A 576,716-nucleotide genomic window follows, 5' to 3' on the forward strand; every position below is an offset into this window, starting at 1 on the left:
TTTCCTGTACAGTTTAGGCTGAAACAGTGTTTCAAGTTTTAACATGTCCTATGAAATGTTTCACATAGTATCAATTTACATTTTCAGTACAATCTTGCTCCCTGTCACGCCTGCAAAATCACAATGTAGCGAAACAATCACTTCCACCCTTGTTAACGAGACTTCACTAAAGTGTTTTAAAGAACGAGTGAAAGAAAGTCGTAAAATGCCAGTGAGAATTGTAGTGGAATCTGTTTCAAAATGATGCAGTTCTGTATCATGATATAGCCTACAAAACTATTTGGACTTTGTGCTAAGTTAGGGAAATTGCTTGAAACGTCTCTGAACCTTCGCAAAAATAGTGACTGAGTTGCCAGCGTATGATTATTCCTATAATAAAGTTATTACCTTATTAGGCTTCATTAAAGTCTAAGAAAATGTAGATTTCTGCTCCCATGTCCGAGCCACATCATTTTCAGCTCACAGGAAATTAGCTTGTTTACATTTAGGGTTAAAATGCAAATGCTCTTTAGCTGTATTACAGCCAGTTGGCACACTTACACTCACATGTTTGCCACTAAGTTTGCATGTGCAAATTGGTTGCAAGCAACCACTGAAAATGTTATTGAATGCCCACAGTTATGACTTTGCTAACCACATTCTCGACAGCAACTCGACTAGCCATTTCCTGTCCAGACCAATCTTCATACCTCTGTCTCTAGGATTGTAACTGCGGACCATCCACCCAAGTTGCAAATTGTCTGTGATAATAACCTCCCCCCTGCCAGTGTAAATGTGTGTAGGCCTTGATTCTGTTGATCAGGATCTACCATTTGCAGATTACACTTTCTGGTGAAAACTTCTGTCTGCAGGTTTCTTATCTTCGAATATTCCCCAGGCATTAGACTGTATCTGGAAAATCTTGAGCAGTACCTCTGCACACGGGTAGGTTGCGTCAGCGTTGTCCACACCAGAAATGATATGCGCAGTGCCTATATAACCACCAGTACTTTTCCTTCTCCAGTGCAGATCCAGAGGGCAAACTCAGTTCTTTTTTGGACTAACTTTTTCAACTTTTTTGTCAAAATTCTTTTTGAAATTAGCTTTCACTGTGTGTTAGGGATGTCCTGTAAAAAAACGTATGGGGTGAAAACTTTTTGGTTGCTGTCACAGGGAGATGTCTGTGACAGACCCCCGCCTGGTTTGTTGTCTGGAGCTGCGCCACGACTCCAAGCCCTGCCCCAACTGTTGAGTAATGAATCCCAGGATGGTCCTGAGATTCAAGACAGTCCTGAAGCTCCTGGTCACCCAACACCGAATGACTCCACACCACTCCAGGTCCCAGTCGCAAGAAATGTCCTGAGCCCACTCTTAGAGTCATACCCACCAGTGCTCGAAACCCTGATCTGGCAAATCTCACCAGAAAAAGAAATCTAAGAAGTCGAAGGACACTTGACTTTGCTGTGCCAGTCCAAGTCATCGAACGAGGCGCGGGAACGATGCCACTGATCTAGGCCCTGCTTCCTCACTTCAGCTGCAGAGCCTAGGTCTGCTCTGCCTCCCCCAGAGTTTCCAAGAGCCAAAGCAATCCCCCCGCCCAGCTTAAAGACTTTGAGGCTATGCACCTCATCTTTGGGCAGGCAGACCTCTCTGGAGTGCCTTCAGGCCCCGTGGGTTCGGTAAGTGCTCCAACTTGATTCCTAGCTCGGCGCCACTCAGGCCCTTTGGAGCCTTTCAACTCTGTTCCATTCCAATGTCCGTGAGTCAGTGTGTAGTCCATTCCAGTGGTGTTACTCCTGGTGGCGCCGACCCCATTGTTGTCCTTAACTCCAATACGGCGGTGGATCGGCATCGACTCCGGTGCTGACTGGACCAAGACCATCCAGGTTGGAGAAAGCACCTCCTTTTTTTGACTGGCCCTGAAGGAAATACGATTGAGGTGGATCTGAGGATCCCAATGCCTCTTGGGCTGGTATTGCCATGCAATTTCACACTGTTGCACAAGTTGCCGATGGTCTCAAAGGAGGCCCTTGGCAACCTGTCCCAGGCTATTGCTGATGCCAGGGGTGTGCACTGCAGACTGGACACGTCAAACGTGTTAGTTAAAGCGATTGCTTCATCAGTAGCACTTCCTCGTCACACCTGACTGAAGTCAGCTTGGTTTTCATGAACTGTCCAGCCATCCCTTATGGACCTGCCCTTCAATGTCACTCGCCTGTTTGTAGATAAAGCAAATTCAGCGCTTGAGCACTTAAAGGACAGCAGGACCACTGCCAGTTGTTGGGACACTCCATGGCCCCACACCAGCCCCATTCTGCATTTCACACTTTCCATAGGTACATTAGGGGCTACCAGCTGTGTTCTTTACCTCCCTCTACCATGGCCAGCAGACTCCCCCAGTCCTTTCATGTCCGTAGACGCTGTTCCCATAAGACCCGTGAGACACAAGGCCAGAGATCTGCCCAGCTCACCACCCCACAGCAGCTGCAACCTCAAACCCTATTTTAATATGCCTTCTCACCGTCATGGGCAACCGATCTGTGGCAGATATCAGCACCACCAGCGGGTCATGCATTGTCTCTATCCGGAAGTGGTGCAAGTTCTCTTCAGAGACTGGGGAGAACCTTGGTTAGATCTGTTTCCCACCTCCAAGAAACGCAATGTCCGCACGTCTGAACGTTGGAGATTACGAGGTGGCTCTTGCTTGGAGGTGCATTTCATCCTGAGTGGGACTCAGGTCTTCTGTACACCTTCCCACTGCTACCATTCCTGTCTAGAGTTCTTAGGAGAACAAGCCCAAGTCCTCCTTGTGGCTCTGGATTGGGCTTGGAGAGTATGGTATCCCAAACTCCGGAGCATGACCAGCGGTCCTGAGGTCATTCCCCTTCAGGAGGATCTTCTGTTGCAGCAACAGGGAACGCTTTTGTCCCCAAATCTGAACATTCTCCACCTTCATGCACGGGGACTGAGCAGCAGTAGTTGTGCGTTCTACATCTATCACACCACAGAACACCACGTGGATGATCAGCTTTTCTTTGGGTTCGCCGGGGTGAAGAACGGAAACTTGTTGCAGAAATAGACTATCTCCATATGGATTGTGCTCTGCAGTAAAATCTGCTACGCACTGGCAAAGAAGCAACCCCCTGAGGGCTTGCAAGCTCACTCAAGCTGAGCCAAGGCTGCGACCACAGAATTGGCTCGTGGAGTTCATGTACTGATGCAGTACAAGCTGCTATGTGGGCATCTGCACATGTTTATAAAACACTACTGCCTTGACAGTCAGGTCCGTCTTGAGGGGCACTTCACCCTTTCGGTCCTCCAGGACTTTTTGGTCTGAACCTGTTTGCAGACTTACCTCCAGGGAGATATTGCTTGGGTATCTGTTCTAAGGTAAGGAATCTTCAGCCACAAGTGAGATGAACAAGTTACGTAGTTTTGTTAATGCCTTATCTGTCTAGCCCCAGATTCCTTACTGACCCTCCCTACCTTCCTGCTTCTATGGTTGATAGCTGTGAAGTTCTTACCAAGTACTCAGCAACCACACTGCTGCTTGGTGATACCGCACAGCTGCCCAGACAATGGCAAAGCCAAGAAGTGGTTTTTCAAGCCTCGGAGGTGAAGGCCTCTGTCCGAGAAATGCTGGAACTGTTTCGAGGACAATGCAGAAAACAAAGTAAGTTGGTCATAATGTGGGCAAGGCTGCAACTAAAGTGGTCATGTGGGTTAAACTGATATTGAGAACAGCCACCTTTTTGAATCTTGATAAACAAAAGAAAACTGATCTTGAATCCCAAGTCCAGTATTTGAAAACCAAACATAAGCAAGATTGCTCCTTTACTGTTTTGCTAACGTAAACTTCTCCTAAAAAAGTGAGAGACACACTCAAACAAATTTTACCTACAGGATCGTGTTGTAAGAAGCTGTTTCTCAGGAAAAATATTATTAGCCTGGTAACATAGCAGACTTCTTCTTGCCATATAAAATAGAAGCCATGAAAGATAGCGCATAGTAAGAGATTAAACTGACAAAATATTTCAGGTTTTTCATAACTAATAAACTTCTTTGTATGTGCCCTGGGGGTAGAGGGTTCTAAGTAGAGCTACTTGGCAGTCTAACTTCTCCCTTGAACCAGGAGGAGCTGACACAGCTCGAAGAACCCATTTCCGAGGAAGAGGTGAGTGGCGCCATTTTTACCAGAATTCTGGTGGGTAGGTTGAGCGCCATATGGCCCACCTTATTCTCACAACATCAATTCAGTTTTGTTACGCACAGACAAACCTGGGACAGATTTAGGCTAGCGCTTGGTCTCATCCAGACTTCCCGATGAGTAGCTCTCTCCAGCTACCTGTAAGTAGCTCTCCTGTGTGCATCCCAGCCTACTAATTTGGAACCTTTTGCTTGGTCGAGCTAATAGATGTATGCTAAAATTGTGTATTCAAGACAAAAACGTTTGCATTTTCAGAAGCTGTTAAAGCTGATTTTTTAGTGATAAATCCTGTGGGGATACTTAATACTAATATTCATTTTTTCGTGCCTGGGGCTCTGCAGCTGTCGCTGGCATGTATTAACTACGTACAGGCATTCCAAATTGCCAAAGCCTTTTTACATTACTGCTAGCAACCCAGTCTAATGCAGTGAGGTGACCAGTTCTGGTAATCTTGCATATGGTGGCCACTAATGCAATAATCTCTGCTGTGGTCACTATTACAACATTAATAATAATAGTAGCTTGTGATGCTTTTTGTTGAATATTAGTAGCTGTTATTACACAAAAGGTTGGAGACCCCTGATGTAATCAATATCATCAAAGACAGCATTATGGGGAGTTCAATGGGGCTTTCTTACAAGATGGCTAGAGGAAACATGAAGAAATGTATATGAGCCACTTACCAATGCCAGAGTGCCACGTTAAAGGAACATTGTTGGCTGATATAGCCTTCACCAGGGGAAACGGACGACTGTAAATTATCCCTTTTGTTCATCCAATCAATGGAACTTTTATATGTCACATACATGAATGCCCTAATATCCATGCCTTACAAACTTGTTCTGGACACACAGGTTGCCATTATTGCTGACAATGTACTTTGTCTCATAATGCTGCCAGCGCAGTCACTGGCACATTTTGTGTGTAAAATCAATAAATTCTTAGAGGGATTGGGCTTCGCAATTAATAGCAGACCCTGGCTTCCTCAGCTGGAATCGGGGCATTACTGGGAGATTTGTTTAGTGATGGAGAAGTTGTCAGCAATGAGTCTTCCATCCATGTGTTCAACCTATGATCAGTTGAAACATTTTAGGCTGACTCTTCCACTGGACATCAACGGAGGCTCGCAATGAAAAGTGCAGTAGGGAGCTCAGTCTCAGACTGAGGGCTTGATTTAGACCTCGGCGGATGGGTTACTCTGTCACAACAGTGACAGATATCCCATCCACCGAAATTTAAATTCCATTAAGTCTATGGGATTTAGATCTCGGCGGACGGGATATCTGTCACTGTTGTAACAGAGTAACCCACCCACTGAGTTCACAGGGGGAAAGTCGGATGGTATTTGGGACAGACCACCGAGTTCTACCTGTTTTAAGTTCAAAGAAAATTCTTACAAAGCATAATAAGATAGGTGCATCTTAACTCTATGTGACAAGGGGCTGTAACCTATTGGACAGTATTGTTGGAGTCTCAACTGCCTCATAAAAAGATCATTGCATCTTATATTTTTACAGACATTCTATCTCACGAAGTCAAGTTTTTGTAGATGTTTCTCTGTTTCACACAAATTTTACTTCAGCGTTAATCCACTCGGTCACATCAGCAAGGCAAAAATGTTTTTTCTTTTGACTATTCAATGAGGACACTGATACACTTCCTTGGGAATTAGTGGAGTGTCCAATTTTCATTTGAGATCATGCCCAAATCCATTATCCTGCTGCACAGCTATCTTTAAAGGCAAATGTAACTACTTTTACCTTCCACTTCAGTGGACTCATTTAAGTCCATATGACTTCAACAGAAGTAAGTGAGGTGCAAATGGGAAAGTAATACAACATGTATTGTAACTTTAGTATGGTTGGCTATAGAACCCTTCCTCAAGATTACTGATAGGGATTCACTGCACCATATAAGTGTCAATGATTTATTTTGTTGTTTTACACTCACACTGCAACCAGATGCAAGTAGAGGACTTATGCACTCCTAATAGGTCTCCCTCCTCTCTTCTGTTAAATGTGAGTTGGAAAACATCCAAATAGGCTTCAGTTCCTTGCAAAACCACTTCAGGAACATCAGGTAGTTCTCATAGATTTCCCTTCCTTCGGTACTTGAGTTATGTAAAAGAGTATGCTGTTTTTGCAGAGGTGTGAAGTCCCCTCCTCAAATCGTTATAAACCATGTTTCAACTAATCTTGTCCATTATTTCTTTGGAAGGGTGGTTTTACCTGGGTTGCTGAAGAAAGGGGAAGTTTGTGGCAAGCTTGCTGAAGCCATTGCCAGTAAAATATAAGGTAAAATTAATTTTAACTTTTATTTTTATGGGTGAATGATGGTAAAACCTTGGGGCCAAAAAAACTTCAGTAGATCACCATATATATTTAGGAGTGAAACACAATGTTCTCTTGTTATGTTTAGCATAAGTGATGTTTCTGTGTAAAGTTCTTTGGATGGATGTGGGAATTCTTCAAACTAGATGTAACACTGTGCTCCTATTAGTGTTTGGAAATAGTTTCTATGTGAATGTCAAGAATGGATGTGGGGAGATTTTCCAGATGAACGAATCAGAGAGGCTTGCATCATAATTTCAGGGAGATAACAGTCAGTCAGCAGAGGACAAAATAATGGAGCTACCCCCAGTCCATTTTTGACCAACATTTTCTCAACTTGTTGGAGATCTTTTTTTCCTGCTGAGGCATAGATGTCTACTAAGAAGGCTAGCTTCAAGCCTTGCAGTGACTGTCATCAACAGATGTCAGTGACAGACCCTCATCTTGTTTGCCTCTGGTACCTGGAGCAAAACTATGCTGTGCCATGCACCCCAATGCCTTGAGGCAGTGGTCCCTCAAGCTCCTTGCCACGTGAAACCGCATTTATCCTGATCGAGAGGAAGGTCCCAGGATTGGCCGCGGAGCCCAAGATCTTCATCCACACTGGAAGTTGTCCGTGCGTACGGGTAAGTCCCACAAGTAGAAGAACAAAAAGAAGTCAAAGAGGTCTTTGACTTTACCACATTGGTCATGGTCTTCAGACGAGGGAGTGTCATCATTTGAGGCCTAGCTCTGTGGTTGAGTCTGCATTTGGACCGGCTCCACGCCTCCCTGAGTTTCTAGGAGCTGTAGCGACCCCCCCACTCAACTTTATTATTTGTATGAGGCATGCACCTCATATTTGGGCAGCCTATCTTTGCTGGCACGCCTTCAGGCCTCTCAAGTTTGGGAGGGACCCCTACTGTTTCACCTTCAGCTTTTCTGCCCCCGGTGCCAGTTGGGCCTCTTGGATCCACAAATGGATCTGGATCGATGCCCGTCATACCACCTCTACCTTCCCTGGCGCTAATCCTGATGACGATGCTCCTTGCACCATCCCTATTCTCATCTTTTACATAGAGCCAGAGAGCTGTTGTCTGACTCCATTGCAGCCTCGAGCTGTGCTCTCCAGGTCAGAGCTTGAGCCTAGTCCTATGGGCTAGGACTTGGGGAGGACTGGTAGGAGTTGCAAGATCCTGAATAATATTAGCCCCTAGATAAAAATGTGGACTAGTGTGAGGACTTTGAGGAAGCCAGTGACTGGACACTTGTCCAGATACTGGCATGCTCTCTCCACCTATCGTGGCTACAGAGGAGGGAGCTTCATTTGCTATGGCGGTGAGAAGGGCGGCTGAGGTCCTGGACCTTCAGCTGCCCTTGGTTTCAGTCAGGACAAACGTCTTGATTGAGGTGCTTCAGCTGGGAGTGACCCCTGGGAACCTCTTCTTCTTTTCAATGAAGCCCTTATGGATGTCCTTTTAAGGACCTGGTCCAAGCCCAGCACAGGGACTTCTGTGAACGGGACAACTGCACATTACCATCACTCTGCTTCAGGGTACCCCAAATTCCTCACTCAACTCCCTACCATAGAGAGCTTGTTCGTCCAAGCATCCACCTCTTGTGTAAATCCAATTGCATTCCCTAACTCTCTGCCAGATAGGAAATTCAAGTGCCTGGATTCCTTAGGAAAGAAATGTTTTCTTCCACCAGCCAGGCACTGTGGTCTGTGAACACTGTGTGCCTTCTGGACCATGGGATTGGGTTGCGCAGGTGCTGCCAATGGTCCTGGAGGAGGCCCGGGCCAGCTGTTGCTGACTGGAGAGATATAGTGAAGTTCAGGATCAGATGTGAACTGGATATGACCGACTTGCTGGGCGGAGCAGTTTTAATGTCGGGTGGCCTTACGGTGCCATGCGTGGCTGAGAACGACTGGCTTTTCAAGGGATGTCCAAGCCTTGCTTTTGGCCTGCCCTCTGGAGGCTCGTGTCCCTTCGGAGACAAGGTGGACTCAGTGCTGTAGCGCTTAAAGGACAGAAGAGCTACAACCAGGACCTTTGGCCTTTACCTGGCTCCTCGCCAATTACAGTCCTCCTTTCACTCCTTTTGTGGTCACGTAAGGAGCTTTGACCCACATCTTTACCTGCCCAGCCACCACAGCGTGCAAGCTTCCCAGCCTCTGTATAGCGGAGTATGCAATAACCACAGACCCCGTGGGTTGGGCAGCTAGAGGTCTGACCAGTCTACCACCTGCAGCCTCCAAAGCCCTTTAGTTTGCCCATCTACCATCAGGGGCATTGAGTGGGAGGCAGGATTTGCAATCACATGCACTACTGAAGGTCGAAAACATCAGGCCAATGGGTTTTCCAGATTGTCCAAAGGGGCTACTCCCTCCCCTTCATGACCACTCCGCCACCCATACCGCCCACTTGTGACAGGCTGATGGAGGACCATCTCTCCTTACTCCACCAGGAAGTGGTGGCCAAGGTAAGCCATAGAAAGGGTTCTGACACCAGAAATAGGTTGTGGTTGTTATTCCCCCTATTTTCTGGTGCCCAAAAAGGATGGCAGCCTTCGCCCTATCCTATACTTGCACCGTCCAATTTATTCCTCAAGAAGGAGAAATTCAGAATGCTCACACTCGCTCAAGCCCTGTCTGCCATGGACCAGGGAGACTGGATGGTAGCGTTGGACTTGCATGACACATACTTCTACATCCCCGTCCTGCCTGCTCACAGACATTACCTGCGGTTCACAGTAGGCCATAAGCACTTTGTTTGCCATGCTCCCCTTTGACCTTACCAGTGTCTGGGTGTTTAACAAGGTGATGGCAGTGGTTGCTGCTCATTTGCAGGGATAATGGGTGCCAGTCTTTCCCTATCTTGACAACTGGCTGTTAAATGCGGGCTCGCCCCAGGCAGTCATCTCCCACCTCCAGACTATGGCAGACCTCCTGCACTTGCTAGGGTTCACTATCATCATGCTAAAGTCACACCTGACTGCCTCTCAGACACTTCTTTTGATTGGCGCTGTTCTGAACATAGTGCAGTTTCTGGCTTATCCTCTCAAACTACGAGTGCAGGATATTCAGACTATGATACTGATGTTTCAGGCTATATGCTAAGACTGACTCTGAGGCAGCTGGGCCTTCTGGCCTCCTGCATTCTGCTTGGACACATGCCCGCCGGCATATGCAGGGCCTGCAGGGGGACCTGAAGTTCCAGCGGGCACAGCATCAGGGGAATCTCTCCAACATGGTCCAGCTCTTAGAGCGAACTGTAAAAGATCTGCAGAGGTGGTTAATGAACCGCAATTGGGTCAGCAGCAGACCCCTCTCCCTTCCCCAACCAGATCTAACAGGAGGGGAAGATGCATACCACTCCTGGGATGGGTCAGTTACCTGGGAGAGATGGGGATCAGAGAAATCTGGTTTCTGGTGGAATCTGGGCTCTACATCAACTTGTTTGAGGTCTGGGCAATCCAACAGGCCTGGAATGCCTTTCTACCCTGTCCTTTCTTCTGTGGTTAGGCCATGACTGGAGAAAATGCTTCCTGGTCTTGCAGGAAGAACAAATCCAGGGGTGTCATCCCCTAATGCTGTTGGCAGCTCCTCAGAAAGCCCTTCTCAGGCTCCCCCAACTCATCATTTTCTTGGGTGTGGGACTCTGCCCAGGCACTCAGCGCCTTTTGAAACTCTCCCTTCTTGGGAGCTCCATGGGCAGGTAACACCATATCTTTGCAAAAAGCCCTTCAGCTGTGGGACTTTGTAATCTTCCAGCATAATCCGGTCAAATTCCTCTGCTCTACTTGTGGACCCAGCCAGAGACATGAAGTATAAGATTGTTAAAAATGTAAAGCAGGGAAAGCCTGCAGAAGAAGAAAAAAATCAAAATGACCTTTAACTGTGGGTAGGCAGTGCACACGTAGCTTTGTATGGCACTGCAAAAACACAAGTTCTATCCCACCACTCCCACCAGTTTTAGAAATTGAATCTCTAGTTGGCAGAGGTATACACCCTTGTCCAAATAGGGACCACAATCCTAGTCAGGGTAAGTCACAACACAATCCAAATTACCCTGTGCTGACCCTCTAGTAGCTTGGCACAGAGCAGTCAGGCTTAACTTAGAAGGCAATGTGTAAAGTATTTGTGCAAGAATTCATACAGTAACCCAGTGAAAACACCACCAAAAATACACCACACAGGTTTAGAAAAATATTTATCTGGATAAAATAATTTAAAAACAACATAAATCCAATATGCACAAGTTGAGATACCACTTTTTTAAAGGTTTAAAAGAGTCCAAGGCCCATATTTATACTTTTTTAGCGCCGCATTTGCGATGTTTTTTGACACTTGTATTTTGTAAGTTTGCGCTGTTTTTGCGTCACAAAATTACACAAATGTGTCGCTAAAAAGTATAAATAGGGGCCTCAATCAGTGGTTGTATCTTTGTAACACACAGTACCTGGGAGGGCGTAAAAAATAATGATGCACGGGGGCCGTTGAGGAGATGCGTTGAAAAATAAGGTGCTGGGTCATATTTTCCCACGTGGCACAGACTTTCCACGCTGCAAGGTGATTCGTCGATTTCCAGAAGCCCAGCCTTGGTTCCTCACTGCGATGTGGGGATATTTTGACACCTAGGGACGATGTTTTGAAAATTCTGGATGCGCTGGTAGAAAGGAGCAGGTGCTGTGTCAGTATGGTAGGCGCTGCAGTGATTTTTCCACCGCGAGGCAAGTGCTGCATCAGATTTCCAGTTGCCAGTCTGGCACTGTGTCATTCCATTCAGCGGTGCGGCGATTTTCCAGACGCGATGCAGGTGCTGCGACGATTTCAGCAGGCGTTGCATGGATTTTTCCAATGCACAAGGATTTCCTGAAGGGGTGAGACTTTGTTGGCCGTAAGACTTCAGAAACAGGAGGCAATCTCAATCCAAGCCCTTGAAAAGCACTTTAGGAGGAAGGCAGAGTCCTTCCTGCAGTGTCAGGAGCACCAGGCAGCAGGGCAACAAGCATGAAAGCAGTCCTTCAGCAAAGCAGTCCAGATGAGTCCTTTGGGTAGCCAGGCAGTCTCTCTGACAGAGTCCCGGTGTAGGTCCAGATGTGTCTGATTTAGAGGGGTCAGAGACCCGGTTTATATACCCAAAAGTGCCTTTGAAGTAGAGGAGACTTCAAAGAGTGGTTTTGAAGTGCACAAGTTCCCCTTTCAACCCAGCCCTGCCTGCCAGGACTCCTGTGTGGGGTTATCAGTCCTTTGGGTGAGGGCAGGCCACTGGCCTTCGAAATGTAAGAGAGAGCCCCTCCACCCTTCCTGCTCCGGGAGACCCATTCAGTATGCAGATGAATGCAGATGTGACTCGTGTTCTATGTTTATAGCTGCCTGGGTGGAATGCACAATGGGAGCTGTCAACCAGCACAGACCAGATGTGGATTGGAGACAGGCTGTAAGGCAAAGATGGCAATAAGTGCTGAGAAATGACCACTTTCTAAAAGTGTGTAGGAGGGTGGCCTGGTTTTTAGTGGGTACCAAAGGTACTTACATCTTATACCAGGTCCAGTTATCCCTTATTAGTGAAATGTAGTCAGTGTCTAGAAGCCAGGCTGTCTAGGGGAAAGCTGTAGCTGAGCAGCCAAGGCTTATCTAGGAGACAGGCAAAGCTCATGCAATACTACTGTAGTCACACAGTACTTACACACATGAAAGAAAATACTCAGTGTCACAAAAATAAAGGTACTTTATTTTGGTGACACAAATGCCAAAAATACCTTGGAGACTATACTCCCTTAGGAGGTAAGTAATATACACAGTATATACACTAGAATACAGAAATAGCTGTAAAACAGTTGGAAAACAGTGTAAATAGTGAAAATCACACTAGATTGCAATGGGCCTAGGGGGAACACAAACCATATACTAAAATAGTGGTATGCGAAAGTCGGTTTCCCACAGAGGCAAGTGTAGTGTGTAGAGGGGCCCTGGGAGTGTAAGAATACACCAAAGGTAAGTAATAGAACCCACCTCTGAGCCCAGGAAAGCAGTAATAAATCACAGTAAGTTTCCTAGAACACATAAGAATACATGATAGAAGATAATGCAAGAACCAGAAGAGACTGCAAGACACTAAAGATGGATTCCTGGACCTGAAGACCTGTGGAAGAAGGGGACCAAGTCCAAGAAGCACTGAAGAGTCCAGGGAGAACAGGAGCCTTTGCTAACCCGGATGAAGGTGCAAAAAGAAGAACCACCAGTGAAAAAGAACAGTCAGTACTGCACCCAAGAAGACTAATGCGGGGTCACTTCAGTCCACCACCTATGTTGCTGGATCCATGCTTGTCGTGAGGAGAGGGGACCCACGCCACTGGTCGTTGCTGCAGAGGGGTGCCTGCTGAAGCAGGGAAGTGAATCCTTTACTTCTAGGGAGATTCCTTTGCTTCTTTTGGTGCAGGCTGAAGACAGGCTGCCCTCTGAGGATGCACGACCTGGAAACAGTTGGGGTTGCTGGCAGGAGCTCAAGATACAATGTTGCAGAAGTTGTCTTTGCTTCTTTGTTGCAGTTTGTAAAGTTCCTGGTGGGTCCAGATACAGTTTCGTCTGTAGAAGATGAAGTAAAGGATGCAGAGGATTCCTGCTGGAGTCTTGCAATCTGAATCTGAAGAAACACCCAGAGGAGAGGCCCTAAATAGTCCTGAAAAAGGGATTGGTCAGCTACACAAGTAAGCACCTATCAGGGGAGGGCTCTGATGTCACCTGCTGGCACTGGCCACTCAGATGCTCCCAGAGTGCCCCACCACCTTCGAATCCAAGATGGCAAAACCCAGGGACACTCTGGAGGAGCTCTGGGCACCATCCCTGGGGTGGTGATGGACAGGGGAGTGGTCACTCCCCTTTCCTTTGTCCAGGTTCATACCAGAGCCGGTGTAGACTGGATTATGCAAGGAGGGCACCATCTGTGCCCTTCAAAGCATTTCCAGAGGCTCTGGGAGGCTACCCCTCACATGTCGGCAAAACCTATTTCCAAAGGGAACGTGTTTAACACCCCTCTCCCAAAGGAAATGCTTTGTTCTGCTTTCCAGAGCTCGAGCTGCTTGAGCAACAGGAGGGCAGAAACCTGTCTGAGAGGTGGCAGCTGCTGGGACTGCCTGGAAAACCTCAGAAGGCTGGTATGTCAGTACTGGGGGTCCAATGTGGAGCCCTCAGAGTGCATGGAATTGTAAAACCAATACTAGAATCAGTATTGGGGTATAATTCCCATGTGTTAGACACCTTACACGGCCATATTGGGAGTTATCATGGTGAAGCTGGACATAGGTATTGACTATGTCCTGTGAACGTGTAAAATGGCGTCCCCGCACTGACGAAGTCTGGGAAAATGGTCCTGGACGACGTGGGGGCACCTCTGCACACACAGGTGCTTTGCACCTAGCCTTCAAGGTTGGAAGGCCTGACATATAGGTGATTTATAAGTGACCTGGTGCAGTGCAAATGGCTGTGAAATGGTGCATGCACCATTTCACACAGGCTGCAATGGCAGTCCTGTAGAAGCCTTTGCATGGGTTCCCTGTGGGTGGCAAAAGTAATGCTGCAGCCCATAGGGATCCCCTGGAAACCCAATGCCCTGGGTACCTAAGTACCATATACTAGGGACTTATAAAGGGGCACCAGTATGCCAATTTGGGATGAAATACTGGGTTACCAGTATGTAGTGACAAATTTGGGGGAAAAGAGAGCATAAGCACTGGGGTCCTGGTTAGCAGGATCCCAGTGACACAGTGAAACACACTGAGAAACAGGCCAAAAATGGGGGTAACCATGCTAGAAAGAGGCTACTTTCTCACAAAGTGGCATTTCTAAAATAGTAATCTTAAATCCAACTTCACCAATAATCAGGATTTTCTAATACCATTCTGGCCATACTAAACATGCCAGGAATACTCCTTTCAGATCACTATCTACTGCTTAAAAGTATACAATGGCAGTTCTAATGCTAGTTTATGAGAAGAGCAGGCCTCACAGTAGTGGAAAACAAATTTGTGAGTTTTTCACTACCAGGACTGACAAAACACATAAGTACATGTCCTGCCTTTTACTTACATAGCACCCTGCCCTATGGGGTACCTAGGGTCAACCTTAGGGGTGACTTGTAGGAAGGAAAAAGGGGAGCTTAAGGCTTGGCAAGTAGCTTTAAATGCCAAGTCGAAGTAGCAGTGAAACTACACACAGGCCTTGCAATGGCAGGCCTGAGACAAGGTTAAGGGGCTACTTATGTGTGTTGCACAATCAGTGCTGCAGGCCCACTGGAAGCATTTCATTTATAGGCCCTGGGCACATGTAGTGCACTTTACTAGGGACTTACAAGTAAATGAAATATGCCAGTTGTGTGTGAGCCAATGTTACCATGTTTCTAGGGAGAGAGCACATGTACTTTAGCACTGGTTAGCAGTGGTAAAGTGTCCAGAACCCTAAAGCCAACAGAAATTAGGTCAGAAAAAGAGGAGGAGGAAGGCAAAGAGTTTGGGGTGACCCTTCAGAAAGTGCCATTTTCCAACACATCGAGATTGAGCGGCAACAGTTGACAGCTTTTGACCTTCCACCCCAAGTCTGCAATGTTATCTTGGCACCCAGGTGTCCCTCTACCAACACAATATACACCTGACGTTGGGGCTAGTTGGAAGTATGGTGTGCAGAGAAATAGGTTGTCCCTCTTTCTGCTCCCCTCTCTCAAGTCCTCTTTATTCTTTCTCTTGCCCAGCAGGCCTATGCTTTGGGCACCATAAAGGGATATCTTTCTGCTATCTCAGCCTTTCTGTGGTTGCCAGATCAACCAACCCTCTTCAAATTCCCTGTTGTAAATAGGTTCTTAAAAGGTCTGCAACATACGTATCTGCCTTCTGCCTTCACCCTTCATAATGCCTCTGCGGGACATTAACTTAGTCAGAGGTTTTCTGATATGCGCTCCCTCTCAGCCATTGCACAAATGTCCTTTTGGGCTCTTTAGCATCAAGACGGCGCCCTTTCTTTCGTGTAGGCCAATTCATCTATCTGCCTACTTTCTGTGCTACACCACATCCTCTAAGGAAGAGGAACGACTTCACCGTCTCGACGCAAGAAGAGCATTGTCATTCTACCTAGACTGCACAATAGAGTTTTGTGTGGATGACTGGCTAATCGTGGGGTATGTTGGTGCACAAATGGGAATGGCTGTGCAGAAACAGATCATCTGATGGATCATGCTCTGTATTAAGATTTGCTGCACATTATCCAAGAAGCAACCCTCTGAGGGATTACGTGCTCATTCCACCAGAGCCAAGGCTGTAACCACTGTTAGCATGCAGAGTTCAGGTCCTGGACTTTTGCCAGACAGCAACGTGGGCCTCTCTGCACATGATCGCCAAGCACTACTGCATGGACAGACAGGTCCATTGAGGTGATCATTTTGCCAGTTCGGTCCTGCAATACTTCTGAGTGAGAACTGGTTTTGCAGACCTACCTCCAGAGAGGTATTGCTTGGGTATCTATTCTGAGATAAGGAATCTGCAGTTTGAAATCTATATCAGATGAACAAGTTACTTATCTTCAGTAACGCCTTATTTAGTAGAGGCTCTAGCTGCAGACTCCTCCCCAATCCTCCTCGCTCCGCGAATGGAATTCTAGGGTCAGGGCTGTTCTCCTTTTCAGGGCCGTACTTTTCCACACCAGTGGTCAATGTTCTTCATGGCTCTGCGCTCCTGGCATGGAAAGGTACAAAAATAAATTGACATCAGCATGCTGGAGTGGCACCTATATAGGCACCGTTCACGTTACTTTAGGCCCAAACGACACCATCTACTGGTGTGCAGGGGTACAGCTCGTAAAATTTCCAGATCCAGTCTGATGCCTGGGGATAATTCTAAGGTAAGGAATCTGTGGCTTGATAGAGTCTCTGCCAGCTAAGTCATTACCAAAGATAAGTAACGTGTTCGACAAGACCGCAGCACCAGCCGGGAAGACTGCCACAGTAGCAGCGGGCCAGCACGCTCACTGAAAGCGAACCCCAGAGGACCCACAGCACAGAGAGCAATAGGTGGCAGCGAGAAGTGCGTAAGGGTTTCTTATGATGATTGATTGAAGGTAGCTAATTTACCTCAAAGTGATCGGTCCATTTAGAGGTCAGTAGGCAATGTTGTAACAGTCAATAAAACTATAAGGCCCATATTTATACTTTTTTAGCGCCACATTTGTGCCGTTTTTGACGCAAAAACGGCGCAAACTTACAAAATCCAATTGTATTTTGCAAGTTTGCGCTGAATTTGCGTAAAAAAATTACACAAATGCGTCGCTAAAAAAGTATAAATATGGGCCTAAATTTGTATAAGGCAATTCCAAACGGGTATAGAAAGTTCATGTAGAAAAAAACGCCACTGCTCTTATTTCAGCACTGGTAGAAATCACCACTCTTTATACTTTGTCACTGGATCAGTTTTATGCTGTAATAACGATAGTAACTGCAGTTTAATCTCCGGACGTTTACTCTTACCAGCCTAGTCAAAGACAACGAAGGATGACAGTGAAGCTTGAATGTTCACAACTGTCTCCTGGAACATACCAATGCAAAAGGTAACGTGTAAGGGAGGTGGGAAAAGGGAGCGATACGAAACAATTAGGAAGGTGGGGTATAAAAGAAAACAAACAATAAATATACTTGAAAAACTGACCTGCAAAATACACCATTCAGCAACTATATCATAAAATTATTCCTATGGAGTACCATGCCCAGGGCTGGCTTTAGCACTGATGGTGCCTAGTGTGGCAATCTTTTCTGGTACCCTCCCTCCCTCAACCTCCTCCTCGGATTCCCTCACCACCATCCAGCAGAAGTGCTGCTCATCTCCCCATAGCTCCTCTCTCACATACATTTCATTTTTTTAAAGTGCTGGTAAAGTCTGGCTTTACTAAGCCACTCTGCTATCCACATAAAATACAGATCTGGTCTTTGCAACAGGTATATTAACACTCTGCGCTACTCAATGGCGAGCCAACACTGCCACTAGACAAAACTCAATTTCTGTATCTCTCTAGCAGGAAAATGTATCACAAGAGCTTTCTTGATTTTTTTATTGTTGCCTGAAAAAAGCTGGACACAAGGAACTGCAGCTGGTGCTTTTAAGTCGTAAGTCATTGTTCAACACAGTGCCCTCCCTCACTCCCCTGCAACTGTCGCACCCTCCCTAAAGCTGGCCCTGACCACATTGGTGGTTTCTTCTGGAGTGCACAGGAGCTTCACCCCTTCCCCCCTACCCACTGCAAGCCACGCATGCAAAAATAAAATGACAATGAAAAGATTTAATTGCCATTTTATTTTTACCGGTGTAGTTCACAGCAGGCCAGACATGCTTGGTGTGTCCTCTGCTACTGATTGGCAGTCGAGGACTGGAGCAGTAACTTGACTAGACGCTCCAAAGTGAGCATATCACTTTGGGTGGCTGTTTGCGCCAGCCAAAGTGACATGCGCACTTTGAAGCTCTCCACTCAGCTGTCTTAAGACAGTTGGGTGAAGACCAAGCACAGGCCTCGAGGGCCTGAAGGAACATCCAACCAGTCCGCTTCATCCAATCCAGGCGCTGCTCTCATGCTGGTTAACGGCATGAAAGCAGCATCTGGATTGGTTACGGCAGCTCTTCTGGCATCGGAGAAGAGCACCAAGGAGGATGCATAGCTCGTGGGTAAGTGCCTTTTTTTAAATTTTAAATGTGTAATGCATGTAAGTGTGAAATGCATGCAAGCGTAGTGTTTGTGTTTATTTTGTAGTTTGTATTATGGTTTTATTATGGCTTTACGAGGGAGGGGGCATTTTTTTGTTTGGGGGGGGAGATTTGGGGCACTTCACTTGCCCCAACACTTTCAAAGGGTAAAAGTCGCCCCTGTCTGACCATGTCCCACACACTAAAAAATCCCTTGGAGACAGTAATGATCACTCGCTGGAATGCTGGACTAGATTTTGGCTATTTTGTTCCCAGTCGGGTTTGAGCCACAGTATTCAGGCGTTATACCAAGGAAAAACACTGCTTCACTTGTGTTCCTAGATTTCAGCGGGTGGGGCGTTCACACTGTTGTTGTAAAGTTGACAGCAGATGTGATAACAGAAGGGTGCACCCTCCAATCCTGGACGTCCTTTCACCAAACCATCAGCAGCGGGAGAGGCCTCACAGCCCCTTGGACGTTACAGGAGAGAATTATATTTACAACTTTTATGGCTACAGCACCACCTACTGCTGGTAAGAGAGTACTGAAAGAGCAGGGACCAGAAACTACTAAACCTAAACTGAGATTGTAGGTACTGTTTCTACCAGTTCTTGCCATGGATTTAATGAACCCGGGGACAGGCCAGTGCCCGGGGTAGCAGAGGTAAGCCAGTGGTAGCGTCTGCCACCCCTGGCTGTCACTAATTGATGTTCATGCCCGCCTTATGAAAAGGGATGTATGATGGAACAACACATGCACTTATAATGCATGCCTTTACAACGCGGTAAGTACAATACATGGTCATTACCACGCATGCACTTACCACAAAATGTTTTTACAATGTGTATGCTTTTACCACAAATGTCTTTACCACGAACATTTTGTAGTAAAGGCATAGTTGGTAAAGGCATATGCATGGTAAAAACTAGAGGTAAAGTATAACATACATTTGATATATATATATATATATATATATATATATATATATAAAAAAGTGTGTGTGTATATATATATATATATATATATACATATATATGTAATAATATATATAAATTTCTCTATGTATGTGTGTGTATACATATATATATATACACACACATATATACAAGCACCCCTTTCCACCCAAAAACCCTACCTACCCTACAAATTACCTTACCACCCCAAAACCCATAACCACCCTAAAACCTAAAAATGGCCTTACTACCCCAAAACCAATACCCACCCTAAAACCTATTATTTATGACGCCGAAACTATTTTTTTGCCGTTTATTTCTACGGAAATACATGTCTTGAGATTATCTGTATGTAGCTGAGTCTTTTAACATTATGGAAGGACTTTAGTACCCTCTGCTGGTAGAAGCTGGAACACGGCTTTTCTGTTCTATTCGTCTTCCATTTCAATTTACAATGCCTGAAAACAGAGGCTAATGTAACCCGTTTCTAACTATAAACAGCACTGCCGTGCTGGACAGAGGAAGAGCCCAAAAGTTAATTTATATATTTCTATACATTTATATTTGTGTATGTGTGGTTGCCGAAAGACAACAAATGTTTAAGTGATGTTAGTTATAGTTAGGTAACATGCCAGACAAAACATTACATTTTAAACTAAAAAACACTGACATTAACCAGTTATAGGTAACTGAAGTAACTATAACTCGTGCCCCAGCCATACACAGTGTTGTAATCAATAATGTAATTTCAGATCGTGCACTGTTATCAGTGAGGTGGTAGAACATGTGATGAGTGATGTAGTAAGGGCCATATTTATACTTTTCGACGCACAACTGCGCCAACGCAGTTGTGCGTCAAAAAATCTAACGCCGGCTAACGCCATTCTGAAGCGCCATGCGGGCGCCGTATTTATTCAATGACGTTAGCCGGCGTTAGCCGGCGGAGCTGCCTGGTGTGCGTCAAAAAAAATGACTTACACCAGGCAGCGCCGGCGTAGGGGAATATGGAGCAAGTCAGGCTGAGGCGAAATTTTCGCCTCAACCCGATTTGCGCCATTTTTTTTGACTCCCAACCCCCATTGAAATGACTCCTGTCTTAGCAAAGACAGGAGTCATGCCCCCTTGCCCAATGGGCATGCCCAGGGGACGTATGTCCCCTGGGCATGGTCATTGGGCATAGTGGCATGTAGGGGGGCACAAATCAGGCCCCCCTATGCCACAATTTTTTTTTTTTTTAAATACTTACCTGAACTTACCTTAAGTTCCCTGGGATGGGTCCCTCCATCCTTGGGCGACCTCCTGGGGTGGGCAAGGGTGACAGGGGGTGTCCCTGGGGGCATGGGAGGGCACCTCTGGGCTCCTTCCGAGCCCACAGGTCCCTTAACGCCTGCCCTGACCAGGCGCTAAAAAACGACGCAAAAGCGGCTGGACGTCATTTTTTTTGACCCGCCCACTCCCGGGCGTCATTTTTGCCCGGGAGTGTAAATACGGCGCACATGCCTCGGAGTCATTTTTTAGACGGGAACGCCTTCCTTGCATATCATTAACGCAAGGAAGGTGTCCACGCTAAAAAATGACGCAAACTCCAAGATCTTTGGCGCTAGACGCGTCTAACGCCAAAGTATAAATATGGAGTTAGTTTTGCGTCGAATTTGCGTTAAAAAAAAAACGACGCAAATCCGGCGCAAACGGAGTATAAATATGGCCCTAAGTCAGATAATATTTTATGATCATACCTTAGTAAGCCTACTAGATGCCACGCAGCGGTGTGGGATTGGCGGCAAGGCATGGCTTCTGGGAAAACAATGCTCCCACATCCTGCGGGCAGCCAACCTGCACTGCCAAAATCTGTGCACAGGGTGGAGTTGGCCACAGGCCCTGCACCCGGTCCCGTCGTTGGCAGCCAACCTAGCTTTCTGCCAAATTTTGTTTAATTCTTTGCAGCTGCAATGCTGTTCAATTTTCCCATGAGAAACTACCTGGGGGGAAAACACACACACTTTTTATTAGCCATTGTTTCATGGACCACCCCGAGCCTTTCACAAAGGAACTGGGTTGGCCTTTGTGAGTTAGTAGAGAACCAAAAAATCAATTTGCTATGGAAATCTGGGTCTAACTATAACTATGCTGCGGCGACAGCCACTGTTTAAAATACATGTACATGTTTACAAAGTTAATTTTATTAACGGCAGGTCGGAAATTAGGCATTTTCAAATTATAGCAAAATAAAATTAATATTCATACCTTTGACCATCAGGTGCTTCTAAAAAGAATGGCAGAATCAGCCAGTGTCAGCAGAACTACATTGTATTGAGTCCCATGCTGCCTTTGTTACTCTACCTCCTAACTTAAGCAGAGTCCTTTCACGTTTAGCACTGCTAAGCACGTGTGTGCATTGCCCGAGGGCTCGACCTGATCGCTAACACTTCTCAATAGCGCTTGGCGTAGGGTACCATGGCTTTAAGACTCATATCGAGATTGGACACCACAGGGTTGCAGACGATCCTAGTTCTATCTCAAAGCGGGAAGACAGTTCCGAAAACCTACCCAAGTTGACTCAAGTTATATCCCTGGTACCTCTTAAGATGTAGAAAAGGTTTGCTTGGAACAGAAGTTTTCCTCCTGAACCAAGTTCACTCTACCTAATTCAAATCTACTGTCCATTCAACTGATCCGCTCTAAGATATTTGGTGGAAGATCCCTTCATGTTCATACCTCTTACCTGCAGAACCCTCTCTCAATCCACATAAGATATGAAAACATTTAAAAACGTATTCAAAATAACTTTTTGTTTGGTCACCCCTGCCCCTATGATTACCCATGTATCCTTATACTAAGTTGGTCACATCACCAAACTGTCTAGGTGAAAATACACAAAAGGCGATGGGAGGAATCCTTGCAGTTTGTCTAACAAATGGCAACTACTCGAGGTAGCACTCTAACCCATTGCTCTGTTGCCCATCATCTCACCTCAGTTTGGACACAGCCATATGCAAACCAGTCTTGACCCTGCTGCAATAGGAACAGTCCAGCCTGAACTGCCAGGCCTGAAACACAAACTCTCCAGCACTCCAAAGTTTCCCATCCTTCAACCATTCTCATTCTTATCCCTCAACCTCATGCTTTCAAAGATATCTCTAAATGAGCCACAGCTTTACCAGTGTGCCTCAATATCTTGGAAGAAGGGATCACACAAGCAGAGTTCCCTACGACGCCCGCTGATTCGGTAACCCTGTATCAGTAAAACTTTAACATTATCCTCAACACACTGTTTCCCAACCAAAAACTTTCTGAAGCTATTGCTGGTGGTCTGCAACACTCATTAAAAAGAACCTAAATTAAAAAGTAACACAAAATAGAGTAAGTTCAAATTTGCTTTTCTGGCAGCCAGGGTAAATTGAACATTAGGACAGGCATGTTTGGTTATAACATATTTCTAAGCAAAGTAAGTCAATAGTTCCTCCCTAGGTAACATTCTTCCAGAACTTCAGTCTATCTACTGAGGTTATTCTAGGTTTTGGAGTGCTTTCATGACTTACCTTCGTATGGTTTCCCATTAGAATAGTAGCCTCCATAAAAATAAATGGTGCCACCAAACAGTTTTGCTTGTGCTGTATGAGACTAAGGCCCATATATATACTACTGCAAACAAAACTGCGCTAGCGCAGCTTTGCGAGGCAAAGTTTACCGCCGGATAGCGCCATTCCAAGATGTCGGCCGGGTGTCTTATTTATGGAATGGCGCAAGCTGGCGCAAATGGTGGGCTAACGTCATGGAGAATGACGTTAGCCGGGTGGGGATGGCGGTATGGGAGATGGGGGTTCAGCGTTAAAAAATGACGTTAGGCTGGTTAGAGTAAAAAAAGATGACTCTAACCAGATTAGCATCATTTCTTGACGCTAAACCTACCATAGCACTTGACTCCTGTCTTAGAAAAGACAGGAGTCATGCCCACCACCCCAATGGCCAGCACAGGGGACTAGGGTCCCCTGGGCATGGTCATTGCACCCAGTGCCATGTATGGGGGCCCATTTCAGGGCCCTCAATGGCAATTTAAAAAATAAATGAAAATACCTACCTCTACTTACCTGGGATGGGGTCCCCCATCCTCCGCTGTCCCTCTGGTGTGGGTGGGGGTGTCCTTGGAGCCTAGGGAGAGCACCTGTGGACTTATTCCATGGTGATCCACCATGGAAATAGGCCCACAGATCCCCCAAAGCCTGCCCTGACCTAGGCATTAAATAAAGGCACTAATCAGGCTTAGCGCCATTATTAGGCATGCCTACCTCCCGTGCGCCATTTGTGCATGGGAAGATAATTAAGGCGTCAGGGCCTTTGAGCCATTCTTTGCCCGGAATCGCCTACCTTGCATCTCATTGACGCAAGGTAGTTTTCCACAAGCAAAAAATTACGTTAACTCCAATATTTTAACTGTTCTGCACATGTGGACTTTACATTTGCTAATAGGAACTTTCCCTTACATTCTTCTGACTCATACTTTCCCAACTAAAAGAAGAAACTGTGGAAGTAGAGTAGTATTTTCTTTATGTCAACACAATCCCCAAATCTGGTTGAGGGCATGTTCTTAGAAAATGATGACCCTGATCCGTGGTCTTGTAGCTTTCTGCAGGCGCCTTGGTGGTAGCCAGTGTGGAAAAGAGTTCCATGGCAGGTTCCAAAATTTCAGATACTAGAGGAAGCAAAGGGCTTGCTCTGAATTGGTGACAAAGGGTCTCACAAACTACAGATGCTATTGTTGAGGCTGTGGGTACCGGAATATTCAGCTTTGCTGTCCCTCTGAAGACTTCAGTGAATGTATTACATTCATAGGTCAGATCCGATAACAAGAAACGTTAGTCAAGGTTGGAGAGTATCTTTTGAAAGATTAAGAGAAGGACTTGGTACTGGCCAGACTTTGACACAAAGACTTATGCCTGGCCCGGGGTAACAGGGCAAATTAATGTCCTGACACACAGGGGACCTTTGCCTCTAGACCAAAGTCCTCCAGCAACTCACACTCTCCTTGCAGTGACCAAACCTTTTTTTCTTGTGAGTTTCTACAGTGTGTACTGTTACCTAATGCCCACAAATGTGTAATACATGTATTCCAAATTCAGTAAACATTGTTCATCAGTACTTTTATTTCCACAACCTCAGCTTACACTATAATGTGGGTGCCTATCCCACAGTGCAAGGGAGGCACCAGCTGTAGGTGATCCACTGGCATTGTGCTGAGTAGGCTTCACTGCCCCTCCTTGGCACCGTCCAGTCGACCTCAAGCTTACAGGATGGGCATTTTGCCCTGGATGGTGACAGGCTGAGAGAATGTGCGTCCAATTCAGTTGCCCATTTGGAGCCTGGGTGACTTTAAGTATGGCAATGTGTGTAAATGTGTACTCTCGACAAGGTCATGTTGTGCTAGAGTATTGGCAAATTCTGATGGTGTGTGGTGCATGATGGTGACGAGTGCAATATAGGCTATTGTGCATCCTGCCAGCCTTGGAGCCTGGTTGGTAGTCCTATTTCTTCCCACTGATTCCCCCCAGGAGGGTGTCTGCTAGCCGTGAGGTGTATTGAATTTACAGTTGTTATATATCCTGAAACAACTGATGGCTCCTAAGTTTAAGTGTCCCATAACCTATCATTTTCTTTGGTATATATTCCCCACTTGGGTACCAGTAGTCATGTGCATCATCATAGGGTCTCACCTCTCCCAGGAGGGAGCCTCTTTTTTCTGAGACATTGTGGGATCTGTGCAGTGAGCTCCAGCCTCTCATAATATATTCCTTTATTACAACAACCAGGGCCTGGGGCAAGATTAAAAACAAATGAGATGGACAGGTGATGCCTTAGTTAGCCATTCACACCAGTGCTCCTCTCATAATATATTCATTTATTACAACAACCAGGGCCAAGATTAAAAACAAATGAGATGTACAGGTGATGCCTTAGTTAGCCCTTCACACCACTGCTCATAAAAAAACAAGAAAGGGTCAACATGTTTCAGCCTTCTTGCGCAGTAAGGTCAGTGGCTTTCTTCAGGACCAAGACTATACCAGATTCCCAAATTACCAGAGAATACACTTTCCCCTACAGTTTTTGGTGAATATGCCACCTCACCCCAGATTCCTCACCTTTGAATATCCCCCAGACACCAGAATGAATCCCAAACATTTTGCAGTGCTCCTGTGTGCCGCGAATTGGTGTTGTGTTAATCTGCACTGATTATTTAGTGCCACAGATGTGAGAGAGCGGAGCCACATATAATCACCACCCCTACACCCTGTCAGTTTCTTGTCTTTTCCCTTTCTGAGCCTTCGGAAGTGGCTCATGAACAATTGTTAGTTACAGTGTGCTGATTAGTGACTTGGGAACTTTTTAGATGTTAAGGAGGCCACTCCGCAGAATGGGGAGGTGGAAGGGAGTGAGGAATCTGTGTGTCCACCAGAAAGAGCATTTCAAAGTCAGGTATCTGGATCTTCTGATGGATAAACACAGATGTCTTGCCATAGAATAAATACAAAAGCAGTACATCCCGAAGGTGGTGCCAAAACGTTTTACAGAACTGAACGGGCGAAGTGTCCTTCCCAATGGACTTGGCTCTCAGGGCGGAAGAGCTTTGTGAACGTGAGCAATGCAGGCCTGGCAGACACCAAAGAGTGGCACCCCTTGCACTAGTGCAGTGGTAGTGGCCTTGGCCCTTGTGAAATTGGCTCTTAGACCTTCCAGGGGCAGCTTCTTGGCCAGTGCATAGGAGATCGTAATGCAGGGGACTATCCATTTCAGCAGGGTCCTTTCCTGCACAGCCTTCCCTTTCTTTGCTCTAGAAAACCCCACAAACAGTTGATTGCCCATTTGATGGTCTTTGATATGTTCAATGTAAAAGCGTAAAGCTCTTCTGAGGTCCAATCAGTGGAGCCTCTTCTTTGCATTTGTGGGGTGAGGAGGAGTAAAGAATGCTGGTAGATTGGTTGATTGCACAATGTGGAAAAGAGTCACAACCTTCAGTAAGAAGGCCAGCCACGTTCTCAGCACCAATTTCCTGAAAAGAAAAAAAAAAGTGCAGGACTGTTGCACTGAAAGTGCCTGCAGTTCACTCACATGGCGAGCGGACGTAATCAGAGTCAGGAAGACAGTATTCAAGATCAAGGGACTAGCAGCTATGGCTTGTACTCTTGAGGGAGGTCAAGACTGAGTTAAGGTCCGACTGTGGCACCACAGTTTGGAAAGGAGGGAACATGTGTGTTAAACCTTTAATAAGCCATATCACTACAGGTGATTTAAACAATGGCAGTTGGTCTGGTAATTATAGAATGGCCAAAAGGACTGACAATTAACCCTTTACAGTCCCCACTTGAATACCTTACTGGGTTAAAGACAAAAATAAAAGGTCGCCCAACAACGTTGCCTTTAACAGGTTGATGCGTCCTGGGCAGCACATCCGATTAGAAATATCAGGTTAGAAATATGTGACAGTGCCTACCTTAGATGGATAACTGGCGGAGAGGATGACATTCACCACTTTAGATAGCAAATCCTAAGAAACAAACACATAAAAGGTGATGGGAGCAATTCTAGCAATTTGTCTAACCACTGGCAGTCACTTGGGGTAGCATTCCAACCCATTATTTGTGTGCCCACTACTCAACATCCATCTAGACCCAACCTTATGCAAATCAGCCGTGGTCCTGCTCTAGTAGTAAAAGTCCCATCCAAACTGCAAAACCAGGTCCCCAATGAACCATAACACAAACAACTCAACACAGTTTTTTGCTTAGTTGGGCCTCTTCGGGTTGGTGCATCTTGGATCCAGTGGTACAGTGGGCATGGGAACCATGTCTGAGTACACCGTTGGCAACTTAGGGGGTTACATCAAAAACATAAAAGGCGATGGGAGGAATGCTTGCAATGTGTCAAACCGCTGGCAAATGTTTGGGGTACTATTCCAACCCATCATTTGTTTTGCCCACCATGCTAGTTCAGATTAGATCCATCCACATGCAAACAAGACTTGGTCCTGCTCCAATAGCAAGAGCTGAAAGCAATCAATTCAAGCAGCTCGGTCTCAAACATTAATATATTTGGGTGGAGGGCCCTGATCAGCTGCTAGTCCTCCTGAAATGTTAGCCTGATCGAAGGACAGATGTTCAAGCTGAGGAGTTCCAAGTACCGCATCTTCACAGCCCAATCCAGAGCCACGAAGATTACTTGGGCCCATTTGTTTTTTGATGTTCAGAACTCGAAGTAGGAGAGGTAGTGTGTGGAAGGCATACAGGAGTCCCTTGTTCCATTCGAGACAAAATGCATCTTCTAACTAGTTGTGATGCGGAAACTCCAATGTGCAAAATGTTCAATACTGCATTAGACAGTGGAGAAAATATCTAGGCTAGGCTTTCCCTACTAGTTGAAGACAACTGCACCACCACAGGATCTACGCAAGTGCAGCAGCAGCTCCTCCATGCGGGCACAGGGGCTTTGCCCCCTTTGCTTTCATAGCTTCAGAGAATGAAAGCTTAACTAAACACAAGTAAAACAAGGTTACATTATTAGGCATTTTTGCAAGGCATGCCTCTTCGTGAGAATGTGCCTGATTCAGCACTAGCAGGACTTATCCAAGAACAGCCCTGGTGTTTCCTCACAGCGCTGTGACGTTGCTTTTATTTCTTATCCTTCATCCAGAGCACCCATTAAAAACAGGCTCGGCCATTTAGCTTTCAAGCCCGGGCTCTACGAGTTTGCATGCCACTCAACAGCAGCTACCCCACCCTTTCATAACTCGTCACCCTGTGAGTTGGGCTCAGCAAGCCTCACTGGCAAAACCCCACCATGTGACAACATGTGAAAGGGTAGGTTTAGAAAGTTTCACAGTTTGCGCTTGATTTTGTGTATTTCCGAGCACATTCCTAGTCAGCACAGTATGTATGAGAAGCTGAGATCTGACCCTGAACAACGTAGACAAATAAAGAGGAGAGTTTCACTTGTGAAGCAGGAAAGAGACTGGAACATTTGTCATACTGGATAAATACGACTGAGAAGAACACTATGGGGGTTATTCTAACTTTGGAGGAGTGTTAATCCGTCCCAAAAGTGACGGTAAAGTGACGGATATACCACCCGCCGTATTACGAGTTCCATAGGATATAATGGACTCGTAATACGGCTGGTGGTAAATCCGTCACTTTACCGTCACTTTTGGGACGGATTAACACCTCCAAAGTTAGAATAACCCCCAATATTTGAGGTGAGAGATGTACAAACTTGCATTCTGGAGGTCTTAGTTTAGTGAAGATCAGAAAGGATTGAAACAGGACATACTCATCTCTGTGACATGCCTCATGAAAAGCTGTACATTTTTTAAATATGAACAAAAATGTGGTGTAACATAACCTTTACAAGAAAGAGGAACAGATCAGCAGCTGCACAAGTAAGTTTGGATAAAGAAGAAAAAATCTGTTCCTTCTCTCATTTCTTTTTCTTTTCCTTTATAACTGCTGTCTTCTCTGTAGCACCAATGGGGTCAGTGCAAAACTCTTTACTGCCTGTGAGAGAGGGCCTATTTTTGACATGGCTACCCCCCACGTTTTGCCTGATGTTGATGTGTCCTAGGAATTGTAGTGCCCAGGGCCCCTGCTAACTAGGATCCCTGGTCCAGAGCTGTTTCCCCAAATCTGTTGTGATGCATTTGCACAACTGGATACACCCCTAGGCCCATATTTATACTTTTTTAGCACCGCATTTGAGCCACTTTTTGATGCAAAAGCAGCAAAAACGTACAAAATACAATTGTATTTTGTAAGTTTGCACCCTTTTTGCATCAAAAAGCGGCACAAAAAACGGCGCAAAAAAAGTAAAAATATGGGCCTTAGTTACCACTATAAGTCCCTAGTAAGTGGGCACCTCTGTGCTCAGGCATGGGGAACCATGGCCCTGAGGGCAGCAGCACTAATTGTGCCACCCTCTAAGGCCATGCATCCAGATGCACCCAGCACTGCCATTGCAGGCTGAGTGTTCTGGTGTAAACCTACAGCTCAAAATCGATATGACACATTGTATGAGTGCCTGTCTGCCACACACTGCATTTACTATAGGTAAGACACCCCTCTGGCAGGCTGTATAGTCCTAGGGCAGGGTACTCCATATTATATGCGAGGGCATAGCTGCATGAGCAATACGCCCCCGGACATAGGCCCTCATTCTGACCTTGGCGGGCGGCGGAGGCCGCCCGCCAAAGTCCCGCCGTCAGGTTACCGTTCCGCGGTCGAAAGACCGCGGCGGTAATTCTGACTTTCCCGCTGGGCTGGCGGGCGGTCGCCTTCAGACCGCCAGCCAGCCCAGCGGGAAAGAGGCTTCCACGATGAAGCCGGCTCGGAATCGAGCCGGCGGAGTGGAAGCTGTGCGACGGGTGCAGTTGCACCCGTCGCGTATTTCACTGTCTGCGCAGCAGACAGTGAAATACATGTAGGGGCCCTCTTACGGGGGCCCCTGCAATGCCCATGCCAGTGGCATGGGCACTGCAGGGGCCCCCAGGGGCCCCGCGACCCCCCCTACCGCCATCCGGATCTCGGCGGTCCGACCGCCGGGATCTGGATGGCGGTAGTGGGGGTCGGAATCCCCGCGGCGGTGCAGCAAGCTGCGCCGCCGCGGAGGATTCAATGGGGCCGCGGTACACTGGCGAGACCCCGCCAGTGGTGCCGGTCCGACCGCGGCTTTACCGCCGCGGTCGGAATCCCCATTGGAGCACCGCCGGCCTGTCGGCGGTGCTCCCGCGGTCCTCCGCCCTGGCGGTCAAAGACCGCCAGGGTCAGAATGAGGGCCATAGTGAGTGAACAGAGCAGCCATTTTAATACATGTGCTGGACACCGGTGAACATGAGTTTCCCAGCTACATGATGCCACTCTAAACCCTGGGTTGTTTGGTATCAAACAACTCAGAATGATAAATGCACACTGGTGCCAGTATTGGATGTATCCCTAACAGTACCAAGGGGCCACCTTAGAGGTGCCCCCTGCTAAAGCAAACTATCCTGGCATGGTTGCTGACTGATCTTATCCAGCTGCCACCTCCAGACAGCCAATATACAAACGTTGGAGGAGAGCCCTGCCTCTCCAGTTTGTAAGACAATGCCCTTCCTAGGTGGAGGAGCTAATACACCCTCCCTCAGGAATGTTAATTGTCCTGGTGGTGAGCTTCAAAGGGCTTACCGCCCTTCAAACTTGACCCCCAAGCCTGCTGCTAGCAGCAGCTGGCATTCTCCTTTGCAAACCCCTACCTTTGGAAGGAGCAAAGGCAGGAAAGCTAAAAAGTGTAGGAGGAGTGGCCTCATCTAGCACGTACCACCCCTAAGGTGTTGCCTGCGAGGTGGACCCTCATTTTCAGTTTTCACCATCTTGGAATAGAGGAAAATAGCCAATGAGGTTTAGGGAAGTGACCCTTCCCACAGGAAGGGTCACTATAGTAGGTGTAGCTACCCAAAGGTAAGTGTCCCATTGGACACTACCAGGTTTTCCTTAAAACGCCCACTAAATTCAGTATTTAGTGGGCATCCCTAGACCAAAAAATCAGATTCAAGAGGAAAAAGAAGACCAGCACCAAAGAAGATCCAAAGCAGATCCAAAGCAAGAGAGCTGTGGAGCTGCTGCATCGAGAAAAGGCGCTAAACCCTGCCTGCTGCATCCAGGGCCCGACAATCACCGCTGTGGAGGAGCTGGACACTGAGCTGACCTCAAGAAACCCAGAGGACCCCCAGGCTTCACAAGTCACCCAAGATCTCCCTTCTGAGTGGAGGTACCACTCTACAAGCAAGCAAGAACCAACAAGCCAGTGAGGGTCACTTCACTGACTGGCCGATATCTTCCAAACCGGAAGTCGCAGCCAGACCCAATAACACACCGATGACTGCCCAGACAAACCCCGCAAGTGTGCCAAGTTTGGTGGCACTGAGCCCTCCAGTGAGGGAGTGACCGAGTCGGGCCAATACCCCAGGTACTGGTCAGTGGATGTCAGACACGCAGAAAACCAGCTCCCCTAGAGTTGAAAAAGGACCAGGAGGAAGCCCCAGACGAGGGACTTCTGGAACGCCCTGGATCTCCTGCCAGAGTGCTCCGTTGACCTGCAAGCCGCCCTCCAAGAGACTCACCTCCAGCTCCAAGTGACTCCATTGCGCACACTTCCTGGATCAACAACTTGCCCTGCACTCGGCCGCTCAGCTCCCTGCAATAAGGAACCAGCTGTGCCCACAGGGTCCCACACCCCTTGTGACCTCAACACCCCTAGGGGACCCCAAGGCACCACCTTTAAATCTGCAAGAACCACCCTTTTCCAAGTGGTCCTCCTGAGTGGCCCTGTACCTGCTCCAAGAGATTTTCCAATGTTGCTCCCGCCTGAATCGGGAGCTGCCGAGCATCTCCAGCTGGCACAGTGTGCCCATCAACAGCCTTGCCCAACCTGCCAACGTGGAACCTCGTCACATAACTGTGCGATTTTATATGCATTTTTTAAAGTGACTACCTATTGATCCCTATGGTGTGTAATTATGCACAGAAAGATTGCATTTAATAAAAATTCAAAAAGTACTTAACCAATTTTGATAATCTTGGTTTTTAAACATTATATAAAAATCTGAAGTATCTTTATTTAAATTAGTCTCAAGTTATTTCTTTGAGTGTGTAAGTCATGTGATTGATACTGCACTTCTCCCAGAATTAGCCTAACTGTTTGACCAAGCTACCTCAAAAATTAGAGCATTAGGTGATGTCGTATTTTGCTTCTGGAAACCAACATGTGGTTGCTTGGACCCCCTACACAGTGTGCCTAGTTTGTACACTACATAGAGGGCCAGCCTCCTACACTGCCACAGCTACATGTGGTTGTTTTTATCTCCATTGCAGGTTATATGTGCTTTTTGTTATGGCAGTGGGCATCTTGATGTGATCTGGAGGGAGGATAAAACAAGCACTAACAAGGCACTTAGAGTAACTTTTTATTAATATAATTGCTGGTCACTCAATGAGTGGTTTGGTGTGTTTGTGTAAATGGGTGAGCCACTGAATATGGGGGTTGACTGTGTGGATAGGTAACTGTGATGACTGGTGTTATGAATTAGGTGAACGACAGTGGGAAGCTTGATGCACATGGGTGAATGTGAGTAGGTGGGTGAATGATGAAAGGTGGAAGAAAGTGAACTAATTGTTGTAGGGGAATTGTGATGAGTGAGTAACTGGATGGATGACTGTGGGGATGATTGGTAGAGGAAGGCTTGTTAAAACATGATGAATTGACTTAAATGCAGGTAAGGCAATGTGAATTAGGTGAAGGAGTGGGAAGTTAGCTTGAAGAGAATGTATGATTGAGTGTGTGAATGAGTGTGAGTGGGTGAACGGCAGAATGGGCAAGTATGTGGGTGGGAGTATATGGTTCCGTGGGGAATAAGAGTGTATGGTTGGATGGATAAATGTGAGTTCATGAGAAATTGTGCTGAACATATGCAGGGAATACTTATGAATGTTTGAAGGGAATTCAAAATTTTCTATCTATTGCGTCAAGAATTTTAGATTCTATTAAGGACACGGAGGCGAGGATTATGCTTTCTTTTTCTTTTATTGACAAAATAGCAGCCAATAAAATCACAGTAAAACATTAAACTACATGTCCCATGATAACCCAAGTCATCCAATTATGGCCTTTCCCATATCGATAAATAAGGCCCCAGCAACAAAGTCCGTCCTCTTTCTTTGCCATAACCATAAGAACAGGAAGTCAATTTTAAAAGAACTTGCAGACAACTGATCCGAACCATATGATCCAGGGACAACTTCCAGCTAAAACAAAGCCAGTCTCTTCTGTTTATCTCTGCCGAAGGCCAGAATTCTTGAACTCTTAACAAAACATCACAGCCGGACTGATCTCACAAAGCAGAAGTATTCACCCCTGATGAAGATAACAAACAAAATCTAATATCCACACTTACGTAGAGATGGTCAAATCCACCAACAAACAACAGATATGTAATACATGGCATGCATAGCATTAACACCTAGGGTGGGATAATCCTCGCCTCCGTGTCCTTAATAGAATATAATATTCTTGACGGGATAGCTAGAAAATGTTTAATTCTATGTCAGGACCGGAGGCTTTGGATTATGCTAGTTTAAAGTTTATTCACCACCTCTGACACCACATCCACAATTGGTTTTTGATAAAAAACACTTTAAAAGTAGAGTCACTCGACTAACCAGCTGCAGAAATGATATCCTCCAATCTCACCCCAGCTGAAAAAGCTTTAGAAGCCATAGCTCCTCTGACAGAGTGAGCTCCAAAGATAGAAACAGCTACACCTGCTTCAGCCAGTAACCATCTGCCCCAACAAGCCAAAGTTGCAGCAGTTACTGGTCAAAAAGATTTTTGCAAAAAAAATAAGTAGTTGACCAGAAACATCCTGTCTGAATTCACGTGTACAATCTTCATAAACTTTTATGCATTGCACTACACATAACTTTTTGTCATGGGGAAAAGACGGGTATGCAGTGCAACGTGATGAGGTTTTTTGTACACCTTGCAATGGAAAAAGATACCCCTGAGGGAGTAAATACTCTACCTGCTAAATCCAGGCCCTGACATTGCAGATTCGTCTACAGGAAAGTAAACAAAGCAACGTGAGTTTTGCCGAAATTTGTTTACGGGAAAGATCCTCATTACAAGGCCAACTTTTAATAAAAACGAAGGACAACATTAACGTCCTATAATGAAGAATACCTCGGTTGTTGGGGTATAACCATACGAATACCCCTAAGAAGTTTATAAACTAATGGATGTTCCCTCACTGGTTTACCCTGAATATGAGGATGTTCTGCAGAAATACCCGAATGACAATTAATAATCGTCCTGTAAGCCAAAGCCTGTGAGGGCAGGTCAGATAGAAAATTGACAATGACATGAATTTCTGACCCCACGGGATCCAAACTCCTTTCACCACACCAAAATAGCCACTTCCTCCATCCTTGCTCATATCTCTTATGAGTGGAGGGAGCCCAAGATTGAGAAAAGAAAAACAGTGCTGATTCTGAAACTCCAGGCACTTGCCATCGTCTCCTGAATTCTCTACGCCATTAGGGACAATTGACCCTGCAGAATCAGGGGATGCGGCCTGCCCGACAGATCCTTGGAAAGATTCTTGAAAGATTCCGACAGCATCACCGGGAATTTGCACAAAAGAGCCATCGCTGACGGGAACCAAGGCTGTGCTCTCTAGTATGGAGTCACCAAGATCACCTCCACCGATTGGCAGAATATTTGGGCCAGAACTCGCACAATCATGGCGAATGGGGGAAAAGCATAAAGAAGATCCCCTAACCAAGGTTGAAGAAATGCATCCATCCCTGCTGTTTGAAGGTCTTGCCTCCAACTGAAGTAAGTCAGAATTTGATTGTTCAGCCGGGATGCAAACAAGTCTATGTCACAATGTCCCCACCGCAGTTGAAGAGTTTGGCAAATCTGCGGGTAGAGCTTCCAATCACTAATGTCCCAAAGGAAGTGGGAATTCCAATCACCTGTTATATTGGAATGACCCGGGATATATTTTGCTATCACCGAACTTTGGTGATGCAGACAATAATGCCAAAAATCCTTTGCAATCTCCACCAATAGACAAAATCTTGTTCCCCCTAGGTCATTTATATACCTGACTGCTGACACATTGTCCATCTGGACCCATTGTCCATCCGGAGGAGAATACAACAATGGGATCTGCATGGGGAAAGCGATCTGATCGCAAACGTCCCTACCAAGAGTTCCAGACAATTGATGTGGTAATTCACCTCTCCCGGGGACTAACCACCCCCGTCTCCACCGAGCCACAACGTGATCCCCAGCCCCACCGGCTGGCATCCAACTTTATCTTTACAACCAGGACTGAAGTAAATATTGCCTTGCCATTCCATGTATCCATGTGGGAGTGCCACTAAGAGATCTCGGTTTTGGCTTCTTCTGAAATCAAAATCAACTCCAAGTACTGCTGTCCCTTCTGAAGATGCAAGATATTTAGGCCCGTATTTATACTCCGTTTGCGCCGAATTTGCGTCGTTTTTTTCGACGCAAATTCGGCGCAAAACTAACGCCATATTTATACTTTGGCGTTAGACGCGTCTAGCGCCAAAGTATGGGCAAAGAGCGTCATTTTTTAGCGTGAACGCCTTCCTTGCGTTAATGAGATGCAAGGAAGGCGTTCCCGTCTAAAAACAGACGCACATAGCGGTGCGTGGTATTTATGCTCCAGGGCAAAAATCACTCCCGCGCGGCAGGCGGCGCAAAAAAATGGCGCAAAGCATGAATAGCGTGAAATTTTAACGCCTGGGTCAGGGCAGGCGTTAAAATGGGGCAAACACACCTGTACTTAATCAGAACACACAGAACAAACAACAGAGCAGCAGAGCAGCAACAGGGAGACATGGAGGTGCTTTTTCTTCAACGTGCACGTAGACGCAGAGCCCTGCAGCAACAACAGCAGCCACAACAACAACAGCAGGGACCCCAAAGACAGCGCAGAAGGCAGGAGAGGATATTCCGCCCAAGAACAACCCTGCATGGCCTCAGGGAACGAGACATCATCCAGAGGTACCGGTTGAACTGGCAGGCCATTCAGCAGCTGCTGACAAATATTGAACAGCAATTGGCCCCCACTTTAGTGACTCCACGCACTATCCCAACAGAAACAAAGCTGCTTGCCGTACTTCACCTGCTGGCAAGTGGCTCCTTTCAGACAACTGGTGCCCTGGTTGGTGGAATCTCACAACCATCTTTCTCTGCATTCCTGCCTAAAGTACTGGATGCCATCATTGGACTGACACCCCGCCACATCTGCTTCCCTAACACACTGCAGAAGCAGGAGGAAACAAAACAGGGGTTCTACGCCATCAGTGGCTTTCCGCACGTCCTTGGTGCAATTGACTGCACACACGTACGCCTTGTGCCACCTGCTGCGAGTGAACACCTCTACCGCAACAGGAAGCACACACATTCCATCAACGTGCAGGCCATAGTCGATCACCAAGGACTGATCAGCAACATCGTGGCTAAATATCCTGGGAGTGTACATGATGCATTCATCTTCCGTCACTGCACCATCAACCAACACTTCCAGGATGGACGGTATGGCAATGGACTACTTGTTGGTAAGGACAAAAATCTACTTATATACTCACTGCACAGAAACCCTCTAGGATAAACAACACATACACCACAATAGCAACACCTAGACAGGAACACACTGAGGTACTCACATCACTAGCCATGTGTCACAAGTCACCATTGAACCTCTCACACATTTGAATTTACTCCACAGCTTAGTGTGAAGACATTCATGACTGTGGTTGCCTAAATGTCACCTTGCAAATTGGAAGTCTCACAATAACCTGTACACTAATACAATGCATAACTTTTAAGGGATGGGATGGCCTGGCTATGTTCATATGGACGTTTCTAATACCCTTTCATGTTTCAACTCTGCATGGAACTATCATCACACCCCCAGTGAGGACACACGGACACCTGTGTCACAAGTCACAATGCAAGGGAGGGCACACTGTACTTGAGAAACCAATACATCCTGCTGACAAACAGTTAGACAACAAACACTTGCTCAGCCAAGGAAAAAAAACAATGCCAAAGTTTCCACCAACAACCATAGGTTGTCACATTAGTACACAAAATAGTCACAGACAACACAACACAACTACTGCCATCAAAGATACGTACAACAGTGCCTCCTACATCTAATTGATACCATTCTGTGTTTCTCTTTCAGCTGATCAGGGGTATGGCATCCAGCCTTGGATAATGACACCATATGGGAACCCAAATACTGCTGCTGAGCGGGCATACAATGACGCCCACAAGAGGACACACAGCATTGTGGAGAGGACCTTTGGGATCCTAAAGTCAAGGTTCCGCTGCCTTGACATCACTGGCGGAAGCCTAATATACTCCCCAGAGATGGTATGCAAAATTATACTCACTTGTGCCATATTACACAATATTTGTGTACAAAGGAACATTCCCCTCCTTGAACCGGACCCAGACATGCCTGAGGATGATGATGAGGAGGATGCTGGCCTGCAACAGGAGGGGGAACAACCTAACACCGCAGCAGGAGTGCGTAGGCGCCAACAGCTTGTGAACAATTTTTTTACTTAAGTCATTATAATCACTTGTATTCCACACTTGTAAATAAACACAGATCACAAACACCACATCATGCTTTGGCCTATTCATTTCTGACCACCTTTAGTTTGAAATAGCTGAAGATGAATGTCGTCTCATTGATCAAGAATGCCATTAAAAATCATCACACCAAAAATAAACATCACAACTGTATGCACAGAGGGTAGGATGTGACATGTTACATTACCATACACAGAGCCCAACAAGAGTACAAATGTGACAATTAGACATGCCGGATCCAAACAACTGAAACAGTCTCTCATCCAGCCCAAAATTGGAGATCATTTGAAAGTCACATCACACGGGTTCAGAGACAGGGTGGGACCATCCATGTGTACGTGAACATGTCATCAATGGCTTCTCTCAAGTGTATGATGTAAGCAATACACAATTGCAACAACATCAGCTGCCACTAACTCAGGAGGAGACCTTGAAGTTACAGTGACAACATACACACAGACAGGTCATACTGGATCCACATTCCCACACACATGTACACATATGTCATACAACCAACCTAATATTTGAAAGTAGACCATCACAGTTGTGTCCCAGTTTGAACCTAGCAGGAAGATTGTAACATGACACTAAACCAGTTTATGCAGAAAGGGACACAGACAAGCAAAACAATGTTCGCATTATCACATCGTGAACGCTGAGAGTCTTGCAAACTTAGGGGGTCATTCTGACCCTGGCGGTAATTACCGCCCTGGCGGAGGTCGGCGGTAGCACCGCCAACAGGCTGGCGGTGCACCGATGGGCATTCTGACCGCGGCGGTTCAGCCGCGGCCAGAAACGGACTTCCCGCTGCCCTTGAGAATCCGCCATGGCGGCGGAGCGCGCTCCACCGCCATGGGGATTCTGACACCCCCTACCGCCATCCTGTTCCTGGCGGGTCTTCCGCCAGGAACAGGATGGCGGTAGGGGGTGCCACGGGGCCCCTGGGGGCCCCTGCAGTGCCCATGCCAATGGCATGGGCACTGCAGGGGCCCCCGTAAGAGGGACCCACAAAGAATTTCAGTGTCTGCTTTGCAGACACAGAAATTCGCGACGGGTGCAACTGCACCCGTCGCACCTTCCCACTCCGCCGGCTCCATTCTGAGCCGGCGTCCTCGTGGGAAGGGTGTTTCCCGCTGGGCTGGCGGGCGGACTTTTGGCGGTTGCCCGCCATCCCAGTGGGAAAGCCAGAATGACCGCCGCGGTCTTTCGGCGGGAACCGCTTGGCGGGCGGCGACCGCCGCCCGCCGCGGTCAGAATGACCCCCTTAGTCATATGAAAATGGTATGCAACTTAGCTCCAAATCATCAATACTGCAAACGTCAAATGGGCTAATGAGATGAATGAATGGTCAACAGTCATTCATACCATATGGCCTTACATTCGCCCGCTGCTGCAGGTTTGCCAGGATATGATAAAAATACTCCATGGATACAGTAGCTATTCTGGATGGTCAAATCCTAGGGTGCTGGGGGACTAACTCCACCTCTACCACCCCCAAAACATACAGGAATCATGTACTTGTGAACTAAACACATGCATAAGGCACATATGTGGCCTCCATGTCACAAGTCCTACACAAATATGAAACACAAAATCATAATGGGACATGGTCAGCCCCCTAAAAACTGAAAGTGACTCTCCCACTCCCTGTTAGGACTACAGATAAAAGCATCCCCATCATAAAGGTGGGGACATTTTGGAGACGGAATACATAATGGTATCAAAAACCTCATTTCAAAATAGCCATCAGCAATTACACCAAATATGTTGTCAAATATGGTCAATACATTAGTTAACGTATCCCAAACATCACAGTGTGAAGGTCGTCTATACATAAAAGTACGGACATTTGTCAGATACAAACACAAATGTGTCTCACATCGCACCGTTTTACCATGACAAATCACCTTTCCAAAGCTAAACACATGAAGACATTTGGATCAATTTGCTCCATATTCTACGCATACAGCATGGCGGTCATAATTTGTTCATGTACATGAGTGCACACAATGCAGAGTCAGATACAAATGTATCCAAAAGTGTCTTGATATTTCACCTTCAAATTATTATTTACATCCACAATATTTTTGACTCTGCATCATGTGCACTACTGTACGTGTAATAAAAACCACGCACATGATGTATGCGTGGTCAAAATGACGCTATATGCACAATATATTGCTCATTTTATGTACAGTATTAATTATTAATATTCATACCATTTTTTTTTACTCCGCATCATGTGCACCACTGTACGTGTAATAAAAACCACGCACATGATGTATGCGTGGTCAAAATGACACTATATGCACAATATATTGCTCATTTTATGTACAGTATTAATTATTAATATTCATACCATTTTATTTTACTCTGCATCATGTGCACCACTGTACGTGTAATAAAAACCACGCACATGATGTATGCGTGGTCAAAATGACGCTATATGCACAATATATTGCTCATTTTATGTACAGTATTAATTATTAATATTCATACCATTTTTTTTGACTCCGCATCATGTGCACCACTGTACGTGTAATAAAAACCACGCACATGATGTATGCGTGGTCAAAATGACGCTATATGCACAATAAATTGCTCATTTCATGTACAGTATTAATTATTAATATTCATATCATATTTTTTGACTCCTCATCATGTGCACCACTGTACGTGTAAAAAAAACGACGCCCATGATGTATGCGTGGTGAAATTGACGCTACCTGCACAATATGTTGGTCATCTCATGTACAATTTGAAATATTAATATTCATAGCATATTTTTACACTCCGCATCATGTGCACTGTAATGCGTCAAAAAAATATGACGCACATCTGTGTATGCGTGAAAATATGACGCATTACGCGAAAATAAAAACGGCGGCCATTTTATGCAGGAAGTGATGTAATAGGATATCCTGTTTACCAAATCTGTACTGGGAGTTGACTTTCACTTTCACTTTGCAGTCTCAGAGTTATCTAGACTGTGTGGTTGTGTGAAAGGTGTTGTCCTGTGTTTTACTGCTTTAGTGTCCTGTGTGCCTTGTATTTTGTCTTTGTGTCAATCTTTTATTGTTGTCAAACATTGTCTCAGTCTGTTTAGTGTTGTTTTGTCTATACCTGTGATAGTTTGTATTGTCTGTGGGAGTCTGTTGTGGGGAGCATAGTTTGGGGTGTTAGTTGGGCTATTTTTCTCCTTCTTCTTTTTCTTTCACACCTCTACCTTTCCCCATTTCCCACTTTTTCTTTCATTTTTCTTTGGTACTTTTTTACACCTCGCATAATGTCAGGTAGGCCTCGCCTGTCCAGGATGGGTGAGGACGAATTGGGGGGCTTCATATGGCTCGTAAGCCATTTCCTCCCACTGATGCTGGAGGCTGGGGGCCGTGTGATACAGGGGTATCACACGGAGGCGAGGAAAATCCGTTGGGAGAAGGTGCGCCATCACCTGGTCCGGGTCTACGGGAGTCTGAGGAATGTCCATCAACTCAAGCACCGCTGGGCAGATCTGATCAGCAGGGAACAGGACCTGCTGGACCACCTGGGACTCCGGATTGGTGGCTATGTTGGTGAGTAATAATCAATTACATGGGAATAATAGGAATGTGTGCGTGAACATGTGATGATTGGTAGCCAATCTGCAAAATAAGTAGCTGACTGCGTGTTATACTAGGGAAACCTAGGCCCATGGGCATACACATAAATACCCATTTTTGCTACACATGTACACCCAATAACAGCAGTAAAATGCAACATCTATTTGTATTTTGCTAAGTAGCCCCCTCTCTGCGTCACAAAATGATGCAAATGCTGCGCTACAAAGGTATACATATGTGTCCAAATGTGTATTTGTTGCCGGGTGTGTATGAAGACCTATGCTACCAGGCCGATGCCTTATCTTTGCAACACATACCAGATGGCTGTAGCTGCATGGAATGTAGTGTTGCATTTGTGTCTGAAAAGCAACACGTGAACTGCTCTATTTGTACTCTACTGGTCATAATGGCCAGTGAGTACGTCATGTAGAAACAACATACCTACATATGTAGACGCCATAGCTAGACCGAAAATTGCAAACACATGATGATGCAACACCTGTGTGTTGCCTTCACGTCACATGAAGTTAGTCATGTTGTCCACACATATGTCACATGTGTGTCTGGTTGCTGTGTGTTGAACCTGTCCACATAGCCTGTTTGATTGTGAGTGGTCATGCAGTCCTCATGGAACCAGTTGTGAAATGTTTCTCTCTGGGATGCACATGCTGAGATGTATGGATCACATGATTGTTCGGGCCTACTAATGGAGGAGTAACTTGGACGACACATGACTGTCCTGGCCACTGCATGAGTGTAGTAGGGTGTGTCACTGGAGCAGGAGACTCATCCAATGATAATCTAGAATACAAAGTCAGCCAGGCAGGATGAGCATGTGTGAAAGTGTATCATTACCATGTAATATTCACACACTGTCATTGTAACAGAAATTATTTGTCTGTTCACCCAGTCTGAGTATAATCTTCCTTTCATGCTTTACAGGTGGACCAGCCCCGTACACCGTTGGTGAGGTAGCCCATTTTGACGACCCCGATACCTACAGTGAGTGTTGCCTAAGTGCTATTTACATTGTTTGGAAATGAAGCATGATGGATTACTGTGTGTTCAGGACAATTCATGATATGATGTGCTGGCCGTTCATTGGCTTTGTTGTTTTGGTGTGATATCAAATTGGAATAATGTTTCGGTAAAGCAATCCCTAGTCATCTCTCAGATTGAGGGGCAGTAGGTCATTCAATTAGTGCGACTATTGGGAATAGCATGACTCATTTTGAACACACTGGTCAATGTTAGACTTGGTCAGGAACTTGCCATTAACTGAGTCAGCATATCAGACTGACAGTCTCCCAGATAGCTTAGGCACATGGCTTCGATGACAAGTGCTTCTTCCTAGTTGAGGATGGACTGTGTACACTGTAGGTCGGATCTTCCGGGGGCATGTACTTCCACAAGGTGACCTCGAAGTGTGTGTGACTTGAGTGCAATGGCCTAGGTGTTCTGTTGAATCATGTGAATGGGTGTTCTACCTCCTCTGTGTGTGTTGTAAAACATGCCTCACTAATAGTATGTTATGTTTGGCTAAGTCATATCATTTTGACATGTGTGGACCTGGGATGTGACAAGGTTGGGCTGACTCCAACGTGTTGCTAGCCCTTCATAGGTGTTGTGTGTGAAGGCACATGCTTGTTGAACTTTCTGTACACTCCTGGTTGTGCATTGATCATGGGATTGTTGTTTGTTCTTCCCACCCCACCCACAAAGACTGGGATGTTACTGTGAAACAGGGTACCTAGGACTGTAGCAAACAGTATGTTACACGTACTTAACACCTTTTGTGACTTGAGTTTGTACCTAGGTCCAGATGTAGCAAAATGTCTCCACATTGCAAATAGCATAATTTGATGTTAGTGAGTTGCAAACGTCTGTTTCCTAATCCGAAATGTTTTTGGTGGTCATGTACATATTCGCAAAATGCTTTTCTAAAGTAAAAAAATAAAGGAGTTTACCAGCCCTACTTGCAAATCACAGTATTAGGAAATCCCATTTGCTAACGAGTACGTGGTTGCAAAGTGAGTAGCTGTTATCATCCACTTGAAGTGGCTGCTAACCAACTTGCTGACTGGAAGGGGTCCTCATTGTGAACCTTCACCTTTGTGAGTGGACCAAAATACTCCTGCACAAAACAGCCAGTGGTCTAGGGGAGCAATAATTATTGTGTAAATTACGAACAATCAATTGTTGTGAATTTAAACAAATCGCAGCTCATTTTCCTTTCAGATAAAGGGCCTACACTTGGTGAAAAATAACTTGCTTCATTTAAAAGCAGTCACGTCTATGGAGTTCTCCTGTTCCCAGCAGGCCTCCATCCCGTGAGTGCCCATAGTTGCTAAGGTGGTGCAAGTTGGAACCCACATCATTGATGTTCATGAGGTGGGATTTAGGGACCCCATAGTGACTCGCAGACGGTGTCAGAGACACCGTTCAGCTTTGCAATTTGCTAGTTGATTTCCCATCAATTCCTACATCTGGCCCATAGTGTCGACATATGATTCATGGCCAGGGGTTCAATCTTAGCACACAACTATTTCGAAATGCCATTGAGTGAGGAGTGTGATTCTTATCACATAGAATGACATATGTAGTGAAGTCAGTATGCGGACGAGCTGGTGCCATAATGTATAATGGCTTAGGTATGAATTGTAGGAGTAGTTTAGGGTGATGTCATCCATCATGTAGAGACATGGATATGCTATATGTGATATGCCCTTCAGTATGCATGATTCACATGTACTTCCTCTGAGCCTTCCCGTGAAATATGTTGTAACAATTGCTGCAACCAATACATTGCTAGTAATGGACAAATTACCCATTGTGGTATTCAACCCACTGTAAATTCTATGCTCAATATTTGCCTTTTCCCTTCACAGCTGCAAACCTGAGTGCCGCAGCTCGCAACCAGTTTGAGCGCCGTGCAATGAGGTACAGGCACATCCTGCAGGTGCAGTGTGGGTATCGGAGGATGGCCCGCAGATACAATTCGGAACGGGCCTCCGGGCGTGGTATGCCACACCACAGGCTCCACCAACGGTGCCACCTACAACCACCAGGTCTGCCCAAGGGGACCCAGCGACGGACCAGCCATCTTCCTCAAGACCTGGACCCAGCCGTGTGTTGGGAGCAGGGCTGTCCCGTGGCCACTCCACTCCAGCGACAATCTCCACCTCCACCGGCACGCAGACCAGCAGTCACCCTCCAATTGACCCTGCAGCCTTCCAGGCATTGTCTAGGAAACTGGACAGGTTAATTCAAAAGGTTGACAACCTGACGGAGGACATGGCGGAGGTTAAAAAGAAGGTGCGCTCCATCCGGCGCACACTTCAGAGGGCAAATCTTTAGTTATTTTGCCCTCCTGAACTTTTACCCCTCCCCTCTCCCCTCTTTCCTCTTTTCATACTGTTAGTTGGGTTTGGGGGGTTAGTTGTAGGATAAGAATAGGTAATTAGCTTAGTTAGTGTTAGGTAAGAGGGTGGGGGGTCCTTATACTTTCTATCTAATATTTTTGTGTGGGTGGGTGGGTGGGGGGCAATGTTGGGATTCCTGTTTGATTAAAAAAAAAAAAAAAAAAAAATATATATATGTTTGTTTAGGATAGTATAGTATGTGTGTAGGTTAGTAAGTGTTGTCCTGCATGTGTCTTGTCTCATAATGGTGGGTGGGGGGTTGATGTTTAGATCGTTTCGTTACATGTGTAGAGTAAGTTTAGCTTAGGTTAGTTAGGGACAGTTGTGGGTTAGTAGTAGTCAGGTTAGATTAGTGTAGGTTTATCTTTCCCTTAGTTGCCTCTTTTCTTACTTATTGGAAATAAAAAAATTGTTAACCCTTTACCAGATGCGTTAGGTGCTACCTTTTCATGGCCTTGACATCAGTGTAGCAGAAAGTTTTAGTATGACATTTGTGTCCTATGCTCGCTATCCCCAGGCTATTGAGGTTTAAAATGCCAGCTACCCGTGTGCTAACTTGGTAAGTATCCACCGTGTGGGAGAGCCACCATTGGTAGTGTGCATAGATCATCAAGATTTGGGGTTGGTATGTATCCTACTTCACAAAGAGTGCTTCCAGAGTTGATTTTGTAGGTAAATAGATAGGTCGGACAGCATTGTGAAGTTCAGGGAGAGCTTTGTAGATGAGTATTTGTTCACACTCTTGTCTTGTTGCTGTCATTGCTGACCTACATCATGTGTGTACTGCTTGAGCATGACTTTCCTTCATGGTAGTATACGCTGTAAGGGTGATTGATGCAGTGTAATTTGGTTTTCATTCCTTTCATTTTACAGCATAATGTATTGTGTTAGTATCGCAAGGTGCCTACATTTCTCATCCACCATTAGTTGTCTAGAATAGCTATGGATGGGGCCTCATTCTGTCCAACACAGCATGATTGTGTGTGCTTAGTCCCTACATCAGTTATTTTCCTCAGTCTAGTAAAGCTATGATGCAATCCTGGCCACTGCACAGATGTTTCAGTATACATGAAATCAGGACAGTAGTCTAGAGAATCAACATGGTTGCCACACAGCCACTTTGGAGTTATGTACTGCACAGTTGAAGTGTGAAATGACACAGAGACACAATAGGTGTGCAAGTGATATTTATTTTTAGGTGGAGTAGTGCAAAAAGTCCATTAACAATGTTAGGTGAGTCCGTTCTGGTGCATTCTTAAATGGTGATCCTATTTACAGGGTGTGGATGATGCTCCTGACATGCTGGGGTGATGTCACAGACGGTGCAGAGGAACAGGAATTGCCAAATGGTAGGAGAGAAACATTTACAGCCAATGTGGACAAGTTAAACAGTAGATTGCCGAACAGTCATTGAGGGTAGTTGGAGTGAGGCTGGCATGTGTCAAAACGTAGGACCTTGGTCAGAGTGGGGCATGGTGCAGGGACTAGGGCTTCCGGGTACTCTTGCGTGTGAATGTTATCTGTTCCATGTCTTCTTCTTCTGATGTGTGTGTTGCCTGGTGTGTCCTTGTTGTTGTTGGTTTTGAAGGGGCAACACACACCTCAGTGTCAGAAGACATGGAGGCAGACATCCCGGGGGCTGATCCCTGTCCAGTTATGAAGGGCAGTACTGCAGCAAGGAGAGCGTGCTGGTTTTTCAGAATGGCAGCCACATCCCGATGGTAGGCAGCCAGGTCTGCCCTGAGGGGTTCGATGTTGCATTCGTGCACACGCTGACTGGCTTGCTGTTGGAGTTGTTTGGTCAACTGGATGACAGCTATGCAGATTGCCTTCTGTGTTACTAAAAGTTCCTCCAACAGCGATGTTCTGGCTTGCATTGCAGCTGCCTGATCAGCAGTTGACAGCATGCACGAACGCACCCCCTCAAGGCTGGCTGCCATAGTTTGCATCCCCACCCGCACCTCCTTGGCCAGCTCCCGCTGGACCCCAATGACTGTTCTTTCGAAGCTGGTGCCAGTGTCGTCAGAGTCCTCAGCTGTGTTGGAGCTGGCAGGTCTTACAATTGGGGTGGCGGGTGGTTCTACTGTGGTGGCTGCTTCATCTTGGCTCCTCCTTGTTACTGAAGGTGGGGTTTGGAGGCTTTCGAGGACCATGTCAATGGTCTCTTGTGTGAGGTTGATGTTCTCGTCATCCATGTCATCAGGGAACTCATGGACAGGCATATCGGCAGGAGATCCGTGTTCCTCTGCAAAGAAACAGGGTACAATTAGTGTGTCTGTGTTGAGATCATTTAGCACTAAGATACAAGCCTTTGGATGCCTTTACTTTGTACTCTGATTTTGTCTTGGTATCTGCTGTCTGTCATAGGGCATTGTTGTAGGCCTATGGCCCACCTGTGTGTCACATATATGATATGGAGCTATCAGACATGCCTGCCAGGTCATCTCTAGGTGTTGATTTGTAATTATTTTGGAATATGCATTTTTTTGTCCTACTCCTCCCTCGGTGTTTCACTATTGTTATGGAGGGACATTTGTTTGGGTGGGCTCTCATTATCCTACATGTGATTCTTGGCTTTCTAGGCAGCAGGATAGCTAATGGTGTGGGGGACTAAGTTTGACCCACTTGTAAATAACTCTGTCACCCAGATATTGTATTTAGCTCAGACAGACTAGCAGTGCCTCTGGTCTCCCACAACAGAGGAATGTTTAGAAGTCCAAGCCCATGACATCTTTGGGACTTCTCAGGGAAGTGGTGGTCACTCAGGTCCTACACATTTCTATCTTTTCCTGTATGTTACCATACACAAATGACACAGACAGTATTTGTTTGATATGAAGTTTCATTGTACAACTGACTTGTAGGAATTTAGGTGTGAGCCCCAATAACCAAAACAATACACACAGTTAGAACTGAAATAGTCCGCAGGAGAGTAATACATTGGTACACAGCTATCATGGTGCCTAACAGTTTCTACTCTCCCTCTGCTTGTTCTATATATAGCACTGCATGTTAAGTTTGGAGCTTGGCTGTCTGAATCACAGGGGAGACATCATCCCTTATATCAGAGGAATGGGCTGGGATCTGGTTGTGCATCAGCAGCAAGGCAGGCAGCATCTAGATGTGATTTTCTGTTTGTAAACTCCCCCATGCGTGTCTTGGGACGAGGAAGTGAATTTAAAAGACATATGTCATTGTGATGACAAAGTTTCCCTACGCAGGAATGGCAAACCTTAACCCCTACCACATCTATCATCAACGAACCAGACGGTATCCTTGACTGGGCCACAGAGTGAATATGCTCTGGCAAACTCCAGTGCAGAAGTAGGCAAAACAGGGTGATTTGACTAATTGCCAACACCTTAGGACTGACTATTTGCTACATTAACTGATAGGAAGGGCAATGAGATTCATTTAGTGCAAAGTGCTCTGAGGCACTTAGATGTGAGCAAATGAGTATAAGTACATTCAGGGTAAGATGCACAAAGGCCTCCAGCCTGAGGCTATTGCGCAAAGTATACGTTTCACTTGCCACGCTACACTTTGACTGACTGTGGGTGTTGTGACTGCCCTGCCAGCACACTTGCCTCACAGGCCCTGCACCATACACTTTTTATTCACATTGCATGATCTGTACATGTTAGGTGGCATGACCTATGTATGTCAATGTTAGGAAGTGGTATGGATGTAAACATTGTTGATGTTTGTATCTGATGGAGTCTCATGTGTGTCTTACTGGATTGGCCTGTTTATCGTATGAATGTCCTATTTTTTGGTTAGACTGTGCAGATGTGTTTCATTGACCAGTTGCCTGTGTCCCCTCGTCAATGTTGTTGTCTGAGCAGTATGACATTTGTGATGTAGCATTGTTAGGCAGGCACGTGAGGGACCCTGACGTATGCAGCATGTGTGTGTCGTTAGTGCTGTGTGGCTCCTATTGCTATTTACTTAGGCTTATGTATGTGTCAGTTATGGACATTCGGCATTTAAGTGTACTGGTAGCTTTGTCTTATTTCTAGGAGTAGTTGCAGATGTCATCCTCACCCCCTAATTTAGGAATGTATGTTCCAGGGTGGGGTTCCTGCCATTTGGTACTATAGCTGCCCAGAGATGAGAGGTGTTATTGTCAACTGTGGTGGCAGTTAAGTTGCAGTTGTTGTATTTGCTACTGCATTACAGGTAGGGACCTAGTTGATGGGGAATAGTTTGTGCAAAACAAGTGCCTGGATGTGGATTCAGGGTAGTGTCCTTCCCACCTGTCACTGGTTTCCCTTGGCTCTCTTGTTGTAATTACAGGATGTCCCCATGGGACTGTAGTGGTGGCAGTATTTTGTCGTGCCCCGGCTATGGTCAGTACTGGGCATTCCCCCCTGCCGTGCCCCTTTCCCCATGCCACTTCATATATGTGCTAAGTTACATGCATTGTGTAGTAGGTATCCCCCCCCTGCTTACAGTCCCCATTATTGCATTGTAATTCCCCATGCGACTTACCCTGCATGTGCGTAGTGTCGTGGTAGTCTGCGCTGTCCAGTCCTTGTATCCCTGTGACGATCTCCTCTGGGATGACGGCTGCGACCATCTCCTCCATGTGGTCCAGAGCCTCCTGTTGTGCTGGACTCCCCCCTCCAGTCTGCATTGCTGCCTTCCTGTTCCTGGCCATTTTCTCTTTGGTCCTACGTTTACAGTCATGCCAGCGTTTCTTACACTCGGTGACTGTCCGGCGTTCTTCAGCCACACTGTTTATCTTGTCCACAATTTCTTTCCAGATGGCCTCTCTCCTACTGAGTGGCAATTTTGAGGATATGAAAAGTTGGTGCTGGTGTTCCGTCACCTCTTTCACCAGAATTTCCTGCTCCTCTGCACTGAAGCGACACTTTCTTTTTTTCTTTAACATGTCCTGGTTCCTGTGTGCTTCCTCCTGGCTGGGTCCTGGTCTGCTCTCATCCTCCTGGGGTCTGTTGGGGCATCTGGGATCCATTTTGGGTCTCCTCTCCTGTAAGTGCAGTTTTCGCGCAAAAATGTCACGCAATAGCGTGAAAAAAAACGGCGTATTCACGATTGCGCTGTCGTAAATCGACCCACAGTGATTTGCGACACTTTTACGTGGGTTTGCCTTACGACAGACCGACGCTGTTTGCGTCACGAAATAATGACTCCCACCTGTTGGTTGCGCCGCCGTACGTCAAAGTATAAATTTGACGCCCGAATGGCGCATCCAAATGGCGTTAGACGGCGCAAATTTTTTTGACGCAAAACTGCGATAGCGCAGTTTTGCGTCAAAAAGTATAAATATGGGCCTTAGTGCCTGAAGCGCTCTGTAATGTGGAGGCCCTGGAAAAATGGCTTGAATTTATGATGCAAGTAGACCCACTAGTCGTGCTAACGCCCTCAATGATATAGAGACAAGGACTCTCCTCAACTCTTTTTTGATCTATAATCGTTTGGCTAAAGAAACCAATAACAGGGCTTTGACCGAGTCAATCTGAAAACCTAAGGACTCAATATTTTGTGATGGTACCATGCTGGACTTCTCGGCTTTGATGATAAACCCGAGATCCTATAATAATTGTACCATCCAATTGAGATGACAAAGGACCATGGCCCGTATTTATACTTTTTTTGCGCTGCATTTGCGTCGTTTTTTGACGCAAAAACGGCGCAAACTTGCAAAATGCCATTGTATTTTGTAGGTTTGCGCCGTTTTGTGTCAAAAAGCGGCGCAAATGCGGCGCTAAAAAAAGTATAAATACGGGCCCATGTCTCTCTCTTGAGACATAATTTGGATGTCGTCGAGGTAAACAATGAGCCTTACACCCCGTTCCCTCAGATACTGGACCACCGCACGCAGAAGCTTGGTGAAACACCAGGGAGCCAAGGACAGAACAAAGGACAGTGCGGTGAACTCGATCCAACGGAATTTCCATTGAAATTGAAGGAACCGTCTGTGGAATGCGAAGACCGGCACTGAAAGATAGGCATCTTTGAGGTCCAACTGGACCAACCAATCGCCTTTTCTCAATAAATCTCTGAGAATGTATATGCACTCCATCTTGAAATGATGGTATACGATCCAAGAATTGAGCTGTTTGAGGTTCAACACCAGTCGAGGACCACCTCCTTTCTTTTGCACCAGGAATATTGTGCTCACGAACCCATGAGGAAGAGGTGTAGTCTCAACCACAGCTCCTTTTTGCAGGAGTGCAGAATCTCTTTGTCTATAGATGAACAATCTTTAAGGGAAAAATAAAGAGGGCGGGGAAACCCTCTGAGTTGGTGGAGCATAAAACTCCAACTGAAAACCTTGAACAGTTTGTAACACCCATAGATCTTGTGTGATTTTTTGCCATGCCATAAGGAAATGTTGAATTCTGCCCCCCAAAATTACCTCAGAAAAAGGAATAATCCTACCCAGTGGCAACAACGTCCTGACTCGAACCGCCTTCGCGGGACCCCATTTAGACACAACCACTACCTCTAGCAACTGGGGTAGAAAGTTGAGGAACCATAGGTACCCCCTCTGCTCCTTTGAGTGGCAATTCATGAGGCCTGGAAACCCTGGCCTGGTGCTGGACCCCTGAAGCATCCGGCCTGGGCAAAAGGAGCATTGTTGAACTTTCTTTATGGAGGCTTGAGCCGTGTCTAGTGCGGTGAATGTCGCCATGTATGTGCACAGATCTTTAAAGCATTTGTCGCCAAAAAGCATACCATTATCTAGAGTCCAAGCCTCATTATTTGCCAAATCAGCTAACTTAGGGTCCAGGCGCATGAGAAAAGATTGCAAACGCTCCGTGGACATGGCACAGTTCGGGTTGCTCAAAAGACAGTGCATTGTGCCCATTCTAGTACTATCTCCGAATCCCGGGGCATGTTGGTTTCCTTAGACTGAATTGCCAAGTTGAGAATTTTTGTTAATGGCCCTGATACGTCTAAAAGTTTATTTTGACAGCTGCGCCAAGCGCGGGTCCAGCCCCTTCTTGGGATGTTTGGCAAATTTTTTAAGGAATGTCGCCATGTTCGGATCTAGCTCTGGAGTATCTGCCACTTTTCCAATCAAAGAAGGTCAGGGACATCCGGAGCGAAGGGTGTTGGTCACTTCCTTCTCAAAACTTTTGTGCAATCTGTCCTGCACATAATGAGCCACTTCAGCACTAGGAACGGTAGCGGGGATGGATAGTGTCCTCAGGAGTGAAAAGGAGATTTCAAGCACTTGTAGCCGGTATCTCAGAGGATACATGGTGAGATTTGCGTTTCTTCTTGAGTGGGGAAGATTCCTTTTGCGAGTCCTCTGACTGAATTAGAAGAAGAATGTTCCTGTGATTCTACCTGAGGTTAAGAAGGCAAAGGAAAAGGACTTGTGGGCTCCCGAGGGTTAAACCCTCCGTACTCATGATCATGCAGCACTGAAGCTGCCATTTGCACCAAAATGTTGGCAAAGCATGATCCCTCTGAGCATTACATTGGACGGTTGGAGCCCCCCATGGACTCATATGGTTGAGAGCAAGCCTGCTGACTGCTTTCGCCCAAAACGTTTCTCCTGACAAAGTTGGTTAGGGATTGAGTGAAAGGCTTTAAGTCCTTTATCAAGGCCAAATCCCGGAGACCTGCACATGGTGACCAAGTGCCTCCAGTAGACTCTCCTCCATCTGGTGTTCCAGGGGCACTTCTTGGGAATCTTGAAATTGTTCCTCCTCATCTGCGTAATATGCCATAGTTGCAGCTAGGAGGTATGGAAGAGTTCAAGGGGGTGGGGGTGAGGGAACCAATGAAATATATTGCAGAATAAGGCAGTCATATAACTGCCTGGCCAGTTTAAATACATGAGGAGATCAATAATATCAAAAATCCCCCTGGGTCCCGCCCTACAATGTTTATTGCAGCCCCGTCAAGCGATCAGAGAGGCCAAACCAGTTGTGGAGATTTGCACGCATGCGACAAGCCGATTGGAAACGAGGAGTTTTCTGGATTGATTCGATACGCATGTGCGTCCAACACAAAAGAAAGAGGACTGCATCCTCTGAAGCTGAGTATGCGGAGAAACTCTGCCGGCCTTGCTCCCACGACTCACTGGCACAGCAGCAGGAATCTCATTAGATCCCTATAGAGGGCGCAAAGCACGGCAGCGCAAACCAAAACGCGAAGCTCGCATGTTTAAAAGCACATTAAGTTTGTCAAGAAAGTATAAATATTAAGACATAAAGCACTTCTCTGGCTGCTGCAGCAGCAAAGAAAGAGGACGGACTTTGTTGCTGGGGCCTTATTTATCGATAGGGGAAGGGCCATGATTGGATGACATGGGTTATCATGAAACATGTAGTTTAAAGTTTTACTATGTTTTTATTGGCTGCTGTTTTGTCAGCAAAAGAAAGAGAAAGCATAATCAGAAGCCTCCAGTCCTGACATAGAATGTGGTGATTCTGAGGCCTCTTGCCTCATAGCTGGTTTCCAAGACCCACTGTACTAATGCATCCACTAAGCCTTTCAACAAGTCTGATGATCTGTGTTTGACCCCATGATTTGAACTCCAGCGCTCCACTCAGCCTTTCATCCTCTGAAGGTTGAAAAAAAGAAAACTATTGAGTTATGTAAAAATTACTGTGTTCACCCTCTCTTCCCTGCCAGACGCTCCCTGAGAAAATCAGGCATCAGGTTTGCTTCAATGCAGTGTAATTCTGTGAATGGACTTCCGCCCCACCACTTTTTGCAATCATCAGCCACCACTGCTCAGCTGCCACTTGTGATCTGCTAGATCACAGCTGCTCAGTTCTTCCTCTGTGGCTTCAGGGACCCTTATAGGTGGTTGGTCACCAGAAAGATGCCCTAGTGTTTCAGCACCTCCAGAGACACAAGCCTCTTGGCACAAAACCCAAGACACCTCACTACTTTACTTGTTGTTGTACCACATGGCAGGGGTGTATTCCATGAGAACCTGCACCAGCATCCTCTTGATAGGTAGCAGGTATGACTTCAGATCCAGATGAAGGGCTCGCAGCTCCAATAGGCTACAGGCCTTCCACAAGAGCACATAGGCATTTGCCTCTGCACACTGTCCCCAAGTGACCCCTCCAATACAGTAGCAATGAGTGTGGTGAGGGAGAATGGCCTGCTGCATGACAGCTTGCGACTGATCGGCCACTTCTGCAGATCATTCAGTCTCCTCCGGGATGTGAATAGTGTCGAAAAGGCAGCCTCGATGTTGGGCCCACTGGGCCTTTAAGTTTCAGTGTAGTGTTTGCATGTGCTACTTGGCTTAGTTAACAAGGACAATGCACAAGACTTAGGCCCAGATTTAAGAGGTCCTAGCGCCATTCTAATGACACATTGGCGTCATTTTTTTTACGCCAATGTGGCGTTAGAGGGCCAAAAACACTGCGCCTTATTTACAAAGTGGCACAATCCATGCATTGCGCCAACTTTTTACCATTTGTACTACATTATGCCTGCACCAGGCATATAGTATGCAAAGGGGGCGTTCTCCTGTTAGGGGGGCTGAAAAAATGGTGCAAAGAAATCTAGGAGATTTCTTTGAGTCATTTTTTTTTCACTTTTAATGCCTGCTCTGAGCAGGCGTTAAAAGAAGGCTATTTTGCAGGATTAGCGTCAACATTTTTTATGCTAATCCCGCAAACACCGAACTAGCATCACAAATTCTGGCACCATTTCCCTAACTACCACCATGGAGCACTGTATATTAAATATGGCACAAACATGGTGGCATGGGGGGGGGGGCTTAGAATTCTCAGAGCCACCATCACCTGGATTGAGCCTGAAACATCATGATCATAGCCCAAATGACAAGTTGCGGCAGTGGAATCGTACCAATGAATAGAAGCTCAGGCAATGGGATCAGGTGGAATTTCGCCTTGTTTATGGTAAACCCCAATGATTTTAGGAGTTCCTCAGTTGCCTTAAGGTGGTCTACAACAGACTGCTGTGAGCCATCCTCTAGCAGCCAGTCATCAAGTTCCGGAATACAGCAAATCCCAACCTCCGAAGATGGTCAGCAATCACCAACCTCATTTTCATTAACAATCAAGGGACACTGGCGAGGATGAAGCGGAGCAGGGAAAACTGAAAGTGCTCCTGCTCCACCTTGAATTGCAGGGTATGCTTGTGGGACAGCAGAAGAGGTACATGAAAATACATGCCCTGCAAGTTAAATGGCACCACCCAGTTTCCCCGCTCCAGACAGAGAGGATATGACCAATGTGAACATTTTGGATTTGTCCCTCCACTGGAAGGTGTTTTGGGTTGCAGGTTCAAGACAGGCTTGAGGCACCAGTTCTTTTTTTGGGATTAGAAAGTAAAGGTAATAACAACCGCCACCTTTTTCCAAGGCAGTCTATGGCACACTTAGGCCCATATTTATACTTTTTTAGTATACATATGGGCCTTAGAGAGCATATCTCCTGTAGCAGGATGATCAGATGTTCTTCAAAAATCTGTTCTGCTGTGGGATGGACAATAGGTAAGGAACAGACAAAAGTTAGGATGTAGTTTTTTTAAATAATTTGCAAGACCCATCCGTCAGTCATGATGGCTCGACAACCAGGGAGCATTACTGACTCTTACGCTCCACCGGTTGGTCATGCACCACTGGGGGTGAATTAAAGTGGTTTCTTGGATGTTGTAGCTGAGGAAGAACAGCTGGAGGATTGCTGGCAGGTGCCCCAAAGTACTGGGCTATCTGCTGAATTGCAGACTGGAAAGGCTGCCTCTGCCTTTATGCCAGTCCCCTAGAATAGCACCTGAATTTTCAGGACTGGTGAGGAAACTGCTTTGCAGGTGTCAACAGTTGCTAGGAACATGGTATAGCTCTGCTATCTTTAAAGTGTTTCTAAGCAGAGTCTGCCTTCTCCTCACAGCGGTGAGATCCTTTCAAGCGCATATCCATGAGTGACATCTGGACTCACTGAAAAATCCAGCTGATCTCATGCAGGCAGCCTAGGAAAGAAAAAAGTGGTACCAACTGCCCTGTCAGTGCAGTCCATGGTATCCAAGCATTTGCGGAGGACACTCTTGGCCACATCCTGCCCATCATGGGTTGCTGGGACAAAGAGGCCCTAAAATCCTCTGGGACCACTGGTAAGATCTCATTCACCATTTGTAGAGCAGACTGTTGACAAACATCAATGCCAGGATGGCAGAAGTAAAAGTGTTTGCCAAAGGCAACAATCCTTTTGGATCCTCTATTTGGGGATTTGATAGGAATTTAATTTGAATTCAATTTGAATTCACATTACTAGTTGAGGCCTGTAAAATAAGACTCTCTGGAGTAGGGTGTTTGGTGAGAAAATCTGGGTTACCAGGACCTATGTTGCTTGGTCACCTGCCAGCCAACAGGCAGGCAAGAGCATGGTTTCGACCTGGTAGACAACAGAGTAACTTTAAGTGCACCTTTAAATCGGAGCAAGGTCTAAAATGTCACTGGCTGCAGAATTTCTGTGAAAACATTTGTTTTAGTCTCAATGGAGGGCAGTTGTAATGCTAGCAATAGAGTTGCCCTCTAAACAGCCACAGGGAATGGCACTTACTTTCATTGGTTGCCTATTGGTGGCCCATGTGGGGAGTCGAGCTTAGTCTCAGAGGAAGTATCAAGCACACTGACAGTTTTTAAACCAAGGTATAATGCATCATCAGTCCAAATGAGGGAAGATCAAGCCACCCCCCTCACCAGCATCATCAGTACCCCAGGTTCACCCTGTTCAGGTACGGGCTCAGAGCCAGAACCAAAAAGACAATGGAGCCTTTGCTGATAGGTGCGACATGGCAGAGCCTCTGTGTTAGAGTCACACATATGATAACAGGTTGTGCCTTTGTAATTTCATAACCATCATTGGTCGAGCTCGACCCAATGTTGGACATGGTCCAACATGGATGTCAACACCAGATCATCAATCGGTGCCTATGGAATCGTTACTGACAATGGGACAGTGGGTACTGGCGTGGATCTCTGGTTGGGTGTGGAAGTTTGTAACAGAGTGAGTACGGGCCAGGTAACTTGTCCAAAGGGGATAGACAGTACCAGTGAGGGATATGCCAGCGCTAACCCGAGAGGAGGCCCCTGTGGTTCCACTGGGCCTAAGGGTGTACAAGATTTTCAGCCTGGCTTCTTTGAAGGCCTTGATCTGCAGCGGGGTCAATCACAGCTCGGGATACGATGTTGGGACCAATTGAGGAATCAGTTCTGTGGCTAGAGACCTTCAAAGGAATGTGACAAATTGTAATGTCCGCACAACTTCACTTTGGAGTCAAATGCGGGACAAAGTCCTTTTCTTACACTTGCACTTACCTGAGGATTTTGAGAGAAAAGTGGAGCAGTCGGAGGATGGCCTTGTAACCAGGACTTGGCCAGAGACTTGGAGCAGGCCCTGCGTGAAGACCGAGATTATGTGTTGTGTTCAGGTGACATACAACTTCACCTCCCAGTTTTGAATCACCTTTGGGTACATTAGGGGACATTTATCACACAACTTTGAGGTGTTTCCGGAGTCCAGGCACAAAAGCACCAACTTGAAACCGGTCACTTCTGGTAGGGACATGATTCCCTACCAGAGTGTTCAAGGGTTGTTTTGAAGTCACTGCCAGACTGAGAACGGAACTGGAGCTTTGTTTCTGTGTCAGAGTGCAAAGAAAGAAAGGAACTATGTCAGTGATTTGTTAGGGCCCTGTTAGAAATGGGGTTTTTGGTTGGCAGTTAGGTTGCCCTCTGTCCAAGCAAGAACCCTCACTCTAGTCAGGGTAAGTCACACACAATCCAAAATCAGCCTGTGCTCACCCTCCGGTAGCTTGGCACGAGCAGTCAGGCTTAACTTAGAAGGCAATGTGTAAAGCATTTGTGCAATAAATCATACAACACCATAGCATAACACCACAAAAATACACCACACAGTATTTAGAAAAATATATAATATTTATCTGGGTATCTTCAGGTCAAAACAATCAAAGTTGCAATATGAATTTGTAAAGATATCACTGAAAAGTGATATAAAGTGTCTTAAGTCTTAAGAAAGTAAACAGAGTCTCTTTCAAACACAAAGTACCTGGTTTCTGGTGGAAAATCTCCTCAGAGGGCCACAAAGGAAGAGGTGCGTGGAAAAAGGGTGTGTGCGTCGATTTCTCCCCAGCACACACGGACTTGCGTCATTATTTTCCACGCGGGGAAGTCGGGCGTCGTTTTCCGGCGCGCGGACAGTCTCTTTCTGTGGGTCGCGGGGATTACCAGATGTCCCGGGTCTGTGCGTGGAGTTTCCTGCTTGTTTTCCGGCTGCGCGTCGTTCTGCGGGGCTGCGCGTCGAAGTTTCGATCTCACGGCAGGCATCGCGTCGATTTCTCCTGCAGAGTCGGGCGGCGTTGTCCTTGCGAGGCCGTGCGTCAAAGTTTTGATCTCACGGCAGGCGTCGCGTCGATTTCTCCTGCGGAGTCGGGCGGCGTTGTCCTTGTGTCAAAGTTTGGATCTCACGGTAGGCGTCGCGTCGATTTCTCCTGCAGAGTCGGGCGGCGTTGTCCTTGCGAGGCCGTGCGTCAAAGTTTTGATCTCACGGCAGGCGTCACGTCGATTTCCCCTGCGGAGTCGGGCGGCGTTGTCCTTGCGAGGCCGTGTGTCAAAGTTTCGGTCGTCCCGAAGGCGTCGCGTTGATCAGCGTCGGTGTGTGCAGCGTTTTTCTTGCCGCTGAACAAGCTGTGCGTCGAAAAGTTCGGCGCACGGAGCGTCCAAGAGGAAGAGTGAAGTCTTTTTGGTCCTGAGACTTCAGGGAACAGGAGGCAAGCTCTATCCAAGCCCTTGGAGAGCACTTTTACAGCCAGGCAAGAGTTCAGCAAGGCAGCAGGCCAACAGCAAGGCAGCAGTCCTTTGTAGAAAAGCAGACAGGCGAGTCCTTTGAGCAGCCAGGCAGTTCTTCTTGGCAGGATGTAGTTTCTGGTTCAGGTTTCTTCTCCAGCAAGTGTCTGATGAGGTAGGGCAGAGGCCCTGTTTTATACTAAGTTGTGCCTTTGAAGTGGGGGTGACTTCAAAGAGTCTCTAAGAAATGCACCAAGTTCCCTTTCAGCTCAATCCTGTCTGCCAGAGTCCCAGTAGGGGGTGTGGCAGTCCTTTGTGTGAGGGCAGGCCCTCCACCCTCCCAGCCCAGGAAGACCCATTCAAAATGCAGATGTATGCAAGTGAGGCTGAGTACCCTGTGTTTGGGGTGTGTCTGAGTGAATGCACAAGGAGCTGTCAACTAAACCTAGCCAGACGTGGATTGAAGGGCACAACAAGATTTTAGTGCAAAGAAATGCTCACTTTCTAAAAGTGGCATTTCTAGAATAGTAATATTAAATCCGACTTCACCAGTCAGCAGGATTTTGTATTACCATTCTGGCCATACTAAATATGACCTTCCTGCTCCTTTCAGATCAGCAGCCTCCACTTCAACAGTGTATGAGGGCAGCCCCAATGTTAGCCTATGAAAGGAGCAGGCCTCACAGTAGTGTAAAAACGAATTTAGGAGTTTCACACTACCAGGACATATAACTACACAGGTACATGTCCTGCCTTTCACCTACACAGCACCCTGCTCTAGGGGTTACCTAGGGCACACATTAGGGATGACTTATATGTAGTAAAAGGGGAGTTCTAGGCTTGGCAAGTACTTTTAAATGCCAGCCTAAAGCCAGGGGAGAACAATCACTATCCTGATGTACTTCCCTGTTTGAGGCGACAGAACAAGGACCCAGGCCCACAGCAGCAGGGGCATGCTCCAGTTCTTCGCCTTCCTGACTCCAATTGGATCACTCTGTCCATACTCTCAGGGCCCACTAAGCCAACCCATGGGGAACCTTTCTCCTTACCTGTGGATCCCATCTGTGCAGCACCTAACCTTACTTTGCTCACAGATGTATCCCAGGAGCAGGATAGTACCACCATGACCAACACAGTGGTGTTGCCCACTCTACCCCTGGGGTGTGACACTTGTCCCCTCCCCAGGGATAACTCTGTCCACCCGGACAGCAAGCCACAGTGATTACTGACAGCTGCCAGGGATGAGAGCCAGGCCCCAGGCCTCTCAAAGCTCTCCAACCACAGTGGCTGTGGAGAGTGGGGGGCGGTAGCCCCAGGTGCTGGGCACCCTTTAACCACTCTCCCTTCCACCAGGTCAGGGATGACAGCCTGAACCTGGTCCTCCCCTCTGGGGCTTTGTACCCTCCCTCCTGGAGCGGTACCCCCAGAGTCCAACATGGTCAGGGTGCTTACAGAAGTCACCCTGTACCATTCCTCCACCAGTGCAGGGCTGTTAACCTGCAACTGGCCCTCCAACCTGGGGCCTGTACCTTCAGGTTGGACTAGGGCCCGGGGTGAGGCTTCCCTCCCCCTGCCCTCCCTTCTGGGGTCCAGCACCCTCCAACTAGGAGTGGCCTCCTCAGAAGACAACATGGTAGGGGCACTGTTATCAGTAGCCCCTCCCTCCAGGTCCGGGGGGACACCCTGAACCTGGTCTTCCAGCCCAGGGTCTGTACCCTCAGACTGGATCACTGCCTGGCAAACCAGGACTTCCTGGGAGGCACACCTACCCCCCACCAGGTCAGAGTTTAACCTCTGCACCTGACCATTCAACTCAGAGTCACCACCCTGAAGTTGAACAATTGCCTGGCACGCCAGGACTTCCTGGAGGGCACACTGACCCTCCACCAGGTCAGAGTTTAACCTCTGCACCTGACCATTCAACTCAGAGTCACCACCCTGAAGTTGAACAATTGCCTGGCACGCCAGGACTTCCTGGAGGGCACACTGACCCTCCACCAGGTCAGAGTTTAACCTCTGAACTTGGCCATTCAACTCAGAGTCACCACCCTGAAGTTGAACAATTGGCTGGCACGCCAGGACTTCCTGGAGGGCACACTGACCCTCCACCAGGTCAGAGTTTAACCTCTGAACTGGGCCATTCAACTCAGAGTCACCACCCTGAAGTTGAACAATTGCCTGGCGCACCAGGACTTTCTGGGAGGCACACCTACCTCCCACCAGGTCAGAGTTTAACCTCTGAGCCTGGTTCCCCAACCCAGGGTCACCACCCTGAGGTTGGGCAATTGCCTGGCACGCCAGGACTTTCTGGGGGGCACACCTACCCCCCACCAGGTCAGAGTTTAACCTCTGAACCTGGTCATCCAACCCAGAGTCAACACCCTGAGGTTGGACAATTGCCTGGCACAGCAGGGCTTCTTGGGAGGCACACCTACCTCCCACCAGGTCAGAGTTTAACCTCTGAACCTGGGTATCCAACCCAGAGTCACCACCCTGAGGTTGAACAATTGCCTGGCACGCCAGGACTTTCTGGGGGGCACACCTACCCCCCACCAGGTCAGAGTTTAACCTCTGAACCCGGTTATCCAACCCAGAGTCAGCACTCTGAGGTTGAACAATTGCCTGGCACACCAGGACTTTCTGGGGGGCACACCTACCCCCCACCAGGTCAGAGCTTATTCCCTGAACCTGGTTAGCCAACCCAGAGTCACCACCCTGAGGTTGAACCATTGCCTGGCAGGCCAGGACTTCCAGGGAGGCACACCTACCTCCCACCAGGTCAGAGTTTAACCTCTGAGCCTGGTTCCCCAACCCAGGGTCACCACCCTGAGGTTGGGCAATTGCCTGGCACGCCAGGACTTTCTGGGGGGCACACCTACCCCCCACCAGGTCAGAGTTTAACCTCTGAACCTGGTCATCCAACCCAGAGTCAACACCCTGAGGTTGGACAATTGCCTGGCACAGCAGGACTTCTTGGGAGGCACATCTACCTCCCACCAGGTCAGAGTTTAACCTCTGAACCTGGGTATCCAACCCAGATTCACCACCCTGAGGTTGAATCTTTGCCTGGCATGCCAGGACTTCCTGGGGGGCACTCTCACCCCCCACAAGGGACACACCGTCCCCAAGGGCCACACAAGAGTCTGGTTGGCGCAGGTCTCCCGACCTCTGCCCATCCGGCAGATTCTGGGTTTCCCCCAAACCAGAAACGGTTTCACCTGGGTCATTCCTGGGGGGCTCTGCTCTCAGAGCTGTCCCCTGACTCTCAAGGTCCTCCACTGGGGTCTGCAACCCCCTCTCAACCCTATGTCTGGACTTCTGCACCCCCTCACTATGAGGGGTACTGCCAGACACCAGAACTGTTGGGATGCTGGCTACAGTCACCCCCCCAAGTTCTTCTGACACTGTGGGGCTTCCCTCAAAAGGTGGCCCTACGGTACAGGCTAGGCTTCCCTCCTGGTGTTCCCTCATGGAACCCTCTAGGACCTGGGACCTACCTGGGACACTACAATCCTTTCCCACCACACTCGGTTGGGAACCACCTAGACCACTCCCTTCAGGAGCACCCCCAAATGCCTCTTCAGACTCTCTGGTACTCACCCAGAAGTCTGCCTCCATTGTAAGTTCCCTGGGGTCAGAGAACTCACACTCCACCTGGTGTTGGCGTAGCTCTGGAAAATAAGGACCAGACATATGCTCTCCAGCAATTACATCACTCTGCCCTTCACATGTATTAACCACAGTACCCTTCACCCAACCACCCAGTAACTCAACCTTGGAAAAGCACTCTACTTTACCCTCCTGAGACTGGTGAGACAGTATCTGTCCGTCCCTGACACTCAACCCAAACTCTTCTGGGATGTCTCTACACTCTATATCCAGGACGTCCACCAGGGGGGAACACTTTTCTCTGTCACTCTCTGCTAGAGTCAGTAAAGTGTCCCTCCCCCCAGTAGGAATATGACTCCCTGTGCCAGTTCCCCAATCCTTCTCAGGGACCCTGTGCATAACGGGAACTACCTCATACCCTTGAACCGCCTGGGGTGTGTCAACTCCCTTCTTCAAGTTGGGCACCACATCTCTGGGCTTGTGCCCTTCTTCAGCAGTACTAGATGCAAGATTTTTGCTGCCACCATCTGAACTGGACTCAGCCCTTCCGGCCTCCAGTTTCAGCTCTTTACAGCTCAGCTCTTGAGCTGCAATCTTTTCTTCTTCCAGGGCTAAGAGACTTGCTGCCTCAGCCCTTTCAAGCTGCTCATCTAGCTCTTCTATACACCGCTCTAGAGCTAGGAGCCATTCATCTCCCACTGGTTCTCTTTCCTCATCTGAGTAGTCTTCCTCCTCATGTGAGCAGTCTTCCTCCTCATGTGAGTAGTCCTCCTCCTCATCTGAGGGGTACTTAGTCATTTGGTTTCTTGCTGCCTCTCTCTCTGCCCATCTTTCTTCCCCCCAGACTATGTAGGCATGTAGCATCTCCGCCTTAGTAGATCTCCTTGCTACAGGAAGGCCCCATTTTGTGCAAAGCTTCCTTAGGTCAGCCTTAGTGAGGTGGTCAGTACGAACAAAGAATGAGTAGGTACACAATCCCATTTTGATAAGATCTTATCAGCAAAAAACAAAATCCAAAGTCCAAAATATCAATAGTATATCCAGGAGGACATCAGGGAACCAAGAGCCAAAAAAGATGAAAAATCAAGTTGACCTTCAACTGTGGGTAGGTAGTGAAATACTTAGCTACTGTATGTCACTGCACAAACACAAGTCCTATCCTCACCGCTGATCACCAATGTTAGAAATGGGGTTTTTGGTTGGCAGTTAGGTTGCCCTCTGTCCAAGCAAGAACCCTCACTCTAGTGAGGGTAAGTCACACACAATCCAAAATCAGCCTGTGCTCACCCTCCGGTAGCTTGGCACGAGCAGTCAGGCTTAACTTAGAAGGCAATGTGTAAAGCATTTGTGCAATAAATCATACAACACCATAGCATAAAACCACAAAAATACACCACACAGTATTTAGAAAAATATATAATATTTATCTGGGTATCTTCAGGTCAAAACGATCAAAGTTGCAATATGAATTTGTAAAGATATCACTGAAAAGTGATATAAAGTGTCTTAAGTCTTTAGAAAGTAAACAGAGTCTCTTTCAAACACAAAGTACCTGGTTTCTGGTGGAAAATCTCCTCAGAGGGCCACAAAGGAAGAGGTGCGTGGAAAAAGGGTGTGTGCGTTGATTTCTCCCCAGCACACACGGACTTGCGTCGTTATTTTCCACGCGGGGAAGTCGGGCGTCGTTTTCCGGCGCGCGGACAGTCTCTTTCTGTGGGTCGCGGGGATTACCAGATGTCCCGGGTCTGTGCGTGGAGTTTCCTGCTTGTTTTCCGGCTGTGCGTCGTTCTGCGGGGCTGCGCGTCGAAGTTTCGATCTCACGGCAGACGTCGCGTCGATTTCTCCTGCGGAGTCGGGCGGCGTTGTCCTTGCGAGGCCGTGCGTCAAAGTTTTGATCTCACGGCAGGCGTCGCGTCGATTTCTCCTGCGGAGTCGGGCGGCGTTGTCCTTGCAAGGCCGTGCGTCAAAGTTTTGATCTCACGGTAGGCGTCGCGTCGATTTCTCCTGGAGAGTCGGGCGGCGTTGTCCTTGCGAGGCCGTGCGTCAAAGTTTTGATCTCACGGCAGGCGTCGCGTCGATTTCCCCTGCGGAGTCGGGCGGCGTTGTCCTTGCGAGGCCGTGCGTCAAAGTTTCGGTCGTCCCGAAGGCGTCGCGTTGATCAGCGTCGGTGTGCGGCGTTTTTCTTGCCGCTGAACAAGCTGTGCGTCGAAAAGTTCGGCGCACGGAGCGTCCAAGAGGAAGAGTGAAGTCTTTTTGGTCCTGAGACTTCAGGGAACAGGAGGCAAGCTCTATCCAAGCCCTTGGAGAGCACTTTTACAGCCAGGCAAGAGTTCTGCAAGGCAGCAGGCCAACAGCAAGGCAGCAGTCCTTTGTAGAAAAGCAGACAGGTGAGTCCTTTGAGCAGCCAGGCAGTTCTTCTTGGCAGGATGTAGTTTCTGGTTCAGGTTTCTTCTCCAGCAAGTGTCTGATGAGGTAGGGCAGAGGCCCTGTTTTATACTAAGTTGTGCCTTTGAAGTGGGGGTGACTTCAAAGAGTCTCTAAGAAATGCACCAAGTTCCCTTTCAGCTCAATCCTGTCTGCCAGAGTCCCAGTAGGGGGTGTGGCAGTCCTTTGTGTGAGGGCAGGCCCTCCACCCTCCCAGCCCAGGAAGACCCATTCAAAATGCAGATGTATGCAAGTGAGGCTGAGTACCCTGTGTTTGGGGTGTGTCTGAGTGAATGCACAAGGAGCTGTCAACTAAACCTAGCCAGACGTGGATTGAAGGGCACAACAAGATTTTAGTGCAAAGAAATGCTCACTTTCTAAAAGTGGCATTTCTAGAATAGTAATATTAAATCCGACTTCACCAGTCAGCAGGATTTTGTATTACCATTCTGGCCATACTAAATATGACCTTCCTGCTCCTTTCAGATCAGCAGCTGCCACTTCAACAGTGTATGAGGGCAGCCCCAATGTTAGCCTATGAAAGGAGCAGGCCTCACAGTAGTGTAAAAACGAATTTAGGAGTTTCACACTACCAGGACATATAACTACACAGGTACATGTCCTGCCTTTCACCTACACAGCACCCTGCTCTAGGGGTTACCTAGGGCACACATTGGGGATGACTTATATGTAGTGAAAGGGGAGTTCTAGGCTTGGCAAGTACTTTTAAATGCCAAGTCGAAGTGGCAGTGAAACTGCACACACAGGCCTTGCAATGGCAGGCCTGAGACAGGGTTAAGGGGCTACTGAGGTGGGTGGCACAACCAGTGCTGCAGGCCCACTAGTAGCATTTAATCTACCTGCCCTAGGCACATGTAGTGCACTCTACCAGGGACTTACAAGTAAATTAAATAGTCAATCATGGATAAACCAATCAGTAGTACAATTTACCCAGAGAGCATATGCACTTTAGCACTGGTTAGCAGTGGTAAAGTGCCCAGAGGTCAAAAGCCAACAACAACAGGTCCGAAAAAATAGGAGGAAGGAGGCAAAAAGTTTGGGGATGTCCCTGTCAAAAAGCCAGGCCCAACAGGCCCTTATAAAGACTTAATGCGAAGCCACACAACTGCACTTAGCGGTACAGGAGCACAGCTACAAAATTCCCCAGATCCAGTATTTCACTTGTGGGATGTTCTAACGTGAGGAATCTGCAGTTAGAAGAATCCATAAAAAAATTGATTTGGCAATACCAAGCACTCCCCCAAATCTCCCAGCATGCTCTTCCTTACCCAGGGGGTATTAATAGTCCCCTGGTTTCCTAATGTCTCTTCCATTCTGGCCTCACTGCTGCCTTGGCAGTAGAAGAATACATCGTTTTGAGGCTAGCTATGGGTAATGTAACAAAGGAAGGAGTTTGCGTAACTGACAAGCTTGGTTTTCCCCCTTCTGTTCCATATGGGTAATATATGGAAGTGTTGTGAGTACCTCTTGGACCTGTGTTGGTTCCCCTGTTTTTAGCTTTATTTTATATTTCACATGTTTTTGCTGCATTGCATTTAGCAATGGCATATTTTACGCAGTTTGCTTGCATGATATTATTCTAGCAATATAGTGTACGAGTTGCTTGTATAATCAGCCTTTTCTCGACATGTAATCAGTACATTCTGTTCAAGGCTAGGAACATAGAACACTAAATCCTAGTGCTTGCATTACCTGTTCAGGAGACAGCTTCTAACATCCAGACATAGAATTGCAGCAGGGCTGTGCTTCTTATCCAGTAAGGCTTTTATTATATAAATTGTCCACTACCCAAGAAGGGGGAGAGGGGCATTCCAGCCGCGACCATCCCGGGATGAATGCTGTGGTCACCATGCAGCTCGACATGGGCTATTCTGCCAGCTTCCCGAGAGGATTGGCATCCTTCCCTCAGGCTGACTCCTGACATTACCTCCAGGTATGGAGCTAGGATTAACCCCTTAGATTGGGCCAGGCAGAAGAGTACACTCTTTGCACACGGTATAGTCTTAGGTTTAGGTAGGAACCTCTAGAACTAATTTACCATGGTTGGATTGTTCATTATCTTTACCATGTTCATAATGCTGGTAACTTTGGTTTGTTTCATCTACCTACTTATCGTAGCTCATTCTCTCTATTCAAGATTACAATTGTTTCAATAAATATACTTAAAACTTACCTTGTGTCTCTTGTGTTTCTCCTGGGCACGCTTTAGTAATCCGACAAAAAGATAAGAACTGTTTCTACAACTTCCCTGAGGAGTCAGTGTATTATGTTTAGGTTGCAATAATCACCTTCTACCCAGACACATTTAATGGTTCGGGTGAGGCACTGTAAGCTAGCCAGGAATTGGTCAAGCAACTCTCGATGGTGTGGACTAACTTAGCCCTATATTTATACTTTTTGACGCAAACCAGCGCAGGTTTGCGTCAAAAAGTTTACTGCCGGCTAACGCAATTCCAATTCACCAGCCTGGCGCCTTATTTATGGAATGACGTTAGCCGGCGCTGCGGGCTGGTTAGCCTCAAAACAAATGACTATAACCGGGCAGCGCAGGCGCAGGGAAAAATGGGGGTTGTGCATCAAAGAATGGTGCAAGTCAGGTTAGAGTAAAAAATCTTGGCAGCCAACCCCCTACAACCACCAAATCCCACATACATAAGTCTCTGAGTGGGTCTGTGACTGTGTGCATGAGTACCTCAGGGGGTCTGTCAGTGGGTGCATTGGTCTCCTAGTGGGTGCATGAGTGAGTGGGTGTTAGTGGGTGCATGAGTGTCCAAGAGGATCTGTGAGTGGGTGTGTGAGTGGATCTGTGAGTGTGTGGGAGTGTCTGAGTAGGTCTGTGAGTTTCTTAGTGGGTCTGTGAGTGGGTACATGAGTGTGTGAGTCTATGAGTGGTTCTGTCAGTGTGTGCGTGTCTCTCAGCGGGTCTGTGAGTGGGTGAGTGAGGGCTTGAATGGAACTGTGAGTGGGTGCATGAGTGAGTGTGTCTGTCAGTGGGTGAATGAGACTGAGTGGGCCTGTAAATAAGTGAGTGAGTGGGTCTGTCAGTGGGAGTGTGGAAAAAAGTAGGGTGGCACATAGGAGCAAGTCCTCATGCCAGCTCCCCGTGATGGTCCTCCTCTCCAGCTTGCCTGCAGTCCGCAACCCTCTGCTACCTTTGGTTTTGTGCCTCCTCTGCTCGTTTTCTGCTTGTTTTTCTGCTTCTTCTCTGCTCGCTCTTGCCCTCTGTGTTGCCTCTTTCTGCTCACTCCTGACCTTTATTCTGCATCTTGCTACTTGTTTCTGACCTCTATTTTGCCCCCTGCTTCTTGTTTCTCATCTCTATTTTGCTTCTTTCTGCTCACTCCAGACCTTTTTTTTTGCCTCTTTCTGCTAGTTTCTGACCTTTACTCTACCTATTGCTGCTGGTTTCTGAGCTATATTTCGCCTCTTGCTGCTGGTTTCTGACCTCTATTGTGCCTCTTTCGGCTCCCTACTGACCTTTATTCTACTTCTTTCTGCTCATATCTGACCTTTATTCTGCCTCTTGCTGCTATTTTCTGACCTCTATTTTTCCTCTTTCTGCTTCTTTTTCACCTCTATTTTGCCTCTTTCTACTCATTGCTGAACTTTATTTTGCCTATTTCTGCTCCTTTTTCACCTTTATTTTGCCTCTTTCTTCTCGTTTCTGACCTTCATTCTTCCTTTTTCTGCTCCCTTCTGACCTTTATTCTGCGTATTTCTGCTAATTTCTCACCTTTATTTTGACTCTTTTTGCTCGCTGCTGACCTTTATTTTGCCTCTTTCAGCTTGTTTCTCAACTTTATTTTGCCTTCTGCTGCTGGTTTCTGACCTCTATTTTGCCTGTTTCTGCTCATTTCTCACCTTTATTTTGCATCTTTCTGCTCATTTCTCATCTTTATTGTGCCTCTTCCTGCTCATTTCTGACCTTTATTCTGCCTCTTTCTACTTGTTTCCCACCTTTATTCTGCCTCTTTCTGCTCATTGCTGACCTTTATTCTGCCTCTTTCTGCATGTTTCCCACCTTTATCTTGCCTTTTCTCTGACATTAATTCTGTTTCTATCTGCTCCCTTCGGGACTGCGGGGGGAGCCTCAAGGCCCCTGTGGTCGCAGCCGGCTCCCCGCTTCCTGCGAGAGCTGGCATTACTTTTGCACAGAGGGAGCTGCTAAACATGCAGTTCCCTACATGCAAGAGCAATTTTTTCATCTCTTTCCCTGCCTGCATATTTGCAGGCAGGGAAAGAGATGAAACCTCCACTTCCAGTGGGCGAGAGCACTTTGACAGCTCTCACCCGCTGGAATCGGAGCGTTTGCTCTGACTTGGCGGGAGCCGTAAAGCTCCTGCCAAATCAAAGCAAACAGCTATGTCTTGCGGGTGGCCATCCCAGGACATAGCAGGAGCTGGTTCTGGGGGGGTGGCAATCCCAAAGGGCCATTAATGGCTCCAGGAGAGGGTCCCTGCAGCCCCACTCCTTTTAAAGAAAAAAGAAAAAAAAAAAACTAAAGCCCCTGGGAGGTGGTGGTCCCCGGGGTGAAGTACTGCCCCCGCCTGCATATTAAAATAAGCCCAGGGAAGGTGGGGCCTAAGGGGGTCCGCAGAGCCCCCTCTGCCCATTGTTTTTTAAATGAAAGCCCTAGGGAGGTGGTGGTACCGGGGCACAAAAGAGCCCTAGGAGAGGGGCCCCCTGCGCCCCCTCTTTTAGGTTTTTTACTTTGCTTTAGTATAAACAAGAACGGGAGACTGCACATGTTTTTTTCTTTTATAATGTTTGCAGTAAGTTTGCTGCAAAACATTAAAAAAATAATGCTTGTTTTTGCTCTGGCGTGATCCCGCTGGGACCCCAAAACCAGACCTATGGAGTCAGGGTGTGCCTACCTTGGCCCATTTTCTTTTTTTAAATCTTTTTTTCAGGGACTCGGTGAAGCAGAGTCCCAAGGCAGCTGTAAACACTTCTTGGTTCAAGTGTTGGTAGCCAATCAGATCTCTGCAGGAGATCAGGAGTATTTGCAAATTCTTTGCACCTCCAGATATTTATATTTAGTTTTATTTTAATATCTCAAAAACTACTTGAACTGATTTACACCAAATAACAAAAAGGCTTCTTTCTAGACAAAAAGCTATCTTTCTACCAAATTTGGTGTAGTTCCATCCAGCTGTTCGGACTGTAGTTGTGTTCAAAATACCAATGGGAATTATAATGGGAAAACACTTTTCTTGTGCCCCCTCCCAACTTTCTCAGCAGCCGCTTCACCCTGAAACTTTCAATTTACAAGATTCTTGGGGACAAATTTTTTTTAGGAAAATTTCATGAAGCTTTGTCAAACTGTGCCAAAGATGTAGGCAAGTCAAAAAACACTTATATATATATATATATATATATATATATATCAAAAACGAAGTTGTCCTCATGTGAAAGCGCACTCCCAACAGGTTATATAAACGGGAAGAAAAAGCAAAGCCGGAAACTCACAGTGAATTCTTTAAGCAGTTTCATTATTCCAGGCCTTAGGTGATAAAATCATCTCTGGACACGTGTTTCTAGGTCAATCCTTTCTTCAGCAGAGAAAAATATAGAAGTGTTTCACCCTCGTAGGTGCAGCCAGTGCTGGAAGTGTTCCAGGCATTTCTTTCTTTCTGAAAAGACTGGCATGGCTTCAGCTTGTCTAATTACAGGCACCTGATTAGTCTCTTTAAATACCAGTCCGCCCCAGTGGGCCTCTCAAGTGAGCAGTGCATGCTGGTTGTGGTAGTCCTGCAATTTTTTCATTTTGCCCCAAGTGGGTTGCTGGAGCCAAAACGAAATAATGAACCAAAGTGCAAAACCTTTGTAGGCGAATCCAAAGGAAAATTGTCAGATTTGCTGTGAATATCCCAACCTGATTGCTCTTATGTGACAATCCATTTTTAGTCACACAGACCTGCTTCGATGTGCAGTGGTGCTGCCTTCCCAGCTGGACAGGCCGGTTAATTATCAAAAACGAAGTTGTCCTCATGTGAAAGCGCACTCCCAACAGGTTATATAAACGGGAAGAAAAAGCAAAGCCAGCAACTCACAGTGAATTCTTTAAGCAGTTTCATTATTCCAGGCCTTAGGTGATAAAATCATCTCTGGACACGTGTTTCTAAGTCAATCCTTTCTTCAGCAGAGAAAAATATAAAAGTGTTTCACCCTCGTAGGTGCAGCCAGTGCAGGAAGTGTTCCCGGCATTTCTTTCTTTCTGAAAAGACCGGCATGGCTTCAGCTTGTCTAATTACAGGCACCTGATTAGTCTCTTTAAATACCAGTCCGCCCCAGTGGGCCTCTCAAGTGAGTAACAGTGCATGCTGGTTTTTCTCTGCTGAAGAAAGGATTGACCTTGAAACACGTGTCCAGAGATGATTTTATAACTTAAGGCCTGGAATAATGAAACTGCTTAAAGAATTCACTGTGAGTTGCTGGCTTTGCTTTTTCTTCCCGTTTATATAACCTGTTGGGAGTGCACTTTCACATGAGGACAACTTCGTTTTTGATATATATATATATATATATAATATCTGGATCCTGTAGTCAATACTATCCATTGATGGTAATTTGCATGCATGGTGGACAGACATACAAATATGTAACTCTTGACTTTTCTCTTAGTATTGCCTGAAATGCAGGGGTACATGTAACACCTCACTTCACTCATATGGAGTGCGGGCAAACTGTTATATATGCTAGCTATGTTTAAATCAGAGTACACACATTACTTTGTGTGAGCTATACCAGAGAAGGTAGAACTTATAGGCAGTGTAATTACCTAGCAATTACCTCGTTTACACCTATGATAAAATGAAACATTGTCTCCCATGAGATATTGTATGTCACAACCAGCTCATTTCATTGCATTTGTTGCCCATTATATTTGTGACAAAAGACAAAATCATGTGTCAACTGATTATCATTACCAATGGGAGGCTATTCACTCCAATAGGGGGGCAGAGTGCCCTATTCATTACTGGGATGTGGCTGTGGTAATCACAAATATATCCATGCTAGCTTATACTCTACCTGACTTCTCTACAGCCATTCCTAACTATAGGTCTGGATGAAAAAGAGATTTTGGTGGTCATTTTGACATCAGCGGTAAAAACCGCCTACCACCGCGTTGATGGCCACCAAAATACCACCACCGCGGGAACCACCCGTCGGCCATATTATGAGCACTGCCAGACTTCAGCCACAAGCATGTTCATGATGGCGAACGGTGGTGAGGTGGCGCTGCTACTACCAGCACCGCCACACCAGTAAAACGCCGCCAGCCGAATTATGACAAGTAATACGGCCTGGTGGTGTTCTGCTGGTGGGGCGCTGCTGGCAGTAGCAGCGCCCCTTCCCGTTCCCTGCCGGAAGACCTCCTTGACAAAGATAAGTCTGGCTTCCGACAGGGGAGGGGGGTGTGAAGGTGGGGGGTGTTGTGTGTATGTATGTCTGAGTGTGTGCATGAATGAGTCTGTGTGTGTTGTTTGTGTGGGTGTATGCGTGTGAGTGAATGCATGTAAGAATGGTGAAGTGAGTGTGTGTCTGCATGTCAGTGTGATTGTGTGTAAGAATGTGTGACAGCATGTCTGAAAGTATGTATGTACGAATGTGAGTATGCCAGTGCGAGTGATTGGGTGTATGCGTGGTGCGTGTCTGTGGGTGTGTGCGTGTATGGGGGGAATGTGATGATCAGAGGGAGTAAGGAGTGTGTGTGTGTTTGGATCGGGGGTTGTATTTGAATATCAGGGGTGGGTAGGAGCTTTGGATGGGGGAGGGGTGGGCGGTGTCAGGTGTGTGTTGGTGGGGGTGGGGGAGCCACCTAACGGTGACGGGGAAGGAATCCCCTGTCACCGATAGGGCCTACCGCCATGGTTTCGCCACGAAAAACCATGGTGGTAGGCTGACTTACAATGCTGCCGGTGGTACTGTGCCGGCCGCAGGGCTGGAGTTTGGCATCTCCAGCCCGGCGGTTGATACCACCATGGCGGTATGAGTGGAGAAGTGGCATTCTCATAATGTGGCAGTATGTACCGCCAGCCTGTTGGCTGTACTATCACCACATTAACAGTCACCGCCAGGGTCATGATGACCCCCTATGGCTGCCCTGCTCTATAACACCAATGCTCAGACCATACTGTATAGAAGGCCTCCTGACTCCTACTCAAGAACTCAGACTAGTTGTTCACACATAGCTCCACCTATACTCATACATCCCTTCTTGGTATTACACTTATCCTTAGTAAGAGATATTGGCCCTCATTATGTAATTGGCGGTAAATCCTGCTTACCGCCACGGTGACGGCCAACATACCGCCACAGTGGCAAATATGTGTTTGCCATATTATAACACACACACACACTAAACCGACAGAATACTGCCACAAACACAAATCCGCCAGCCCAAAGGTCAGTGCTAAAGTGACGGTACGAACACCCATACTGTTATGCGAACAAAACAATGCCCACCACATTATGACCCACAAATCATCACGGCGGACATTCAATGGCGGTAAACCATTGGCAGTACATACCGGTGCGCTCAGAATGGCGACCCTAATAAAATAAAATAAAACATTGGCCAAAATTAAACACACACACCTGACACTCATGCACACACCACACCCCCCCACAGCACTACAAAACACACGCCCACATCACACACCGCCCTTTGCGAGTACCAAAAAGCACCATAAGACTAACACGAAGACCACTGAGACAACTACACACACACACACCACAAACACTATACATCCGTCTCGCACCCCACATCCCACACCCCACCACATCATTCAACACCATCTGGACAACACACACCACACAACACCCATGTCCCCACAAAGGCACCCCCGTTTCACAGATGAGGGGTTGCAGGTCGTGGTAGAGGAAATAGTCAGGGTAGAGCCACAGCTGTTTGGAGCACAGGTACAGCAAATATTCATTGCCAGGAAGATGGAGCTATGGCGGAGAATCGGGGACAGGGTGAACGCTATGGGACAGCATCCAAGAACAAGGGACAACATCAGGAAGAGGTGGAACGACCTATGGGGGAAGGTACATTCCGTGGCAGCAAGGCACCAGCTCTCCATCCAGAGGACTGGCGGTGGACCCCCACCTCCTCCCTCACAGCTCACAGCATGGAGGAGCAAGTCTTGGCAATACTGCATCCTGAGGGACTCACTGGAGTAGCCGGAGGACTGGACACTGGTGAGTCAATATTTACTACTTATCTCTCCCTATACCTGCATGCCATCTCACCCCCAGGGACTGTTGTACAAGGAGCCCCCTCCAGAACCAGTGTGCATGTTCCCCAACTCAGAGACTGTGACTTTGCACTCCACAGCATAGGAAAATGGGCATGGAGCCCCCTCCAGAACCAGTGGGCAAGTCCCCCAACTCAGCTCAGGTGCCCCCACCCACCTTCCCCTTGAAGTGCCTGGCCATTCTCACCATGATGACCCTGCACAGTGTAGTGCGGATTATGACAGGGAAAGAGTTGGGGCTTGGACTGTGCCCTGTGGCCATTTGTGCCTTTTGTACTTTGGACTGGCCATTGGCCCTTTCTGCACAGTGACGCATGTATTCTGTCACATGGACAATATGATGGCTGTTTTCATCCAATTACACTTTCTGTTCTGGAATGCTGTAGTCTTTGCATTATTATGACGTGGGTCTGTGACATTGTTTTTCGTCTGCAGCTGGTTGTGTGTATGGTGTGTGTGTGTGTGTGTGTGAATGGTGTGTGTTGTGCATGTGTGTGTCACTCTCCTTTTCCTCCCTCCCTCCCTTGTGTGCTAGGCAGGCAGCTGTCCTCACCGACGTCGGCGGCGTTGGTGTTCCAGAAGAGCATTGGGAAGACTTGAAGTTCCGGTTCCATGGCCGCCTTGTTCTTCTCTGTTTCTCTGAGGGTGAGTCTTTCGTCTTCTGTGTTCTGTGTCTGCCAGACTTTTGATGGCGTTGGTACCACCCCAGAAATCCTGGTGGTGTGCTATTTCATAATATGGTGGACAGTACCTTGTCTTCTGCCTGTCTGTTCAGTGGTAGTCAGTGGTGTTTACACCCTGGCGGTTGGTGTGGCACATTGGCTATCTATGGGAGTTATCAACGCCATGGTCATAATTTGGCAGTAATTAACACCAGCCTGTTGGTGGTATTACCACCACTTTAGCACTCACCGCCAATGTCATAATGACCACCATTGTCTTCTTTGTAGTCAATCAGTATGCAATGTTTTACAAACCACAGGACATTTCTGGGGATCATAGGGCTTTGATTAGTATCTGGACATCATAAATGCACATGTAATTCTTCATCTGGATTCAGCCCATATGGTGTCTTGGTTCATAGTCTAATAATGAACATGCTTTCAAGTTGGTGTAATTTTAACATCCTGTCTCCTTTTCTCTCACTTTTCGGGACCTGAGCTATACCAAAATACCTCATTGTTCTCCAGTCATTCATGTGTGGTTGCATAATGTTTGACTATTGCATACCTCTGATCCTAGTGTTAAATTGCTCTGATGTGTTCTGAAATTCTGTTCTACAGGGGGAAGATCATGCTGCCCGCATACAGTAGTCCACATTCACATTCCAATATAGCAAATTGGCTGGTGCATGTAATTCTTTGTTGGATAAACATTTCCTTGCCATTATGATCAAAAAGGGTTTTAATGTTGTTGTCCACTTTACATGCGTTGCAGGTATTACATTTCACAAAACCTTCCAATTTCGAGGTTGATCCATCTGTAAGACAGCATGCTTTTTTGTATATTACTTGTGATCTGGGACTAACAATGTGTGCTTTGTCCTCATGAGAATGTTCCAATATTTGTTGAAATGTTTTATTATTTGTTTGCTTTCTTTGCTATAGGTAAGGATAAGGCACGCCTTCTTTTCCTCCTGAACATCCACATCCGGTTTCTTCATTGTCAATGTATCTGTACGAGTTATGGACTTCCTTTTCTTAGCTCCTGCCTCAATGTGAGCTTTGGATATGCTCTCTGTACAAATCTCTCCTTGATATCTTTGAACTGGATCCCCATCTTTATTACTTGCGCAGTTCCGTCTAGTTATCAGGGACTTGCCAAATGGAAAACTTTTTATTAGTGGTTTAGGATGAAAGCTAGATCCGTGTAATATACTGTTTGTTAAGGTTGGCTTCTTATACTGTGTGGTTTCTAATCTGTTATTTTCAAGAAATACTTTGACATCTACTTTGAGAACTGAAGCAGTATGTGAATTGCAAACCAGACGGGTTATTGTTGAGGAGATTAAAATAGGTCATGAATTCTTCTCGGACCCCATCCCATATTAGAAACAGATTATCACTGTATTTAAGATATACTACTGTTTTAGCTAAATACTGTTCATAATCATCCTGCCATGCAATCTCCCTCTCCCACCAGTCAAGCTGGTATTGCTGGGAGCTAAGGAAACCCCTACTGTGGTCCTGAATGTCTGTTGGTATAGCTGATGATTAAATAGGAAGATGTTATTTTTAGACAAACTTAAATAATCTCCAGTAGATTGTTTGGTTTCTCTGATATTCCTTTTCTTCAGAAAGCATGCCCCAGCTTGAAAGCCAACCTCATGGTGAATAGAGGTACATAGAGATACCACATCCCTGGCCGCAAGATGATAATTATCTTGCCAGTCAATCCTGGAAAACCAATCTAAAAAAATCTCCAGTGTCCTTGATGTAGGACGTTAAAGTGGTCCCTAGTGGGGCTATGTAATTATCATAATATTGTGAAACATTGTCATAAATTGATCCACAACCTGATACAATAGGTCTTCCTGGTTGATTAATTATGTTTTATGTATTTTGGGCAGTGTAGGAAAGCCCTCCTCTTTGCCCTGGTCACCTCCAAACATTTTGACTGATACTGGTGGTTACTGACTCTGACTGTGCCCTGGGCACTACTAAACAGTCCCAGGGCCATTGCTCTGTGTAAAATGGATTATGCTAATTAGGCTAATTATAATTGGCTGTACCAACCTACCTATAAGTTCCTAGTATATGGTAGGGCATGTAGGTTTAGGGGCGTCAGTATAGATAGCACCCTCATAGATGCACTGCTGTGATGCCCAGTGTTCCTTTAAAAGCAGGCCTGCCTTGCTGGCTGCTTTTAAGTTAAGGTTAACCCCAAAAATGACTTTAGAATTTAAAGTACTTCAAAAGACCTAAGCTACCTTATTTTTACACATGTCACCCTAAAATATGCCCTAAGTGCCCCCAGGGTTGGGAGCCATGTAATTGCAAGCAGGGACTTTATAAAATATGTTTTATAAGCCCTGGTGAGGGAAAAATAGCCAAATTAGTTTTCCCCATGGTAGTGATTTGGCTCCATAGGCTAACATGAAGAGACTTTATTTAAAATTAATAAAGCATTATTTTCCCTAGGAACTAGCTAAATATAGAAAGTTTGGTATCAAATTAAAAGGTATAATAAATCCAACAACTTGTCACTGTTAAATTTAATATAACCTGAACAGGGCAAGATTTCTAAAACTCTTTCCCTGTTTGTTACCCACTTCAGCCCTGGAGTGCCCTTCTCTGATTGGTCAGCCTCTGGCAGCCTGAGCCAATCACCCTTGATGAGGTATGAAGTGGCCTGGCCTGAAACAAAGGAAGCATCTGGTGGGAGGGGAACTGCCTCAGCATATGGTAGAACAGGATGGAGGGAGATCAGCCAAGCTGGACTTCAAAGGAGGGAAGGACATTTAGGACAGCAACTGGACCTCGCCCATTTCCCTCACCGGGTGCCCCCTGATTAGATTAAGAGGGGGCTGAAGATGGGTGCATAGGGGAAAGTTAGCCACATCAGTTAGTAGACTTAGTCAGATCTAAACTCTAAGACTGAATGTTTGCCATCTTGGATTTTGGAGGAATGTTGCTCCCTGAAATTGATCTTTGCTACACTTCCCAGGAAGTGGTCACTCAAGAAGGTGGTGCCCTGCATGTGATTGGACAGAAGCACCCCCCTGCTTTTCACCCCAAGAGCAAGAATAAATATGACAGAGCTGCCCCACACTTCAGATCTCTACTGGAAAAAGACAGGAGAAAGAAGGACTGCAAGGGGTGTGGTCAATGTAGTCGGACTTTAGTCCAGAGCCGCAATGGTTGTTGCCTGAAAAAGGGGGATAAATATCCTGAGATGGGTCCCCCCGAGCCCACAGATGTAATCTCGGTCTCCTGCTGGGTGCCGGCGGAACAAATGGTGGAGCGGGCGACCGAGGGAGGATAGGGGCGGGCACAGGAGCACACATAAGGTCGAACTGAGGCCACCACGTGCAGTGGTGACTGAGCGGCACAGCAGCGGAGAGGCAGTAGGAGGATGTCTCCCCAGCTGAGGCCAGAGGCCAGGGGGACCACCAGAACTGAGGGAATCCGAGGCAGTCTGAGTGATGAGCAGCAGATTAGCCTGGGCGTACAGGAAGCAAAGGCGCTGCTGGGCATTACGAGGCCGCTGTGGCCACCATATTATCAGCATGGCCCGGTGGGTGAAGAGACACCACAACAGTCCGGAGGCTCCAAGGAAGACCGGGAGGTCATGTGCATGCGCCTCTCTCCCCGTGTCAATGGAGGTTACTGACGGATGTCTTCTCTCCTGCTCCCCTTCCTAGGACAGCGAAGGGGTGGAGAGCAACACGGGAGCAATATAAAGCCCATGGGATGATAGTGATGACTACCTCGCAGGCATAACGGGGCTGGATAGGGAAACGGGGGACAATGGTGACATACTGGTGCAGCTGGGACCTTCTTTATTGCCCCCACCCCTTGCTGGGAGTGAGAGCCTGACCCAATGAGGCAGTGGGGGGGGGCACTGGGACCTGGAGGAGACTGGCTGGCAGTGAGGAGGCAAAGGCAATGCTGGTAGACATTGATACAGAAGACATGTGGACAGACAGTACAAAGAATTAACGAGGGGGGGACCTCTAGTCTAGGGACCCCCCTTTGCCTGACTGAATTGATCGAATCGCACTCTGCTGCTGCAGTGCCAGCTGCGGGCCCATTCAGAGGTGAGCAATGGGCCAGAAAGGAAACACCCTGAGAAAATGCCCCCCCCAGGGTGTGTCAGAACTAGGGTACTGCACTGACTAAGGCTTGTTCCAAACAATGCGTTATGAGTTCTTTAACGTACATTTTTGAGACATTGGTGTGGTAAGGCACATCATGCTGCACTCAGAGCACGTTGGTGGTGGCATTGTCATTGCATGTGTTAGAGAGTCTGGAGAATGAGTCGAGTATATCTAGTATTCTGCAAATAATCTGAGCAGTATGCATAATATTACCTTTTGCATGAGTCTATGCTTGTTGATTGTCCTTGACATTATTATTACACAGACTTGTGCTTGTTTTAGCTTTTGCATGAGCCTCTGCTTGTTGTCTGCAAATAATCTGAGCTGTATGCATAGCATTACCTTTTGCATGAGCCTATGCTTGTTGATTGTCCTTGAAATTATTATTACACACATTTGTAATTGTTTTAGCTTTTGAATGAGCCTATGCTTGTAGTCTGCAAATAATCTGAGCTGTATGCATAACATTACCTTTTGCATGAGCCTATGCTTGTTGATTGTCCTTGACATTATTATTACACAGATTTGTGCTTGTTTTTTTATGTACTCTGTAGAGGTTTCCATAGCAACCAGATAGGGTGTATCCAGACTATAAAGCCTGCCACACCCAGTACCCAGCTGCTCACTATTCCTCCAGAGCTTTCCGGTTTGGTCCTTTGTCTGGCTGTGGCAGGCCTTATCTCTCTCAGCTTTGAGAGTGCTTTCTGGGGGTTAACTTGAAGTTTATTGAAGAGCTGGTTGTGCTCTTAGTGGTGAGATTTTATGTTAAGCAGATAAACAAAGGGCATTTTCTGTAGTTTGCTGGCAGTCTGCCAGATGCAATATTTATTGCTCTTTTCCTGTTTCTAAAAAAATGAAGTTACATAACTAAAGGAGCACTGTGAATAGAACAAAGTGTTTGCTTTTATTTGTGTATCTGTATTGCAAGGAAAATTCAGAGGAAATTATTTCTTCCATGTAAAGGATAATTTTGTTTTGGAAAGAGGATAGTCACTTAAGAGTTTTTGGAAGATTACTCTTTATTTAAGTCAGGATATTTTAGAAATGCATATATTGCTGGATTGTCTAATGAATATGAGCTTTAACAATATCTTAAGAACACAGCTTGGTGGGTATTTTTTGTTTCATTTTGAGGTTTTTTTGTCATCATAGTCTTGGTGTGATATTCAGTAAATTTTGGTGAGTTTGTGAGAGAAAACAAACTCATGACTGAGAGATAATAACAGTGTTATAGTTATAAGATTACATTGCTGTGTCTATTGCTTTTTCTTTTTGCAGGTCTCCTTCCAGGTAGTTCCCTTCCTAATTACCTTCCCCTCGTCTGGCCACTCTAATACTCTGTGCTACAAAGGTTTCCAGAGTTGGAGGTGCCTGGAGGTGGGCCTAACTTGTCATCTCATACAGATCCTGAGGAATAGGAGCTTCACTCTGACAGAATAGTGAGCCCACAAATACATTTTCCTCCCTGTCTGTACGATAATCAACCAAGGCCAGCTTGGATGATCTTTTAAAGGTTATCGCACAAATGCAGCATGATTTAGTAGATGCCAAAAATGCAACTGCTGCTCTAGCAGATAAAGTTGAGCAGTTTCAACAGCAACAAGGCTGGATACCTAATCCCACTGGAGTTCAAGCCCTGCCAAGAGGGGCCTAACAACTAACATCTACTCAAATCCCTCTAGCAGCCCCAGAGAAGTTTTCAGGGAACCCTACCAAGGTACAAATCTTTCTTAGATAAGTAGAGATGCATTTTACTTATATACCAAGTGCCTTCTCAGACCCTCAATCAAGAATCGCTTTCTTGATCTCGTACCTTTCTGTAGACGCAGCAGCATGGTCTGTTCCGCTAGTTTGTCAACAGAGCCCCTTGTTATATAACTGGCAGAGATATGTGGAAGAATTTGAAAAGGTGTTTGATAGACGTTCAGTAACTCTCTCTGCTGATCAAGAGCTATTAGAGTTAAAGCAAGGGAATATGGACCTAATCACCTATTTGGCTCACTTTAAGCATTTGATTGCAGAAACATCTTGGCCGGAAGAGAAGAGGTCAGCTTTATTTTATCAGGGGCTAAAGGATGAGCTAAAAGATGTTCTGGCTCAAATTGATCCTCAGCTAACCTCATGTCCAGAACTAATTAAACTGACTTTAGGCCTTGATCATAGCTTAGCTGAACGCAGAAGAGACCATAAAAGACCAAAAAAATCAGGATGGCGAAATGAGAAGCCTATAGTGCAGGCTGTTTCAAAGGAATCCTCTGTTGAACCTATGGAAATAGGCACGATCCATCAACCTTTACAGCTGTATTAGAATCTTGATCGGAAAACTAAAAACCCTAAAAGTGGAGAAGGGGACCTCTTGGGTACTCTTGCCTACCCTTCAGTCAACTCATGTGCCACTACTTTTAAGCCTCATTTTCATTTGCCTGTATCCTTCTCACTGGAAGGTCAGGAAAATGTTGTTCTAGCCCTAGTGGATTCAGGTGCTACAGGGAATTTTGTGGATTATGAAACAGCTCAGCAGTTACATATGCCTTGTGTACAGAAAGGAAAACCAGAGATTGTGCAAACTGTTGATGGAAAAATGCTTTCCGGTGGCCCAGTAACAATGCAAACCATACCTATCTCCATGGTTTGGAAAGATCAGGAGCACAAAATACATACAGAAAGCATTCAATCTGATGTAATTCAAGCCCCTCAATATGGGTTCATTCTTGGAATGCGTGGCTAGTACAAAATAACCCCATCATAGACTGGCAAAAACAGACGGTCATTTTTTCCTCTTCAACCTGTCTTACACATTGTCCAGAGACATCAGACTCTTTTTTGACAAGTCAAATCGCCACAGCGGCAGAAAAGGACATTGAACTACCCATACAGGAGAAACAGTTTGCAGATGTATTTAGTGAAACACAAGCTGCAGTATTACCCCCACACAGGTGTTATGACTCTCAAATTGATTTAGTACCAGGGTCCAACATACCAAACTGTTGCATTTATGAACTGTCGGAGAAAGAAAATAAACACCCACATAAATATCTTGACCAATATTTAGATAATGGAGTCATCCATCCTTCTAATTCACCAGTCGCATCCCCCTCTTTTTTTGTTTCAAAGGCTAATGGAGAATTACAAGTGTGCATTGACTATAGAGCATTGAACACAATTACAATTAAGAATAAATATCCTTTGCCATTAATACCTGTCCCCTTAGATCAAGTAAAATCTGCTGTAATTTATACAAAACTGGACCTGAGAGGGGCATACCATCTAGTTAGAATCAAAGAGGGGGACGAATGGAAGACTGCATTTAAAACATGATATGGCCTCTTTGAATATCTTGAAATACCCTTTGTTCTTTGTAATGCACCTGCCACATTTCAATTTTTTTTAATGATGTCTTACCTGAATATTTAGATTTATTTGTGATAGTTTATATCAATGATATTTTGATATACTCTGAATCTGAGAACCTTCATGAAACTCACATAAAACAAGTATTAAGCAGTTTGCGGGAACACCAACTATACTGTAAACTGAGTAAATGTGAACTCCATGTCACGCAAGTTGAGTTTTTGGGTGTCATTCTAACACCGTCGGGGATGCAAATAGCAGGATGAAAAATTCAAGCAGTATCTGACTGGCCAACACCAACATCAGTTAGGGATGTGCAATGTTTCCTCGGATTTGCGAATTTTTATCAGCAATTCATTGAACAGTTTTCCAAGACACTAGCACCAATTACCAAATTATTACGCCAGAAAGTCAAATTTGAATGGACAGAAGAAGCCAAATATGCATTCTAACAACTCCAAAAGGCTTTCACTTCTGATAGGATTCTATCACATCCAGATACTGAAAAACCTTTCATTGTAGAAGCAAATGGCTCCTATTGCTTCTGACATAGCTATAGGAGCCATATTGTCACAATGACACAGTGAATCTGGACAACTCCAACCTGTAGCGTACATGTCCCGCAAATTAAATACAGCAGAACAAAACTATACAATTGCAGAAAAGGAACTGCTGGCCATCAGAGACGCTTTTCGCGAATGGAGACATTGGCCCTAATTACAACCCTGGAGGTAAATACCGCTTACCGCCGTGCCGACAGCCGCCAAAATACCGTGACCGCAGTGGTAATCTGCCACGGGTATTATGACCCACAAAGAGAATATCGCCAGCACCCAAGAACCAGGGATGACATCAGGAAAAGGTGGAACGACCTACGGGGGAAGGTGCGTTCTGTGGTTTCAAGACACCAGATTGCTGTACAGAGGACTGGCGGTGGACCCCCGCCTCCTCCCCCACAACTAACAACAGGGGAGGAGCAAGTCTTGAAGATCATGCATCCTGAGGGCCTGGCAGGAGTAGCAGGAGGACTGGACTCTGGTAAGTCAAATCTTTACCATTATATCTCCCACCCTACCTGCATGCCATCACATACCCCCACCCATACCCTCACTCCCATGACTCCATCACCTCACATATACCCCACCATCACAACCCACCCATCCCAATACCAAGCCCTGCATGCAACAACAATGCCTGGACACCCATCAGAGACCTGCATTGACAAACATCACCACAGCATGCCCAGTAGAGAGACTCACCCAGCCCACATAATCAGCACTCACACAAGGCCAAGGCGACAGGAAAAGCACAATTATACAGGGAAACACACCGATTGCACAAGATGGCACACACAGATACAATAACAATGCATTTGCATCCCAACAGGACCCCTACCCAACGTCACCGGAGAGGAGGTGCCACCAAAATCCAGCTCCCCCAGAAGAGGCCCACAGTGATGGCATCAGCTCTGCACGCCTGGATCACGATGACCAACCTGGCCCATCAGGGACCTCTGGACAGTCGGTTTCCCTGCCACAGTCCCAAACCACCACAGAGCCTCCCCCCTCAGGAAACACCAGAACAGCACCCACCCAGTGGGATCATGCCATTGTCCCCAGGACACGTCAATCTGAAGTGTGTCCACCACTACAGGGACCCTAGGCAACCCCACAAACACAGGACAATCGGGGACCTGGGGTCAGTGGCAGTGGGCACACAGTTCAGGGGACAGAGGCACAGGACAGCAGGGAAGCTGGCTGCTGTGCGACAGGGGGAGGACAGGCCCAGGGAACCGACCCTCCACAAGGCACTCTCAAACATCATGGGAGCATACCACCATTCCCAGGAGACCATAGGCACGGTACTGGCCAAGTTACAGGAGACCCAGCAGCTGCAGGAGGGACAGTACCTGGGGATCAGGGAGGACCTCACAAAAATCGACACCATCCTGGTCAACATAGCAGGGGTGCTGGCTGATATGGGAAAGTCCATGAGGGAGGCAGTGGCACAACAAAGGGCCCCTGACACTAGCTAAACCGAGGAACAGCCTTCCACCAGAGAGATGCTTGAAGTATGGCATATTGACTGTCTTTTTTTAACAGAAACCTGGGGTAAGGTAGAATCTGATCCAGATTTTATTGAGGGAACTCTGCCCGGGTATACATATTATAGATTGGACAGACCTTTGGGTCGAGGAGGTGTATTGGCCATTATTTGTAGATCTACGTTCTCCTGCACTTGGACGAACTCCTCTTCTAAAACTTGCAAAGCAATGGCGTTCAAGATTTCACAGAATCGCCACGTGTTTCTTGAGGGGTTACTGATCTACAGACCTCCTGGTTCTTTTGGAAATTTTCTTCAATCTTGGGTGTCCCTTTTGGAACCTATGATTATGTCTCCTAAGGCTATTATTTTAGGAGACTTTAATATTCATTTTGATGAATCCTCTAATTCTATGGTCCACGAATTTTTGGAGTTGATGTTAGCTTTAGACTGAACCCTTAAAGTCTCTACTGCCACGCATATAGCCAGTCATATACTGGATGGGGTCTTTGCGCGTACTGATTTGTGTATGGAGCTAATTAATTCTCTGTTAAGCTGGACCGACCATCATCTCCTGCTATTTAAAACGGCATTGAAGTGTACCCGCCACCCCCCCTTGTAATAGGGAGAATCAAGTATTTAGACCATGGAAACAAATTAAACAGGTAGAACTGATACCAGCTCTAGAAAAGACCTTGGTAAACAACAACAAATTATTTCTACCCCCTCTTGATAGCCTTTATCAGGGCCTGGAGACTGTTATGTCTCAATTGGCACCTCTCAAGATTCTTAGGCCCATTAGTAGGAATAAGTTGAACCAACCATGGTTCACTAGTGAATTGAAGGCTCTCCAAAGGAAATGCCGTCAATTGGAGGGACGGTTGAAATGAAATCCTGGCACAGAGGAAAGGGAGCTACTCAAGTCTACCTTTAAAATTTATAGAGCGGCCCGTTTTAAGGCCAAGTCTACCTTTTATACGGTTAAGGTTCAGGAGGCATTGAATGTTCGAGAGAGCTATTTAAGGTGATCAAGGAATTATCCACTCCCTCTAAGCCACCTTATCTAGTAAATACACAAGAGTACTGTGACAAGGTAGCAAAGCATTTTGAGAACAAGATCCTTTGCTCTTATGCTAACTTTGCCCCTCTTGATGACAGTTGGGAGTTAATTCCCTGTACTTCTCCCAATCCGTTAGTTAGTGAATTAACTCTGTCTGATTTTCCTTGTCCGTCTCTTGATGATCTTAACAAACTAATTTTGAATATGAAGTCTGGCTCCCCTTTAGATCCATGTCCTCCGTCAGTGATTCATATGGTCCCTGACTATATAGCTCGGATTCTAATTCCGATTTTTCAGGAAATTCTTAAATCTGGATGTTATCCTTCTAGATGGAAGGAGACCATAGTAGTTCCTGTAAAAAAGAAACCACTTGGAGACGTGCAGGATCTTGAGAATTTACGGCCAATTGCGCTCCTTCCTTTCTTTGCCAAGATCTTGGAGAAAATCATGAATAAGGCACTAGCGGATTTTCTTGGGGAAGTGGAAGCTTTAGATCCCTCACAGCATGGCTTCAGGAAAGCTCATAGTACGGAAACGGCCCTTATCTCCTCCACTGATTCTATTCATAGACTTGTGGATGAGGGACAAGGTGCCATTCTAGTTCTATTAGTATCAAAGGCTGCAGATAAATCTATTTCTTCCCAGATTTTGACATCCCGTCTCTATCAAGTAGGTGTCAGAGATAGGGCCTTGAAATTGTTAGAATCTTTTTTAACTAACAGATGGACTACGGTAAGATGTGGTCACTTCGATTCTTCACCTTACCTCCTTCCTTGTGGGACTCCACAGGGTTCCTCATTGAGCCCTACCTTGTTCAATATCTATGTTGCCCCGCTAGCCAACTTGGTTCGTTCTTTTGGCTTTAGCCCCTCTTCATATGCAGATGACACACAGCTTATTATCCCAGTTAATAAAAACTGGGAGGAGGTGGCGGACCGTTTTAACCTGTGTATGAAGGAGGTTAGCAACTGGATGGTGTCTAACTGGTTGAACTTGAATGCTTCTAAGACTGAAATTCTCTGTTTTGGATCTGGTGTTAAATACTGGAATCCACGCTGGTGGCCATCAGACTGTGGTTCTCTTCCTACCCCGTCTAATGTTAGCAAAAAATCTGGGTGTTATGTTTGACAATCAACTGTCCTTCAAATATCAGGTTAACCACATGGTCAAAATTGGTTTATGGCTGATTAAAATGTTAAGGAAAGTTTTTCCTTTTCTTCAGCAGAAATGGAGAGTTGCCGCTACTCTAGCTTTGGTAATATCTAAAATGGATTACTGCAATGCTTTGTTTCTCAATTTAGATAAAGGCCTTCTTAATAGGCTACAGCTGATTCAGAATTCAGCCGCCAGAGCAGTTCTTAATCTTTCACGTTGGACCTCTCTTAGAAGTAGTCTCAGACAACTGCACTAGCTTCCGGTGGCTCAGCGGATTATTTTGAAATCCCTTTGCTTGTCTTTCAAAGCCGTGCATGGCCAAGGTTCTAAATATCTGTCCGCTAAATTAGGCTGGTATAAACCTAAGAGGCATCTTAGATCATTGTCAGCTTACTACATTCATGTTCCCCGCACTTATAGAGTGAAGTGGGGTGATAAAGCCTTTACTGTGGCTGCAGCCAAGTGCTGGAATTCCCTCCCTCTCAATATCAGGGCTGAAACATGTTAGTTATGGGTTAGGAAGTTGATTAAAACTTGGCTCTTTCCTAACTAATCCTTTCTTTTTGTCCTTCTGTGGGTTGGGTTTTCCTTATGAGTGTAGTGTCGTTTTTAACTATGTTAGCGCTTCGATGCTCTTTGTGAGCCGGAATGCGCTTTATAAATATATTTACATACATACATACATACATACCTCCGTCGGTGCTTGTGGACAGGAGGCCCTGCCACAGGAACAACAGGCCACCAGCACCTCATCCCCTGCAGAAGGAGAACCACCCCACAAATGGTCCCTGCGATCCAGGCAGAAGACAGAGAACATTGCCAAGACCCCCGCCAGGAAATAGGACTCTCCTGATTGTCACCCTTCTGTGCCACTCTGTCACCCTGTCCACCTTGAACTGCCCCTTCCTATGCCCCATTTGACAATGCACCTGTGATACTAAGAGACTGGACTCTACCCTAGACCTTCCTCCACCATCACCCCAGCCCCTTGCACTTACCCCATACTATTTTTCACAAACAATAAACACCATTGAAATATAAACCATAATGGAGTCAGTGTAATGATTTGAAAGATGTATTCTTTCAACATTCTCAAAGTATTGCAACGTCTATGTTCATTGAATTATACCACAGTATGATAGTTGGTGGGCAGCAGTACATATAGCAGGGGCCAGAATGCGGTACACATATCTGAAAAAAGGGAATCCAAAGGGAACAGTCAGTGGCCACAGACAGAGGGTATGAGGCTGCCATGTGCAATGTCCAAAAGTATACTGAAATGTGAAGTTGAGTTACAGTCTCTTACCCGTGTGTCACTGGAAGTACTGCTGTATAATGTTTGTTCTGTTGTCCACATCTTCTTCATCTGCCTCCTCTTCCTCACTGTCCACAGGCTCCACCGCTGCCACAAAACCATCACGAGGCACATCCTCCAGCAGAAAAGGCACCTGGCATCTCAAGGCCAGGTTGTGCAACATACAGCATGCCACAATGATCATGCACACCTTCTTGGGTGAGTAGTACAGGGATCCACCTGTCAGATGGAGGCACCGGAACCTGGCCTTCAGAAGGCCAAAGGTCCTCTAAATAATCCTCCTTGTTTGCCCATGTGCCTCATTGTAACGTTCCTCTGCCCTTGTCCTGGGATTCCTCACTGAGGTCAGTAGCCATAAGCGGTTGGGGTAACCAGAGTCACCTGTAAATATCGAGAGACAACTGTTAGACACACACTTACCCTTAGGGACAACCCCATACTCAGACCCCAACTTATACTGTGTGGGGACCTTGGCCTCACCTAATAGCCACACCCGGTGCCTCTGGAGTTGCCCCATCACATAAAGGATGCTGCTATTCCTCAAGACATAGGCGTCATGCACTGAGCCAGGATATCTGGCATTCACATGGGAGATGTATTGGTCTGCCAAACACACCATCTGCACATTCATTGAATGATACCCTTTTCTATTCCTGTAGACCTGGTTATTTCTGCAGAGGGGGGACAAATGCCACATGTGTACCATCAATGGCACCAATGATGTTGGGGATATGTCCCAGGGCATAGAAGTCAGCTTTCACTGTGGCCAAATCCTCCACCTGGGCGAATACGATGTAGCTGCGCATGTGTTTCAGCAGGGCAGACAACACTCTGGTCAACACGTTGGAGAACATTGGTTGAGACATCCCTGATGCCATGGCCACTGCTGTTTGAAAGGAACAACTTGCCAGGAAATGGAGCACTGACAGGACCTACACTAGAGGGGGGATTCCTGTCGGCTGGCGGATAGCTGACATCAGGTCTGGCTCCAATTGGGCACACAGTTCTTGGATTGTGGCATGATCAAGTCTGTATGTGATGATAATGTGTCTGTCCTCCATTGTCGATAGGTTCACCAGGGGTCTGTACACCGGAGGATGCTGCCATCTCATCATCTGCCTCAGCGGTTGTAGCCTTTGGAGGAGAACGGTGAGCAGAAGGTCATTTTCCACATAGATGGCACAACTGTTTTTGACTTAATGTCACAGAAGCAGTGTGTAAATTTGAGCGTCAGTATATGTGCTGCGGCGCAGTCAGGTGCCATGCCATGTGCGCCCCCCTAAAGTGGTGGCTGTCTGACCTGGGAGGAGGGACAAGGGGACATGAGGTAACTGTGCTGGCGTTGTGCTGCGTCGGGGTAGGTGGTAGATGACTGCCACACAACTCTGCATTGGTTATCATTGGGCCCTATGGGTCCCAGGAGCCAATGGCGATGTACGCCAGCAGTGACAGTACGCACCGCCGTGGACGTCACCGCCATTTTCTAGCTATTCACTCACTTGCTACCTGACCATCAACAGGAGAGGACCTACACTGCAAGTGCTGCTGTGACCTGAGTCTGGAAGCGACAATGGCTAGAGTGTCTGGGGAAAGGGGCCCTGCCTTCACTGTGGAGGAGTTGGAGAAACTGGTGGATGGGGTCCTCCCCCAGTACACGTTACTCTACGGTCCTCCAGACAAACAGGTGAGTACACTGTGAGCATGATGTGTGGGCAATGCCTGTTTGGAGTGGTGTGAATGTAAGCCACATGTTGGTGGGTGCTAAGGCATCCTGGCTGAATGCTGCATAAGAGGTGGTTAGTGTAGGTGCGTCATGGCATGAGTGGGAACTGGTGGGCAATGAGTATGACAGTCCGGACGGGTGAGTAATTACATTTTCCGCTGTCTTTTCCCTCTAGGTCAGTGCCCACCAGAAAAAGGGTATTTAGCATGCCATCGCCAAGGAGGTGCGGACCCTGGGGGTGTATCACAGGCGGAGCACCCACTGCTGCAAGAGTTGGGAGGACCTGCGCCGCTGGACCAAGAAGACGGCGGAGGCCCACCTGGGGCTGGCCTCCCAACATGGAAGGGGTGCCCGTCGCACCATGACCCACCTGATGTTCCGCATCCTGGTGGTGGCTTATCCGGAGTTGGATGGGCACTTGAGGGCATCACAGCAGCCACAAGGCGGTGAGTACAGATTCAGAAAGCTGACTTTGCACGCTTTAGGACCTAGCTGGGTGTGGGATGTGGGCTGTGGGTGCCCCAAGGCCAGGGCGATCATGGCAGGATAGGTCCCTTGTTTGCAGGCTCTGAAGCACTCCTACCCCAATGGTACAAGTGGCCAACTACTACTAGGCAGGGTCCTGTGGGTGTCAGGTGTGCAGATGCTAGCGTTAGGCATTGTACCCCAGGGGCTGGTGACTACCTTAGTGACTGGTTGGGCATGGCCTAGTGCATAGCTCAGTGTGTGTTGTGTATGCCAACGGTAGTGGTGTTGCTGGCATTGACCAAGTGTATCCTCTGTCTCTCCCCCCCCTTCTTGTTTTGTCACCCTGTCCTTGTGTGCATTAGCATCATCTGATGGAGGAGCAGAGGCACCGGCGGCAGAGGGAGCTGCATCCCACATAGTGAATCCACTGAGGGTGAAGGCAACCAGTGGGACGGAGGGCGAGGGGAGCTCCACGATGGGGACAGGAGGGGATACCAGTGACAGCCATTCCTCCTCCAATGGCAGCTCCCTGGCAGTGGCTTACACCTCTGTGCCCACCCCAACAACAGGTACAGCCGCCATCCCCCCACCAGCACCGCCCTCCCAGCAGCCCCACAGCGTGTTCCCCGTGCCCGCTCACCCAGGAGGGTGGGCATCTCCTTCGCCCCAGGCACCTCAGGCCCTGCCCCAGTCAGCCCTGCTGCCCTCAGTGAGGAGGCTATTGACCACCTGAGATCCCTCACTGTTGGGCAGTCAACCATTCTGAATGCCATCCAGGGTGTTGAGAGGCATTTGCAACAAACAAATGCATACCTGGAGGGCATTCATTCTGGCGTGGTGGCCCAACAGAGAGCATTTCAGGCTCTGGCCTCAGCACTGATGGCAGCCATTTTCCCTGTGTCCAGCCTCCCCCCTCCAACTTCCACTACCCTGACCCAATCCCCTCTACCTCACCCTATCCCAAGCACACCTTCAGCCCAGCATGCACACACATCAACACACAAAAGTGGCTCAGGAAAACATAAGCACCACACATCATCACACAGGCACTCACACAAGCACCATACCCATGCACACATACCAACATCCACTTCCTCCACTGTGTCCCCCTCCTCCTCTTCGTCCACCCCCCTCCCCCAGTAGCATCTCCACTCACACCTGCATGCACTACATCATCAGGCACTGCCTTCATCACCAGCATGACCATCACAACACACCCCTCACGAGCAATCACCACCCCCACAACCATGCACACGTCCCCTGTGTCCTCTCCCAGTGTGTCTCTGTGAGCCCTCCTCCCAAAGTACACCCACTCAACAGCCATCCACCTCATAACAGCCTCCAGCCCATGCACCTTCACCCAAACTCAGCAGACATACACTTCCTACAACCACTACCTCTTCCTCCACTCCCACACCCCCTCCATCTTCCCGTCCCAACTTTTCCAGGCTAGCATTGACCTCTTCCCTACGCCTCCCCCTCATCCTTCCCCTAGGGCCAGGATGTCTAGATCCCAGGCCAGCACCTCAGCCACCAAGTCGGCATCCGCTGTGGTTCCTGCAAGTCCGAGAGGATTGAAGGGGGTACCCGTCAGGGCTGGCAGTGTACCACCTACCAATGCAAAAGACCAACCGATTCCACCACCTGCCAAGATTAAGAAGGGGATAGCATGCAGCATGGACAAGACGCACAACCCACCCAGAAAGGCCACATCCAAAAAAAAAAGAGAGACAGTGCCAAGGTCCCAGCAGCGTCTACTAAGGTGGGGAAGGGAAAAAAAGCAAAGGCAAGGTACTTCAGGGCTCGGAGCCTCCAGGTGAGGGACTAGTGACAACCATTTGTCCTGACAGGCCAGCAACCTGTACCACGGTAAGCACCGCCGCAACGACTGCCACCTGCACTGCCACCTGCACCGCCACCTGCACTGCCATCTGCACCACCATCTGCACCGCCCCCTGCACCGCCGCTGCCACAACGATAGTCACCAGCATCATCCCCAGTGGGCAGCTATCCGAGGCTGCTGGAGATGGCCTGGTGTCTCCCTTCACTACTACCAGCACCTGCACCACGGGCAGCACTGGCAGCATCTCCGCCGCAGACAGCGCCGCAGACACCGCCGCAGGCACCACCACCTGCACGCCACATGCCCAGCCGGTGCCACTACATCTACATTTACCAGGAAGACAAGGGTTTTACTTCCCTCTGTAGGACCATTGTTTAATTGCCTATTTATCTACCCAGGTTCTATGGTAACGGGGTAAGCCTCATTTTCTCTAAATAGTTATTAGAGCAGTCGTTGGACTGCGTAAGCCGAAGCTACATAGTTTTTGAAGGTTGAAACTGAATAGTCCAACATAAAATTATGTCAGATAAAGACACTCTGTCCTATACTGAAGATTATATAGACAGGATTCTAAGAGGGCCTGCTTTCATTAATAAACCATCATAAACAGTGGTAGATGCCTTACAAGAGAAAGAGGCGAAACTTGAAAGGATAAAGAAGAAGCTAGTAAGGACACAGTTACACGGACATCTCAGGAAAGAGTATTTACGTTCAAATGTCATAACGATAGGGCCACAAGTAAGGAATGAGCCGGCTATATTTGTTGATGACCCTAAATATAAGAACAATTTTAGCTATGTAGCCAACCAGTGTTCTCGACACTGGATGGTGTTAGGTCTTGACACAGCATTGGAACGCATGAATCGATTGAAGATAAGTGAAGACACCGCACTCACAAATGCTAAAGAAGCTTTAGAAGCTCTTGAAAAAACCACAGCTGAATTCACATATATAACACAGCAGAAGAAGCTGGATAAACTGGCAAAAGATTTGGTTAGGTATGATAAGAACATAACATACCCATACCTACATAAAGACTATTACAAACAGGACGAGACAGGAAAATATGTGAATAGGAGCAGAAGTGGATACCGAAGGTACATGGGCTTCTCTGATACTTCAGCCACAGACAGCTCAGACAGTGAAGCATCTGGCCCTAATACAGATAAGACTCAAGAGGAACGTGGACATACAGACCACCCTGAGCCTTCCTCTTTTTTAGGGAGGGGCCAAAGCCCATTGACGATACAGAGCGGGAGAAGAGGCAGAGGAGGATACAGGGGACGTGTCCGTATTCAGGAAACCCATGTGGAACGTCAGACCAGACGACAACAATACACCTGGTAGCTAATTTAACAGATAGAGCCACTAACCAAAGGATTTCAGGGGTTACCCCCACATCAGAACAAAATCCCACGACTGTTGAAGGGACCACAGAGGCCCTTGCCACTTTTCTCATAATCACCCCCAGTCCGAAAGAAGTAGGCGAGAGTAGTCTGGAATCCCATATGGGAAACCACGCTTTGAGTAATGTGACACCTGTTTTTAATTTGTCTCAGTATTAACTTAAGGCTGATGAAAGGTCAGTTTTAAGTAAGGGTCTCTCCTTTGTACTTACAGTTCGCACAAACTTTTTTGAAATCAAGTTGGAGCTTCAAAGATTCTTTAGAAAAGTCTGACTTAATCATTTCTATGCAGGGTCTTCTAATATGAGACAAGCGGATGTGACAGGTCTGAGACCACCATCCTGTTTCACACCACCAACCCATACTATGCCGAGTGAGATCCTGACCTTCGAAAAGATGGTCTTAAAGGATGTATATATAATCAGTAAAAAGAGAAAATATGTGAAATATAATCTCACTAACGATGAGAAAAAGGCAATAAAAGGACTGAAGGATAATCATGACCTGGTAATAAAAGCCACAGATAAAGGGGGAGGCATAGTTTTACAAGACATTGCCGTTTATCGCCAGGAAATTTTAAACCAACTCAGTGATTTCAATCTATACCAAAAAATAAGGAATGATCCAACAAAGGAACTTAAATCCAAGATTGGCTCATTAACTAAATTGTGCCTGGAGCAGGGTTTCCTGAGCAAGAATGAATACCTTTTCTTAAACAAAGAACACCCGAGAATGCCGGTTATTTATACCCTACCGAAAATACATAAGAGGTTGGAAAATCCTCTGGGCAGACCGATCCTTTCAGGGTGTTGTTCAATTTTGGAACCCACCTGCCAGTATTTCGATTTTTTCCTAAAACCATTTGTACCTCTGACTAGCTCGTATGTGAGAGATAGTACACATCAGATCTCAATATTAGAGGATATGCCTTTTGATAACATCACGGATATTCTAGTCACCATGGATATACAGTCTCTGTATACTAATATCCCCCAGCGAGAAGCTCTCCGTGTTGTGACAATCATTTTGGACTCTCGTTCACAACCAGTCCAAGTACCTACTTGGTTTCTAGCTGCCCTAATGGAAATAGCTATGATGAAAAAAAACAATTCAGTTTGAGAACTGCTTCTATTACCAAGTGAAAGGTGTAGCCATGGGGGCAAGTTTTGCCCCAGATCTAGCGAACCTTTTCATGGCAGACTATGAGACACAGAATATTCATAACCCTGTAAACCCCTTCATGGAGCATATCATAAAATGGTCTATGTACATTGACAATGTTTTTTTCATTTGGAGAGGTTCAATAACAGAGCTACATGCATTTCACACATGGCTTAATACAAGATCAATAGATATACAGTTCACATTGGAATACAGTAAGGACAGTATTCCGTTCTTAGACTTGAGAATAGGAAATGAGGAAGGCGGGTTGTTTATGTCGTTGTACAGGAAACCTACTGAGAGAAACACTTTGCTTCCGTACAATAGCTACCATCCGAGAAGCTTGAGGGATAATCTACCATTCCGGCAGTTCCTACGCATCCGAAGGAATTGCACGAAAAAAGTTGATTATTTTAAAGAATCAGACATATTGATCATTAGTTTAGTTGAGAGAGGTTATCCGAAAAGACTAGTGTAAAGGGCGAGAAAGAGAGCGTGGTTCAACCATAGGGACAGCTTTCTGGAACTCAAAATTGAGACGGTAGGCCTGAATAGACTAACCTGTGTAACCAATTTTTTCCCCGCCAGTGATGACCTTAAAAAAATCATCAGACACCATTAGGACTTGGTTAAGAAATATCTGACTGAAAAAGACTTCCCCCTTTTTTCTTTTAAGAGAGGAAAAACCTTAAGGATGCATTAGTGAGAGCTGCCCTACCGCAAGCCCAAAAATAACCTGTGAACACGTTATGGGGTCTTCCAACTGTGCTAGGACACCACAAATGTGGACAATGTATAGCGTGTAATTTTAGTTTTAAAACAAATGTGTTTTGTCACAATAACAATATGATACATTTGACCACTTTCAGTAATTGTAACACTCAAGATGTTGTCTATGCAATTTGGTGCCCATGTAATTTACTTTATATAGGTAATACCACACAAAAAGTCAAGTGCTGAATTCTGCAACACAGGAGCGGAATCAGATGCAATACAGTGGAAGCTCCTCTGGTGGAACACTACCGAGCTTTGGGTCATAATTGCGAAGAAATAAAATGGCAAGTGATAGAGAAAGTCACACTGGGATCCCGAGTTGCAGACAAGGACAAGTGTCTCTCAAAACGAGAGCTGTACTGGATGGAGAAGTGTGGGACAGTAGCTAATGGCCTTAATACACTGGAGGATTGGAGACAAGCGTCCACCATCTGAAATTGGACATGATGAGTACACAATTATTTTATATTACAATTGTTGAGATACTGTTGTACAAGTCACCATGTATCTCGTTCTATCGTTATAACAAGTGCACAATTGTTGTTTAACATAGCTGTTGAGACATTGTTTTGTATAGGTTCTCCACATATTTTATATTAAATTACAATCTGGAGACTTTAGGATGTATGTCCTCTGGGGCTACAACACGTTTCTGATGGAAGTGTGATAAAAATAAAAATATATATAGGTTTCCGAAAGAACTAGACCTTTAGAAAGTATCAACAATGCAAAGAAAAGAGGACAGATTAATCGTGATACTATGCACTGTTTAAATTTGGCCCAGACGTGTTACACCCTAAGGACACCAGAGGGCGATTTGTGGCCACAATGTGCACGCTTACGCACAGGATAATCTATTTAAGTGAGTAATTTCGGGACGACCGTAGAGATACAAGCAAATTTCCTCCCGGTATGAAAAACCTAATGAAAAAACAAACCATGTGGAGGTATAGAAAGTGGACAGACTACTAGTGTGTAGGATGAGATGATTAAATAATCACCCTAAGACAGAATACGATGACTAACGGGTGTTACCTATAGCAAACTAACAGTCCTGATGATGACCCAGGATTTATTGATCTACATAATTGGGGTCGAAACGTTGACAATTTGATTGTGTGGATTTTTCTTGAGAGACTAAAAAGGGACTGCTGGACCTCTGGAGTGATATGAATCCGGGTATAGAAGATCGCAAAGAAGTTTTGATGTTTTAACCACATTTTGTATATTGTACAGAGCACATTTGCACAAACGACTTTCACTACATTCGCTTTCACTGCGCCATCACTATAGGAGCACCATAAGGAGTGAATTCAAAATCAAGAATGACTGTGTTTTTTAGTAATGATATAATAAAATGTGAATTGTTGATAACATTTGCACATGTTTGAATAGTGTTAAAAATTATTTACCAGGAAGACAAGGGTTTTACTTCCCCCTGTAGGACCATTGTTTAATTGCTTACTACATCGGACATCAGCAGTATCCCCAGAGGGCAGCCATCCGAGGCTGCAGGAGACGCCCTGGACCCTGCACCCACCACTTGAGGCACCACCACCAGCACTGGCACTACCAGCAGTTTGCAGCCTAAGTCGCTGCAAGATGGAGTTTTGCTCTGCCTCCATGGAGTATCATGCTACCTGTTCCCTGCACATCTCGTTCCTCAGACCCAGGTGAGGGAATGTGAACTGCCACACCCCAGGTGCAGCATCACTGGGCACAAGGCCCCCTCCAGAACCAGTGGAGAGATGCATCCACTCCCCCTATCCTTGGCAGGATGAAGCACAATGGGCACAAGGTCCCCTCCAGAACCAGTGGAGAGATGCATTCACTCACCCAATCCTTGGCAGGATGAAGCAGACTGGGCACAAGGCCCCCTCCAGGACCAGTGGAGAGATGCATCCACTCACCCAGTCCTTGGCAGGATGAAGCAGACTGGGCACAAGGCCCCCTCCAGAACCAGTGGAACATGTCACCCACTTGAGAGACTGTGGCTTTGCACTCCCCAGGACCAAGCAGTGGGCAAACCACCCACTTGAGAGACTTGAGAGACTGTGGCTTTGAACTCCCCAGGACCAAGCAGTGGGTAAACCACCCACTTGAGAGACTTGAGAGACTGTGGCTTTGCACTCCTCAGGACCAAGCAGTGGGCAAACCACCCACTTGAGAGACTTGAGAGACTGTGCCTTTGCACTCCCCAGGACCAAGCAGTGGGCAAACCACCCACTTGAGAGACTTGAGAGACTGTGGCTTTGCACTCCTCAGGACATCGCTGTGGGCGTGTTGCCCCCTCAAGGAGCAGTGGCATAGTACCATCTTCTGGCTGAGGTGTCCCCCCTCCCCTTCCCCCTGAGGTGCCTGTGTTTTTTCGACCTGATGCCCCTGCAGTGTTCTCTCCGTTTTGGGGCAGGAGTCAAGTGTTGGTTTCACCCATGATTTTTTGGGCCACTGGTCCACAGACATTTGCAATGGACAGTGTACTGCCCTCTGTACATATTGTAAATATTTGTATTAACTGGTGTTTACAATTGTTAACTTTATATGCAATTTTTAAATATCACAGATTTGACTCAATTCCTTTTGTCCTTGCATTCTTCCAGGGGGTTACAGGATGTATCTGTAATGTTGTTGGATTTGTTAGTGTGTATGGTGTTGTGGGTGAGGGTGGGGGTGTTGCGTGTGTGTGTGTGTCACTCTCTTTTTCCTCCCCCCCTCCCCTGTGTGCTAGGTGCAGTACTTACCGTCGTCGTCGCCACCTTCTTTGAAATTCCTGGTGTATTAGCAGATACACCAGCATGGGGAGGACCTGCAGTTCGGGCTCCATGGCGTCCTGGTTCTTCGTTGAGGTGTCGAAAGGTGAGTAGTTCCCCTTCAGTGTACTGTTTCTGCCGTGCTTTTGATGTCGTTGGTACCGCCCACGGAAAAGCTGGCGGATTGGAGCCTTGTAATACGGTGAGCGGTACATTGTCTTCCGCCTGTCAGTTGGCGGTGACCGCAGCGGTGTTTGTTGCTAACGCCCTGGCAGGTGGAGTGTTAAAGTGTCTGTCTATGTTGGCGGTTTCCGCCGTGGTCCTGATCCCATTTTTTTGTCCGCCAGCCTGTTGGCGGTATTACCGCCGCTTTATCACCGACCGCCAGGGTTGTATTGAGGGCCATTATCTTCTGGGAGCCAAGTATACAATGACTGCATACACAGATCATAGGAACCTGCAATTCATGAGTTCAGCTCGACTATTAACAGCTAGGCAACTCCGGTGGATGTTATTTTTTGCTGAATATGACTTTATTGTAACTTTCAGACCTGGTCAAGAAAATCAAAAAGCTGATGCCTTATCCCGGCAACATTTCATAACAAACCACACCATTGGTGAACCACAACCTATTATCGCTCCTGATAAAGTGATTTGTATATCCAAGGTTGAAGCATTTTTAGAGGATATTCAAAAGTAGTTGCCTATTACTGAGTGGCCTGACTTGATTAAGAATACAAAAAATTCGATTGTTTAAGGATTACCTACTCATGAATCTAAAGTATACTTTCCCACACAAGAACTTAGAAAACTAGCCTTTCAATGGCAACATATACATCCTATGGCAGGACATCCAGGGCCACAAAAGACTGTAGAAATAATGGTCAGGTATTTCTGGTGGCCATCACTGAAAAAAGATGTTACACAAATGGTTTGGGACTGTGAAACTTGTGCCAGAAATAAATCAGATCATATTAAACCTAAAGGACTTTTGCTACAACTTCCAATCCCGTCAACCCCTTGGGAACACATTACCTTCATCGCAGGGTTACCTAAAGTAAAGGGACACACAGTTATATTGGTAATCATAGACAGTCTAACAAAGTATGCCCATTTCATTGCTTGTAAAGATTACATTGCTGTGTGTATTGCTATTTCTTTTTGTAGGTCTCCTTCCTGGCAGTCTCCTTCCAAATCCCCTTCCCCTCGCCTTGCCACTCTAATACTCTGTGCTACAAAGGTTTCCAGAGTTGGAGGTGCCTGGAGGTGGGCCTAACTTGTCATTGCGAACAGATCCTGAGAAATAGGAGCCTCACTCTGACAGGGTGCCTCACAAGACGAAGGAGGGAACGGGTCCCCAGAGCAGCATACCCAGGGATTTTAGTGGCCATACAGGAATCCAATTTGGCCCTAGAGACTCAGATTGCAGGGGGAGGTGGGCCTGCTGCAAGAAGACTATGGCAAATTACAGCATGGATCAAAGAAACAAGACAAGCTGGGGACATCGGTCCCACAGGTGAAGGAGCTCACTCAGAAGATGGCACTCATGAATAAGGAACCGAAGATGATAGCGAATAAGATGGAGGACGCTGAAAGTAGGTCTTGAAGATAGAATAGCTGTCTGGTGGGGGTCCTGAAGAGGGTGGAAGGCCCATCACTGGAATTACATATAGAGACTTGGCTGAGTGATGTTATGCTGGGAGGAACGCCCTCCAAGTTTTTCCTCGGTGGAGCGGGCCCACAGGATCCCGGCAGTCCCTCCGCCACTGGGGGCGTATCCGAAGCCGATGATAGTAAGACTAATGAATTTCAGAGATTGAGACGAGATCTTTCAGGCAGCGAGGAAAATTGAAGGGAATGGAGATAAGTATCTATCCAGACTACATGAACCTGGTCCAGAAGCAAAGGGGAGCCTTTCCCCCAGTTAAGGTCTTGTGACTGCTAAACTTGAAATACGCACTGATGTATCCAGCAAAACGTAGGATTGAACATGGGTGGGAAACACACTTGCTAATGTCACCACAGGAGGCATGGGAATGGCTGGAGATGCACCGACTTCACCACGACAAGAGACTTGGAGAGGATGGCAACACAAGATGGACAAGCGAAAGATTAAACAGAGCGTCAAGAGCCCAAAAGGGGTCTGCTCCTGCCCCGACACAGGAGCAAATCAAGGCTGCACAGAGGTGAAGGCGCTCGAAGACCTCAGGGGGAAAAACGGGACTCAGACAAACAACAAGTGGAGAGGGCTCACCCCAGACATGGGCAGACGTGACACTGAACAGTCGGCATTGGAGGAGAAACAGACAAGTGGAAAGTTTTCCACAGTGATGGCACATGGTCATGGCTCAGAGAAATCAACTACAGGGGAAGAAGTCTTCCCGTTTGGGCTTAGGGTTGATATATGCTGTGAATTGGGGGGGGGGGGGGGGTTTTGTTAAAAAATCACTGCACGGTAAGGTAGGGAGGGAGGTGGTTGAGGCGTATGGTTGATTGTTCGATTAAATCTACTGGTTGAAGGGATAACTTACAGTGGTACAGTGGATAATAGGGGTCTATGGAGAGAGAACTTTGAACATATAGCAAGAATATTGACTTTTGCACCACTATGATGTCTACTGATAAGTTATCTCTCTTGACACGGAATGTGAACGGATTGGGGCACAAACTCAAACGGGTCTAGTATACAAGGCACTCTCTATGTATCAGTCCGAAGTAATTTACTTACAAGAGACTCACCTCATGGATATGCAATATAGGGCCATGGAAAGGGAGAAATATAAGGTGGTGGGACATGCGCAATATACGTCGGGATCTAGGGAGGTCATGGTGTTTATACCGAAATCCCTTCCATTTCACACTACTCGCACATGGGTGGACCCTTATGGCTGTTACGTAGCGATACTGGGGGAATGATAACACCTCTGTATTGCTATTTAATTAATACCTACCCCTGGGGTTACAGGGTAGGTGCTCCAAAAATAGATGCAATATCTATGGCAACCCCACCAGCTCATATACTAATGGGTGGAGATTTTAACCTAGTAATGGATTTGAGGTTGGATAGAACCAGTAGATCATAGAAAGGGAACCCAGCCACTGATAAACTGGAAGGGTTCACCTATGCAATATGCCTAATTGATATAAATTATGCAGCCTGTCATGATGCCCACTCAAGAATAGACCTCTTTTCACCTTTGAGGGGAAGAAGTGACACAGGCAATGGGGGCAATTGCTGATAGGAAAACCCCCCAGGGCCCAATGGATTCCCAATCGAGTTCTTTCAAAAACTTAGTAAGTGGATGATGCCACAACTGTATGCAGCTTTGCTAAAAAGCTTTTCAAATTGGGGAACTCCCCAAAGATTGGAGATCGACAACAATTGTCCTGTTGCCTAAAGCAGGCAAGCCCAGGGATCGGGGCGATTCTTATCATCTGAGCTCACAATTAAATGCTGATGTCAAAATCCTAGCTAAAGCTCTGGCGATCAGACTCAGGAAAGTAATGACGACCCCTGTCCATCTGCATCAAACTAGGTTTATACCTGGCCGCTCCATGGCATTGAATCTTTGGCGGCTTCATAATAATCAGACTTTAATAACAAATTCCACCAAAGGGAGAGCCATACTTTACCTCGATGCTAACAAAGCATTCAACTCCATGGAATGGAGGTACATGTTTGGAATACTGGTAAAAATGGGCTTTGGCCTGAAATTTCGGAGGTGGATTGAGCTATTATACAACAACTCTGTTGCAAAAGTGAGAGCCAATGGCTATCTCTCAAGAATTTAGATTCTGTAGGGGGACAAGACATGTTGCCCTCTGTCGCCAATGCTCTTTGTGTTGGTAATTGAGGGCCTGGCCAACTGGATTAGGATTGATGCATGGATATGGGGATGGCCGACTAACAGTGGCAAAGAGGAATGTATTTCATTGCACGTGGATGATATTCTGCTATATTTAACTCAGGTAGCCTCTTTGCTTGGACAACTGGGAGATATCTTCCAGGCATTTGGTGAAGTCTCTGGGTTTGGAGTTCACTGGGATAAATCATTGCTATTCCTGGAGGACATATGGGAGCCTTGTCAAACCCTGACATTGCCAATAAAGGTGGAACCAGACAGGTTCACGTTCCTAGGTATTTGAGTTACAAGCTGACCCTCCCACTACTATGATGCAAATCCGTTCCCCCTTCTCAAAAGGTTTGAAGCAGAGGTTAAATACTGTCAATCCGTCCCGGTCTCTTTGATGGGAAGGACCACACTATTTAAGATGGTGACTCTTCATCATTTTCTTTACCTTCTGCAGAACTCCCCCTATCCCATTCCAGACTTGTTCTTTATCAGAGTGGACTCCCTGGTCTGCACACTTCTCTGGTCAGACGGGCAGCCCAGAATCGCTCTTCGCACACTGCAAAGGTCAAAATATGAGAAGACACTACGAAGCAGCACAAGTAAGCATAGTTAACTATTGGGCTATTGCTTCATGGGAGGACCCGGCGTTCCAGGTAGGCAGGGGGTCCATGCACAATAATAGCTACTTACACTAGTTATATGGGGGTAAATTGAGAACCGCATTCAGCCCAGCAACAGCGAAGGTCATTCAGATATGGCAGAAACTTACCGAAGAAATGGGATGGGCCAACTGTCTGGCTCTACGGACATCTATGTGGGAGGGTACACGACTGCCTAAGGTGAATGCCCTGAGAGGCTTTAGAGGTTGGGACGCCAGAGGGATATCATACCTGGCCGAAGTATGGGACGCAACTGGGGTGGTACCATTTTCACCTAAAAACGTAATACCAAATGCCCGATACAGAATGGCTACAATATGCCCGGCTGAGGCCACAGTATCCCAGTAGAGATGGAAACAGGAAGATACTCTACTGGAGCTACGACATTTGGAGGGTGAGATAACAAGGAAACTAATTTCATTGACATACAGCACTATAATGAGAAATACGCAACCCTCACTAAACACATTATGGCAGAGGTGCAGAAGGGATTGTGGGGGAGCTGGAGGAGTTTGATTGGGTAGAAGCGCTTATGTTCCCATCCCGGCATCGCTTAAACTATTACAATTTAAAATATTGCACTGGGTGTACTATATGAGATCCTTGTTCTACAAGATAGGGAAGGCAATGAACGGGAATTGTCTGCGGGCTGTGGGGACACTGGCACATTTTATCACACCCTATGGAGCTGCCCTAAGATTGCAAGGTTCTGGTGAGAAGTAGGAAATGCCCTAGAGGATGTCACGGGAAGCTCTTTGGAACTGAAACTGGAAACAGCACTCCTCAGAATATGGGGCCAAACCGATCAAACCAGGTATCAAAAGCTATTGCTCAACCTTGGTTTCATGGTTGCTAAAAGAGACATTGCGATAAAGTGGGGATCAGGGACACCACCAGGATACAAAGAATGGTGGGAGGGTATGGATAGATGTCAAATCATGGAAAAGGAACTATACCGAGACAGAGGTAAAGAAAAGAAATATGAAAAAATATGGGGTGGATGGGAGGTTGGATAGGTACAATATTTGAAACCCAGATGAACTCTAGGATTTTGTGCAAGACCCCGGATATGGAGGGAGAGATGATGGCCAAAGAGACACACAAGAGATACTGAAGGGACTGCGGAAGTAGAAGTGTACAAATGCTGACAAATGGTGATTGTTCACAGACCCCCATAGGAATAAGACAATACTATGACAAGGAAAGGTACCGAAGAGGGGGGTTTCAGTTTTCTTTCATTGTTTTTTACTCATCAGTGCTCTCAGATATGTATGTATGTATGAATGTATCTTTGATTCCTTGATGTACAACCCATAAAATGTAATTAAAAAAAGGACTGCACCAGCTGCACACTTTGGGCTTCATCAAGAAAAAAGTACTTTACCTTACTTCTATAACTTCAAGAAGGGACTCCCTGTAAACTACAGATAGAAAGGAGCTGGCCAGAGACCCCTGCATCAAATCCTGCAAAAATAGTCCAATGACCAGTGTCATTATAGGATTTGGACCAAGTACATTCTGGAAGTTGAAGTCCTAACCCCCAAGGAGCAAATCAGAGCTCTGGAACCTTAGGGTGAGTTGTGGACACATGAAGGACCTTAAAAGTACTTCTGGAAGAAGATCTAGAAGTTTGGAGCGACTTTAAAAAAAAAAAAAGCTCCATGAGTGGACCGACCCAACAGTGAGAGTCACGCTGGCCAACGTCAACCGCAACCCAGCCTCACTTGCAGGTTTGTCCCACTGAAAAGCTCTGGAGCCCCAGACTTCCAGGATTTGACTGGAGGCTTGTGGAAAGGCAATCCAACGATGTTGCATCGAATCAGCTTGCTGAGGAGGGTCGTCCGACGTTGGGGAAGAAAAGCTCAAAACAAGTTTCTAAGTCCAAAGGTAAAAGCTTGACCACGCAGCGTATCTGAAGAGGGCTCCAGTGAGGACAGCTTCAACTTTAGACCTGGTCCAGGATGAAGGTTTCTGTCTGAAAAAATTCTAAGTCTGAACATAGAAAACTTGACCGAAGCCTCCCGCGCAGCATATCCGAAGAGGGCTTCAGCGAGGTCGGCCTTAACTTGTGATCCCTAAGTGTAGGTACCTACCTGCCCTTACCAATAATCCACTTTCCGACATAGGGGGAAATGAGACTTTATTAATTTTAAATAAAGTCTCCCTGTGTTAGTCTATGGGGCAATTCACTACAATGGGGAAAAGGACTTTGGCTGTTTTTCCCTCACCATCTTTTATAAAGTCCCTGCTTATTTTTACACTGCACCCAACCCTTGGGGCACTTAGGGCAGACCTTAGGGGTGACATATGTAAAAATAAGGTAGTTTAGGACTTTGGAAATAATATGAATTCCAAAGTCGAAATTGGGGTTAACTTTAACTTAAAAGCAAGTAGCAATGCAGGCCTGCTTTTAAAATGACCTACATGCCGTACCATATACTAGGGACTTATAGGTAAGTTGTCAGAGCCATTTATAATTAGGCCAAATTTGCGTATACCATTTTAATCAGAGCACAGCCCCGGGGACTGGTTAGCACACCGAGTCAGAAAACACCAGTATTAATGAAAAATGGGGGGAAAGTGAGGAGGCTGCTGCAATCAGCCCATTTTCCTTACACAATTTCCCCCCCTGCCCCTCCACTCCTCCATCCTGCCCTTCTATTCCTCCCATCACACACCCCCGCCCCACCCAAGCCCAACACACCCAGGAGACTCAGCCCACCCCTGGGTGAGTTTCCCTGGCTTGTCAGGCGAGGAAGATAGTGAAGAGAGCTGGCTCTCCTTTTTCAGGGCCTATTTTTGCCTTACATCCTCCTGTCCTTGCCACCTCAACTATAACTGGACCCATTTTAAACTGAAACCTCCCTCTTAGGGGTGTCTTCCTCCTCTCTGTCTGCTAGTTTGGGTAGTGAGGTGCCCATCCCCAACTTTGCTAGGGCAACACCTAGCTTACCCACAGAGGTTAGTCAGCACTTGAGCAACCCTATCATGACCAATAGGGTCAGGGGGACTACTTTGCTTTTGGATAAGGGGTCTGCCTCCCATGCCACGTGCAGTGCTGCCATGAAGGCCAGCACCCAGCAGAGGCTACTGACAGCTGTCAGCACCCAGAACCACACCCTAAGCTCTGCACTGACAGGTGGCTGAGCTGCTTTAGGGGGCAACTGTGGGGTCCTGGCACCCCTCTTGCTGTTCAGAGTGGGAGGCTACCACGGACTGGGGCAGTCTCCTTTCTGTCAGTGCAGGAGCAACACCCTGCAGCTGGAGAGCTGCCTGACTAATCAGGACTTCCCCCCTGGGGTCAGGTAAAGCCTTACCAGTGCCAACCCTGATCTTCCCCCCTACTGGGTCAGAAGGCCCTTGGCTCACTGGACCTCTTTTTAAGAGTGGCCTACCCTTCTCCTCCTTTTTCCCTTTTCTTGGCGATCCCTGTCTCCTAACTATAGGAACTGGCTCCCCAGGATATTGGGTTGGGGGCCACCCTGGGCGACCGACCCATCTGGGACCATACCAACCTCTGGGAGGTCATTGCCCAGCATACAATCTTAGGGTAGGTCAGCACTGACCACCACCTTATACCAGCCAAGGGCACCCTTCCTCTCTAGGGACACTGTGGCTACCAGTTTGGTTGTGACCCCACCTGGGGCTATCGTTACCCTCCTGGTATCTCCCGGCACATATATATCTGGGGACAACAGCCTGTCACTCACTATGGTGTGACTTGCACATGTTTCCATCAGGCCAGTAGCAGGGATAACATTCACCTGAATGGAGTGAAAGCGCCTACTCCCACCCTCAGCGACCACCAGCTTACCATCTGGTTTTGTCTCCCAGCACATTGCTATGAGGACCTCATCATCTGAGGAGTCCTTCACTATGGCTATACTGAACAGCCCAGTGATAACCACTTTCTTGGGATAGGCTACATCACCTCTGAAGTGCCCTGTCTGCTGACAGTCGAAGCAGGCCCTGTTATCCAAGATCTTTATTAACCTGGGGTCACTCTGCCTCTGCTGGTCAGAGTGGGAGTGAGACTTGCTGTGGTGGGCTTACCACCTCCCTCCTTAGGTGTCTGGTGACCTGCCCTCCCCTTCTTAGAGTCACCCCCATGGGACTTGGTAAATACTTTGGTTCGCAGCCACTCATCAGCTGCCTCTCACAGGTCTCAGGGTCTAGACAGCTTAGAGTCCACTAGATACTGGCGTAACTTTTCTGAGATAATATTAGTCAAGATGTGCTCCTTCATGATCAGATTGTATAGCCCCTCATAAGTACTTACTTTGTTACCCTGTTCACAGCCCTTCGGTGCCATAACTGAGGTGTCTACAAAGTCAACCCAAGACTGGGTATTGACCTTCCGGGTGTCCCTAAACTTCATCCTATACTGCTCTGGGGTGAGACCAAACCTCTTGATGAGACATCTCTTCATATTGGGATAGGACTCTGTCTCATCCTCCCCTAGGGTCAGGAGCCTATCCCTCCCAGACAATAGGATCAGTTCCCATGGAAGTGAACCCCAGTGCTGAGGGCTACATCTCTCTGTTCTCCCCTTGCCCACGTCTTCTCCCAGGCCAACTTCTCTGCCTCGTAAGCTATGTGGGCTAACTGGGCCTCAAGTTCCCTCTCCCTGAGGATCAGTTCTGCTTTTTCTTGGGTGGATACTACAAATCCTCCCCTCCCACTAGCTCGGGACTGAGCCCTGATCTCTGAAGTAAGGGACAGGTGATCATCATCCTCTTCCTGGAGTTTGGAGAGGACATCTTCCCTCTCCCCTTCTATTCCTAAGGCTTTCTCTGTTTCCACTGGCACTGCCCAGGCTTCAAGGGACCGATCCATCTCTGCCTTCCTAAGGTTTTAGCAGCAGGTAAACCCCCTCTTTCAGCACAACACCCTAAGGTCAGCTGCAGTGACAGGGGGTAGGCTAGCTAGATCATGCTCCATGGTATCTCTACTTTTGGGTCACAAAACAACTTTGGTACCAAATGATCAGACCAATTTAGAAAAATCAAAAATTAACTATTTAAAAAATAATTAGTCAAAATTCGAAAAATCTAAAACAATTTAGTTCCATGTCAATCTGGAGGATTTTATACTTGCTTCACTTAAATGCTGCATGGTGATATTAAACACAAGTACTGGAACCCACCACTGCGCACCAGAACTGTTGGAAAGTAGGTTATTGGTAAGGGCAGGTAGATACCTACACTTAGCAATAGGCCACAATCCCCCACTAGGTCCAATCAGGACTCAATAAATTAATCCTTGCTCAACCCTTGGTAGCTTGGTCCAGGAGCAGTTAGGCTGTGTAAAGCTTTTAATATCAACAAAGCAGTAAATAAGTAAAACACAACACAGAATAAAAATCCAACACCAATTTATAAAAAATAGGAAATATTTTTATCTTTAAAATGACACCAAAACGACAAAAAATCCAATGTAGGGTCCCAGAGATGTGAATTTTTAAAGATTAAATGTAAGAAAATGCTGTCTAGTGCCTAAAAACCAAAAGTGCCAACCGCAGACATCTGGTCGTGCTTGACAAGGGGAAAGTCAAAAGTTGAGACCGACCACGATGGAGCCCTGCTCTGATACACTGAGTGGGAGGCCTCGGTCCAAATTTTACCTTCGCACTTAGAAACGTTTCTGACGCTTTTCTTCCTCGATGTCGGGCAGTCCTCCTCAGCATGCCGATTTTGATGTGACGTTGTCAGATTGCCTTTCCGTGAGCCTCCTGTCAAATCCTGGAAGTCTGGCGCTCCAGAGCTTTCAGCTAGACTAACCTGAAATTCAGGCTGGGTCGCGGTTGATGGTAGCCGGCTTGCCTCTTGACTTCGAGTCGGCCCACTTATGGAGCTTTTTTCCAAAGTTGCTCCAAACTCCTGACTCTGCTTCCAGAAGTTCCTTTTCAATCCTTGAAGTGTCCACAAACTTGATCCAAGGTTCCAGAAGCTCTGAGTTGCTCCTTGGAAGTTGAGACTACAGTCCCCAGAATGCACAGGGTCAGAATCCTCAAACAGCCTCTGGACGCAGGTCAGCTGAGCTGTTTTGCAGGACTTGATGCAGGGGACTCTGGTTTGCTCCTATGTACCTGTAGCTTACAGGGAGTCCACTCTTGGAGTTGCAGAAACAAGGCAAAGTCCTTTTCTTGGTGAAGCCCAAAGTGTGCAGCTGATGTAGTCCTAGTGAGTGCAATTCTTCAGGGGTTCAGCAGGGCAGTCCTTCTCCAGTATCTTCTTCCAGCAGGGATCTGACTTGTTGGGCAGCTCTGCCATATTTATCCTTGCTCCTGGTTTGGTAAGTAGTGGGGCACCACTGGCCAATAGAGTGCAGGCTGCCACTGTTTGGGGTGACCACTTCCTGAAAAGTGTGGCAAAAATCAATATTAGAAAGCAACATTCTTTAAAAATCCAACATAGAGAAATTCTCTCCTTGGAGGTTACAGCTGGCTCAGCCCACTCACTGGTGTGGTCAAGTTTCCCTAACACACCCCATTCAGCCCCTCTCCTAATCTAATTAGTAGGGCTCCCATCTGGCTGGGGGAACAGGAAATGGGGGAGGTCCAGTTTCTGTCTCTGGTGGCTTTCCCTCCTTTGAAAACCAGTTTGGCCACACTACCACCATCCTGCTCTGCCATCTGCTACAGCATTTCTCCTCCCACCAAATACTTCCTTTGTTTCAGCACAGGTCAGTTCACACCTCATTAAGGTAGCCTGGTTCAGGCTGCCAGAGGCTGACCAATCAGGAAAGGGCACTACAGGGCTGATTTTGGTAACTGTCAGAAAGAGTTCTAAAATGCTTTCTCTGTAGTAGTTATAATAAATATAACCTTGGCAAGGTGTTGGATTTATTATAACTTTGAATTTGATATCACACTTAATAGTTTTAGCTCTTTTCTAGGGGAAATGAGACTATTCATTTTAAATAAAGTTTCCCAATGTTAGCCTATGAAGCAAATGCACTACAATAGGGAAAATTAATTTGGCTGTTTTCCCCACACAAGGGCTTCCAAAACATCGTTTATAAAGTCCCTGCAAAAAGCACTCCTTCCACATGGCCTTTACGCACCCGGACATAAAGCTGCTACCCCATTTGGACACCACCTCCTTGGGGAAACCCATACGGGTGAAGATCCCCATCAATGCCTTGTACCATGTTTGGGGGAAAGAGCACAAGCACTTTATCACTGGTTAGCAGTGGTAAAGTGGTCACAGTACTTAGGCCAGAAAAAAACAAAGTGAGCATAAACAGGAGGTTTGAAGGCAAAACGTTAGGAGAAACCACACCAAGGATGCCAGGTCTAACAGTAAGTAACTCAGATGTGGTACAAGATGACAGGGGCTTGCAAAGGGGTCGAGATGAATGTGGTGGGATTGGTGGCTTCTGTACGTTAGTTTCACATTTTTCTTTCAGTCCTTTTGTCCTGTATTTTGTCCTACGAGTCTTTCGAAACCTTCATCTCATAGACATGAGAATTAGAAGCTTCATTACAGCAATAAAGAAAAACATTCCATTAATCTGAGTTTCTAGGGCTCCCTCTTAAGAGCACTACTGTCCCCAAGACAAAGGTCCTTTCTAAATAAAAACTACTTGCATGAGCCATTAATTAACTTATATACAGGGTCATCTACCACAGAGTGAGTGAGAGAGATTTGTGTGTGTGTGTGTGTGTGGGGGGGGGGGTCTGCTTAGGTAGCATGGGGATGCATTTTGATTCACTGCTCTCTACTTTCCCCAATTAATACTCACTTAACAAATTCACTTGGAGGGTTGGGTGCTATGTAGAGCTTACTTTATTTCTTCCATGCTGTTCACGTGCTAAAGAGCAGTATACTAGGTGTCACTCTGAACTTGAGTCACGGTTGTGTTTCATCCAAGAATCCATGGGGCCCTATTGGCATCAAGGCCAGAGCGTCAGCCGGAAACCAGAAGGGGTCCCTTCCGAAACCTCAGGGCCTGAAAGAACAGCCCGCCAAAATAAGGGGCAAATGTTCTCATAGAACTCCATGAGGTGGGCGGGGGTCAGTCTTGCTCCCAGAAACTCAGGAAAGGCATGGAGACGACCCAGGCACTGGCTCTACCATGGAGCCAAGTCTTGAAGAATGATGCTCCCTCGTCTCATCGGCAGACAGATGAGATGAAGTGGAAGACCTATTTGACTTCTTATTCTTTTTGTTGTGGTTGGACTTACCCGAGTGACCAGACGACTTTGTGTGCGATGAAGATCTAGGGCTCTGCGACTGTTCCCAGGACCTTCCTCTTGACCGGGATCTGGATTGTCACAGCGTTGCACGTCGTGCCACCAGGAGCTTGAGGGATACCTCCCTCAAGGCCTTCAGGTTCATGGTGCGGCAATCAGCACAGGCCTTTGGGTTGTGGTCACGCTTGACGCACCAGAGGCATACAAGGTGGGGATCCATCACTGACATCGATGGGTGAACAGGCGCCACAGGGCTTGAAGCTGGCCTTTCTCAATGACATCCTGCCACACTAGGAGTTAAAACCTCCAAAAGAAGTTAACATAAAGTCTAGAGAAGTTAAGTTAAAAAATTACTAGGGGTAGCTTTTTTCCAGATCTGCACTGACTAGTGTGGAAAGAAGCAAACTGACGTCAGCGCACCTGCGTGGCACCTATATAGGCACCGTGACCGTCACTTCCAGTGAGCCGAATGACCACCTACCCGTGTGCAGGGGTACTGCTCACAAAAACAATTCCGGTTCCAGTCTGACACCTGTGGATAATTTTAAGGTGAGGAATCTGCAGCTAGAAGTTTGTCAGATACATTTAGTAGCCAAAGGAGGTAAGTGACCTTATAGCAACCGAATGAAGCAAGTATGAGCAGGACGTTGTGTACCTTTACATCAGGTCACAGGATTTTGGAGATAATTGCACTTACAGTTCACCACCGGGAATTTCAGTGACAGACAGTTAAAAAAATATGGATGTCATGAGTGTGTTATACCACAATTTGGATACAATGCTTCCTGATTCAACCGGATAGTCAATCATTTTTCTGGAGTCCAATATAAAGCTAACAATAGAATTTGTGTGTGGTCCTTGCTTAAAATCAGCTATCTAACTATCAAGTTGGACATTTTTAAACCTCGAAAACTTGACTCTAATCTCTCGAGAATGAGACAAATGTAATTTACCATCCAAGAGCCAATCACCCCAAGTCTCAATTGTTTCTGTCGGAATTTGGACACTAAGGGAGCATTGCATCATTTAAATACTAATTTCTGTACCTTTAGTTGAGGCCTCCAAGTGGGCAGCCAGGTAAGACCGAACCTCTCAATGCATGGATTATGAAAGGTGTTTTTTTTTTTTTCAGTATCGCCTCAAGTGTATAGTCTTCATGTGTGTGTGTAATGCCCAGAGTGTGTGCTCCAAACCAGTTACAGTAGCATGTAACAGTACTCTATATCTGAAGCAGTAGGCAAGAGAAAATATGAGGGATATTTTTGCAGTCAACATAAACAAACTAGTGTTTTATTAGTTGTTTAGCTGAATATATTTCCCTTTGATAATCATAATGCTTTATATGGGTGAGTTCCAAAAGTCTGTATGAAAGTTGAAGGGAAGGTGCTCCCTCGAGGGGCACTGGTCAAAGTCAAACTATTCTATGATGTTTTTGTATAGCGCGTAGCTACCCAACCAGGCCTCCGAGTGCTGATAGCAACACCACCATCTGGAATACCTACATGAACGTTTGAAGAGTGACGAACTATAGAAGAGATGAGTTTTGAGAAGTTTTCTGAAGCATGTTTCTGACTGTTGGAATTTGAGGGCAGCGGGAAGGTCGTTCCATCGTTTAGAGGCAAGGTACACAACGAATGACTGCAGCTTCTCACTCCGTTGACCTCAGGTACCATTAGGAGCCCTTGGTTACTGGCCCGAAGAGACATATCTGGTACACAGGTGGGGAGTAATTTCTGAATGATGAGTGGGCTTTTCCCATGTATGACCTGATGAGCGATGCAGAGTGCCTTAAAATGAATTATTTCTTGTACCGGCAGCCAGTGCAGAGCTGCTAGGGCTGGACTGGCTGAATGGTGTTTGGGGATTTTATGAAGGAATCTAGCTGCAGCATTCTAGGCCACTTGAAGTCTATTTATCACTTACGTTGGACCCCCTAAATAAAGGACGTTTCCATAATGTGAATGTGAGCAGGTTAATCCCTGTACCACCACCCTCATGGTGGAAAGTGGTAGCATATGTAGGAATTTTCTGAGGGTTCTCAGAATGCCTATACACAATCCAGCCAGTTTTCATGCATGTGTTTCCATGGTTAGTTTGTCATCAGTCCAAAACCCAGACTTTTTACTGTCTGGGCAGGCTTAGGTATCTGTCCTGGATGTTCTGGCCATGACAGTTCCATTCATCTTGGCATGTTGTTACTGACCACAAATACTTCCGTTTTATCACCATTAGGTTTTAGACTACTTGTGGACATCCAGTCTGTGAGCTAAGTCATGTGTTAAGTTAGGTAGATGCTTGAACACATTGTGTGTAAGAGCCATGGTGATCTGCGTATGACACTAAGGCCCTCATTCAATCAATCAATCAATTTGTTGAGCGCGCTACTCACCCAGTAGGGTCTCAAGGTGCTGGAGTGGGGGGGTGCTACTGCTCAAAGAGCCAGGTCTTGAGGCACTTTCTGAACGACAGGAGGTCCTGGGTCTTGCGTAGGTTGGTGGGAAGGGAGTTCCAGGCTTTGGCGGCGAGGTGGGGGAAGGACCTGCTGCTGGATGTGGTGCAGTGAATGCAAGGGACTGTTGCGAGGTCCGCGGTGCGGAACTGGCGTGTCAGGATGTGAAAGTTAAGTCGATCGTTGAGGTAGGTCAGTCTGGTGTCGTGGAGGGCTTTGTGAGCGTGGATTAGGATTTTGAAGATTATCCTTTTGTTGACGGGTAGCCAGTGTAGGGTTCTGAGGTGGGCGGAGATGTGTTCGTGGTGAGGGAGGTTGAGGATGAGACGTGCTGAGGCATTCTGAATGCACTGGAGTTTTCTCTGGAGCTTGGCTGTTGTTCCCGCATAGTTGCCGTAGTCCAGTCTGCTGCTGACGAGGGTGTGGGTGACCATTTTTCTGGTTTCTACGGGAATCCACTTGAAGGTCTTGCGTTGAATATGAAGGGTGTTGAAGCATGAGGGCGAGATGGCGTTGACTTGCTGGGTCATGGAGAGGGTAGAGTCTAGTAAGAAGCCGAGGTTGCGTGCGTGGGTGGTGGGAGTGGGGGGTGGCCCTAGGTTGGGCAGCCACCAGGAGTCGTCCCATGCTGACTTGTTGGGTCCGAAGATGATAATCTCGTTTTTTTCCTGAGTTCAGCTTGAGGTGGCTTGCTGTCATCCATTTAGCGATGGCGAGAAGTCCAGTGTGGAGGTTGCTCTTGGCAGTTGCGGGGTTCCTTGTAAGACAGAGGATGAGCTGGGTGTCGTCAGCGTAGGAAATTATGTTAAGGCTGTGAGGTCGGACGATGTTGGCGAGCGGAGCCATGTAGATGTGGAAGAGGGTGGAGCTGAGTTATGATCCCTGGGGGACTCCGCATATGGTCTTGGTGGCCTTTGACCGGAACGGGGGAGGCGAACTCTGTGTTCTTTCAGAGAGGAAGGAGGTGAGCCAGTCCAAGGTTTTGTGGCAAATTCCGGCGTCGAAGAGGCATGTGCGAAGGGTTTGGTTGCATACGGTGTCAAAGGCTGCGGAAAGGTCGAGAAGGATGAGGGCAACGGTTTCACCTTTGTCAAGCCAGGTCCTGATGTTGTTGGTGCAGGCGATGAGGGCGGTCTTAGTGCTGTGGTTTTTGCAGAATCCAGACTGGGCGACTTCGAGTATGTTGTTGTCCTACAGGAAGCGAGAAAGTTGGTTGTTGACTATCTTCTCTATGAGCTTCGTGGGGAAGGGGAGTAGAGAGATAGGTCGGTAGTTTGTGAGGTCTTTGGGGTTGGCTTTCGGTGTTTTGAGCAAGGCGTTGACTTCGGCGTGTTTCCAACTTTCCGGAAAAGTGGCGGTCTCGAAGGAGCTGTTGATGATGGACCGTAGCTGGGGAGCAATGATTTGGCTGGCCTTGTTGAAGACGTGGTGAGGGCAGGGATCTGTTGGAGAGCCTGAGTGGATGGTGCTCATAGGTTTGGTGGTTTCTTCATCGTTGGTGGGGGTAAAAATAAAAGTATATTAACAATACATTATTATTTAATAGTAGTATGTCTGCGATCTTGCGGTGGAAGTAGATGGAGAAGGAGTTGTAGAGGTCTTGTGAGTGGGGAGGGTCGACAGAGCAGGATTTGGGTTTTGTGAGTTCCTTGATGATGTTGAATAGTTCCTTGTTGTGTGCGTTGCTGTCTATCCGCTCTTAATAGAAGGGTCTTTTGGTGGTCTGGATGAGCTGGTGGTGTTTCCGCATGGCTGATTTAAGGGTGGTGAAGTTGGTCATAGATTGTTCTTGGCGCCAGGTTTTCTCAGATTTCCGGCATTCTCGTTTGGAGGCCTGGAGTTCAGCGGTGAACCAAGGAGCTTTCTTGTTGATGTGGGTGTTGTTGGTTTTATTGAGTGGAGCGAGGGTATTGGCGCAGTCGTCGAACCACCGTTTGAGGTTGAGGGCGGCGGTGTTGGGGTCGTCGGTTTTGGGTGGTGGGGATTGGGCGAGGTTGGAGATCAGCTGTTCCTTTGAGATCTTGTTCCGCTTGCGGTGAGGGATCGGATGTTGGTGGTGGGCTTCAGGAATGAAAAGTGAACACAGCGGTGGTCAGTCCAATGGTGTTCGGCGGTGTGAGTGAAGGTGATGTGGCTGCTGGAGGAGAATATGGCATCAAGCATGTGTTCGGCTGAGTGGGTGGGCAAGGTGACCAATTGCTTGAGGCCGAGGTTTGCAAGGTTGTCCAGCAGGACAGTGGAGTTGCAGTCGTTGGTGCTCTCCAGGTGGAAGTTTAGGTCGCCAAGGAGCAGGTAATCCGGGGAGGCGAGGTCGTGGGAGCTGATGGCGTTGGCGATGGCGTCGCAGAATTGGGGGCGGGCCTGGTGGTCTGTAGACTAGGGTTCCTCTCAAGGTGGTGTTGGCGTTGATGTGTATCTGAAAGTGTAGGTGCTCTGCGGCATCCAGGGTGTTGTTGATGTTGGTGGAGATCTTGATGGAGCTTCTGTGTACTATGGTGATTCCTCCTCCTGGTTTGTTGACACGGTCTCTTCAGGTGATGTCGGGTTCAGATGAGGGGTTCATCCATGTTCCAGTGAGGAAGGTGATGTCAGGTGAGGTTGTCGTGAGTAGGTCCCAGAGCTCGATGGCGTGCTTGTGGATGGAGCGGGTGTTGAGGAGGATGCAGCTGAGATGGTTGGGGTGTCTGGCGTTGTTGTGGTGCTTGTTGGCTTGATTCCAGGAGAAACGGCATGAGCGGCAGGCGAAAGGTCTGTGGGTTTGCCTGGGATCAACCTGGGTGCAGGCGGTGGGCCACCCGGGGTTGAGAGCGTGGAGCTCTGCGGTGGTGTGGGAGGTGCGCGGACCATGGGGACAGGCACTGGGCGCGGTCCAGGCGTGGACGGGCGCAGACGGGCTTGCCTCTCGTGCGCCTCCGGCCATTAAGAAGGGGAGGTGGGAGGGAGGAGCAGCTGGGAGGTGGGAGGGTGTGGCAAACGGATGGTGCGAGGGGGTGGGGCCGCAGAAACACAAAACACAGGAAAACAAGATTAAACAAGATACTATGCCTACCACTAGACACCAGGGATGAGGCGCAGGCCGGTGCCTGCGGGTGGTGGAGGGCCTCGAATTCGCGGCAGCAGCGAGGGCGGGGTCAGCAGCACGAGGGCAGTCCGGTGGAGCTGCTTGTCGTGCAGAGTGGTCCCTGGCCTTAAATCAGGTCAGAGGTCACCTGTAAGTGAGACCGCCAAAGCCACGAGCGACAGAAGACCGCCAGTGCTGGCGGTCTTCCACCAGCCATATAATGGTTACTGTCGGATTTCCGCCACACTTTGGGTGGAAATCCGGCAGTAGCAATGCTGGCGGAGGGCAGGGCACTGGCGTTGCTACCACCTGCACCGCCCCGCCAGAAGGACGCCGCCAGCCGTATTAAGACCATTGATATGGCTTGGTGGTGTCCTGCTGGCTGGGCACTGCCAGCGGTACGAGCGCCCCTTCCCTGCCGGACGACCTCTTCGCCAGACAAGGTAAGTCGAGAGCATGAAAGGGGAGGGGGGAGGAGTGTGTGGGGGTGTTGTGAGTGTGTGGTGTCTGCGTGTGTGTCTGAATCTGTGTGTGTGTGAATGCGATTGAGTGTTGTGGTGTATGTGTGGTCATATGCGTGTGAGTGAATACGTGTATGAATGTTGAAGTGAGTGCATGTCTGCATGTCAGTGTGTATGCGAAGGTGTATGCATGTTTGGATGTTTGTGTGTATGTGTGCCTGAATGCATGGTATGTGTGAGTGAATGTGCGTATGGATGAGTGTGAGTGGATGCGTGTATGGAAGTGTAAGTGAATGGGTGTATGCGTATTGATTGTTGGTGTATGTGTGCATGTATGCCAGGGAGGGGGGCGCTGTGACAGTAGGAGGGGTGGGGTGCTGTGACAGTAGGGGGGGTTCTATATGTGTAGGGGGCAGGGGGTTCTATATGTGTAGGGGGCGGGGGGCACTATTACAGAAGGGGTGGTAGGGGCTACTATGTGTGTAGTGGTGGGGGGTTCAGGTGCTAGCTTGGGGGGGTGGAGCAGTCTACCGGTGACAGGGGAGGTAGCCCTACTGCCATGGTTTTTGTGGCGGTGCTACTGCTGTGAAAACCATGGTGGTTGGCCGGCTCATAATGCCACCGCCGGTCTGTTGTGGACCGCCGGGTCGGAAATGTACATCTCCGGCCTGGCGGTTCATACCTCCATGGCGGTATGAGTGGCAATGTGACGGTATACACCACCAGCCTGTTGGCGGTGATACAGCCACATTAACCCTGGAGGTCAAAAGATTGCCAGGGTCATAATGAGGGCCAAAGTCTAAACCATGTTCACACAGCATCTCAGCCAGGGGGAGCACGTAAAGATAAAAAAGCATGGGGCTCAATAAGGAGCCCTGTGGAACCCCACAATATAGGGTGTGGACGAGTGAAAAAAACACATCTATGCACACCTGGAAGCTCCTTCTTTCGAAAAAGGCTTCCAGCCATTTTACGGTGTCCCCACTGATTCAAACTTCCTTCATCCTCTAGCTGAGAGTAGGATGTGAGACGGCGTTGAAGGATGCGCTTAGATCTAACATTATCATGGCTGCCGATTCACCTTGGTCTAGAATTGAAGTTCCTCAGTGGCTACAAGCAGAGCGGTCTCTTTGATACTGCCTGGTCTGAAGCCTGTCTCGATAGGATGGAGAATATCATGAGTTTCCAGATAGCTGGAAAGATGATTATGAACATGTTTTTCCAATAATTTACTTGCTACCTGTAGTAGGGAGATGGATCTGTAGCTTTCTGTCTGCAGATTGGTTGTGGGTTTCTTTAATAACGGTTTAACTATAGCATGTTTCCATGCTGGAGGAATTTTGCCACTTACCAGGGAGTGGTTAAGGATGTCCATAAGAAAGGATAAGAGGGTGTTGCCCCTCTGACCTAAGATATCGGGAGGAGCTGGATCCAGTGGCGATCCTGATTTGATCGAGTTTAGGATAGGCTCCATAGTTTAATGACTCAGTGAGGGGAACGCAATCAGGGTGGATCCTGTCCATGGCCTTGCCAGGTGTGTTGCTTTAAGAGCAACAGATCTAGGCAGGGAGCTCAAAATATTATTGACTTTATTGAAAAAAAAAGTTGGCAAGCATGTTACAATGTTCCTTTGAAAGTGGTGGACCTTTGGAGCTTGAGGGTGGATTCATAAGACTATTTACCACCTTAAACAGTTCATTGGAGGAGTTAGGGGCATTCTCTATTCTTTCCTTAAAGTGAACACTTGTGGCCTGTCTTATGGCTCATTTATACTTTTTTTAAGGCTGTTCTTTAGTGGTCTTTACTGTTGATGTTGTATGATATTCTCCAGTCTCTTTCTCTTTTTTTGCTTCTCTTTTTAGCCTAATCAGCTCTGGGTTATACCAAGGGACCCTTCCTTTTGTCTGATTGGATTTGGGGAATCTGCAGGATACAGGAGGATTCAATGCCTTGTTGATGTTTTATCCATGTCAAACAACTGATGGGACTGATAAAACGTCAGTGAATCGCTTTATGGAGTCCTCTCAGAAGCGAATGGACCCCAACCTCTGGGTGCACTGCTGTATCACCAGCAAACTTCATATGGAGTCCACAAAGTAGTGACAGAAGAGCCACCTGTGGCATGCACTGGTTAGAAGCAGTAATGATAAATGACAAATACTGTATTTAGGAGCAACACAGGCTGGTTACAGGCAGCCAGATAAATACCCACTGGGTCCACCCAGAACAATAAACAGATGGAGCGCAGATAAATGTATTGTTAGAAAGGTTGCTGTATTTTACCTGACCTGTTCTTGTGTGCAGATGATGATTGTTTCTTTTAAGCCCTGAAGGTGGCGGCTGTTTTTGATTCTTGCTTGAAGTGGTGTGATTTGACACTGCAAGAGGTAATGGTACGCAGTCCTTCAAGGCCTACACAAAAGACTCAATTCAAGGAGCTACCCTTTACCTCTGACACCCTTAGCCACAGGTCACTCAGGCAATAGGATGCCTTGGGTGATATGAAGAAAAAGGCTAAAATATTGTCACAGAACATTCAGATGTGACAGGCTAACCAATCACAATCTGGGGCTATATCCGGAAACTGAATTGCTCAGGCCTGAAACCTTTCTTCTCAAAGACATTTAGTTAACAAAAGTTGCCATGTGTGAAGAAGCAAGTTGAAAACATAGTACAGTTAAGGAAGTGTTTTTGCAGGGGGCAAAAATCGCCTTTCAAAATTCAAGCCAAAGAAGGCACCTTTCAACTTTCACACATCACAATCTGAAAAAAAAACTGCATTCACTGCTCTTTTTGAAATGAAACCAGCAAAAACATGCATGTATACCCTTTGAAATGGGGGGGAAGTGAGGGAAGCAGTGAGATCTCAGCAAACGTTTTAAAGAAAATGAGATCAGTCTTGCAAGAAAATAATAATATAGCATATAAATTATAGAGACACTTTCTGGAGAACATGAGAGCAGCACAATTATATAAGATCCCACATTCACCATACAGTAGGAAAATGGCTGAGCGTTATATGAAATGAATGCCTCTTTTTGCATGATCAACCTCATCACTGATGCTCTCTATGTTTTTTTCTTACTCAAAGTGCACCGGGACCTGCCAGTCAGGCTTCAGTGCCAGTGCTCTGACCCTTAAAAAGTGTTGTTTAAAATTGATTTACACTGAATTAGCATACTTTAACTTACTTGTAAGTCCCTAGTATAGGGTACCAGGGGTACCTATGGCTGGTTAGTGTCTCTTGTGGACTGAAGCACTAACTGTGCCACAATGGGTGTGACAAAGCAAAGCATGACTCCCAGTCTGCCAAAACCTTCCTTTTTAATATTTATAAGTCACCTTTGAGGTAAGCCTACCAAGCCCTGAAGGCAGGGTGCATGATATTAAAAACCAGGACATGTGCTTTAATGACTTTACATGTCCTGACAATAAAAACCCTGCACTGTCATTTTACTGTGGCATGGATAGTAACACCATTTGCAAGTATGGAGTTACATGCTGACAAGTCTGCATTCGTAACTACCAAATGAGACTACTAAATCAAAAGAATCATTGCATTAAGCCTGATTTATTGTCCAAGTCGAATTTAATATAGCTATTTCGCAAATGGCAACTTTACAAAGTTGTCACTTGGTTGCCACAATTTTTCCAGCATCTGGTTTCTGTTGCAAACAGCTGCTGTTCCCAAGACTGCTGCCTCTTGTGGAGAGGTGAGAATGATTATCAGGATGCCAGCTGATAATGCCATAAACTGGTGTCTGTTTATGGTGGTCAGTTGTGAGAAGTCTCCCACCACCAACGCAACATAGAAACCTTCATCTGATTGGTGAAGTAGTTCTTCTATAGCTCCAACAACAACCAACTCTATATTGCCTAAAGGAAACCCTTCTTGCTCAGGTGGAGGATGTTATTTTTCTCTATGTGATCTTGTAATTGATTGTAATCTGATCTCTCTAGTAACTTAGATAAGTCAGCTAGGAGACTGGCTGATACTTAAAGCGATTATCTGGCTGCAGTGTAGGTTTCTTTAATAATGGGAACAGCAATGCTGTTTCTAATTCCGGTGGACAGTGAGGAATTAATCATATTTTCTAACTGGCACCCTCACATTGCAATAGATCTTTGAATTGCCTAGATGACCAGATATCCTCTTGAGAACTTGGGATCCTACAATTGTAAACAATCTTAGCAAAAGTTTGATCATTTAAAGGTGAAAAGTGTGCCAACTGAGAAGACTTAAAACCTAGAGTATGAACTGACGGCGATGTGGCTGGGTAAATGTGTTGCCAACCCAATTATATTGGCTGAAATGTTTTCTTGGGAAACATCTGCAAACTGATTACATTTTTAATTTGAGTCTATAATTCTACTCATTTGTGTGAAGCTCCTATCTATGTTTTAAATGTTGACTGAGCTATCAAATGGTTAGAAGTTGTCAATGTTATGTGAATGTAAGGACGATTTAGGGGACCATGAATTAGTAAACCTTCTAGGGCCCACGGCATTGCTTTATAAGAGGTATTTGACCAAAGCCATCCCTCAGATGATCAGTATATTCCACTAGAAATAGCTGGGGGTCTTTTTGGAATGTTAACATTTCTTGTCTATGTGGAGAGTGTCAGAGTTAGAGAACTGATTTATTTTTTTGAACATCTGATTTGGAATGCTGCACTTAAATGTAATACCATAATGGTTTGTCTACTGAGAGAGTTAAGTGCACTCACTGCGTAGACATGTAGCATCTGGCCTAAATGGCTTTTTGAATGCTAGCACATGACTGAATGAAATGGTAGACTACACCGCATAACTGGCAGTTATTAAAGGCACAATTGGGCAGCACACCCAACATGGCACCCTAACTTAAAAGGATCACAGAAACAATTGAGTGTTTGTTGATGGCAAATGTAGACAAACCTAAGCCTCTTAGCTAATCGCATATTTCATCTGAACATGGACACACATACCATGTAAAATATGAACGAAAAGCAGAAACAGATTAAAAAAATAATCAAGCACAGAAACTGCCACGACGTTGTGTGGGTAGCCGAAATACACTTAGAAGAGTTCATGTAGCAATGCAACACTTACCAAAGTGTAGGGTTCAATTGCAAATAATTCAGTTTGGCCACATAGGGGGTTGTTACAACTTTGGAGGAGGTGTTAATCCGTCCCAAAAGTGACGGTAAAGTGACGGATATACCACCAGCCGTATTACGAGTCCATTATATCCTATGGAACTCGTAATACGGCTGGTGGTATATCCGTCACTTTACCGTCACTTTTGGGACAGATTAACACCTCCTCCAAAGTTGTAATAACCCCCATAGTGTCTGGGAAGAGGTGTATCTAGCACAGTAAAGAAACAAGCATTTACAATGCAATTGGTCTTGCATTTGCCTGAAATAGAGCTATTGGTGTTGTAAATGCATAACTGGACTTTTCTTACCACATAATTCCAGTGGCCCTGCATATAACTAAAAGACTAGCAGGCCTACTGGAATAATATTTCAAACAAGGCCCTTAAACCCAAACTACTCACAGCTGTAAAACAAAAGTTCCAGCCATAAGAGAGCTTTAAAGGACACTGAATGGTGTGAGGGATTATTATTTTGGGCTCCCCACTAACCTAGTGTGGGGACCCAGAGATGATCTAGACAAAAAGAGCACATTGTGGTGAATGTTTTGAAGGTGGTCCCGTTGTCCTAGGACCACCACAGGCTGAGTTATGTAAAAGGAATGCCCTGTAAAGCATTATGGGAGGAGTTTTGGAGTGTGGCGAATATTGTAATATCTTGACTAATGCTACTAAAAGAATAGCATTGGAAAAAACATGGTCATGTAGCCATATAGTTAGCCTGTACAGGGCATAACCACGTGAAAACAGATTAGCAGAAAACAATGCAATGTAACCATATATTTAGCCCTCAGAGGACAACGGGGGTCATTACAACCCTCGCGGACGGTGTTAAAGCGGCGGTAAGACCGCCAATAGGCCGGCGGTAAAAGTTTTGCAATTACGACCGTGGCGGGAACCACCAACAAAGACAGCCACTTTAACACTCAGACCGCCACGGCGGTACAAACAAACAGCGCGGCGGTCACCGCCAACAGACAGGCGGGAGACAATGTACCGCCCACACTATTATGACAGGCCAATCCGCCACCTTTTCCGGGGCGGATTCAACGCGGATAAAAACACGGCGGAAACAGCCATTTCAAAGGGAAAACGCTCACCTCTACACACTCCACGAGGAACGACGACACCATGGAGCCGGAACTCCATATTCTTCCTGTACTAGTCTTCCTGCTCCTGTACCAGGAGCACCAACGCCGGCCGCGAAGACCACGTGAGTACTGCACCTACGACACAGGGGAGGGGGAGGCAAAATACAGGGACCCACACACGCAACACCCCCACCCCCACCCTCACCCACTACAACACACACACCAATGCATATCCAAACATTACAGTAACAACCACCAACCCCACTGGAAGAATGCAAAGACAAAAGGAAATGAGTGGAACCACTGTAATATATCAAAATAGAGTAAGCAAATATATACATATATACACTATTAACAAAATATACACCACGAATAGTAGTCCAGGTATTGCACTATTCATAGTCCGTGGACCACTGGGCCCAAAATGCATGGGCGAGGCCCACACAAGATACCCGAACATGACGGAGAGAACACTGCAGGGGCATCAGATTGAAATACAACAGGCACCTCGGGGAAGGGAAAGGGGGGCACCTCAGCCGGATGAGTGCACAACGCCAGATCCACGAGGGGGCTCCATGCCCATTGATGTATCCTGGGGAGTGCAAAGCCACAGTCTCTCAATTCTCTCCAGTGGGTGGTTTGCCCACTGCACCATCCTGGGGAGTGCAAAGCCACAGTCTCTCAAGTCTCTCCAGTGGGTGGTTTGCCCACTGTACCATCCTGGGGAGTGCAAAGCCACAGTCTCTCAAGTCTCTCCAGTGGGTGGTTTGCCCACTGTACCATCCTGGGGAGTGCAAAGCCACAGTCTCTCAAGTGGATGCATGTCTCCACTGGTTCTGGAGGGGGACTGGTGCCCAGAGTGCTTCATCCTGTGCAGGACAGACGGAGTGGATGCATGTCTCCTCTGGTTCTGGAGGTGGACGGGTGCCCAGAGTGCTTCATCCTGTGCAGGACAGACAGAGTGGATGCATGTCTCCACTGGTTCTGGAGGGGGACTGGTGCCCAGAGTGCTTCATCCTGTGCAGGACAGACGGAGTGGATGCATGTCTCCACTGGTTCTGGAGGGGGACTGGTGCCCAGAGTGCATCACTCACCCCGTGACGGTCCCTGTTGCGTCACTGCCCCTGCCGCTCATGGGCTAGCGGTGCTCGAGTTGGCGGTGCTTGCCCTGTTCAGCGGTGCTTGCCTTGGCGGTCCTTGCCTTGTTCAACGGTGCTTGCCTTGGCGGTCCTTGCCCTGTTCAGCGGTGCTTGCCTTGGCGGTCCTTGCCCTGTTCAGCGGTGCTTGCATTGGCGGTCCTTGCCCTGTTCAGCGGTGATTGCATTGGCGGTCCTTCATTGCCCAGCTGGGCTGGGGCTGGCGGTCCTTCATTGCCCAGCTGGGCTGTGGCTGGCGGGGCCCTCCTGAGCAGCTGGGCTGTGGCTGGTGGGGACCTCCTGGACAGCTGGGCTGTGGCTGGCAGGGCCCTCCTGGGCAGCTGGGCTGTGGCTGGCAGGGCCCTCCTGGGCAGCTGGGCTGTGGCTGGCGGGGCCCTCCTGGGCAGCTGGGCTGTGGCTGGCGGGGCCCTCCTGGGCAGCGACGATGGGGCTGGCAGGGCCCTCCTGCCCAGCGGGGATGATGGCGGTCTTCTCCGCCGTGCTGCTCCTCCCAGACTTTGCTGGTTTCTTCTGCCCCTTCCCCACCTTGGGAGGAGCCACAGCAGAGTCCACACTCCCCCCGGGACCCCTGTGATCGGCTTGAGTGGCTGGAGTCTTCCCCCTCTCCCGCCGGGCACTGGCCAACTTCTGGTGCTTCACAGGGGTGGGGACTGGCTGTGCTCTGGCTCCGTGATACACTGGCTGGCCCGGTGGCCGGTGCACTCCACATACCTGTGACAACAGGCACCACTGGTCTCGGTGATTTTGTGGCTGAGGTGCTAGTACGGGACCTATGAGTTGGACCGGGGGGTGGGAAATAGGTTAAGGGTGGACAGGAAAAGTTGTTTGGAGACACTGGGACAGGTAGCTGGAGGGGGTTTGGGAGTGGAGGAAGAGGAGGTGGTTGTAGGAGGTGTAACTTTTGTGGCTTTGGGTGCAGGTGCATGCGCTGGAGGCTATTGTGAGGTGGGTGTATGTTGGGTGGGTGTGTGCCTGCGTTTGTGTATCTTGGGAGGGGGCATCACAGACACACTGGGAGAGGACACAGGGGACGTGTGTATGGTAGTGGGGGTGGTGACTGCACGTGAGCGGGGTGTGCTGCTGGGTGTGCTGGTGCGGGACGTAGTGGCTGTAGAGGTAGTGCATGCAGGTGTGAGTGTAGACGAGACTGGGAGGGAGGAGGGAGACGACGAGGAGGGGGACACAGTGGGGGCAGTGGATGTTGGTGTGTCTGTATGTGTGTGATGCTTGCGTGAGTGCCTGTGAGATGTGTGTACTTATGTTTGCCTGAGCTTCCCTTGTGTGGTGAGGTGTGTGCAGGCTGGTCTGATGGTGTGCTTGGGATAGGCAGAGGTACAGGGGATTGGGTCTGGGTGGAGGAAGTTGGTGGGGGGAGGCTAGACCCAGGGACAATGGCTGTCATCAGTGCTGAGGCCAGAGTCTGAACGGTTCGATGAAGGGCAGCTTGACCAGAATGAATGCCTTCAAGGAATGCATTTGTGTGTTGCAACTCCCTTTCTACACCCTGGATGGCATTCAAAATGGTACACTGCCCAACAGTGAGTGACCTGAGGAGGTCAATGGCCTCCTCACTGAGGGCAGCAGAGGTGACAGGGGCAGGGGCAGGGGCTGAGGTGCCTGGGGCGAAGGTGATGCCCACCCTCCTGGGTGAGCGGGCACGGGCGAAGGCTGAGGGGCTGCTGGGAGGGCGGTGCTGGTAGGGGGGGTGGCGGCTGTACCTGTTGAAGTGGCGGGAACAGATGTTGCCACCACCACAAGGGAGCTCCCATCGGAGGACGAGTCTGTGTCGCTGGTTGCAGATCCTGTGACCGCCGTGGTGCTCCCCTCACCCTCCGTCCCACTGGTGTATTCTGAGTCCGTAGTGTGGGCCTCCATGCCCATGTGGGATGCAGCTCCCTCGTGCTCCGGTGCCACTACACCTCCGCCTGATGATGCTAATGCACACAAGCACAGGGAGACCACAAAAAGGGGGGGGGGAAACAGAAGAAAGACATGTTGAGTGCATGCATTACTGCTACCGTTGGCGGACAAGACAGACAGAGCAGCCCCCTGCACTACGTTGCGCTGTTGGGCTCTACAGTGCAATTCCTGGGAAATGGCCTAAAAGGCTATGGACGACATCTGCACACATAGATGACACAGGGGCATGAATAGCTGTACTTGGCACTCTGCAGAGGTGGGGTGGGGTGGGGGGCCACAGGGCCATGCTTTACGAAGGGGCCTAGCCTACGGAAGTCGCCCTGGCCTAGGGAAACCCACAGCCCTCCTCCCCCACCCAGACACCTCCACTGCGTGCAAAGTCAGCAGAATGAGAGTGTACTCACCCCCTTGTGTCTGCTGTGATGCCCTCAAGCGCCCATCCAACTCTGGGTGAACCACCGCCAGGATCCTGAACATCAGGGGGGTCATGGTGCGACGGGCACCCCTCCCACGTTGGGAGGCCATCCCCAGCTGAGCCTCCGCCGTCTTCTTGCTCCAGCGGCGAATGTCCTCCCATCTCTTCCGGCAGTGGGTGCTCCGTCTGTGGTGGACCCCCAGGGTCCGGACGTCCTTGGCGATGGCACGCCAAATATCCTTCTTCTGGTGGGCGCTGACCTACATGAAATGTACAGGGGAAGAAGAGAAGTCATAACCAACTGCACCATCAAAGTGAGTGGCCCACATCCCCACCCTTGCCATGTGGCACATGCACACATCGTCTTTCATGCACGCAGAACTCAGCCCCCTTCCTTCTTACAACCAGCCCTCTCCACACATGCATAGCCCATACAGCATGCTCCCTGTGTACTTACCTGTTGGTCTGGAGGACAGTAGAGTAGCGTGTACTGGGGGAGGACCCCGTCGACGAGCTTCTCCAACTCCATCGCAGTGAAGGCAGGGGCCCTTTCCCCAGACACACAAGCCATTGTCTCTTCCAGACCGAGGTCACAGCAGCACTTGCAGTGTAGGTCCTCTCCTGTCGAAGATCAGGTATCGAGTGATTCAACAGCTAGAAAATGGCGGTCACGTCCGCGGCGGTGCGTACCATCACCGCCGGCGTACATCGTCATTGGCTCCTGGGACCCATAGGGTCCAATGTTAACCAATGCAGCATTGCGCCGCGGTCTTCGACCGCCTACCGCGACGGTGTACAATGCCAGCGCTGTTACCTCACATCCCATTGTCCCGCTTTAGAGGTCAGGCAGCCGCCATTTCAGGGGCCCACTTGGCCTAGTTACCAACTGCGTCACACATACCTAGGCCTACTCTCAACACACATACAGGCCAGAATTTGTGTATGAATCGTGTTCTGTCTAGACTGTGGGTACATACCTCTGAGTTGTTTGGCTCTGTGATCGCTGTTGTCCTTCATAGGCACCGTCTGCTGGGACATGTGAGGAGATGGCGGAATCCTCCAGAGTACCGACCGATAGTGGACCTGTCGACAATGGAGGAAAGACATTTGATCATCACCTACAGGTTTGACCGTGCCACAATCCAGGAACCGTGTACCCAGTTGGAACCAGACCTGATATCAGCAATCCGCGCCATCCCACAGGAATCCCCCCTCAAGTGCAGGTGCTATCAGTGCTCCATTTCCTTGCAAGTGGGTCTTTTCAAACAACTGTGGCCATGGCATCAGGAATGTCCCAGCCTATGTTTTCCAACGTGTTGTCCAGAGTGTTGTCTGCCCTGCTGAAACACATGCAGAGCTACATCATTTTCCTCAGGTGGAGGACTTGCCTACAGTGAAAGGTGACTTCTATGCCCTTGGTCATATACCCAACATCATAGGTGCCATTGATGGGACCAATGTGGCATTGGTCCCCCCCCACAGGAGTGAACAGGTGTACAGGAACCGGAAGAGTTATCATTCCATGAATGTACAGATGGTGTGTTTGGCAGATCAGTACATCTCACATGTGAATGCCATGTTCCCTGGCTCAGTGCATGACGCCTACATCATGCGGAATAGCAGCATCCCTTATGTGATGGGTCAACTACAGAGGCACCAGGTGTGGCTATCAGGTGACTCTTGTTACCCCAACCTTTCATGGCTACTGATCCCAGTGAGGAATCCCAGGACCAGGGCAGAGGAACGCTACAATGAGGCACATGGGCGAACTAGGAGGGTGATCGAGCGGACCTTCGGCCTCCTGAAGGCCAGGTTTAGGTGCCTCCATATGACAGGTGGATCCCTATTCTACTCACCAAAGAAGGTGTGCCAGATCATCGTTGCCTGCTGTATGCTTCATAACTTGGCTTTGCGACGACAGGTGCCTTTTCTGCAGGAGGATGGTCCAGATGGCGGTGTTGTGGCAGCTGTGGAGCCTGTGGACAGTGATGAGGAGGAAGCAGAGGAAGAAGACATTGACAACAGGGACTCAGACATCCAGCAATATTTCCAGTGAGACACAGGTGAGAATACATTCCTGCCTACTACAAGTACTTTTACACTTCTACCTCTCTCCTGTCTGTCGATTTCACCCAGTTATGGTCACTGAGTTGTCACTTTCCCTCACGGTTTCACAGGTGTGGGTCCCAACGTGTGTCATCTGCTTAGATTCCTCAGGGACTAGAGCTGTGTGACAACGGTATGTTGACATTACTATTTCCTTGTCACTGTAATTGCAAATACACTATTTCGAAATCACAGACAGACTCCAGATTGTTTTGTGCTTTAAGTGTGTTTATTTAAGTGCTCAATATTGGAGGGGGTAGTAAAATGGTGAGGGGTGATGGTGGAGGAATGTCCATGGCAGAGTCCAGTCTATTTGTCTCATAGGTGCATTGCCCATATGGGCATAGGAAGTGGAGCTGGGGCAGTTCCAATATGGACAGGGTGACAAAGTGGGACAGTGGGTTGACAATCAGTTTGGTCTCATTTCTTGGCGGGGGTCTTGGCATCGTGCTCTGTCTTGTTCCTGGATCTCAGGGACCGCTTGCGGGGTAGTTCTCCATCTGCAGGGGGTGGGGTAGGGTTCTGGTGTGGTGGTCCTGTGGCAGTGCCTCCTGTCCACTAGCACTGGCGGAGGTGGTGGGCAGTTCATGGTCCATGCTAGTGTCAGGGGCCCCTTGGAGTGCCACTGTGTCCCTCCTGGTGTTGAGTATTTCCTTCAGCACCCCTACGATGGTGCCCAGGGCGGAGCTGATGGTTCTGAGTTCCTCCCTGAACCCCAAATACTGTTCCTCCTGCATGCGCTGGGTCTCCTGAAACTTGGCCAGGACCGTTGCCATCGTCTCCTGGGAGTGGTGGTATGCTCCCATGATGGAGGAGAGGGCCTCGTGGAGAGTGGGTTCCCTGGGCCTGTCGGCCCTCTGTCGCACAGCAGCCCTCCCAGTTCCCCTGTGCCTCCGTCCCATGGACCGTGTGCCCACTCCCACTGCCCCCAGGTCCCTGTTGTTGTTGGGGTGGTGGGTTATCCTGGGTTCCCTGTAGTGGTGGACACACAGCTGATTGACGTGTCCTGGGGACGGAGGTATGGGCCCCCTGGGTGGGTGCTGTGCTGGTGTTACCAGAGGGTGGAAGGTCTGTGGTGGCCTGTGCCTGTGTGAGGGGAACTGACTGTCCCGAGGCCCACGATGGTCCGGGCTGGTCATCTAGATCCAGGTGGACAGAGCTGCTGTCATCACTGTGGGCCTCTTCTGTGGGTGGGGTGGAGATGTCTGGACCCTCCTGTCTGGTGACGTTGGGTAGTGGTCCTGCAGGGGTGGAAAAGCATGATAATTGCATCTGTGTGTGTCATGGTGTGCAATGGGTGGGTGACCGTGTACCTCAGTGCTGGCATTCCTGTGTGGGGGCTTGTGTGATGATGGTTTAGGGGGTTGTATGGGTATGTGCAGTGGGCATGCTTTAGTGATGGGTGCCCATGCTTTGGTGTTGCATGCAGGGCTTGGTGTTGGGATGGGTGGTTTGTGATATTGGTACATTTGTGAGGAGTTGGAGTGCTGGGGGTGAGGGTGAGGGTGGGGGTATGTGCTGGCATGCAGGTAGGGTGGGGGATGTAATAGTTAAGATTTGTCTTACCAGAGTCCATTCCTCCACCGACTCCTCGAAGGCCCTCAGGATGCAGAATCTCCAAGACCTGCTCCTCCCATGTTGTTAGTTGTGGGGGAGGAGGTGGGGGTCTGCTGCCAGTCCGCTGAACCGCCTAGTGGTGTCTTGAGACCACGGAACGCACCTTCCCCCGTAGGTCGTTCCACCTCTTCCTCATGTCGTCCCGATTTCTTGGGTGTTGTCCCACTGCATTCACCCTGTCGACTATTCTTCGCCATAGCTCCATCTTCCTTGCAATTGAGGTGTGCTGCACCTGTGATCCAAATAGCTGTGGCTCTACCTGGACGATTTCCTCCACCATGACCCTGAGCTCCTCCTCCGAGAACCTGGGGTGTCTTCGCCGTGCCATGGGGTGGTGTAGGTGATGTGTGGGGTGGAGTGTGTGGTGATAAGTGTGGTGATATGTAGTGGTGTGTGGTGTTTTGTGCGTGGAAGTTGTGTGGGTGATGGTGTTGAGTGCCTGTGGATGCTAGTTTGTGGATGGTGGTGTCTCTCTCTGGCCTTCTCTCTGTAATAGTGGTCGTAGGGGGATGTGGGTGTGTGTTTCATATAGTATTGGGTGTGTGGGAGTGGTGTGTGTATGTGTCTCAGGTGTGTGTATTTTGAATTGTCCAATGTGGCAGTGTTTTGTATGTGTGTGTGTATTTTGAGCGCGGTTGAAAGACCGCCGTGTGGATTCGTGTGTCGTATTTCTGGTGGCGTGACAGTGGAGGTTTTGTCGGATTCCGAGATGTGGGTCATAATAGCTGTGGCGGAATTCCGCAGCGGTGTCTTGGCGGTCTTCTGCACGGCGGTAAGCAGCTTTTACCACCAATTTTGTAATGACCACCAACGTGCCTTACACATTTTCAGGTCTACTGCAACGCTATTACAAACAAGGCCCTAGAAAAAGTTCCAGCCATGAGAGCACTTAAAAAGACACTGAATGGTGGAAGGGGTTATTATTTTGGGGTCTCCTCTAACCTAGTGTGGGGAACCAGAGATGACCTAGACAGAAAGAATGCATTGGCTGAATGGCTTGGTGGTGGTCCCATTCTCGTAGGACTACCACAGGCTGAGTTATTAGCAAACATGTTTTGTAAAAGAAATGCCCTGCAAAGCATTATGGGGCGAGTTTCCAGAGTGCAGTGAATATTGTAGTTGAAGATTTCTGTGTTATTTACTAAAGCATTTACCAATTACAAGGGATTTTTTTAAGCTGTGGAGCGCGAAGGGAAGAGGCAAAAGCAAAATTGAAATGACTCCGATTAGGTAACAGTGTGAACAATGTGACGAGCACTCCAATACCGCTGATCGAGTTCGCACTGTGAGCGCCATGGAGTGCAATGCAAAGGGGAGACACAAAAGAAAAAAAGTAGTTCGCCCACACATAAGTATATCCCAGTCATTCAATAATCCATGAAACAGAGTCAGTCTGCAAGGCGTAACAAAAGAGCCTGAAGGCGGGTGTAGTGCTTTCCTCTTATTTAGTTTCTAAGCACTAACATAACACAACAGAAATGCACTTGTGAGGTCAAAGAAGACTTTTATTGTTATTTTATTCTTCCCCAACCACACTGTTTATGAATGAATGACGAATTAGTAGCTTTCAAGTCCGCGTTAATCAAACAGAATATATCAGTTTGCAATATACACAGCAGGTTATATTTATAAGATATTGAATGCAAAGCAAAACAAATACTTCACCGTGTGGGAACTATTCACAGCTTCATCTTTCTAAGGTCTGCAAGCTGAGGACCCCTGTCAGCCGCGAGAAAGAGAGATTCATCTACCCACACGGGATTGCTGGCAGCCTGCGCCAAGCTCCAGCACGAGGTCCGGCAGATTCGAATCTGACTCTCTGCAGCCTGTTACATTTGTTACAAAGGTGTGCCCCCTCCTCTCAGACCTGGGAAACTGAGCAAGCCTTTTGGAGACTGGCCAGGTCTCCAAGACTACTCCTGTTCCCAAGCTCAAGGGAAGAGAAACAACGCCCATGTACTCTCTCTTATCAGGTCTAGTCTACTGTGAGAGCAAAACATCTTGGTTCTCTGGTGCAAAAACACAGCTTGGAAAAATACAGAACTCCACGTTAAAGGCAATGGGCAGCTAACCTAAATATCAAATGCAATGTCATGTTAAAGGCAATAGGCAGCTAACCTAAATATCAAATGCAATGTCTAGTGTCATGTCAAAGCCCATAGGCATCTAAGCTGAATACAAAATACAATGTCTTATATCATGTCAAAGCCCATAGGCAGCTGAGCTGAATACAAAATGCAATGTATAATATCATGTCAAAGCCAAAAGGCAGCGGAGCTGAATACAAAATGCAATGTCTAATATCATGTCAAAGCCAATAGGCAGTTAAGCTGAATATCATGTCAAAGCCAATAGGCAGTTAAGCTGAATACCAAATGCAATATATAATATCATGTCAAAGCCAATAGGCAGCGGAGCTGAATACAAAATGTAATATATGATATCATGTCAAAGCCAATAGGCAGAATATCTAATAGCATGTCAAAGTCAATAGGCAGCTAAATTGAATACATCATGTCAAAGTCAATAGGCATGCAATGTCAAAGCCAATAGGCGGCTAGACTGGATACAGCATGTCAAAGCCAATAGGCAGAATACAGAATGTAATGGCTAATGCAATGTCAAAGCCCATAGACGGCTAAACTGAATACAGAAAGTAATGGCTAATGCCATGTCAAAGCCAATAGGCGGCTCAACTGAACAAAACATACCATGTGCTACTGGTGAACATTGAGCAACTAATATGCGCAGTGGTGAAACACAAAGTCATTGGTCAAAACAAAACTCCATCAAATAGCAGGACAGCGGGACAAACATAAAGCGTTTACCAATGACATCAAGGGATTTTTGAAAGGCAAGCCCAAGAACGAATGAAAGAGATGGGCGTGAGGTGGGCATGTTTAAAGCCCAAAGATAGATAACAGATTGGAAAAGCAACACTTGCACGCTGGTATGCTCAATTTAACAACTGCAAGCACACTGCAAAGCAAATGTTTAGAACTTAATTATTTTTTTCTCAAATTTTCGTTTTTACAAGCTTGCTAAAAAGAGTTCCTTTGGGAAGTAGTAAATTCTTATTAGTATAGATAATCCCAACAACAGTGTTACAATTTAAATCCTGAGTTTGTGTTACTGCAGCGCAAGCACTCTTGCCAGTGTGAATGACATGTGACTCCTACAGCTTGTAGCTCTCATGACCCACATCTGTTTAGCATCTTGTAGTCTTACATTCCCTATAGATTGATTTACACACTTGTATGACTCATTGTTCCTATACAATATATGTGTGCTTTAAAGCGCTCTGACAAACTTCAATGGGATGAGTAGCGCTACAATAAAAGAAATGAAATGAATGTGATAGAGGGGCTACGGTGAGACAGAGTGCACTATGATGGAATCCGTAGAGAAGACGTTCATGGCGGTGGTGCCAACTGAGAGTGTCGCACCAGGCACCACCAACTATAAACCTGGCCCTGACAGGCATTGACAGAGACAGTAGAAAACAGGCAGGAAAATAGAGACAGTCAATAGAAAAGAGCACAAAGGAGAGGTAGAGGAACAGTTTGACCCGTGCTGATATCCTTGCAAGTGAGGAAGCTGCTTTCAAGAGAGCCATGCATGCCACAGCTAGCTAGCCAGTGCAGCCTCAGGAGAAGGGGAAACATATATACATTCTAGAGCAGTGGTTCCCAACCTGTGGTCTGGGGACCCCTGGGAGTCCCGAAGCCTCCACAGGGGGTCCACGACTGCTTAGACAATTAAGTAACATTACCAGATTAGGTCCCCAGCTTTCAGTAATGACAAAGTGGGGGGGTCCTAGGATTCCAATAATGAGTCAGTGGGGGTCCCTGGGTTCCAGTAATGATAAAGTGGGGGTCCACAGAAGTCAAAAGGTTGGGAACCACTGCTCTAGGGGGTGATTCTCGCCGTACGATCATAGTAGGATGACGACATACTCCTCTCTAATTGGTCTGACCAGGCAGGCCAGCAGAGCCAATTATTTAAAAGCCATTTTCCAAGCGGCATTAATAGTTATTGATTGGCTGTCAGGTTTCTGTTTATGTAGTGCTACAGGATGATCATCTAAATGCCATGGAACATGCGATTCGGAAAACAAAATAGCATTATGTTGCAATGGGATTCATTTACGCTTTGTTGGCTGTACTTGCCAGCGCTGGGTGTGGGGCAGAAAACCCCTCTGCCACACCGGAAGTGGGCGGTCTGCCGCATTGAGGATGTCCTGTCCCAGGGATGAGTCCTTTAACTCCCTGCCTCAACACCACCAGCCACGTCTCCTCCCAGCTCCTGCCCCCAAAGATGGAACCTGCCACATGAGAACCACTCTGTGAGGCTCCGTGAGGCTAATTTACCAAAGTGTGGTGGAAATCGTAAAATATGAATAGTGGAAATATGCAGGACACAAGTCGTAAAAAATGACCGACAATGACCGCTCCTTCATAATAAAACCTAAAGGGAGAGTATCTGTACAAAGTCAAAGAGCACTGCACAAAATAAATCACCATGTGTACCTAAAGAGACAGGAACAGACTCGGATTTCACAAAAAGGGAAATGTGGCTTTCATTCAGAAAGACAGCAAGAGACAAGTAATAACCAACTCCGCAGTTGTTGAAGACTTTCGCAAACACTTTTTAGGATCTCGGTGAGTGTCATTTCAACAAAGAAACGTTCTATTTTCGGTCCCTTAGAGCTGAAAAAGTCTAATTTGATACAAACTTTGGAAGGCTCAAAACTGATCAAGAGAACACATAGGTCCTCATTATGAGCCTGGCGGGCTTGAGACCGCCAGACTCACAGTGGCGGTCGGACCGCACCGGTTGTGGCAGTCTGGCAGTCACATTATGACCGTGGCGGAGCTGCCACGGTCTGACCGCCGACACCATCAGGTTGCCGCCATCTAGCATCCTGGCGGTCCCAGCGGTTTTAATCCGCCAGGGCAGAGCTGCCCTCCGGATTACGAGTTCACATACCGCCAGCCTTTTCATGATGGTTCCACAGCCACGGAAAGGCTGGCGTAATGGGGGTGTCGAGGACCCTGGGGTCCCTGCACTGCCCATGCAGTTGGCATGGGCAGTGCAGGGGCCCCCATGCACAGCCCCGTTGCACATTCCACTTCCCGAATTATGGGCAGTGGAATGTGCAACCGGTGCTGCTGCAAAGCCACATTGCCACCGGCTCGATTACGAGCCAGCTGCAATATTAAGGCCCTGTTCACCACAGGGCCGGCAGGCGGAAATTATTTTTCCGCCCGACGGCCCTGCAGTGAACTCCAAATAGGGCGGGCCGTACTTGGACCGCAATGGTGGTCTCTCGGCGGTTTGAGTTTGGCAGGTGGCCTTCGCCGCCCACCAAACTCATAATGAGGGCCATAGTCTGCTTTCCGGTGGATGCCTACTGAGGGAGAACCAGGAAAGCCAGGTCGGTATTAGACTGAAAGTAAAGTCCCTGAAATTACTTGGGTGAGAAGCAGGCGTGCTGCAGCCCAGAGCCAGCAGAGTACAAGGCGGAAACAGTATGGCCTGTGTGCTCAGGAGTCAGTTTGGGACATTATTCCCTTCCTCCTGAAGATTGGGCTCCCTTTCTAATCAACATGGGGATCAGTGAGCAATAAAGGCCCTGCACACCCCACCTGCAATAGTTTTCCTGTCATCTAACCGTTGCCAAGGAAACCCCTGCCATTAGAATACAAATTACCTTGGCTGTACCATAGCACACTGGCTGCTAACTGACTGCATGCAAACTGGAAATAAAACAAGCATTTGCAATGCAATGGGTCTCGCATTTGCTCGAGTTAGAGCTATTAGCGTTGTAAACTCATAACCGGATTTTTCTTGCCACATAAATTGAAAATGAAAAGTAAAACAGTTTCACATAAAAGCGACTGTGTGGAAGTCATGGGTAGTCCAAAATAAACATTTCTATTTTACATGTACTGTAGGGTGGTTGGGGGAATAACATGCTATTATACTCGCAGGTCTCTAAAACAGTAAACATCGAGGAAACAGAAGTTCGCCCGGGGTCTACTACTTCCTGGTCCAGAAAGGGGTAGGATGTGGTATCGAGCGAGAAGAATGCAAGAACTCTGAAGACATCAGTAAGATGAACCCCCAATCACAAAGGCAAATTCAGAGCCTTGAGTTTTCAGAATTCATTGGAATTAGCACTGATTTGCACATTTAATAAAATTAGAGGAAGTGACATCACTGCAGCATTTCAGGGAGTGACAAAACCGATACCCACAAAGAACACACATTTCATAAAATACATTTCTTCATAAAGCCATTTTGCCTCATTTTCACTGAGTATATGCCTGCACCAGGATTAAATGTGTAAAATACAACATCCCTGCGGTCCCAGACAATGATAGTGTGCAGAATGCACACTATGGCCACAGACTTCAATGATAACATTGGGTCAGGCATTAAAGACCATTAAAGTCCTGGACAACAATGAGCACGATTGATCCCACGCAGCATGTACAGTACCGGTTTTAGGATGCATTGCACAGCTCTAGGATCCAATAGTGATGAACATTATTTACCCCCAATAGTAATACATTGTATTGATCCTAAGCAAGAGGAGCAATATTTGATACGGAACAGTGCTTAATTTGTAAGGAAGGCGTGCTGGTGCAAACACGCGGCCCGTGCAATTAAATGTCCAGCACAGAATACCAAGGCTGCATAATCCTAAATCCAGCTCAAACCTCTTTAATCCACTAGCAGACATTCCTTGCCTCTTTAGCTCACTCTTTCGGTTTCCTGCTTTGTCCCTTTATAACAGTTGTTCTGTCTTTGTCTTTCCCGTTTGTGTGTCTTTCACTCCCTTGCTGCAGATAAATAAGTGCCGGTACTCTCCACCGGCATACACAAGCTCAAATTAAGCACAATCTAGAATATATCGAGGATTCTGATTTAAGGGAGTAAACAACGGAGATAGACGAACAATAATTAGCACTAGTTAGTCCAAGCCGTATGAGCAATACGGGCCATAGAATGTATCGTGCAGCCTTGGCCAAGGTAATAATGAGCATTAATGGCCCCAATATTAATGAACGATATTAATCGGAGGGCAGATGAGCAATACTGGCTCACAATGTATTTAACAGTGTTACTCCCAGGCTGGTGAGCGACCACCACCGCACGGATTCACATCCAGGACACTGACAGGGATACTTCGTGAACAAATTCTACACTCCGGGCCTCAAACCGCCATCTCCTCAATTCTTACTGCGCTTATAAATAATTTGGCAAACTTGAGGCACTAAGAAAGCACGGACAAAGAGTACTTTGATGCTCTACTGGTGCTTTTGGAGTGTTCCCAAAACGCTCTTCCCACCCACCTGCCCCAGACCAAAGACCTCCTTACCTTCAGGAAGTAGCAGCCCCCCCCTCCCCTTAGCGCCTTGGGACCCTCACGGGTGAGTAGTGTCTTTACAAATTCCTGATTGATTGATTGATTGAATGAAAGCTCATCATAGATGGTGCTATTATGAACCAAACAAAGTACAGTAACATTTCTGCTCTGTTCTGCCAAACTCCGAGCTTCTGCGTTTGCTCTTAATCAACATATTTAATCTAGGGAATGATGCAAGCAAGCCCCAGGTGCTCGTATTGTTATTTTATTCATGAATCAGGAGCGAGCTGCAAAGAACAGTTGTTACAACAGACTTATTGCATCTTCCTGCCACTGTTTCTTAATGACTGTTCACTTCGCAGCGTATACTCTTTGAAATCAGCAAAGCACTTGGCAGTAATTACCTTGAACATGTTTCCATTGCTGTAATTTTAGAAAGCACGATATTGTTAAAAACGAAACACTAGAGATTTCATGTAGTAAACGAGTTAGAGCTATTAGTGTTGTAAACTCCTAACCGGACTTTTCTTGCTACATACACTGAAAATGAAAAGTAAAACAGTTTCAAATAAGCGAGGCGACGGTCGCCATGAGTGCAAAGCACACACACACATAAGGAAACAGAAGTTCGCTCGTAGTGAAACATATCGGCAAAAGTGCAATTAGCAATGTAACAGGGGCGATGTCATGCAAAGCGCTCAACTACTTCCCAGCGAGATTGCGCTGCCTACGAACTAAAAAGACAAAGTAGTCCCAGAACCATACGGAAAACATGGAGCCTCGCATGTTTTCAGTACTTTACCGGTGTGCTCGAGGAGGGCTAAACCCCGGAAAAGGCATGACATATGGATGCCTTCCACTAACGAAATCAAGCAAATTTTAAAAGGCAAGCCCACGAACCAACCAAACTCATGGGCGTGACATTGGCGTGGTTAAAAGCCCACAAAGAGATTATACCGGGTACTAGAGCGCTTGTGCGCACTCGACTCCTAAAAATGAAAATGCAGGAGAGGTGCGATGTTTACGACAGTTTCCAGCTCACTGCTCACCATAGTATGTTGTGAAATAAAGCCCCTTCAATGGGATACTTGTGTGTAGTATGGAGACAATGTGTAACACACGGAGGTAGAGTATAAGCTGGCACGTCTAATAAATAGAAAAATAACCTACAACTATAAGGTATGGTAGGGGGCGTGGCGTGGCCCATCAGCAAGATGGCCGTCACTCTGTGTGGCTCTGCTGGGCTGGGGGCCTATTTCTTCCATTTATCCTCGGAGCGGCCCCTTTTATGTGATATTTTTAGCAGGGAGCCCTCCTGTTAATCCCCCTGAGGCAGCGGGCTGTTTTTCTCAGCAGCTGCGGGCTGCGGCTTCCCTGGGCGCTCCTTGATGGGAGAGGGCCCGCCCGAGCATTCCGGCACCTCTCTGGGGCCTTCTGTGGGAGGCGCTTGTAGCCTCGCGGGTCGCGCTGTCCTGGGGCCTTGCTGGTTCCTCCGGCGGGCCGCCGGGGTGGCGACCCTAGCTTGGGAGCGCCTGCTCGCCCCCGAGTCCGGATCAGCAGTCGGGTCGGACCGCGGCCTGGTGCAGAGCGTGGCCTCGATTGGGGCGGGGGCCCGCGCTTCGCTCTGGTGCCTGCTGCCTCCGCCTTTGTGGCTGAATAGGGGCCTGTGTGGGCCGGTTGGCAGCGGCGGTGGTGCCTTGTGGGTACTGTGTGGACCCTAGGTGGCGGGTCTGTTCTTCGGTGGAGGTGGTGCCTGGCGGCGGCGTATGGAAGTGGGTGCCCGATCCCCTGCTGATGGTGATTCTACTGGTCAGAACCTTGCCGCGCGTGGAGGAGGATTGGTGCGGCTGCTGCGGTGGGTGCAGGTGGTGCTCTGACTTCTCTGGCTGAGGGGCCCTTCGGCGGTCGGGTCAGACCACGGGCCATTGGTGGCACTGTGGGAGTTGCTGGACTGAGCTTGGCACTGGAGCTATACCCTGCATGCTGAAACCAGACCTGTGGCGCAAGGTCTGTGTCTGGACGGGGCCCCGGGACGGGGGCTGGTCCCTGGTTTCCTGGGATCGGCTCCGCCAGGCCGGCATACCCGGAGGTATATTCCTAAGGTCTACTGACCTGATCTGGCAGACGGGGACTCCCTGGAGATGGCTGAGATTTGCGGAGTGGCAGTGACTGGGCCCGGTGAGCCTCCCATTTCCTTTGTGGTGCTGATCTGTGCTGCTGCACTGGTGGGAGCTGTTGACATTCCTTGCCTGGTCGCCTTATTTGTCCTTTGCGGCCCCGTTGAGGTCTGCTGTTGGGGCCCCGGACTGCTGGACTGTATTGCGGCAAAGATGGGCAAGGCAGAGCAGAAACAGGCGAAACTCACCTTTGATGGAGGTAGGAAGAAGAGTGAAGGGCCTCGTTCCCATTCGGAAGAGCCGTCGGCGGAGGAGGGGGCTTCGGATGCCTCGGTCAAGGCTATGTTTCTCGACTTAAGGAATAGCCTCGCTGGTATAGATGCCAAGCTTGACCATCTGACAGAACAGCTGGACCGGATCAGGGCTAGGGTGGATGATCATGACTCCCGGTTCGACCAGCTGGAGGCGCGCACATCGGAGATGGAGGATCAGCGACGTGGCGAAGGGGAACATCTGCTGCGTATGGAGCGTGTATTGGAAGTGATTTGCAGCAAGAATGAGGACTTGGAGGTGCGGTCGCGCCGCAATAACATTCGCATAGTCGGTTTTCCGGAGTCCACTGCGATGGGTAGAATGGAAAATTTTGTGGAGTCCATGCTGTCTGACCTTTTCCCTGGTGAACTCTCTCGATTTCTGGTGGTGGAGAGGGCCCACAGGTCGTTGGGTCCTTGACCGCCGCCTGGCACCCCTCCACGGCCTATCATTGTTCGACTGTTAAATTACCGTGACAGAGACACTGTCCTCCGACTGGCGAGGGAGCGGCGACCTATAATATACCAAAACTCTGAATTGAGCATCTTCCCGGGAGTACAGGCTGCGTGTAAGGCCTTCCTTCCAATCAAACGCCCCCTCAGCCAGACAGATGCCAGATATTCTCTTATCTACCCCGCGAAGCTGAGAGTGCAACATGGAGGTAAATTGCATTTCTTCACGGACCCGAAATTGGCGGCCAAGTTTGCCAAAACAGTCCCTAAGAAGGCGGCATCGGGGGAGCCGGCGGCTTCTGGAGTTGAGAGAGGTGCATTAAGTGACAATGACTAGAATGGTGGGTGGTGACGAACTCTGCTCTCTCTCTGGTGGCTATTTGGGGGCTCCCTGTTTCTGTTACCGATACTGGGTTAATTGCTTCCTTTGGCTGCTCTGATGTATGATTTATTGAAGGGATCCTTGCCCCCTTCCCCCCCCTATCTCAAGTGGGCGGTTGGGACGGATGGCCTGGCACGCGCCCCTTGGATGAGTCCTTTTGCCATGTTTGGGATTCTAGTTCTGAAGGGGGGTGGGTTCTCTGCTTTGACCCAATTGGGGGGTCTGCGTGGGAGGGTGGAGTTGGGGGGCTGGTTTCTGTTTACTGTTCTTGTTCTTCTCGATTTCACTCTATACTTCTGCTCATACAAGGTGGGCGATTGTCATGAGGCGATGTGGTGGGGGCGGTATTTTTGATTGGAAGATGTGATGGTGCACGGAGATGTGACACTGGTGCGCTGTCTTCCTTGGAATGTGCACGGCTTGAATGATGAGCGCAAGGTGCGGCTATTGTCTGCTAATGTGAAGCGGCAGGAGATTGACATCTGCATGCTGCAGGAGACCCATTTAGTGGCCGTGACTCAAAACCGGTTGAAAGCGGGCTGGATTGGTGAGTATCACGGAGCGGTGTTCTCGCACTATGCGAGAGGGCTTACTATTCTGCTGCGAAAGGGACTACAGTGGCGCACTCACAGAGTGATTGTGGACTCCAGTGGCTGATATATCATGATGAGTGGAATGCTGTTAGACAGAGCTTGCAGGCTTTTTTCTGTTAATGGTCCTAATACCGACGACCCCAAATTTTTCTGAGAAGTGTGGCGGCTTATTGAGTCACTGGGAAGCGGCACCTTGATTTGGGGAGGGGATTTCATTGTCATTCTGGACCTTGGATTGGACCGCGAGAGCCTGGCTAGAGTACAGCACGTTGCTGCTGCTAAAGCACTGTCGTCTGTTATGACTGAGGGGTCCCTGGTGGATCTATGGCAGGAGAGGCATGGGGATAATATAGAGGGCACCTGCATTAACTATGCCCATAATAGCTGGTCTCGTATCGATCGCTGGTTGGGCATGAGGGATGTGGCGCTTTGGACGCGGTCGGTTGAGCACACGGCGCGAACTTTGTCAGATTGTTCGCCGGTCAAGTTAGTGCTGGCGGTGCCGAGAGGGCCGGGGCGTGCGTATGCGTGGCATCTACCGCATGGAGCACTGCGAGATCAGGTGTTCGGGGAGGAAGTTAGTGAGGCCATTATTCACTATTTCAATAAGAATTGTGGGTCGGGGAGTTCTGCTGGTACCTTGTAGGAGGCATTTAAGGTGGTAATTCGTGGGGTATGCCTCTCTAAACAGCACGGCATGCTGATGTCCCTGCGGCGGGACTTGGCTGACTTGGAGGCGCAGATAGTGGAGCTGGAGGGGCGTCTGGTTGTTGACTGGTCTGGGGATACGCTCTCAGCTTTACGAAGAACTGTCACACAATATGAGGAGGCCTCTTCGCGCGAGATCTGCTTTCTGGTGAAACATTGCAAGGCAAGGAGATATGGGGAAGGTGAGAGGGCACGACGCACCCTTGCGAGTATGCTACGAAGGCCATGGGCTAGCAACTATATTGTCGAGCTGAACAATGCGTCGGGAGGGTGTGTGACGGGGTCGGATGGCATCCTGCGGGTCTTTACTGACTTTTTTGCAGAACTGTATGCAGAGTCTCCTGGTCAGGACTACTTCTCCGAGATCAGCTTGCTGTGGTTTGATGACTCGCATAGGTCCTACCTAGACGTCCCCTTCACTGTGGAAGATGTCAAAACGGTGATTTGTAGCTTACCAGGGGATAGGTCTCCTGGAGTTGACGGTCTCACCTCGTCCTTTCATAAAGAATATGCGAACATTCTAGCACCTCACTTGTTGGAGGTGTATGCGGAATCTATGGAGACTGGGGTTCTCCCCACCTCCTGGCCTGAGGCCCTGATCGTCACAATACTAAAGCCTGGCAAGGATCCGTGCAGCTGTGACTCGTATCAACCACTCTCTATGATTAATATCGATAATAAAATCTTGGCCAAGATGATTGTGGCGAGATTGCAGCTCTTGCTCCCGAAGCTGGTCCTGACCGACCAGTCTGGGTTTGTTCCTGGTCAGTCTACGGCTTATAATCTTCGCACGTTTTTTGCTGTTGCAAGTACAATTGCAGCTGAGGATAATGCAGCAGCGTTTTTTTTTAGATGCCACCAAAGCTTTCGATTCTCTGGCGTGGCAGTATATGTTTGCGCTAATAGCCAGAGTGGGGATGAGCACTAGGTTTGTGCAACTGATCCGCTTGCTGTACTCGGAGCCTACTGCTTGGCTGCAAGTGAATGGGATTGTTTCCGGTCCCTTCCGGGTAGCTCGGGGGACTCGGCAGGGCTGCCTTCTGTCTCCGCTGCTTTTCGCGATTGCCATGGAGCCCCTCGTGGTGAGGCTGAGACAACATCATAACCATCGTGGACTGGCATTTCACCAGCGCTATATTGATATCCACGTACGCTGATGACATTCCATTGTATGTAGGCGAGCCGTGTGATCATCTTGATATCCTGCTTGACGAGATAGTACGGTTTAGTGCATTCTCTGAGATTACGATTAACTGGTCTAAATCTGTGGCGATGCCTCTTTCTGTGGGAATGCTGTGATTTTCTTCCAGATACCCTATTGGGTGGGCTGATGGACCGGTGCGATACCTGGGCATTTGGCTAAGTGGAGAGGTAGAGAAACTATGGTCTGCTAACTATGGAAGAGCAATGACGTGGCTGGAGGACAGGGTGGAGGCCTGGCGTTTGTTGCCGCTCTCACTGACGGGACGTATTGCAGTTGCTAAAATGGTGGAGCTTCCTAAATTTTTATACCTGTTTGTGAATTTACCTCTTATTCTTATGGCTAGTTTCTTGCAAAGACTCCGCTCTGCATTGATAAGGTTGGCCTGGGCGGGCGGACAACCCAGAATCTCTTGGGACAAGTTGACACTCCTGTTTGACTTGGGTGGTCTTGCTGCTCCAGACTTGGAGCTTTACTATCACTGTGCACAGGCTCATTATGCACATTTCTGGATACGCCCTATCTAATATTTACTGTATCTTGCGCCGTATCTTGCGCCTGAGAGTGATGCTGTGTGGCCAGACAGTTTGTCACGGAAGATCGGGAACCTTTCCCGCCCTAGGCCGCGTGGGGTAGATATCCGTGGCCTGTACGACTCGTGCCTGGGCTGCTTTGCTGCGCTGGGCTGGTGTGAGTGAGACGGATGCCCCTATGATGCCGGTACTTGATGTTGCAGACGAGCGGATGCACCGGGACACCCGACTGCGTAAACTCCTCCATGAATCGGCCAACAAAAATGTTCTCTAAGTGAAATCCCCTGGGAGGCAACTTAGCACGCAAAGGCAAAATGCACCAATAAAAGTGAAGCATTTAAGACATGTACAATCACAAGGATAACAAAAGCAAATAGCAATGAGGACAACAACAGCACTTTCTGATATACAGTACATGCATCTGTCCTCTGAACCTACCTTTTCATCAAGCAACTGCTAGCACCAGTTGAGCACACCACTGTCCATAGCACTGTCAGACACACACTATGAAACAACATGGTTTCTCCTGGACCCATCGGCAATCACATGGGTTTTTTTTTGGACACCCCATCAACTGTTAAGGAGAAAACTGTGGTGCGTGTAGGGCATTGTGAGTTGGCAGAAGATCCAGCCTTTGCAAACAGCAAAAGCAGCGTTGTCTGGGCTCTAGGGTGCTCCCTGAACCAGCCAAAAGCTCTTCTGCTTCAAGGATTGTGGAGAAAGCATAACTAGTGCATGAAGACTGGCTGTAGAGTAAGAACAAGCATAACCAGTGCATTAAGACTAGCTGTGGAATATGCACGGATAGGATACCTTACAGTGACAATGGCAGAGAATGCGCACTAAAAGCAACTCGTCCAGCAGGAATAACCAGGGGCATGGCTGTCAATTTACCCAAATCATGAGGCCGGTTTTAAGCTGTCTCTCTTTTTAAACTAATAGCATTTATAAATCATTGGAATGTAAAAAGCACACAAGAACTTAACAGACGGTGTTGATGAGAGAAGTGTTATGCGATAACAGTATCCAAACAACAAGGGCACAAGTCCTAAACAAACCAATTCAAAATGCCATGGCCGCCATAAGCATGAGTGCGAAGGAGAGACACAAAAGGAAAAAGAAGTTTGCTCACAGTCAAACATATCGGCAATCGTGCAATTATCCATGTAACAGGGTCAGTCTGCAAGGTATTAACAAAACCTCCCAAAGGAGGGACAAACATAAAGCATTTACCAATGACAACAAAGGAGTTTTGAAAGGCAAGCCCAAGAACAGGTGAAAGTGATGGGCAACGTTAAAAGCCCACAATACTTACAACAGGTCAAAGCGCTTGCGCGCCCGACCTTAAAACATTGTCAACCCTTCTGCCACATTTTTCTGTTTTGATGAGGATGGCATGAAGCGCAACGGTCGCAGGAGAGACGAAACAAATGCCAACATTTGCGTTACATATTTTTGTTTTTTTTCTATTACGATGAGGATTGTTTTGATGTATTTGAAGCACTTACTCACTGATTGGCTCACCTGTTAATCATACCACTTTATGTAACTCCACGTGAAATGTACAAGCAGCATCTATTCTGTCATATACTTAAACACTGTTGTGACTTTGCTCATGCCATGTCTGGTTAAATCTCAGATATGGGCGGAAGCGAGTTCCAAAGACTGGATGGAGCACCAGTGAAGGTTTGCTTTAGCGTTAAATACGTTTTAAAATTTGGGATTTCTGGATGAAGATTGTTCTTGCTCCTGTTCCTTGAAAATGATCAGGTGTTTTAAAAGTATTAAAAGTGTCCAGTGTGCGAAAAAGAATCTTTTTGACATGGTTAGCCTCCACTTTTTGCCTGGCATGTGCTTTAGCCTAGAAGTCGTTGATGCCCAGTGCCCCTGCTAAACAGGTTCCCTGGGCCAGAGCTCTTTCCCTAAACTGTTGCATTGCATTGGCACAATTGGCAACACCTTTAGCTGCAACTATAAGTCCCTAGTAAATGGTACCTAGGTACCCAGGGCATGAGATACTAAAGGTAGGCCCCTGAGGGCAGCAGCACATATTGTGCCACCCTCTAAGGCCATCCAGATGCACCCAGTCCTACCATTATAGACTGAGTGCTCTGGTGCAAACCAAAAGCACACACTCGACCTGGCACACTGCCTGTGTGCTCTGTCCGCTATACACTGCATGCACTATGGGTAAGACTCCCCTCTGGCAGGCCTTCCAGCCCTAAGGTAGGGCGCACCATACTGAATGTGAGGACATAGCTACATGAGCAATATGCCCCCACTGTATCCTTACCTTACCAAACCTGGGACAGTGAGTGAACAGAGCAGCCATTTGGATATATGTGCTGGACACTGGTGAATACGAGTTTCACAGCTACATGATGGCCACTTTGAACCCTGGCTTGTCTGGTATCAAACAACTCAGAATGACAAATCCAAACTGGTACCAGTGTTGGATTTATTATCAAATGTACCCAGGAGTCACCTTGGAGGTGCCCTCTGCAAAAGCTAACTACCCTGGCATGGTTGCTGACTGGTCCTGTCCAGCCTGCCACTGTCAGACACAAATCTGCACCCCTGGGGTGAGGGTGTTTGCCTTCTGGGATGCAGAACAAAGCCCTTCCAGGATAGAGGTGCTAATACCCCCTCCCTCAGGAATGTGCAGTGCCTTGTTGGTGAGCTTCCAAGTGCATAATGCCTTTGAAATTTGAACTCTAGCGCTGCTTCTAGCAGCAGATGGCTGCCCCATTGCAAACCCCCACTTTTGGTGGGAGCAACGGTAGGAAATTCAAACAAAGGACAGGAGGAGTTGTGTTACCTGGCATGCACCACCCCTAAGGTGTTGCCTGCGAGGTGGACTCCCCATTTCATTTTCCTCTATCTTGGATGGAAGGAAAATAGCCAATCAAGTGTAGGGAAGTGATCTCTGCCCACAGGAAGTAGTCACTTAGTGGTCCCCCCTAAAACACCCACTAAATACAGTGTATTTGGTGGGCATCTCTAGACCAAGAAATCAGATTAGATGGACAGAAGACCACCAGCAACAAGAAGATTCAAAGCCACAAGAGAACTGTGGACCTGCTGCACAAAGAAAAGGTGCCAAAGCCCTGCCTGCTGCATCCAGGACCTGACAATCGTCGCTGGGGAGCTGCTGGACAACTGGAAAAACTCTAAAGAACCCCAGAGGACTTTCAGGCTTCTCAAATTGCCAATGAACTCCCTCTAGAGTACCACTCCAAAGCCACAATGAACCAACAAGCCACTGAGGTCCACTTCACTGACAAGCTGCTAATTCCGAAACTGGACACCGCAGCCGGACCAAACGTCACACTGACGACCAAGAGGACAAATACTGTCAGTGTGCTAAGTTTGGTGGCACTGCGCCCTCTAGCGGCTGAACCACACCAATACCCTGGGTATTTGTCACCTAACTTCAGACACCAAGAAAAACAGCACACCCAGGACTGTAAAAGGAACAGGAGGAAGCCCCAGTCGAGGGACTTCAGAACCATCCTGGACCTCCTGCCAGTGTCCCCGTTGTCCTGCAATCAACCCTTGAACTGGCCTACCTTCTGCTTCTGAGGGCATCCTTGCACACAGCTCCTGGATCAATGATTCGCTCTGCACCTGGCTGCCCTGTACTGAAGAACCAGCTGTGCCCTAGGGATCACACACCCCATGCGACCTCGACACTCCAAGGGGAACACCAGGATTCACCTTTAAACTTACCTGTGCAGTGATTTTCCAAGTGGTCCCCCGCAGTGGCCCTGCATCAGCCTCAGAGACCTTTTCTCGCTGCTCCTGCCGGAAACGGCATCCACCCAAACTTCTCCAGCTGGCAGAGTGTGCCCACCTACTACCTTGACAAGCGTGTAAAAGAAGAACTTGGTAAACCCATTGATTCCTATGGTGTGTAATTACACACAGACTATTTTTATTCAACTTCAAACATTCTTATCACAATAAGTACTTAACCAATATTGATGATCTTGGTCTTCAAATTGATATAAAAATCTGAAGTATTTTTATAAATTGGTCTTGAGTTATTCCTTTGAGAGTGTGAGTTGCAAGATTGATGCTGTGAGTACAACAAATGCTTTGCACTTCTCCAAGATTGGCCTAACTGCTAGACCAACCTACCATAAACATTAGAGTTTTTACCCCTGTAAATCAAAGTGTGGTTGCCTCGACCCCCTGCACAGTTTGCCTAGCTTTGCACACTACAGCCAGCCTCCTACATTTGGTGGCAGCGGTGGGATAAAGACTTTGCATTTGCTGATACCACTTTGTCAATTTTGTGAGCACACGGATAACTCTCCAAATTGCCTTTGGCTTAATTTTTGTTTGATTTTCAATTGGCTAAACATTTTTGCCATTTAAAAAAAATAATTGTTAAGGCCCTAGTTAGGTCCCTACAACTTTAGCAAAAAGTTTTAAAAGTCCTTTCTTTAGTTGGCCTATCCAAAAAAGGGGATTCCAAATTCTTTAAAAAAATGTCCCAACTTCAGCAAAAAAAAAAATGACAGCTGCAGAGACCAAGAACCAGGAGCTTGACCTGGAACATCGAGGCATATAGCAATGACAAAATAAGGAGACTCTGTAGACTGTACCTAATTTGTACTGGAAAAAGCACTAGTGCAGAGAAACCTAGGTTTCTGGTGGCCCAGCACAAAAGACATAGGGCCTTATTACGACCTTGAGAGAGGGGTTTCCCCCATCACAAATATGGTGGATATCCCGTCCGCCATATTATGATGCCATTATATTTAATGAGGATTGTAACACAACGGATGGGATATCCATCACATTTGTGATGGAAGAAACTCCTTCGTCAAGGTCGTAATAATGCCCATAATCCCCCAGATGAAATAGATGATGATGCATCTGTGGTGGATGAAGAAGACCCTGTGGACAATGGGGATGAGGGTGGCTCTTCTACTAGGAGCACTAGTGCACCCACAGAAGCAGACCTGCATGTTGCTGGTCTGGCCAAGAGACTGGCCTTAGAGAGTCAGCTTTTGCGAATAGAGAAACCGAGGAAAGAGTTGGAACTAGGCCCCCCTCTGGTGGCAGTATACATGTATTGAGGGAGAAATCCTTCAACATCAAACTCCCAAAAGGAGTTGTCCCTCCCTTCACTGAAAGGGATGATATAGTCAAATGGCTTTCTGCCTTTTAAAGAGCCTGTATTGGGTGGGAAATTGAGAAAAGGCATTGGGGCACACTGTTGTAGGAGTTAATCTCAGGAAAGTGCAGGGTTAAGGTCCTGACACTGAATGAGACGATTCTAAATCCTATGACCGCATGAAGGGTACCCTGATTAAGGGCTTTGGATTTACAACTGAAGAGTACTGTATAAAGTTATGGAGGCTCGAAAAACCCAGAGCCAAACTTGGGTTAACTGTGAATTATTCAGTAACAATGCTGGGTGGTTGGTTAGTTGGTAACAAGGTATAAGATTATGATGGGCTGTACAACCTATTGATGAAAGAGCATCTGCTAAGTAATTGTTGCTGTGACAGGCTACATCAACATCTGGTAGACCTGGGTCCACTTTCCCCTCAAGAACTGGGGAGGAAGGCAGACCATTGGTTCAAAACAAGGGCAACCAAAACTACCACTAGTGGGGGAGACCAAAAGAAAAAGGCCAAAAAGACCCCCCCCCCCCCCCCCCCGAAAACCCCTCAAGGGAAAGATGGGAGCCAAAACAATAATAACAAAGAGTCTTCTCACAGCCCCCAAAAATCTGCACAGGAGGGTGGGTCCAGAGACTCCTAACAGTCTAGGGGTGGGTACAAAGGTAAGAACTTTGATCACATAAAGGCGGCTTGGTGCCATAACTGCAAAACTAAAGGGCACCAACCTTGAGACTCAAGCTGTAAAAACAAAAAGAATTACTCTAATCTCCAGATGGGGTCAGAGGTGTGGGCAGATCATGTCAGTGATCCCCCAGAGGCAACATCAGTCACTGAGGGTGGGGCAGAATTGTCCTGTGCTGCCTGACCAAGTAATATGGAAAAATACAGGCAGCAACCTTTGATGAATGGGGACTGAGTGGAAGCACTGAGGGACACTGGGGCTAGTGTTACCATGGTAACAACACTTGGTCCACTCAAATCAGTACCTGGTAGGGAAGTCTTATCCTGTCACCAATGATTGGGGGGGAGCAGAGTAGTGGGGCAAAAAGAAGTGGTTGTGTCCTCATCCATCCGAGTGAATTGCCTGCTTGGAAATTACCTGGAGCATTCCCCCTGTGCTGAAGTAGAACTGAAGACCCATGCAGCAATGCTTGGGATCCCAGATTGGGCATGTGCTAAGACTAGGGCACAGACCAAAGTTCAGAAGGAAAAAGGAGAGCTAGATCCTGAAATGGTGGATCAGCCTTCCAAGAGAAAAGGCAAGAAGAACAAGGAACCAGTTTCACAACAGATCCTAGATCAGGACCCTTCTTCTCAGGAAGAGGATGTACCCTTCCTGGAGGGAACTGAACCTGCAGACCTTGCTTACCACCCAGAGCTCTTGCGCCCAGGGAGACCTTCATGGGAAGATCTGTGCCAGGAGGAAAGGACCTGCCCCACTCTTGAAGGTCCGAGACAGCAAGCTGCACAGGAAGAACTAGGATAGGTCAGTGGTACCCACAGGGTTTATTGGGTGGAAGGGCTCTTGTACAGTGAGGCCAGAGATCTCAAGCCTGATGGAACCAGGAGGGTGGTAGTGCCCCAGCAGTTCAGAGAATTTCTCCCCACTCTAGCCCATGACATTCCCCTAGCAGGGCACCAGGGCCAAAATAAAACTTGGAGTAGGTTAGTTAACCACTTTTATTGGCTATGAATGTTGCAAACAGTGAAGGACTTTGGTCAGTCTTGTACTACCAGCCAAGCCAGTGGCAAAGCAGGTGAACACTTAAAGGCTTCCTTAATGCCACTACCTGTGGTTGGGGTACCATTTGAAAGGGTAGGGGTTGCCATTGTTGGCACCCTAACTCAGAAACAGCTTCAGGACAAAGATACATACTAGTGGTAGTGGGTCATGCCATTAGATATCCTGAGGTATACTCCTTAGAACCATTACTGCCCCTGCAGTTGCAAAAGCCCTCCTGGGTATTTTCACCAGGGTAGGGTTTCCTAAAGAGGTAGTATCAGACAGGGGTTCAAACTACATGTGTGCATACTTGAAACACATGTGGAAGGAATGTGGTGTGACCTATAAGTTCACTACCCCATACCATCCTCAAACCAAGGCACTGCACAACATAGGACCGACATACCTCAATCACCTCCTCACCTTCTACGTACCCAAGAGACGTCTTCACTCCTCCCAGCTCGCCTTTGCAGCCGTCCCCAAGATCTGGAAAACTATGGCAGGAGGAAGATCCTTCTCCTACCTAGCAGTCCAGACATGGAATACACATCCCCTCAAGCTCAGGCAGACCGCATCACTGAAGCAGTTCAGGAAGGACCTCAAAACCTGGCACTTCAACTGAGCAGCATGCCTACATTCAGCGTCTTGAGACCCTATAGGTGATTAGCCACTCTTTACAAATCCTTGATTCATTGATTGATTGAAATCAATGGGTTGGTTGAAAAATTTAATCAGGCCCTAAAAGGCATGATTGGAGGACTCCCTGAAAAACTCAGAAGGAGATGGGATGTCCTGTTTCCTTGCCTGTTGTTTGCCTACAGGGAAAAGCCACAAAAGGGAATAGGTTTCTCTCCATTTGAGCTTTTGTTTGGGTACCCTGTCAGGGGACCACTAAATCTTGTTAAGGAATGCTGGGAGAAGGCTCTCAAAGAGCCCAAACAAGATATTGTAGACTATGTGCTTGGCTTATATTCGACAATGCCTGAGTACATGGAGAAAGCCAGCAGACATCTTCAGGCCAGCCAGGACCTTCAACAGCTCTGGTATTACCAGAAAGCTGCTATGGTTGGGTTCCAACCAGGGCAGAAAGTTTGGGTGTTGGAGCCTTTCTTGCCTAAGGGCCCTTCAAGACAAATGGTCTGGGCCCTATCCCATACTTGAAAGAAAAGGGGAGGTCACTTATTTAGTTGACCTAGGCAGTTGCAAAAGTCAACCACCTAAAGCCCTTCTATGAGACAGATGATGTGACCATGCGCATGGTTACAGATGAGGGACAGGAGGATGAAAGTGAGTCTCTCCCTGATCCCCTCTCCAACAACCCATAAGATGGGTCTGTGGATCGTGTGGTCTGTGGATTGTGTGGTCTTATCAGACACCCTCACAGAGCAACAGCAGGCTGATTGCAGACAAGCCCTTAGCCAGTATGCTGAGTTAATATCACTGACCCCTGGAAAGACAAACTGATGTGCCATGATGTGGACACTGGATACAGCTTGCCTGCCAAGAACAAAATTTACAGCCAGACCATGTCAGGGACAGCATCCAGGCAGAGGTTGAAAAGATGCTGGACTTGGCTGTCATTCAACCTTCTGAGTCTCCCCAGGCTAGCCAAACCTCACTTTAATGGAGAGAAAAAGTAAATAAGGTTTTGTGTGGACTACAGGGGCCTCAACTCTAATACAAAAACTGATCCCAAGAGTTGATGAGCTCATGGACAGACTAGGGACATGCAAATATCCGAATACCTTTGATTTGACATCTGGGTCCTGGCAGATTGGTCTGACCCCAGGAGCAAAGGAGTAATCAGCATTTACTACTCCTAGTGGGCATTATCAGTTCACTGTTATGCTCTTTGGACTAAAGAATGCACCTGCCACCTTCTAGAGGTTGGTGAACCAAGTCTTGGTTGGACTGGAATCTTTTAGTGCAGCTTATCTGGATGACACAGCTGTTTATAGTTCCACCTGGCAGGATCATCTGATCCACCTAGGGATGGTTCTTGGGGCTCTGCAGAAAGCAGGCCTCACTATCAAGGCCAGTAAGTGCCAGACAGGGCACGGGAAGGTTGTTTATTTTGGGCCACTTGGTTGGTGGAGGCCAAGTGCAACCCCTCCAGCCCAAGATCCAGACCATTCTAGCTTGGGAAGCTCCCACAACCCAGGCACAAGTCAGGGCATTCTTTGGCTTGACTTGGTACTATAGGAGATTTGTGAAGGGTTATGGTACCATAGTTGGCCCTCTCACAGAATTAACTTCCAAGAAAATGCCCAAAAAGGTTAACTGGAGAGTGAGTTGTCAAAGGGCCTTTGACACGCTGAAGAATGCTATGTGCTCTGCTCCAGTCCTACAAGCAGCAGACTACTCTAGGTAGTTCATAGTCCAAACAGATGCTTCTGAAACAGGGATAGGAGTAGTCCTTTCCCGGAAAAATGATGATGGACATGACCAGCCAGTTGCTTTTATAAGCAAGAAACTACTCCCTAGAATTGGAGTGCCATAGAGAGGAAATGCCTTTTCTGTGGGTTGGGCCCTAAAGAAGCTGAGGCCATACACCTGTTTGGCTCTCACTTCATAGTACAGACTGACCATTGGACTGACCATAGGCCTCTCAGATGGCTACAACAAATGAAGGGTGTAAACCTCAAACTGCTTAGGTGGTTGATTTCTCTACAGGGAATGGACTTTCCAGAGGAACACAGACCTGGGACTCCCCATGCCAATGCAGATGGCCTTTCCAGGTTCTTCCACTTAGATGATGAAGACTCACTAGGGAAAGGGCAGTCTCATCCTCTTTCGTTTTTTTGGGGGGGGCGGGGGGGAGTAGTGTGAGAAAAGGCCTCTTCTTGACATGGTTAGCCCCCACTTTTTGCCTGGCATGTGATTTAGCCTAGAACTTGTTAATGTCAAGGGCCCCTGCTAACTAGGCTCCCTGGGCCAGAGTTCTTTCCCTAAATTGCTGTGATGCATCGGCACAAACATCATTAGCTGCCACTATAAATCCCTGGTAAATGGTACCTAGGTCCTCAGGGCATGGGGCAACAAGAATAGGCTCCTGAAGGCAGCAGTATTAATAGTGCCACCCTCTAGGTCCATGCATCCAGATTGTCAGAACATGGCTGGTGCGCAATCTAGGGCCCGCCCCAGCTAAGATACCTGTGCACTCATTGTTACCATTGTGTGCGAAACCATCTTGTGGGAAAGCTCACGAGGCCACCTGCAAAGTTAACTGGTGGTTTTGTTGTTCGTTTTCTTATTAAACTGTGCTATTACCCTATGAGATATTTAATGGTATTATATGGCATGTCTTGAATGTTAAACAAATGTTTGTTCCTCCATATAGCTGTTTGCTAGCGTTGTGCTGCTTCATTGTAGTAGTCTGAAAGAGACTACAATTCCCAGCAGGCTGTACAGCCACCAACTTGGGCATGGCACCTACTATAAAACTGGCCCCGTCCAGCAAAGGATGCTCACTATTGCTCTAGGGCTCCCTGGTGGCAGTCCAGTTTGCTCTCATTTCAGTAAAGGCATTCCTAAGGGAATTTTCCTCAACCGAGTCAGCCTGCTGTCATCCCAGCTTTCCTGCTGAGTGTCTCCTGTTATCAGCTGCAGTCATCTCGCTCATTAAGCCTCTAGCAGAGTGCATTTCAAGAGCAGGCCCTGCTCTGAAGGTAAGATTATTCTTTCTAAGAAAGTGCATCTGGGTTTTATGTAGCTTTGAGTTACTTGAGTTTTGTGTCCTGAAGTCTGTGTTGATTTATTACAGGGTCACTCTGAGTTCAGCATCTTCCAGGCAGAATGTTTTCATACAATTAAAAGTGCACTGAATTCTTTAGAAAATATTGTTTAGGCTGCAACTAACTCTGAAGTCAAGAGTTTTATAAACATGATAAATAGGATTACAATTTATTGCTGATTTACGATCTTCATGATGCAAGCATAGCGCAAGTGGGTGAATGTTGTGGCATATATATATTACATTAAAGAAGGTATCATTAGACAACCAATTGCATGTTTAGTAGGGAAAGGCTCAACAAAACCCACTGCTGAAAGTCCTGGTGCCTTTTCATTTCCTCAATCATCTTTCCATACTGTAACTCAAAATTCAAAGTAATCTGAAACCCTTAAGCCAGACTGCAGTTCAAGTCTGCAGAATTGTTAACATGCTTTATATTGTTTTCCTGTGACCTTTTTGTTTTCTCAGATCTCCTTCCCTGTTGATCCCATCCCACAACCTTCCCCTCATCAGGTCACTCCAAAAATCTGCGCTATAAGAGCATTCAGATTTGGAGATATCTGGAGATGGGCCCTGTTGAGCTCCATACAGACCCTGTGGAAATGTAGCCCTGACAGAATAGTGAGCCACAAATTAAATTCCACCTGGTCTATATTGAATCTCACCGTGGCTACCTTAGATGATGTAATTAAAGTAATTACACAAATGCAAAAAGATATTCAGGAGTCCAAAACAACTTCAGCATTGCTTGCAGAATAAGTAAATCAGTTACAGCAACAAGTGGGGAGTGGACAGGGGGTACAAGTTCTTCACAAACACAGCATACCCACCGACAAACCCCCACTAATATCGCAGTGAATATGCCAACACAGATCCCTTTAGCCCCTCTTGAAAGATTTTCGGGGGGGCCAGCCAAGGTGCAAATCTTCCTAACCCAAGTGGAACTACATTTTACCTGTAGACCAGTTGCCTTCCCTGATGCTCAGTCGAGAATTGCATTTCTAGTATCGTACCTATCTGGAGATGCGGCCGCCTGGGCAGTTCCATTAGTACGACATGACAGTTCCCTATTATACCACTGGCAACGGTTTGTGGGAGAATTCGAGAAAGTTTTTTGATCGTCGATCTGTAACTCTATCTGCAGACAGAGAATTATTGGAACTAAAGCAGGGGAACAAAGATTTGATAACTTATCTGTCTCAATTTAATTGCCTGATTGCTGAAACCTCTTGGCCTGAGGAAAAGAGATCAGCTTTGTTCTATCAAGGACTGAAAGACGAGTTAAAAGATGTGTTGGCCCAGATAGACCCACAACCTAATACATGCACCGAATTAATCAATCTCACCTTAAGACTCGATCACCGTCTAGCTGAGAGAAAGGGTGACAAAAGAAAAAACTAAACAACAGGATTGTGATCTGAGAGACCAAAGATATAAACTATGCCACTTGAGTCAAGTACAGAACCCATGGAAATTGGTACTCTCAGACAACCACTATCGAAAGAAGAGAAAGACTTGCGTAGACATAATGGACAATGTCTTTATTGTGGTTGCAAAGGCCACTTTGTCAAAGAATGTACAATAAAACCCAAAGGGAAAGGTTTTAGCCCAAGGAAGGTGAGTTCCCGTTCCACTGAGGAAACAACGACGGCAAAACTAAGAAACCCAAGAAGTAAGGAAGGTAACCTCTGGGGGACACTTGCGTTCCCTTCAATTGACTCATGTGCAACAAATCACAAGTCCCATTTTTATCTGTGTCATTTACAATTAAAAAGAACTCGCACACCTTGCAGGTATTGATCGATTCAGGAGCCACTGGTAATTTTGTGGATCTTCAAACAGTTCAAAAGTTAGGAATCCAGTGTACGTGCAAAACAACCCCTGAAATAGTCCAAGCAGTTGATGGTAAAGTGATATATGGGGGACCAGTGACTATGAGAACAGGTCTGATTCAGATTACTTGTCGATCCATAAATGGTCAAGTACACATCGAATGTATCCAATTTGATGTTATCCAAGCCACACAATATGGTTTTATTTTGGGAATGCCATGGTTGGTGTTGCATAACCCTGATGTGAATTGGCAAACAAGAGAAGTACAGTTTTCCTCTTGCTATTGTACCACTCACTGTTTAATCCAACACAATACTGAAAGAACTGCAAATCTCATAGTACAGATTGCAACTGCAACAGAGAAAGAAATGGGGTTACCCTCTCAATACCTACAATTTGAAGATGTATTCAGTAAACAAAAGGCAGCTACTCTCTCACCCCATAGATCATATGATTGTCAAATTGATCTACTTCCAGGATATTTGTACCCAATTGCAGAATATATGCCCTTTCTGAAAACAAAAACAAATATCTACGACAACATCTAGATGAATATCTTGCCAACTGATTTATTCGTCTCTCGCGCTCACCTGCAGCTTCTCCACTCTTCTTTGTACCAAAAGCTAACAAAGAGTTAAGAACATGTATTGACTATAGAACACTGAATAAAATCACAGTGAAAAATAAGTACCCTCTTCCTCTTATTTTGGTGTTATTAGATCAAGTTAAATCAGCAGTCATATACACAAAACTAGATCTGATCGGTGCTTATCATCTAGTTAGCGTTAGAGAAGGCGATGAATGGAAGACCGCCTTTAAAACAAGGTATGGTCTTTTTTAATATTTAGTCATGCCTTTTGGTCTCTTTAATGCCCTGGCGGCACTCCAATTCTTCTTGAATGATGTGTTGCGAGATTTTCTGGACCGCTTTGCCATAGTTTACATAGACGACATACTCATATATTCAGAGTCTGTGGCGGATCATGAAAATCATGTGAAAAAAGTCCTATGGATTCTTAGAAAACACTCCTTGTATTGTAAACTGAGCAAATGCGAATTCCATGTTACCAAGGTAGAATTTCTGGGCATAATTCTCACACCCGCTGGGATGCAAATGACTGAAAAGAAAATACAAGCCATAGCAGAGTGGCCTACACCAAAATCTGTAAGAGACATTCAGTGCTTTTTAGGATTCGCTAACTTTTACCGGCACTGCATTAACCATTTTTCTCAAACAGTGGCCCCTATTACCAGGTTGCTTCGGAAAAAGGTACAATTCATATGGTCAGATGAAGCAGAACAAGCCTTTCAATTATTAAAAGACACCTTTACAACTGCTCCAGTGTTAACTGACCCTGATACCAAAAGGCCCTTTATAATAGAAGCAGATACCTCTGATGTAGCAGTTGGGGCTATCTTGTCACAACGGCATGTAGATACTGGACAACTTCATCCTGTGGCATACATGTCTAGGAAATTGAACAATGCTGAGCAAAACTACAACATTGCAGAAAAATAACTATTGGCTATTTGTGATGCTTTCAAGGAATGGAGGCACTATCTTTTGGGGGCAGATCACACGATCACAGTATATACAGATCATAGAAATCTACAGTTTATGAGTCCAGCCAGAATCTTGACCCTGAGACAACTGAGTTGGATGATGTTCTTTGCTGAATTCAACTTCATTGTCACATTTAGACCAGGGGTCAACAATAGGAAGGCTGATGCTCTGTCTTGACAAACCTCTTCCTTGACTCGAGACAACGGACTTCCACAACCAATTATAGCACCTTCAAAGGTACTGTGTGTTACATCTGCCGAAAACTTCCTCACTAAAATACAACAGGAATTTCCAATAACAAGTTGGTCAGACTGGCACAAGTGGTGTGAGAAAAATTCCATTAAAGAGGGACTACCACTACATGATTCCAAAGTATACCTGCCTACCCAAGAACTGCAACAAACAGCATTTATCTGGTCTCATGTCAATCCTATCGCAGGACACCCAGGTCCAAAAAAGACAGTAGAACTCATGCAACAACATTTTTGGTGGCCAACGCTAAGAAAATACGTCCTACAAAGGATTCAAGAATGTGAAGTCTGCGCGCAATGCAAAACGATCATAGCAAACCAAAAACGATCACAGCAAACCTAAAGGCCCATAGCAATTCCATTTAGGCCTTGGGAACATATATCAATAGACTTTATTGTTGGTCCACCAAAAGTACAACATACTCTAATTCTCGTGATAATCGATAATCTTACAAAATATGCACATTCCATTGCCTGTAAATCTTTACCTACTTCTAGTCAATTGGCCACCTTATTGTTGCAACAAGTTGTTCGCCTACATGGTCTGCCAAAAGTAATTCTCTCAGATCGAGGGTGCCAGTTTTCATCACGTTTCTGGCGGACATGGTGCTCTGCGCTTCATATTTCCGCCAACCTTCCCATGAGTTACCATCCACAAACGGACGGTCAAACAGAGAGACTTAATCAAACATTGAAACAATTTCTGCGATGCTATGCTAATGATGCAGATGTTGCCTGGGTAGACTTACTCTGGTTGGCTGAATTGGCGTACAACTCCTACCACTCTTCTATAGACACCACGCCATTCTCAGGACTTTATGGTTATCATCCCAACTTTTTGCCAGTAGATCTGCCGACCATGCATTACTTACCTGCAGTAAAAGATACTTAGGGCCAGATGAAACCTGCCTACATCTGGCCCTATGACTCATATGCATCAAATGTATGAAAAAATCACAACACAGTTAAACAAGGCCAAAGAACAATATAAATTCCACTATGACAAAAAACATAGGATAGGACCTTCATATCGTCCAAATGATTCTGTGTGGCTTTCAACGAAGCAATTTACATTCAAGAAATCAAGTGCCTTCTATCCGAAGTACATAGGTCCTTATACGGTTCTATGTAAGGTCAACCCAGTAACTTATAAGTTAAAGCTTCCGTCCACCCTTTGTATTCACCCTGTATTTCATACGTCCCTTCTGAAGCCAGCTTCCGCCCATTGCACTACTCGCCCTGCACCGGTGTTGGTTAAAGGAGATTGGGAGTTTGAAGTGCATAACATTTTGGATCCTCTTTTCAGGGGGTCTACCTTATGGTATTTGGTCTCCTGGAAAGGCTATGGCCCGGAGGACAACTCTTGGGAAACTGCACGAAATGTACACGCCCCCATCTAGTGAGGCGTTTTAATCTCTGTCATCCTGATAAGCCGGGCCCTAGACCGCGCATGGGAGGGGGGTGTACTGTCAGAACACAGCTGGTGCGCTATCTAGGGCCCGCCCCAGCTAAGTTACCTGTGCGCTCATTGTTACCATTGCGTGCCACACCATCTTGTGGGAAAGCTCATGAGGCCGCCTGCAACGCTAACTGGTGGTCTCATTGTTCGTTTTCTTATTAAACTGTGCTATTACCCCATGAGATATTGTATGGTATTATATGGCATGTCTTGAATGTTAAACAAATGTTTGCTCCTCCATATAGCTGTTTGCTAGCGTTGTGCTGCATCATTGTAGTAGTCTGAAAGAGACTACAATTCCCAGCAGGCTGTACAGCCACCATCTTAGGCATGGCACCTACTACAAAACTTGCCCCGCCCAGCAAAGGATGCTCACTATTGTTCTGGGGCTCCCTGGTGGCAGTCCGGTTTTCTCACATCTCGGTGAAGTCATTCCTAAGGGTATTTTCCTCAACCCAGTCAGGCAGCTGTCATCGCAGCTTTCCTGTGGAGTCTCTCCTGTTATCAGCTGCAGTCATCTCGCTCATTAATCTTTGTGTAAGCCTCTAGCAGAGGCTATTTCCAGAGCATGCCCTGCTCTGAAGGTAAGAATATTCTTTATAAGAAAGTGGTCTGGGTTGGATGTAGTTTTGAGTTATTTGAGTTTTGTGTACTGAAGTATGTGTTGATTTATTACAGGGTCATTCTGAGTTCAGCATCTTCCAGGCAGAATGTTTTCATACAATTAAAAGTGCACTGAATTCTTTTGAAAAAATATTGTTTAGCCTGCAACTAACTCTGAAGTCAAGAGTTTTATAAACATGATAAATAGGATTACAAGTTGAAGAGTTTTATTGCGGACACGATCTTCATGATGCAAGCATAGCGCAAGTTGATGAATGTTGTGGCAAATACATATCACATTAAAGAAGGTATCATTAGACAACCAATTGCATGTCTATTAGGTAAAGGCCTGACAAAACCCTCTGCTGAAAGTCCTGGTGCCTTTTCATTTCCTCAATCATCTTTCCATACTGTAACTGAAAATTCAAAGTAATCTGAAACCTTTACGCCAGATTGCAGTTCAAGTCTGTGCAGAATTGTTAACGTGCTTTGTATTGTTTTCCTGTGACCTTTTTGTTTTCTCAGATCTCCTTCCCTGCTGATCCCATCCCACAACATTCCCCTCATCAGATCACTCCAAAAATCTGCGCTATAAGAGCACTGAGATTTGGAGAAATCTGGAGGTGGGCCCTGTTGAGCTTCATACAGACCCCGTGGAAATGTAGCCCTGACACAGATACACCCAGTCCTTCCATTGTAGACTGTGTGCTCTGGTGCAAACCAAAGCAACAAACTCGACCTGGCACACTGCCTGTGTGCCCAGTCCACTATACACTGCATTCACAACAGGAAAGACACCCCTCTGGCAGGCTTTCCAGCCCTAAGGCAGGGTGCACCATACTGTATGTGAGAGCATAGCTGCATGAGCAATATGCCCCCATTGTGTCCCTACCAAACCTGAGATATAGAGAGTGAACAGAGCAGCCATTTGGATACATGTGCTGGACACTGGTGAAGATGAGTTTCACAGCTACATGATGGTCACTCTGAACCCTGGATTGTTTCGTATCAAACAACTCAGAATGATAGATCCAAACGGTAACAGTGTTCACTTTATTATCAAATGTACCCAGGGGTCACTTTAGAGGTACCCCCTGCAAAAACCAACTACCTTGGCATGGTTTCTGACTGGTCCTTACCAGCCTGCCACTGCCAGACACAAATCTGCACCCCTGGGGTGAGGGTCTCTGCCCCCTTGGATGCAGAAAAAAGCTCTTCCTGGGTGGAGGTGCTAACACCCCTCCCTCAGGAATGTGCACTGCACTGTTGGTGAGCTTCAAAGGGCTTACCACCTTTGAAACTCGATCTCCAGGCCTGCTGCTAGCAGCAGATGGCCAACCCATTGCAAACCCCCACTTCTGGTGGTAGCAATGGCAGGAAATTCAAATAAAGGATAGGAGGAGTGGCCCTACCTGGCAAGCATGACCCCTAAGGTGTTGCCTGCGAGTTGGACTCCCCATTTCATTTTCCTTCCATCATGGATGGAAGGAACATAGACAATCAGGTGTAGGGAAGTGACTTCTGCCCACAGGAAGATGACCTATTGGTCACTACCAGGCCCCCCCTAAAACCCCAACTAAATCCTGTATTTAGTGGGCATCCCTAGACCAAAAGAATCAGATTTGACGGACAAAAAAAGACCAGCAACAAGGAGATCCAAAGGCACAGAAACTGTGGACCTGCTGCACAAAGAAAAGGCGTCAAAACCCTGCCTGCTGCATCCAGGACCTGACAATCGCCGCTGGGGAGCTGCTGGACAACTGGAAAAACTGTACAGAACCACAGAGGACCTCCAGACTTCGCAAATTGCCAAAGAAGTCCCTCCAGAGTGGAGGTACCACTCTAAAACCACAAGGACCCAACAAGCCAGTCAGGTTCACTTTACTGACCGGACACTAACTCCGGAACCGGACACCACAGCCGGGCCAAACGTCACTGATGACTGCGAGGTCAAATGCTGCCAGTGTCCCAAGTTTGGCGGCACTGCACCCTCTAGCAGCTGAACCTGGGTATTAGTCACCTAACTTTGGGCATCAAGAAAAACATCCCACACACAGGTCTGTAAAAGGACCAGGAGGAAGCCCCAGTCAAGTGACTTCAGAAACACACTGGACCTTCTGCCAGAGTGCCCCTGTTGTCCTGCAATCAACCTTTGGACCGGCCTACCTCCTGCTTCGGAGGGCATCATTGCACACAGCTCCTGGCTCACCAATTCGCTCTGCACCCAGCCGCCCCATGCCCTGCAAGTAGGAACCGCTGTGCCCTAAGGAGCCCCTACCCCTTGCGACCTCCACACCTCAAGGGAACCCCCAGGATTCACCTTTAAACTTACCTGTGCAGCGCTTTTCTTTTGACCTCGTCCCCCGCACTGGCCCTGCATCAGCCCCAGAGAAGTTTTCCCACTGTTCTCGCCGGAACCAGGAGCTGCCTGATCTTCTCCAGCTGGCACAGTGTGCCCACCGACGAGCTCGACCAACCTGCAAAAGAAGAACTTCGTAAACCTACGCTGTAATTTTAAATGTATTTTTAAAGGTATCTTCCATTGATTTCTATGGTGTGTACATACGCACAATTTTATTTTTATTTTTATTAAACTTCAAAAATTCCTATCATGAAAAGTACTTTACTAATATTGATTATCTTGTCCTAAAATGTATATAAAAATCTGAAGTATTTTTATAAATTGGCCTTGAGTTACTCCTTTGAGTGTGTGATTAGCAAGATTGATGCTGGGAGTACAACAAATGCTTTGCACTTCTCCAGGATTGGCCTAACTGCTCCATGCTACCATAAAAATGAGAGCATTAGGTGTTCTAGTTTTTACCCCTGTAAACCAACATGTGGTTGCCTGACCCCCCTGCACAGTGTGCCTAGCTTTGCATTTACATGGAGGGACAGCCTCCTACACCCAAGTGCAATGTGAGAGTGCATTTTTAAATGTTCCCTTGTCTGGATTGGAAGCCAAGCGTGGTTGCCCCAGTACTAGCGCTTTATGACAGACTCTGTAGATAAGAAGTAGGCCGTTGCACAGGAAATTGCCTTGTTTGGGTAAGAAATGACTGGTAAACTTGAGCTAAAGTGGTGTTGACAAAACCTAATTAAGAAATCACTAGAGGGCGAGTGGCAATCTTCAGCTTGCTTTTCACGAAAGGCCCTTCTCCTCTCATTTGGATCCCAGACATGAAAAATTACTTGGATTTCTGCACATCTTTCTCTGATAAAATACTGAAGAATGCGGACAAAGAGCAAATTATATTTTGGGAAAATGTCAATTTTTACTCTACGAAAGATAGCAGGAGAGAGACAGGTCTGCTACTCAGTGGTATTTAAACTTTAGTTGGTAGTTTGGTAATATTAAGTGAGACTAATATTTTAACTCTTTAGAGCTTAGACCTTCAGGTATTTCACTTCACTATCCAGCTGCTGAAAAGTAAGTGAGAAACCAGGCTATGATTAAATATATCGCCACTGCGTTCAGTGTTTCCATTGGAAAATATTTTTTAGTTTTGGTTCTAACTATGGTGCTGTTTGATGAATCCTCATGAAGGTTTCCAAAAAATAGTCAATCACCTTAGCTTCTTACTGGAAAGTTTTGGGGTGATCTGCAGAGTGTGCGCTAAAAAAAACCAGAGGGTGGATACCAAAACACTTATTCTTCCATGCAATTTCATAGAAATTTTTAGAGGATATAGAAAATACAGCTGTGTAGAATTCCACCATATTTGGCAGAAAGCTAGATCTTTATTCAGAAAGTGTGAGATTTGTAATTTGATGTAAATCAGCTCAGTCGTTTTGGTGAAATTAAGGTTTAAAAAAAAGGAATATTTAGTTTTGCAGTACCAGAATCAAAAAGTAAAGTATTCCCATTAGCCATGAGGGTTTTTTCCCTATTGGCCAACTCACTTCAGAGGGGCCAGTGGGACTGAGGCCTCTGACTGGCTGGCCATAACACTAAGAGAAATGTAGCGACTGCCAATAAAGGACTTGAGTCCAGAAAAATACATTAAAAAGTGTATAAGAGGGAAGGGATACCCTAGCCAATAACACTCTTTTTGGGGGAGTGGGAGGGGAAAGAGAGAGAGGGGCAAAATGAAAAAATATGTATTTTTTGGTGTCATCGTGGTCCAGCTGGATACAGTGCAGCCTTCAGGTGGCCCTGCAGGAGTACTGCAGGACGTGTGAAATAAACAAATAAAGATAACGTGAGCAATTTTAGAGTGTCTCGTAATAGAGCTGGTCATAGTAAGAGTCATCATCATCTGAATACTCCTGACACTTGACCTGTAGCTGAGAGGGACTGCTGGCCACCTCATAGAGGCCATCCTCTTCTGAGTCATCTTCATCCAACAGATGCAAAGGTAGTAGGCTCGAGACCTTACTAGGAGATGTAATTGAGGTGGTCAAGTGACTCTTTTTGGCTTTTCTTTGACTAGCCTGCTCTGTCGACGAGAACAGAGCTAAGGTAGATGGTCTCTGTGTCTTTGCTGTTATCTTGATCGTCGACGAGAGGTGAGATGTCGACGGTGTCGACAAAGTGAGAGTACCGACGGAACAAGCGTCATGGATGGTAGGAGCGTCGACGGTTGAAACGTCGTCAACGAGGCCATCGTCGGTTGAAGTGTCATTGATGTCGCCGCCGACAGTGGAAGCGCCGTCAAGTGTTCTGTCGACAGAAGCGTCAACGGTAGGATCATCGATGAGACAAGCCACGTCGACGAAGACTGCTGTGACGGCGAAGAGATGGGGCGCGCCGTCGACAAGGATAACCAGACTGTCGACGAGGATTCAGTAGTTCCCACTGACATAGACATTGTGACGATGGTAGATGCCGTTGTTAAGGCATGGGCCGTCGATGGTGTTACAGTCGATGAAAGTCTCGTAGACGGTGCATAGGCTGGCTTTTTTAAAGTATGTTTTAGCCTGAAAGGTGGCGATGAGGGCTCAGAGACCGCTTTCTTTCCAGATTTCAACTCTGAAGCTTAAGATTTTCCCTTTTTTGATGGGCTACATATTTTTGAGGACGTCTCAGATTACTTATTCAAAGCTTTTTTAGGTGGTTCCTGAGTGCCTGACATTTTCTCAGACTGTCTCTTCACAGGTGTCTTGATGACAGACACAGAAGAGGAGGCACTGTCCTCATCAGAAAGTGGATTGTCTCTGGACTTTAATTTCTGTAGCCAAATGAGAAGACAACCCTCTCTGTCCTTTAGGGTTTCAGTAGAAAATGTCCTACATACCTTGCAGTCTCTAGTTTTATGGTTAGGATAGAGACCATATATGCGGTCCTTATGCTGGTCATCCACAGGTAGCCTCTTCTTCAAGCAGGTAGCACAGGCTCTAAAAAGCCCTTTCTTAGGTGTCTCGGACATGGCTGTCAGGTTGAAGCACCCACTTTTTAAGAACTTTGGAAGAGAAAAATAATCCAAATCTCCTCAGAAAAGAATATCTGAGAGAAAACTGAGCAGAGCTCAGGGGAGACTCTTAAGCATGACGTGCGGTGGAAAATCTAAGGGAAGTCAGTTCTTCACAGGAGGGTTCTAGAGGGTGGTGTGATCTGATTGGTTGACATTGGAGTTGGGTCCTTTTTTACAAAACAACTGTGATATGTTTCTAATTTTAAGGCTTAATGCACTTCATCTGTATATGCCCTTGAGCATAGCTTCTGTTTTACACCGGGGACTCCCATCTCGACGACGGGGAAGGATTCAAGCATGTGAATCTATGGAAGTTCCAATACTGGATTAAGTGAAGTCTCAATGAACAGCTCAGAATGTCGCAAAGCACTACCATAAACATACATCAGCAGGGAACGTGTCAGTGTAGAGGCTAGTTCACTGATAAAAAGTACTGCCATTTTAAAAATGAGATTAGAGATCAGATGACATATGTTAGAAATAGTATCACTCATTAGTAGTTGTTAGAAATGGGGACTGTAGTGGGCAGTGGTTTGCACCCTGTCCAAGTAGGAACCCTCACTCTAGTCTGGGTAGGGGAGTCAAACACCTAAGATAACCCCTGCTCACCCCCTTGGTAGTTTTGCTCAAGCAGTCAGGCTTATCGCAGAGGAAATGTGTAAAGTATTTGTGTACATGCATGCACACACACACACACACCCACACACACACATACCCACTGAAAACACCACAAAAGTACTCCACACCAGTTTAGACATATAGCCAGTATTTATCTGAATAAAACAGGACCGAAACAACAAAAATTCAACATACACAAGCAAAGATACGAATTTTCAAAGATTAAACTTCAACTGGGGCTATCATGACGTTTTGATGGAGTTGTTCTCAACAGTCTGATGCCACTCGCAAGGGAGTACGGGCCGGTCATGGAGTCACACAGACCACAGGTACAGTACCTTTGAAAATGATGAAACAAGGACTTTGCATAGAGTCAGGGAAGTGAGGAGTCGCTGGAGCCGGCTCGGCATCGATTCCTTACTGCTAGGTAGGGGAGGTAATGCGTTGGTTCCTTATGGTTGCAGGGGACGTGAGGTGGAGTCAGTAACAAGGCTTTGGTTTCTTACGATCCGGCAGGGTTGATGAATCCAACAGGTGAAGGAGCTAAGCATCACTTCACAGTGTCACAATCACACCACGGGGCCACAAGTGCTGCAGCAGAGTGGAAGTCGGGTGTCCTGGACATTGGGGACACTGCACTCAGGGCTCACTATGTGGCAGGACTTTGGAGGCGCTGCAGCAGCATCAGGCCTGCAGCATTGGTTGCGGTCGTTGCACTCAGTGGGGAACACGGCTCCAGTGCAGGCAACAGAGCAGAGTTGGACAGTGGTGCCAGTTTTGAATTCGCTCTAGAGCCCCTGTACTTGGTTTCACTGGAATTCGCTTCCAAGGGCACAGGAACTAGAACTGGCAAGAGTTGGCAAGTCAGGACTCTCAGACAGAATGCCCAGGTATTGGCAGATGAAGTCTTTGACGTCCCTGAGACTTCTAACAGGAGGCAAGCTCAGTCCAACCCCTTGAAGAAGCTTTGAAAGCAGGATGTAGAAAGCAAAGTCCAGTCCTTTCACTCCCAGTATAGAGGCAGCAAACTGCAGGCCAGCACAGCAAAGCAAAGCAACAGGCAGAGTGGCAGTTCCTCCTACAGCATCCAGCTCTTCTTCCTGGCAGAATGTCCTCAGTCCAGAAGGATTATAAAGTTATGGTCTCAGAAGTCCAATATTTATACTAATTTCTGCCTTTGAAGTAGGCAAACTTCAAAGGAAAGTCTTTGTAGTGCACACGACTGTGCCTTTCCTGCTCTAGCCCCAGACACACTCAAGGGGGTTGGAGACTGCTTTGTGTGAGGACAGGCATAGCCCTATTCAGGTGTAAGTGTAAGCTTCTCCCACCACTCTAGCCCAGAAACACCCATCAGGATATGCAGGGCACACCTCAGCTCCCTTTGTGACTGTCTAGAGTGAATTCACAAACAGCCCAGCTGTCATCCTGACCCAGACGTGTATTCCAGCAGACAGGCAGAGGCACAAAATGGGTAAGCAGGAAAATGCCCACTTTCTAAAAGTGGCATTTTCAAACTTACAATCTAAAAAACAACTTCACCAAAAGATGAATTTTAAAATTGTGAGTTCAGAGACCCCAAACTCTTTATCTCTATCTGCTCCCCGTGGGAAGTTACACTTAAAAGATATTTCAAGGCAATCCATAGTGAAAAACACATTTAGCAGTATTTCACTATAAGGACATGTAAAACACACCAGTACCTGTCCTACCATTTAAATACACTGCACCCAGCCCATTAGGCTAACTTGGACCTACTTTAGGCGTGACTTACATGTAGTAAAAGGGAAGGTTCCTGGAAAGGTGATCCAACTACCTTGCATCGAAATCGGCTTGCTGTAGAGGGTCGACTCCCTTTGGAAGTTAAAAGCTCCAAAAAATTACAAAGTCCAAACGTAAAAAGTGGACCAGGACTTCCATGCAGCATATTCGAGGAGGGCTCTAGCGACGTTGGATCAAGAATTAGCTTCGGCCTGTATGAAGATTTCCGTCCTGAAAAATCGACTAAGTCCGAAGGTAGAATTATTCACCAAGGTCCCCTGCGATGCGTATCCGAAAAGGGCTCCAGTGAGGTCAGATCGGATTGGTGACTTTGTTCCGCTGAAGAAAATCTTCAAGAAAAAGATTAAGCCCAAAGGTAAACTTTTGACTGAGGCCTCCCGCTTGTTACAGCCAAGCAGGGCTCCATGGCAGTCAGCCTTAAACTTTGACTTTGCCCCGGTTAAGGTGCGACCAGATATCCAGAGTGGCAGACACAATTTAGGTAAAAAAAGGGGGAAGTATATGCCTTGACTTCCACAACAGAAATAAATTATTGAGAAAAGGAACCTTTTCACTCAATATGGTATCCTTGAATTAATTAAGGTGACTTCAAGACTCCTGGATTTAAGGAGTCTTATGGAGGATCACCGTCTGTTTTTAACCACATTTTTTGATTATATAGTATATAATACTGGCCCTTTATGCACCACAATATTCACTTTCACTGCGCCGGTGTTACAGGAGCACGTAGAAACTAAAAACTGTAAAACGTTTTTATAACAACTATATTTGTTCTGAATGAAAAGTACATATCAAATGGTTGGCAAAGAAATAAAATATTAATTAATTCAAGGATACCATGCTGAGTGAAAAGGTTCCTTTTCTCGTTAATTTAGTTGTGCCGTGGAAGTCAAGGCATATACTTCCCCCTTGTTTACATAAATTGTGTCTGCTATTTATCTACCCAGGTCCAAGGGTTATTGGGTTTTGCCTCATTTTAATTGTCAAATTAAAGATAAAAATATTTTTTATTTGTTTTATAAATGATTTTGCATTTTTAAACTGCTTCCTGTGTTTTATTTTATTACTGTTTTGTGATATTTGAATGCTTTACACACTTTGACTCCCAATTAAGTCTTGTTGCTTGTTTCCAAGCTACCAAAGTTTGAGTTAGGGTTAATTTATCGAGACCTAACTGAACCTAGTGGGGGCAGGTGGCCTATTGCTATGTGTAGGTACTTACCTGCCCTTACCAATAATCCGCTTTCCAACAGTGGCACAATAAGTGCTGCAGGTTCAATAGTAGCATTTGATTTACAGGCCCTGAACACACCTGGTGCTCTATATTAGGGACTTACTGGTAAATCAGACATGCCAATCATGGAGAAATCAATCAATACTTGCACTTTAGCACTGGTCAGCAGTGGTAAAGTGCCCAAATTCTTAAAGCCAACAAAAACAGATCAGAAACAAATAGGAGGAAGGAGGTAAAACGTTTGGGGATAACACTGCAAATAGGGCCATTTCCAAGAGTAGTATAGAAAGAATAGTAATTTAACTTATGCAGGAGTTTAATATATGTCCTTAAGTGTCAGAAACATTTACAAACCACTTACACTCCCAGGATGATGACATCAGTGATGTAATTTGATGATGAGGACCCTTTGCATACATTCTCATGACAGAAAATCGTTTTGCCTTCATTATGTAGACTCATGCAAGTAAGCTCCTACAATGCTCTTCTTGGCCTTTTGTCTTACTCATTCTAAATCCTAAGAAAAAGTTCTGAGTTTGGACACCCACATTCTGTTCAAGATTCGATAATCCACCTTCACCTAAACCACCTCTCTTATCAAACTGGGCCTCGGTGTACTGCATGTTTCTAAATAATGGTTCATTCTAGTGTTGTTTAGGTCTGCCTGTAGTCTTGCAACTACTCCCAACCTTCTTTTTGACCTTTACCATGTATACTTGACCAAAGATCTAAAACTGCCTCACCTCGCACAGAACACACATTCACTCCTTAAAGAATGGAGCAACAGTAATACCACCCTCCCCGCTCCCACCCAACTCGCTGCCTCAAAATGGAACCAGACCGCTTTACCTCTTCACTGACCAACTACAAGGTAGTCTTCAATCAGCACTTGAGCATCTTTAGCTCTATCTCCAACACCAGACACCACTAAAGAGCACGCCCTGCATTCTAGCGCAAACCGCTCAGTGTCACAATCTTTACTCAAACATACGGGATTCTGCTACCTCTTTCTTTGTACTGTGTGGTGTAACCTAAGTACAGCATCTCTGTTTGCAGTGTGAAGCAACGGAAATACATGTCAAATTAAGAAACAGTGAAAGACTGACGGCAAACAAACAGGCTGGGACAGCGTGTTTCCAAAAATATCAACAAGCGCTTTATTTCTTTATTTTACTAACAATGTTCATCAAAAATTTCAAAACTAAGCACTCCAATCTGTTCAATAAATTTAGCATGTACAACAAAAAACATAAAACACTGTATTTAGTTCAGATTGAATACACGGAGGCTAAAGGCACCTGTAGGAAGTAAGGCAATAGCAAAAACATTTCTGCAGCGGTGGTCAGGGACTTCATCCCGCACTTTTACAGGTGATTTCTAAGCCCATCTTTTGGCTGTCCTCAAACACATGCTGGTTCGAATCTCAGGCATAAGCGGTCGCATGGGGCAGCCTTTCTTTGCGAGCTTCTGAAATACATCTGGAAACTTGTTCAAATAATTTCTACATGTATGCTTTTTAAAAATGTTGTACAGAGAAACAGCTCCTGCTTCACCCTCTTACATCCAAAAGCACCGGAAGGCTGGAGAGCCTTCACATAAAGGGCCGGGAGAGTGGGGTTGGCAATGGGAGGGTTCAGGCAAGTGTTTGTAGTGAGAGGTGTAAGTAACTCTAATTAAAAAAAATCCCACTGCCAACCATTTCGGTATAATCTGTCGACTTTAAGTAATTGCCACAACAACGGGTCACGCATTGCCAACAAAGCAGAATGCCTTCTGCAACGTCATTATGTTATCAATGGACACTACAATCTTTGAACAAAATCTCAATAGGAATTATCATTAAAAGAACTGGGAGAGAGGATGTGTTTTTAAAAAACAATGTATGTCTAAGTTAGAGAGTCTTCCGCCTTCATGAATGAAGAAACACAGCAGTGAGGTGGTGCTCTCTGGTTTTGGATGCTCCACAAGGAACCATGTCAGCCGCTCTATGTGTAGGCCAAGGCCCTGCGACTATTCACATGTGTTACCCCAGATTCACTTTTTAAACTATTACTGTCGGGCTTGTTTTCAAATAATCAACTAAATAATGCACCAAGCCCGTACAAGTGATAGAATATTCAGCACAAGCGCTATGACATCCAACCTGACGCCTCGGTTTATTGTGACCCGTTTCGGGAGACAGGGAATGAAAGCCTATATAAAAGCCCATAACTCCCCGAGTTCCACTTGACATTTGTACAGAAGAGGAAAACCTTCAAATATCATGCCCAAAAACCTTTTTTCAAACTGGACACATTTTTCCAAATGGAAAAGGAAGCAATGCCATTGCTGATATTATTGGGGATTGCTTAGATGATTAATCAAAGAGACATCTCAAATGAACTGTCATTTTAACCTGTTAAGTGCACATTTACCTGAAGACCTCATTCTGCAATTTTAAACTGAGTTCAAATACTCTAGTTTTGAAAGTTTTGGGAAGGAAAATGCTGGAAGTCAAGGGCCCGTTTTCACATGGAAACAAAATACTATTGTAAGCTTATTACTAGTTCTTTAAGATCCAGCAAATTAAGGGTATAAAGACCTGAAGAGAAGGTGTCGAAGAAAAGCAAAGGGCCATGTGCATAGCACAAATTATTCCCAAAACAACAGGAGACTGATTTTTCTTCACCAGCGACCTCAAACTGAAATGCTGAACTGGTTATAAATGCAACCGCTGACACCACAGATCCAGCACTTCACCTCTTCTATTTGCTGGGTACCGGCCTTTCATCATCACATGCTGCACCCAAATAAGTCAATTCCTGAATCAGGATGGGTTCTAATATTCCTCACCCAGTGACTGAAAAATGGTATGGGCGAGCGGTGGGGTGGGGTTGAAGCAACATGACTGACACGTCCCACCAGCTTCCATCCACTCCTGTTTGTATACACGCGGTGGTTTTGGGATGTGGTTTTACACGTTAATTTCTGGTTGCCTTCATTTCATTAGCTCCACTACCAAAACCGAATGGTAGGATAACTGAGGCAGGACGGACGATTGAGTGTTTTGTTGGGGCACCTTCACAGACTGCTCATGTTTTGACAAAAGAGAGGTCAACTTAGAAGAGAGGCATTTCAGATGATGTAGTGTGGAGCCGGGAGAGAGTGGCCACAAAATTGTGCATTCTGTTGAGACATGTCATATTAGAAAGAGACCACTGGTTTTTAGATTCCAAAAAAAGTGATGTTTGTTCCGCTTATAAGAGCTTTGGCTTAGTTCATTTTAAACTCAAACAGATAAAGACATTTTTTACTGAGAGGCAATAAAATTACAATATAACCAACAACGACACACTACAGTCACAATATGCTACTGATTGCAATACTGTGCTTGTCGTACATTTAGATTAACCATATGTTCAGTACCAAAAAAGGTACCTCACCCAGGTTCATCAATGGCAGGTGACTTCATCAAAAGTGCACGCTAAGAATCAAAGCACCAACTGCAAAAATGGACAGCTGTGTGAAGTGACATGCATATGGTTGAAGTGGTATCGTCACGTTCATGAGGTCAGGCCAACACAGCAGTATGTTGAGCCATCACAAGTAGTAAATAGTGCATCTTAGAAGTCAAAGTGCAGAAACGGAATTTCATGTTTTCTTGTTCTGGTTCCCAAGCTTTGCACCTGACATGCATAAACATCCTTCACAAACACGCCAAACACTGCAGCGGTGACTGCTCACAGGTCACTCTCACATTGATTCCTGTTAGCTGAGTGTTTGAGTGTGAACCCACAGAGGTACCCGATGCTGAAATATTTAGTGCAAGTTACTGTTTTTGTGGCATCCTGGTTGGGCCAAAACCAATATCCACAGTGATGTTGGTAAAGAGCATTGTCTCCTTTTTTGATATCATTTTAAATTCCAGAGAGTTCATCCCTTCTTGTGTCCATGTTTTTCTGGTCAGTCTCAACATGTCATATCTGAAAGAAACATTCCTACAGTTAACTTATTGTAAAACAAGGGTTATATGCAGTAAAACAAGGCAATTTGTGGATTGGCTTGTATTTGGACAGCTCTTTCTTTCCATACACTTCAAATTATTTATGACACACAAACTGGAAAGGTTTCTTTTAAAGCAAAAAAATCAAAATCTCATTGTTAATGTGATAAAAGCACACCACCTCTCACAGTTTTCTTTTAAAGCAATCCTACCTGCTGCCCGTTGCTTTAACGAAGACAGAGATCAACTGACCTGTTGGCATCATCTCACAGTTCTACATAAGTCTGTCCGACTGTCCTGTTGGAATCTGCAAAGGTGACCTTAGCACTGACAAACAAGTTACTTACCTTCAGTAACACTTTTTCTGGTGGGTACAGTATCTAAATGTGGATTCCTCACCTTTTGAATACCCCAATGCCTCAGCATTCGATGGAATTTTTCTCATTAGCTCTCCACGTCAACATGGACGTCACAATTGCATGCGTCCGCACAGAAGTCCGACTGATGTCATCGGGGTCATGACAAGTCCTTGCCGGCATGCTGACGTCAGTTTCACCCACTTTTTTCCTGTGCTTTCAAGGCGAACAAGCGAAACCGACGTCACAAATACAACAACATGTGCATTCTCAAATTAAAAATGTATATATGTACACTTCATGCACATGGCATATCAAATACAAACATTATCTACAAATAGGATTCTTCTTCTTCTTGGTATACTCAGACCAGCAACGCGGAGGCAGGTGAGGAATCCACAAGTAGATACTGCATCCACCGGAAAAAGCGTCACCGAAAGTAACTAACTTGTTCTTCTGATGGATACATTTACCTGTAGATTCCTCACCTTTAAAATGCACTCCCTAAGCAGTTCCACACTCAGAGGTGGGTGCCTGTCTGCCCATACCAAGAAATCCTGCAAAACAGAACAGGCAAAATGACTGTCCCTCCTCACGTCAGAATCCACGCAATAGTGCTTTGCGAAAGTGTGGAGTGAAGCCCAAGTAGCTGCTTTGCATTTGTCAACAACAGGAACACCTCTAGCCAAGACTTGGCTCTAGTGGAATAAGCTCTAATACCTTCAGGTGGCTCTTTCTTCGCCATGGCATAGCAGATCTTTATGCAGAGGATGATTCATCTAGATAATGTCCTCTTGTGGACAGCCTTGCCCTTCATTCTGCCCACATAACCAATAAACAGCTGATTATCGATCCTCAGCTCACGTGTTCTATCAATGTAGAAGCTCAAAGCTCTTTTTGGGTCCAAATGATGCAGCCTTTCTTCCTACTTCGAAGGATGGGGAGAAGGATAAAAAGTAGGAAGGATTATAGATTGACCTAGGTGGAAAGAAGTCACCACCTTCGGCAGGAAAGCAGCTCTGGTTCTCAGAACCACCCTATCCACATAAAAGTAGTAAACGGGGCTTTAACACTTAAAGCCTTTAACTCACTAACATGTCTAGCCAACGTGATGGCTATAAGAAAGACAGTTTTAAAAGTAAGAAGTCTTAATGGACAGCTATGCAATGGCTCAAACGGAGCACCCATAAGAAACGTTAATACTAAATTAAGGTCCCACTGAGGCTTAACAAACAGAGTAAGGGGATACCTATTAGTGAGCCCTTTAATAAACCTCATAACTATAGGAGACTTAAACAGAGCAGGTTGATCAGGTAAGCAAATAAAAGCTGACAGTGCAGACAAATAGCCCTTCACTCTTGCGACTGCACAACCCTGTCAAACTAGGTAAGGTGCAAACTGCAAGACATTCGATGATCAGGCTTTTAAGGGGTCAGCATCCTTTACAGTGCACCATTTTACAAATTTAGCCCATCTACCAGCATATACCGTCTTGGTGGAGTGTCACCTGGCTGATAAAATAACATCCACCACTACAGGGGGGAGAGAAATAGAACTCAGGTTGCCCTGTTCAATCTCCAGGCATGTAGGTGCAAACTTTGGAGGTGGGGGTGTAGGACCTGCCCTTGCAACTGAGAGAGGAGGTCTTCCCCTTGATAGAGACGTAGCGGATGGCACACTGGGAGTTGAAGAAGGTCTGTGTACCACACCCTTCATGGCTAATCCAGGGCTATTAATATGACTTGGCCCCGGTCTTAGCAAATCTTCCTCAGAACTCGAGGAATCAAGGGTATCGGGGGAATTGCGTACATTAGCTGGGTGCTCCAGCTCAATTGAAATGTGTCCCCCAATGCTCCTCGTATTGGATACTGGAGGCTCCTGAATGCCAGGCAGTGCGCATTCTTGTGAGTGGCAAACAGGTCTATTTTAGGTGTCCCCCATAACCTGAAGATGTGAAGTACCACCTCCGGATGGAGACACCACTCGTGGTCGGCTGAGAAGTCCTGGATGAGACTGTCTGCACATACGTGCAAAACTCCAGCCAAGTGATTTGCCACAATTCAAATCCGATGGTCCTGAGCCCAGGACCAGAGTCGCAGATCTTCTTTGCAAAGAAAATACAACCTTACTCCTCCCTGTTTGTTGATGTACTACATTGCGGTAGTGTTGTCTGTCAAGACCTGCACCAACTGACCGCAAAAGGAAGGGAGGAAGGCCTTGAGAGCCAGATGTATCGCCTGCAACTCAACAGAATGATGTGAAACAACTGTTCTTCTGGAGACCAAAGTTCTTTGATCTCCAGACCCTCCAGATGTGCTCCCCCCCCTAGAGTGGAGGCATCTGTGATCACCGTGGCCACCAAAGGTGGAGGACAAAACGGTTTTCCCTGTGATAGATTGCTGTCTACACCCCACAATTTGAGATCCACTGTAGTGTCTCTGGAGATCTTGTCCGAGTCGCTGAGATCCCCACTGTATTAAAACCACTGCCTGCGGAGGCACCACTGTACTGCCCTCATGTGCCAGCATGCATGAGTGACCAACAGAATTCAGGAAGTAAACAGACCGAGCAGGCCTAGGACCTTCAGGACTGGAACGAGCACTCCATACTGAAACATCAAATCATAGCCTGAATGTCTTCAAACCTCTGAGGAGGGTAGGCACAATTCACTGTGGTGTCCAGTACTTCCGCTATGAACAGGGTGTGCTGAGAGGGCTCCAAGTAAAATTCACCACCATCTAATTTGTGTCGCAAGCACTGCGATCACCTTTGTGAAGACTTGAGGTGCGGATGTAAGACCTAACAGAAGGACCGCAAACTGGTAGTGTTGCGACCCTACTGTCAATCGGAGATACTTCCTGTACAACTGCAGAATGGGAATGTGAAAATACACATCCTGTAAGTCTACGGAAACCATCCACTCTTCTTTTTCTAGTGCAAGAAGCACCTGTGCGCCAAGGTCAGCATTTTGAATTTTTCCTGTTTGAGGAACAAATTTAAAATCCTCAGGTCTAGGATCGGCCATAAACGACCGTCCTTGGGGATCAGGAAATACCTACAATAACATCCTTGACCCCTTTCCTGGTCTGAGACCAACTCTACTGCATCCTTTAAAAGCAGAGTTTATACCTCTTGCTGGAGTAGCAGTAGATGTTCTTTCAAATAAAAACTTTGCTGGGGAGGAAAGGGGAGGGGGGCTCTTGGAAGGGAGGGGCATATCCATTTTCCACAATGCTCAACACACAACTGTCCGTTGTTATGGACTTCCATTCTTGTAAAAAATGACTTAACCTCCCTCCCACAGCTAAAGCATGCTCACTTAAGATGATCGAAGTAGAGCTGTTTTCCTGAAAGATTAGCAGAGGAGGTAGAAGAAGATGAAGAGGAAAGCTGATGGGCTGCACTTTATTGTTTAGCTCTGCCACATCCTCTATAGGATCTGTAGAGGGGATTGGCTGACTGCTGCTGCTGTAAATGCTGCCTCCCTCGAAAGGAGCAGCTCCGGCCAAACCCTTTGAACCTAGGCAGGGGTCTGTAGCTCGTGGAGAGGGACTGAATGCCCAACAAATTTTGATGTTGCCTTGCTTTGTTTAAACCTTTTCAAATCTGAATCCGCTTTGGCATCAAACAGTCTGGATCCGTCAAAAGGTAAATTCATGAGGGTGGACTGTTCATCAGGGGAAAACTCCGAACCCCTTAACCAGGCGTGTCGCCTCATGGCAATTGATGTTCCCATGGCCCTTGCCACTGAATCTGCCGTATCAAGGCCTGATTGAATCACCTGCTTTGCTGCAGCTTGACTATCATTTAAAAGTTCAGCAAAATGGCCTTGAACATCCTGCGGTAACTTGGGAATCCTACCCCTGGCTGAATCCATCAAAGTATGCATATATCTGTCTAAAAGACATGTGGCATATACTGATTTCAAGGCCATGCAACCAGAAGGAAAAATCGTCTTCGAAGATTGTTTCATCCTTTTTGATTCCTTATCTGCAGGAGTCCTCGGAAAGGAACCAGGGGCTGATCTAGAAAAACAAGAAGCCTGGACCACCAAGCTCGCTGGTGTCGGATGTTGACTCAAAAAGCCAGGATCTCCTGGTGCTGATTTATATCTCCTGGCAATAGATCTCAACGCCACTGGAGCTGACACAGGCTTCTGCCACACCTCAAACACTGGCTCGGTCAGGGCCTCATTGAATCGCAGTAAAGGATCCGAAGTGGACATCGAAGAATGAAGGACTTCCGTTAGCAAATTGGACTTCAACTCTGTTGTTGGAAGAGGCAACTCCAACATTTCAGCTGCCTTTCTTATGACCCCATGGTAAGATGTCACCTCAGGTAGAAGTATACCCTCTGGAGACAATAACTCCCACTCTGGAGGAGTGTCTAAACCACTTTCCACACACTCTTCCAGTTCAGGGTCCTGATGGGAATCTAAATATTCCTGCTATTTTAGAAGCTTCAAAGCCTCAATACAAGACCTCAACCTCTACTCCAGCAACGGCATCTGAAAAGAATATAGCAGCGTCAGTGATGTCGGTTGTGGCACCGGCAAAGTTGGTGTCAGTAACTTACATGATTCAGCTATAAAATCCCTTCGAGGTGGAGTCGAGTGACGCAATTGGTTGTGACCTCTCTGACGTCAGTAACGGTGCTACTGCTGCAGATGATTCCTGCTGAGTGTCGGTCGGCGAAGGAGTCACCTTCCTCAGCGCCATCAAACACCAGGGATACTGGGGCATTGGCATAAAGGGCAGGAATGTAGCCTGCCAATATGGTGCCGGAAAACCTCCAAAGGAGAAGTACAACGGACCTGTGGGACCAGCCGGCGCACCAGAGGAGTCATTGCCTTGTTGAAAATTCTATACATAGCATTCAAGAAGTTTGCCGGATCTCTCCCAGGAGCTGGGAAAGCAGGATACTCCTGTTCCTATTTAGGAGGCTGAAAGGATCTCAAAGTCGGCATAACCAATTCAGTCTCCTGATCCGGCAGAGTCGTAGGTGACATTGAGATCTCCACTAAAGATGGCGTCGGGGAAACTTCAGGTGACTTTGGAGGAGGAGATAGAGGGCGTGGGTCTACCTCTCGAGAAGACCTAAGCCGAGAACCATGACGCTGTCTCTTCTTATGCGACCTAGAAGACCGATAAGACGGTGACTGCCTGAGGTCGCGACTTGTGAGGGCCTCACTTGTCCTTCATCACCTTGGCTAAGAATAATTATGCTTCTCTTTCCTTCAGAGTCTTCAGATTCATACTCTGACTGGAGGCAGAGCCCCCGAGATCATGATCACAACAAAGGCACCAGAGGCAATCTTCATGCGGATCCATAACTGACATCTGGCCTCTGCATTCCCTCCATGGTTTGAAACCCGACTTCTTAGGTGGAGACATTGTCGCCTATTGAGAGAACAAAGGGCCTCATTATGACCCTGGCGGTAGAGAACCGCCAGGGCCAACGGGGGTGGGAGCACCGCCGACAGGCCGGCGGTGCTCCCTTGGGCATTCTGACCGCGGCGCTTTGGCCGCGGTCAGAAAGGGAAAACCGGCGGTCTCCCGCCGGTTTTCCACTGCCCCTAAGAATCCTCCAAGGCGGCGCAGCTCGCTGCGCCGCCGAGGGGATTCTGACAATCCTTACCGCCATCCTGTTCCTGGCGGCTCGCCCGCCAGGAACAGGATGGCGGTAAGGATTGTCGTGGGGCCCCTGGGGGCCCCTGCAGTGCCCATGCCAATGGCATGGGCACTGCAGGGGCCCCCATAAGAGGGCCCCGCTAGTATTTCACTGTCTGCGTAGCAGACAGTGAAATACGCGACGGGTGCAGTAGCACCCGTCGCACCTTCCCACTCCGCCGGCTCGATTACGAGCCGGCATCCTCGTGGGAAGGGAGTTTTCCCCTGGGCTGGCGGGCAGTCTTTTGGAGACCGCCCGCCAGCCCAGGGAAAAACTCATAATACCCTCCGTGGTCTTTTGACCGCGGAGCGGTATTATGGAGGGCTGAATTCTGGCGGGCGGCCTCCGCCGCCCGCCAGAATCAGAATGAGGGCCAAAGTCTTAATTCCCTCGAAACAGTGTAACCAACACCGAGAGGCAGGAAAAAACATTACCTGTCAAAGGTGCGTAAAAAAGGGAACTGACGTCAGCATGCCGGCAAGGACTTCTTATGGCTCCAATGACGTCAGAGGGATTCGCGTGCGAAGCCGTGCTATTGTGACGTCGACATGGAAAGCTAGGGAGAAAAATTCCGTCAAATCCTGGCACATTAGGTTATTCAAAAGGTGAGGAATCCACAGGTAGATGTATCGATCAGAAATCTGTGTTTAAAGGAAGAAGTAAGAATCTCTTGCATATCTCATTAGGCCTCTTCATATCCCTTACAGCCAGCTAAAACAGCACAGGACAGATTGCAACGCGATAATACACAATATATAAGGTATGGCTAGAATCATAAATACGGTTCTCCTGTTACAAAATGTCTGCCACTGAGATCTTGAAGAAATGTAAAAAAGAAAATACACTACTGTTGGAAATGACTAATGTTTGTGTGGTTTTCTCCCATATTTTTGCCTTCTTTATTTGAAACCGTTCTGTTGGCCATATGACTGCACACTTTACACCTGCTAATCTGTGGTAAAGTGCTTGTACTCCCCCTTTTCCTTTAAAACAATAGGAAGCTGGCATGTACCTAAATGGCACTTTTAACTCACTCATAAGCCACTAGTACTAGATGTACCCAGGGCCGATAAATTAAATCTACCAATGAGCTGCAGCCTTGCCTTTCAATGCAGCCTAGGTGTGCAGCTTTAAACTACCATTTGGCCCTGGAGAGATATATCTCTTGCCAGGGCTAAACTGTCCTTTTTAAAGTGTTTAAGTCACCCCTAAGACAGGCCCTAGCGCAGGGTGTGTGGTATTCAAAACGTAGGGCATGTAAGTCTTTACAGTGAAAAAACTCTGAAGTCTGTTTTCAAGGTGGCAATGCTGGTTTTCGCATACATTAACTTTGGTTTGCGCTATTACATTTAATAAGTGCTAAATTACATTTTGTAGTAACTAGGAAAATTATTCAAGGACTCATTTTAATAGTAATGTAAAACTCAACTTAATGGTCAAGGTAGATGTTATAACACGATTTTGGAAATTACACTTTTAGAAAGTTGTAATTTTCCTACCTAAGCAAAAATAAGCCTTTCTGCCAGTGTCATCTGACTGCTTATAGCTCCCTTGTGGTGAGATATGGATATCTCCCAGACAATGAACAAAGTGCTTGAGTATGGGGGAGGTGTTTTTCTTCCTTGAGCAGGATTGCCTGGGGTGTGCCCAACCCCTTCCTGAGCTACGAGGGAGGTCTACCCTCTCACTGGCAGATCTAGCTCACACCCAGGCCTGCCTTCCTTTTGTCTTGCTAATCAGCTTGGCTCCAAACCCAGTGGGAGGGGGAGCTGCCCGAGCACTGGTTTGGAGTGACCACTAGGGAGGGTTTGCCCATTATCATTGCAACACTTCTGGATGGGCACAGGGAGCTCTGACCAGAAGAAGAAAGGTTCTGACATATTGGCTTCAAGTAGGGAGGACCACTGTGGGATAGTTTACAGTAAAAGACACAGGAAGTGCTGTGGAAGTGGGTAGGGTCGCCCCTGGGAACTTTTACACAGTTGATTAGTGAGTGGTCATGGTTTCAACCCAAAGCCTGACACTGTCATAAATATGGCATCACCAGTACCTCTCTCCGAGCACTCCTAGACCTCTGGAGAATCAAAAGAACTGTCCTGCTGTCTGAAGAACCTGAAGGAAGGCTGGATATACTTGCCTGGAGTCCAGACACAAGACGTGACTCCCAAGGGTCAGATGGCTGTCCTCCTATTTGAGCTACAGGGACACCACAAGCCCCCAGATGCCTCTCTCCTTGCACCTTCCCAGATGACCAGTACTAACTGGACCCGTCGTGGACTCTGCTGCTGGCCTGTATTGGAGTGAGTCCTAACCTCCAAGTGGTGCCCCCCTGGTCCTGCACCCCTGGTTGGTATTCAAGTGCATTCCTCCTGTCCACACTGCAAAATCTAGAACTTCGAAACTTTTTGCCATCTTTTGCTTGGAGAACTCATGGAGACCAGAATCACAGTTGAAGCCGCAGCCATCTTATTGCCGGTCAGCCACAGGTTGCTGGTTTGCCCCACAGAAAGAGATCTGATTTCCAGAAAAAGTTTCTAAGTCTGAATGTAGACAGCTTCATCAGGACCGACGTCAAGGCCCTCTTGGGCACAGACTTTGCCCACTCAAAGCTTTCCCTCCTTCATCAATGACCACACTCTACAGCAACCCGCTGTCACTGAACCCTACTTCAGATCCAGTTTGCCCCACAAATAACTTGTTGATGACTAATTCTTCTCCATAAAAGTACCTAAGTCCGAAAGTAAGCTTTCCCCTAGGATGAATGTGGTTCCTGTATCCAACCTGCAATCCATTGCAGTCGCCTTTAACTTTTGGCTTTGACTTGGTCTAAAGTGAACAGACAACCGCAGTTAGGGCTTTGTGCTTTCAAGCATTATATTTTTTTTAATTTGAACTTTGAAAATTATTATCTCCAGTTCTACTAATTAGTTTTATTTGCCATTCGGCTAAGGGGGCCACCTCTACTATCAACAAAAGATTTAATAAAACATCCCAAAAGGGATATGTTGAAAGAATTTGTAGACCCTGATGTGGAGACATAAAAATACAATAAATAAAATACAGTAGATCTCAGCAATGTCAACCTTAATGCTTGTAAGACAGAAGTACCAGATGGTTAAACATTTAGGCAGCCATTTGCTGCCAGGGCAGTATAGACTGCTTGGCCCTCTTTAGCTCTGCCAGGAACTGAGGCAAGAGCAGGGACAAAGTAAGCTTTATACCCATCCAGGAAAAAATGATTTGAGGCCCCCCAGGTTTCCTGTAAGCAAATAACATGGTTTCATAATGAATAGATGCCAGTTTGGGTCACTAAATGTGGAAGCAAGTATTGAGTAGTATAGTATGGTGACCATGCATGTTGTATAAAGTAATTGTGGAAGCTGAAGATATCTTCAGCAAACACTGGCTTTCAAGGAGGTGGGTGGGTACATGTGAATCTAATCTGCAACATGGAGCAAACAGATGCTTACAGGATAAATAATATAACCCATTCATAGAATTCATAGAGTATGTGGCTATAGATAAACACATCCTATGCATCAATTGCATACTATGCATCCCCTAAAAGGTCGCTATGTGGTAGATTGTGCACAGGCCTGAAACAGAGTTCTTAGGACAGTTTGGTCACTCTAGCCTGTTGCCTTGCAATAATGTCCACACAGTAATGCTTTGTGAAGGTGTGTAGAGTTGACCATGTGGCAGCTTTACAGATGGCAGCTATGGGTATATCCCAAACAAATGGTATATTGGTACGCTGTTTACGGGTGGAGTGAGTTCTAGGGACGGCAGGAGGGGGCCTTTGGCTTTAAGGTAACAGGTTCACCTGGCTATACTTGCCTTAGATATGGGATGACCTTTATGAGGGTGTGTAAAGGCACCAAAACACTAAAGGTGTGGGATCAAGCTGGACAGGACTGGACTACTTTTTAGGTCCAATCAAGGATGCAAATTGAGCGTGTATTGCCCAGAAGAAGAAAGGGTATCCTGGGTGGCTGTGTGTGGGGGAGGGAGTTCCTTTTATGGACTAGGTGGTCTCACACACCTTGTGGTGTCATGCTTCATCATCTGACCATCTAGTCCCACCTAGGTAAGATGATACTACCTGGGCGGACTCGACCTCGTTGTTAAAGGAACAGTTGAGGGAGAGTACTGAAATTAAACCTGGCTGGATATTTTACAGGGATCCAGATAGAAGGGTGATAGATAGATAAAATTATCTCACAAATTACCTGTTTCAATCTGAGATAATTTAATATAGGAGCTTGTGGGTAAGACAAAAAATCTGTTGAGGACTCAGTCGAGAATGATGACTCACAGAGTCTAAAAATACGGGACCAACATGTTTCTGCCCACAATGAAAAGGTGGAAGGTCTGGGGCATTCGTCAGGGTCAAGGATTCCTATATCGAGTTCATGGTATATAAAGCGTGCAGGCCTACCTGAACATTTTGTTCACTATACGTAGGTCCTGCATAACTAAGTTAATAGCCTCTGGTCTGGAAAAAACGGAGGGGGGTTCCCTTGTAGTCACACTCACTCCAAAGGGGTTGCCCGGTTAGAGTACCTACGGTCCGTTTTCCAGCCACTCTGGAGCGGTGCTATGGACATCTCTAGAAAGGCTGAGAACTCATGTGGGATCCATCAGGATGAGGGTGAGGAGTGTTTGCTGCAGTTTCATTATCACCAACAGTAGAAGTAGGAGAGGATGAAAGGCGTGTGCAAAGATCCCTGACATCTACAGAGCACTGTCTATGGACTGGGGATGTGGAAACCTGTAGGCAAAGCTTGGGCATTTTGTATTTTTGCACCTGACTAATAGATCAACGTCTAGGGCCCCTCACTAACAAAAGTAATTGGGGCGTTCTCACTTGTAGACTTGTTGATTCATCCTACTCAGCAGCACTGCAAAATTGTTGTCTACCCCTGGGAGGTACTCCACCAGGAGATGGCCATGGTGGTGGCTCACCCAATGCTAAATTTGCTATGCTAGTGCGGGCAGCTGAGGAGTGTGTGTGCGGCTTGCTGTTGCAGGTAAAACATGGTGGTCTTGTTGTCGGTTTGAAACAAGATCACTGATGTGTTGATCCAGTTGATGAGGAGGCCACACAACCTGGAATGTCATGTTGTTAAGATGTGCAATCCCCGCCCCCGGGCAATTGATGCATCTGTGGCAATGGTCACTTGTGGATCTGTGTGTGTACCAGGCTGCTGAGCAACAGGTTCACACTCTGCAGAGAGCGATGGGTGCTACTCCTTCTCACCACTAGATCTCCACAGTGACCCTCTGCTTGCGATCCCTATGCCGAAAGGCACTCTTGGAGCAGACGTATATGAAGGCTTATGTAAGGCGCTATGTAGGAGGGCATCCCACCTTGTAGCTACGTTACTGTTAACACATTTGGAAGCAAGTTCAGCAATATTTCAGCTTACCAGTGTAGGAAAGTACCCTCTTTTTGGCATGTTACCCCCAATTTCTCCCTGTCAGTGTGTTTGACTGTGTCACAGGGATCCTGCTTATGCTCTCTCTCCTCTCAGTTTTGTCAATGCATACTGGTAACCCAGTATTTCATCCCAAATTGGCATACTGGTCACCTCTTTTAAGTCCCTAGTACATGGTACGTAGGTTCCCAGGGCATTAGGGTTCCAGGGGATCCCTATGGGCTGCAGCATTACTTTTGTCACCCATAGGGAGCCCATGCAAAGGCTTCTACAGGACTGCCATTGTAGCCTGCGTGAAACGGTGCATGCACCCTTTCACTGCCATTTACACCAGGTCACTTATAAGTCGCCTATATGTCAGGCCTTCCAACCTTGAAGGCTGGGTGCATAGTACCTGTATGTGAGGGCACCCCTGCACTAGCAGAGATCCTCCCACGTCGTCCAGGACCATTTCCCCAGGCTTAGTGAGTGCCGGAACACCATTTTACACGTGCACTGGACATAGGTCTATACCTATGTCCAGTTGCACAATGGCAACTCCGAATATGGCATGTGAGGTGTCTAACATCGTGGAATTATACACCAATACTGATTCTAGTATTGGTTGTACATTTACAAGCACTCTGGGCGTTCCACAGTGGACCCCCAGTACTGCCATACCAGTCTTCTGAGGTTTTCCAGGCAGCCCCAGGAGTTTCCACCTTACAGACAGGTTTCTGCCCTCCTGTTGCTCAAGTAGCTCGAACCCAGGAAGGCAGAACAAAGGATTTTCTTTGGGAGAGGAATGTTACACCCTCTCCCTTAGGAAATAGGTGTTACAGGCATGGGAGGGGTAGTCTCCCAGAGCCTCTGGAAATGCTTTGAAGGGCACAGATGGTGCCCTCCTTGCATAATCCAGTCTATACTGGTTCATGGACTTCCAGTCCCTGCTCTGGCATGAAACTGGACAAACGACCACTCCCCTGTCCATCACCACCCCAGTGGTGGTGCCCAGAGCTCCTGCAGTGTGTCTCTGGGTTTTGCCATCTTGGATTCCGAGGTGGTGGGTCATTCTGGTAGCATCTGAGTGGGCAGTGCCAGCAGGTGACGTCAGAGCCCTCCCCTGATAGGTGCTTACCTGTGCAGCTGACAAATCCCCCTTTCAGGGCTATTTAGGGTCTCTCCTCTGGGTGTTTCCTCAGATTCTGATTGCAAGACTCCAGCAGGAATCATCTGCATCCTTTACTTCAACTTATACCAATGAAACTGCATCTGGACCCTCCAGGAACTCTACAAACTGTAACAAAGAAGCAAAGACGACTTCTACAACATTGTATCGTCAGCTCCTGCCAGCAAATGCAACTGTTTCCAGGTTGTGCATCCTCCGAGGACTGCCTGTCTTCAGCCTACACCAGAAGAACGAAGGAATCTCCCTTGAAGTGAAGAAGTCACTTCCCTGCTTCAGCAGGCACTCCTCTGCAGCGATGACTGGTGGTTTGGGTCCCCTCCCCTGAAGAAGTGCATGGATCCAGCAACACGGGTGGTAGACTGAAGTGGTCCCGACGGTCCTAAGGTCCAGCTGTCCAACTTTGGTGGAGGTAAGACCTTGCCTCCCCACGCAAGACAGTACCCCAGTGCACCTCGTGTTTTGCAGTGGCCAAGGCTTGTTGGCATCCTTACATGAAGTTCTTCATGCACCTCCAGCCCCCAGCACTCCATCCTGCGACGCACAGCTTCCTGAGTGGTTCTCCGGCGGCGTGGGATCCCTTTGTGTAGTGCTGCATGGGCCTCCTTTTACACGCTCTTTGTCCCCATGCTGTGGGACTCCTGTGTGCGCTGCCTAGTCTTCTGAGGGCTTTCTGAGTTGCTGAGAGCCCCCTCTGTCTCCCCACCCTGGGTAGAGGCCACCAGGTCCCTCCTGGTCCCGGGCATCGACATTTTCCGATAACCGCATCCTTTGCATGTGCCAAGGCTTGTTGGTGAAATCCAGCGACGCAAACCAGACTACAATCCTCCATCCGGCGTGGGACATCATCTGCACAAACCAGGAACCCGCATCCATCTTTTTGTAAGCAGTACTCACTGTTTTTCTTCACCTGTGGGTCTTTTCCACCTTCATGCGGGTTAGCAGGGGCTCCTGTTCTCCCTGGACTCTTCAGTGCTTCTTTGACTTGGTCCCCTTCTTCCACAGGTCTTCAGGTCCAGGAATCCATCGTTGACGTCTTGCAGTCTCTTCTGGTTCTTGCATAATCTTCTATCACGTGTTCTTGTGTGTTCTAGGATACTTACTGTGATTTACTCCTGCTTTCCTGGGCTCTGGGGTGGGTTCCATTACTTACCTTTGGTGTTTTCTTACACTCACAGCGCCCCTCTACACACTACACTTGCCTAGGTGGGAAACCGACTTTCACATTCCACTATTTTAGTATATGGTTTGTGTTCCCCCTAGGCCCATTTCTACCTATTGTGATTTTCACTAGTTGCACTGTTTTCTAACTGTTTTCACAGCTATTACTGCGTTCTAGTGCATATACTATGTATATTACTTATTGCCTATGAGAGTATAGTCTCTAAGGTATTTTGGGCATTTGTGTCACCAAAATAAAGTACCTTTACTTTTGAAACACTGAATATTTTCTTTAATGTGTGTAAGTGCTGTGTGACTACAGTGGTATTGCATGAGCTTTGCATGTCTCCTAGATAAGTCTTGGTTGCTCAGCTACAGCTACCCCTAGACAGCCTGGCTTCTAGACACCGACCACATTTCACTAATAAGGGATAACTGGACCTGGTATAAGGTGTAAGTACTTTTGGTACCCACTACAAACCAGGCCAGCCTCCTACAACTAGGTTCAGGATGTTGTATTGACACAAGGCAGGACCCGCCACAGAATGGACAGAGGAGCTAATGGCGTGGGGACTGTCGGGAGTCAAAGAAAGGGGTTCAGGAGCCAGTCAAACACAAGAGTCAAAGGAACTCAGGGGGCTCATAGATTAGCAGACACCAGGAGAGAAACTACAGAAGAGTTCAACAGGGGTGTCCTGTATGACACTTACAGCAGTCATAAGGTCTGAATCACCCTCATATGTGAAAGAGTAATCACAGCTACAGTTGCAGTCTTAACTGCATATTTCCCTGCTTCATCAGCCAATTAATTCCCTACAACATGTATTCCGAAATGGTGGTGACTCAGTGTGTATATCACATGTGCCCGTTGCAAATTGTCTTTAAGTTGTGCCACCTTTTCCCAAAGCAGCTTATACTTGGTAGCATTCCCTTTTGAGTCTCTGAATCTATTTAGGTGCCAATAATATAGGTTTTCATTAAAAGACTGGACACAATAGTACAAATCACACGTTATGAGTGTGGTGCATTCTGGATACCTATTTTTTAGTGCCAGAATTAAAGCTTTGAATTAAGGCTTTAGAAACGGTGTGTAGAAGGCTAAGACTGGCCATACTGCTCCATCATTGCTGAGGGGGCATAGTCTAATGTTCTGTAAGACATGTGGAAGGGCACCTTTCTATATCATTATTAACCCTGTATTGGCCTGATATGGCAGCTTCAGTGTGTGTAAAATGTCTCTGCGTTAGCATTGACTGCAGGAAAAGTGACTCATCAGTAAAATACTTCACTTTTTTAAGCTTTGTGTGCCTCAACCATGAAGGCAATGTCTCCGCTCCCAACAGGTAGCCTATGTAATGTTAAAGGTGCCGTAAAAGCATGTTTGTAGTTAGCAGGAATGTTAATGACGTTCGCCATTTTAATGAATGGAATTCAGAGAGGAAAATACTAAAATGCCATATGCTTTCAAAGATTCAAGATTGAACAACCTACAGATACTTCCTATAATGCTGAGGAGGATGAATTCCTAAAACCACAGACATCCCTCTTTTTTTTTTAAAGGTGAATAGGGGACCTTGGGCACACACAAGAACTACTCAGGAGATCTGTTAATCAAGTATGTGACCTAGAACGTTGATGCCGCCATGTTATACCATTGTCACTAAAAGGTAGGACTGATTAGTAGGACAACAGATACTTCAGAATGTAAGGACTGAGTCCGTTTGCACCATCAGGAGATGTCGGCCCATTTCCTAGCTAGCTCACAGTGCCTCACCTGAACCCCTAAACTTTCCAAGGTAACAGATGATTTCGACAATCTCAAATATGACCACTCGGATCCACAAGGAATCATGGAAACAGATCTTACCCATTGCATGCCCAGGGTAAACACAATAAAGATATGAATAAAGGTTTTCAAATATTTATTGAAAGGATGGTATTCTTGCATAGAGAGTATGAGCTGCAATGTTTAGGCAGATGAAAGAAAGCATTGTAACCAGCAGTACTAACATGGTGAGCAGAATAAATAATCCAACCATGACAATCTTATTTCTCTATATTCCTACCTATATCTACCTACACTCAGAGAATAGTGGGTGTACCCTCTGCCAGATCTTGAAAGATAGCCTGAACCCGCCCTTACCTGGATAGTTGGGCCAGGGAACCAGTCTAGAGCAGAGCTGCAGATCCTTCTCTACAAGATGAAAGGTCAGCAGAGCTGCATACCGAACACTGGATTCGTTCCAGGACAATCACAGCACGAGTGCTCCTCTGACCTATGTAGGGCAGGGCACTGATTTATTGCCACACTGTGTTTGAGGTGAAGTTCTGATGCAATGATATATCTAGATTTCAGGAGCTGTCTCCAAATGGACAAGGAGAGCACTAGAATTTCTTGTTCTTTTTTCCAAGCCTTGAACAGAGTGTGCAGATTACATGGCAAGAAAAGGCATACTGAAAGCAAGCAACGTGTACAGCATATTCTCAGAATAATATTGTGCTAGCATAAACGTGTAAAATATAATTGCTAAAAATGATGTCAGAAAACATGTAAAATGTGAAACTAAAATGGAGAATGAGTTTGGGCCCAAGAAGGCCTCTCAACAGGTAAAGAAATGTCTTACAATGTGCATAACGACAACGGGTGCATCAGTCTGCTCATTACTCCACATCACTTAGGACACCCTGCTGTTTGTCAGAACCACCATTTTTGGAAGACGATACCTGAGAGTGCGTCCACCAGCCCCAACTTTTAGTCACATGCAGCTTAATGTTACATTATTTCAATTTGTATGAGCATCTGCTCATCCCATGGTGGGGTATCCTGGCACTGTAAGAGCACTTTATTGAATTAGGGCTGGAACTAGATCCAATGAAGAAACAACAACACAGGAGTAAGTTGGTAAGATTAGAATAGCAGGTTTTCAGCTGTTGCTTAAAGCTGAGGGCATTTTCAGTCAGGAGATGAGAGGGTACTAGGGGTACTCTAATTGAATGCCACCAGGAAAGAAAAGGAGCAAACCCTGGTTCTTGTGAGCCGGGTTCAGGGAACTGAAGCAATCTATAAGAGAAACAAATGAGTAAATAAATTATTCTACTCGGGTAGCAGGTGCCATAACAGAGGCTTGTGCGTGTGGCACAGCAGTTTAAAAATAGTACACTTCCATATTAGAAGCCATCGGACCAGGGATATTCCAACTACCAGGGAATCACTCGTAATGAAAATAAGGTAAATCGAGTGACATTTCTCACGTGTGGGTGAAAGAATTTGTTGTTCAAGATTCAATGCAAAGAAAGTAATTAGTATCACAATTATTAACCATATCCCACCAGATATAGTAAAATCCCCCATCACAGACAAATAAGAAGACTTTAATAGATATGGGATGATAGCGTAAACTAAACTTGCTCCGGAATTGGTGCCACAGGTAAGAAGCAGATACAGTAAAAGACAAGTAGCAGTTCATTTATCTGAGAGTTTAATTGTAATAAGCAGCGTTTCAGCCTGGGCAAAAATGACAATTTCCAATTGAGTAATTTGCAATTGTGATTGAAAAACTACCGCCAAGTCATCCCCGTCCTTTATTTATCTGGCTTTTGATAATCACCTCATACCAGTTGGGGATTGAAGCATGGATATCTAGAGCTAAGCACCAAAGCATTTCTTCATCCAAGTTTCGTTGAGGCATAATAGATCTATTTTCTTTGTCTCTAGCAGAATTGCAATCTCCTCCGCCTGCTTGTTTAGGGAAAGCAAAATGAGTAACAAATGTCGGGTGTACAGTAGCTTTATGGAACGCACAGTCTTGTCCTACTATATCAATATCATCCTTTCAGCTTCTGCTCCCTTTCCCGAGATCAATTTTCAAGCCCCTCCCCCTTCAGCTTAAATAATTCATCTCGAGTATACCTGATATGGGGGCCCAAACAGGCCGCATGTTTGGCCCTTCCGGGACTCTGATGGGCATCGAAGTGCTTGCCTGTGGCACACCCGCTGCAAGCGTTTTCTATGCAGAAGCAAGCTGAAGCCCCTAAATAGTGGAGTGGGTGGGAGCACACAGAACACTAGATCAACAAATGCTTCCTCCAAGATGGTGGGATTCCCAAAAGAACCCAAGACTATAGGTGGAGAGTGGCCGTAAACACCAAGAGTCTGCTAATTACACCCACCTTTAACTCTTCAGATAGAAGCAGAATTAAGTACAAGTGCGATGTTTTGTCAGTAAAGTTCACAAATTGAATAACAGTTTCCCTCAAATTTGTCACTGGCTTGTCATAAGTAAAAAAAAATCCTTCTATCAGTACATCACGAAAGTCCCTTCCCACATTAAAATTCAATAACAGGAAAAATGCACAGACTCAGGTTTTAATAGAGCGTCAGCAAAGGAGACTGCATGCAGTTTAGCATACAAGCAGAGAAACCGACTGAAATTCACTGGTATTTCAAAGATTAACATGATCAGCTGCAAATCACCAGCCTAGGAAACAATGTTAAAACTAAATAATCGAATGTTTTCTGGCAGAAGGGGTCAAAAACATATAGAAGAGAGTCTGGCTCAGGGAAGAGTCCTGAGGAACTGTTTTGAAACATAATGGAAGCCAGACCGTTAGTGATCTGCTGGACAGAAATGATTTAAGCTCATTCAGAGCATTAAGACATATGGAAGAGTTCTGCGTGAACCTGAGAAGCATGGCGTGTGGGACGTTCTGCGTGAACCTGAGAAGCATGGCGCGTGAGACGTTCTGCGTGAACCTGAGAAGCATGGCGCGTGAGACGTTCTGCGTGAACCTGACAAGCATGGCGTGTGGGACGTTCTGCGTGAACCTGAGAAGCATGGCGTGTGGGACGTGTCAAACTCTGCAGAGAGGTCAAATAAGGTGAGGGACGCTGATTTGCCTGGTCAGAATAAATTGAATGTTGTCTACTGTGAAATACACAAGATAATATAATATATTGTGATGTGGTCTATAGTAAATATCTCTCAGTAATGTGGGCTGCTTGAAAGCCGTAGTTAGTTGAGTCAAACAGAAAATTGAACTTTAAGTAACATGTTAGTTGAGAATTGATCCGTTTTTTAAGCACCATGGCAGGGTAGGGTAGAATGGATATGGGCCTCCATGCTTTCCAAAGCGGTCTGCTCCCGTAGCCTGGCAGCAAACTTTCCATCTACTGCCCAGCCCAGAAAAGAACTCAGCTGTCTTCTCCCTGCAGAACTGTGTGGGAGGCTGCCGGGGCCACCAGAGGGGACTAATTGCTGAAACAGAGCAACACGGGTTGCCGCTTCTGTGTCTGCCTGATTCACCCGACTGGTTCCAGGAGCTCCAGGCCACAATACTGCTGACATCTACACAGTCTGTTGGGTGAGATGGGAACTATATTTGATTGAGAGACATTACGAGAGACAATAGGAGCAAGGAGTAAATAAAGAGCAAGGAGTAAGGTGAGCAGTGTGGTGCAGCTCCTGGTGCCATTTTGACTCTGGTAGGGGGTCCATGCTAGAGATTTAACAAGGGTGCAGCGCAAGTAGCCGAGCTAGGCCTTGGTGCAGGCTTCCAGCTCTGTGACTCCTTGGAGCCATTTCCTCTCCCTGGTAAGCCCCGCATCGCTCCGTGTCACACTAGCTTGGAGCAATTCTTTGGATTGGAGAGAGTACACGAGAAGGCAGTCGCAACTCTAGGCCCAACAACTGCAACTCCAAGGCTGCTACATCACAGAACACCACACGGTCTGCCGACTCCGCGCTTGCCCGCCAGGTGCTCGTGGCTCACAGCGTCACATTTGCTTTCTTGAGGCCAAACCCTCAAACTGTGGCAAGACTCAAATTATAAGTGGCATAGCGGCACAGTAGGTACAAAGGACTAGCTTCCTTGGGGGCCTGTCTGCTTTCCCCCATTTGACTAATTGCCTATGTTGGTTTATGCTCTACGATTCAGAGAAAGGAAGCAAATGTGATGTGACACTGTGAGCCACGAGCACCTGGCGGGCAAACCTGGAGTAAACCTGGAGTTGGCAGACTGTGTGGCGTTCTGTGCTCAAGCAGCCTTGGAGTTGCAGTTGTGTTTGTCATTTAGCTAGATTTTTTTTTCACCCACAGTTGATTAGGCATTTTTTCCCATTAGCATGCTTTTTAGACCGTATTGATTTCCTGTGCTCAGAGTTGTCTGCATCAGTGTCTGCACTGCATACTTAACGGATGCAGGGAGTGGCCCTAGTGTCTTCCAGTAGTGATGACACTGAAGAAAGTATGCTCTGGGCATGTCATTTCTTCCAATTTAAACCTAAAAACAAAGAAATCCACCAGTGGTAATAGAGGGACTCAGTACCAATTTTATATATCTCATTCTTCTAGCTCCTTGAAAAAAAAAAATAGAAGAAGTCAAGACTAAAGAAGTGGGAGTTTTCAGTTCCTCTCTTCTGGCAGCTTTATCTTTGGCTGCAGGGGAGTGGCAAATCTGGGAAGAAGTACACGGCTCCTCTTCAACCGTTTTCTGTCATGATCACCCATTTTTAGCGGGTGGGCATTGACATTGTGGGGCCTCTGGATCCCAAGACAGCCCCGGGCAACAGGTTTATCCTGGTCTTGGTGGACCATAACACCTGGTATCCTGTAGCTATCCCTCTGAGGACAGTGACCGCCCCCACCACAGCCAGGGCACTTATGGGGATGTTTACCTGTGTGGGTTTCCCCAAAAAAGTGGTATCTGATCAGGGTACCAATTTCAGGTCGTTGTACATAGAAACCATGAGGAAGGCGTGTGGTGTTATCTACAAGTTCACAACGCCTTAACACCCCCAAAGCAATGGATTGGTGAGAGGTTCAACCGTACCCTGAAGGGCATGATTATGAGTCTCTGAGAACCCATGGAGTGCAAGTGGGCCATCCGGTTACTATGCCTGTTGTTTGCCTACAGGGAGATACCACCAAAGGGTGTTGGCTTTAGCTCTTTTGAGCTTCTGTATGGGCACCCTGTGAGATGGCCTCTCAGTTTGGTGAAGGAGGGCTGGGAGCAAGATCCTAAGAAGCCACCCTAAGATGTATTCAGTTACATGCTGGCCTTTCAAGAACCAGAAAGCCCACTTCCAGAAACTTGCCCAGGAGAATCTGGAAGCTGGCCAGGAGAACATACAACGCTGGTATGACCAGAATACCACTCTGGTTGAGTTTCAGCCTGGCCAGAAAGTGTGGGTGATGACCCCTTTAGAGCCTCATGCTCTACAAGACCGTTGGTCTGGGCCATTTGAGGTGAAAGAGTGCAAGAGTAATGTCACCTATCTGGTGAACAAGCAGACTCCTAGGAACCCTTTGAGGGTCCTGCACGTGAACTGCCTCAAGCCGCACTTTGAGAGGTCTGAGTTGATCATGCTCTTGCTCATGGATGATGGCTTGGAAACTCCTGTCTTCAAAAGAGCAGAATGGGTCAGTGGAGGGTATGAACCTGTCCCCTACTTTGACCTAGAACAGCAGAGGGATTGTCAGCAGTTACTAGGGCAGTTCGCCTCCACGTTCTCATTCACACCTGCAGTTACCCAATGGTGTAGCCGTGACATTGACACTGGGAATAACCTGCCTGTTAAGCACAAGTCTTACAGATTGTCTGACAGAGAGAGGAACAGCATCAAAGAGGAAGTCTCTGAGACGCTAGAGGTAGGGGTGATTGAGCACTCCAACAGCCCTTGGTACAGCACAGTGGTTTTGGTCCCCAAGGCTTCTCCACCCAGTGTCACACCTGAACTGAGGTTCTGTGTTGACTACTTTGGGCTCATTGCCATCACCAAGACTGACACGCACCCCATCCCCTGAGCTGATGAGCTCATTGACAGGTTGGGAGCTGCCAAGTTCCTCAGCAAGTTTGATCTAACGTCTGGGTACTGGCAGATTGCCGTGACCAAGGGGGCAAAAGAGATGTCGGCATTCTCAATGCCAGAGGGGCATTACCAGTTCCGTGTTATGCTCTTTGAGTTGAAGAATGCCCCTGCCACATTCAAGAGGCTGTTCAATCAGGTCCTGGCTGGGTTGGATAACTTCAGTTCCACCTACCTAGATGACACTCCTGTCTTCAGCTCTAGCTGGGAGGACCACTTGCACCACCTCCAGGAAGTGTTAAGGGCCCTGCAGAGTACCGGCATCACTATAAAGGCCCGTAAGTGCCAGATAGGGCAGGGGTCTGTGGTGTACTTGGGAAACCAAGTAGGGAGCGGCCTAACGGCACCTCTTCAAGCCAAGATTGACATCTTTCTGGCTTGGGCACCCCCCAAGACCCAGACAGAGGTGAGAGCCTTTTTAAGTCTCACTGGATACTACAGGAGATTCGTCAAGGGGTATGGCACCATTGTTGCCCCTTTGACAGAGCTGACTTCCAGGAAGCAGTCACATCAGGTGATCTGGACAGAGGCGTGCCAAATGGCTTTTGATGCCCTGAAAGAGGCCAGGTGCACCGTACCAGTGCTCAAGGCTCCTGACTTTTCCAAGAAATTTGTGGTGCAGACAGATGCCTGAGAGAATGGTGTGGGAGCTGTGCTTTCACAGCTAAATGAAGAGGGCCGGGATCAGCCTGCAGCCTTCATCAGTAGGAGGTTATTTCCCAGGGAACTGAGGTTGGCGCAACAGAAAGAGAAGCTTTTGCTGTGGTCTGGGCATTGTAGAAGCTAAGACTCTATTTGTTTGGGACTCACTTCCGAGTTCAGACAGACCACAAGCCCCCTCAGATGGTTAATGCAGATGAGAGGTGAGAATCAAACTGTTGAGGTGGCCCATCTCCCTACAGAACACGCCAGTGCTGATGGTCTTTACAGGTTCTTCCGCCTTAGTGATGAGAAATCCCGAGAGATTGGGTAGTTCTCCCCAGTTTCATCTGGGGCAAGGGGCACGTGTTAGACCTGTCAGCTCTTGGTGTGGTTTCCCCTGTATTTTTGCTTCTGACCTCCTGGTTTTGATCCTGTGCTGAATTTCATTTTTGCTGGCTTTAACCCCTTCGCTGACAGGCCTTTTCCCCCTCCTGTGCCGAGACTTTTTTTGGCTATTTGGGGCAGTTCGCGCTTAGGCCCTCATAACCTTTTGTTCACATAAGCTACCCACGCCAAATTTGCGTCCTTTTTTTCCAACATCCTACGAATTCTAGAGGTACCCAGACTTTGTGGGTTCCCCAGAAGGAGGCCAAGAAATTAGCCAAAATACAGTGAACATTTCATTTTTTTTAAAAAAAAAATGGGAAAAAGGGGCTGCAGAAGAAGGCTTGTGGTTTTTCCCCTGAAAATGGCATCAACAAAGGGTTTGCGGTGCTAAAATCACCAGCTTCCCAGCATTCAGGAACAGACAGACTTGAATCAGAAAACCCAATTTTCAACACAATTTTGGCATTTTATTGGGACATACCCCATTTTTATGATTTTTTGTGCTTTCAGCCTCCTTCCAGTCAGTGACAGAAATGGGCATGAAACCAATGCTGGATCCCAGACACCGAAACATTTCTGAAAAGTAGACAAAATTCTGAATTCAGCAAGGGGTAAATTGTGTAGATCCTACAAGGGTTTCCTACAGAAAATAACAACTGAAAAAAATAAATATTGAAATTGAGGTGAAAAAAACGATACTGTTACGTCTGCTGGACTCTTCTGGTTGCGGGGATATATAGGGCTTGTAGGTTCATCAAGAACTCTAGGTACCCAGAGCCAATAAATGACCTGCACCCTGCAGTGGGTTTTCATTCTATACCGGGTATACAGCAATTCATTTGCTGAAATATAAAGAGTAAAAAATAGCTATCAAGAAAACCTTTGTATTTCCAAAATGGGCACAAGATAAGGTGTTGAGGAGCAGTGGTTATTTGCACATCTCTGAATTCCGGGGTGCCCATACTAGCATGTGAATTACAGGGCATTTCTCAAATAGACGTCTTTTTTACACACTCTCTTATATTTGGAAGGAAAAAATGTAGAGAAAGACAAGGGGCAATAACACTTGTTTTGCTATTCTATGTTCCCCCAAGTCTCCCGATAAAAATGATACCTCACTTGTGTGGGTAGGCCTAGCACCTGCGACAGGAAATGCCCCAAAACACAACGTGGACACATCCCATTTTTTGGGAACACAGAGGTGTTTTTTACAAAGTGCCTACCTGTAGATTTTGGCCTCTAGCTCAGCCGGCACCTAGGGAAACCTACCAAATCTGTGCATTTTTTTAAACTAGACACCTAGGGGAATCCAAGATGGGGTGACTTGTGGGGCTCTGACCAGGTTCTGTTACCCACAATCCTTTGCACACCTCAAAATTTGGCCAAAAAAACACTTTTTCCTCTCATTTCGGTGACAGAAAGTTCTGGAATCTGAGAGGAGCCACAAATGTCCTTCCACCCAGCGTTCCCCCAAGTCTCCCGATAAAAATGGTACCTCACTTGTGTGGGTAGGCCTAGCGCCCACGAAAGGAAATGGCCCAAAACACAACGTGGACACATCACATTTTTTCACAGAAAACAGAGGTGTTTTTTGCAAAGTGCCTACCTGTGGATTTTGGCCTCTAGCTGAGCCGACCCCAGGGGGGGGCAGAAATGGACTAAAATAAATTTGCCCCCACAACCCCCACGGGGAGCGACCCTTGCCTACGGGGTCGCTCCCCTTGCGTGACGGCGCAAAAAAAAAGATCCCTGGTGCCTAGTGGTTTCTGATCACCTAAAATTGGCCGATTTGCCCCCAAGGGGGGCAGAAATGGCCTAAATACAATTTGCCCCCCAGGGGAGCGACCCTTGCCTAATTGGTCGCTCCCCATCTCTAAAAAAAACAAACAAACAAAAAACAAAAACACACAAAAAAAATGTGCCCTGGCACCTAGAGGTTTCTGACCCCCGGGGGCAGATCGGCCTAATAACAATAGGCTGCCCCCAGGGAGGTCAGAAATGGCCTAAAATAAATTTGCCTGGGGGGGGGGGGGGGGGGGGGGTTGGATGGGGGTGACCCTTGCCCACGGGGTCGCTCCCCTTGCGTGACGGCGCAAAAAAAAAAGATCCCTGGTGCCTAGTGGTTTCTGATCACCTAAATTCGGCCGATCTGCCCTCAAAGCGGGCAGAAATGGCCTAAATACAATTTGCCCCTCCAGGGGAGCGACCCTTGCCTAAAGGGTCGCTCCCCATCTGTAAAACAAAACAACAGCAAAAATCCCCGGTGCCTAGGCTGATCTGCCCCCCGGGGGGTAGAAATGGCCTAAAATAAATTTGCCCCCCAGGGGAACGACCCTTGCCTAAGGGGTCGCTCCCCTTACGTGAAATTCACGAACAAAAAAAAACAAACTCTCGGGTGTCTAGTGGTTTCTGTCCCCCTTGGGGGCAGATTGGCCTCATAAAAATAGGCCAATCTGCCCCCATCGGGGGCAGATATGGCTTAAATATAACTTTCCCCCTATGGGAGCGACCCTTGCCTAAGGGGTCGCTCCCCACCTCTAAAAGAAAAAAGAAAACAAAAACAAAACAAAAAAATTATCCCTGGTGCCGAAAAGGCCTTAAAAAAAAAATGCCCCCCCTCGGAGCGACCCTTGCCCAAGGGGTCGCTCCCTCATGCCAGTTTCATTTTTAAAATTAAATCCCTGGTGTCTAGTGGGCGTTTCAAAAGCCGGATTGCTTTGCAATCTGGCTTTTGAAACGCAGAGAGAGAATTCAAAGGGAAGGAAATAGATTTCCTTCCCTTTGAAGCCTCTCTCGGCCTCCCCCATGTGGTCGGAAGAGAAATGCTTTGCATTTAAGCATTTCTCTTCCGATCGCGCTGGTAGCTGAGCTTCCAGCGCGATGGGAGGAGGCCCTGTGATAATAAGAGCGCGATCGCGCGCTGACGTCACAGGGGTGGGGTGGGGTGGGGGTGGAAGGGGAAGGGCTTCCCCTTCCATCCCTGCCTTGGGGGGGTGGGGGGAAACCCCACAGAGGGAGCACTAGCGCTCTCTCTGGGCTCTGTGCCCAGGACGTAATGGTTACGTCCTGGGCAAAGCAGCACTGTGCCTCAGGACGTAACCATTACGTCCTGGGCACAGAAGGGGTTAAGTCTCTAGGCACTTTACAACTGCTGACCAGTGCTAAAGTGCAAGTGCTCGCTCTCTAAATTGTATTGGTAATTGGTTTATCAATGATTAGTATATTTGATTTACTAGTAAGTGCCTAGTAAAGAGCACCATGTGTGCCCAGGCCCTGTAAACCAAATGCTACTAGTGGGCCTGCAGCCCTGATTGTACCACCCACATGACTGACCTGCCACTGAAGTGTCTGTGTAGACAGTTTTAAACTGCAATTTTGACCTGGCGAATGCACCCACTTGCCAGGCCCAAACCTTCTCTTTTACTACATGTAAGTCACCCCTAAAGTAGGCCAAGGCAGCCCCATGGGCAGGGTTCAGTGTATGTAAAACGTAGGACATGTACTGGCGTGTATTACATGTCCTGATAGGGAAATACTGCTAAAGTCGTTTTCACTATTGCAATGCCTATCGCTCCCATAGGCTAACATGAGTATTGCCTTGAAATATCTTTTAAGTATAACTTCCCATTGGAAGCAGACAGAGATATGGGGCTTGGGGTCTGTGAAGTCACAATTTAAAATTAAATTTTTTGGTGAGGTTGTTTTTTGAATTGTAAGTTTGAAAATGCCACTTTTAGAAACTGGGCATTTTCTTGCATAACCATTCTGTGCCTCTGCCCATTTGTGGAGTACATGTTTGGGTCAGGATGACAGTTGAATTGTTTTTTGAATTCACTGTAGACAATCACACAAAGGGAGCTGAGGTGTGCCCTACATTTCCTGATGTGTCTTCCTGAGTTAGAGTGGTGGGAGGAGCTGACAGATGCACCTGAAAAAGGACTGTGTCTGTCCTTACCCAAAGCAGCTTCCAAACCCCTGGATTGTGTCTGGTGACAGGGCAGGAAAAGGCAGGGTCTTGTGCACTACAAAGACTTCTCTTTGAGGTTTGCCTACTTCAAGGACAGAAATGGGTATAAGTACTGGACCTCTGACACCACAAAGTTAGAACACTTCTGGACTGATGACATTCTGCCAGAAAGAAGAGCTGGATGCTGTAGTAGGGACTGCCACTCTATCTGTTGCTTTGCTGGCCTGCTGCTTGCTGATACTGTCCTGGGAGTGAAAGGACTGGAATTTGGTTCCTACAACCTGCTTTCAAAAGTTCACCAAGGGCTTGAAAAGAGCTTGCCCTCTGTTAAGAAGTCTCAGGGACATCAAAGACTTCATCTCTTCATCTGCTAGTGCCCTGACTCTTCTGCTGAGAGTCCTGACCTGCCAACTGGTGTCAACTCCAGTCCTTGGGCCCTTGGAAGTGCAAGCTGGTGATCTGAAGAAAAAAAACGGATGCAATGCCTGCAGAATCAATGCAGCACCTGTCCAGCACCTACATAGTCCCATCATCACAGCGCATCTGGATTTTCCACACATTGTCCCTGGGCATCAATTTGTCATCCACCCCACACCGCAAAAAGGAACTGAGGCTGCATGTCTGGAAATCGATGCATCGCCTTTCCTGTGAGGAAAGAATCAACGCATCACCCCCCCGCCACTAAGGAACTGACGCATCATTTCACCTGCGAGGAAAGAATCGATGCATCACCTCCCCTGCGCAGTAAGGAACCAACGCATCACTGCATTTCCGGCGCCTAACCTCCCCTGCGGCCCGCATCCTCTATCTTTTTGACACATCCCAGGTACATTGGACTAAAAAGAAACAACAATGGATTCCTATGGATTAAGACTCATTTAATCCTTTTAAAAGTGATATCTTTAACTGTATGTTGGATTTTTGTTGTTGTTTTTGTCTTGTTTTACTCAGATAAATATTGACTGTTTTTCTAAACTGGTGTTGAGTACTTCTGTAGTATTTTCACTGTGTTACCACGTGTGTGTGTGTGTGTGTGTACAAATACTTTACACACTTCCTCTGAGATAAGCTTGACTGCTTGAGCCAAGCTACCAAGGGCGTGAGCAGGGGTTAGCTCAGCCGTGTGGCTCCCTTACCCTGACAAGAGTGAGGGTCCCTACTTGGACAGGGTGCAAACCCCTGCCAAATAGAGACCCCATTTCTTACATGCTGTATTGAACATTTATATTTTATTTATATTTTTGAATGATGGTATTACTAATTTGAATGTTTTAATAAATAAAATCAATCAAAAAGACCTGAAGTTCTGTATGAGAGCAATACATGCCTACATCTAAAAGGCCAAATGGACTATGGCACAACCAATACTCAAAGAGTGTAATTGACAACACGGAGTCTGTCACATCACCAATCATGATATAGATTGCCCCAGTGGTCCTTTATGAGAGTGCATGGCATACAACTCAACTGATGTCTTTCTCAATTTTATCCATCACAATTCCACAGAGTGGTGAAAAAATCATAAGTCACAAATTGATACACCAGCACTAGGTCCTAGCGCGCATTCGGCCACCAGCTAGGAATGACAAACTAGCGACTCAGTCCTGAAGAAAGCCATACTGACCCAGTGGGCATTGAAAATAATGGCTGAAACTAACAAGTTACTCACCTTCAGTAACGCATTATCTGGTAGAGACTTTATCTAGCTGTAGACTCCTTACCTTTGATTTTCCCCAGGCATCAGACTGCATCCGGAAACTTTTGCTCGAGCAATACCCCTTCAGGCACCGTCGGGTGGCTCCATATGTGATGTCACGGTCACCTATATAGGCGCCACTCAAGCATGCGGGTGCCAGTTACTTTAATCACAACTTTCCATGACAGAAGTGCAGAGCCATGACAAGAACTGGCCCATGTGTATGTTTAAACTAGAGCCCAGAAAAGGGATCACCCTGACCCTAGCAATTAAGTCGGCAGAGTGGGGAGGCATGGGTGGGTTTAAGGAATCTTCAGCTAAAGTCTCTACCAGATAATGCATTCTTGAAGGTAAGTAACTTGTTTATCTTATAGAGACTTTTAGCTGCAGACCCCTTACCTTTGATTAGATACCGAAGCTATATCCTGTGGCAGTGGGCTGCAGATAAATGCTTTCAGACCAGATAGTCCTGCAGGACCGAAGGGGCAAAATGCCCATCCCTGCGGACCGGACTGTCCAGGCACTAGTGTTTGGCAAACATGTGCATGGACGCCCATGTTGCTGCTTGACAGATGTCCAGGACTGGGACTCTACGAGCTAACGTAGTGGCCACAGCATTTCCCCTGGTGGAACAGGCTCATAGTCCCTCAGGAGGCTGCTTCTTAGCCAGGGCGTAGCATTATCTTAATACAGAGAACGACTTAGTGTGAAACGGTCCATTTCTGTACTGCTAAACCCTTCCCTGCTCCGACATACCCCACAAAGATTTGGTTGTCCACCCGGAACTCTTGTGGTCAAGGTAGAATGACAATGCTCTTTTTGGGTCCAGTCAGTGGAGTCGCTCCTCTTCCTTGGAGGGATGCGGGGAGCAAAGAAGGTAGGCAGAGTGACAGTTTGTCCCAAATGAAATGGAGTCACCACCTTCAGAAGGAAAGAGGCACTGGTGCCAAGCACTACCTTGTCAGGAAATATTGTGAGATATGGAGCTTAGAAGACACGGCCTGTATCTCACTCACCCTCCGGTTAGATGTTATGGCCAGGAGAAAGGCTTGTTTTGATGGTGAGCATTCTGCAGGGACATTTGTGCAGTGGCTCAAAAGAGGCACACATGAGATAAGTGAGAACTAAATTAAGAGTGCCCAGAGCAGAGTCCTCATGGGCAAGAGGAAGAATAAAAAGAATATCAGAGAGAGAGAAGCAGAAAGAGGATTTTAACAACCTCTCTGTACAATATTTTAAACATCTTTTCCAACAGCAGGCGTATATTGTTTTTATGGAGGAATACCGAGCTGCCATGAAAATGTTACAAATTTCAAGAGGAAGGTTGAAAGCTGTTAACTGTCGCCGCTCAATCTACATGCATGAAGGTGCAGAGTTGACAGGTTCGGGTGGAGAACCATCCCCTGATGCTGCGACAGAAGATCCTCCTGAAGGGCCAGCCTGATCGGAGGATCAATGCTCATTTTCAGAAGCTATGGATACCAGACTCTCTGTGCCCAGTCCGGAGCCACAAGGATGACTTGGGCCCAGTCGTTCTTGATCTTCTTGGGAACTCTGGGCAGGAGTGCTATGCGTGGAAAGGCATACAGGAGGCATGAACCCCGCTTTTGACGAAAAGTCCACCGAGCGACTGCTGCCTTGGAAACTCCAATGCGCAATACTGCTCACATTGCGCTTCTCTACGGAGGCAAACAGATCTAACAAAGGCTTTTTCCACTGCAGAAAGAGACGTGGCACCACCTCAAAATGGAGACTCCACTCGTGATCTCCTAGGCATCAACGGCTGAGTTTGACCGCCCTGGCGTTCAGAGAACCTGCCAGGTGTTTAACCACTGTAGGAAGGTAGCCTCTTTCTAGCCTTGTTACCCCCACTTTTGGCCTGTTTGTGAGTATGTCAGGGTGTTTTTACTGTCTCACTGGGATCCTGCTTGCCAGGGCCCAGTGCTCATAGTGAAAACCCTATGTTGTCAGTGTGTTTGATATGTGTCACTGGGATCCTGCTAGCCAGGACCCCAATGCTCATAAGTTTGTGGCCTGTATGTGTTCCCTGTGTGGTGCCTAACTGTTTCACTGAGGGTCTGCTAACCAGAACCTCAGTGTTTATGTTCTCTCTGCTTTCTAAAATTGTCACTGCAGGCTATTGACTAATTTTACCAATTCTCATTAGCACACTGCTACACTCATATAATTCCCTTGTATATGGTACCTAGGTACCCAGGGTATTGGGGTTCCAGGAAATCCCTATGGGCTGCAGCATTTCTTTTGCCACCCATAGGGAGCCCAGACAATTCTTACACAGGCCTGCCACTGCAGCCTGAGTGAAATAACGTCCATGTTATTTCACAGCCATTTTTCACTTCACATAAGTAACTTATAAGTCACCTATATGTCTAACCCTCAATTGGTGAAGGTTGGGTGCCAAGTTACTTAGTGTGTGGGCACCCTGGCACTAGCCAAGGTGCCCCCACATCGTTCAGGGCAAATTCCCCAGACTTTGTGAGTGAGGGGACACCATCACACGTGTGCACTATACATAGGTCACTACCTATGTATAGCGTCACAATGGTAACTCTGAACATGGCCATGTAACATGTCTAAGATCATGGAATTATCACCCCAAAAACCATTCTGGTATTGGGGGGACAATTCCATGACCCCCCCAGGTCTCTAGCACAGAACCCAGGTACTGCCAAACTGCCTTTCCGGGGTTTCCACTGCAGCAGCTGCTGCTGCCAACCCCACAGGCAGGATTCTGCCCTCCTGGGGTCTGGGCAACCCCGGCCCAGGAAGGCAGAACAAAGGATTTCCTCTGAGAGAGGGTGTTACACCCTCTCCCTTTGGAAATAGGTGTGAAGGGCTGGGGAGGAGTAGCCTCCCCCAGCCTCTGGAAATGCTTTGATGGGCACAGATAGTGCCCATCTCTGCATCAGCCAGTCTACACCGGTTCAGGGGGCCAGTGCCAGCAGGTGACATCAGAGACCCCCTCTGATAGGCTCTTACCTTTCTTGGTAGCCAAACCTCCTTTTCTGGCTATTTAGGGTCTCTCCTGTGGGTTTCTCAACAGATAACGAATGCAAGAGCTCACCAGAGTTCCTCTGCACTTCCCTCTTCGACTTCTGCCAAGGATCGACCGCTGACTGCTCCAGGACGCCTGCACAACCGCAAAAAAGTAGCAAGACGACTACAGCAACATTGTAGCGCCTAATCCTGCCGGCTTTTTCGACTGCTTCCTGGTGGTGCATGCTCTGAGGGCTGTCTGCCTTGACCCTGCACTGGAAAGCCCGAAGAAATCTCCTGTGGGTTGACGGAGTCTTCCCCTTGCTAACGCAGGCACCAAACTTTTGCATCACCAGTCCTCTGGGTCCCCTCTCATCTCGACGAGCGTGGTCCCTGGAACACAGGAGCTATATCCAAGCGACTCCCACAGTCCAGTGATCCTTCAGTCCAAGTTTGGTGGAGGTAAGTCCTTGCCTCTCCACACTAGACTGCAAACCTGTGTACTGCGTGATTTGCAGTTGCTCCAGCTTCTGTGCACTTCCTGAAGGATTCCTTTGTGCACAGCCTAGCCTGGGTCCCCAGCACTCCGTCCTGCAGTGCTCAACCCTCTGAGTTGGACTCAGACGTCGTGGGACCCTCCTTTGTGACTCTGAGCCAGCTCCGGTTCTCAAATCTTCTAAGTGCCTGCTCCAGTACTTCTGTGGGTGCTGCCTGCTTCTGCAGGGGCTCTCTGAGTTGCTGAGCGACCCCTCTGTCTCCTCCTCCAAGGGGCTACATCCTGGTCCTTCCTGGTCCCCAGCAGCACCCAAAAACCTCTACTGCAACCCTTGCAGCTAGCAAGGCTTGTTTGCGGTATTTCTACGTGGAAACACTTCTGCAACCTCCAGCACGCCATGGGACATCTTCCATCCAAAGGAGAAGTTCCTAGCCCTTTTCGTTGTTGCAGAATCCTTGGCTTCTTCCACCCAGAGGTAGCCTTCTTGCACCTTCATCCGGGGTTTCCTGGGCTCCTGCCCCCGCTGGACACTATCGCGACTCTTGGACTTGGACCCCTTGCCTTGCAGGTCCTCAGGTCCAGGAATCCGTCTTCAGTGCTTTGCTGGGGTTTGTGGTTCTTGCAGAATCCCCCTATCACGACTATTGTGTTCTATTGGGTTAGTAGGGGTACTTTACTCCTACTTTTCAGGGTCTTGGGGTGGGGTATCTTGGACACCCTCACTGTTTTCTTACAGTCCCAGCGACCCTCTACAAGCTCCCATAGGTCTGGGGTCCATTAGTGATTCAAATTCCACTTTTGGAGTATATGGTTTGTGTTGCCCCTAGACCTATGTTCACCTATTGCATCCTATTGTAATCCTACACTGTTTGCATTACTTTTCTTACTATTACTTACCTGTTTTGGGTTTGTGTACATATGACCTGTGTATATTACTTATCTTTATTTTTTAGTAACTCTGTGTATTGTGTTTTCTTATGATATTGTGCTATATGATATAAGTGGTATAGTAGGAGCTTTGCATGTCTCCTAGTTCAGCCTAAGCTGCTTTGCCATAGCTACCTTTTATCAGCCCAAGCTGCTAGAAACACCTCTATTCTACTAATAAGGGATAACTGGACCTGGCACAGGGTGTAAGTACCACAAGGTACCCACTATAAGCCGGCCAGCCTCCTTCAACCACCGGGGTTATTCCCTGCTGTTCCAGCCATGTCCAGAGACCAAGGGCCTCTTGACAAAGGGTCCATGACTCCAACACGCCCTGCTTGTTGAAGTACCACATGGTGGTGGTGGCGTCCGTGAACACCTGCACCAACTTCCCCTTGACAGAGAGAAGAAATGCCTTCAACGCTAGCCAGATTGTCTGGAGTCTGGATTCTGCCGGAGACCAGAGTTCTCCGATCTCCACCAGATGGCCGCCCCACCCCAGAAGTGATGCATCTGTCACTACTGTAAGGTCTAGCTGCGGAAGGGAGAGAAGTCTGCCTCTGACCCAATTACGGTTCAAAGGGGGCGGAGCTTGCCGAGCCGAAAGATGGCCGCACCTTAGCAGAGCTCCGCCGGCTACCGCACAATCATACATAATCCTGTGGACTACGCCCATGTTTTCGAACCCACTGGGGAAGCAACCGATGCCTGATCACCGGGGGAGATAAGTTGGCCGTGCTGGGACGCCGGTGGGGCTCGGAGAAGAAAGCAAGAGAGGAGGATCGGGCCGAGGCCTAGGAGTGGTGAGGCAGCGCTGGATCCGGCCCGAAGATCTAGGAAAGAAAGCCCTCGTGGCACAGCCGCGCCGGGAACGGTGTTGGAATCACACCGGAGTGTGGCCCCCGGCCGGCTAGTCATCCGCGGAGGTCCCAGGGCTCCTTACAAGCGGTAAATAAATTAAGACTACACGAATTGGAAGGGGCCGCGGTTTGACCGGGAGTGGCTCCTTAAGGTGATGGAGGCGGCCTACAGGGCGAACAAACAACAAACGTAAGACGACTGCTGTGGGCACTGATTGTGGCACGCTGGCCGACACCGGGCTGGGACTGGAACTGGAAGCGCCAGGAGGCCAGCAAGGCGGCGCGGTCAGGGAGAAGACGCGCCCCAGCGGAACGAAATAACAGCCAAACTACAAACGAGCTGCGCTGACTCCTTGTAAGGGCCCCGGGCGAGAAGTTGCAATTACTGGAATCCGCAATACTCACAAGTGCAGTTACGAAGAGCTGACCACGCAGTAAGAATATTTTCTCCAATCAACATGGGAAAACACGACAAAACCCAACCTAAAATACAATTCGAGAGACGTAAAACTATGAGTCAAACTGGGGAGGGCGCGGAAGCAAGAATAGAGGAGCCCCCTGAGATCCCACCCCAAGATGACCCTGAACTACGACATATCCTAGCAGCGATGCAACAAAGCCTAGCCCAAATAGATGGCAAAATAGACTCTATCATATCGTGTGGATAGAATGTCGGAACAACTAGATAAGCAAACAGAACGGGTGGACCAGGTGGAAAGGCGCGTATCGTCGGTGGAGGATGGTCAAACTGCTTTGGCGTCTGGACAACTGAAAGTGAATACGGAACTAGATATCCTCAAACACAAAATGGACGACTTGGAGTTACGTTCACGAAGAAACAATCTTCCCATTGTGGGACATGCAGAGTCTACTTCGATTGTAAATATGGAAAAATTTGTTCAGAGCCTATTGATACAGTTATTGGGACAAGACACCTACTCAACTTTCTTTGTGGTCGAGCAAGCACACAGGTCACTGGCAGCCCGACCACCGCCGGGGGCCCCACCTCGCCCGGTGATAGCGAGACTATTGATCTACAGGGACCGAGATGCTGCTTTGAAGCGGGCACGTGAGTTGAAAACATTGCGGTATGAGGGAATGACGCTCTCGCTGTACCCTGACTTTACACTTCAGGTGCAGGAGGCGAGGAAACAGTTTCTGCCGGGGAAAAAACAATTAAGAGTCCTACAGCTGGACTATAGAATGTTATACCCAGCTAAGCTGAGAGTAGATGTAGAGGGCAACACAATATTCTTCACTGACCATAAAAAATTGTAACAATTTGTGAACCACAAGTTGGCAGATAAAAGAAACGCACCTAGTACTGAACCAACGAATGTCTAGTCAAAGCCCTATTGCCTATTATTACAACCCTTTTTATAGAAATTTGTACAGATTACCAGAATGTAGAAGGTTATTCGAACCACAGTCAGAATCATATGTGAATATCACCCACAGTGGGGAAGTTCGGGTCTTCTAGACCCAGAGGTAAACTATACGAGTAGTACATAACTAGTAGGATTTGCCTAGAGATATAGGGACGGTCCTTTTGAAAAGAAAAAAAAAAAAAGGTACATTGGTAGCCAAGTTAACATACTTATTGTTAAGGCGAAGCAGCATCCGCCATCGTGTGTGTTCCACTTTCGGAAATGTTGGGGTTAGTATTAAGTAGGGTAGACGTGGGAGGATTGCAAAAGTTACTAACAGATGGGCAGGTTGGGGTTTAGCCTATCGTGGGAGGGGGGTTGGAGGGAGGGATGTAGTTGCAGTTACTATGTGTTGGAAAAATTGGATAAAACAGAACAGACAAAGTGCAGACAAGTATTGTATACAAACAATGGTTGGAAACCATCCTAGAAAAATAGTTAGCCCCGGTATGTATGACCACTGACACACAAAGTAAGCACCACAAGCTTAGGTTGGTCACCTGGAATGTGAGAGGTCTCAATGACACACGCAAAACCCGAGGTGTTGTGGCATATTAGCTCAGACATAAAGTTGATATTGCAGTGTTGCAGGAGACGCACCTGGCCCCAAATAGCCCTCGCAGAATGAAAGGCCAGTTTTTGGCGGCTGCTTTTACGTCCCACTCGAGGGGAGTATTATTGTGGGCGTCCAAGGCTTCGGCCATTGAGTTTGAGTGTGTAATAGCTGATCCCAGGGGACAATACGTAATAGCAAAATGTAAGAGCAGGGCCCTCACTTTTATGATAATAGGAATATATGGACCAAACTACGGCGACCCACAGTTTTACAGAGATATAGCAGAGCGAGCAAGGAGGTGGAAGGATGTTCCACAACTCTGGTGTGGAGACTTTAATTGTACATTGTCTCCAGCATTGGATAGATCGAAAGGCAGGGCCAGAGGTCCAGCTGCTGCAGCACGCACGATACTAGACATAATGATATCCTCCGGTTTGGTAGACGTTTGGAGGAACAGGCATCCAGAAAAAGGAGGTTATACCCATTACTCATCAGCACATGACCTGTACGCCCGCATTGATTTTTGGCTAGTTTCTAGTAGCATATCTCATAGGGTGACACCGGAAGCGCCTTGGCCATGTACTTATTCCGATCACTCACCGGTTCCGATATTACTGACCATGGGTCATGTTCCACTTCCACCGTTCACCTGGCGATTCCCACCATATTCACTAACCGACACGGTGTTCAGGGAGGAGCTATCTAATGCAATTAAATAATTCTTCCAACTAAATAAAGGATCAGTAGACAAGGTGGGTACAATCTGGGAGACATTTAAAATATACATAAGAGGAATCACCATGTCCAAACATGCAGAAGTACTCCGATCAATATGCGGGCGACTACCAACACTAGAAGGGGAACTATCCCAGTTGGAGCAGGAACATTGTGTAACTGCAGAAACAAGTACACTGGGTCATATCCGAGTTAAGGTGCAGGAGTTTCAGGAGACAGCATTATCCGAAATCCGCCACATGGGGAAGTATGCCGTAGCCCGGAAATATGGTGAGGGGGATAGACCTGGTAGGGTCCTAGCTAACTTGATCCGCCCCAGTCGCAGCGCCAATTTAATTAATATAGCGACAGCAACAGATGGCAGAATACTAAATAATCCTGAAGATATAGCTGTGAGATTTTGCGAATATTATCATACACTCTACACCGCAAAGGGTGACTCAGAACCTAACTCCATACAAGAATATCTAACCCACATAGTGATGCCGAAGCTCTCTGAGAGTGACAGAGAGGCCCTTGAGGCACCGCTCACTCTGGCTGAGATAGAAAGTGCGTTGGATGGCATGGCTGAGGGTAAAGCCCCGGGACCTGATGGCTTAACTGCATACTTTTACAAAGCATATAAAACACTAATACTTCCACATCTGAAAGAGGTGTTCGAGGAGATGATCGTAGAAGGCTGCATGCCCCCATCAATGAGGGAAGCCATGACAGTTACACTGCTTAAACCGGGGATACCAAAAGAACAATGCTCCTCATATAGACCACTATCGTTACTAAATGGGGATGTAAAAATATACGCCAAAATCTTAGCGAAACGACTGACTAGAGTGCTGCCCCTACTGGTGAAACCTGAACAGGCAGGATTTGTCCCAGGCCGTAATTTAACCACGAACCTACGCACATTATTTGGCACAATACAAACCATAAACCCCGACATACAAGCTGTAGCAGTATTCTTAGACGTGGAAAAAGCATTCGATTCAGTGGAGTGGGATTTTCTCTGGGCAACACTACGACAATTTGGATTCAGGGACACTTTCCTGCGATTGATAGCTATACTATATAGGGACCCCCTGGCCAGAGTACGGATCAACGATACCGTGACAGAGACATTAACCATCACCAGAGGCACTAGACAGGGCTGCCCACTTTCCCCCTTACTGTATGCACTGGTGGCAGAGCCACTAGCATGCGCTCTGAGGGAATATCATGGGCATCGGGGCCTTGAATTCAAGTACTACAAGGTGGTAATCTCAGCATATGCAGACGATACTTTACTATATATCAAAAATCCAAAACATAATGCAGCACCGATGCTACAGGAAATAGTACGATACGGAACCTTCTCCGGCCTTAAAGTTAATTGGGGTAAGTCCTTAATGTTCCCACTAACTCACTCCACAAAACAGACAGAGGTAGGTTTCCCACTTAGATGGGAGACGGGGTCAGTTAGATATCTGGGCATTAAAGTGCATACTGATCCTAACATTATTGTGGTGGATAATTATGACACAGCGATAACTAAATTAGCTACAGATGTTGAGAGATGGATACGTCTCCCACTATCCCTATTGGGTAGAATAGCACTGATGAAGATGGTGGTGCTACCACGCTTCCTTTTCATATTTCAAAATATCCCAATGGTACTACCCAAGAAATATTTTGCCACGTTGAGATCACTCCTCATAAAATTAGCCTGGGCAGGTAAACAGCCCAGAGTGAAGTGGAGTGTGCTGACTTTGCCATATGAACTTGTTGGCCTAGGCGCGCCTGATTTGGAGACCTATAGCATGGTGACTCGGGCTACGGTGGCGCAGACTTGGCTCCATGGCTCGGAAGATACCCCATTCCTTAAGACAGAGAGGGAATTAGCATTGCCTGCTCCGTTGCAGAGTAGACTGCACCAGGCCCCTGGTAGGCAATATAAAAAGCTGGCATCTCTGGACTCGGTGGCGGGGGCATGGCACGAGATCAAGGACAAACTGAAGCTGGCCACGCTATACTCACCACAAATCCCAATACATTGCTGTGCCTGGTTCCCACTGTGGCACGACGGTAGACTGATAAATACCCTACGTGAACTAGGAATCAACACAATAGGAGACCTCTATGAAAACAGCAAATTGAAGGACTGGGACAGAGTAAGGGAAGGAACCAACGTGACTACACCACTACACCAGTTTCAATATCATAGGGTAAAACATGCATTAACACAAATACTGGATAACGATTTGCAAGAACCCCCCGAGATCACATCGCTTACTATGGTCCTACAGGGAGACTGTACGAAACGATTGGTGTCCTGTTTATATGCATCAATTCATGAGGCTAGAGCCCAGGAACTTTCAAGAGCCCGCGTGGAATGGCAAAGAGATTTAGATGTACAGATCACTAACAGACAATGGCATTACTGCTGCGAAAGGACACAATCTATCTCACTAAATGGCAGACATCGTCTCATTCACTTTAAATTCCTTAATAGAATATACTACACCCCAAACCGGCTACACAGATATGGTTTGCTTGAACACTCAGACTGCCCCACTTGTGGGGTAGAACAAGCCGATTTTTTGCATATGGCATGGGAGTGTGGAAGTGTGCAAACTTTCTGGAAAGCAATATTTGACGAGCTGACAGCCATAACTAGTACACAAATAGACGCTGAGCCACTTTTGGCACTCGTGGGCTGGGATGCACATTTGCCAAAAACTATTCGAAAATTGGTGGCAATGGGTCTGCTATTGGCTAAGCGTAGAATTGTAATGAGGTGGGACCGTGGACCGATTTCTAAGATAGAGGAATGGCACAGAGATATGGCTTATTGCACCACACAGACAATTATAACGAATTACTCCCTCCCACAAACAAGCCAGCAAAATTTTGGGAAATATACAAACAGTACCTTATAGGGAAGGAAACGGGGGAGGCGGAGGACGAGACTACTGATGGATAAGCAAAGTGTGATCATAAATGGAGGAGTGGTTCGTGACCACGGGGGACCTGTAACCATAACAACGAAACTCCGTGCTGAAGCACTTCAGAAAGAGAAAAGGTCTACAGACAAAATGTAGTATGATGCTTGAACTGTATTAGTCTGCAAATATATAATCTTACTGTACTGCTTTATTTGTATATGTAAAAGCATAATAAAAAATAAAAAAAATTACGGTTCAAAATCCACCACTGCATGTCTTTCGCTGTTCCCTCTGAGATCTGGACCATGTTGGAGCGATTTCCCTGATGCTGCGCCCAATGGAACTTCAGCAGCCTCAGAGTCAGTCTTACCGAAAACCAGGATGGAGGCCAACACATCAGTATCATAGCCTGAATATCCCAGACCCCTGTTCGGGAGGATAAGCTCGAAACTGCACTGTGTCCAGAACAGCTCCTATAAAAGAGAGCATCCGAGAGGGAGTCAAGTGTGACTTCAGCATGTTTATAGTGACCCCCCAGCGAATGCAGAAGATTCGCGTAGACTGCAAGGGGGCAACAACTGCTTAGGGTGAGCTCGCCTTCAACAGGCAGTCGTTGAGTTAGGGGAAGACTGAAACCACTAACCTGCGCAGATGAAGTGCAACCACCACCATCACCTTGGTGAACACCAGAGGGGCACTGGTAAGGCCGAATGGTAGCACAGTGAACTGAAAGTGCTCGTAGCCTACCTTGAACCCCAGGTAACGCTTGTGGCCTGCAGGATGGTAATATGAAAATATGCATCCAGTAAGTTCAGCGCAGTAAGACCAGTCTTCTAGGTCTAGGGCAGACAAGACCTGAGCCAACGTCAGCATCTTGAACTTCTCCTGTTTGAGGAAGAGATTTACAGTTTGTAGGTCTAGAATAAGGAGAAGACCCTTGTTCTTTTTGGGTATTAGAGAGTAGTGGGAAGAATAAAAACCACTGCCTACTTCTGATATCGGGACTGTTTCTATGGTTTCCTTGGGTAAGAGAGAGCTGTAGCTTCCTCTCGGAGTAGAGACAAATGATCCTCCGCCAGCTATTTGAATATTGGTGGTATTGGGGGAGGAAAGGATAGGAAAGGCAGGGCGTAGCCCTTCCTGGTGATCTGCAGTACCCATGTGTCCAATGCTATGGACTGCCAGTGGTGGAGATGATGGTGTACTCTCCCTCCAACTGGGCAAGCATGGTCCTGCAGAACCAAACTAGGAGGGCTTTGAGGCTGCCGCCCATGTCTGAGATTGTTAAATGGGGTAGCATTTAGTTGTGTAATAGTGACATCTGTAGCATAAGCATGGTGTGAATCACTGTGCAAAACATATAGTAAAGTAAAAACAATGAATTATGTGATTAGCTGTATATTTTGTTTTAGCATTTAAGTTGGTACAAAACATTGTTTTGTAAGAAATATACATAATAACTCTCAAATGAATTACAGGACCTAGTGTTGGATATAGAAAATAGACTAATGAATGAGCAAATTAATAAAAATGCACTTGCCTTTTCTGATTTTCTTCATTTCCGTTATCACGGTCATGGTTTGCCATTTTGTAGCGTCCAAGATCTGAAGGAGTTCTTCTGATTGACATCCCTGCTAATTTAATCCTTGAAAACGATAAAACAGAGATAATTTTTTTTTTAATACTGGCGCAGAGCATAACAGCCATGGTGATTTGTTATGCACGCTTCAAAATACACATATTTATAATGAAAATGTTAAAAGTCAGAATCGACCTACAAAATATCACAAATGGCAAAATCAGTGGTTGGACACCCAGGACATATTATTTGGGCTGAAGCACAACACTTTTTAATAATAATCAATCAATCAAGGGTTTGTAGAGCGCGGCTAATCACCCATAGGGTCTCAAGGCGCTATTTTGTCCAAGGAACATGTAGGTCAAGTACCTTGCAGCACAAACTCTTTGGTTGACAATTTACAGTACAGATTAGTGGAAGAGGACTGATTACTTGGAAGGCAAGATTTATATCCCTAGGTATACATTGTTCACACTTGTATATTAAGTTCTTTAGTGGAAAAGCCTTTCGTATTAGGTAGAGCACTCTAACGAAATGTACAACGCTATAAGCTCAGCCTGCATTACAGACAGTAGTTCTAGTATAAAAACCACAATGTAGCGAATTGATGTTATACGCACTAGAATCCTCGTGGTTTGGGGGGGGACTCTGAACAAGAAGTATGTAATGTGCGGGGGGTGTTAGGGTGTGGTTAACGGAAAGTATGAGGAAATGCACAGCATGTGAGTGTATGCTGAAGAATAAAGTAATGTTTGACCGTAGCTCCAGTTTGGCGCAATTAATCTTCATGCTCCTGGGCTGGGGAAGACGCTACAAATGGCAACGAGTAGGGGGTAAATGCCTGAGAAAACAAGACTGCTCTCCCTAAAAGTTTGCAATGATATGGGAAGCTGCTCATGCATGCCACGTGTGCCCAGAATCCATACAGAGCAGTCTGTGAGTGGCACATGTGAAATCTACGTCCTACTCCAGCCTGTACACAGCTGCAGAAGAGACTGAAGGCCATGCAGAGGAGCACATTCAAAAAGCCCACCATAACCGCCAATGAGGTGGTCAACAGAGACGCTAAGCTGTGCCCCAGTTACAAAGGCATTATTCAGATGAAGCAAAAAATAATAATCATATCAGCAAAGTACAAGAAATAGAGAACTTACTCTCAGTCAAGGGCGATTGAAGCATACAGCGGCGCATACTATGGCAGCAACCATCTGCTTGCAGAATTTGTTGGTGCCACCCTATGCGTCGAAAGCTGTCCAAACAACACATGCTCTCAATGGCAGTAGAAGGGAGCACAAAATACAATGCAGCCATGTTCCTGAAGACACCACCGCCTTTCAACACTTCTAAGAAGCAAAACATTGGTGCCAGGTAGGCTGCGTGGATCGAAACATTCGGTGACTTTATAGATGTACTAGAGGAAGAAAATTACAAGATCATTAAATATTTGAAAAACCTTGCAAGCGATGGAGTGAAAGTGCTAAAGAAAATCTCACAGACTGATGCAAAATTGTACCAAAAGGTGAAAGATGCATTAAAGCCAAGTTCAATCCAAATGTTGACTATGAAAGGTATATCTTCAACCAAGCGCGACAAGAGGTTGGTGAAAAAAGTGATGAGTTTGTTGAAAGGCTTGATACACTCAAACACTGCATGTTCTGTGACTTCACTGACAAAGTCATGCTCTTCAGAATCATGGATAGCTGCCTTTCAGATTTGTTTGGAAGGCACATGGTAAAAGAAACAGTCTAGAGAAAATGTTGATGGCTGCAAGAGCAGAAGAACGAGTAGATCGACAAGCTGCTGACATGGAAGAAGGAACGGCACATCATGAATCAGCATTGACAGTGAAAAGCAAGCACAAGCATAAACAAGATACATGTAGGTCGACGTCGTCAAAGAAAACAAAGCTATACTTTCAATGTGGATTCTAGCCTCCCCATAAAGGTAAATGTCCAGCTGTAGGACAAGTTTGCAAAGGTTGTGGGAAAGAGAACCATTTTATAACTGTGTGCCAAACCAAAGAAAACTCGAGTGAGTCACAACGGCAAGAGAAAATTGCCACAAGAACATTCCAGAAGCATTCATGCCACAACCCTAAAACCAAAAAGCAACATCAGCTCAGACAAGTAGTAACCAGGCAAAATCAATCATTGTCAAGCTCATCATACAAAGGTTTTTCAACATCACTATCAAGTGCCAGCGAAGAAGATGGATGTGCACTGATGATATCTACCAAAAGACAGCATGCACATATGGAGTTGGCTACCTGTAAAGAAGATCACAGTTCAAAGAAGGCTCACCAAACAGAGCGAGAAACATCATTTGGACACTGTCCCAAAATCAAGTTGAAAGTGAACGATCATCCAAAAACTTTCATCACAGACTGTGGTGCATCGATTAACATCATGCCAGTAGAAAAGTTTAAAAGCCTATCTCCTGTGCCTTGCCTCACTCCATCAGGCACAAAGTTGTATACCTGGGCTGCTTCTGAGCCATTGCAAAGCCAAGGGTTGTTCCTAGTGACAATGAGACACAAAAAGATATTGGTGCAAGCCACCATTCACGTTTTATAAGGGACTTTGTTGAGTGCCTATATATTTGGTTTTGCCACTGCTGCTATCATGGGATTGATATCCCTCAACTACAACCTCTGTGCTCACTCTGAGATCACAAGCCGATTCCTGTCATTGTTCCATGACCTGTGAAAACTCAAGAAAATTAAAGTGCAACTTCATATCAATGAAGACATTCACCCTGTTGCTTAGAGACACCACAGAGTTGCATTTCATCTACAAGAAGCTGTAGAGAAAGAGTTGGAAGCCCTCTTAAAACATGACATCCGTGACTGTTCCACAGGGCCCACATCATGTGTTTTGCCCATAGCAGTAGTACCAAAATAGGACAGTAGCAGAGCAGTGCACATTTGTGTTGATATGCACCAGGCAAACAAAGCCATTGAGAAGGAGAGACACCCTGGTCCGCACACAGCAGACATGATCATGCAATTGAACAGAGCCAAAGTGCTTTCCCACCTTGACCTGAATAAATTATACCATCAACTCGAGTTGGAGGAGAAATGCAGGGACATTACTACCTTTTCAACTCATGTTGTTTTGTTCAGATATAAGAACCTGAATTTTGTAGTATCTTCGGCTGCTGAGACACCGCATGAGGTTATTCCCCGAGTGATACAACCTGTTACACATGCTTTCAATTACAGTGATGACATACTGGTTTCTGGGAGAACACCAAAAACACGACAAAGCCCTTACCCAAGTGTACCAGATGCTCGCTGACACAGGACTTACTCTGAATGCCGCAAAGTACACAAAACCAAACAAGGTTTTTGGCATATATTCTCTGATGGGGGAATTACTCCAGTCTTGGGCAAGGTGCAAGCACTGTTCTCCACTTGTACCCCCGCCCGCAAAGATATTACCATTCTGCTGCAATCCTTTATAGGCGTGGCCAGTTATTCCTCAAAATACATTTGCAATTTTGCGACAGTGAGTGCTGCTTTGAGAGACTTGACAACGCTGAATGCAGGTTGTGACCAGAGTTTCAAAGACATTAAACATGCAATTGAGAACGTAACGGTAATGGCCTACTTTGACCCCCAAGTTACATATGGAAATAACGGTTGATGCGAGTCAGGTAGGGCTAGAGGCAATCCTTGCCCAACACAATGGCCATCTGAATGCTCAGAGACACATCGTGGCCTATGCCAGTCGAAGCCCATCTGATACAGAACATGCTTACTCTCAGCCAGAGAAAGAGTCTGGCTGTGCTATGGGCCAGTGAACATTTTCATGTATTCCTCTAGAGAAAACGAATCACCATCTCCACAGATCACCAGGCGTTTCTGGAAACCTGAAAGCTAAGATACCCCCTCACATCGAGAGGTGGGGGTTAAGGCTACAAGATACAGATAATTTTATAAAGCGTGTGAATGCCAAAGGAGTCTTGGTGCTGAAAAAGTACCACTGACTGATCAAACTGCAGCTGACAAGATGCTTAAGCCTGCAGCAAGTGTTTATACTTCTCCCTCTGGATGGGAGAACAGCCAGAATTTGAACTGTTTTCTGGAGCACAAAGCGTTTTTGGTCTCCCAGCTGTTCCATCAGCTTATTCCACAGAAGGTATCTCAAGTGCATAAATCCGCCCCCAACTGGATCTCCTGATTTTGCAAACTTTAATTGTTCTGGAATTGGTAGATCTTAGTGATCTGCTGGGGGGAGTACTAAGTGAAATGTTTCTTTAAGTAGTCAGGAGCAGCTCAATACAGCGATTTATGAGCAAAACAGAGAGCCTTAAATCTCACCCTTGATACTGACTGAAATTTAGGGATTGTCATCAAAAGTGTCACTGCCGCATTCTGGAGGCATTGCAATTTGTTCAAAGAATGCTGGTGGACTCCCAAATACAGGGCATTACAATAATCCAGTCGAGATAAGACCAATGCTGTAACTACAGTTTTTTGCTACTCAAATGGAATATGAACCAAAATCTTCCTAATCCTCCGCAACAGATAAAAACAGGAAGACGTTGGTTTATTTATCTGTGCTCTAAAGAACAAACTAGAGTTAACTATATACCCACATTTTTAGCAGTAGATACTGGTGAAGGGAGAGAGCCCAAGGACTGAGGCCACCAGGAATGATTCCACGAAAGAGAGCTCTTATCAAAGAAATGAACCTCAGTTTTTGTAGAATTAAGCATCAAACTGTTTAGCCTCATCCATTGAACAATTGCTCCCATACATTTGTTAAAACCCAAAGCATTCTCCTCCATATTCTTTGTGATGGAGACAATTAACTGTGTCTCATCAGCATAAGCAATGGGGATGAAGCCAAAAGTTTGAATTGATTTTGTGAATCGCGCCACGTATGTTAACGAGAGTAGGCTCAGTGAGGAGCCCTGTGGAACTCTGCAAGGCAAAGTGAAGGGTTTTGACACCAAATCCCCAACAGCCACAGTGAGTTCTCTCTGTGAAAGTAAACACCAACATGACTTTAGGGCTGAGCCTCCAATTCCAACTTCTGCCAAACGGCCTAACAGAGTCTCATGATTAATGGTGCCAAAAGTTGCCAACAGATCTAATAAGATCATGGCAACCTTCCCCCGCCATCCAGTATATTCCTCACTTGAGCAGTAGCCACCACCAAGGCAGATTCCGTACTATGGTTGGGCCTAAGACAAATTTTGAGTCCAAAAACACGCTCTCCTCCACATATTTGGACAACACAGTATTCATGTGTTTTTCCAAAATCTTTGATGGAAAGGGAAGACATGAAATAGTGTGACAGTTCTTTACTTCTCTGGGATCAAGGTTAGAGTTTTTTAATAAAGGGAGAATGGATGCTCTCTTCCACTCAAGTGGAAAAGATTCAGACTTCAGAATGGAATTAAACAACTGCATGAGGAGGGGGGTACGACTGCTTCCTTAATCTCATGCATTTGTTGTTTTAAAAAGTTCCTTGGTAAAATTACTGGCAGCAAACATTTTTTTCAGAAAATAATGTAGCTTTTTCAGTGACAATCAACTTTTTATAGTCTTGAATCATGCTTTCATATTTCATGTTTTCTTCTTCTTTATAATCCTTCCTCCACACTTTTTTTTGCCTCCTGCATTTATGTTTTAGATCCCTGCGCTCCAAAGAGAACGACAGGGCAGAAGGTCTTTCACTATTTAATCGGGCATGCTTAGTAACCATGGCTGTAAGACATATTCAGCGAAGGACCCAGCCTTAGGTGTAGTATCTTTCATAAAATAGAAATATGGGTGCTTGAGAGTATTAACCAAGTCTGATGTACAAATTTTATTCCAAGCTTGGATTTTTATATTGTAAGGACCTGTTTACCTGATGGTTAGACTGTGATAATTCAGGACTGAAACTAATGATTTTATGATCTGACCATGAGAAAGGGATAATATAATCGACCCTCAAGTCAGATTTATTTGAAAATATGACGTCCAGAACAGGCCCTCCATAATGAGTGGAGGAATTCACCATTTGGGGAAGATTAAAACAATTTAAAATATCCAGAAGTGACTCTGGGTGTCATTCTGACCCCGGCGGTCTAAGACCGCTGGGGCCAGGGTCGGCGGGAGCACCGCCGACAGGCCGGCGGTGCTCCCAAGGGCATTCCGACCGCGGCGGTAAAGCCGCGGTCGGACCGGCAACACTGGCGGTCTCCCGCCAGTGTACCGCCGCCCTTTGGAATCCTCCAAGGCGGCGCATCTAGCTGCGCCGCCGAGGGGATTCCGACCCCCCCTACCGCCATCCAGTTCCCGGTGGTCCGCCCGCCGGGAACCGGATGGCGGTGGGGGGGGGGGTCGCGGGGCCCCTGGGGGCCCCTGCAGTGCCCATGCCACTGGCATGGGCACTGCAGGGGCCCCCGTAAGAGGGCCCCTACAAGTATTTCACTGTCTGCTTGGCAGACAGTGAAATACGCGACGGGTGCAACAGCACCCGTCGCACCTTCCCACTCCGCCGGCTCGATTACGAGCCGGCATCCTCGTGGGAAGGGAGTTTTTCCCTGGGCTGGCGGGCGGTCTTTTGGCGACCGCCCGCCAGCCCAGGGAAAAACTTAGAATACCCTCCGCGGTCTACTGACCGCGGTGCGGTATTTCGGAGGGGGGAACTCTGGCGGGCGGCCTCCGCCGCCCGCCAGAGTTAGAATGACCCCCTCTGTCTCTTTATTGTCAAAATTTTCACAATGAAAGATAAGATCACCTGAAACAGTGAAACTGGCATACTGCATAAAGGATTTGAGTAGGACTGCCAGGTAATCTAAAAAAACTTGTTTTAGGAACAGGTGGTTTATACACCAATAGTCCATTAACAAAAAGACTGATAGGAGAACTTGCACCTAAAGAACGTAGCCTTGTATCCAGTTGCTGTATCAAGATCACAGCATACTTCCATATAACCTCGATAAGGCACAGGAAGCCACTCCCCACATTTGCCAGCTCAATGTAATCTCTTGATCGGATAACCGGCCGGTAGAGCCTCCACCAGATCATGATCTGAGTTGTCATCCACCCACGTTTCCATAAGAAATGCGATATCGGGCGAATGATCTTCCATAAAGTTACAAATTTCCAGCCTGTGTTTAATGAGAGAGCGTGTATTTAATAATATACGATTGAATCTTGTATCCCTCCTTGTCCGGGGTTGAAGTTAATGAGAAACCTCCACTTCACCTTTAGAAAGAGCTGATATCCCCAAACAATGCCAGTTACAGTGAACATAGCAGAGGACTCCGGGTACTGCACAGTGTGGACTTACACTTGTTCAGACACTGCAGCAGGTCACTAGAACAAATATAGTACTCCATTCGTTCAGGGGTCCCGGCCCCTGGACCAGACTTGGCACGGATGGGCGCAGACGGGCTTGCCTTTGGCCCGCCCACTGCGCGCATCGGCTCCCCCAGGCTCCTTAAATGCTGAGCCAGGGGGAAAGACTAGGACGGCAACAAAAATGGCAGTAAGGCTGTGGCGCCGGCACTAAACATGGCTGGAAGTGCAAAAAGGATCGAATGACCCCTGAACTGCTGTGCAAACTATGGGAACAATTGAAAAAGTTAAAAAATCAGAAGCTACTTATGTAGCGAAAAAGAGCTTAAAAATTACCATTAAAATATCAGTAAATAGCAGCAGCATGAAGCATACACAAAAGTTATACACAGTCAGTGCAGAAGAACTCGATTCCGCGTCCTCAAGTTCCATTAATGCTGAGCCAGGGACAAGGACTAGAACGCCAACATAAATGGCTGTTAGACAGTGGCGCCGGCACTAAACACACCTGGAAGTACAAAAAGGATCTAATGACCCCTGAACTGTAGTGCAAATTATTAAAAAAGTTAAAAAGAAAACAGAAGCTATTTATATAGCGATTAAAAGAGCTTAAAAATAAAGAAAATTACTATGAGATTGTGCAGAAACCAGCGAAGGATCAAAACCCAGCAGATTACCTTTCACGAGTGCAGCTGCATCGTCACAGGTCGATTTCCAAGACAGCTGAAGCATCTCTCAATTTTTGTGTGAAATCCAGCACACCAGTGGCTTTGTACGTGGAACATATCGTTGCTGCCACCAATGCAGATAAAGACATGAACATAATAAAACAACTGATTACCAAGCAATCATGGAGGAGTACATGGCTCCTTTGCCAAAGATGTTGAATTCCAAAAGTTAAAAAAAAGTACAGGATGAGTTAGCAGTCACCCAAGAAGGCAGAATACTATGAGGCTTGAGAATTGTCATCCCTGGAAGCCTAAGACAGCGGGTCATCGAGCTGGCCCATGAAGGCCAACAAACAGCATTAAGTGATTCAGTGTGGTTCCCTTGACCAGAAGGAGCTGAAGGCATGCCACATTTGCAAATGTTTATCCCCTAAGGTGACGCAGCACCAGTGACAACGTCTTATGTTCCTGAAACAGTGAAACTGGCATACTGCATAAAGGATTTGAGTATGCCTGCCAGGTTATCTAAAAAATTTGTTTTAGGAACAGGTGGTCTCAAGCAACTGAGCCTATGTCATTGTTGCCTAATCAGGGTGGACCGTGATCATCTCGGATCACCTGAGCCATCAGACAAGTGAAAGCCGACCAATCAAGGAAATGTGATTTTGGTGATGTTTTGCCACCTTTTATTTAACAAAGGGGAGGATGCAGCATATTGACGTTATGCGCACTCGAATCCTGTGGTTCTGGGCTGACTCTGAACAGTAAGCACACAATGTTCAGGGAGGTTTAGGGTGTGGTTAACGGAAAGTTATGAGGTAATGCACAGTGTGATTGTATGCTGAAGAATAAAGTAATGTTTGACCTCAGCTCCCATGTGGCGTAATTCATCTGCAGGTACCTAGGCTGCACGTTTGTAACAAATTTGAAACATTTAACAATTTGAGATCAATTTAATGCTACATGATAATATGCAAATACATGCAAGCACATGAAAGTAAAATTAGGGACTGTTTTCAAAACAAAATGTATATACAAAAAACTTGAAAAAAATGCTAAACTACCATGCACCTATAATGAAAATGTCACTTACCCAGTGTACATCTGTTCGTGGCATCAGTCGCTGTAGATTCGCATGTTTTGCATAGCTCGCCATCTGGTGTTGGGCCGGAGTGTTACAAGTTGTTTTTCTTCTAAGAAGTCTTTCGAGTCACAGGACCGAGTGACTCCTCCTTTTGTCTCCATTGCGCATGGGCGTCGACTCCATCTTCGATTGTTTTTCCCCGCAGAGGGTGAGGTAGGAGTTGAATTGTAGTAATAGTGCCCATGCAATGGAGTGACTAAGTATGTACCTATTTAAGGTTGAGATGATACATATACAAATAGTTGAAGGTAACTTCCAAACTGCTACAGGCTCCCGGGGAGGCGGGTGGGCACATGCGAATCTACAGCGACTGATGCCACGAACAGATGTACACTGGGTAAGTGACATTTTCAGTTCGATGGCATCTGTCGCTGTAGATACGCATGTTTTGCATAGACTAGTAAGCAGTTATCTCCCCAAAAGCGGTGGCTCAGCCTGTAGGAGTGGAAGTAGTTTGAAATAATGTTCTTAATACGGCTTGACCTACTGTGGCTTGTTGTGCGGATAACACATCTACACAGTAGTGCTTGGTGAATGTGTGAGGCGTAGACCATGTGGCTGCCTTACATATTTCTTGCATTGGGATGTTTCCTAGAAAGGCCATGGTAGCACCTTTCTTTCTGGTTGAGTGTGCCCTTGGTGTAATGGGCAGCTGTCGTTTAGCTTTAAGGTAGCAGATTTGGATGCATTTAACTATCCATCTGGCTATACCTTGTTTTGATATTGGGTTTCCTGCATGAGGTTTTTGAAATGCAATAAATAGTTGTTTAGTCTTTCTGATGTTCTTTGTTCTGTCAATGTAATACATTAATGCTCTTTTGACATCTAATGTATGTAGTGCCCTTTCAGCTATGGTATCTGGCTGTGGAAAGAACACTGGAAGTTCCACTGTTTGATTTAGATGGAACGGTGAAATAACCTTTGGCAAAAATTTAGGATTAGTCCTTAGGACGACCTTATTCTTGTGTAGTTGTATAAAAGGTTCTTGTATTGTAAACGCCTGAATCTCGCTTACTCTTCTTAGGGAAGTAATGGCGATGAGAAATGCAACCTTCCAGGTTAGGAACTGTATTTCGCAGGAGTGCATGGGTTCAAAAGGTGGACCCATAAGTCTAGTTAGGACAACATTTAGGTTCCATGAAGGAACAGGTGGTGTCCTTGGTGGTATAATTCTCCTAAGGCCCTCCATGAATGCTTTAATGACTGGTATCTTATATAGGGAAGTTGAATAGGTAGTCTGCAGGTATGCAGATATTGCTGCAAGGTGTATTTTAATGGAAGAGAAAGCCAGGTTAGATTTTTGTAAGTGAAGCAAGTAACCCACTACATGTTCTGGAGTTGTGTGTAATGGTTGTATTTGATTAATATGGCAGTAGCAAACAAACCTCTTCCATTTACTTGCATAGCAGTGCCTGGTGGATGGCCTTCTGGCTTGCTTTATGACTTCCATACATTCTTGAGTAAGTTGTAAGTGCCCGAATTCTAGGACCTCAGGAGCCAGATTGCTAGATTCAGCGATGCCGGATCTGGGTGTCTGATCTTTTGGTTGTCTTGTTTCAACAGATCTGGCCTGTTGGGCAATTTGATGTAGGGTACTACTGATAGGTCTAGCAGCGTTGTGTACCAGGGTTGCCTTGCCCAAGTTGGTGCTATTAGTATGAGTTTGAGTTTGTTTTGACTGAGTTTGTTTACTAGGTAAGGAAGGAGAGGGAGAGGGAGAGGAGGAAAAGCGTAAGCAAATATCCCTGACCAGTTCATCCATAGGGCATTGCCTTGGGACTGTTTGTGTGGGTATCTGGATGCGAAGTTTTGGCATTTTGCGTTCTCCTTCGTCGCAAACAAGTCTATTTGAGGTGTTCCCCAGAGTTTGAAATAGGTGTTCAGAATTTGGGGGTGAATTTCCCATTCGTGGACCTGTTGGTGATCTCGAGAGAGGTTGTCTGCGAGTTGATTTTGGATCCCTGGTATAAATTGTGCTATTAGGCGAATTTGGTTGTGAATTGCCCAACGCCAAATTTTTTGTGCTAGCAGGCTTAACTGCGTGGAGTGTGTCCCCCCTTGCTTGTTTAGATAATACATTGTTGTCATGTTGTCTGTCTTGACGAGAATGTATTTGTGAACTATTATTGGTTGGAAAGCTTTTAGTGCTTGAAAAACTGCTAGAAGTTCTAGGTGATTTATATGCAGTTTTGTTTGATGTACGTTCCATTGTCCTTGTATGCTGTGTTGATCGAGGTGTGCTCCCCACCCTGTCATGGAAGCATCTGTTGTTATTATGTATTGTGGCACTGGGTCTTGGAAAGGCCGCCCTTTGTTTAAATTTATGTTGTTCTACCACAGAAGCGAGAGGTAAGTTTGGCGGTCTATTAACACCAGATCTAGAAGATGACCCTGTGCTTGAGACCACTGTGATGCTAGGCACTGTTGTAAGGGCCTCATGTGCAGTCTTGCGTTTGGGACAATGGCTATGCATGAAGACATCATGCCTAGGAGTTGTAATATCATCTTTGCTTGTATCTTTTGTGTTGGATACATGCGTTGTATGATGGTGTTGAAATTTTGAATTCTTTGGGGACTTGGAGTGGCTACTCCTTTTGTTGTGTCTATTATGGCTCCTAGGTATTGTTGTACCTTGCACGGCAGAATGTTGGATTTTGTGAAGTTGACGGTGAACCCTAGTTTGAAGAGGGTTTGTATGATCTGATTTGTGTGATTTGAGCACTCTATTAACGAATGGGCCTTGATTAGCCAGTCGTCTAGATATGGGAACACATGTATTTGCTGCCTTCTGATGTGTGCAGCGACTACCGCTAGACATTTGGTAAAGACTCTTGGTGCGGTTGTTAATCCGAAAGGCAGTACCTTGAATTGGTAATGTATTCCTTTGAATACAAACCTTAGGTATTTCCTGTGCGATGGGTGTATTGGTATATGGAAATACGCGTCCTTGAGGTCTAAAGCTGACATGTAGTCGTGTAGTTTTAGCAATGGTAATACTTCTTGTAGTGTGACCATGTGAAAGTGGTCTGATTTGATGAATGTGTTCACTATTCTGAGGTCTAGGATTGGTCTCAGCGTTTTGTCCTTCTTTGGTATCAGAAAGTACAGTGAGTAAACTCCTGTGTTTATTTGCGTGTTTGGCACTAATTCGATTGCATTCTTTTGCAATAGTGCCTGCACTTCTATCTCCAGGAGATTGGAATGATGTTTTGTCAAATTTTGTGCTTTTGGTGGTATGTTTGGAGGGAATTGTAGAAATTCTATGCAATAACCATGTTGGATAATTGCTAGAACCCAAGTGTCTGTAGTGATTTCCTCCCATGCTTTGTAATAATGACTTATTCTTCCCCCCACTGGTGTTGTGTGGAGGGGGTGAGTGACATGTGAGTCACTTCTTAGTAGTAGGGGTTTTGGGGCTCTGAAATTTTCCTCTATTCCTAGGGAATTGCCCTCCTCTATATTGTCGCCGAAAACCTCCTCTGTACTGTCCCTGGTAACTGGACGCTGTTGCCTGTGAGGTGCTGGCTTGTGTGCTCTGACCCCGAAACCCCCCTCTAAAGGGTGTTTTACGGAATGTGCTGTAATTCCCTCTGCTCTGCGGGGAGTAGAGTGCGCCCATGGCTTTAGCAGTGTCCGTGTCTTTTTTGAGTTTCTCAATCGCTGTGTCCACTTCTGGACCGAACAGTTCTTTTTCGTTAAAAGGCATATTGAGAACTGCTTGCTGAATCTCTGGTTTAAATCCAGACGTTCGGAGCCATGCATGCCTTCTGATAGTTACAGATGTATTAATTGTCCGTGCAGCTGTATCTGCAGCGTCCATGGAGGAGCGGATTTGGTTGTTGGAAATGGTCTGTCCCTCCTCAACCACTTGTTTTGCCCTATTTTGTAGGTCCTTGGGCAGATGGTCAATGAGATGTTGCATCTCATCCCAATGGGCTCTGTCATAGCGCGCAAGTAGTGCCTGGGAGTTAGCGATGCGCCACTGGTTTGCAGCTTGTGCTGCGACTCTTTTACCAGCTGCATCGAACTTGCGGCTTTCTTTATCTGGGGGTGGTGCATCTCCAGATGTGTGGGAGTTGGCCTTTTTCCTAGCTGCTCCTACAACGACAGAGTCTGGTGGCAGCTGTGTAGTGATGAAAGCCGGGTCTGTAGGAGGCGCCTTATACTTTTTTTCCACTCTTGGTGTGATTGCCCTACTTTTGACCGGCTCCTTAAAGATTTCTTTTGCGTGCCGGAGCATACCAGGGAGCATAGGCAGGCTTTGGTAGGAGCTGTGGGTGGAGGAGAGTGTGTTGAATAAAAAGTCATCCTCGACCTGTTCTGAGTGGAGGCTTACATTGTGAAATTGTGCTGCTCTAGCCACCACTTGAGAATACGCAGTGCTGTCCTCTGGTGGAGATGGCTTCGTAGGGTATGCCTCCGGACTGTTATCTGACACTGGGGCGTCGTATAAGTCCCATGCGTCTTGATCTTTGTCACCCTGGCTCATGGTGGTGTGAGCTGGGGAATGTGATGGAGTTTGTGCTGGTGAGACGTTAATCACAGGTGGAGGAGAGGGTGATGGGGTAACTTTTTTCACCACTTTTGTTTGTGGTGTTTGTTCAGTTTGGAACTCCAATCTTCTCTTTCTTCTAATAGGGGGAAGGGTGCTTATTTTTCCTGTCCCCTGCTGTATGAAAATACGCTTTTGCGTATGGTCTACATCCGTTGAGTGTAGTTCTTCCTCAAACCTATGCTTTTGCATTTGGGAGGTTAGCGAGTGCTCTTCTGTATAAGAGCCTGAAACTGGGTCGGTTGCAGTTTGTTTTGGCACCGAAACCCTGTCTGCATCTTTTTTCGGCTCCGAGGTGACTTTTTTCTTTTTCGGGGCCGAAACCTCTTGGCGTCGATCTTCTTCGGTGCCGCTGTCTCGGCGTCGAGCCGTGTCTACACCGGTATCTCGGTGTCGATGCTTGTCTCCAGCACTTTCTCGGTCCCGAGAAGGCTGCGTGCCGGTGTCTCGACCGGAGTCGGACGATCTCGGCACTGTTTGGGCCTTTTTCGGTGCCGACGGTCGGTCACCGAATTTATGGGTCGAGCCATGGCCTGGTGGCAGTGGCGTCCCCTGGGCCTTGTAAATCTTCTTCTGAGTGGTTTTCAACGTCTTACTCACGGTTTGTGTATCGTCGAATCCTTCGGAGTCCGATTCTTGGATCGAAAAGGTTCCCTCCTCTTCTTGTTCCTCGAACTCCCGGTGGGCTGTCGGTGCGGACGCCATCTGAAGTCTTCTGGCTCGACGGTCTCGGAGAGTTTTTCGGGACCGGAACGCACGACAGGCCTCGCAGGTGTCTTCACTGTGCTCAGGTGACAGGCACAGGTTGCAGACCAAGTGTTGGTCTGTATAGGGGTATTTATTGTGGCATTTGGGACAGAAACGGAACGGGGTCCGTTCCATCGGTGTTCTTCTGCACGCGGTCGGGCCGACCAGGCCCCGACGGGGGATCGAAAAAATTACCCCGAAGGGCACCGGAGCTCTTCGATCTTAGACGCGGTGTTGAATCTAACTACGCCGACCCCGAACGCAACAATACCGACGAAAATCTTCCGAAATTAGCTATCTTTCCGTTCCGAAACTCGGAGCGACAGGAACACGTCCGAACCCGATGGCGGAAAAAAAACAATCGAAGATGGAGTCGACGCCCATGCGCAATGGAGACAAAAGGAGGAGTCACTCGGTCCCGTGACTCGAAAGACTTCTTCGAAGAAAAACAACTTGTAACACTCCGGCCCAACACCAGAGGGCGAGCTATGCAAAACATGCGTATCTACAGCGACAGATGCCATCGAACATATATTTTCTCTGAGGCATAAAACATATTTGAAGCATGCTATTATTAACCCTCTGAGTGCGAAGAATGAGATGTTCACATCCATTGCATTCTCTCTCTAACGGGGAGGACGTGAACTGCTCATCCTCTAGGACCCCTGCAGGGGAACTTCTAGTGCTTGCACTGGAGGCTTCCCCAATTTGCATACTAGTGGGGGATGGCAAAGAATTGCTTTCATGTCAGCTCTACCATCATCCCGCAACACCCAAAATCAATGAAGTCAGTGTACAGTATGATGCACTAACACCATTCAGCCAGGGGAGGCCTGGAAAGGGGAAGTCTTTCCTTACCAATGATGCCACTCTCACAACAATATGACCTTGTGGATGTGCTGCAATTCACGAGCGGGAACCCCCACTAAACCAGGAATGTCTGTTTTAAAAATAATAATAATATAAGCCCCTTTGACATACAGGCCAACTCCAAAAATGGGGGGCGGGGGTAACTTTTTTTAGCCATTTCCCCTTAGTTGAAGGTCGAGGGTGATTAGGTCCCGCAGCAGGGTGTGATTGCCACACCCTTAGGAAATTAAAATGCTTTAGCCTGCTATGATAAACTGTTGTATCATCAACACTGGACCCACGCCCTTGAGTCTGAGTTAGCCCTTGTAGAATATATTACTGCTGTAGAATCACTAGGCTGTACTTCATCTGTCGTGGAAGGGGTTGAAAAGCTGCAAGATCGGCAATTTGCTCACTGCATTTTGCCTCTGAACAATAGCCGCATCAACAATGCAGAGTTTACACTTGGCAAGGAAGGTAGGTCGAGAGTCAGTACTACTATCCCCAGTGCCCATCTCTGCAAGGCTTGTGTTTTCCAACTTGCTTCCCCTTATGCCATACAAAAGTGAAGTTCTGGGAAACTGACAGAAATGTAGCAGTCAGACTATTATTTAGTATACAACTTTATATGGTTGTGCATGGATATATACCTTCCACTGTCTGCAGCCTTTCAAATTCCTCCATCTAATATGGGGACTGTTTCTTTTAGTTCTCAACTAAAGAAGTACCATAATCCAAGACTGATTTACTTCTTCAATTAGATTTTAGCCGCAGTGCTCTTACATAAATAAATATATATTGGTCTTGATTGTGGCCTCCTTGCCACCTTTATCCTCCGTCAAAAAATGGCAGCTGTGCAATCTGCCAAATTACAGTAAATGCACAGCAAATAACAGTGGGTGGAACATCTGCCAACTTTTAATGGAGTAGCCTGTCTGCCAATACCTAATACCCTTAGTCTTCATGGAAATGCTCTATAGGGAACTTAGGAGTGTCTGCCCCAGCATATTTACTAAAGTTTCCAAGTGCAGTTATGCTTACACTGTTGAAGGGATAGAGTTCAAGACATCATCCCACAAAATTGCAAGACGAAGATATGGCAGCCTACAGAACCATAATAGAAGACAACTGCAAGCCAGATCATTCAAGTTTCCTAACAAGTCTGCAATGGGTGGCAGTGAAAATGGAGATTTATAAAACATGTCTGGCTAGGCTATTAAAAATAGGATTCATCTTGGACAGAATTTTAGGATCACGGAGGTGTAATTTCGAGTTTTGCAGTTCCTCTCGTGCAAACAAATCCATTTCTGATAAACCCCGCACTGAAAATGATAGGGAGCACTTCATCATATAATATCCCCTCATGTAGTTCTTCAGGTATCTGCTGAACTCATCCTCTTTAGAACTGTAAGAACTGTAACTGAGAGCTGGACTGTTGCGAATTGACATATTCCCTGCTGGCAGCTAATGACAATGTCTGTTGCTCTTTCAAGAGAGCTCTTGATCTCGTATCTCTCGGTTTGTTTATGCAATACATGGTAGTGGTGTTGTCTGTCTGAATGAATGAGAATGGAGTACGGCAGATAGGAGGTAAGACCAGAATGCCAGATGGACAACTCACAGTTCCAGACATTGTTCTGGTACTGATGTTCCTCGGGAGACCGTTCCCCTTCTGTCATGAGATGCCCCTGGGTACTACCAATCCTCCAGACAGCATTCTGTAATCATGGTCTAACTTGTCGGTGTACAACTTACAATATGTCCCTTTGATAACATCATGAGAAGGAAGGGTAGTGGCAATGTCCAGGTAACTCCTGACCTCTTTATCCCTGGTCTTCTAGTTCCACTGCTCTTCAACATTCCAACGGAGGACCTATAGGCAATCAGCTTATACATAAAGAAAGATACCCAACTTCATGAAATTGAGAAGGATGGCTACCTGTCTAATTGTTGGATGAGACTTTATTGTTAATCAGTGCAATATGTTTTGTACTGTCAATAGAGTAGCCCCCAAAGAAAGTTATCTTGGATTGTCTTGTGTCTAGAACCGTTCTGAATTATTAAATAACTTGTACTGGAGCAACCCGTGTCTCCTGTGGAACATAACCTCTATAATATCTCTGTAACTAGCTGACTTATATCCTTCCACTACTCCCTTTTAGGGAACTACTTTTTCTTTTTGCTTAAAATCTTCACATCAGTGCATGAGTTTTCCAGCTCCTTCCTTCGTGGTCTTCTCTCCAAATGAAATAACTCCCCAGCACTCCCTGTGTTGCTGTCTCCCTCATGCTGCAAGGCCTCTCTTGTGTGCTTCTCCATCTCATGTCAGTTACCAGCCTCTCCCATGCCACAATATGCTTTGTTGCCCATGGTCTTCTGCCCTAGCTCACCGCATGTTGCTCTCCCTTGTGTGTTGTATTTCCCCTTTTCCACGGTCTCTCCTTTGCTACCTATAACTGCTCCTCTGTTGCTTCACATGCCCACCACTTTTTATTTTTTAGGATTGTTGGGAGGACCAGGCAGCAAGTTGCAGCAGGACCCTCTGCCTCAATTTTTTTTTGTTTAAAGTGCTTCTGCAATACTCTTTCAGTCTGTAGGCACCTATGCATAATGACACAGACATCACGCATGTGCGTACTCCACCTACAAAATGACAAGGCTACGTCATTTCAACTTTTTATTTTTTATTTTTTTTACTTATGGCCATGTTGCACATCTTTAAACTGATGCAGAGTATTTTATGTACAAAAGCAATGGCAGAGCCAATAGGTCTCAAAGGTGATACATACTGGCTTTACCAATGTTTGTTTTACACTGCTGCATAGATGAAAATCTTCAAGCAATTCTATAGCTGTGTTATAATCTTGCCAAGACCTATGCTTGCACTCCACTGTAAGGAAGGAGTCACTGAGGTAAGGGCAAATGAAGATCTCTTTGCAATAAAGAAAGGGCACTGTCACAGCTATCTACTTGCGAGGGTGACTTCAAGTCACTTAGGTATGTAGCCCTTTCCACACAGCCTATATCATATGCAGCACATTACCACACAGGTACCACGCAGCCCCTTTTTTTTTTGGTACTTTACCCCATTTACATGTTTGCCTAACTAGAACTTCCTTTTAACCTTTTTTTCAGTGAATTTCTATTTTGTTTAATGTGATGTAAGATGACCAATGCAGTGTGCGCCATTGGTTTGGGCATCCAAACCTGTGACTAGGCCCTGCCCCAACCCTTCGCTGGCAACCAACCTTCCCCTACGCCTTAATCTGTGTGTGACATGGGGTTATGCGTCCAACCCCATGCTGCACCTGTGCATGGTAATTGGTGGGGCACAGTGTGTCAAACCCCCTGTAGTCACCCACTGCTGGCTACGTGATTTTACAACATAAGGGGTGAAATTTTAAGTAACGCAGACCTAATGACTTTGTAAAGGAGTCAAAACAAAGATTTAAAAAGCGGGACTATTGTCTTTATCCGGGGTCAGCAAACAAACATATATAAAGCAGATCTATTGTTTTGGTCAGAAAATCTCCAATAATTGTACTCAAATGTACATTTAAGAAATTCACACATTGAAATGTTAACAGTGATTGTCCTAAAGTTTTTTTTCTTTTTGTAAACTTTTTCAAGATATGACGTCTTACATCTTTCTTTTATCATTTCACAGGTCACAAAATACAGCAATTAAAACAACCAAAAGAGGGACCAACAATTCTACTATAAAGAGTATAAATCTCCGGGTCAGAGTGCTTTAAAAAATATGTTAAGCTGTCCTGAGGTCATGATCGAGGAAGCTTACTGTTTTATAAATGCTGCTGGGGGGGAGGCTGCTGCATTCTCTGCAAACACCACAACATTAATAAAAATCATTGGTTGCCCCTACAAAAAAAGTATAAGTAAAAAGCCCTTGCAGGGCATCGTGGGGAGCTCTTTCTCTAGAGAAGTGAAGAATTAATAGCTCCTACCACTAATTTATTATTCATTTTTTTAAATTATATTTTTGGGTCCCTCCCGGGCCACACATGCCTATTCATTTAAATTTGGGGGCTTTGCAGGTAGCCCCAAAGCCCTCATGACCCCTCAGCCACCTCTGTTTTCTTTTTTTTTAAGTCAAGTGGGTGCCCTGTGTTCAATCACGACACACACAATGCTGCTTTCATCGCAGTTTCAGCCCCAAGGCACCCACAGCCCCAGCTGGCACCCCAGCTAGCACTGTAGAGGGTGCTGGCGGGAGCTGGCTCCAATACATTGGGTGGGAGCAGCTTTGTTTCACAGCTCCCACTTGGGTGACAGCAAAGTTGTGTTGCCTGCCTGGAAGAGTGTGGTCAAGGTGTGCTCACACTCCCCCTGGTGGTAACTGCCCACTTCTGGATCAGGCTTTAGGGGATGGGTCCCTGGAGCCTGACACCATCCATGCCCTAAACAGCCCACAGAGAATGGGGGTGCCCACTAACCAACAGTGCATTTTAGGGGGAGGGGCCTCTTTGCCCTTTATTTTCTGTCCCGGGAAAGAGGGGAGCAGGGTTGTTTAGAGGGCAGAAGTAAAGAAAGGTAGGAAGGTTTTGGGTTTCAGGGCGTGCTAAAGGTTAAGTAATTAAAAAAGTGGGAGTTTGGGAATACCCCATGTAGTAGGTAGTTATAGTTAGGACCTAGTTTTCATAGACAAAGCGTTTTATTTTTTGTTTTGCTAAAAAGTTTGGCACCGTTTGACAAATCTTTACTTAATATTTCAAACTAGCTCGCCACTCACTTCAGCTACTCTCTTGAAAGTTTTGGGGTGATTCATCAAGCGGGAGGTAAAAAAAAAAAAAAGGCTGGTCCCAAAACACATTTTCCCCATGCAATTTCTTATAGGGAATTTAGACCCGATTAGAGCCCAAACCACTGGACAGAATTACACCACACTTGGCAGAAAACTAGATCTTGGTCCAAAAAGAGTGCTTTTTGCAGTTTGGTGCAAATCAGTACAGTAGTTTTTGTGTAAATAAAGGGAAAAAAAAGTATATATCTAGGTATATGGAGTGTCAGTGAATCCGACAGATCTCATGGTGAGATTGGATTGGCTGCCAACACTTCAACCAGGAAGCGTTGTCAGACATCCTGGGACTCTGACTCAGCCGAGTCCCAAGAAAAAAGTAAAAAAATAAAAACAAAAAAACAAAAAATAAAAACTCAGAAGGGAGCATGGTAGTAATACCCTGGCCCATAGGCCTGATGGTGGGGTCGCCTAGGAAAATAAATGTGGCTCAATAAAAAGATTTTGAACAGTCGGGGAAACAATCACTCCTCTTAGCCACTGAGCTTCTTCCCCTTTATCTACTGCTTGATTTGTTCCCTGCTTCCTAGCTGATCCCTAGCCAGTGATTCCTGCTCTGCCAATGATCACTGTCAAGGTTTATACTGTGTTCTTTGCATCTATATGCTGAGTAACCTGCTGTATTTCTCTACTCCTCCTTTTATTATTCATCATTCGCCTTCTAACGCAGTGGTTTCTCTTTCACTCCATTATCTGGGTCCTACCATGCTGCACTATTTCTACTTCTCTGAAGCCTTTCTTTCTTTTTTTTTTCTTCTCTCTCAAGTTTATCTGTCCTACATATGTGTACTGGTGGACTCTACATCTTGCCCGTGGAGCCCTGAATCCTGCATCTCTGCCTTTGTTTCTCAATGTTTCCATCTCTCCTATCTACGATCCGCATATCTCACTTTTTAGCTCATCTGCCTCGGAGGACAACCTCCTTCCTCTTCTCTCGCTCTCATCTGTGTCTCAGAGGTTTCCTCCTCTTAACCCTCACCTTTCCCTCCTCCTAGGCAACTAACTAAGGCTAACTTAGGCAGATGGACAGAGTACCATCTGCAAGGAGAGCAGGAGCATAAAAAAAGTCTTTAGAAGCATTCAATGTACCTTCCCCCCCCCCCCCACTACTGGGAAAGAGGTGGTAAAATGGTGATTTGGCAAGAATGATAAAACAATGTTACATTAGCCAACATCCAATCCTCTGCTTTTTCACTTGACATGGAGAAGAGGTCGGTTGGATTCTTGAAGAGGTAGATACATTTTATTCAGGTTGGCTACAGGTTCTTAAAGGAGAAATATTATTATAGAAAGCCGGTGTGACTCTTGCACTGTATTCAGGAACACTTCTTATTTGTCTTGGGGTGTGTGGCTAAAGTTTAGATCATTTATTTAAAGAAGCTAGGGAGAGCTGTCCTCTTTGTGGTGAATCCTATTGTGTTAGGGCATAAACTGGGCGTAGGATAAGAAACAAAATATTCATACACAGTGAGGGTGCTCAAGCACCTAAGCAGGAGGGTGGGTCAACCCCAACCCAAGATTTTGTGCTTACATTCTGGAGATAATTGTACATAGGCTGTATGTTACACATTCCTTGTACATCCATTGTACAGCTCCTAAATAGCAATCACCGATCCCCACATAAAGATCCTAATTAATGGGGCATAATTGTGTTGGTACCACACTTGGACGCACAGGTAAGTATGGCTGGTGTTCTGATAATTTTAACGTTCAAAGGGAGAGCATTACCAACTAATCTCTTGGTAGCTTCCCCCAAGACAAGGATCATGTTCCTCTGGCTTCAGTATAGTGCTCTCATGTCACTTTATGGAGCAATCTATTGTTAACCTGCTGGAAGGAAACTATTTTTGGTGCACATGTGTACACACACACAAATATATACTGTACCTCGTTGAAATATCATCATCTTCTCCACCCCATCCCCAGTAAGTGTTGGGAAATCCATTGATCTTCATATATTGATCTGGTGTCAATGCGGAAACTCCTCCAAAATAAGACCAATAGGGCAAACTAGAAATGAAAGAAACAACTCCCAATTAAATGTTTACATGACAATAGTTGTGGCAGTTTAAGTTCACTTATACCACCTTCAAAATGTATTATTAATTTTGGTTATTTGAAACTGGCTATGATGGGAATGGTATACAATGAAACATATAATATGTACACACGAAAAAGCATAAAACAGAGCTGTGCAAGGTCAGTCACCAACAGCACAAATGTTAATAATAAGCAAGCACTGGCTAATCCAACAGGTGTTGCTAATGAGACCTATTTATTGGCTTTGGCAAAGATCTTTAGCCATTCTGTACAGCCGTCCCGCTGCTGTGCAAGATGGCTGAAAATAATGTAAAAATAGTACAATGATGCAGCCGCTCATTGTGTAGGCACTCGAAAACACAGATGCTCAAGTTTAGAAAATGAAGCAAGCATTTTTTAAAAATTTGTATTCACAATATGAAATAGATTAGTAAATAAAAAGCTGTGTAAAACACAAATGCACTTTTTTGATAAAACCCTAAAACACTTTAAAAAAAAAAAAAAAAGGGTAGTAGGAGAAGAGGCAACAAGGAGGAAGGGCAAGAGAGAAGAATACGAGCAAGAAGAGAACAGGAGAAGCGAGACAACAATGGGGAAGCAAATGGACAACGAAGGGTGGCGGAGGGTGATAGGGAAGCACACAGGCAATGGAGGGTGGACAAGTGTAGATGCAAGCAAATGGACGGTGGGTGGGCAAGGATGGGTTAACAAAAGGACAACAGAAGGGTTGGGGGAAGCAAGAATTGCAATAGAAGGTGGGTGGGGAGGAAGCAAGAGCGTCAACTGAGGGAAGAGGGAGAGGGGAAAAACACATAGGTAAGAAAGAACAATACAAACACAAGGAAAAACAGATGAACTCTTGAAGAGTGTTTAACCAAAAAGAAAAAAGTAACACATGCAAAGGGAGCAGTGAATGGACACAAGTTATGGGTCCATGATCCAGCAGAGGAAAACCCCTAGAAAAAGGAAAGCGAGGGAAGCTGATAAATAAGAAATAAGCAAATGAGAGGAACAATAAAGCCAACCAATGGCAAGTAATGGACGTGCTCCTACCCCAATGAAAGCTAATAATATATCTTGCACACAGTTTATGCGGTGTTCTCAATGAGATCTTAAAAAGGTGAACATAACTTATTTTTATAAAGAATGGCAGAACCCCTTTCTCTGCAGATTCTTACTCTGTTGAAGTGTAGGGCAGTGGTTCCCAACCTGTGGTCCGGGGACCCCTGGGATTCCGCGCAGCCTCCTCAGGGAGTCCGCAACTGGATAGAAAATTAAATAATATTACCAGATTACGGCTCCAGCTTTCAGTAATTACTCATTGGGGGGTCCCCAGAGTCCAATAATGATTCAGTGGGGATCCCCGGATTCCAGTAATGATGAAGTGAGCTCCACAGAAGTCAAAAGGTTGGGAACCACTGGAGTAGGCGATACAGAAAAGACTGGGTCTTTGTTTCAGATGTTTTATTTGGGAAATTACTACATTGTAGAATATTAAGCACACTAGCTGGTTTCTTGGAAGAACTTGAGATTTGTTGCTGAAATTGCTCATCCCGAGAGATGAACCGGCTGATATACCTGCTCTTTATTACTTAGAGGTTGATAAATCGAGTTACATTAAGTAATCACTACTAAAACTCCCTGGTGTTTTATCAATAGCCTCAAGCCAGTGGTAGAAACCCCCTCACAGTCCAGGAATACGCCTCATCATCTTCTGATGAATCAGTGCTCAAGGGAGCTGACGGAACAACTACAGACGACTTGCTAGAATCAGTACGATTCATCATCAAGGAAATTACATTTTTATTGCCCCCCGCACAGTGCACAACACACAAAATACCTGGGGTTTGTGACAGATTCCATAGACTCAACATTAAGCCTACCAGCCAACAACATGACAAAGATCAGACACAAGATCAAAAAGATGTTGTTTTGCCAAACAATGTTTCTGCATCAATTGGCCAGACAGGTGGGCCTGTTGGCTTCGAACATTCAGGCCATATTTCCAGGACCTCTGCATTACATGGCTCTACAACGGCTTAAAGCAGTTCATGTACGCAAAGGGCTGAAGTACTCGGAGTCAGTTCCGCAGTCAGATAAAGCTCAGGAGGAGATGCAATGGTGGCTCACACACATGGAGGCATGGAACGGGAGAGCTATCTTTGGTTACAGCCCGGACCTTGAGATAGAGTCCAAAGCCTGCACAACAGGTTGGGGGTCAAATGTGCGGCTATTTCCACAGGTGGGAAGTGGTAATCAGAAGAATGACACATGCATATCAATTGTCTAGAACTGTTCCCAGGGTAATTCTCAGTTTGTTGCTGGAAAAAGGAGAAGGCCAGCTGTTGCATGCTCTGAAGATGGGACAACATCTCAGCGGTATGTTACATTAATCATCTGGGGGACACCAAATCCAGGAGGCTCGCTGATTTAGCAAAGGGATTCGGGCAGTATTGCTTGGATCGTCATATCTCGGTGACAGCAGAATATCTCCCGGGGACCTCCAATGAAGTGGCCGAGTGGCATTCACGGCATCTGAGGGATCTCAGTGCATGAAAACTACATCGGGAGACCTTCAGGATGATAGAGGAGCTTTGAGGACCTTCTCGTCTAAACAGTCAAATTAAAAAATTCTTCATTTGGAAGCCAGATCCTCAGGTGGCAGTGACGGAAGCCTTCCTTCAAGATTGGAGCATGGAGTAGGGTATGCCTTCCTTACGTTTCTGAAGCTCAAGAGGCTGGTGGCACAGGTCAGGCGACAGAAAACAGATCTGGTGATCACTTCTTTGTGAATGTTTCAAGTATGGTTCCCAGGAATGATGGAACTTTCCTGGGATTCTCCAATCCTCCTACCCCAGAGACTGGATCTCCTCAAGGACGATCAAGGGAATCCTCACCATATGGTTCTGGATGGCTCGCACTGTCTGGTGGGGTGGAGGATTACAGGACTACATGGGCGATCCACAGACTTTCGCAGGGGCTATAACCCTCTTATCCAAGGCATGGGCGGATGGAACCATCAAGAGATAGTGCTCCGCTTTGGGAAGATGGTTACATTGGTGTGTTCAAAGGGACAAGGATCCTGTGGAATCGGATGTCGTCCATATTCTGAACTTTCTGCCAGCCCTGGTTTCTGAAGGACTAGCCTGTCGCTTGGTAAACACCTTCAGATTAGCCATCTCAACGGGACACGCCCCTGTAAAGTGTTCCCCAGTAGGAGATCATCCATTAGTTCGGAAACTGAACAAGAGAATCAGATTACCGGTTCCTCTGGGCCCCAGGTGCTCTACTCTCTGGGATGTCAACAAAGTGTTGAATCTCTGTCTCTCATGGCCGAGAATAAATATCTATCCAGGAAACATCTTTGAGGTAAGTTGGCCATGCTCTTGTGTTTAATCTCCTGTAATAGGGTGTCAGGTGTGAGGGCCCTGGGTATTACAGTTAGAGTGTTCACTCTGGATGTGATGACCTTTCATATTTCTGGACATAACAAATGTAATGTAAAGTTAGTGTCTTATCCGGCTTTCCATGAAACTCCTAAGATATGTGTGGTTGAATACATCAAGGCTTACAGAGCCATTACTGAAGAGATTTGTCCAGTGGGAGGGAGACAACTCCTCATTTGCCTACGTAAACCTTTCAAAGCAGTCTCTTTCCCTACTATAGCCAGGTGTGTGAGATATGTCATGCAAGAAGCTGGCATTGACACTTCTGTCTTTGAAGCTCATTCTGGGAGAGGTCCTAATGGTTTTTCTTTGGGGGCTAGATTGGAAGACATATTGCAGGCTGCAGACTGGTCTTCAGAATCCACATTTAAAACATTTTACTTCAAGCCTGTTTTTAACATGGCCAACATGATGACTGATAAGCTTTGAGCCAGCATAATCCTCGCCTCTGGTCCCGACAGAATATAAAATTTCCTAGCTTTAGTAACAGAAAGCTTAAATTCTGTTAAGGACATGGAGGTGAGGATTATCCTCACCCATATCAAGGCTGATTGTTCCCTTCTCGGAGTGCTTTACATTGGGATAACATTCTGGATCTCTGCTTGAGGATGAGTTTCTAGTAAAGTAAAAAAGTTCCACATTAATGCTTCCATATTTTGTACGGTTCTCCTAAATGACGTATTTTGATAATGTTTCATGCACATTGAGTTTGTTCTTTGGGATCAGTATGGGAAGGATGTCACAAATTTGGTTCTTCTGTTTTAGGGAGTGATGCGTCCTAACAGGAGTGAGACAATGTTTGAGGGAATCTTAATTGTGCTACTGCAACAGGGGTTTCACTGCACTAATTGTGATTTTGCATCTCAATGTGAATTTGCACCTAAAGGTAATACCAAACAAAATGCTGCCTAATTTGCTCCAAGGGTTATTGTGTACCTAAACGTGATTCTGTACCTAATGTGTTTTGTGCTTCTAAAAGTATTCCACACTCATGTCAGAAAAAGGGAATTTTGCTCAACAAAATGACAACCAAATGTGAAGTTTTACTGATGCACACCTTTTACACCTTGTGTGACAACCTATGTGACAAATTACTACCATACGTTCTCTTTGTACTGAGCGATTCCACACCTCAATGTGATACCAAACTACTGATGATTTTGCATCAAGGGTGATTCTGTACTTAAATGGGTTTGTGCACCTAAATAGGCTTTCACTGAAGCCCTTAGCGTTAACTTGTAACCATTTTATCTAATTTTGTATATATCTTCTTTTTGATGCAGGAACCTTACCCAAACAAGAATATATCCCCTCTCCATTTTCCAGCTAATGTTTCAACTCAATGTGATTTTTGAGCCGAAATAAGTTTTTTTTTAATTCAACAATTATCCACACCACTGGCAATACTGCATCAATTTGTATTTCACAACATTATCTGAGACTCGATTGCAAGCCTTTGCACTCAAATTCATTATTTAACTAAAGACACTTTATTCCTTGCCCACAGATGCTCTCAAAATCATGTTGATATTTCTGATTAATTCCAAATTAAATTATGGTGAGTGTAGGAAGTTGGCTCTTTATATGATATATCAAAACAAGATATATTGTGCAAAGATTCTAGGAGTGCCCCTTACCAGTGGACAGGGGCTTGCTCTAGAAATCTCAAGGTGACCTCTTTGAAAGTAGTGTCGTCAAGCAGCCTTAGGCTTATCAGAGAGGAGTGTGAGACATCTGCAAATACACACACAGTCAATAAATGAGACACATGGCTCAAGAAGGAGATCCACACCAAATTGCAAAAATAACAAGTATCTTTATATATATGTTTTTGCACCAGAATCATTACGATCATTTAGGTATGTTTGTCAAGAAGAATACTTCTAGGTTTGGAAAGGTCAAAGCTTAGGCCCATATTTATATTTTTTGACGCAAATCTGCACTTGCGCAGATTTGCGTTAAAAAGTATAACGCCGGCTACCGCCATTCCAACACACCAGCCGGGCGTCATATTTATGGAATGACGGTAGCCAGCGCTGCAGCCTGGTTAGCGTAAAAATAAATGACTCTAACCGGGCAGCGGAGGCGTAGGGAAGACTGGGGGTTGTGCATCAAAGAATGGTGCAACTCAAGTTAGAGTCCTAAATATTGACTTTAACCTGACTAGTGTAATTTTTTGACGCACAACCCCAAAGGAAATGACTCCTGTCTTATGAAAGACAGGAGTCATACCCCCCTGCCCAATGGCCATGCCCAGGGGAGTTCTGTCCCCTGGGCATGGCCACTGGGCACAGTTGCATGTAGGGGGGCCCAAGTTAGGCCCCCCATGCCACTTCTACGTATAAAAAAAAAAAAAACTTACCTCTACTTACCGTAGATGGGTGCCTCCATCCATGGGTGTCCTCCAGGGGTGGGCGAGGATGGCAGGGGGTGTCCCTGGGGGCAGGGAAGGGCACCTGTGGACTGCTTCCATGGTCAGAGACCATTGAAATGAGCCCACAGGTCCCTTAACACCTGCCCTGACCCAGGGATTAAAAAATTGCGCTAAACCAGTTTATTGTCAGTTTTTAAAGCCCTCCTGCGCGTCATTTTTGCACGGAAGTATAAATAAGGCGCAAATGCCTTTGAGACATTTTTGACCCAGGAACGCCTACCTTGCATGTCATTAACGCAAGGTAGGTTTCCACTGTAAAAAAATGACTCTCACTCTATAAATTTGGCGCTAGACGGGTCTAGCGCCAAAGCATAAATATGGAGTTAAGTTTGCACCGAATTTGCGTAAAAATAATGACGCAAATACGGCACAAACAGAGTATAAATATGCCCCCTAGTGCATTGGTCAGAAGCAGCAATGTTATTGAGAACCACAACAACTACTGCATTCAGGTATAGTACAGCAACTTATGAGGCCAATCTCCTGGACTTTAGATGAGTACTGGGCATGGGTCAGGACCACACTAACAGGACACACTGGACAGCGCTGCGGCAGCCACGTGCAGAGGTGCAGTACAGCGTGGGGTGCCCAATGTTACTTAGTGGGGATCGGTTCAGGCGAGACAATGCTGCAGGTGAGCATTGGAGATCCAGTCAGGAGGAACCAACAAGGGGGTTCCGCTCTTGAGATGTTCAAGGACGTGGGGGCACCTTGGGTCCTCTTCTCCACGTGCCAGTGGTGATGGGTGCAGAAGTGCTTTGAGGCATCGAGTTTTCGCCACTGTAGGACTCATGATTTAGGAAGCCTGTGTGCAGAGGCAGCAGACAATTTCTTTGGAGTCCACAGGGGGGAAGTCCACGGTGGGCTTAGTCTCTGGAGGGCTGGCGGACCACACCGGCACTGTTGGTCCACTTAAACTTGGGCTGTGCAGCACAGGTACAGTGATGTTCCAAGAGTTCTTGGAGTTTCTCTTTGGGTGCTTGAAAAAAATGCAGAGAAGGAGTTCCGCTGCTCCATTGGAGTTCCTGGGTCTTTGAAGTAGGCAGGCAGTCGTCCCAGGCTTTGATGGCCTAACAGCTGCAGGACAAGTAGACTTTGGCACGATTCAGCAGGTGCAGGAGACAGATCGGCAGGGCTGGTTTCAGGTCAGTTAGTTCTTCCTTTGTTTTTGCGGCTTTTCGGTAACCCTGCCCCAGAGTTCCTAAATCTGCTAACACCAGGATGGCAGATTTCTAAAATGTGTGTTCACTTTGGGCAGCTCACCTCAGGGGTGGGACTAACCTGAGGGTGTGGACACACCTCCCTAAATACAGAATGTCCCGCTGGTCTAGGTGCCAAATGGGCCCTGGGGCAGGGGTCGGCATCTCTTCTGTGAGTGAAGCCAGATCTGCATACCAAGAGTGGTAACCCTCTTTGAAGTCCCCTGCTTTGGAATGCAGATTTACAGATTATTCTTTTGGGTGAAGTGCCTAAAACACCTATCCCACACCGGGCTTTGTGACTGACCACCCGAGAGCACAGGCCCTCACCCTAGGAGGTCAGCCTCGTGTCTGGTGGTGGCAGACTGGCTAAAACTGTTCAATCCCCACACCGGTAGTTGGTAGGTTTTCAGGGGGCACCTCTAGGGGGGCATGTATTGATAAATACATCAATGGCATCAGTGAGAGTTTATCAATATGAGATGTTTGATACCAAACATCCCTATTTTTAGTGAAGCTATCATGTAGCTGGGGAACTCGTATTGACCAGTGTCCAACACATGTACTTAAAATGGCTTCCCTGCTCACTCGCCAAATCTAGCAATCAACAGAAACACAGCAGGGGCATATCTGCTCACGTGGATATGTCCTCACATTTAATATAATGCACCTGCGGTAGGGGTGATTTACATATAATGCATGCAGTGTTCAGGGACATGGCACACAGGAGGTGTGCTTTGTTGTGTTTTAATTTTTAGCTGTACCGAGACACGCAGCCTGCAATGGCAGTCTGTGTGTGCTAGGTGAGAGGTCAAACATCATACACGCTGCAGCCCTCAGGGACCCTCCTTGGTACCTATGCCCTAGGTACCAGTTGCACCCTCTACTAGGGACTCACGGGGGCCCAAAGAAATTGCCAATGGGGAACAATTGTACAGTTTTAGGGAAGGGGATTTGGCACTGGGGACCTGGTTAGCAGGAACCCAATGCACTTTTGGTCAAAGTTCCATTGAATACCAGACAAAAAGTGGGGGTGACCATGTCTAAAAGGGGCACTTTCCTACAGTGAGGCCCCGCATGGCTGGCATCTGAATAACCAAATAACTTGAACGTAATGATTACAAAATGCAGCTGTGCACATGTTGTAAAATGGATCATGTTGCGTCTACATAAATGCATCCAAAGGCTTGCTGTAAAACCTAGGGTCAGTTTCAATGTCTTGATCCACCAACATGACAATGCTTCTATGGTAAAGGATTACTAAATATGTGTCCTCTAAATGCTTACAACTGTCCAACTTCATGCATTGACTGCTCTTCATATCCAATACAAATTCTGAGGTGACAGAAGATTTTATTTCATTTCTAAAAAAATATTTCTATTTATCGTATTTCTACTTGTACACATAATACTCATTGTAGTTATATGAGAAACACATTCGTCCGTTGGTGTACAAATGTGTTGACTGGAGTCAGTAGTAGATGCTAAGGATTCAATTAACATGATATATAAACAGAAACAAAATATAAATGGTAGGTGGGACTAATAGAGTTTATTGCATAAGAAGCTAACTTTGGAAAGAACCTCCACTTTAAATCAGCTTTGAATGATCTATTTGAATATCCACAAAGCATTCAAAGCTTGGCTGTTCTGCCAATTTATTCTTCATGATCACGATTGTTCTCCGGGGTTTCATTTTATTGACCTGTGATGCCTACATACGAACATAACAGATGATCAGTCAAAGAGAGCAGTCCCATCAAAAAAGTCATATATAACTTACCTGCTCAAGAACCTTGAAATAAGTTGGGCTAAAAAGAATTCTTCCGGGCAAACAGCCACTACAGGTGTGTTCGAATTCCACTCATGGTTTCAACAGTTTTAGAGTTTATTTCTGTCCACTTTTAGTTCACTCTGTGTAAAAAGACGGATTCTATAGGTTCAAGGCTTAGTTGCGTTTTCACTGCAGTTTTATAGTTCGTGGCTTAGCTGCATTTTCACTGGCAGCCTGAAGATAGGGTAGGCGTGCCATCCTCATTCTTATTTGTTTGGGTATAAGGTCTCACTGAGCTGCCTAAACACCATCATTACTTATCTGCCCAAATACAGCCATACGGTTTTAAGACCACTTTTTCTATCCACAGACATAAGAAAGGCCAAACAAGCTTTTCTAGACTTACTCCTTTTATCCATACCCAAATCTGTTTTAACATTGTGTGGTGTTTGAATGGCATTTTTAGCTCAAGATAGTCTTTGTTAATATTTTTCCCTTTGCTGTAGATAGAAATGTTATACCTTAATGATCTTGGCAAGTGCCCTCTGTAGACAGTTACCTTGGTTCTGTAGTTGATGAAATTTTCTATTTTTAATAGTATTTTTGGGGTTTGTTTTTAATTGAGCTATGGATTTTAGATGTTTATGGTGTTTATACACATTGACTTGCCCTTTTCTGTATACTTGTAGGACTATATATATATATATATATAAATATATATATATATATATATATATACACACACACACATACATACATACATATTATCTAGTGGAGGTCGCCACTAGGTAGTTATAGTTAGGACCATGTTTCCTTGCCTATATCTTGGGCACCGTTTGACGAATCTTCACAAAATTTTCCCAAGAAAGTGTTATAGTAATTCTTGTTGCTCACAGAAAGTTTTGTGGTGATCCGTCAAGCGGGAGCAGAGAAAAAGGGGGCGGTGTTGAAAAAAAATGCGTTTGTGAGGAGGCCCGCACAGCTTGATTGTGCCGATGCGGCCCTGAATTAAGAGGGTCTGGGGTCTGGAAACATTAACTTGAGTCTATTTTGGGGAAAGCGTTTGAGGAAGCAATGGACGGAGTTTTGAATTAAGTGTAAACCATTTGAAAAATCGAACATTTTCCGGCACGTTTTTTTGCAATCCGGTATGTAATGAGAGTGCCTGAAGTTAAAGACTTGGGGAATGTGATCGGAGGAACCAAAAAGTTATGATTCAGCACAGCATATTACTAATATCCGTGAACAAGCATATTATTACAATTTTGGAGGTGAAATAAACATGTTTGAGAGGTGCGATTTGTTGCAATCTAACAATGGACTTCTAAACCCACAATGCAGCACATGGATCATCATGTAAGTTATATGGATCAAACCTCTTTTACGTGTTCCTGGCATACATATGCAGTGACTTTGAGGATATTGATTGGCATTGTTCGTGATTAAGGTGGCAATTAACAGCAGTGGAATATGCTTGTGTTGAAGAATGATTTAACTGAATTACCGCAAGTGCTTTGAAATGCTGATTAAAGGTTTGGCACTAGTGATTGTGAACAGTGATTACGTTTTTATCACGTGCCTGGACAAAGAGAGAAGGTTTTTATCACCAGCTCTTGAGACTTTGCATTGCTTATCTCGAAATGCCATCTATGAATCAGGACGAGAGGAGGAAATCTGTGTCACAGACTATATCACTTTGAAGAAAACGTAATGTTGAAACGCGTTGTGATGTCTGGTGCTTTCTTGAGAAATAAATGAAAATTAATTTGGCAGACTCCAGGAGTGCGACGTCTATTTCTGTGTTGGATATATGAGGGCTGCTGGTCTTTGCCCTAACGTTGCACCAGCAGTAAGGCGCGTTGCTTTAAGACCAGTTGTCGTGGATGGAATGTATAAATATATATATATATATATATATATATATATATATATATATATATATATATACACACACACACACACACATACATATTATCTAGTGGAGGTCGCCACTAGGTAGTTATAGTTAGGACCATGTTTCCTTAGAAAAAGTGTTTTTGACTTGCCTATATCTTGGGCACCGTTTGACGAACCTTCACAAAATTTTCCCAAAAAAGTGTTATAGTAATACTTGTTGCTCACAGAAAGTTTTGTGGTGATCCATCAAACGGGAGAAGAGAAAAAGGGGGCGGTGTTGAAAGCAAATGCGTTTCCCATGTTAATTCCAATAGAACTTTTAGACACGCCTACAGCCTGAACCGCTGGACGGAATTACACCAAATTTGGCAGAAAGCTAGCTTTCAGTACGCAGTCACTCTTCTGCTTATTTGGTGTAAATATGTTCAGTAGTTTTTGAGACATTAAGTGGAAAATAAATTTGTATATCTCTGGCTGCAATGACTGTGAATATTTCACTAATAATTCACAAAATTCAAAAAATGTTGGCAAATATGCATGTGAAAAGAAGTGTTGTAATTGGTTGACCGCAACCTGACTAGAAAGTTGCGGCTGCCATTTTATTTCACAGGACACGTTCCCCAGGGGTGAAAATCCAAATTGAAAGTGGCATGTACCCTGACCCCAGGGGTGTGAAATAGGTGTGTTTTAGGGGCAAGTTATGGGTTTAAAATAATTTTGCGTCACCATGTGTGATTTGTTTTTGCAAATTATTCACAAATATGGAACATTTTGAAAGGAAAAACAGACTAATTCACACACCAATTCATTTACTCATACATGCACTCAAAGACTCATGCTCCCACTGACACACCCACTCAGATTCACACATCCACTTTCACTCCCACTCAAACACCCACTCACAGATCCACCGATAAAGACAGGCCCTGTGGCCAATGTGCGATGCCCATGGCCAAAGAATGGGAGTGGCGCGATGTTGGGTGGATATAAGGGCTTGGCTGGAAGGCCTGGCTACACACCAGACTTTGCGACCAACCCCTACTGGGCTGGAATAATGTGTAGTAATTAAAATTGCTTTATGCTAAAAAAAAAAAAAAACATACACATTCACTGAAAAAAACAAAGGTTACAGGGACATTATAGTTAGGTTCTGAATTTACTCGTACAAAACTACAGAAATTCAGCAGTTATTGTTAAATTTCTTTTAAGTAACTATAACTTGCGCCCTAAGGTAACTATAACTCGCGCCCTCGCCACGCACTGCTAATTACCCCAGATATTACAGCACTCATGACAACTTCTATAACGTTATTAAAAATATAAATGTAACATTAGCAGTCAAATTATTGCAGAAAAAACTGTGCACGGTGGGGGTGCGAGTTATAGCTACTTGATGTTATAATAAAATATCTCATGTTGGGAGGCAATAATGTGGCTCCTCACAAAAAGAAAAATCTACAGTGCTGGGAACATGTATACACGATATCCATCTTTAGCTTAATGTTCCGTGTCAGAAAAACTCTCTTATGTAAGGTGGCGTCAAACACCAAATCACAAATAAAGTTGAGGAGAACCAAGTAAATCGTAAGCCTTGATAAGACGTTGGAATGGAGTAAATGCTCCGTACATGAATTAACTGTGAAGAGACAGTTAACTCGCATATGGAGCATGTTTTCTTATTGTGAGGCATCATATAATTGCCTTCCAACATGAGATATTGCCATTATTGGTAGACATCAGCCTTGAAAAAGTCTAGAAGACGAAAGACATGTTAGCTGCTGGTTTCTAATGGACTCACACAAGAAATGTGAATTACAGTTTAAAGAATAAACTTTGGAACTATGATACTTCTTTCTTGAACACAACAGTGTGCCACTGGACTTCTCCAAGTGCTTCGGTATCATTCTGTTGACAGACTCTCTGAGAGTCTGTCACAGACATTTGTTTGCAACAGTCCCAGCATGGCTTGAACCCTGTAGTTTTAGACGTGTCATTGTCTTTGCACACTAGATGCATACCTCATGAAGAAATTCTGATGAAAAATCTGGTCAAAGATTAGGGAGAAGCTCCAGATCCACTTCTGAGGGCGGAAAAGAAAGGAACTGAGAGGTACAAAGGTGTTGCTTATAGTTTGATCTGCTGGTCACTTCCAGAGCAAAAGAACATTGGTGCAGAGGTGCACAATTCCACCTACTGGCAAACAGGGGAACTGCTCTGAACATTTTCAGATCCAGTTGGACACCTGAGAATTATTCAGTGTCAGAAGTATTCATATAGAGAAACAGGAAATGACAATTCTTCTAGGTCTAGCTTATGAATGAAAAAAGTGTCTTTTGTGCCATTGATGGGCTTAGGCACTCAAGTTATTATACAGGGTTTGTGCCCAAGCCAGTGACCAAGATGGCTGCACTGCATTGAAGCTCCAGGCACCATTGCCTCCATCCTGTCGCCATCTGGCACATTTCATCAGAGGAGTTGACCTGTTCTCCCAATTACATGCACTACCACTGGTGCAGTGCTGTGATTTTGCCATCTCTGAGGGAAGGGGGCTGATGCACTGCCTACCTTTGTCTGCGCCAGCTGCCACAGCCTGACTGTGCTTTCGGAAGCCCAGCCTGAGGGCGGGTCCCCAGTGCGTGTGGCAACATTTGCTGGTCCTGTCACTGTGTGGGCTGATCGGCTTACCCTTCAAGGAGGCTCATGTGACACCGGTAGGGCGTGGCCCTCTAACTGCTCCAAGGAGCTCCCTCTCCTTGAGGCCTGGCACTGAGCTCAGGAAGGCACTGCTGACTGCGACTTCATCATGGGCCATGCTGCAATGTATGAGTGCCCAGTGCTCGCCACTGTACAGAAGCTCAGACTGCTGAGACGGCCCACTTTCAGGATTTACTGTAGATGTGCAGTGAATGACTGATAGTCCCCAAGGCATATGGGACATGGGTACCCGCTCCCTTCATTACAACAGCAAGTTGCACGGCGTGCTCGAGGACTGGACTGGGCTGTTGATCCGCCAGTGCTGCATCCCATGTGGTTCCCTGCTTCATTCCCGCTGCTCCTTTGAGCCTGCTGTTTTCTGCTACTTTGGCTGTACACACAAGTCAAATGGATTTCAGGGAGCAGACCATATTGTCCTCCCATGCCTCTTTTCTGGACCTGCTGAGTATATAGCTGTAGCATACCGCCATGACATACCTGGACCCTGACTTAGTGACGGCGTCTTGGGGCGATGTCGCTCTGGAGGTTAGCACCATGCTTCCTGCCTAGCCCTTCCCCCCATTGTGTCCCTGCCTTGACAACTCACAAGCTGGCACAACAGTGTCTGATCACCTTTGTCCCGTTCTAGCTTGCCTCCCACTGACACCCAAACACATGGTGCCCACGCGGTATACCACTATGGTTGTTTTTCCAGAGTTGCTTGGGATTTTAAGGATTCACCAGCTCTTGTTGTGGCTGATGTTGGTGGTAGAGGAAATGGTATTATGTTTACATGTTTGTTTTATCAAAGCCACACTTGCATTCTCACATTTGACACTCCACGGTTACACTCCTGCTTCTATGCCTCATACTTACTTTGGACTCGATGACGTCACATGCTAATGGGGGACTGACATTTACACTCCCTAGAATAACCGGGGCCTCAATAACCCAAGGAAAGGGATCAAGTACTCATGTACCTCCATAGGCATGGTATTAAGCTGGCTTATCTGCAGGGAAGCCACTTATCACAGTGCTCTGATTGCACCTATGCAACTCAATGGGGAGCTAGTTGCTATTTTTCCCACTACAACTCATATTAGAGTGGAGTCTGTACTTTAATACACAAGTGTGTGTTGTTTGTATTGCAAAGGTGAGTTTCAGACCGCAAAGGGCGTTACTTTTTGGTATTGGTGAAGCTAGCTGGTAAATGTATGTTACTAATAAATGTGTATACACCGAACACCGATACCCTTGAGCATTATTACGAACTCTCTCCGCTCTAATTAACTGCCACCTGGCTGATTATGTACTGATGGGTGAAGGCTTCAATATCACGCTCACTCCCTGCTTAGAGTCCACTGGGTCTACCATGATAACTAAGCTGTGCTCTTTACAGGCCCTCACAGAACTCCTAGATGCCTTCCAACTTACTGACAGGTGAGGCTTTTGACACCCATTGGAGGGGAGACTCTACACACTACTCTGCTCCTCCATGTCTGGACCCGCATTGATTATTGATATGTTTCACACTAAACGCTACTATGGCTAACTGATGTTGCCCCACTTGCCTCGCACTCTCTGATCGTGCCCCCATCACAGCCACACTGCATGTCCCCAGCATCACTCCGTTATTCAGACACTGGTGTTTTCTTGCGAATGACTTCCTTGGTGAGGTTTTCTTCACAGACGAGCTTGGCACTGTAATTGACTATTTTGCTACCAATACGGGGTCTGTGCAGACATTCTCCACTCTTGTGAGGTCTTCAAGGCATATATCAAAGGTATCTGCATTGCAAAACATGCTGGAGTCCTGCGTAGTATTCGGAATGATGACTAAGGTGGAGGGAAAACTGCACAAAACTAACACGCTTGCCTCGTCAGGCCTCGAAAAAAAAACTACTCGCGCACTCACTATAGCGAGCCGTATTTTACCATGTCGAGCTATTGTTTTAGGGCATACTCACCCCTTCTGGCGAGTTGACTAGAAACTGGTGTTCTGTTCATTCAGAAAGTGAAGGAGCAATAAAGATGCCTTTAAATCTTGTTTTTATTTTGTCATATTAGCTCTGTGTTTAGCGACAGAGGTCAAAAGTAGTTTTGTTTTCTTACAATTACATTTCCTTCTGACTACAGAGTTCAAGGATTTTGTAAGGTAAACTGTCTGACCTGCTGTACAAAAATTGTGATCAAATGCTGTAGTGTATCAGGGTTTTCCTAACACACAGCATTAAAATAACTAAGTCAACTGTACAAACATTTCAACCTCTATTTCAGTAGTTCTAAAAGCCCATTTTTTGGACTTCTGTGTGATGAAAAAAATATTTTAATAGGATGAAAACGAATCCAAACACTTTACTTGGTGATGTGCAAATGATCAATATGTTTTCTGAAATCCTTTGTTTCACAGATTATTGTTAATACACTATAAAGTTTTCTAAGTAAATCTGCAAGTTAGAGGGAAGGTTTTTGGACAATTGCTGGAAATTTACTATCAGTGCTGGAAATTTACTATCAGTAAATGACAGTGCACTACCACATCATGCTTTAGTAACATATTTTTTAAAGTAAATGTTTAAATATAAACTGAGATACATTCATGCCCTGGTTGCAATGCTGTTAGTAAACTTAGAGGGATCATGTGCTCCCTATATGTGGGCAAGATTCTCATTATACATGATGCAAACGTTAGTCTATTTAATCAAATAAAAGAAGAAATCCTGAATTCACATATTTGAAAATGCATGCATGTGAGAATGAAAAAAAAGATGACTTTGTAAAATAAAATATTTGCCTAGGATCACACAATTTGAAACCCGTTTACGAGTCATGGACATTACAGTTAGGTAAAGTAGATTATTCAAGAACCTACAGTTCTAGTAACATTTTTTGAGGCCTGCTCAGCCACCACAGATGTCACCTCACTACTCACCAGAACCAAACTTACTGCAGGAGTTTACGTACCTCGCCTCATGTGAGGCTAACTATACGGGCAAATATGATAGGGCACATTGATATGGCAAAGGTGAGAGACAGGGCCACACTTTAGCTAGTCTTCTCAGACCCCCATACCATGCTATGTTTGTGGCCAGTCTCCAGCAGGCCGATGTTATGGCCACTACTGACTGCACAACTATTGTGGATGAATTCCTGGCATACTATAAACAACCTCTGTACATCCCATGTGCGTGACTATGAGGGGGCCTTAGCTGAATATTTGTTGAAATAGCAATGGTCTGGCTTGGCCTGGTCAGCAACAAGTCCATGCGCCTCCTGTTACCTGTGTGGAAATTGCGCAAGCAATTTGTGCCCTGAGCAGTACTGAAGCTCCTGGGCTGGATGGCTTCACAGGCAATTTCTACAAAGCTTTTTGACCCCGCATCTGCCAGAGATTTATGCCAAATCCTTAGAACAAGGCGCTCTCCCCCCATGATGCGTGAAGCCGTCATTACCCCACTACTTAAGTCTAACAAACCCCTTCAACATTACTCTTCGTACAGGCCATTAACGCTATTGACTGATAATAAAATAATGGCCAAGCTGATGGCCACACACCTTTCTATATTAATGGAACAAATAATCTCCCCCATGCAATCTGGGTTTATTCCACATCATTCAACTTCGATTAAGCTCCTTACGCTCTTTGTGGTCCTTAACCAGATTTCCCCCACTATCCCTGCTGGAGCTGTCCTTCAAGATGCTGAAAAAGCGATTGATTCTCTTGAATGACATTTACTCATTGCTACCTTAACCAAATTGAGAATTCCAAATGGCTTCAGACAACTTATTATGTTACTCTATAAGAAACCCCTGGCCCACCTTCAAGTAAACAGCACATTCTATGAACCCTTTCCCTTACAAGAGGCACCTGATAGGGTTGCCCCTCTTCCCTCTTACTATTTACGCTTAACATGGACCATCTGGTCAAAAATTTACATGAACAACACCTGGAGAGGGGCCCTGGCTTCCCCTGTGGTATGTTATTGGCCTCTTTCTACACTGGCTGTATTTGTCCGTGACCCCCACACAAACTTTACCCCCTCTTTTAGGTGAGGTTATGAGTTTCTGAGCCTTTTCTGGACAGTCAAATAACTGGAATAACTCAGAGATATTTCCTCTTACTAATGCTACGATGCCCTGTACCTTATAGTTCCCCCTTCATTAGTTCATGGAATGTACCAAATATCTGGGCTTATACCTTCACTGGGGCAGAATGAAGGTCATACAACGTAACTATGGCCCAGCTATAGACCATCTCACAATCCAAATAGAACGCTGGATTAAACTGCCATTAATGATGGCTGGGCATATATTCATCATTAAAATGGTGGTCCTTTCACAATTTTTTTATCTGATTTTAAATATACCTATTGCCTTGACAAATAGTTGTCTTGACACCTTGAGAGGGTTGCTCATGCGACTGAGCAACCCAGTCGTCGTCCCTGAATTCAATAGGATCTGCCAACACTTCCATATGACAGTGAGGGGTTTGAGGTCTCCAACCTACAGTTCCACTCACATTTTGCACATTACTGGTATCACCTCAACGCTAGACTTCCATACCTCAGACCTGAATGAACTTAGGAGCCAAACTGCCCTCTTTCCTCTCTGCTGCCGTGTGGACTCCCCCTGAACCCCACTGAAGTACAGAACTTATCTACCACCTGCTGGGCCTGTTCCGAACCTTTAGGATCGCTGGGTGGTCAAACCCTATACTCCCCACATATACCCCTTATAAACAACCCTGGGCTTCCTCTTACTCAGGAACGCCTGGTGAAGCGGTCCCTTACTGCACATAACCTATGCTTCATCTGTGACATTTGTCAATGGCACTCCCAAGCCTAGCTCCAAGATGGCGGAAGAGGGTCACTTGATCCCTATAGATGGGTTTATATTCCACTTTTTACATAGCACTCTTCGTGAAACCTTACAGACTTTCCCTGAGGAACCTCCATATTTCCCTCCACTTACATCAGCAATTACTGCCCCAGACAGCTGCCACCCTATATAAGTTCTATCGCATTTTGATACAGATGCAGTCAGTTGGTGAAGAGCTATTGAGAGCAGCCTGGGAATGGGATTTGGGACACCCCATCCCGATAAGACCTGGTATTACTGTTGCACTCAGATCAAACTTGCTTCAAACAATCATCGACACAAGCTTTTGCATTATAAGTTTTTACACAGGGCATACACAACCCCTAAAGCCTTAGCTAAACCTATCCCTGCTAGACCCAATCATTGCCCCAAGTTTAGAGCAGAACATGCAGACTTTGCCCACTTGATATATAATAGCGAGAAAATTAAATCAAACTAGGAGGGGATCTATGCTACATTGTTTCTAATGCTAAAATAATCAATTGATCCAGATCCACTGATGCATTAATGGAGTTTGTCAAGCCGTTATCCCCCAGATAAAGGCTTTATGCTGCCACTGTGCTGCTTTTGGCCAAATGACAAGTGGTATTCTATTGGGGAAGTAGAGTGCTCCCTACTATATCTACTTGGTTACGAGATTTGTCATACAGTGATATGAATTCTGAATTTTATGCTTCCCTGCAGTCGACATCTTCCAGACGCATGGATATTTGGCAGCCGCTAAGAGACTATTTGCTAACAGCACACCAAGCAGCAGCGCATGAGGATACTGAATAATGAGTTTGTGCAAAATAATTTGCCCCTTGGCCAGCTTATTTCAATGTCCAACCTGGTCTGCTTAATCTGAGATGTAAATGCCATTTGCTCTTCTCTGTTTATTATTTTTGGATTGTTACATCCTTGCTGGTTTTAACTTTTTCCCCTTTTGGTTTCTCCACCCCACCCCACTTTTCCCCCATTATCTACCATCCATGTCCTCATAGAGTGTTGAATGTCTCATGTTTGCATTTTGTGGCTTTCTGTTTCTTTATGCAAAAGAAATTGACAACATTTTAAAAAAACAAATTAAAAAAAACCCTCATACATGCACACTGCCACTCACCTTTGCACGCATATGTCCAATCACTGACTCATTCTTGTATTCTCTGACACAACCACAATAAAACATGCACACTCAACCGTATTTGCAAGATAAATTAAAATAATACAAGTAGACAAAATTAAAAGTTGCTACTGACAAAACATGGGGGAATATTCTTGATATAATGAAACTAAGTTTAGCAGTGGTGTCTATTGTGTGCAGGTGTTGTACATAGTTTGTCAATGTTCCAAGTTCGAGCATGGCTACCACATTTAGAACCAATGTGTTGGCAATCACGGAATGGTAAAACATTGATACACTATGGGCAACAGCATTTCATAATGGTTACCTGGTTTAGAGGAAGCGGACACATGGGATGGGGCACATTGCAGCTTAAATGAGACGCAAGTAAGCAAGCCGTTAACAAGAGGAGAAGCAAAGAAATTCAAGATGAACTATAAAAGGAAAAAATTAAACATAAAGGACTGGCTAACCAGCCCTGACACAAAGGTGCATTCATGTTCAAGTAGATGTGCATGTGATCAGAAAGTGCCGTCATTCACAGGGCAAGCCACTCAATGACTGATGTGGACTGAACCATAACTCCAGACTGTACACTGATACGCGGGCAAAACAATGCCAGAAGAAAGCTGACTCAAAAACCCTTTATGCATCAATCTGGAAATAGATTTAGACATATATGCATTTATGTATTATTTAACAATTTTTATCACAAGATTCTGGCAGGCAGCTATGCCTGTCAGGTCTTTCGAAAAGATTATAGCAAGGATAATAGCAGTATAAATCTTTGACCCCTAAGGTTTGCAGAGGGGGTAACCAACACCAAAATCCTTCCCTACAAAGGTAAGTTTTCATGTAACAAAATGCCTATGTGTAGGTTTTCATACACAGTAATAATAATCCACCCTTACACGCCCACTGATTAATTTAAGCTTTTCACAATAAATATGTCAGACTTACTGCATTTATTGTAACTTTTCATTATAAACCTTCAGGCTTATAACCTTTATCATTGGCATGTCAACACAATCATTTCAGACCTACTTATTGATCTTGAGCTTTGCCACAAGGCATCCATCAGATACAGCATAAAAACACAAATATGTACAAATATACAGCTGTAAGAACCTTTTAGATTTCCATAATGCAAATCTTCTATCCCCCAATGTTTGTTCAAGTGGGTCACAGAAACCCTTGTCTACTACGGTAATCTGGGAGATTCAATGTAAGAAAGTACCTCCCTTTAGCAATGTAATAACAATCAAACTGCAAATGCCTATTGCCTTTAACACATGCTTTCCACAATAAGCAGGTTAGATCTACCTGCATTGCCATAACTTTTCATTATAAACAGATCACTCCTAAGGAAACTGACATGCCTTTTCTCAGTGAACGGATAAAGCATATTGCCTTTATCAGGGGCTTGACACTATAACCAACACAAGTTTACTGCAGTGGGCATAACGTGGCAGTCAAAATATAGAATGCCTCTCAAAAGAGCCTTGCAACAATCATCACTGTGAAAATATGTTGCTCTCAGGGTTTGTCAGAGTGGGGGACCAAAACCAAAACACTTGCTTACTATGGTAATCTGTGAGATTGCATGCAACCAAATATCTGTGTGCAGCCTGTAACATGGTGTGATAACAATACTTTTAAAGGCTCACTTTGATAAATGCTGCTCAGAATAAATAAACCACGCCTACTGCCTTTGTCATAACCTTTCATAGACCTATAGCATCTGACACAACTTTTTTTATCAGACCTATATGTGTTATTATTCACTTGTGTGGCACCAGAACCAACTAAGATCTACTGTGCTGAGTGCAAGGTTTCCCACAAGGCAACTATCAAACATACATTAACAAAATTACAAACTATGCAGTATTATAGTTGGTAAAGAAAAATTCTATCACCCGTAAGAAGGCTTTTTAAGGATTCTCAATGTGCAAATCTTCTATACCCATGCTTGGTTAGAAGGGGTAACTAATACCCCCCTTGAATACTACAGTAATCTGTGTGATTCACTGTAAGAAAATACCTATCTGTGGGCTTTAATACAGAGTAATAACAATGCACTCATAAATGTCTATTGACTTTACCATATGCTTTTCACAGTAACTACATCCCGCCTTTTTGTAACATTTCATTATAAACATATCATGCTTATAGCCATTATCACTGACTTGAACCCATAAACAACTCAGCCCTGCTGTATTGGGAATAAGCTTTGCCACAAGACAAAAATGCAATGTAAGTGGTCTTTTTAGGGAAAGCACACAACTTCGGCCCAATTAAATCCTATGCTAAGGGAAACCAACATGAGGGTGGCGCCTAATCCCCTCTCAATAGTGCTCTGAAAGCTCTTTTTTGAGGATCACATAAGGTGGGCAACAGCTGTGCTGTTAAGGCAGATCTAAAAAATGTATGTGGTTTACTGTGGCCCTGGGCATCCTACACTGCTCTTGAATATATAACTTCACTCTGAAGTCTAAAGTTAATGATGTGAAAAAAGGGTATCTGTGCTGCTGCCAGAGAAAAACAAACACTATATTGTTTACTTATTTAAGATTGACATGTGCATGCTCTCGAAAGTTCAAGCTCCCTCCCATTGTAAGCATGATGTTCTGTGCTGTTAGTAAAGCCTTCTTTAGGCAGCAATACTTCAGTTTACTCATGAAACTGGATAAATACAAAAATAATCACAGCTGCATCGAGGGAAAGCATTTATTCTGTGGAAGCACACAACTTCTGCCCAATCAAAATATGTACTCCTGTCCACCACATGTGGACATGGCCAAAGCTCCTCTCTGTGGTACTCCTTAAAGCTCTTTTTTTAGGTTGATCACATAAATAAAGAGTTTGGCGACAGCTATGCTGTCACGTCAGACCTGATATGAGGAAGCACAGGACCCTTGAATGGCCACCTTAATTCAAACCGAGTTTGCATTGTTTGAACTTCTGCAAGACCAGCGGAACACATCAAGTGTTGAGACCATGGAGCAAGTGGTGCAAGGCTAATTTATCATGTGATGACAATAGGCTCTCATATTAAGGAGCACAAAACAGAGATCCAACAACAACCATGATTTAGAGTCCTTGTAAATTGCAGTTTGTTACAAATGGAAACAAAAACAGAACTGGAAAATGCATCAAGTGCGTAGACGTATGCGTCCTATGGATTCTAACAATGCAGAGGGAGTAGATACAGAATTCCTACAGAGCTTTTATACCGTTCTGAAGGCACTGCGATCAGAACCATACTAAAGGTTTGGAAGTCATGCACACTATCTTGCCTCGGTGGAATTCAGCTGTTGAAGACAAAGAGAAGTACTAAAAAGGCTGCAGATAATAATAGGACGGATTTATCTCTAAAAACAAAACACTACATATTTTTCAGTCTTGTGTCAGGGTTTTCAACTGAGGACCAAAAACTCCAGCGCAGAGAAATGCAGATTAAATTACAGGAGAGGTTTGTGTTGAGAGAGAGGGGTGGGTTAATATACTCACCCACCTGGAAGCAGCCTTGAGTTTCTGTAACAATCAGACTTAAACTTTAAAACCGTGATCCCACCTAATAATTCAATCGTTTCCCTGGTTATGCGTGTCAGGCACAGCTGAGGCTTCGTCAGAAGTCCAGTTTAAACCCCAAACCTAGTGGGAGTCTTAACAAGCTTATGTTTTATTGTTATGAACACCATAGCTATCTCTGCAGTGTTTCATTGTTCCCACGTTTCTAGCACTGCCATGGATGGGACCAGGTTTCAAACAATCTACTGATGCTTTTACCTTAAAATCGCATATTTGCAATGATCCCTTCTTGTATACAACACATTTTCTAATCAAGGAAACAGCTTATTATATACCCATTGTATCTGGTCTCTACCTAATAAATGTAGAACTAAAATATGGCAATAACATTCGAAAAATGCAGGAACAACCGCCCCCAAGTAAGACCAAGTCAAAGGTCACTTTTCCGCATAGTTCACTGCGGTACCATTACTTTTTCCTATGCGCCCCTGTATTGATTACTGTGCTGACTGTATGAGGCAATATGTTGAATATATGCCTGAGCTCCCACGTGCTGTGGCAATCAACAACGAGCCCCTGTCTGCTCCAGATTTACTTCATTCTACTGCTACCTGGGTTGTTGTACAAAAGGAGCACAGACCGGTCTTGCTGTGCTGTTTTTCATTGGCTCGCCTGTTCTCTTCAGCTGCCACTCCACTTACCCTCCCATGCATTCATTTTATTTTAGAATAGATTACAAATGATTTATAGGAGATAGAGGCACATAAAAAACAATAAGCACTGTAACAACAAAACAAAGAAAAGAAAAGAAAAAAACAGCGACTTCAAGGTTACCTGTAGTCGAATTTGTCTATAGCACTTGCAATGTGCTTGGGAAAATTGGGGTCACAGACATAGAAGTTGTAATCATTCTCAGGAATGAGGTCCACGTCGTGTACGATAAGGCAGTCCCAATCATCTTCCTTCATAGCTTCCTTTATTCCAATATTAAGAAGCTTTGCTCTGTTGAATGTGCCATTTCCTGCCTAAAACAATGAATTTGCATCTTTATTAACATTATTCCTTTGGTCGATTGTCAACAGTGGAAAGAGATGCAGAAGAGGCATTAGTGAGAGCATCATGTGCTAAAGAAAATAAAAGTTACTTAGAATAGATAATTTCAAAGCAGTACATGAAACAGAAAACGGTCTTTGATGTCTCTGATACAAGTAAGCACTACTCTTGGAACTGTGAAGGAGGTGCTGCTTATATATCCTAGTGGCTGTTTCGGACAGCTGGGGCACCGTTGAGCCCCTTTTACATTGGATTTATCTAATTGGGCACATTGCTGAGCGGATACTAGAGCATTGGCTGAACTGTTAAAAAGTCTTGATACTATGTAGACATACGGCCTGATCACAAAGGGAAACTTACACTTGGGGGTAAGTTTACTACCTTCTTGGAATTCACAAACTATGTGCAGAGTTTGACAACTCTGAACTTCCTATGTGTGGGGAGTTCCTTGCACCTGGACACACTGCAGTCGGGGTGGAAAACTCTGCACACATAAGCATAGGCAGTACGGAGTAGTAAAACTCTACGTGTAGTTGGTGAACTGCGTTTTGTAGTGCTACATAGTACAGTTTGAGAATCGGGCACAGAGTGTTCAGTGTGATATGAAGTTCCACGTATTTGTATGTTGTTAAGCGGACACAAATTTGTATGAAAAAACATGACAGCTCTTGTAGTATGCACAGTTTGCGGTGTGATGCAGCTCTGTGCTAGCGCATTCGTTGATTCTTCCACTTGTTCAGGTATGTGTGCAGCAGAGGACTTCCCCAGACATAGTGGTGTGTGGATCAATATGCACATCTACCCTAAGGATGGTCCATGGAAGTGTTTCAAGCAGACTGATTCCTTGACTGGAAAATTGGTCTTTTCTGTATTGATATCTGAGGCGGATGGCTAATTGGGCCACCATATGAAACAGCAAAGAAAGTATTGCTAATGTCCATGTGTTATGGTTATATCTCTGTTTGGAACTCAACTAGCTATTTTTAGATAAGCAATAATGAATTTGCTATAACCAAGTGTTGGGGGCCTGGTGCTAAGGAGCGCTGGGGCCACGCTCACCGATATACAAGCCCCAATTAACACCTTTTCTCCCTTTATTTAAAGTACACTATTTCTGTGCCACACCCGCCTGGTTTGTGGTCCAAAGGAGGGCCGGGCAGCCAAGCTCGAGCTGGCCAATCCTGTGCATGTGTGCATGCACAAAGCGGTGATACCATTGGCAGGGCTTACCTTTTTTTACAGGCCTTTATTTCTAGGAAAAGAGGTGGAGCATGGTACTGATATAATGAATCTTACCTGGGTGCTTCTGGCTTAAGCCCTGCGTCATGTACGTCATATGATGTGCTCCGCCCTTTTCACATTCAACAGAGTCCCCCATTCTGAAGTCTGCTTTTACTGTTTACTAGAATGCAGACTGTCAGATCATTAGCACATTTGCTATCCTGCAGGTGATTGGGAGTGTTTTTCGTCAAAATCAGCGGCACCACGGTAGGAAATAAATCATCCTCGTACATACAACTTGCTTATAAATTATTTTTCCTGCTGCCCCAGAGATCTATCGATTGCCTGCACGCACACAACAGACATTTACAAGGTACAGCTCTATGAGTTTCGGCAGAGCCCTTGGATCACAAAAGCAGCACAACTTCTTATGCATCCATGAGTTAGCATTACTATAAAACATAATTACTCCTTGTTTTCGACAGATTTTACCATTATGTTAAGAATATTTTGAGGATGTATACAGTGATTTTATTTTATTAAAGTGCACTAGTAGTTAATAAAAACCTTTATGCATAACTAGAAAAAATTCACAATACACATTTCATAAGATATCGTAAAATCACATAATACCTAATTCTAAATGAAATCCTCAAAAACATTTAAGCTTTTTTCAGTGCAAAATCGTTTCAGGATATAAATTTATGTCAGCAAGGCATTACATGTACCCCTGAAACTAACCTTTCATAGTGGTCCATTAGAAATACACTGAACTAATAACTTTATTTTTTGACCAAATACTGTAAGGGGCAGCTGCAAAGCCTCAACCACCTTATTGCCTTTAGTGAGTGTGAATTTGTACACAATCAATTAACATGCTAAAAGACCACAACCTCATACCATACCCTCACTTGAGTTAATCTTATATTGAACATCCATTTTTTTGGAGACCTGGCTTAAAAATGTTGTTAATCTTGCATTTAAGATAATGTCGGATGATTTAAAACTAGCGATTACCGTTTGCCTACACGTACGTATATTCCTCAGGTTAAATGCCTCCTTAAGATATCTTCTATGATCTTGCTTTAAACCTTGACATATGCAAATCCAATGTATAAGGTTCCCAACTCCACACCCGCATAGAACACAGGGGGAATTTGAACCAGAACGTTCCCAGAGGGTAGTAGCAGAACCTCCTGGGATAAGACCAAATCAATATTTAATGAATAGATCTTTTTTCTTTCTTTGACCATCCTGATGCCAGGTACTGCTGATATTTCATAATTTTATACTCATTATAACTCAGGAGTGCGATCTGTCTGCCAGAAGACCCTTGTCCATAACCAAGGACTTTTTCTTCATAATACGATTAATAATTGTTTAAAAGGTATCGAGAGCTAAGTTCTCGTCCCACAGAGAGTTGGCCCCCAGATTGTCCAAGGCCTGGTCTAACTATACCCGGGATGGAGATTTTGAGTTTGATCTCAACTCCTGCTAGAGTGCTTGACTTAGCCCACTTCGCTTTGCTTGTTGAACCTGTTTCCAGACTTTAATATAGGCACCCTGTCTTGCAATTAGTTGGTTCATATACCCAAATTCCAACCTGATTTGGGCTTGAGATGCATTTGCTGGGAGATGAAAAAGAGCTCTAAAAACTATTCCAATTATCCCATTCAAGGTAATTGCATCTCGACTCCTCAAAGCTTCACTACCATAAGTGATACTAGGAACTAGTTTAGCGGGTATCACTTGAAGCAACAGGCGATAGCTAGGACCATCAAGGGATATTTGCAGGGTTCTAAAGGCAAGTAGCAGCACATTTCCTTTCCGCGTTGTTAGTTTTCTGGGGACTGAAAGACTCCTTCTCATCAAATATTACCCCCAGGTATCTATGGTGTTTTACTTGTTCAAGTTCATGGTCTTGAAGATACCACTTATATGTTTTGTGTATTTTTTTACTTATTTCCATAGTTTTTGTTTTCCTCTCGTTTATAACCATTCCACTACGTTTGGCTAATTCTGCTAGTTTCACTATCAATCACTGTAATCCTACTTTGGTGTAACTAAGAAGGATTACATCATCCGCATATAAGGTCTCCAATCTTTGGAGGTTGTGCATTTACCCCATTTAACATAGTGGACAAATCGGATACAAAAAGATTAAAAAGATAGGGCTGCGAGCACACAGCCCTGTTTGAGACAGCGTTCGGTCTATATTTTTCCTGATAGGAACGAGCCATCGCCTACTTTCACCCTGATCCAAGTATCAGTGTATAACATCTGAATACCTCTTAATAACTGAGTGGAATACCCCATTGGGTTAGTTTTGCCCATAACTGGCTATGCTGAACCGAGTCAAAGGCGGACTTAAAGTCCACAAAAAATACGTACAGAGGTCGTTTATTTTCACCACATTTATCTATAAAAAATGGTGGTAAGAGATAAAATATTTACCATAGTTCCTGGACCTTTGATGAAACCTGTCTGATTGCCCGGAATGATGATGTTTTCGTTTGCCCAGCTCTTGAGATCCTCCAAAAGGGAATCGGCGTAGTACTTGCATTCTGAGTCAGTTAGGGTGATTAAGCAATAGTTCTCGGGGTTGGCACAAATTCCACCTTAAAAAATTGTGTGAATGATGGCACCCTTCTAAGAATGTGGAATAACTTCAAGTTCCAGTGCGTTATTAAAGAACGCAACCAACTTCTCTGCCCAAAAACCTGGGTTGGTTTTAAAGGGGGCATTGGGGATCCAGTTTGGTCCTGGAGCTCCAGACTGCCTACTCTTATTAATACGTTTAGTGATCTGGGCAACCGTAAACGTTAATTTGTTTCCATCTTTGAGCCTGGGGCGGGTTAGAGTGTCAGTGGTACCCTGATCGTAAACCCCTATTACCCCCCCTTGGCTGGGCACCACTTCTTTACTATATTTTTCTTGGTTAAAATACGAACCAAGAAGATCTGGAAATATCAGAGCTAGTCATGGTGGTAGGGGGTTTGTTTAAATCATTTACCATTTTCCAGAATGCCTGGGAGTTAGTTTTTTTAAATTAGAAATAAGGCCTTTGCCCAAAAGTCCTGCTTTTTCCTTGCTTTTTCGTCCCACATCTGTTTCCTATATGAGCTATTTAAATCTTTTAAATCTTTTTGGATACAAGGGTTGGTTGAATTCTTCTTTGCAAGTCTTAGTACCCTATTCCTCTTTTACCTCAATAAGGCAATAACAGCTATTTCTTGGGAAAATGTGTTCGCACATACGACCCTAAGTGTTTTCTATTGATGATTTAATGGGAATACCCAGGGAGATTTTTGGTCCCTCCTCCTCAACTTCTAGTCCATTTTGGCTCCCAATATAATAATTCAAGCTGCTCCTACTTGCTTCGCATTTATTTGGGGAAGATTGTATTTGAGGAGCCCCTTGAGCGAATGGAATGGAATGGACAATAAACTCGCCCAGGAAACTTAGTGACTCACATAGCTCCACTGACCTCATTTTCTCCCCTTTCTCAAATGGTAAACTACTTTCACTCTTTATTGGGGAAATGGGCTGGGCAAGAGATGTTTTGGTCGCTGGGGATGGAGAATATCACCTCCACTGGATTCAGCAAGAAGTCAAATTTATAAGGCATCTTTGCTGCCTTATCAAACATACGAGCAATAGCGGAAATCATGGTCTGGTCGTTCTTCCTCCTTATTTTTTGACCGCTTTAACTTCCCTGGTTGCAAACTTGGAGATTTTTGTTTCCTCTTGTTTGTTTTTGGTAATGGATGGGATGACCACTCTTTCCCTGAGCACAGTCTTCCAGATGGGAGAGTTTAATCCTTGGGTACCCTGTTTACTGCCTTAGGTGGTTTACAGGCTTGTTGTTTCTAAGGAAAAAAGCGTCGCCTCACCTCGCTAGAAACAGTCAAGGGGCACGAGCACGCAGAGGCTGTAAGTGGAGTGTGAGCGGGGAGGGTAAGGTGGGGCTAGAATGTCGAAAATACTACTCCCTTTATAACCCCTCTGGTCGCAAGCTCCACCCTTTGGCTAAGAGCCGCTTCTGCAACCACAACCTCAGACACTTAACGGTTGACACCTGGCTCCTCCACACTTCACACACTTTATGCACTTCAGGAGAGCCTTTAGAGCCTGTCAAACCCTCGTCACAGCCTGAAATAAGTTCAACATAGACCATAGTATCTCTACAAGCTCTAAGGGCTCTGAGGCACTGAGGGCTCTGTGACCCCACATGCCGCTGTCTCCTCGGTCAACCTCTGTTACTCCATTGCTCCTGTTGTGCAACGCAGCCCAATGCAGTGATGCAGCGCAATGCAGAGATGCTGTGGAGCAGTGAGTCCGCTATGGCTGCTGTAGTGATGAGGTGATGAGATAACACAATACCACGGTTACTTTAAACCGCTCCAGTGGTTCAAATCATAATCGCATTTGCGTTAGTTTGTTGGTTGGACCTGCATAGTAAGCGGGGTAGAGCAGGGTAGAACAGGTGAGGAGCGGGAGATAGGCAAAAGGGCAAATGGCAAGCTGGCTGGAATCAACGAGAGTGGGGGGCTCAGGTGAATCGGGGGCAGTCCTGGCAGTCCCTGGTTTGAGCCCGCTGAATAAGGTTTTACCCCCTTCACACACACACAGCTGGAGACAAGGCTGACTGCTCGCTGCTGGCTACTTGCAGTTGTAAACGCTCACCTCTACATCTCACCGTCTCCCTACAGTCTCGGATTCAGTCTCTGCCATCTCAGCTGAGTTATCGCAGCTTCTCTCACGGCAGTCGCACACTTGCTGAGCCAGGCTGCTGTCTCTCGCTCCTGACTCCTGGCTCCCCTCTCCTCGTTTGTTTGTTTCCTCAGACCCGCTCGGGTCACGCTGAACCGCATCCGTGCTCTGCTCATCGGGCGGCACTGGACCAGCGTCTGCGCTCCGCTCCTCCTCCAATGCTAAGCTTCTGGTTCCGGGGTTAGAACAGGTTGATGTATACAAAGGCAGCTATTACTGAACGGGATGGCGGGGCAGGAGGCATAAAAAAAAAAAAAAAACTAAAATAAGGAGAAAAAAAACCACTTACCTTTTCCGTCGGGAGACAAAGGGTCCTCTTCTCTTCCCCCACTTCGCACTAGCAAACAGGCTCCCAGACTCCCCTAAGCCAAACACAACGCTGCTGTCAGCAACATGACAGCAGCTCATGATTGGTCTGAGTGGCCTGGTTTGGCGCTTAGATAGTGAGTGGGAGCCTGGGCACTTTCTCCACCCAGCTGTGCAATATAGCTGGGAGGAGAAATGCTAAGTGCGCATATCCGTTTGGCTGGCCCAACATGGCCGGCCAAACGGTCATGCGCACTTGTGGTCCACTCCACTACTCCTCCAGCCCAGCCCTGGGCCACCCTAAACTGGCTCCCAAGGGAAAATAAAATAATAATAACATTGCGTCATTATCATTTTATTTTTCCTTTTTCTTCACTGCAAAAAGCAATGTGGCGATGCTCCTCCACCTTAGCGGAGGAGACACAGCTGGATGTATATGACAGAATGATTCCTATTAGCCACAGGCATGCCAGTGCTTTCCTGGTAATATAAAAAAATAGCTGGATAATTGACAGTGATAGCACAGTTTAAAAAGTCAAGTCCATATTTTATTTAGTTTTGCTGAAAACTTTTTAATAGCTCTGGGAGTTACATATTTACTGATGGCATCTGGTATGATCTTAAGAGCGTAAGTTGGTATAACTCTAAGGACAAATCTACCATTTGTCAAGGTGCAGTTTAATTTGGTATCTGTAACATCTGTGGTTACAGAGCTAAGAAATGGGAAACCTGGTATGAAGGGCTATACAAAAGCATCCCACAAGACTTGTCAGAAGATAGAAAAGACTATTCTTCAATCAATTAAGTTGGATTTATACAGGCACTGGGAGTACTGTTGCAGACTCAGTTGGACAGCCTGGTCCTGAGCCCTTTTATGAATTCCAACAGGGAGGATGAAGTACATAGGTGAAGTGGGAGGTCGTTCCAGGATTTCGCAGCGATGTTGGAGGAGGGTCCACCAATGTTGCTGAGGCAGATGTGGGGGATATGGGTGAGGCAGAGGGAGGCGGAACACAGGTGTCTGGAAGGAAGGTGGGAGTTTAGTCAGTGGTTGATGTTCTATGGTCCCTGATTATGAAGAGCTTTGAAGGTGTGGATCAGCATCTTGAACTAACATCCCTTCTGAATGGGTAACCAGTGGAGCTTCTTGAGGTGGGGAGGTGATGTGGTTAGTTTAGGGAAGTTTAGGATGAGTCTGGCAATGGAGTTCTGTATCATTTGCAGTCTCTGGAGAAGGTGCAAGGTGATTCCAACATAGTGTGTGTTGTCGTAGTCCAGTTTGCTGGTGACCAGGGCTTGTGTGACGGTACCTAAGGTGTTGATGGGGAGCCACTTGAAAAATCTTGCAAAGGGGGAGGTAGCAGGAGGAATAGACTGCATTGATCTGTCTTTTCATGTTGAACTTGCTGTACAAGATGATGCCAAGGTTGCAAGCGGGGTTGGTCGGAGTGGGTGAGGGTCCTAGTTCGAGGAACCACCAAGTGTTGTTTCATGGGGAGGTGCTGTCCCCAAAGATGAGCACTTCTGGCTCATCTATGTTGAGTTGTAGGTAGTTGGCTCTCATCCAGTCTGCAATGTTTGTCATGCATTTACGGATGTTGGTCAGTGTGGCGGAGGGGTCATGTGATAGGGAGAGGATGAGCTTGGTATCGTTGGTGTAAGATATGATGTTGAGTCCCGGGATCTGAGGACGTTGGCCAAAGGAGTCATGTAGGTGTTGAACAAGGTAGGGCTGAGGGACGTGCCTATGGTGTTCTTCAGTTTTGAGGTGAAGGGAGGAAGACTGATTCTCTGGGTTCTTCCGGTGAGGAGGGCGGCAATTCACTCGAAAGTGTCACATTGTACCTATTTTTTAATATATTGCTTCCATGCCCCATTTTGCATCATAATGCATTGCCTTTGGGAGTAGTATCTTCTACTGCAAATACATAATGCTTTAGGTGGCAAACTCAGAAGTATTGGAATACTTAATAGAGTACCCCTTTAGAATTGCCTTTTAAACCTATAGGTTTTTGTGCAATTTCTTTGGGATCTGTATTGTCTATGCACCAAATTGCCTTCTAGTTTAAAAAGTACCAGAGGCAAACTTGCTTGGTGATTCCTCCCAATCCCCTCCAACAGTGCCACACCTGTCAGTTATTACTGCCCCGCAATTTTAAAATGTGACCAGCCGCCAGGCACAAATTATTTTGCTAAACACACCAATGTAAACAAATATAAGGTTTTATATAATAAGAAAACTTTATATGTATGTGAATTTAATGGAGGGTTTACACCCAATTGATATCTTCATTGAATCCAATATTGTTCTGTGAAATGAAGGAAGCCTTATATAAAATAAAACTTCCTCGAGAAGAACTTTCTTGTATGTTTACAGACCCAGCTTTCCACGCGGGTTATAGGGTAGGTCAGTTTAATTAATCACAGTGGATGTTGAGCAAAGATCAAGGGGTATGCTGATCCTAGTAAGGAGAAAGTTGGTATTGAGAAGACAAACTGGGGCAAAATGCTAGTTTATAATGTAAAAACAAATATTACCAAATTAGAAACACCAGTAGTCCCATACTGATTTACATTACCAGGTTTCTGAAAGCAGTAGTCACACTGAGAATAGAGACTGTTAAACTGCTTTAAGGTTTTTTTAAAAAAAGGAATGGACCTATGATTGTGAAGGTACCCTAGCACCTCTTAACCTGAAAACGTATTTGCCTCCTACGCATGTCTGGCTCTCAATTTCAACAATTTAGATCATACGTTGTTTACTATGAACCTGGTGGCGGTTGTTGCAAGATGTTGTTTTCCAGAGGTTGCTTTTTTTATATGACAAAAGTCCCTTTGTGATCTGGCTTTAGGACGAATGGTGTTCAAAGAAACCGGTGCACTAAGACAACCAGTTACTAGATGTGTAACATTTGCATTGCCCTCCACCTGACTTTTAAACCATCCCAAATTGTATTGTAGGAAGAACTATAAACAAAAAGAGGCGTTCAAGAGGTGGCAGAGCAGGCGAATCCTAGGCTTCAAGCAAAGTGATCATGAAGGCAGTCTGTCACCATGCAGGGAGCTGGTGTTTGATGGAGGAAGTAGCGAACAAGGAAGAGAGCAAGAAAAGCATGGAGAGCTGGGAGAAAAAGCAAAAAGTAATTCCACAAATTAGCAGTGGAGGGAAAGATGTCATCTATTTAAAGTGATGGTAAATAAAGTATGATCCAGTACAGGATGAACACAAGAAGAGGAAGTAAAGCCTTTGAATAAGAAGCAAGCAACTAAAATGCGCAAGAAGTCAACCGATATTAAGTAATGGACTGTCCCACAACCCACATTAAGTGTTGATTTGTCCACAATGGGCGTTCTTCAACAGACAACTAAAAAATATCTGTCAAACCCTGTTTGTGCTATGAGGATGGGGGTGCGAGAGGGAAAGGGCACAGGGCAGGCAAGGGCTACTTGGCCCCAGCCATGCTGGTCATTTGCAACTAGAGACCTGGGATTCGTACTACAATGACTCTGCAAACTGGGCCAAGCATATAGTGTGGGGCACGCAAGCTCATAAAACAGGCAACCAACAGACACATTCATATTATTGAACAGCCTGGTTCTCACCTTTTAGGTGAAAGGAATGCTTTAATCTCACAGCACAATCAAACACTACACATGCAATTAGGGTTCTTAATTATAGAGCTATAATTCTCTTTCTGATCTTAAGTGAGGTGCCACAACCGCTTTGTACCCCCTTTGTGCTATCAGAGTGTCCTAATGTCCAGAGCCCTTGGTGCGTTGCAAGAGTATAGGCCTAGATTAGGTGTACATGCACTTCACTCAGATGTACCCCAATGTCGAGATGCCCAAATCAGTTCAATTACCTTTCACTTTTATCCAGTAAAAGTCAGAAGTTTGTGAGGCAGAACTTGTCTGCGCTCTCAGTCTCTCATAAGAGTTAAGACCTATTGTTACCTGCGTCATTGTCGGTGCAGTTCTGGAAGTGCAGGCGGGTGTGATCTGTGTTCCTGCACAGAAACTCCTGTACTATTGGGACTTTGGTGCAGACCTCACTCAGAATTTGACTACTGGACGGTATGAGTACTGCAGCATCACATGGCAGCACCAGTCTTCGGAATTAGAAGTCTCCAAGGCCTGGGGAACAGAGGAAATTACGTGGGGCCGGTGCGGCCTTCAGGCTGGTAGTCTGGGTGTCTTCAGAAGTTGTAGGTTCTGGGCCAATTAGGAGTTTTACAACAAAGAGGAATTCTTAGATATTAACCTCAGCAGCGGCGGCACCAGTCCCTTGGATACACGGCAGTGTCAGGTGACAACTGTGGTTGGCACTTAAAGACTTGGCACAGTTCACAAGAACTGCTCAGGGAGACACCTTAACAAAATAGATCGCTCCTTGCTTTGCTCCCTTTTGGTTGTCCACTTCCTCGTTGTTCTTCATTCAAGGAAAATGCTGCGCTTCTCTTCTTGGACAGTGTCGCCCCCTGCTGGGTCAGTGTAAAAAATTGGACTGGTGGTTGGGGGTGAAATCCTTCAAGCAGCAACCACAGTTCTTCTCAGGATGAAGTCACAAGCAAACCCTAAATGAACATGTGCTCAACCCTTGCATAGCTTGGCACAGAGCAACCAAGCTTAACTCAGAGGCAATGTGTGAATTATTTGCGCAACACTTCAAACAGTAACACAATGGAAACACGCCCCCAAAGGATCCCACACCAGTTTAGAAAAAAAAAGTCATTGTTAATAAATAAAACCAGATCAAAATGAAAAAAATCCAGTGAGTAGAACCGGAGATATGCAGGTTATGCAGGTTTTAAAATTTCAGTACAAATAGTGCCAAAAAGCACAAAGCATTGGTGCTGTGAATATCTGGTCTCGTGAGCGTGATGGAAAGCAGGCCGGCTACAGAGACCCAGTTAGGCCCGCTAATTGAAAGAGTACCTTAAATCCTGGTTTGTGGAGCATTGGGTGGTTCCACACCGAGGATGGGTCTCTTTGCAGAGGAGATGCGGAGTGGGTGTCAGGTCCAGAGTCACTGTCGAGGATCCAGTAGACGAGGGCTTGTGATGTGATGTCCAGGGTTGAAGATACACCACACAGTTGAAGCAATGCACTGGTTTCAAGGACCTGTAAAGCTGCAGCACAAGAACCTGCGTCATCGTCAAGGCTGTCTTTGATGAGATGCAAGGTCCTGCTTCAGGAAAGCTTTGCAAAAAGGCGGCTCTGATTCAGCTGGGAAGGGGAGGAATCAAAGCAGAGTCCTTGGTGTCAGGAGAACCTGTGAGGCAGAGGCAATGGGTCGGTTCTAAAGGCGATGCACTGAACAGCAAAGGCAATGCGCTGGTTTTGCTGGAGATGCACAGTGCCGTGGATCCACAGATGGGCAGAGCACCTTCAGGCCCAGTTCCATTGGCAGGGTAGGACTCACAGGTGGCAGGGTTCAGCTGCTGGGTTCAAGGTTTTTGTCCCTGAGGCTCTGGTCAAGAGGCCAACCAACTAGTCCTTTAGTCACTTTGCACACTTGCAGGAGGACTCACCCACAGGATCCTGGGTTCAACAGATGCAGGCAAGGTGACAGCAGGTCAGCAGAACAGGGCAGTATTTAGATCAAGGCAGCAGTAAAGCAGCGTAACAGTCTTTCTTTCCGGCAGAGCATACACAGGTCCAGAAGTGTACTGAAGAGGTGGTGTCTGAGGTCCAATATTTATACCTGGCACCATTCCTCTGGAAGGTGGAAGAAGCTTCTAGAGGAATCCCTTTGAAGTATCCAGGTTTCCAGAGTTCCCCAGCTCCAGACCAAATAGAGGATGTATCGTGTGGGGGCAGGACACACATTATTTAAGTGTGAGTAGTGCTGTGCCTAGCTCTGCCCTACCATCCTGTCAGTGATGGCCCATCCAGGCACACCTATGCTCTCTATTGTGTGTGACTGTCTAGTAAGACTACACAAAGCCTGTGTGTCAGCTACACCCAGTCAAGTGAACCAGGGGCCGGCTAAAGGCACTAAATGGCTAGGGCAGACAAAACACCAACTTTCGAAAATAGTAATTTTAAATCAGACTTTACCATGAAAGAGGGCTTTTCATTACAATTCCAAAGACACCAAACATGATCTGATTACCTGCTCCCATTTGGAAGTTACAGCTTAATAAATGTAATAAGGTAACAACTATAGTTACACTATGGGAAAGATATGCCTTGCAGTAGTGAAAAACAAGTGTAAGAGTTTTTCAATACCAGGACATGTAAACTTAAAATTACCTGGCTTACTTTTTAAATGCACTGCAACCTGTCCTCTGGGCTGTCCAGGGCCTACCCTAGGGGCGACATATGTATTAATAAGAAAGGTTTGGGCCTGGCAACAGGTTTATTTTGCCAAGTCGAAATGACAGATATGAATTGCACACACAGGCTGCAATGGCAGGCCTGAGACATATTTAAAAGGCTACTTAAGTGGGTGGCACAATCAGTGCTGCAGACCCACTGGTAGCATTTAATTTACAAGCCCTGGGTGCATGTGGTACTATTTTACATGGGACTTATAAGTAACTTAAATAAGCCAATTTGGGATAAGCCAATGTGATTGTGTTTTAAGGTGTAGGCACATACACTTTAGCACTGGTTAGCAGTGGCAAAGTGCAGAGCCCTAGTATAGTTTGTAGCAATATGCACAGAGTCCTAAGGCTAGCAAAAATTAGATCAGCAAAAATGTAGGAGTAAGGCAAAATGCTTGGGGGAAGACCACCAAAAGGCTGACAGGTCTGAAAGCCAGGCACACTCCTACTCTTTCAGCAGGCAGGAAGATTTATAGACTCTGAGAAGACCCTCAGCATGACAAACAGAAATTGTATACTTGAGTTGTTTTCCCTTCGCCTCTTGGACAATGGCTATCACACAAACGCCAGCTCTGTTCACACAAAAAAACTTCAAATACTCTGTGCTCCACTGCATAAGGTGGTAAAAAAAAAAAAATGAAAGAGGGGGTAGTTTCAATCCTACTTTAAGACTCATTTTCCAGAAAGACGATGTGGAGCTACTGTCTAAGGTTTCAGAACTGGTTTGATGCATTCTTTATCAAATGTTATTTTCTGGCTGCCTTTCCGGTACAACATAAATATTTTGTGAGATACGAGACCCCTAAAGCCTATTAGTATACCACTTTTTGGACAAGGGTATTTAGAAGTAGAGTTTAATGGAGCATCCAGAAACATTTAAGGGCTGGGAATGATATGTAATCCTGTATACAACATAATCAGTCAAAAATGATTATGAAGCTCTGTCCCGCAGAGAATGGGCTGAATTAACGGAGATTGAAGACGCCGTGTTAAATTCTTTAACACAATACCTTCAAACTTTCATTTCAATTGACTTTAATACTAGGAGTTCAAGACTGCGGTTTCTAAATAAAAATATTTCAATTATAACACAATCAGGTAGTCCAGACATCAGCATCCATAAAATGCCAGCACAAGTAAGCATTCAACCTTACATTAGTGACTGAAAAGACTGTTTGATGACTGACAGCCCACCATATGGTTCCTAACTTTTTTCAAACACAAAATAGGAAACCTTTTAGCATGTTCCCACATGTTTGACATTAAACGGTTCTGAGCTCCAATTTCCATGAGGCAACATAAGTAAATTTGTCACCATGCAATGATGTCATTGAGGTCGTAACGACATCAAATATTTCATCAGCAACAAAAGTGGATTAAGATTTCCGACTTGAGCAGCAGTCTGACGATTCTCAGGAGACACGTCATAGCCTTGTAACTTCCAGCACACTTGCAGGAGGACTCACCCACAGGATGGAACCCCAAACTATGCTAGTTTTACACGTAGTGGATCAGATGCACAGTTCAGAATTGTTTAGCCAAAGTGAAATCATGAGTAAGTCTCTCAAAATCAGACTGTGATACTTGATACAACATTGATACATACTAAAAATATTTCCCTCCTATTTTAGATGTTTTCTAAAATTAGGACAGAGCAGGTGAGATCACGAAGGTGAGCGGCACACAATGATGGGGTGTGCCATACCGGGCTGATAGAAATCCAATAATATGCCTTTAATTCTTCCGCTTTCTTTCCTGCTTTCTTGTGTCATTAAAGCAGGGCCACAGAGCACAAGAAAAAGCACCCAACTATAGCACATACAGCACATCAGACACAAAGAGTAATAACTCATGGTATGCAACACAAGTACATAGGGAGTGAGTACATGATCGATGTACACAGTGGCTAATGCCATCTGTTCAAATATCTCCCCACTCTCCCATTCAGGGCCTAGAATCATGGCACACTTTAGTGGTGTTCTGTTGTATGGGTAAGGTGGAATAAGTGAACTAGAGGGGCAGTGCTACTCTTGTGGACAGATTGGCTACAATGTCTTTGTGACTAAGGGCCTGATTTAGAGTTTGGCAGATGGGTTACGTCATCACAAGACAGACAGACATCCCGTCCGCCGCATTACGTGCTCCATAGGCTATTATGGGATTGTAATGCAGCGGACGGAATATCCGTTTGTGACAGAGTAACCCCTTCCAGCAAACTCTAAATCATGCCCTAAGGCAGGTACTTGGCTTGGACATGTATACGTGAAGCAGTGTGCCTCTCCTAGGTGCCTGTGGAGAAGTCACAGATGGGAAGAGGGGTTCTGCCAGTACCTTCTAGTGGGATAGGCAGGTGCTATTATGAAATACCCAAGTCATCTTGTAGGGGCTGGGGACAGCTGGTGACAATCTAAGGGAATTGCACAGGCACCATGTTGAAATTAAAATAATGGTATCATTTGTTGGTCATATGTTTTTCTCCAACATGATCAAATGTCACACAAAAAAAAAGTTTACTTTTCATTTTTCGAAGTAACAAAAACACCACATCACTAATCACTGTTTTGTTCATCAGTAGAACATTTACCTCATTGTGAGCACAGACTACTTAGGCAAGTTCATTTCCACAATGGCCATATAGTAATACAGTAGCGCAATACCTTCAATCAATGAACAGTGCATAATCCTCGCTGCACCTGCCAAGTATAGTTGTTCATTTGCACAGTTCAGGTGTGCAAGTAGTGGACCCCAAATGTCACCAGGGCACGAGGTGCTGGGTAGCGGTGTGTCACAGACCTCAAAGCACCCCTGGCATGTTGTCCAGTCTGTAAACCAACTGTATTTACTGGGCAGTTGACCGCGCACCCAGGCTAAGAATGCCCTATGCTTTCCTAACAAGAAGCCCAGTAGGCAGGTTGATAACTGTTGCCAGAAGTGACTCTAGACTGATCCAGGTGGATCAAATTCAGGAGGAGCCGTAGCATTCTATTCACTAGTAGTTTTGCAAAAGATTTAAGTGTCCACGTTTGTTACTGAGAGTGGCCAGTAGGAGTGACACTGATTGGACGGCTTGCTAGGCTGAAGCAGTATGATAATTACTGCCTCCCTAGGAGAAGGGGCAGCTCACCTTCTTGGATGGTTTCACTAAATACCTCGAATAAACAGGGAGCAAACTTGGCAGCATATACCTTCTAAAATTTGGCCAGAAAACCATTGCCACCTGGTGCTGACTCATTTTTCACTGACCATATCAATCCTGTAATTTCTTCTGTGGTGAGTGCGGTTCAAGGCATTGTATGCTGTTCTCTCTACAGCCATTCCAGAGTCGCTTTTGTTAAATTAGCATTAACCTCTTGAACATCTACATTTGCTTTGGCTGTGTACAGGTTCGAGTAGTAATACCTAAATGTGTTCAGTATTTTAGTCTCATATTGAGCAATACCTTCCGTCGAGTCAACTGGGAAAATGTCCTCCACAACCCACGCTGTCATCGCACTCCCTCTAGAGTTTGCCCAGATCCCCCTTATCATACTTCCCAGCTGCTGTAAACTTCTCAAGCATTGTGACCTCTCGATCTACAGCATCACAAAATTTCACCTGTTTGGAGACCAGCTCTGTTAGATTGGATGTAGCAGATGAGCCCATCTGCACTTGCTCCAGTCACTTGATTTCAGTTTCAAGTTTAGCTAAAGTTCCTCACAACGCCCGGAGAATCTCATTCCTTTTCGCCATACATTGTATGGCACTTCCCTTGATTAGAGAAGATAATCAGAAGGCTATACAAGAATATTTCCCGGCTACATACCTGATCAAGAATGGTAGTCAGTTGTAGCCTCCACAGCCTATCCATATCCCACTGGCCCAGAATACCAATAACTAGTTGTTGGAAGGTGGTTGATTAGTCGGGGTTGGTAGGTACCCACCACAGTAATATGGCCACAATCACAATATTAGGTTCAGCAGTCTCAGTAAATCAATCCCCTCTTCACCCCTTAATAGCTGGCTACGAGCAGACAGGCCTAACTTAGGAGACAGGTGTGTGGAGCATTTAAAAACACCAATACATTAAATAAGTAAGACACGACACACAATAAAAATCCAACACCAATTTATAAAAATAGGAAAAAAAATTACAAATAAAGTGACACCTAAATGAATGAAATCCAATGTAGGGAACAGAGATAAGAATTTTTAAACATGGAAATTAGAACTAGCTCTTGGAAGCATATAGTGCTCAAAGGGTTAAAAAAAAAATAGGTCAAGCTGGATCGGGACAACGTCAAGAGTTTCAGCAGCCCTCGATGTAACACTTTTACACTTACTTCCAGTAGTGTTTCTTGATGCAAGAAAGTGGTCCACAACACCAATCGAAGGTTCCAGAAACTCAGTTTGTCCTTGGGACTACAATTCCCACAATGCACCTGGCCAAATCCTTAAATGTCCACTAAACGCGGTCCAGCTGGGCGCTTCTGGCAGTATTTGATGCAGGTGACTCTTGGTAGCTCCTTTATACCTGTCGCTTACAGGGAGTCCACTCCTGAATCCTTTAGAAGCCAGACATAGCCCTCTTTTATGAAGCCCAGAATGTACAGCAGGTGCAGTACTTGCGAGTGCAGTCCTTCTTGGTGAAGGCCAGGGGTTTCCTGGGGCAGTCCTTTGTGTTTCCAGGCAGGGATCTTTTGGGGTCCACAACACCAATCCAAGGGTCTAGAAGCTCAGAGATGGTTCTTGGGATGTTGGGACTACATTTGCCAAAATGCACCTGGCCAATTCCTTCACAGGACAGTGGAGGCTGTACGGTTGGGGTCTTCTTGAAGGAGATTGTGCAGGTAAAGCTCTATTAACTTGCTGCTGTCAGGGAGTCCCCACTCCTTTATTTCTTGAAGCTAGGCAAAGTCCTTAGAGCTGTAGTTCTTCAGTGTGCAGCAAGCACAGTCATGCAGAGTGCAGTCCTTTGGGGTGCAGACAGGATTTTAGCAAGGCAGCCCTTCTTATCCTTGTAGTTGCAGGCAGTGTTCTGAGTTGCTGGGCAACTCTTCCATATTTATCCAGTGTTCGTGAGCTGGCAAGCAGGGGGACACCCCTGACCAATGGGCTCCAGAGTCCTCTAGGGGTACCACTTCCTGCAATGTGTGGCAAAAAACAATACCAGAAAGCACTATTGTTCCACAATTGCAAACTCCAAGATGGAGAAAATCTATCCTTGAGGTCAGGATCTAGATAAGCCATCCCAATGGCGTGGCCTAATCTCCCCGACACTCCCCTCCACCCTCACCCCTCTGCTAATCTAATTACTGCAGCTCCCATCTGGCTGGGGTGGCAGGATGTGGGGTGCGTATCTGGGTCCTGTTCAACTCTCCTGCCCTTTGAAGACTAGTTTGGCTACCCAGTCCCCTTCCTGCCTTTTGCTCTGCAGCTTGCAGATCTCCACCCACCAGATGTCCCATTGTCGCAATGCAGGCCACTTCACACCTTGTTAAGGCAGTTTGGTTCAGCCTGGCAGAGGCTGGCCAATCAGAGAAGGGCTGCTGGAAGGCTGGGTTTTGAGCACAGACAAGAAAGCCCTATAACATACTTTCTGTGTTAGTTATAATAAATCTAATTGTGGCAAGTTGTTGGCTTTATTCTAACTATCATTTTGAGACCAAGAAGGACATTCTTGGCTCTTTTATATCAACAAAGTTTCCCCATGTCAGCCTAAAGAGCTAATGTATGACAAAGGGTAAAACAAAATTGTCAGCTGCTCCGTCACCAGGGCATACAAAACATATTTTAGAATGTCCCTGCTTACAGTTACAAGGCACCCTATCCCTGGGGCACTTAGAGAAGACCTTAAGGGTGACATATGTAAACATAAGGTAGTTTGAGATCTTAGAAGTACCTTTAATTCCAAACTCAAATTTGCATATAAATGTAATTTAAAAGCAGCTTCCAAGGCTGGGTTGGCTTTAAGTTGACAGCAGGCACCACAGCAGTGCACATGTAAGTGCATTAACTCTGCTGGACCTCTAAACCTACATGCCCTACCATATATTAAGGACTTACAGGTAGGTTGTCAGGCCAATTATAATGATGCCTAATTTGCATCTACTTTTAATCAGAACACAGGCCCTGGGTCTGGTTAGCAGAGCCAGAAAACCAGTATCTAGTAGTGACAAATGGGGACCAAAAGTGGATGGACACTGCAAAAAGGTCCTGGTTTTTCACACCAGTAAACTGAGAAGTGGCCTGATACTGTGCAGGCTAAGTGGTCTATATTATGTATCCACCCACTAATGCCCCTCATACCCAACCAAAGACATTTTGAGATGCTGATCTGTGCACTATGGAGAAGTGGGTGTTATATTTGCATTTAGGGTTCTTGTTCGCAATAGGTCTATCAGTCCAAACTGATCCACAATTTCCTTTAATGCTGTTAGCAACTGTTTATATCTAATTTGTCCTGCACTATACTACCCCATGTTGCATTCAGTGTAAGATTACAGCCTCCCACCTCCCAAAGTATTCTACAAGGTGTCCAGGCACTCAATTTTCCCTTAATATACTTAAAGCACTCAGGATCATCCAAATTTGGCCTGTGTTTACAATAGCTATTTCCACTCCCCCAAAACAGCCCAATCTCATATATACAACGGCCCAGGCTGTCTGACTCTATCTAGACTGGTCGAAACTGTGTGCTGTTCTTATCAATATCGATACTCCTATAGAATAGTTGGAATATGCTGAAAAATATCCATATGAAAGGTCAAAGTTCAAAGCCCACAATAGGTCAACAAGCCCTCCAGCCACAAATGGCAGTACATCAAGCTGAATGGTGCTTTCTGGAGGCGAGGACATCGATGGTGACCAAGCAGATGCTATAGTCCACACTGTCCTGGCTGTGGGGCCCTCCTACATCATCCCAAAGCAGCCCTCCGATGTATCCTATTCAGATAGGTGAGGTGGAGTTCCTGGCCATGATATACATGGGGGCCTCAATCAATATCATGGCTAAGGAAATATACTCCACCTTCTCCCACGCCCCACATTAAATCCAGCTAAATTCATTGTTTGCATACGGCCAGTGCCATCCTCTCTCAATGAGGGGGGCAGTCACAAACACTTTGGCCCTCATGACATTGGCGGTAAATCCCGCTTACTGCCGCGCTGACGGCCGTCAACTTACCGCAGCACTGGCCAATATCCCTTCACCATATTATGACACATGCACACCGATCCGACAGAATACAACCACATACACAAACCTGCCAAACCGAAGGTCAGTGATAAAGCGGGGGTCCCAAAACCCGCACCGTTATGCCAACAGAACAACGCTCATCACATTATGACCCACGAATCACTACGCCGGACATTCAACGTCAGTAAACCATTGGCGGTACATACCACCGCGCTCAGAATAGACACCCACATACAAAGCACCACCACATTGGCCTATACCAAAAACACACACCTGACAACCATACACACACCACACCCACACCACTATAAAACACACACCCACATTACCCACAACCCTTTACTAACAACTATTGCCACCAGGAGACTCAGAAGAAAAGCACAGAGACAACTAGACACACACACACCCATACACCCCTCACGCACTCCACATCACACACCCCACCACATTACCCAACACACCCTCACCAACACACATCACACAACAATAATGGCACCACAAAGGCACCCCTGTTTCACAGAGGAGGAGTTAAGGGTCATGGTGGAGGAATTCGTCAAGGTAGAGCCACAGCTCTTTGGAGCACGGGTGCAGCAGATATCAACAGCAAGGAAGATGGAGCTATGGTGGAGAATCGTGGACAGGGTCAACGCTGTGGGACAGCACCCAAGAACAAGGGACGACACCAGGAAGAGGTGGAACGACCTACAGGGGAAGGTACATTCCATTGCAGCAAGACACCAGCTTGCCATACAGAGGATTGGTAGGGGACCCCCACGCCCTCTCCCACAACTCACAGCATAGGAGGAGCAGGTACTGCATCCTGAGGGACTCGCCAGAGTTGGCAGAGGACTGGACACTGATAAGTCAACTTTTAACAATTATCATACCCCATACCTGCATGCCATCACTCACCCTCACTCCCATCACCCCACCACATCCCACACACTCTACCAATACATCTCACTAATCCCAATGCCAGGCCCTGCATGCTGTACCAAAGTCTCTGTGTATCCAGACCCAGTGTATCCTTTGTCTCTCTCCACCCTTTCTTGTTTTGTCATCCTGTCATTACGTGCATTGCATCATCTGGCGGAGGAGCAGAGGCACCAGCGACAGAGGGAGCTGCATCCCACAGGACCCTGGAGGCAGACTCCACCGACACCGAGGGAACCAGTGCGACGGAGGGCGAGGGGAGCACCACGGCGGAGACTGGAGGGAACAACACAGACTCAGATACCTCCTCCAATGGGAGCTCCCAGGTGGTAGCGGACACCTCTGTGACCACCCCAGCTGCAGGTACAGCCGCCACCCCCGTACCAGCACAGCCCTCCCAGTGGCCCCTCAGTGAGTTGCCCGTGCCCGCTCACCCAGGAGGGTGGGCATACCCTTCGCCCCAGGCACCTCAGGCCCTGTCCCAGTGACACCTGCTGCCCTGAGTGAGTAGGCTATTGACCTCCTGAGATTCATCTCTGTAGGACAATTAACCATTGTGAATGCCATCCAGGGGCTGGCATCCCAGATTTAGCAATGCAATGCATTCCTGGAGGGCATTCACAGTGGATTGGCGGCCCAACAGAGATCGATTCAGGCTCTGGCCTCCTCTCTGATGGCAGTCATTGTCCCTGTTCCTACCGTCCCCCTCCAACTTCCACTTCCCAGTCCCATTCTCCCCAAACCCAACCCATCCCAAGCACACTTACAGATGAGCATGCACACAAGACAACACACAATAGTGGCACAGGCAAATAGAAGCACCACACTTCATTCCACAGGCGCACACACACAAACACCATTCAGTTGCAGACATGACAACATCCACTGCCTCCACTGTCTCCCCCCTTCTCCTCCTCCACCACCTCCCACCCAGTTACGTCAATACTCACACCTGCATGCACTACATCAATATCGACTACCAGCATCATCACCACACCAAGCAGAAAACACACCTCACTGGCAGACACCTCTACAACAACCATGCATGCGTCCCCTGTGTTCTCTCCCACCGTGTCTGTCCCCCCAACTCCTAAAGGACACAAACGCAAGCACTCAGACACCCAACAGCCATCCACTTCACAACAGCATACAGTCCATGCACCTGCACCCAAATCCAGCAGACATACACATCCAACAACCACTCCCTCATCCTCTACTCCCACAACTCCTCCCTCCTCCCGCCCCAACGTCCCTAAAAAGCTTATCCTTTCCCAGATTGACCTCTTCCCTACTCCCCTCCCGTCCTGCACATATGGGCCGGGTAGCAAGGACACAGCCCAGCACCTCATCCAAACAGTCCACAGGGACAGTGGTAGCACCACCTACTCGTGGTGGTAGGGATACCAGAACAACAACACTGAAGGGGAAGGAGGCAGCACCACCTGGGATGAAAGAGAAGAGTCCGGCACCAGCTGTTAAGAAGGGGAAGGAGCCTGCACCAGCTGGGAAAAAGGGGAAGGAGCCTGCACCAGCTGGGAAAAAGGGGAAGGAGCCTGCACCAGCTGGGAAAAAGGGGAAGGAGCCTGCACCAGCTGGGAAAAAGGGGAAGGAGCCTGCACCAGCTGGGAAAAAGGGGAAGGAGCCTGCACCAGCTGGGAAAAAGGGGAAGGAGCCTGCACCAGCTGGGAAAAAGGGGAAGGAGCCTGCACCAGCTGGGAAGAAGGGGAAGGAACCTGCACCAGCTGTTAAGAAGGGAAAGGAGCCTGCACCAGCTGGGAAAAAGGGGAAGGAGCCTGCTCCAGCTGGGAAAAAGGGGAAGGAGCCTGCACCAGCTGGGAAAAAGGGGAAGGAGCCTGCACCAGCTGGGAAAAAGGGGAAGGAGCCTGCACCAGCTGGGAAAAAGGGGAAGGAGCCTGCACCAGCTGGGAAGAAGGGGAAGGAACCTGCACCAGCTGTTAAGAAGGGAAAGGAGCCTGCACCAGCTGGGAAGAAGGGGAAGGAGCCTGCACCAGCTCTGAGCACTGAGTGCACTTGGCCACAATGGATGACATCCCCAGCGAGTTTGAGGGATCTTTGACTGGATTGGATGCCTCAAAGACAAGGGAGTCTCTTTACACACTGATAAGACAGTACAACCTGTAACCCTGCAACACAGGCGCATTGTGTTCCACCTTAGACCCAAGGTGGAAGTGGAGCTGATCAAACTGGAACAAGCAGACATAACAGAGTGCAAGGCTGCAAGCCATTGGGTCTCACCTATAGTAGTCACTTGAAAACCAAAACAGCCGGATGAAGCAAGACTGTGATGATATGCGGCTACCCAACAAAGCTTAAGCAATATTCGATGGCAACAGTTGACATTATCGGGGAGCTCAGCGGAGCAGCTGGTTCTCCAAGAAGGACCTTTGGTCTCACTGTCATCATCTCCTGCTACATCCCACATCCAGACAAAACATTCTCCACCCACATGGGCCTTCAACACTACAAGTGGCTCAATTTTGGCATTTTGAGCGCCATAGAGATGTTCCAGCACACAGGATTGGAGGGCGTCGTACACCTGAGTGACAACACCCTAGTGTATGCCAAAACCCTGGAGAACCACCACTTTCGGTTGCTTCAAGTTCGGAGATGCCTTTGGGACAGAGGGCTTATGCTCTACCAGGACAGTTGCATCTTAAGGGAAACCAGGGTCAATTTCACCAGCTATAAGTTTTCAGTTGAAGGGTGAGCCCCATACCTGATGAAGGTCAAACATGTCAAAGAGGCATCAGCCCCCTCCTCTGTCTCAGAAGTGAGAAGCTTTCTAAGAATGGAGAACTATTGTTGGTGGTTTATCCAAAATCTCACCACCCTGACTAAACCCTTGAGAGGCTCATGAAAGCAGGTACCCCTATGGGGATGGGAATCTGCCCAAGAGGAGGCTTACCGAAAGACAAAAGAGGCACTATCAGATGACTCTACACTGAAGTAGTGCACAACACTGCACTCACAGTAGATGCCAGTCTGGTGGGGACATATCACAAAGGCAGCCATGTTGAGAGTGGGCACCAGTCACATATGCCAGTCAGGCTCTCACACGAACAGAAGAGTTACTCACAAATAGAGAAAGAGACTATCACAGTGTACTGGGTGTGTAGGCATTTCCATCTCTACATATACGGCCACCCCTTTGTGATAAACAGCAATCACAAACCATTGGTCCCAGTGTACCAAGGCTCCTCATCACAACCTCTGCCTTGGATTAAGAAACGCATGACCTTCAGCTTGAATACCGCTCAGGTGCATCTATTCCTGCCAATGACCTATTAAGACACCCCAGAGTGGCCACATCCCAGGAGGTGCAGAAGCCTGTAGAAATAGAAGACTCTGACCGAGGTGCAGGAAGCTGTAGAAATGGAAGAGTATGACCGATATGTGATGGAACAGTCATGACCGCTGCAGCTGAAGTTAGATGCCATTTGCGAAGCCACCCACAGAGATGAATGCTTAAACTAGCCTTAAAAGGAGTGGCCACGGGTCAATGGGACCTACTCGAAGAGTGGCGGACACAGACTACTCCAGGAGCCCAGCAAACACTCAAGGCCCTATACAACATCCGTTATGAGTTGTTCGAAGGAGCAGAAGTATGTCTGCTGAGAGAACCGAGATTGGTGATGTCAGAGTGCAAGATAGCCCATGCAGGACACAAAGGGATGGCCAAGATATAGAACCTGATAAGAAGCAAGGTCCGATTCTCAGGACTAAACAAGATTGTAGAAGTGACAGTTCAAGGCGTCTATTATGCCAAGCAGCGGGGTGGTTGGATCCACCAGCTCTCGTCATGTCGTACGAAGATCCTTAACAGCTGTGGCTAAGTGCCAGCATAGATTTCTGCAGTCTGCCGGACAGTCGGCATTTGATGGTGGTGACAGACGGTCATTCAAAGTACACCAAGGTAAAGGTAATTCCCAAACAGTGGGCTGGAGAAGTGCTGCTGAAACTGGAGAAGCTCATGGCACCTCACAGAGTACAATTTATAATGGAGTATACTGTTCCAATGTACACTTCCAGGTGATATATTAAAGACCTGGAATGAGATAGGTCACTGGGAGTGTCTGCTCTTAGAAGTAAGTGCCCTCCTCCACCCGAAGGTGGCATGCTTCATCATCGGGCCTGTCCTTGTTGGGCTGGTGTTGCAATGCCCAACAGGTCCCTCAAGGTGGCACTTTGCCAGAGATCATTTTTAATCTCCTTAGGTTGGCTGAGAAAGATGGTGTGTCCCAGTCTGCGTTTGTGAAGATTGGAAATAAATGGATTAAATCTGACTATAGGTCTTCCGTGGTTTGTTTTATTAAGGGTGAAGATCTATGTCAAATTTAAAAACAATTTGAGACACTAAAGGATATGATGATCTTAGTTTCTCCTTGAATGTGCCAGTTTATGATATCCTGACCAATGTGAGATCAAATGTATTTAATTTGATGCGGGTTCTGGGTCAACCTAAGGCGATTATTCTACGATATAGAATATACTGTTTAATGTACTGCAAATATCTCCTATTCCTCCATCCTACATTAATTGGAACTCACGGAATAATGTAACAGCTGAGAACAGATAATGGTCCCCCATTTGTCAGCCAGGAGATGGCAGACTACCTAAAGTCGTTAAACGTGTGACTCAAGACATGGCCCCAGGCCAATGGTGAGGCTGAAAGTTTCATGAGGACACTGAATAAGGTCATTAGGATTGCCCAAGCAACCAATCCCCTGCTGGAATGATCGGTCTACTCTTTCCTGTGAGAATACTGGCAGGTCCTACATGAGGAGAGTATTGCTGGATGTCATTCCTCATCATCCGGAACTCCTGCCATGAATCAATGACCACCAGGCAGTTCAGGAGAGGAGAGAAAAGCGCACTAAGAAGGCCAGCCGGCAACTCAGGGTGAGAGAGTTCGACACAGGCCCTGAAGATCGGGTACTTGTGAAGGCCCAGCATCTCGGCGGCAAGTTTTGAATGCCATTTGAGTAATGCAAATGGATAATAGTCAAAAGATGTGGAACCATGGTAATGGCTCAGAGAGGCTAGGAGGTGGTGACCCGAAATGTCTCCTCCTTTAAATGGTATCAGCCGTGCAGACAAGGAGCTGGGAGTGAGCAGAATGGCAGAGACTCGCACCTGGAAGTAGACCTGGAGGAGTGGGTGAATCTGAGCGATGACCCCTGGAGCAGTGCGAACAACCTGGGGAGAGATGAGAGCACCCAGGAGTAATATTCAGGTAAAGGTGGTTAAGGTGGATATGACCGGTAACATGATAGAAAAGGAAGAGGCCCAAGGGGAAGTCGGTAACGAGATGAGACAGAAGGTCAGAAGGTACCACCCTTGCAGTAATCCTGCTTCTTCCACCTGGCTGAGGGTATTTGTGATATAAGCCATCCATGTGGAACAGATGGCTGAGTGCAAGCCAGAGCCTGAACTGGTCTGACAGAAAGCCTCTGGAACAATGGCTGAATGTCTGGTTGTTTGTTTTGTTTTGTGTTACTGGTATGAAGGAATATGATGTTTAGATGCGCTCCCGGAGTGAAGGGAGTGCACCACTGTGCAAAGGGGACATCTGGGAGAAAATTGGGCAGAAGCTCCTTTCAGTGAACTGCTATTGGTACCATCTGTGCCGACATTATACCAAGTAATAAAAGGCTGGGTTACATTGGCCCAGGGTTGGTTTTCAATACTCACACAGTGGTCCTGGTATCAATGTGCGATCCTGCTGTGTGGCCCACCACCACAGTCACCAGTGCTTACCCTGCCAGTGTCAATAACAACACATAGGCATGTTTGGCCAGTATTTAATAAAGGATTATCACTCCAGTTCTTGGACCTCCGCTGATCAGCTGCCATCTTGTTTGGCCCCTTATACAGGGACATCTTAAGTATTTTGGGGTCCTTGGTTCAAAACAAAATTTGATGGCCCCTGTTCCGAACAGGTCTGAATTTAATATGCAATTTCAGCTCTTTCATGCCCTCTTTGGCCACGTCACTGACAGTGCAAAGGCACACTGGGTTTACATCCAATACTCAGATGTAGTAATGTGTGTTTTCAACATTGTGACACAGCAGCAGCTCACAAATATTATTGCAAATAATCCCTATGACCCTCTGCAATTTCTCACATGTAGGGTCCTTTTTTTATCTAAAAACATTTTTATGGATGTTGCATGCAAGGTAAACACATTTCTCTGCAAAATGTCTGCAACATACTCCCACACATCACCCACATTAAAAATAAATTAAAGGAAAACAGTATCTAAATCAATATTTGTAAGAATTATTCAAGGTCATCAGGGATAGACTCTGACTAACAGAGCTCGCTCTATCAGGGCCCCCCTCAAAGGCTAGGGACCTGGGACAGTGCCCAATGCCTATGCCTTAAAGCATCTCTGGCCCTATATTGCCTCCCCTCTCCCCAAGTGTCCCTTTTAACACAAGAAGGGGAAGCTGCTATTGATTGGCAACTGTGAGCCAATGGAGGGATCTACTGTCACAGAATCTACTTTTGAGTTTCTACTGACGCGATTAACACCCAACATTGCATCAGTAGAAAGTTTAGGAAATGCGTTCAACACAAATGCAGTCCCTTGGAAATTACCAACATGATTGAAATGGTGCAGTACAGCAGTAAATAACACTTAGAGAAATTAACCCAATGCAGGAAGGTTCTAAACTGCCCTTAGGCATTGGCTTCTATCATCTGAAAGACTAAATAAATTACTTATCTGTATCTACAGCTCTTCAGCAATGCTGTCTTTCACAGATTCACATGCTTGAATCATTCCCTTGTCTCAAGTTGGGAGTCCCATTTGAACATTAAAATAGCAAAACTGAATTTAAATATGCCTGAAAGGTTATAAACAGTGCCACTGTTGTAGCACAATCACCTCATTTGAAATACCCAAACTTTAGCCAACCAGAGGACAATATGTTCAAAACTACTTCACATAGAGGCCACTAGACCCCAGCTTTCATAGAACAAGTGTGAAAGGACATAAAGCTAAAAAATAAAAAAAAAGACTAAGCGTAGAAGAGGTTGGCACCATATCAATCTATGAAAGATGCCAAATCTACAGAAGTCTACTTATAGGTAAGTTACTTACTTCTACTCCAGCACTGAAAGAAGATATGTTCACGTGACCCTATAAGCCAAAGAGTACAAATGGTCCAATTCGGGAGCAAATGTGATTTACATATCTAACCCTTCGGAGAACCTAGTTATAGTGCATTACAATAGCACACCCTTGAGACAACTGGGAAATTATTTGATGACACCCAAGAGTTAAAAGGACACATTCTCATTAACATCTTTCAACAGAAAAGCCAGAAAGACAAACCTGTTAACTTGGAATCCAAACATCAGAGAATTGTCAAGCCAGGATCTTAAGTACACCAGCTGTCAAATCAATCATTATAAGGGCTACCAAGGATGAGAACCTCTTGATTTGCAATAAATATTAATGCATTGTCTTGCATTCATAAGGCTACCGCAAAGAGACAGTTACAAAAGTTATCCTGAACACTGCTTGACTAATCATCTAAACGATTGATCAACTGCGGGTCCCCCCATGAAATAGCTAGAAAAAGCAACAGAGATATTAAGCAGGGTAGGGCTTAGCAAGGAACCGAGAGGTATTCCTTGTTTCACCAGTTTGGGTGCGATTAATAAAATGCACACACCTACAGTATGTGAAGCTCTCATCACTGAGTTGGCAGGATTTTGAAAAAAGGATTTTAGGACTGCTGCTTCATTGATTTGGAAGTCTCTGTACTTCATAGATGATTCGTGGATTGGTCAGTAGGGTCAGCCTGTCCTTATGTAACAAAAGGATGGGCGCCTTAATGGCAAAGGTTTGTACCTCCCTGACTCTACTAGCAGAAGCCACAAGCAACCATCCAGGAGACAAATTTGATGCATGTCTAATGTATAGGCTCAAATTAGATGCTCATCAGATGTTACAGCACAGTGTCAAGTTATCACCTTACAGAGGGGACCATGAACTGGAGGGAATGCCTCAGACAATCCTTTAACATAGTCTTTGATGACTGTTGAACTATAACAATGGCTGGTATGATGGGTGTTGAAATTGAGTTAGCTAAAAGATGCACCCAGACATCCATGAAGGAGAAACAGGCAACAGAGGCATCTGTTGAGGTGGCTGCACCAATGATGAGGTTGGTGTAGCAGTGCAGGCTATGGAGCAGGCAGTATATGTCTGGTGGTGGTAGTGTTAGCTGAAGACTTGGTGGGGCCATGGTTAGAGGTTGTCGGTAAATCTGGAGCAGTAACTCAGTGTTACCTGTTGGAGAGCTTTGCAAAACTGGGTGTCCTCGATAGTCACTGTCCCTGATAGTCACCGTCCCTGATAGTCACCATCATGACAGTACAGCTCATGATGTTGCTAAAGATACCAACATCTGCTTTCCTCCTTGTTTTAATATGGGCACCCAGGATCTGAGAAGTGGAGATTCTCCTTTATTGCACTGGTCCTCATGGTCTGTTAAATTGGTGTCCTTTTAGCAACAATTTTGGGTGGTGGTTAAGGAGACACTGTGACAGGTACGTGAGTACGCAAAATTGGGTTTAAGATTTCACTCTTTGTCTTTTCCAATAAATGTCTTTCTTTGTATTTTTTTTTTTCCTGTTTCTACTTGTTTGTATGTCTTCAGATTGTATTCTTTCTTTTGTTCTTTCCTGTTCCTTATTTCTTTTCTTTCTGGTTGCAGGTTGGTGCTTCAGGGATCCAGAAGATTGTCCACCGGTAGAGGGAGAGAAAAACAAGAAGCCCTTTTTACAAGGTATGTTTGCCTCTATGATAGGTTTTGCTTTTTCCTGTCTGGCTTTTCCTTCCCTCTTTCTTGTTTTTCCTGTGCCCTTTCTTCCGTGATTCGGTTAGTTTTTATATGGCTCTCAACTATTTCCTTTGTCTGACGCCCTCTCTCTCTCTATCTTTTCTGACCTTTAAACTACCTTCTTTTGCTTTATTGTTTTGATTTTGTCTTCCTTGTACATTAGTATTGTGCTTTCCTTTCACCCAGTGCTTTTCTTAGTTTTGTACTTTTGAATTTTCCTTCAGTGCTTTTTCAAGGGTCTTTTAGTAAATACAACGAAGATTAGTGCTCCCCTCTTTTGTGCACCCTTTTTGTCTTTTTTGTCTTTCCCTCCCCTTCCCCAGCTTGTGCCCCGTACCTGGTGAGGCCACGTTCCTCCTGGAACTTGGCCGGCTCCTTCGCGAGGTCTCCCCCTCAGTCTTCTGGACGCGAGTTCCAGTTTGGTGTTCCCTGCCGTCCAATTCCAATTTCCTCAGGTGTCTCCGTCTCTCTTCTGCTGCCTCAGTGTTCCTTCTGTGCGTCTCTGCCATCATCCTCCTCCTCCTCGTCTCCGCCCTTCACCTTTTCCACCTCAGCTAAGTGTTTTCTTGCCGGCAGCTTTTTTCTTCCACCCGGCATTGTCCAGTTTGTTGTGGCCCTGCCCTCTGCCCCGTAGGGCCGGCGTGACGCAAAGGTTTGACCTCTACGCCAGCATGCTGAGAAGTACCCTCAGGGCACTTCCTGTCCGGCCCGGATCCTTGCGGCTCATTACAGACACCTTGTTTGGGAATGTGTTTTCTGGCAACAAGAGTGGTAATGCCCTTGTCCGAGATCCAATATCCTGTTGGTGGAAGTCATCTAAATGTACCAATAACAATGCTATTATTGACAGACCACTTGATGGGGGGGGGGGGTCATGTCATCAAAGGATCTGGCGCCAACAAAGCAACTACTAATGGTATTGCCAATGAGGGTCCAAAGATGGGTAAGTTGGATCATTAACAAAGGTACAGACTAGAAAGTGGCAGCTACTAAAGAAGGCAAAAATTGGCTAAGTTGTCACTGAATCTCAGAAAGTGGAAAAACTTTAAACTCTCTCTTCACAGAAACAGAAAAGGTGCCAAAAACAGCAAAGAAAGCAAAGGAAAATATGCTGCTTTTTTGGTTGGCAGAGACAAAAAATACTGGTGAGGATGTAGGTGGGTATTTTAATAGTTGTTTTTTCGTCACTGAAGCCAGTAAGGTAAAAGCAATGGTCAGTGTTTTGGCTGTAGACATTACCACCAACTATGTTTTGGTGGAAACCACTTGGTCTACTAGATCACTTCAGGACTGTAGTGTTTGAAAGATTTCTTCTCTGCCTTTTTGTGAACCTTAAAAAGAGGTTCTTTTGAAGTAGCCACTATATTGTCAACAGAGGAGGTTCTTTTGGTAGTTTTTTGTGATTTCCCAGGGTGAGCTAGAGGGGCACTCTGCACTCACTCATCCCTGGATGATGGGATGTCCTTGGCTTTGGGTTTTTGCAGAAACAGAAGAGATAGCCCTCACAGTCTTTACGAGTCTTCAATGATAATTTCCTTCATATGCTGGTGTCTTTAGCACCTGCATAATCCAGTGTCTAACTGACATCAGACAGGTTCAATTTCATGTTTCTGTCCTAGTCCACACTGGAGACAAACTACTGTAAACGAGATCACTGAAAATGCAGTACACCCAAATACATGAAGCTATCTGTGAAAAGTGAGCAGAGCTTAGAAGGACTCCCTTATCACAAGACATTTAGGAGAGTTCTGTAGTATGGAGTCCTCTGCAAGGATTCGTGTTCAGTGTACTCTGAACCTCACTGTCTGTAGTTTAGGTCTTTTCTAATAAGGGGTTTATGCTACTAAAGTGGCACGGTTTACAGCTTTCACCCATGGTTAAAGCCTTTACCACTATTTCAGTGTCACTGTGGGACTCCCAATGAATGAATGAATGAGCTCTTCTGTTTAAGTAATGAAAAGAATTTCAATTCCCAAACATATTATGAAAGCGTTATAAATACACGAGACATAATGAACCATTGGTAACACTCTTTCTGGTGGAAATTCTATCTAACTGCAGATTCCTCAGCTTAGAGTACTCCCCAAGTGCCAGACTGATTCCAGGAACTTCTGGGTGGCATTGTGTGGCTCCGCACTGACTCCATACTGCCCTAGAATTGGCAGGGCAGAGCTGTATATATGACAACAGTTTCTTCTCTTAATACTTTCTGCACCCTCAGACATGGAGTGTGAATACTAACTTGGGACCTTTAAAAATGTGAAAAATTGGCCACTACAGAGAACAAGGAGGTGGGAGGGTGGTGGGAGAATCTGTGGTTAGATAGAGTATTGACCAGAACAAGAGCCATTGAAGATAAGTAAATGGATACTTCCAACTGCAGATTCCTCACCTTAGTATAGATACCAAAGCAGGTGGTATCTATTCCCCAGGTGGAGGTTCTCGAGTGGGCTGGGCTCGGGTCAAAATGTCTTGTAGGACTGAATGGCCGAAACGTCCTTCCCGCTGGACATGGGTGTCACTGACTCTCATGTTACAGCCAGGCAGATGTGAAAGACAGGCACTCCTTGTGCCAGTGCAGTGGTAGCAGCCTTATTGCTGTTGGAATGCGCTCAGACCTGGCTTCTTCACCATTATGTAGAAAATCTTGATAGAGGGGACTACTCATATCCATATGGTCGTCTTTGCACCCCCTACCCTTTCTTCATTTCACAGAATCCAACATAAAGCTGATTTTCCATTCGATGGGCCTTTGTGTGATAAAAGTAAAAGCCTAAAGCTCTTCTGCCGTCCAATACAGTGTTCCATTTTCTTTCAATGGGTGAGGAAAAAGCCACTAGAGTTATCTGCCCAATGGGTGGGAAGTCATGCCTTTCAATAAGAAGGCCGCCGAACTCTTCAGCATCGATTCGTCTGGGGAAAAAGGTGGCGTAATGTCTTCAGACACTGAAATTGCCTGAAGTTCATTGGCACGACGAGGTGATGTAATCGCAATGAGGAAAAGGGTCTTTAAGGTTAGGATGCAGCAAGCAGTTATGCAGCGGCTCAAAGGGTGTGCACATGCGAAACACCAAGACCATCTCCCTCTAGGCACATTGGGTCCTTTCATAAAGTCAGTCGGGTTGGGGACCAGGAAGATATTTGGAAGTTGTGTGACAGTCAACACCCAACCATATACAAGCAAAAAATAAGAATTCACTTCATGCTGTTGGCTCCCAAGCTTTACACTCAGTGGCATGTTCTTTTATATTTTAATCATTTGAAAGGAAGCCCACTCTTCCAGTCCCCACATCCAGCTTAGTCAGAAAATAAAATTAGGAGAACGGAAATGTTAGAATTGGAGTGCGTGTTTCCTATTTTGCACTCTTAAAAAACAACTGTTTGTTTGCATGAAAGTGCGATGGGATCACAAGGAGTTCATGTGGGCATGGGGGGGTGCATTTCAGTGCACCATCTGTGTTACCACAAACGCATCCTTTCCAGGCCTGTCGATAATGTTGGCAAAGCGCAGCAGGGAAGTGGATTGGTGATGCTGCCCCCAACACCACCTTCCCCCATAGTAGAGGTGTATTACCTGCATTCCATGGCTTGACGGCGGAGAGCACAGTGAAGTGCAGAACACTGCAGACAGGGCTTCCATTAGTTAGAAATGTAGTGAGGGGCACTTAGGAAGGGGCTGCTGATCACTTGTGTCTCCTGAGCATTACCGTTTTGGTGGATGGAAATGTGAGCGTGAGCCTGCAGTTTATCTTGCTCAGGTGGGGAAGTCTCTGGACAGGGACTTTCCTTTGTATTTTTTATTTGCTGCTACAGGAATGCTAAAAGACTGCCAGATGCAATGTCTTGTGCTTAATTGTGCTTATGTTGTGGGTGCTTCAGGTGGAAGGCAGTCCTGGTTCTACTTGCCCTGAGGGGCATCACGTAAAACCAACCCATTATTACAGACTGCTCTTCTTTACCAGATCCTTATTATCGGAGGAAAAGGGGAGGAGCATCTCTAGCACAGACATTTAAAATACAGCATACCCGTTTTGTTGTGTCCTCCATCAGATTTTATGGGAAAATGAAACCATATTTAAACTGTATTTATCTGTGGGTGGTGATGGTGGGTGTGCACGCATGCTTGGGTTCTCATGGTGAACAGTCGTATTGTAACACATGCAAACGATGGTGTTTCATTCTACATGTTTGCATGCTGTCTCAAAGCCTCCACAATATTCCTATAACCCCTGCATGAAAACTGATCTTGACTTAAAAACGTCCAATTGTTAACTCACCCTTCTTTTGAACAAATCTCTTCTTCCTTTTCATCGTCCCGCACGCCCCCTCTCTGTGCATCTGTGATGATTTCCCCCTTCAAAGGTCACAATCGCTGCTTTATAAGTCATAGTCCTCCATTCTAACAATACTTAATTTTCTGTACCACCTATATTAAAAACGCCAACCAATGCATGCATTCACCCTAATATACCTCACCCGCTCGCTAAAGATCAGTCCTAATACCTTAATCTACCACCCAGAAACTGGATTAAAAGTGCAGCACGCTTCCCTTAAGAGCATCAGCCTCATTCCATTAACCAAAAGTACCCACAAACCTGTGGTCTGGAGCAGCATGCTGCCCGGTCTAAAACGCTACAAAACCTTTTATGGTGTAGTAAGCTTTATATAAATGCATTTACAACACAAATACAATATATCACTCTCACTAACATTAATTGCATTACATTAATTGGTGAGGCAGGTGTTCATACAGGCTGCATAATAATTACTTTCCACTACTTGACACTTAAATTCACTTAGGGCAAACCTCGAAGGGGCATGTTCATCACCCAGTACTGTAACATTCCACTGCAAATAAACCACCCATTAAAACAAATGAATAGGTATGGAATAACTAAAGGTATCTGCCACATGCTGCACAATCAGATATGTGATATTAACTAAGCCCATCTCAGCAGGCGTTCCCACCATTTCTCCCTTTAACCTAGGCCTGCTGAGAACTATTAACTTTAAACAAAATATAAGAATGGACAACCCGGTGCAGTAACAAGTTAAGTGAACTATTAGCATATCAAAGACTTTAAACGGATTTGCAGAGCAGCTGTAAGCTGCCAGCTCACTGAAAACTGTAACCTGCAAACCTACTTCTCACATTTCTTCATTCATCATAATACTAAGCGCTGCTTCACATAACAGGATAACCACACCTAGGTGGTCCTCACACTTCCTACACAGAATTTAAAAAAAATACACCTTTAAAACCACTCACCAGACACTGTGTAGCCTGCTACCATGTCGGTAAGCACTTGTGTGCCCCACGTAGGTGTAAGTGTTATATAAATACTACATGACAATACAAAAAATGGATTTTGTTGACATATGTCTAGGAGCAAGGATGACATTCACCACTTTAGGCAGAAAATCAACAGACATTTTCCGCTGTTCATTTCCACACATGTAGGTGTAGATTCAAGTGAAGTACTCTGCCCTGTGGCTGAGTCAGGAGGTCCTTGTGAAGTAGCAGCCTGATGAGGGCATGCCAGAAGTTCCAGGTACCACACCATACAAACTTAATCCGGAGCCACTAGGATGACTTGGATCTCATCGTTTTTGATCTTTTTCAGAACAAAGTGCAGGAGAGGCAGGGACAGGAAGGTGTACATGAGTCTCTTGCTCCATTCCAGCTGGAGTCAGTCTTCCATTAATGTTTTTGCAGAAACTCAAATCAGAAATTTTTTCTTTTTACACAATGGTGGTGAAAAGATCTAGCCAGCCTATGTTGTTGGAAGGCGCCCTGCACCACTTCTGATCTTCCACTGCCACTTGTGTTCTATAAGGCGCCGCCTGCTAAGTTTGTCTGTTCCGGCATTCAGGTACCCTGCTAGGTGGTTCGGTTCAGGATCAGCAAAGTACTATGGCACTTCAACCTCTGAGGGCACAGAACCCCATGACACCGGGCCCCCACTCCACCCTGCTTGTTGTAGTACCACTTGCACGGAGCAGCGGAGGCTCTGGTAGAACTTTGGAGGGCCCGTGAAGCACGCTGGCCCTGTCTCAGGGCTGTGCTTTTTTTTTTTTCCAAATGAGGCACCGCTGCTGGTACTGTGGTCGGCATTTTTATTAACATATTCTGTTGCTCTAATCAGACAAATCCAGTAAAGAACTGATTTTATAGCTTTATGTGGTTGTTCCTTAAAATGATATAAGCATTGTTGTTTCATGGTGGTAACTGGCAGTTTGAATATTTTAGCTGCTTTCTTCATCAGTATATGGAAACGGGCTATGTCACCCGGAGGAGAATTTGGTTAGATGGGCATCTTGTCACGTTCTTCAGGTGCCACGTAATTATACTATTCATAGGCACTTCATCATGAACTAATTTGCCCTCTTCTTCAATGTCTGAATAGGGTTATTCAGAAGAATTTTTGTCTCCTATATACTTAGGAGTTGGTGGTACCAGATTTTGTGTTACTTTATTTCAAATTAGTCTCTTGGTGGCGTAGGCAGTGGTGTGGAGGACAACCATGGGTTGCCCACGGGCTGCTGAAACAATAGTATCTGAAAGGTTTCCATCATCTGTTGAATTGCTGTTAGATATGCCACGGGCACATGACATTTTAAATTCTGCATATCCAGGAAGACGGCTCTGGGGATGACGAGGATGTGGCACAAAATATTTTGGTTGGTAATCATTCTTCTGGTAAGTGTTGCCCTTATCCGAGTAATCCTTCTCAAATTCTGGCACATCATGGACTTCCAGCTGCGTGGGAAGGTAAGCAGTCTGAGGCATCTTGGTCAGTGGATTCACATTCTAATTTAGAGTCCAGAATTTGCGCAGGAGACTCGTCATCACGTGACAGGGTGAAAAAGTGATTGCAGCTGTAAAAACTATCATCAACAGTGTGGTTGTTGATGGAATCATTGTCAGCTGCAAGAATATTCTTGGCGGTGAAGGAGCTATCGCCCTCGACGATCTCAAAGTTGATGTCGACAACGGTGACAAAGGAAGCATTGTTGATTGTGAATTTTTCAGCGACTATGATGAATTCACCAGCGGAGACTGGAAGTCAGTTAGAGGGTCAGGTGAACTTGTTTTCATCTAATGTTTTCCTAGGCTTATGCTCTTCATGTTTGAAGCATTCCTCTGAAGAAACGCCACTGTTTTTGTGATAAAAGTCCAGCTCAGGAAAGTCCATATTTCCTTTTTTTTACCCCACCTTTGTGGAAGTGCTTGGTGGAGGACTTTTCATTGAATCATCCTTTGAAGAAGGGGCATCACTCTTGGAAGGATGATATTTTTCTGCTCTAGGACGCAAAGACTTATCTCTTCTCTGTTTTTTACGGTCTTTGTTGGAAAGGTTCAAGAACTGTCACAGCGCAAAGGCTTGCGCATAGAGTTAAGGCAAGAAATCTCTAAATATTGAGTACAGTTACTCTGGTAGCCCATCAAGCTGATCTAAACCAGCCCCATGGAAATTACAATGCATTACATGCAGCGGCTGTTCTCCTTTAGGGCAGAGGAGCATCACCCCTCTGCCTAAAATGCACCCCAGGGATGAAAAGTAAAATGGTAATCAAGTTAATTTATTACCATTTTATTTTCTATCCTCCCCTCCTGAACCGAGTTTCAGGACAGGGCAGGGCCACTGCTGCTGAGTGGCAGCAGTGAGCTGTCCAAAGTTTGAAGTGCGCAGTATGTTTGGCTAGCTGTCTTGGGACAGCCAGCCGGACATGCACACTTTAAACTTCTCTCTTAAGACAGATGGGTTAGAGAAAGGACATGCCTCCAGTGCTCGTCAGATGCCTCTCTCAGCGCTTCCGCCAATTCTGCTGCTTCTTTTTACCAGCATGAAAGCCACACCAGGATTGCTTAAGGAAATCTGCTGGAGCTCGAGGAGACTGGAGCAATTAGGATGGACGTTGTGCAGCAAGCAAGGTAAGTGATTTTTTTCTTTTTATTTACACACACCACTCAACTTGCATGCATGGAGGCACGCACCAACACCACATTTGTGTCCCACCCCCTCATACGCTGCCTACATGGTAGCTGCTGCTCATTACATGTCAACGCAACTATGCACCCACTTCTGAAACAAGTTACATGTTGAAACGTGATAAATAGCAAAGTCAATCAAATACATGGTCTCTCTCCAGACTCTAAAGACTAATTCTAGATCCAAAGCATAAAAGGTACACAATCAGAATAATGCACCAATTAATAGGTTATAATATTCGTTTTACTAAACAGTGCATTTCCTCTCTGGATACAGAACCTAAACATTTGTTAGTCAGGTACATACCCGCTAGGACTCAATAAAATCGAAATTAATATGCATTAGCTCTAGGTCTGATGGTCTTATTCTTTACTAGTTTAAAGAATTTTACAAGCCCGTTGGCTAAGTGCATATCCGCACTATTAAAGCAACAGCTCACAGTACTGGCACGTTTTCTAACGAATAAATGATGCTTTTAAACAAAGGGTAAATTCTCCAAGAACGCCTGGACAACAACAGGTCACATACAATAAACTTGCAAAACCTTCTCTACAGAACACAAAGCTCCTGTTTGACCTAGTTTTTTTTTTTTTGCGAAAGTTGTTGGATTTCACCAACAACTGCCTAAATCGTAGCCCGATTTATTCTGTTTTACATTTTAGTTGCATTCCCTCATTAGCCAAATAGGATCGCAAAATACCTAAAATGTGCGCATTTAAGACTAAACCCATAAACAAGCTTTAAAAGTCAGATTGAAAAGAATTTTCATCTAGTCCATTTTTTAAAAACAGTTTTAAACTGAATCAATGACTGAGAATCCTCCCAGGATTCGTGCAGTTCTAATAAATCCAGCAGACTTGAAAAGAGTTATGGCAACTACTGTTTGTATTACTGATCGCATTCTTCATCTCTGCCCACAGTTTAGATGTTAAAGTGTCCGGTTTACCGTTTTTACAATGATATCAAACACTTAGTACACAAGAATCCAGCACCACCATCACTTAATTAAGCAGAATTCCAGGTGAAGCCGAGCCTTTGATGTACAAGAGGGTTGTCTGAACAAAAGCCACTTGCCTATGTTCAACCACTTCATTACATGGGCCTAAAAAAAAGATCTGTGCATTACTGAGAAAATACAGTCTGCTCTGATCACATCCAAAAGCGGCTTTACTGATAACCTCCTTAACTTCTTTATAAGGTGTGTCAGAATGAATACCAAATAATTTGCTTCGGGTTTTAATTAGGCTTAATGTAATACTCTACTTGTTCTTTCCTGAAACCACACCGCCAAATACTTGAAATAGGATGCTTTTGTAATCTCTTCCCCAATCATGTACCATGTTCCTACCTTACTTATTTTCTTACCAAAAACAAATACCAAACACCACTAAATGTCATTTAGCAGTGTTCACTGCAAGGCGATTATCATGCCAATATTTTTTAGGCCATTTGATATATGTTGCATCCCAAACTGTTTAGGTTCAGAATAATTATCTTCTGAGAATTATAGTACAGGTACTGCGATGCTCCATAGTTTTGTTGGGAAAGAACTGCCATAAGCCATAGTAATTTCGGTATCAGAAAAATACAGGGTAAAAAACAGGGAAGTTAGAATGTGCCCCTGTTCTAGACCCCTTTTGGTGTATATTTTCCTACTTAAGGGCGAGTAATCACAAGTTTTACCTGTATCCATGTGTCACAGTTATATTTTTTGACGGCCCTTAACAGTAATGGGTGAATTCCTCAATGAGTCAATTTTCCCCAAATTCTATTTCTATTATTCCGTCAAAAGCCATCCTAAAACAATTCTGGACTGCACATTTGATTATGGCGGGTTGCCAGCAGTAAAAATGCAAATATGTGGTCTATAGTGCCACTGTTTTCTCGGAATCTTGTTTGATACCTCGGTTTGTTAATCATTTGAAAGAATAACGTATAGAACTTGGTATCTCCATCTAGTCGGGCATTCATCAGGCAATTGCAAGGATCATTCGTCAAGCCCTTTATATGGAGCAACGAAGAATACATCCTTTCAAAAGTAATAGGTGCACAGATGGGAGGCAAGAGACATTACACAATGGGTGCAACCAGGTAGTTCAATATTCATAACTGGATTTAAACAAATAAAATAGGTTTAGCATTTAGCCCTTGAACACCATTAGATCTTGCATGCCTTATGTCGGTTATCAGCTTAGGCAAACATCAATTCTAAGCTCCTTTAGCAACCTTCAAATATAATTGCAAGGTAGATGTAAAAGCAGTAGTGCCAGACCAGCCAGCAGTAATTCATCAGGCTTTGCATTAACCCTCTTTACTACATGCAATTCAGCAATACTAAAGTCAGAGACTTCTTGAGTCGCCTTAGAATTGTTTGTGGTACAATATAAAAACGCAAATGTTTTTCCCTAAAGACAGCCTGGGGACGCAGTTGGCCCCCAATTTATTTGCCTTTCCATCTAGGAAGTTTAAACAGGATCAACATTTCCTTATATCTTTACTTTTAATTATACTGTACAGAAACTTCTATCCCATTTATTTTGTGCTTGTATGAGCTCCCAAATTTGTTGTTTGTATCCTTTAAGCATTCTTTGTTAGGGTACATAAAATGAACCTACCAGCACTACATACAATTTATCTGAGAAGTCCTTCTAATTGTAGCTTTTTTTGGTTCTTAAATAGCCATTAAACCTGGTGTTATTCTTACATGTCAAATTAACACTCAAGTTAACCCTAATGTGTGTGCCACGTTTATTACACAAAATGCACAATATTTAATTGACAGCTGCCTCCTACAGGGTCCACAAGAGGTTGTCAACGCCTTTGCAAAATACTGTTGCAAGTATTCAAGCTGCAGAAATTTTCCAGTTGTTTAAATTGCTGGACAATTGTATACTAACCCTTCAACGTTCTGCTACCAGACAGTGCACCTAACTTAAGGCCCAGGTTAACTTGCCCAAAAAAAATCCATGGTTATTTTCTGCACAATATGATCACTTTACATTCTTTTGACAACTTGAAAGCCCCCAATGTATTTAAAGAAGGTAGGATGGCCAATGTATAGTATAAACAGGATCGCTGTAATTTGTGATTCGTGTGAATCTCCCTGGATTATTAGAATTAAAGTGGACATTTAGTGCTCGTGGAAAAAAACTCTGCAAGTTTAATAAAAGCAGATAATCACATCTGTTCATCCAGTGATATTGCAAATTTACTTATAAGATGCCATAGACCGACTGCTGTTCTACATAACAGTCGTCTTGTAAACCATTGCTAAAAAGGTTTCAGTTGAGGTTTCCTGGTAATATTTATTAAGCACTACTGTTGTGTGTTTTAATCTTATCTATTGTTTTTATTAAGGTTTGTAACACTTTCTTGAATGAATTGAAAGAATGCAAGTATTCAATAATACAATGTTGCCCACATCTTTGAGCTATTTCTAGATCTGATCAAAGCTGAATGTACTGAAGGCATAAGTTAGAGGGCTTGGGGGTAGGCGTAGGGCTTCACTGACTTTCTTAAACTCTGTGACAATTTCTCCTTCTCAGGAGCTTTAGTCTAACACCCACCCAATTACTCTTCCAAGTTTGGCGAACTGCTTGGTTAATTACAAGCAGAGAAACGTCCATGTAAACAACTCGAAAGGAAATGAAGGCATCATTTTGCAGGAGGATAAGATGATTTATAAATTAGCACATAAAAACTTTCTCAGAAGGGGAAAGCTGATGCCTTTGCTAAGCAAATTGAAAAAGCAGAGATTTTTTCTAAAACAATTTCCCCAATAGGTGAAACTTTTCTAAATCTAGAAGCTGAAAAACAGACTGTTTTTGCTTTCCAAACATTAAGAGGTAATCAAAATAAAGTCTGATAAGCTCTGATAAATCAGAGATTGTGGTTTTTGCAATCTCATCACCTCTGGATCTAATGAGACTCTTGGCCACTGAGCTTGTTGGAGCCCGATTCTCACATCTGTTGCCAAAAATATAGGGATAACATTTGACAAAGACCCATCATTCAAGTGAGGGCCATTACAGTTACTTGTTTCACGGTCCATAAGTCACTAAAAACACCATCAGATTTCTTCCTGTCCACACATTGAAAGATATGGTACATGTCCTGATAATAGCCAGATTAGATTATATGCTAATGCCCTACACCTGGGGGCTCCCAAAGGACTTTTAAATAGGCTACTGCTAGTGCAGAATGCAGCAGCTCATCTAATTCTGAATTCACCTACAAGACTGTCCATTTGTTGGGCCCTGAAGAAACTGCACTGGCTTACAATCAACCACTGAGTTAAATTTAATGCTTTGACCATCACTTTTAGAGTGCTGCACAAAAAAATGCCCTTTATATATACAGAAAAGGATTTAGAGAGTAGGACGTGTAGGGTATTCCGCTCATCCAATCAGGGCCTTTTATGTGTCCATAGATGCCACAAAGCCAAGTTAGGTGGGAGATCTTTCTCCTTTTGGGCGGCCAAGCTGTAAAATTCACTTCTGAGACAGTTGCGCAACACCAGACGACCTTCCTCTTTAGAGAGGTGTAGTCAAGATCTATTACAAGACTAATCTAGCACCGGGACAGTTCAATTGGAAGCAGCTGTTTGAACCCTCCTGGTTGTTATTCATTCATTCGAAGGTGACTCAATTTCGATGTTTATTGATAGCAAGATTCAAATGAGTTGTTATGCACATGACTAGGTCACCACAGTCTCTGCCTTTTGCCACTGAACTAAGAACTGAGGTGTGAAGCCAGTTATAAGTAATGTGTACTAGCACCAAGTTTCTTGAAAATAAAAGCTGTGACGAGAGTAAATAGTAAAACTTTGAAGTCATCCATAAGCCTAAATAACCCTTCCATGTTCCAGGATCCCAAAACAAACGTATCTCAATTAATCTAGGGTACCTTGTTTAATGCACTTACTATTTATTCTAATAGTAGCTAAGCCCCAATCTGTACTGAGCTGCTGAATTATTACCTGGTCTCAGTGCTTCTTCCCTCCAGCCTCAACTATCACATGGGCAATGTTTCTCTGTGTTAACTAATTAGTAATACCTTTGACCATCCAATCCAAAAGTGACCACAATGTCGCCTTGGCCATTTCCAGCATCACGGAATTCCTTTCCCTGTCAGTACAACGTCAATAACTACTAGTAGGTAATATTATTATTGGATATTGCTGTGTGCACAGGTTGATAATCCATAGCCCCAATTCCTCAAATACACCCTTTTGACCAAACACAAAACTGGCCTCTGTGTGGTTTCAAGGCATTCTCCTGCCAGAAAGGCAATACAAATAATTTCTGTCAATGCTTCTAATTACAGGTATTCCAATTTTGGACAGACTTTAAAAAGATACTAGATTGCCCCTATCAAATGAGCCCTTCTTTAGGTACGGTGAAGTAACGCCCATTTACCTACGGAGTTTTAAGATTGGCCAACTAATTTAATCAACTTTTTCTTTTGAATTTGTTCTACTATTTATAGGCCTTGTCATAGATGATTCAGCACAAAGTCCAGATCATGGAGCATCAATAGGCGACACCTTATGCCTGTAGGAGGCTGGACTGGCTTGTAGTGAGTACCAAGGGGTACTTGCACCTTGCACCAGGCCCAGTTATCCCTTATTAGTGTATAGGGTGTCTAGCAGCTTAGGCTGATAGATAATGGTAGCTTAGCAGAGCAGCTTAGGCTGAACTAGGAGACGTGTGAAGCTACTACAGTACCACTTAGTGTCATATGCACAATATCATAAGAAAACACAATACACAGTTATACTAAAAATAAAGGTACTTTATTTTTATGACAATATGCCAAAGTATCTTAGAGTGTACCCTCAGTGAGAGGATAGGAAATATACACAAGATATATATACACAATAGCAAAAATATGCAGTATAGTCTTAGAAAACAGTGCAAACAATGTATAGTTACAATAGGATGCAATGGGGAAACATAGGGATAGGGGCAACACAAACCATATACTCCAAAAGTGGAATGCGAACCACGAATGGACCCCAAACCTATGTGACCTTGTAGAGGGTCGCCGGGACTATTAGAAAATAGTGAGAGTTAGAAAAATAACCCTCCCCAAGACCCTGAAAAGTGAGTGCAAAGTGCACTAAAGTTCCCCTAAGGACAAAGTAGTCGTGTTAGAGGAATAATGCAGGAAAGACACAAACCAGCAATGCAACAACTGTGGATTTCCAATCTAGGGTACCTGTGGAACAAGGGGACCAAGTCCAAAAGTCACAAGCAAGTCGGAGATGGGCAGATGCCCAGGAAATGCCAGCTGCGGGTGCAAAGAAGCTTCGACTGGGCAGAAGAAGCTGAGGTTTCTGCAGGAACGAAAAGGGCTAGAGACTTCCCCTTTGGTGGACGGATCCCTCTCGCCTTGGAGAGTCGTGCAGAAGTGTTTTCCCGCCGGAAGGACGCCAACAAGCCTTGCTACACGCAAATCGTGCGTTTGGCGTTTTTGGACGCTGCTGGGGCCCAGGAGGGACCAGGAGGTCGCAAATTGGACCTGAAGAGAGAGGGGACGTCGAGCAAGACAAAGAGCCCTCACTGAAGCAGGTAGCACCCGGAGAAGTGAAACCGTGCTCGCCGAAGTTGCACAAAGGAGTCCCACGTCGCCGGAGACCAACTTAGAAAGTCGTGCAATGCAGGTTAGAGTGCCGTGGACCCAGGCTTGGCTGTGCACAAAGGATTTCCGCCGGAAGTGCACAGGGGCCGGAGTAGCTGCAAAGTCGCGGTTCCCAGCAATGCAGCCCAGCGAGGTGAGGCAAGGACTTACCTCCACCAAACTTGGGCTGAAGAGTCACTGGACTGTGGGGGTCACTTGGACAGAGTCGCTGGATTCGAGGGACCTCGCTCGTCGTGCTGAGAGGAGACCCAAGGGACCGGTGATGCAGCTTTTTGATGCCTGCGGTTGCAGGGGGAAGATTCCGTCGACCCACGGGAGATTTCTTCGGAGCTTCTGGTGCAGAGAGGAGGCAGGCTACCCCCACAGCATGCACAAGCAGGAAAACAGTCGAGAAGGCGGCAGGATCAGCGTTACAGAGTTGCAGTAGTCGTCTTTGCTACTATGTTGCAGGTTTGCAGGCTTCCAGCGCGGTCAGCGGTCGTTTCCTTATCAGAAGGTGAAGAGGGAGATGCAGAGGAACTCGGATGAGCTCTTGCATTCGTTATCTAAAGTTTCCCCAGAGACAGAGACCCTAAATAGCCAGAAAAGAGGGTTTGGCTACCTAGGAGAGAGGAAAGGCTACTAACACCTGAAGGAGCCTATCAGCAGGAGTCTCTGACGTCACCTGGTGGCACTGGCCACTCAGAGCAGTCCAGTGTGCCAGCAGCACCTCTGTTTCCAAGATGGCAGAGGTCTGGAGCACACTGGAGGAGCTCTGGACACCTCCCAGGGGAGGTGCAGGTCAGGGGAGTGGTCACTCCCCTTTCCTTTGTCCAGTTTCGCGCCAGAGCAGGGGTTAAGGGGTCCCTGAACCGGTGTAGACTGGCTTATGCAGAATTGGGCACATCTGTGCCCAACAAAGCATTTCCAGAGGCTGGGGGAGGCTATTCCTCCCCTGCCTTCACACCATTTTCCAAAGGGAGAGGGTGTCACACCCTCTCTCCGAGGAAGTTCTTTGTTCTGCCATCCTGGGCCAGGCCTGGCTGGACCCCAGGAGGGCAGCTGCCTGTCTGAGGGGTTGGCAGCAGCAGCAGCTGCAGTGAAACCCCAGGAAGGGCAGTTTGGCAGTACCAGGGTCTGTGCTACAGACCACTGGGATCAAGGGATTGTGCCAACTATGCCAGGATGGCATAGAGGGCGCAATTCCATGATCATAGACATGTTACATGGCCATATTCGGAGTTACCATGGTGAAGCTACATATAGGTAGTGACCTATATGTAGTGCACGCGTGTAATGGTGTCCCCGCACTCACAAAGTTCAGGGAATTGGCTCTGAACAATGTGGGGGCACCTTGGCTAGTGCCAGGGTGCCCTCACACTAAGTAACTTTGCACCCAACCTTTACCAGGTAAAGGTTAGACATATAGGTGACTTATAAGTTACTTAAGTGCAGTGTAAAATGGCTGTGAAATAACGTGGACGTTATTTCACTCAGGCTGCAGTGGCAGGCCTGTGTAAGAATTGTCAGAGCTCCCTATGGGTGGCAAAAGAAATGCTGCAGCCCATAGGGATCTCCTGGAACCCCAATACCCTGGGTACCTCAGTACCATATACTAGGGAATTATAAGGGTGTTCCAGTAAGCCAATGTAAATTGGTAACAATGGTCACTAGCCTGTTAGTGACAATTTGGAAAGAAATGAGAGAGCATAACCACTGAGGTTCTGATTAGCAGAGCCTCAGTGAGACAGTTAGTCACTACACAGGTAACACATTCAGGCACACTTATGAGCACTGGGGCCCTGGGTTACCAGGGTCCCAGTGACACATACAACTAAAACAACATATATACAGTGAAAAATGGGGGTAACATGCCAGGCAAGATGGTACTTTCCTACACAACCCCCCCCCAAACGAAGGACAATAAGACTAGCCATGACCTGATGAGTCTTCATTGTCTAAGTGGAAATATCTGGAGAGTCCATCTGCATTGGAGTGGCTACTCCCAGGTCTATGTTCCACTGTATAGTCCATTCCCTGTAGGGATATGGACCACCTCAACAATTTAGGATTTTCACCTTTCATTTGTTTTAGCCAAAGTAGAGGTTTGTGGTCTGTCTGAACAATGAAGTGAGTGCCAAACAGGTATGGCCTCAACTTCTTCAGAGCCCAGACCACAGCAAAGGCCTCCCTCTCAATGGCAGACCAACGCTTTTCTCTAGGGGTCAACCTTCTACTAATAAAAGCAACAGGTTGATCCTGGCCCTCAGAATTAAGTTGTGATAGGACTGCCCCTACTCCTAATTCAGATGCATCAGTTTGGACATAGAATTTTTTAGAGTAACAAGGGCTTTTCAGGACAGGTGCAGAGCACATGGCCTGCTTCAGCTCCTCAAAAGCTTTCTGACAGCTTGCTGTCCATAATACCTTTTTAGGCATTTTCTTGGATGTGAAGTCATTAAGAGGGGCTGCAATGGAGCCATAGTTCTTAATGAACCTCCTGTAATACCCAGTGAGGCCTAGGAAGGCTCTCACCTGAGTCTGAGTGGTAGGGGGAACCCAATCAATAATAGTTTGGATTTTCCCCTGAAGTGGTGCAATCTGTTCCCCACCAACAAGGTGTCCCAGATAAACCACCTTACCCTGCCCTATCTGGCACTTTGAAGCCTTGATAGTGAGGCCTGCCTTTTGCAGAGCCTCCAAAACTTTCCATAGGTGGACCAGGTGATCATCCCAGCTGGAGCTAAAGACAGCTATATCATCCAAATATGCTGCACTGAAAGCTTCCAGCCCTTGCAGGACTGTGTTCACCAACCTCTGAAAAGTGGCAGGTGCATTTTTCAAACCAAAAGGCATTACAGTAAACTGGTAATGTCCTCCAATGGTAGAAAATGCAATCTTAGGTTTAGCATCTTCTGACAATATGATCTGCCAATACCCTGCAGTCAAATCAAAAGTGCTTAGATACTTGGCAGATGCCAGTGTATCTATAAGCTCATTTGCCCTGGGTATAGGGTGAGCATCAGTTTTGGTTACCAAGTTGAGACCTCTATAGTCTACACAAAACCGCATTTCCTTCTTTCCATCTTTAGAATTGGGTTTTGGTACCAGTACCACAGGAGAAGCCCATGGACTGTCAGAGTGCTCAACCACTCCTAGTTCCAACATTTTCTGAACTTCTTGCTTTATGCAGTCCCTGACATGGTCAGGCTGCCTATAGATCTTACTTTTGACAGGTAAACTGTCTCCAGTATCTATAGTGTGCTCACACCAAGAAGTGGTGCCTGGCACAGTAGAGAAGAGTTCTGAAAATTGTCCTAGGAGATTTATGCAATTGTCTTTCTGCTCAGCAGTAAGACAATCAGCCAAAACTACACCTTCCACAAGAGCATCTTGATCTGTGGAAGAGAAGAGATCAGGTAGAGGATCACTGTCTTCTTCCTGTCCCTCATCTGTTGCCATGAGCAGGGTGAGATCAGCCCTGTCATAGTAGGGTTTCAGGCGGTTGACATGGAGCACCCTAAGGGGACTCCTGGCAGTGCCTAAGTCAACCAAGTAGGTGACTTCACCCTTTTTTTCAACAATTGTGTGGGGACCACTCCATTTATCTTGGAGTGCTCTTGGGGCCACAGGCTCCAAGACCCACACTTTCTGCCCTGGTTGGTACTGAACCAAAACAGCCTTCTGATCATGCCATTGCTTCTGGAGCTCTTGGCTGGCCTGAAGGTTTTTACTGGCCTTTTTCATGTACTCAGCCATCCTTGATCTGAGGCCAAGTACATAATCCACAATATCCTGCTTAGGAGCTTTTAAAGGTTGTTCCCAACCCTCTTTTACAAGTGTGAGTGGACCCCTAACAGGGTGTCCAAAAAGAAGTTCAAAGGGGCTGAAGCCCACTCCTTTCTGGGGTACCTCCCTGTAGGCAAAAAGGAGGCATGGTAGAAGGATATCCCATCTCCTGCGGAGTTTTTCAGGGAGTCCCATAATCATGCCTTAGAGAGATTTAATAAAACTCTCAACCAGTCCATTTGTTTGTGGATGATAGGGTGTTGTGAACTTGTACGTTACACCACACTCCTTCCACATGGCCTTTAAGTATGCAGACATGAAATTGCTTCCTCTGTCTGATACTACTTCCTTTGGGAAGCCCACCCTGGAAAATATTCCCAGGAGGGCCTTTGCCACTGCAGGGGCTGTAGTGGTCCTTAAAGGAATAGCTTCAGGATATCTTGTGGCATGGTCCACTACCACTAAGATAAACCTATTGCCTGAAGCAGTAGGAGGGTCAAGGGGGCCAACTATGTCAACCCCTACCCTTTCAAAGGGAACCCCAACCACAGGCAGTGGGATAAGGGGTGCCTTTGGAGTGCCACCTGTTTTGCCACTGGCTTGACAGGTTTCACAGGACTTACAAAATTCCTTTGTGTCCTCAGACATCCTAGGCCAATGAAACAATGGAACCAATCTGTCCCAAGTTTTCATTTGACCCAGGTGCCCAGCTAGGGGAATGTCATGTGCCAGTGTTAGGAGGAACTTTCTGTACTCCTGAGGAATCACTAATCTCCTGGCAGCTCCAGGTTTAGGATCCCTATGCTCAGTGTACAAGAGGTTGTCCTCCCAGTAAACTCTGTGAGAGTCACTGACATCCCCATTAGCCTGTTTGACAGCTTGCTGTCTGAGACCCTCTAATGTGGGACAGGTTTGCTGTGCCACACTCAGCTCCTCTCTGGCAGGCCCCCCTTCACCCAAAAGCTCAGCAGTGTCTGCTTCCAGCTCCTCTGGTGTAGGTTCTGCACAGGGAGGGAATTCTTCTTCCTCAGAATTAGAATCCACTGTAGAGGGAGGGATAGTAGGAAGTGGTTTGCTTCTACTAGCCCTAGCTTTAGGGAGCACTTGGTCCATTGTTCCAGGATCCAAGCTTCCCTGTCCTTTTTGCTTTTTGGCCTGAGCCCTTGTCAAAGCAAAAATATGCCCTGGGATGCCCAGCATTGCTGCATGGGCCTCCAACTCCACATCTGACCAAGCTGATGTCTCCAAATCATTCCCTAATAGACAGTCTACAGGTAAATCTGAAGCTACCACAACTTTCTTTGGACCAGTTACCCCCCCCCAGTTGAGATTTACAACAGCCATGGGGTGGCTTTGTGTTATGTTGTGAGCATCGGTTACTTGGTACTGGTGTCCAAGTATGTGTTGTTCAGGGTGCACCAGTTTCTCAATCACCATTGTGACACTGGCACCTGTGTCCCTGTAGGCCTTGACCTCAACACCATTTATTAGGGTTAGTTGCTTGTACTTCTCCAAGTTATGGGGGCAAGCAACCAAAGTGGCTAAATCAATAGCCCCTTCAGAGACTAAAGTAGCCTCTGTGGTCTCCCTAATCAGACCAACCCCAACTAAATTACCAAAAGTGAGCCCAGCTACTCCCTTGGATTGGCTATTAGTAGGTTTGCTCCCACCACCACTGCTATTAGTAGGGACACTAGGTGTAGCAGTAGGGGTTGTAGTGGTAGGAGCTGTGGTGCCTTTCTTTGGACAACTGGGATCTGTTGTCCAATGGCCTTTTATTTTACATAAATAGCACCATTGTTTCTTTTCCTTGTTCTGATTAAAGGAGGATTTGGACCCACCACCCCCACCAGAGTGTTTTTGTGGGCCTGATGAAGACTCATTTTTATATTTGTCCCCACCCTTGTCAGAAGACTTACCATCCTTCTTTTTGTTGCCATCTTTGTCACCCCCTGTATGAACTTTTCTGTTCACTCTTGTTCTGACCCATTTGTCTGCCTTCTTTCCCAATTCTTGGGGAGAGGTCAGATCAGAGTCCACCAAGTACTGGTGTAACAAATCAGACACACAATTATTAAGAATATGCTCTCTCAGGATTAAGTTATACAGGCTGTCATAATCAGTAACTTTACTGCCATGTAACCACCCCTCCAAGGCCTTCACTGAATGGTCAATAAAATCAACCCAGTCTTGTGAAGACTCCTTTTTGGTCTCTCTGAACTTTATCCTGTACTGTTCAGTGGTTAAGCCATAACCATCCAGGAGTGCATTCTTAAGAACTTGGAAATTATTAGCATCATTTTCTTTCACAGTAAGGAGCCTATCCCTACCTTTTCCACTAAATGATAGCCATAGGATAGCAGCCCACTGCCTTTGAGGGACATCCTGTACAACACAGGCCCTCTCAAGTGCAGCAAACCACTTGTTAATGTCATCCCCCTCCTTATAAGGGGGAACTATCTTGTGCAGATTCCTGGAATCATGCTCTTTTGCAGGATGACTATGGGGAATACTGCTGCTGCCACCATGGGTATCTAAACCCAACTTCTGTCTTTCCTTCTCTAATTCAAAAGACTGTCTATCCAAATCCAGCTGTTGCTTTTTAAGCTTCAATCTGGTTTGTTCCACCCTCAACTTATTGAGTTCCCTCTAACATTCTGTCATCAGGGTTGGTGGGAGGGACATTTCTAGAAACAGAGCTATGATGGGAATGAACAGAAGGAGACCTGTCCCTTACAGAAGCCAACTTAACAGCTTGGTTTACAGAAACATTACTACCAGTATGGTGAGAATAAATGCTTTTGCTATGATGTGAGACAACACTATTTCTATGGTGTGGCTCATCATCATTACCATCTATGCTAGATTGTCTAGTAATGGGCAGGCTAGGAAGTTTCTTTCCTGAATCTTTTCCTGGGGGAGTCCCTGAATCTGATTGGGAACTATTAGGTACTTTTTCAACAGATGGGGCACCTATGGCCTTATCCTGTTCTCTAAGCATGTTAATTAATAGTTCTAAGGCAGGATTCTTCCCTACACTCAAACCTCTCTCTATACAGAGACTCCTTGCTCTTTTCCAGCTAAGGTTGTCATATGCAAGTTTGGACAGATCAACACTTTGGCCTGTGCCAGACATTTTTTTAGAGAGAGTTAAAGTGATAGAGAAAGAGACAAAAGTTTTCAGAACTTTTTTTGGAAAGACAGAAAAAAAACTTTTTAAACTTTTAAGAACTTTTTGAAAGTTTAGAAATACTTTTCAGCACTTAGAAAAGAGTGAAAAGAGGAAATGCAAAACTTTTTGGCTATGTGTATATACACTGACCTTGTTTTGTATATTTTTCTCTTATGAAAAGTACAATGACAAGAGTGGTAAGTAGTCTCAAGCACTTATCCCACCACTGCACAACCAATGTAGGAGGCTGGACTGGCTTGTAGTGAGTACCAAGGAGTACTTGCACCTTGCACCAGGCCCAGTTATCCTTTATTAGTGTATAGGGTGTCTAGCAGCTTAGGCTGATAGATAATGGTAGCTTAGCAGAGCAGCTTAGGCTGAACTAGGAGACGTGTGCAGCTACTACAGTACCACTTAGTGTCATATGCACAATATCATAAGAAAACACAATACACAGTTATACTAAAAATAAAGGTACTTTATTTTTATGACAATATGCCAAAGTATCTTAGAGTGTACCCTCAGTGAGAGGATAGGAAATATACACAAGATATATATACACAATAGCAAAAATATGCAGTATAGTCTTAGAAAACAGTGCAAACAATGTATAGTTACAATAGGATGCAATGGGGAAACATAGGGATAGGGGCAACACAAACCATATACTCCAAAAGTGGAATGCGAACCACGAATGGACCCCAAACCTATGTGACCTTGTAGAGGGTCGCCGGGACTATTAGAAAATAGTGAGAGTTAGAAAAATAACCCTCCCCAAGACCCTGAAAAGTGAGTGCAAAGTGCACTAAAGTTCCCCTAAGGACAAAGTAGTCGTGTTAGAGGAATAATGCAGGAAAGACACAAACCAGCAATGCAACAACTGTGGATTTCCAATCTAGGGTACCTGTGGAACAAGGGGACCAAGTCCAAAAGTCACAAGCAAGTCGGAGATGGGCAGATGCCCAGGAAATGCCAGCTGCGGGTGCAAAGAAGCTTCGACTGGGCAGAAGAAGCTGAGGTTTCTGCAGGAACGAAAAGGGCTAGAGACTTCCCCTTTGGTGGACGGATCCCTCTCGCCTTGGAGAGTCGTGCAGAAGTGTTTTCCCGCCGGAAGGACGCCAACAAGCCTTGCTACACGCAAATCGTGCGTTTGGCGTTTTTGGACGCTGCTGGGGCCCAGGAGGGACCAGGAGGTCGCAAATTGGACCTGAAGAGAGAGGGGACGTCGAGCAAGACAAAGAGCCCTCACTGAAGCAGGTAGCACCCGGAGAAGTGCCAGAAACAGGCACTACGAGGATGCGTGAAACCGTGCTCGCCGAAGTTGCACAAAGGAGTCCCACGTCGCCGGAGACCAACTTAGAAAGTCGTGCAATGCAGGTTAGAGTGCCGTGGACCCAGGCTTGGCTGTGCACAAAGGATTTCCGCCAGAAGTGCACAGGGGCCGGAGTAGCTGCAAAGTCGCGGTTCCCAGCAATGCAGCCCAGCGAGGTGAGGCAAGGACTTACCTCCACCAAACTTGGGCTGAAGAGTCACTGGACTGTGGGGGTCACTTGGACAGAGTCGCTGGATTCGAGGGACCTCGCTCGTCGTGCTGAGAGGAGACCCAAGGGACCGGTGATGCAGCTTTTTGATGCCTGCGGTTGCAGGGGGAAGATTCCGTCGACCCACGGGAGATTTCTTCGGAGCTTCTGGTGCAGAGAGGAGGCAGGCTACCCCCACAGCATGCACAAGCAGGAAAACAGTCGAGAAGGCGGCAGGATCAGCGTTACAGAGTTGCAGTAGTCGTCTTTGCTACTATGTTGCAGGTTTGCAGGCTTCCAGCGCGGTCAGCGGTCGTTTCCTTATCAGAAGGTGAAGAGGGAGATGCAGAGGAACTCGGATGAGCTCTTGCATTCGTTATCTAAAGTTTCCCCAGAGACAGAGACCCTAAATAGCCAGAAAAGAGGGTTTGGCTACCTAGGAGAGAGGAAAGGCTACTAACACCTGAAGGAGCCTATCAGCAGGAGTCTCTGACGTCACCTGGTGGCACTGGCCACTCAGAGCAGTCCAGTGTGCCAGCAGCACCTCTGTTTCCAAGATGGCAGAGGTCTGGAGCACACTGGAGGAGCTCTGGACACCTCCCAGGGGAGGTGCAGGTCAGGGGAGTGGTCACTCCCCTTTCCTTTGTCCAGTTTCGCGCCAGAGCAGGGGCTAAGGGGTCCCTGAACCGGTGTAGACTGGCTTATGCAGAATTGGGCACATCTGTGCCCAACAAAGCATTTCCAGAGGCTGGGGGAGGCTATTCCTCCCCTGCCTTCACACCATTTTCCAAAGGGAGAGGGTGTCACACCCTCTCTCAGAGGAAGTTCTTTGTTCTGCCATCCTGGGCCAGGCCTGGCTGGACCCCAGGAGGGCAGCTGCCTGTCTGAGGGGTTGGCAGCAGCAGCAGCTGCAGTGAAACCCCAGGAAGGGCAGTTTGGCAGTACCAGGGTCTGTGCTACAGACCACTGGGATCATGGGATTGTGCCAACTATGCCAGGATGGCATAGAGGGGGCAATTCCATGATCATAGACATGTTACATGGCCATATTCGGAGTTACCATGGTGAAGCTACATATAGGTAGTGACCTATATGTAGTGCACGCGTGTAATGGTGTCCCCGCACTCACAAAGTTCAGGGAATTGGCTCTGAACAATGTGGGGGCACCTTGGCTAGTGCCAGGGTGCCCTCACACTAAGTAACTTTGCACCCAACCTTTACCAGGTAAAGGTTAGACATATAGGTGACTTATAAGTTACTTAAGTGCAGTGTAAAATGGCTGTGAAATAACGTGGACGTTATTTCACTCAGGCTGCAGTGGCAGGCCTGTGTAAGAATTGTCAGAGCTCCCTATGGGTGGCAAAATAAATGCTGCAGCCCATAGGGATCTCCTGGAACCCCAATACCCTGGGTACCTCAGTACCATATACTAGGGAATTATAAGGGTGTTCCAGTAAGCCAATGTAAATTGGTAAAAATGGTCACTAGCCTGTTAGTGACAATTTGGAAAGAAATGAGAGAGCATAACCACTGAGGTTCTGATTAGCAGAGCCTCAGTGAGACAGTTAGTCACTACACAGGTAACACATTCAGGCACACTTATGAGCACTGGGGCCCTGGGTTACCAGGGTCCCAGTGACACATACAACTAAAACAACATATATACAGTGAAAAATGGGGGTAACATGCCAGGCAAGATGGTACTTTCCTACAATGCCCACCATTATGAGCATTTTAATTAGTGTAGTCTAGGGACTCCATCTATTTTTGCTCAACCCTTGGACATTTATGAGATGGTTCAGTGCCCACTGTAAAGAACCTAGGCTCACAATCAGTATTATTGTGTATTTTTGTGGAAACGGAGTCACAGAAATTTATAAAAGATGCGTATTGCTGAATTTTCCAGAAAAGTCTTGTGCTTAGGACAAAAGTAGTACTTGCCTGTAACTGAAGTTCTCCAGGGTTGGTATATTTCAGATATCCAAATGCTTGAATCATTCCCCATTGTTAGGCTATATTAAAATAGCAGAAATCAGTGTTAAAATGGTCATACCTCAACATCAGTGATAACTTCGTTGCACATCCACCTCATTTGAAGTAACTCAAACTTCTGTCCATGAGGTTTAAGTGACAAATCTCCTACTCCCCCTAAAAACCATCATAGCATATATATCCTAATACAAACCGTGAGAAGAAATTATAATAAATGAGTGCCCGATAAGAGAGGCGGGAAAGTCGCATGCGAATATAAGAAAGATACCAACACTGGAGAACTAGAGTTACAGGTAAATAACAAATTTCTTCTCCAGCATTGGATCTTTCGTATATTCAGATGCGTGAATCTAAATAGTAAGCAGTGCGTAGCCATCATAATAAATATATGAATGCAAGAATCAGGCTCACCTTTACTGAAACAGGTTACGGAGGACAGCCTGTACCACTGCTGAGTCATCTGTGTTCCTATCAAGACAGTAGTGCTTTGTGACCGTGTGCCTGCTCCTCCACAAAGATGCATGGCAGATGTCTTCGAGAGGCACACCAACGTAGAGTGACGCAGGTGCAGCTATGCTCCTGGTGGAATGCTCTCTCACTGGATTTGATGTATAGCCTTGTGGCAGAAGATGGTGCAGGCTGATAACTAAAATGCTATTCCCTGTTTAGGAGGGGTCAGCCTAGTCTCGGGTGGCCAAAGGAAACAAATAAGTGATCAGCAGAACTAATGTCTTTTGTTTTGTTATGTAAATCTTAATGCATCTGCACACATCAAGTGAGTGCAAGGACGATTCTGCTCATGTTGTGGGACTTGGGAAGAAGGAGCTCAGACTGATGAGTTGACTCATGTGGAAATCAGTGGGGACATCGGGTATACACTTTTGATTAGTCTATAAGATGACTCTGTCCTTCATGAAGCAGAGATAGGGTTATTTTACTGGGAAGGTGGACATTTCCCTTACTTTTCATGCTGATGTAAGGAAAGCTCTGAAAAGTCCCTTCATAAACTGCTGTATGATTCTATGTGAAAAAGCATAGTTGAGTTGCTCTATGGAACCAGAACCATTACATTGCTGCCAGATTTACTCATATTAATGAGTATCTCAGAACATTGCTTGACAGGCTCAGTAATTATGGAAGTTTTTTGAGGTGCTATTGTTACTGGATGGATTTCTCTGGAATTGCACCAAACACAGAAACGCTTACAGTTGGTTTTATAGGTTCTTGTGATAGCTGGTGCTCTAGCTTGTGCCAGAATGTTTCTACATTCTGCTGTGAGATCTATATGTCCATACGCTATTTCGCCAAGTACCATGCTGTCAGGTTTAACGACCGGAGGAAGTGTGCAGAATGTCTGTGTTGTGTCTGTAGAAGAGCATGGATGCTCCGTGAACTAGTACTGGCAAGGACTGGCTGGGGCAATAAGAAACAGGGCACAATGGCCTGCCTTTGCCTTCGTCAGCACTCTGGTAATTAGGGGAAACCCTGGAAAGGCATACACAAAAGGCGCTGGCCTTGGAAGATAGTTGTCAAAACCTGCCAGTAAAAGGCTGGCATTTCTTCTTGTTCCATATGGCAAACAAGACCATTGTATGTTGACTTTTTTGCGGAAGATGTAATTCACTTGGTCTTGGTGGATCTCCCATTTGTGACAGTTTGACAACGTCGACTGAGTGTGCCGCCTGATAGTTTTGCCACCCAGGGGCATGCTCCACAGAAATGTTCACGTGATTGGAGAAAGCCCAGTTATTAACTGTGCCCCTTCCGACAGAGGTCAAGACCTCCTTCCTCCTTGTTTGGCAATGTAAAAAACCAATGTTGTGTTATCTGTTCTTCTGAGGATTACTTGACCTGCCAGTCTTGGGAGGATGCTTGGGGACCCAGTCTTATGGCTCAGAGATCCAGGATGTTGATGTGAAGCTTCTTTTCCAATCCGATCACAGGCCTTTAGTTGTTAGTTCCTGCCTGTGTGCTCCCCAGCCCTCCATGCAGGCATTTGTTTTGAGTACCACTCTGTCAAATGAAGGATAGAATAGGAGCCCTGAGTTTACATTTGTAGGATCAACCACCACAATAGCGCTTGTTTTAAATGTCTTGTAACTTGGCCTGTGTTGTCCCATGTGCAGTGAACTAGTTTCCATTGGCTGTACAATTCGTGCTAGACCAATCACTTTCTGAGCCTGCAGTAGGTTATGAGGAGATCAAGCCCAGCAGGGATCTGAATTGACTGACTGTGGCCACCTACAGAGGTACTTGAGTTCTTTCAAGTACCTATAACTCGCGCCCCAAGGTAACTATAACTCACGCTCTTGCCAAGCACAGTTTTCTTATCAATAATGTTATTGCAAACATTGCAGTGATATCAAAGATGCCATACAAGATCTCATTAATGAAATAATATGTGGATTAATTAGCTGTGCATGGCAAAGGCGCGTGTTATAGTCGCCTTAGGGGGCCAGTTATAGTTATATGAAAGAACTAGCTATAACTGCTGAACTTCTATGGTTTTCTACGAGTAAATCCAGAACCTAACTATAATGTCCCTGTAACCTTTGTTTTATTTTCAGTTAATTCCTATGGGTTTTTTAACGTAAAGTAATTTTAACCCTTTGGACTCACTGAGGCGCCAAGGACTTAACTATTACATCCTTGGACTGGCCCTCGGGGGACGTGCTAGCGCCCCCCCGAGGTCCTCCCACCCCCATTCCCTGGGCAGGGATAGAAGGGGAATCGCTTCCTATTCCACCTCCTCCCCCCGATGATGTCAGGACCTCAGAGGTTGTCCCCATCGCACTGCTTCCGGCACGATCGGAAGAGAAATGCTTCTGATCACGGGGTGGGGGCAGGCAGAGAGACATGAAAGGCCTTTCCTTTCCATTCATGTGTTTTGGAGCATTTCTGCAGCCTGATTGTAAAGACACCTGGGAGTTTGTTTTTTTGTAAATAAACAATGAAGGAGCGCGACCTATTGGACAAGGGTCGCTCCCCTAGGGGGCAATTTTTTTATTATGCCTTTTCTGACCTTCACCTCCCCCCCCCCTCCCCCCCAAAGGGGCAGATCAGCCTATTTTAATTAGTCCCTGTTTTTTACAAGGGGGGGGAAGCAACCCCTTAGGCAAGGGTCACTCCCCAGGGGGGCAAATTGTTTTTAGGCCATTTCTGGTCCCCCCTCCTCCTGGGGCCAGATCGGCCTATTTTTATTAGGCTAGAAAACACTAGACACCAGGTTTTTTTTTTTATCACGACAATTTCACGAAAGGGGAGCAACCCCTTAGGCAGGGGTTGCTCCCCTGGGGGGCAAATTTATTTGAGGTCATATTTTAATTAAGCCGATCTGCCCGAAACCACTAGGCACATGGGATTTTTTTTTTTTTTTTTTTTTTACAGATGGGGAGTGTCCCCTTAGGCAAGGGTCGCTCGCCTGAGGGGCAGTTTTATTTTAGGTCATTTCTGCCCACCTTGGAGGCATATCAGCCTATTTTTCGTAGGACAATCTGCCCCCAAGGGGGCGGAAACCACGAGACACCAGGGATTTTTTTATTGTGCCAATTTGACGCACAGGGAGCGACCCCTAAGGCATGGGTCACTCCCCTGGGGGGCAAATTTATTTTAGACCATTTCCGCCCTTCCTTAGGCGCAGATCGGCCTATTTCTATTAGGCCGATCTGCCCCCGGGGGGCAGATACCACTTAGGCAACAGGGATTGGTGCGTGTGTTTTGTTTGGGGGGACAGCCCCTTGGGCAAGGGTCACTCCCCATGCGGGCACATTACTGTTGGCCAATTCTGCCCCCCTTGGGGGCAGATCGGCCTATTTTTATAAGGCCCACCTGTCCCAAGGGGGGCAGAAAGCCCACCAGACGCCAGGGAAGATTTCTTTAAAAAAAAAAAAAAAGAGGGTGGCCACACCCCCACCGCAAATAAATGGGGACAAAGTTCTTCTGCCCCCTGGTGGGCAGATGGGGCAATTACCCCTGATTCACTTCCAAGGGGGTGGGGGAAAACGGTCAGAAAGCCTACTAGATGCCAAGGAATTAAAAAAACAAAAAATAGTGTGGGTGGGGGGGATGTCTACCAACCAGTATGGTCATGGTTATGCTCCCACCCCAACTGAAGGGGATAACAGTCTTTCAGCTCTCCCATCGCACACTAAAAGAGCTTATCCCAATGGCAAGCAAGAGGACATTTGATTATTTGGGGTTTTGGTTTTACATTTGGGCCATGAGAACTTGTCCAACTCATCCCACTTGGAATGGCGGGGGCTGCACTTTTTGGACTTTGGGACGCTGCCATTTAGAAAAATCTACGAGACCTAGACACATCTGAAAACCAAACATTTGGGTGAGTCCACGGTGGTGTGCTTCACATGCACCATGCACCCCGCACCATTTTCTTACCCACGATGCTCTGCAAACCTCCAACTTTGCTTGAAATCACACATTTTTCCCACATTATTGTGATGGAAACTTCTGGAATATGCAGGAATCCACAAAATTCCTACCACCCAGTATTTTTGCATCTATACCGATTAAAATTCTGCCCCACTTGTAAGCCTAAAAACGCTTTTTTTCAAACAGCTCTTTTGGAACCGCTTTGATTGCGCCCTCAATTTTGACATGTTTTTGGCTCTTCCCTGTCACAGGCACTTGGCCCACCTAACAAGTGGGGTATCATTTTTATCTGGAGCCTGAGGGGAATGTTGGGGGAGTAGGAAATTTGTGCCGGTGCAGTGATCCCACACAGAAATGAGGGGGAAATGTCATTTTATTTTAGCTAAATTTAAGGTTTGCTGAGGATAGTGGGTAAGAAAACACTGGGGGATCCACGCAAGTCCACCTCCTTGGACTCCCTCGGGTGTCTAGTTTTCAGAAATGTCTGGGTTTGGTAGGTTTGCCTAGATGGCTGGACCAAAACCAAAGCCCCCCCGCAAAAACAGGTAGTTCGGTATTGAATAATAACAATGTGTCCACGTAGTGTTTTGGGCCATTTCCTGTTGTGGACACTAGGCCTACCCACACAAGTGAGGTAACATTTTTATTGGGAGAACTGGGGGAATTCTGGGTAGAAGTACGTTTGTGGCTCCCCTCAGATTCCAGAACTTTGCAGCACCGAAATGTGAGGAAAAAGTGTTTTTCTTTTTTGGCCAAATTTTGAAGTTTGCTAAGGATTCTGAGTAACAGAACGTGGTGAAAGCGCCACAAGTTACCCCATCCTGGTTTCCTCTAGAAGTTTAAAAAAATGCACAGGTTTGGTAGGTTTTCCTACGTGCACGTTGACCAAAATCCACAGCTAGGCACTTTCCCAAAAACACGTTAGAGTTCAATGTAAAAATGTGATGTGTTCATGTTGTGTTTCCTGTCGCAGGCATTAGGCCTACCCACAAAAGTGAGGTACCATTTTTATCGGGAGAATTGGGAGAACACAGAATAGGAGAATAGAGGAACATGTGTTATTGCCCCTTGTCTTTCTCTACATTTTTTCCTTCCAAATGTAAGACAGGGTGTAAAAAAAAAATGTCTATTTGAGAAATGCCTTGTATTTCACATGCTGGTATGGGGCCCTGGAATTCAGAGCTGTGCAATAACCACTGCTTCTCAACACCTTATCTTTTGCCCATTTTGGAAATATGAAGGTTTCCTTGATACCTATTTTTCACTCTTTATATTTCACCAAATGAATTGCTGTATACCCGGTATACAATGGAAACCCACTGCAAGGTGAAGCTCCTTTATTGGCTCTGGGTACCTAGGGTTCTTAAGGGTTCTTAATGTATCCCCGCAACCAGAAGAGTCCAGCAGACGTAATGGTATATTGCTTTCAGAAATCCATGCCATAGCTGGAAAAAGTTATAGAAGAAAGCATGGACAGAAATGGCTCTTTTTTTCACCTCAATTTCAATTTTTTTTTATGTTAGCTGTTACTTTCTGTAGGAAAACCTTGAAGGATGTACAAAAATTACCCCTTGCTAAATTCAGAATGTTGTCTACTTTTCAGAAATGTTTAGTTGTCTGCGATCCAGCATTGGTTTCACACCCGTTTCTGTCACTAACTGGAAGGAGGCTGAAAACACGAAAAATTGTAAAAATGTCACAGTAAAATGCCAAAATTGTGTTGAACAATGTGGTTTTCTGATTCAAATCTGCCTGTTCCTGAAAGCTGGGAAGATGGTGATTTTAGCACAGCAAACCCTTTGTTGATGCCATTTTCAGGGGAAAAAAACACATGCTTCTCCAGTGGAACCCAAAAACTCTGGGTACCTCTAGAGTCCCTGGAAAAAAAAGGACACAAATTTGGCATGAGTAGCATATGACAACAAAAAGTGATGCGGGCCTAAGCACGAATGACCCCAAATAGCCAAAAAAAGGCCTGTCACAGGAGGGGAAAAAAGGCCTGGCAGGGAAGGGGTTAATTACTATATGTTATTCCAACCGCCGACGCGCCCTTAAATATGTCCTAAACGACTGAACGGATTTATACCAAATAACAAAAAGCATAATCTGCGTACCAGCAGCTAGCTTTCTGCCAAATCCGGTGTAATTCCGTTCAGTGGTTGGGCTGTAGAAGTGTTGACAGGTCCTACTGGAATTAACAGGGGAAATGCAATGTTTTTTTAGCCCGAATTGTTCTTGGCCCCCGTTTGACGGATCACCCTGAAACTTCCAGTGTGCAACAAGAATCACCGGGTCACTTTTTTGGGAAAATGCTGCAAAGATTTGTTAAACGGAGCCAAAGATATAGGCAAGTCAAAAAACCCATTCTATGGAAACATGATCATAACTATAACTACCTATATATATACAGTATATGTATTTTTTTGTTTATTGTGGGAGCCCCTTTTTGTGCAACCTGGTTGAGGTCCACCATTTCTAGTTTTGCATCATATGGTCCATGGTAATGTGGCAATAGAAAATGTTTGTGGTGCCCCCCTTCTTTTGATGTCCTAAAAGCATGTGCTTATTTTGCTTAATGGTTAATCCGGCCTTATTCCGGAACTACCATCTAGTCTCCAGGGTATATGGTAGCCAATGTGAGCATTCTGAATATCTTCTTTTTCAGTAAGTAGCTGTGAGGGCGTATGTCTAGTGTAGGCTGGAGGCCTCCATCTTTCTTTGGCACCAGAAAGTAGTGGGAAGAGAAACCATAACCTACTTTTGATGTCAGAATCCTATTGATAGATCCTTTGGCCAGAAGTGCCTATACTTCCTGACCAAACAGGAAGAGGTGGTCCTCCATCAGCCAACTGAAAGATGGTGGCATCGGTGGTGGGATTTCTGTGAATGGAAGGGCGTAACCCTGCTGAACTATTTGGAGCACCCAGTTCTCCGAGGTTACCGAGTTGTCCAGTTGCCATCAGGAAGGATGGTGCTGGATCCACCCACCCACAGATTGCCTAGGATGGAGTAAGGGCATTTTAACGGTGTTTGGAGGGTAAGACTGGTGGGTGGACTGGGCAGAACTCTGACCTTATTTCCTATGAGGCTTGTGGGAACCACGTTCTTAGCTAGAAAAGGACTAAAGAGCCTGCTGGCCAAGGTGACTGGGTGGGCTGATAGTCCCTAAGGTAGCAACACAAGGGGTAAAAGGCAGAATGGGGCTGGTGTGGGGCCATGGAGTGTTCCAATGACCGGATGGTGGCCCTGCTGGCCTTCAAGTGCTTGATCGTCAAATCTTCCTCATTGCCAAACAGGTGAGCGTCACCGAAGCACATGTCCATAAGGGATGCCTGGATATCCCCCTAAAAGTCAGTTGACATCACCCAGGCATGGTGATGAAGTGCCATCAACAAAGCAAGTCCTAGCAAGTCGGATCTGTCCAGTTCACAGCATGTAGTGAACGCTGCTGCTTCCCTGCCATTGGCAATAGCCTTGCACAGGGGAGCCCAGGCTTCCTCCGAGACCATGGGCAGCACTTGCACAACCAAGTCCCAAACTCTGTGAGAATACTGGTCCAAGTGGCCAGCAGTGCTCACGGCCCGCAGAGCAAAGTTGGTGACTGAGAAAATTATCTTGCTGAATGTTTTCAGCATCTTGGATTCCCTATCTGGTGGCCTTGCAGGGAACATACCAGGGTTAACCTCAAACATAGAGGTCTGTACAACAAATCTCTCTGGTTTGGGGTGCTGGATGAGGAAAGCTGAATCCCCAGGAGCAGGGTGAAGGCAGTGGGCAATGGTCCTGTGCACAGGAGCACATGTGCCTGGCTTGACCAAGGCCTTGTTGAGGACATCAGTGAAGGCTTCATTAAAGTGGAAAAGAGGTTCTGTGAGGGCTATCTTGGGTTGAAGCACCTCTGAAAGACGGTAGCTGGAGGTTGCTTTGGCAAATTCATGGAGGTGCAGAGCGGGCCCAGAACAATGCACAGTGGGCTGATGTGTGGGAGCAGGGCCCAGATTTGTAGTGCTGTTCCCACGCCTCGGCAGATGACTTGAAGCCAAGTGACGAAGTCGAAGGGAGCTAAAACTTCTTGAATTTCTTTATGTTGTGAGACTTACCCAATGGTGATTTTGAGAGAAATGACTATTGGTGGAAAGACTACAAGAGCAGACCCGGGACCTCCATGCGACTGCCACATGCAGTGGTGCAAATCCTGAAGATCCAGGGACATCAGCCAGAGTTTTGCTGGAGCATCAGGAGGACTTCTTGAAGCATCATAATGAAGAAAGTCTATTTTCTGAAGAACTTGTTAAGTTCCCTGAAGTCCATAGTAGGTTTACATTGACCAGGTTTCTTTTTTATAGAAGGAATCTGGAATAAAATCTTGCCTTCCTTTGGGCCCTCAGGACCAGTCCAATCACTCCCTTGTTGTATAGCTATTTTAGCCATGTTTTAGACACGTTGTTTACACTAAATAGGCCTGCCGCTGTGCACTTTAACCCCGGTACATTTTATTCAGTACTGCTTTATTTTTCTAGCAATAGTCACATTTGTGTTGCTGTTCTATTTTCTTAATCTCTTTGTACTTTTGCCTAGGAAAGCATCACATTCTTAGTAGGACATTTATTTCACTTTGTGCTTTCTCCAAGGCTACAGTTAGATAGGGTTTCCGACAAACGTGGTATGCTGTGTCTCCAACATTCATAGAAAACACACACTCATACGTGGGGACCATTTCTTAGAATGTCAGTTGTTTTATTATAAAACATCCCTTTGTCCTAGACACTTTGGAGGGAGACTCCAGCCAGATGACCACGACTGCATGTTGATTGCTTCGCTGCAGCTACTTGCTTAGATGACTGCACCCCTGATCCATACAGGGACGGTGTCTATCTAGACCACAGGCTTTTCCCTCCAGATATGAGGGATGATGTACCCCAGGGGGGAACCCAAAGGGCAGATTAGGCTTATTATGCTGTGCTCAAACATAATGTAGGTAGGACAAATATATATATCCCTCCTAGTGCCAGTATGGTAGGATTATTCTTATGTTTTACTCTGTTAGTCACCTGCTTGCTTTTATTGTGTTTTATCATCCTAGTTATTGCAATACATGCCTTTTTATTTAAAATGCAGTTACTTCAATAAATCCTTATTGAATTATATTCTGCCTCTGTTGTGTTTGCTTATATGAGACTTTTTGGTAACTGAGAGAAAGGGATGGGATCTGATCGACCATGATTCCCCTGAGGAGTCTTTTTGACATGCGCCCGGTTGCCACAATCATGTCAGCCAGAGATGAGAAGCTGCTAGTTAGCCGGAGAACCCGGATTAGGCCGACAGGCATCATGTGGTGTGGAATCATATTTAGTAGCTACAATCCATGTGATCCTGTCTCCCAAATTCAGTAGCCTCATTAGCATAATGAGAACCTACGTGACACCCTTGACAAGGAGAAGGAGAATTTCCTATTGTAGCTCCCTCAAATGAACAGGATGTTTTTTGGGTGGGGGAGACAAGGGGTTTTTGAATAAACTCCAAGGTATGACCTGATTGAACAGTCTGCCTAAACCATTGGTCTGTTATTGGCACCCATTCAGGTTTAAAAAAAAAAAAGGGACATTCTCTACCTCTTTTCTCTGTCATTAGGGTTTTAGATGGAAAGGTCCTACAAATGTCACAGGGGAAGGCTTGTGTGCTGCATAAAGGCAATAAATACATTGCTCATGTGGGTCAGTAGATTTTTTTTCTGACCACAAGATGGACAGGACATGAAAACAGATGTCAGCCTTGGTGGCAGTTGATAATAGAAGACAGGTCTCCCTGTCCTAGAAATTAAAGGAAGTTGCTTCAAAAACAACTTACAGTAGTCTGAAAGTTGAAGCTAGGGCTGGTGTATTTCCATGGTAGACCTGAAAATGACAGCATAAAGTCACTGAGAGGTTAGTGCAGAGCTCTGCCTATGGGCTCCCTCCCACACAATGTGGGCAGAAATGGTGGCCTCTAGGGGTGTAGAGGAGATACCACTTCCACCACATTGCCTGAAGTTCAGGTTGCTTCAAATGATGTGGATGTGCGCTGCTAAACAAATACTGTGTTGAGGCTTATGGGCATTTTTATACTGTTTACTACTATTTTAATGTTGCAGAGGATTCCCAGTCTAACGGTAGAGAATGATGGGTCCTATTTTTTCATTCAAGCATGTGAATGTATAAAAGCTCCATTGCTGTAAAAAAAGGTTTTTCTTACTTCTTTTAAACTAGATGTGAAAGATATAAACAGTGCTGCTCATCAAACTCAAGAAATGTATTAATACCGTTTGCTACCTCAGTGTAGGTGTGTCCAACTTTGCTGCTTGTGTTGCCTTTATCACCACTAGAGGTGGCAAGCTTTGTTGCATTACAGAATGGTACACAGTGGAGATTAAACTCATGTAGGAATATAGACTTTACCAACCCAAATATGATTTTAAGAGTGTTCATGGGTAGAATTACTTACTGTCTCACTTGGTTTTTGCTCTGGATATTTTATGAGTTTTAGTTTCCTTTCTTTTGCCCACAATCAGAGTGATATGTGATCCTATTTTACTTTTTACGTTTCTTAAGCATTTTGCTGATAAAACCTGTTTAAAAATATTATTGTTTTTAGGAGTTGTACATATGTCATCTTAAAATAAGAAGCGTAGTTGTTAATGTCCATCTGAGGGTAATGAGCAAGAGGACTTTGGGCTGAGCTCAAAGTTTATAAGTGGAAGTTTTGTTCCTCTTTTGCATGCAGTATTGCGGGTACTGTTTGACCCTTTCCCCCGTACTTCAATGTACTTCGGAGATTCATTCCTAAATTACCGTCCAACTTTAGATCCCCTACTGGTGTTTGCATATATAATCGAATGAACGTAACGTTTCCAAAATGAGTGAACATGTGGAATCTAGAGAGCGAGATTGCATATCATCAAGGCGGGTGACGAATCCATGTAAGTTTCCTAATTTGCCATCTATTCCCACTATTGAAGAGGCTGTGGTCCGAAATAAATCAGCCTGCAAATCCACATAATATGACTAGTGCACTATGGTTGAAATAATTAATCATCGGCTAAATGTATCAACAAACCATTTTGTGATTTTTAAGAAATCGCTATTTCTGAATCGCAAAATGGTATGTATCATATTTGCGATTCGGTAATACCGATTTCTTAAAAATCGCAAATGCTATTACCGAATCGCAAATTGCAATACCAGCCCCATTCGCACCTATGGGCCTGTAGGCCCATATTTGCAAATTTTTTGCATTTCCCAAATTGCGAATTCCTAACTGGAATTTGCAAATTTGGGAAATACAAAACCCAGGGTGCTGGGGGCCTAAGGCCCCCTCTGCTGCACCCCAAGAATTGTTTGAAGGACATGTAAGGCACACACATGCCAAAGGGGCATGTGTGCGTTACATGTCAATTTAAAAAATGCATTTTTCATGCTTTTTTAAAATTTGCACATGCTTACCACCAAGTTCAACTTGGTGGTAATAGCAATTCCTTAATGCCCAATTCGCATTAAGGAAAAGCTTGATACATGTGGTTTAGAAATCGCAAATAAGGAATCCTTATTTGCGATTTCTTATTTAGAGAATCGCAATTTGCGATTCTCTAAACCGGCTCGCAATTTTAAGGAATCGCTATCTTAGCGATTCCTTAAAATTGCATAGAGAATACATACTTAAAGGCTTTTTTGCATTCGCAAACGACCATTCGTACCGTTTGCGAATGCAAAAACGCTTGATACATCTAGCCCCATATCTATTAACTCATTCATGGCCTTATTAACAAAGGGTCTTACGTGTATTGATGTTACGAGTGTGGAGTCTCTGCACTAGGGGCAGAATCTCTACAGTGCACTTCTCCGTGCGGTAAATCTGCACTCGCAACTTTACTATATACAAGTCCCTTCGTGAATCAGGCCCGCCGTTCTTGCTGAGATGACTAGAATTTTGACCAGAAAAAGTCTTATGTGATGATCCAAAGCTTCCATTTCTGGGGCCCTGTTTGGATGTAGTTCTAAATATGACCTCATTTAATTATCTCTTGGGTCCACAATTGTCATCTTCAAACAAATTAATGCCAGAGACTGCCACTTGTGATGATCCCACCTGGGACCCCTTCACAATTGCGAATGGGTTCCCACTTCCTTCAAGGAGCTGTTAAAGTATTAATGTTTTGCAACTGGAATTTGGTCGCAAAACATTAATGCATCCCATTCAGACTCTGTATTTGGAAGGGACCCACAAAACATGCTCCTTCCAAATATCAAATCACTATTAGTGCTTTGAACATATGTAAAAGCATTTTTAGGTCAGAAACAGCCCAACTGGGCTGTTTAGGGTAGAACAAATGCTTTGCCCATGTAGCCCTATATCTCTTCTTCCCAACTAACCCTGCAGACGAGGTCGGAAGCTATTACTGATGCTTCTCGTTTGGAAGTATAGGGAGGTTGAGTTTAGCTTTCACTGGCTAAAAGGCATGGCACAATCCAACTTTAGAGGTAAGAAACATACAGATTCAGACAGAAGAACGAGTTACTTACCTTCGGTAACGACTTTTCTGGTGGATACATTAGCTACCTGTGGATTCCTCACCTCATGAATACTCCCATGGCGCCAGCATTCTACGGAAATCTTCTTACTAGTCTCTGCACGTCGACGAGGACGTCACTGTCTCGCACGCGACGCCGTCTGACGTCATACAGGCAATAAGAGGTCCTCGACGACGTGCGGACGTCAGTACCAATCATTTTTTACGTGCATGAGAACAACCAGGCAATGCAATGAAAGAACAAAGCAACATCCATTATATTGTAAAAATACACCACATTGTATGAATAACTGTAAATCTTTTTTATGTACATATATATATATATATATATATATATATATATATAAAACTCTTTCTTTTAAAAATATATACACACACACCAAGTATATACATAAAGATATATACACATATACCCATATATATATATAAATATATTATATATATACATCTATTGCACCCTCAAAGATCAAGAGGAGCGCACTCAAGGATTACTTGGCAAGACCATAAAGGCAACGGGGAGGCGGGTGGGACCGTGAGGAATCCACAGGTAGCTAATGTATCCACCAGAAAAGTCGTTACCGAAGGTAAGTAACTCGTTCTTCTGATGGATACAACTACCTGTGGATTCCTCACCTCATGAATAGAGTCCCAAAGCAGTACCACGCCCGGCGGTGGGTGCCTAAATGGTCAAACCAAGAAATCCTGCAGCACTGACCGTGCAAAATGGCCGTCCCTTCTAACCTCAGAATCTAAACAGTAATGTTTTGCAAAAGTGTGAAGGGACGACCAAGTTGCGGCCTTGCAGATGTCGACCACAGGAACACCTCTGGCTAAGGCCGAAGTGGCCGACTTAGCTCTGGTGGAATGAGCTCTAATGCCCTCAGGAGGATCCTTCTTTGCCAAAGAGTAACATATTTTAATGCAAAGAACAACCCACCTGGATAGTGTTCTCTTGTGGACTGCCTTTCCTCTCCTCTTGCCCACGTATCCAATAAACAGCTGATCCTCCAGCCTGAAATCCTTTGTTCTATTGATAAAGAAGCTCAACGCTCTCTTTGGATCCAGACGGTGCAGTCTTTCTTCCTCTTTGGAAGGATGAGGCGGAGGATAGAACGTGGACAAAGTAATTGCCTGAGCCAAATGGAAGGGTGAAACAACCTTCGGGAGGAAAGCAGCCTTGGTCCTCAACACCACCTTATCCCCATAAAAAGTTGTATAAGGGGGTTTTACTGATAAGGCCTGCAACTCACTCACTCTCCTTGCTGATGTTATAGCTATCAGGAAGACTGTTTTTAAAAACAAATACCTTAAGGGGCAAGAATGCATAGGTTCAAAAGGGGACCCCATAAGGAAAGTCAGGACTAAGGACAAATCCCATTGCGGCATAACGAATGGCTTTGGAGGATATTGATTTAGAAGACCTTTCAAGAATCTGATAACAATAGGGGATTTAAATAAAGATGGTTGGTCTGGAAGACATATGAAGGCTGACAAGGCCGATAAATAACCTTTAATGGTAGCCACTGCACAACCTTTCTGCGCCAGAGATAGAGCAAAAGACAAAACGTCCGATAGATGAGCTTGTAAAGGATCAATCTGCCTCTCTCCACACCACGCAACAAATTTAGACCACCTATTAGCGTAGATAGATTTAGTGGAGTGTCGCCTGGCCGCTAATATAACATCCACTACCTCAGGCGGGAGAGAGAAGGAACTCAGGTTGCCCCGTTCAATCTCCAGGCATGTAGGTGCAGACTCTGGAGGTTGGGGTGTAGAACCTGCCCCTGCGACTGCGAGAGGAGGTCTGCCCTGAAAGGGAGACGGAGCGGCGGGCACGTTGAGAGTTGGAGAAGGTCGGAGTACCACACCCTCCTTGGCCAATCCGGAGCTATTACGATTACTAGAGACCGGTCTTGGCGAATCTTCCTCAATACTCGAGGAATCAAGGGTATGGGAGGAAACGCGTAAAGCAACTGGCCGCACCAGGTCATTTGAAACGCGTCCCCCAATGCTTCCTGCATCGGATACTGAAGGCTGCAGAACAACGGACAATGCGCGTTCTCTCGAGTGGCGAACAGATCTACCCGAGGAAACCCCCACTTCTGGAAGATTAAACGGACTTGATCTGGATGGAGACGCCACTCGTGGTCTGCCGAGAAGTGGCGACTGAGACTGTCCGCACGCACGTTCAAGACTCCGGCCAGATGGTTTGCTATCAAGCAAATCCGATGGTCCTTTGCCCAGGACCATAGTCGAAGAGCTTCTCTGCAGAGAAGGTACGACCCCACTCCTCCCTGCTTGTTTATGTACCACATCGTGGTAGTATTGTCCGTTAGGACCTGTACCGACTGACCACGAAGGGAAGGGAGGAAGGCCTTGAGAGCCAGACGTACAGCCCGTAACTCTAACAGATTGATGTGAAAAATCTGTTCCTCTGGAGACCAAAGACCTTTGATCTCCAGATCCCCCAGATGAGCTCCCCACCCTAGAGTGGAAGCATCCGTTATGACTGTGGCCACTGGTGGCGACTGCTGGAACGGTTTTCCTTGTGAAAGATTGTTGCTTGCAATCCACCACTTCAAATCCACAGCAGCATCTCTGGAGATCTTGACAGTACCCTCTAGATCCCCTCTGTGTTGAGACCACTGCCTTCGGAGGCACCACTGAAGAGCCCTCATGTGCCAGCGAGCATGCGTGACCAACAGAATGCAGGAGGCAAAAAGACCGAGCAGACGAAGGACCTTGAGGACTGGAACTACCGCTCCGTTTCGAAACATTGGAACCAAATCCTGAATATCTTGAATCCGCTGAGGCGGAGGAAAGGCCCGACCCAATGTCGTATCCAGTACTGCCCCTATGAACAGGAGGCGCTGAGAGGGCTCCAGGTGAGATTTGGGCTCGTTCACCGAAAAGCCCAGGTCGAACAACAACTGGGTTGTTGACTGCAGATGACGCAACACAAGCTCCGGGGACTTGGCTTTGATCAACCAATCGTCCAAGTAAGGGAATACTGCTATCCCCTTCCTTCTGAGCTCTGCCGCAACCACCGACATCACCTTCGTGAAGACTCGAGGTGCTGAAGTAAGACCAAACGGAAGGACCGCAAACTGGTAGTGTTGCGATCCCACCACAAACCGGAGATACTTCCTGTGTGACTTGAGTATCGGGATATGAAAGTAAGCATCCTGCAAGTCGACAGACACCATCCAGTCTTCCATGTTCAACGCCAAAAGCACCTGTGCTAGGGTCAGCATCTTGAACTTTTCCTGCTTGAGGAACCAATTCAAGATCCTCAGGTCCAGAATTGGTCTCAAACGACCATCCTTCTTGGGAATCAGGAAATACCTTGAGTAAACTCCTTGACCCCTTTCCTGCTCCGGGACCAACTCCACCGCGCCCTTTAAAAGGAGGACTTCTACCTCCTGTTCTAGCAACAGGAGGTGTTCTTGTGAACAATACGAAGGGCGGGGCGGGATGAGGGGCGGAAACTCCCGAAAGGGAAGGGTGTAGCCTTTTCCCACAACACTGAGAACCCAAGTGTCCGACGTAACAGTCTCCCATTTGGTGAGAAAATGCTGTAATCTTCCCCCTACAGGAGAGGAGTGAGTGGGAAATGGTGGAAGCCTAAGGCTGCTTCCCCTGCTGCACCCCGCCAGAGGATGAGGAAGAGGCAGAGTGCTGCTGAGAGGCTCCCCTGGTGCGGACCCTACCCCTCCCCCTAAAAGATCTATAGGGATGGGAAGAGGCAGGTTGCTGATATCTTCCCCGAAAGGAAGAGGAGGAAGAGCCACGCCCAAATCCACGAAACCTCCTGAAGAATCTGGAAGAGGCCGTGGAAGAAGGACCTTGGAGTCCCAACGACTTAGCCGTGGCCCTGCTCTCCTTAAAACGTTCCAAGGCCGAATCAGCCTTAGCCCCAAACAGTTTGTCCCCATCAAACGGGAGATCCAACAATGTGGACTGTACATCTGCCGAAAAGCCCGAGTTACGTAGCCAGGCCTGTCTCCTTTCCACCACAGTTGTGCCCATTGCTCTGGCTACCGAGTCGGTGGTATCCAGTCCCGTCTGGATAATTTGGGTCGCAGCAGCCTGGGCATCAGAGACAAGATCCAAAAGACCCTGGGGAAGCTCTGTAAACGAAGAGGAGATGTCATCCATCAGAGCATGAATATACCTCCCCAGGATACAGGTCGCATTAGTGGCTTTTAACGCCAGACTGCAGGACGAAAAAATCTTCTTCGACTGCGCCTCTAGCTTTTTTGAGTCTCTGTCCCCAGGCACCGCCGGGAAAGAACCAGGCGCTGATTTGGACGAACAGGAGGCCTGCACAACCAAGCTCTCCGGCGTAGGGTGCCTAGATAGGAAACCAGGATCAGTTGGAGCCGTCCGATACCTCCTGGCCACGGCTCTGTGAACTGCTGGGGAAGATGCCGGCTTCTTCCACACCTCTAAAACCGGATCCAGCAGAGCGTCATTAAAAGGTAATAGAGGCTCCGCCGCGGCTGAGGCCGGATGCAACACCTCTGTCAAAAGGTTTTGTTTCGCCTCCACCACCGGCAAAGGCAGGTCCAAAAAACTAGCTGCCTTCCGTACCACTGTATGAAAGGAAGCAGCTTCCTCGGTATATTCCCCCGGGGACGAAAGGTCCCACTCAGGGGAAGTGTCCAGCCCACTGGCCGACTCCAGTCCACGCAGCCCATCACCCGAGTCCTCTAGCTCTCCTTCCTCTAGGGCTCGTTGGTACTCCTGCTCCTCTAGTACCCGGAGAGCACGCCTCCTTGAATGCAGTCGTTGCTCAATCCGCGGAGTCGACAACACCTCCGCCGAAGTCGGAGATCGGCGCCGATCTTCCGAAGCCACCGACGCCGCATCCGGCGCCACAGGTAACTTCGGCGCCGACTGAAGAGCAGATGAAACGGATGGACCCACCGGAGTCACAGGCCGAAATCTCGACGTCGACGGGATGGAAATCCCTGGGGCCAATCCCTCCGAAGCCATCGGAGCGGCCACCGGCGCCGACACTGACGCCGAGCCCACGTTCCCAAACGGGAGAAAGGGCATAAAGGGTGCCGGCCGAAGAGGCGCAGGATCACCCAAAGAAAAGGCCAAAGGCCCAGCCGGAGCACCCCCTGGAGCCATCTGTTGGAAGATGGCATACATCGCATTCAAGAATGCGGAACTATCGGCTCCAGGGGTGGGAAAAGCCGGATACTGGGGTGCCTGACTCGGAGGCGACCCCGACGCCGGCCTCGGCGTCTGCGCCGGAGAAAACACCTGAGGCTCCAATACCTCAATCACCGACGCCTGTCCAGGCGAAGTTGGAGACGTCGGAGAGAGCAACGGCGTCGAAGGATGCGGCGTCACCGTGGGGCTGACCTCCCATGTCCTCCGGCGCCGATCCGGAGACCTGGAACGAGCCTCCCTTGAATGACGCCGAGATTCTCTACGGCGCCGGGAGTCTCGATGACGCCGATGTCTTGGAGAAGACTTTTTCTTGTGATGCTTCTCCTTTGACTTGGCCATAAACAGCTTCGCCTCGCGTTCTTTAATGGCCTTCGGATTCATGTGCTGACACGAATCACAAGTCGAGACGTCGTGGTCGGAGCTCAAACACCAAAGGCAATCGGAATGAGGATCCGTCACCGACATCTTGCCTCCACACTCACGACAAGGCTTAAATCCAGACTTTCTCTGTGACATTATTTCCACAGAGAAAGAGTACGCAGCAAGATATACACTGTAACCGCAAGAGTAACAGTTGCTCCCTCGAAGATAACCGTTTCGAATGCACGGAAAAAAGGGAACTGACGTCCGCACGTCGTCGAGGACCTCTTATTGCCTGTATGACGTCAGACGGCGTCGCGTGCGAGACAGTGACGTCCTCGTCGACGTGCAGAGACTAGTAAGAAGATTTCCGTAGAATGCTGGCGCCATGGGAGTATTCATGAGGTGAGGAATCCACAGGTAGTTGTATCCATCAGAAACCTTCATTACTGAAGGTTAGATGGTGGACATACTCTCTCTGCAGGATTCCAACACCATACTTCAATGCATCTCTGGGAACGTCAGACTCCTTAACAAGGATAAGAGAGGGAAAACACTAAACATGGCCCAGGGCAAGTTCTAGGACCTCAGGCAGAAAGGGAATGTGTAAGGCCCCTCTAATTTGCATACAATGTAAATTCACAAGCAATGACATCACAGAAAGTACCATCAATTGACCATTGTTGAGCGACTTTGCAAAAAAGAAACTTTCTTGATGTCAATATCAGTAAACAATAAAAACAAATATTAACACTAACACTGATTAAATGGAAACACATCATATATGTTACACTAGATGGAAAGGTTTGTCCGAGGTCTCTCCAAAACTTGTGTTTAATCAAATGTTAACAATTTGTTTAGTGTATTAGATACATATACATATATGCAGTATTACTATAATCTAGCCGAAATGCTGCGAAGCACTCTACAGGTTCAAAGCCAGAGACAGTCAACATGTGATAGGAGGAACAGACAGTTTGTGGACTGACTGCATCATGATGTAGATTTTTTTTGTTTTGTTTTTTAAAGTTGAGCATTCAGCTGTTTTCTAAATTGGAGATGGGTTCAGGCTGTTTGAATGGATATGGAGATATCATACCAGATTCTGATGCATAGATAGGAAAAGTATTTTGCTTGTTTTTTCTCCTTTTTAGCACATCTTCTTACATCTGAAGGTATCCTTGCTGAGGGCGTGTGGAGAACCATTGTAGATGGCAAGCTTGCCATTCAAGAAGGCAGGGGTGTCAGAAGTATAGTGCAAACCTAGCCAAAAAGCAGCAAGCCACTGCAAAGGGTTAATGCCAAGCATAAAGCTAAGGTCCGATACAAAAGGTAGCTTGTTTGTTGACTGTTAATGTATTGTGATGGGTTTTCTGATGATGCAGTCGGGATTTGCAGTTTGTGCGGGCGGCAAGGGGAAACTAGAGTTCCATCAAGGTGGACTGATGTGGTCATATTTCTTCATGGCTATGAGGAGTAGGGAATGGGCCTTCACTCACCTAGGTCCTGCAACCATGGCCTTGTGCTGCAAAGGCCAGGAGAGGAGACCCAGAATAGGGTAGCCATCTACCATGTATCACGCAACAATGGTGTGGTGCTCCAAGCCCAGGGAGAGGTTATCTCCCCTGGCGTGCCTACTACGATCCAAAGTTTTGAGGTGTGGGGAGAGTGGTCCAATTCACTGGGCCTTACAGCTATGGTCTTGTACTGCAAGGCTCATGGTATGTGGCACCACTGCCATGAGCCTCACATCCATGGTCTGATGTTGTAAGACCCAGGGAAAGACAGCCCCTTTCCCTGGCCTTGCAGCCATGGTCCCCAGTAATCGCTGCAAGGGCCAAGTAGAGGGGCCAATTTTCCATTACCACTTACAGGACAATTTGTGACTTTGGAGAAACACTGCATGTGTAGAGACATCAAAAGATGTTTATTGGGGGGCATGGGTACTATGAGTCACATAGCAGATTTTGGGGGTTTCATTGGAAATCCACCCCTCTAAAGCAGGCAATGTTAAAATATAACTCAGGCAGGGATGTGTTTACAAGTGTGATTATTCTTCATACTATATCCGAGTTCTAATACCCAAATTACCTGCTGGAGTAAGCCTTGTCTGCTCACTATTGCAAATTTTGAGTGGCAAGTTTAGAAATTGAACTCTGTTATCCAAAAAAAAAAAAAATGAAATAATTGTAAGCTTTGTAACACCAGTGATAAATATCAGTATCTACCATGCATATCGCCGAGTATGACACCCAATGACACACAACCTGGTTCAACCGCTACTTTTTAACCATGGAACAAGAATAGGTGTCATCTAATCTCAGTTTTATGTTGAAAATAAATGCCAAGCTCAAAAGCTGGGTGCCGCTCATAACAGAGTGACAACTCCACAGGGGGTCAAGCCCCTTCACCATGCCAACAGAATCACTGACACCTCAGTGTGGTCTAGTGGACTAGTTGGAAATACGGAACAAGGAGATGCCGTTTTAAAACCTGGCTTCCCATTTGGCCAAATCGTGTACTCTTGGGCAGTCACTTTTTCTGAACATATTGTCAGAGCCACTGGAATCATGTGATTGTATTGTGTTACTTGTACAGCGGCCAACTTTGGAACTGGGGAACCAGGTTCTAGACTTGGCGCCAGCTCAACAGCTTGTGATTCCGGGAGAATCACTTAATCTCCCTGTGCCTAAAAAACAAAATGTGTCCTTGTGTGATGTAACCAGTGGAATGCCACCCTTCTGGTTTTCTACAGCAACATCAATATTTTTAATGTCCTGGATGGTGCAAAAATAAGCACAGTCACCAAGAGCCGGTAGTTTTAGCCCTTATCAGTACATACTCCAAACAGGAAATATATAAACTGAAAAACATGTTTAAATGTGTTCTAGAGCTGCATTAACGATCCCTGCCTAATAATTAAAGCAAATAAAAGTAGGAAAGTCCTGTTGCAAATTAATACATGCGATTTGCTTTAAGGTACTTAATATTATGTCCCGGCCTTTGCAGACTCTTAAAACAGCGACACATGGCTGGTATTTTTCTCTTGGAATGGTGGCAACCCTATTTGCATCTCAAGGGCTGAAGGTGATCCTGAACCTGCATGGCGCAGGACCCCTCCGCTGCTGCAACGCCCCCTCCCAGACACTGGATGCTTGTCCTTTGAAAGGACCCCTAATCCAATCCCTGGCAGCTCAACACATGGTTGGGATGTCCTGGAGAGAGGTGCCCCTCACCTGGGCCTTTCAGGCCGGCAGCATAGGTGCGAGGCCCAGGTCAGAAACGCTGGTCCGAGGCCCCATGTCAGTGGGCTGAGTGTGCGGTCCATAGCAACTGCCTTTGCTGCCCATGACTGGCGCCGGCCCTGTCAGCAAAGAACCTGCACAGGGCCAGTAATGGCCCTGCAGTAACAGTGGCGGCAGAAACGTGAAGTGCCAGTGTGGCTTGGCAAACAGGCATGAGTACGCCTGGGCAGACCTGCAGCTTATTTTCTCCTTCTTCTGCATAGCCGCCTAGCGTACACTAAGATCAACTTTTCCCAGGCAGGAATCAGATGATGCGTGCCAGAAAGAGGTCACAGACATGTTGTTGATAGTTGTAAAGTAATTGCCTACGGGTGGCACAGGTGCATAAAACAACAGGCCAGCCGGGCGTATGAGGAGCTCAGCCTGGTCTGCCAGTGCAAGGCTGAGGATCTTACTTTATTCATCTCCTGTTGCTGCGCCTAATTAACATGTCTTATAACAGATGTCTTCCAAAAATGTTCTTTTGCAGACAGCCTAAGATTTCAGGAGCCAGATTGCTAGATTGAGTATTGCTGGATTGGGGTGCCTGATCAGTTGTTTGTTTTGTGTCCTTGGATCGAGGGTGTGGGTACCTGGACGTGAAGTTTTGGCATTTTGCGTTGTGGTTGGTGGCGAATAGATCTAGGTCTGGTGTTCCCAACTGGCGAAAGTATTTGTGAAGCAGTTGGGGGTGAATTTCCCACTCGTGTATTTGCTGATGATCCCAGCTGAGGCCGTCTGCTAATTGATTGTGAATCCCTGGAATATACTGAGCTACAGGGTGAATGTTGTTGTGAATAGCCCAATGCCCATTTTTTTGTGCTAGAAGGCAAAGTTGTGATGAGTGGGTTCCTCCTTGTTTGCTCAAGTAGTACATTGTCATCATATTGTCTGTTTTTATGAGAATGTGTTTGTGAACAAGAAGAGGCTGAAAAGCTTTTAGTGCTAGGAATACTGCTAGCAGTTCTAAGTGATTTGTGTGAAGTTGTTTTTGTTTGGTATCCCATTGTCCCTGAATGTTGTGATTCTTGAGATGTGCTCCCCATCCAATCATTGATGCATCTGTTGTAAGAATGGCATGAGGCATAGGGTCTTGAAATGGCCGCCCTTTGTTTAAATTTGTGGAATTCCACCACTGAAGTGAGATGTGTGTTTGGCGGTCTATCAACACTAGATCTTGAAGTTGACCATGTGCCTGTGACCATTGTTTTGCAAGGCACTGTTCTAAGGGCTGCATGTTTAATCTTGCGTTTGGGACAATGGCGATGCATGATGCCATCATGCCCAACAGTTTCATGACAAATTTGACTGTGTACTGTTGGTTTGGCAGGATTTTTGGCAATATGTTGTGGAACGATTGTACCCTTTGTGGACTTGGGCTTGCAAGTGCTCTTTGGGTGTTTAATGTGGCTCCTAAATACTGTTGAATGTGCACTGGTTGTAGGTGCGATTTTTGGTAGTTTATTGAGAACCCTAGTGTGTGTAGGGTGTTTATTACATAACGTGTATGATATTGGCACTGTGTTTGACTGTTGGCTTTTATTAGGCAGTCGTCGAGATATGGAAAGACATGGATATGTTGTCTTCTTATGTATTGTAGGAAGTTGACTCTGTATGTACTATTTCAAAGTAAGAAATAGCATGCACAGAGTCCAAGGGTTCCCATTAGAGGTAAGATAGTGGCAAAAAGAGATAATTCTAATGCTCTATTTTGTGGTAGTGTGGTCGAGCAGTAGGCTTATCAGAGGGTAGTGTTAACCATTTGTTGTACACACAGGCAATAAATGAGGAACACACACTCAGAGACAATTCCAGGCCAATAGGTTTTTATATAGAAAAATATATGTTCTTAGTTTATTTTAAGAACCACAGGTTCAAGATTTACAAACAATACTTTAAATGAAAGGTATTTCACTCAGGTATCTTAGGAACTTTGAATCAACACACTATCAAGTACAGCTTTGGCAAAAATGGCAATAAGCTATTTTAAAACTAGACACAGTGCAATTTTCAACAGTTCCTGGGGGAGGTAAGTATTGGTTAGTTTTGCAGGTAAGTAAAACACCTACAGGGTTCAAAGTTGGGTTCAGGGCAACCCCAAAGTTACCACACCAGCAGCTCAGGGCCGGTCAGGTGCAGAGGTCAAAGTGGTGCCCAAAACGCATAGGCTTCAATGGAGAAGGGGGTGCCCCGGTTCCAGTCTGTCAGCAGGTAAGTACCCGTGACTTCGGAGGGCAGACCAGGGGGGTTTTGTAGGGCACCGGGGGGGGGACACAAGTCAGCACAAAAAGTACACCCTCAGCGGCACAGGGGCGGCCGGGTGCAGAGTGCAAACAGGCGTCAGGTTTGCAATTGGTTTCAATGGGAGACCCAGGGGTCTCTTCAGCGAAGCAGGCAAAGGGGGGGGGGCTCCTCGGGGTAGCCACCACCTGGGCAAGGGAGAGGGCCACCTGGGGGTCGCTCCTGCACTGGAGGTCGGATCCTTCAGGTCCTGGGGGCTGCAGGTGCAGTGTCTTTACCTGGCGTTGGGTTCTTTGAAGCAGGCTGTCGCGGTCAGGGGGAGCATCTCGATTCCCTCTGCAGGCGTCGCTGTGGGGGCTCAGGGGGGGTCAACTCTGGCTAATCACGGGCTCGCAGTCGCCGGGGAGTCCTCCCTGTAGTGTAGTTTCTCCGCAGGTCGAGCCTGGGGCGTCGGGTGCAGAGTGGAAAGTCTCACGCTTCCGGCGGGAAACGTGGAGTCCTTTAAAAGTTGTTTCTTTGTTGCAAAGTTGCAGTCTTTGTGGAACAGGGCCGCTGTCCACGGGAGTTTCTTGGTCCTTTTAGATGCAGGGTAGTCATCTGAGGATTCAGAGGTCGCTGGACCCTGGGGGACGCGTCGCTGTTGCAGTTTTTCTTGAAGTGGGGAGACAGGCCGGTAGGGATGGGGCCAAAGCAGTTGGTGTCAGTCTTCTCTGCAGGGCTTCAGGTCAGCAGTCCTTCTTCGTCTTAGGTTGCAGGAATCTAGTTTCCTAGGTTCTGGGGAGCCCCTAAATACTCAATTTAGGGGTGTGTTTAGGTCTGGGAGGATAGTAGCCCTGAGAGTGGCTACACCCTCTTTGTGCCTCCTCCCTGTGGGGAGGGGGCGCCATCCATAATCCTATTGGGGGAATCCTCCTTCTACAAGATGGAGAATTTCTAAAAGTAAGAGTCACCTCAGCTCAGGACACCTTAGGGGCTGTCCTGACTGGTGGGTGACTCCTCCTTGTTTTTCTCATTATCTCCGCTGGACTGGCCGCCAAAAGTGGGGGCTGTGTTCAGGGGGCGGGCATCTCCACTAGCTGGAGTGCCCTGGGGCATTGTAACACGAAGCCTGAGCCTTTGAGGCTCACTGCTAGGTGTTACAGTTCCTGCAGGGGGGAGGAGTGAAGCACCTCCACCCAGAGCAGGCTTTTGTTTCTGTCCTCAGAGAGCACAAAGGCCCTTACCACATGGGGTCAGAAACTCGTCTCTCAGCAGCAGGCTGGCACAGACCAGTCAGTCCTGCACTGAACAATTGGGTAAAATACAGGGGCATCTCTAAGATGCCCTCTGTGTGCATTTTTTAATAAATCCAACACTGGCATCAGTGTGGGTTTATTATTCTGAGAAGTTTGATACCAAACTTCCCAGTATTCAGTGTAGCCATTATGGAGCTGTGGAGTTCGTTTTTGACAAACTCCCAGACCATATACCTAATATGGCCACAACTGTACTTAAAATGTCTAAGAATAGACTTAGGACACTGTAGGGGCATATTGCTCATGCAGCTATGCCCTCACCTGTGGTATAGTGCACCCTGCCTTAGGGCTGTAAGGCCTGCTAGAGGGGTGACTTACCTATGCCACAGGCAGTATTTTGTGTGCATGGCATCCTGAGGGGGATGCCATGTCGACTGCCTTTTTTCTCCCCACCAACACACACAATCTGCAATGGCAGTGTGCATGTGTTAGGTGAGGGGTCCCTTAGGGTGGCACAACATATACTGCAGCCTTGGTACCACTGGTACCTTTTACAGGGGACTTATCTGTGTGCCAGGGGTGTGTCAATTGTGGAAACAATGGTACATTTTAGGTGAAAGAACACTGGTGCTGGGGGCTGGTTAGCAGGGTCCCAGCACACTTCTCAGTCAAGTCAGCATCAGTACCAGGCAAAAAGTGGGGGGGTAAGTGCAACAGGGAGCCATTTCCTTACATGTATGCTGCGACTACGGCAAGGCATTTTGTAAATACTCTGGGAGCTGTTGTTATCCCGAAAGGTAACACTTTGAACTGGTAATGTTTTCCTTGTATTACAAATCTGAGATATTTTCTGTGCGCTGGATGGATGGGTATGTGAAAATACGCATCTTTTAGATCCAGTGTTGACATAAATTCTTGCTGTTGTACCAGTGGGACTACATCCTGTAGTGTTACCATGTGAAAGTGTTCTGATCGGATGTAGAGATTGAGAGTTCTGAGATCTAGTATTGGTCTCAATGTTTTGTCTTTTTGGGGAATGAGGAAATACAGGGAGTAAACCCCTGTTCCTTTTTGATGATGTGGCACAAGATCTATGGCTTGTTTGAGTAATAATGCCTGTACCTCTGTTTGCAACATTGTAACGTGTGAGATGAGAGTTTGTGTGGTTTCGGGGGAATATTTGGAGGAGTTTGTGTGAACTCTATGCAGTAAGCATGTTGGATAATGGATAAGACCCAATTGTCTGTTGTGATGGGTAACCAGTGGGTGTGGAACTTTTGTACTCTTCCTCCCAGAGGGGAAGTGTGGTGAGGGAAGATGTGGATGAAGTCACTGTTTGGTATGCGTGGGTTGCTTTGAGGGCTGATATTTTCCTCTAGATCTGGGAAATTGTCCTCTGTAGGTTCCCTGAAACCCCCCCTCTCTGGTACTGTGTCTGGTAAGAGGGTTTGGTTTGGGAGGTAGATGGCTCAGATGGTTGGGGTCTAAAGTCTCCCCTATATTGAGGCTTTCGAAAAGAGCCTCTGTATTGAGTTGAATAAAGCGCCCCCATAGCTTTGGCAGTGTCAGCGTCTTTTTTCATTTGGTCAATGTCTGTATCAACCTGTGTGCCAAATAGATGTTGTTCGTTAAAAGGCATGTTCAGAACAGCCTGCTGAATTTCAGGTTTAAAGCCTGATGACCTAAGTGATGCATGTCGCCTAATGGGGACAGCCGTATTAATAGTTCTTGCGGCTGTGTCTGCGGAGTCTGACGCTAACCTGATCTGATCTGATTGTTGGTAACTGCCTGTCCCTCAGCTACTACCTGCTGGGCTCTCTTCTGTTGGTCCTTGGGGAGATGCTGGATAATGTCCTTCATCACATCCCAGTGGGCCCTGCGTATCTGGGCATTAGTACCTGGAAATTGGCTAACGCCATTGATTAGCTGCCTGTGATGCCACCCTTTTACCAGCATCATCAAATTTTTTGCTTTCCTTATCTGGAGGGGGCTCGTCCCCAGAGGACTGGGAGTTAGCCCCCTTCCTTGCTGCGCTGACCACTACGGAATATGGGGGTAGCTGTTGGGTAATAAAAACTGGGTCCGAAGGCGGTGGCTTATATTTCTTTTCTACCCTTGGAGTAATAGCTCTTGCTTTAACTAATTCCTGGAAGATTCGATGTGCATGTTTTAACATGCCAGGAAGCATGGGTAGACTTTGGTAGGTGGCGTGAGTGGAGTACAACGTGTTAAATAAAAAGTCATCCTCAAGAGGTTCTGTGTGCATGGCTACGTTGTGAAATGCCGCTGCCCTGGCTAAAACCTGTTTATATGAGGTGATATCCTCTGGGGGTGATGGCTTTGATGGATAGCACTCTGGACTATTGTCTGACATGGGATCATCATAAAGGTCCCATGGGTCAGTGTCATACTGGTGTGACTGTACAGAGTGTGATGGAGACTGTGCAGTGGGGGTAGCAGGCGTGGAGACAGTTAGGTGAGGAGAATGAGGAGAATGACTGGTGAGGTGAAAACTGATGAGGCAGAGATTTTTGTCTTGGTTTTGGCACTTTAGCCGGTAGCTGACCAGTGTCCAAATGTCCATGAAAGGCCAGTTGCCTCTTTGTTTTTACAGGAGGTGCAGTGAGGATTTTGCTAGTGTCTTTATGAATTTGTATTCTGGCCTGTTTCTCGTCAAAATCCTCAATTTGCTTGAGTTCTTCCGCAAATTTATGGCTTTCTTTTAATTGCTTGAAAAGTCCATGCTCCTCTTTGTATGTGCGTTTTTTCGGCTCCGAAGACGGCTTCTTCAGGATCGAAAGGCCTGAAGTACTTGTTGCCCTCGGCTCCGTGAGTGACTTTCGGGGCTTCAACTCGATGGGTCGGTGCTTGAGAATTTCAGAGCCTGTGCCTTGGCTCGAGTCCAAAGGCTTTGTTGTTGTTGTGGCCTTTCTCGGTGCCGAAGATGTTGCTTGGTCACCAGTAGTTTTCTTACTGGTGGAGCCATGGCCCTCTGGCAGTGACATCCCGAGGCCTTGTATTTGGGCTTGGATTGGGTCGGGGGAAGCGTACTCATGTGCTGGCACACTGTTATCGGTCGGTCGGTGTCAGACTCGTGCTCGGAGTCGGACCCCCAACTGGAGACTGTGGTGTGGATCATCTCCTCCTCTTCAGCGTCGAGGCGTTCGGTGCTTCTGGACGCCATCTCTATCCTTCGGGCTCTTTGGTCACTTAGAGTCTTTTTCGAGCGGAAGGATCTGCAGGCCTCTCAGTGGTCTGAAGATAGACACAGGTTACAAACTAGATGTTGGTCCGTGTAAGAATACTTGGCGTGGCACCGAGGGCAGAATCTAAACGGGGTCCGGTCCATGAGGCTTCGACAAGACTTTTGGTCGGGCCGATCAGGCCCAAGTTGGGCGCGGGTGCCCCGAAGGGCAAGTAGAGATCTGTGTCCGCCGGTACAGAGGTGTCGATGATAGATGGTACTCGATCGAAAACAACCGGAGTGAAAAGAAACACCTCCGAACCGATGGCAGAAAGAAAACAATCTAAGATGGAGTCGATGCCCATGCGCAATGGAGCCGAAAAGGAGGAGTCACTCGGTCCTGTGACTCGAAAATACTTCTTTGAAGAAAAACAACTTGTCACACGCTGAGCCCAACACTATATATATATATATATATATATATATATATATATAAAACCTGTATATGAAGTAAATAAAGTTTGTAAGAAATCTACTACAATGGCAAAGAAAACAATTTAAGTTTACTATTCTGCATCAGTCTTGCAAATACATGGACCGTTTGATTACTCTTCCATATTTAGTGTTAGATTATATAACTGAACCTGTTGGATTGCGAGTTCCCTCTGAACTAGACACATTTTCTTGCATTGTGACTCCCCCCTCCCGACTAGATTCTTTGGTAACCATTTCACCTTCATTGCCTTGATTGGAATCCAACCAGAAATACTTTTTTCTCCACCACTTCAGGTATTTTTCCACCTATTAACTTTACACTTTACAAAATGGCTCATATGCCATATGCGCCCATCACTCAGTTTAGCTGAATTATTAAACATATCAACTACTACCCTGGGATCAGTATAGTTGCTTTTGCCCTTCTTTACTTTAACTGGTAGTTTAACACGCACAACATCTCCTTTCTTTAAATCAACCTCTTTAGCTCTTCCCTTCTTATCAACATAGTCTTTGTATGAAAATTGTGCTTTCTGAATATCCGTTTTTACCTTAGAGGCTGACCAGTTCTTTAACCTTGTGTTAACCAACCACCCTGGATTATTCTTAGTGAAGGGAACTCTTCCCCCTCATAATGGTAAATGGACTGTATCCTGTGACAGTTGGTGTAGCGCTATACATCCATATCATTTTCTTGATGCTGTATTTCCAATTCCTATTTTTATACTTTGCCAAGTGCAATGAATCCTCTCCACTTCTCCATTTCCACTGGGATGGTAAATCGAGGTCAATTTATGTTCTTTGCCATTAAGTTTCAAAAAAGTTTCTACTTCTTCACTTTTAAACTGCACTCAGTAAATTACTTTTTTTGGTAACTCTTCTCTTTGAAACAATTAATCCAAGAACAATATATTTTCAGCATTGGCCTTAACACATTTAATTTCTGGCCACTTAGAAAAGTAATCCATAAAATTTATCCCCACGATAATATATGTCTGCAGTACCTTGCAAGAGCCCCTAGAGGGAGCCAACTATTATCAAAGAGTGCCAATATTAAAAAAACAAGTTAACCATAATGTTTCTACTAGTGCGCTTGTTTTTGTTACAGCTGGTTGCTAAGTGATGTTCGCCAGCAGGAAAAATACTCGCTGCTGCGTCTTCCGAATTCAGTAACCTGGTAACGCGTTCATGACGCAATACTGCCTGGTAGTAAAGTCAAAAGTAATGGAGGACTCCTAGCCCTCTTTCCATGACAATTGAAGGTGCGCAATCGCGGAGCAACAGCTTCTGCTATCGTGCCCTCTGCTCCTCAAATGTACCTGTTATTGGTAGAATAATCACTTTTGTATCAGCTATTCATGTGGACCTCTTAGGAGTTGCAATTCATGAAATAAAATAAACTTGAAAACTTGGTAGAAAAACGTAAAAGAGGAAGCCCCCCTAGTTCTCTAGTTGAAATACAGTCACAATCTCGGCAAAGCCGAATGGAGTGAAAATCTTTCCTTTCCTGAAAGGAATTGCACGGACCAAAGCTGAAATGAATAAATCAAGTGAGCGGGTGTGTGTATGAGGACATACTACGATGACTAAAGAATTATTAATAAAATAATAAAAAATGTTTACCAAATTTTTTTTTTTATTTTTTGAAATCGAAACCTACGAAGCCCAACCATAAACTGGAATGGCAAATATCAATAAAAACAAAGCACATCACAAGTTCTCAAACTGGAAACAGTAAAAAACTAAGATAAATAGATCACAAAGAAGAGAAACATGATGATGCATTAGAAGCACTTATCTGTAGTGGAGTAGCAAATAAAAGAGGATGATGGCTATGTGCGCTGGATTGTTATATTCATTGAACATTCTAATGTTTTCTGATGTATTAATATATTAATATTCTTTAAAGGGCTGCATGTTGGGGCAGCAAAAAAAAAAAAAAAAAGTTATTGCATAATGGTAGCCTCGCCTCATTCCAAATATAGGGCCTCATTAGGACCCTGGTTCCGCCAGCTATTATGACCGTGGCGCAATAGCAACGGCCATACCGCCAGCCCATCCACGAATTTCGGGCAGTGAAATGAGTGACGGGTGCTACTGCACCCGCTGCACATCAGCATTGCCACCAGCTCTATTACGAGCCAGGTACAATGTTGATGTGACTTTTCTGCTGGGCCAGCGGACGGTAACACTGTTACCGTCCGCTGGCCCAGCAGAAAAGTCCAAATAGGGAGCAAGAAATACCGCCAGCACTGACGGTATACTGGTGCTTGCAGCTTCGGCAGTCTTCTGTGAAGACCGCCGAAGTTGTAATGAGGGCCAAAGTCTATAATGGGAATGGCTTTCACAGACTTCTTGGGTTGCTCCTTAAAAATCTTTAAGAAAACATTCAGACTGCTTAAAGGAAGTTGAAAGATGGAATCGTGCTGCAGCTCGATCAATTAGATTATGAAATGCCCCCATTGTCTTCTGAGGGAAAATCTGAAGGATGAGGTGGCACAGGAGACGGAGTAGGAACAAGGTAGCCATCCCATTTGTCCTGTGGATGTGGTGGACCAGGGATCACGCCTTCCTCCCTCCCATCCTCTGTGGAAGAGTGATTCTCCCTTGGAGGTGCTGCAATAGTCGAGGCTGGTGTCATCCTGGGTATTACTGGAGGAGGGATGTTTCTAGGCGTGGCTGGAGAAGCAGGCTGGGATGGTGCAGGTTGATGTTCTTGTGGAGGTGCAGGAAACCTTCTACTATAATCCTCCAGCATGGCCTGTAGATCAACATCTTGCCTAGGCTGAGGATGCAGATGATACTCCTAGCTTTCTTAAAGGCGTCTAGGAGGGACATGGTATGGCTCATACCATTGCTGTTACTCCTCGTCATCATCTTTCTTGGTATTTCACCTGGAGCTCAGAAGGGCTGTGTTGAGGGACTGTGCGAATCCCCAAAAGGGCCATCATCATCAGACTCTTCCCAGTCCAATAAATGACTGGGTAGCAAAGATTGCAGAGGTCACTGCAGGCCTTAAAGCAGTTTTTTTAACCTTTGTAATTTTAATCTTCGTCAGAGGTCCAGTCGACAACGTGAATGTGAACAGAGGAGCCAACTATACTGTCGTTGACGGTGCTGCTGACAATGCTATTATCGACAGTGCCGATGACGACGGTGCTGTAGTTGATGGTGGTATTGTAGACAGCGCCACTGTCAACGGTGTTCTTGTTGACTGTCTTCGTCAACGTTCTTTTCATCAGCGTTGTTGTAGGCAAGTTCAAATCCACTGCGGACTGTGACTTAGTGGAGGATATGACCTTGGTCAACAAAATGGGGGCATTAATAGTTGACGTAGTCTGGGTTCTCGAAGATGATGGGTTTGTGGATGAGACGGTGGTGATGGCCGCAGTCATCGATACCAATGTCGACGGTGATGTTGTCGTCGACTGTGCTCCGAGAGGATTTTTTGTCCTCAACGTCGACAAGTCTGATGAAGGGGAACATTTTTGGTCCCCTTTTTTCACAGATGGAGTAGAGGATTGGGAGGAGGCCGGAACTGTGGAGAAGAGTTTAAGGTTCTCCGTTTTCAGAAGGTCCTTATGATGTACCTCCAAGGTCTTTCTACTCTCCTCAGAAGACCCATGGTCAGAGGATCTTGACCTTTTGTGTGGTCTCGCAGGGTTTTAGACTTCTGTAGCCACAGAAGTAGCCTCCCCTCCCTGTCTCTCAATGTTTTTGAAGAGAAAGTGCGACAAATCTTGCATCCTTTACCTGATGTTGAGGTTAGAGGTAGAGACAGTCTCTGTGTGGATAATCCACATGTAGCTTTTTCTTCCCACAGGACTTGCAGGATCTGAAGAAGCCCTCCTTAGAAGACTCAGACATTGTAGATGAAGAAAAGTTGGAAAATGTAGGAAAAAACTTAGTAGAGGTCAGGGAGACTCCCTTCACACAGTGTGCGGTAGAAAGTCTGAGGGTCTCAGTCTCTCTTGGAAGTGTTCTTGAGGGTGTTAACACATGATTGATCATAGTTTAAGTTTGGGCCTTTTATAAAAAGGACATAGGTAGGCTATTAAACTGATGGCCAAGTGCCATTATAGCCTATGGTAGTTTTACACACTGCTTTACACCATAGTTCCGCAGCCCTCCCACTTAGACAATGAGGAATGAGTCACGCCAGTGAATCTATGAAAGATCCAATACTGGATAAGGAGATATATCATCAGTGCCTGAAAGCTGTTGAATCATTTACTGTTGCTGATGTAAGTGATTCTTCCAATGCCCAACGCGTCAACTCCTCTGCCAGGATAAGAGCTCCTTCATGGAAAATTGCTGAGAAGAGATTCAGTGGTCACTGTTTTTTGTCTGTTGAATTCAGTTTAGTTTTTTGTAGATTTTGTCCAAAAAGATGTGTTATATAGTTGTAGTCAGTGACATGCCTATTGTCTCTTATCTTTCATTCTTCTTCTCCCAAGGACATTAGTTTAGTCATGGAATATTGGGGTAAGGAATTTTTGGGTGAGTGAAGGTTCGGGCAGTTAGGGATGATGCTCTCTTTGCTGTACGATGTTGACTTCTGGGATGCAATAAATCTTTGCTAGTTACCATTGGTTTGTCTAATTTCTTAGAAAAGTATATGAGCTCCAGGAAATGTTCAACAACGTAGGCAGTAGAAGTTACAAAAATATATCTGCGCCATGTCTACTGAGTGCTCGCTATTGGCCATCGAAAGCACATTGAAGCAAGGAGCTTGGCAGCCGTTTTGACGCACTTGGCAACAAATCCACAAAGTGTGCCCATTGTCCATTCAGAGCACGTGGCAATCATTTTGTGGTATTGGGCTATGAAGTATGGAAGCTCAACTGGCAAAAAAAAACATGCATACACTGCTCTACGTGACAGTCATCCTTGGAAATAAGGCAAAGTCCCACTGATTAGCATGGACTGTGAAGAGTATCCAAGAAATGCCACTGGCTGCATCACAGATAGGCAAACCAGTACAACGAAGGAAGCAGATCGCCACAGTGTAATGCCTGTTTTTACATATGACCGGCACATGAGCACTGCGAAAAGAGCACAGAACCTCTACCTACCTGCTGAGTGTCAGATTTTTTTTGCTTTCCTATGGTGACAGCCACATAACATTGGGACAAGAACGTACTGTGCCTTTTGTAGCTACATTGTGCTACTTTCGTGGTTATCAGCTGACTAATTTGATTCTCCTTTTAAATTGTGGTCTTAAACAAATCTAGCTTAAAAAGCTGACCACCTTTTTTATGCTACGCAGAGGAACCACCCACTAAATGAGATATGTGGATTGCTCTTTTTCAATCATATATAAATGCCCCGGAAGAAGGCGCATGTAAGCTGCAAAAAGAGGTTTGCAGAATATGAAGTTTAGCAAGTTGCAGCAATGGAAATGCAGGAGGGGCAGATAAGAAATGGAAACATGGATTTGGACAGATACATATTTTATTCTCAATGCAAGAGGTGGGGGAAGATATTGGTCAATATGTGGTTGCTCTACAGACGTTAGCTGTGCTGTGTGATTTTGACCACATTACAAATGAAAAGGTAATACCCGACCAAACACTAATGAGAACCAAATCCAAAAAGGTCAATGAGAGAATGTGGGCTTCAATTGATAGCACACTGAAAGGTGCCTTGGAAGCAGCTAGTGCTTAATCTGTATAAATAAAATAAATAAAAATAAAAAAAAAAGAAGAAAAAGAGTGCCAGGTTTCAAAGTTCTGCTCAGAAGCCAATGGCGGGCACTATTATATATCGGTGTGCCAAATGTGTATTCTTCAATTCACCTCATGCCTTTTTAATCTACCACCAGAAACACTTTGACCCTTTATCTTACTCTTGCAAGGTTCCCCCGTCTAACTTTGTGACACATTTTTCCGCCTTTCTTTTCCTCCTTCTTTCCCTTTGTGTATTTTTCCCTTTTTTTGCTCCTAGTCAATGCAAGATGAGGAAACATAAGTGTTGGCTCCCAAAAATAAGTGCCAGTTCCCAAAAATGAGTGCCGGTGGACCCCACTCGCAACCACTGGCTCACATTAAGCACCAGCTAGGAGCATCAAGATGTTGAAGTGTGCATGGGAGGTTTACAAGGATGTTAAAAGTATGGGAATAAGTGCGGTGTCAAAAGTGGGGGAACAAAGTAAACAAAAGAAGCAATCTCAGACACGGGGAGGAAAAAATAACCGAAGCAAGTTTATTTGTTGTTAATGACATGGGAGTGTGCCTGATTAAGGGAACTTAAAACATTGTCCATCCATATATAAAATATGTAATTAATGCAAAAAGAAGAGGCACTTTGGTATGGTGAGTAAGGATTTGAATCGACAAGTAAGTTACATGATTATAGATGATAAAAACGCAAGTAGTAACGCGTGTGACGATGTAGCTTTTTGAATGAGAATGAAGAAAAGAGTAAGTGGGTATCCAAGTGTGAAGTACTAGTGAGTGGTGTAAGTGTAATGGAAACATCTTGCTTGAGATGCACTATTATTGGTAATGCCCTGTGCAAAACGTTGTGGCCACAGGGGAAGCTGGAACCCAGAACTAAATGTCCTTGGAGTTATTCAGGACACAAAATGGATTTCTAGGGTTATTTTTTGTCACACATATAATTTAAGGAGTGCAGAGAGAGAGAGAGGGGGAAGTGCTTGTTGCTAAGAGCGCTTGTTTTGTTTGAGTTGAATGCAAGTGTTTTTATACTGGCACCATCAAAAGGAATTGGGTATGGGGCTAACCCTAAAAGCAGATCCTTCTGTGCATGATATTTCTAAGGTGTGAGGGAGGCATGATGTCCTGGAGTAGACGTTTGGTGACATGCTTAAACTTTGGGGAAATTCAAAGGGTTTAAACACAAGATTGTGATATGAGAAAATATGGGACCTGTGAGGCAAAAAACTGGGGACTATACCTCTGATTTACAGAGGAAAGGTCAAGGAAGTGTTTCATTATTTATGTACTATAGACATAGTGGGAAGGGTTGAAGTTGGTTATCTCCTGTGGCAGTCTCATTGAAACGTTTTAGAGAACTATGACTATTTGTGGATCTCCATTGCCAAAGTTGTGCTATTTGAATAGACAGTGTTCTGCTACTACACTTGCAAGAACTGTTAGTGTCAATGCCTGGGGTAACATTAATTTCCACTATTGACCCAACAAGAGTATACCATCAGTTGGAGTTAGACAAAGAATCTAATCATTTAACACCAACAGATGATGGACGGAATGCTGAACATTGTCAAACATTCACCCCCAAACACAGACCTGTGTTTAATCCATGGCTATTTTGCTCGCCATTACATTCCAGTTTGGACCCAGTGTAGTGGATCCCATTTAGTTTTTATTGGGACTCAGGCGATAGAAGCCTTCTTGTTGCAGGCCTGTGAGCCAGTCACCTAATGACTTTTAACCTACTTAGCCTGCTCTGTTTTATCACATTTATTTATTTCTTCCAAGATGGCTGATAAGTTTATAGTTAGGAAGATGTTTTGATTTCATGTTATTAGTGCTACTTTGTGAAGGCGTCACTATCAGCGTCAAAGATAAGTGAAATACGTATGTATTCACATCATGTACTTTCCCACTTACGTGCAACAGTAACATAATGTACCTTTTCAGGGAATAGTTTATATAATTGCCGCCCCAATTATGCCTTCTTATCTATTGTTTGGGTACATACCTGTGTCAGGGGTTATACCAGATCTGTATAAATACATCTCAAGCAGACAGGGTTATCAGAGGCATTCCTAGCAGATGCAATCAACGCTATCCATGCTACAGGTCACCCCTGATGCAGGCCCAGCCTTTGTGTCCCCACGGAGTCTGATCTAGAGACCTCATTCCAAGGTAACGAGAGCTGGGGGGCTCTTCTCATGGACATGGTACTGGCAGATTAGGTTTATCACATCTACCTCTCTTTAGGTTAGAGATTAGGTTCATTATGCTAGGGTATTAGAGCCTATTTCACATCTTATGTTGTTGCAAGATAGTGGGGGTCTATGTATTCATGACTCTTGTTTTTACAATTCTGTTTCTTCCATTCTGTTTCTTCATTATCCTAATCATTGCAGCCCATGCATTTTACAGTAGATTGCAATCTTAATAATAAAACCTATTGAAAACTTTACTACATCTCCTTTATTGCCTCTGTGTGACTGAGACTTGTTCTTCACATGAGAAAAGTGTAATTGCTGTTTAACCATGACTCCCCTGAGATGTCGCACTCGAGTCCATGTGTAAAGGCTGCCACAAATCACCTTTTACTATTTTGGTTTTTGGTGAGGTACTGCATGTGAGCCGGGAGGGTTGGAACGACTTGCCGTAGGATTGACATATTTGTTTACAAACAAAAGGGCTGACATCCCTAAACCAGCAGTCTTGTCTAGAGCAAGTGTCCAACTACGACACCAGCCATATTCAAATCAGCCTTGACTCTGCTCCCCATGGGAACAGTCCAGCCCGAACTGCCAAGCCATGTCCTCCCTGGACTGGAAAACAGTCACCCTAGGACTGTCAGCCAGGCTAGCTTGAAACTGGTGGCATAGCAAGCACGGGACCCAAGTTGGGGCATACCCATCCCACTTAGAGTGAAAATGCAAAACAAAAAGATGATGGATGGAATGCTGAACATTATCAAACATTTGCCCCAGTCATTTAACTGCATTCATCACCCCAAATACCATTTGGGCTCACCAGTACCTTAACTAGGTTTCAAAAAGTAATGTAGAGCATTTTCGAAGGGGTGGTGAGTGTGAGTGTTTCAGGGTGACATTCAAGATTTTGGCTGAAACGTTGAAAATCATGACATGAATTAAAAGGACTTTCTTATTCATATTATAAAAATCTTGCTGTACAGACAAGCAAGAAAAATTTACATTCGGGCAGGAGGAATTGATCATGGAGAAGATATCATTGATGCACCTTTACCTGTTTTTGGGGCCCGACAGACTCACTAGGGCCACTGGGAACTATTCAAGCAAGGTGGAGCATTTGAGGAGTTTACTGAAGAACAAGGCAAAGATTGTTTGGGAACTAGCATGAGTGAGTGGAGAGAATAAAAAATTGAATGATTAAATACCATGTTCCAAACAATTCATTATAGAGAAGAATTGTGTCGTGGTGGATATGGGTTGGGTTTTTTGGGTTAAAAGAATGGAATGGTTGAATTAATTGATTGTGGCTTATTGATCCCGCGTGCTATGTTCAACTGGGATACATACACTGCTCAGTTACTGAATGAGAATTGCTGGTGTGCACATGGACTCTGAAACATTTCCAGATGTCGGGCACTAAACATTTAGAACAGATCATAAACCTTAAGTGAGTTTACAAGCGCTAGGTGGGAGCACATCAATTAACGCATGGGTAGCACGGTTGGCATTGAGACTTCAGGTGTATCATTGTGCAGAATGTGAGAATGCACCTGGAAAATCGAATGTGCAAGCTGACAGAGTTCCCAGACTTCCATTAGTGGTTGATGAGAAAATTGTCCAGGAGGCAGAGGAGTATGAGGTTATGGTGACCTACAAAGATGTCAAATGGAGTATCAGGATTCAAGGATGTGTCTTAACAGCAATGGCTTAGCAGGAAGTGCTCCCACAAGATGAGGATATGTTTTAACTGATGAAGTCTCTGAAAAAAGATACAAGGCAAAGTATTGCTTACATTAAAATAAGGATAAATTGATGGAGAAGGATAACGTGGTAACAAGAGGTGATAATGTGCTGTCCGCTTGTTTTAGAGGAATTATAGAGGATATTTTAGCATGTCAAGTAAAAGAGGAAGACAAGGGAACATTTCTGATGGTCAGGAATAGATAACAAAATTGATGAGTGGGCGAGAGAATGTAGAGTTTGTAGATGCAGTGATACATCAACCAGTATCTCCTGTGGAGTGCCCGGAAAGCCAAGGGGAAAAAAGTGGCAATTGAAATAATGGGTACAGATTCTCTTTTGCCCCAAAATGAATTTTATACTCTCAATCTGATAGATCATTGCTCAAAATGGCCTGAAGTCCAAATGTTTGGGAGCACCACAGCAGAGGCGGCGATAGCTTTCTTGGAAGATATTGTTTGTCATGAGGGCATTCGAGATGACTTAATGTTGGAAAACCTCATTCAGTTAATGTCTGATTAAAAGCAATGTTTGTGTGAAAGTGGATAAAACTCTCACATGTGGCTTTATTCCATCTGGTAGCAAGAAGACAAGTTATGTAATTCAATGGTAGTGAATGAATCAATACAGTTGGTATTATAATCGGGTTTATTTTGGAGAAAGACTTGCTATTGTGTTATAGGGCGAGAGCTAATGCAGTGCTGGATTAATTTACAATTTGAATTGTTAAGAATTAAGAAACCAGCTACTAAGTTGGTGCATTGGTGGTTGCATCATAATCAGGAGAGAAAAAAGGATTTTGCCAATGATGTGAATTTGAGGGAGAAGGTGAAACAGTAACTGGAAGACATAAAACACTAGATGAGGTGCAGTTACAGAAGCGGGGATGGTAAAATCCAAGTTGTGTGTGTGGGACAGTGGGTGAGAATTCATAAACCTTGTAATGTATTGAAGGGATGTTTTGTTCGGTCCAATCCCTAAGAGTGTTTAAGTTAATGGAATCTCAAGTAAGAGTCCAAAATGGACATATATTACCTATAGTCTTGTTATGCAGAGTGAAGGAAAAAGCATCATAGGAGCAGAAATGATAAGACATTTTATGCAGGATAACGTGTTTTTGCATGTTGGTGATGAAGATTTGGGTTTGGGAAAACTAATTGATTGTCAAGAAGGCAATGGTATGAATCAAGACGTTAGTGTGACTTCTCATGGGGTAGACGATGTAGTTTCAGCCAGTGGTTCACAAAGAGTAGGTGACAGTACAGAGGGTAAAAAAAGAAATGTAAGCATGCCTGCCCAGTCCAAGGATTATATTTTTGGTTGGATTTATAATTCTCAGCTTCTTGTTACTGACGTACAAGTTACTTATCTTCGGTAACAATATATCTGATAGAGTTGCAGGCTCGCTTTTTGGGCGGATATGCCTCAAACTGCACTGTATCCAGAACAGCTCCAATGAAAGGAAGTGTCTGAGAAGGAGTCAGGTGTGACTTCAGCACGTTGATAGTGAACCCCAGCGAATGCAAAAGGTTCGCCATAGTCTGGAGGTGGGAGACAACTGTCTGGAGCGAGTTCGCCTTCAACAGCCAATCGTCGAGGTAAGGGAAGTCTGGAACACCTAACCTGCGCAGGTGGGCTGCCACCACTACCATCACTTTCGTGAACACCTGAGGGGCACTGGTAAGGCCAAAAAGGAGCACGGGGAACTGAGAGTGCTTGTGACCTTCCACGAATCATAGAAAACGTCTGTGGGCCGGCAAGACGGGAATGTGGAAATATGTGTCCTGCAAGTCGAACGCTACCATCCAATCTCCTGGGTCCAGGGCAGATAAGACCTGAGCCAATGTCAACATTTTGAACTTCTCCTTCTTGAAGAAGAGATTGAGGGACCGAATATCTAATATAGGACGAAGACCTTTGTCCTTCATCGGTACCAGAAAGTAGCGGGAATAACAATCACAACTTACTTCTGGCAGAGGGACCCTCTCTATAGCGTCTTTGTGCAAAAGGGCTTGGACTTCCTCACGGAGAATTGCCATATGATCCTCCGATATGCGATTGTATGAAGTTGGCATGGCTGGAGGGGATGTCGCGAAGGGGAGGGAGTAAACCCTTTGGATGATTTGGAGGACCCACCTGTCCGAGGTAATGGCGAATCCTTCCACCAATTGGTTCGTGGTGTACAGCGGACTAGGTTTGGAGGCTGAGGAGGGGGCGGAAGTGGACTGGGCAACCCGCTGGATCCCTGATCGCCGGGAACGTGGGATCCCACGTCTGTGGACGCGCAGGGGCTGTACAGCATGCGCGGTTCGATGGCTGGGGGGAAAAGAACGCGGTTGGGTGCCCCTTCCGTAGCCACGAATGGGGCGAAAGGCAAACTGCTGGGGTCTAGAAGCAGGTGCAAGGCCAAGGTACCGGGCCATGGCTCGGGAATCCTTGAAGCGCTCGAGCGCGGAGTCTGCCTTGTCTCTAAAGAGACATGTGCCATCAAAGGGCATGTCCATCAAGGATTGCTGGACATCCCCTGAGAAGCCAGGTGTTTTCAGCCAGGTGTGGCTTCTCAATGCCACCGTCGATGCAACCGATCTGCCCAGAGAGTCGGTCGTATCCAGCCAACAATGAATCATGAACTTTGCTGCGTCCCTCCCATCTGTCACGGTTTGGGAAAGGACAGTCCGGGCCTCCTCCGGAACTCTAGCCAGCACTTGCGCAAACTTATCCCGGAAAGTATGGGAATAGCGGCCCAAATGGCATGTGTTGTTCACAGACCCCAGCGCTAGACTGTTGGAGGAAAACATGTTCTTCTCCAAGTTGTCCAGTCTTTTTGATTCCCTATCTGGGGGTGCGGTAGGGAATGCGCCCGATGACGATGAAGCCTGGATGACAAGGCTCTCAGGTATGGAATGTCGAGTGAGGAATTTGGCGTCTGGTGGTGCAGGTCTATGGCGGTGTGCAATCGTCCTATTCACAGGAGCCCCTGTGCTGGGTCTGGACCAGGTACCCAAGAGGACGTCTGTCAGTGCTTCATTAAACGGGAGAAGAGGAAGAACCCGGTTGAAGCACCTCGGTTAGGAGATTAGTCCTAACCTCCACAGAAGGAAGCTCGAGGTCCAGGACCCCAGCCACCCTTCTTACCACCATAGAGTAAGAAGCTCCCTCTTGTATAGCCACAGAGGGGTGAGAGAGCATGCCAGCGTCAGGGGAGGTGTCCAGACAACTGGCGTTACCCAATTCCTCTACCCAGTCCATGTTAGGGTCAAGCTGGTATTCCAAATGGTCCAGCAGCCCCTCCACACTCTCCCCCTATACATAACCAAAAGTATCAGGGTCTGGATCAAACCATGGAGAACACGATTGACGTGGATTCTGGGCACAATCAGCATTGGGCAACTTGGAACCGGAGGGGGCCCCTACTGACTCACCTGGGCCCTGAGGTGGATCAATCTGCCCAAAATGAGGCGCATGGCCTCATAGAATTCTTTGAGTTGGGCAGGGGTGGCACCAGCTCCCGGGAAGTCAGGGAAACATGGAACGGACCCAGATGCAGGCTCCGTTGACGAAGGCCTAGAGCATCAACACTCTTCCAGTGCCATATCATCCGATCGACAGGGTGAAGTCAAAGAACGTTTGTCCTTCTTCGACTTCTTTTTCTTGGGACCGAATGCCCAGAAGACTTTGAGGACGAAGAATGGTCGTTACTCCGCGGGCGGTCTCGAGGCCTTGCTCTCGAGCAAGACCGGGAACACGCAGAGTCGAGTGTCAGCCTGCAAGCAGCTTTAGGGACTGCTCCTTCAAAGCTTTCGGATTCATGGCCTCACACTCTGAGCACAACTTCGGGTCATGGTCATGCTTAAAGCAATAGAGACACACGAGGAGTGGATGCTTCACCCACATAGTTCGGTGACATGAGTCGCAGGGTTTGAAGCCGGTCTTACATGAAATCCCTCGACGCATCCATAATCTCGTCACAAAAAGTCGTTGGTAGTCAAAAATGTCTGAGGTAGCTCTTTCTCCGGATCTGCGCGAAGGCTGGAGCGGAAAGAAAAGAAATGACGTCAGCAGGGGTGGCACCTATCTACGACAGCGACGTCGTCAGGGTGACCACAATGCCCGCAGAGTCGACCAACGCCACCTGACGGCACGCAGAGGTACTGTTTGAAGAAAAATCTCTGGATCCAGACTGACGCCTGGGGAAATTCAAAGGTAAGGAATCTGCAATTAGAAGTCTCTATCAGATAGTTTTTATACTTGTAACTGTCTGAAGGAGAGAGATGTGTGATACGCTGGTACTTTCAGTGGCAGGGTGAAGGAATGGATCTGTATAAGGAATGTTGAGTGACTGTGTGGAGGTCCTGTGGCTTTTTCCTACTTCACACAAAGTGTGGTGTAATGGCATTATGTGTGGTAAAAAAAGTAAGAATGGAATGAGGGTGAATTTAAAATGTGGGTGTTGTGTTGAGCTTCGAGTAGATCCGTTAGGAGAGCTAAGCAGTCAGGCATCAGTTGTACTACTTGCTGCTCTTATGTGTGTATGTTCACAAAAAACATATGTGTTTTTGAACCACATCTGGCATAGAACTTTGATTGAATTAAAAGAGCTATGCCGGTAGAAACATGCTCCCGGGCTAAGGAATTGGAGAGAGATCACAATGACAGTAGCAGGCTACAATGAAAGTCACAGAAGAGGATACAGACTGAGGCAGAGAGGGACACATGCCTTAGAGTAAAAGAAAAATGGGTGACTGATAAGACTGGTAAGTGACAAATATTCCACATTCGTTCATATTTTATTTTCTAAAGTCTGGGGTAAAAATTGAAGAATCTTATTGCAAGGGATAGATCATATGAGACAGGATCAATAGAAAAAAGTGGGATTTTAATACCCACATTTCAGAACATTAAAATTCTTAACAAGGTAAAAAGTACATATGATACAAAATTGCCTACGAGATTCATGGTCAGGTCGAATAATAACAATAACATTAAAACACAAAGCTGTAGTGGTTTAAGCGGTTACCTGATGGATGATAAAAATGGCATACTGCAATTGCTGCCGCTGTAGAAATGGATGAAGGTAATAGAGAAGATATCGCAGGTGTATGTCTCTGTTTCGGAATGGTATAATAATTGCAGATTTATAACGTGCTTCACAGTGACGAGGCACATATTTTCCACCACGGCGAAGGTAGGGATTTTTCTTTAGAATTGTTTGAAAACTTGGGATTGTCTCAAACACCACGGTAATCGGACCAACTGTTCATAAACAGATATTAAAATACTGTTAACATACTTAAAATAATACATCTCATTTCTCTTGCAGCAATATGGAAATGCATGTTACAAGATTTATAGTTGCATAAAGAAGGCAGGCAAAATAAACTGGATGCCTTAGTATATTTTGACTTAGGAAAATTCCTAAGAGAAATCCTATTAAAGAGAGTAGAAATAAGCACAGGAAAAAGAAAGGACTACAAATGATGTTTACAACTGGGTAACACTATTCCCACTCTGCCTATTTTCCTTCAAGGGAGCAGAAACCACTAGATACGAGGGTATTAGAATTTTGGCAATTATGGTAAGCAGCTCCTTGGGCAACAGTCACTCCCATTAGGGGGCACATATTTTGGCTGTTTCTGCCCCCTTTGGGGGCAGATTAGCTTCATTTGTTTAAGGCCCATCTGCCACCAAGGGTGGCAAAAACCACTAGACACCAGGGATGTTTTATTCACTACGCTGCTGCTGATGTTGTGGGGAGTGGCCTCTTGGGCAAGGGTCGCTCCCCTTAGGGAGTAAATGTTTGGCCATATTTTTAGACCCATTTGTCTCTCTTGCTAGCAGTTTTGGCAGTGGTAGATCTGCAGTTTGCGTAGTTGCCTGTGTTTGGTAAGAAACACTTTTTTGCACTGTTTACTTCAATGAGTATCATTCCCATGCCTGAATCAGTTTTTTGTAAATGGTGTAATAATAGCAGCATATCCAGCTTATGTTTTATTGTGTGTGAAACGCTCCTTGGAGTTTTACACTGTGTGTATTGTTCTGTCTTATGTGTAAATTGTATTTTGTTTTTCCTTTTTAGTGGGATATCTTTGGTGCTTAATGTGCCTGTGCAGAGTAGGTGCTGGTGAGTCTAGCTGTCTCTGGCAAGTTAGTGGTATATTTGTTTAGTATATAGGTTCTTTGTGATAAAGCCACACTTTATTACTTATCTTACACAGTGTTGGTTGCTGTTGGCATATTTATCAAGTTACTTTTATAAGGAAGAAGCATGGCTAGCTGCAGGATTACAGCTCAGCAGGTTGTTGGTATGCTTTTTTTAATCTTCCTCAGACCACGATTATGAGACTGACTCTTCATCTGAGGAAGTGCAAGATTCTGGCAGTGAATTTCCCGTCTAAGAGGAATCATCGGATGATGAAGCCACTCTCAGTGCGGATGTAGTGCCTGTTTTAGAAGAGGGTACTGATGTGCTGACAGTGCAGCAACCTGGGGCTGAAAGGCTTCCCATTGGAAGATCTGAACTCTGGGTTGCCCCAAACATGGTGCAAACAGTGTTGCCCGCCTTCATGGTTTTGCAGGGTGTAGAGTTAATACTGAAAACTTTTTGGCTATAAACTTCCTTGAGTTGTTTATGGATGATGTATTTTGAGTGAGATTGTTGAGCAGTCTAACTTGTATGCTGAATAGTATTTGATGAACAACAGTGCCAGACATAGTCCCCGCTCTAGAGCTACCCGGTGGACTCCAACAAATCTGGAAGAGTTGAAGAAGTTTTTGGATTTAACTTTTTTGAAGGGCTTGATAAGGAAGCTGTTGCTGTCTTCATATTGGTCTACCAATCCCTTGATGGCAATGGCCATATTTCTTGTAATGAAGAGTCGTGATCGGTATTTGCTCCTGCTTCGGATGCTGCATTATGGTGAAAATGCTTTAGCGTTGCCACAAGATCACCCTGATTTTGACTGTCTTTTTTTAAGATTCAGCCTGTCCTTGATCACTTAGTAGATCAATTTTCAGAGTTCTATGTTCCAGGGAAAGAAATGGCTGTGGACGAGTCTTTGGTCCTGTTCAAGAGCCATTATTTTTTTAGGCAATACATTCCTAGCAAGAGGGCACACTGTGGGATTAAGATGCACATGTTGTCTGAGAGTAGTACAGGATAGGTCTAAAATTTCTGGATCAACACTGGTAGGGATTACACTAGACTCCCCTGGTTGTCCGTCCACTTTTGGAGTTAGTGAGAAAAATGTGTGGGAACTTGGTAGAGGACTTTTCAACAAAGGTCACCATTTGTACCTAGATAACTTCTAAACTGGTGTGCAATTGTTCAGGGAATTGTTCAATGTGGACACTGTTGCTTGTGACACAGTCCACTCGAACTGTAAAGGTTATCCACCGGGGCTAATGAGTTAAAAAAAAAAAAAAAATTAAAAATAACTTGAGCCAGTGCAGTGCCTTGCGTAATGATGAACTGCTAGCTGTGAAATTACCATCCATGCTTAAAGCACTTCACCTGTGACTGTTTGGGGTCAGTTTGCTGAAGTGCACACACATGTGTGCATTTTAGACTACAATAAGCACATGGGTGGTGTAGATAGGGTAGATCAGAGGTTGGCTTACGTTTGGTATAAGAAGTTGGCTATCTATCTCTTCTATTTAGCAACCTTTAATGCTTTTTTGTGTTCAAGGATTGTTCTCCAGAGTCAAATATGACTTGTGTTCAGTTTCAGGAATCTGTGATAGGCAGCCTTGTTGCAGTGGAACAGGCAAGTGTTCCTAGAGTTGGAGGGGTGGAGGATGTGGCAAGATTGAAAGATAGACACTTTCCTGATCACATTCCTCCCACGTTCAAAAAACAAAACAAAAAAACAATCCCCGTCAGTGATGTGGAGTCTGTAGGCAAAGAGTAATGCGGAAGGAGAGTCGTATGCACTGCTCTATTGTCCTTCTAAATCTGGGCTGTGTGCCTGCTTGTTTTCGAAGGTACCACACAAAAAATACTTTTTGGGTGCATCTGTGAGCGTTGCCTGCTCTGTACTGTGTTATGTTTTTTGTTCAGTTCCATGGTTGGCATTAGTGTGACGTATTTAGTAACAGCTGTTATGTTTGTAGTTTTGTATTCACTTACAGTTGGGTTGTTTTTTCGTTTTTGTTTTAAAAAGAAATGTGATGTGGTGTATGTGCAGACTGGCACTTAGGTGGCAGTGTGTGTGGACTGATGCTTGGCTGGCAGTGTGTGTGGACTGGCAATTGGCTGGCAGTTTGAGTGAGCTGGCACTTGGATGTCGGTGTGAGGGAGCTAGCACTTGGCTGGCGGTGTGACTGAGCTGGCACATGGCTGACAGTGTGAGTGAGCTGGCACATGGCTGTCAGTGTGTGAGTAGTGACTAGCTGCTGGTAACTACACACACTGCTAGCCAAACCCCTGTCCACACACTCCATCAGATGGTGTGATTGCTGTGTCAGGCATGGGGGAAGATGAAAGTGATGTGCCCTTGAGTGGTGCTGTTTGTGGATGCAAGTGTTGTAATGTGCTGGGCCAGCGGCGTGAATGGTCGTGTGTGTCAAGTATGAAAGGTGTGAATGAACTGTAAAGCGGTTGGTGGCTTGACTCTGCTTTACAGCTCACGAGCTGCGAGTCACTGGTTCAGTTTTTTGGCCTATCAATTATTAACAGTGCATTTCATTTTTGTGAAATCTCTTGTTATTAAAATTTCATCTATTGAACCATCACTCACCAGTGTGCTAAATCCAACAAGTATGTATGTGTGCTTGATGAATATATGGTTGTGAAGTAATAATTGTTTTTCTGTCTTTCTCTGCTAGGGTGTACATCGCCTCTCCATCATTGTCTCTTGTCATGAGACTGGCGGTGTGAATGATCCTGTTTGTATCACGTATGAAAGGAGTGTGAATGACCCGTAAACCAGTTGGTGCCTTGTCATGGCTTTACAGCTCAAGAGCTGTGAGTCATTGGTTCAGTTTTTTTGGCCTATCAATTATTAACAGTGCATTTCATTTTTGTGAAATATCTTGTTAATAAAATGTCATCTATTGAACCATCACTCACCAGTGTGCTAAATCCAACAAGTATGTATGTGTGCTTGATGAATATATGGTTGTGAAGTAATAATTGTTTTTCTGTCTTTCTCTGCTAGGGTGTACATCGCCTCTCCATCATTGTCTCTTGTCATGAGACTGGCGGTGTGAATGATTCTGTTTGTATCACGTATGAAAGGAGTGTGAATGACCCGTAAACCAGTTGGTGCCTTGTCATGGCTTTACAGCTCAAGAGCTGTGAGTCATTGGTTCAGTTTTTTGGCCTATCAATGATTGACAGTGCATTTTATTTTTGTGAAATATCTTGTTAATAAAATTGTATATATTGAACCATCAATCACCCTCATGCCAAATCCAACCAGTACCTATGGATACCAATGAAGAGAGTGAAAGAGAGAGCTCACTCACCTTCCCAACATAATAACAACCACAAGAAGCGTACACACTACCAAGTCTATCACTTCTGTGATGTCCCAAAGGTTACCATGATTGAAAACACGCCATAATGGTGGGTAACAGCAAGACAATTTCATTGCACTTCTCCTCTCAGTTGGAAATTCAACTCACAAAAAAACCCGCTCCACTGTAATCAGGCGTCAAAGCACACCCCTGACACGATAGGTGTTGAGGGTGGGACCCCAATGGTGAAGCATGCCACCACCTAGATTGGTGGGTGAGGGGTCTTTTTAACAAAACCTGAGAGCATTTTTTTACAATTTGAGTGTTTGGGACATCAAAGAAGTAAGAAACTTGGTAGCGTGACTGCTTCTTGTCTAGGGAAAATCTACCAACTCTAGATAGATTCGAAAACTAGACACCCACAGGAGTACAGGGTGGCATTTATGTGTCATATTCTTCCAGAAACAGAAATAAACCAGAAATTTCATACCATCCAGCATTCCCCTTCCTGATAAAAATGCTACCTCATGTGTGTGTGTGTGTGTGTGTATGTGTGTGGGCGGGGGGAGTAGGGGGGGTGGCAGGAGGGCTAGGTGTCCGAGACAGGGAAGTGCCCAAAACACAACGTGGACATATCAAAATTATCTATCACAATAAAAAATGTTTTTGCACGGGGCATCTGCGTTTTCAGTCCTAGGCTCAGCAGCTATCTGGGGAAATTGACCTTCTTAAAACTAGACAGCCGGGGGAGTACAGGGGTGTGTGGCTTGTGTGAATCCCCCAAAGTTTTCTTACCCAGAATCCCCTGAAAACCTCAAATTTAGCTTTAAAAAAAAAAAAAATCCTCACATTTCTGTGTGGGATATCTGTGCCGGCACAAATTTCCTACCACCCAGTGTTCCCCTCAGCGTCCCGACAAAAATGATAGTTCACTTGTGTGGGTGGGCCAAGCGCCTGTGACAGGGAAGGGCCAAAACCGTGTAGAGATTGAGGGGGCACCTAAGCATTTTCATACATGCAGTTTTTATTTTTTTAATATGCTTTAGCCGGACTCTGCTTTGGGCACTATTAGAAATCGGATCTCTAGTTGGCAGAGGTATACACCCATGTCCAAGTAAAGAACACAATCCTAGTCAGGGTAAGTCACAACACAATCTAATGCTCACCCTCTGGTAGCTTGACACAGAGCAGACAGGCTTAACTTAGAAGGCAATGTGTAAAGTATTTGGGCAATAACGCATACAGTAACACAGTGAAAACACCACAAAAGTACTCCACACCAGTTTAGGAAAATAGATATTTATCTGAATAAAACAGGACCAAAAAGACAAAAATCCAATATGCATAAGTCAGGATATTACTTTTTAAAGGTTCAGAGTAGTCTTAAGCCACAGGGATTAATGATTGTATCCTTTTAACACAGTACCTCGGATGCTTCAAAAGTAACGCAGAGGAGGAGAAGCGTCAGAAAGTAAAAGTGATGCGTTGTTTTTTCCAGCGCAGATTAGTTTGATGCATCAATTCTTTCCTAGCAGGTAAGGTGTTGCGTTGATTTCCAGGCGCAAACATTTACTTCCTCAAGGCAGTTTGGGGAACATTTGATGCCCCAGGAGGAAGCGTGGGAAATCCAAAACGCACTATGGTGATGAAGCAGGCGCTGCGTCAATTCGGCAGACGATGGAGTGGTTTTTCCAGCCACAAGACAGGCACTGCATCGATTCTTCAGGCATTGCGATGAATTTTGCAGGTGTTGCGTCGGTTTTCCGTTGCAGTGGATTTTCTCCCTCAGTTGCAGTCTTTGATGGCCCTGAGACTTCTTAACAGGAGGCAAGATCAGTCCAAGCCCTTGGATATAACTTGTTGGGGAAGGTAAGGTCCTTGCATCAGAGTCAGGGGCAGCAGGGAAATAAGCAGGAGAGCAATCCTTCTACAAACGCAGTCCAGATGAATTCTTTGGTCAGCACGGCAGTTTCTCTGACAGAGTCCAGTTGTAGGTCCAGAAGTGTCTGATTTAGTGGGGTCACAGACCCAGTACATATACCCAAATGTGCCTTTGAAGTGGGGGAAATTTCAGAGTGGTTTTGAAGTGAACCAGTTCTCCTTTCAACCCAGTCCTGTCTGTCAGGAGACCTGTGGGATGGGAGAGGGTTATCAGTCCTTTGTGTGAGGGCAGGCCACTAGCCTTTGAAGTGTAAGTGAGAGCCCCTCCACCCTTCCTGCCCAGGAAGACGCATCAGTAGACATATTAATGCAGATGCAGCGGAGTGTCCTTTGTTTATTGCTGTCTGGGTGTAATGCACAAGGGGATCTGTCAACCAGCACAAACCATACGTGGACTGGAGACAGGCTGTAAGACATAGAGAACAGTAAGTGCAGAGAAATGCCTACTTTCTAAACGTGGCATTTCTGAAAGAGTAATGTTAAATCCAGCTTCACCAGTAAGCAGGATTTCTCACTACCATTTCAAACATGGCAAGGTTACTCTTCTCCACTTAAAAGTATACAAGGGAATTTCCAATGCTGGCATAAGAGAGGAGCAAGCGTCAAGGTAGTGAAAAATTACTTTGGGAGTTTTTCACAACCAGGACGTGTAAAACTTACAAGTACATGTCCTGCCTTTTACTTACATAGCACACTGCCCTATGGGCTACCTAGGGCCTACCTTAGGGGTGATGTTAGAAATGGGGTCTCTAGTTGGTGATGATATACACCCTTGTCCACCTAGGGATCATAATCCTAGTTAGGGTAAGTCACACACAATACAAATTATCCTGTGCCCAGCCACTGGTAGCTTGGCACTGAGCAGTCAGGCTTAACTTAGAAGGCAATGTGTAAAGTATTTGTGCAATAAATCATACAGTAACACAGTGAAAACACCACAAAAGCACACCACACAGGTTTAGAAAAATTTATGATATTTATCAGAATAAAATAAGGTAAAAATGATAAAGATCCGATAAGCACAAGTTAAAATATCACTTTTGCACGTTAAAATAAAAAAATAGAAAATTTAAAAAAAGGAAAAGAGTCTTAAATCTTTGAAATCAACAGTTGTCTCTTGATTACACAAAGTACCTGGCTTGCGTAAAAAATAACACGAAGGCTGCAGAGGAGGAGATGCGTGGAAAAATATGGTGTGCGTTGGATTTTCTGAAGCGGCACAGACAATGCATAGTTTCTTTCCACCCTGCCGGGGCTTGCGTTGTTTTTCAGGATGCAGTCTTGCTTCCACACTGCAATGTAGGGATCTTTTTGATGCCCGTGGACGATGCGGGGAAATCCTAGGCATGCTGGAAGAAGTCACAGGGGTTGCATCGATCTGGTGTGGTGATGCGTTGAATTTTCTGTCACAATGCAGGCGCTGCGTTAAATTTTTACTCAGAAAGTTGGGCTGCGTTGTTCCGGTTTGGCTGAGCGGTGATTTCTTGTCGCAAGACAGGATGTGCGTCGTCTCCAGCTGGCTGTGTCTCTATTTTCAGCGCACAAGGAGCTTCCTGAAGAGATTAAGTGGGTCATTACAACCCTGGTGGTCTTTGACCGTCAGGGCTGTTTTGACGGAAGCACCGCCAACAGGCTGGCGGTGCTTCCTGGGGAATTACGACTGCGGCGGAAGCGCCGCGGTCGCACCACCGGGACCGACTGTTTCCCGCCACTTGAGTCCCGGCGGTTTAAATCCTCCAAGGCAGCGTTGCAAGTGCTGCCCAGGGGATTACGATTCCCCCTCCCGCCAGCCTTTTCGTGGCGGTTTGAACCGCCATGAAAAGGCTGGCGGAAAGGGGAGTTGCGGGGCCCCCTGCCACGGCCCCATGCAGCTTTTCACTGTCTGCATAGCAGCGAGTGAAAAGCGCGACGTGTGCAACGGCACCCGTCGCACAGCCGCAACACCGCCGGCTCCATTTGGAGCCCGCTCCTGTGTTGCGGCCCAGCAGGGATCTAAAAATAGACCCCACGGGAGTGCGGCTGCATTGGCAGCCGCCCGGCGGTTCAACCTTGGCGGGCGGCAGTTGTAATGAGGGCCTAAGTCTTTTTGGCCCTGAGACATCAGAAAACAGGAGGCAAGCTCAATCCAAGCCCTTGGAGAGCACTTCTCAGCAAAGTCAGAGGGCAGCAGTCCTTTGGGCAGCCAGGCAGTTCCATTTGACAGGTTGCAGATTCAGGTCCAGAAGTGTCTGAGTTGGTGAGGTCAGGGACCCAGTCTATATATCCAAAAATGCCTTTGAAGTGGGGGAGACTTCAAAGAGTGGTTTTGAAGTGCACAAGTTCCCCTTTCAGTAAGGTCTGTCAGCCAGCATCCCAGTAGGGGGTTTGGCAGTCCTTTGTGTGAGGGCAGGCCATTAGCCTTTGAAATGTAAGTGTCAGGCCCTTCACTCTTCCAGCCCAGGAAGACCCATTCAGTATGCAGATGAGTGCAGGTGTAACTGAGTGTCCTGTGTTTGTGGTTGTCTGGGTGAAATGCACAAGGAAGCTGTCAACCAGCCCAGCTCAGATGTTGACTGGAGACAGGCTGTAAGGCACAGATGGATTTTAAGTGCAAAGAAATGCTCACTTTTTAAAAGTGGCATTTCTAAAATGGTAATATAAAATCCAACCTCACCAATAAGCAGGATTTTCTATTACCGTTCTGGCCATACCAAATATGACATGGTTACCCCTTTCTAATCAGGATCTACCACTCAAAAAGTATATGAGTGTAGCCATAAAATGCTAGCCTATGAAAGGAGCAGGCCTCACAGTAGTAGAAAACGAATTTAGGAGTTTTCCACTACCAGGACATATAAAACACACATGTACATGTTCTGCCTTTTTACCTACAAAGCACCCTGCCCTATGGGTTACCTAGGGCATACCTTAGGGGTGACATATGTAGAAAAAGGGGAGTTTAAGACTTGGCAAGTACTTTTAATTGCCAAGTTGATGTGGCAGTGAAACCGCATACACAGGCATTGAAATGGCAGGCCTGACACATGGTTAAGGGGCTACTTATGTGGGTGGCAAAATCAGTGTTGCAGACCCACTAGTAGCATTCAATCTACAGGCCCTGGGCACATAAAGTGCACTTTACTAGAGACTTACAAGTAAATCAAATATGTCAATTGGGAATTAACCAATGTTACCATATTTGATGGAGAGAGCATATGCTCTTTATCACTGGTTAGCAGCGGTAAAGTACACAGAGTCCTAAAACCAGCAACAAAATTGTCAGAAAAGTGGAGGGAGGCAGGTAAAAACTTGGGGTATGACCACCCTAAGGCTGTCAGGTCTAACAAGTGACATATGTAATCAAATGGGAGTTTAAGGCTTGGCAAGTAGTTAAATATGACAATTGGATACAAGCCAATGTTACCATGGTTAGGGAGAGAGCATATGCACCTTAGCACTGGTTGGCAGCTGTTAATTGCCCAGAGTCCTAAAGCCAACAGAACGGAGGTCATAAAAAGAGGTCAGAGGAAGGCAAAAAGTTTGGGGTGACCCTTCAGAGAGGACAACGAGGGATCCACGCAAGCCACACCTCCCAGGACTCCCCCGAGTGTTTAATTTTCAGAAATATCTGTGTTTGGTATATTTCCTTACATGGCCACCGAACCCAGGACCAAACACACAGGCGCCTCCTACCCTTAGCAAAAATAGGTTGTTTTGTGATCGATAATTTTGATGTGTCTACATTGTGTTCTGGGCCCTTGCCTGTCGCCGGCACTCGGCCCACCCACACAAGTGAGGTAGCATTTTTATTGGGAGACCTGTGGAAACGCTGGGTAACAGAAAATTTGTGGCTCCCCTCAGGTTCTACAACTTTGAATCACAGAAATCTGAGGAAAATGTATTTTTTAGACAACTTTTGAGGTCTGCAAAGGATTCTGGGTGACAAACTGGCAAGAGACCCACAAGCCACCCCATCAGGTGTCTAGTTTTAAAAAATGTACAAGTTTGCTAGGTTTCCCTCGGCGCCAACCAAGCTAGATCCCAAAATCCACAGCTAGGCATTTTGCAAATAAACAGTCAGTTTTCAAAGGAAAAATGTGATCTGTCAACATTGCGTTTTGGGGTGTTTCCTGTCGTGGGCACGGGGCCCACCCACACAAGTGAGGCACCATTCTTATCAGAGACTTGGGGGAACACAGACTAGCGGAATAAGTGTCATTATCAATTGTCTTTCTCTGCATTTGTGCCTTCCAAATTTAAGACAGTGTGTAAAAAAAAAGTCATTTTGAGAAATGCCCTCTAATTAACCTGCTACTATACCTACCCATAAATTCAGAGATGTGCAAATAACCACTGGTTCTAAACTCCATATCGTGTGCCCATTTCAGAAATACATAGATTTTCTTGATACCTATGTTACCCTCTTTATAGTTTATCAAATTAATTGCCGTATACCCGGTACATACTGAAAACCCATTTCAAGGTGTAGCTCAATTATTGGCTCCGCGCAGCTTGGTTTCTTGGAGAATCTGCAAACCCTATAAATCCCTGCAAATAGAACGGTCCAACAGATGTAACAGTATATTGGCTTTGAAAATCTGCCATAGTTAACCGCTTCTATGCTTTGGACGAGATGATCTTGTCCAAGCCTACAGTTCCCCTGTGCCTTGGACGAGATCATCTCGTCCAAGGCACAGGGGAACTTGGGGGAGCGCTAGCGCGCCCCCCGTGCACCCCCCTCACCCCCAAGGCGGGGATGGAAGGGGAACACCTTCCCCTTCCACCCCCGCTCTCCCCTGTGACGTCAGCGCGCAAGCCACTAGACACCAGGGAGTTTTTTCTTTGCGTGAATTTCACGCAAGGGGAGTGACCCCTTAGGCAAGGGTCGCTCCCTGGGGGGGCAAATTTATTTTAGGCCATTTCTGCCCCCCCTGGGGACAGAAACCTCTAGGCGCCAGGGCAATTGTTTTTTTTTTTGTTTTTTTGTTTTTTTTAGAGATGGGGAGCGACCCATCAGGCAAGGGTCTCTCCCCAGGGGGGCAAATTGTATTTAGACCATTTCTGCCCCCCTGGGGGCAGATTGGCCGAGTTTAGGTCAATCTGCCCCCAAGGGGGCAGAAACCACTAGGCACCGGGGATTTGTTTTTTGGCGCCAATGTCACGCAGGGGGAGCGACCCCGTAGGCAAGGGTCTCTCCCGGGGGGGGGGAGGGGGGAAATTTATTTTAGGCCATTTCTGCCTCCCCCCCCCCCCCGGGGCCGGCTGAGCTACAGGCCAAACTCCACAGGTAGGCACCTTGCAAAAAACACCTCTGTTTTCTGTGAAAAAATATGTTGTGTCCACGTTGTGTTTTGGCCCATTTCCTTTTGTGGGCGCTAGGCCTACCCACAGAAGTGAGGTACCATTTTTAATCGAGAGACTTAGGGGAACTCTGGGTGGAAGGAAATTTGTGGCTCCTCTCAGATTCCAGAACTTTCTGTCACCGAAATGAGAGGAACATGTGTTTTTTTTTTGCCAAATTTTGAGGTTTGCAAAGGATTCTGGGTAACAGAACCTGGTCCGAGCCCGCAAGTCACCCCATCTTGGATTCCCCTAGGTCTCTAGTTTTCAGAAATGCACAGGTTTGGTAGGTTTCCCTAGGTGCCGGCTGAGCTAGAGGCCAAAATCTACAGGTAGGCACTTTGCAAAAAACACCTCTGTTTTCTTCCAAAAATTGGATGTGTCAACGTTGCGCTTTGGGGCATTTCCTGTCGCGGGCGCTAGGCCTACCCACACAAGTGAGGTATCATTTTTATCGGGAGACTTGGGGGAAACGCTGGGTGGAAGGAAATTTGTGGCTACTCTCAGATTCCAGAACTTTCTGCCAAAGAAATGTGAGGAAAATGTGTTTTTTTAGCCAAATTTTGAGGTTTGCAAAGGATTCTGGGTAACAGAACCTGGTCCAAGCCCCGCAAGTCACCCCTCCTTGGATTCCCCTAGGTCTCTAGTTTTCTGAAATGCACAGGTTTGGTAGGTTTCCCTAGGTGCCGGCTGAGCTAGAGGCCAAAATCTACAGGTAGGCACTTCGCAAATAACACCTCTGTTTTCTTTCAAAAATTTGGATGTGTCCACGTTGCGCTTTGGGGCGTTTCCTGTCGCCGGCGCTAGGCCTACCCACACAAGTGAGGTATCATTTTTATCGGGAGACTTGGGGGAACATAGATTAGCAAAACAAGTGTTATTGCCCCTTGTCTTTCTCTACATTTTTTCCTTCCAAATATAGGAGTGTGTGTAAAAAAAGACATCTATTTGAGAAATGCTCTGTAATTCACATGCTAGTATGGTCACCCCGGAATTCAGAGATGTGCAAATAACCACTGCTCCTCACCACCTTATCTTGTGCCCTTTTTGGAAATACAAAGGTTTTCTTGATAGCAATTTTTTACTCTTTATATTTCAGCAAATGAATTGCTGTATACCCGGTATAGAATGAAAACGCACTGCAGGGTGCAGCTCATTTATTGGCTCTGGGTTCCTTGGGTTCTTGATGAACCTACAAGCCCTATATATCCCCGCAACCAGAGGAGTCCAGCAGACGTAACGGTATATTGCTTTCGATAATCTGACATTGCAGGGAAAAGTTACAGAGTAAAACGTAGAGAAGCATTTATGTTTTTTTCACCTCAATTTTAATATTTTTCAGTTGTTATTTTCTGTAGGAAACCCTTGTAGGATCTACACAAATGACCCCTTGCTTCAGAATTTTGTCTACTTTTCAGAAATGTTTAGGTTTCTGGGATCCAGCATTGGTTTCATGCCCATTTCTGTCACTGACTGGAAGGAGGCTGAAAGCACAAAAAATTGCAAAAATGGGGTATGTCCCAGTAAAATGCCAAAATTGTGTTGAAAAATTGGGTTTTCTGATTCAAGTCTGCCTGTTCCTGAAAGCTGGGAAGCTGCTGAGTTTAGCACCGCAAACCCTTTGTTGATGCCATTTTCAGGGGAAAAACCACAAGCCTTCTTCTGCAGCCACTTTTTCCAATTTATTTTGAAAAAAAACGAAATTTTCCCTGTATTTTGGCCAATTTCTTGGCCTCCTTCAGGGGAACCCACAAAGTCTGGGTACCTCTAGAATCCCAATGATGTTGGAAAAAAAGGACGCAGATTTGGCTTGGTTAGCTTATGTGGACAAAAAGTTATGAGGGCCTAAGCGCGAACTGCCCCAAATAGGTAAAAAAAGGCCTGGCACAGGAGGGGGGAAAAGCCCTGGCAGCGAAGGGGTTAAAGAAGTTACAGATGTAAACATAGACAGAAATGGATGTTTTGTTCAACTTAATTTCATTTCATTTTAACTGTTACTTTCTATAGGAAAACATCTACAAAAAAAAAAAAAAGATCTACACAAATTACCCCTTTCTGGATTCAGAATTTTGCCTACTTTTCAGAAGTATGCAGCTTTATGGGATCCACCATTGGTTTCATACCCATTTCCCCCATTAACTGGAAAGATGTTGAAAGCACAAAAAATAGGAAAGATTGGGGTATGTCTCAGTAAAATGCCAAAACTGTGTTGAAAAAATGTTTTTTCTGGTTCTAGTCTGCCTGTTCGTGAAAGCTAGAAAGATGGTTATTTTAGCATCTCAAACCCTTAGTTGATGCCATTTGCAGGGAAAGAACCAAATGTTTTCTTCTGCAGCACTTTTTTTTCCCCCATTCCCCCCCAAAAAAAATCCAAATTGTAGCTGTATTTTGGCTAATTTCTCGGACCCCACCGGGGAAATACACAAACTGTGAGTACCTTTAGAATCCCCAGGATGTTGGAAAGAAAGGATGCAAATTTGGCAGCGATAGTTTATGGGAGCCCAAGCGCAAACTACCTCAAATAGCCAAAAAAAGGCTTAGCACAGTAGGGCCAAAAGGCTTAGCATCGAAGGGGTTAACTTTTGTGGTGTACAAAGAGCAGAGTTGAGGATATTTTATCAAATAGCTTCTGCGTCTGTAAGAATTGTATCCCAAGTCTTCTACACGTCAGCAATTGATTCCCAATTATTCCAATATTACTCCTATACCCTGTAGACCCTTATTTGCTGCACCGTAGTGCTAGGTTTCACTGTCAGAAAATGGATAATGCAGAACGAACAATGCACCAACAACAACAGGTTTCCAAGAAGAGACTGCTTTAACCCTCTTGACTTCCTTCAGCAGGAAGTGTAGGGTTTTGTAGTATTTTCAGGTTTTGGACTGACTTGATTCAGAGCTTCAAGTCAGGCAAGTAACATGGCGATCCCTGCTTTTCTATTACTCATAAGCCTTCCAATTAACTTTTTGGGGCTGACTGTGGACATTGTGCTAAGGAAGGAGTCACCAATGTTACAGAGAAGTTGAAAGTGAAGTGAAGAAAAGGAAAGATCAACTAGTTATTGCTTTGGGAGTTTTAGCTGCTATGCAAGGAGGACAGAGTGTGTGTGTGTGTGTGTGACACTTTTAGAATAACTTTTCTCCCCTCCCTACTGCGATACAGTCAGGCAGTCGGACTCCTGGATATATGTGTATGTTATTTTATATATAACACACAGAAGAAGCGAGGTAAAGGAAAGACCAAGAAGATAAGGGGCTCTGATAGAAACATAGTGAGGTTAAGGACGGCAAATACATTACAAAAAGTGCTGACAAAAGAGAGTGGCCAACTACAAATTCAGTTGGAAAGAAATAGATATACGGAAAAGAGGACAGTTATTAATTACAATACAATTATAAACAGTTCACTCCCTTCCCAAAAGAATATGGAAATCATGACAAATATATAAAAAGGCGATGCCATACCAAGTATTGGTGACTTCACAGGACAATATAGCATATCGTCTACATTTGTAACCGGAGTGAACAAGCTGAGGTTTGTGTACACATCTTTAGTTTTGGAATAGTCCCAGTGACGTGACTGTCCAGTGATAAATCCCTGCAGAACATCAACACCTCCTCGCCGGTATAAAAGCAGAATAAATACTAGTTGGGTAATAATGAGAACCAGCACAAAAGTTGATCTGTCACCACGTGATAACAACATTATGTTTGTCAGCAAGGACAAGTCTGTTTACAAAGGCAATTTGCTGGATGAGGGTGGCGGTCAATTTACATGGATACATTTCTTTGTAAGAAGTCTCTTTCTAGACCTAAATGTTGCTTTCTCCGTTAAATTCATCCAAAATAAGCACGGGCATTCTTTGTAACTGCCCGAAGGCACTCCTGTGACTTGGGTTTACATTGTGTGATGTATATGCAACGAGGAACTACTTCTCCACAAATACGTCTCTGTAAAATAAAAATACAAAAAAATTAGGCCTCTAAACAGATGAAATTACACATCTGTCTCTTAACATGGTCTTATTTCAACCTCAATCATCAGCCACTTATTGTTTCACACAAATGTGTGCTAACTTACTCTTGATAATGGCAGGAGAAACATGAGGTGGGACACTGAAGGATATTACAGAACATTTAATGGCACCCAGGGTGTGAAAAAATCCCACATAAAACAAAATACTTATGTAAAGTCCGGTTGAGTAGTTACAACCGATGCCTAGTAGATTCAGTTGTGTTATACGGGTTTTGACAGTGGAGTAAAAAATTCTAAGTAGAAATAACTTGTTAATAAATAAAAATACTAACTGAAAACAATGACCACAATTAGACACCAAGAAGATACTTGAACTAACTTGTTTTGTGTTAATAATAGTTCAGCAAATATTCAATACTTGCATCTCACCAAATGAATCTAGCATAAACAATCTGTAACTTATCACTTGGAATTTCCGTCAGGGGTGGTAACAGAGTCATTTCAAACTGCTCTCTTAAGCAGAAATGTGGCATGATCACCAGGAAAGAAGGAAGGAGATAACACAATAAAAGAATATGGGAAGTATATTTTGTTGCACTACAGTCAAGAAGGAATAAGGTTACTTACCTGTAACTCCGATTCTCCAGCATTGGTATTTTTCATAGATACACATGCTAGAATAATTCTCCATCGCCAGACTGGGAATCCCGGATTCTTTCAAGAGCAGTCCATATAAACCTACCATCAGCACATACTCAGTCTATAACATACCATAGTAAATCAAAAGGCATCTTTTGCAACCCATCATTTTTATATAACCCAAACGTCAGCCAATTATAATGCTCTACCTCCACCTGATCTCCCAATGAACCTTCCAACTGTTAGATTTTCGGAACCGCAGTTAATACCATTTTTCTTGTGACATTTGAAAGCCTCATTTAAAGAGAGGACGGCATGTGAATCTATGAAAGATACCAATGCTTAAGAACCGGAGTTACAGGTAAGTAACTTATTTCCTTCTCCAGTATTGGATCTTTCATAGATTCACATGCTAGAATAACAGATTAACATGGTAGTGCAGAATTGCCAACGTTCACATTTGGATGGTGTTAAAACAGTGAGGCTTACCTTACACTATGGCAAATCTACATAATAATGCCTTGTAAAGGAATGAATTGTCTCCCAAGTCACCGCCTTACAAATGTCCAACAATATTCCTGCAAAGTAAACTGTTGAAGCTGCCATTGCTCTTGTGGAATGTGCCCTGACTCTCCTTGTCAGATGCCTGTTTATGAACATGTGCGTTGTAGTAATACATGAACCAATCTACCCCGCTATTGTCTGTTTAGATACTGCCCTTCCCTTATTTCCTATACCGTATGCAACAAATAACGTCAGGTGGTCTTATGTCCCTGGTAGCTTGCAAATAACATTTTAGATACTTTTTATGTCTAAGGAATGTAATACCTTTTCTGCTACTTATACAGGGTTTGAAAGAACGTTGGTAACATTATCTGCTGTCTTAGATGAAAAACAGTTGGTACCTTAGGTATAAATTTGGGTTTTTTAAGAGCATCACATTATTTTTCATGACCTTTTAATATGGCTCTCTGCAACCTAATTGCCCGGCATTTCTCCTACTCTCCTTCCAGGCATTATTGCCAAAAGAAAAACAGTTTTCCATGTTAAATGGTTTAACGCCGATCTGTGTATTGGCTCAAACGGAGCTTTCAACAATTCTGCTAGCACTGTATTAAACTCCCACTCAGACGCCAACCTTTGAATTGGAGAAAATTCTCTAAACAAACCTCTCAAATTCTTTCACTATCCTCTGAGAATGTAATGAAGTTTTATTCGGTCTCCTAACAAAACTTGAGATCGCTGTCAGATGAAATTTCACTGATCCGTACTTTAACCCAGACTTAGCTAAATGCAACAAATAAGGTAAAAATGAATGTGCCTACATGAGTGTTGGGTCTAACTGATGGTCTTGTGCCCAACACACAAAACACTTAAACTTCATATCATAGGTTTTTACTCTCAAAAACCCTTGCCTTCTTCAGTATGTCTACAATCTTCTGGTAAGTGTCCAAACTCTAAGTCTTGATGAGCCATGCCTTCAAGTGTAATGACTCTAAATTGGGGTGGAACACTTGGCCCTTGTTCTTGGTCACCATGTTCGCATGCACTCTGATCCGTACTGGCTTGCTAATGGACATTGCTAGCAGATTCTCATACCAATGTTGTGGCCATGTAGATGCCAAAGAATCACCACGCAACCCTCCTGTTTGACCTTTCACAAAACTCTTGCTATTGACGGGAGCGGTGGAAATGCATAAATTAATTTCCCTTTCCAATTGATTGTGAATGCATTGCCCTGAGATCCTGGACACTAACACCTGCTCACAAATTTCCTGCACTTGTTGTTTTGATTAGAGGCAAACATATCTCAAACAGGTTTTCCCAATCTTCGGACACCTCACTCAACTGTTTTGTGTCCATTTCCCATTCGCGAGTATTCCAAAGCAGCCTGCTCAGATGATCTGCTTGAACGTTGTCTATCCGAGCCACATGCTCTGCCATTAATGACACATTGTTGGCAATGGCCCATTTAAAAAGCCTCTGTGCTTCCTTCGATAGAACCAACAATTTAGTTCCTGCTTGTTTCTGAATGTAATGCATTGTAGTATTGTTGTCTGTTCTCACCATCACATGACTGTTCTTTACTAGTTGCTGAAAAACTGCCATTGCCAGTTGCCCAGCTCTGTGCTCTAGCACCTTGATGTGTAACTATTTTCCATCTTCGGACCATGTTCCATGAACTACCTTGTTTGTTACATGCACACAACCCCTAACAGATCACTGATGCATCAATGGAATGTTCTGCAGTCTCCTTTTATGTAAAGTTTGACTCTTGAAAATATTGCTGCTTCTTGTCCACCACTGAAGCCTCTCCTTCATACTTTGAGTAACTTCAACCAAGTCATACCAATCTCCATCTTTTTGTTGACGCTGCTTGGCCATCTCCCCTTGAATGACTCATTCGTAATCTGCATTGGGGCAGCAATAGGATACACAATGACATTGTCCCCAAAACTGCCTTAACTAGCCTTACTGTCACTTTTTCAGCCACTTCCTTCACCTGATTTATCAATTTATTTCCTCTTTCTTCTTACGGGTATACCATTCCCTTCTCCGTTTTCAATATTGCTCCTACATACAGCAAATCTTGGGTTGGTTCCATCTTTGACTTCTTGATGTTTCTACCAAGTTCCGAAAACAGAAGAACCATCCAAGTAATCTCCATTATCTCCTTGTTTTTGGTTAGTGTGGCAGCTTTCAACCAATCATCTAGATATAGCTATACCATGCCCCCTCTCTTCTAAAAGCTGCCACCAGAGCAATAGATTTTGAGAAGATTCACTTTGAAAGGATAGTGTTTCCCTGCATCCATGAAACAGAGGTACTTTCTCTGACTCCTGTGAATTGGTATATTGAAATATGCATACTTCATATCTATTGAGCTGAGGAAATCTCCCTTCTTTAAGAAATCAATCAATCAGTTTTTGTAAAGTGCAACTACTCACCAGTGAGGGTCGAAACGCGCTAGTGGTGGGTCTGGGCCTCATTTCAAGAGCCACGTTTCGAGGTTCTTCCTGAAGATGGTGAGATGGGCTTTGTCTGAGGTGCGTGGGTAGGTTGTTCCAGCTCTTGGCTGCGAGGTAAAATCGCCTGCAACATGACCATATGAAGCCCTGTAGCTTTATATACTTGTTTAATTTTCTTAGATCTAATATTGGACATCAGACTCTTGATTGTTTTCAACATGTGAAAGAACCACAAATAAAATTCTTTGCAGGTCTCTTTTATAGGCACTGTCTATGTGCTCCTCCCTTGAAGATTTTCAACATTTCTTTTTGTAACTTTCTCAAATGTTTGTGCTTTTCTTTTTCTGGAAGAGTAGTTGGTGGCTCCTTCACCAACTCCAAGACATGCCCCTGTCAGACAATATCTAATACTTTTTTGTCTGTTATCTGCTTCCATTCCATTGCAATACAATAGCATTCGTCCCGCGACTGTCAGCTGAATTTCGGGGACTGTGTTCTTTAAGGAGACATAACCTTCCGCTTTTGCCTTAGTATCTTGAAGGCTGATTTCCTCTTCTTGCTCTACCTTGACCTTGCCTGTAGCCTTGTCCCCTTTGTCTTTGTTGTCTACATTGCTGACTAAATGAATTGTATTGTCCATACTGTCGGTAGGGCACATTTTGTCTGTAGGGTCGAAAAAGGAACCCTTTGTCATAGTATTAAAAAACTGCTCTTTGTAACCTCTGTATGACTGTCTTCATTGCAGCATACCAAGAGTGACCCGTTTCTGTATCTGCTTTTATGGCTTGAAGTGTTTCATCAACCTTATTGCCAAATACATTATTTCCATCAAATGACATGTACATGAGCCATGACTGTACCTCCGGTCTGAATGTCGTACTTTTCAGCCAACCGACCCTTTGCCTAACTGTCTCATTTCAGACTTGCCGAAACGCACATATTGACGCATCTATAGCTACATCTATCAATAATGCAGATGCCAGTTCTCTGTCCCTTAATATTACTTCTGGCTTTTCCTTATCCTCTTCAGGCAACTTCTCCAGGAACAGGGCCATGTCACTCCATGACTGCCTGTCGTAATGGGCTATGATTGTCATAGAATTTGCAATTGTTATTGCATCAGCTGCTCGCACATTGACTAATTTGCCCATGGAATCCCATTTCCAACCTTCTTTATCCGTGGGTGCATGCTTGGCGATGGCTGATTCCTGACCCCCGCGAACATGACCGGCTCAGTGCGAACTTAATTGAAAATGCATCCCCTTGCATCTTCAGCTGCTTTGTACTTCCATTTAATCTTTGAAAGATTTACTTAAGCAGTAGCCGGATTCTGAATCATCAGTAGACCTTCTTTCCACAGGTGATGTAATATGGGTATTGACCTTTTTCCTTTGTGCATCTTCTCCCTAAAAGAAAAATAAAAGAAAAAACATTTTGTGCAACAGAACCGGCAGACTAAAACGTTCTGAGGCATTCTTTATTAGGGAATGAAATCTCCCTAGGTCATCTTAGAATAAAATACGTTTAATGGGTTCTGGCCTAGCATCCTTAGGTACGCTGAATTTATCCCATTCTGAATCATTATCAGGCATCTCTGAGCAGCTTCGCATCTCCTTATCATCTATTTAGTCGTTATCATCATCCACATCGACGCCATTGAAGGACGAATCCAACTGACTCTCGTGATCATTATCAATCTCATTATCCAGTATTCTCTCTGAACTATCATTCCTAGAATGATGCTGTTTATTTTGACATTTTTCCCCATTGCAGAACTGGCAGCTGTGGTGTTGCATTGTTGTCTTTTTGCCTTCATTCCTCCTGTGCACAGCCACCATATTCTGTAACGATGTAAACATTCGGCAGGCACTTGTATCAACATGACATTTGTTCTTGACCTTGTCTCCGTTGATAACTTGAATATTCCTCATCATCAATGTACTGTATATCTGGACCGTCCTACTCATCGCTATTATCACTGAAAAATGTCTCAATATCATCCAAATCAGGGACTACTGCTCCCTGAGGCCGGCCTTTGTTTGGCAATGGGAAACTGTCTTGTAATCATTTGAGTGACACGGGTGAAATCAAAATTGTCTCTAGTTAAATCTGCCTCAAAGCTGTCATGCAATTTACTTGTTGCTGCCAATGTGAGTTTATTTGACACTGCCAAGGCTTGCTTGCCACTTATTCTACTTATATCTACATTTGCCTTTTTTTTTTTGTATTTTGTGTATTTGACTTTCTCAAAGCTTGTTTATTATCACTCCTTTTTGCACGTCAGTGCTTGTTTATTATAACTTGCTTGATTCCTCGCATATCCCGTCGACAATGGACGGCCTTTATGTCTCCATGAAGATGGACTCTGAAGTTGGCCTGGTCGACGAAGGCAACATTGCATCATCTATGCCCCTCGCCTGATAGAGTTTCTCTCCTCGCTGGCGAAGGCAACACAATTTCAGGCCTCTCCTTCACCGACGGATCTCCCGTCTTCATGGGCGCAGGAAACAATGCAGTGTTCCTCTGCCCCGTCTATGGAGTCTCCTTCCTTGGAGAATGAAACATCACACAGCATTTTACCCGCTGCTGAGTTGTCGAGCCTTTTACCTGTTAACTTAACAGTGCTTGACTTTAAGGATTTGGGGTCATTTTTAAAACTGTTTTTGCTTTTCTCTACTGTTTTCAAAGTCAGAAACGTGATGCTGATGTTTGACCTTACCACCTACTGTCTGAATCTTAGTGGCAGAGTCAGAGGGTCGTTGGACATTTTTATCTTTTGCCCTCTCCTTACCCATCTGTCTATCCAAGGGTGTAACCGCCAGTCGCCTCCCTCTGTCCTTTAATGTGAAAGTCTGAAATATTGTAGTCATCTGGCTTACATTCAGGGTGTAGGCAATATAGGCACTTTTCATGCGCATCTTCAGCATGTATATCTTCTTTTTACCACGACACACGTTCTAAAAAGAGATTTCCTCAATATTGCCTCTGCCATAATTTAAAAAATCCTTCCGGTGAAGAGCTGTCGGAAGGGTTCCTGCACTCTGAACGTGTGGTAGGAAATCTGACTGAAGGTTCAGTGGGAGATCAGCTGGAGGTAAAGCATTAAAATTGGCTGAAGTGTGGGTCATATAAAGATGATGAAGGGTTGCAGAATATGCCTGTTGGTTTACTATGGTATGAAATAGTTTGAGTATGTGCTGATGGTATGTTATATGTACTGCTGCTGACAAAAACGGCAGTTCCCAGTCCGAAAACTGGGAATGAATCTATGAACGATCCAATGCTAGGGGAGTATGTGCTTTCACATAATGGGCTTCCTTTAGATTCCAAAGACAGGCCATACAATTTCCTGTTACACACCATTTTTTAAATAATATGTGTACAGTCCAAAAAAGTCAATAAGATTATAAATGCGTAAATAAATCCTACAAGCAATGAGCATATGACAATTTTGACACCCGAAACGTATCACCTGCAATAAGTATGCTCAACAATACAGCATGTTGTAGAGAACCACGGATAAATGTTAAGAGCAAGATGCCATTGCAGAATATAATAGTGAGTGCAGAGGATCGAGGGAATTGAATTTGCATATAAACCAATGGAATAGTTCTCAGGGGTAAATATCAAAATGCACATTTGTCAGCAACGGTGTCTTGTGCCACCTTTCTCTGCCCTTATCGGAAGAGTGCTTAACTAAACAATCCAGAAATATAACAAATAATGCACAATTTGGGGATAGTGACAAATAGAAGGAAAAACACTCAAAGATCTATATTGCATTACTTTTCTTCATGTGGCGTGCTCATGTTGTGTCTCTCAGCTGTCTTTGAATTGATGCATCCTAACCATTTGATATGTAACAGAGACAAGCCAGAAGTTCTTATATTTGTTTCCTTTTAGCTCAAATGGTGGTATGCCTGTTGGCCCGATAAAGATGGTTTAAAATCTTGGAATCAAATGTTATAACAAGTTATCATTTCAGTCACAAGTGACCTCCGTAGTAGGAACCTGCTTTGGTTTGCAGTTTCTCTTGTTGGCTGCTCAGACAACAGTTTTCCATGCCTTAATAACATCTAGGCTGGACTCTTTCAATGTTATCTACATTGGCATTCCTGACTAATTGATTAAAAGCCTGCAGATTGTTCAGAATGCTGCCACTCAGCTAATTCTAATCTTCCACTCAGAACATCTGTAACGCCACACCTAATATCTCTTCACTGGTTACGGGTAAAGAAGTGTATTATTTTTAAATCTTTGGTGCTCATGGACAAGTTACTTACCTTAGGTAAGGCCTTATCTGGTAGAGACAGATTCCTTATCTCCAGGTGCCAGACTGGATCCAGATATTTTTTGTGAGCAGCACCCCTGCATGCAGGTAGGCTGCGTCGTTCTGCTCCATGTGGCGGCGTCAGAGCCGGAAGCAACATGTGCGGTGCCTTTATAGGCGCCGCCTCAGCACTCTGACGTCAGTTTCTTTTTTTGACTTTCCCCGTCAGAAGTGCAGAGCCACAAAGAACACTGACCACTGGTGAGGAGAACAAGTGGTCGCAGCTTGAGTTATGGTAGAAGGAGCATGCAAGCCTTAAGGGGGTTACTTTTTGGCCATTGCACAGCAGATCATATTCAGAGCACAAGCCATCGGGAGATGGTCCGCTTCTGCATGTCCCATCTTTTCTTCGCTCAACATACCCCACAAAGAGCTGGTTGCCCAACAGGAACTTTCATGAACAGTCAAGGTAGAACAACAACGTTCTTTTTGTGTCCAGACGGTGAAGTAGCTCGTCTTACTTGGAGGGATGTGGTGGTGAGTAAAAAGTAGGCAGAGTGATGGATTGGCCTACGTGAAAAGGAGTGACCACTTACATTAGAAAGGAAATCTCGTACAAGAACTAGTGTGCCTGGGTAGATGTTCAAGGAGGGAAGCTTGGATGACAAACATAAAGCTCGCTGACCCTCTGGGGAGATGATATTACCATGAGAAAAGCTGTCTTGATGGTACAGAGCCCGAGTGAACATTGTGCAAAGGCTCAAAAGGAGCGCACATAAGAAAAGTGAAGACAAAATTGAGGTCACGCTGGGGCATAATGAAAGGGGAAGGTGGAAACAAATATGGAAAATCTTTCAAAAATCTATTTACAATAGGGGACTTAAAGAGGGATGGCTGCTCAGGCAACTGCAAAAAAGCAGGAACAGCAAACAGGTAGTCCTTGAGAAAGCCCCGATCATTGCCCTGCTGCGCAAGAGAAAGAATAGATAGAAGGACTTCAGAGAATGGAGCAGAAACGGGATCGATCTGTCTTTTTCTACACCATGCCACAAACTTTCCTTAAAGGCAGATGAATACCATCTTGGTGGAGGGTCACCTAGTTGCCCCCCACCCCCTACAAAGTGTTGAACTGCCAGGTATATGCCCCGACGTTCCAGTCATGACCAGAGATGCACAGCCTCTTGACAAAGGGTCCCCTGACCCCATCCTGCCCAGTTTGTTTGCAGTACTGCATAGTGATGGTGCTGTTTGAATACCTGCACTAGCCTTCCCTTGATGGAGGCTAGAAAGGCTTTCAATGCTAGCTAATTCCCACTGCAGAGTTTGCATTTGTCAGCAGGCATGTGGCACAAGCAGGATGCAGTAGGCCATGAGGGCCAGTCGGCTCAGAGTCATCTCACCGAAATCCCGGATAGAAGCTGAAGCATTTGTATTATTAATCCTGGACTCCCCGTTCGGGAGGCTAAGCCCAAAACTGCACTGTGACCAGTACAGTTCAGATGAAAAGGTTCATCTGAGAGGGAGTCAGGTGTGACTTGGGCACATTGGTAGTGAACCCCAGTGAGTGCAGAAGGCCCACCGTAGTGTGAAGGTGGGAGACAACAGCCTGGGGCAAGCCCACCTTCAATAGCAAGTTGTCGAGATAGGGGAAAACTGGCACCCCCTGATCTCTGCAGATGCGCTGCAACCACCACTATTCCCTTGGTGAACACTAGAGGGACACTCGTAAGGCCAAAGGGGAGCACAGTGAGTGAAAGTGCTCGTGACCTACCGTGAGCTGCACGCAATATCTGTAAGCAGGCAGGACAGGGATGTGAAAATGTGTGTCCTGCAAGCCCAACGCTACCATCCAGTCTCCTGGGTCCGGGGCAGACAGAACTTGATCAAAAGTGAGCATTCTGAATTTCTTCTTCTTGAGGAAGAAATTGAGAGGGCACAGGTGGAGAATAGGACAAAGGCCTATGTTCTTCTTGGGCACCAGAAAGTAGTGGCAATACCAACCACGACTTACTTCTGGTGCTGGCACCCTCCTTATGGCTCCTTTGGCAAAGAGAACCGCCACTTCCTAGTGAAGAAGGGATGGGTGGTCCTCCATCATCCTGTCATTAAGAAGGTGGTGACGAGGAGCCGTGGAAAGGTCCAAGGACATGGCCCTAGCCCTGCTTTCCTTAAAGAGCTCCAACGTTGATTCTGCCTCGTCTCCAAAGAGGCAGACACCATCAAAGGGCATGTCTAAAAGTGATGTTTGGACATCCCTTAAAAAGCCCGTTGTCCTCAACTAGGCATGGCGCAGTGAGGCCACCGTGGACAAAACCACTCTACCCAGTGAGTCAGTGGTGTCCAGTCCATATCTGATGATGACCGTAGCTGCATCCCTTCCGTCTTCAACAGCCTGGGAGAGCACGGCCTGGCCCTACTCTGGAACTGTTGGCAGCACCTGCACAACACTATCCAACAGACTAGGGGGCATATGATCCCAAAAGGCATGTGGTGTTCATGGACCGCAATGCCAGGCTGGTGGAAGAAAACATCTTCTTTCCCAAGCTGTCCAGCCTCTTGGATTCCCGATTCTGTGGTGCAGATGCAAATGTGCCAGGGTTTAAATGACAGGTGGAGGTTTGGACCACCATGTTCTCTGGGGTAGGGTGTTGTGTAAGAAAGCTGGGGGTCCCCTGAAGCGGGGTGGTGGCAGCAGGCAACTGTCCTGTTCGCCGGAGCCCCTATGCTGGGCACGGGCCAGGTCCCAAGCAGGACAGCAGTAAGAACTTCATTAAATGGGAGAAGTGGTTCTGAAGGGGACACACCTGGTTGAAGCACTTCTACCAAGACATTTGTCTTGACTGCCACAGAGCACAAGCTAAGGGCCATGACCTCCGCTGCCCTCCTCACCACCACTGCCACGTTAGGGGGAGGAAAGCATGCCAGTACCTGGAGAAGTATCCAGTCCGCTGGCATCCACCAAATCCTCACACCAGTCCATGTTGGTATCATAGGTCTGGAATTCTTCAGGATCCAGAAACGCCTTCCATTCCTCCACAAGTCCTAGCCCATAAGAATAGGGCTTAGGCACTGGCCTGGAATGTATGGTTCCAGTCAGCATTCAGGACACCGCTCCGGCTCCGCGTCAGAGTCTGAGTCGGGGATCATAATGGAAATGGCACTGCTGATGGGCACTGAGATCAGCACCAGGGAAGGTCGTGGTGGCACAACCAGCACAGATCCATTTGTGGATCCACAGGGCCTGACTAGCGTCACAGTGGGAGCTGCTGGGGTGGATACAGTAGGGGCTCCTCCCAAATATGAGGTGCATGGCCTCATAAAAGCCTCTTAATTGGGAGGGGGGTGGGGTCGCTTCGGCTCCCGCAAATTCAGGGAGGCATGGAGATGACCCAGTCACTGGCTCAAACACGGAACCATGCCTCGAATGTCAACGCTCCTTCATCAGCCAACGGACAAGGTGAAGTCAAAGGATGCATCTACTGCTTCTTACGGGGTGACTTACCCGAATGTCCGATGACTTTGAGTGCAACAAAGATCTTTGACTCTGTGAGCACTTCCAGGACCTTGATCATCATGGCATAGCCTGTCGACCTGCCAGGAGCTTGAGGGCTTGCTCCCTCAAGGCCGTCAGGTTCATGCTGCTGCAATCAGAGCAGGCCTTTGGATGGTGGTTGTACTCGAGGCACCAAAATCATACAAGGTGGGGGTCTGTCGAGCAGTGACAGGCACCACCACCACCACCACAGGGCTTGACATCAGCTTTCTTCGATGACATCCCTGCCACACCAGGAGGTAAACCTCAAAAAAAGACTGCGACAAAACATTGAAAAAAGTTAGCAAAAAACTGACTAATGTGTAGCTCTTTCCGAATCTACGCTGACTGCCGTGAAAAGAAAAGGAAGCTCAGGCATTTTATAGGGACAGAATTTTGCCAAGTTACACTGCTATAGTTCCCTTTAAGAGAAACCAGTGCAGATTTAGTCCTGTTGACCAGGAGTCCCAACACCTCTTCATGTAAAGCAAGAAGTAGAATGAGACTGGGGTCCAGACAACTGAGGTGTGGCCAGGAAGAGTAAAGTCATCATCAGCATACAAAACACTTCTGTCTTCTATTCCTCCCTTCCACCGCCACTCCTGCACCTGGGCTTTGCACCTGATCAAATGAGCTAAAGCTAGTGTAAGGCAGAAAAGGAGAAGGGATAATTGGCACCCCTACCTAGTTTCCCTCCTAATCGGAAAAGGGTCAGATACCACTCCATTAATTTGCATCTGTGAGGTGGGCTCCTAGTTCAGTTTATTGTATTTCTGGAATTGAGGCCTGTCTTATCCAGGTGACTGGTTGACACCTGTTCGGTATAAGTCAATAAGGACGCTCAATGAAGGACCACACGCCAATTATAAATACAATTTAGCTTTACTAGAATTGCAGGTAAATGTAGGCATTTAGCACATTAACAATAGTAGAATAAGAATAGCAATGAAAAGCATCTATTTATATACAAGTACACTACAAAGAGCATCTATACATATATATATAAGCAAAGAGTTCATTGACAGATATAAGTTTTGATTAACTGTGTACCAAAATGCATCACACTACGATGTTCAGGAAGCAGAATATAAATGAGTTGAATACTGCAGATAAGCTTTGATTTACTGCACGCCAAAATGCATGTTTCAATTACTGCAGCAGGCTCTCACTACGATGTTCAGGAGGCAAAATGTAAACAAACTGAATACTTCAGATAGGCTATGATTTACTGCACACCAAAATGCATGTTTCAGTTACTGTAGCAGGTTCACACTACGAGGTTTAGAAAGCAAAATATAAACGAGCTGAATACCTCAGGTTATAAACACAGTGCAAGCATAAATAATCAGCCATAATAATAGAGCAGAGAAACAAAGGGCTTTCATCCCTGTGTGGAACTTAACTTAGTCCACAAAATGCTGGGAAGCCCTCTACAGCCTGCTTGGACCTCTCTCCCCCTCAAGCATCACAGTCAGCAAAACAGGGAGGCAGCGCTGGGCCATGGCAGCTTTCACAACTCCATCTGCGAGCTTCAAATCCCTCACCCACACTTCAGTGCTTAAATACCTCGAAGCTTGGATTCTATCTCTTTCTGGCAGTTTCTTGCTATGTTATCAGCACTTGGCTGCTCTGCCCTTCTCCAGCCTTTGTTTTCATTCCACCTTCTCCCTGTACTCTTGTTCTCAAGGTTGAGACGGAGTCTTCTACCCAAACAAGCTTGAAAATAATATCATGAACTTTTCCACGTTGTTTGAGTAGGGTTTCAACAGGCATCACACTCATCTACACTGCTCAAGCTAATTAACCCTTCGCGTCACAATGTCTTCCGCACCTTTCCCTATACTGATCAAGGCTCAAACTCCAGGACCAAACCCCAGGACGTCCCGGATCTGATCTAGAAAACTACAAATCAATAGAATCAAATACATTCTCAAAGTCGATAAGTAACAAGGCATTTGTAATATGATGGAGACGGTCAGGTGCCATGTGGAGCCGACATATACATTGCCGGATGCTATAACTGGACATAAATCCACATTGATCTGGATGGATCAGAGATGAGATTAGCTTATTGGCTAGAACTTTGTCAAAGTGGTTAACTTTGGCACCTAATAAGTATATTGGTCTAAGTTCTGGTAAATGACCAGCCATATGAAGAACCGTTATCTTAGCCCTGTCCGGTTCCAGCAGAAATGTACTTTTCAATTCGGCCTTGTTGTATAGGTCTAACAGTCAGGCAGGAGGATATTGTTGAATTTAGGATACTACTCCAAGGAACACCTATCAGGGCTGGACATTTTGCTAGAATGAACAGCTTGCAAGGCCTTCCTGATCTCCTCCAGGGTGAGGGGCTTATCCAGTTTGATTCTATGAGGGACAGCCAGTCTTGGGAGTGGGATTTCTGGAATCAGGGAAGTTGCTTCCTCTCGCAGAGGTCTGTTCCGTGGGGTATAGAGCGCTCAGTATGTTGTGATCTCCGTCAATGTGTACTGCACTTGGCCAGAGTGGTCAGGATATTCAGAATCACACTGGTGGCAATTTCCCAGGTAGCCTGAGAGTGGAGCAGCTTTCCCCCACTCATAAACCCTTCTGGTGGAGGCCAACCAGTATTGACGGGCCTCTCCCAAGGCTACCTGTCGACGAGACCCAGACAAGTTCAAAATGATGACAAAAAATATGTGCATTCTCTCATGCATTGCTTGCCCCTTTCCTGACATCTAATATAGGCTTTGGCCAGTATTCTAACGACAGCCTTTCCTACTAGTCTGAGGGTACCACCCAAGGCCTCCAAACTCATTAATATTAAAGTATGGCTGTCTCTCTGTTGCCAAGAAATAAACACACTTCTCATCTGTGCGATACCACGCATTAAGGTGACACCAAGGGGATTGGCAGGTATTAGGGATTCTCAACCAATTTGTGATGGGAGAGTGATTAAAGATCCTTTATGGACATGGTCTTGTGAGCTGAAGGGGTGAGAGAGTATTCCCTATTTTATGGGTTCCATATTCTCCATGCAACACACAATCCTAGTGATGTCATCCAATCATCAAGAATCTTGCTTTAAGCCATTTCCCGGTGGTAGACAAACCAATGGAAAGCATAGGTGGGTAGACTACAGTGTTAAAATCAGTCTCCATAACAGCTCTAACTGGGAAAATGTCAGCAGTGCATCTTGGACTGCCTCCACTGTGGGTCTAAAGAGCTGAGGTGGGACATACGCATACAGAAGATTATATTATTTCTCCTTGGGGCCAACCGTCAATACCAAAGTAGTTCCCTTCCGGGGTGATTGCTGAAATGACCAGGGAAAAATGTTTTTGGAGAAGGATGGCCACAACCCTGGAGCCCCTGGTCAGACCTGCATGATACACTGCCATGGCTGAAGGGGGACAGAAAGGGAACTCGCAACCCTAAGAGTTATGCCTCTTGCAGCATCAGGACCATAGGGGACATCCTTTCTGCGTATCTCAAAGCAACTGTTCTTATAATACAGTAATTCACGTCATTAACATTACAAGACACAACTAGGTGGATCTGAAACGTGTTCCTTTGTTTGGGAAATCCAGAGTGCAAAGTCTTATACAAAAAGAAAAGTTTAAGGTCTCCAGAGATGCTTGTGGTTTAAACTACAGTCAAAGAAACAAAACGAACGCCAATGTAAACAACTCCCTTCTTCCCCATCCAACTGCCCCGTCCACCCCATCCTTCCACCCCAGCACCTGCTGCCCAACAACAACCCCTGGAACCAAATATATTAAACCTTACAGGGCATAAATAAATTGACAGACAGACAGTGGACCTCCTACTCAATAGGTTTGGTAGTCAATATGGTGCCCCTGTAAGGTGAAACTATGCTCCCATGTTCATCCTGCGCAATCAAGTTAAGTCTTAGTCTACGTCTTAAGTCTTAGGGTCCATTAGAACCACACTCTAAACTCCCTCTGCATGTTCAGGGGCATTGTCAGAGGGTCCCCTTCGCCCTCGGCCACCCCCTATGGGATTCGGATAGGTAAGCAAGGGTCTGGGTTAGGTGAAACTTGTCCTCTGTTTCCTCTCAACGAACAAGGAGTCAGGAGAGTCTTGGGGTCGACCTCAGACTCTATACAATTGGTCTTGCCACTGCAACTTAGGTTTTGCAGATTGCGGGCATGCAGATCCAGCTGTCCATGCAACAGCTGGCTCTGGGTCCGGGTAACTCCTTCTGTTTCACCGCCCAGTCCAAGGCCACCTCCAGGCTGGTAAAAAACACAGGAGTGTGAGTTGTAGAGCATCTTCAGTTTAGCTGCAAAGATAAACATATATGGAGGTTCATAGCCCGGAGTATTAGTCAAACTGTGTCAAAAGATTTTCTCAGTTTTTTTTTAAACAGCCTAGTGTTGTTAAGAAAAATCATAACTTGGGTAGACTGAAAGGTGTAATCCTCAATCAGTCTGGACCCCTGGAGGATGACATATCTGTCCTTTAAATTTAATATTCAAGTGATGATGGGTCGAGAAGGGGCTCCCACTGGTCGATCGATTGATCTGTGGGCTCTTTTAATCGCAAAACCAGAGTTACAGTCTCCCTTCCAGGATATTATGCAGTATTCAAGGAACTTCTCTGAGGTAATTAATCCAACACCTTCTTGAAAGCGCACAAATACAAACTATTCTGTCTGGACCTATTTTCGGCATCATCTGCATGTGCTTCGAAGGACGTTTGTAGAGAGAAGATGGGATACTTTAAGCTTGGGGCTATTGCTGTGTTTGAGTGCGCCAGTGTGTCGGCACAGGGGGTGATCCATTTGTTGGGATTCTTGATGGCTTTGGAGAGGCTGTTGATGTGTTTAGTTTAGTGGTTGTTGAAAGTGGTGTTTCAGTATTTGCATGATTCTGTTTCAGGTTCAGCGGGCTGGTCTGGCGGTGGTGCGTGTGCATTGGACAGTGACAGGGATGCTGAATTTGATGAGGGTGTAGTCTGTCCAGGAGACTGGTGTGGGCTTGAAGACCTGGATGTTGTCATAGATGGTTAAAATAGGAACCCAGAGGCGCCCAGCAATGTGGTTATGTTCCTTCACTCGTTGGGTGAGGCCCTGGCTTCCAGTGTCTTTGATGAGTGCTTTTGAGGTGGAGGTTGGCATGGTCTTCCAGATGGAAGTTCAGGTCTTCGATTAGGATGTAATTACTAGTATCAATGGTGAGCGGTGTGACACAGTCTACGATAGTGCTGCTGAAGTTGGTGTGCGGTCTTGGTGGTCAGTAGATGAGAGTGCCACTTAAGGTGAAATTGATTATGATGTGGAGCTTGTACAACAGGTTTTTTTTTTAAGCTGTTAACTACAAGAGGCACACATGAACAGTCTTCTAACGTCAATACTTATGAATTTGTAATAGATTCAAGAAAGACAGTACTCATATGCAGGTAATTATTCAATCATAAATAAATGTAAGTATTACTATAAGAAAAAAGAAAAAAGAATGACATTCATTCTGTATGTCAGTATCCTTCATATACGTATCCATGTCCAAATCCAAAAAGACTCAATAGTCAGATTTCGTTGTTCCCAGCTTCTTATATATTCCAGGGTCAAAGTTTTAGATTTCCTCAATCCAAATAAATCCTTATTCCTCAAAGATAGGCGGAGACGCTACCGACGGCGGTTTTTCAATGCACAACCCTACGCGTACTCGCGTTGGGATGTAGACGACTGGATATGCTGCGCATTTACTAACGAGACATCTCAGAATAGGAGATATTTGGACACGATAATAAGGAATCCTTAAGATATACTCTCTGGACCTATATAATATTGCCCTGATGAAGTCATTGGGAAATTCCCTGACGAAACACGTGTTGGCTGTGAATTTGAACAAGGAGTGGAATTAACACAAATTGCAAGATATCTTTCTGTGTGCTTAGGACTCTGGTGTTTTGCAGCTTGACTCCAATCCACGTCTGGGGCAGAGTGACAGCTGGGCTTTGTGCACACTTTTCAGACAGCCTGTACACAGGGAGGGTGGAGGTGTCACAGAGGTGCATCTGCATACTGAATGGTCTTCCTGGGCTGAGCCGTGGCCTCACACAAAAGGGCTTGTTTACCCCCCCACTGATGTCTGGAGCCTGTGCTGAAGGAGAGAGGGGACACGCCTAGAACCAGTTAGGACTGGTTGGAACCCATTCTCCCCACTTTTGTAACAGTTGTGCAAAATGAGTAAAAGTACATGGGGCTTTCCCCCACATTGTTCAGCGCTTTTGGAAGTGGCACTGAAACTCTGTCGGGAGAGCTACTGGACTACACAAAGGACTCATCTGGACTGCCGTTCTGCTTGTTGCCCTGCTGCCTGGTGGCTACTGGGTACCACAAAGGACTCACCAGGATCGCTTTTCTGCTTGTTGCCCTGCTACCAGTGCTCCCTGACCCTGGTTCACTAGAGGGCTGCTGCAAGGAGGAACCGCCATTATTGGTACCTGCTGAGCTGTGTTGGTCTGCTGCCTGCCTACTATGAGGCGGCAGGAGGGTCTACCACTTTCGCATTGGCACTACTGAGCTGGCCTGTCTGCCTAACAGCTTCCTGCCGTGCCTTCTCCAAGTGTTCTTCATGGAGCCCGGCATGTGGGGGACACTTTGAGCAGCTCCTTACTATACTTTCCCTTAAGCACAGGAAGAGCGTTCAATAGGGATGCGTTTTTTTCCAGATTTCTCAAGCTGCCGGCCAATGGAAATAGAGTACGGCCTGAGGTGTTCTCACCAAGGCACCCTCGGAGCACTGGAGCGCTTACAGTAGTACCGCCTGGGAAACCAGATTGAATTACTTCCTCAGGACATCACGGCAGAGGCCCTGGATGTCGTACCGCTCGGGCACCTTGTCGGGTGTGGTGGACGCAGGACTCTACCTCAAGGAGCTGACTCTCCCTGTGGGCCCAGAGTGCGAGGGCTACCACAGGAGTAGAGCCACAGGCCGAGAGGAGTGAGCAGGGCCGAGGCGCGCTCATGAAAGTACCCTGGGGCACAAGCAGGAACTGTTTCCCGGAGGATCACCGCCACAGCCCGGGTCGGGAAGGAAGGGGACGTCTCTCCTTAAGTAGGAGACCCGCCGACCCTTGGCTACATTCGGCCAGGAGAGTGGCTGTACCTTCGGAACCCCCAGAGGGCTTAGTACACGCTTCAGGAGGAGTGCACTGCAACAGTGACCCCCCCCCTGCTTCTGCCAGAGGCTAGCGGTGGCGTCAGTGTGTGTCCAGCACTGAGGGGACCCCCGGGAGGTCACCTTGCCGCCTTGAGCACAGTGCCCCCCCCCCACCTTTTGGGGGACATAGGAATAAGACTGTGGCTCGTGGGCGAGAGGAAAGCCTCAACCGAGGTCCCCGTTCCCCAGAACCCCCCCTGGCTGTTCTTGAGGCTCGTGAGCAGGGTGGCAACCTTCTCAAAGGTCTCCCGTTTCTACTGGTCACTCCTCCCCCAACCTATTGTTAAAGCAGCCATAGCAGGCCGGGGTGGTGACTCTCGACGGAGGTCCTGGGCCCTGCCCAGGTTAACCCTGCATCCATGCATACAAGGATCCATGATCATAGGAGCCCGGGTGCTCTGGCAGGACATCTATGGGGCTGGGATTTACTGCCCCTTTGGTGTGATGTAAGTGAGAAAGCCTATACGGTAATCTCCTAGCATTTTTGGTGACAGTTTTACTATGACATGGGCATTTTTGGCGATATGTTTTCATGACTTGTCATGTGTTCTCTGATGTTTCTTTTATCGGCATGTATGATGGTATTCTGACATGTGCATTCCTTAGTAATGACAACCTGACTACTACTTATGTTGCAGGACAACCAGTAACATGTGTTTTGTTATGACTACTGTGGGTTTTCACAGAGTAATTAGTACCTGAGTAATGTTCTGACAACTGCTTGTGTAGCAGGGTATTACTGATACTTGATCTAATGATGTTTCATGCAATACAGTTTATTTTTATATAACTTGGTGTTGTGTTTTCGTTGTGGTAGGAAGAAGGTGCGTCACGTGTGTTGTGTAAATGCTTAACACATTGCCTCCAGGAAAGGCCTGACTGTTCCTGCCAAGCTACCAAGGGGGTGAGCGGGGGTTATCCTGGGTGTGTAACCCCCTCGCCCTGACTAGGGTGGGTGGGTTCTGCCTGGCTTAGGTGCATGCCCTAGCCAACTAGAAACACCATTTCTAACACTGGTGTTACCTTCAGTAATGTGTAAACACAGAGGCCCTCATTCCAACCCTGGCGGTCTCTGACCGCTAGGGCGGAGGGCAGCGGAAGCACCGCCAACAGGCTGGCGGTGCTTCCTGGGCTATTCTGACCGCGGCGGTAAAGCCGCGGTCAGAAAAGGGGAACCGGTGGTTTCCCGCCGGTTTTCCCCTGGCCCAGGGAATCCTCCATGGCGGCGCTGCTTGCAGCGCCGCCATGGGGATTCCGACCCCCTTCCCGCCAGCCTGTTTCTGGCGGTTTTCACCGCCAGAACCAGGCTGGCGGGAACGGGTGTTGTGGGGCCCCCTAACAGGGCCCCACAAAGATTTTCACTGTCTGCCTAGCAGACAGTGAAAATCGCGACGGGTGCCACTGCACCCGTCGCACCCCCTGCAACTCCGCCGGCTCCATTCGGAGCCGGCTTCATTGTTGCAGGGGCTTTCCCGCTGGGCTGGCGGGCGCCCTTTTGGAGGGCGCCCGCCGGCCCAGCGGGAAAGTTGGAATGGCCGCCGCGGTCTTTTGACTGCGGGGCGGTCATTCGGCGGTGACCGCATAGCGGGCGGCGACTGCCGCCCGCCGCGGTCAGAATGACCGCCAGAGTGTCTTTAGTGGAGCAACTCAAGACGCTATTGGCTATCTGGGATCAAGGGGGAAGGGGAGACATCTTCCTGAAGCAGTTAGTGCCATGGAGCACAGCTATATGTCCCACCACACCATTACACATGAGGAGATGGGGAGAAGACTTGGGCCCACAGTGCCTGGGAGACTTATATACAGACGGAAGAATGCTAGGGTATGCAGACTATTGTAACCGATGATATATCGTGGGCGAGTACTTTCTAGCATATGCCGGACTAGCAGCAGCCATCAGAGATGCTTGGCCGGGGGTTCCCACAGGAGCCAGATACACATGCATTAAACCAAGCACTCCAAGACATGGGAGACTAGCGCAAACGTGTATCACACTTATATGCTGTACTGGTCCCACGCATGACGATGCGTATCAGAAAACTGAGGACAATATGGGAGGGGACATGGGTGAGGAACTAAGTGAGCGGAATTGGACTTCTACTGTGAGTAACTGCAGAAGGGTGACACGCAACGCAAGACTGAAGCTAATACATTATAAATGCATACACAGAGATTATAGAACGCTGCAAAGGATAAATATATTAGACCCAACTAAACAAGGAAATTGCCCTAAATGCAGATCAACTACTGGAACGTATCTACATATGTGGTGGACATGCCCGACTGTGAGCAATTTCTGGGAGACAGTGACCCAGGCACTGGGAGGCATAAGTATTTTTTCTATTTTTTTTTTTTATATATAATGTTACAGAACTCCGTAGAGATCCACACATAAAAACCCAGTACAAAAGAATAAGTAAATAATACGATTTTATACATACAAAAAACCACCCGTATCCCCCCCCCCCAGAAGCTTCTAATCACATAACAATCATTATTTCTGATAAATCTTTAAAACAAATTCCCCTTCAAATTTTCTCAGTATAAAATACAGGAAAGAGAATCCATCCCATCGTAAAACAGCCACATAGTCATGTGGACCAATCACAGAAGGAGGAGATATAATTTCGGCTAGATTCCCAGTGCAAATTTGGGAAGAACGAATGGTCTCTACTTATACCAACAATAACAAGGGAGTCTGTACCCATAAAAGAGAAACCTATGAACTTTTAAAGGGTTGCAAACACAATCACAAAATAACATATTAGACATATATAAAGTGACTTAGTGTAATTGAAAAATGCAAAGTTAACTTCATATAACCTCCCCCATGATCCACTAAAAGCTAGGGAGTGACGTCCCAGGGCATTCATGCATTATCCATTCAAACTATCAATGCCAAGCATTATTCTAATGTCCCTACATTGCAACTTTAATCTTTGCTTAAAGGGGAAAAAAATTTACACAGTATTTCATTTCGGATTTTCTGGGAAGCATAACTGATATGCAGGTGCACCCCACAATATGGATGTGCCTCCTGGGCTTTTTCCCACAAACCAAGTACACAAAACATGCCAAAAAAGTACTGGGATTGGGTCACACAGGAAGGGTGTAGCCACTTGGCGTAGCCATTGGCTACTGCCCTCTGACCCCTGCAATGCCCCTAAATCCAGGATTGAAGGGCCTTCCTGAACCCAGCTCACCAGATTCCTGGTGACCCGACAAGAAAGAAGAAGGACTGCTAAGCTGAACACCCAGCAGAGAAGAAAGAAAACAACAACTTATTTGGCCCCAGCCCTATCGGCCTGTCTCCTGCTTCAAAGAACTGCACAAGACCAGCGACACATCCAGCAGGACTAGCGACCTCTGTCAAGCTCAAGAGGACTGCCCTGTGGACAGCTGCCTAAGAAGAAGCAACAACCAAGGACTCCAGCCTCACTCTGAATGTGTGAATCCTGACCACTCAGCACCAGACGCCAACGGCCCTTGTCCAGGTGAACCAACCAGCTAGAGAGGATCCCCAGGCAATTCTGAGCAAGTGCCCACCCTGGGTTGACCTCTCCACAACACCTGCAGAGGGAATCCCGAGGACCCCCCTTACCGCGAAAGCTCCGGGCGAAGATATCCAACACCTAAAGACACACTGTACCTGAAGCCCCCATTCTTTGGAGAACCCGACCTCTGGTGTAGCTACATTCAGCACAGTCCTACTCCCTGTCCAGCCTGTGGTTTACCCGAGTTGACCCCCCCTGGACCTTGCTTGAAGTGACCCCTGGGATGCCCTCATAGAGAATCATTGGAAACCTGACGCCTTACTTGCACCCAGTCACCCGAGCACTGCGCAGGGTGTATGTTTGGTGCCTACTTGCGGCCCCCCAGTGCTCCTCTAAACTCCCCAGGTCTGCTCTCTGAAGACATGGGTACTTACCTGCCGAGAGATCTGAAATCGAGTGCCCCCAGTCTCCATAGGAGCCTATGTTAAATTTGCCTCAACTTTGACCTCTGCAGCCGGCCGGCCCCATGTTGCTGGTGGTCGGTGTTTGGCGGTTAACTTGAACCCCGACCTGTGGACTTCCTAAAAATCCAGAGACTGGAACTGTAAGTTTTGTACTTACCTGCAAATCGAACTTACTTTTCTTCCCCCCAGGATGTGTTTCTGAAAATTGCACTGTCAAATTTTAAAACAGATACTTGCCAATATTTCAAAAACTGTATAACTTACCGATTTCAAAGTGCTATTGGTATGTGTGAGAAATATGAATCTATTGAAGTACTTGCCTGCAACTTGAATCTTGTGGTTCTAAAAATAAATTAAGAAAATATATTTTTGCTTTATAAAAACCATTAGTCTGGAGTGGAGTCATTGAGTGTGTGCTGCTTCTGTTGTCTGTGTGTGTACAACAAAGGCTTTGCACTACCCTCTGATAAGCCTAACTGCTCGACCACACTAACACAAAAGAGAGCATTAGTATTATCTACTTTAGCCTCTGTTAAGCCTCTGGGGAGCATTTACCCAAGTGCATGTTTTGATCGATCATTTTTTAAAAATATTTCTTTACTAAAGTTTTCTTATCGAGTATTTGATTGCACCCCAGTAAATGGTACATAGATCTATGTAAGACATTTATGTGTAACAGTGAAATAAAAAGAATGGAGGAGCACAATCCATAAACAAGGCACCTCCATGTATTAAGCCATATCTTAGCCCTGAGGATACCGCTATGCTCATTTGTTTATCCAGATATGTAAGCCAGCAGTGGCATGGCCAGCTAGAGAAGGATCATTAAGATCCATAAAGTTTCAAGATATGCTGTTGTGTTACAATGGGATGGAGCTTGGTGATATTGTTTAAAAAAAAGTCACCTACATAATTATGGTGTCTGTTCTTCTCTGGCAGCAGCACAGGTGGAAAGAGGAACATCATGAAGAACATATTGCTGTTTTCCAGGTGCAGCATCCTCCCCCTTTCATCTTTAACTTTGGAGTGTAGTGTGTGATTAAGGTCAGTATGGGTGGAGTTTTGTTTACATAGCTTAACACAGCATTCCTTGAAACAATGGTGATTTATACTTTTTAATTCCTAGGATGCCTCATTATTGTTGGTGTTAAATGCTGTATGACATGTTCACTGTATTTTGAAGAAAACGTTCTCATGATTATTTTTAAAAAAAACCTTCACACTTACATAATATCTTGTTTATTTGGTTAGCTTGGGTGCTGCACAAAGAAACCTTATGTTCATGTGCATTCGTAAAGTGGCAGTAAATTAAGAAGCCAACAGCAATCCAGCAAACATTCCTGTGACTGGTCCACATGTTTATCTAGCACACGCACAGAGTACTCTCTAGGACAAGTACTGCCTCCAGCACAGAAATCCAACCACCACTACTATCGCTGCATTGTCATCTCCACAATGTTATATTGACCACGCTGCCAACTCATGGCACCACCCACATCACTTCAACCTCATCATTGCAGTGCGCTAACTCTCTACCCGGCACTACTGCCTCACAAAAATACACGACCAGGCCCACTACTGTAGTAGCACTACCAGCCCACTCCATGGTATTACCACCCATCCAATGCAAGATCACCTCACACACCACACTATCAACGCTTCACTTTCACATCACAAATCCGCATCACAAAGAAAACAGTCTCAATCCGCCCATCAGTACATGTGCCATGGCAATCCATACACCCAGTGCCTAATGTGTGCCTTTTACCGGTGCGGAGCACCAGCACTTATTTTTGAGAGCCGGCACTTATTTTTCTGCCTCAAGCATGTACAGCGAGCAAAAGACACACATAAGAAAGACGGGGAAGAGAAAAGCGTCACAATGGGAGAAAGCAGAAAGATGCAAGAGTGAGCTGAAGGGGCAGAGAGTGGCTTTAAGTGGATTGAAGAGGCCCGAGATGGCTTCAGGATTACTCTGCCTCAGTGTTCTATGTTCGCACATATAATTGCAGCAGTCGCGTGTTTAAGAGGAGGGCTTTGGGCACGGGCACATTTTTATTTACAAATTAAGCACTGCATACACCTGTCGCGCCGCGTGGTGCGTCGCGAGCCGAATGTTCGGCACAAGCCGGGCATTCGGCTGGGGCCGCACAGCGCGTTTCTAAAACGCGGCGCGCCCCCAGCCTTTCATGCACTTTTCGAGGCCCCAGGCATTGCATGGGGCCTCGCTCTATCGTTTTCCACCGCCTTGCTGGGGTCTCCTGACCCCCCTTACCTGTTCTTCTTTCTTCCTTCTTGTCCTCTTTCTTTTCTTCTTTCTGGGGTCTTTTTGTTGTACTTTTTTGATGTCTTCTTCCCTTCCCAGGTTACCTTTCTCTTCCCAGCATTCATTGTTCCCTATTCTCTATGGTTTCTATTCTGTTTTGTTCTATGTACCTCTCCCTGTCTAATATGGTGTCCTTTTACTTCCTGTGGGTCACTTCCTGTCTTTTGGTATATAAGGGCTGGGTTTTCTTCATTTCCTTGCGCTGCAACACTTTCTGCTCAGTTAGTGTCTTCGCTCCTGATTTCCTCCCCTTTTGGTTCTGGATTTCAGCATTCTGTGTTTCCTGACTTTTGCTCCTTTTGGATTCCTGTTTGTTTGTTCTTGTTTTTTCCAGGAATCTTCCTGTTTGGAGGTTTTTCCCCTTTTCCTAAGGGTTTTTTTCCCTCTGGCGCTATTTTCTGAAGGGCACGGTCTGTTCTTGGCGTCTCCATTGCCTACAGCACCGTGGCTACCAGAAAGAGTCGCCCCTTTTTGGGCCAAAGTCGAACTTTGAAGATCCACGCCACCAGATCTGCAAATTCCAGGCGCAAGCAGCACGTGAGTCGTGACAGATTGCAGCGCCCAACCATTCCGACGTCCTCAAACACCATGGATGACTCAGTGGCGGCTGCTGCAGATCCGGAACAATCTCTTTTGACCACGATTCAGCAACAAGCTCAGGAATTGCAACAACTACGCAATGAAAATGCTGCGTTACGACAGGCTTTGGCTCTCCGCACCAGTGATGTTCCAACTATCTCCGCTTCCACCCCTTGTTTCTCTGGTGAACCAACCAAGCTTCGCGAGTTCCTGGATGCATTAACAGTGTACTTCGCCTTCCGACCTACCCAATTCTCCCACGACAGGACCAAGGTGGGTTATCTTATCAGTGCCTTATCCGGTCCAGCCTTGGCCTGGGCAACCCCGATGGTGTCCTCCAACGACCCTGTATTGTCGGACTATTCCACCTTTGTGAGTCGCTTCAAACAGATGTTTAGCCGTCCTGGATTGGAAGCCTCTGCTGAAGAAGCCCTATGTGACATCCAACAAGGCTCGCAAGACGTCCTGCAATATATAACCCGTTTTCGTCAGCTGGCGGCAGAGACCACTTGGGTGGAACGTACTCTGGTAACTTTATTTCGTAGAGGACTCAAAGAAGAAATAAAGGATGAACTAGTACATTCTACCAGAGCAGAAGAGCTTCGTGGCCTGATGGATCAAGCACTGTCCATCGAATATCGTCTTCAGGAACGGAGATCGGAAAAGAAAAGGAGTAGAGGGTTTTCCCAGCCAAGTAGCTCACGAGCTTGCCTACAGCGTTCCGAGGAACCTCGCACTCCTGCTAGAGACATCGAAGGGGAACCCATGCAGGTGGATACTACCCGAGGTCCGCTCTCTGCTAGTGAACGAGAAGACAGACGCAAGAGAGGGTTGTGCCTGTACTGTGGTTCTGCTGGTCACATGCTTCGTACCTGTCCTGTACGTCCGCCCAGGCCTTCGGGAAACGCCACCTCCCGTCCTCTGTAAGAAGGGAGGGGACGGGATCTACAGCTATACCTTCCATCAGCTCCTTTAATGACAATACAACCGCCTTGTTCATTTTTCCTGTCCTGTTACAACTTCCTGACGGTCGTCAAGAAAAGACTATGGCATTACTAGATTGTGGTGCTAGTGGTATATACATGGACAAGACGTGGGCTGCTGCTCACCAAGTTCCTACACAAGCAAAAGAAGTACCCGAACAGGTACACACCGTGGATGGATCCTTGATATCCTCGGGTCCTGTAGACACCACTACCCTGATGTTAAGTCTACATGTGGGAAACCATCAAGAACACATTTCCTTCGATCTTATCACGTCCCCCAACCATACCATCATTCTTGGAATTCCGTGGTTCATCAGACATAACCCGTATATAAATTGGGTAACCCGGACAGTTTCTTTGTCTTCGCAATTTTGTCATGAGAACTGTTTTACTTCCGACAAGTATTGGTCTCCGAAAAGATCCTTAGATACTGAAGGTGCCACTGGTATGTCCATTAATACGGTCCAAGGGGTCCCAGACCACTATTTGGAGTTTCAGGATGTTTTCCAAAAACCGTCGAAACCTGTGCTACCTCCACATCGAGAATATGATTGTGCTATTCCATTGGAACCCGGCACAATTGTTCCTTTTGGGAGGATGTACTCTCTCACGGAACCCGAAAGAGAAGTTCTAAAAGAGTATCTGGACGAAAATATACAGAGTGGTCTTATTGTTCCATCGTCGTCTCCGGCTGGGGCTCCTCTCTTTTTTGTGCCCAAGAAGACAAAGGATCTTCGTCCTTGCCTGGATTTTCGAGGTCTGAATAAAATAACAATTAAAGATCGTTATCCTTTGCCTCTCATCAGGGACATACTAGAAGCTATCAGAGGGGCTCAACGTTTTACTAAATTAGATTTACGAGGAGCTTACCACCTTTTACGCATAAAAGAAGGCGACGAATGGAAGACAGCTTTCAGGACTCCATTTGGCCATTTTGAATATAGGGTTATGCCGTTTGGTCTCACGAACGCCCCCGCAATCTTCCAGAGATTTATGGACTCAGTGTTTTCAGACCTTCTGAATCAGACAGTCGTGATCTACCTAGATGATATTCTTATTTATTCTAGAAATCCTGAACTCCATTCTTCCCATGTGAAACAAGTTCTTCAAAGACTTCGTGCTCATCAACTATTTTGCAAACCAGAAAAATGTGAGTTCGACATGACGGAAGTCAAATATCTGGGCTATCATTTAAGTCCCACTGGCATAGCTATGGATCAAGAAAAGGTACAAGCTATCCTAGAGTGGCCTTTTCCTTCTTCCATAAAAGAAACACAATGTTTCCTAGGGTTAGCAAACTTCTATCGACAATTCATTCTAGACTTTGCCAGACTGACTAGCCACATAACTCACACCTTAAAAAAGGAAAATTTAAAGAAAGGGTTTGTCTGGACTGAGGCGGCTGAAGCAGCCTTTCAAGAATTAAAGAGAGTCTTCACCCAAGCCCCCATCTTGAGACATCCAGATACCACCAAACAATTTATAGTTGTTACTGATGCTTCTGAGAGAGCCATCGGAGCGGTCTTACTCCAACGACAAGAGGATGATGGTCTTGAACATCCTGTTTTCTACTTGTCTCATATCCTTTCCACAGCTGAACAACACTATTCTGTACTGGAAAGGGAATTATTGGCTCTGAAAACAGCCTGCCTTGAGTGGAGACAGTTTCTGATGGGTTCCAAGGAACCATTTGAGGTGAGGACAGACCACCATAACCTACAATGTTTACGAAATTTTGTATGCCAGAATAGTCGTCAGGCCCGCTGGGCCTTTTTCTTCAGTCAGTACGATTTTTTTATCACATATATTCCTGGATCTCAAAACATTCTGGCTGATGCTCTGTCTCGCCGATATCCAGAGTGTACTCCTTCCTCATCTCAGTATCTTCTGGAACCCCGTAAGATCATTGGAGTGGCTCAGTCTTTCCTGGAAGAAGTACAACTGGAATACGCCAACCTATCGGACCACGACATTGAAGAACTAAGACCATTAATACATAAGAAACAAGGATATTTTTATTATCAAAACCTGATATTCCTCCCCACTAACAAGGTGCAAGAAAAGGCATTACAAATGTGCCATGATTCACCTGTAGCTGGTCATAGAGGCATCAAGGCCACACAAGAACTTCTTTCACGATTTTTCTGGTGGCCTACCTGGAAGCTGGATGTGGAAAGATACGTTCAGGCCTGTCCCATATGTGCCCAAATCAAGATACCCCATACCAGACCGGCAGGATTACTACAGCCTTTGCCTGTTCCACCGGCCCCATGGCATACCATCTCTACTGATTTTATGTGTTCACTCCCACCATCAGCAGGAAACCGGGTCATCATGGTCACGGTGGATTCTTTCACGAAGATGGCTCATTTCACTGCCCTGAAAAGGCTACCCACTTCTCAAGAACTAAGTCAAATATTCATTGATCATATCTTCCGTCTCCATGGACTTCCACATACCATAATATCTGATAGAGGACCTCAGTACATTTCCCGATTTTGGAGGCATTTTTGTAAAACACTAAATATTAATAGAGCCCTGTCTTCAGGATTCCATCCTCAGACCAACGGCCAGACCGAGCGTCTGAACCAAGGACTAGAGCAATATCTTCGATGCTTTTGCAATTCTACCCAAAGTAACTGGAACACTTACCTCTCTATAGCAGAATTTTCCTACAATAACTCAGTCCATAGTGCCTCCAAGGTCATTCCCTTTTTCTGTTCATATGGTTTTCATCCTACCTCTTTTCCTACTTCTCCACAATCCAACTCTCCTCTACCCGCTATTACCTATTTCTCCAAACGCCTTCTCCAAATCCATAGACTAATTCGATCTAATTTGTTACATACCAAGAGATATATGAAGAAGGCTGCTGACAAGAGACGTGCTACCAATCCAGACTATCATCTGCAAGATAAAGTCTGGCTCTCCTCCAAATTCTTACCCTCACGTCTTTCTCAAAATAAGTTCACACCTCGTTACTATGGGCCTTTCCGTATTCTTCAGTTGGTCAATCCTGTCACTGTCCGTCTTCACTTACCTCATACATGGAAGATTCATCCGGTCTTTCATGTTTCTCAGCTTAAACCTTATGTGCCTGACCCTTACTCACGTCAGTTTCCTTGTCCACCTCCTGTACTAGTGGATGATGTTCCTGAATATGAAGTACAGGAAATTTGTGACTCTCGTCTTTTTCACAAACGCCTTCAGTATCTGATTCATTGGAAGGGTTATCCTCTCAGTGAATGCTCTTGGGAAGATGCATCTTCTGTTCACGCTCCTCGCCTGATTCAACGCTTTCACCGTTTATTTCCTCTCAAACCTGGCCCTTCGGGAGGGGGACCTACTGTCGCGCCGCGTGGTGCGGCGCGAGCCGAATGTTCGGCACAAGCCGGGCGTTCGGCTGGGGCCGCACCGCGCGTTTCTAAAACGCGGCGCGCCCCCAGCCTTTCATGCACTTTGAGGCCCCAGGCATTGCATGGGGCCTCGCTCTATCGTTTTCCACCGCCTTGCTGGGGTCTCCTGACCCCCCTTACCTGTTCTTCTTTCTTCCTTCTTGTCCTCTTTCTTTTCTTCTTTCTGGGGTCTTTTTGTTGTACTTTTTTTATGTCTTCTTCCCTTCCCAGGTTACCTTTCTCTTCCCAGCATTCATTGTTCCCTATTCTCTATGGTTTCTATTCGGTTTTGTTCTATGTACCTCTCCCTGTCTAATATGGTGTCCTTTTACTTCCTGTGGGTCACTTCCTGTCTTTTGGTATATAAGGGCTGTGTTTTCTTCATTTCCTTGCGCTGCAACACTTTCTGCTCAGTTAGTGTCTTCGCTCCTGATTTCCTCCCCTTTTGGTTCTGGATTTCAGCATTCTGTGTTTCCTGACTTTTGCTCCTTTTGGATTCCTGTTTGTTTGTTCTTGTTTTTTCCAGGAATCTTCCTGTTTGGAGGTTTTTCCCCTTTTCCTAAGGGTTTTTTTCCCTCTGGCGCTATTTTCTGAAGGGCACGGTCTGTTCTTGGCGTCTCCATTGCCTACAGCACCGTGGCTACCAGAAAGAGTCGCCCCTTTTTGGGCCAAAGTCGAACATTGAAGATCCACGCCACCAGATCTGCAAATTCCAGGCGCAAGCAGCACGTGAGTCGTGACAACACCAGTACATGTGCTACAGCCAAGCAGGAAACTTAGCTTACAGTACCAGTAAGCACACACTCCCCATCGCTAACTCCCCAAACACGTGCTCCTTTCTAATGTTTGAATATCCATCCAATCCATCCATCCATCCATCCGTTTAGTCTCGTATGCACGTTGCATTCAAGTAGAAATTCATCAATTCCATTCCATTCACTTGACTACACCCATAAATACATCCAACCATCCATTCCCTCCACCCACCTGCCTTCGATATATAAATCCATCCACCCACTCACGGTCCATTGATCGTTTTTTCATACATTTACCTTTCATCTATGTATTATTCATCAAGCGTTCCAGCAATCGCTACATCGATCTGTATTGACACAATCACATGCCGCCATCTATGTATCCTTTATTTCAACCTCTCCCAAAAATATCATGGTATGCATGCAGTCTACAGAAACGTGCTGCTTTGTATGTTTTTTTTAAATGAAAAGTAGTCATTTATTTTGCAGGCTTGGTGTGTCTGCGTGAGCCTAGAGTGAGTTGTGCCTTGTTGAGTCGGAGGGAGTCTCGTTTCCGACTGCAGGGCTAGTGGAGTGCGCTTGCAGTGGGAGCGGTGTGCCTACTATTGTAGAATAAATTGGGCCGTGTGTGTGTACAGAGGGATCTGGCTGTGTGAGAGCAGGGAGAGTTTTGTACCTGTGCACGTGCATTATGAAGAAAGTGCTAGTGTAAGTGAAGGGTGGGGCTGTGCACGTTCAGATGCGGGTCTGCGTGAGTGCAGTCCGGGAGGTGTGCTTTTGTTACTGCAGGGTGCGGCACAATAAAGCCAGACCTATTGAGATCGCCAATTCTTGTCATACCTCCAATGAATCATTTTGACAAAAGTAGTACATTGGGTGTTGTCTGTGCGGGATTTGCAACAGAAATAGTTAGGGCTGTGCTGTAAGTGTATAGACAGACGCATTTTGGCGCTGTGTTTGCTTTCCCCTCTGTGCTGGTGGCCGCCCAGTCAGTCAGAGTCACTGCTGGCGACGTTGGGGTGAGCTGCTGAGATATTGCAACACCCAGGAGATACATTCACAGCGTGGAGTGAAGGGAGAGCGGGATCAATGCCTCCCACTAACGAGCAAACTGCATTAAATAAACGGATCATTAACTTACATTTCATGCTCGGGTTTTAAACATCTAAACCTCTTTTAAAATGTTATATTTTGGAATAATGAAGGTCAATTACATTAAATTTAAACTAAGCTTTTTTCTTGCATCTTTACCATAGTCGAGATTCCGGTTTTAAGACACTGATCTTTTGCGCGAGATTCCGGTTTTAAGACACTGGTCTTTTGCGCGAGATTCCGGTTTTAAGACAGGCGTCTTTTGCGCATGAAGCTTTCAGGCACGGAGGTGTTGACAGGGGAAAATCAGTTTGCACAGTCCTGGAACTGGCACAATTGGATCTTTCCCCCATTTATACTGCAATTCCAACCGGAACATTAACTTAACATTTTCAGTAAATGGGTTTGTAATGGACTAAGGGCCAGATTTATCAAACATTTTTGCGATCTGGGCCATCTGCGATTGCAAAAATGCATTTTGGTATGTAACAAGTCCACTTTGCGATTCGGTAACTCGTCACAATAACATACTGAATCGGTATTAGGAAGAGGCGTGTCAAGGGCGTCCCTTCCTAATACCGAATCGCAGCAGTATCTATGATTGTTTTGTGACTGTGAATGCTGTCGCAAAACAATCGCAGCTACCACCAATTTCAAACTGGTGGTAACCCTTTGCGAATGCATGCGAAAACATTTTTTTAAGAGCAGGCAGTGGTCCCAGGGACCAGACCTGCCACTGCAGAGTCTGTGTGTGCAGTTTTAAACTGCCAATTCGACCTGGCAGTAGACCCACTTGCCAAGCACACACCTTCCCTTTTTAGGATTGAGCGCGTGCAAGCGCTCTGGCCTCTGTTGCAATCTCTCTGTGGGCTTTTAACCATGCTGATAAGTCTGGTTGGTTCTTGGGCTTGCCTTTTAAAATTTGCATGATTTGATTAGTGAAAGGCCTTTTCCGGTGTTTAGCCCTCCTCGAGAGCACCGGTAAACAACTGAAAACATACGAGGCTCAATGTTTTCCGCATGATTTCTGGACTACTTTTTCTCTGTATTTCGTAGGCAGCGCAATCTCGCTGTGCAGTAGTCTAGCGCTTTGCATGACATTGACCCTGTTACATGGATAATTGCATTTCTGCCGATATGTTTGACTGGGAGCAAACTTCTGCTGTTAGCTGTGTCTCGTTTGATTTTTCATTCGTTTTATAGCAAATCCGAAGTTACATCAATATCTGCAAACACAGACTATATATGTTCTCACTGTACGCTATACTCTTGTACTTAACATTGCGCATACATGACAGAAAGTTGCACTTTCCCTCTAAATGTGTGGTATGTTTTCATGTACTCTGCAGGAAAATCAACTGATAGTAAACCTTATTTTGTGCCAGAAGAATAAGTTACTTACCTTCGGTAACGCCTTTTCTGGTGGATACATTAACTACCTGTGGATTCCTCACCTAAAGAATTCTCCCCTCGCTCCAGCTTCGACGGAAATTTCTTCTAGCTCTGCACGTCGACGATGACGTCACAATTGCCCGACTCCACACGACGCCGTATGACGTCATCTAGGCAATAAGAAGCCCTCGTCGACGTGCAGACATCAGTTATCACCATTTTTTACATGCCATAGAGGCGAAGAGGTGAAAATTTGACCTTGAAGAGAACATAATCACATCCAAAGAAGTGAAAACGCAATATTTATTACACTAAAAATAACAAGAAATTAAATATGCCAGCCAAAATCAATCGTGAGTACTTGAATTATCAAGACCAGAGAAAGAAATACATATATACATGCTATAACTATATACATAAAGTAGGCATACATATATATATACACATATATATATATATACACACATATATATATATATATATATATATATATATATATGTATATATACACATACACACACACAAATATACAAGACAATTGGCGCTCACCCAAGGATTTCATGGAACAACCATTCAGGCAACGGGGAGGCGGGTGGGACCGTGAGGAATCCACAGGTAGTTAATGTATCCACCAGAAAAAGCGCTACCGAAGGTAAGTAACTTATTCTTCTGATTGATACACCTACCTGTGGATTCCTCACCTAAAGAATAGAGTCCCAAAGCAGTACTACCTCCGGAGGTGGGCGCCCGAATGGTCAAACCAAGAAATCCTGCAGCACCGAGCGAGCAAAATGGCCATCCCTCCTAACCTCAGAATCCAAACAATAATGTTTGACAAAAGTATGGAGGGATGCCCAAGTTGCCACCCTGCAGATGTCAACCACAGGAACACCCCTAGCTAAAGCCGAAGAGGCAGCCTTAGCTCTGGTGGAATGAGCACGAAGCCCCACAGGTGTTTCTTTCTTAGCTAAGGAATAACAAAGATTAATACAGAGAATGACCCACCTGGATAGCGTTCTCTTGTGGACTGCTCTGCCTTTCCTCTTCCCCACGTATCCAACGAAGAGCTGATCATCCTGCCTGAACTCCCTCGTCCTGGTCGACAAAGAAGCTCAATGCTCTTCGTGGATCCAGTCGGTGGAGCCTCTCTTCCTCCTTGGATGGATGAGGCGGAGGGTAAAAGGAAGAGAGAGTAATAGACTGCCCCAAGTGAAAGGGTGTAACAACCTTCAGGAGGAAAGCTGCCTTGGTCCTTAACACTACTTTGTCTCTAAAGAAGGAAAGGTATGGAGACTCTACACTAAGAGCCTGAAGCTCTCCGACTCTTCTGGCCGATGTTATGGCTACCAGGAATACAGTCTTAAGAACCAGTAAATGCAAAGCACAAGAATGCATTGGTTCAAATGGCGATCCCATTAGGAATGCTAATACTAGATTAAGGTCCCACTGAGGCATAACAAATGGTGAGGGCGGAAACTTATTAGTGAGCCCCTTAACAAACCTCAAAACAATTGGAGACTTAAACAAGGAAGGTTGATCAGGGAGGCACAGAAAAGCTGACAGTGCCAATAAATAGCCCTTAACTGTGGCAACTGCACAACCCTTCTGCGCCAAGGAAAGAGCAAATGATAATATATCAGACAAGTGAGCCTTCAAGGGATCAATTCAGTTCTCTCCACACCAACGTACAAATTTAGCCCATCGACTTAGCCCATCGATTTGCATAGATCGAGTTGGTGGAGTGTCGCCTGGCCGATAAAATAGCATCCACCACTTCCGGTGGGAGAGAAAAAGCACTCAGATTGCCCCGTTCAATCTCCAGGCACGAAGGTGTAGACTCTGGAGGTAGGGGTGTAGAATCTGCCCCTGAGACTGAGAGAGGAGGTCCACCCTGTAAGGGAGACGGAGCGGAGGGCACAGAGAGAGTTGGAGAAGGTTTGTGTACCACACCCTTCTTGGCCAATCTGGAGCTATCAAGATGACCTGGGCTCGGTCTTGGCAAATCTTCCTCAGAACTCGAGGAATCGGGGGTATGGGAGGAAACGCGTAAAGCAACTGACCCTTCCAGGACATATGAAACGCGTCCCCCAAAGCTCCTTGCACCGGATACTGGAGGCTGCAAAATAACGGGCACTGCGCGTTCTCCTGAGTAGCAAACAGATCTATCTGCGGACACCCTCACATCTGGAAGATGTAAAGAACCAGATCTGGATGAACGCGCCACTTGTGGTCGACCGAGCTGCGTCGACTGAGAACATCTGCACGTACATTCAGAACCCCGGCCAAATGATTTGCTACCAAGCAAATCTTGTGGTCCTGAAGCCAGGACCAGAGTCGAAGAGCTTCTCTGCAAAGAAGGTACGACCCCACTCCTCCCTGCTTGTTTATAAACCACATAGCAGTAGTGTTGTCCGTCAGAATCTGGACTGACGGACCGCGAATGGAAGGGAGGAAGGCCTTGACAGCCAGACGTACTGCCTGCAACTCCAACAGATTGATGTGAAATCTCTGTTCTACTGGAGACCAAAGGCCTTTGACCTCCAGGTCCCCCAGATGAGCTCCCCACCCTAAAGTGGAAGCATCCGTTACAACTGTGGCCACCGGCGGAGGCAGCAAGAACGGCCTTCCTTGCAACAGGTTGCCGATCACTGACCACCACTGAAGATCCACCGCAGTGTCTCTGATGATCGTAATCGAATCTTCGAGATCCCCTTTGTGCTGAAACCACTGCCTGCGGACGCACCACTGAAGAGCCCTCATGTGCCAGCGTGCATGAGTGACCAGCAGTATGCAAGAAGCAAACAGACCGAGCAGACGAAGGACCTTGAGGATTGGACTTCCGCTCCATTTCGAAACATCAGAATCAACGCCTGAATGTCCTGAACCCGCTGGGGCGGAGGAAAGGCCCGATTCAATGTCGTGTCCAGTACTGCCCCTATGAACAGGAGGCGTTGAGAGGGCTCCAGGTGAGATTTGGGCACACTGACTGAAAAACCCAGGTCGTACAACAACTGCGTTGTCGACTGCAGGTGACGCCGCACGAGCTCCGGAGTCTTGGCTTTGATCAACCAATCGTCCAGATAGGGAAACATCGCTATCCCTCTTCTTCTGAGCTCTGCCGCTACCACCGCCATCACCTTTGTGAAGACTCGAGGTGCTGAAGTAAGACCAAATGGGAGGACCGCAAACTGATAATGCTGCGATCCCACCACAAACCGGAGATACTTCCTGTGTGATTTGAGGATCGGAATATGGAAGTACGCATCCTGCAAATCGACAGACACCATCCTATCTCCTTCGTTCAACGCCAAAAGAACCTGTGAAAGGGTCAGCATTTTGAACTTTTCCTGCCTGAGGAACCAATTCAAAATCCTCAAGTCCAGAATTGGTCTCAACCGACCATCCTTTTTGGGGATTAGGAAGTATCTTGAATAACAGCCCTGACCCCTCTCCCGCTCGGGAACCAACTCTACTGCGCCTTTTGCCAATAGGGATAACACCTCCTGTTGCAGTAACAGAAGATGGTCTTCCGAACAGAAGGATGGGCGGGGAGGGAAGGGAGGAGCATACCCTCTCTTCACAATGTCGATGACCCAAGAGTCTGATGTTATAAACTCCCACATTGGAAGAAATTGGGCAAGTCTCCCCCCTACCGGAGACAAGTGAACAGGGAGTGGAGGAGGACTAAGGCTGCTTTCCCTGCTGCTTTCCCTGCTGCACCCCACCTGAGGAATAGGAAGAGGCAGAGTGCTGTTGGGTTGCTCCTCTTGTACGTACTCTGCCCCTGCCTCTAAAGGATCTATAAGGCAGGGAGCTTGCAGATTGTTGTTGTGGCACCTGGAATCTGCCACGAAAGGAGGAGCCACATCCAAAACCCCTAAACTTCCTATACGATCTAAAGGTAGAGGAAGTAGCTGCCTGAAGTCCTAACGACCTCGCTGTGGCCCTGCTCTCTTTGAACCGTTCAAGAGCAGAATCAGTCTTTGTCCCAAAGAGTTTTTCTCCATCAAAAGGCAGATCCAGGAGAGTTGCCTGCACATCCGTCGAAAAGCCTGATGAGCGCAGCCAAGCCTGAAGTCTCAATACTATGGATGTGTCCATAGCCCTTGCCACAGAGTCAGAGGTGTCCAACCCAGACTGGATCACCTGGGTCGCCGCCGCCTGAGCGTCCGCTAGCAAATGCAACACCTCTTGCGGCAAGTTTGGATGACCTTTTGCTTCCTCCATAAGGGCATGAATATAGCGTCCCAAAATGCAGGTTGCATTGGTCGACTTCAAGACCATACTGCATGACGAAAAGGCCTTCTTTGCAGCGTGGTCCATTTTATCTGACTCCCTGTCCGCAGGGGTCCCGGGGAACGAACCAGGAGAGGACCGGGAAAAACAGGAAGCCTGAACAACCAAACTCTCCGGAGTTGGATGTTTGGAGAGGAAGTCCGGGTCACCTGGAGCCGCATGATAGCGCCTTGCTACCGCCCTGTTGACAGCTGTAGAAGTCACAGGTTTCTTCCAAATGTCCTTGATGGGGTCCAGGAGAGCCTCATTGAAGGGCAAGAGAGGCTCTGCCACCACAGAGGCTGGATGCAGCACTTCCGTCAAAAGGTTCCTTTTCACCTCAGCAGCAGGAAGAGGAAGATCTAAAAAGTCTGCAGCCTTCCTTATCACTGCATGAAAAGATGCAGCCTCTTCAGTATACTCCCCAGGGGAAGCCAAATCCATTCAGGGGAAGTATCAATACCGCTCGCAGTGTCCAGCCCTTGAAAATCACAGAAGGCTCCAAGATTTCGCCTTCTTCCAGATGTTGCCTGCTATTCCTCCAGAAGGCGCAAAGCTAGACGTCTGGACCGGAGTCTGGACTCAAGACCCGGCGTCGATAAGGCGTCGGCCGACGCCGAAGATCTTTGCCGGCGCCGTTCCTCGGATCCATCCGACGCCGGACCCTCGGGCTCCACAGGCACCTTGACAGTAGACTGGATCCGTGGAGAATCCACCGGCGCCGGAGTTGCAGACGTTGTAGGCGTTGCTGGTCTCCTTGGTGACGCCAAGGGCATCGGCGCCGTAGCCGCTCCAGCTGGCAAAAAGGGCATGAAGGGCGCCGGCTTGTAGGGAGCCGGAGCACCCAAATTAAAAGCCAAAGGGCCCGACGGACCCGCATGCCCTCCACCAGGCGCCATGGTGGAAAAGATATTTAACATGGCATTTAAAAATGACGCAGAATCCGTACCCGGCGCCAGGAAAGCTGGGTATGCTTGCGGTGTCGGCACCGGCATAGAAGCCGATGAAGGGCCAGGCAACTCCAGCTCTGGAGAAGCCGCTGGCTCCTGAAGAGGCTCGACTACAAACACCGACAAAGGTGAAGTCGGAGGCGGAGGAGGCGGAGGAGTGACGGTCGGGCTAATCTCCCACGTCGGACGGCGTCGAGCTGACGGAGATGCAGATCTGGATCTGGACCTGGACCGACCTCTACTCGATCGGCGCCAGGAGTCGTGACGGCACCAAGAGTCTCCATGACGACGATGAGTCCTCGAAGATTTCGAAGAGGACTCTCTCCGATGTCGCCTTTCCTTTCTCTTCTTGGAACGGGCCAGGAACAATTTAGCCTCTCTTTCCTTAAGCGCCTTAGGGTTCATGCGCTGGCAGGAACCGCATGACTCGACCTCATGGTCGGAACTAAGGCACCAGATACAATTTTCATGGGGGTCAGTGGCCGACATTTGACCCCCGCACTGGTTACAAGGCTTAAAACCAGATTTTCTTGGCTGTGACATTGTAATTACAGATGCGCAACTGTAGCTCCCTGTTAGCCTCGAAGAAAAAACGTTATTCGAAGGCACGGAAAAAAGGGAACTGACGTCTGCACGTCGACGAGGGCTTCTTATTGCCTAGATGACTTCAGACGGGGTCACGTGGAGCTGGGCAATTGTGACGTCATCGTCGACGTGCAGAGCTAGAAGAAATTTCCGTCGAAGCTGGCGCGAGGGGAGAATTCTTTAGGTGAAGAATCCACAGGTAGGTGTATCCATCAGAATCCATCTGCAAAGCATGTTCTAAGCGTGTTGCAATTAGTGGAACTGGCATAATGGAAATGGTTTTTCCATTTCTGATTAAAATCAATATGCAAATAAATGGAACATAACGATCCACCTCCCTTTTATCAACAATGTGCAAATGGTCGACATTTAAGAAAGCACATTAGCTGCATGACAATTTTTGCAGTAATGAAAACATGGAATTATTCAGCAATAAAAGTGACTGTTGCTTGCACTCATTTAGAAAGCTGGAGCAAAAATCCATGTTTAAAGGGTCATTTAGAGGCCATTTCTAAATTGAAATGCAGGGCGTGTTACTGATTCTGAGACACTGGAGTTATTCACTCATTTACAACTCTGGCATTCTACTCCAAGACAACATTTTGAGCAAAGCGAGCCCTTGTTTCTGCCTACAACAGTGTAAATGTGGTCTAGACATTGCGCTGTGGCACAGGGCACAGTCATATGCATGGACTGAAATGCCAAGGGTGCATTGGAGGAGGGGGAGTGGGCAGGGAGGAGAGACACGTTCATGCACATGTATGCAAGCCCAGATCGCTAGTAGTTAGTGGGTCACTTGAGCCATAAACCTGGAAACAGCAAGTCTGTATTATTTTTCTGACTGCATGGCTTTTGATCATCCTTATTCTCTGTGGAAATATTGGAAGGAGCACTAGTTATTTGTAGGAAGGTCATGTGTGTCACTCCACACTCAACTTTGACCAGAATGTAAAACCAAAGGATTTATTTGAATGTGTTCTATAGCACAATTCTTTGTTCCACATGCTAGATTAATATCAGTTTTTGTGGTTTATTCATTATTTCTTTAACTTCATTTTATGGTCTCACTGCCTTATATAATTCTTATGATGTCATGTAATCGTGTTAAAGGTCAAGTGCTATTGTTTCCTATGATTTCAAAAGTATATACAGGATATGTATTAGGTCCCTGGCTTAGTAGCATATTTGCATATCGCAAAGGACCAAACTCAGAATCAACCAATCACAACACACCACCCTCTAGAGCCCTCCAGTTAGGAGCTGGCTTCCCTCAGATTTTCCAAGCACTGGCGCCTTAATGCGATACTACTGAGAGAATGAAGGTGAGCTCCCCAGGGGAAGCGGGTGGGTGGCATGTGAATCTATGAAAGCTTCCAATACCGGAGAACCATAGTTACAGGTAAGTAACTTGTTTCTTACTCCAGTATTGGAACTTTCATAGATTCACATGCTTGAATCAGAATAGTAAGCAGTAATTGTCACATTTTCTATTGATAGTACATGTAGATGTGCAGATTAGCAAAGTAGATGAACACACATTTGACAATTAGAGAAGAAAACAGACAGAAAAGCAATTAATCACATTATTTAGAAAATGTGACATGAAAGAGAAGAAGCGGAAGGTGGGAAGAATGAGATACTCACCTTTATTGGAACAGATGTTGAAGGACCACTTGGCCAACCGCTACATCCCGGAGCGCCTCCGCATCCAGGAAACAATGCTTTGTGAAGGTATGTGGTATCTTCCACGTTGCGGCTCGGCAGATGTCAGGTAGAGATACACCTGAGAATAATGTGCAGGACGTGGATACAGCTCTGGTAGAATGTGCACAAACCTTATCCTGCAAAGGTCGACCAACCTTTTGATGGAAAAAGAGTATGGCATGTGCAATCCATCTGGAAATGGTCTGCTTAGTTACTGGGTATCATTTCCTCAGAGCACTAAAGACTATAAAAAGCTGGTTTGTTTGTCGAAATGTTTTTGTTCTGTCCAAATAAAACTTTATGCATTTCGTAAGATCAAGCAAATGGAGAGATCTCTCTGCGGCAGTTTGAGGATTAGGGAAGAATGACCGCAGTACTACAGGTTGATTAATATGAAAGTCTGAAGGAACCTTAGGGATAAATTTAGGATTGGTGCGTAGAATAACCCTGTTGTATGTGAACTTCAGAAAGGGTTCTTGGATTGTAAATGCTTGGATTTCGCTGACTCTACATGCAGAGGTAAGGTCAAGGAGCAGCGCCACTTTCCATGAGATATTTGATATCCGCCCTGTGTCTGGGCTCGAACGGGCTCTTCATCAGTTGTCCCAAGACTATGTTAAGCTGCCATGCCGGAGGAGGGGCTTTCACTGGAGGAAAAGATCTCAAGAGACCCCGCAAGAATTGTTTTACAAGTCTTTGAGACCAAAGAGATGGTTTACCGGATAGTCTCCTGTATCGAGAGATGGCTGCTAAATTAACTTTGATGGACGCGTAGGCAAGGCCTGAGCGTGCTAAATAAAGCAAGTATGGTAAGATTTCCTCCAGAGCGGAGGATAGAGGATGCGTGTTGGTGGAGTTGCACCAAAGACAGGACCGCTTCCACTTTAGCCAATAAGTTTTGTTTGTGTCATCAGCTCAGGCTTTGGCAAGGATGTCCTTACAATCCTTGGAGATGTTCAAGAGGCCGAATTCATTGAATTCAAGAGCCATGCCGAAAAACGGAGAAACCTGGGGTCCGGATGTCTCACTTGGCCCTGGTTGATGTTGAGGAGCTTGGGAATCCCCTCCACAACCCTTGTTGGTGATGGGAGCTTGCTTAATACTGGCATTTGGCGTTCTGGGAGGTAACGAACTGGTCTAGGTTCGGTTTGCCCCACTGGAGGAAAATGCTGTCCAGCATCATCTGGTCCAGTTCCCATTCGTGAGGAGATGTTTTTAGTCTGCTGGGTGAATCGGTTATGGTATTCTGGACGCCTGGGATGTGCTCTGCCCTTATGTGCACTGAATGGTGAATGCACCAAGTCCCAATGGACTGTGCCTCCTGGGACTGTAGCTGTGAGCGAGTTCCTCCCTACTTGTTGAGGTAATGCATGGTTGGCATATTGTCCATCCGGACAAGCACTGCTGATCCACAAATTCTCGGAAGCAAGGCTTGCAAAGCTAAGAATACTGCCTTGAGTTCTAGGAGGTTGATATGAAGAGAACGTGAGGAGGGGGCCACTTGCCGCTTACTTGAAGGTCTTGGAGGCATGGTCCCCATCCTACCATTGATGCAACGGTCATTATGTTTAGCAGAGGAATCTCAGCTAAAAATTGCATTCCTTTGGAAACATTTATCGTTATTGTCCACCAGTAAAGTGAAGCTATCATTCTTTGAGTTATATGCAGTATATCCTCGAAGGACCCCTGACTTTGTTTCCATTCTTGGAGTGGACGCATATGAAGGTGACAATGTGGAACAAGGTCTATATAAGATGATTTAATTCCCAGGAATGATTTGTAGTGTTGGACAGAAAGAAACTTTCTTTGTGGTATTCTTTTCGCTAGTGTGATCAGCTTGTCTTGTCTTTCCAAAGTTGGGAACGCCTTGGTTTGTTGTGTGTCCACTATAGTGCCCAGAAATGATATCTTTGTGGATGGGAGGAGCTGCGACTTGTCTTGGTTGAGAGTGAGGACTAAGTCCTTGAAGAGATGCAAGGTTGCTTTTACGGACCTGCATGCAGAGACAATCTCCAGAGCCTTTATCAACCAGTCGTCGAGGTAGGGAAAAAATTGATGGCGGTTGTGTCTTAGATAAGCCTCGCCGGGGGCTAAACATTTGGTGAATCCAAAGGGAAGCACCTTGAATTGGAAATGCTTGCTTGCTACCTGGAATCGTAGAAACTGTCTGTCATTTGGGTGAATGGGTATATGGAAGTAAGCGTCTTGAAGGTCTAGGGATGCCATATAATCTGTTCTGTTGAGGAGTTGAATGAAGTCCTTCAACGTTACCATGCGGAAAGATTGTTTCTTTAGGTACTTGTTTAATTCTCTTAAGTCCAGGATTGGCCTCTATAGATGAGACTTTTTTCGAATTAGGAACAAACAGGAGTAGAAGCCTCTCCCCCTTTGTGAATAAGGTACTTCTTCGATAGCTCCCTTGCTCATCATGATCTCCGCTTCCAAGATGAGCAGAGGTAGGTGCTTCTGATGCATCCAGAAAGCTGGTGTGACCAGAGGCATCTGTGTGAATATCAGGAGGTGGCCAAATCGTGCTTCTCCATCATATGGGAGATCTAAAATATTTTGTTTGGACCACCAGGTGGAAATTAGTTGCCTTTGCCTCCCTTGACGCCTCAAAAATACTGAGCCTGCTAGAAGTCTGAAGCCCATGGCAGCAATATCTAGCGCACAATCGATTATTTCTGCAGAGGAGCGCTTTCCTTCCATCAGAACTTTTTTGGCCTCCACCTTGGTAGTGTCCGGAAGCTCATCTAAATGCTGACTTACGTCAGACCAGAGTTGTCCATCATACCTGCCAAGGAGAGCTAGGGAATTTGCGTCTCACACAACAATGGCAGACATTGAGGAGGATCACTTTCCAATATTATCCAGGCATCTACCTTCCTTATCTGGCAGTGTGGTTACAGCCGTGGAAGGATTCCTGGAGCGCCATTGCACCGCCTGTGATATTACAGAATCTGGTTTTGGATGACCTGAAAGGCATGCAGGAGCATCATCTGTAGATTTATATTTTTTATCCAGTTTAGGCAGCACCACCAGTACTGTTGCAGTGTTTCGCATTATCTTTAAACCTTGCTGCCAAACATGGTCTATTATTGGAATGGCTCTGATGGTTTTCCTCTGGGGTTCCTCAAAATCATACAGGAAACAGTCTTGCTGAGCTGCAGGCATTTGAAGCTCAAAACGTGTGGCCGCCCGTTCCAAAAGGTTGTGGAAAGTACCTAAATCCTCCAGAGGGGATTCCACCAATGGTGGTATAGGAGATTCAGGTGCTGGAAGTATATATTCATCCCACTCATCTTGTAGTGAACAAATCTCGCCATCTTCAGCCCCGCCATCTGAAGAAGTTTGTGGATGAACCTGAGAGGAGCCCTGTGGTTGAAGGCTAAGCAGCACCTGTGGTTGATGAGGTTGCAGAGGTGCAGGAGGATTGATGGGAATCACCGGTTGTGGAACATTTACAGGCATTGGTCTATAGTCTGCCAACATAGCTTGGAGATCTGACAGCAGACCGGAAGGCAATGACACTAGGTCCTGCTTCTGCTTAAGAGGCAGCTGTTCATAATAGTGGTCATAATAAGAATCGTCATCAGAGTATTCTTGACATTTAACCTGTAACATGGAGGGGCTTCTAGCCACTCCAAACATCCCATCTTCCTCTGAATCATCCTCATTCAAAAGGTGTGATGGCAATAACCTGAATACCTTACTTGGGGATGTAATAGATGGGGTCAAATTAGGTTTTGATGTCTTTTTAAAAGATATATGGTCCGTAGACAAGTAAAGAGGTAACGATGACGGTCTCTGTATTGGTGTGGTCGTCGACAAGAGCTGGATTGTTGTCATCGATGGCAGAGGTGTCAACAAAACAATAGGCAACGGAGGCGTGGTCGTTGGCGGCGTCATCACTTGTGGCACAGCGACGGGAGGATCGTCAACGAGTGTAGCGTTGACAAATAAAGAAGTCGTGGTGAGGATATGGGACTCACGGCTGATGAAGATGATAGCATTGTTAACGAGGATTCAGTTGAGGCTGCGGTCGACATAGAAACAGGGAGTACCGTTGAAGTTACTGTTGATACCAGAGCTGTTGCTGAGGATACAGTTGATGATGGTGCCGTCGACAGTGCAGATCCTGTTTTTTTTTTAATGCATGTTTGATGCGCAGAGGTGGCGTTGGGGGCGCAGAAAAGGTTTTCTTTTTTAGATTTTAAGAGGGAACCTGATCCTCCTGGTTTGCCAGCCTGCACCCGGTGTTTCGTGGAGGGGCTTCAATTGTTTATAGAGCCCTCAGATTACTTTTTAGAAACCTTTTTTGGATGTTCTTTGGATGGCGACGGCTCACTATGTCTTTTTTTAGGCGTTTTGGTGACGGACACAGAAGATGAGGCACTGTCATCATCAGAGACCGGATTGTCCCTGGTCTTCAACCTTTGTAGCCAGAGCAGGAGACAACCTTCTCTGTCCTTTAATGTTTTAGTAGAAAACTTTCTACATACCTTGCAGTCTCTAGTTTTGTGGTTAGGATAGAGACAGTATATACAGTTCTCATGAAGGTCATCTATATGTAGTTTATTTTTCATGTATGTATTACAGGATCTGAAAAGCCCCTTCTTTGGTGTCTCTGACATGGTTGTCAGTTTGAACACCTAGTTGAAGAAAAATATTGAAGAAATGAATCCAAAATCCTCTGAATAATTCTCTGAGAGAAAAACTGAGCAAAGCTCAGGGGAGACTCCCAAGCATGATATGCAGTGGAAAATCTGAGGGAAGGCAGCTCCTCACCGGAGGGTTCTGAAGGGTGGTGTGTTGTGATTGGTTGACTCTGAGTTTGGTCCTTTTTATGCATAAGGACTGTGATATGCTACTAAGCCAAGAGCCTAATACATATCCTGTATAAACATTTATTTACTTTATTTATATATATATATATATATATATATATATATATATACACACACACACACACACACACACACACACACACACACACACACACACACACACACACTTAAGCAAAGCTTTTATATTACACTGAGGACTCCCATCTCGACTACTGAGAAGTATTCAAACATGTGAATCTATGAAAGTTCCAATACTGGAGTAAACCAGAGGGCAGAGATAGTACTTGGGGTACCACTCCCTGAAGTGGATGAGAAATGAGACGTTAAAAGTGTATGTCACACCTGCTGTGGAGCCAACCGCAGGAAGTGAGTGCCACCTTCAGGCATCCCTGTTTTAGGTCAAGCAGAGCAAGCACTGCTTTTCCAACATGTTGTTATCTATTTGGGCTTTTAACCACACCCACCTCACGCCCATCACTATCACTCGTTCGTGGGCTTGCCCTACCAAAATCCTTTGTTCTCATTGGTACATACTTTACGTTTGTCACTTCTTAGGGTGGTTTGGTTACCACCTTGGACATCTACCCTGTTACATGGATAATTGCACTTTTGCCAATACCTTTGACTGTGAGCAAACATATTTTTCCTTTTATGTGTCTCCTTCACGCTCATGGTGTTTTGAATCAGTTCACTTATGTGAAACTGTTTTACTGTTCATTTTCAATTTATGTGGCAATAAAAGTCCGGTTAGGAGTTTACAGCACTAATACCTCCACCTCGAGCAAATGCGAGACCCACTGCATTGCAAATGCTTGTTGTACATGTAAGGCACCCCTAAAGTAAGCCCTAAGTAGCCCCATGGGCAGGGTGCAATGTACGTTAAAGGTGGGACATGTACTTGTTTTTTTACATGTCCTAACAGTGAAGTACTGCCAAATTGGGTTTTCACTGTTGCAAGGCCTATCTCTCAAATAGGTTGAGATGGGGGCTGCCTTTAAATATCCTTAAAGTGCAGTTTCCCCTTTAAAAGCAGATAGAAATATGGAGTTTGGGTCTCTGAACTCACAATTTAAAAATACATCCGTTAGCAAAGTTGGTTTTTAGATTGTAATTTTGAAAATGCCACTGTTAGAAAGTAGGTATTTTCTTGCTTTCTGTGACTCTGCCTGTTTGCAGATTCCCGGTCTGAGCCAGACTGACAGCTGGACCAGTTTGTGAATCTCCTCTAGACACTGACACAAAGGGAGCTGGGGTGTAGCCTGCATATCCTAATGAGCCATCTGGGCTACAATGGAGAGAGGAGTGGTCACTCACACCTGAATGGGCTGTGCCTGACCTCACATTATGCAGTCCCGAACCATCTGGTGTGAGTCTGGGGGCCAGGCCTGGGCAAGGCAGTGTCCTGTAAACAAAAGAGACTTCTCTTTGAAGTTGGGCAATTACAAAGGCAGAAAGGGGTACACGTATTGGACCTAAAATCCCAGACTTTAGATTTCTCCAAGATTAACTTCTGGAATCAAGAGGAACCTCTGCCAAGGAGAAGAGCTGAAGAGAAGTGCTGCCCCTGCCTGTAACTGTGCTTTGTTGGGCTATCCTGCAGTTGCTGTTTCTGCCTGAAGAAGGGAACAAAGACTGGACTTTGTGGTATATGCCTGCTTAAGAAGAATCTACAAGGGCTTGGACTGGGTTTACCCCCTGTTCTGAAGTCTCAGGGCCATCAAAGACTTTCTCTGAGAGCACCTAGACTCTCTGCTGAGACTCCTGACCTTACAAGTGGTATGCAATCTAGTTCCTAGGAGAAGCTAGTGGAAAAAAACAAGAAAACCAAGTAAAACAACTTTGAACGAATACAGACTGACGCCACCTGCAACCGAAGCCATGGTCCTTGCTGGAGTGCGATGACCCCGCAGGCCCGACGCCACTGCAGCCTCGCTGAAGTCCACGACTCCGAGGAAGTCACTGCACCACGTAATGACTCCCAGACATTGATCGACGGGATGTGCGTTGATCCAAAGTTTTGCACCAACACTGCCTCACCTCCACCGCTCTGCAGCAAGGACCGTACGCCTCAGCTCCTTCACTCCACAGCACCGGAACCGATGCCACCACGGATCCAGCGATGCCGCGATCCCAGACTCCGTGCCCTGGCTTGTTCCCGCATTTACACAAGGTACTGTACCAGGGGTCTGTGGGACTCTGTGACCGCCGCCATTGGAGTTGGTTTGTTGGGAACTACTTCGTTATGACACCATATCATCACCTCATAGAAGCATTTGTGCTTCTAAGCGCTATTTTTGTGTTTAATCTTTGAAAATTCATAACTTTGCTTGTGTATGATGGATTTTTGTCATTTTGGTCTTGTTCGTTCAGATAAATATAGGCTATTTTTCAAACCTGGTGTTGAGTCATTTTATAGTGTTTTCAATGTATTACAGTGTGCTTTGGTACAAATACCTTACACATTGTCTCTGCATAAGCCTTTCTGCTCATGCCAAGCTACCAAGGGGGAGAGCAGGGGTTAACCGGGTGTGTTTCTCCTTTGCCCTGACTAGAGTGAGGGTCCTTGCTTGGATGGGGGAATGGGGGGGTGGGGGGGGGGGGGGGTCAGGGGGAACCGGACTGTCAACCAAAGACTCCATTTCTAACAAAGGGTATAGACAGATCTGGAAAAATTAATCCTCCTGGCAAACACTGCAACAAAAATCGAGAGTTGCCCTGTACACAACAGAGTCTCCAGAACAGCCACTAAGTGTCTCTATTGATCAAGAGGTTAAAGCACGTGATTATTAACAACAGGAGGCAGAGTACCAGAGACAGGCCTCCACAGCAATCTAAGCAGGGCACAACAGATTTTGAGTCACTTTCTGCAGTATCAATCCATAAACAGTCAGATTTTTCTTGTAGACCTGGAGGATCACCCCTGCACCTCTCAATTCTTGCAATTCTCAGCTAGTTGCAGATCTTAAATACTGGAAACGTTAACAAGATCTTCCGCTGTACACTTGTCTCTGCCTAGCCCTCCGCACCTACACCTCCCCAACTAGCACCATTTCAGATGTAAATCCTGCCATTCTAGTTTCCTCGACTTCCCAACAGCAATACCAAGTTGAAAGAGGGACGGGGGAAGATAATCAGTGTTTTGAAACAGTAAGGCTGAAGCTCGTTTAGGAACAGGCGCTGAATACCACTAAGGGTATTTTGTGTTGTGAATCCCAATCTCTTTATCAGACATTTGCAGGACATCAGAAATATATATGTTAGGATGAGCAGAGAGCAGTACTCAGGGTATGTCAGGACAATGTACATCAATCCTCTTCTCACAGCAGTAAAGTCCCTCAAGGTAGCATTTTATCTCTAAAATTGAGCTAGCTTCATGCATTACAGAGATGCTTACTTGTCTAAGAAAATTAAAGTCAAATTGTAACTCCCCAAATGGTAATGTGAGGTGATCCGCATATTTTAAAACTGTAAAAATGCTTTAATAAAAGCTGGTGAATCCGCTTCGTCAGCCTTGAACGACATTTCATATATATCCCTAAAGAACGAGTTACGTACCTTCGGTAACGACTTTTCTGGTGGATACATTAGCTACCTGTGGATTCCTCACCTAATGAATACTCCCATTGCGCCAGCATTCGACGGAAATCTTCTTCACGTCGACGAGGACGTCACAACTGCCCACGCGACGCCGTCTGACGTCATACAGGCAATAAGAGGTCCTCGCCGACGTGCCGACGTCAGTTCCCTTTTTTCCGTGCCATTCGAAACGGTTATCTTCGAGGGAGCTACTGTTGCTGTATCGACAGTTAGTTGTTTTTTGGCGATTTTTTTTTTTTTTTAATTTATTTTTTTACTTTGCGAGATTACAATGTCGCAAAGGAAGTCGGGATCCAAGCCCTGCCGTGAGTGTGGTGGCAAAATGTTGGTAACGGACCCACATTCTGACTGTTTGTGGTGTCTTAGTTCCGACCATGATGTTGATAAGTGCGATTCTTGTCAACATATGAATCCTAAGGCCCTGAAAGAGCGTGAGGCCAAGCTTTTTCTTGCGAAGTCGAAAAAGAAGAAGAGACATCATCGAAAGTCGTCGTCACCGAAGTCTCATCGGCGTCATCGGGACTCCCGGCGTCGTAGAGATTCACGGCGCCGGTCGAGTAGGGAGAGGTCTTGGTCGAGGTCTCCATCGGCTCGACATCGGAAGACTTGGGAAGTCAGTCCCACTGTCACTCCCCAGCCGACGACGCCGTTACCATCTCTAGCTTCACCCATGTCATCGGGCCATCCTCCTTCTGTGTTCGAGGTTCCGCAGCCTCAGATGTTTTCTCCGTCCTTGCAGACGTCGAGGTCGGTGTCGCCTTCGAACCAGGCACCCCAGTACCCGGCTTTCCCGCCCCCTGGAGCTGACAGTACCGCATTCCTGAATGCGATGTTTTCCATCTTCCAGCAGATGGCTTCCGACGTCGAGCCGATGGAGACCTCGACCGAGACCTCTCCCTACTCGACCGGCGCCGTGAATCTCTACGACGCCGGGAGTCCCGATGACGCCGATGAGACTTCGGTGACGACGACTTTCGATGATGTCTCTTCTCCTTCTTTTTCGACTTCGCAAGAAAAAGCTTGGCCTCACGCTCTTTCAGGGCCTTAGGATTCATATGTTGACAAGAATCGCACTTATCAACATCATGGTCGGAACTAAGACACCACAGACAGTCAGAATGTGGGTCCGTTACCGACATTTTGCCACCACACTCACGGCAGGGCTTGGATCCTGACTTCCTTTGCGACATTGTAATCTCGCAAAGTAAAAAAAAAAAAATTTAAAAAAAAAAAAAATCGCCAAAAAACAACTGTAACTGTCAATACAGCAACAGTAGCTCCCTCGAAGATAACCGTTTCGAATGGCACGGAAAAAAGGGAACTGACGTCGGCGAGGACCTCTTATTGCCTGTATGACGTCAGACGGCGCCGCGTGGGCAGTTGTGACGTTCTCGTCGACGTGCAGAAGCTAGGAAGAAGATTTCCGTCGAATGCTGGCGCAATGGGAGTATTCATTAGGTGAGGAATCCACAGGTAGTTGTATCCATCAGAAATACTGAGCCCTATCAAGCCATGGCAAGTTTGTTGAACAGCACCATACAAAAACCACAAAATAATAAAATTAACTGAATCCTGCGCTAGACCGGTTTTAAAAACATACAAACACTATGCCACCGCACCCTAAAATACTCCCCTGAAGAACCTCTAATACTAGTTTAGGAGGTGTCTACCGGCGCATCAAATGTTTTAAGCATACACTGTCTTACAAAGTAAAGAGAGCCAGATATATAAAAAAATAACACGTGTTGCAGTAAAAGCTAGCGGGACAGAAATTGAAGGAGTTGGGGCCTAATTATAAGTACGGCGGTCCTAGGACTGCCGTAACTGTGGTGGCGGTCCGAACGCCATATTATGGTGCTGGTGGTCAGACTGCCACAGGACCTTTGCCACCGCCAGTCTCCCAACGCAATGGCAACGGTGAAAGCTGTGGTCAAGTAAGGTGGAGCTGATGTCGGCACCGCCGTGCTGATTACGACCTGCCTTTCCACCGGTCTCTCCATGGCAGACATGCTGCCCTTAAAAGGCTAGCGGAAAGGGCAGAGATAGGGCCACAAGGGGGCTTCTGCATCACCCATGCCATGTGCAGTGCACAGGCCCCCCGGACAGCACAGTCAGAAAGCACACTCTCTGCAATGGCAACAGTCCGCATTCAGGACTGTGCTGCCGGAGCAGACAGTGTGGCAGTATTGGCCTCTGCTCTGTCTCTGCCAGCTGGCTCGGCGGTGTCCTCCAGACTGTCATCTTGGCGGTCCGACGGTTGGACTGCCAAGATCATTTTCAGGTCCATAGTCTTTATTAAGTACTCCGGAGATGCTGCAAAGCAGTTTGGGGGTCAAAGTCTAAAAAAAGGATAGACCAGCAAGAAACAAAAGTGAGCTACCAGTGCCAAGCAGTAAGGGTTTTTAAATCGATAAATTAACAAAAGCCAGACTTATGTGACCTGTCAGATAAAAAAGGCTGCTCATTAGGACCAGATTGTGCCTTCCAAAAATGATTCAACAAAGAGCATGGCCTTCCCTCCAGACTGCCAATCTCTATATTCAGAGGCTTTATTTTTAGAGCGTGTCAGAAAGTTCCAGATACGTGTAGAGAGTTTGGTGCAACAGAATATTATGAAGAATTCCGGTTCGCCAACTTACAATGCGTAAGATTTGCAGATCACAGGTTTTTAGCAATTCACCAGGCCAATCAAACTCTTAACGCTCGTTGGACGACATCAGGTCGAACATTTTATCTGAAGCAGTTTTAAGGCGCAAAGTGCATGGTTACACATGGTTCGTGTTGGCATTTTCCAATTCGGCATTCAAGTCTCCCATCACAATTTTCAGGCCATGGTTCTGCACGGCTTCAAGCCCAGCTTGCATCTATTGGTAGATTGTTTGACTGTGTTCTCTGCATCATTTGCTGGAGCATAACATTGGATAGTTGTGGTATTGATGTGCCTGCCTTTTACCCTAGCTGCCACGAGTCTGCAGTGGAAATGCTACCACTCAACTAGGCATTTCTCTGTATAACTTGATCAGGATGATGGCGACCACTTTGTGATGTTGGTCATTGCCCATTCCAAGTACAGAACCATCTCTCCTGTTGTGGTTTCCAGTCTGCTAGATCTGGTTCACCTACTTTCAATGACCCCTTCAGCATGTGTAGGTTGGAGCCTCATCTCAGATGTTAGTTGAGCCAGCTTTCCTGCGTCATACATAGTCCATACACTCCAGAATCCAATTCTGGTCTTGCACTTGGCACTTAGAACTTCAGTCATCCTTTAAGTAGTTTCCTTGCAGCTTTGGCTTCTCTCAATCATGCATGTCTCGTGCAGAGACTCTGGAAGTCCTTAGTGCCCATAGTGGTTCTTGCTGTGGTGTCCGTATATTTTATGGGACAAGGTTGTTAGTCTTGTGCCCAACGCCCAATCTGGAGGACTAGTGGATAGTATTTCATCTGGTCTCCAACCTTTGACTTGTATGGCTTGAGCAACCTTGTCAGGACATTATGCTCCTGTCAGTATAGCACTCCAGGTCACCGAGTACGCAAGTCCCTTGACCACTTCATGGTGGCGATCATTCGAGGAGCCACTGGAAAGAATGTTTGTGGACTGCAGAAATTTTTTGCCACAAATAATCTGGTTGTAGAAGAGACTCTCTACCCCCATCATGGTATTTACAAACTTACTTGGTACTCTTCAAATGGCAAAGTCAGAAACAAGACTGAGAACCTGATGATAAGTGGCACCTGGAAACCCTCCCTGAAAGATGTCACAGTGAGGAGGGGAGCAGACGTCACCAGTGGTTATGAGGTCCTCATCCTCAGCTCCACCCCCTCTGCCTGGGACGACTCCTGGTGGCCTGCCACACTGGGAACCGCACAGACACCCACCGACCATGCACGCAACCTTGGGTTCATCCTGGACTCATCGCTATCAATGATCCAGCAAGTCAATGTTGTTTCTTCTTTCTGCTTCAACACCGTCCGCATGCTTCGGAAGAACTACAATGGATACCCACCGGAACCAGAAGGACGGTCACCCAAGCCCTCTTACGCAGCAGACTGGACAACAGCAAAGCCCTTTATGCAAGAACCACGGCCAAGCTCCAGAAAAGACTGCAACGCATACAGAACGCCTCCGCGCGCCTCATCCTGGACATCCCCCGCCACAGCCACATCACAACCCACCTGAGACTGCACTGGCTCCCCGTCAACAAGAGAATCATGTTCAAGCTCCTCATCCATGCTCACAAAGCACTGCACAACACCGGACCAGAATACCTCAACACACAGCTCTCCTTCTACACCCTGACAACTTCGCTCCTCTGATCTTGCCCTCGCCACTGTTCCACCCATCCACAGAACGACCGTCGGTGGCAGATTGTTATCCCACCTCGTCGCCAAGATGTGGAACACTCTTCCTATCGACCTGCGGCATACACAGGACCTGCTAACCTTCGGGAGACACCTCAAGACATGGCTGTTCGAGCAGTAGCACCACCCCTCCAGCACCTTCAGACCCTCATGGGTGAGTAGTGTGCTTTACAAATGCCTTCATTGATTGGTTATAGTCTAGTGACCGCTCCTCTGAAGTGGACACTCATAAAAACAGAACTCAAAATATAAGGACAGCAGCACTTCGATCTGGCAAAATTACAGGACCACAAGATCGAGAAGGAATTCATCCAAAAAATAAAAAACAGGTTCCAACTCCTGGCAGACACAAATCAGCATTTAAAAAAAGTCTTGATCAGACCAGTACCAACAAGCAAAGAGGACGTCCAGGTAACACACACAGAATTGGACTCCACCCTATCACAGAAAGAAGAAATTGCCATCCAATCACTCAAGAACAAAACAAGCTCCTGGCCAAGATAAATTTAATGCAGAAATGTTCAAGGCAGACCCTGGAACATCAGCCAAGACCCTCCACCGACTGTTTACATCAATTTGGAAGGAAAAGGAAATAATAGTTGACTGTAACCAAGGCAAAGAAGGTAACATTAACCCACAGTAACAACAAGTGTGAAATCACTCTTCTGTCAATCCCGAGTAAAATCATGGTGAAAAGCTTTATACTGCACATTTCTGAGGCTGTGGACAAGCAGTTAAGTAAAGAACAGGATGGGTTCAGCAAGGGCAGGGGGTGTGTTGATCAGTTCCTTAACGTATGCAACATTACAGAGCTGTGCATGCAGTGGCAGAGACAAACTCAGGGGTGCCAGGACGTAGGGCCTCATTAAGAGTCTGGCGGTCTTACAACCTCCACACTCGCAGTGGCGGTCCGACCACCAGATAACAACTCTGGCGGTCCGACCGCCAGGATCTTGGATCCTGGATGTGGCGGAGATCCTAATCCGCCAGGGCAGCGCTGCATGCAGCGCTGTCCTACAGATTACAAGCTTCTTTTCCGCCAGCCTTTTCACTGGTTTCCACCCGCCAGCCCGGCAGGAAATTCTTAAGGTGTCCAGCAGGGAGGTAGCCAGTGTGGCAGCAACCTCCCTGTCAGAGGTTCGGCAGACAATAAAAAACATTCACTAAACTCATAATCAGGCTCATATTGTTTGGGGTCAAGGTCAACAAGATTTTATTTTTATTTTGTCCTTGGGACAAGTAGGCCCAACCCCCTGAAGCACAAACCTTTTGTCTACCAGTTGTCCGTACCACATTATGAAGTAGGGAAGGGCATTGTTTATAGTAAAGGTAACATTTATGTCCATGTGTTAATGCTGTTCTAACTTGTTTTTATGGTTCATTAATGGAAAGCCTTTATTATTAGGGTGAGCATGCGCTAAGGAACTGTTATAAGCTTGGAAAGCACTACTGATGGTAGTTCCAGTATAAAAATGTGTACGCACATTTGCAGAGTTGAATAATATAAGGCTATGTACATTGCTACCAGAATGCTCTCTGATTAGATGCAAATATTTGCAGAAGCTTTGACCGCTTCTGTGCCACGGACGTGATGGTTGCGTCCACTGGCACAGTGCTCATGTGCCGAGCATGTAACCAATACGTCCTCGGCACTGAGTTCAGAGGGAGCGCTAGTGCTCCCTCTGTGGTCTTCCCTCCCACCCCACCACCCCCAAGGCAGGGATGGAAGGGGAATCGCTTCCCTTTCCAACCCAACCCCCCCTGACCCCGCCCCCCCCCCCAGTGACTTCTGATTACATTAGCGCGCGCTGACCTCATCAGAGGCCACTTCCCAAGTGCGTTGGAAAAAGAGAAATGCCAAGCATTTCTCTTCCGATCATGTGATGGGGGCTTGAGAGGCTTCAAAGGGAAGGAAATAAATGTCCTTCCCTTTGACGTCTCTCAGAGCATTTAAAAAGCCGGATCGTGAAGCGATCCGGCTTTTGAAATGCCCACTAGACACCAGGGATATTTCACAAAAATGAAACTGGCATTATGGGAGCGACCCCCTTGGGCAAGGGTCGCTCCCCAGGAGGGCAATATTTTGCAAGGCCTTTTCTGCCCCAATGCCCTGGGGCAATTGTTTTATTTTTTGACGCCAAATTACGGGGAATTTATTTTAGGCCATTTCTACTACCAACCATCTCCCCCCCCCACCCGCCCGGGGGCAGATACCTCTAGGCGCCAGGGATAATTTTTTAGGGTTTTTATTTTGGTCGTTTTTTTTTTTTTTTTTTTTAGAGATGGGGAGCAAGGGTCGCTCCCCTGGGGGGCATATTTTATTTAGACCATTTCTGGCCCCCTTAGGGGCAGATCGGCCGATTTTTGTTAGGCCAATCTGCCCACAAGGGGGGAAGAAACCACTAGGCAGTGGTGATTTTTTTTTTTTTGCGCCAATTTCACGCAAGGGGGGCGACCCCTTAGACAAGGGTCGCTCCCCGGGGGAGAAGAGGGCATATTTATTTTACGCTGTTTCTGCCCCCCTGGGGGCAGATCGGCTTATTATCATTAGGCCGATCTGCCCCCAGGGGTGGTAGAAAGCTCTAGGCGCCAGGGTTAAAAAAAAAGGAGATGGGGAGCGAACCCTTAGGCAAGGGTCGCTGCCCTGGGGGGCAAATTGTATTTAGACCATATCTGCCCCCCTTGGGGGCAGATCGGCCGATTTTTTTAGGCCAATCTGCCCCTAAGGGTGGCAGAAACCACTTAGGCACCAGGGATTGGTGTGTGTGTATGCGTGTGTTTTCTTTAGGGGGGCAGCCCCTTGGGTAAGGGTCGCTCACCATGGGGGCATATTACTGTTGGCCATATCTGCCCCCCTTGGGGGCAGATGGGCCTATTTTTGGAAGGCCTATCTGTCCCCAAGGGGTGGCAGAAAGCCCACCAGAGACCAGGGAAGTTGTTTTTTTTCCAAAATAAGAGGGTGGGGGTATGGCCATACCCCCGCTCCAAATAAATGGGGCCAAAGTTGTTCTGCCCACCAGTGGGCAAATGGGGCAATTACCCATGATCCACACCCCAGGGGGGGCAGAAAGTCTACTAGATGCTAGGGAATTAAAAAAAAAAATAATAATAATACTGGGGTGGTGGCTACCAACCAGTATGGGCCTGGTTATGTCCCCACCCTAACTGAAGGAGGTAACAGTCTTTCAGCTCTCCCCCGCACTCTAAAACATCTTATCCCACAGCAAGCAAGAAGACATTTGATTATTTTGGGTTTTGGTTTTACATTTGGGCCATGAGAGCTTGGCTAACTCTCAAAATCGTCCCACTTGGAATGGTGAGGGCTGCACTTTATGGACCTTGGGACACTGCCATGCAGAAAAATCCACAAGACCTAGACACATCCGAAAACTAAACATCTGGGTGATTCCAGGGTGGTGTTTCACATGCACCCCGCACCATTTTTGTACCCACAATGCCCTGCAAACCCCCAACTTTGCTGGAAATCACAAATTTTTCCCACGTTTGCGATGGAACCTTCCGGAATCTGCAGGAATCCACAAAATTCCTACCACCCAGCATTGTCTCATCTATACCGATAAAAATTCTGCTGCACTTGTCAGCCTAAAAATGTTTTTTTTGCAAACTACCCTTTTGGTTCCCCCTCAATATCGACATGTTTTGGACTCTTCCCTTTCACAAGCACTTGGCCCACCTACACAAATGAGGTATCATTGTTACAGGGGGACTGAGGGGAACATTGGGTGGTATGAAATTTGTCCCAGTGCGGTGATCCCACACAGAAATGTGGCAAAATTAGATTTTTTAGCTAAATTTGAGGTTTGCTGAGGATTCTGGGTAAGAAAACATTGGGGGATCCATGCAAGTCACACCTCACAGGACTCCCTCGGGTGTCTAGTTTTCAGAAATGTCTGGGTTTGGTAGGTTTCCCTAGAAGGCTGCTGAGCCCAGGACCAAAAATGCAGGTGCGCCCCTCCCCGCAAAAACAGGTAGTTTTGTATTTGATAATTTTGATGTGTCCAGATAGTGTTTTGGGGCACTTCCTTTTGCGGGAAGTAGGCCCACCCACGAAAGTGAGGTACCATTTTTATCGGGAGACTTGGGGGAACACTGGGTGGAAGGAAATTTGTGGCTCCTCTCTGATTCCAGAACTTTCTGTCACCGAAATGAGAGGAAAGTTTTTATTTGGCCAAATTTTGAGGTTTGCAAAGGATTCTGTGTAACAGAACCTGGTCAGAGCCCCACAAGTCACTCCATCTTGGATTCCTCTAGGTGCCTAGTTTTCAAAACTACATAGGTTTGCTAGGTTTCCCTAAGTGCCAGCTGAGCTAGAGGCCAAAATCCACAGCTAGGCACTTTGCAAAAAAACAGCTCTGTTTTCTTTGTGAAAATGTGATGTGTCCACGTTGTGTTTTGGGGCTTTTGCTGTTGCGGGCGCTAGGCCTACCCCCATAAGTGAGGTACCATTTTTATTGGGAGACATCGGGGAACACAGAATAGCAAAACAAGTGTTATTGCCCCTTGTCTTTCTCTACATTTTTCCTTCCAAATGTAAGACAGTGTGTAAAAAAGACGTCTATTTGAGAAACGCCTTGTAATTCACATGCTAGTATGGGCACCCCAGAATTCAGAGTTGTGCAAATAACCACTGCTTCTCCACACCTTATCTTGTGGCCATTTTGGAAATACAAAGGTTTTCTTGATACCTATTTTTCACTTTTTATATTTCAGCAAATTAATTGCTGTATACCCGGTATAGAATGAAAACCCATTGCAAGGTGCAGCTCATTTATTGGCTCTGGGTACCTAGGGTTCTTGATGAACCTACAAGCCCTATATATCCCTGCAACCAGAAGAGTCCAGCAGACATAACGGTATATTGCTTTCAAACATCTGACATCGCAGGAAAATGTTACAGAGTAAAACGTGGAGAAAGATGGCTGTTTTTTCACCTCAATTTCATTCTTCTTTTTTTTCAGCTGTTATTTTCTGTAGGAAACACTTGTAGGATCTACACAAATGACCCCTTGCGGAATTCAGAATTTTGACTACTTTTCAGAATTGTTTAGCTTTCTGGGATCCAGCATTTCTGTCTAACTGGAAGGAGGCTGAACGCACAAAAAACAGTAAAACATGGTGGGTATGTCCCGGTAAAATGTCAAAATTGTGTTGAAAAATTAGGTTTTCTAATTCAAGTCTTCCTGTTCCAAAAAGCTGGTGATTTTACCACCGCAAACCCTTTGTTGATGCCATTTTCAGGGAAAAAAACACAAGCCTTTTTTCTGCGGCCCTTTATTCCAATTTTTTTTTTTTTAACAACATTTTTGCTGTATTTTGGCTAATTTCTTGGTCTCCTTCAGGGGAACCCACAAAGTCTGGGTACCTCTAGAATCCCAAGAATGTTGAAAAAAAAGGACGCAAATTTGGCGAGGGTAGCTTATGTGAACAAAAAGTTATGAGGGCCTAAGCGCAAACTGCCCCAAATAGCCAAAAAAAGGCTCGGCACAGGAGGGGAAAAGGCCTGGCAGCGAAGGAGTTAAAGCAATATTGAGGATTTGTGGATTTCAAAATCTAAACTTTCATTTAAAAATGAAATGAGGAAAAGAAATGTAGGTACCGTTTATTTGAAGTATCATTTAGTAAAATGTATTGACGCATGCTAGAATTTCAAAAAAATATATCCATAATGGAATAAATCAGTGTAACTAGTTTCATCAAGATTATGAGAAACATGAAAATAAACAAGCATTGTCAAAGTCAGTAGGTTAGACATTGGTTTTGTTGATGAGTGTCTTGTTTTGATATGGTTTTTGTGTAAAAAAAAAAAAAAACTTTAATGTTGTGGGAGCTACCGGGCCCTCCAAATTATAACAAACAGTGGGAAAAGCAAAAATATGTTTTGGTCTCAAAAAGCACACATTGCCACAATAGTTCCTGGCATTAGACAAAACTACTTTGTGTGCAGATTTGCTCCTTGTGAAATAGCATAATGTTGTCACTCATAGCGAAGCCAGCCAATAGACAGAGATAGAAGTGTAATAAAAACAAAAGGTCTTGGTTAACACCTGACCTAATTAGGGCCCAAACGTGCACCCATGATATAGGTCATTGCATTAGTGCAGATTTATGACTCATGAATTACCAAGAATTTACAGAAGCTGGCCAGGAAATTGTACTTCTATAAAATATTTGTGAACTACATGTTAGTTCACGCAAATATGTAGGTCTAGATTTGCTCATGCGAAAATCGGTTGAGTATTTACAAATTCACTTTCCCTCCAAATACTTCCCCCTGCCCCCTAACTGTCGGGAATGTCCAAACTTTCGCAGTATGGAAAACTATTGGAGAAGAGCTGGTAAAAACTCTTAAGACATGCAAGTTCGTAGGTTTGCACAGACTCAAAGGGCATTCCAAGCCTGGAACTATTGCTTACCTACAGCCTCAGTATGTACATCTATGGAAAAGTGGCAAAATAAGGCTAATATTCAAACTCTACTATAGTATGAGCCTCAGCATATTCAGAGAGGCTATTATTCAAGCCCTTATAATATGAGATTGCTGCCATGATTTGTCGCCACACTACATGGCAGCAAAGGGACAAGTGGATTTTGTTACAGGACAAGTAGTTTTATGAAGCAACCTGTCTAATGAACAAATATATATTTTATTAAATTCTACACTCCTGCAAACTACACAAAGTCATTGATTTTGAGAACATTTTTGACAGTATCCACCATGACAGCCTCGGGCATATATGGAGAACCTATGACAGACCGCAGAAGATTGAAACTCTTCATGAGGAAAACTATGATAATTTGACCAGCAAGGTGGGAGATGTTCAGTATGGTGTTTGGACAAAATACAGAGTTTATTTTTAATATCAGCAGAGAGAAATATCGGAAATTAAATGTCGTGACACACAAATATCATTGACAAGAAAATCATTTTTTGAGCTTTGTAATATTGTTGCAAATGCTATTGGGTTTAATATTGTTTTGACTAATATATTGGTTAAAAAGATTGTTTTTAAATTATTTGAATGTATTTTAGTTGATATATAAATTTGGAACAGTGTACTCTAACTACTTCGGCGTCCTAAGGGAACCAGGGGCCTCAGGAGCAAGGGCCCTCAAGCATCACAATGGATGACTGGCATTATCATCGGGAAATGCTCCTCGCCAGGCCGGCACTGCAACGCCTGACGGGCTCCCCGAAGGGGGCTCTTACGCCGTACTTTTCTAGTAGTAAAACTAAAAAGTTGTACTAACAAATGTGAAAGCCTGCAGCAAAGGTCTGCTAGGGTTGGAGAGAACAGGAAAAAATATAGATAATTAAAATTGGTTATTCATCACGCCAAGACATCATATCTTTTCAATCCTAAAATAAGGACACTAAACTATTGTTGCACTTTTGGTCCTGATGAAGCGTCAGTGGATCCGGCTGGTCCGTATGGACGCGAAACATGTTGGCCTTGGTGTAGAGGTACTATATTTCTAATAGTCCCCTAGGTTTGTCATTTTTGAGAGTCATTTGAGCATTGCATTCTAGTGTGACTTTCACTCCTTTTTTTTAATCTTGGTCTTCACCCACCTTATACCAGGGGTGTGGAATTTATTAAAATATCTACTTGTCCAGGGGACAGGTTGCTTCTCAAATCTACTTGTCCTGTAAAAAGATCTACTTGTCCCTTTGGTGCCATGTAGTGTGGCGACAAATTATGGCAGCAATCTCATTATGTAAGAGCTCTGATAATAGCGTCTCTGATTATGCCAGGGCTACTACCTTAGTATGGCTTGAATACTTGCAGTTTCAATCCCTACTGTAGCAATTTCCTTATTTTTCCACCTTTCTGCAGATCTGCATACTGGGGCTGGAGGAAGCAGTAAGCAATAGTTCCAGGGCTGGAATGCCTTTGAGTCTGCAAACCTACTAACCTGTATGTTTTAAAGATTTTCACCAGCTTCTCTCTAATATTTTCCCATAATAAGAAAGGTTGGACATTTACTCCTGACAATGGCAGAATTAGAACTTCTTCCAGGGTTGGGAAGAAAGTGGCTGGAGGGAAAATTAACTTGCAAATGCTCAACAGATTTTCACATGAGCAAATCTACACATCGTATTTACCCATGCTAAAATACAGTTCACAAATATTTTATAGGGTTACGACATATACCATGGGTGCACTTTTGTGACTTTCTTTAAGAATTTGGGGCCACATGTCAGTAGGTTCAGATTTGCGACCCGCAAATTGCGAGTCAGAGAGACTCGCAATTGCGAGTCGCAAATCCGAATGTAGGATGGTGTCCCTGACACCATCTGTGATTCGCAAGGGCTTCGCAAATGCCCACCTCATGAATAATCATGAGGTGGGTTGCAATTTGCGACCCCCTTGCGAATGGCGGCCCTCACAGGGATGGTGGCCTGCTGGAGACAGCAGACCACCATGTCTGTGACTGCTTTTTAATAAAGCAGTTTTTTTTTGTAATGCAGTCCGTTTTCCTTAAAGGAAAACGAGATGCATTACAAAAACGAAAAATGAAACGTTTTCGTTTAATTTTTTCAGAGCAGGCAGTGTTCCGCAGGACCAATGCCTGCTCTGAAAAAATGTTTACTGTGACATTCACAATGGGGAAGGGGTCCTATGGGGACCCCTTCCCTTTAGCGAAAGTGTTAGCACCCATTTGAAATGGGTGCAAACTGCGATTGGTTTGCGCCCGCGGTCACAAAACAATCCATCATTGCACTGCGAGTCACAATTAGGAAGGGAACACCCCTTCCTAATTGCGAGTCGCAAACCTGTTTTGCGATTCGGTAACCAGGTTACCGAATCGCAAAACTGGGTTTGTGCATCGCAATGTGCTTTTTGCACGCCGCAAACAGCGAAAGTCGCTGTTTGCGACATGCAAAAAGCTACCTACATGTGGGTGTTGGTCCCTAATTAGGTCTGGTGTTAACAAAACATTTTTTTTTATTGAACTTCTATTTCTCTCTCTTTCGGCTGGCTTTACTGTGAGCGATCGCATTCTGCTCTTCCACAAGGAGCATATTGGCACACAAAGTAGTTTTGTTCAGTGTCAGGAACTAGAGTGGCAATCAGTGACGTAACGAAACTGGAGGGTGCCCCTTTGCAAAGAACATGGAGGAGCCCCCTCTCCAGACTCACTCAGGCCAGGTGCTGTGCTGAAGGGGCCCCCAGGAGGGCGGCTGCGGGGCCTTTGTTATGCCACTGGTGGCAACATGTGCTTTTAGAGTTAAAAAATGTTTTGGTTTTTTTTGCCAGTGTTTGTTACAGTGTTGAGGGCCTGATAGCTCCCACAACAATAAAGTGTTACAAAAGCCATGTCAAAACAAGACACGCATTGATGAAACTAAAAGACTTATAAAAATATGTCAGATCAGTTGGCTTTGTCAGTGTTTGTTTATTTTCATGCTTCCCATAATCGTGTTGAAAATCGTTACACTGATTTTCCATTAGAAATATTTTTGGGAAATACTAGCATGCACCAACATATTTTACTAAATGACAATTCATTTGCATCTAATCAGAAAGCATTCTGGGAGCATTATACATAGCCTCATAGCCTAAACTTTTCAAACATGTGTACACACGTTTTTTTTTTTGAACTGGAACCAACGTCAGTAGTGAAGTGTGACCTTAAAAAATGTATTTACAGCACTCACCCTAATAATGAAGGATTTCAAATAAAGAACCATAAATACAAGTTTGAACAGCATTATCTTTTGGAAACACATTACCTCAACTGCAGAGAGTTCCACTCTCTGTAAACAGGCAGCCAAAGCGTTTGTGCTGCAGAGGGTTGGGCCTACTTGTCCCAAGGACAAAGTAAACATAAAAACTTGTTGCCCTTGACCCCAAACAAGATGTGTCTGGCGATAGGAATTCCACATCCCTGTTATACTGATTAAAGATATGATGTTTTGGCGTGATGAATAACCAATTTTAATTATCTATATTAGGTTTGTAGGGGTATAGAGTGTAAAGTTAATTAAGTAATAATTATCTGACAATTATATAATTTATGGCTTATATTTTACTTCTGGGCTCCTAGGTTTGTAGTGCTGTAGGGTGGGAAATGAATTAAGTAATAAATTAACAAATAATAAAAAGTTAATTTATTTTTAATTATGTATAATATGGAACACATTTATTTTACCTCATGTTGTGGGATACTAGGTTTGTAGGAGTTCAGGGTAATAAGTTAAGTAATTATTAATTGTAAATTATTTAATTTTAAATATGTAAACTGGAATACTTAATTTTTAACGTTGCAGGATGCTAGGTTTGTAGGGGTCTAGAATGGGAAGTTAAGTTATAATTAACAATGAAATACTTGATGGTTAACTGTTTAATTTATTTCCAATACGTAAGTTATGAAACAGTTATTTTTTTTGTTATATTTTAGGTATGGGCTGGTAGGTTTGCAGGGCTACAGAGTGGGAAATTAATAATTGATTAACAATTATTTGTTAATTTAATTGATAATTGTTTTGCTGAATATTAAGTAAATTGATTAATTCCTTTTAGACATTTAAGCTAGAATTTTTTATATATATTTTTTAATGGGTTAATAATTTAATTACATAGACTGGAGTGGGAACAGTAAATTTCACCACTCCGATTTCACTATTATTGTGGTGACTGGCGAAGGAGTAGTAAATCTAACCCCATTCAAGGCCAACACATTCCCTAGTGTTGCATAAACTATAGTGGTAAGAGTATTTAATATTCTTAGACTCCAATAGTTTTCATAGTATTGGTTAAATAGATTTGGTAGCATAAATTGCTCATTTTTAATATTTTAAACTATCTGTTTTTATTTTTAAATGTATTTTAATATTTATAGCATTTTTGTAAATGTGTTATATGGAGTTTTCAAATTTTAATATATTATTTATGGTCTACATTAAATAATACATTTTTATTATCCAATTGTTTATCTTTTGTATATATATGACAGTGAAACAATAAAATAGTTTACTTTGTAATAAATGTAGAACATTAATAAAATTATTATAAAGAATATATACACACATTTATGTCCCAATACATTTAAACTATTAAGAATTAATATAATGTGAAATATTTATATTAAATGTATATTTTATAGTAAAAAAAATAAAAAATTAAAAGAAATATAATGTAAAATAAATACTCCATTGGTGTGAATGCCGCGCAGATAGGATTGCTCCTTTGTCGGAGTGTGATGGAGGCAGGGATCTGCCGGGGCCACAGAGTTTTTGCGGAAGGCAAACGTCCAATCTGCTTCTGCTAGGTTGTTCCAGTGCAAGCATGCTGGGCCTGCCGTGTGGGGGTTCTTCCTCATTAATGGATGTAGATTGTGTAACTGACTACTTTAAAAGTTGCCACTTTAGTAGCACAAGATTTCCAGTGCCCGTTTACTGGGTCTGTCCTTCAGACAGCTTTCTGCTCTCCTAGGAAGATGTGCTAACGACTCCCAAGACAGAAGACAACATGGGGCTGCTCACGAGAGAGTTGTTACTTCCTCCTGCAGGAACCCACACAGGTGTTGGCCCACAAATGGAACTTCGGTGCCGTAGCAAGTTTGAAGGACATATGGGAAGCACTTGGAAGAGGGTTTTAGGTAGACAGACACTAAGACAGGTAGACAGACACTAAGAACAGGGAAGGGGAAGCCAGTTCTCAAACCAGTTTTCCAGTAGCATGTAGGCACAACTCTGGCTTGGGCTAGGGGGTTCTGGATGCCAAGAGAGGGGTTCTGCCATGCTGGGAGTGGGCAGAATGCTGCATCTTGGGATAGCCAGATGCCACATTTGCCAGAAAGAGGCCATCAGGAGGGAGGGAGCCTGGTAGCCCTTTGGCTACCAACTACATTTCTAAGCATAAATAGGGCATCACTGACACACAAAACTCAAATCTAAACTGGCCAACAACAAGTTGTCACGGTTATAACTGAGAAAGAAGCTGGTGTTATCATCAGGCTAATGCTTGTATCGTTCAGGGTCAATAAGAAAACCTGTTCGCCAGAGGCAGCACTTCTGTCTTCTCCCTAATGAGCAACTGTAGAGTAGGTGACACTTGCATTCATGTGCATCTGGTAACTACCCAGATAATGCTGTAATGCACAGTGGCAGCTGAACATGATGCACCTGCTTTGGGATGGTTATTATAGAGTTGGAATAGTTATTTTTAGCCCTGCCTACAGAAGGCTTATCTCGCTCAGTTAAGTGAATGCATTTTCAGGTCATATAGACTTTGCCAATACAGTCTCATCCATTCATGTGAAAGGCCGTGTATGTGCTGTAGAAACTGTGAATTATGTATACAGGGGATGGATAACCTGCCCAAAAGAACAGTACAGTCCACAACAAGCAAACACCAGAAATCATTAATTAGTTGAATATTTAGAATAAACATAAATTGAGAAAAGCCTGAGTGCCACATGCTACTAGCTGAAGTTCTGCCCAAAGCCCTACCTAGGTCTAGCAAGAACTGCTCACTCTCAAAATAGGCCCACATACCAAGTGAATACACAGTTTACACGGTAGCAACAAACTTGAGTGTATCCTGTGTAGTGACTAGATTAATTAAGTTGACAGTACTCTTGGCTCTCCTAAGACTAGCGTGCCAAATTTAGGTCCAGATGTGCCATATACTATGCTACAAAAAAAAAAAAAAACACAAGTATGGATTTATCAAAAAAGTTATAACCTATACCCTATTTGTTTGAAGGTGAGGCTATAACTCAAAGCCTGGATAAAATCGTGCCAAGGTTTTAAACTAGGAATTGTTATTTGTATTTTTGCAGACAAAATGGAGTAAAAGTTATTTGACTCTTACAAACATCTAATTTTTACAGGCTTTTCTATTTACTTTCAAATTCTAGCGGCTAGTTTCACTCTTAGACCACAGTCAAGATTGCAGCCATTTACTTTTCTTATTTTTTCCATGTTATCAGGAAATAATACTGGAAAGACTTACTCTAGAATGAAAATGCATTTTATAATCTACCGCAGGATAGATGATGGAGGTAAGACCATCCACTCTAAAAATGTACATTTATCAGTGTGATTGGTAAGCTAAAGGCTTAAAGGGTGAAACAGCTTGTATAAGTAGTTTGTAATGTGTTCTGGTTCATTCTTCCTTATTACATGATCAGTAATATTTATACTAATCATGTTTGAAAGTCAAAATACTATGCATTCTTAGCTTTTGTGAGAAAGTAGCCTCTTTCTAGCCTTGTTACCCCCACTTTTGGCCTGTTTGTGAGTGTATGTCAGGGTGTTTTCACTGTTTCACTGGGATCCTGCTAGCCAGGGCCCAGTGCTCATAGTGAAAACCCTATGTGTTCAGTATGTTTGTTATGTGTCACTGGGACCCTGCTAGTCAGGACCCCAGTGCTCATAAGTTTGTGACCTATAGGTATGTGTTCCCTGTGTGATGCCTAACTGTCTCACTGAGGCTCTGCTAACCAGAACCTCAGTGGTTATGCTCTCTCATTTCTTTCAAATTGTCACTAACAGGCTAGTGACCAATTTTACCAATTTACATTGGCTTACTGGAACACCCTTATAATTCCCTAGTATATGGCACTGAGGTACCCAGGGTATTGGGGTTCCAGGAGATCCCTATGGGCTGCAGCATTTCTTTTGCCACCCATAGGGAGCTCTGACAATTCTTACACAGGCCTGCCACTGCAGCCTGAGTGAAATAACGTCCACGTTATTTCACAGCCATTTTACACTGCACTTAAGTAACTTATAAGTCACCTATATGTCTAACCTTTACCTGGTAAAGGTTGGGTGCTAAGTTACTTAGTGTGAGGGCACCCTGGCACTAGCCAAGGTGCCCCCACATTGTTCAGGGCCAATTCCCCGGACTTTGTGAGTGCGGGGACACCATTACACGCGTGCACTACATACAAGTCACTACCTATATGTAGCTTCACAATGGTAACTCCGAATATGGCCATGTAACATGTCTATGATCATGGAATTGCCCCCTCTATACCATCCTGGCATAGTTGGCACAATCCCATGATCCCAGGGGTCTGTAGCACAGACCCTGGTACTGCCAAACTGCCTTTCCCGGGGTTTCACTGCAGCTGCTGCTGCTGCTGCCAACCCCTCAGACAGGTTTCTGCCCTCCTGGGGTCCAGCCAGGCTTGGCCCAGGATGGCAGAACAAAGGACTTCCTCTGAGAGAGGGTGTTACACCCTCTCCCTTTGGAAAATGGTGTGAAGGCAGGGGAGGTGTAGCCTCCCCCAGCCTCTGGAAATGCTTTCATGGGCACATTTGGTGCCCATTTCTGAATAAGCCAGTCTACACCGGTTCAGGGACCCCTTAGCCCTGCTCTGGCGCGAAACTGGACAAAGGAAAGGGGAGTGACCACTCCCCTGACCTGCACCTCCCCTGGGAGGTGCACAGAGCTCCTCCAGTGTGCTCCAGACCTCTGCCATCTTGGAAACAGAGGTGCTGTTGGCACACTGGACTGCTCTGAGTGGCCAGTGCCACCAGGTGACGTCAGAGACTCTTTCCGATAGGCTCCTTCAGGTGTTGCTAGCCTATCCTCTCTCCTAGGTAGCCAAACCCTCTTTTCTGGCTATTTAGGGCCTCTGTCTCTGGGGAAACTTTAGATAACGAATACAAGAGCTCAGCCGAGTTCCTCTGCATCTCTCTCTTCACCTTCTGCCAAGGAATCGACTGCTGACCGCGCTGGAAGCCTGCAAAACTGCAACATAGTAGCAAAGACGACTACTGCAACTCTGTAACGCTGATCCTGCCGCCTTCTCGACTTTTTCCTGGTGGTGCATGCTGTGGGGGTAGTCTGCCTCCTCTCTGCACTAGAAGCTCCGAAGAAATCTCCCGTGGGTCGACGGAATCGCCCCCCTGCAACCGCAGGCACCAAAGAACTGCATCACCGGTACCCTGGGTCTCCTGTCAGCACGACGAGCGAGGTCCCTTGAATCCAGCAACTCTGTCCAAGTGACTCCCACAGTCCAGTAACTCTTCAGTCCAAGTTTGGTGGAGGTAAGTCCTTGCCTCCCCACGCCAGACTGCATTGCTGGGAACCGCGACTTTTGCAGCTACTCCGGCCTCCGTGCACTTCCGGCGGAAATCCTTTGTGCACAGTCCAGCCTGGGTCCACGGCACTCTAACCTGCATTGCACGACCTCCTAAGTTGTTCTCCGGCGACGTGGGACTCCTTTGTGCGACTTAGGGTGAGCACCATTTCACGCATCCTCGTAGTGCCTGTTTCTGGCACTTCTCCGGGTGCTACCTGCTGCTGAGAGGGCTCCTTGTCTTGCACGACGTCCCCTCTGTCTCCTGACGCAATTTCCTGGTCCCTCCTGGGCCACAGCAGCGTCCAAAAACCCATACCGCACGATTTGCAGCTAGCAAGGCTTGTTGGCGGTCTTTCGGCGGGAAAACACTTCTGCACGACTCTCCACGGCGTGAGGGATCTGTCCTCCAAAGGGGAAGTCTCTAGCCCTTGTCGTTCCTGCAGAAACCTAAGCTTCTACTGTCCAGTAGCAGCTTCTTTGCACCCACAGCTGGCATTTCCTGGGCATCTGCCCATCTCCGACTTGCTTGTGACTTTTGGACTTGGTCCCCTTGTTCCACAGGTACCCTCGACTGGAAATCCATCGTTGTTGCATTGCTGGTTTGTGTCTTTCCGGCAGAATTCCCTATCACGACTTCTATGTCCTTTGGGGAACTTTAGTGCACTTTGCACTCACTTTTCAGGGTCTTGGGGTGGGCTATTTTTCTAACCCTCACTATTTTCTAATAGTCCCAGCGACCCTCTACAAGGTCACATAGGTTTGGGGTCCATTCGTGGTTCGCATTCCACTTTTGGAGTATATGGTTTGTGTTGCCCCTATCCCTATGTGTCTCCATTGCATCCTATTGTAACTATACATTGTTTGCACTGTTTTCTAATACTATTACTGCATATTTTGGTATTGTGTACATATATCTTGTGTATATTTGCTATCCTCATACTGAGAGTACTCACTGAGATACTTTTGGCATATTGTCATAAAAATAAAGTACCTTTATTTTTTAGTATATCTGTGTATTGTGTTTTCTTATGATATTGTGCATATGACACTTGTGGTACTGTAGGAGCTTCACTCGTCTCGTAGTTCAGCCTAAGCTGCTCTGCTAAGCTACCATTATCTATCAGCCTATGCTGCTAGACACCCTACACACTAATAAGGGATAACTGGGCCTGGTGCAAGGTGTAAGTACCCCTAGGTACTCACTACAAGCCAGTCCAGCCTCCTACATTGGTTGTGCAGCGGTGGGATAAGTGCTTTGAGACTACTTACCACTCTTGTCATTGTACTTTTCATAAGAGAAAAATATACAAAACAAGTTCAGTGTGTGTACACATAACTAAAAAGTCTTGCATTTCCTCTTTTCACTCTTTTCTAAGTGCTGAAAAGTACTTCTAAACTTTCTAAAAGTTCTAAAAAGTTTAAAAAGTTTTTTTCTGTCTTTCTAAAAGCTCTAAAAACTTTTTCTCACTTTTTCTGTCACTTAAACTCTTTCTAAAATGTCTGGCACAGGCCAAAATGTTGATCTGTCCAAACTTGCATATGACCACCTTAGCTGGAAAGGAGCAAGGAGTCTCTGTATAGAAAGAGGTTTGGGTGTAGGGAAGAATCCTTCCTTGGAATTATTGCTTAACATGCTTAGAGAACAAGAGAAGGCCAGAAGGGCCCCATCTGTTGAAAAAGCAGCTAATGGTTCCCAATCTGATCCAGGGACTCCCCTAGAAAAGGATTCAGGAAAGAAACTTTCTAGCCTGCCCATTACTAGACAGTCTAGCATAGTTGGTACTGATGTTGAGTCACACCATACAGATAGTGTTGTCTCACATCATAGCAAGAGCATTCATTCTCACCACAGTAGAACTGATGTTTCTGTTAACCAAGCTGTTAGGGTGCCCTCTGTAAGGGACATGTCTCCTTCTGTCCATTCTCACCATACTTCTGTTTCAAGACATGTCCCTCCCACCCACCCCGATGACAGATTGTTAGAAAGGGAGCTCAATAGATTGAGAGTGGAACAAACCAGACTGAAGCTCAAGAAGCAACAGATGGATTTGGATAGACAGACTTTAGAAGTAGAGAAGGAGAGACAGAAACTGGGTTTAGAAACCCATGGTGGCAGCAGCAGTATTCCCCATAGTCATCCTGCAAAAGAGCATGATTCCAGGAATCTGCACAAGATAGTTCCCCCTTATAAGGAGGGGGAGGACATTAACAAGTGGTTTGCTGCACTTGAGAGGGCCTGTGCTGTACAGGATGTCCCTCAAAGGCAGTGGGCTGCTATCCTATGGCTATCATTTAGTGGAAAAGGTAGGGATAGGCTCCATACTGTGAAAGAAAATGAAGCCAATGATTACAAAGTTCTTAAGAATGCACTCCTGGATGGTTATGGCTTAACCACTGAACAATAAAGGATAAAGTTCAGAGAGACCAAAAAGGAGTCTTCACAAGACTGGGTTGATTTCATTGACCATTCAGTGAAGGCCTTGGAGGGGTGGTTACATGGCAGTAAAGTTACTGATTATGACAGCCTGTATAACTTGATCCTGAGAGAGCATATTCTTAATAATTGTGTGTCTGATTTGTTGCACCAGTACTTGGTGGACTCTGATCTGACCTCTCCCCAAGAATTGGGAAAGAAGGTAGACAAATGGGTCAGAACAAGGGTGAACAGAAAAGTTCATACAGGTGGTGACAAAGAGAACAATAAGAAGAAAGATGGTGAAAAATCTCAAGATAAGCATGGGGATAAGGGTAAAACCAAAGATCCCACTTCAAATCTTAAACACTCTTCAGGGGGTGGGGATAAAACAAATTCTTCCTCTTCTTCTCAACCTACACAATTTAAAAAGCCTTGGTGCTTTGTGTGTAAAAATAAAGGCCATAGGCCAGGGGATAAGTCCTGTCCAGGTAAACCCCCTGAGCCTACCACCACTAATACATCAAGCTCTAGTGCCCCTAGCAGTAGTGGTACTAGTGGTGGGACTGCTGGCAACAGTCAAGCAAAGGGTGTAGTTGGGTTCACTTATGGGTCCATCATAGAAACTGGGGTAGTCAGTCCCAAGACAGTTTCTGTCACACCTAGTGGCATTGGCCTTGCCACACTGGCTGCTTGTCCCCTTACAATGGATAAGTACAGGCAGACAGTTTCAATAAACGGTGTTGAGGCCTTGGCCTACAGGGACACAGGTGCCAGTATCACTTTGGTGACTGAAAACCTAGTGGCTCCTGAACAACACATCATTGGACAACAGTATAAAATTATTGATGTCCATAACTCCACTAAGTTTCTTCCCTTAGCTATAATTCAGTTTAGTTGGGGTGGAGTTACTGGCCCTAAGCAGGTGGTGGTATCACCTAGCTTACCTGTAGACTGTTTCTTAGGTAATGACCTAGAGGCCTCAGGTTGGGCTGATATAGAGTTTTATGCCCATGCAGCCATGCTGGGCATCCCAGAGGAATTGTTCCCTCTCATTTCTACTGAAATGAAAAAGCAAAGGAGAGAAGGCCTGAAAACTCAGAATCCCTCTCCATCAACAGGTAAAAAGGGCATCACAGTATCCCCTAACCACCCTGCCATTCAGGATACCATTCCTGTGGTGGGAGAGACCTCTCCTGAGGTGGCACCTGTTCCAAGGGAAGCATCAGCTGGCAAAGCTGTACTCCCCGAGGTAGAAGTACCTCTCTGTGGGATAACTAACATTGGTGAGCAAAAGAGCACCATTTTAGTTAACATGGAGCATCCCTCCAACCCTCCCAGAGAAACTTTAGTGCAGAAACTCTGCACTGCCTCACAACACTTAGGACAGCATCCCTGCCCTAGTGTGGAGCTCATAGGACAGCATCCCTGCCCTGCTCCAACTCAAGAGAAACAGCATCCCTGTTCTCTCTTCCAGCCATATGGACAAAGTTTTTGCCCAGCTATGGCTTTTCTGAGACAGCATCCCTGTCTGGCATTTCCATCACTACAAATAGGTTCAGTGGACAATTCCCACTGCTCTAAACTAAAACTTACTGATAGAAACTCTGAAAATACATCATCACATTGTTGCTTAGCTAAAAAACTTCAAACAGGGTGGTTTACATCCCCACAGGGAAGTAACCATATAGTGGATGATAAAGGGAGTAACCAGTCTATTGCAGAGCTACTCTCTACTTATCACCACTTAGACAATAAAGTCTCAACTGGCCAAGGTTAGCCTTATTGTCCTTTGTTTGGGGGGGGGGGTTGTGTGAGAAAGTAGCCTCTTTCTAGCCTTGTTACCCCCACTTTTGGCCTGTTTGTGAGTGTATGTCAGGGTGTTTTCACTGTCTCACTGGGATCCTGCTAGCCAGGGCCCAGTGCTCATAGTGAAAACCCTATGTTTTCAGTATGTTTGTTATGTGTCACTGGGACCCTGCTAGTCAGGACCCCAGTGCTCATAAGTTTGTGACCTATAGGTATGTGTTCCCTGTGTGATGCCTAACTGTCTCACTGAGGCTCTGCTAACCAGAACCTCAGTGGTTATGCTCTCGCATTTCTTTCAAATTGTCACTAACAGGCTAGTGACCAATTTTACCAATTTACATTGGCTTACTGGAACACCCTTATAATTCCCTAGTATATGGTACTGAGGTACCCAGGGTATTGGGGTTCCAGGAGATCCCTATGGGCTGCAGCATTTCTTTTGCCACCCATAGGGAGCTCCGACAATTCTTACACAGGCCTGCCACTGCAGCCTGAGTGAAATAACGTCCACGTTATTTCACAGCCATTTTACACTGCACTTAAGTAACTTATAAGTCACCTATATGTCTAACCTTTACCTGGTAAAGGTTGGGTGCTAAGTTACTTAGTGTGAGGGCACCCTGGCACTAGCCAAGGTGCCCCCACATTGTTCAGGGCCAATTCCCCGGACTTTGTGAGTGCGGGACACCATTACACGCGTGCACTACATATAAGTCACTACCTAGATGTAGCTTCACAATGGTAACTCCGAATATGGCCATGTAACATGTCTATGATCATGGAATTGCCCCCTCTATACCATCCTGGCATAGTTGGCACAATCCCATGATCCCAGGGGTCTGTAGCACAGACCCTGGTACTGCCAAACTGCCTTTCCCGGGGTTTCACTGCAGCTGCTGCTGCTGCCAACCCCTCAGACAGGTTTCTGCCCTCCTGGGGTCCAGCCAGGCTTGGCCCAGGATGGCAGAACAAAGGACTTCCTCTGAGAGAGGGTGTTACACCCTCTCCCTTTGGAAAATGGTGTGAAGGCAGGGGAGGTGTAGCCTCCCCCAGCCTCTGGAAATGCTTTCATGGGCACATTTGGTGCCCATTTCTGCATAAGCCAGTCTACACCGGTTCAGGGACCCCTTAGCCCTGCTCTGGCGCGAAACTGGACAAAGGAAAGGGGAGTGACCACTCCCCTGACCTGCACCTCCCCTGGGAGGTGCCCAGAGCTCATCCAGTGTGCTCCAGACCTCTGCCATCTTGGAAACAGAGGTGCTGCTGGCACACTGGACTGCTCTGAGTGGCCAGTGCCACCAGGTGACGTCAGAGACTCCTTCTGATAGGCTCCTTCAGGTGTTGCTAGCCTATCCTCTCTCCTAGGTAGCCAAACCCTCTTTTCTGGCTATCTAGGGTCTCTGTCTCTGGGGAAACTTTAGATAACGAATGCAAGAGCTCAGCCGAGTTCCTCTGCATCTCTCTCTTCACCTTCTGCCAAGGAATCGACTGCTGACCGTGCTGGAAGCCTGCAAAACTGCAACATAGTAGCAAAGACGACTACTGCAACTCTGTAACGCTGATCCTGCCGCCTTCTCAACTGTTTTCCTGGTGGTGCATGCTGTGGGGGTAGTCTGCCTCCTCTCTGCACTAGAAGCTCCGAAGAAATCTCCCGTGGGTCGACGGAATCGTCCCCCTGCAACCGCAGGCACCAAAGAACTGCATCACCGGTACCCTGGGTCTCCTCTCAGCACGACGAGCGAGGTCCCTTGAATCCAGCAACTCTGTCCAAGTGACTCCCACAGTCCAGTGACTCTTCAGTCCAAGTTTGGTGGAGGTAAGTCCTTGCCTCCCCACGCCAGACTGCATTGCTGGGAACCGCGACTTTTGCAGCTACTCCGGCCTCCGTGCACTCCCGGCGGAAATCCTTTGTGCACAGTCCAGCCTGGGTCCACGGCACTCTAACCTGCATTGCACGACCTCCTAAGTTGTTCTCCGGTGACGTGGGACTCTTTTGTGCGACTTTGGGTGAGCACTGTTTCACGCATCCTCGTAGTGCCTGTTTCTGGCACTTCTCCGGGTGCTACCTGCTGCTGAGAGGGCTCCTTGTCTTGCTCGACGTCCCCTCTGTCTCCTGACGCAATTTGCGACATCCTGGTCCCTCCTGGGCCACAGCAGCGTCCAAAAACCCTTACCGCACGATTTGCAGCTAGCAAGGCTTGTTGGCGGTCTTTCGGCGGGAAAACACTTCTGCACGACTCTCCACGGCGTGAAGGATCCGTCCTCCAAAGGGGAAGTCTCTAGCCCTTGTCGTTCCTGCAGAAACCTAAGCTTCTACTGTTCAGTAGCAGCTTCTTTGCACCCACAGCTGGCATTTCCTGGGCATCTGCCCATCTCCGACTTGCTTGTGACTTTTGGACTTGGTCCCCTTGTTCCACAGGTACCCTCGACTGGAAATCCATTGTTGTTGCATTGCTGGTTTGTGTCTTTCCGGCAGAATTCCCCTATCACGACTTCTATGTCCTTTGGGGAACTTTAGTGCACTTTGCACTCACTTTTCAGGGTCTTGGGGTGGGCTATTTTTCTAACCCTCACTATTTTCTAATAGTCCCAGTGACCCTCTACAAGGTCACATAGGTTTGGGGTCCATTCGTGGTTCGCATTCCACTTTTGGAGTATATGGTTTGTGTTGCCCCTATCCCTATGTGTCTCTATTGCATCCTATTGTAACTATACATTGTTTGCACTGTTTTCTAATACTATTACTGCATATTTTGGTATTGTGTACATATATCTTGTGTATATTTGCTATCCTCATACTGAGGGTACTCACTGAGATACTTTTGGCATATTGTCATAAAAATAAAGTACCTTTATTTTTAGTATATCTGTGTATTGTGTTTTCTTATGATATTGTGCATATGACACTTGTGGTACTGTAGGAGCTTCACTCGTCTCCTAGTTCAGCCTAAGCTGCTCTGCTAAGCTACCATTATCTATCAGCCTATGCTGCTAGACACCCTATTCACTAATAAGGGATAACTGGGCCTGGTGCAAGGTGTAAGTACCCCTAGGTACTCACTACAAGCCAGTCCAGCCTCCTACATCTTTCAATAGCCTTTGTGAGTGTGGGGGACCTTGCAATCTTGATACCCCAAAATTGTACTCAATCAGAATGCCAACAATTCGATGGATCAACAATGGTGCTAAACCTCAATTTCATGAGGCAAATGTGTCCCTGTGAGAAGGTATCTCCCAACATACCAAAATATCAGTAAATATTGTAAATTAAGTAAAAGGGGCCACTCGGTAACTGAATTCTATGTTAGCAGAATAGTTAAAGGGTGTTATCACAAAATTAAAAAGTAACATGATGCAAAGTCGATTTCAAAAAGGTTCTCAGTGAATAAGGGAAAAACAGACAAAAATAAATAAATAAAAAAATAAAAACAAAAAAACCCATCAACATTTTGTCTAAGTCCCAAATGGGCAGTAAAGTCGGGAGGGAAATGGGCAGCCTCCCTAGCAGACCAAGAAAGGTTTGCTGCCTTGCCCCAAAACAAAAACGTTTTTTTATACATTATTTTTCGCATGCAAAATAAATAGACCCGCAGAATCAGTGGTGTGAGCAAATGTGTTATTTAATCAGCAATCAGAGCACTATAACATTAAACGTCATATTGCCTTAGCACCGAAGAAACGCCATTATATGATTAATTTTTCAACCCCTTCTATGCTCATGTCATCTGGAGATGCTAGAACAAACTAGATACATAAGTGAACAGGGTACAGCAATCAAGCTGAAAGACCTTGAAAAAACAGTTGCAGTTTTGTGACTGAGCTGGGGACAGCACGAACAATGACAATTAAAATAAACAAAAAATATTTTATTTGACTATGTGCTGCAGAAATTACAGCCACTGTGCTTTACTGCGGAGAAAAACCAGGGATGCAAGAATGAAATTCATCTTGAATAAGATGGCGACAGGCCAAAACTGAGGCCTAGCTAACCAGGGTCATAAAAAAACACTTCTGCAAATCATAGAGAATTTGTTTCAAAGACAGCAGTACTATATTCCAGTCTACATGTGTAATCAAGTCTGAAAATACATTCTGCATGTTGTTAATGTTCACAAAAATGTAATCCTAAAAATCCTCAACAATTCTACACGCAATGGTAACATTTCATCCCTCAGTGACTACTCTGTTATCAGTTAAGCCACAGGGGTAAAAGAAATACCCATACTTGTAGCAACTCATCACCAAAATATTTAGGGTCTAAGGGCCTGATTATGAGTTCGGCATGACCCGTCCGCCAAACTTCTGATGGGGGGTTGCTGCCATACTGGCTACCACCCCGCCGAGCCAGTTACGAATTTCCCACTAGGCTGACAGGCAGAAATCAAGGATTATGCCAGTCAGCCCAAGCAGGAAAGTGGCAGCAGCATAGTTGCTGGCTCGTAATCAAGCCGGCGGGAATGCTGCCACCCACAGGGTGCAAAAGCACCCCCGCAATGTTCACTGTCTGCACAGCAGACAGTGAGCCCTGGAAGGATGCTAGGCAGAGGGACCCCTCCACTGCCCATTCCATTTGCATAGGCAGTGCAAAGGCTACCCTGTGGCCCTCTGCACCTATTCTCTGCCAGCCTTCACCGCCATGAAATGGCTGGTGGAGAACCAGGTCGTAATCGGAGGGCGGCGCCGACTTCAGCGGTGGTGCTACCCAGACTCTTATTTCTTCCAAACACTTATGTGCCATTTCATTTAAAGGCCTTGGCAAAACATGGACTAGACTGGTACAGCACATAACACATCAAGTAGCCAATGTCACACACAAAACTCTGCATGAAAAAAGTGGACTGGGGCTCAGAGTTAGGACTCTAGTCTCTGGAAGCACAACTACAGTTTGCGACTTTGTGGTTCTCTTAAAATAAGGCTGTTTGTTAGAAACAAGGGTTCATGGCAATACTATGAACTATTTTCTCCACTATAAAATTTAAATACCAAGTGAAGCAGAAGCATATTGGAACTGTTGGACTCTAGCCTAAAAAAGCTTGAAACTGGGATCTCCAATTTGATGCCTACCTATTTTCCAAAAATCTTGTACGAATACAGACATTAGGATATACAGAAGTGGCAACTTTTCTGTGTGCAGGTGGACAAAGGAGCCAAGATCAAGCTAAGACACTACACACCTTCACTATAAAAGATGGTATTTCACCACACCCATTCCAGCAGTACTTGAAGTACACCTTGATGTTTTCATTGGATGCTTGAGCTCTTCATGGCACTTAACATGATATGAGATAGAGACGGGAATGAAAACTGTCTCAGTTATATACCAAGCTCTCTTGCAGGTCACATTGTAGGAAAGTACCATCTTGCCTGGCATGTTACCCCCATTTTCACTGTATGTATGTTTGTTTTAGCCCTTGTGTCACTGGGATCCTGCCAGGCAGGACCCCAGTGCTCATAGTATGTGCCCTGTATGTGTTCCCTGTGTGGTGCCTAACTGTATCACTGAGGCTCTGCTAACCAGAACCTCAGCGTTTATGATCTCTCTGCTTTCTAAGTTTGTCACTACAGGCTAGTGACTAAATTTACCAACTCCCATTGGCACACTGGTACACCCATATAATTCCCTTGTATATGGTACTGAGGTACCCAGGGTATTGGGGTTTCAGGAGATCCCTATGGCCTGCAACATTTCTTTTGCCACCCATAGGGAGCTCAGACAATTCTTACACAGGCCTGCCACTGCAGCCTCAGTGAAATAACGTCCACGTTATTTCACAGCCATTTTTCACTGCACATAAGTAACTTATAAGTCACCTATATGTATAACCCTCACTTAGTGAAGGTTGGGTGCCAAGTTACTTAGTGTGTGGGCACCCTGGCACTAGCCAAGGTGCCCCCACATTGTTCAGGGCAAATCCCCCGAACTTTGTGAGTGCGGGGACACCATTACACGTGTGCACTATACATAGGTCACTACCTATGTATAGCGTCACAATGGTAACTCCGAACATGGCCATGTAACATGTCTAAGATCATGGAACTGTCCCCCCAATACCATTCTGGTATTGGGGGGACAATTCCATGATCCCCCGGGTCTCTAGCACATAACCCGGGTGCTGCCAAACTGCCTTTCCGGGGTTTCCACTGCAGCTGCTGCTGCTGCCAACCTCTCAGACAGGATTCTGCCCTCCTGGGGTCTGGGCAGCCCCAGCCCAGGAAGGCAGAACAAAGGATTTCCTCTGAGAGAGGGTGTTACACCCTCTCCCTTTGGAAATAGGTGTGAAGGGCTGGGGAGGAGTGCCTCCCACAGCCTCTGGAAATGCTTTGATGGGTACAGATGGTGCCCATCTCTGCATAAGCCAGTCTACACTGGTTCAGGGATCCCCCAGCCCTGCTCTTTCGCGAAACTGGACAAAGGAAAGGGGAGTGACCACTCCCCTGACCTGCACCTCCCAGGGGAGGTACCCAGAGCTCCACCAGTGTGTCCCAGACCTCTGCCATCTTGGATTCAGAGGTGTTGGGGGCACACTGGACTGCTCTGGGTGGCCAGTGCCAGTAGGTCACGTCAGTGACCCCCTCGGATAGGCTCTTACCTCTCTTGGTAGCCAAACCTCCTTTTCTGGCTATTTAAGGTCTCTCCCTTGGGGTATTTTTCAGATAACGAATGCAAGAGCTCACCGGAGTTCCTCTGCACTTCCCTCTTCGACTTCTGCCAAGGATCGACCGCTGACTGCTCCAGGACGCCTGCAAAACCGCAACAAAGTAGCTAGACGACGACCAGCAACATTGTAGCGCCTCATCCGGACGTCTTTCTCGACTGTTTCCTGGTGGTGCGTGCTCGGAGGGCTGCCTGCCTTCACCCTGCACTGGAAGCCAAGAAGAAATCTCCGGTGGGTCGACGGAATCTTCCCCCGCTAACGCAGGCACCAAAAGACTCATTCTGACGAGCGTGGTCCCTGGAACACAGGCTCTATATCCAAGTGACTCCCACAGTCCAGTGATCCTTCAGTCCAAGTTTGGTGGAGGTAAGTCTGTGCCTCCCCATGCTAGACTGCAAACCTGTGTACTGCGTGCTTTGCAGCTGCTCCGGCTTCTGTGCACTTCTCTAAGGATTCCTTTGTGCACAGCCTAGCCTGGGTCCCCAGCACTCCGTCCTGCAGTGCTCAACCCTCTGAGTTGGACTCCGACGTAGTGGGACCCTCTTTTGTGACTCTGAGCCAGCTCCGGTTCACAAATCTTCTAAGTACCTGCTCCAGTACTTCTGTGGGTGCTGCCTGCTTCTGTGAGGGCTCTCTGAGTTGCTGAGCGCCCCTTCTGTCTCCTCCTCCAAGGGGTGACATCCTGGTCCTTCCTGGTCCCCAGTAGCACCCAAAAACCTCTACCGCGACCCTTGCAACTAGCAAGGCTTGTTTGCGGTATTTCTGCGTGGGAACCCTTCTGCAGCCTTCAGCACGGCGTGGGACATCTTCCATTCAAAGGAGAAGTTCCTATCTCTCTTCGTTGTTGCAGAATCCCAAGCTTCTTCCATCCAGAGGCAGCCTTTTTGCACCTTCATCCGGGGCTTCCTGGGCTCCTGCCCCCACTGGACACTATCGCAACTCTTGGACTTGGTCCCCTTGCCTTGCAGGTCCTCAGGTCCAGGAATCAGTCTTCAGTGCTTTGCTGGTGTTTGTGCTTCTTGCAGAATCCCCCTATCACGACTATTGTGTCCTTTTGGAGTAGGAGGGGTACTTTACTCCTACTTTTCAGTGTCTTGGGGTGGGGTATCTTGGACACCCTGACTGTTTTCTTACAGTCCCAGCGACCCTCTACAAGCTCCCATAGGTCTGGGGTCCATTCGTGATTCGCATTCCACTTTTGGAGTATATGGTTTGTGTTGCCCCTAGACCTATGTTCACCTATTGCATCCTATTGTAATTTTACACTGTTTGCATTACTTTTCTTACTATTACTTACCTGTTTTGGGTTTATGTACATATGACTTGTGTATATTACTTACCTTCTAACTGAGGGTACTCACTGAGATACTTTTGGCATATTGTCATAAAAATAAAGTACCTTTATTTTTAGTAACTCTGAGTATTGTGTTTTCTTATGATATTGTGCTATATGATATAAGTGGCATAGTAGGAGCTTTGCAGGTCTCCTAGTTCAGCCTAAGCTGCTTTGCCATAGCTACCTTCTATCAGCCTAAGCAGCTAGAAACACCTCTATTCTACTAATAAGGGATAACTGGACCTGGCACAAAGGTCCCACAAGGTACCCACTATAAGTCAGGCCAGCCTCCTACATTGGTGGTGCAGCGGTGGGATAGGTACTTGCAACTGCTTTACCACTTTGTCATTTGGTACTTTTCATAAGAGAATCATATACCAAATAGTTCAGTATATGTACACTTAACCAAAAAAGTTTAATTTTCTATTCTAAAACTTTTAACAAAGTTCTGAAAAGTTTTTGAAAACTTCTAAAGGTTTTCTCAAAGTTTGAAAATGTTTTTTCTGTGCTTTCAAAAGTTCTAAAACGTTTTCTTTCTCACTATCCTTAAACCTATACTATCATGTCTGTTGTAGAGCCCACTCCCAAAACTGTTAATGCAACATATGAGAGTTTAAACTACAAAAGTTTAAGCGGTCTCTGCCTGGATAGATATTGGAGTATAGGAAAGAATCCTACAGAAGAGTTTCTCTTTAACATGATTGTTGTAGATGACCAGAACCAGTCTGGACCATCACATGAGAGGTTAGAAAATGGGGAAGCTTCCCAGTCTGACTCAGGAGAGTTCCTTGAGAAAGCTGGGGAGGGTTCTTACAAGGGCCTGCCCCTAGCAGGACACCTAGTGAAGCTGGTAGTGATAGAGGCTCCCACAACAGTAGGGCATCTTTTATCCCTAGAGGCCAGGTTACTAGGGTCTAGACAGTTAGGGACAGGTACCCCTCTGAAACTTCCCTCATTTCCTCTGTGTCAAAGCATTCCCAACCCACCCACCCTGAGGATAACTGGTTAGAAAAGTAACTCAAAAAGTTGAGGGTTGAAGAGACCAGACTGAAGCTTAAACAGCAGCAGCTGGCCTTAGATAGGGAATCCCTACACATAGCGAGGGAAAGACAGAGGTTGGGGTTAGTTCCCCAAGGTGGCAGCAGCAGTATTTCTGATAGCAATCCTGTTAGAGAGCAAGATTCCAGGAATCTGCACAAGATAGTCCCCCCCTTACAAGGAGGGGGATGACATTAATAAGTGGTTTGCTGCACTTGAGAGGGCTTGTATGGTACAGTTGGTCCCTCAAAGGCGGTGGGCTGCTATTTTGTGGCTAGCTTTCACTGGAAAGGTAGGGATAGGCTCCTTACTGTCAGAGAAAGTGATGCCAATAACTACAAAGTTTTGAAAGATGCACTCTTGGATGGATTTGGCTTAACCACTGAAAAATACAGACAAAAGTTCAGAGACACCAGAAAAGAGTCTTCTCAAGACTGGACAGATTTTGTGGACTGTTCAGTGAAGGCCTTGGAAGGGTGGTTGCATGGCAATAAAGTTTCTGACTATGAAAGCCTGTACAATCTTATTCTGAGAGAGCATATTCTTAACAAGTGTGTGTCTGACTTGTTGCACCAATACCTAGTGGACTCTGATCTGACCTCTCCCCAAGAATTGGGAAAGAAGGCAGACAAATGGGTCAGAACAAGGGTGAACAGAAAAGCTTATACAGGGGGTGACAGGGATGTCAAGAAGAAGGATGGTAAGTCTTCTGAGAAGGGTGGGGACAAAAGTAAGCATCCCGATTCTTCATCAGGCCCACAAAAAGCCTCTGGGGCTGGTGGGTCCAAATCCTCTTCTAATAATCAACCTAAAAAGCCTTGCTGTTATTTGTGTAAAGTCAAAGGCCATTGGGTAAGTGATTCCACTTGTCCAAAGAAAAACACCAAATCTACTACTAATAGCCAATCCAAGGGTGTAGCTGGGCTCACTATTGGCAAAGTAGTTGGGATTGGTCTTGTTAGGGAGACCACAGAGGCTGTTTTAGTCTCTGATGGTGGCATTGATTTTGCCACCTTGGTTGCTTGTCCCCTTAATATGGATAAGTACAAGCAACTTCCCCTAATCAATGGTGTTGAGGTTCAGGCCTACAGGGACACAGGAGCCAGTGTAACTAAGGTGATAGAAACACTGGTCCACCCTGATCAACACCTACTTGGTCAGCAGTACCAAGTGACAGACGCTCATAACAACACTCTTAGCCACCCCATGGCTGTTGTGAATCTCAACTGGGGGGCGTGGGGGGGGAGGATTGCTGGTTCAAAGAAAGTTGTGGTAGCCACAGATGTACCTGTAGACTGTCTACTAGGAAATGATTTGGAGACATCAGCTTGGGCAGAAGTGGAGTTGGAGGCCCATGCAGCAATGCTGGGCATTCCTGGGCATATTTTCGCTTTAACCAGGGCTCAGGCCAAAAAGGACAGGGTAACTTGGATCTTGGAACAATGGACCAAGTGCTCCCTAAAGCTAGGGGTAAGAAGGGTGAATCCCTACCCACCCTCCCTCCCTCTGCAGATGATTCCCCTTCTGAGGAAGAGGAATTTCCTCCCTGTTGAAAACCTACACCAGAGGAGCTGGCAGCAGACACTGCTGAGCTTTTGGGTGGGGGGGTGGGGGGCTGCCAGGGAAGAGCGGAGTGTGGCACAGCAAACCTGTCCCACATTAGAGGGTCTCAGACAGCAAGCTGTCAAGCAGCAAAATGGGGATGTCACTGACAGTCATAGGGTATACTGGGAAGATAACCTCTTGTACACAGAGTCAAGGGACCCAAAACCTGGAGCAGCCAGGAGATTGGTAATTCCCCTGCAGTACAGAGAGTTTCTTCTCACCCTAGCACATGACATTCCTTTGGCTGGGCATTTGGGCCAGACGAAAACTTGGGAAAGACTTGTCCCCTTGTTTCACTGGCCTCATATGTCAGAGGACACCAAAGATGTTTGCAAGTCTTGTGTGACCTGCCAAGCCAGTGGCAAGACTGGTGGCACTCCAAAGGCCCCTCTAATTCCACTTCCAGTGGTTGGGGTGCCCTTTGAAAGGGTAGGGGCTGACATAGTTGGCCCCCTTGACCCTCCTACTGCTTCAGGCAATAGATTTATCTTGGTGGTAGTGGACCATGCCACAAGATATCCTAAAGCCACATCTTTAAGGACCACTACAGCTCCTGCATTGGCAAAGGCCCTCCTGGGAATCTTTTCCAGGGTGGGTTTTCCTAAAGAGGTGGTGTCAGGCAGAGGTAGCAACTTCATGTCTGCATACCTAAAAGCAATGTGGAAGGAGTGTGGTGTTACCTACACGTTCACCACCCCTTACCATCCACAAACAAATGGTCTGGTTGAGAGGTTTAATAGAATTCTCAAAGGTATGATAATGGGACTCCCTGAAAAACTCAGGAGATGGGATGTCCTGTTACCTTGCCTCCCTTTTGCTTACAGGGAGGTACCCCAGAAAGGAGTGGGCTTCAGCCCCTTTGAACTCCTCTTTGGGCACCCTGTAAGAGGTCCACTTACTTTTGTGAAGGAGGGTTGGGAAAAACCTTTAAAAGCTCCTAAACAGGACATAGTAGACCACGTACTTGGCCTAAGTTCCAGAAGAACGAGTTACTTACCTTCGGTAACGACTTTTCTGGTGGATGCATTAGCTACCTGTGGATTCCTCACCTCATGAATACTCCCATGGCGCCAGCATTCTACGGAAATCTTCTTACTAGTCTCTGCACGTCGACGAGGACGTCACTGTCTCGCACGCGACGCCGTCTGACGTCATACAGGCAATAAGAGGTCCTCGACGACGTGCGGACGTCAGTACCAATCATTTTTTACGTGCATGAGAACAACCAGGCAATGCAATGAAAGAACAAAGCAACATCCATTATATTGTAAAAATACACCACATTGTATGAATAACTGTAAATCTTTTTTTTTTTTTTTATGTACATATATATATATATATATATAAAACTCTTTCTTTTTAAAAAATATATACACACACCAAGTATATACATAAAGATATATACACATATACCCATATATATATATAAATATATTATCTATATACATCTATTGCACCCTCAAAGATCAAGAGGAGCGCACTCAAGGATTACTTGGCAAGACCATAAAGGCAACGGGGAGGCGGGTGGGACCGTGAGGAATCCACAGGTAGCTAATGTATCCACCAGAAAAGTCGTTACCGAAGGTAAGTAACTCGTTCTTCTGATGGATACAACTACCTGTGGATTCCTCACCTCATGAATAGAGTCCCAAAGCAGTAACACGCCCGGCGGTGGGTGCCTAAATGGTCAAACCAAGAAATCCTGCAGCACTGACCGTGCAAAATGGCCGTCCCTTCTAACCTCAGAATCTAAACAGTAATGTTTTGCAAAAGTGTGAAGGGACGACCAAGTTGCGGCCTTGCAGATGTCGACCACAGGAACACCTCTGGCTAAGGCCGAAGTGGCCGACTTAGCTCTGGTGGAATGAGCTCTAATGCCCTCAGGAGGATCCTTCTTTGCCAAAGAGTAACATATTTTAATGCAAAGAACAACCCACCTGGATAGTGTTCTCTTGTGGACTGCCTTTCCTCCCCTCTTGCCCACGTATCCAATAAACAGCTGATCCTCCAGTCTGAAATCCTTTGTTCTATTGATAAAGAAGCTCAACGCTCTCTTTGGATCCAGACGGTGCAGTCTTTCTTCCTCTTTGGAAGGATGAGGCGGAGGATAGAACGTGGACAAAGTAATTGCCTGAGCCAAATGGAAGGGTGAAACAACCTTCGGGAGGAAAGCAGCCTTGGTCCTCAACACCACCTTATCCCCATAAAAAGTTGTATAAGGGGGTTTTACTGATAAGGCCTGCAACTCACTCACTCTCCTTGCTGATGTTATAGCTATCAGGAAGACTGTTTTTAAAAACAAATACCTTAAGGGGCAAGAATGCATAGGTTCAAAAGGGGACCCCATAAGGAAAGTCAGGACTAAGGACAAATCCCATTGCGGCATAACGAATGGCTTTGGAGGATATTGATTTAGAAGACCTTTCAAGAATCTGATAACAATAGGGGATTTAAATAAAGATGGTTGGTCTGGAAGACATATGAAGGCTGACAAGGCCGATAAATAACCTTTAATGGTAGCCACTGCACAACCTTTCTGCGCCAGAGATAGAGCAAAAGACAAAACGTCCGATAGATGAGCTTGTAAAGGATCAATCTGCCTCTCTCCACACCACGCAACAAATTTAGACCACCTATTAGCGTAGATAGATTTAGTGGAGTGTCGCCTGGCCGCTAATATAACATCCACTACCTCAGGCGGGAGAGAGAAGGAACTCAGGTTGCCCCGTTCAATCTCCAGGCATGTAGGTGCAAACTCTGGAGGTTGGGGTGTAAAACCTGCCCCTGCGACTGCGAGAGGAGGTCTGCCCTGAAAGGGAGACGGAGCGGCGGGCACGTTGAGAGTTGGAGAAGGTCGGAGTACCACACCCTCCTTGGCCAATCCGGAGCTATTACGATTACTAGAGCCCGGTCTTGGCGAATCTTCCTCAATACTCGAGGAATCAAGGGTATGGGAGGAAACGCGTAAAGCAACTGGCCGCACCAGGTCATTTGAAACGCGTCCCCCAATGCTTCCTGCATCGGATACTGAAGGCTGCAGAACAACGGACAATGCGCGTTCTCTCGAGTGGCGAACAGATCTACCCGAGGAAACCCCCACTTCTGGAAGATTAAACGGACTTGATCTGGATGGAGACGCCACTCGTGGTCTGCCGAGAAGTGGCGACTGAGACTGTCCGCACGCACGTTCAAGACTCCGGCCAGATGGTTTGCTATCAAGCAAACCCGATGGTCCTTTGCCCAGGACCATAGTCGAAGAGCTTCTCTGCAGAGAAGGTACGACCCCACTCCTCCCTGCTACCCGGAGAGCACGCCTCCTTGAATGCAGTCGTTGCTCAATCCGCGGAGTCGACAACACCTCCGCCGAAGTCGGAGATCGGCGCCGATCTTCCGAAGCCACCGACGCCGCATCCGGCGCCACAGGTAACTTCGGCGCCGACTGAAGAGCAGATGAAACGGATGGACCCACCGGAGTCACAGGCCGAAATCTCGACGTCGACGGGATGGAAATCCCTGGGGCCAATCCCTCCGAAGCCATCGGAGCGGCCACCGGCGCCGACACTGGCGCCGAGCCCACGTTCCCAAACGGGAGAAAGGGCATAAAGGGTGCCGGCCGAAGAGGCGCAGGATCACCCAAAGAAAAGGCCAAAGGCCCAGCCGGAGCACCCCCTGGAGCCATCTGTTGGAAGATGGCATACATCGCATTCAAGAATGCGGAACTATCGGCTCCAGGGGTGGGAAAAGCCGGATACTGGGGTGCCTGACTCGGAGGCGACCCCGACGCCGGCCTCGGCGTCTGCGCCGGAGAAAACACCTGAGGCTCCAATACCTCAATCACCGACGCCTGTCCAGGCGAAGTTGGAGACGTCGGAGAGAGCAACGGCGTCGAAGGATGCGGCGTCACCGTGGGGCTGACCTCCCATGTCCTCCGGCGCCGATCCGGAGACCTGGAACGAGCCTCCCTTGAATGACGCCGAGATTCTCTACGGCGCCGGGAGTCTCGATGACGCCGATGTCTTGGAGAAGACTTTTTCTTGTGATGCTTCTCCTTTGACTTGGCCATAAACAGCTTCGCCTCGCGTTCTTTAATGGCCTTCGGATTCATGTGCTGACACGAATCACAAGTCGAGACGTCGTGGTCGGAGCTCAAACACCAAAGGCAATCGGAATGAGGATCCGTCACCGACATCTTGCCTCCACACTCACGACAAGGCTTAAATCCAGACTTTCTCTGCGACATTATTTCCACAGAGAAAGAGTACGCAGCAAGATATACACTGTAACCGCAAGAGTAACAGTTGCTCCCTCGAAGATAACCGTTTCGAATGCACGGAAAAAAGGGAACTGACGTCCGCACGTCGTCGAGGACCTCTTATTGCCTGTATGACGTCAGACGGCGTCGCGTGCGAGACAGTGACGTCCTCGTCGACGTGCAGAGACTAGTAAGAAGATTTCCGTAGAATGCTGGCGCCATGGGAGTATTCATGAGGTGAGGAATCCACAGGTAGTTGTATCCATCAGAATGGCTGAGTATATGGAAAAGGTCAGTAAAAACCTTCAGGCCAGCCAGGAGCTGCAAAAGCAATGGCATGACCAGAAGGCTGTCCTGATCTAGTACCAACCAGGACAAAAAGTGTGGCTATTGGAGCCTGTGGCCCCAAGAGCACTCCAAGACAAATGGAGTGGACCCCATCTAATTGTTGAGAAGAAGGGTGAGGTTACCTATTTGGTAGACCTGGGCACTGCCAGAAGTCCCCTTAGGGTGATTCATGTTAACCGCCTGAAACCCTACGACAGGGCTGATCTCACCCTGCTCATGGCAACAGATGAGGGACAGGAAGAAGAGAGTGACCCTCTCCCTGATCTCTTCCCCACCACTGAAGCAGATGCTTAGTGGAGGGAGTAGTTTTAGCAGATTGTCTCACTGCAGAATGGAAAGACAACTGCATCAATCGCCTAAGCCAGTTTTCAGACCTCTTTTCACTTGTACCAGGAACAACATCCTGGTGTGAACACACAATTGACACTGGAGACAGCCTTGCTGTCAAAAGTAAAATGTATAGACAGCCTGACCATATTAGAGACTGCATCAAACAAGAGGTGCAGAAAATGTTAGATTTAGGGGTGATTGAACCTTCTGAAAGCCCATGGGCTAGCCCAGTGGTGCTTGTACCTAAACCTCACACCAAAGATGGAAAGAGAGAGATTAGGTTTTGTGTAGATTACAGAGGGCTCAATCAGGTAACCAAAACTGATGCTCACCCAATACCCAGGGCAGATGAGCTCATTGATAAACTGGCTTCTGCCAATTATCTTAGCACTTTTTATCTAACTGCAGGGCATTGGCAGATTAGATTGGAGGAAGATGCTAAACCCAAGACTGCATTTTCTACCATTGGAGGGCACTACCAATTCACAATAATGCCCTTTGGTTTGAAAAATGCACCTGCCACTTTTCAGAGGTTGGTGAACACAGTCCTGCAAGGGTTGGAGGCTTTCAGTGCAGCATATCTAGATGATATTGCTGTCTTTAGCTCAACCTGGGATGATCACCTGGTTCACCTTTGGAAAGTTTTGGAGGCCCTGCAAAAGGCAGGCCTCACTATCAAGGCCTCAAAGTGCCAGATAGGGCAGGGGAAAGTGGTTTATCTGGGCCACCTGGTTGGTGGAGAACAGATTGCACCACTACAGGGGAAAATCCAAACTATCATGGATTGGGTGCCCCCTACAACACAGACCCAGGTGAGAGCCTTTTTAGGCCTCACAGGGTACTATAGGAGAGTCATCAAGAATTATGGCTCCATAGCAGCCCCTCTTAATGATCTCACTAGCAAGAAAATGCCTAAGAAGGTGCTATGGACAGAAAGCTATCAGAAAGCTTTTGAGGAGCTCAAACAGGCCATGTGCTCTGCACCTGTCCTAAAAAGCCCATGTTACTCCAAGAAATTCATTGTTCAAACTGATGCATCTGAATTAGGGGTAGGGGCAGTACTATCACAGCTGAATTCTGAGGGCCAGGGTCAACCAGTTGCTTTTATCAGCAGAAGGCTGACCCCTAGAGCAAAGCGTTGGTTTGCCATAGAGAGGGAGGCCTTTGCTGTGGTCTGGGCACTGAAAAAGCCTTGAGCTGACAGAAGTGCAGGAAGACCCAAAGACTAGATAGAAGATCTGAAGGATGGTAGACCGGAATAGAGCCCTCTAATACACAAACTATATACCTCAAGAAATGCAAAGTTGAATCTAGCTCAATATTATAATTTACACAAAATATGCATTACACTTCTGATCATACATAAAGTTAAAAGAAAAGCATAGAAAAGATGCCCTATTTTTACATCATAAATATGGCATTGCAATGTTGTGTACACTGAGGCAACGGAGTTAAATAATGAGCTGACAATGTTTACAGATAATGTTTTCCTTTTAGGTCTCAAAACTAGGGAAAAGGCAGTGTACAGATTTGTGGGACATTTCACAAATACCTTATGCTTGGGAAGTCAGAAAGATTTTTTTTCTGTAGGATGACTGCTTTGAGGATTTCAAAATAATCCAAGACATCCATGACAGTTGCAGATTTCCTTAAGAAATTACACAAATAACATTTAAATATGCAGATTTTCCATCATCTGAAAGGATTTGCATGCGTAGGGTAAACCGAACACTCCTTAGCTCTTTTTTGTTTGGAAGAGGGAAAAATATTTCCCTTGTGGGGGCAGGGGGACAATAAATAAAACAAATAAGGAGATATTTTTGTTGTGCAGAAAAACCCCTTTCTTTCCTCCTCCTTTAAATAAAAAGTGGTGATCCCTGATGATTTTCACAACATAAGTTCACTTAGTCGTTCTTTGACAGATGTAGATCAGCAGGTGGTTACTGGGAAGGAAACTACCTGCCAGGGGCACAAAAACACCAAATCAACTGTGGGTTTAGAGATGTTCACTTACTTCACAGGCAGGTTCACCTAGTAGTATATACAAACCAGTATATCAACATTCTGAATGCAGAAACTTAACTGGCCTAATTCCTGCATTTCCTTGAAATTCTGCTAACCTGATTCTTTCAGTCAGGAATAGGAATTTACATTTACAAAGCATTTTTTTCTGTGTCTGGTTACAATACAAATACTTTCTGAATCAGGCCACGTATATTCGCTTATACAACAGACTTACCCTTGCAATGAATCAGGCTAAAGCTCTAGAAACTTAAGAATGTTGAAACAGGACAAAAGCCTCTGTGGGTCCTGCAGCTTTCATCACAATTCTAAATGACGCATTTATCACTTACATTAAACATTTGTCAGGGACCATCAATCTCTGGCTGAATGAATCCTTCCCAGAACCACTCTTCCACCAGCTTTATCATGACAAACCTCCACCAGACAAACTGACAACCACCTCTTTCTCTCAGCCACACTGTTGTACTAGCCACTGCCTGCAGGATATAATATTCTTGAGTGCTCCCTCTCTTTGAACCTCAATTAAAAACTTCCAACTTCCAACTCAAACTGGCCAAGTGGAAGTAGTAACTGCCACAAACCACCACCCAAGAGAAGCACGCCTCCCGTTGTACTCTCCTGCCACTCTGTACCCTCTGGCCAGTCAGGTAGTGGTGGTCCACCATACTGGTGGTACTGGTAAAGGACACATATGTCTCACTACTCCAAGAAAAACTGGGCCCATAAGCAAGACGTCAAAAACAAGATGGTGACAAAGAGGGCTACCTTAAACAGTCAGTGACACATTAAAGACTACCAAACGACTATTATTACCACCCTTATGGTCCTAGGAAGCGAAAGCATAAATATTTCAGAAAGAAGATCAAAAGTTACTTTGATAAAACTGCAAGGCACACTAACTAGAGCACAAAGATACCATACAGACATATTTATTAGCAGCAGTACATATGTTGCTTACTTCGTTAGGTTATACCTCAAAACTCTGATTCCCAATAATGTAATTAATGTACTGCGATTGTAATATAAAGAATGACAGAGAAACAGGCACAATACTTCCCACGGAATGAGTTTATGTATGCTACAATTTAAGAAGCCCCAGAATTCGCGTGAGTGAACCACAGCCCACAGATGCAAATAACTAACTAACGAGCTGGCGACAAAGAAAACAGTTTAAAATGGAAAAAAACACTGCAGACTGGTCTGCGAATATTCACCTTTCTCGTTGGCTGGAAGGAAAGCACAGACAGTCACGCTCATAATGCTATGAAAATCTGCATTCTTCCTTGTGTATTGTGTACACGTTCAATAACTTGTCAGGCACGAAAAATGTCACCTTTCGGAAAAGGTCATTAACTGAATGCTGTGGGGCTTTCACGTGCCACACATTGAGTACTAGCACGGGTACGTGTCAATTCAGTGCCAGAGAGGTACTGGTTAAGGAAGGTAATTGGTATTTCTCGTCGCCATTCATAACCAAGGTAACCAAAAGGTCTCCATGTCGGCAGTCTCTGGCTTCCCTTTTACAGTAAGTCATTGTTTTCAGGTGAGCAAGTTGAACAGGTTCCACTGAACTGAACCAAGACCTCCTGTAAGAACGAATTTTGCAAAGGGTGTGGGTTGGACTCTCATGTTGCACAACTACGCCTCAATGCACTACAGTAGATGTAGTTCAGTATACTCCAATTACAGTTAATCTTAGTGCTCAATTCTTGCTCAGTCATGCAGGCAAATCTCCTGACACTCGTTTCATTTTTTTATCATTAATAAGAGACGAGTATGCCTTCCATTTACGGGCGCTTAGATGCTTCTCATATATTCCTGTAGATGATCATTAAAGGAAGCCTGGATCAAGCCAAAAAAGGAACCAATTTGTTGACTCCTACAGCGTTATGGATAAACTGCTCACGGTAAGAGCACTAATTCTGTAGAGCGGTGGTTGAGAACAGTTCGTCCACACTTGGGGTTTTGGAACCCCGGCGCTTGTACGGACAACCTTCACCAAATGTAAATCTATAAGGGGGCCAACTCTGAATGGCTTCTGTGTTAGCTCCCACCCCACCCATCAATTACATCAACATGCCTTTAACCCACCCCCCCCCCCCTGAACAGCAAGCATGCACCCGAGGAACAGGTAAGGGCAGCTCCACGCATATAATGGAATTTAATCCATCCTCTCCCGGCTCCCCCTCCCATCACATGTGCAATGATCGTGGCATTAGGGGGGCATAGTGCCCTTCTAACATTCAAACCTGCCTGAGGATCATGCCTCACACAATGATGTCCAAGCAAAATTCACACCTTTAACCAGGAATACTTGGGGGTGGTGGGATGGGGTGTTAGGGAAGAGGAGCGGACCGTCCCAGGGCCAAAAGATGTATTACAGACATGTGTCAGCTCACTTTGGGCTAACTTCACCGTAATTGAGGGCAAGGAGCTTGGCCATTAGTTAACCTCTCTAGCCAAGCGTTTGTCTAACACGTAAAATATGGGTTTCATCTCAGAATCCCATAATGCACATCTCTTTTTCTTTAGTTATCTAAATTAAATAAAGTTCTTATGCCTTATTTGATTAAATTCTGTTGTGTATGTTGGTCAGGCGTTAGCCAAGACCTTATGATATGACTATAATTATATGTATAATAATAATATCCCTCCTCCATCCCACGTTTACTCATCCCAAGCCTAAATCCTATTACAATAAACTCCCAATTAACACTTCTGGATTCTTCCCCTCCTCCACCCCTCCATTACCCCAGTCAATCCAACTAACACTCACATATCTGCAGCTCAAATTAACTCATAATAATACTAAAACTGTACTCATATTTCCCTATACTAATCCACCACTAATTCCTTTTGGGTTCCGGAGTAGCGTGCTACTCGCCAAAAAGTCAAGGGTCAGGGGGTAGTAAGTACTATATAGATACTATTACAATACAATACAACTGCTGCACAGCTGTGTCATTAACATTTGCCTTTGGCCTGCCTCTGCATATAGCATGGGACAATGTGTCAGTCCACTTCAGCCATTGGCTAACTGTGAGTTAGGGCATTTTCCCCATCACAAGAAGTACATCCTCACACAAAGTCATTGATTTCAGTGCCAAGGACTACTATGGCAACGTTTTAAGCCATGTGCCCATTATGTTATATAGGAAGGTGATGCAGTATTGGCCATGTGGGGAAGGTACTGAACTTACTTTTGGTTTCAATAACTTGCACTCCTAAATTTGGGTCAAGGATGAGGAAATGTGAAAGTTTACATCATTTTTGAGTAATTTTACACTCGCATTTTGTGAACAGCCAAAAAAGTTACTCAAAACTGTAAGAGTAAATTGCACAAGTGTAAGCTATCTTTCTGAATAACCTCTGTGTGCTTAGAACTTATGTGCCTGTGGATGCCTGAGGGGCTTAGCACTGCAAAGTGCAACCACATCCTAGTAAGCCATTCATTATATATTGCAGGAGAGCCAGTGTGGGACCCTACACTCCACATTGCAAGGACAGCATGTAAACCAAGAGGCACTCTGTGAGTTGGTCCACCAACATGGTGTGTGCTTGACATCGGAAGGCCAGAGACCAGTGTGTGACTTCAAGAATCGCCCCATCACCGCTGTGAACTGTGGTCCCTGCAAACTTGAGGAGCGAGACCCTGCAAGTGGCACCCCGTGAGTTTGACTGTCAACCCCATGGACACTCTGCAATCCAATCCAAAGCTACCTTTGTGAGCCAACACATTCAGAGTGATGACTGCAGGATGTAAAGAAGACAACAACAGCCATCCCCAAACCCAGCGTAATTCTAACTGTAGCCGTCCGCTTCACTTTTGTCTTCTGCAGAGCCCATTCAGCTGGAGAAGGTACGCAGACTACCACAAAACGACTGATACTGCACCAGTCTGCCTTTTACTGTTGAAAGACTGGTGTTACCAAGGCTCCACCATCTATCGACACTGCAGTGACCACGAACTTCACTGCAGGCCCAGATCTCTCAATAAAATACTGCACCCATCCCAATGAAACACTGGGGAAAAAAAGGTAGAGAACTTGGCTAATGTTTGGTTAAAACTGTATAGCTATCACTCTTATTCCTGGTTAAAACTGCATAGCTATAACCTTAAGTCTCACCCACTTGCTCAGCTGAGAAGGTGGCAGTGATTATATTAGTTGTAATGTCATAGAACATCTTAAAGATACTGTGTATATTTTAATAATGAAAACATAGTTAAAACGTATTCCTTCTTTTCTGTTTGTTGATGTAAATTTGTTGTATCTGTTTTTGTATTAGCGGTACATATGTGAATTGTCTTACTATCAAATTGGAAAACGCATAAGGTATATTTCTCATTAACATTTTTTATTATTTTTGCAAAAAAGAGTAATATTGCTAAAGCAGTGTATTTCAGGTGGAAGGTCTGCTGCCTGAACTAGACGTTCTATCCATCTTCTAAAAGTAAGCCTTGACTGTTCATTCCAGCAACATAATGAAAGGCCAAGCCTAAAAAGGAGGCCATTGGCAGTTCTGCGAGTTTGCAGCAGCATTTGTTTTCTGTATTTCCAAGGATGCGGCAATACTTATTGCAAGGGATTCCTATCTGCCAAGGTGTTGTGCAGGAACCTGACAATAGACAACACCTCCGATGACTTGATTATGGCTTCATAATTCCGTCTGATCGAAGGTAGGTCCTAATGGCCACCCGTTCCTTCTGATCTGCATTGGGAATCGGTTGCTGGTCCTGGAGAGCAGGCCTTCTACTAAGACGTTTGTAAAACCTAATGTCCCACTCTACCTATCCAACAGAGAAAGGACCAGAAGCCAAATCAACATTGTGGGCCATATAGAAAGGCTACTCTCTAGTGAAGCCAGGTATGTCATAGATGAACACAATGTTCTTGCTCCAATTCTCCGAGGATGCAGGTGCACTGCTGTGAGAGCTTGAGCTTTGCAGACTGGCGAAAAAAGTGTGCATTAGTGGGTGGATCAGTTAGCATAGGTGTGACAGTCTTTGTTCTGTTTTTCTATACTCCCAGCAGCCTGCACAGTGTTAACGTCAGCTGCCCTGTTTTGCAACGGTATGTAGCAATGTATCTGCTGAAGATGAAGGTGCATGGCTGGAGGAGTTGAATTAGACTTCTGCATTAAATCACGACCATGCCTTCATGTTGGTCTATTGACAGCAAGGCCAGAAGACAGCCACTCACTGGTACAACCATAAAATTGAGCTTAGTTAAAAAAAAAATGCACCTCAAATAATTAGTGGGGATAAATCTCTAAATCTGATTTACAGAGTAATGAATTAAAATAAAATCAGAAGACTAGTGATGAAACAGTAAGTATGGATACAAATAATTAATTGTGTCAAAACTGCAATTCTGATCAGAGAAACTTTCCCTTTCCTCTTGCAAGTTATTTTGGTATTGCAGCAGTCTACACCCTCTACCTTTCACACTCGGAGGAAGCTGGCCGGACCCATAAATATACCAAAATTCCTGATTTAGGTGGGATGAACATGGTTTTTAAGAGGGGACGGGAGGTGGTCCTTTTTACCATTCTGCTCCTCAACTCTGATGTCTAAAGTGTCCGATTTTTTTCTCTAATTATCCCACCCAGATATTCAAAAATGTTGGCAAGTATGAAAACCTACTCCTCGTTTTGTACTCCAAAATGACCGCTGCCGAAAAAAGGTGGCAGATGGCATTTTGTGATGAGGTTACCTTATTGCCAACGGCTGCACCTTGTTGCTGCTCTATGGCTTGAGTGGGAGGCGAAGACAGCGTGGGAGCCGAAGGAAAGGGTTGCGGCACTGATGACGTTCCTTGAATGGGGTTGGACGAAATAGGTCAAGAAAGGAGGGTAGTGGGCAGATGGCTGCCCCCAAAAAGAAATACAAGTAGGCTGCAAAAAAGTTATTTTTGCCTAAATAGCAATTTGGTCTTTCAAATTTCGCACTGAAAAATGCGGACAATTTAAATCACGCCTAAAGTTTCTAAAACGTGAACTAGACTATCTAAAATGGGAGTCCGATGATGAAAGAACAAGACGTACATTCAAACTGTCAGATGAGTATACAGCACACTTTTGAGACTCGTTATGCATGCAGAATTCAAACGGAAAAAAATATGATCTAATAAAAGTACATTATTTATATTTAGCGTCTAAATACAAGTAACATTCAGGAACAGTATAGAGCAACAGCTGTTAACCTAAGGCGCAGGTACCTTTAGGGATTAACAACTCCTACTCGGGAGATCTGCCACTGCTTATAAAAGTAATTCATTTTAACAGAGTAATAAAAAGTGCACAAAATAAGAAGCAAAATGTAAATTGTAAAAAAAATTAAACGTTCTGTACATACGAAGGAATTTGAAAATGGAGTCTAAAAATTAAATTGGTATCCTCAGATTGATTCCAGCGACCAGTGCAAAGGCATCAAATAAAATATAGTATGGACCAGTGCTTTAAATGGGCTGGTACTCGCCGGCTGTAAGTACAGGCACTTTTCTATTCACCCTTCACCCTTTGATTACTGGAACTTCTCCTTCGCCAAAGAGAGTACCGATACTCTGAGGAACACGATTGAATAATCAGTGGCCAGAGCGCCAATGTACATCCTGCATCGATGATGCTCTAAGCGGAGCCGCTAATGAATCATCAGCCGCTCCTTTACTTTATCAGGGCTGCCCGCAGGTTTTGACACGTTGCATCATGGGGTAACAGAGCAGGCCCCATTGACCCTTGCCAGTAAATCCCATTTTAGGTGTGCAATGCAGGGTGGGCTGCCTGGCCCATGCAAACTGTGACGTTAAATTCAAGTTGTGTAACGTTATAATACATTTTTTTTTTGCAGATCTGAGTGATTTTGCGCCACAGCCTTTAAAAGGCAAGAGGTAGCGTGAAAAAGCACCAGAGTTCAGTGTGGCCACGATTTTAGAAGGGCAAATAATTACACTTTATTCAGTTTCCATCAGTGCCCAGAAGAGAGGGAAAGAAAGTGAAAGGAGGGAGAAACAAGTGAGAAAGGAGAAAGAAAGTGGGGAAGATGGAGAGGGCAAGAGATAAATATAACTAAAAAGGACAACTTTATAGTGATGGAACTTGATAAGACGATCTTCAATCGAACAATAACTCTTTGCGTAATATCACTGAGGCCCCCTTCCAGCATAATTTTGATTTATTTTCAGCTATTTCGAACTGTATACGTGTGATGCACTTGCACCCAAAGTAAGCCACACTCATGCTTCAAATTTGTTCTACTACAGCATGGTGCAATTCATTCTGTATCACTGGTTTGGTCGTTCTGGCACTAGTGTTTTGTTTAATTATTTTGTGCAATAAAGGTAGGGCCACTGGAATTATGTGACGGGGGCCAAATTATGCAACGGGGTTGACTGAATTATGCAGCAAGAAAAGGCAAATTATGCAGCCTAACAGGGAACATTATATGATAGTATTACTTCATTATTTTGAATTTTTTACATATAGTAACACTGTCTAGGAAAATATTTCACCTTATTAGTACCAGTTTAATGCCCAATATAGAAATAAGAAACTCAAAGGTGACCAGCCAACCTTTGCAAAGGGCCTTCCACTGCACAGGATCACGTTGCCATATTTTTACTCACTTTTGATCTGTTTAAACTGGAAACAAATGTGTTTGATACAATCTGCAGATTATGCACCAGATAATCAATAGTTTATGTGAGAAATGCAGCATTTCCAATGTAATACAGAAAACATCACGGAATCGCATAATCCCAGTGGCCCTAAATATAGGGGTGCAAACCAGTACCCTGACATACAGGCATCAGGTTTTTCACTTCTGAGGTTAATACTGTTTGACACTGATACTCTGGCAGATAGCTCTTTCTGGTATATGATCTGTATGAATGTCAGTCTGCGAAGGTAACAATGATTGATTGGTGGTCTGGCTGAGTTGTCTAATCTTGAGTTTTGCGCATGCACCTTTAGAATATTTGAAAGGCGATGGATATAGAAAGGAGAAGACAGACAAACTGGAAGTAGGGTGAGAAAGGAGGAATAGGAACGAGGAGAACAAAGAGTGAAAGGAAGGTACTAAATAAAGAGGAGACATAGATCAGAAAGAGAGAAGAAACAATGAGGGAAGACAAGAGCAATATTAAGTAGAAGACAGGAGGATTCAGACAAGGAGTCACAGAGGTATAGTTAAAGAAAGGAGGAGGAAATAGGGATGGAAAGGATGAGAGAGCAGAAGGAAGAATGAGGGAAAGGAGATGGGAAAGCTGCAGTTTTAAAAAAAATAATAAAATGAGTTACAAATGCATCACTTTAAGGGGGTTCTGCTTAAGTGAAGAAATAGCTTAGCTCTAAAATTAATTGAAATTCAATTTTTCCTTTACATGGTGACATGAAGGAAAATGACAATTATTATGGATATTCATGGTAAATATTTAAGAGGGCTCTTGGGCCCTTTATATACAAATAAAAACACATAGGAGGAACTGTGAATTAAATTTCAACTTTACCATGACATCAAGTGACTCGCAACAACATATGGTAATTAATTAAAACATTAATGCTTATTTTCTTAATCACCACATGGAGTTCCACAACCCTTGTTTTTGTTCTTCAAATAGTTTACATCAATATACGTCATTATTTTGTACCTTTTAAACCGACTACACCGACATTAGGTGATTAAACATTATTATTGAATCCAAGAGATTTATAAAAGGGACTTTAAAGGAACAGCCATAGCTGAGAAGTGTGGCACAATGGTTAGAGCGGCAGACCCTGATGCAGAAATCTGGCCTGGGACCAGGGTTCAATTCCCACCTCGGCAGGTCTTGGGCTCAATTCCCTTGGACCAGATAATTCTTGCTGCGGTGCCTAATCTAATTAATGGGTCCCACTCTGGAACTCTGGGCAATAGCTTGCTTAATCTCCACAATGACCCTGACAGCGCTTGGATGCCTGGCTTCACTCTGGGGGTTGTCCAGGATCAATTCCCTTGGAGCAGATAATTCTCGCTACGGTGCCTAATCTAATTAATGGGTCCCACTCTGGGCAATAGCTTGCTTAATCTCCACAACGGCCCTGACAGTGCTTGGATGCCTGGCTTCACTCTGGGGGTTGTCCAGGAGTGGGTGCCTTACAGGGAAAAGCCAGGAGGGGTTCAACAGCAGTATGCGTAGTGCCTTGAGACCCTAACGGGTGAGTAGTGCACTATACAAGTGCAAAATTTACAATAAAAAGGAACAATATAGTTGATAAGTAGAGGCAGAATCTGTCATAACTAACTGGATCATGGTGTGCCCTTTTCTAAGTTTCTTTCTCAGGCCGCACATGGTAGCCATTAGTGTGGATATAGTGAAAATTCAAATGTTGTGCTTGTGCCGTAAGTGCAGAAGAAATCTGCATACAACTGAAAAACTTGGCTAAATGTATTCTTTTGCAGATGGAAAATAATAATAATACAGACAGCAGAAATGTTTCAGTGTCATCATGTGGAATTGTACACTGAGAAAGTCTTAGTGTTGTTAATAAATGTTTTCTCTTAGCCTCACCCCTAGCTCCATCCCAAACTACACCCTTAGTCCACGGCTACATTTGGCGAGTACCTGTACTTATTTTCCCCCATTTAAAGCACTGGTATGGCCTGCATTTGTTTGATGAATGCCTGTTTCTGTGTTTTGTAGTTCAAATCATTGTAATTGCTTAAGCAGGGGGTCTCTGGCTTCCAGAAATTACTAAGGGGACGGGGGTTGGGAACCTTCGATCCATTAATGATTAACGAAGGTCCATTTAAGTCAAAAGTTTAAGTTTAGAGGGAAAGTTTGCAAAAGCAAAGATTAGTTGCACTTACCTAAGGACTTGTGTTACATTATGACGTTTTAGAGGGAGACAGTATAGTTTTCAAAAATTATTTCTAATGAATAACACTGATCTGTACGCACTCTTACAGCTTTGCAGCGCCTGGTATTAGTGAGAGCGAATGTACTAAACTCCAAATGGAAAAAACAGAAGTCAGCCGGGCACTATTACAACGTGCATCTTACAAGGTGCACACAGACGTTGGTAGCAGGTAATTAAACCCTCGAGCGCTTTAAACTGATTATCAAACACCTAACGTGGTAATAAAAACCACGAAACCATAACTGGGTTGATTAAAGTCACAAATCAGGCGATAACCGTTAGATTGATTATGATACATAATCCGTTTGCCAAACTAGGGCGTATAGGGCAACATTTAACAACAGCCAAGATGGGTGCTTTGCTCTAAAGTGATTTTTTAAAGCGCAACGATAAAAAAAAATACAGCACCACCACGTTGAGAATAATCAAGTCTCTGGTTGGTCTGTGTGGAAAACTGAGGGACATTAGCTCTGCTGATTTATAACGTTACAGTATGAGGGGTTTCTTTTAAACGTGCTCGGTGATCACACGTAGGAGACCAGAACTCCCAGACGAAAGGACAACGCGTCCGCGACTTCACCTCAACAGGTGCAGTGTCTCCTACGTGCGGCGGCAGGAGCCCGACTCCTACACCCATTATCACGCCGAGGTGCCCGCTTGTCAACACATAAGTCTGTCAGACACACACTCTGTCAGTTACTGGGTTCCCTTCAGTCAGACACGAGGCGGTCACTCTCCACAGGCCCAGGAAGGGCAAAACGTCCTACATCAAGGAGAAGCCGGGTGGCGGGCCCAGGCGCATGCGCACAGCAGCAGCGGGGGCTCGGAGACCCTACCTGCGGGTTGACGCTCATAAACTGCCTCTCGCGTGACTGGTGCGCGTGCCCTGGATACGTTCAGCTCCCAGTGCCCTCTTCTGTCTTGAGGATGAGCTCATTTGCTATGCCGCGAGAGGCGTGCCGTCTGACGTCAGGCGTTACGTGTCGCGGTCACACGGTGGGACAGGCGCCCGGGTTTGTGTTGGAAGATGCTGCCCCGTTATAGCTTTTTGTGTTCCTGCGCTCTTCAGAAGCAGAAGGGAGGGCGTTGATACTATGGGGCAGAACTTTTTTTATTTTTTTATCCTACTTCACGCTAATATTGCGACCGAGGTTTTGCTGCGGACAACGCCTGCTTTAAAAGGGGTGGAGGGTGACTAGTGCGGTCGCACTGAACGCTGACCTGGAAAAGTGGGGAGGGCGGGGGCGGCTGTTTCGCTGTGTTTAGCAACAACTTACAATTTAAAACCACCTGAAGCAGTGGTCCATCAGTGGGGGAAGTGCATTAAAAAACAAGCATTTGCAATGCAACGGGTCTCGCGTTTGCTCGTGTTAGAGCCGATAGCGTTGTAAACTCCTAACCCGCCTTTTCACTGGTAAGGAAACCTATCGGCAAAAGTGCATTTATGTATGTAACCAGAAAAAGTACAATTAACTGTGTAACAGGGCCGATATTATGTAAAGCGCTCGACTTCTGCCAAGCGAGATCGCGCTGGGAAAATATAGAAAAAAAGTAGTCCACAAGCCGGACAGAAAACAGCGAGCCTCGCATGTTTTCTGTACTTGGTCAATGCGCTCGAGGAGGGCTATCCACCAGAAAAGGCATGACATGTGCATGCCTTCTACTAATGAAATCGAGCACATTCTAACAGGCAAGCCCACAAGCCAATGACAGACACTGACGTGGACAGGGCTCCGAGCCCTTTTTAATTACTAAGAGTCTCGCTTAGCAAAACTCATGCGCAAGCGCATGCGACGCAGACTCAACCCTAAAAAGTATGGTGACTGATGCTGTATGCAATGGGGTGAGGTCAATGAGTGTGGGGGCGGGGTCCAAGTTGTGGCTAAAAACACAAAGTATTTTCCTTCATATAGCTGCATATATAATAACCAGTGCTTGAAATGGAAAAATAAGTGTGCAGGCATTCTGTAACAGAGTACCTGCTTGTTTCTGAGAAGTGCTGGTACTCCTTAATTAAGAGTATTATGTTTTCTTTAAGTAGTGGACGTATTCTCCCACACCATACGCCGTACCGGCCCATTTAAAGCACTGATAATATGGATTAAATACAAAAATAAGTAAAAAAGTTAAGTTAATCAGTGGTAAGGACACTATTGTGTATTAAGAGCCCTCTATTAGTTAATGCACTGAGAGGTCTGTGTGTAACCAGAGAGCCACAGAATTAATTCTTGGTTGTATTCTTAGTGTTAGGAGGGCCCACCCTGTGACATGAAGCATTAGGACCCTAGGGTAGGTCGCTTCCCCCCGCCGCTGCAGCTCCACCTGCCCAGGCTCCTGCCACCTCCCAGCAAAACCGTAAGTACTCCCTGCGCTCCCCCTGTCCAAGCCCTCGTTACTCATCTCTGTCCTCTGAACTCTCTCTCTTCAAACCTTTTCTTCATACCTCTGCTGTCCTCTCTCTGTCCATTTTTCTTCGTTTTCTGCCCTTCCCCTGGCATCCATTTTCTTCATGTTCTTTTTCTTCTTCTGTGTTCTTCTGCTCCTGCACTCAATTTCCTTAGTGTTCTGCTCCTGCACTCCATTTCCTTCGTGTTCTTTTTCTTCTTCTTTGTTCTTCTGCTCCTGCACTCCATTTCCTTCGTGTTCTTCTCTTCTTCTGTGTTCTTCTGCTCCTGCACTCCATTTCCTTCGTGTTCTTCTGCTCTTGCACTCCATTTCCTTCGTGTTCTTCTCTTCTTCTGTGTTCTTCTGCTCCTGCACTCCATTTCCTTTGTGTTCTTCTGCTCTTGCACTCCATTTCCTTCGTGTTCTTTTTCTTCTTCTGTGTTCTTCTGCTCCTGCACTCCATTTCCTTCGTGTTCTTCTGCTCCTGCACTCCATTTCCTTTGTGTTCTTTTTCTTCTTCTGTGTTCTTCTGCTCCTGCACTCCATTTCCTTCGTGTTCTTCTCTTCTGCTCCTGCACTCCATTTCCTTCGTGTTCTTCTGCTCCTGCACTCCATTTCCTTCGTGTTCTTTTTCTTCTTCTGTGTTCTTCTGCTCCTGCACTCCATTTCCTTCGTGTTCTTCTGCTCCTGCACTCCATTTCCTTCGTGTTCTTCTCTTCTTCTGTGTTCTTCTGCTCCTGCACTCCATTTCCTTCGTGTTCTTCTGCTCCTGAACTCCATTTCCTTTGTGTTCTTTTTCTTCTTCTGTGTTCTTCTGCTCCTGCACTCCATTTCCTGCGTGTTCTTTTCCTCTCTTCTTCTGACTCCTCTCTTTTCTTCTGACTCCTCTCTTTTCTTCTGACTCCTCTCTTCTCTTCTTCTGATTCCTCTCTTCCTCTGTAATCCATCTCTTCCCAATCTTCTTTCCCTTCCCCTCTATCTGACCCCCCCGCCCTCTGCTTTCCCGCCACCACCACCCGTTCGACCCCGCCCCCCCTGCTCCCATTCGTCGGCCCACCTCCCGCCCCCAGCTGACCCCCTCATCCCCCCTCCTCCCTCTTTTGGTGGCCTCAGCGCGGCAGAGACAGCGACCCTTGACCCTAGGGTAGGTCGCTTCCTCCGCCGCTGCAGCTCCACCTGCCCAGGCTCCTGCCACCTCCCAGCAAAACCGTAAGTACTCCCTGCGCTCCCCCTGTCCAACCCCTCGTTACTCACCTCTGTCCTCTGAACTCTCTCTCTTCCAACCTTTTCTTCATACCTCTGCTGTCCTCTCTCTGTCCATTTTTCTTCGTTTTCTGCCCTTCCTCTGGCATCCATTTTCTTCATATTCTTTTTCTTCTTCTGTGTTCTTCTGCTCCTGCACTCCATTTCCTTCGTGTTCTTCTGCTCCTGCACTCCATTTCCTTCGTGTTCTTTTTCTTCTTCTTTGTTCTTCTGCTCCTGCACTCCATTTCCTTCGTGTTCTTCTGCTCCTGCACTCCATTTCCTTTGTGTTCTTTTTCTTCTTCTGTGTTCTTCTGCTCCTGCACTCCATTTCCTTCGTGTTCTTCTCTTCTTCTGTGTTCTTCTGCTCCTGCACTCCATTTCCTTCGTGTTCTTCTGCTCCTGCACTCCATTTCCTTCGTGTTCTTTTTCTTCTTCTGTGTTCTTCTGCTCCTGCACTCCATTTCCTTCGTGTTCTTCTGCTCCTGCACTCCATTTCCTTTGTGTTCTTTTTCTTCTTCTGTGTTCTTCTGCTCCTGCACTCCATTTCCTTCGTGTTCTTCTCTTCTTCTGTGTTCTTCTGCTCCTGCACTCCATTTCCTTCGTGTTCTTTTTCTTCTTCTGTGTTCTTCTGCTCCTGCACTCCATTTCCTTCGTGTTCTTCTGCTCCTGCACTCCATTTCCTTTGTGTTCTTTTTCTTCTTCTGTGTTCTTCTGCTCCTGCACTCCATTTCCTTCGTGTTCTTCTGCTCCTGCACTCCATTTCCTTTGTGTTCTTTTTCTTCTTCTGTGTTCTTCTGCTCCTGCACTCCATTTCCTTTGTGTTCTTTTTCTTCTTCTGTGTTCTTCTGCTCCTGCACTCCATTTCCTTTGTGTTCTTTTTCTTCTTCTGTGTTCTTCTGCTCCTGCACTCCATTTCCTTTGTGTTCTTTTTCTTCTTCTGTGTTCTTCTGCTCCTGCACTCCATTTCCTTTGTGTTCTTTTTCTTCTTCTGTGTTCTTCTGCTCCTGCACTCCATTTCCTTTGTGTTCTTTTTCTTCTTCTGTGTTCTTCTGCTCCTGCACTCCATTTCCTTTGTGTTCTTTTTCTTCTTCTGTGTTCTTCTGCTCCTGCACTCCATTTCCTTTGTGTTCTTTTCTTCTTCTGTGTTCTTCTGCTCCTGCACTCCATTTCCTTTGTGTTCTTCTCTTCTTCTGTGTTCTTCTGCTCCTGCACTCCATTTCCTTCGTGTTCTTTTTCTTCTTCTGTGTTCTTCTGCTCCTGCACTCCATTTCCTTCGTGTTCTTCTGCTCCTGCACTCCATTTCCTTCGTGTTCTTTTTCTTCTTCTGTGTTCTTCTGCTCCTGCACTCCATTTCCTTCGTGTTCTTCTCTTCTTCTGTGTTCTTCTGCTCCTGCACTCCATTTCCTTCGTGTTCTTCTGCTCCTGCACTCCATTTCCTGTGTTCTTTTTCTTCTTCTGTGTTCTTCTGCTCCTGCACACCATTTCCTTCGTGTTCTTTTTCTTCTTCTGTGTTCTTCTGCTCCTGCACACCATTTCCTTCGTGTTCTTCTCTTCTTCTGTGTTCTTCTGCTCCTGCACTCCATTTCCTTCGTGTTCTTCTGCTCCTGCACTCCATTTCCTTTGTGTTCTTTTTCTTCTTCTGTGTTCTTCTGCTCCTGCACTCCATTTCCTTTGTGTTCTTTTTCTTCTTCTGTGTTCTTCTGCTCCTGCACTCCATTTCCTTCGTGTTCTTCTCTTCTTCTGTGTTCTTCTGCTCCTGCACTCCATTTCCTTCGTGTTCTTCTGCTCCTGCACTCCATTTCCTTCGTGTTCTTTTTCTTCTTCTGTGTTCTTCTGCTCCTGCACTCCCTTTCCTTCGTGTTCTTCTGCTCCTGCACTCCATTTCCTTTGTGTTCTTTTTCTTCTTCTGTGTTCTTCTGCTCCTGCACTCCATTTCCTGTGTTCTTTTTCTTCTTCTGTGTTCTTCTGCTCCTGCACACCATTTCCTTCGTGTTCTTTTTCTTCTTCTGTGTTCTTCTGCTCCTGCACACCATTTCCTTCGTGTTCTTCTCTTCTTCTGTGTTCTTCTGCTCCTGCACTCCATTTCCTTCGTGTTCTTCTGCTCCTGCACTCCATTTCCTTTGTGTTCTTTTTCTTCTTCTGTGTTCTTCTGCTCCTGCACTCCATTTCCTTCGTGTTCTTCTGCTCCTGCACTCCATTTCCTTTGTGTTCTTTTTCTTCTTCTGTGTTCTTCTGCTCCTGCACTCCATTTCCTTTGTGTTCTTTTTCTTCTTCTGTGTTCTTCTGCTCCTGCACTCCATTTCCTTTGTGTTCTTTTTCTTCTTCTGTGTTCTTCTGCTCCTGCACTCCATTTCCTTTGTGTTCTTTTTCTTCTTCTGTGTTCTTCTGCTCCTGCACTCCATTTCCTTTGTGTTCTTTATCTTCTTCTGTGTTCTTCTGCTCCTGCACTCCATTTCCTTTGTGTTCTTTTCTTCTTCTGTGTTCTTCTGCTCCTGCACTCCATTTCCTTTGTGTTCTTTTCTTCTTCTGTGTTCTTCTGCTCCTGCACTCCATTTCCTTTGTGTTCTTCTCTTCTTCTGTGTTCTTCTGCTCGTGCACTCCATTTCCTTCGTGTTCTTTTTCTTCTTCTGTGTTCTTCTGCTCCTGCACTCCATTTCCTTCGTGTTCTTCTGCTCCTGCACTCCATTTCCTTCGTGTTCTTTTTCTTCTTCTGTGTTCTTCTGCTCCTGCACTCCATTTCCTTCGTGTTCTTCTCTTCTTCTGTGTTCTTCTGCTCCTGCACTCCATTTCCTTCGTGTTCTTCTGCTCCTGCACTCCATTTCCTTCGTGTTCTTTTTCTTCTTCTGTGTTCTTCTGCTCCTGCACTCCCTTTCCTTCGTGTTCTTCTGCTCCTGCACTCCATTTCCTTTGTGTTCTTTTTCTTCTTCTGTGTTCTTCTGCTCCTGCACTCCATTTCCTGTGTTCTTTTTCTTCTTCTGTGTTCTTCTGCTCCTGCACACCATTTCCTTCGTGTTCTTTTTCTTCTTCTGTGTTCTTCTGCTCCTGCACACCATTTCCTTCGTGTTCTTCTCTTCTTCTGTGTTCTTCTGCTCCTGCACTCCATTTCCTTCGTGTTCTTCTGCTCCTGCACTCCATTTCCTTTGTGTTCTTTTTCTTCTTCTGTGTTCTTCTGCTCCTGCACTCCATTTCCTTTGTGTTCTTTTTCTTCTTCTGTGTTCTTCTGCTCCTGCACTCCATTTCCTTCTTGTTCTTTTTCTTCTTCTGTGTTCTTCTGCTCCTGCATTCCATTTCTTGCGTGTTCTTTTCCTCTCTTCTTCTGACTCCTCTCTTTTCTTCTGACTCCCCTCTTCCCTTCTTCTGATTCCTCTCTTCCTCTGTAATCCATCTCTTCCCGATCTTCTTTCCCTTCCCCTCTATCTGACCCCCCGCCCTCTGCTTTCCCGCCACCACCACCCGTTCGGCCCGCCCCCCCCTGCTCCCATTCGTCGCCCTCGCCTCCCGCCCCCAGCTGACCCCTCTTCCCTCTTATGGTGGCCGCTGCGCGGCAGAGACAGCAACCCTTGACCCTAGGGTAGGTCGCTTCCCCCGCTGCTGCAGCTCCACCTGCCCAGGCTCCTGCCACCTCCCAGCAAAACCGTAAGTACTCCCTGCGCTCCCCCCGTCCAACCCCTCGTTACTCACCTCTGTCCTCTGAACTCTCTCTCTTCCAACCTTTTCTTCATACCTCTGCTGTCCTCTCTCTGTCCATTTTTCTTCGTTTTCTGCCCTTCCTCTGGCATCCATTTTCTTCGTGTTCTTTTTCTTCTTCTGTGTTCTTCTGCTCCTGCACTCCATTTCCTTCGTGTTCTTCTGCTTCTGCACTCCATTTCCTTTGTGTTCTTTTTCTTCTTCTTTGTTCTTCTGCTCCTGCACTCCATTTCCTTCGTGTTCTTCTCTTCTTCTGTGTTCTTCTGCTCCTGCACTCCATTTCCTTCGTGTTCTTCTGCTCCTGCACTCCATTTCCTTCGTGTTCTTTTTCTTCTTCTGTGTTCTTCTGCTCCTGCACTCCATTTCCTTCGTGTTCTTCTGCTCCTGCACTCCATTTCCTTCGTGTTCTTTTTCTTCTTCTGTGTTCTTCTGCTCCTGCACTCCATTTCCTTCGTGTTCTTCTGCTCCTGCACTCCATTTCCTTTGTGTTCTTTTTCTTCTTCTGTGTTCTTCTGCTCCTGCACTCCATTTCCTTCGTGTTCTTCTCTTCTGCTCCTGCACTCCATTTCCTTTGTGTTCTTTTTCTTCTTCTTTGTTCTTCTGCTCCTGCACTCCATTTCCTTCGTGTTCTTCTCTTCTTCTGTGTTCTTCTGCTCCTGCACTCCATTTCCTTCGTGTTCTTCTGCTCCTGCACTCCATTTCCTTCGTGTTCTTTTTCTTCTTCTGTGTTCTTCTGCTCCTGCACTCCATTTCCTTCGTGTTCTTCTGCTCCTGCACTCCATTTCCTTTGTGTTCTTTTTCTTCTTCTGTGTTCTTCTGCTCCTGCACTCCATTTCCTTCGTGTTCTTCTGCTCCTGCACTCCATTCCCTTCGTGTTCTTTTTCTTCTTCTGTGTTCTTCTGCTCCTGCACTCCATTTCCTTCGTGTTCTTCTGCTCCTGCACTCCATTTCCTTCGTGTTCTTTTTCTTCTTCTGTGTTCTTCTGCTCCTGCACTCCATTTCCTTCGTGTTCTTCTGCTCCTGCACTCCATTTCCTTTGTGTTCTTCTCTTCTTCTGTGTTCTTCTGCTCCTGCACTCCATTTCCTTCGTGTTCTTCTGCTCCTGCACTCCATTTCCTTCGTGTTCTTTTTCTTCTTCTGTGTTCTTCTGCTCCTGCACTCCATTTCCTTCGTGTTCTTTTTCTTCTTCTGTGTTCTTCTGCTCCTGCACTCCATTTCCTTCGTGTTCTTCTGCTCCTGCACTCCATTTCCTGCGTGTTCTTTTTCTTCTTCTGACTCCTCTCTTTTCTTCTGACTCCTCTCTTCTCTTCTTCTGATTCCACTCTTCCTCTGTAATCCATCTCTTCCCGATCTTCTTTCCCTTCCCCTCTATCTGACCCCCCGCCCCCCCCCCCCTGCTCCCCTTCGTCCCGCCCCCAGCTGACCCCTCCTCCCCCACCCTCCCTCTTATGGCGGCCGCTGCACGGCCGCGCGCAGCGGGCGCTAAAGGCAAGCCCGTCTGTGCCCGTCCGTGACTGGACCGCTCCCAGCGCCACGACCCCTGGCCCCCAGCACTCCCAAACCCCGCAGCACCGCTACGACCCCACCTCCCTCCACGCCCTCAACCCGGGACGCTCTAGAACCTTCTTCCAAGCCAACCCGAAACGCACCCATGGACCCTTCGCATGCCATACCTGCAAGCACACCTTCCACCGCGACTGCACCCCGCCCACCAGCCCACGCGCCAATAACCACCTCAAATGCATCCTCATCAACACACGCTCCGTCCACAAGCACGCCATTGAACTATGGGACCTCCTGGACTCCACCGGACGTTGCCTTCATCACTGAGACCTGGATGAACGCCTCCTCAGCCCCCAACATCGCCATAGCCATCCCCGACGGCTACAAGATCGCCAGGAGAGACCGCACCAACCAAGTCGGAGGGGGAATCGCCATCATATTCAAGGACTCCATCAATGTCACCACTTCCACCGAAGACACCCCCCCCGCTGCCGAACACATGCACTTCCAGATCCACACCGACCCCAGGACCACCCTCAGAGGAACTCTCATCTACAGACCCCCTGGACCACGCGCCCTCTTCAGTGAATCCATCGCGGACTTCATCTCCCCGCACGCCCTAGCCTCGCCGGACTACATCCTCCTCGGAGACCTCGACTTCTACTTGGAGCAGAACAACGACACCAACCCCACCACCTTGCTCGCCAACCTCGGTCTCAAGCAACTGGTGAACACCCCCACCCACATCGCTGGACACACCATCTTCTCCGCCAGCAACCACGTATCCTTCAGCCACTCCTCCGTAATACACTGGATCGACCACAGATGTGTCCACTTCACCTTCAGATGCAAGACTCTCCACCTCCGCACACAACCCACCCCACGCAGACATTGGAACAAAATCTCCACGGAACAGCTACTCTCCACTCTCAGCCACAACCAACCTACCATCTCCACCGACGCCAACAACGCAGCCCTCAGCCTCTCACAATGGATCACCAACTGCGCCGACAACCTCGCACCCCTCAGATGCCTCCCAAGACAGACCATCGCCAAGAAACCTCAATGGTTCACAGACACCTTCAAGGAATAAAAAAAAAAACTGCCGTACCCTCGAGAAAGCCTGGCGCAAAGACCACACCGCAGAAAACATGTCCGCCCTCAAAAACGCCACCTGCGAACACCATCAGCTGATCCGCGCCACCAAGAGAACATCCTTCAAAGACAGACTGGACAAGAACACTCACAACAGCAAAGAACTCTTTTTAACATCGTCAAAGAGCTCTCCAATCCCAACGCCTACTCCAACTCCATCACGCCCTCACAAGATCTCTGCAACTCCCTCGCTACCTTCTTCCATCGAAAGATCACCGACCTTCACGACAGCTTTGGCCCTCAGACCCAGCCTACCACCACGGAACCCACAGCCTCAGCCGTCACCCTCAACGCCTGGACCCACATCAGCGCGGAAGAGACCAAAGCTACCATGAACACCATCCACTCCGGGGCCCCCTCGGACCCCTGCCCCCACTTCATCTTCAACAAAGCCGACGACATCATCGCCCCCCACCTCCAGACCATCATCAACAGCTCGTTTGCATCTGCCACCTTCCCCGAGAGCTGGAAACAAGCGGAAGTCAACGCTCTCCTAAAGAAACCTACAGCGGACCCCAACGACCTGAAGAACTTCCGCCCCATCTCGCTCCTCCCCTTCCCAGCCAAAGTCATCGAGAAGACCGTCAACAAGCAGCTGACCAAATTCCTTGAAGACAACAACCTACTCGACCCCTCCCAGTCCGGATTCCGAGCCAACCACAGCACTGAAACCGCCCTCATCGTATTCACCGATGACCTCAGAACTCTGATGGACAACGGAGAAACAGCCGCCCTCATCCTCCTCGACCTCTCGGCTGCCTTCGACACCGTCTGCCACCGAACCCTAATATCCCGCCTCCGCTCCAACGGTATCCAAGGACAGGCCCTGGACTGGATCTTTCCGCTCTAACCGCTCCCAAAGAGTCTACCTCCCGCCGTTCCGCTCGGACCCCACCGAGATCATCTGCGGCGTCCCACAGGGATCCTCGCTCAGCCCGACTCTCTTCAATGTCTACATGAGCCCCCTCGCCGACATCGCACGCAAACACATCAACATCATCTCCTACTCCGACGACACCCAGCTGATACTTTCCCTCACCAAGGACCCTACCATCGCCAAAACCAACCTGCAGGACGGAATGAAAGACGTCGCAGAATGGATGAAACTCAGCCGTCTGAAACTGAACTCAGACAAAACGAAAGTCCTCATCCTCGGAAACACCCCGTCCGCCTGGGACAACTCTTGGTGGCCCACGGCCCTGGGCACCACACCTACCCCCTCAGACCACGCACGCAACCTCGGATTCATCCTGGACCCACTTCTCACCATGCCCAAACAAGTCAACGCCGTATCGTCTTACTGCTTCCTCACTCTCTGCATGCTCCGAAAGATCTTCCGCTGGATCCCTGCCGACACCAGAAAAACTGTGACCCACGCCCTCGTCACAAGCCGCCTGGACTATGGAAACACCCTATATGCAGGAACCACCACAAAACTCCAGAAACGTCTTCAGCGAATACAAAACGCCTCCGCTCGCCTCATCCTCAACATACCCCGCAACAGCCACATCTCCACCCACCTGAGACACCTGCATTGGCTACCCGTCAACAAAAGGATCACCTTCAGGCTCCTCACCCACGCACACAAAGCCCTCCACAACAAGGGACCCGAATACCTCAACCGTCGCCTCAGTTTCTACACGCCCACCCGTCAACTTCGCTCCGCGAACCTTGCACTCGCCGCCGTCCCTCGCATCCGCCGCACAACGGCAGGTGGGAAATCCTTCTCCTACCTGGCGGCCAAGACTTGGAACTCCCTCCCCGCCAACCTCAGGACCACCCAGGACCACCTCGCATTCCGGAGGCAGCTCAAGACGGGCTCTTTGAGCAGCAGTAACCCCCTCCCCTAGCGCCTTGAGACCCTCACGGGTGAGTAGCGCGCTTTATAAATATTATTGATTGATTGATAGGAACATGTAAGTCATTATGTTAAGCTTGCATTACACACATTATAAGACAGACTGCTACCAAATGTGCAAAAAACGTTTCAGGTAAAACATTGTTTCCAAAATATAGGTTTTAGTAATACCCAGACTAGGTAATTATTTAATTTTCTTTAACTTCCCTGAAAAGCACACACTGCACAGCTCAGCTTGTAATTTCTTTGCACTACCAGTCGAAAAGAATAAACCTTTGTCATTAGAAAGCTTCATGTGATTCAATCAATTAAACTAGTACCTGCTCCCAAGTCACTTTTACATTTGCATATTAACCAGTTAGATGCATTTGCATTTCTTTAGGCGAGGAGGCACCTTGGCAAGAATGCCTGTTCAGCCTGAGTTTCATTCAGGGAGACTTCAGTGCTGTGAGACTGAGGGAGGGGCAGTCTCACAGCACTGAAGTCTCCCTGAATGAAACTCAGGCTGAAGCATTTACACAATCCAAATTTACTGTCCCGGGACGGTTGTCTTTTTAATGAGAAGTAGGGAACAGTTTTTCATAAATTAAAAAAAGTAGGGGCACATTGTGACCCTCCGCTCCCACCCACTTTGACTGAATTCCATGTGTGTTCGGCTGTCATGCAACAATAAAAATGTCAAGATAACTCTTGTGATTAATGTTCCTGACAGAGTGAGAGTTTTGTCCAGTGGCAGGTTTGACTCACCAGAAAGTAGCGCAAATGGTTAATATGCCTGCTGGAAAGAACAGGTGTGTACTTTGTGTGGATAACTGAGTGGACTAGTAAAACTATCATTTACCACAGCTTTAAAACAAATGAAATGTATGTGAGAGAGGGGCAATGGGCAGATGAGGGACAGTTTTGCTGGGTGGTAGTGCAGGAATCTCAGGAGGTCATTAGGGGCTGTGTGGGTGCCAAACAAAGATTGTCATACAGGGCGCCATCAGTGGGAATGCCAGCCCTAGCTCCAGGCCATCTCTATCTTCAAAGTGGGCCCATGTCATGTGTGACGTTTCGGCCACTTGAATATTTTAATTTAACAGCATGTTGAGGTGTGCATACATGCCAACAGACTTGATTCAGGCATGAATGAGATGCCTATTTTTCTAAAGCCAAAACTGCTTTATTTTAGCTGTCTCATCCCTGTAATTGCCTGTTTCAATAGAAGTAAGTGGGGAAAATACATGCCCCTGTTTTTTTCAAAATATTCCACTTTCCTGTTCTGAAATACTCACATGGATTGGTCAGGGACTTTTAGGTTTGGATTTTCACATTGGAAGCAGTGCAGGGAATGGCAGAAAAATCTTTTAGGATCCCATAAATTGGGGATTACATGACAACATTTTAAGGCTTAAAAGTGGGAGGTTTTGAGAACAAATCAGGATGTGTTTTCCTATTTGACTTATGTTGAAGCAGTGGCAACTTTAGGTATGAGGCAGCTAAAATAAAGCCATATTTGGCTTTAAAAGTCAGGAGTCTGCCTCCTGATTTGGGCCCCTTGACATATATGTTATAGGTTTATTTTCAAAATACCTGTGACTTACAAGGACGAATATGATAGCATGTGTGTTCTAGTTTATTGGTCAAAAACAGGCTTGTTTTAAAATCTTTTACAGGGTTAAGCCACCTGCTGCAAAGAACTTTGTGTACCCAGAAAGTTCAAGGATATGATTGTGGTAAGCTATCTCTGGTGGTGAGAACTGTATGCTGTGTAATCACATGTTTGACTCTACAAAAAATAGCTTAGAGGGTTAATGTGCCCGCTGTGAAGTGCATGCAGGTCACACATTTGTATTTTATGTAGAGATCTCAGTAGGGTACTGCTTTTGTTACAGAGATGTCTGACTTTCCTGCAGGTCACCAGTTACAACCCCACTAGTATAGCTTACTGAGTTATGAAAGTGCATCAATAAGGAGTGTGGCATTAGTTTAGAACCTTTCCCCTTTTCCTCTATGTTTTCATTAAGCTAAGGTTGCTAAACGGGGTTCCGTTGGATAGTAAATAACCGTTGTTAGTAAGTGATATATAAATAGTGTTAATGCAGCTATTCATACAGACCAGTGGTCTCCAACCTTTTCAGTAGGAAGAGCTCCTTATGTTCAGTGAAAAGCATTCCAAGCTACTAATATTATTAGAGTTGTAATAGTGACCACATCAGGCAATATTACATTAGTGGTCACCATTTGCATGATTACCTGCAGTGATCACATTAGTGCACCAGGCATGGTTGCCAGAATTAATATAAAAAATGCTTTGTCAATGTGGAATTTCTCTACATGGGTGATATACAACAGCAAGCGCTTCAATGCCTATAGCACAAAGTTAATAACATTAGTAACAAGTCTCTCCAACACCTCATGATTTAACACTCAAGTTATGAACTTTAACAATATTTTGGAAATTCAATAATTTTTCACCACACATCTGGTTAATTATGGTATACACTTATTAATACAACCACGCAAAATAATCTAATTTAGTAGGCTGGGTTGCACACAGGAGAGTTATTTACAGGTAGCTGGAGGGCTGCCAGTAGCCCATGGGCTACTTGGAGAAGTTTGATGCTGCATAACCTTTACAGTACGAGCCTATCTATCACATTCGGAGCTTGGATAAGTTAAAAATCTGTCTCAGAATACTAGTTTATTTCTATGAACGAGTGGAGTGTCTTTGTTTCCTGGCAGCATAAGCATCAAGGTCTTAAGCTCCAGCTAGCTCCTAGCAATATGGCACACAAGTGATGATGGCAATTTCAGTGATGCATTTATGTTGGGCCCACCTGGAACTAAAAAGAAGAGATCTCCCTCATCTGCTGTTGTTCCTATTCTGTATGTGAAGCATACAAAGTACGGGCACCTTCTGCATACAACATTTCATATTTATTTCACTGCAGTATCAGCTTTCATTCATGTTCTGCACCCATTTATCCCTTACGTATGAAAGGTCAGTCCTACGTTGGCCAGGATCTCTCCATACAACAATGTCAAATTCTTGTGTAACGCCCCCATTCCCCATTGTGAAAAACATCGGCAGGAAATTACATGTGGGAGGCTTAGCCAACACCACCCCCCAATACTGAGTGCATAGTTCTAATCAGATCTCCATAGATCAGCAACAGACCTGCTGGAACTCATGTTTGCTTTGTGAGGTCATGGAATGCTGTGAGGGCCCTAGATTCATAAAAATCCACCACTACCTGCAGTTTGTACCTGTCCCATTTCGCCATCTCTTTAACCCCAACAGTTTGAACAACACTTGGCGTGTGATGACAGGAATGAAGATCTTCTTTGTAGACATCTACTTCAGTCATTCTCAGTAATTGCGGAGGGAGGTCCCCATGTACCACCTTTGTTTGCAAAAACATACCCAGTGTTCCCTCCAACTGTAGAATGACCCTCACATACTTCACCTCACCTGGCGGCTCGTCCGCAAACAAGTGTGCGACCATTGCAGCTAAATTGCTAGCTAATAAGTCTCATAATTTTAGACATCTAGTCCCCCACTGTTAAGGGCTGGATGCAGTGGAAGTCTTTTAAGCTTCGAAGATTTTACCCCGAGGAATTTGCGATTCCTTTCTGTAGCTACTGTACTGTCTGGTGGTGAAATAGACAGCATGTGGCAAGTGTCCAAGAATAAAAACCACTGCTGAGGAGGGAGAAAAAGAAGCAAAAACCCTCAGTTGTCGACAGCAGGAACGGAACCAATCTTCCAGAGCAACACCAAAGGACCCCAAATCGGAAAAAATAAATTAGCATAAAAACCACAGGTATAAACATAGCAAGAATGTTGTGACGCACAAACCATCCGCTCGGACTCGACATAAATATTGCTACTTGACCTGCAAGCAAAGAGTACCTTAACATGTACTAATCCCTCTGCATTGATTGGACCAAAACCTACTCCAGAGTGAGGCACTCTACCTTGGACTAAATATGAGCCCAGTCCAAGATGGCGCATGTACTCATGTCGGGACGTGGACACAGTGAGCCCCAAAACTTCCTCTCATGCTGGGGAGAAGGAATCGGCCAGCCAGCAACTGGCTCAGGGGTCCACTAGGTAAGCTGCATGAAATGCATGCTCGTGTGAGCCAGACGGGCAGAACACCAGCACCCAACACCCTCTGCTGTGGGGGAGCTTAGGTTTGCTGAGTGCCAGCCTTTATCTGGTGTAACGCCAGGCTATTAAAAGTAGGACTGCATTTAGTTCTCTAAAGAGCCTGTTGTGTGGTATTACCGATAAAGTGGACAAACAGTGTAGTAACCTTGGGAGGACCACTATTTTCTTAAGGACACGTCTGCCCATTATCATGATTGGCAGCATTTTTACCAGAGGGTGAGGCAGGCCCTCATGTAGGTCATTATGTCGCCTAAATTAACCTCAATTACATCTACCAGGGCACAGTACACTTGGACTCCAAATTAGCCAAAGGTTTCTTATTCCTACATGAGGGCATAATTTGAGGTTGGTCATCTCACCTCAGCTTGAGTTTGCCTGATGGGGAATGTGCACGACTTTGGCCAGCTGATCTTCAGACCTGACATAGGCCCAAATGCCATCATATTGTTCATAACTTCTATAGGCTTACTATCAGCCTGCTGCACGTATAAAGTATGTCATCCATTTACAATGAACTGGAGCGTGGCACCCCTGCTATTGTTGTATCCCTGTACTGGCCATTGCATTCCATCAGAACAGTGAGGGGCTCAATTACCAATGACATTTCTTCTCAAGTTTTATCCTAGTTTGGCAGACACAGATATGTATCTTCGATAATCCTGACGTAGAGACTGCACCCAATATGGACCCTACCTAACCAACCACTAACAGAGAAGTGTTTTCACAGGCAAGTGTTGCAGTGCACGTCTTGGAATCAAATGTGCTGCTTTGTTTAATTGTTAGTTAATTCAAGAGTGTGTTTGACAGGTGGGATAGAAATATCTGCTGCTCTGGGATATGTTTTACTGATCTGGGCATCAGGGACAACACATGAAAAAATGTATCTCTTGCTGCACTGTGACACACAAGATATTGTATTTGAACTTTCTTCTTCAGAAGCTCACTAAGAACAATATAGCCATGTAAAGTATTTTCATACCCAGAAGAATGTTTAGAATGAATAATAAATGTTTCACTTCATGCATCATTATTGTGGAGAATCCTGTTAGGTTCTTGAATCAAGTTCTCCGTGTGAGTCTTCCATGTGTTGTGGAATTCCTGCACGGGACTCGATGTAAGAACAACGGGGAGAAGCGGTTGGGACAGTGTCGGTGGCGGTCGTTCCTGTAAGCTGTCCTGCTATGTTACTGGAATAAACTTACTTTATAAAATCTGACGCTTCAAATCCCTGCACGTTTTTTATATGGCTTAAGGCACATGTAAAATAATGTGGCTTTGACAAGTATAATACCAATGAGACACTGAAGACCCACATCATTGCACAGTAAAAATCATTCATTTTTCTGTTGCCTACACAACTCATGCAATTGCCCTGCACATGTAGCAACCTCTGCAGGGATAAAGGATAATCGCTGTAAAGTATGTAAGTGCAGTTAATCAAAATTAACATAGTCTCCTGTTGTTTCTCCAAGGCATACTAAGCTGTCCAATGTCAAATCCCGAATAGTAATGTTATATGCTTCCTACAAATCAAGTAGGACTGTGTATCTGTTCAACATTAATGTCAGAGTATAGGGCTCAGTCTGCACATGCCTATCAGGAAATGTTGACGTGGTTCCTAGCACGCCTAAACAAGCCAGGGTACCAGATGGGTTTCGCAACCTCGAACATGACAACTAAGATTCCCAAGGAAAGCATGGAAACAGATCTACCCTTTCGTTATCATTCAGAGTACCCAAGAGGAGACACAAGAAACATTCAAAAATGTTGTTTAGAGCATTTATTTATTGCAATAGTTGTATTCTTGCATAAAAAACATAAGCTGTGGTTATTAGGCAAACAAGGCAAAGCATCGTAACCAGCAATACAAAGATGGTGAAAAAGGTAAACAGTTCAACCATGGTTATGTTATTGTTTTGGCACACTCTTATCTGACTCACCACACCTCGGTAAGATGTCCTCGGAAGCCAGGAAGCGATCTAGTGTACTGCAGGCAAATGGTCCTGTGGAGGGTAGAGGTCTGATTCAGGATCAGAATCAGCCAAGCCGCATCTTGGGCACTGTGTGCCACGTTCTGGTATAACCCTAGTGGAAGTGCTCCTCTGCTGCATATGGTGCAGAGACACTTTTTATAACACAAGCACTATTCGTGCCACACTGTGTCAGAGATCCAAGCTCAATGCTATGATATGTCTACAAACGTGGAGCTGTTGCCATGGACAATCAAAATACTTTAGGGCATCATCATCTGTGTGCTCAGCCTCAGCAGGCATGTACAGACTAGATGGTGTCAACACTTACTAGAAACAAGAAACCTGTACAGTGATTTCTCAGTGCATTGTTGCTTGAATGAAAAGCCATGTAAAAGGTTACTAACAGAAAGAAAATGCTAAGTTAAAATGTGCATTTTATAATGGAGGCTCTAAGCGGGCCCTGATGTGCTTTACCACAACTGCTCTTGGTCATGAGAGATCAGGGTAAGCTAAAATAAGAAGATAAAACTGGCCTAAAATACATATTGTAGGAAAGTCCTCCATTTTGCCCTGGTCACTCCCAAACGTTTTGATTTATACTGGTGGTTGCTGTATCAGACTGTGCCCTGGGGACTGCTACCCGGTTCCAGGGCCAGTGCTCTGAAAAATTGATTAGGCTAATTATAATTGGCTGAACGAACCTACCTCAAGTCCCTAGTATATGGTAGGGCATGTAGGTTTAGGGACCCCAACATAGATGGTACACCCATATTTGCATTTCTGTGGTGCCCAGTATCATTGTAAAGGCACGCTTGCCGTGCTTGCTGCATTTAAGTTAAAGTTAACCCCAAATTCGACTTTGGAATTAAAAGTACTTCCAAAGTCCTAAGCTACCTTATTTTTACATATAGGTCACCTCTAAGGTATGCTCAAAATGCCCCAGGGTTTGGTGCAGTGTAACTATAAGCATGGTCTTTATAAAAGATGTTTTTTATAAGCTCTGGTGAGGGGAAAAATAGCTAAATTCATTTTTCCCCATTGTGGTGAATGGGCTCCATAGGCTACCATTTTAAAATAATAAAGTCTTATTTTGCACAGGAAGAAGCTAAATATGGCAGGTTTAGTATCAAATTAAACTTAAAAATAAATCTAACAACTTGCCACTGATAAATCTAGTATAACTTGTACCTAGAAAGAGTTACAGACCTCTTGCTAAAAGTTACCAACTTTAGCCCTGTAATGCCCTTCTCTGATTGGTTAACCTCTGGCAGCCTCAGCCAGGTTGCCTTGGTGAGGTGTGAAGTTGCCTGAACTGAAACAAAGGAAGCATCTGGTGGGAAGAGATCTGCTTCAGCAGATGATAGAACAGGACGGGGGGGAGGGAGCAGCAACACTGGACTTCAAAGGAGGGAATGACATTTGGGACAGCAACTGTACCTCCCCCATTTCCTGCAAACCCAGACAGCCGGGTGCCCCCCGATTAGATTAAGAGAGGGATGGAAAGAGGTGTGTTAAGGGAGACTTAGCCACACCAATGGGTGGACTCAGCCAGATCTAAACTTTAAGATAGAATGTTTGCCATCTTGGAGTTAGGAGGAATATTGCTCCCTGGGATTGATTTTTGCCACACTTCCCCGGAAGTGGTCACGCAAAAGGGTGGTGGACTTAATGTGATTGGACAGAGTTCCCCCCCCCACCTGCCACCCCAGGAGCAAGGATAACTGTGGCAGAGCTGCACCCCACTTCAGATCCCTACTGGAACAAGACAAGAAGAAGAAGGACTGCCCTGCTGGACCTCTGATAGGCACTTGGATACTGCACTCAGAAGGACTGCACCAGCTGCACACTTGGGCTTCACCAAGAAAAGGACTTTGCCTGGCTTCTACTGCTCCAAGAAGAGACTCCCTGTAGGCTACGTGTAGAAAGGAGTTGACCAGAGTCCCCTGCATTAAGCCCTGAGGAAATTGACCAACTGACCAGTGGTCATTGTTGGATTTGAACCAGGTGCATTCTGGGAGTTGGAATACTACCCCCCAAGGAGCATCTCAGAGCTTCTGGAACCTTGGGGTGAGTTATGGACACCTAAAAAACCTTAAACATACTTCTGGAAAAAGATCGAGAAGTTTGGAGCAACTTTGGAAAAAAGCACCATAAGTGGACCGAACCAATATTGTGAGTCAAGCTGGCCAACGTTGACCCGGCTTGACTTGCAGGTTTGTCCTGCTGAAAATCTCCAGAGCCCCAGATTTTCAGGATTTCACCGGGGGCTCGTTTTAGTGTCATTTTAAAGATATAAATATAATCTATATTTATAAATCAGTATTGGATTTTTATTGTGTTTTGTGTTTTACTTATTTACTGTTTTGTGGGTATTAAATGCTTTACACATCTGTTTCATAAGTTGAGCCAAGCTACCAAGGGTTGGGCTGGGATTAATTTATTGAGACCCTCACTGGACCTAGTGGGGGTTTGTGGCCTATTGCTAAGTGTAGATACTTACCTGCCCTTACCAATAATCCACTTTCCAACACATATTGCACGATATACATATAAAATGTAGAATGCACTTCAATAATAAAATTAAAAAAAAGCCACATGTCTTAAAAATATGTCAATTGAAAAGCCAATAAAACTAATAAAAAAGCAATTTCATTATAAACAAAACGGGGCAGAATCAAAACGTAGGAGGTTCCAGACCTGTTTCCATGTCCAAAGTAAATGGGATCCAGGAAGGAACCTACAACCACAGACGACAGATCCACTGAGGCCTGAGTACCTAGATCCAAGGAACAGAAATGGTGAGATCCAGTCAACACAGAAGGCAAGTCAGTGAACTGTGAATACGCTTGGTTAAAGCCAGATTCCAGGAACCCGGAAGAAAAGTATCTGTATCAACCGGAAAAGAAGGTTAATAGTATGCATCTGTTAGAAATGGGGTCTTTGGTTGACAGTCAGGTTACCCCCTGTTCAAGCAAGGACCCTCACTCTAGTCAGGGTAAGAGAGAATCACCCTCAGCTAATCCCTGCTTACCCTTTGGTAGCTTGGCAGAGTAGTAGGCTTAACTTCAGAGTGCTATGTGTTTAATTATTTGTACCAACACACACAGTAACTTAATGAAAACACTACAAAATGACACAATACCAGTTTAGGAAAATAGGAAATATTTATCTAAACAAAACAAGACCAAAAACGACAAAAATCCACAATACACAAGTCAAGTTATCAATAAAAATGTAAAAAGAGTCTTTAAGTAGTTTTAAACACACACTAGCGCTGTCAGCGTGAAAAAGTACCTTGGGCGCGTCAAAAATAACCCAGCACGGGCGAGTGCGCGTCAAAAAGAGCTTGCAGTGCATTGGTTCCACTCTCAAGCGGGACCGCATGTCGTTTCTCCTTTCGTTGGGTCGGGGCGCGTTGTTTCTTCTCTCCGCAGGAGAGCGATGCATCGATCCGGTCAGCACTCTCGGGTCCGGGCAGGCCTTGCATTGTTTTTTCACGCACAGCGGTACTTGAGTCAGAAATCCAGCCGCACGATGATCCGAAAACCCCACAGCGCGGGTTGTGATCTCCAGCCTCTGTTAGCGATGCTGCGCGTCGTTTCTCCTGCTCCATGCGTCGATTCTCTGGTCGTGTTGCCTGCGAGCGTCATTTCTCAGCTGCGGAGTTGGTGGCGTGTCGTTTCTTCAGCCACAGATCGAAGTCGCGTCGATCTTTTCCCCGCACAGCACTCTGTGCATGAATTTCCTTGTCTTTAGGCTTCCAGCTTCTCCTTTCAGGGTCCCAGGACCTGGATGGGCCCACAGGGCAGAGTAGGAGTCTCTCCAGAGACATCAGGTGCTGGCAGAGAGAAGTCTTTGCTGTCCCTGAGACTTCAAACAACAGGAGGCAAGCTCTAGATCAAGCCCTTGGAGATTTCTTCTCAAGATGGAAGGCACACAAAGTCCAGTCTTTGTCCTCTTACTCTGGCAGAAGCAGCAACTGCAGGATAGCTCTACAAAGCACAGTCACAGGCAGAGCAGCTCTTCTTCCTCAGCTCTTCAGCTCTTCTCCAGGCAGAGGTTCCTCTTGTTTCCAGAAGGGTTTCTAAAGTCTGTGGATTTGGGTGCCCTTCTTATACCCAATTTCTCCTTTGAAGTAGGCTTACTTCAAAGTAAAGTCTCTTTGGAATGTGAAATCCTGCCTTGCCCAGGCCAGGCCTCAGACACTCACCAGGGGGTTGGAGACTGAATTGTGTGAGGGCAGGCACAGCCCTTTCAGGTGTAAGTGACCACCCCTCCCCTCCCTCCTAGCACAGGTGGCTCATCAGGAAATGCAGACTACACCCCAGCTCCCTTTGTGTCTAGTGTGAGGTGCAACCAGCCCAACTGTCAAACTGACCCAGACAGGGAATCCACAAACAGGCAGAGTCACAGAAATGGTATAAGCAAGAAAATGCTCACTTTCTAAAAGTGGCATTTTCAAACACACAATCTTAAAATCAACTATACTAAAAGATGTATTTTTAAATTGTGAGCTCAGAGACCCCAAACTCCACCTGCCAACCACTCCCAAAGGGAATCTACACTTTAATCGGATTTAAAGGTAGCCCCCATGTTAACCTATGAGAGGGACAGGCCTTGCAACAGTGAAAAACAAATTTAGCAATATTTCACTGTCAGGACATATAAAACACATTACTGTATGTCCTACCTTAACCATACACTGCACCCTGCCCTTGGGGCTACCTAGGGCCTACCTTAGGGGTGTCTGATGTAAGAAAAGAGAAGGTTTAGGCCTGGCAAGGGGGTACACTTGCCAAGTCAAATTTACAGTTAAAACTGCACACACAGACACTGCAGTGGCAGGTCTGAGACATGATTACCGAGCTACATATGTGGGTAGCACAACCAGTGCTGCAGGCCCACTAGTAGCATTTGATTTACAGGCCCTGGCACCTCTAGTGCACTTTACTAGGGACTTACTAGTAAACCAAATATGCCAATCATGGATAAACCAATTACATACACATTTTGTAAAGGAGCACTTGCACTTTAGCACTGGTTAGCAGTGGTAAAGTGCCCAGAGTACCAAAACAGTAAAATCAGAGTCCAGCACACATCAACAACCTGGGGAACAGAGGCAAAAAGTTAAGGGAGACCACCCCTGAAAAGTCTATAAGCATCCAACAGCAATGACAGCCTCACGGGACAACACTGAAGGTGGGTCCTCAACAAACTCATGTGCAAATAAATGCACACAGATTGAACCAGTAGCACAGCCAGACACAGGTCCAGTGCACTGCCAAAAGGGCACAGCAGACAGCAGAACATGGGCTGCTCACATTGTAGCCACAGGACTAAACAACAGAGACCAGTTCATGTTCAATTCCTGGAGCAAAGACACTCCAAAGTACTGTATATGTTCACAACACATCAGAATGTGTGGCAGATTCATCACTATTTTTCCTCCCAGTGATGGAAAATCCATTGCGGTGCAGAAAAATCAAACCAAAATAGTGATAGCTAGGAATAGTACAATCTGCATATCCCTAAAAACACTGGAAACGAAAGAGTGCAGAAGAGATGGGATCACTTTAAATACAGTCTGGAATGTGCTCACTAACCCAGACCCAACCGCTTTGAATAAGTATACCACTCCCGCCGTATTCAATGCATTAAATAATCTGTGAACAAGTTCACCAAAATATTGGGGCAAGTTAGTAAGCAATAGCGACTGGACTTCTGCAGAATACCTTGCAACTTGGAAATCAAATATCTCTCTAGCCGATGTGAAAGCAGCAGCCTTCTGAAACAATAAGGCTTACATTTGGCTCAGCTTATCGAAATTCACACAAAAAATAGGGATGAAGGACATGCAGTATTTTCCCTTGCTATGTGTGTGGCTGGAAATAACACATTCCTTTAGCAGGTCACAACCCTGGAGACAGTCACCACATATGAGACACCTGGTTTCATCCCACAACAGCCGTGGTTATTCAGAGCCAAATTACTCCCATTCGAGAGTAATTGAAGCACTGGACAACTCAAGGAGACTGGTGCGCCTTTCAGATAATACGCTAAATTCACCATTGATGCATTACATGGGCCATGCAGCGTGATCTCTTTACATAATAATGAGTGCCCAAACGAAGTTTCACATTCGTTTCCACTAAAGAAGACTTAAGTTTCCCATTGCACACACATGTAATCAAAAGGCAGAACCCAGGACTCATGAACAAAACTATCCCCCATAGCTTCATACCGGCCTACTTGATAATGCTTCAAACAGGGTGTGAACTTGAATGTAGAGATTGGTAACAATATAAAGCCATGCATTAACCCTATGGCTGAAGGTGTTACGGCTACTGAAAAGGGTAATTTCTCTAAAAGCTCAATGGTCAGCATGGTGTAAATTGCATCTTTTTTTGCCATGCCTTTCTGTATACCTGTCAAATTAAAGGGCAAAACAATTTGGTTGTGTTCAGGTATTTCCACGGTACATGATCCGATTTCAAAACTAGTAATGACCAACTCAATTGCATAATCAATCTCAGCTGGCTCTGTCCAGGTTGTAATAAAGACACATCATTTTGAATGATATTGAATGCAGATGACACAATATTGTTCGTAGAATGAATGCGAGTTGACAGCTGAGTCATGCCATTGTTCACAACAGCCAGAGCCTTTTCTAAATTTTCCATGTCAATCTGTCTCAATCGCTCAGCAGTTTCTTCCTGGAAATTTTCCACATCTCATTATACATGGAATCTAGGAAGTGTTTTTGACGTGGTGTTCTAGGACCTAACAGAAATCTTATAAATCTATGTAATCATAAAGAAGAGATAGATAGCTGTTCCTTTATTGCCGCTAATGTGGAGTGTTGTACCCATTGTTGGCACAATTTCCCCACATTATAAGTGGTCACTACCCCTGTATCGGGGGTCTGCTGGCTTTAAAAACCAAAGTAGAGTTTAAAGAATGCGCATTACAGCCATTAGTGTCAACTGGCCACAGTAACCACCCGTCCAGACCTGAAACTGAAGAGTATATCTACCATTCTGTATCACTTCATTTAATTGCTCTTCTGTATAGTTTGCTAAATGGTGCAAATTTTCAAAACGTGCAATGGGGGAAATGCTAGTTGTAGTATATCTTTAATTTAAGCTAGACCCATGCAAGTTGTTTTTGCCCTGTTTTGTTCAGGAAAATGATTTGTCATGGTATTAGGCAGGCTTTAAATGAAGCATCTGTACCCTGTACTTGCCACTGATGAGTTCCTCAAATCGATTTTAAATCAGTGTTATCTTTCCAATATTCATAAGCCTGAATGGTCACTTCAGATATAAATTAATCCAAATAAATAAATTTAGTCCGTGAAAGTATGTTCTACTTTGCTGGGGAAGGAGTTAGTTTATAATAATATAAAGTCGCGTCTAAGAGATTGTGGGGGTCATTCTGACCCCGGCGGGCGGCGGTCGCCGCCCGCCTGGCGGAAACCGCCATTTGGCCGCACCGCGGTCAAAAGACCGCTGGTGCTATTACAACTTTCCCGCTGGGCCGGCGGGAAAGAGGCCTGCAACACTGAAGCCGGCTCCGAATGGAGCTGGCGGTGTTGCAGGTGTGCGACGGGTGCAGTTGCACCCGTCGCGCTTTTCACTGTCTGCATAGCAGACAGTGAAAAGCAGGCTGGGGCCCTGTTAGGGGGCCCCTAGACACCCATTCCCGCCATCCTGTTCCTGGCGGTAAAAACCGCCAGAAACAGGCTGGCGGGAAGGGGGTCAGAATCCCCATGGCGGCTCTGCTTGCAGCGCCGCCATGGCGGATTCGCCCAGCCGGGGGAAATCCGGCGGGAAACCGCCGGACCCGGTTTTCTGACCGCGGCTTTACCGCTGCGGTCAGAATGGGCAGGGAAGCACCGCCAGCCTGTCGTCGTCGTCCCCGGTCCTCGGAATGAGGGCCTGTGTCCTGAAAAATATGCAAACTTTCTCATGTCTGTTTTGGGACTATATACTAGTGGTGCTGGCAATGTTTCCACTGTGTAATTTAAAAACTGCACGGGGAGAGCTAGCCCTTTGTAAATAATGATGGTAGCAAAACATTCGACCATAATTAGCAGAGTTCAAATACAGAGTAACTTTCCAATTTGGAGAGCATGCTTCTCACTGTAGCCACATCCCATTCATCAGAGATAGACCCAGGGACAATAATACCATCCATAAATATCTTAAAAACATATAGGGGGTCCGCCGCCGCCAAAGTACCGCCGTCAGAATACCGCTGCGCGGTCAAAAGACCGCCGCGGTAATTCTGAGTTTCCCGCTGGGCTGGCGGGCGACCGCCAGAAGGCCGCCTGCCAGCCCAGCGGGAAACCCCCTTCCACGAGGATGCCGGCTCTGAATGGAGCCGGCGGAGTGGAAAGGGTGCGACGGGTGCAGTTGCACCCGTCGCGATTTTCAGTGTCTGCCATGCAGACACTGAAAATCTTGGTGGGGCCCTGATAGGGGGCCCCTGCAGTGCCCATGCCATTGGCATGGGCACTGCAGGGGCCCCACGACACCCGTTACCGCCAGCCAGGTTCTGGCGGGCTTTACCGCCGCGGTCAGAATTGGCCTGGATGCACCGCCAGCCTGTTGGCGGTGCATCCGCGGTCCCCGGCCCTGGCGGTCCATGACCGCCAGGGTCGGAATGACCCCCATAGTATCAGTAGAGTTTCAGTAGGACCATAAATATTGAATGGGAACTTATCCTCCACACTTCTATCAGAAATGGGAAAAGCAGAAATGTTCTCATGGGACAGATCTCTTTGCACCCTATGATAGGAAGAATGAAGCTTCAACACCTCAGCTACCAGTTCAGGAGCAGTGCTTTCTAGGAGGTAATGTCCATTTAAAATCAAGAAGAAAACTTTGACAAAGTTAATCCAAATGAAGAGGAAAAGCAGTTAAATGGCAAAACAAATGTAGGACAACTGCAATATCTAGAAACCAAATGGTCAACCAGACCCAGAGTGCAAAACCTTTTAAGCCCACGGGCTACTGCAATTTATACATCAACAATGGTGAAGCAATAGGAAAAAACTAAAGTGATGTTCTTCAGTGCTTCAGTTGTTTTATTGAAAACTTGGATGATGATATTAAAAACGTCATGCAGTGTACTGCTCCAAACGAATAGCAGCAGAAACTGGCAATTAAAAATTTGTCGTTAATTGACAGTTATGACGTAAACCCAATGCATTTTGGGAAACCCCTTCATCAGGGGTAATGTAAAACATAAAGTTCTATTTAGAACAGTTTAGAGGGAGCTGCAGAGGATTGATGGGTAACAATTGATAACCATACTGCATACAACATGCGAATCCAAGTGCAAAACGCTGTCCAACATGCCAGGAGATGTCACACTGAGATTCATTAGTGCCCGAGTGCCTCAATCTCAGAGCCTCAAGCAGCGTGTGAATACCGTGGAAACATCAAGAACTCACAACTCCAAGAAGCAATAATGAATGTGTGCCCCCCCCCAACCGAGACCGTGAAGAAATGGTGCATACAGGTAACAGTGTTGCTACGTCAACCCTACCTGTGATAAAAAGGAAGATGCAACCCAAATGTATTTAAAAAAATGCAGTGCTCGTACACAGTAAAACGCTAGGTGCTGCCTCCCTCAACTGTATGGTGATTTGTGGTAAACTGTCAATTCATAAATTGCAAACAAATCTATGAGAAAAACGTTCACGTTAATTCTTGGAATATTATTAAACGTGTTAACTTACTCAAAACAGAGGTAAAAATCGTTTTTACCTCTCAACTCACAGAGTAACTCAATGCGCTGATGATTTATGCGAATTACGACACATTTGTCCAAGTCTCTCAGTGTTCTACAACGCTGCGCAGCCACTACTGCAATGAAATTCTACAAGATGTGGAGAGCAGTAGACTGCTGATACAAAAATTACATGGAAAATGGTGAAAGTCAAAAATGATAAGTGAAGGTGTGTAATTTAGCTTACAGAAACGAAGAGAGGATAACCTCTCTCACAGACGATACCATAAACGTGCTCCTTAACCAGACCTCTCTGCTGAATGCCTTTGAAATAAACCATACGCCTTATGTGTGACTTATAACCCGGAAGTGAATTAAATGTACAGTGAAAATTAAAAGAAATACTCCTCTGTGTGTTTAAGATGCATATGTGAAAGCTGAATTAAATACAGAAAAATTTGCAATGATTAGTAGCTGAGAATTAACACGAATTATGCTAAAATTGTGAAATCGAGTGTTATGAAAATGTGTCCACCTAGGTGGTAACCACAACTTGCATGACATTAATAACAATATTATTAACTGTTTAGAAATAATATTCATATGTATAACAAAATGTTTTAGTGGATCATAATAACGTATTAATGAAGTGTTTTGCTTAAAATTACTAGGCATAGAGTAATTGTGAAATAATGGGCCTAGTCGACAAGGCCTCATGTCAAGCTTCATGGCATAAATAAATGTTCATAAATGTTTTGTGTCTCTGCAGATTTCACACTTGTTCATTATTCCTTGTTCACACAGTGATGACCAAAATGTAATATTGCAACAGTAAACAAACTGATTTCTCAAACTTTCTTGTGAGAACCATGTGCTGGGCAATGCTTTGTCCTAACCATAGATACAGTTGTATCTTTTGTGCATGAGAAATTGATGTTCTCAGGACTTGACAATGGTACAACTGACTGGAGTTATGTTTGCAACAAAATGTTACCTGACTGCAACTGGTGATGGAAATGGGAGAAGAGGAGCCAATCATCGACGTGTGAAAGATTGTCTAACTATATCACAGATTTAAGAATTCATGTTTATTGGTTCTACTGTGAACACCCGACGTACTGACCAATAAGATATTAAACAAATTACTTTGTGAATTTGACTTATCCCGACTGCACTCACGAGGACGAGCGCAGTTCCCAATGCCTTTTCTTCCTAGCCTTTAGCCTCATTGCGTAATTACTAATACTATTGATTGTTAATGCTATTGATGCTGTTTTCCTAGTTTGTTGCCCTTTCTAAGTTTGGCTCAGTTAGCTTAGAGTCCAATCGTGGCTGAGTCAATTCCTTTCTCTTCCCCTTACCACTGAAGACTTGACTAGCTTCCCACTGACGAAGATGTTTCTGCTTGCTGATCCATACGGACGAGGTATAACAACTGCAAATGTTTGTGTTATAGGTTTTTATCTTTCTTTATGTACCAACCGCTATTTTGGCACAGCCATAGTCAGACGTTTTCCAAATTATGTTTTGTCTAGTTTTCTATGCGCATAAAGTCTAAATCTGCCATCCAAATTAAAGCGTTAGTTAGTGTGTCACTGTTACAATAATTGTTATCAACAAAGGATTGCTTTATTTATCTTCTTACAAATTTATGCCATTTCTCTTACACAGTTACTGTTATTGTTGGTTTGTACAGTAACCTTTGAATGTTTAATGAAAAATGAGTTCTAAATTGAGATTCTTCTGCCATTTTGGTCAACCTGTGTTGTTTGTATATGCCTATCATTTACTGCTGAAATTGATTTACGTAATATTAGCATTGTTAATCTAGGGAAATAAACTTTCTAACTTTACTTAAAGGTGTGGATATTCATGACCACAGCGGTCATGGTGCATGAAGTTTACTTACTCAAATGTCCCGATAATTATTTATTGAACTTGTTGTCCTGTTGCTGGTTAAGGTCATGAGTAAGATTTTGTCCATGGTGGATCCCTCTTAGCAGAGTCAAAAGGTCCATCGAACGTCTAACGTGTCCCCTTATCAATAAAATATAAAGGATCAAATAAGGTCAGACGCACTCACACATATGCTATTATGCAGTATCTAAAAGATATCAATTGCCAGACTGCCCAAATAAACTACAAAGGTAGCCATATTAGATTACAATATGATAAACAACAGTGACAACATGACAGATGTATACATACAATGATATCCCTTCAAGACTACACAAACAACAACAGCATGTGACATTCGTCTGTTTGTGCAACTACAGCCTTATTGTAATTATTCTTAATTTACAAATATTGCATAGACAATATTAAACACTTTCATGTGGTAATCAACATTCGTATACTTATTGAACATCAGTGTATGCAAAATACCCTGGCATGATATAATGTACAGCAATAATATAAAAAGTTCCAGAAGCATCCTGTTACCTTGTGATATTGTGTGAAAACACTATGGCGCTCATTTTGCCAGTGCAGGCGGTTTTCCGCGCAGCGTATTATGACTGCTGGCAGCCCTCCATCCTTTTTCGGACGGAGAGCCCCCAGCAGCCATACTGGCGGTCGGCGGGGAAGTGGAGGCTGCTCCTCCTCCACCGCCCGTCATCAGAACACCGCCCACCGAATCACGTCCCATGATTCTGTGTGGGGGTGTTCTGGTGACGGGGAGCTGGTGGTGGAGCAGTCCCCATGGATCCCTTCCCCTCCCGGAGGATCAACGGGCAAGGTACGTTGATTGTCCGTTAGGGGAGGGGCTGGGGAGGTGTTGTGTGTTGTGTGCGTGCATGGGGGTGTGCGTGTGAGTATGTAGAGGAGGAGTGCGTGTATGCATGCGGGGGGTGTTGTGTGTATGGGAAATGAAATTTGTGCGGGTCGGTCTGTGTGCATGTCAGTTTGTATGTGTGCGGGTATGTGTTGTAGCGTATGTGTGCGTGTAGGGGTGTGTGTATGTGCATGTTGGGGGTGGGGAGGGTGTGTGTGTATGTGCATGGTGAGGGTGGGGTGGAGAGGGGAGTCCTGCCACCTTTGGGGGGTGGCAGGACAGTGGGGGGTGGGGGAGACTCCTATCAGTGCCAGGGAAGGAATTCCCTGGCACTGATACTGCGTACCGCCATGGATTTCGTGGCGGTTCCAAACCACCTGAGATCCATGGCGGTATGCAGGGTCCTGATACCGCTGGTGGTCTGGTGACGGCCGCCGGGCTGGAGACCGAAGTCTCCAGCCCAGTGGTCGTTACAGCCCTGGCGGTCGGAGTGGAGAAGTGGCGGGTGACCATGGCAGTAACCGCCATGGTCATAATTAAAAAATTTTTCTGCCGGCCTGTTGGCGGTTTTATCGCCAATTCTCCCCCGTCCGCCAGAGTCATAATGGAGGGGCCTTTGCTTGTGCAACATGTTATCCCTACCGATTGGAAAACTAATAGATGCAAACAATGTGATGTTAGTAATGAGGAACTGTGCAAAATATCTATGATACAGTGTGCACAAATTATAGAAAGTATTGTCGTTTAATCATTTTACCCCTTGGGTAGGAGAGTATCACATTTCTTAATCCTGTAGGTTTCTCATTGCGCTAAAATGTTATGGATGTTAATTTCAGGATTAGGCCTGACAACTTCTAGAATTTGAAAGCTAATTTGCACTATGGTATGCATATTTTGAAGCCAATGAGTTGCTAGACAGCACGGGACCACCCCAATCAGGGGGGCTCGCATATGGCGGCCGCGCTGGGCCAGAACGTTTGAGGTGGGGCTCGGGGAGCGGCAGGCTCCCCACCCCGCAATGAAAACACAGCCGATTGGCTGTAGAGGGGCTCGTGGCCCCGGAAGCACACTTTGTGCTTCCGGGGTCACGTACAGGAATGACGTCACGCGGCTGGCCTTATAAGGTAGCCGCGGTTGGCGAGCTCGTCTTTCTCGCGCTCGCCGATCCGACCATGGGGCCCCAGTTTGGGCTATTTTCTCATCGTTGGGCTATTTTTCTTTGTTTGGGCTACTTTTGGATGGCTTTTGGGCTATTTTTTTAACCATTTTTCTTGCTGTGCACGTTTTTTAACCTTATTTAATTTGTTTTGTGCTCAATTTTGCAGGTTGCTTTCTGCAGCATTTCAAGGAAGAAGAGGACAATGCAAGTGGCCCAGTAAGCCTCACGGGGCCGAACGGGTGTGAGCTTAGCTCATCTGACCCGAGTTACTCTCGGTGGTGGCTCCTGTGGGGTTCCTGGGCTACTGGGTGAGCGGCCACCTGGCCAATTTTGTGTGGGAAGCGTTAGTGGTCTTGTTTTTATTGGTAGATAGGGTGTGGGGCCCCTAAATTGAGGTGGAGTGTAGGGAAGGTGCCTTTTGTCATACCTGTTGGGGTCTATGGTAAAGGGGCCCTTATATTAAGTGCTTTCTCGGTAAGGGGAGTCCAATTGGGGTCGGAGAGAAAATTCCTGTTTGGAGGGGTTTCTTTGTGGGGGCCCATTTATAGATTTGCCTGTTCTAGTGTCCGTGCGTGGGTCATGGCAGAGAAGTAGTCATGAACAGAAGAGCTCCTTGAGGCCCTGATGCTTAGGATGGGCGCTATGGACATCCTTGACGGCTCCGACTTCTTCTTCAGGGGTGGTTGCATCCTCTAACGAGGATGTGCCCCAGCGGGCGGGAATACCATCTAGCAAGGCGATCCCCCCAGCTCCGATGAAGGTGCGGGGGCAAAGGAAGGGTAAGCACGCTAGGGGGAGGTGGACAGGAACCCCACTGCGCAGGTTGGGAATGGTGTCAATATAGCTTCAATGCGGCCTGAGGTTAGTGCATCGTTGGTAGTGGATGTGGGGCACTCTGGAAGGGGAGGGCAGAGTCAGACTGCAGAGCAAACTGTGGGCGTCGTGGTCCCACCACAAAACACAGTTGCGGTAAAGACACTGGGGAGGCCTGTCAGCAGGATCTTGTAGGCCACTTGAAGTCTGTATTGCAGTGGCTGTCTGAGATGGGGTTGCTGTCCACCAATTTAGTGGGGGGCCCATTGTCAGGGGCTAATGAGGGAGACGTTAGGGAACAGGCGCGACAATGGATTTCCAGGTTGGGCACTGCAAAGAGTGCCCAGGGGTCTCAAGAAAAAGGGCCAGAGTCTAACACTAGTGGGGTGGGATCAGGGGGCCAGCTCCTTCTCCCCAACCCCTACAGGGGGGGACCAGTTGACTACCTGGTGCAGCGTCCGCGACAAAACCGGTTACTTCTGCCTCAGGCGCACCGGCAACCCAGAAGGTTAATCCCCCAGCGGTGGTGTCCTCTACAGCAATGACTTTGGTGGCCCGGGGAAGCGGTACTGGTCACCCTTCACTCCTTACGGACTTGGGGGATATTTGCTCAGAGCATCAACAGTTAGGGCTGCATGTACCGGTTGAGGTGAGGGAGAAGATCTGGAAGGGGACGTACATCAATATCTTCGACTTACTGGTTGACAAAGCTAAGAAGGAGGAGGTGCGGCGTTGCAAAGAGTGTGCGTATTCAAGAGAGTGTGTGCATGGGCCACAAAGAAGGAGAGTGGAGGAATCTTTGTCCAACTGGGTTAGAGCCTTCCCCGTTCATCAGGCCATTTTAGCTGAACGTTTCAGCGACTTAGGTGCGCAGTTAGCTTGCTATCAGAACAGGATCGTGGGGGCGCACAATGAATATGGTGGCACAGCATGGAAGGAATATGATAAGGAATTCAGGAGAATTAAGGCATATAAGCCTTCATTGGCGTGGGATTAGATACACATAATCACTTGGTTGCGTGATACCAATCGCACTCAGGGGCCAAGTCAGCCGCCCTTTTGTGGGCCTACAGGGATGTGCTCAGGAGCCTCAGGGGGCACTGGGGCCAAGAGGGGGGCCTGCTGGGATTTCAACCGACGCACTTGCTCGCGTTCCACCGGGACATGCCGTTGTAAGCACTGCTGTTCCTTTTGTGTCCAGGCCTCCTACCCAGGATTCAAGTGTTTTAAAAAAACACGAGATAAAGGTGCCAAGGAACAAGATTGACGATTTGGGGTGCGTGGGTCACACAGAAATTTTTGATAAGGCTTCGTCCCCGTTAATCATTTGGCTATGGTCTCCTGGCTGAACGTTTACCCCAACCAAGCAGCTGCACAGGTGTTGCATTTGGGCTTTAAGGATGGTTTCAGAATACTGGCTCATGACTATGTTGGCTCGCCCCATTGTAAGAATCAGCTGTCTTTGCGTTCCAACCCCGGGGTGGCAAGTAAGAAAATCAAGAAGGAACTGGATTTGGGGCGGGTAGCGGGGCCCTTTAATGAAATTCCCATGCAGGGCTTTGTTTGTTCTCCTTTAGGGGTAGTCCCCAAGAAAGAGCCAGGGGAGTTCAGACTGATTCACAATCTGTCCGCTCCAAAGGTGCAGTCAGTGAATGAGGCCATTGATGGGGCATTGTGTTCGGTTAGGTATGCTTCTTTGGATCAGGCGATTCAAATGCTGCAGGAGCTGGGGCCTGGGGCTTTGATGGAGAAATCGGACATTGAGTCTGCATTTCGGTTGTTGCCAGTGCATCCAGAGGACTTCCGTTTTTTGGGTTTCCAGTGGGAAGGAAAGTATTACTTTGATAGGTGTATGCCTATGGGCTGCTCTGTGTCATGTTCCTGTTTTGAGAAATTTAGTACCTTTTTGGAGTGGGTATTTAGGGACAGGGTGCAGTATCTACTTGTTTTGATCCGCCGTCAATCTTGGCATTTTTAGAAGTTTTGAGGGCTGAGGGGAAGTCAATTGCGTGCGCCAGGCATTACTCAGCTATTATTTCTTTCTTTGCACAAATATGGGGGCGGCCTGATGGTACGAAACAAAATAATTTTTGGCAAGAAGGGCCTTAGGGCATGGCAGCGCATTCAGGGCTCTTAGCCGGATGCTCGGTGTCCCATTGATGTGGCACAGTTGGGGGCCTTTGCTAGTCCCGTTGGATCGTGTTTGTACTTCTTCTTGGGAGGTCACCTTATTTAAGTCAGCCTTTACCCTTACCTTTTATGGTGCTTTTAGATTGGGTGAACTGGTTGCGCGCAATAAAAGGGACACCTCGGGAGGTCTGCAGTTGGCGAGTATTCATTGGCCAGAAGGGACTGGGTGTCTGGTGATTACTATTCCCCGCTCTAAGGCAGATCAGGATGGAAAGGGGGACCATATTCTATTGCATAGATCCCCGGGTAATGCATGTTGTCCTATACGGAACTTAGAGGTCTTCCTAGCGCAGAGAATTGGAAGGTAGTCATCAGATTGCTACAAGCGATATGTGAGACTGCATATGCTATGAGTTCATGTCCTTGACACCTCGCTTTCTCTGTACTCTTTGTAGACACCTGCCGCAAGTATTTGATGGTTCCGAAGACTCCGGTGCACGCAGGAGTTGCTGGTATACTCAAGGTGTGGGTAATCGGGCATTCACATGTCCGACGTGTAGTTTAACTATTTGCAAGAAGTCACGCGCATCGGAGGCTGGTGTCCGCATCTATTTCTTTGGACAAGGCGGGCTGCGGCTCACTCAATTAAGGACATTCCTGGTTTAAATGCCCACATTAGGCTACCCGCCACCGGACATCATTGTGCTGCAGATGGGGGTAATGATCTGGTTGCTGTAGGACACCGACAGCTGTTTGAACTGGTAATATCTGAAATATCTGAAATTGGTTGGTTGGCCAAAAAATTCCCTCAGGCTGTCCTTGCTTGGTCAAACATGATTCCTCATTCCCTCTGGAAGGGTAGGATCTCAGTGAAATCCCTCAATGACTCAGTGAGAAGAATCAATAGCAAATTGGCCAAGTTGTTTCGGTCTCCAAGGTTGGCTGTGATCTCGCATGGCTGCATTAAAGGAGACAGTTTTTTTTTCTGCAGGACAGAGCAGGCTATGAAATGTTTTTAGAGAATACACTTGCCTGGCTCTCTCAGCATACGTGACCTCTTCCTGGGGGGAGGCCACATCGTCGGACAACGATGTGGGCCTGTGGCGGGGTGAGATCATGACTGGGAAGATAAAGGGGTACCTTTTTTATTGCAAAATTAGGTGACAAATTGGACCCTCCAAAGGGTGCTGGCTGTGGGAAGTGTGGACGACACACAGGGGTGAGGGGGGTTGCGAGCGGTTGCTGGCATCTGGCCACTAGGGGCCGGCCGCGGTTGACGAGCATGTCTTTCTTGCGCTTGCCGATCCAACCAGGGGGCCCCAATGGCTGCAACAAGAATTACCATCCCGCCTCCCCCCATTGTTGGGCATCTGTCTCTACTCGATTTGTTCCTTTTCTTATAGTTAGATTTGAATGTTCTAAATATCCAATTGTGGTCTACATGGTAACGTTTTGTTTTTCAGGTGACTCGATTTGTGGTGAATGGACAGTTATAGTCTGTTAGTTTGTCGTGTTTTGGGTACGACGGTGGGCGAGGTGAGATCATGACTGAGACGATAAATGGGTACCTTTTTTATTGCAAAATTGGGTGACAAGCTAAGTGGACCCTCCAAGGGGAGCTGGCTGGGAAGTGTGGACGACACACAGGGGGGCAAGGGGTTGCGAGCGGTCGCTGGCATCTGGCCCCTAGGGCCAATCACCCGCACATGCGCAGAACATTGGAAGCGAGCACTGGCCCTTGGGGGGGTGGAGTCTCAGGGTGGCGCGGGCGCCCGAGGTAGGTATCCTAGCGGGCAGCCGGGGCCCCCCCATAGCAATCCAGTTTGGAAGGTATGAGAACACCCTGATGGAGATCCTACCCCTGGGATTTGTAGCGTAAGGAGGGGAAGGGTTTGGTGTGTGGGAAAAAAGTCATGATCTCATTTGACAGCCACCAACATTGGGCACGCAGGAACGAATGGTTTTTAGTGAGTGACAGGAATGTGGATGTATTAGCGTACTCTGTTAAGGCTAGGCATCCCTTGAACTCTGTAAATACTTTGTATAATTTTGATTAACAATATTTTGTCAGTAAAATACAGCCAGGGGCTTACGATCCCTAATCCCAAAGTGAAGTTCATCTAAGTTTTTTAATTCAAGCTTACGCTGGGGGTGAGTGGTGTTTGGTGGTAGGTGTCACGACTTACGTGCTGCTTTAACCAGGAGTCCGCAGAACGAGTGACGAGGATCTTGTTCCTGAATGTTCGGCCTTGGCCCAGGTAGGGGCGACTCTTTCTGGTAGCCACGGTGCTGCAGGCAATGGAAACGCCAAGGGCAGGCCGTGTCCTTCAGAAGTAGTGCCAGAGGGGAAAAAACCCTAAAAGGGGAAAAAACCTCCAGAAGGAAAAGTTCCTGAAACAGGAGCAAAAATGAAAGGTAAATACAAGAGCAAAAAGAACAGGAAACAACACTGGAACGGATGTGAACCAGAATTGAGTACGAGGAAGCAGGAGCGAAGACACCATCCAAACAGAAAGTGTTGCAGCACAAGGAAAGAAAGAAGCACAGCCCTTATATACCAAAAAACAGGAAGCTTCCCACAGGAAGTGCAAGGACACCAGCTTAGATAGGGAAAAACACATAGAACATAATGGCCTAGGAGCCATATAGAGTAGGGAAACGAAGCATTCTGGGAAGAGAGGGGTAATATAGGAAAAAGTAAAAACATAAAGGAAGGCACAATGCAAAAGGAAAAGAAAGAAGAAGAAAACAAGAACAGGTGAGTGGGGGAGGGTTAAGCCTGCCTGTAAACGCGTCGCGCTATGTAGGAATGAGGCCCCATGCCCAATTTGGGGCCTCGTACTGTGCACAGCAGGCTGGGGGCACGGCGGGTCTCCATGCCGCAGGCCGCGGCCCAAGCCGAATGTTTGGCTCGTGCCGCAACGCAACAGTAGGAGGCCTCGCCGATACCCGGCCATATGGAATTTTTTTTGTTATTGTGTGTCATGCTTTTGTGCTCAGTGATGCATATTTTTACATTCCTTTCAGTGTTGCCAACATACATAAGTCCACAACGACATTTTATGCTGTAGATTACGTTTTTGTTGTTGCAATTACCTGAGTGCCTCAATTTAATTGATCGGCCTGTTTTCGGATGTATAACTGTCACAGATGAGAACACTATTGAAATGTAAGCAATTTTTTTTGTGCCAGCTTGTGTTTCCATATTCACAAGTTTTGTAGAGTCAAGTATTTCTTTGAGATTTCTCATTCATTGATAAGCAAAGATGGGTTTGTGCGCAAACAGTCCCTTGAAGTCTGGCTCAATTTGTAATAGACCCCATCGATAATTGATGATGCATATAATAGCATGGGACTTTGTATAAAATTTTGAAACAAACATCAACCTCGTAGGTTTGTCAGTGGTGACTTTTTGGAGCAGGCTTATTCAGTCAAAAGGTGACACACATTGTATAGCTACATCTGGTTTGTCAGTGGTATACCCTCTTGTGTGGAACCGTGATCTATATTCATCCAGGCTCAATAAACACTCATCATTATCAGATGTAATCCTTTTGATGCAAAGAAACTGGGAAAATGGTAAGTGCTGTTTTAAGCGCTGAGGGTTAAAACTTTGAATACGCAAATAATTATTTCTATCTGTTGATTTGTTATATACTTTGGTCTTGATGCCCACTGGGGTTAGTTGAATCAATACACCAAGAAATTAGATGGTTTTATTGCTGATAGTATGGGTGAATTGAATCTGTTTTTTTGGGTATTGTTGAAAGATGTTATTCTCAAGATCCTCATTTTGACCCTTCCAAATGATGAAGATATCATCAACGTATCAGAGGTGTAGAAAAAGGTGTTCCTGCCATGCCTGTGCAGTCGGGATTTGCTGTTCTTCAAACATTGCCATAAAGATGTTTGCATGGCTGGGTGCCCCCGAAAACCCCATAGAAGTCTTGTTCTTTTACAGATAAAATTCACCATTCCACGAGAAGTAAATGTGATATAAATAGAAATGTAACAATCCAGTAGGAATACTTTGTTATCACCAATTTGTTTTTGCTGTAGTAGTTCCCATTCAACTGCTTCTACACATTCACTGTGAGGCATTGATGTATAAAGTGCAGTGATGCCAAGGGTGCAAATCCACCATGTGTTGATGTCAGTTACAGGTATTTGTATAAGGCGATTCAAAAAAGCAGTGGTGTCCTCTATGTATGACTTCTGTTTTTGAAGAAAAGTTTAAAAAAGGTGTCCAAATATTTTCTAAGTGGTTCATGAAGTGATCCGCAGGCTGATAAAGTTGGTCTAAAGGGTGGTTCTGTAGGATGTTTGTGTATTTTTGGTAATGTATAGTTTTGGTCTGCAGGGAAAATAAGTGGATTGAAACCGTTTCGTTTTCTCCCTTTGTCCAATCGGAGGACAATGCTTTCTTTAAGACTTCTGACAGTGTAGCAGAGATTTCCATGGTTGGTTCACAATCCAGATGAATGTATGTATGTTCCTCTGATACATGAGCTTTTATTTAAGACTCATAGTAAATATGGTCCATCACTACTAGAGCTCCTCCCTTGCCTGCTGGTTGAAAATAAAATGTTGTCAAAGGGTTGAGTATACCCCATTCTTTTGCTATAATGTTCTTGTCGCTTCTTAATTGAAAATGTAGGCATTGGAAGCCTTACTTGAACAAAAATTGAAACGTATCTAATGTCTTATGTGAGGTGGGTGAGTGAAAATTATTTTGGGTTCCTCTTGTGTACCCACGATGGGTGGTATGTAATCGAAGAAAAATCCCAAGTGCAAATTGTGCATAAATCTAAACAGGGCAATTTCACTTTCCAGTGAGTTGGAGTTATATGTTGGTACAAAATATGTTATTTTATTGAGGACCAATGTCTGCTTTTGGGTGAGAACTGTTGGTGAAATGTTAATCGCTAGATTTTGGTTGACTTCTCAAATTCATTCTCTGTTCTTTATTCCTTTTCTTTCCCTTTGCTTCTCTGCATTTTTCTGCGCTTGTTATGATACTGCTGCTAGATGCGTTCTGTTGGTGATTTTCTGCCGGGCTCATGGACAAAAAAGTAATCTTAGAATGAACTGAATTCGATACCATGGTAGGTTATTTATCTACCATTAATGATGCAGCGTCTATGGGCTGGCGGCTTAACAATGTGTCCCCCTCAGTGCCAAGGCTTTCTTCAGATGACACAGTGCTGAGTTTTTTTTATTGCATTTTTGCCATAGACTGCCGTCCACATACAGGCCTCATCTAACTTGTAATCTATGGTGTCCATTTTAAAATTTCTCAGTTTTCAGTCATGTATCTCTTTAGCATAAGAATCAAATTTGATTGTGATCTCATCAAGGTTTGTTTTCCAAAGATCTTCCTCCATGTGCTTGCATAGTTCTGACTTGATGATGTAGCTTTCCTTATCTATTTCTTTTAAAACATTCAACTGTACTTCTATTATGAGTAAAATGGGGTCTCAAGAACATTTGTTCAAGATGGAATACCAACGCACCATTAAACGCCTGTTTAACTGCTTCATGAACAAGAACTGAGAAGGACGGTAGTATGACATCTTCTCCTTGTGGGACTTTCCTAACAAACTCAGGCAGTTCATCTACTTCAGCCAACAGAATGTCATAATTGTATGTTAATTTGTCCCAGAAAACCACTTTAATAGTATGTGTTATGTCACCCTCATTTTGAATGTCCAGTTCATTTAGTCTTCTGGGAGGGCTAACCTGCTGATCTGGTGCTTCAACCTGTACAAAACTACTAGTTGCTCTCGAAACCAGAAACTCTTGAAGATTCCCGCAAACTATCATGACCTCTGCTGCACTGTCTAGACAGTGTCAATGCCCACGTCTTGTTCAGAAGGTATAATCTCAGTATGTGCAGCATATTTAACAGAAATACCTGCCACTTTCTTCTTTTTGAATTGGGGGTTTTGCTCTGGAAGTTTCTCTTCCTTTTTTATGATTTTATGATGGTGTCAAATGAGCATTGTGAGTCAGTTATAGTTTCACATACTCTTCATACACACGCTCGGACCGTCCTCCTCTCACAGAGGGTTTGTCTGGTGAAAATGAGAAGGAAGTGTATGAGTATACTGTGGCATTCTGTACATAGAATCTTCATGGAGAATGTACGTCACAGGAACCTGGTGACAGTAACTAAGGGGATCTGACAGTTGTAAGGAGAGCGAGAGAGAAGACATCTGTTGGCTGGGGTGTTTCATGGATATCTTATCTTAAATAAACTAACAAGGTGATTTGAACCCAAGAAGAAAGTGTCTCCCATCTTCATTTCATTGGCGACGAGGAGAAGAATTCACCTTTTACTTCAAGTAAAGCATGAACACCCCAACACTACTTCTTGAAATCTGAAACTGCGTAATGCCTCACCTGGTTTCAGAAGTTTTCAGCGATCAACTGAGTCTCTGAGCTCCTGGGGTCATCGTTGTTGACAGCACTTCGATCAGGACGCCGCAACGGAGAGAGGGCCTTTAATATCAGGGCAAGGAGTGTCGAAGCCCCTGCTTCGGAGTCACGGCTGTCAGCTGTTTGCCGCAGTGTGTAGCGGCGAAGAGCGCCGTGATCGTCCTGAGCCGATTCAGCTCGTCAGTATCCAGGCACGGAGTGTAGAAGCCGCCCTACCTCGGAGCAGTCACAGCTGTCAGCTGTTTGCCGCAGCGGCGATTTACTCTCGGCCGTTTCAGCCGAAGTGGGAGCCGCAGTGTTCACCTTGCGGCACGCAACTGCAGAGCCACACTTCATAGTGGGAATCGAATTTCATGACTGCTTCACAGAGCTATGTTTCTTTCGACGGCCGTTCTGGCTGCAGTGTGTAACGGCGAGCAGTCACTCAACCTTGGATATTGTAACCGCAGTGTTACACTGCAGTGGAGCAGTGCTCCTACGCTCCTTTGCAATACAACGGAGCCACGGAATCACTTGTGAAGTACTGAGGAAGTTGTTCCGAGCACCAGATGGTGGCGCTGAGGTGCACAGGAAGCTCTGGGGTCGTAGAAATATGCTTCCTAGAGCTAGAGCTATAATTCTTTAGTTCTGGATCTGTTTTGAACTAGCCGTGATGTACTTTTGTGACTGAAAATTGTCTAAAGCAAAGGAAGGCTTTTACAATTTTAAAGTTTTAGTTCTTAAATCACAATTTTTCTTAATATTTATATAGATCCTTTGGGTTAAAATACTGTATTGTTTTGAGTAGATCTATCTCTAAAAAAAAAAAAAAAAGGGGTAATACTTTATACAAGATTCATTATTTAAGGGTATTTTACATGGTAATTAGAAAGTTTTTTTTTTTCTTTTAGACTTTTATAAGTTTTAATAAGTTGAAAGGAGACATTAGTATTTTATTTGCTTTTACCATTCGCCATGCAGAACGTAACGTGCCCCCCGTTCTTCTTATCTTCTTCTGGTGAGCCACAGATTCCGTGGAAAAAATGGAAGTGTGTATTTTCACATTACGCAAGGGTCTGTGGCACTTCGTTGAGTGCCGAGCGCAAGATGTCACTTTTGTTACACTGCTTAGGGGCTGAAGGTCAGGAAGTTTTAGAGAATCTCCCTGAGCTTTCTGCTGAAGATGCGAGTGAACTCAATGACTTTGAGATTTGTATCAAGAAACTTGATTTACATTATTTACCCAAAGTTTCCACAGTTTTAGAAAGGTATCACTTTGGAAAAAGGGTTCAACACCCAGGTGAATCTGTAGAGGAGTATATCACGGTCCTAAGGAAGTTAGCTTCTTCATGTAGTTTTGGGGGTAATAAAGAAGAAAGGTTAAGAGATCAGTGCATGTTGGGCTGTAGCATTGAGAAAGCAAGGGAATCCTTTTGGAGCAAGGATAACCCTTCTCTTAGTGAAGTAATTGTAATTGCTAAAATGCATGAACATAGTTCAGCCTGCGTTGAAGAAATTAAGAAGACTAATTTAACTGAAAGAGAATATGATGTACATCTTGTTAGTCAGAACAAGAATAAAGAAGAGAGGGTGAAGATGGTGAAAGAGAATTTGAAAGTCAATAGGGAGAAGGAAAATTTCCAAGGAAGGTGTTATAGGTGTGGTAAATTTGGTCATTATGCTAACTTCAAAGGCTGTGTTGGATGGAAAGCGTCTTGTAAGAAGTGTGGTAAGAAAGGACATGTTACTTCTTGCTGCAGGAGTGCAGACATTAAAAAAAAAGAACGTTCAGGAAATAAGTTTAGTGGATGAAGATCTTCCAGATGAATTTGTTTTACAAGTCAAAAATGGTATCAGTGGTCCAATAGAAACTGTACTGGTGGAGGGGGTACATATTCCCATGATGTTTGACTCTGGAGCAAAGATTACACTCATTCCTAGAGTTATATTTGAAAAACATCTCAGAACTTTGGTGAAACTTTCCAAACCAGACATTTCACCCAAAGGGTATGGTGGAAAACCAATTAAGTTATTGGGTTACTTTGTTGGCTCAATTCAATTCAAAAATAGATTTACAGTTGGGAAAATTTATGTTTCTATGAGAGGAGATTCCCTTATTAGCTGGTTTCACCAGAGAGATTTGAGAGTGTATCTAGACCCTAATGAACATCCATCTGTAAGATTGAAAGATGATGTGTGTGTTGATACTGTGAAAGATCATGAGTGTGTCAAGATTAACAGTCCGAGACTATCATATGAGCAAGAATTCCCAAATCTTTTCCAAAACAAACTCGGGTGTATGAAAGGTTATGTGCATAAAATTAAGATGAAGAAAGATGTCACACCTGTGGTCAGTAAAGTAAGAGGTGTACCTTTAATGGTCAAGGAAAAAATGAGGGCAGAATTAGATAAACTAAAACAGAATGGCATTATTGAAGAAGTAGAAGCCACTGAATGGTTGGCCCCAGTGGTTATGGCTGTGAAGGCCAATGGCGAACCTAGGCTTTGTATTGACTTGAGAGAGCTAAATAAATGTATAGTAGTGGATCATTATCCTTTGCCCAACATTAATGAAATGTTATCTTTATTAGGAAATGCGAATTGCTTCTCTTCTATAGATTTAACGTCTGCTTACCACCAAATTACTTTACATAAAGACTCCCAAAATTTAACAGCATTCATCACTCCTTTTGGTATCTACAAATTTATCCGTATGCCCTTTGGCCTGGATTCAGCTGCAGCTGTATTTCAACGTGCCATGGAGAGACTGCTAGAAGGACTGCAAGGAATCAAGATATATCAGGATGATATTCTTGTATATGGTAGGGATGGAGATGAACACAATGAGAGAGTACGCCGAGTTCTTCAGAAACTGGAAGAGAGTGGTTTGACTTTGAAGGCAGAAAAATGCAAATTTAATCTTCATGAAATTGACTATCTTGGCCACAAAATTTCTTCCAAGGGTATTGAACCCAAGAAAGAGTTGGTAGATACTATTGTTAATTTTTCAAGTCCGTCTTCAAAAGATGAGGTGGTAAAATTTCTTGGTATGGTGGAGTTTTACAGTAAATTCGTGGATCATTTTGCTGACAAAACTACATGTATGAGGGAATTGGTGAGGAAGGGTGTCACCTTTAACTGGAGTAAAGAGTGTGAAGAGGAGTTCAACTCAATGAAACAAAGTTTAAAATTTGCTTTTAGTTTAAATAGCTTTGAACCTGGGCATGATACAGTAATAATGTCTGATGCTAGCGCCAAGGGCCTTGGAGCTGTCTTGATACAAACACATAATGGAGTTGAAAGAACAATACTCTTTTTATCCAGGTCCTTGAAGGGGGCGGAATTAAACGATTCTGTTATCGAAAAGGAAGCATTAGCTGTGTTCCGGGCAGTGAATAAGCTAAGAAAGTTTGTATGGGGTAGCAAATTTTTGATAAGAATGGACCATAAACCGTTAAAAGAGATCTTTGAAAAAAAAAGGTTTGGATGCTGTATCTGGTAGAATCAGAAAATGGGTGGTAGCTTTGCAGGAATTTACATTTGGTGTTCAGTACATACCTGGAGTTGAAAACAATCTTGCAGATTGTTGTTCAGGGTTAGTATGTGACAGTTTGGAGACTGAAGATGTTTCCATGTATGGTAGTGATGATTTTGATGTTTGTGTGATCAGAGATGGTATAATCAAGGAGAGTGAATGGATGTTGGAGTTATTCGGTGATGAGATTTTACAGAAAGTTTTTAAAAAAATCAGAAGTGGATGGGATGGTACTGAAAAGAATGATAAACAATTATGTGGATTATGGAGAGTAAGAGATGAATTGTCAACTCATGGTGATTTCATATTGAGAGAAATTAGGCTTGTTCCTCCAGAGAAGTTGAGAGATGAGCTAATCTCTATGGCTCATGAGAGCCATCCTGGCATTTCTAAAACAAAAGAAAGGTTAAGACTTATGTATTGGTGGCCAGGTATGGATGTATTAATAGAAAGATGTGTTAGGGAGTGTGCGGAATATTCCAAGGCTGACAAGACTCTAACTTGTAGAACCCAGCCCATGAAAGTGAGGGAGCTACCGAAAGAACCTTGGCAAGAAATTTCATTAGACATTTTGGGTCCGATTAGATACTCCGGCTCTGATAAATATGTAATTGTATTATTGGATATGTATTCAAGGTGGCCTGAATTTAAAATCACTACTTCCATGGAAACACGTGATGTAATTGGTTTTCTCAATGATATTTTTGACAGAGAAGGGTTTCCTTCCTCTATACTCACAGATAATGGTGTACAATTGGTTTCACAGGACATGGAACGCTTCTTGAGTGAAAGATGCATTGTACATAAGAAAACTTCTCTTTACCATCCTGAAACCAATGGTATGGTGGAGAGGCTAAACAGAGTATTAAAGGAAACTATCCAAATGGCGTTTGCTAATAATAAATGTTGGAAGGAGGAAGTGTCACGTAAGATCAAGATCTATCGGTTGACTCCTCATTCTGTTGCGGGCTTTTCACCTTTTGAGTTATTCAGGAGGAGAAAACCTAACACGTTGGTGTGTCCCTCATGGGTAAATGACAAGGTTGGTTCAACATCTGAAACTTTATGTAATGATAAGCAGAAGTGTTTGAAACAACTTAAGAAGGTTTCTGAAAGAAAGATCATGCCACACTGTGTCAAAGGTGCAAGGTTGATGCTATGGCATGTCTTCAAACGCCAAGCTGTCTCCACGGACAATCAGAATACTTTAGGGCATTGCATTCTTGTGCTCCGCCTTGGACGGAGTGTACAAACTGGATGGCATCAATGCTTACTAGAAACAAGCAGCATGTGCAGTGCTTTCTCAATACATTATGACATGAATGAAAAGCCAAATAAAAGGTTACTGACATAAAGGAAATGCTAAGTTAAAATGTGCTTTTTAAAATGGAGGCTCTAAGGAAGCCCTAACGTGCTTAACCACAGTAAGAGGCAGAGCGAGGGAGATTACTGTCAAAGGAAAGTCCATAGGTGATCTGTGCGCATCTCCTGTGCAAAGAAATAAAAAAGTGAGAATGTACTCCATCCATAAATGTATGATCTCAGCAAATTATCTCACTAAACTTACACTGGATGTTGACTTTCAAGGGATAAAGATTACGCTTATAGTGCTTAGAGTGTCCATTAATTTAACAATTAATACTGATTGCACCATTCTTGTGAAATCTCTTACACCAGCAAACATTTGCATCTTCAACTATAACTCGTGCAACCAATTCTTTCCAAAGACCATTTCTGTGCCTCACCTACCCTTGAAGGACGCTCTTATGACTGACAAATACCTGGTAAAAGCCTCTGCTGACACTGGGTGTCACCTGAATGTGCGAACAGCGGTCAAGCTTGTCCAACTGCAAGTTCTCTCTATCTCATTGAAAGGCTAACACTTCAGAAGACTTTAACAGACTTTTAATAGAAAAAAAAGTTAGAGCAGAAAACGCTAATAATTTTGTGCAAAGAGATAATTAAACCTATGTGAAGTCTACACCTTGGGTTTCCGTACTGTTGCTGTTTCCAAGAGGCTGTCTGAAGGCCAGATTTGCATCCATGTACACATTCTGCCACCTAATCTGATTTTTCACTGTGAAAGACACTTCACATCCTGAATACAAGACAATTCATCAGCTGACTGGTGGTTAGCTGTTCTCTAGATTAGATTTGAACAAACAATACAATCAACTGGAGATGGAAGACCGTTTCTGATGCGACTCAACATTCATTAGTCACATGAGTCCATTCTGCTACAAGTGACTCTTCTTTGGGATGTCATCAGCTCTAAAATAGGAAGAGATACCTAAGGTGTCCTCAGCTGTCTTAAGCACACCAGTGACAACATTAAGTGTTTGGACTCTGTCTGAACATGGTAATCTGTTGAGGTCTGGGAGAGGTGAATCTTGCAGCTAACAAAGAAAAATGTGAATGCAGATAGACTGCACTGATATTCTATGGCCCCTATCATTTAGAGTACAAAAATATATGAATCCTGATCCAGACAAACTTACTGCTTTCTCATTAGCTCCAGTGTACATCGGTGTGTCAGCATTCCCATCATTGCTTGGAATGGCTAGGTACCATATCAGATAAACTAGGGACCTAAAAGTGCACTCCACGGAGAGCTAACTAAGAATGAACATGATCTTCTCAGATCTCAGCACTGCTAGCCAGTTTTGAAGTAAACCAAATTATAATTGCAGAAGCTAGCAACATGGCCTACATTGACACTTCATTATGCACCAAGGTCTTTGCGAAAGCCTCTCGGGCTGTGACCCCCCCCCCCCCCCAGGTACTTGTCAAAATATTGCATACGCCTTTGGCAGACTGGGTAATCCCAAATCTGTTTTTTTCAGAAGATGAGAAAAAAATCTAACTTGTGATTGTCGTTTCATCGCTACGTCTTCAGAAACTTCAAGGCAAATATCCCATCCATGATTGAAAGGCTGGTTTGCATCTTCATAGCTATGAGTTCAGTATCATACCTAAAAGGATCATAATACTGCCAGTAATTTTTCTTACGTTTCACCTAGAAAGCACAGTGCCGGGACTGTCCATCGCATAAGACTATCTGTGTGAGCTGGTGAAACAGACAAACCTGGAATTATTAAGGTCCAGGGATAAGCCACATGCAAACCAACCCTCTTTGCAGAGACAGAACTATTTGATATGCAACATAAGATAATTATTGCGAGCATCATGAAGATATATAAGCTATGATCTGAAAGAATGCAGTGCACTGCAAAATGGGCATGATGAATTGAACATCAATGATTCACTCTTGAAATGCTAACATCCGGTGTAGCTGACCCAAGAGGGGCATCATGAGCTTGCTGTCACCAAAAGAATATTAACCCAGAAAATCTTGTTTCCTTTCTTGGATTAGTTAGTTGGTTAGTTGCAAGGATGTTTGGAGCCAGGCTGGTGTGTCAACTTCCAGGAAAAGTGCAACTTCAGATGTCTATCACTGCATACCCGAGGGTGTCTAGGAGGAAGTGGCTATTGACTTTTCATGGCACCGTTGTTACAGGTCAGCACCATATATTTGTAATGGATGAATATTGCATAATTCTTGAAGCGGTGCCTATATCAAGCACTGCTGCTGCTTTTGTGTTTCCCGCTTTGGACTGCGTATGCTAGAAATTCATAAATCAATTATTAATTGACTTAGCATTACTGTTGTAGTAGTGTCTTGTAAAGGTAACCTTAAACAAGTATTGATATTTGAGTCATATTTTTATCTTCTGTTGCTATACTTCTTTCACATCATGCACAAAACAGATTAAGTTTACGTTGGCGATTTCTGTACTGCCTATATTCAGATGATTAATCTTGCATGTTGAAAAAAGCATATTTCAGCCTTAAAAATATATCTTAGACAGTAGACTATTTCTGAGTTGAATTGCATCGTGTCTTTGAACTATCAACCTTACAAATATATCTTGGACAGTAATAATTTTTAAGTCGACTAGGATCAATCAATCAATGAATCATGGATTTTATAATGCATGACTTCTTGCCCATAAGGGTCTCAAGGCGTGGAGGGGGGGGTTGGATCTGAGATTTAGACGAAGAGGCAGGTCTTGAGGTCCTTGCTGAATTGTGGCAGCGATGGTGAGTGCCTGAGGTGCAGAGGCAGGGAGGTCTAGGTCTTCTCAGCGAGGTAGGAGAAGGATCTTCCTCCAGCTCTGGCCTTGGGGATCTGTGGGATGGTGGCCAGGGCCAGTTGGGTGGAGCGGAGATGTCTGGTGAGAGTGTAGAAGGAGAGGTGGTGGTTGAGGTACACAGGTCCAGCGTTGTGGAGGATGGCCTCTTTGAAGTATCAGCCTTATCCTTATGTATCCTAGAAGGTGGATCATTTGTAAGTCAAATTGCATGGCTGCTATGAAGTACTTCCGACCCAATTCTGTCGCCTTGTGCTAAGTTTTATTTTCAAAACTACATTCCCTCTTCTATCCCCATTTTAGTATGTAAAAGCATCCGAAACAAAAGATGTAACACATTTTCAAGCAAATTATACATGCATCGGCGTTGCTGTCAGTTTCAGGGCCGCAGACAAAATTTGCTGTAAAGAGAAATCTTTTCCACTCAAACTGATCTCCTAGTTTTGTGGTGTCCAAATTATCTTACAGAGAAAAGGGCATGCAAGTTAAAAGTTTATTGACAGTTCAAAAAAGACAATTTTCTTCGTCAAAAAGATATAAAAACAATAAAATCAATAGCATATCATGTCATATAAATTCATCATCAAAAAGTGCAGTACAATGGGAACCACATGATATGTCATACAAAAGCAATTAATAGTGATTAATAATTTAGTTACTAGTAATAACTGTGAAATCAAACAATAAAATAAATCAAAACAATATAATTCACAATAAAATCAACCTCTATATCTCAATTTTCTACTGTTGTGGTGTAAATTTTTGTCTAATTCTCCATGCTGCATATGAAAAATTTGGAGGCAGCCACCACAACCACAGAGGAGGAGTCGCTCTTACAAATACTCAGGGCGCTTATCCGGCCCCTTCATAAATTTGTGCACAGCAGGACAACCCACCTACGCCTAGGGTTTGCATATTTGGGGCAAAAAAGAGCAGATGTTCCTCGGTCAGTATCTGGACAGAAATTGCAGCTACTCAAACCTCCATTAGAGGGATCCCATCGTGCAGTAAAAACTGCTATTGGCAGAGCGCCATATCGGAACATCAAAAACAAAGTGGGAGCTTGTGCTGGGAGTATATAGTCAAGGAATTCCTCAGCTTTTTGCACAGATTTGTGCATTAGGAAAAACTTTGTGAGGCTTCCTCCGTGGCCTGACTGATCATTTTGGGCAGCTGTCCTCTCCTAGTATATGTGTTTGACCATTTTGACTGCGCTGGCTTGGATGGACTAGGATTTCCCCCCAAAACCTCTTTAGACCCAATTCGGTCCATGATTTCTTCATGCATCCTATCCACTAAATGTTTAGAGCAGATGACTAGAGGCTTAGGATGTCGCTAAAGCCCGATCTGTAGTCTTGTAGGTCGCTGGTGGTTCAAATGTGGATCCAATACAAAAGCGTCTTTAGGACCACCAGTTCTGCCAAAAAAATAGTCCCTATTTCAAGTGTTAAAGACAACAAGAGAGTTCCCTTTCCCAATCCAGTAATGGCTCTGAAAAATGTATTCTTTTTGACACTCAGGGAGGAGAGATTACAACACCCCCATTAATCTGCACCATACAGTGTAGCTACCCGCACCTGCATTTTATAGATTTCTATTGCATGGGGCAATAGGGAACCACTGGGCCTAATGTGCCATCCTAATGATGGCCCCGCTCTATGGCTTACGACATGGGATCGTTTGGCAATCAGTGGCGCCCAGGATCTGGAATTGGCCAATCTAACCCCTAGGTAGTCGAATTCTGATACCCTATCCAATGCCTCATTGCATAATTTTACCGTACCGTTTACCGCTTCGCCTTACTGTAGATCATCAACTTCATTTTGGAAACATTCACCTCTAAACTCTAAAAAAATGTGCAGAAGCTGTCAACAAAATTTTTATACCCACCCTTGTTTTAGCTAAAAGTACAGTGTTGTGGGCGTAAAAGAGGCCTGGACTTTTTTTCCCAGCGAGAGAAGGAGAGTCATTGGCACAGTTTGTTAAATACTTTAGGCAATTATTAATGTACAGTAAAAAGAGAGTAGAGGCCAGAACGTATCCCTGCCGGACACCTTTCTTGACTGGGATTGAATCGGTTAGTTCCCCCTTGACACCAAAAAGGATTCTGGCATAGTTCCCTTTGTGAAGGTGAACTGTAATTCTTAACAGTTCTCCTAGAATTCCTGAAGAGTTACCCACAGCTTCTCCCTTGGGACCAGCCTCAAAGCAGCACAAAGGTCTACACATGTCAGAAAAAGATCACCACCCTTACATCTACTGTTTTTTTTTTTATCTGCAGAAAGCAAAAGACTTGGTTATTGGAGCTGGTCAAGGATCTAAACCCTGCTCGCAGGTTAGATATTGCGTGATTTTCATCTATCCAGTCCACTAACTGTTCTAAAATCTGCTTGGAGAAAACTGTTTGGAGCTTCATCCTGGAGCCCAAAGCAGGCTAGTAATTGTAGTCCCTTCAGAAGCAAAGTGCTTGGTTTCCTGCGCAGCGTTCAGTTGCGCTATATAGCTTTGTTCAAGCACAGTTGATGCATGTACTAAAGGGCCGCCTCCTGGAGCCCAAAGCAAAATGGTAATTGTAGTCCCCTCAGAAGCAAAGTGCTATATTTTCAGAAAGTCCTTGTAAGTTAAATTGGAGACCAATGACTGAATTTAAATGAAAATATTTTTCATAATCAACATATACCCTGAACATACTTCAGGGGTCTGGTCCCTTGGACCTACTTCGACATTCCTGTTCTGACTGTTAAAGGGCGCATAGCTGTACTCACTTTTGTAGATGTAAACAGTGACAGACCAAGCAGCAGCAATGTCATTACATACTTGCAGTGCAATTTAGTGAGGACATTTTATTGCCTTCTATCACTGCTAAATACTTTCCTTCTGAGATACTGCAGTGATCTCCAGTGGTGAAAGCCACTAGGACTTATTTAAAATATTAAACTTTTTTGTTGGAACGTGCATAGAGTTCATTGAAACCTATGTGCAGAACACAGTGTTGGCACTGGTATTTTCAGCACTGTTCTGAGGGCTCTTAAGTCATTCATTCTTGCATAGACAATTCCGTGAGCCATGCTTCTGGCTTTCAGTGTTGGTAAAAGGATACTGCATTATCACAAAATAACCAGCACTAGACCATGGTTGGCTGCAGTCAAAGTTTATTAGCGATTCATGATTTGTATTAATGGGCAATACTGGACACTATTTCCATTTCTAAAGGGCACAGTGAAGATTTGGCAGGCCACGGGCAATGTTTGAACTAGAGGCATCCAACGGACACATTGGTGAGCATTGGAAATCTTGAGAAGACATCTCAGTCTCTGGTGGTCTCTGTTAGAAATTCCTAATGGCTACCAGGTCCAGAGGACCAACAGCAACAGTGTAGACCTACATGAGGCGTAGGATTTCTCTGGCTGGGTGGAATAGTAGGGATCTTTGATGGACCACACTTGGCATGAATTCTGTGCCTTACACTGGCAGCCTTTTTCCTGTGCATCAGGACTCATGGGGACTTGCTGCACCCGTTCTGGGCGGTACAGGGTACTAGTGGCATTGGGAGCAAAAAACAAAGCAAAGGTAATGCTGGTTGAGGAATTTATCCAGGCAGGTCCCACCTTAAGGCAGCCTTCAGTTTTACTTGGTGGTTTGATGATTCTCCAAAACAAATAATAAAATATTTAAAAAAATACTTGAACTAATCAGAGTCACTGGCAATCACACAATGCTGCATGCCAGTCTGTCATTTTTCACCTAGTATGCCACTCAAGACTGAGATCACTGAGGAGGCATAAATAGGCAAAGCTAATCTTGGGGTTGCTTGACTTCTCATCTGGAGAGGAACTAGCCTGGCAGATAGGTTGGACTGAACCTATTGGAGTAGGACTAAGGCTGCATTGCATGTGACTGTTTACTGTCTAGAGTTGCACAGTGAGCAAAAAAAGATAGACTAGGGTGTTCATGTAATTACCAGAGGCTGGGATGAACTCAATCATTCCACTCGTCACCTTAAAATTTTCCTCAAAATGCCATCAATGCTGTGAGATTTAACTAACCCTTATTTGAAACAATAGTCCTTTCTTTGATCACTAGGAATCTTGATTAGTCAAAATGCATAATTTTATGGACTAAAAACAGCGTCCCTTGCTTATGTCAAAATGTTGTCCACATTATTGTCCACGTTGGTGAGTTTTCTTTGTATTTTACCACTGTTGATTTTTTTTTAGCTTGGTTTTCACTGTAGTTAAAGTTGCTGTAAGCCAATTGTTTGCTTAGAGTACTTGTTCTTTCCAGCACTAACTTTTGTGGCTAATATGCCAGCGGGATGCCCGTGGCCTCTTACAGATGCCATCTACGCCATCTATACTGCACGTCACCTTGCTTCAGAACTCATCCTTCGTGTCACCACGGAGTCTGACCTAGACTCATTCCAAGTTAACGCAGGTTGGGGGCGCTTGTCATGGAAATGGTACTGGCAGATTAGGTTTATCACACCTAGCTTTCATTAGGTTAGAAATTAGGTTCTCTGTGCTAGGGATTTTACATTTCGTGCTTATTGCAAGATGGTGGGAATCTTTGTATTCACGACTCTCATCTTCACAATTATGCTACTTTTATTGTTCTTTATCCTAATCATTGCAGTCATGCATTTTACCGTAGATTGCAGTATTTTCAATAAACCTATTGAAATCTTTCCTGCATCTCCTTCATTGCCTGTGTGTGACTGAGACTTATTGCTAACGTGAGTCGCAATCTAAAGTCCATGCATAAGGCTGCCAGAAATCTCCTTTTACTGTTTGGATTTTTGGTGAAGTACTGCTAGTGAGCCGGGAATGTTGGGCCGACAGCTGCAATTTGTAGGAGTGACTTAGTCGCCTACAAACAAAAGTGCTATCATCCCTAAACCAGCAGTCTTACCTAGGAGCGAGAGTCCAACTAAGACATGGCACCACCAACAGTGGTGTTTTGCCACTAATTTACGAATATCCTAAGTTTCTCTATCTCACACACAACAGGTACCCTAAGTGCCATAATACGGAGATGTCTGTGGTCTAAGGGATAATCCTTCGCAGCTGAATAGGGAGCACATAACTAGGCTGTAGGTTGTTCAAGCTTAAACTCTTAAAAAGACTTCTCTCCATTTGGTGTTCCATCCCCGCATCCATTATTCAACATGGCTATCGCCATAGACATTTCAGAAAATGTCAGACATGCTTTAACACAGCATTTAGTAGCCATGGCTTAACAGACGAGGGCGGGGATGTCGTATTTAGTGTGGAAGTTATGAGGTTTACCAAATAGAAACATTCTATTCCTGGGTTACCTTTCCTGAGGAAGACAATACAACATAAACATTTCACACATATAAAATAGACAATGTACCACAGTGGTACCAAGCTTATCGGTATTTAGCGATACCGATTTCCTATCAAGAACATCAAAATAGGTTCAATGGTGCCCTACCACTTGTAATACAACCCGTGAGATTAGGTCCTTTAAGTAATGATGGACCAATGGGGCCCATGTTTGCAACATACACACCACATCCCAGCGTACAGGCTATGCAAATAGCTGATGTATGCTACACTTTATAATGAGCTAATACAACTTTACAGACGATTAATACACGGGCTGCACCAGCTGGTCACCAATTGGACATTACTGGGATTAACTCACAAATGATACATTCTACCATTGGCAAAGTGCCCACAGAACGTGAGAAGATTCCGTTCTGGAAAGCACAAAAACCTAACCAGCTGGAAGCAGTGTTTTCCCATACAGGAGCTCAAGATAAACATCGAATTCTCACACTGTGCTTGCCATTTGGAATGGTTCCCTCAGTGGACGACTGCACCACATGGGGCAAAGTCTTCAGTGCAATTCACACTACCATGCATATTACTCTGACACTTGCCAATTTACCGGAAGTGTTGAAACAAATTCAGAATGAGAATGGGGTTGCTCCAGCCCTAGACTTGGCGATGAAACTGATGCGTAACTTTAACACAGTCTCCTCAATAATACTAAGTAACATTAACGAGGAAGCAGTAGCATTGGCTACACACCAGCGGCTCTGGAAGATTCCACAGCTGAAACAGGAGCGTCAACTACCGAAAATTATTTCCGACATCTATACTAGCCTAGGACGAGATAGTTTGGGAGTCAAGCCGAAAAAACCTGAAATTCAGAGTACCACTCCTAAGGATGGTACTAAACAAGCACAAGAGGCTTCTAAACAAATGCTGGGATAAACAAAAACAAAATAAGGACAGACGAAGTCACAGAGCAGACTCTCCACACTCGGATAACTCCGAAAGGAAATATAGGGGGTAACTATGACCTTGGTGGAAGGCGGAGAAGCGGCGGTAAGACCTCCAACAGGCTGGCGGTCTTTTTTTTTGTATATGGCGGTTAACGCCATGGTCATCCGCCGGTTCTCCGTTCCGCCCGCCTGGGCGGAGACGACTGCCGGGCTGGAGACCTGGGTCTCCAGCCCGGCGGCCGCCACTATACCGCCAGCGGTATTTTGACCCGGCTTACCGCCGTGGATTTCTTGCGGTTGGAACCGCCATGAAATCCATGGCGGTAAGCACTATCAGTGCCAGGGAATCCCTTCCCTGGCACTGATAGGGGTCTCCCCCACCCCGATTCCCTCCCCTACACCCCCCACCACCCCTGCCACCCCCCAAAGGTGGCAGGGCCCCCCTCCCCACCCCGACCCCCAACATCACAGAAACTCACACACACACGACACGCACGCAGGCACCACCAACACACACACGCACACACACCGACATACATGCCTACATCCACACACACAGTCAGACACGCACACCCACATACAAACATACACGCACACATCCATACAGACATACCCACAAATATACACGCACTCATTCCCAAAACACGCAACACCCCCGCAAGCATACACGCACTCACACACCCCCTCTACATACACAGACACACACCCCCATGCACCCACACAACACACAACATCCCCCCACCCCCATCCCCTAACGGACGATCGACTTACCTGTTCGGTCGATCCTCCGGGAGGGGACGGGAGCCATGGGGGCTGCTCCGCCGGCACCACACCGCCAACAGAACACCGCCACGCCGAATCACAGGACCTGATTCGGTGGGCGGTGTTCTGTTGGCGTGGCGGTGAAGGTGGAGCAACCTCCACTTCCCCGCCGCCCGCCAGTATGGCTGGTGGCGGCTCACCGTTGGAAAAAGGACGGAGAGCAGGCAACAGTCATAATACGCCGAGCGGCAAACCAGCACTACTGGCGGTCTTCCGCACGGCGGTCCCTCGGCGGTCTTGTAAAAAGACCGTGAGGTTGTAATGACCACCATAATGTCTTTTGGAAACTGAATAAACTGAAATTTCTTGGGATCTCTTTATAGAAGGCAGGCAATAAGTTCATGATGTGGTCACATCTGCAGATATCTATGTGGGGCAGAACCCAAACTATAAAAATAGTAGTGGTGTCTCACTTAATTATGTGCTGGGCATGCCACCACTTTTAGTACCACTTAAACTCCTACAAGATATAGAAAGAAACATTCACCCCTTTGTCTGGGGTGACCAAAACTAAGCCTAAAATCCCACAAGTTGATAGCTAGTAGACAATCATGGTGACTCAACCTACTAACATAAAATACTATAATTTAGCATTGTATATCTCACAAATAGTAAGCCTGTTGCCTCAACCCAGGAGGTGCCATTGTGGTTGACTCTGGAATGACACATCACAAGCAATCCGAAGGATCTCCCAGACTTATACTCATCAACAAAGCCTTTCACAATGAATAAAACCCATATGATAAAACCCCATGAAGATATGGATTTGTGGCCATGAACCCTTGAAAGTGCACTCCGAGCTTCACAAACATGCACCCCACTGGCGCAATGCCACCTTAAGTATAGGTTGTAAGATTATACAAGAGACATTATAGAATTCTGCAGGAGTGCACAGTGAAGATCATCTTGCGGAGGACAATAGGATAAATCTTTCCAATCACTATAGGTCAACCTCAGACTTCCAACTTCCCAGAAATTGTGATATTTGTAGTTGCTACAACAAGAGGGACAGGGAGATTTATGGTCCAGTGTACAGCCTCCCAACTTATAATACTAATATACAAGAGTACACTGTTCCAAAACAAAGAAAACAAAAATCCACAAAGTACATCTAAACTAGGAGCAAATGCCCTCACACATCCAATCAGATGTCATGCTTCATCATAGGGGTTGCTCCTCATCAAACCGGCTCTGCAATGTCTGACGGGCACCCGATGGTGGGGGCACCTTGCCGGAGATCTTTTATCAAGACCATGTGCTGTGATGTAAGCTATGGGGCAGAAATTCCACCTACGTACAAGCAGACATATTGCCGGTCTACTCGAGTGTAAAATAAGAATCTTGGGCCTATGTTCAGATGCTCCAAGAGAGTGAACAAATACTCCCAAAACCACTGAATCAAAATCTTGGTCAATATCTGCCAATAATACCACTGCCAGAGTCCCCTGTCGCTCCATTAGGGCCACTGCGTTATATACCTGTCTGATACTAAAGCCCGCCTGATCGGAATGAACCAGATATGGTATGTATTTCATAGCCTGTTGGTGAGGGTTTTAGTGAGAATTTTCGTCTCCGAGTTTAGGAGCGAGTTTGGGCGGGAGGAGGAGTGCTTCTGTGGAAGGCGGCCCGATTTAAGAAAGACTATGATCTCAGCATGTCTGCAGTCCAGAGGAAGCACAGGTTTCCTCAACGCTGACTGGATCATTCCCAGGGGATGCTTGTTCAGCTGGGGCATAAAGGCTTTGGAAAATTCAGTGGGGAACCTGTTAGGGCTTAGGGCTTTCCCGGTTTACATCTCTGCCAGGGCTGGCATCCTCTGTTATAACCTCCTCTACTATGGCTCGAGCCTCATCTGGCAGAGCCCATGGGTGGAATGTCTCAATGAGTTTTATAATTTGATCCGAGTCAGCGCCCGCACACTGGGCATATACCGACCTAAAGTGGGCTGCAAAGCTCTAGGCAACCACAAGAGGGTCCAAGAGAAGTTCACCCTAGCCATCACAGATCACTGGCACTGAGTAAATGTTATGCATGGCCTAGCATAGTCGGTGCAATGACCTGCTGGATTTGTCACCCCATTAGTATATGCCACTTTGGGTCACCTGTCATACTCTTTTGGGGTCGTCTAGGAGCAGTTGTTGAAATCGCTGATGAGCTAAGCTAAGCTGCCATTGGGCCTCATCACCATTTGGTTGGCAACCACTCTAAAGTACGTATCTATGTCTCTAGCTCGTTTAAGCTAATTCAATGTTTCTATCTTCTCCCACGCAAAAGCTGATGTCTATGCCCCAAATTGTCGGTTTGAGGGCTTTCCAGAGGATTTTTGTAGAGTGTGTGGACGAACCATTATGGGCAAAGTAACCAGTTATAGATTGGTGTAGCATAGTTTTATACGATGGGTTCTGCAGATGCCAGGGGGAGATATGCCAGCGAAATATAGACCTCAGGGTAGTATGTTTATCTGTGACACCCTATGGAGGAATTTGCCAGGGACAATCATACAGTCCAGTTTTGAGAATGAGCTATGGACAGTCGTGTATAAGGTATACCTCAATTCTCTTGGATGATATGACCGCCAGATGTCTCTCCAGCCCACAGAAGTCACTAGGGAGGCCAGTCTGAATCCCCCAACCCCTGCCCCCCCAGTATACCACCTGTCCTGCTCTGGGTGCATCACATCATTCCAGGCACCCCCTATCACGGAAAGGCCATCAGGCATGCCTCCCCAAAACCCTACAACTTGGTCTATGAATGATTGTCCCAAAGGCAAGGGGGCGTAGATACTGCCAAGGTTTAGCGGTTCTCCATATAGTGTGCCTGTCACTAGTGTGTACCTGCCATATTTATCTAACCACGTTTTGGTGAGTAGAAAGGGGATCCTGCGGTGAATCAAGATGCTGGTGCCCTGCGCAAACCTGGAGTGATATATTTGTGAGTAGCCATACCTGGCCAGACAGGGTACTTTGGAGGCCAACATGTGTGTTTCTTGTAGGAAACGTATGTCCAACCCCAAGCCTCTTAGCCTACTTTAGTACAGCACCCTGCTTTATTTTGAAAAGGACCCCCGCACATTCCATGTGAGGAGATGATCAGCCCTAGGATGCTGGCATTGCCTCTGTCATTTATTTGGGGCAGAGTTGTGGGTAAGTGTGTTGTCCGATGTGTATCAAAGTTGGTGTATGCTTTCAGACTGTGCATGACAAACAGGAACAATTGAACTTTGCCCTCCTCCATACCCCTATACTTCAGAAAACAGGAAATATCTGTTGCGGTAGATGTCCGCCATGAGCCCCAAAGGAGGCCCTTAAGGGACCATCTCCAATGGATCTCGTAACCACCCCAAGAGACTGGTGCTAGAAAGGAAAATCCCTTTTATCAATAGCGGTGCAGTTATATGGTCTATTCCACACCGGGTCCCATTTGGATAAACACTTTAGCGTCTGTCCCATGGGAGGCCCTCGGGGAATAAGGCATTATAGTTCAGAGGTGACAAAGACTCAATCACTGGATAATAAAGTCATGTTGCATCTTCTCAGCTCTCCAGAATGATCTGGACCGATTGCGACATTTTCCAGGCGGTTTGGCCAGCCGGTCCATCTATCAATCTGGGATGAGTCTAAGTCCATGGGGGGTGGTGTATGTGGTTTCTTCAATATTAATACATCTGTCCAGGCAAAGACCTCTTCTGGGGAGTAGAAGAATAGTGTCTGTGAGTTGTAGGCATTTCTCAGGCTCGCCGGGTAGAGCAGCATGTAGAGAATGTTGAGATCTTGTAGGCGTTGTTTTTCTGCTGTGAAGGATTGACGCTTTTGTTGTACCATTTTTGTCTAATCTGGGCATATCATTATGTGGTGTGATTCCTATATGATTTTTTCGTGGCTACGGGCATAGTTAAGGATAGCGTCCTGATCCATGTAATTGAGTATCTTAGCGATAACTGGATGTGGTCTTGCCCCGGGGGAGGTTTCCTTACCAGGGCTTTGCTGGCTCACTCAACCACAAAACATGTCGACAGGGATTCTGGTGGGACAACGGAGTAGAGGCAGGTCATCAGGAAGTTGACCATGGAGGGGCCTTCGCACCCCTCTGGGAAGCCCTCGAATCTCAAATTATTTTGCCAAGCACGGACCTCCGCATCTTCTACACGTGTGGCCAGTTCCTTAATGACAACTGTCAGAGAATAAATTTTTTTCTGTAGTGTCGCAACTGAGTCCTTGACGCTGGATACCCTGGTTTCCGCTTCAGTGATCCACTTGTCTGCCTTCTTGAGATCCTGGAGCAGTAGGGTGAATGTCTGAGTTAACGGCTCCTATCTTGCCTTCCACCATGTCCCTGGATTGTGTGATGGCTGCCAGTAGTGCAGCGTTATTTAGTTCACCACTTCCTGATCCACTCGCATCGGGTGTCTCAGCCACAATATTGGTGTTTTTGTCTATGTTACTCTGTTCGGCCATCGCTGGAGGTGGCTTGTCCTTGGTCATTAATCAGGTCATCAGATCCGATGTCATATTAGCCTTCTTCACCTCAGGTACAACCCTCCAGGCCTCCCAGTGGTAGATGTCAAGAGTGGCATGAGCAGTCAGCGACCAATGATTAGCAGGTAGTATCCGTACAAGAGGGCGGCCTTCTCGATGAGGGCCTGCTCTGGGTGCACAGTTCCTGGCTGTTGCCCCTAGGCCTATGACCCGCCAGTCCCCTACCTCCAGACGTGCTGGGCAGCACGAGCAGTCACTGGAGGTCTTCACCGTTGCCACCGATAGTAGGGAGGGAATCTCCATCAATGTCCTGCTGCAAGCTGTACCAGGGCCTGACCGCGTCTGCAACCAAGGCATCAGCCTTTGGCATAACACCCGTAATGGGCTTGGCGCCAGCTAACTGCTGTAGGGTATAGTCTGTGCAGGTGGATAATTGGCCTTCACTGAACCAGACCCAGGCAAATAGGGTCTATTTTATGTGGAGAAGGTGTATCTGTGTGGCTATAGCGTCTGCATCTGCAGCTGTTGAATTATATATTGGTCGTAATCCAGCCTGGGGGATAATGTTTGTTTATGTCCCAGGTTCACCCGCGTTCACTACAGGGGCAGAGGGACCACGCCGTTGGCAGAGGTGCCACTGTATTGTGGGGTAGAATATGTCCAGAGACAAATCTGTAAGGCAATGATCACCACCAGCGTTCCAAGGGTCTTTCTGGGCTTTTTGGCGTATCCTCCACCTATGTCAGTTGAGGCTCTTTGCTCTCGACTATGCAGTTTTGGGCCTGAGCAGCAGCTGCCGAGGTAGTCTTCTCTCTGTGCCCAAAGGGCACACCACAGCACGACCCTGATACCCCAACCTCCAGGCCCAACAAACAATCAGAGGGGTGGATGCTGCAGGACACCAGCCAGCCAGCAACAACAAGCCCCGCCCACAGCAGCACTGCAGTCAGCCTTCTGCCACACTCACTGCCGTACTCCACAGGAGGTTTTCGGCACTCTGCTGTAGTCGCTTCGTAGGCAGGCCCGGTCAGCCCTCTGCCGATATCTTCAACACTGGGGCCCACCGCTGACGAACCCAAGCCGCGGCTCTCCGCCTTACAGCTGGGCAGCTATCTCAGCCCTACAGGCACCTGCCAAGGAATAGTGTAGCCCAGTATGTTCCCCGGGCATCACAGCTGGGTATGCTTTGTTGGAGAGGGATTTCTCAGTGTTGTGTGGACAGGATAGTGACGGATATAGGGGTGACTGCAGGGAGCTTGGTTATTGCGCAGCCGCCATGATGGCACGCTAGACCGTGCCCCGTTTGTCCTGTTTTCAATATATGTATATAAGCTGTAATCACAAATGTATAAAGACCAAAGTGAAAACAGGGCAAATTACTATAGATACTCAAACAGAGCATACACAGACCATCATTTTTCATAATGTGTTATATCCTCACAAGAAACAAACATGCAAGTCCAGATGATACCACAGATACTTACTGGGCCACATTTTACATCTATCAGTACTGGTCTCCAAACCACAAAAGGCACATGCTGCCTCACGATCACAATTCAATATGAAAGATGCTCAACAGTGTCACTGTTTCATCGTAATCCAATAATTAATTACACAATCTTTCCAGAATCCAACAAACTCATTGGTACCTTAACTATAGTACCATCTAAACAAAGTATTGTGTTTCGTCACTGTGCACTATTTCCCCAAAAGAAGCAGTGAAAGCCATAACTGTCAATCAACATCTTTCATTGTCTCCTTTCATTTGTTCTTGTTTTTTCGTTTGCCTTTCTCTTTCCTGTTCTCCCTTCTTCCTTTCATGTTCCTTTTGCTGTTTTTCCCTTTTCCATTTTTTCTCTACATAGTTTTCCTTTTTCCTCTTTTGTTATCCTATGTCTTTTTATGATTTGTATTTAACACTATGCCGCCTGCAAAGATCGGACCGCCGGGCGGCCTCCTATGCAGCTGCACTCCCGCCGCGGCCATGGGATCTCGGCCGCAACACAGGAGCCGGCTCCAAATGGATCCGGCAGTGTTGCGGCTGTGCGACGGGTGCAGTTGCACCCGTCGCGCTTTTCACTGTCTGCTATGCAGACAGTGAAAAGCATAATGGGGCCCTGTCAGGGGGCCCACGACTCCCCTTTCCGCCAGCCTTTTCCTGGCGGTTCAAACCACCAGGAAAAGGCTGGCGGGAGGGGGACTCGTAATCCCCTGGGCAGCGCTGCAAGCAGCGCTGCCCAGGCAGATTATCACCGCCGGGGCAAATGTGGCGGAATACCGCCGGCCCCGGCGGTGCGACCGCGGCGCTTCCGCCGCAGTCGTAATAGCCCAGGAAGCACCGCCAGCCTGTTGGCGGTGCTTCCGTCATTTTAGCCCTGGCGGTCTCATACCGCCAGGGTCAAAATGACCCCCTATCTCCTTCCATTCTTGTCTCTTTCTCGTACTTGGAAAATCCACATTGTTTCATTTCCTCTTCAAACTCCAAGGTGGCTTTCTCTTCAACAACTGTTACTGTTGGGCTGCAAGGTAGGTGGGTCTGGCTGCAAATTAGAGGCCTCTCATTCCCTATTGCAAAAGCCATTCAGAAGTCATGTAGGCTAATAGGAACTTACCAATCACTTGCCCAGCTGCACCTATCTAACAGAAAAGCCACACAGTGATGGAAAGAATGTGTGAATTAATCTCAGCCACAATCAGAGAAATGATGGACTGAGATATGGCCTGAGTATATGCCAGCAGTTGAGATTAATTCAAGCATCCCACCCATCACTTTTTTATATACTTCAGTCCTATCTAACAGAAGACATTCTGATCAAAAACAGTCCTTTCATAAAATATGGCAAGGTGTGTGTGTCATGTAGCCAGTTCTTGGGCGGTTCTTACGACTTCAGTGATGCGGACGCAGCATGGGCCCTCATGACCATACAACAGCCCAAAGGGAAGGGAGTTTGGGACAAAGAAATAAATTAAAACAATAAACACAAAACCCAAGGCAGGTTGTGTTTTCCCTAAGGAGAGAAGCAGAAAAATGCCCTTACCTAACTGTACAGAGACTTCTGAATGCTTGATACAAAGGACTATTGTCCACAGAGTGGGTCTTACCTGGGTGTGGGGAAAACTACACTTTGCAAGGAAAGTGGTGAAGAGACATTCTGCTTTACCCTTACTGAGTTCTGGTGCCTGTCAACAAAATCAAGAAGCAGTCTTTGAGCCCCACGCAACATACCATGGACTCCAAGTTAACAAGGAATGCCCAAGTGGACAAATTAGCATGATCAAGCTTCATCACCTTGAAGATTCTGCGATGCATCTTCCCCCACCTCGGATTTCCACACAAGGTGCAGGCTACTATCTCTCTTGTACTATCCAAACTGGATTATGCCAATGGCCTCTACCATGGATCATCTCTATCTATTATGAACAAAACTACAACGTATTCGGAACTCAGCTGCCAGGCTACTATTACATGTAAAGTCAAAATACCGGCTTTCTGGAGGGACTCTGTACCCCAGGAGGAGCAGAGGCAAGGGGGAGGAGCTAAGCCCCTGGTGAGCGCTCAAAGCGCTGAACACTCTACCGCCGCGGGGGACGTGCAAAATACCGGCTTTCTGGAGGGACTCTGTGTCCCAGGAGGAGCAGAGGCAAGGGGGAGGAGCTAAGCCCCTGGTGAGCGCTCAAATCGCTGAACACTCTACCGCCGCGGGGGACGCGCCCGGGCTAAGCCCGGGCCAAGGGCGGGCCCTTCTTCGCCCGTCATCGACTGTGAGAGGCTGGGCTGGGCCACCCCCCTTGGTCTTCGCATAGAAGGTGAGTCGGGGAATTACTGCTCAGGGCTGGCCTAAAGCCCTATTGGGTTCCTTTTGGTTTTCCCTTGAGACTATTTACATTTTTAATCTTTAAATCCTTTTGAGTGAACTTTGTTGCAATCATCTTGTCTCGTCTGTGCCCTGCGAGGATGGATAGGAAAAGAGGTCAGCAATCAGGAGCCTTAAGTGGTGGAAGATGCCAGGGAAGTTCCAATACCACACTAGGGGCCAGATGTAGCAAAGGTTTTTACCCATTCTGTGTCTATGGGAAAAAGTGTTCGTACATATGGCCCTAGATTCCTTTCTGGCCAGAGCTATGGGGGTTGTGACAAAGGAGATTGATCTGGCAGAAAGGAGACTTTCCTTGCAGATGGATGATTGGCGCCAAGCACCTGTAGTAAATGACGCTCTGGGGGCACTGGAAACAGAGGTAGTTCAGATAGGGGGGACAGGTGCCGTCGTTGAAAATCCCCCTCCTGGTGAACTGGGAGCTGATGGAGGGCCCGGACTTCGGAGGAAAAGTAAGAGGCGCCTGTTGGTATCCCCTCCAGTTTGCGCCTTGGAGAGTTGCATCCCACCCCCTAGGAAGAGAAAAACCCTGAAAAAAAGCTGGGCCAAAAGTGATTTTGCCCTTACCTGAAAGTCCTACGGACTCAAACAATGCCCCTGTTGTGTCTGGAGTAAGCAATCTTCTATTAAAATTCAAGGAGATGATTGAGATTAGTTTGGCGCCGGTTTTGGAGAAGTTACAGGCCCTCGAAAAAGCAGTTCTTCAGCTATCTGAGCAGCAGTTAAATGCTAACCACCAGTTAAACGCTCATGGAGGCGCTCTTGGGCATTGGAGAAAACAACCCACCAATTAGCTAAAAGTGTAAATGTAGGGGGGCCTGGGCTCTTGTGTAGAGCCCGGGTTGGCCCCTCTACCTGTTCCATCAGCAGAGGTGTGGGCGGCAAATAGCCCTAGGGGTGGAAGGCAATTGGTGTGTGATCAAGTGGAGAACGGGGGGGATTTACAAAAACTGAGCAGAGATCAAAATCAATATGCGACGAAGAAAAGTTCCCCTCTGGTTCGTGTGGAGCTTCCTCCGGCGTGTGCCTCTTATGTGGTGGTATTGACTAATGTCCCTATTCTTGCCCCCGGTCTTAGTGAAACCACGGACCAATTGAAAAACAAGACTAGACATTGGTTAATTAAGAACTGTTACTTTGCTTGTAAGGGGCTCAGGGACATTCTGTTTGTCAGAAGAGTTGACTGGGTGGGTCCTCAAGAAAAAGAGGGTGCTGGGGACTGCATTATTGTTAACTGCTGATATCCCGGCTTGGCACAGCGCCTTCTTTCCTCACAAAGTATGGTTCCCTGGAGAGAGGTGAAGATCGGTATGGTACCCTTATGCTACTTCTATAAGCCTATGCGGCAGGGTGTGGAGTCTCTATCTGGGCTGGGCAGGGATCTCCAGGCAGGCCAGAGTGTCCGACAGTCAGCTAGCAGAAGCTTGTATTCCATCAGAACCCCTGACTTGGAAAGGGTGGATTGACGCCACGGAAGGTGTCCTATAGTGAGCACTGTGGTTCCCTTCAATGGTGGCATGACTAGGGAGATACAGGGCAGGGTAGACATTAAGTGCCGTCTCATCTCATGGAATATTGCAGGCTATGACTCAAAGCTTTTAGATCGGATTGGGTCAGGTGTCTGGTTTGTTAGGATTTTGTTATGCTTCAAGAAACTTGGTTGGATGAGCAGGCAGTATGGGATGGCTACCAGGGGTTTGCAGGCCCGGCCGTCCGATCCTGTGGAGGCCGCCATTGGTTACCCTGATTAGATTTTCCAAAATAGTGTGAGCTTTTAAAATACATTGCAACCATCAGGGCATTTTGATTGTCTGGGTTTTATTCCCCGACAAGTCAAATGTTCTTTTGGTTAACTTTTACAATGCGGTTTGGGATGTGGGTTGCCAAATTAAGGTCCTTTTTTCTGTTCTCCAGATATTGAATGGTAGATTGGAGGAGGTGGGGATGAAATTTTGTGCCGTGGTGGCGGGAGATTTTAATGCTAAGATAGGAAGCCTCAGCACAGTGCTTAATCCCTTTGAGCCTGAGTGCGAGGACTATCTAGCTGAGGGGTTTTTGGATGCCAGGGGCATGGTCTTGATCAAGGGTCTAAGAAATATGGGCCTTATTAATGTTTGTGATCTTGATATGGTGGGTACCGCGCAGCCTCCTACCTTTGTGGGTAGAGGAGCTGGTTCCACTATTGATTATGTTTTTGTGTCTCCTTCTCTGAAGGATGTGGTGATAGGAGGAGAAGTGATGGACAGCCATTTCAGTGATCATAACCCCCTTGTAGTTTACACTAATTTTACAGGCTCCCTATCTAAGAAGGGGTGAGCCCGCGCGGGTGAAGATAAAAGACCAGGGCAGGAGAGTGGGGTGGAAACAAGTAAATATTCAACAAGTTGTTGATAGGGTGGTGGGTGAAAATCTGAACCTGTTTATGGATACATTCTTAGTAGAGACTGCTGGCCCAAAGGAAATAATGGATGCAATGATGAGAATAAATGTAGCTATCAAGGTTTGCCTATCCTCCGCTGCGGAGCCCCTCGGCAGGCATGTTGGTGGCTGGTTCACCAAAGACTGCTTTGACGCGAAGAAAAACCTGAGGAGGGCTCTAAAAATCCACCCCAGAGACATGGTTGTTATTAGAGACGCGAGGGCTATGTATAAAAATGTCCTGCAGGCAAGAAAGCTCAAGGTATGTTTTGGAAGGTGGTAAATAGGAGTCTCCGGGAAACAGAAACTTCAGAGGGCCTTGGTTGTAATATAGCCTCTGATAAGTGGGTGATTCATTTCTGTAAAATTTTTCAGGGGAATCCCTTAAGACATAATAGGGATGGCCATTCTGATGTTCCTCCCAATCTAGCCATTAGGTTTACACTGCATGAGGTTGAGGAGGTGCTTTGTGGGAGTGCCAGTAATAAAGCTCCGGGGCCCGGACTCAATCACCAAGGACCTTTTTAAATCCTGTCCCAAGTTATGGGTGCCTATCTTGTTAAATATTCTTAATGCAGCTGTCACTGTGGGAATTCCTGCCACTTGGAGATCAGCCTGTATTATTCCTGTTTTTAAAAAGGGGGACCGAAATTATCCTAAATGCTATCGTCCAATCTCCCTCCTGGACTCTTCTGCAAAACTTTTGGGCCGGATTATCCTTAAGCGCATTGAGGCCTGGGTGACAGAAAATTTAATTTTGTGCCGAGCACAGAATGGTTTTAGGGCAGGGCTTGGCACACAGGAACAGTGCCTAAACCTGCTTATGTTGATCGGAAAATATACCTTAGCCAGGAAAGGGACACTATATCTTGCTTTCATGGACCTTAGTTGTGCCTTTGATAAGGTAAATCGGGCCAGGCTGTGGGAGAGGCTAAATTAGTTAGGCATGGACCCCCACATTGTTGAGCTGTTATGGTACCTTCACTCAGGTACTAATGCTAATGTCAGGGTAGGGAGCAATGGGGAATGTTCAGATACTTTTGAGCTAAATGGGGGTGTGGGGGTGCCAGGGCTGTGTCCTGGCCCCCACTCTTTTCCTGTTGTATACTAATGGATTGTTCGACTTCTTGATGGATCATTGTAGGGATCCCCCTAAAGTGACCTCAACAAAAAACAGAGGTTACTACTTCCTAGCCCCTTGCATGGCTGTGTAAGATGCTCCTAATAGATCAATATTCAGAACACTTCCCAGGCTAAGGGGAAAGACATCTAAGACTACATAACAAGTAACATGAAGCATTTACTTCCTTATTTTTAAGATCATATTTTGGTGAACCAGATTCTCATAACACAAAATGTGTTGCTTTTAGAGGATGATGCCTTCTGTCCAAGATGATTTCCTTGTTCACTGAAGAGTCCCTGCTACACAGTGAAAACAGCGTAACTTATATGTTGCAATAAAATAACAACGAAGCCAGTGCCTGAAAGAGGGTGACCTACAGCACACGCTCATTATAATGCAGACAGCCATATTATCAAATAGACCTAACATCTAGGAATTCAGACCAATATTAGCTGTGATGAATTTGTACAAAATTGAACATGTTCAAGTTATTCACGTAATCCCATGTTTTTCTAACCTTATGGAAAGTTAGTGTGTGCAATAGACCTCAAGCATGCTTGTTTCCATATCCTAAGCATCTAGCTCATTCAGAGCTCGTGAATTCTGAGATGAGGCTACCATTACCATGTTAAAATAAGATCATTTCACCCAAACTAATTTCTAAATGAAATTACAAAGTCAGTGGTAGTGTTGACTCAATAATCCAAAATACTAGTCACTCTTCTATATTCACGAGGACACTTCAATTTTCCTATGCGTTCATATTGTTAAAAATAAAACACCACTCATCAGGAAGCCCGAAATCGAGGATGTTATTAATGCAAAATAGCAAAAAGCACAGAAGAGGGGCACTGTTGCTGGGTGGTAATGAGGAAATCTGAGGAGGATGTCACGGAAGGGGGCACCAAAAAAGATTGTCGCACAGGGCACCACCAGCACTAAAGCTGGCCCTGAGTTGGGTGTCGTTTGCGTAGGATACTATGTTGAGACCCTGGGCTCTGACGATGTTAGCCAGCCATGCTATATATGCGTTGAAGAGCATGGAGCTGAGATGATATCCTTGGGTTAGGATGTGAAAGGTGGTAGGTGGGCCATCTGCATTCTACCAGTGAGGAAGGAAGTGATCTATCTGAGTTCACCTTACTATTGTGTAATCTTGTGTTTGGGTAAACTTGGTATTGGGAGTCTTGGTTAGCGTATGTTAGGACAGGTTTCATCAGGAACTCTTAAAACACTTGTAAGCTTGAGTTGTCACTTGCTAATTCTTAAGCAAGCAAGGACAATGAGAATCAGATTGTTTGTTCTGATATTTCCTACATTGTCTCCATCAAGACACGGCTTTGTATGAGGAGTTGCCTCAATCGCATGTTTAGTTTAGTGTCTTCATACCACTTTATTCAATTTACTTATAAATCCCTAGTAAAGTGATACAACATGTACCCAGGGCCTGTAGGTTAAATGCTACTAGTGGGCCTGCAGCACTAGTTGTGCCACTCAATTATGTAGCAATTTAAACATGTCACAGGTCTGTCTTAGCAGCCTGTATGTGCAGTTTTTAAGCCACCATGTTGACCTATGCCAGGCCCAAACCTTCCTTTTTAATACATATAAGTCACCCCTAGGGTAGACCGTGGACAGCCCAGAAGGCAGGGTGCAGTATATTTAAAAAGGTGAATGTGTACTTTTAAGTTTTACATGTCCTGGTATTGAAAAACTCCTAAAGTCGTTTTTCACTCCTGTCAGGCCTACCTCTCCCATATGATAGCACTGGAGATACCTTAGTATTAGTACAATTAATTTCCACATGGGAGCAAGTAACCTACTCATGTTTGGTGTCCTTGGAACCGTAATGAGAAACCTAACTTATGGTGAAGTCTGATTTTAAATTACAATTTTGAGAATGCCACTTTTAGAGAGTTGGTATTTTCCTGCGTTAGTAATTTAGTGCTTGTAGCATGCTTCTGGGTCACATAACTGAGTGTAGCTGACAGTTGGGCTATGTGTATTCCTCCTAGACAGCCACACAAAATAGAGAGGTTAGGTGTGTCTGGATGGGCCATCACAGGCAGGAATGGAGTCTGGACAGTCAAACGTAGAAACCATTGGGATACATGCAGCCTTGAACCTAGAATGTTTCTCCAAAATAGCTGTAAATGGAGTGTTCAAAGCTCTTTTTCAAGACAGGGTTACGATAGGCACTCTGTACCAACCATTCCGCCAATGAGGATGACTGGCCATAAAAGTACCCCCATGGATAGATTATCCCTAAGGGCTCATGGATGGGAAGATGTATAGTGTAAGAGAATTTCTGTCAGTCAACTTAGTCCCAGCCCCTATCATGCTGTAGTGTGCGCAACATGATCTTTAATATTTAAGTACCAGGTGTGCTACTGGGTTCATGCTTCTGATGTTCTTGCACTGATCTGCATGCATAGATTTGTATTAAATTAGTGCAAACCTAGCTATGAAGCATTAGAGATCTGTATATTGCAGAGAGAGACATCTGTGGTTGTTTAGGGAGGATTACTGAAACACATTTCACATTTTTAGGCACAGGAAGAATGTGATTTTTCCATGATCACACAATGTTGAGCTGAGCGCTGAGGCTAGGATCCAAACCAGGCTCTCCAGATTTTAAAGTTAGGAGCTCTAACTACCAATCCACATCTCCTGCATCTCCGATGGTGAGTCTGGAGCCCCATGTGTTTAAGGCGAGATGGTGCTAGAACGTGAGACGTGCTCACTTGGGGCTTAAGGCCTGGAATGAGTTCTAAAACTGAAGACGATATCACTCACTGCTACTCCCCTCCCACATGGCATTTCTGCCTCTGTCATTACAGATATTTTGGTGCCAGCACACCTACGAATAGGGTTTCCACATGAAGTCAATAATTCCACGGGCAGGTAGCACTGCTGTCTCTCACAAAGGGAGCAGTCACCCCAGACGGCTTGGTGCCAGCACCCCTGCTAACAGAGTTCTTCACAGGAAGTGTACAGGCCCACACCTTCTGCTTGGCACACCGGGAACAGTCACTCCTGACAGCTTGGTGCTAGCACTCCTTGCAGCAGAGTTCTTCGCACAAAGTGTACAGACCCTCACCAGGTGGTGCTACTGCTTGGAACTCAGGGAACAGTCACTCCTGATAGCTTGGTGCCAGCACACAGTTCCAACAGAGTGCTTCACAGTAAATGTACACACCCATGACCCGGTGGCAGTGCCATGTTAACGATTTGGGGAGCCCGGGCAAGACGAAGATTGGGAGCCCCTGTTAGGCACAAAAGAGTTGAAATGTCTTGCCTGAGACCTCATAAATCCTTAAAATGCCATGGGGTAGAGAGACAGAGTCAAAGGTACAGACTGGCAGACAGGTTTATATAGAGAAATAGAATAAACAAAGGTCAAAGAGAGAAAGTTCACTTTAGACCCACAACCAAGTGGTGCTACTGCCTGATGCACAGGAAGCGGTCACTCCTGACAGCTTAGTGCCAGCACACCCACAGACAGGAGTTCTTCACAGGAAGTGTGCAAGTCCAAGAACAGGTGGCACTGCTGCCTGACACACAAGGTCCCAACCCCAACTCTACCTCATGCTGCCAGCCCTGCCTCTGCTTCACCCTTTTGTACTTCTTTCTCTTCTCTCTCACGCCTCTTCTCTCTATTGTGCCCACAGCTGTCTTTATTTCTCATGCTTTGCCCTGATTCTGCTTAATCCCTGCTTTTGTCCCTGCTGTGCCTCTAGCTGACTGTGCTTAATTCTCGTACTTGTTTCTCTGTGCTTATTTTCTTGTGCTCAATTTTGTCTGCTTTGCCTCCTGTTTTTTGCCTATTTGGATGTGCTTATTTCTCCTGCTTATTTCTTTGTGCTTTTATTTTGTGGCCTATTCTTTTGTGCTTAGTTTCATCTGCTTTGCCCCCTGATTGTTGCAAATTCTCTTGTGCTTATTTCTTGTGCTTATTTCTTTCTGCTTTTATTTTGTTGCCTAGTCTCTTGTCCTTAGCTTTGTCTGCTTTACCCCCTGATTGTTGTCCAGTCTCTTGGGCTTAGTTTCTTCTGCTGTGCCCCCAATTGTGCTTATTTTCTTGTGCCTTGCCAGATAGCTGTTGCCTGCCCGTTTTTCCCACTTCCTGCCTCCCGCCAAACTTCTCTCCCCGTCGCTGCTGCTGTCCTCCCACCTCCTGCCTAGCCCTGCCCACTGCCTCCCAGCACCCCTCCCTCCTTCCAGGACCTACTTAATTGAGACCACAGCGCAACCCTATTGAGCAGGTCCCAACCCCAGCTCTCCCTCGTACTGTCAGCTCTGCTTCTCCCGTCTGTACTTCTTTCTCTTCTATCTCATGCCTCTTCTCTCTGCTGGGCCCAGAGTTCACTGCGCTCATTTCTCGTGCTGTGCCCCCTGATTGTGCTCAATCCTTGCTCTCCTTCCTTCTGTGCCTCTAGCTGACTCTTGTAGTTATTTCTCTGCACTTATTTTCTTGTGCTTAGTTTTGTCTGCTTGCCCCCTGATTTTCCCTATTTATCTGGCTTTTATTTTGTTGCCCATTCTCTTGTGCTTAGTTTCATCAGCTTTGCCTCCTGATTATTGACGATTCTCTTATGCTTATTTCTTTGTGCTTTTATTTTGTTGCCATTTCTCTTGTGCTTTGCTTCATCTGCTTTGCCCCGCAATTGTTGCCTATTCTCTTGCACTTAGTTTCTTCTGCTATGCCCCCTTATTGTACTTATTTTCTTGTGCCTTGCCAGATAACTGCTGCCTGTCTGTTTCTCCCACTTCCCACCAAACCCATTACCCAATCACTTCTGCCATTCTCCAGCCTAGCCCTGCCCACTGACTTCCTTCCTTCCTCCCAGGGCCTACTTAATGAGGGCCACAGTGTGGCCATGCAGTGGATGCTCACAGTGGCTGTGCTGCCAGCATGCCCAAGGTACGCCTGTCTGTGCCCATCCATGCTTGGACCACACTCAGTGCCAAGACCCCTGTATCTCAGCCTATCTGCAGGTACGAGGCCACCGCCTCCGTGAACCCTACTGCCATGCTGCACCGCACTCAACACTAGGACCATTCTCCTATGCCAGCTGCACCTTCTCCTGCACCAGCAACCCCACCATCACATCGCAGAGAACCTTGCTAACCTCCTGCCACACCACACCAGAAGCGGCCTACAGACTCCACGGCCTGCTCCTCAACACCCACTCGATATGCAGGCACTACACCAAGTTATTGAACCCCCATCACCACTCTTGCACCCAACAATCATCTTCCTCACCAAGTCCTGGCTCAACCCGGCCTTCTCCCCTGACATTGCCACAGCGATCCCCAATGGATATAGAAACACGCACAAGGATCACAACAACAAGCTGGGAGGAGGAACAGCCATCATCTACAAAGAGGCCATAAAGTGCACCACCACCACAAACAATACTACAACCCACATGGGACACCTCAACTTCAAGCTTCATAGGGATGACAAGACTACCATCAGAGGCACCATCGTATACTGGCCCTGGTGTCTGCGATACAGTTCGTGCAACACCATCACAGACTTCATTGCGCCCACCTCATCAACAGTATAAGCTGCATAAACAGTGCATGCAGTCACGGACTGACCCAGATTGTCCACGATCCCAAGCACTCAGCAGGATACAACCTGGACCCCATCCTCACCTCCAGCAACCGCATCAAATACAGCCAGGCCACAGAACTCACATAAATCGATCACTCCATCGTCCACTTCAGCATCTCTAGCTCCTGCACCACCCCACCAACTTGGCCAGCACCCCCACCATGGCTGGGGCAAAATTTCAGACACCAGCTGGACAGACACTCTCAACACCTCCAACCCAGCTACTGCCACCAGCCTGGAACAGACAATCAATAACTTCAGTGCCTGGATCTCCAACTGTGCCAACAGCATCGCCCCCATCAAGAGCAACAAGCTAAGAAGATCATCCAAAAGTGCCACCTGGTACACCCAAGAACTCAGACTAGTGTAGCGTGACAGCAAACAGCTGGAGAGGAGATGGCACGCCAGCAAAGACACCTCGGATAGAGCAGATTTCAAGACCTCCCTCAATCTCTACCATCGCCTACTGAGGGCAACAAAGTGGACAGCCATAGCTGCACACACCGAAACCAGCACCAACAACAGCAAATAACTTTTCAACATCATTAAGGAGTTTTCCAACCAGGCTGTTAGCGAAAACACCATCTCATCCTCACAAGAGCTGTGCGGCAAGCTTGCTGACAAGATCGCAACCATATACAGAAACTTCAAACCCAGCCTACATCGTCAGACTTTCTTAACAGATCTGCCACCTCCATACCTGACACTAAACCTAAACTGACAACATGGAACCACCTCTCCGCCCATGACAACACCTCCATCATGAAAACCATCCATTCAGGAGATCCCACAGACCCATGTTTTACAGTACATCTTCAACCTCGGAAACTAAAGAATTGGCCAGGAACTCACGCACCCTGCTCAACACCTCAATCACCACTGCAACATTTCCTGATTACTGGAAATACACCAATGTCAGACTACTACTCAAAAAACCCTGCACCAATGCCACTGACTCAAATGCTACTGTCCAATCTCCCTGCTCTCATTCCCAGCCAAGATACTGGAAAAGACTATCAACAAGTAATACAGAACATACCTGGAGCAGAACCAGCTGCTCAACACATCCCAAACAGGCTTCCACAGCAATCACAGCACAGAGACGGTCCTGATCGCAGCCGCAGACAACATCAGAATCCTCGATCACTTAGTGGAAACAGCAGCTCTGATCCTCCCTTGACCGCTTGCCAGCCTTCGACACCGTATCCCACCACACACTGATCGAAAGACTCCAACACATCGGCTCAAAGGGAATGAACTCAGATAGATCACTTCCTTCCTCACTGGTAGAATGCAGATGGCCCACCTACCACCTTTCACATCCTAACCCAAGGATATCATCTCAGCTCCATGCTCTTCAACGCATATATAGCATGGCTGGCTAACATCGTCAGAGCCCAGGGTCTCAACATAGTATCCTACGCAAACGACACCCAACTCAGGGCCAGCTTTAGTGCTGGTGGTGCCCTGTGCGACAATCTTTTTTGGTGCCCCCTTCCGTGACATCCTCTTCAGATTTCCTCATTACCACCCAGCAACAGTGCCCCTCTTCTCTCCATAGCCTATCTCTTAACATAGATTTCATTTGTTTTAAAGTGCTGGTAAAGGCTGGCTGAACTAATCCACTCAGCTATCCACATAAAATACTGATCTGTTCTTCGCAATGAGCATATTAACCCTCTGCACTGCTTTATGTGGAGTCAAAACTGCCACTAAACAAAACTGTGATCTCTCTCTCTAGCAGGAGCATTAATCACAAGAGTTATCTTGAACTTTTTATTGCTGCATGACAGCTGGACTTACAAGGGACTGTGCAGCAGGTGCTTTTAAATCGTAAGTTATTCTAATCACAGCCCCACCAGTGAGGTCAGTGCCCCCACTCCAGGTCAGTGCCTGGTGTGACCTCATCGTTCGACCACCCTAAATCCGGCCTTGACCCAACTCATCCTCTCACTCACCGATAATCTCACCACCACCAAGACCAACTTCCACATATGAATGAAAAGAGTCCACCAAATGGATGAAAAATAACTGCCTGAAGCTCTACACAGACAGGACGGAAGTCCTTTACTTCGGCAACAACAACAGCCCATGGCATGACTCCTGGTGGCCATCAAACTTAGAACCCACACCCGCTGACCACACCAGGAACATGAGAATCATCATCGACAACAAGTTCACCATGGAATTACGGATCAACGCCATCTGCTCCATCTGCTTCCTTATCCTGAGCATGCTAGGTAGACCTTTAAGTGGCTACCCCTACACAAAAGACGCACCGTGACCCATGCCCTAATCAGTAGTCGACTGGAACATGGTAGCGCTCTCTCTGTAGGAATCACAGCACACCTACAGAGACTTCAAACTATACAAAATGCCGCAGCAGGACTCATCCTCGACCTCCCCCAATGAACCCACATCACACCCCACCTCAGGCAACTCCACTGGTTTCCCGTATAGAAGTGATGCCAATTCAAGCAACTGACCCACGCACACAAGCTCTACACAACCAAGGACCTGCCTACATTAACCGCTGCCTAACCTTCCACCAACCATTGAGAAGACTACGCCCGCCTCCCTATCACTTGCCCACACATCGCATCTATCAAAGCAGATGTGGAGGACGCTCCATTTCCTACATCGCAGCAAAGACCCAGAACAGCCCCCCACACAACTCCGGACCATCACCTCACTTCCAGCGTTCTGAATGGCCCTCAACACCTGGCTGTTAAAACTGAACCTTTCCTTGACCTGCAAGCACCTGGGCATCCTAGCAGCACTATATAAATCCTGATTGATTGACTGATTGAAAGGGAACAGTAACCCTGACACCCTGGTGTCAGCACACCCACCAACAGAGTGCTCACCAGGAGGTGAGCAGGCTCACAGCCAGGTGGCGCTGCTGCTTGACACACGGGGAGCAGTCAGTCCTGATACCTTGGTGCCAGCACACCCACCCAAATGAACTGTACAAGTCCATGGACATTTGCCCCTGCTGCTTCACAAAGAGGAAACAATCACTCATGACAGCTTGGTGCTAGCACGCTTTCCATCCGAGTTCTACTTAGGAGGTGTACAGGCCCACACCTGGTGGCACTTCTGCTTGACACACAGTGAACAGACACCTGCAACACCTAGTCATGCAGCTCCAGAGTAAACTGAAAGCACAACACGTCCACCCAAGTTACGATTATAACACAAAAACTGCCCTGGGCAGGAAGTGGTTATTAACTTCTTGGTACATTTCTAAAAAGTACTCCTTGTCTGTTAAAGGAAGAATAATGACATCTGAAGTTGAACTCGTGTTTTCCCGATTTGACAGCTGTCGTATGGTTTCTTGTGAAATAAAGCCCTTTAATTATCTTATAATCGAGCACTTCCAGCTGGAACGGAGGCGAAGGCTGGGAGAGAAGCTTCTTTTATTTTGTTTTCTGCACAGGGTTTCACCGTCTTCAATTATCTTTCAAAGTCTGGAGGAAACTGCAGAAAGTGTACTTTAATTGTAGAAGCTGCCAGGGTCATCATTCCCATCTGTGTTCCATGGGGCTGCTCAGAAGTGATCTATCAACAACTTATGTTGCCTTCAGGTTATTTTCAGCATCATATGGGAACCCGAATCCACTGTAATTGGGGGTATTTAAACAACACTATTACTGACTCTGGGTTATATCTTTTTTTACTCTTTCTCCAGGATCCATAGGGCCATATACGTCACTGTCCTCCCTTCCCATCTCCTGCCCTCTCCTCCCTTCTTCCCAGCTTCAGACCTATCTCCTAAGTTACACCCATCCTGCAGATATATCTCTAAGGTAGCCCTTGCAGTAAAAACTATCAGAGAGAGATAAGTACTAACATACCCGCATTAGACTGGAGCTAATTGTCGGTCTTATGCAAATGCACATTTGTTATGACCAAACACTACCTTCCCATTGTATGAAACTACACTAATTCTATCCCCAAACTGTAACTTGTTTGGTAACTAAATACATGGTTCTCCAAATATCAGTACACTATCTGTTGCAAATAAACTTGTTTATCCTTAAACATTGCATTGTATTTTTTTAGTAAATGCACCTATTTCGTAGGTAATACTATGTTCGATTTTTTGGCAAATACTACTATTTGTTCCAATTTTGTTTCTTTGTGCAGAATCATTAATTTTTCCCTCTATAATCAGTTTTTTGACTTAGCGTTTTTTTCCTTTAAGAACTTTCCTTTGTAGAAAATGTACTAGCTTTCAGTGTAAAATCAGACTGTCCTTTTCTGAAAATGTATTCATTTTGCCATCAAATACCAGCGGTTAGATTTTAGAAAATGCACTAATTGAATACACATACCTTACTTAACAGTAGACTGCCTCCAATGTCCCATTCCTCATCACATACTAGGAATGGCCACCATATGCTAGAGATGTCCATCAACGGTCAAAAGATGCCAAGAATGGCCAACACCACCAAATGCCAGGGAAAGATACCTTTAATATGCATACTCAGCACATTCCATTGATCACCTTAGTGTTGCAGTGATACCCATTTTTCACCATGCATGCCCAGCTCAATAGAGACCAGAAATGATTGCCATGACCTTTAGGTGACTGTAGGAAAGTACCCTCTTTCTTGGCATGCTTACCCCCGTTTTCTACCTGTTGTCAGTGTGTTTGACTGTGTTCCCTGGGATCCTGCTAACCAGGACGCCAGTGAGTATGTTCTCTCCCTGTAAATCTGGTTGCTTGAACAACATACACCCCACATTTGGCATACTAGTACACTCTTGTAAGTCCCTAGTATATGGTACCCAGGTACCCAGGGCACTCGGGTCCCAGGGGATCCCATGGGCTGCAGCATGGATTATGCAACTCATAGGGAACCCATGTAAAATTTGTCTGCAGGCCTGCCATTGCATCCTGCATGAAAAAGTGCATGCACCTTTTCATTACAGGTCACTGCACCAGGTCACTGTAAGTCACTCCTATGGTAGGCTATCCTAGCCCAGAGGGCAGGGTGCAAGTACCTGTGTGTGAAGGCACCCCTGCACTAGCAGAGGTGCCCCCACGAACTCCAGTTCCAGCTTCCTGGACTTCGTGAATGCGGGGACACCATTTTTTGTGTGTACTGGACATAGTCCACTACCTATGTCCAGCTACATAATGGTAACTCCAAACCTAGGCATGCTTGGTATCAAACATGTCGGAATCATACCCCAATACTGTTGCCATTATTGGAAGTATGATTCCATGCACTCTGGGGGCTCCTTAGAGGACCCCCAGCATTGCTCCTACCAGCCTTTTGGGGTTTTCTGGGCAACCCAAGCTGCTGCCACCCCTCAGGCAGGTTTCTGCCCTCCAGCTTCTTGATCTGCTCAAGCCCAGGAAGGTGGAACAAGGGATTTCTTTTGAGAGAAGGGGGTAACACCCTCTCCCTTTAGAAATAGGTGTTACATGGCTTGGGAGGGGTCGCCTCCACAAGCCATTGGTATGCTTCGTGTATAAACCAGTCTACACAGGTTCAGGGAACTCCAGTTCCTACTCTAGCGAGAAACTGGACAATGGAAAGGGGAGTGACCACTTCCCTGTCCATCACCACCCCAAGGGTGGTACCCAGACCTCTACCAGAGGGTCCCTTTATTCTGCCATCTTAAATCTAAGATGAGCAGAGGCCTCTGGGAGCATCTGAGTGGCCAGGTCAGGCAGGTGACGTCAGAGTCCCCTCCTGATAGGTGGTCACCTGACTAGGTGACCAATCCCCCTTTCTGGTCTATTTAGGGTCTCCCACTTGGGTGGGCCCTCAGATTCGGCTTGCAAGATTCCAGCAGGACTCCTCTGCAACCTCTACTTCAACTTCTGGCCACTGGAACTGCTACTGGACCTTCCAGGAACCGACAATCTGCATCCCCAACGAAGACTCTGCTTGCAACAATGTTTTCACAGCTCCTTCCAGCTTGTGCAACATTTCCTCAGCTGTGCATCCTCTGAGGACGGCAAGTCTTCAGCCTGCACAAGAAGGAAGAAGGAATCTCCCTTGGAGTTGAAGGAGTCACTCCCCTGCATCCGCAGGCACCAAATGCAATGATGAACAGCTGCATTGATCTCCTCTCAGCCTGAGCTGCGTGGGTCCTGCATCACGGGTGGTGGTCTGGAGTGGTCCCCTTGGTCCTCTCTGCCAGCTGTCCAACTTTGATGAAGGTAAGCCCTTGCCGTCCCACGCAGGACAGTACCACCGTGCACCGCATCTCTTGCCACTACCAAGGCTTGTTGGCATCTCCTCCAAGAGAACTTCAGTCTCTGTGTAGGCCCAGCCCCCAGTACTCTTCCCTGTGAAGCACAGCCCTCTGCATGCTTCTCCTGCGGCGTGGGACCCTTCTTAAGTTGTGCTGTGTGGCTTCCCTGTGACTCCTGGGCCCTCTTCCAGTGGGTCTCCTGTGGCGGCTGTCTTGCTGAGGGTCCCCTGAGACTCCCCCTGTGGGTTGAGTCCTACTGGACCTTGCTGGTCCCCGGCAGCTCCACTTTTGCTTCATTGTGATGTCTCCCTTTGCCAAGGCTTGTTGGTGGCTTTTCCACGCCACTGACTAACTGCAATCTTCCATCTCGCATGGGACGTCAGCTGCATCCTCCAGGATCTCTTTACCGACTCCAGGGCTGCATTGCTGACCACCTTTGTCCCACCGTTGACCAAGTCCTGCAACTATAGACGGGTGGGTAGTGGCTCCTACCTCCACTGGACACTTCTGTGACTTCTGGACTTGGTCCCCTTCTTCCACAGGTCCTCCTCTTCAGGATTCCACTGCTGGTTTCTTGCAGTCTTGTCTGAGTGTTGCATTTTCTTCCTTTTTGTCTTTTCTGGTGGTTTGGGGAAAATCCAGTAACTTACTCCTTTCTTTCTGGTCGCTAGGAGGCACTGTGGTACTTACCTTTGGGGTTTCCTAGTTCTCCCAGCTCCCTTCTACAGATTCCACTTACCTGGGTGGGAGTCCTGCATTCGTATTCCATTTTATTTGTATATGGTTTGGGCTCCCCCTAGGGTCACTATTATCTATTGCTATTGCACTGTTTTCTACTGCTTTTTCTGCCTATTTCTGATTACTGGTGTACATATCTAGTGTGTTACTTACCTCCTATTGGAGGCTTGCCTCTCTAGTACTTTTTGGTAATCGTGTCTCTAAAATAAAGTACCTTTATTTTTGTAACACTGAGTGTTTTCTTTCATGTGTGTAAGTGCTGTGTGACTACATTGGTATTGCATGAACTTTGCATGTCTCCTAGATAAGCCTTGGCTGCTCATCCACAGCTAACTCTAGAGAGCCTGGCTTCTAGACAATGCCTACACTGCACTAATACGGGATACCTCGACCTGGTATAAGGTGTAAGTACCTTGGGTACCCACCACACACCAGGCCAGCTTCCTACAGTGACTATCAAATGTCAGTTAAGACCGTGGAAGGCTGCATTATGCCAGGTTAACCACTGTATACAGGGCTTGATACCAATTGCCTTTCATGCCAGGTCCTCACTACCCACCATACGGCAAACGTGGTCACAATATGCAATGGTGGCCACCATATCCAAAGAATTCCAGAGTAGGACACCACCATCATACATCATGAATGGTAAAATCAGCAGTACCCCGTGCATTATATGTACACCAATGATGGTCTTCCGATACAATGCACAAAGAGGCTACCTGATGCCAGGAGTTTCCATCACATGCCAGGAAAGACCCCATCATTATATGCCAGGAATGGCTTATAAATGCAAAATATCCCACTATGTGGCAGTCATCATCATCATCAAAAAAACTTTATTCGGTCCCAATTGGGCAATAAAAGTACCAAAAAAATCAACATGTTCATAGATATTTAAAATCTGAATACAAAAACATAACACATTACAAACAGACACTGTGCATAGTTATCAATAAAATATGCTGTCCAGATATTTCTTAACCAAGCAGGCTTACAAGTGTTTTCCAGCCCTAAAAACACAATAAAAAAAGGAAAACAAGTCACTTTGACAAACAAATACGTAGCAGTACTGCCCATAAAACTGACAAAACACAGAGCAATCACCATCATCATATAAAAAGAAAGTGTTATGACACAATATATTATTGCTTAAAACATTAACCTTAAACATGCAAAATTAAAAACATTCAGGCCCCAGAGCCATATAACTTCCGTGATTTTAAGGCAGCCCTAATATAATTCACAACGCCATGGCCAACTTAGGCTGTGGCAGCAGACTGCACATACCTCAGGCCATTTATGTGCTACGTAAAGTGCATGCGTTTTAAAATGGGCTGGCGAGAATAACTACGAAACACAGAATACAATTTACAGAAGAGCTAAAAGTGCATCGTCGATTGAACTGAAACAATATCACAGGGACATCGATGCAAATAGTTTCTCTTGAGCCAGTCACTGGGAAGGCAACCAAATAATGAATTAAGTTAAGCCTCAGCCTTGTCATACTAAACCTGTCCTGGGGATTAGATAACCATATCAGGTACTTTTTTTTCCCCTGAAATATTTTTAAGGTGCATGAAATTGAGCACTAAAACCATATTTAGGGCCCTTGTGATGCGCCTTTCTAGAGTGTAAAACAAATAATACCTTTTAACACATTCTTTAAGATGAGGACAGATCTTGTTAGGAAAATCAAAAAGTGCACTTAGATCTAGGTCATTAACACGGTTTTTGACATATGCCAATCATGAGATGGTATGCCAGTTATCCAGCTTTAGGCAGTCTGCTAATACTAAATGAGAAACAATAGCCTTTGGGGTGCCCCATATTTTTATCCATAGCAACAAAAGAGCCATAGCCACAAAATCTGCAATATAATCAATACCTAATTCTAGATGAAGAATAAAACTTGCAGTACTTTGTGGTAACGCTAGCAGACGACAGAGAAATGTATTCTCGACCGCTTGCATTCGACCCCATGATACGCAGCCCCACACCCCAGCACCATACACCCCAAGCAAGAAACATTTACTGGATACCTGAACTAATTCCCTAATAGGTTTCCAACGAAGCCGGTTAGCAAATCTAAATAGGGCATCAGAGGCTGCCCCCATTTTGAGTACTTGTTGGGCGATCTGCCTCTCCCAAGACCCACGGGCGTCAAACAGAATACCCAAGTAACAATAGAAGGGGACGTTTGTTATTTTGGTCCCTCCTATAGTGGCCTTAGTTTTAGTTGCTTTTGGGCCGCAGGTCATAATAAACGATTTCTGAAAATTGATCTTAAGTTTTAATTTAAACATGAAGTCATAAAACCCATTCAACAGTTTTTGGAAGCCATTGACAGTTAATGCCAAAAGAACGGCATCATCTGCATAAAAAAGAACTGGCTTGTGTACCAGCTCGGGGGATATCTGGACTATATGATTCTAAAAAGGGACCTAAGGAATTAATATTTAATAAAATATTAAAAAAGGAGCTAAAATACACTCCTCTGGATACCCCAATTGATTCCGTAATATATGCTGGTCAGAAAAGACTAAACTAAACCAAGGATACCCTGTGGAACATAGGACAGATTTGATCACCATGCACCAATGATGCCACTCAGATACCAGGGATGGCTACTTTATCCGAAGGCTGGAAATAATTTGACAGTGACTGACACAATACGACATGGATGCGATCAATACCATATAGTAGGGATGGTTTGCATATGCCATGGATGCCACTGTATGCCAGTGATGCCCTGCCTGTTAAATGGGATGGTTGGCCACAATATGATAGACATGGTCCCTATGTGCAAGTGAAAGCCATCAGATACCAGGGTCGGCAGCAGCCACCATACACCAGGGATAATCCTCGTGCCAGGGATGCTGGGTGCACCATATACCAATGATGGACAACAGTTGCAGTGCATGGCCATCAAATGGTATGTAATTGTAATTGTATTTATATGGTGCTTACTACCCCTGATAAGGCGTGAAAGTGCTTTTCGGTGAGTAGCACACTACTCTGGAACCCAAAAAAGATTAGTGGTGGATTAGTATAGGGACATATGAGTTAAGCTGAGTGGTGGACAAGCGATTTTTTTTATTTAATTTATATTTTTCTCAGTATTTATATAGCGAAGCACCTGTAGATAAAATACTTAGGATAATATTTACATATTGTGATAGATAAATAAAATAGAGACCCATAAGCATATATTCAAATAACTTATGCAGTGATCTATCTATCTATCTATCTATCTATCTATCTATCTATCTATCTATCTATATAAAACCATAGTATTGTTTGTATATATATATATATAACCATAACTAATATATACATTTGTTAAGCAGACCTAAAGAATATCTATACAATAATATATTATTGTATACTGATGGTTATATATATATATATATATATTTTTTTTTTTTCGAACAAAATGGTCTAAGAGTTGCTGGGCGGCGCACTCCACTGCCGGTGCCCAGTGACAGAGAGGACCAATCTCGAAATATACACATGCCTTGCCTCCTCATGGGGGTAGGGAGAGCGAATACTCTGATCCCCTATGTGGGAAATGGCCCTTTCTGCTGGGTTATGCCCACACTTTTTGCCTTTCTCCTACTATTTTTCCAACCCTCTTTTTTGGCTTTAGGACTCTGGGCACTTTACCATTGCTAATCAGGGCTAACCGTGCTAAAGTGCATGTGTTCTATACCCTAAAACTTGGTATAATTGGCTTACACCTGTTTGGCATTTTTAATTTACCTGTAGCTCCCCTCTAAAGTGGTATACCATATGCCTAGGGCTTGTAAATTAAATGCTACTAGTGGGCCTGCAGCCCTAATTGCGCCACTCACAGAAGTAGCCCTCCAAACCTGTCTCAGGTCTGCCACTGCCGTGCCTGCGTGCGCAGTTTACTGCCACATTGACTTGGCAATTCAAACTACTTGCCAAGGCCTAAACGCCCCTTTTACTACACCTAAGTCACCCCTATGGTAGGCCATAGGTAGCCCCCTGGGCAGGGTGCTATGTATGTAAAAGTTAAGACATGGACATTTATGTTTTACATGTCTTGGTTGTGACAAACAGCCTATTTTGTTTTTCACTACTGTGAGGGTTGCTCCTCTCATAGTTTAGCATTGGGGATTCCCTTATATATTTGGAAGGGGTCATTTTCGATCTGAAAGTAGTATTGTGGGCATGTTTGGTATGTTTGGAATGGTAGTGAGAAATCCTTCTTACTGGTGTAGTTGGATTTTACATTTCTACTTTAGAAATGCCACTTTTAGAAAGTTATATCACATGGGAAATACTTTCCAGACAGTTATCACTCAGGAGGGGCTGGGTGCATCTGCATACTGATAGTCTTCCTGGTCTGGGGGAGGGGAGGTGGGGCACACTTACATTTCTATAGGCTGTGTCCATGCCTTACACAATGGGCTGATTTCCCCCCTACTGATGTCTGGTGCCAGGGCTGGGCTGAAAGGGGGTGGGCTACCTTTGAAAGGGTACACGTAATAATGCCAAATCCAAAAATAAAGGTATTAAAAAAAGTCTCCTTCCTCTTTGAGTAAAGAAGCTGTAAGGTCCCTCAAAGGATTATTGAATTGAACTTAAGGTATGTGCAAAATTTTGCAGAAAAGGCTTTCATCCTGAGGCAACTCATGAAGAATAAAGCAATTTTTTGAGGGATTTTAAATGTCGGATGGATTTTGAGTTTATCAAATCAGTAACTGTAATTCTTATGTTTGTAAAGATTTGATGTCTCTGCTGAAAGCATAGTCACTAGATGCCAGCTGAAAGGGGGCAAGCAAAAAACGTTGAACGCTCAAGCTGCCAGACATCCTCAAGGCAACTAGAAGCATAAGCAAGCTTTAAAAAGCATTGATAAAGCCATCTCTTTTTGCGCTTGGATCTTAACATTTTTTCTTGAAGCAACAATAATATTTTACGTGGATCTGAGTGTCTAACCAACTTGTTTCTCCCATTGTAAGAAAGAAACAGAAAGTCTGACTTGGTGGATATTTAGTGGACTCTTGGATACGATTAAATAAACTATATGCACACCATTGGAAATCGTAGCTATAATTGCCAGATATTCATGGTCATAAATAAATATAAATAAATTCTCTTCGATAACTGTCATTCTTGCAGCAATCCTTAAAATTAAAGAACTGCTCTAAGGATTCTCGCAATTCCATCGGGTGAAATTGGATCATTTTCTCTTGACTTTTTCTCCCACTGTGTCCTTCTTCTCTTTCTCTGTGTACTCTTGTCTGCCTACACAGTGACCTCTGGTAAGAGAAAAAATGAGGGGATGGGAGAAAGGAGAAGGACAAAGAGGCACCCAGAGCATCACAGTGAGAGAGGTGAAGTAGAGGGAGAAGAGAGGAAGGGACAGCGATGAGGTGAGACAGACATACAGTGAACAGGTAAAGGTGAGGTGGCCAGAATGAAAGATGTAGAGAGGTAAATGGACGGAGAAATCGAGAAAGAGCAGTAGATAAGGTTTTAGTGTGAGGTACAGAGACCTAGACATAGGAGCAAGTAAATGTAGAGAGAGTGTGAGAAGTGAGGTACCCAAAGGTGAGGTAGAGAGCGATAAGATGGAGCCGAGTTAGGGAGAGCTGGAGGCAGACGAAGGTACAAGCAGACAGGTGGAGAGGTGAGGTAGTCAAAGAAAATTAGAGAAATGCAAGGGAGTGAGAGTAGGGAGGTAGAGAGAGGGATAAATTGAGAAGTGGCATGTTCTGTAAAAAGACAGGTTGGGTAACGAAAATAATGCGGCTGAGAGAAAGGTGCAGGGAGAGTGCTGCATGGTAGAAAGGGAGATGAGTTTTACAGTGAAAAATTGAGAAGTAGAAAAAGAAGTGAGTGATGTGAAGGTAAAGAGAGAGAGTGGGCAACAGAAAGTGGTGAGACTGAGATACAGAGGTGAGGTCTGTAGATGTCTTAAGAGAGAAAGGTAAAAGAGAGCTGCTGAGGAGATGTTGAGTTGAAATAGACATGTAGAGAGAAGGATGCAAAAGAGGGGAGGTAATGAGAGATCAAAAAAGATGCAAAGGTGGAAAAACAAAGCTAGCAACAAATGAGTAATGTAGTGGATGTCGTGAGTTAGAGGGTTCTAGTGTACAAAGAGAGAAGGTAGAGAGGTTTAGTAGGAAATTAATAGTTAGGTTAATTCAACTTTTGGATAGTGAGAGCAAAAGAAAGGTGGATTAAAAAGGTTAAGTAGTTAGATGTGAATAGAGAGAGGTGAGGAAAAGAGTGATAAGGTAGAAAAAGCAGGAAGAGAAAGATAGAAAAAACAAGGTAGAAATAGAATCAGATAGGTGAGGTAAAGCGAAAGATGAGGTGATACTAGGAGAGGGGAAGTAGATGTAGTTGAAAATAGAGAGATCAGATCAAAATGAAGCAGTGATGAAATGAAAGAGGGGTGAGGTAGAGAAAGGGGTGAGGCAGAGAGACGGGGTAGAGAGACAGAGAAGTGGAGGAAGGCCCCAAGAGTGCTAGAGAGGTGAGGTTGTGTGAAAGCGGTGAGTAAGAGATATATTTGAGAATAAGGGGTGAGATACAGTAGAGATCGAGAAAGACAATGTAAAGGCATATGGATAAAGAGATCTGGAAAACAGATGACCTAGAAGAGATGAGGTTAAGTAAGCAGGGGCGTAGCTACCAGTGGTGAAGCCGGTGCAATGCACCGGGTCCCGGGGTGGTGGGTGGGGCAACTATAACAGCCCCTTGAGCCCTGAAAGGGTCCCTAATTAACCAGGCTGGAATTCTGAAGATAAACATTAAAGATGACTTTAAATTTAGTTTTTATCCTCTCACATTCAGTGTGCATTCAAAGACAGAGGTCAAATGTCAGTCTAGTCTAGACAAATTTCTGTGTACCACAACGTGGATACTGGTGTTTACTTTTCTATTGCTCACAGCAAAGTGTGAGGCAATTGTAAAGCGAACTACGTGAAAGGTTTGCTGGTGTGTTACGAAAGGCTGTAGGAGGTTGTTTTCTTCTAACACACAACAAAATTTAAACTTACTATAGAAATATTTCAAAATAAAATCAGGAAAGCGCAAATGAAGCACTTTTTTCTAATTCTTAAGTGTGATGGAAACAAAGATTTTAATAGGTTCATCACAAATCAAACACTCTACTTGATTATGCGCCAATGACAAATATTAGCTGAAGTCCAATTTCCATAAATTGTGATTTGTATGTTATATAGTTTTATCAGTAAAATTGTATGCCTATGCAAATTTAGTGGTCGTTTCAATGGAAAAGGTATGTGGTGTCTGTAAATGACAGTAAATGACAGTGGCTACCACACCATGGCTTAGTAATATATTTGTGACTCTATGCTCGGCACCAGCTACATACTATACTCTTACCACTCTCCAGCTGAATGGATTCGGCTTGTTTGAGACACTTGTTCTTTGACTGATGCTTGGATTTTTCAGAATTCCTATGAGTTCACTGATGTAACATTGATGACAGCACCACTGCCTACTAGGGCCACGGAAACTCTTACAGCACAGAGAGCTTCCTTTTAGCTCCGTCCAATGCCAAAATGGAAGGTCCCAAAACAGATAACGATAAACGGGACACAAGACCTCATGCTTGTTCCTGTTCAATCTGTAGTTATTAGTGCTCATCCAGTTATCTCTCTTCAAAAAACAGTTGTGAAATACGGTGGTGATATCATGAACATCACCAGAAAGCTTTCGAATAGTTAGTGTTGACGGCGTAAAACAACAAATCATAACCACATAGCTGAATCGGCTTGGCCAACGGGATTATGTAAATGTTGACCAATAAAGAGAATGACATTGATCCATGGGAAACACCACAATCCAGGGATTGGACAGTAGAGGAAAAAGAAGATAGAGGTAGTTGAAACAATCAACAGGAAGCTGATGAAACAGGAAAGAGTACGTCCTTTGATTCCAGTGTCCCAAACATGCTTTAGAAGAATATGATGGTTGACTGAGTTAAAAGCCAAGGATACATTCAAGAGAATAAGGGTATCCATACGATTCTAGTCAGCACAGCAGTGTAGTTCATCCAGGGAAGTAACAAGAGCCCATTTGTACAAAAGCCAGGGCGAAACCCGAACTGTGCAGAGTGCAGTACATTGTTGATGGTTATGAGTTCTTGGAACTGAAAAGAAACAGCGCACACAAGTAGTTGGAGAAAAGTGGCAGTTGGGAAATGGAAAGATAATCTTCTGGAAAGTCTAGATCTATTGATGACTTTTTGAGAATGGGAGTAACTGAAGAAAGCTTAAAAAGCCTGGGGATGGATCCTGATGCCAAAACGGCATCGATAGTAGCCAGTGGAAAGGAGTGCTCCAGAATAAGCAATTCCTTGAATATTTTAGGACCAGGGAGATCAAGCGGGAGCCTGGAGCTTGCTCTTTAAAAGCCATGAGACAGTGCAGTGTGTATCAAGACGAGTCCAATCTATTTGAGATATTAACATGAAGAGGCATGAAGCGGGGTTCCTCAATAAGCAGGGGTTGAGTCAGAGGATATTGAAGGCATGGATAAATGCCCAAAATCTTCAAACGCATTAAACATAGCTGCCAAATTTCCCAGGTCCTTGCATGGTGTGCTGCTATAGTCCAGGTTTTTTTATTTTTATTTTGGGATTTATAGTCCTGTTTTATAATAGAATGAACATGATTACAAGTCCCTGAATTGAGAGAAAAAGTCTGCACTGGAGCATCACATCACGCATAGATCTGGGAATCTTAGCAGGGCTGAGGAAGTGGGAGTCTTGGTAGGGCAAAATACACGTATCATCAGGATTGTTTTGCTCTGCCCATGTATTGGTTAGCTGGAGCATGACTTTTTCAAAGAATAAAAACCAATGTTGGCTCTCTTAAAGGCCGCTTTATGAGTGTGGTTAATTTTAGAGCCTATTTTCTTAATACTGGCGAATAATTGATTTATCAGCTCTTTCGGTTGAGGGTAAGGCCTGTTTAAGGGCAGCTAGTTCAGTGGTAAACCTCTGCTGCATAAATTGATAACGCTTTGTAGAAAAAAGCTTCGTAGGAGGAATTGTGTCCAAAGTGCAGTGTATTATTGAGGAGGTGGCTCGGATCAGCTGTGATTCTGCACCCACAGAGTTTGTGTTTCTTGCCCTGAACAGCACACTCAGCGCAGCAGTGTGCTTGGCCGACACTGGAAGGTTAAATTTACTATTCTAACTTTAGTCCTAGAATATTTTGGGAAACAATACCTTTCCCCCGATTATTTCAGGAAGTTTATTCACTATTCTTACTCCAGTCCTGGAATATACCTGGAATGGTATATAAACCATGCATACTGTGGTGCAAGTTTGGAAAGGACTTAATTATATTTTTGTTGAAAGGCAATGTTGGCATTGGTTCATCATAACTGAAAACAAACATTAACTTATTCAAAAGTAATAAACTAGTGCTTCCTGCTTAGTGCAAATAAAGAGACTGCCTTTGTTACTCCTTATTCTGTAAAAATGCCAAAGCCACTCCCTGGCATTATACTATGCCAGGAGATTCCACCTCTCCTCTTTGCTTCAAACAGGAATTAAGTAGAAAAGGGTACACCCATTTAGTTAACATCCATGCCTGCCAGGTCTTGTGACAAAAAGGCAGGGGGAGGCTTGTAGTAAGGGGAGAATTCACCACATCTCAAGGTTACTGTCTGAAAAATCCAGAGCACATGTGGACACTAGGAAACTATCCCAAACCTGGCTTACCGTAGCAGAGTCTATATGGTGGTCTCTCTAACATCATGCTGGGGGGAAACCCCAGCCACTAATGGTCACTTAGTAAGGCAGGTATGTCACTGCAGGGGCCGGCAGTGTTAGGAAGATGATCTGGACACGTGTAGGCTACAAAAAGATCTCCTTTGCAATAAATATGAGGTCATTTGGTGAAAGAGTACACAGTTGCACCTTGAGGATTTTGGGAGCCCAGGTCAAGACATACTTGGCGGCCCCTGTACAGAACAAATTAGAATTTTATTTCCCATTTCCTGCTAATTCAAGCCCTCATGATGCCAAACAATACTAAATTATGTGTTACAGTTTAACAGGGGCACACAAAAACAGTTGAAATATGTTTTGCTTAAGACATAAAAAATCCTTAAAATTACCCAGGGTAGCGACAGGGTCTGTGGTAGAGAAGGGCAAAGATGGAGGGATTTGTAGCTAGAGAAATGGGACAGGCAGAAGTCAAATAGAGACTTTCTCAGGGGGGGCCTTGGAAGGTGGGGACCCTGGGCAATTGCCCACTTTGACAATGCTCTAAAAAACGTCTTTGAGAGTACACACTATAAAGTTTAAGTATTGGACAACTCATACTAGACCTCACAAATATATCCTCTGAAGTGCACTGACATAATCAAGTGTGGTGATGGATGGTTGACACAAATATATTGTATATGGTGGAGCATTCCCCATGACCCAGTGGTCTTTGTCAAGGAGTAGTAAAGAGCATACTAACATTGTAGCAAAATTGACCCTTCTGGTTCTGGAGAAAGACACTACCAACCTAAACAGATGGCACACAGAACCAACACGGCTGCCAAGGAATTTAGCTTTGATGACTGAACAAGCTTCTATACACCTACCCCAGCTAATTGGCAACACTAGCCTAATGTGCATTTAAAATTTAGGAACGGTGAAATGAATTAGAGGATATAGATAAACTTAAGGGGCAGCTTCAATGACCATTACTCTTAAACAGTATAAACAGTACTAAAAAATGACATGAATCTTTGATATCACAGATTAAACAATACACCATCACTATCAACACAAGAATGAAGGCAATATTGTTTCCTTTCTAACAATTGCATAGATTTTGTTAATGCCCGTTGAAATATATTCTTCCCTTCTCTTGTCCTTCACTGCTGACAGAATGAAGACTGAAGCATCCTACACCTTGTCATCCTAAGTTTCAAGGATGCAACTTATTGGCCAGTCATGGTGGTGTGCATCCTGTGTTCCAGCCAATGGGAATGGATAGGCTAGCAGCCATCTCAGTAGATGGTTCCAGTGCCCATGGCCAATGAGGGTGTCATAATCAAGGATCAAGGTTCAAGGAAGCAACTTAACCTGTTTTGGTCCTAAAACATGTAGGCTGGTTATTTCTTATGTTCAACTAAAAGTAGATACAATTACTCAAAACAGTAAACTCTCAGCTTACTTGGATGTTTCAAATCAACTATTTTGCTTGTTTAATGGGTTGTTAGATTTGAAAGTACATTATCTCTGTGATTTTAACACTTTATCCACCTATTGTTTTACTTCTAACTTATTTTACTTTGTTGTATTTGTTTCTTTTATATAGTGCTTATGCTACCTATCTTGTGCTTCAAAGCACTGTACATGTGTCTGAAAGTCACGGAGAAAAAATGGCTCAGTTGTTCTATAACCATTAGTTATGATGGTCTACCACAGACTAAATATAATGTTAGTAGTAGCTTACCAGGTGAATGAAGATGGTGGGCCATCTCCTTAAGCCCATTGGTTGTTTAGTAGTAGCATTCACAGTATGGCGCAAGAATAAAACATTAGAATATTGTCTGACATCAATGCTGTGTCCTACATATCACCTACCAAAATATTGCTGCATTTGGAGTTAATAACAGAAAATCTACACCCTATTGAACAGTATTTTGTAAATTACATTTAGGGCACAATATTTATGTCAGACATTGTGACCGCAATGTTCTGACACACAACTCTTACACTCCTTATACTGGGTACCACCTGCAGACCTTGTAGTCTATTGTAAAGTATGCTTTTTTTAGCAATTACCACAACTCAATTATGCATTGAATTCCCCTGGGTCTTTAAATTAAAATTATGTTATAAATATGGTTTGTATTTCTTAATTCTTTTGATTGAGAAAATGGCCGGGTTCCAGGAACAACATGCTAGTAGCCACCACAGGTTTCACCCCTGGTGAGCAGATTTGGGGAATTTCTCAAGCTATAGAAACACAATCTAAGTAATTCATAGGTAGCATACTATCATGCAGTTTAATGACAAGGAATGCTGCACCCCAAAGTCCAAAGGGACCAAACACACAAAAAAATCTAAGGAATCTATGGGGGAAATGCAGAGATACATAGCAGTAATTATTAAAAGCTAGTGTACCTCTATGGAAATTAAGAGTCTCTTAAGCAGCAAAATCTTTGTGGATATAATCAATCATTAACAGAGCTAGCTTAGGGGGATTCAGAAACTATCAACATTCCAGTTAGAGTTTTGTCTCTGTTTACCTTTATGTATCTCCTAGATTGTCAGGGATCTTAAATAGAACAGTGGCATGGAGATATTGACTTTGTTCTCATAGGTAGGGCAGGAGTCGAAATCCCTATAAATTGACACACATCATTTACTGTTTTTGGAAGCACTGTACAGGGGGCAGACAGTCAGTCCAATTCAGAGAGTGAGGGGGAAGGGTTCTCATATTTAGAAGTAACAGAATTAACTGGGGAGGGAATAGCCCCAGCTGCTATAGTTCCGGATATACAACATTCTCTGGATAGCGGGGCCCCAGGCGGCTGACTGCTAAGTCTAAGATTCGATACCCTACCAATACATAGTGTGCGTGTCCGTGCATCAAAGGCCAGGAAATCTTTAGCTAGACTATAATCATTGAAGAGAATCGAGATGTAATCAAATTCTGACCCTAACTGGTTATGTCTGTGGGCCTCATATATATCAGACCGGATAACAGAGCGGCAATTCCTCTGTGAACGAATCCAGTGAATCACTTTGTTAATTAGTGAATCACTCGACTCTCTGTTACCCTGAGGTAGCTTTGGTACCCTAGTTAAATAGATAGTCACGACTTCCCTCCTCCTTCTGGACCTTTGATTAGGGACGTGCGTCTGCAATAATGTCATATGATCAGGATTAGTGGCTGGACGGGGACTAACACAGCAGCTTACTACCGAGGATGTTCCTCCTGGATTTAACTGAGAAGTTTTTGGACGTGAAATATCTATATCTCCCCGTCCAAAAATTAATCCACCCTTATTAACACCTGATTGAGACTTTCGCTCATATGCGGAAGACATGGATTGAGAAACAAACCTACCATTCCTGCCACATGTTGGAAAATTATCATTAATACACCTAACGGTGTTATGTGTAGAGGAAGATGTCATTTTGTCACCTATACTGAGGGGACTGGGTTTTGTGGAATCCATCAGAAGATCAGACGAGGGGACAGACTTATAGGGCACACTACAGTTACAACCAGACTTTTGACCCTGAAGTCCAGCAATTTTGTTCATCAAAGTTACCAATAGACTTTTAACATCATCTAATTTCAGAGAAATAATATCCAACTGGGAAACTTCATTGTTGCCCATCTTTGCATCCAGAGAGTTTTTAACAGAACCTTCTTCGCATAAGGTCTGTAAGTAACCAGGACTTACAGGATTTGAAGCCAAAACCGAGAACCTATTTGAACAAGGAATGGTAATAGGGGGAGGGGACGCGCACCTCACATGGGGTGCATCTTCTTCGGCTAGATGACCATTTATCCCCACCAAGGGTGATGAGGTTTCCGGAGGTAAAGGGGTTACACCCTGGGATTGAGGAAAAGGGTGTAAATCAGCTTTAACCTCTATTCTAAGTGACTGGGTTTTTTTCTTGAAGAGATCTGGGATCTTTTTGGAAAGAGTGGTATCTGGTCTAGAAGGACCAACAATGGAAGGACTCCTCAATATAGCCTCAACCTCTTCAAACAGTGAATCAATTGCTTTGAATTGCTGTAGTTTAGTGGTTGAAGATCCCTCCGTTTTCCCGGCAGAACGTTTCTTGGGTTTTTTAACCCTAGATTGGGATACTAAACACTTGGGGAAAGTTGCTGATGCGGAAATTACTTCTAAATAAGGACAACATGAAAAACTGACAATGGAATGTTTTAGTCATCAAATTTTAACCACACACCTAGACTGGAACAATACCCCATGATTGATTTAAATGACAGTCAGTAGGAGATTAGGTGTTTGGTTTTTATGTGTTTTAAGGCCGTAAAGGATGTTCTTTTTTATTCCTCTTATTTCCTTTTAACTTAATTTTTACTTATCTTTTATCTTTCTACCGGTGGTTGTTTTGCTTTTAGGGTTGAAAGTAACCAATAAAGCTATGTATGTACAAATTTAACTGTGGGAGAAAACAATTTTGCGAGGGCTTTGATAGTGTGCCCCCGAAGTACACCACTGATCCCAATGTTTCTTGATTTGGGGCTAAACCAAGTAGCTGATTTAATTTCCCTATGACCTCTATTATATTGGATAAGGATTTGGACCACCCTGAATTGGATTTATACAAAGCATCATTGCTTGACCTGCTAAAGAGACCAAATGCAGCTATTATTCCTTGGATTAAATATGTGTCCAATTGGTTTTGTATCTTGGGGTTCGGAGATTATTGGGAGAATCCCCAAAAATTTGTGAAATCCCATAAAACTGCTTTGAAATCAGCTTACTGGTCCAATGTATGGAACAATTATATTTGTTGTAAATCCCATGGTCGATTAACTAATCTTTTTATTGATTTTAAGTGGTTTCCGCAGTATGAATCCTATTTAGATATTATACTAGATTACAGGGCAAAGGTTTATGTGCTAGATTCCGTTTTGGGTCCTTACCAATGTTGTCTTTAACTTGCAACTGGGGGCCAATCTTTACTTCAGATATATGTCCGGCTTGTGGCGGTGCCCCGGAAACAGTTGAACATTTTATGTTTTTTGCCCAACATATTTTTTCCACAGTCAAAATGGATTCGAAAAACCTGTAGGGAAATGGGGCTGAAAAATTGCAGTGTAGCAACAAGGGTTTTAAAAAAAGCCATAGATCAAATTAATTAATTTTAGCAGTCAGCAAGTTTTTAGTGGCAGCATGGCATATACGTGATCACCATTTTAATCAAGGACCCATGAAGCGTGCCCAGGCAGGATTTTAGATGAATACTTTGATATCACATGTATGTATTTATTTATGTGTTTTTATTTTTTTTATTTTTTTTATTTTACAAAATTATTTAATTATTGTACAGATTATAAAATGAGTTGAAATTTTTCCTTTAATGTATGTGATGCTTTGATGGTTAATTGACCGAATAAAGCTTGATTTGATTTGAACAGTGGCATGGGTATTTGTCATAAAATATGTGGTAAATATTGCGTTTCTGGTTGGTAGAGGTATGCAAACTGTTCAAGCAGGAACCATGATCCTAATCAAGGTAAGTGAGATACACACAATAAATTAACATGTGCTCACCCTCTGGTAGCTTGGCACATAGCAGTCAGGCTTAACTTAAGAGGCAATGTATAAACTATTTGTGCAATGCTTAAAATAGTCAGACAGTGAAAACACCATGCAAAAATAATCCACACCTGGTTAGAAAAATAGAATTTAACTTAATGAACAAAATGACAAAAGTCCAATATGTAGAAGTCGAGGTATTCATTTTTAAAGAATAAATTAAACTGTAGTGCTTAGAAACATAAAGCGCCAACCATGGTTATATGGTTGCGCTAGAACAGGTAAAATCTGAAAAATCAGGCCGACTGCAATGGGCTGTATGACGGAACTACGCATTCCGTTGCAACGCGCGTCATTACCATGCGTGTGTTACAAAGAGAATGCCATTACTCTGCATATTCTTTACCACCCAAGCCTTTACAAAAAATTATTTTGTAACAGCATGTGTTTTAAAGGCATATGTGTGGTAAAGGTCCCAGCACGACACCCCCCCAGTCATTCTAAATAATACCCCTCCTTTCACCCTGCACCCTAAATAAGTACAGCCCTATCCCTCGCCCTGCACCCTAAATCAGTACAGCCCTATCCCCCACCCTGAGCCCTAAAATCGTCTCCCCACCATAAGCTCGAAAACCATCCCCCACTCTAAAACCTAACCTCTCATCCCCCGCCCCCTCCCTAAAACAGTACCCAATCCACGGACATATCACTAAACTGATGGTGCCCCCCACCCCAAGCCCAAAAACTGCCCCCTGCCCTAAAACCTAACCCCTCCCACTCCCTAAAACAGAAGCCCCCAGCAGCCCCAGGCCCAATCCCCCTAACCTCACTCTAAGCCCGAAAACCACCCCACCCTAATAACTAACCTCCCACCCCGCCCTAAAACAGTATTCACCCCACCCAGCAGACATATCACTAAACTGATGGTGCCCCCTGCCCCAAGCCTGAAAACCGTCCCCCAGCCCTAAAACTTAAACCCCCCACCAATTTTAAAAATGCCACTTTTAGAAAGTTGGCATTTTCCTGCTTTTAGCCCTGTGTGCCTGCAGCTTGTCTCCAATACACGTCTGGGATTGGGTGGCAGTTGGGTTTCTGCATTCCTTCTAGACAACCTCACACAAAGGAAGGGTAGGTGTGGCTGAGTGGCAATTTGCATGTTGATGGGCCATCCTGGGCAGAATGGGAGGGAGAAGCTGACACACCTGAAAAGACAGTGTCCACACAAAGGACCACTTGTCGGTTCTGACCAATGAAATGATGGGGATGCGTGGATTTTTGTAGTAGCAGCACTTTATACCCACTTTCAAGGGCCCAAGACTGGATTTGCACCACTTGGCATGGCACGACTTGCAGCAAGGAAAGTCCAGATGCTGTTGCAGCTTGGGTTGGAAGTCTTTTGTATCCCTCAGACTTCAGAAGAACAAGTGGCAAGCCAGTAGGCCCTTGAAGTCACTCCGGGCTCAAGTGAGATGGGCCAAGTCCTTCTTCAGCAGGGCAGAAGGCATTAGGCAACAGGGCAACACAGCAAAAAAACAGTTCTACCAGAGCAGCAGTCCAGAGTGGCAGTCCTTGTAGATGCACCCCAGTTCTTCCTGACAGAGTTATTCACAGATCCAGAAATGTAATGATTTGGTAGGGCCGGATTTCCAGTTCTTATACACGGTTGTGCCTTTGTAGTGGGGGTGACTTCAAAGAGTGGTCTTTGAAGAACACAGAGGTCCTCCCTTCATGCCCTGGCTCCAGACTCACTACAGGGGGTTAAGCAGTCCTTTGTGTGGACACTGTCTTTTCAGGTGTGTCAGCTTCTCCCTCCCATTCTGCCCAGGATGGCCCATCAACATGCAAATTGCCACTCAGCCACACCTACCCTTCCTTTGTGTGAGGTTGTCTAGAAGGAATGCAGAAACCCAACTGCCACCCAATCCCAGACGTGTATTGGAGACAAGCTGCAGGCACACAGGGCTAAAAGCAGGAAAATGCCAACTTTCTAAAAGTGGCATTTTTAAAATTGTAACAATACATATGAATTTACTATTGAAGAGGATTTATCATTACAATTTCATAGGTACTAAACATGACAGGTCTACCCCTTCCCAATCTGGAATTAAAGCGTAATAAATGTAATAAGGAATCCCCAATGTTGTCCTATGAGAGGGGTTGGCCTCACAGCAGTGAAAAACAAATCTGAGAGTTTTTCGCTACCAGGATATATAAAACGTAAAAAGTATACATCCTGCTTTTTATTTATACAGCACCCTTCCCTATGGGCTACTTAGGACCTACCTTAGGGGTGACGCATATGTAATAAAAGGGGAGCTTCAGGCTTGGCAAGGAGTTTTAAATACCAAATCGACATGGCAGTGTTACATTATATTCAGGCTGCAATGGCAGGCCTGGTACATGTTTTAAAGTGCTACTTAAGTGGGCGGTACAAGCAGTACTGCAGACCCACTAGTAACTTTTCATTTACAGGCCCTGCACACATGTAGAACACTTTACTAGGGACATATAAGTGAATTGAATAGGCCAATAAGCTATAAGCCAATCTAACCGTGTTTTAGGAAGAGAGTGCATACACTTTAGCACTGGTCAGCAGTGGTAAAGTGCCAAGAGTTCTAAAGCCCACAGAAAGGGAAGGAGGAAGGCAAAAAGTGTGGCAATGAACCTGTAGAAATGGCCAGGCCCAACACAGTGCACTTGGGAAATAAAGGAAAGAGGGCTTAGGGTACTATTGTGTGGATTTTGACCAAACTTATAAATTCTGTCTTGGTGGAATTAATAGAATTTACCTTCTAAAGCAAAATTACCCTTCAAAGGCCCTCATTGTGAGTATCACAGAACTTGGTGTGGGGATACCACGGTGCTGGAATCTACGACCCAGACTAAATTCTGGTGATTGTGTGCCTGTCCACCATCACCCACAAAATTGGGAATATCTGCATGGATCCTATAACAATGTGTCCTTTTCGGGGCAGTTTCCTGCAATTCTGGCAGAAAAGGTGCTGACGCTTTGCAGCTGCTCCGAGCAGCCAGAAGGTGTCAGAGGGAGGGCCTGGGCGTGAGGGTGCATTATCTGCTAGCCCATACTGCTGCAGGAGTCAGGCATGAGCCGGCCTGTAATGCTACTGGTAACGCGTCCAGCCCTTATAAAATTACCTGTACCTGGACACGTTGGAGGTCGGTGAATCTTTTAACCGAGTCAGGCTCTCCTCATCCTCAATAGTCGAGTCACTCAGATCAATAAATCAATAACCGTTGTAATCAATAATCAGTACTCGATTGATAGATCAATATAGCACATCAGAAATCAATAACAGTTGGTATTTCGGCGCACCATGACCTTTCAGTCATGAATAACCACACCAGTTTATTAAAAGTTAGTGAATTTATTTCCCTATATTAACAAAGCTAGCACGATATATATATGTCTCAACACCAATTGATACATGTATATGAACATTACTAGCTGTCCATAACGGTGGAAGAAACTCAATCTACGCAAAATCTGGATGATGATACACTCTGTTATAGCAATGCAAATCACCAATGTGACTAACTGTATTTGACTAATTGCATACATTCGGTCAGCATAACAAGATTTCAATTCTTTATGATACATTGAATGAATGCCTCGACTAACCTCTAATTAGCATTGGCATGTGGGACTTCATGCGAAACGAATTTGGTCAACACAAATTTGGAAAACTTCTAGCTAGGGCCAATAGCAGTTGGTACCTAAAAGGAAAAACACAATGCATAATACATTTATCCTTTCATATTTACCAAATACAATCAGCATTCAAGAAAAGTCTTCGTCCTTCAGGTACCGGTTGATCAGCATAGGGCAAGTTTCGAAGGGGCAAAGTTAAGGGCAAGTTTCCTTGCAGCGGCAAGGAGAATAGGGTAGAGTTACTTCATAGGCAAGACGGGGCAAATCAAAGTTAAAGTCTCTAGGGTGAGAATTCTTAAAGTCTCTTTCTCTCGAATAGAGAAAAGGGCATCAGGGTGTCGCCCAAAATGGAGTCTGGCATCAGGCTTCAAACTGGCATCGAGGAAAATGGCTGACTTCTCTTTGTCCGGTGGGTTTAAGTAAGAAACATTCCAAATTCTACAGGGTCTTCCATTGGAGGGTTCATAGGTTGGCTTCAAATTGTCCAATGAAAAATTGCCTTTTACTAGAACTTATTTGTGCATACATTAGCCTTGGAGCCTTGGAACACAAATTGTATCATGGTTTGCCAATTATTTTTGGTATCTGTACCTTCATTGTCCACACCTGCAGAGACTGACCTTGTATCAAAGGGGATGTAACCGGCCTAGCACAAAACCTTGGAGATAAGTGTACCAGCCAGTTTCTACTGGAAAAATACAACTTCAAGCAAGAATATATGTTTCATTAGTTCAAGGAAAAAAAAGAATCACGCAGTTAGAATTTGAAGCCAGGCAACTAGGCCAAAGCCTATACTAAATTTAAGCTAAGCAAAACAGTTTTCAAACAAGAAATCATGGCATACATTTGCGATTATGACGGATTACTACATTTTCAATACTTCATGATTTAATAAAGCTCGTTTACAATGATGGCGAACTACCCCGAGGGCACAATTTCCCTCGTACATTATTTCTTTACTATAATCACACTTCATTACTGTATATGTATTGATTACACAGTATACATGAATATATGTCGGACCTTCTTTTTCTGCGTCATCACTACCAGCAACCCCTACCCTGCAAGAGTACAGACAGGCCTGGTGTCTCTTGGCCCGGGATCATCAGATCCCGAGTTTGCAGAGCTAATAGCTCCATCCTGGTAGGGCTCAGGATCACAAGATGTGGAATTCCACCTCAAATTATTACCCTGGGTGAACTACCACATCTTGTAATGGGGGCCTAAGGGCTCAAAATACCAATGATTTATAAGTCATGTGACTAGGACATCAGTCGAATACGCAGAGCATTTATGTGTGCAGAAATATTGATGGGTTGTATTTCTGCACTTCATTTATTAGGGTTGGAATCCTAGCTCAAATGTTTGCATACAACCCATTTCCAAAAAGGAATCATTAGATATCTGTTCTTTATCGTGTAGTTTTAGATTGCTACTAAAATAGTTCTAATGCAGCACTTCTCCCAGGGACTGCCACAGGGACGCTCACTCCGGCTGGACAAACATCCTGGTCTCTCCAAAATCAGAATATAGCAATTACAGTGGAAAGGGCGTGCAACCATCTCCTTCAGAGAGGCGAGAGCTACACTGCATGTCACATGCAGCATTGATTAATTTGATCCCTATAAGGTACACGGATCTTTCTGCTTAGAATAGAACAGTGGGTGGCCGATGGTGGATTGTGTATCAAACACAACAGAACCTTCGTTTGGCTGTTTTTGTCCCAGTTACAGAACCCCACGATTGCAGCAGGTTTGGTTCTACCTTATCTCTACCTGATTCATAAATCATTTGTGAGGCTTTGTTGGCGTGTAGCCAGTGAGTTCCTTCGGGCACCAGTGCTAAGCAGGTGTCACCCCCTGACTGGGATGTTGCCTCAGATACATCCTGTTGTGTTTTCTCTTTGTCTCTTGACTACGCTGACCTGGGTACCACAAGTTTTGCATGTTTGCCATCAGCTGGGGACTGCTCGTCTATTACTTATGTAAACAGCCAAAGTAGTAACAGCTACAGGTATGCCTGTCGGTGAGCTGCATTGAAGAATGGTCCAATGGCAAAAGAACGACACACAAATGCAAGACCTTTTCTCTGAGACCTGGATCATGAAGGTCTTACTTACCAGTATCTGAGGTGTGGTGTCCCTGGGACTACAAGACCTTTGCACTCTGTTTGACCTGACTGCCTTAGGGTGATCATCCCCCAACTTTTTCCCTGCCTCCCTCCACATTTCTGACATTGTTTTTGTTGGTTTTAGGACTCTGCGCACTTTACCACTGCTACCCAGTCCTAAAGAGCAAATGCTCTCTCCCTTAAATATGGTAACATTGGTTCATCCCCAACTGGCATATTTGATTTACTTATAAGTCTCTAGTAAAGTGCACTACATGTGCCCAGGGCCTGTAAGTTAAATACTACTAGTGGGCCTGCAGTACTGATTGTGCCACCCACATAAGTAGCCCCTTAGCCATGCCTCAGGCCTGTCATTACAAGGCCTGTGTGTGCAGTTTCACTGCCACTTTGACTTGGCATTTAAAAGTACTTGCCATGCCTTAAACTCCCCTTTTTCTACATATATGTCACCCTTAAGGAAGGCCATAGGTAACCCCTAGGGCAGGGTGCTATGTAGGTAAAAGGCAGGACATGTACATATGTGTTTTATATGTCCTGGTAGTGAAAAGCCCCTAAAATTGTTGTCCACTACTGTGAGGCCTGCTCCTTTCATAGACTAACATTAGGACTTCCCTCATATACTTTTTGAGTGGTAGATTCTAATCTGAAAGTGGTAACCAGGTCATATTTAATATGGCCAGAATGGTAATACAAACCCCTGCTTATTGGTGAGGTTGGATTTTGTATTACTATTTTAGAAATGCCACTTTTAGAAAGTGAGCATTTCCCTGCACTTAAAACCATCTGTGCCTTACAGCCTGTCTCCAATCAACATCTGGTCTGTGCTGGTTGACAGCTCCCATGTGCATTTCACCCAGACAACCACAAACACAGGACACTCAGTCACATCCGCATTCATCTGCATACTGAATGGGTCTTCCTGGGCTGGAAGGGAGGAGGGCCTGACACTTACATTTCAAAGGCTAGTGGCCTGCCCTCACACAATGGACTGATAACCCCCCACAGGGACCTTGGCAGACAGGACTGGGCTGAAAGGGGAACCTGTGCACTTGCAAAGCACTGTTTGAAGTTGCCCTCATTTCAAAGGCATTTTGGGTTTATAAACTGGGTCTCTGACCCCACCAACCCAGCCACTTCTGGATCTACACCTGCATCCTGTCAGATGAGCTGCCTGGCTGCCTAAAGGACTCATCTGGACTGCTTTGTTGGAAAAGACTGCTGCCCTGCTGTTTCCCTGCTGCCCTCTGACTTTGCCTTCCCCAAAAGTGTTCTCCAATGGCTTGGATTGAGCTTGCCTCCTATTTCTGAAGTCTGAGGGCCAACAAAGACTTCACCTCTTCAGGAAACTCCTTGTACATCAAAAAAAAGATGCAACGCCTGCAGAAATCAACGCAAAGCCTGCATTGCGGCTGAGAAATTGACGCACAGCTGAGTGGAATGATGCAGCACCGGCTCCCAACTGGAAATTCGACGCAGCGCCTACCTTACGATGAAAAATTTTATGCATCGCCTACCGGATCGACACAGCGCCAGCTCCTTCTTCCCGCACGTCAAGGATTTTCAATGCAGTGAGGAACCAAGACTGTGTGCTGAAAAACAATGCAAACCCCTTGCAGCGTGGAAAGAACCGACGCAACACCTTATTTTCCCACGCACCTCCTCCTAAGTATCTCCGTGCGTTGTTATTTTTGACGCATTCCAGGTACTGTATATAACAAAGAGACAACTGTTTATTTCTTAGGATTGAGACTCTCTTAAACCTTTTAAAAGTGATACTTCAACTTGTGCTTATTGGATCTTTGTTGTTTTTACCTTATTTAATTCAGATTAATATTATCTATTTTTCTAAACCTGTATGGTGTATTTTTG

The 576,716-nt window shown here is 45.7% G+C and overlaps 1 protein-coding gene across 1 annotated transcript; it reads right to left on the reverse strand.

The window, feature by feature from the left end:
• Positions 1-169,642: 169,642 nt before the first annotated feature.
• On the reverse strand, positions 169,643-474,505 carry LOC138248831 (beta-1,4-galactosyltransferase 3-like). The gene is made up of 7 exons (XM_069202774.1): positions 474,387-474,505; positions 372,889-373,374; positions 357,728-357,963; positions 259,237-259,427; positions 235,296-235,418; positions 213,294-213,398; positions 169,643-172,471 (listed from the first exon to the last, which is right to left on the reverse strand). Exons 2-7 carry the CDS (start codon positions 373,127-373,129, stop codon positions 172,318-172,320), a joined length of 1,050 nt encoding a protein of 349 aa, XP_069058875.1. The 5' UTR covers positions 373,130-373,374; positions 474,387-474,505; the 3' UTR covers positions 169,643-172,317.
• Positions 474,506-576,716: the final 102,211 nt, after the last annotated feature.

The sequence above is a fragment of the Pleurodeles waltl genome, chromosome 8 (assembly GCF_031143425.1).
Source record: "Pleurodeles waltl isolate 20211129_DDA chromosome 8, aPleWal1.hap1.20221129, whole genome shotgun sequence".
NCBI lineage: Eukaryota > Metazoa > Chordata > Amphibia > Caudata > Salamandridae > Pleurodeles > Pleurodeles waltl.

What these genes read in the sequence shown, in the direction of transcription:
- LOC138248831 (XM_069202774.1), bottom strand. Translation starts at nt 373,129, where the DNA reads ATGTTGTTATCACGTGGTGACAGATCAACTTTTGTGCTGGTTCTCATT. An exon ending in ATAGACAAATTCGACTACAG is followed by an intron (nt 235,419 to 259,236) that starts GTAACCTTGAAG and finishes TTTCATTTCTAG; the next exon opens with TTTGCCCTATTGGTCTTATT. An exon ending in GATGATGATATTTCAACGAG is followed by an intron (nt 213,399 to 235,295) that starts GTACAGTATATA and finishes ATCGTTTTCAAG; the next exon opens with GATTAAATTAGCAGGGATGT.